The sequence below is a fragment of the Anabrus simplex genome, chromosome 3 (genome assembly GCF_040414725.1).
Source record: "Anabrus simplex isolate iqAnaSimp1 chromosome 3, ASM4041472v1, whole genome shotgun sequence".
Lineage (NCBI taxonomy): Eukaryota > Metazoa > Arthropoda > Insecta > Orthoptera > Tettigoniidae > Anabrus > Anabrus simplex.
The window spans coordinates 435,748,277-436,324,992 of record NC_090267.1 but is presented as its reverse complement, the minus strand read 5'-3'; the positions used below and the strand labels follow the sequence as shown (position 1 = coordinate 436,324,992).

At 39.9% G+C, this 576,716-nt stretch overlaps 3 protein-coding genes across 15 annotated transcripts in view; 2 read left to right on the top strand and 1 right to left on the bottom strand.

The window, feature by feature from the left end:
* The first annotated feature begins 173,127 nt into the window (after window positions 1-173,127).
* LOC136866478 (uncharacterized aarF domain-containing protein kinase 2) lies at window positions 173,128-331,705 on the top strand. 7 transcript variants are annotated; one of them, XR_010859553.2, is made up of 12 exons: window positions 173,128-173,710; window positions 186,954-187,183; window positions 209,241-209,337; window positions 216,043-216,093; window positions 233,402-233,489; window positions 238,252-238,369; window positions 251,940-252,164; window positions 255,763-255,993; window positions 256,148-256,273; window positions 280,515-280,705; window positions 284,109-284,174; window positions 298,668-298,862. XR_010859553.2 is itself a non-coding variant. In XM_067143473.2 (11 exons), exons 1-10 carry the CDS (start codon window positions 173,257-173,259, stop codon window positions 280,695-280,697), a joined length of 1,803 nt encoding a protein of 600 aa, XP_066999574.2. In that variant the 5' UTR covers window positions 173,128-173,256; the 3' UTR covers window positions 280,698-280,705; window positions 331,592-331,705. The 7 variants fall into 7 exon arrangements, 6 of the variants coding, with proteins under 6 accessions (XP_066999574.2, XP_066999573.2, XP_066999576.2 ...); XM_067143473.2 differs by lacking the exons at window positions 284,109-284,174; window positions 298,668-298,862 and adding an exon at window positions 331,592-331,705; XM_067143472.2 differs by lacking the exon at window positions 284,109-284,174.
* Window positions 328,604-450,310, bottom strand: Tmlh (Trimethyllysine hydroxylase). 7 transcript variants are annotated; one of them, XM_067143477.2, is made up of 10 exons: window positions 432,124-432,511; window positions 420,475-420,681; window positions 410,991-411,187; window positions 396,321-396,417; window positions 389,748-389,863; window positions 374,008-374,231; window positions 356,766-356,941; window positions 349,801-350,025; window positions 336,914-337,209; window positions 328,604-328,775 (listed from the first exon to the last, which is right to left on the bottom strand). In XM_067143477.2, exons 2-9 carry the CDS (start codon window positions 420,591-420,593, stop codon window positions 336,942-336,944), a joined length of 1,422 nt encoding a protein of 473 aa, XP_066999578.2. In that variant the 5' UTR covers window positions 420,594-420,681; window positions 432,124-432,511; the 3' UTR covers window positions 328,604-328,775; window positions 336,914-336,941. The 7 variants fall into 7 exon arrangements, with proteins under 7 accessions (XP_066999578.2, XP_066999582.1, XP_066999581.1 ...); XM_067143481.2 differs by lacking the exons at window positions 420,475-420,681; window positions 432,124-432,511 and adding an exon at window positions 450,211-450,310; XM_067143480.2 differs by lacking the exons at window positions 420,475-420,681; window positions 432,124-432,511 and adding an exon at window positions 432,563-432,677.
* A 109,431-nt stretch (window positions 450,311-559,741) lies between these two features.
* Window positions 559,742-576,716, top strand: part of Nup98-96 (nuclear pore complex protein Nup98-96) — a 474,154-nt gene continuing 457,179 nt past the window's right edge. Inside the window, exons 1-3 of the mRNA XM_067143470.2 lie at window positions 559,742-559,866; window positions 565,362-565,593; window positions 574,812-575,045. Of these exons, the coding sequence (XP_066999571.1) occupies window positions 565,404-565,593; window positions 574,812-575,045 (424 nt within the window). The 5' untranslated portion in view covers window positions 559,742-559,866; window positions 565,362-565,403. The remainder of the gene's footprint in view (window positions 559,867-565,361; window positions 565,594-574,811; window positions 575,046-576,716) is intronic.

The window sequence follows — 576,716 nt, the reverse complement described above, 5'->3', positions numbered from 1 at the left end:
AGAATCTAGTGGAAATTGTTTCTTATTGGTTGATTGTAATCGGGCCATATCCGGTCTTCTTGCCGGCTTTGGAAAAATGATGCGTGTGCTTGGTGTCATTTTCCATCCGACCACCTTAGCGAGCGTTCGCGCTCGAGGGCTACCCTCGGGAACTCCTGCCTTTCCGAGGTAAGTGTTATTTCAGTGCTATTTTCATGTTATTATCAATGTTTTCTGATTTCGTTTAGTTTAATTTAATTCCTTTGCGTTTCGGTATTTTTTTGGTTAATGTGATTTTCAAAGTTTTAATATTCAACGTGTCTTGAGTTTGCCCTAGATTCTCGATCTCGTAATTTAAAGGCTTTCTCCTGTCTTTTAATCAACTATCCTTTCATTTGTGTTTTGTTGCCTAGTTATTCCGTTTGTCAAATGTGTAAAATATCTGCTGCTCTGTTGTGTAACTTAGTCTCTTGTAATTTTTTAATTTGTTATTTTTAATAGAATTGAGCTAGAGGGTGTTTCATGTAAGTATTTTCTCCCCCATAACGTTATACGTTCCCATAGACCTCGTAGGGTTTTCCACCTGCTTCCACTATCCTGCCTTAGTTGTCATTTTTAGGCCTGTAAGTGATCCCTGTATTTGGTTTAATTTTGCATATCGAAAGATACTCGTCACGTTTCCATGTTTTGGTGTGAATTCACCGCCACTGCGTCATTTTTCCATCTCCTTAGCCATATTATTACGTATTATATTATTTACTACCTGTATTACTTTGTTATTATTATTACTATCATTACCGGTATTATTATTTATGTCCGCGCTCGAAATAGCGGTTGGATTTTGGATAGCAAAAGCATACCTTTGAGTCAATGTAGAGGTCTTTCTTATGATAATGCGGCGAATATGTCTGGCCAGTACAACGGGTTTCAGGCACAACTAAAGAAGAAAAATAAATTTGCCCCGTTCGTGCCTTGTGCAGGACACTCATTAAATTTAGTTGGAGTAAGTGCTGTTGAATCCTGTCGTGAAGCTTTGAAGTTTTTCGCTTACCTGCAACGACTGTGTGTTTATTTCTCAAACCCTCCTCGTAAATGGGCTATGTTGTCGAGAAATTTGGAACCGCACTTAAATTACAAACTTCTTCACCTGAAGAGTTCGAGTCAAACCAGATAGTGTTGTCATTATGAAGCAGTGAAAGCCTTGAGTATCAACTATGACAATATTTTGTGTGTATTAGATATTATATGTGAGAATGCTGAAGAAAAACATGAGTCCCGGAGAGAAGCAAAATCACTGAAAAATAAGTTCATGAAATTTGAATCGGCTTTTATGTGTGTCTTTTGGCATGAAATTTGGGAAAGATTTGATAAAGTTAGTGTGAGTTTACAGAAACCTACACTGGACTTGTTAACAGGTTGTTAACTTCTGGAGTCTCTGGTTACATTCACAATTAATGAAAGAGGTAATTTTGACAAATAAGAAGAAGAAGCTAAAAGGTTATGTGAAAAACATCTCACAGGTTTTGAGCACACATCTGAAAGACAATCAAAGAAGAGATATGATGATGGTAATGCCCTTAACGAAACTATTTTGAAAGGAAGAAAAGAATTTGAAGTAGAAACATTTTTGATGATAATTGATAGTTTATGTAGTGGCCTTAATAATCGCCTTCAGTCTTACAAAATATTCAGTCATTGTTCCAGTTTCTAGTAGACTGTAAGGCTTCGTGTACTGTGGATGAAACTTCTCTTAATAACTGTTTACGATTTTACCAAGATGATCTCGATGAATCTTTGAAACAAGAAATTAAACACTTTTATGATTTCGTTAAAAGTGTAGATGCAGTTACTTGCCAGGAGATAGCTAAATACATCTACGAAAATCATTTGATTAGTGTATTTCCAAATGTATTGTGGCATTGAAATTGTATTTGGTAATTCCAATAATCTATTGCGAAGCAGAGCGTTCTTTCTATAAACTGGCACTCGTTAAAAATAAATTACGGTGAACCATACTTCAACCATGACTGGACGGTTTGACCATCATGTCTTTAGAACATGACATAACAAATAAGTTGTCATTCGAAGATGTTTTACAGTCATTTGCAAATTTGAAGGCAAGGAATAAGACAGTTTTAATGTAAAAGTTATTCAACTGCCAATTAGGTCAGTTCAGCACAGCATCGATTATCCGAAAGAATTCGGGAATGGGAACGATCAGATAAGAGAGTTTTCGGGTAGCCGATCATTTGCGAAAATGTCTGCTCCTACGCCGTAAGAGCAATGCAGTGATACTGAACACTTTCAACGCTTTTCTGTTTCAAGCTTCCGTTCTTATTGTCAAATGCACTTATAATGTTTGAATAGGTATCCCTCTTCATTTAAATGTTCGTTACTGTGTACTTCCAGCTCCAAATTCTTGAACTAATCTTGATCCGCCAACACCATCTTTAACTAGTCTATTTTAAATTTATCGGAAAAACATAAAATGACCTGTGTTCCTTCAGACGTCATTGCGAACTGTACAATCATTCATTTCATTTCAGTACCTGCCACAAGCGAAGATTCATGCGCCACTGACGCCCACGGCAGTATTGTTAATAACGCGGAGATGAAAAGAGTTACAATTGGCTGAAATGGAGCTAGATTACAATTATTATAATATATTTTAACGATATTTCTGTATTTTTGGTTGCGAGGCTGCTGACGTAGGAAGGAAAAAACGTTATTTTGTCAGAGCACTTGCGGATATACATAACGCAGATATTTGAAATTGCTGACTGGGACACTTTCTGTTAGCCGATATTTCTGTTGATCGACATTCGGATGATCGATAGTTTACTGCAGGCAGGAACAAGTTTGCCAATGATATAACGAAGGGCATTGTAGTATTATGACTTGTAAACAGGTAGTACAAGTCATAATACTACAATGTCCTTCGTTATTTCATAATACCACTTGTGCTAGCTTTTTACATGTTGATTTAGTTTAAAATTTTAGATTTTAAATTCATGTAATGCCAATAAGATAATAGGAATGAGTTCGTATTAAGTTCTGTTTCGTATGTCGATTTGATAGTGATGATGAGACAAATGTAAAATATGTTTTGGTATTATGAAATATTAACATGAAAAATAGAGGAAAATTTTATTCTATTTCAACACTTCCCTATTTATCAATTTAAGTGGAAGTAGTTCTATAACGACTTCAGTATGCTAGTCTTACGTGATGTTACGAAGAAGGGGCCCTACATTTTTAAATAGCCCAGGGCCCCCAAACACCTTAATCCGGCACTGGATATTATTATTGTTTCAATAAAGAATAGACTAGGTTAATGTTTTACGATGTTATTTATTTTGCTTTTACTGTGTGTATATAGGCCTATCAGTATTTGTTATGTCCGGCTCCATGGCTAAATGGTTAGAGTGCTGGCCTTTGGCCGCAGGGGTTACGGATTCGATTCCCGGCAGGGTCGGGAATTTTAACCGTAATTGGTTAATTTCGCTGGCACGGGGGCTGGGTGTATGTGTCGTCTTCATCATCATTTCATCTTGATCACGACGCGCAGGTCGCCTACGGGAGTCAAATCAAAAGACCTGCATCTGGTGAGCCGAACTTCTCCTCGGACACTCCCGGCACTAAAAGCCATACGCCATTTCATAGTATTTGTTATATTCAGAGTCTGACTACCTGACGTACGACTTCAAAATTTAGATTTATACATGGTATACAAGTCACAATTATTGAAGAGGCTAGAAAATCTGTGTTGGTAGCTAGGGCTATAATAATATTTTTTGTATTATAATACATGTGGCATAAAATAGTATGGGCATTGTCTTGAATAATGTATGTGATGGCTGTAAAGTTAGCCTACATTTAAATTTTAAAAATTAGCATTACCATATTCCAGGTCTCATGGTTTTACATATCAGAATATAGGCTAGAACGCAGTATCATCAAACTATACAGAGAAATGTAATTTTTTATATGACTTATCGGTATGTATATAATCGTAACACATGCAGAAGATAGAAAATAATATGATTAGTTAATCAATGGGTAGACAAAATTGTACTACCTAACTCCATATTTATGTTTACATAATATACTGTTGAAAAGGCACGATGTTTCGGAAAGTAATAAGGTCAGCACGGTTTATATTATTACATACGTAAATCACAGATGGATGCAGTGAAAACAATAGACATGGAGATTACAATCGTGACGTGTCAGAATGGAAAAAGGAACCGTAGTGTGTAGGTGGCGCTACTTAATGCTGGCTCAGCCAGAGTCATATGAATATATATATAAATATTCTCAACACTCCCTCTCGAAGGCTGAACCAGCTTCAACGTTTCAGTCTTCTGACACCCAGACACTCTAAGCACTTCCAGTGCTTATCCTTTGGTAGTTCCTTGGTTAATATGTCTGCAGGCATCTTCTCAGTTGACAAGTATTCGAGATTAATGTCCCCAGATGAAAGAACCTCTCGCACAAAATGATGTCGCACATCAATATGTTTAGTCCGAGAGTGGAAAACAGGATTTCCATAAACCTTCTGAGCTCCAATGTTGTCGTTATATAGCTGTACAATCGACACGCTGTTAATGCCTATCTCTCTTGCTATACTGAAAGTCAAACCAAGAACTTAGGAAAAGTATCCCTCCGCGTGTGAGCACGTCCCCTGTTCCCCCTTCCCGTCTCCGTTCTCCATCTCCGCCACAAACAGCTTATTATTAACGTCGTGCGCCTATCTGACAAGTACCTACTTCATTCTCAAATACTGAAGCATCAAAAGAATGACGACCTTTCACATAGCTGTACTTTGATTACGTACCAAACCTATTTATTCCTTTATTGACCATGTAAAACCTACAGATTACTGACGAATACCGAGGCAAGAGAAGCAAGGTTTATTTTTATTTCATATAGCAATTTGTGTGAGGCACATGGGGACTTATAACATAAGTATACGACTCCGCTCTCGTGCAACGACTATCAGTGGCATTTTCTCACAGTTCAACAAGCTGAAAAACCCACCTGTTAGTGGGATTGCAAAATACAATGTTTCCAGGAATGTTGTTAATATTGTAGTCTCGTTATTCGGAAGGTAAAAACGAACTTATGATCCCCTCATGACAACATTTCTGCAGGTAGAGGGCGATTAGGAATATAAATATATAGAATATAAAGTAAAGTACATATTATTATTATTATTATTATTATTATTATTATTATTATTATTATTATTATTATTATTATTATTATTATCGAATACGCCAAGGATCCTATTCCTATACCGTGTTAAGGCCCTTCCTGTTTTATTTAGGGCGAGTGCATAGATCGAACTGAGCTGACACATAGGCCTACTGACGAACATCCAAACGAGCAAACGTTTTCTATCACATTAATGTAGCATGCAGCTTAGTTGAGTGATATTTTCCTTATCGCCTTGATTGATTTTTTACATACTGAGACACTTTCTTAAAACTAAATGTTCAGCAACTTTACAGAAACGTGTTATCAGCCACAGGAGAGTATACGATATAGTACCACAAGAATACATAAGAATTCCCTTTTGACTTTTCGCTGGAGACTTGGATTTTCTGAGGAGTTTAAATTTCACGCGAGCGACGTAAACACTGTACACAGAAACGCCGGTCAGCTGCGCGGTCTTTTTCACCACGTCTTCCACAGTCCACAGCGGATTTTAACCTCGTAGACTACAGTGAACGTTTAAAACAATTTGTTCTGATTTCCTACTTAATTTTTCTCCACTTTTGTTAGTTTTAATGTATTTCACAGGGGACTCAAGCGCCACAGCATCACACTCGTGTTGCTCACAGCTGGGAGCCATTATGAATACTGAACCTGCTCTTGCAACCAGTATTGCCATCAGTTTCCTTGGATCCATCTTCAACGTCGTAAATATTATGCAAACTTATCAGCAATGGAATGAACTCGAACAAAGCTTACTAAGTACACAGTGCAATAAGATATCAATCTCATATTAAATTATTATTATTTTGCTACATGCACCACGGAGAACAATAACTATTCATGGCCATCTACGTATGAAATATAAGAGTTGGTAACGAACCCGAATAACATACAACCTGTGATATATTTTCCATATTTATACAGGGCATTTTTTTTAATTCGTCAAGTCAGTTCACCAGAATACCTAAACAAAAAGAATGAATCTCCTGACTTCAGGAACAAGTAACAAACCTAGGGAAGTATTTTGCGCTGCGGGAGCCTTTTCACCGACCAGAAGTCTAACATCAAAGGGACCGCTTAGGTCTTGAGTTGACTCTCAGTATAGTCGTAGTAAGTGCACTGCCTCTTTTGAAGCCTCACTCAAGGGCATATATTCAGCCTCTGTTGAGGACAATGCCATTGTCCGTTGTTTCCTGGATTCCCAAGGTACGACCCCGCCATACATTGTAAAGGCAAAGCCAGTGTATGACCTGCGATCATTGCTGCATGGAGCCCAATCAGCATCTACATAGCCAGTTAAATTACTGATATCTCTTTCAAAGGTGATTCTCACATCAAAAGAACCCTTCAGGTACCTCAGTACCCTCTTTGCCGCTTGCCAGAGTTCTTTGCCAAAAGAATCATTGTATTGGCTTAAGACACTCACTGCATGAGATATGTCTGGACGCGTTGCAGTTGATAGGTACATAAGAGCACCTATTAGCTCTCTGTAGGGGGGCTTTCGCCATCATCCTTGGACCAAGTACTTGATCTTGACAGTTTAATTTCAGCCTTAATTGGTGTAGCCATTGGCTTGCAATCAGACATTCGAAAGCGATCTAAAATGTCCATAAGGTAAACTTTCTGTTTCAAGGTGATACCGGATTCATCTCGAGAAAACTCAATCCCGAGGCAATACTTAATGTCTGCTAGGTCTTTGACCTCAAAACGACTTTTATAGAAATTTGTGAACCTCGTCAATTTCTCTCGAGTTCCGTGACAAAACTAAAATGTCAACAACATAAACTATGATTAGGAGAGCATCAGTATCAGAACCCTTCACATAGACGCTCGAATCGCCGGACGTTAGTTTGACACCAAGCTTTAGTAGTTGCTCGTTCAAGCGTTGATGCCAACAGCGGCCAGCCTGCTTCAAGCCACACAGGGCCTTTTTAATACGGCACATACATCGTTGTTCAGCATCTTCAGCATCCTCTTGCCTTCAGCTATGATCTCGGATGTTACATTGCTTTCTTGTACGATGAATTCGAGTATTTCCCTGATATAGTTTGGTACTTCCAAAAAGATTTCCGCTTCAACAATTCCATTTAAGTATGCAGTTGCTACACCGAATTGTCGGACATACATTCTATGATGAGCAGCGAGCGCAATAGCCATTCGTATTGAGCCGAGTCGTGCTACTGGTGCGAAAGTTTCAGTGTAATCTATGCCTGACCTCTGGGAAAAACCCCTGGCCACGACTCTAGCCTTCCTTCTTGTGATCTCACCAGTTGCTTCGTACTACACGACTTCCCTTTGTCGTCCTATTTTCTGGGCGGTCTACGAGATCCCAGGTCTTGTTTCTTAGAATAGAGACAAATTCATCTGCCATCGCCAGCATCCACTCATTTTTCTCTCGACCTGAAAATGTCATCTGAATTGGAACCTCAGCCAGACATACCGAATCAATTTGTCCTCCACCGTGTTCCTGGTAAAGCTTTCGAGGTCTGCCTCGTGTTCCCGAACGAATCATTCTTGGTATTCCTGGAGCATGTCGAGATTGTCATGTTTCTAGTTCTGGTTCATTTTCTAAACCAAGAAATTCTTCTTCTGAACTATCCGGATATTTGATGCTTTCTGTACGTCCTGTGTCTCTAAGAGTTATGTTTACATTGATGAAAGGATCAACCTGCTCTGGCTCTATCCTAGGATGATCTTCATCAAAGTGCTCTACATTTGGGCGCTGACTTGGAAAAATATCAAGATCATATTTTTTGCTCTTTTCTGTCTCCTTTCAAAAACTTGATATCACGTGAGATTTCCACTTTTCGCTCCTGTGGTATCCAAATTCTGAAACTTTGGACTGCTCTGCATATCCGAGGAATATGCCCCTTTTTCCCGGAGGGTCGAGTTTTCCTATGTTCGGCGATCGATTTAGGCAGTAGGTTTCACATCCATATTTTTCGAATTTTCAAACATTTGGAACCCTTCCAGTTCAGGCTTCGTAAGGAGTTCCTTCACCCAGTTTACTTGTAGGACATCTGTTCCTAATGTAATTCGCTGTTGCAACAGCCTCTGCCCAGAAAGAAGGAGGAAGTCTGGACTGCATTAATAAAGATCTGGCCATCTCGACGAGTGTGCGGTTTTCCTTTCCGCTACTCCATTTTGTTCCGGGTTACGCGGAATCGTCAGGCGTCGTAGGATCCCGCAGCTTTTCAACAGTGCGTCGAATTGGGAATTCGCGTACTCCGTACCATTATCAGACTGCAAATTCTTTATCTTCGCGTTTTTCTGTGTTTCCAAACGTTTTCTGAAGTCCTGAAACTCATTAACGACTTTATTTTTCTAACTTCACTTCGCACCATCCAGTCGCATCGTCAACGAATGTGACGAAGTAACGCGCGTCTCCATTTGAGGAAACCCTCACAGGACCACAGGTATCGAAATGAATCAATTCCCCTGGTTCTATTCTCCTATCGGACTTCTTCGAAAAAGTGGTACGTGTCATCTTTCCTTGGAGACAGATCTCACATTCAAAATCCTCTTCAGTGTCGATGATTTCGATTCCCTCTATCCTTTTATTCTTCACTGCCTCGCGTAGATCCGTTATGTTTAGATGCCTTAATCGAATGTGCCAGTCCATAACAGGCCCTTTGCGCGTATCTTCAGCTCGGGCAATTTTTCCCTGTTCTTCGGTGTACGAACCATTACCGTAATAAAGTCCGTCTTTTCTATGTGTAATGAATAAGGTACTATCGTTCGCATCTGTAACTCGAGCGGATGTTTTGTAAAACACTACGCAGTGACCCCTGTCTACGATATTCCCTACTGAGAGTAGATTAGTACACAGATCAGGTACGTATAATGTATCGCGTAGGTTGAAACTTTTATCACAACCATCAACGCTCATTGACATAGCCACAACACCTTTTGCACTTATTTTCGTCAACTTTAAATTGTCAGAAACATCGGATTCTACTGAACTTGTGAAAAATAGTCCAGATTTTTACTCATGTGCGATGTACAGCCGCTGTCGAGGCACCGCACTGTATCTGCGTCGCGGTCCGTCACGAACTTGCACGAGTTCAGTTCTGATGTAATATATATTGAGGTACTTCCTTCGGCCTTGTGAGCATTGTCATGATCATATTTACTCGAGATGCACTCCTTCGCCGTATGATCTATAATTTTACAACGATAACAACGAAGAGATGTGGATCCTCCTTTTTCGCCTTTATCGAATTTTCCTGTGGGCTTTCTATAATTCTTGTTCTTGTATTTTCGTTCAACAGTCATACAGTTTTGCATCATGTTGTTTCGGTCACTGGTCCTCGCGTCACTTTTTTCGACAATTTTCATGCACAATACCTCGGGCTTTGGAAGTTCGTCGCGAGATTTTATCGCGCACCGAAAGTATTCGAAACTGATTGGCAAGCTATACAGAAGTAATATGGATAACAAATAATCGTTGATTGCAACGTCCGTACCATTGAGCTTGTCCACGGCGTCGAAAAATCTCCGCAAATGATCGCGTACATCCCCATCCTTACTCATTTTTGAAGCACGATCTGCTTTAATAATGTTGCTTTCCGCTCTGGCCCCTTTGATTGGTAAATCAACTCTAGTTTTAGCCACAGTTCGCGCGAAGTGACACAAATTTTTTCCTGTTTCATTGTTTAACTGTCACGTTCTTCCCATTCTGTAATAGCGGCCGCGTTCTCGCCGACCGGTTCAGGTTTAACCTTTATCCCAGCTACGTACGCCCACGTACGATGTTTTACTAACACAGCCTTCATGTGAATTTTCCACGTGACAACGTCTCGATGCGCATCATACTTTGAAGTGTTCATCTTCACACACTATTTCTTCGCAGAAGACACTTAGCTAAATGTTTAATTCAACCTCGCCAACCATGCGCAACACGATGTTTTCACGCGTCTATTTTTCAGTGTATTTTATCACTACACATTTAACTACTTTCCAAACGCGCATTATAGGCCCATAACCTGTTGAAAAGGCACGATATTTCGGAAAGTAATAAGGTCAGTACGGTTTATATTTTTACATACGTAAATCACAGATGGATGCAGTGAAAACAATAGACATGGATATTACAATCGTGACGTGTCAGAATGGAAAAAGAAACCGTAGTGTGTAGGTGGCGCTACTTGATGGTGGCTCAGCCAGAGTCATATGAATATATATATATATATATATTCTCAACATATACTGTACCATTTTACTCGTGGTACTAATATAAATAATAACAAAAGCTGCTATCCTTTAGTGGTGAAAACAAGCAACTGCCATGGTCCTCGGGTTGTGTATAGAGCCCATTTAATGATGGCTACGCTATGATCCCCGCAAATGAGGAATTATTTACACTATCACTATACACTGCCTGCTGTCATTTCTTGATGGATACAGTACTTTTGCATCCATCCATCTCTTGGCACAGGCCAGAGTAAAGTGTAGCTTCCACTGAAGTCCCAGTCAACATCCATGGCTGTGACAATATGGAAGTACTCGGTGAGGAGTAAGAAGGTAGCACTTCCGGTTCCGGTAAATACTGCCAACTAAATGGAAATTAAATCTGAATTGAATCGATAATATGATCGATCTATATGAATTTTCTAAACCTTTATTATCTTAACGCCAACAACTGTGTCACACACACAATATATAATACTATATAATATTTTCAGATGCGAGTCTTGTTCCTAGCATGAATTCTATAGTTTGGCTTTGCTGTGTAAACGACAACAGTACGAATACTTAAAGTGTACGCCAGATGTCGCACAGCGATGATAAGCGATTCTTAGTTTGTGTTTCAAAAGTTGTCAATACGAATCTCGAAGATAACCGAAGTCGATCGAGGGTGTAAATCCAAGACCGACTCCAATCCTCAGACCTTAATGCTACTCTCGATCGTTCAAAGATGGCGAATCGAGTAGCCGAAATTGTTGGGTTTGTTTTGGTTTGTTGTTATCGTATGTAGTCAGTGTAATTTTATTAAATTTGACGATAAATGTTAGTTTCTTTGTAGAATATAAGTGTGCGAGTGTATTTATATGAGTCGGTAGGTACACAGGATCTGTAATTATACGCAGTAATGTGAGAATGTGCTTGTTTTGATCGTATTTTTACTCATTAAAAAACATGAGTGCACTAGGTGGACCAGTTTTTAGTCTAACTATGGCAATGCCTCTCATACAACTATTCTTAAGTTTCCTACGAAATAGAACATTAGAAGAGAAATCGATTAGGAATATACATCGTGATTATTTTGAAGTCCATGGCAAAACCGTAGCGTGTATACATCATTTTGAGAATAAGTATGAGGTTAGGAAATCTAGTTCTATACTTCCAAACTATTCGTGTTCCTCGAAAAATATTAACTTAGAATATAATTGATATTGTGTTATTCCGCCAGTGTCTATGTGCTTCAACGTGTCTAGTGATTTAGATGCAAGTGTATTTTACAATAATCTATGCTTTGCCTGCGGAAATGTTTGGCTGGATATTGAAGTATAACAAAACTTATAAGTGTGACAGATGGAGCAATCTGTATACTGTTACACAAAAGAAATAGTGACTTAGAGGGATTAGCTGCGGTTGTAACGTAGGTTTTTACACTACCAACACCTTCCGATCCATGCTGTGGCTATCAGTTTTCAAGCAGACTGTGCCGAACTGAAGCTCGTGCATGTGGTTAAATATCAATGTTTAGTCAATAGAGTTTTTCCACTTATGTTATTTAATGGGTAAAAACCTATTAGGCTATATATTTAGTGTCTGAAAGTTTCATTACTAAGGTTACTATCATTGCCTGAAGTGCTGTTATGCCATATGTCAACATTATATTAACATCATGTTAACATAATCATTTCGGGTGTACTTGATCTGAGTGACACCGAGCTCGAAAGCTGCAGTCGCTTAAGTGCGGCCAGTGTCCAGTATTCGGGAGATAGTAGGTTCGAACCCCACTGTCGGCAGCCCTGAACATGGCTTTCCGTGGTTTCCCATTTTCACACCAGGCAAATGCTGGGGCTGTACCTTAATTAAGGCCACGGCCGCTACCTTCCCACTCCTAGACCTTTCCTGCCCCATCGTCGCCATAAGACCTATCTGTGTCGGTGCGACGTAAAGCAATTAGCAAAAAACTAGCAATAATCTGAGTGACTCAGACGGTTAAGGCGCTGGCCTTCTGATCCCAAGTTGCTGGATTCGATCCTGACTCAATCCGACGGTATTTGATGGTGCTCAAATACGTCAGCCTCGTGTCGGTAGATTTACTGGCACGTAAAGAAACTATTGCAGGACTAAATTTCGGCATTTCGACGTTTCTGAAACCCGTAAAAAATGTAGTTTGTAGGACGTAAAACGAATAACATTATGATTTCGGGTGTACTTCCCATTCATTGGGTGGTGAATTTAAGAAATTATCTACCATTTCAAAACTAAGACAACAAGTTATGTTTGTGTTTCACAGTTCTCATGAGAGCGAATAAATCGAGGAATTTTGCACCTTAATTTATTTTGAAATATTCAAAATGATGCTAGAAATATCATTTTAACAGTTTCATCACGTATTTTCATCTATCCAGCGAAGTGAAATCTAAGAGAAAACGTTATTTTACGAATTGAAATGTCTAAATAATCAGCTTGTTGGTCTCTTTTCTAGTAGAATATATGTGATTCTAGTTGATTATATGTGGTGCGCACTTGTTGGCGAAGCGTTTTCATACGTGTAAAAGTGATTTTCCTTACGATGGTCAATTCATCATATTAAATTACCGCCGTTTATATGAAATGCACGTGATATTTTCGTGTTAGCCAATACCAGTAATTCGGCTACTTCGGCCGCCATGTTTTTCTTATATTACGGTCTGAGGATTGGAGTCGGTCTTGCTCCAATCCTCAGACCTTAATGCTACTCTTGATTGCTCAAAGATGGCGAATCGAGTAGCCGAATTTGTTGGAAACGTGGGTTTGTTTTGGTTTGTTGTGATCGTGTTCAGTAGGTGTTTTTTCATGAAAGTTGAGGATAAACGTTAGGTTATTTGCAGAATTTTAGCGTGGGAGTGTGTATATGAATCAGTGGACATTCATGATATGTAATTATGTGTAGTAATGTGAAAAGGTGTTTATTTTAATATGGGTCGCTCATGCTGTGTGCCGGGTTGTAAATCAAACTACACGAATGCCTCTCGTACAAGTATTTTTAAGTTTCCTAAGGAGAAAACATTAAGAGAAAAGTGGATTAGGAGTATACACCGTGACAATTTTGAAGTAAATGATAAAACAGTCGTGTGCATACACCACTTTGAGGATAAGTTTGTGGTTAGGGAAGATGTTTTTCCAGTTCTAAATGGAGAACCTATTCGTGTTCCTCGAAAATATCCAAAACTAAGTAATGATGCTTACCCCACCATTTTCCCTAATCAACCATCATATCTAACAGTCAGGCTAAGTAAAGGAAGAAAAGATCCTGAAGAACGTGTGCAGAAGATATTACAGAGAGATGAGGATAATTTTAATGAATGGTGTGAACAGGATACTATTGCAGATTTTGATTCTTTTTTATGTGAAATTAAAAATAGGCAGGTAAATCCATTCACAACGATTGTAAAGGAAGACTATGTTAGTTTCATTAAAATAGATGATAATGGATATCGAGATATTCCATCAGTGTCTGTGTGCTTTAAAGTGTCCAGCGATTTAGATGTAAGTGTATTTTACAAGAATCTGTGCTTGCCTGTGGAAAAGTTTGCCTGGATCTTGGAGTCTAATGGAAACAAAACCTACAAGTGTGATAGATGGAGCAAACTGGAGAATCTGGTGAGTTGTCTTGCTAATTATAATGAGGAAAATGTATCCCTCTCTGAAAGGGTAACTGCACTGATAAATGTTACAAAGGAGGGCTTGCTACTTGATGCTGATGTGAATGTAGAGAGGGCTGGAAAGATAAAGTTTGCATTAGAACAGTTGGAACTTGCTCTTTCTTGTCAAATTAAATATTCAGCTGATCTTTTAATATGGGCTGCAAGTATTTCTTACTCACATTCAGGGGCTTATCAATCTTTGAGAAGAACAAACATAATGACACTACCTCACCATGTTTATCTGAGACAGTTCTTGTCCAAAATAGGTCCAAACAGTTCTGGTATCGGCCCTTTGCAAAAGTCATTTTTAAGAGAAAAAGTAAGCTCCTGAATGATGATGAGAAAGTTGTTGCTATTTTGCTGGATGAGATCTATGTCAATTCTAAACTCAGTTATAAAGCAGGGAAAATAATAGGAATGGCTGAAAATAGCTCAGAAGGTGACTCTGCCACTACCATTCAGGCTTTCATGTTGTCCTCTTTACATTCAGACAATAAAGATGTAATAGGTCTTTTCCCTGTGAGAAACATGAATGCAAAAACTCTATTGACTCTAACTATTGATGTCTTAACCTTCATGGAAGAGCTTAAATTTGATGTAGTCTGCTTGATATCAGATAACCATAGCATGAATCGCAAGATGTTTGAGCTTTTGGGTGGTGGTACTCTAAAATCCTGCATTGCAAACCCAGCTAATCCTTCCAGGTCACTATTTCTTCTGTTCGACAGTGTACATTTGCTGAAATGTGTAAGAAATAATTGGTTAAATCAACCCAGTCAAACTTTTGTCATTCCTAACACTGAGCAGATATTTCCAAAAATAGAAAGCTTGCTACACTCTACTGCAAACCAATCTACTTTTCAGTACACAGATGTTGAGGCAAAGTTATCTGATATTAGAGACCTGTTCCATTCTGAAAAAAATATGATATTAAAACTGGCTCCAAACTTATCAAGAAAGGCACTGTATCCCACTGCTATAGAGAGACAGAATGTTGCTCTTGCTATGAGTATATTTGATACCAAAAACACAGTGGCATTGGATATGCTTAAAAGTGAGGGTGTCACTATTTCTGAGGGGACTGTCCAGTTTTTAAAATTAGTTTCTAAGTGGTGGACTATTTCTAATGTTCAGCACCCAATGAAAGGGAAATACACACGAAATGATGATGCTAGCCCAATTAATGGCCCTGGTGATGCTAAGCTTGTCTTTCTAGAAACTATTAAGACATATGTTGATATATGGCATAGCAGCACCTCACACAATGAGGGTAAACTTAGTAATGAAACATTCTTAGCTTGTACGCACACATTGACTGCAGTTGTTCAGTTATGCAGATATATTTTCGATAAATATAAATGGTCCTACATTCTGACAGGTAAGCTACAGACAGACAGTTTAGAGGGCAGATTCGGAGCGTATAGAAGGTTAAGTGGCTGCACATATAATGTCTCAGTAGAACAAGTGCTAGAATCTGAACGAAGACTCAAGGTGATAAGTTTGTTAAAACTTCATTCTGCAAAGTTGGGGGAATTTACTCTCAAGGATCTGACAGTTACTTTCAGCCAAGATAAAATAGTTGAGAACTTGGACAAATTTCAGTCTGCCTTGGATGAAACACCTTTAGTGTCGATTTCTCTTGAGACACTAAAAATAATTGTATGTATTGCAAGTTACACGAGCATGAAGGTTTTGTTAAAGTTAGAGAAAAGTGGAAAGTGCACACAGTGTAAGCAAGTATTACAATCTGAAGATGATTTGATCATCAATTGTGACAAGGAAGATCTTCTATCTTACTTCAGTGAACTCAACAGGGGTGGTTTGAAGTGTCCTTCATCTTTTTTGATGTGTTTATGTTGTGACATTTATAGACTTTTTCAGGTACTCATTAGCAGCAGGTTTGAACCTGCATTTTTAAAGTTAGAAAATCAGAGAGATGCTGTGATTACATTAGGTGTACAGTTTATAGAGAGCAATATAAGCAATGTAAGTGATGAATGCAGTTGTGGTGTGCCTTTGATAAAAATTGTCAAGAAATGTGTGAAAGTGTTTGCTAACATATTTGTTAATAACTATTCAAAAGTGCTGCATGATAAAAATGTGTCCAGGGAACTGGCAAAGAAACTTGAGAACCAGGAACATAAAAGGAAAATTACTGAGGAACTTAGAGTTAAAGTGAACAAACGTAAGGCATTAAAACTCAGCAGTAAATAAGGTAGGCCTAAAGCATATTTTACATTCATTTATTGTTCTGTAACATTTGCACCCATTTCCCTTGGCTGGCTTGATTACCTCCATTCACCTTCAAACATTAGCTTGATTCATTCCAGGAATATTCCAGCCCCACATCTTCACCAATTCACTCTGCTCTGTAATATTCTTGTTAAAATGTTTGATTCCCTCAGAGCAAAAGTTATGCTTTCTTAGCTCTCATGCATAGGAACAAATTGAGAAATTTTACACCATAATTTGTTTGAATGTTCAAAATGATGTTATATAATTATTTAACCGGTTTTGTAATCTTTTTCTATTATCCTGTGAAGTGAAATTGAAGAGACAGTGTTTGTTTGACTAAGTGAAATTTCTAAATAATCAGCTTGCTGTTCCTTTTTTATTTTAGGGTTTTCCATTTATTGTAGTAGAATATATGTACATCTAGTTGATTATATGTGATAGGCAGTGGTTGCCGACGTGGTTTCGTACGTGCAAGAGTGGTTTTCCCTATGATGTTACATTTGTAATGTTAAATTCCCGCCTGTGTACGTCATATTTTCGCGTTAGCCAATCGCAGCAATTCGGCTACTCCAACCGCCATGTTTTTTTTATATTACGGTCTGAGGATTGGAGTCGGTCTTGTAAAAAGTGCGCAGATAGTAGGTAGTGCTGAGTAATGACATTCGGAGCATGACTAGTGTATCTGAGTGTTATGAAAGGTGCTGCTCATAGGGTCAGCCGTGCTGCAATAGTACTTTTTGACCCAGTGAGGAAAGCAATGGCATACTACCTCACTCCTCATCTTGCCTAGTACGCCTCATTTTGGTGCTGCCATTGGTTTTGGGGGTTTTCTTATAACCGCATAACCTTTGGTGGTGCTATTTGAAGATCCAACCAGCCTCTGGGCTGATGAGTTAACAGACAGACATTACTATACAACAGGCCTATAGTTTGAGAAAATTGTACTTGTTGCTCGGTGAAAACAAGCAGTTATCCTGGTCTCGGAGTATTTGTATTCAGAACTCAATTATTGACCACCCGCGGTTCGATCCCCATGATGTGCGACTAATTCTGTGCCCCGGTTCGGATAGTACTGGTAGATATCCGCTGTATTTTAAACATTCATTTGCTAATATCGATTTTGCTAATACATTGTTAGTATTGCTATCATTACCTTATTCTTTTTCTACCGCTCTTCCCACAACTGTGGTGATGTGGGTGGGAACTGCGTCACACATATGTGATTTGGTCCCGTTTAACGGCTGGGTGCCCTTCCTGACGCAAATCCTATACGGAGGGATGTAATCACTATTGCGTGTTTCTGTGGTGATTTTAAATGTGGTATTTGTCTCAATATGAAGATGAGTGTTGAGACAAACACAAGCACCCAGACCCCAAGCCCGAGCTATTAAAATACCCTACCCGGCGGGGAATCGAACTCGGGACACTCTGAACCGAAGGGCAGTGCGCTGACCATTCAACCACGGAGTCGGACTATTATTGTTATCATTATAATGTATGAGAAAACTCAAGTTAATGCTAGACGGCATGTATAACCGCGTCCTTTAAGAGATGAATAGCCGTAAAAGTTTGAATTCGAGAATATATCAATCATAATATCTCATACGGTGAGAATGAATGAGACTTACAGCATAACTCGCTATGCTTTCAGTAAATGATCGGGAGTGACCTTTCCTGTAACTTTTGTTGTGTACAGGTTTTAGATACGGCGAATATTAACTGAGAAATCTGTCTTGGCCTCCATAAAAGTACTAACCCATTTTGTTATTATTGTTACCATTATAATGCATGAGACAACTCTATTCGTTGCTGGGAGCGTCTTTAACGTGCTACTTTCAGAGCTAGAAATAAGCAATTGTCCAATTTTCATTTTAAAACCCTTTCCGGATCTGTTTCTGCATCCATAAGCATAACAACCTGGCGACATTTTCTTCATAATTCAGACCTCAGAAATACGTAAATTCACACACATTTCGAAAATAAAAATACTAAATAATCTTCCGTGTTTAATGAAAACATATTTTCGGTTGTATCAATGTTAAAACAGGTAGCCTGTACTTCGCTGAAATTACATAAAGAGTGTTACTGCCCTGTGCGGAATACTTATTATCCGCGCACTTTTTAGTGATAGATTTTTGTACTCGTTGGAGAAGTAAGAAGGGTTCCGTCAATACTGCCAACTGAATGGAAATAAAATCTGAATTGAATCGATAATATGATCGATCGATATGAATTTTATAAACCTTTATTATTTTAAGCAAACAACAATCAATCAATCAATCAATCAATCAATACTGATCTGCATTTAGGGCAGTCGCCCAGGTGGCAGATTCCCTATCTGTTGCTTTCCTAGCCTTTTCCTAAATGATTTCAAAGAAATTGGAAATTTATTGAACATCTCCCTTGGTAAGTTATTCCAATCCCTAACTCCCCTTCCTATAAATGAATATTTGCCCCAGTTTGTCCTCTTGAATTCCAACTTTATCTTCATATCGTGATCTTTCCTACTTTTATAAACGCCATTCAAACCTATTCGTCTACTAATGTCATTCCACGCCATCTCTCCGCTGACAGCTCGGAACATACCACTTAGTCTAGCAGCTCTTCTTCTTTCTCTCAGTTCTTCCCAACCCAAACATTGCAACATTTTTGTAACGCTACTCTTTTGTCGGAAATCACCCAGAACAAATCGAGCTGCTTTTCTTTGGATTTTTTCCAGTTCTTGAATCAGGTAATCCTGGTGAGGGTCCCATACACTGGAACCATACTCTAGTTGGGGTCTTACCAGAGACTTATATGCACTCTCCTTTACATCCTTACTACAACCCCTAAACACCCTCATAACCATGTGTAGAGATAGGTACCCTTTATTTACAATCCCATTTATGTGATTACCCCAGTGAAGATCTTTCTTATATTAACACCTAGATACTTACAATGATCCCCAAAAGGAACTTTCACTCCATCAACACAGTAATTAAAACTCAGAGGACTTTTCCTATTTGTGAAACTCACAACCTGACTTTTAGCCCCGTTTATCAACATACCATTGCCTGCTGTCCATCTCACAACATTTTCGAGGTCACGTTGCAGTTGCTCACAATCTTGTAACTTATTTATCACTCTATAGAGAATATCATCATCCGCAAAAAGCCTTACCTCCGATTCCACTCCTTTACTCATATCATTTATATATATAAGAAAACATAAAGGTCCGATAACACTGCCCTGAGGAACTCCCCTATCAACTATTACAGGGTCAGACAAAGCTTCACCTACTCTAACTCTCTGAGACCTATTTTCTAGAAATATAGCAACCCATTCAGTCACTCTTTTGTCTAGTCCAATTGCACTCATTTTTGCCAGTAGTCTCCCATGGTCCACCCTATCAAATGCTTTAGACATGTCAATCGCGATACAGTCCATTTGACCTCCAGAATCCAAGATATCTGCTATATCTTGCTGGAATCCTACAAGTTGAGCTTCAGTGGAATAACCTTTCCTAAAACCGAATTGCCTTCTATCGAACCAGTTATTAATTTCACAAACATGTCTAATATAATCAGAAAGAATGCCTTCCCAAAGCTTACATACAATGCATGTCAAACTTACTGGCCTGTAATTTTCAGCTTTATGTCTATCACCCTTTCCTTTATACACAGGGGCTACTATAGCAACTCTCCATTCATCTGCTATAGCTCCTTCGACCAAACAATAATCAAATAAGTACTTCAGATATGGTACTACATTCCAACCCATTGTCTTTAGTATATCCCCAGAAATCTGATCAATTCCAGCCGCTTTTCTAGTTTTCAACTTTTGTATCTTATTGTAAATGTCATTGTTATCATATGTAAATTTTATTACTTCTTTGGCCTTAGTCTCTTCTTCTATCTCGACATTATCCTTGTAACCAACAATCTTTACATACTGCTGACTGAATACTTCTGCCTTTTGAAGATCCTCACATACACACTCCCCTTGTTCATTAATTATTCCTGGAATGTCCTTCTTGGAACCTGTTTCTGCCTTAAAATACCTATACATACCCTTCCAATTTTCACTAAAATTTGTATGACTGCCAATTATGCTTGCCATCATGTTATCCTTAGCTGCCTTCTTTGCTAGATTCAATTTTCTAGTAAGTTCCTTCAATTTCTCCTTACTTCCACAGCCATTTCTAACTCTATTTCTTTCCAGTCCGCACCTCCTTCTTAGTCTCTTTATTTCTCTATTATAATAAGGTGGGTCTTTACCATTCCTTACCACCCTTAAAGGTACAAACCTGTTTTCGCATTCCTCAACAATTTCTTTAAACCCATCCCAGAGTCTGTTTACATTTTTATTTACCGTTTTCCACCGATCATAGTTACTTTTTAGAAACTGCCTCATACCTGCTTTATCAGCCATATGGTACTGCCTAACAGTCCTACTTTTAAGACCTTCCTTTCTATCGCATTTATTTTTAACTACCACAAAAACAGCTTCATGATCACTAATACCATCTATTACTTCAGTTTCCCTATAGAGCTCATCTGGTTTTATCAGCACCACATCCAGGATATTTTTCCCTCTGGTTGGTTCCATCACTTTCTGAATCAGCTGTCCTTCCCATATTAACTTATTTGCCATTTGTTGGTCATGCTTCCTGTCGTTCGCATTTCCTTCCCAATTTACATCTGGCAAATTCAGATCTCCCGCTACAATCACATTTCTTTCCATGTCGTTTCCCACATAGCTTACTATCCTATCAAATAATTCCGAATCCGCATCAGTGCTACCCTTTCCCGATCTGTACACTCCAAATATATCAAGTTGCCTATTATCTTTAGAAATGAGCCTTACACCTAGAATTTCATGTGTCTCATCTTTAACTCTTTCGTAGCTTACAAATTCTTCTTTCACCAGAATGAAAACTCCCCCTCCCACCTTTCCTATCCTATCTCTACGATACACACTCCAGTGCCGTGAGAAAATTTCTGCATCCATTATATCATTTCTCAGCCATGATTCAACTCCTATTACAATATCTGGTAAATATATATCTATTAAATTACTTAATTCTATTCCTTTCTTTACAATACTTCTACAGTTCAGCACTAACAATTTTATGTCATCCCTACTTGATTTCCAGTTCCTTGTTCCTTTATCACCGCTCCCTAGGCCATCCCGTTTCCCTGAATGTACCTCCCTATTACCCTTCCAAACAAATTTCCTAACTTATACGTACCAGTGCGGTTTAAATGAAGGCCATCCGAGCGCAGATCCCTATCTCCTACCCACCCATTAGGATCTAGAAATTTCACTCCCAGTTTCCCACATACCCACTCCATAGTCTCATTTAAATCCCCAATCACCCTCCAGTCAGTATCCCTCCTACACAGTATTCCACTAATAACAATCTCCGCTTTATTAAACTTCACCCGTGCTGCATTTACCAGATCCCACACATCTCCAACTATGTTGGTACTTATATCAGCTTGCCTTACGTTGTTGGTACCAACGTGAAACACTACCACCTTCTCCTTCCCCTCCTCCCTCTCTTCTACTTTCCTAAACATCTGCCACAACCTAATTCCTGGATAACATTCTACCCTGGTTCCCTTTCCTCCACACACTTTCCCCACGTGTCTAACGATGGAATCCCCCATGACCAGAGCCTCAACCCTACCCACCTCATTTGATCCCCTCCCCTCCTGGTCAGCCCTATCTTTCCTGATAGCTGCAGAAGCTACTTCCTCCTCCCTTTTCTCCTTCCCATAACCCTGTTCCACCTGTCTTTTCCTATCCTCTACTCTACATTTCCCTTTCCTACCTTTTCCCTTCCTCCTACTTCCATGCATCTCAGCAACAGTTCCCTGTCCCTCATCTTCCCTCTGTTGTTCTACCTGGAGTGACTCGTACCGATTTCGCACAGACACCTGTCCTGAATTCTGATCCTGAATAGAGCCCTTGGCCTGCAATCTCCTTCCCCTTAGAACATTAGACCACCTGTCTTCTACAACTCCTCCCTTTCCTTCCCCTCCCTCTTGTACACCTACTGTAACCTGTACATTGTTTGAGGGAGTCCTATCTTCCTTCCTGTCTTCTGTGAGAATCCTAATTATCTCCCTCAAACTTTCCAACTCCTCCCTCATACCCCTCAACGCCTCACCACACCCACAATAAGTACACTCGCGCTCCTTAGCCATTCTTTACGGGGGGGGGGGAATTATAAATTAAAAAATAAAGTAACTTATTTGCAAAAAAAATGAACGGAGGGATATATTGTCTGGGATAGTACACAACAATAAGGTAATTAATATACGACTATTACGACTACTTAGTCGTACTCTATTTTTTTAATCCTACTACCCCTAACAGGATAAAAACTGCTGTTAATTACTGAATATCGAAAGTAATACACAAGAACTACACAATTCCAAACTGCAATTAAGCCTATCCTAATTTCAACAATATTTTAGTAAGAGTTTCTACGGATACCTCTACTACACCAGTACTACACAAATATTTTACAATAATAAAATAAGCACACTAAATTCTAATAGGATATTACTCGTATACTACTGTACAGTACACTACAGTAATTTTTAAACTACTTCCAGACGTATCCTAATTACGATACCGGTACCGTACCGTATGTCACTACTAAGCACAACAGAAATGAAATTTGCAAGAACTACTGTACTCAAAGATTACCAACGAAGCTAAATGCTTAGACAAATTATTATTAGTATTAGGGTCTAATAGGTACACACGAAAGATAACACACGAATATAGCAGGCAAGGTACGGCACTATCTAAATGTACCGTACTGTATCTATACTACAATGTATCTACACTACACTATACTGCGTTTGGTTAAATGCTTAAGTATCAAAAGGATTGCCGTACACGAAGAAAAACACGAATATAACTGGCAAGATACTATCTAATATATTATACCTTATCTTCACTATAATTCTACTGAAATGTGGTTATGTGATTATTACAGCTGGTGGATTACTATTATTTTCCCTACTCCACGGGACGGAGAAAAAAAATTAGGCCTACTGAAAAATACGAGGTTGTCTACAATAATTTTTCAAATATTTCTGTCAAAACTACTACTACTATAACTCCAGGGACTTTAACTGCAATTACTGGGATCTATGAACTTTATTATTATTAGCTAACCGCTCATAAATATTGAAAGATCGAGGGAGCGAAATATAAATTACGGATACTAACTACCTACTCAGAAGTACAAATGAATGGAATACAAGGTCAGCTGATTTTTATTTATATTTACTTGACTACACTACACCCTTTGTTCACGACTGTAGCCAACAATGCAATATTTGAATATGAGGAGCGACAATAATCAATAACAATACGACTGTTAACTATTACCGTGTAATCTCTTTAACTTTTTAAATGGAAGTTTACAGGCGTATCGTGTTTTTTGATGTGTCACACACACAATATTTAATACTATATAACATTTCCCGTTGCGAAACTTGTTCCTAGTATGAATTCTATGGTTTGGCTTTGCTGTGTAAACAACAACAGTACGAGTACTTAAAGTGTACGCCAGATGGCGCACAGCGATGATAAGCGATTCTTAGTTTGTGTTTCAAAGGTTGCCAATACGAATCTCGAAGAAAACCAAAGTCGACCGCTTCGGCACTAGGGTGTAAATCTATCACTAAAAAGTGCGCGGATAATATTTACTTTTAAATCAGCTGACGGAACATTTGGCTCAAACATGGCCGAGCCAATCAGAATCAAGCACTCGTTGGCCACACTGTGCATATAGAGGCACTGTAGACAGGGGGAGTGAAGTATTTACTCGCCCTGCCCTGAAGCACAATTTTCTCAGCCAAAAACACCTTATTTGTACATTAATTCATTCGGTGTTCGGCTGTTGTGCGGTGCACACGTCTCGCTCCGGTCACTGGTGCAGCGGCTTTTTCCTGTTTGTAGATAAGTAGAGTGTTTTATGTTTGTGTTTGTATCCTAGTAATTTTCTTTGTGGGTGTTCTGGTGCTAGTATAGGGTAATTCCTTTTGGACTATTATGTCTGTAGATAGTGGTGGTGGCCCTTTAGGCCGACCTCCTGATATTGATAAAGGTGCCGTGCGTAAGGATTTACCCATGGACGTTAGTAATACTGTTACTCAACGAGACAGTTCTCAAGATACAATATGTGATTCGGATCAGCGTCCGCAAGTTCCTGTATCTACCTATTCTACCACTCATCTTGGCCCTTACATAGTATTTGTCGAATCGATTGACTCTACAAATAAAATAGGACATATTCACCCTATGGCACTGGGACGGATTTTCTACGAGAGACACATTGGCGACGTCAAGGCCATACATAGGAAGGGAAGAAATAGAATTCAAGTTACTTTTATGTCTAGTAAGGCTGCAAACGCCTTTCTTTCTCATCCCATTCTTGCAGAAAAGAAATTGACAGCTTTTATTCCGTCTTCGAATATTCAGCGAGTAGGGGCCATAAGGGGAGTAGACACTACTATTTCCGAATCCGACATTCTCACCTATTTAGACTCACCTTATCCTGTAGTGAAAGTACAACGTCTAAATAGACGTTCATCTAAAGACGGAAAAACTGAATATATCCCTACAGGTACTGTGAAGGTTGTATTCGAGAGTCAACACCTTCCCAAAAGCGTGTCTATTTTTAAAGTCATGTTAGAGGTTCAGGCCTATATATTCTCTCCTTTAATATGCAAACGATGTCAGCGGTATGGACACACCGCTACTAATTGTCGTTCTAGGGAGCCGAGATGTGGAAAGTGTTCCCTTACTCATTCTACTGAAGATTGTACTCACCAAGTCGTTAAATGTGCTAACTGTGGCGGAAATCATCCTGCGGGAGCAGAACATTGTGAAATCCACAAACAACAAAAAGAAATTAAACGCATTATGAGTGTTGAAAACAAATCATATTTTGAAGTGAAAAACTATTTTGCCCCATTACAGTCCCTATCTAACCCCCTTCTGATACCCCAACATTTTCCTCCTTTACCCACTAGATCCTCTCCATCGGAAGAAACTCAACCTCGAAAGCGTAAATTTACTATGGTGGTTAATAACCCCCCCGCCCACCTGTCACCCCAGGTTATGACAGGGCATCATATCTGCATTTACTAAGTAATCCGAAAACGGTTCCAGAACATTCTGGCACTCCACTAGTGCGTTTGATACCTGCTCCTCCTACCGAGACTGCATCTACATCACTGAAGCCAAGTCCTCAAGGGCAACCTTCGGATCCCCACGCGCCAATATCGGCATCTCCCTCTGTCATGGCTTTACAGGGTAAATCAAACGTTAATTCTAATGAAGAATGTCGAACCACCTTTAACAGATTTGCAGATGTAATCGCAACAATTGAAACAACCAGCATATGGAAGAAAGAGTTAAAATCAGTATATGATGATCTTTTTCGAGTTGTGGGACCTCCCCCTACTGTCAAGTAAAACATGCGGATCCTGCAATGGAATTGTCGGAGCATATTAAATAAGAAACATGAATTAGTGAGTTTAATAAATTCTTTTGATCCTGCGGTAATGTTCTTGAGCGAAACTTGGTTAAAATCTCATTTTCATTTTCGTATGAAAGGTTTTACGGTCATACGGCATGATGCACCCATCTCTGGAGGCACATGCATTTTACTCAAACAAGACATCTACTTTCAGGACGCTCCATTAAACTATATCATACCGGGCACTCAAGCCCTTGTAGTAAAAATTCAAGACTGGACCTTGGTTTCCATATACTGTCCGCCGTGGATAAAAGGTACCTATGTCCAATGGGATAAATTTTTTTCACAATTCTCACAAAACAACACCCTAATTGGTGGAGATTTTAATGCTCACAATCCTCTTTGGGGGAGCATATCTAGTTGCCCCAAAGGGCGGAATATTGAACGGATCACCGTAAAACAGGAACTGGTTATCCTCAACGACGGTTCTCCTACTCGGTTAACAGCTCCTAACATTAATAAAAGTGCAGTAGATCTCACTATTTGCACCGTAGATTTGGCACATAAAACAAATTGGAATGTAATTTATGACACCCATCAAAGCGACCATTTTCCCATTCTAATCGATATCGGCCCACAGGTTATCAGGAATGTCTCTCACTTTACTGCATCCCGTAATCTCCACTCTTTTGATTCTACGCTATTCACGACCTTTCTTGCAGATAAAATCCGTTCTACACTTCCAGCTCCCCATATTCTTGACTATGATCTACTATTATCCTTTATTCATTCTTACTTAGATATTTATCATCCTATTGAACACAAGCGGTTTTTTAAAATGCAGAGAAATGCTATTCGTTGGTGGGATTCCGAGTGTGCATCTTTAGTTCGTCGTAGACAAGCTGCCTTGAAAGTTTATAGAACATCTGGCTCCTATGATCACTATATCCAATATAAAAAAATAGTCGCTTCTATACAGACTATTTTTAATGAAAAACGACGAACAGCATGGGAAGTATTTGTCACATCTATCAATCGACAAACCCCTCTCAAAGATATATGGGCAGCCATCCAACATTTAAGTAATACTCATACAAATTCTGTTTCTCAATCGCATCCTCAAGGAATTGCCCAATTTTACCACCAACTAACACCCGATTACGTGGAACCTTCTTATGAATATAGTTTAATACCTTCCTCCGACAAATTTTCTAGTCTATTACAGAATATCTCCCTCCATGAGCTAGATATGGCACTCGAACATCGAAAAGATACTAGCCCGGGTAGAGATTCTATCACCTATAAAATGTTGAAATATCTACCGTTCCACGCTAAGCAAACGCTGCTAAATACATTTAACGCCATACTCGACAGCCATGCCATTCCTGTCGATTGGAACGATTTTCAAATTTTACCCCTCTTAAAACAAGGTAAACATCCTCAAGACCCAAACGGGTATAGAGGTATCGCTTTGGGTTCCTGCCTTCGTAAAACTTTTCAACGAATCCTCTTGCACCGTCTTCTATGGTGTTTAGAATATTATAATATACTTCCAGTGTATCAGTTTGGGTTTTTGAAAGGTCGAAGTACGACAGACGCTCTTAATATATTTTTTACAGACTTATTACTCGCTCGCAGTCGAGGTGACGTTTTGACGGCTATCTTTCTCGATATAAAAGGAGCATATGATAATGTGGACATTGGTGTACTTCTTGCCAAATTATATCAGTGGCAATTTTCTCTTTCGTTTATTAATATCATACGGCAATTATTCACCAATCGTCACATTTTTTTAAAGACCAATGGCCAGAGTTTCGATTCTCGATACACTTCTAAAGGTCTCCCACAAGGTGATATTTTGAGCCCTATCTTATATCTGTTATATACCTTTGACTTCGAGCGGGTGATTTCTCAACAGGCTAGGATCCTACAATATGCTGACGATATAGTTATTTATTCCATTAAAGCATCGGCACTTGAATCCCGTACTACCATTGAACGTACACTACCGATCCTCCATATATGGCTTCTACAGCATAACTTAGAAATCGAATTTCAAAAATCCTCTGCAATGATCTTTACGAGGAAACGAAATTATGATCGTACTCCAATTACCTTTGGTTCCTATGAGATTTGTATCAAAACTTCGATCAAATATTTAGGCATTAAAATTGATAACAAATTACTCTGGAAAGATCATATCGAATATATTCTTTCCAAATTAGAAACTAAATTCCTTATCATTAAATCTCTCACTAAACGCACCTGGGGATCGGATCCATATGTCCTTCTTATGGTATATAAAAATATAATTCGGTCAGTATACGAATATGGCTGTCATTTTCTTGATATAGCATCTAATAGCCAACTACGAAAACTTGATACCTTTCAGTTTAAAATACTCCGCTTAATCATGGGGGCTATGTCCTCCTCCCCAACGAATGCACTTTTAGCTGAAGCATCGGAACCGCCATTAAAATTTCGACGACGTCTACTCGCTAGCAAATATCTTCTTAACAAATTAAATAAATATCGCCACCCAATCATCCCGAAACTACAGCTATTACATGAATATTATCAAAATCGGAATGTTAATGAAGAACATCAACCGGCCCTATTATGGGCATTTAACCAATTCGGTCACTTTCGTACTATCATGGTACAAACGTTAAACCACCCGAAATACTCTATACCTTTTCGAGCTAGTACATTTAAACCTGATATTCTTCACACTATCTTCGAAACTAGTTCTCCAATACTACGAACAAATAGCCATGTCACGACCAGTTTATTTCAATTTGCGTTCAATAGGCATAACCAAGAGCAATATATTATTTTTTACACTGATGGTTCAAAGACTCTATCCCCTACTGGTGTAGGTGCTGCATTTTACTCCCCCAACTGGCTATGAACAAACAATTCACTCTCCCACACCTCGCTTCTTCTTTCACGGCTGAAATTTTCGCTTTATTGTACGTAAAATATTCTGGAATATCAAAAGCTCTCATTTGTACTGACTCCTTAAGCACCTTGAAGGCTTTAGACAATCCCGAACATACCAATAATTGGTACATTCAAAATTTACGTAAATTAAGCTATGACTTGTTCCTCCGTAATGTTAAAGTATTATTCGCATGGATTCCGGGCCATTCTGGAATACACGGTAACGTCACAGCGGATATCCTAGCTAAAGAGGCTGCCCAGGGTACTGGATTGGATTACTATATCGCAGTTCCACACACAGACTTATGGGAACACTGTCGTCACTTCATCCACGATCAGTGGTGTGCAGAATGGCGTCGAACTTCCCAGTTGAAAGGTAAGCACTTATTCACGCTTATGCCTGATATTCCTAATAAACCGTGGTTCGCCTTTGGTAACTACACTCGGCGTCATATTACTACAATTATACGGCTTCGCTTAAATCATGTGTGTACGCCTGCTCATCTCTATCGCCTTAATCTTATCGAAAGTAACTTATGTCCATGCGGTCGGGCAGTAGGTACTGTCAACCATATCTTTTTTCAGTGTCAGACATATGAACATCACCGTCGAGAATTCATAGCTAAGCTTCTTCATGTGGGTTACCAACTGCCGTTAAATGTTTCGTGTTTAGTGTTTCAACCGACTTTTCGCGTTGTAGACTTAATACTTAATTTTTTAGTTACCTGTAACATCCAATTGTAACCTTTTCCTTCCCTATAGGTACGAACTTTTGCATCCTAACCCTTATTTGTGGTCCGGTCTGGTTTGTTCGTAGTAAGACGTCGTGGCAGACCACACAGACGTGAAGCATTAGAACACTGTGTCCCAGTGTTTTTGTGTTGTCCTAGATAGTTTCGCCTCCATATTCTTGGTATTTTCCTCAGTTTCATTATTCCCGGCTGTCATGAGCTTCATTACATAGCTAACCCTACTATCTTGTAGTGTACTACTTTCTTCTAATGTTGGTACCTCTCCTAGACATTAATTATCCCGCAAACCAGTGACTGGACGTAGCGTCTTACGACGATGTCCAAAAACTAACCAAGAAGAAGAAGAAGTACATTAATTCAATCAAGCCACGTTGTATACTATTGTAGACGTAAACATGTTGCTTCAAGTTTTAGCGGATGCGTGTATCAATCCACGTTCTTTTTACTACAAATCAAACCATTCAGTGCTACTACCTCTTGGCTGCCCCGTCAGCTATTTACATTGAACAATTCTTATATATACTTACATATTAGAATATATCAGGTGTGAAAAATAAAAATTGCCCGGAAACTATTTACAATAGGACTGACGCGGAATTGACTCTTGTTACTGACAGTCACAGAGGATTCTGGAAATGGCTCCATCTGACAAATAAAAAATGAAAAACCGACGATCCAAAAGTCTTGACTCCACTCCATTCTTCACTTCACTCTGAAACCACCGGCAGAACTCAACACGTGGAAGTTCGTCTGGACGCTTAACGCATGTACAACAGCAAATTTGTAAGAATACAGATGCAAGTCCGTTTTGATAACATTTCGACACGACGGTCACTAATTCCCACTTGCATAGATAAACGGCGTTGAGATTTCGTAGGACTTCGTTCCAGGCTTTCCTTCACTCAAACAATGTTTTCTGGTGTTCGAACTCTTTTCGGATAGTTACTGCTTTTATTCGCTACAGAGCCCGTTTCGCGCCATTTTGACACTAAATTTTGCATTGCAGACTTTAATGGAAGTTTTGCCAAACAGTTCCAGTCTTAAACTCTTGCGTAAACAATTTCGCGCAGGGTTTACACGAACTGTGCTTCGCATAACACTCGACAATGAAGACGCGCTGTTTTATCGTGAGCACCATTTTGTGTTGCGTTCAAGTGGTCGCTAAACACGCTCCTCTCACTCACTCACACGTAATGGCACAGCGACGTACTAGGGACAGGGCATCCGGGAGATGCGCACGCGCAGACATGTGACAGCAGCCGATTGGTGCATGAAAAACACGGTTTCCAGCATTTCCTGTGATGGGCAGTTCTCCTGTTCATTAACAAGGATTAATTCCGCGCCAGTGTTATAGATATTTTCTGGGCCAGTATTATTATGTCCATCCTAAAGATTTGAATTACTCGGTTATGAAAGCATCAGCCGTTCCTGGTTTTATTTGCAGATTTCCGAACGGCGCCTTCTTAACGGCAGCTACTACTGGTTGGTGTTGGGGAAATGGCCTCCAGAAGACCTAGATCGCTTGCTGTTTCGAATGGACAGTGATGTGACATGGGCTACAAATGTAGAAAATGGCTCTGTCTCGCTGTACGATCTCCACAAGGTAAACTACACCTGGGCGACCACTGTGACTCCAGCCGGATATTGGAGTTTATCTGTTGGACTACACTACACTCTTCAAGATTTCAAGTACAGTCGACGGACACTTCAGGGTATTGTACTACGAGCTGCCATTGTGGTTAGTGATTAAAATTATTGTCTAAATGTACACTGAGGGCAAATACTCTTTATTTGTCATACAGTTATCCAAGTATGGTGATCATAGCCAGTGACTTCATATTTAATGGATGTAGCAATGATGGCAAGTTTGAGATGTCAAAACTACATCGAAAATTTGTCATAGCCAGTGATGTTTCTGAGAACTCTTACTAGATCTCTCCCCATCCTGAAAGCATCAGTGCCATGACTTTGCTCAAGACTTGTTGATTACCATGTTGTGTTGGTACCTTCTGGACAGAAATAGCACGCCTTGCTTCCCTAGTCCAGCCTACTGGCGTCTATACTTTCGGCTGGTGGGCAATAAATACAACATGGTCGCAATAGACGAATGTGGTTACAGCATGACTGGGTGGTCCCATTCTTTTACTCCTTCGTGGGATCGATATCCTAGGAAACAGTCATCAATGGTCTTTGATTCATCCTATTCGCATTGTGGTCTGCAACCATGGCTAGTAATCACGTTCATTCCAGAACTCATCAATACTAGTTGATATGCTGTACAAAGCTGTTGTCATTTCCACAACTGTATGGCTGTGAAACTTGGATACTCTTATCACCATGATATCAAAAAACTTGAGCGCTTCCAGCAACAGAAAATGAGATTCATCTTGAACAGGGCCTCTCAGAGTGCATGCACCACGTGCAAAAGACGACTTTGCTTGGTTGACCAGAGTGCACACCCCCACTCTTCAATTTGGAGCAATAGCGCTGTCTCTCTCTTTCCCCATGCCTGTCTCACTCACTCCGCTTGCTCTTTCTCATTTGCTCCGTAGCGCTCCATAGCCGAGCCGAGTTGAGCCGAGCTTAGCTGAGTAGCCCAGAGATGAAGCGTTGGTCCGAGCCGATGCACTGTGCACAGGGACTCTGCACCCCAGTCTGCACGCGTGAGATATTGGGCATTTGAGAGGCCCTGATCTTGAATATTAAGTGGGAGGCTATGTGACCAACACGGTAGTTCTCGACAAAGCGCAGCTAAATAGCATTGAGGCAATAATCATCGCTCATCAGCTGAGATGGTTAGACCATGTTTACCCCATGGGTGATACCAGGCTTCCCTGCCAAATTCTTTATGGTGAACTATGCTCCGGCAGTAGACCTCATGGAGCCCCTCTTAAGCGTTTTAAGGACCAGCTGAAACACACAATGAAGTCAACTGGTATAGATATAGATATACTGCTGTGGACTGCTCACTGTGGTGGAATGCTACATCCACCGCTGTCAACTTGTTTGAAAGAGAACAGCGCAGACATCAAGAGGCCAAGCGACAAGCAAGAAAACTCCGTCAATTACAACCCTGCCCTCCTCCATCCATTCAGTGTGATTTGTGTGGGCGTATGTTTTATGGTAGGGTTGGTCTGTTTAGTCATCGTAAACACATCCATAAACTGAGTTGAACTGGTCAATGTATGCAGGAAGATGTTATATATACTTGGGTCGAGTTACAGCCGACGAAAGTGATCGATTTCAATTATTAAAATTTCTGCTATTCGTTCACACATATTATAACTCGTTCAATCCCACTAAGACCTGATTATCTAGCAGTATAATGTCTATTTATTACCTGTTTCCTTTGCTGACTAAACGGTTTGTAATTCGAAGTAATGACTGACGCTGTTGGTACGAGAGAACAGTTAAATGTATAAATCAATTAATCACTACTGATCTGCATTTAGGGCAGTCGCCCAGGTGGCAGATTCCCTATCTGTTATATTCCTAGCCTTTTCTTAAATGACTGCAAAGAAATTGGGAATTTGTTGAACATCTACCTTCGTAAGTTATTCCAGTTTCTAACTCCTCTTCCTACAAACGAATATTTGCCCAAATTTGTCCTCTTGAATTCCAACTTTACCTTCATATTGTGATCTTTCCTACTTTAAAAGACACCACTCAAAAAATTATTCGTCTACTAATGTCATTCCACACCATCTCTCCACTGACAGCTCGTCTCCTTTCTCCCAGGTCTTCCCAGCCCAAACTTTACAACATTTTTGTAACGCTATTCTTTTGTCGGAAATCGCCCAGAACAAATTGAGCTGACAGGGCATATAAGTCGCTGATACGACCCCAACTTGAGTATGGTTCCAGTGTATGGAATCCTCACCAAGATTATTTGATTCAAGAACTGGAAAAAATCCCAAGAATATCCCTCCAACGGCATCTCACCATTACAATACGCACAGCAATACACTTTCCTCTTTCTCTCCCACCAATAGTAGCTCCCCTCCAAGTACTACAAACAAGCCCATAGTCACGCCTTCGCAAACAGATCCCCCTCCAACACAAACTTACAGCTATAACACTCGTAGTAAGAAGTCAACAGTCGTCAATAACTTTTAGCTCATAACGTAACAAGTTACCCTCACCATCGTCAAATGGTACGTGTACACGATTTCCACTTAAACATTTTATTACGATTTTTTCACACAATTAACACCACGCTTCTGGTTTCCTTTTACAGATTCAACTGTCACATTGCCTTTTCGACTAGAATGTCAATAAACCCATATTCTTAACAACCTTTTAGCATCGCATCAAATTGAGATGGTCCATAGAGGTCCAATTTAAACATCGTTCATCAACCTTCGACTACAAATTTTGTTTTGTTTCATCTAAGTGAACCACAACTTCACCGTATGCCATTGACTTTCGACTTTTGTCTCATGTAAACAAATAATTACAGGTCACTTCACCATCCTTCGACATTATTTTATTCAACATTATTTTTTGAATAAATACGATTTTGATCGTCATTCTCATCATTTGTAACTGCTGGTCGGTCAACATAATTTTATAGCAATCTTACCACTTGCTCATAACAGACTGTTGCTTTGTTCATTTTAATTATGATAGTAGCCTTCTAATGTCAATATTGCAAATACTTTCACCAATTGTAAACTCCTCACTCATTGCAACATCTTTAAAACCAACATTGTACTAGTCTTTTACCATATGTTAATTTTAGTTCAAGTTTCTCCAAGGCTTTTTAAAAATTAGTTTTATTTTATTTATATGTAAATCAGGTGCCTGATTTTATTTCAAGGTTAAGGCAATGGCTAATGATACCTAGGCTATATACAAGGCGAAACATGTACCATGTCAATGTAAATCAACAAAGACAAGACTTATTGTATTGATTAGGTGGTCAAATTAATAAATTAACTTATTGTTATTAGTCCAATCAAATATCACCAATACGGATCAAAAATGATACCGGTATTTATCACATGTAATTAGTAGGTATCTGTCGAGAGATCAAATTAATTAATGGTTAATCAAAAGAGGGGCAGCAGCCTGTTGGAATTTGCAAGGGTGACACTCTGAATGACTGATTGATAAGGCATTGTAATAATATTTAACATGGCTTCGCTGTGTTCATAATTAATGGCGTGTGACCTCCGGAGAGGCCTGGTGTGGGTCTCTTGATTTGACTCCCGCCGGCGACCTGCGCGTCATGATGAGGATGAAATGATGATACAGATGGCACATACGCCCAGTCCCCGTGCCAGGGGAATTGACTGATTATGGTTAAAATTCGTGACCCTGCCAGCACGCTAACAATTTATCCATGGAGTCAGACTTAGCTATGTTCATGCTGCTGAAAGCAATAAGAAACTACAGTCATAACTAGCTTTTGAGGCCATGCAGCTCTTTCTGTATGAATGAATGATGTAGGTATTGATGATAGCTACCTCCTGGGTAAAACATTCCGGAGGGGAAGTAGTCTCCCCAGTTTTAATCGTTGTGGTAGGTTAGAATATCTGGAAAGGGAAATGGATAGACTAAAATGAGATGTAGTTGGTATAAGTGAAGTACTTTGGCAGGAACAGCAGGAATTTTGGTCAGGCAACTACAGAATTCTTCTTCTTCTTTTGCTAACCACTTTTTCCCACACCTGTGAGGTCATGGATGCGAACTGCGTCGCACATGTGGATTTGGCCCTGTTTTTACGTCCGGATGCCCTTCCTGACGCAAACCCTATACAGAGGGATGTAATCACTATTGCATGTTTCTGTGGTAGTTGCTAGTGTGGCATGTTGTCTGAATATGAGGAAAAGAGTGTTGGGATGGACACACACACCCAGTCCCTGAGCTAGAAGAATTAATCAGAAGCGATTAAAATCCCTGACCCAGCCGGGAATCGAACCCGGGACCCTCTGAACCGAATCAGGCAACTACAGAATTATCAACACAAAATCAAACATGTGAAATGCAGGAGTTGGTTTGATAATGAATAAGAAAATAGGGCAGCTGGTAAGCTATTTCGACCAGCATAGTGAACGATTAATTGTTGTCAAGATAGACACCAAGCCTATACCCACCACAACAATGCTGATCTGTATGCCTACCGGTACTATTTCAGCAGATGATAAAGACATACACTATAAACAATATAAGTATGAAGAGACAGAAAATTTAATACAGTACATGAAAGGAAACGAGAATCTAACTGTGACGGGAGACTGGAATGCAGTGGTAGGACAAGGAAGAGAAGGCAGTACTGTAGAAGAATTTGGAATGGGACGAAGGAATGACAGAGAAAGTCGGCTAGTTGAATTTTGCACTCATAATAATTTAGTCCTTGCTAATACTTGGTTCAAACACTAAAAACGATGGCTGTATACGTGGACGAGACGTGGAGACACAGGAAGGTATCAAATAGAGTCCATTATGATTAGGAAGAGATTAGAAATCCGGTGTTGGATTGCAAAATCTTCAAGGGGTAGACGTGGACTCTGACCATAACTTGGTGGTCACGAAATGTCACTTGAAGTTGAAGAAATTAAAGAAATGTGGGAATACAAGAAGATGGGATCTCGATAAGTTGAAAGAAACTAATGTGGGCAAATGTTTCAAAGAACATGTTGCACAAATGAAAAGGCTGACAGAAACTCAATAGATGAAGAGTGAACAGTCGTGAAGAATGAGATCAGTAGGACTGCTGAAGAAAGTTTAGGAAAAAGGGAAAGATCAAGTAAGAATCAGTGGCTAACTCGGTAGATATTAGACCTGATTTATGAACGGCAAAAATAGAAGAACGGAAAATATGAGGATAGGAAAGATTACAGGCGACTGAAGCAGATAGAAAGTGCAGGTCAGCTAAGGAAGAATGGTTGAAGGAGAAATGCAAGGATGTTGAAGGTTGTATGGTTGTAGGAAAGGTAGATTCTGCATACAGGAAAATCAATGAAACCTTTGGAGAAAGGGAAACTAAGTGTATGAATATTAAGAACTCAGATGGAAAACCACTTCTAGGGAAAGAAGACAAGGCAGAGGCCGGGGCTGAGTGGCTCAGTTGGGTTGAGGCGCTGGCCTTCTGACACCAACTTCGCAGGTTCGATCCTGGCTCAGTCCGGTAGTATTTGAAAGTGCCCAAATACGTCAGCTTCATGTCGGTAGATTTACTGGCACGTAAATGAAATCAATCAATCAGTCAGTCAATCAATCAATCCTTCAATACTGATCTGCATTGAGGGCAGTTGCCCAGGTGGCAGATTCCCTACCTGTTGTTTTCCTAGCCTTTTCTTAAATTATTTCAAAGAAATAGAAAATTTATTTAACATCTTCCTTGGTAAGTTATTCCAGTCCCTAACTTCCCTTCCTACAAATAAATATTTGCCCCAATTTGTCCTCTTGAATTCCAACTTTAGCTTCATATTGTGATATTTCCTACTTTTAAAGACGCCACTCAAACTTATTCATCTACTAATGTCATTCCACGCCATCTCTCCGCTGACAGCTCGGAACATACCACTTAGTCAAGCAGCTCGTCTTCTTTCTCCCAATTCTTTCCAGCCCAAACTTTGTAAAATTTTTGTAACATTACTATTTTGTCGGAAATCCTGCGAGACTACATTCTGGCACCTCGGCGTTTCCGAAAACCATAAAAAAGTAGGTACCGTAGTGAGACGTAAAGCAAATAACATTATTAAGACAAGGCAGAAATATGGCAGGAACATATTAAACACTTGTATCAGGGGAAAGAAGTCGATGATACTGTTCTGGAACAAGAAGAGGTTGTTGATGCTGATGAAATGGGAGACCCAGTTTTGAGGTCAGAATTCAAAAGAGTTTTGAAAGACCTAAATAGGAACAGGGCACCTGGAATCGATGACATATCCTCAGAATTACTGACCACCTCAGTATAAACCAGCTTGTGGAGGTTATTCGATTTAGTGTGTAAGATCTTTGATACAGAAGAAGTCCATCCGACTTTACATAGAATGTTGTTACACCTATTCCCAAGAAAGCAAGCGCTGACAAGTGTGAAAACTACCTCTCCCTTAATTTAGTATCTCACACTTGCAAAATTTTAACACGTATTATTTCCTGAAGGATGGAAAGACAAGTTGAAGCTAGTTGGGAGAAGATCTTTTTGGCTTCAGAAGAAATGCAGGAACGCATGAAACAATCCTGACTTTACGTCTTATCTTAGAGGATTGAATCAAGAAAGACAAGCCCACGTATATGGCATTCGTTGGTCTAAAGAAGGCATTTAATAATGTTGATAAGACCAAGCCATTAGAGATTTTCAAGGTGGTCGGGATCAGATACCGAGGAAGAAGAATTATCTGCAGCATACATTATCATTATAGACCGTTATACCTTTCAGCGTTCAGTCTGCAAGCCTCTGTGAATTTACTAAATGTCGCGTCGCCACAATCCTCTATTTGCAACTAGTGCTGTGGCCTCATTTAGTTCTATACCTCTTATATTTAACTCATTAGAAACTGAGTCTAACCATCATCATCTTGGTCTCCCTATACTTCTCTTATCCTCCATAACAGAGTCCATTATTCTCCTAGGTACCGTAACCTATCCTCCTCCATTCACCTCACATGATCTCACCACCGAAGCCGGTTTATGCATACAGCTTCATCAGTCGAGTTCATTCCTAACTTAGCCTTTATCTCCTCATTCTGAGTATCCTCCTGCCATTGTTCTCACTTGATGTACCAGCAATCATTCTCGCTACTTTCATGTCTGTTACTTATAACTTATGAATAAGATGTCTTGAGTCCACCCAGCTTCCGCTTCCGTAAAGCAAAGTTGGTCTGAAAACAGACTGATGTAAATATAGTTTTGTCTGGGAGCTGACTTCCTTCTTACAGAACACTGTTGATTGCAACTGCGAGCTCACTGCATTAGCTTTACTACACCTTGATTCAATAGCACTTGCTATATTGCCATTGTGGAAGAACACACAACCTATTATCTTTTCTTTAATTCCTTGCCACCAGCTGCTGCTTTCAGTGCTGAATTAATTGAAATCTGTGATATTTTGTATGATTTTTTCAACTCATCAAAATGTAGCAGCCCAAAGCAATGTAACAAATCTGAACATTTAAAGAAACTTGAAGAAATTCAAGAGATTTTGAAACAAATTGTTGTTCAAAATAAGAGGCCAAGCAGTAAAAATAACCCATTGTGCATCAATGGATGGATAGACAATATCACAGCTCTTACTTTACTGTGGAAAGAACTTAGTGATAGGTTTGGTTTCATTTTTCTGTTTACTCGAAGGTTGAATCAAGACTGTATTGAGAATGTATTTTCAATCTCACTTACTATATTACCATCCTGGGAGAACACACAACCTAAATGCTTGAAGTTATCAACCTGTTCCAGCTTTGTACCACCAATCTGACATTCAATTCGGTTGAATGTAACACCTGATACCTCTAAGTTTCGCAGTGCCATACGGACTGTCATGGTCAAAAGTATGCAGTCCCCATCCCAAGGTAGTAACTGTGAAGTTGATGCTGCATCATTCCTAGTAAGACTAAAGGACTTGGAAAAACGGACTTTCGTTGCACCTGTGACTGTAATGCCTATAGTTCATTCTATGTTAAGAAAACAGTATTGCTCTTATGGCAACAGGGTTGCCATATCGTTTGGCTCTGCTCAACACCATCATGGGAAAACGGTGGCACATAAATTTGTGAAATTCTGTATTTTTCGTTCAAGATAAAAAGTGGAAGAAACTAAGCTAGAAGTTATTCTTATGAACTAAAGGGGACGGGGGTGGTTTACAGGAGCTATTTTTTGTTTGTACAAGATCAGAGGTAAACTACGGTACATAAAAATGCTCAGCATTGAAGTGTACGGCAAACTGGGGGAGAAAATAGAGAAGTATTTTTTATGGGCTCGAGGGGTGATGGATGCATTTAATTGCATTTAATAAATTTCCGTAGGCAACACGGGGTACTACTTTGCTGCTGTACCGCTCACAAAAACAATAGTAAAAATGAATACGGTCATGAAAAAAAGTGGTAAAATTAAAATGCTCTGAAGAAAGAGGAGCTAAATTACAAAACAAAGCACAAATAAAACATAAGATATTTTTTTATCTGTACAAGATATGCCACAACATATTGCTGCACACCGCAACACCAAAGTCTTCAGTAACAACTTCTTTACAGTACAAAATTAATAGAACACGTACAAATACTATGCAGTAAAAGTTACAACCAACTCTCACTCAACCCAAGACAAGTACACACTGATTTAAACCCTAAAATCACGCACACAACAAATAAATACTGTAGATGACTTGACTACAGAAGTGAGCTGTCGGCAGTTCACAGAGTGAGAAACTACACGAGACTTGTGCCAGAGCAACAAAAAGAAGGGAAATGAAGGAAGGCAATGAAGCGATGGCTGTTCCTGTTATTGTGCTTCCTCCCCAAAAAATATATTTATGGAAAAGGAAATGTTATGTAATTATTTTAATAACACAAGGGTAAAAATCCTGCATCTTTTTTATCTATTCCTTAATCACTAGAAATTATGGGTGTCTTAGAGGGGGTGTGTTCACTCCTTGTAGGTCAATAAGAGCAATACTGTTTTCTTAACGTGGAATGAGCCATAGTGAGGTGAGTGTTGATGTGTCTGTTTATGTTGATTTCATTGTCATTGAGGGTCCGCAGACAAAAGCCAGAAATTATGTTATGGGTTGGGCCTGCAGTGAACTGGAACATAAGGAATGTAAAATGGCTCTAACATCATTCAACGATAATGAGCGTGATGTTAGTAACTTTCACATACAAATGATAAAGTATGAATTAAGCAAAATGCATTTCCCTAAAGAGTGTGCTCAAGATCAGAAAGATTCAGATGTAATTTTGATCAATTTTTTATTGAAAGCACACATTGGGTCAAAATCAAGATGATTAATTTACTTATGGGTGAATATGCCTCACCAGGGGAAGTACGCAATAATTGTATTCTGTTGTTGGCTAGCAGGTATTATGCCGACTTCATAAAGGCATTTGTGAATCAAACGATTCCTCTGAATCGTATGTAAACATAGGTACCTGTAGTGTTAAATTACAAAAAGTAACACAGCAGTAAGTATAAATGATTACGAGATGATTTTAAATGTACGGCATATTCCAGACTTCAGTAACCCACACCAATATCATGTCATGAATTATCTGCTGTATTTTTCAAATTCTAGATAAATTGTACAGAACCAAGTATCTTTTGTTTCCTTTAACCCTACTCTTTAAATTATTTGCTGTCTAAATATCAAGCCAAGACATATGTTAACATCACAATGCAATATTGGTCGGTGCGCACTCAAAAATGCTAGCTGTGGGCGGCAAGCAGTGTGATGCTGTCAACTTGCACCGAGCTGCCTCCCGGCGAGCGCATGCTTTTACGGCGGAGTTTCCGCTATTATCTTTAGAAGCTGTTTGATGATACTAATCACAGACCCGTGGTGTTCCTCACATAGTGATACTAATTGCAAGTAGAGTCGACCCATGGTGTACCTTGTGTGATGGTACAGGTAATGAAATCTTGCGTAATCTCATGGTTCAAGATCCATTATTTCTCGGTCACCACTTCTAGTCGCCTCTTACGACAGGCAGTGGATGCCATGGGTGTAATCATTGTCTGTGCCCCACCCCCCCCACCCACAAGGAGTACAAAAAAGAACATTCAATTAACACGTGAAGTAGAACTGAGCCATTTATTAGATTTATCTTTGTCTGTGGGAAATTCGCTTCCCTTTGTTGTTTATTTTCTGCTTGAAATAAAAAACAGCAAATGACAATATCACATGGTGGAAGAATTGTGAACACACTGTTAAAGAATTGGTCCTCTGTTCTTCATCGCAGGTGACCAACACTCCAACAGACAACCTGCCTCAGCGCCTTGTATCACAGGTCAACAGACACCTGGATAGCCTCACCAAATTCAACTATGCCCTATTCCTAATTTTCCAGGACATATACAACTTCTCGTAAGTACTGAATTTATTTATTTACTAGCAAATGTACCCGTGCTTCGCTATGGTATTCTATATTGTATAAGGATATCTAAGTAAATTACTGTACATGCAGTGAATAAGATCTTTTTTAATTCAATGTCTCACAGCATTATCCGAGAAACAGCATAGGGAGGTCCACATACGTTGCTTCTAATGTAAAGAGCGAGTTGTGGAGTTGTGACGATAATGGCATGTCCACTTACCTACTGCCATTCACAATCGATCTGGGATTTTCATTATAATGGTGGGGCCCATTGCCTGCTGCGCGGTCACAATATGTTTGGGGAGTTTTTGTTGCAATGACAGGTTCCATTTCCTACTTCCAGACAGGTAACAATTGAGGAATTTTTACTGTAATGGCAGGCACCTTCCCTACAGCCAGTCAAAATTGTGTTGTGCTGTTATCAATCTAATGACAGACCCCTTTTCCTAATGCCAGTCACCTTACTGCCACTCACACCGAGATTTTGAGTTTCCATTATAACAGCAGGCCACTATGCCTAACGTCAACCACATTCAGAGGGTAAATTTGTTTATAATACTGAGCACCCTAGCCTACTACCAAACACAATCAGGTGAAGGAGTTTTGAAAAAAATGCATGTTCCCTAGCCTTCTGCCAGTCAAATCGAGAAGGAAAATAATTATATTGGTACACAGGAGTTGGAGAAAGACCCCATTCATACTGCAGTTAAAGTCGATGTGGGGAGCACTGATTAAAATAGCAGACGGCCTCCTGCTGTGAGTCATTATCGATTTGTAAAGTATTAATTACAAAGGCACGCACACCTTTTCTGGATCGTTACAAATCGACTTCAATGAATAAATACAGATCGACATACGAAAATATGTGCATTTTACTTTCATTTGAACATAAACTGCTCTAAAAGGTACATCATATCGACAAAAGAATTGTAAGCCTACGATAAGATGCCATATATAACAGTCTAAATGGCTGGTCCTATGATATGTTCTCTATTTCATCTATTTGTGGGCAAGATTAAATTAGAAAGGTTGAATACGGTGAAATTTTGGTAAGGTTTTCTCACAGTGAATTACTTTTCGGACACATATATGACAGCTACAAACATAGAATTTGGTGCACATATAGTTACTGCATGGGCCAAGGTTCACATAGAAGTTGATGATCCTATCTTTCGAATAAGTGAATCAAACTCTCAATTATACATGTAAAAATTGCAAAAAAAACAACAACGCACAATCCAGAAATAGAGCCAAATTTAACGTATAAGGGATAAAGATAAGACAAAAAGTCATAGGACCAAAGTTGTAGAACACTCCAAATTGAACAGAGAATGTGCCATCCGTTTTGTGATACGACTTACCGTTTAGCCACCAAATACCTCAAAAGAAAGGTCTGCATGTCTTTAAAATTGCCTCCATATTTTGATATTTTTGGGGGTAAAAAATAAACATTTTAAACATCTCGTAATTTTTCCATCGGTTATGGGCTAAAAGCTATAATTTAGCTAAATTCCAATTTTCTAGCTCATCTGGTAGATTATGCTGCCATCTTGATATGGGGCGGGGAGATCAAAAATTAGGACTTTCAGGAAACTTTTAAACCCATGAAACCTGTAGGTTATCATTTAGGATAAATATATCTGAATGCGTTCTTATGATGAGCCCCAAATTTGAGACTCCCAGCGAGGCCCCTCAGAGTATTTTGAAAAATTTCTATTCTTCTAGGGATCCTGAAGTCATCAGCTTCTTTGGTACCAAGTTTTAAGTTTCTAGGATGCCTGGAAGTGCCTCATTAATTCACGTCAGTTTTAATTTGTATACCTTAACTTATATATACAGTACAGTACGTATATTGATCGTTCCAAACTGACTTCCATTTATTAATATAGGTTATATTTGACCCCCTTCCCTAGGGGTTCTAGGGTCGTCTTGCCCCCACAGTATATTTTCCAGATAGTAGGTAATATTTGTACACCTCCCACCCCAAAGCAGGCTGAACTTGTACTTTAAAAATATCCTGAGTGACACTATTCATCTCAGCAAGCCCGAAAAGTATGGATTTGACACTATTTTCGATTATTTTCATATATCACTAACACCTCCCCCCCCCCCCAAAGGGGGCTGAAGTTGGACTTTAAAAAATTCCAGAATGTCACTATTCATCTCAGCGATCGCGAAATCTATAGATTCGTCACTGTTTTGTATTATTTTTATATATCACTCCCCCTCAGACCCCCCACTCCAAAGGGGGCTGAAGTTGGACTTTAAAAATTTCCGGAGTGTTACTATTTATCTCAGCGACCCCAAAATCAATGGATTTGATGCTATTATCGATTATTTTTATATATCACTCCCCCTCGCCCCCCTTCACGAAGGGGGCTGACTTGGACTTTTAAAAAAACCGGCGTGTCACTATTCATGTCAGCGAACCCGGGAACTATGCATCGAACACTATTTTCTATTAATTATATATATAACCCCCCTGACCCCCCACCCCTAAGGGTGCTAGGGATGGCTTACCCCCACAGTGCTCGTCTCCAGATAGTAAGTTATGAGTGTACCAAATTTCTTTGATTTTGCTTGAGTGGTTTAGGAGGAGATGTGCCATTTACATACATACATACATACATACATTCATTTATATATAGAGATTTTATTTATTTATTTATTTATTTATTTATTTATTTATTTATTTATTTATTTATTTGGCTAGTGTTTAACATCACACTATCACATCAAAGTCTTTTGGTGATGCAAGGATGAGAAAGGGCTAGGATTGGGAAGGAAGCATCCGTGGCCTCAGTTAAGATACAGCCCAAGTATTTGCCAGGTATGAAAGTGGAAAACCACAGAAAAATCATCTTCAGGGCTGCCGACAGGGGGGGGGTTCAAAGCCACCATATCCCGAATGCAAGCTCACAGCTACGTGAGCCTGACCGCACGACTTGTGAAATTTTACACTACTAAATATTATGTAAAGTACTGCGAAGGAGTTTACTGATACAACAATACAAATTCACATACAGTAGTCCACAGTGAATTGGGGGTAGCACTAGTTAAAACACATGGTTGCATGTTGTGGAATCCAGTAGTGGGGGGAGGATTCCAAATTTAGGAGGCCAAGGCATGATGAGGGAATGGATCCACCTGTCTGTGAATGATGGTGGTGATTACTGTTTTAAGAGGAAGTACAACTAGGCAACCATCCTCTACATAACACTAACCAGAGAGAAATAATGGAAGGGATCTGACACTTTGAAAAATGAAGGTATCGGCCAAAGGAAGGCAAGGGCCACGAAGGGCGTGAAAATGAAAGACTCCAAGACTCCCTAGGCCTCGAGTGCTTTAATACTGTCGGGGTCAGAAAAGAACAAAAGTTGACCAAGGGTGATCAGATAGGATAGATGAAAGTGAGGAGCCTGACACAAGTAAGTGGAAGCAATGCCAGGACTCAGCTCAGGGCCCCGTGGACACCAATCCACGCTCCAAAGTTCAGAGCCCCTGGGATCCTTTTTTGTCGCCTCTTACGACAGGCAGGGGATACCGTGGGTGTTATTCTACCGCCCCCAGTCGCTGGGGGCTGACTTTTCAACTGTACTGACTGCGAGATATTCACTGACGTCTTTGTTGGAATATATTTCATCCTATCGGAAGTATATTATCTCCATGTGTTAAGTAATGGAAAGTGCTAAAAACAAAGCTGTTCATAGTAAAAATGAAATGAAATGGCGTATGGCATTTAGTGCCGGGAGTGTCCGAGGACAGTTCGGCTCACCAGATTTGATTTGACACCCATAGGCGACCTGCGCGGCGTGATGAGGATGAAATGATGATGAAGACGACACATTCACCCAGCCCCCGTGCCAGCGAAATTAACCAATAAAGGTTAAAATTCCCGACTCTTCCGGGAATCCTGTGACCAAAGGCCAGCACGCTAACCATTTAGCCATGGAGCCAGACGCTGTTCATAGTGAAGGGAAGAGATAGCAACAGTGCATCCACTGTGTCCTGATCTCTCTGTCACACCAGCTTATGAAACTAGTGCTTATATCACCTGGCTTCCAGGGTCTTACTTCAACTTGTTGGCGTGGTGGTGATGGTGATTATTATTTTAAGAGGAAGCACAACTTAAATTTTAAAACTTTATAATAGGTATTCTAAAAGCATCCATGGCTCAGGTGGCAGCACGCCGGCCTCTCACCACTGGATTCAGTGGTTCAAAACCCGGTCACTCCATGTGAGATTTGTGCAGAACAAAGTGAAGGCGGGACAGGTTTTTCTCCGGGTACTCCGGTTTTACCTGTTATCTTTCATTCCAGCAACACTCTCCAATATAATTTCATTTCATTAATCATTCATTAATCATTGCCCCCAAGGAGTGCGACAGGCTTCAGCAGCCGGCACATTTCCCATCCTCGCCGCTAGAAGGGGGCTTCATTCATTCCATTCCAAACCTGGTCAAGAAACAGGCTGAGGATTTTTTTTAATCATAGCTATTCTGATTTTCAACCTCTCTATTTAATCATTTTCTGTGTTTCAGATTGGATCTCCGACCCACAAGCTCTTGGGGATACCTGACAGGAACTCGTACGTTCGATGGTATGGTCGGCATGCTGCAGCGAGAGCAAGTTGAGATCGCTGTCTCGTCTGCCAACGTGAAGAGTAACCGCTTGGAGGTGATAGATTACACTTTCCACTCGTGGAAATTCAGGTGAGGACCTCCCCCCCCCAAAAAAAAAAACCCACGCACGCACACACACTTTTATTTTATTTAATTAATTAATTAAATTATTTATTTACTAGTTAGTGTACCAGTGCTTCATTACGGAATTCTACAATGTATGCAGAATTCTAGATGAGGTCGTGAACACTTTGTGAATAAGATTTTATTACATTGCACAGTAACATAGGTATTTCAAAATTAAATTTTAGGCGCCTTCCCCTAAACTACCATTTTATCCCGTGTGAATAAAGTTATTTATAGCCTGGACTGTAGTTTTTCATTCCCCAAGTTTACATACCGATTTTCATTAAATTCTGTTTACCCATTTTCTCATGGCTGGGTATTAATATGGACTTTGCAACAAGCATCGAAATTCATTAATATCTCTGTTATCATAGCCTGTACGCTAAAAAACGTATGAGATATAAATTATTGGAAAGTTAATTCTATATAACTTTAGTCATGTAGTATTTATCGATATGACCACTAATAGGCTTAATATAGATTTTTAAGAATTGAATTTTAGGTCTTCCCCTAAACTACCATTTCATTCAGCATGAATAAAATTATTTATAGCCTAGATTGTAGTGCCTTATTCCTTGACTTTCATGAAATTCTGTTCTGCCATTTTCTCATGATACACGTAGGCTACAGACAGACAGACAGACAGACAGACAGACAGATAGACAGACAGACAGACAGACAGACAGACAGACAGACAGACAGACAGACAGAGAAGACGGAAAATTAAAAAGTGCTTTTCCTTGTTCTTGTGGACATGACCGATTCAGAAGTATACAGAAATATCATGTTTAATTCTGAGCAATGTACATACAAAACTCTTATTTTTTATTTTTTTATTTATTTATTTATTTATTTATTTAGTCTGCCTCTGTGATGTAGTAATTAGCATGATTAAATGCCACCCCCGGAGGCCCGGGTTCGATTCCCGGCTCTGCCACGAAATTTGAAAAGTGGTACGAGGGCTGGAATGGGGAACTCAAATGAGTAGAGGTAGGTTCAATTCCCACTTCAGCCATCCTGGAAGTGGTATTCCGTGGTTTCCCACTTCTCCTCCAGTCAAATACCGGGATGGTACCTAACTTAAGGCCACAGCCGCTTCCTTCCCTCTTCCTTGTCTATCCCTTCCAATCTTCTCATCCCCCACAAGGCCCCTCTTCAGCATAGCAGGTGAGGCCACCTGGGCGAGTTACTGGTCCTCGTCCACAGTTGTATCCCCTGACCCGATGCCTGATGCTCCAGGACACTGCCCTCGAGGTGGTAGAGGTGGGATCCTTTGCTAAGTCCGAGCGATAAACCAACCCTAGAGGGTAAACAGATTAAGAAGAAGAAGAAGAAGATGATTTGTTTATTTATTTATTTATTTATTTATTTATTTATTTATTTATTTATTTATTTAGGCCTATTTATTTATTTATGTATTTATTTGGCCAGTGGTTTAACATCGCACGAACACATCGAAGGTTTTCGGCGAAGCAAGGATATGAAAGGACTAGGATTAGGAAGGAAGTGACCAAGTAATATGCCTGGCATGAAAATGGGGAAAACCACATAGAATCATTTTTAGGGCTGCCGGTGGTAGGATTCGAATCCACCATCTTCCGAATGCAAGCATATTTATATATTTGTGAAATGCTTGTGTGTGTTCCGTTTTCCTTTTTTTTTCCTGTTTGAAGTGCAAATAAGGCACACAGTGGTATCACATGTTAGAAGATTTGTGAACACACACACGTATATGTATTTATTTAGATTCGATGAGCATGAATGCTTTTTGTATCCACGACCTACTTTACGACAATGAAATTATTGGTGATCTCCTCCATTCATTTCGCTGTTAAGTATGCAGGTTCACACACACATTTCAACAATGTGGCAATTACACAATGTATTCAGTCACATAGTCATTGTTGCATGGATTATAAGGGGTAAAAATAATCCGTGAACTTTCTCTCAGGAAGGTGAGATAATAGAGTTTAGAAATCCAGCATGCCGCAGATTGCACGAAGTCACAATACGCTACACAAGGCATGCCAACATCTCTGCGTTAAGCGATAACACAGCAAAGAAGCACATTCTGTGTTCTAGAGTGGACAAAAATGGAAATTACTGGGAGTTTCAAGACCATTGATCTGCTGTGGTTAGGTCTACACAGCAAGCAAATGGGGTTAGCTGCCGCGACGTCTGTAGGATCCCCTGGGAGCACCCTTCCCTACACCTCTGGCACGAGACCCGCACACACTAACATAGTTTCAAACTTGGTGGTTTTCACGGAATTCGCAGCAGCCATGTGCTCAGGTATGATGCGAGCATTATCGGAGATGAAACAGAACGTGTCTTCAATACAACCGGCCAGCAGCAACACAGAAAATTGTCGCATTTCGCAGATTTCCACAGTCTCCATTTTAATTCTTCTATACAAATAAGAATAGTTCCTGGGGTGGGTTGGTGGGTCCTTGGCAAGCATAAAGGAAGGATCTCTCCTCTATGCTACATAAGGTATCGTTTTACTTCATTTTTACATGCTCTTTCTCATTCCTAAACATGCGATCTTGAATAGAAAGTGCTACCAAACAATCATTACACAATAGTTAATTATTATCTTTGGTGCTTTAGATAATGTACAGTGTACTGTTCTCTAGTTTTGGCAGTAAGTGTAATTACTTCTCAAATAATCAAGTTCAAGGCATAATCATTATACACTCATGTTCATAAAAAACAGAACACCTTGGAAGACTAGAGATAGGAAGTTCATATTCACAGGACATGTTCATTAGTATGTTCTGCAGAAATGATTAGAATTTGTCACCTAGGTTCAACATGTGTCCTGTTGCCTAGTAGGCACTGGTTACTCCATCGGCACTGATAACTTGTTCCATGCATGAGGGCATCGACGCGTATAAGGCGCGAATGGCGTCCTGGGGTATAGCCATTCAAGCTGCGTTCACCTGGTTCCACAGTTTATCTTTGGTGGTTGGCATTGCGTTACAGCGCCGTACCCGTCGTTTTACATATCCCACACATTTTCGATTGGCGACAAGTCTGGTGATCGGGTAGGCCAGGGCAACAGTCTGACAACCTGTGACAACAAGAAGGCACATGTTCGGGCAGCAACATGTGGTCACGCATTGTCCTGCTGTAATATGGTGTCTGGCATGTCGTGCAGAAAGGGTATGGCTACGGGTCGCAGTATGTCATTCACGTAGGTCAAACTGATCACAGTGCCCTGGACACGCACCAACTGTGATTTGTGGTTGTACCCATTAGCACCCCACACCAAAAGGCCTTGAGTTGGTGCTGTATGTCTTGTGCAAATGCAGTCAATGCGATGCCTCTCCCCCTTTCTGTGGCGAACCAAAATGTGGCCATCATTTTCAAACAAACAGAACCTGGATTCGTCCGAAAAAACTATCTGCTGCCATTCCTGTCCCCAGTGAGGTCGTTCCATACACCATTGCAGTCTAGCAGGTTTATCCACATTAGTCAAACGAAGGCAGAGAATTGGACGATGCGCCGGTAACCCAGACGGCGACGGACTGTCACTGTTGATAGTATGCAATGTGTTACACTGTTTCACTGTTGCACCAGAGCTGAGGAGGATGCAGATATGTCCTGCAATGCCATTCGGATAAGGTGTCGATCTTCTCGGTGGGGGGGCTTGGTCTGGGTGGTGCGAACAGACCCATCTGGTCGTGTTCTATGGCCAACTGTGAACCATTCTGTACACACCCGTTGCACTTCCGATACACTTCGTCCCACATGAGCAGCAATTTCCTGGATGGATGTATCACGTTCCCTCATGATAATAATGCGCCCTCTTTCAACTCACTCATTTGACGGTACGGTTCTCGCATACATCTGCAAGGCATCATGCTTGTCTGCTCACATCACACTGATCCATTATCCATTACCTTCTGTTTATAGCGACAACAAGACCCGCAGGCACATTTTACCTGAGGGCTGACATGGTTCAGATGCTAATCATTTCTTCAAAACATACTAATGCACGTGTCTTGTGAACATGAACTTCCTATCTCTAGTGATTCAAGGTGTTCTGTTTTTTATGAACATGAGTACACCGTATTTTAAAAAATTAAATTGTGCAGTGTATGTCCAACCCTTGTCCCGTTTCTTCACGGGGTCAGGTATGAAGTGAGAAGAACTTTTGCAGTGTTTTTACGACCGGATGCCCTTCCTGGCGTCAACCTCATCAGATGACTTGATTAGATGAAATGAATGACGTGATATTTGATAGTAGGAAGATAAGGAGTGAACCTCAGTGCCTGTTACTGTTGAATAGCACCAAGGGGCCGCTCAAGACTTAATATCCACATCCCACGGACGAATCACCGTCATCAGCGTCGTATGCTCTCAGTCCATATAATAGAATTAAGGCTTTTGACACGCAATCTAGTGATTATAAATTTTGTACCACCACCTCTCCTACGCTGTCGGCCAACATTCTGTTGGTGAAATTTTTTCGACCAACGGAACTCGAACTGGAAAACCACAGTGTCAGATCATAGAGACTTGACACTTAGAAATCATGGCCAACACCCCCCTGTGGGTGGGGGCGGTAGAATAACACACTCAATATCCCCTGCCTGTCGTAAGAGGTGACTAAAATGGGCCCCAGGGGATCTCAACTTGGGAGCGTGGGTTGGCGACCACGGGGCCCTCAGCTGAGTCCTGGCATTACTTCCACTTACTTGTGCCAGGTTTCTCACTTTCATCTAACCTATCCGACCTTCCTTGGCCAGCCCTTGTTCTTTTCCGACGCCGACGGTATTAGAGCACTCGAGGCCTAGAGAGTTTGTTTTTATTTCCACGCCCTTCATGGTCCTTGTCTTCCTTTGGCCGATACCTTCATTTTTCGAAGAGTTGGATCCTTTCCATTTTTTTCTCTCTGATGTAGAGGATGGCTGCCTAGTGGTACTTCCTCTTAAAACAATAATCACCACCACCACTCATGGCCAACAGGTGGGCTGCACTGTAAACATCGTGGAGTGTTTTACACACGTTGTTGTAGCTAATTTCCTGTTGAAATAAACGTTACTAAATATAATATTGTTTAAATGTAAAAAATGTTACATTCTTCACATAATATGTAAAATATGTAGTATGACTAAGAATATGTAAAACATATGTAAAATGAAACCGATAATGTACTGTATAACCATATCAGAACCACAATTCATCAACATGTTTAATTTTCAGTGGTCTACAAGGTATGGAATATGGAATTGCATAAGATTCCGGACCCAAGGTACTATCATAGTCGTGTTTAGTCCAGACTAAAGACTAAGAACAAACTAACTTTTTTCTTATTCATAAAAGGATTTTCCCTGTAGTCCGGGGATGATCCACCTTTAATCTGGACTAACTTTAGTCCTGTCCTGCACCGCGATGTAGGGGGCAACGCGTCTGCCTGTCACCCGGCGGCCACATGTTCGATTCCCAGCCAGGTCAGGGGTTTTTAATTGTAAATGATTAATATCCCTGGCCTGGGGACTGGGTGTTTGTGCCGTCCTTAAAGTTCCTTTCCTCACATTCAACAACATTCTACACTTCCGCAACTTCACCAACATGCAGGTTCCTCTCATATAGTGAAAGTAGTGGCAAAAGATCTACAGAGGTTGACGCCACAAATAAATATCATTTAAAAAAATTTTAGTCTTGGTCTTGAGGTAGTTTAACCGAGGACTAACTTCAATAACATGGAGGTCGTACATGAAGTTGAGGTTAGTTCACGAAATAAGGGAGATGAGAAGATGTATGAAAAGATACGGAATATGACTGATTATCTTTTCGAAGTACGATGATATCAATTTTATGATTTATGGTTTTAAAAGACCAATAAGAGACACCTGACAGAAGTTGTGCATCCTAACGTGTATGAGCATGCAACCTATACAGGTTGGTCTGTTTGTGTAGAGAACAGAATTTTCATTATCCTACGTCAGTATGCGAGACGAACGCAAATCTGCACACAATTAGCTAACAGTCAGCTGAATTATTTACGATATCTCTGCTTTTGGAAATTCTAAGTTCCCATGGAGGGAATTAGATTCTTTTCCACCAATAGAGCATATCAAAAATCAGATCAAAAATTAGATGGATGGCTTTTCCGGTGTTTGCTCTATTAACCAGCGTTTCGTCTTAGGTCTGACACTAGACTCTTCAGAGTGGGATGTGTCAGACCCTACCCACTGACGCTGGGGTGTATGCAGGTGAACTTATCAGAAGCTTATTTATGAAGCACAGTCTGATAACTGCATACGGGAGATAAAACTCCACAATGGAATTAATGCCCGCCTAGCAATTCCAAATGGAAATTCTAAATTCCCATGGAGGGAATTAGATTCTTTTCCACCAATAGAGCATATCAAAAATCAGATCAAAAATTAGATGGATGGCTTTTCCGGCGTTTGCTCTAATTTTTGATCTAATTTTGATCTAATTTTTGATCTGATTTTTGATATGCTCTATTGGTGGAAAAGAATCTAATTCCCTCCATGGGAACTTAGAATTTCCATTTGGAATTGCTAGGCGGGCATTAATTCCATTGTGGAGTTTTATCTCCCGTATGCAGTTATCAGACTGTGCTTCATAAATAAGCTTCTGATAAGTTCACCTGCATACACCCCAGCGTCAGTGGGTAGGGTCTGACACATCCCACTCTGAAGAGTCTAGTGTCAGACCTAAGACGAAACGCTGGTTAATAGAGCAAACGCCGGAAAAGCCATCCATCTAATTTTTGATCTCTGCTTTTATCGCTAGACTCTTACCTCAGTACGTAAAATTTTCTGCTGAAGAAGAAAAAAGATTACTGGTAATAGGAAAGTTTCACAGTATTGCTCAGTTCCCTCAGATAATTATTTGAATTGTATTTGTCTATTGTCTGCATATAAGATGTCTAAGTGAGCGCACATTGTGGCCATGATCGTTAAGGCATGGAGTCTATATTATGGTCTGACGCCGTCGAAAAATCTTCATCGTCAGAATGTTGGCTGGTAGGATAGGGGAGGTGGTGGTATACAATTTCTAATCACCGACTACGTGCCAAAAGCCTGGATTAACACACAAACCTCTCCGCATTGCTCATATGGAATGAGGGCTTATGGCGTTGATGGTGATTCGTCTATCGGATCGGGATGTTATAGCTTGAGCAGATCTCTTCGTTCTATTCGACAGGAGTAGGCTATGTGCCAGCACCGAGCTTCAACCCATCAGTCGCAATCCTTATACATTCGTTCTAGGTTATTGGAACCATTGATGGACCACACATTCGGATGAAGGGAAAAACAAACAAATTTATATTAACAGACAAGTAAGGTTTTCTTTAAATGTTCAGGTAATAAATAGTTACCCTGTTTTTAATCAGCTAGCTGTAACAACTGACATGATTATGGTCCATAAAATCATCTTAATTTCCTGCCTGTGACATTAATACCACTAGCACGTTTGCAATATCAGCGTGTTATCTGTCCGGGTACGGGTACCAGTCATGGTATTATCCAAAGGTATTGAAGTTTTATTGTCTAAACTTGTGAGTAATGTAATGTAAAAATCATCAATAACTGGTAAGATAATATTAGCCTAATCAAGTTTACAAGAAATTGAAACATGAATGTATCTTCATTACATTAGAATTTATAGAAGTAAGGTTTTATTTTCCACCACTGGTAATCTCTTCTCCATACATGAAAAGAGGAATCATTTTTCTTCTTGGTTCCATTTGGTCTCCCGTATCTTCTTTTCGCCGTCCATTATCAGTCCCATGAGAACCATGTCTGAATAGGAAACCAACGCGAGTTGTTACTGACGTCTCGGAACACGGTCAAATCTACAATACCAATATAAATGGTCCGTTATTGGACATTATAAATTTTCCAGCTAACTCATTCTTGTTGCCAGTGTTTCGCCCCCATGTGCTAGGCTGGGCTCATCAGTTGGTACCTAGCACACCTACCAAGACGCTGGATAGTGCATACCATGGAGGCCACTGCGTAGGCTAATTGTAGCTACCGGCAGTGCCAATGCACTATGAGAGACTTTGTCTCATTATCAAAAATTGATGCCTGCTTGGCCATCAGATGATATAGATGTTGATTCCCATTGGGAATCTGAAATATTTGTTCCGAATGAGTAAATTTATAATACCAATATAAATGGTCCGTTATTGGACATTATAAATTTTCCAGCTAACTCATTCTTGTTGCCAGCGTTTCGCCCCCATGTGCTAGGCTGGGCTCATCAGTTGGTACCTAGCACACCTACCAAGACGCTGGATAGTGCATACCATGGAGGCCACTGCGTAGGCTAATTGTAGCTACCGGCAGTGCCAATGCACTATGAGAGACTTTGTCTCATTATCAAAAATTGATGCCTGCTTGGCCATCAGATGATATAGATGTTGATTCCCATTGGGAATCTGAAATATTTGTTCCGAATGAGTAAATTTATAATACCAATATAAATGGTCCGTAGCTACAATTAGCCTACGCAGTGGCCTCCATGGTATGCACTATCCAGCGTCTTGGTAGGTGTGCTAGGTACCAACTGATGAGCCCAGCCTAGCACATGGGGGCGAAACGCTGGCAACAAGAATGAGTTAGCTGGAAAATTTATAATGTCCAATAACGGACCATTTATATTGGTATTATAAATTTACTCATTTGGAACAAATATTTCAGATTCCCAATGGGAATCAACATCTATATCATCTGATGGCCAAGCAGGCATCAATTTTTGATAATGAGACAAAGTCTCTCATAGTGCATTGGCACTGCCGGTAGTTACAATTAGCCTACGCAGTGGCCTCCATGGTATGCACTATCCAGCGTCTTGGTAGGTGTGCTAGGTACCAACTGATGAGCCCAGCCTAGCACATGGGGGCGAAATGCTGGCAACAAGAATGAGTTAGCTGGAAAATTTATAATGTCCAATAACGGACCATTCATATTGGTATTATAAATTTACTCATTCGGAACAAATATTTCAGATTCCCAATGGGAATCAACATCTATATCATCTGATGGCCAAGCAGGCATCAGTTTTTGATAATGAGACAAAGTCTCTCATAGTGCATTGGCACTGCCGTTAGCTACAATTAGCCTACGCAGTGGCTTCCATGGTATGCACTATCCAGCGTCTTGGTAGGTGTGCTAGGTACCAAATGATGAGCCCAGCCTAGCACATGGGGGCGAAACGCTGGCAACAAGAATGAATTAGCTGGAAAATTTATAATGTCCAATAACGGACCATTTATATTGGTATTATAAATTTACTCATTCGGAACAAATATTTCAGATTCCCAATGGGAATCAACATCTATATCATCTGATGGCCAAGCAGGCATCAATTTTTGATAATGAGACAAAGTCTCTCATAGTGCATTGGCGCTGCCGGTAGCTACAATTAGCCTACGCAGTGGCCTCCATGGTATGCACTATCCAGCGTCTTGGTAGGTGTGCTAGGTACCAACTGATGAGCCCAGCCTAGCACATGGGGGCGAAACGCTGGCAACAAGAATGAGTTAGCTGGAAAATTTATAATGTCCAATAACGGACCATTTATATTGGTATTATAAATTTACTCATTCGGAACAAATATTTCAGATTCCCAATGGGAATCAACATCTATATCATCTGATGGCCAAGCAGGCATCAATTTTTGATAATGAGACAAAGTCTCTCATAGTGCATTGGCATTGCCGGTAGCTACAATTAGCCTACGCAGTAGCCTCCATGGTATGCACTATCCAGCGTCTTGGTAGGTGTGCTAGGTACCAACTGATGAGCCCAGCCTAGCACATGGGGGCGAAACGCTGGCAACAAGAATGAGTTAGCTGGAAAATTTATAATGTCCAATAACGGACCATTTATATTGGTATTATAAATTTACTCATTCGGAACAAATATTTCAGATTCCCAATGGGAATCAACATCTATATCATCTGATGGCCAAGCAGGCATCAATTTTTGATAATGAGACAAAGTCTCTCATAGTGCATTGGCACTGCCGGTAGCTACAATTAGCCTACGCAGTGGCCTCCATGGTATGCACTATCCAGCGTCTTGGTAGGTGTACTACGTACCAACTGATGAGCCCAGCCTAGCACACGGAGGCGAAACGCTGGCAACAAGAATGAGTTAGCTGGAAAATTTATAATGTCCAATAACGGACCATTTATACTGGTATTATAAATTTACTCATTTGGAACAAATATTTCAGATTCCCAATGGGAATCAACAACTGTATCATCTGATGGCCAAGCAGGCATCAATTTTTGATAATGAGACAAAGTCTCTCATAGTGCATTGGCACTGCCGGTAGCTACAATTAGCCTACGCAGTAGCCTCCATGGTATGCACTATCCAGCGTCTTGGTAGGTGTGCTAGGTACCAACTGATGAGCCCAGCCTAGCACATGGGGGCGAAACGCTGGCAACAAGAATGAGTTAACTGGAAAATTTATAATGTCCAATAACGGACCATTTATATTGGTATTATAAATTTACTCATTCGGAACAAATATTTCAGATTCCCAATGGGAATCAACATCTATATCATCTGATGGCCAAGCAGGCATCAATTTTTGATAATGAGACAAAGTCTCTCATAGTGCATTGGCACTGCCGGTAGCTACAATTAGCCTACGCAGTGGCCTCCATGGTATGCACTATCCAGCGTCTTGGTAGGTGTACTACGTACCAACTGATGAGCCCAGCCTAGCACATGGAGGCGAAACGCTGGCAACAAGAATGAGTTAGCTGGAAAATTTATAATGTCCAATAACGGACCATTTATACTGGTATTATAAATTTACTCATTCGGAACAAATATTTCAGATTCCCAATGGGAATCAACAACTGTATCATCTGATGGCCAAGCAGGCATCAATTTTTGATAATGAGACAAAGTCTCTCATAGTGCATTGGCACAGCCGGTAGCTACAATTAGCCTACGCAGTAGCCTCCATGGTATGCACTATCCAGCGTCTTGGTAGGTGTGCTAGGTACCAACTGATGAGCCCAGCCTAGCACATGGGGGCGAAACGCTGGCAACAAGAATGAGTTAGCTGGAAAATTTATAATGTCCAATAACGGACCATTTATATTGGTATTATAAATTTACTCATTCGGAACAAATATTTCAGATTCCCAATGGGAATCAACATCTATATCATCTGATGGCCAAGCAGGCATCAATTTTTGATAATGAGACAAAGTCTCTCATAGTGCATTGGCACTGCCGGTAGCTACAATTAGCCTACGCAGTGGCCTCCATGGTATGCACTATCCAGCGTCTTGGTAGGTGTACTAGGTACCAACTGATGAGCCCAGCCTAGCACATGGAGGCGAAACGCTGGCAACAAGAATGAGTTAGCTGGAAAATTTATAATGTCCAATAACGGACCATTTATATTGGTATTATAAATTTACTCATTTGGAACAAATATTTCAGATTCCCAATGGGAATCAACATCTATATCATCTGATGGCCAAGCAGGCATCAATTTTTGATAATGAGACAAAGTCTCTCATAGTGCATTGGCACTGCCGGTAGCTACAATTAGCCTACGCAGTGGCCTCCATGGTATGCACTATCCAGCGTCTTGGTAGGTGTGCTAGGTACCAACTGATGAGCCCAGCCTAGCACATGTGGGCGAAACGCTGGCAACAAGAATGAGTTAGCTGGAAAATTTATAATGTCCAATAACGGACCATTTATATTGGTATTATAAATTTACTCATTCGGAACAAATATTTCAGATTCCCAATGGGAATCAACATCTATATCATCTGATGGCCAAGCAGGCATCAATTTTTGATAATGAGACAAAGTCTCTCATAGTGCATTGGCACTGCCGGTAGCTACAATTAGCCTACGCAGTGGCCTCCATGGTATGCACTATCCAGCGTCTTGGTAGGTGTGCTAGGTACCAACTGATGAGCCCAGCCTAGCACATGGGGGCGAAACGCTGGCAACAAGAATGAGTTAGCTGGAAAATTTATAATGTCCAATAACGGACCATTTATATTGGTATTATAAATTTACTCATTCGGAACAAATATTTCAGATTCCCAATGGGAATCAACATCTATATCAAATCTACAATGCGCCAGCTAGAGCGATGGATCAAGTCGGCCGTGCTCCGCTTTGCGCATGTGCACAAGTCAACCGCAAAGCTTGGCAGTAATGTGCAATTATGATCTGTAGACTATCGTAGGCCAAGTAGGCAGATAATCCAGGTCAATGAATAACTAAGTTGGGTCTAACTTTAGTCCGGACTAGTGAATGTTTATGAATAGCACCCCTAGAGATTACAATACCAGAGCGAAAGGCTAATCTATTGTGTAAAACTGGACATTTGAAGGGTGACTCCAGTACCCTATGATTTCGCCTCTAGCTTGGATGCATGGTGTGATAAGGGTGGACATGGAGGCATACAGATTTTGTAGGGTATCCTGCAGCATATCTGTCAAATTTGGCACTCAAGGTCATTCCCAGACATGTTTGATGGCGATAGGACAGGCCACAGAAATGCAAGTATATTGCAGAGACATTCCTGTAATACCCTTGCTGTGTGCGACCGAATATTACCCTGTGGTAAAATGTGTCTTGGAAGTCCTGCCAGAAGGACAACACGTGCGGTCCCAGGATATCCTGAACATATTGCTGCGGGGGTGACCGACTATCATATGCAATGAACCTCCAGACTAGCACGCCAACAGTGGGGGTAAAGTTACATGCCACCAAGGCGATTACTACGAGGCCTCCAGACACGAAATCGACCGTCATCAATGTACATTAGGAACCTGAATTCGTCAGTATAGATAACCGGTCCCAGCCTATACCAGTCCAGGTTTGTCTTTCACGATACCACTGTAAATGGAGATGACGGCGGGTGAGTGTCAATGACAAGAGACGTAATGGGTGCCATGAGACTAAATTTCCTTTAGTGGTGGTGATGGCGGTGATTATTGTTTTAAGAGGAAGTACAACTAGGCAACCGTCCTCTATGTAATACTAATCAGAGAGAAAAATTGGAAGGGATCCGACACTTTGAAAAATCAAAATATCGGGCAAAGGAAGACAAAGGCCATGAAGGGCGTGAAAATGAAAGCTCCCTAGGCCTCCATACGTAATACCGTCGGGGTCGGTAAAGAACAAGAGTTGACCAAGAGAGGTCAGATAGGATAGACGAAAGTGAGGAGCCTGGCACAAGTAAGTGGAATCTATACCAGGACTCAGCTAAGGTTCCCATGGTCGCCAACCCATGCTCCAAAGTTCAGAGCCCCTGGTGCACCTTTTAGTCGCCTCTTACGACAGGTAGGGGATACCGTGGGTGTTATTCTACTGCCCCCACCCACAGGGGATAAATTTCCTTTAGCAAGGCTCCTAGAAATGGTTCGGGCAGACATGGGGGTTGCATGTGCCTGGATGGCGAACACCGCAACAGTTGGATCTACTCGAGCTTGTCAATGGATCCGACAATCGTCTCTCCTGCTGGTCAGTCGAGGGCGTCTTGTGGTCAGTTGCTCTGTATACGTGTGCTCGCGCATCCATTAATTTCAACACGCCCTAAACAGTCTGGTCAGAACGGTCTAAGTGCGGGCGATTCGTCCGTAAGACCATCCAGTCTCTTACATTCCAATTTTGCACCCATTCTCAAGCTCTGATAACTGGATGAAATCTATTCGACTGAATCATAGAGGTATTCCGAATGGTTGATGAGCTTTCCAATACCGGAAGTAGCATTTCTCTATGTACGAGTAGCCTCTGCGAGTCTTGACATAAGTCACGAGTGGCAGCAAGTTCACAACCAATGGTGGCAAGACTGTTCAAATAATCATGTCACTACACTATCATCATTTGATTAATAAATAGCCCTATGGCCTCAGCTAACGCGTGCACACAAAGGACGGATAAACACTAAATGTGTCACACCAGAGACCTTTTACATGCCGACATCGTACGATGTGGAATGTCGAAGGGACTTTTTTCCGCCCGTCAGAAATCTGACTACCTCTGCAGGGTTTGAAACCGCTATCTTGGGATCTGGAGGCTGACACTCTACCACTGATACACAGAGGCAGTTATCTTTAGACTATTTATTTAAGATGTAACTGTATGCCAAGTTGTACAACAAAACAGTGATTCCTTGGAGCATTATTATTTTAACATGGATACACTGACTTAGCAAATGTCATGGGATAGTCACCTAATATCGTGTGGGGCCTCCTCTGGCCCTGCGAACTGCAATGAGACGCCGTGGAATTGAGTCGACAAGTCCCTGGTAGTCCTCTGGACGCAGTGGACACCAAATCATTTGCAGAGCCACCGCTAATGCTGGTCTATTCGTGGGTGCAGGATCCATGGCACGGAGCCTGCGTCCCAGGACATCCCAGATATGCTCGATTGGGTTCATATCGGGGCTCCTGGGTGGCCATGGCAGTCGTTGGACCTCCATTGCATGTTCCTGGAAACATTCCTGGGCGATGTGGGAGCTATTTGGCAGCGCGTTATCATCTTGAAACACCGCAGAACCGTCTGGGCACCGGAAGGCCAAAAATGGGAGGAGATGGTCTCTGAGCAGCTCAACATACTGCGTACCATTCAAAGTCTCTTCCGAAATAACTAGGGGGCCCATTCCATACCAGGAAAATGCACTCCAGACCATAACGGAGACACTGGCGCCCTGGACCACACCTTCAAGGCAGGCGGGATACATCGCTTCATGTGGTCTGCACCATACACGATGCCTCCAGTAGGCACGGTGCAGTTGAAATCATGATTCATCCGACCATATCACGGTACGCCATTGTTCCAGTGTCCATTCCTGGTGACTGGCGACAGATGCGTGTCGTTGTGCCAGATGACGTTGGGTTAACAGTTTCACCCGTGTGCGGCGCCTGCTCCCATACCACATAGAACCCATGTTCCTACGGATTGTCCACTGGGAGACGTGTCTAGCACGGCCTGTGTTGAATTGCTTCGCGATTAGTTGCACGGTTGCCCGTCTGTCATTATTGACAATCTGTCTCAGATGTCGCCGGTCACGGTCATCGACGGTGGCTGGACAGCCGGTCGTTCGTCTGTTTGTGGACGGCTGGGCTGAGTGGCTCAGACGGTTAAGGCGCTGGCCTTCTGACCCCAACTTGGTAGGTTCGATCCTGGCTCAGTCCGCTGGTATTTGAAGGTGCTCAAATACGTCAGCCTTGTGTCGGTAGATTTACTGGCACGTAAAAGAACTCCTGCAGGACTAAATTCCGGCACCTCGGCATTTCCGAAAACCGTAAAAAAGTAGTTAGTTGGACGTAAAGCAAATAACATTAATTATTATTGTTTGTGGACGGTGACACCCGCATTCAACCATTCACGATACACCCTGGACAGAGTTGATTGTGTAAAGCTGAATTCCCGCACCACTTCCGAAATCACACTTCCCATCTGTCGGGCACCGACCTCCATACCCTGTTCGAACGGTGTCAGTTCACGATGACGTTCCATGTTACACCTGTCACATGCACTGCCACTGCTCACATGGTCTCCTATGCAACTGCCGCTGGCACAGGGGGCGTGTGGTGCGCAGACAACACACCTGCGCATCAGTGCTCTGCTATCCCATGACATTGCTCTGTCAGTGTATGTTTGTGGGCTGCGAGTCTGTCTGGAGTCCTCCTGTGGGTGGGAATCATAAAATAACACCAACGGTATCCCCTAGTTGTCGTAAGAGGTGACTAAAAGGGGCCGCAGGGTCTCTGGACTTTAGACTGTGGGTTGGCGACCGTGTGGCCCTGAGCTGTGTCCTGGCATTGCTTCCACTTACTTGTGCCAGGCTCCTCACTTTCATCTATCCCATCCGACCTCCCCTGGTCAACTCTTGTTCAATCAATCAATCAATACTGATCTGCATTTAGGGCAGTCGCCCAGTGGCAGATTCCCTATCTGTTGCTTTCCTAGCCTTTTCCGAAATGATTTTTTTTTTCTGACCTAGGTGCTATTAGGTTTCTGAGGGCTAGGGAGTCTTTAATTTTCACGCCCTTCATGGCCCTTGTCTTTCCTTTTGGCCAATACCTTCACTTTTTGAAGTGTTGTATCCCTTCCATTTTTTCTCTCTGATTAATGATATATAGAGGACAGTTGCCTAGTTGTACTTCCTTTTAAAACAATAATCACCACCACCATCACTGGAGTGAATGGATGTATTCATTATCTGTACTTACTGTATGCCCTAAGAGGCTTCTAAAAGGGGAACACCGGGCGAGTTGGCCGTGCATGTAGAGGCGCGCGGCTGTGAGCTTGCATCCGGGAGATAGTAGGTTCGAATCCCACTATCGGCAGCCCTGAAAATGGTTTTCCGTGGTTTCCCATTTTCACACCAGGCAAATGCTGGGGCTGTACCTTAATTAAGGCCACGGCCGCTTCCTTCCAACTCCTAGGCCTTTCCTATCCCATCGTCGCCATAAGACCTATCTGTGTCGGTGCGACGTAAAGCCCATAGCAAAAAAAAAAAAAAAGGGGAACAACCAACGAATGTGTTCTCGATCTGTCGTTGTCTAAGCCTAGAAACATACCCATGATACTACTTTATGTCTTTCCAAGTAGCGGAGAAAAATTTACATATACTTTTTTGTACGAAGGCCATCCAGAAATTAAGTTTCCCTATTTGTTTTAAAAGAAGACAACACAGTTACATGCAAAAATTTATTGGCACCCGATACAGCAATGTTCGAGCTTTTTCGACATATTCATCACCAAAATTGAGAGACTTGTCATATGTGGGATATATGGCTCAGCGCTCAGCAACTGTTCTGCAGGATGTCGGCATCCTAAAGTCCTGATCTTACTTCCAGTGATTTTCATTTTTTCTTGCACTTCAAGACATTCCTGTGCTCCTGTCAGCATTTTCGCAAGGACGAAGAGCTGAAGACGAATGTCACACGTTGGTTCCATTCCCAAGTGGCAGACTTCTACGACACCGGCATACGAAAGTTGATCCTACGATATGACAAGTGTCTCAATTCTGGTGCTGATGATGACGAAAAATAACAGGCGGCAAGAGAAAGAATGCGAGCCACCATTTCGAGCCACTGCTGCTGCGCTAATGATACCATGGCACAGTGGGTAATTTCTAGCATCCAGCCGGCCAAAAATAAGATTTTCAACCCTTGTCTTTGGTGCGCATTTTCTGTGAGTCGTCTTTATAAGACTCTTGGGTACAGTAATTAAGTACTGAAAAGTCGCGCTGTCTGATTATCTAATCTCACCGAAGGCCTAAAGTGGCTCTCCTCCATTAGGGCATCATATTCTGGCGAGGTGAGCGCGCAGTTATTATTATGTGAGGGCTCAGTAAGGACATCAGAACTAAATATTTCTTTAGCTTGAAATGTGATTACATTAGATGAAGGTATGTATTTTATATAGTATGTAGCACTTTCTGAAAATTACTATATTTTTGTCCGGAATATGCACTTAAAATTCAGGTACAGGAGTGTCCAAGAGCTATCTAATTATACAAATTTGAGCTGACTTTCAAAATGGATTGCCTTTGATTTCCGAAATGAAAGTATTTTGAGGAGTTATCTATACTTTAGTGAATAGAAAACTGTGACTTTTTGCTGCAACCAGGCGCGACCATGAGAGTAATTAATTTTTTTCAGAAGCCATGTACTCTGTAACCCGGAGGTCGGTTTTCGAGCTGTTGAGGAACAGCAGGGAATATAAGCGGAACGATGATATTGCGAATGTTGTAATTGAACATATAGGCTTTGAGGATTGTTCCGAGGATATATCCAAGTCAATAAGGAAGTCTATCAGTATTTTGTGTGCTAAACTTCGATCACGCTGGACAAAATATAGTAGAAAAAGGGACAAATTGCTGAAGTACAATAAAAGTTGGTTCGACCAGAGAATCAGCCTTGCAGAAGGAAGTGCATCACAGCAATGTCAGGATGAGCCTGCCAGTACTATAGCTCATTGCATGTTAAGAAAACAGTATTGCTCTTATGACAACAGGGTTGTCATATCAAACGGCTTTTCTCAACTCCAACACGGGAAAACGGCAACACATAAATTTGTGAAATTCAATATGTAAGTTCAAGACAAAAGGTTGAAGAAACTAAACTACAAATTATGTTTATGAACTAAGGGGGACGCGGGGTTTACAGGGGCCACTTTTGGTTTGTACAGAATCAGAGGAAAACTACGGCACATAAGAAACCTCAGCACAGAAATATAAGGCAAATTGAGGGAGAAAATAGAGAAATAATTTTATGGGCTCAAGGAACAGAGGATGTATTTAATTGCATTTAATGAATGTATCCAGACAATAAAAGCTAGAAAAAAGATGCAATAAACAAATACTGCAGATGACTATAAAAGATCACAGTATTAATGTTAAAGAAAGAAATCACACACGTAGGCTTATCGCATAACTCTCACTCAACACAATACAATTACGCACTGATTTAAAGCCTAAAATACACACGTAATAAATAAATAAATAAATACTGTAGATGACTTCACTACAGAAGTGAAGTGCCAGCGGTTCACAAAGCGGTTGAACATGAGCTACACTTCACTGTGGTGGATGGAAAAGTCACCAGTGCATTGTCTTCCTATCAGTATTCCCACAGGTGCTATATATGTAGTGCGTCACCCAAAGGGATGAATAATATTCCTGAAGTGACTGAAAGAGTAATTAACCCAACAACGCTTAAGTTTGGGTTATGACCACATAATGCATGGATTCCATGTTTCGAATGCCTTTTACATATAGCGTATAGACTTGACGTAAGAACGTGGCAAAGAGATGCCGAGGAGAAGAAACTGGTTGAAGAAAGAAGAATATACAGGTTCGGTTCAGGTAGGAAACGGGTCTGTTGGTTGATATCCGAAGCAAAGTGCTGGCAATACCAATGATGGAAACCGCTAGAAGATTCTTCAGAGAGGCTTTCACTTCTGCGGATATTACTGGAGTAGATCTAAATTTAATAAACCATCTACGTGTCATCTTAGAAACTTTTTCGTGTGAGTATGCCATTGATAAAGTGACATTTGGAATGTACGCAAAGGAAACTATAGAATTGTACTTACAAAAATACAAATCGTACTACATGCCTGTAACTTTGCACAAACTTTTGGTTCATGGAGAGGAGGTAATTAGGCACTGTATTATACCTATTGGACAACTCTCCGTGGAAGCCCAGGAGACCAGGAATAAATATAACTGGAAACCTTCCAGAAAGGACACAAATACTGACCTTTTCCATAGGCTGCTTATATCATCGGACCCTTACATTACCAGATTAAGGAAATCAGGGAGGAGAAAGTTGATTCCGCTTTCATGAGAAGTGCTCAACTTACTGTCTGAGTCTCCTGTATGTGGTTCTGCCGAAGGAGATAATTACAGTGAAGTTAGCGATTCTGGTGTAACTGCAACTAATGACTAAGTACATGCATTCCTATATCTGTTTTTAAACATTCTAAACAGCATGTTCCACTATTAACATCTATTTAATTTCTTAAAGCTATAACGAAAAATGATTAAAATTACAAAGATTACTAATTCTATTCCTGGCGTAGTAATTTGTCCTTTGTACTTGATTGACCACACACTTAATTATCTCCAATAACAGCAATTACATACCAAGTTTTATGTAAATCGGTCCATTAGTTTCCGAGATACGATTTTTGGCCGGCTAGATTCCTGAAATTACGCACTGTGCATGGGGGACTTGTCCGGCCGGTATATGATTGCTACGTCACAAGTCTGTCCCGGCTAAATACGTTTACTTTACAAGAAAAGAAATAGGGAAACTTGATTTCTGGATGACCTACAAACGTTGCCCAATAGCAACATCAGAGCTACAGTAACAGTATATTGTTACTTTGTAGGCCTTGTTTCCTGTTCCGGCATCCTCCTATGTCGAGTAAGGGTAACGTGCTCCTGAAGCCCTTCAACACTGCAGTGTGGTTAAGTTTAGCTGTCGTGGTGGCGATGATAGTCGTTCTTCTGAGGTTCGTCTACTGGGCCGAGGTGCGGTACCGTCTTCTCTGCAGGGCCAGTGCTGTTGAAAGCTCATGGGGAGCTGTGGTCATCTTCGCCACAGGGGCCATCACTCAGCAAGGTATCGTCAGATCGTGAATTCGATTCAACGTGTGAAAGAACCCTAGTGTACGCATTCTTTCTGCATTACTACCTGTCTGATAAAGTACTGTTCTTAGTTTCGCTCATATGAGCGAATTGCAATATTGTAAGACACGCAGCTCACATAACAGCAGTGGTGTATACTGAGGGCTAACAATGCTATCAATGAAGCCCAAACCTCAATTGAGAATTATGAAAGTCTAAAACACATTATAATGTAAGCATGTGACACATTCTTCCATTTACAACTCGTAAAAGCAGTGAGAAAAACTTCGCACGTATTTCTGAGAGCAAGGCATCGAAGACTGATATTGCAGCCCAGACTCTTATCCCTCTCCCCTAGACTCGCCCCGCCTGGCTTGCTGCTATATATCGGATAGAAGCAGGGACCGGGCAGGATAGGTGTGCAAGGCTCGGTCTGTCAGATCGCCTCTGCGAACTATCAACAATGTGTTACTCATCGTATATACTTCCTCACCTCATACTCATAGATAACAGAGTGCTGGTATTTCATTCCCGTTTACTTCTACATCCTTGTAGGAAGACACTGCAGGGCTGCTGTTATAGGAGTGATATCATTATTTTTATAGGTAGATATGCTAAAATGTAATACTATCTTTCAGGTTTAGTGTTCTCTTTTGTTGGTTGGATTAGAACCCGTGATCATGGGTCGGACACAACCACTGATCTCCTGAGGAAGCTAATTAACCAGTGAACGATTGGTATGACCGTTGTGAAATTCAACATTTTTATTTAATAATAATGGTGCATGGCATCTGTATAGGCTTGATGGTGCCCTAATGAGGATAAAATGAATGGCGAAGACGTCATAAACACCCAATCCCCAAGCAAGGGGAATTAACAGTATGAGAGTGTTGATAGTGAAAATTGAACCAGGGCCATCGGACCAAAGGCAAGCATTCTAACCATTTGGCCACAAAGCCAGACTTTAATTTGCTAAACCTTAGGCTGCCATCTCCACTGATCAGGGGTTGAGCATTAGCAGCAGTAGCGGCCAGGGCAGTAGCTTTTGAAGCAGCCTTGACAACACAGTAAGCTACTCCGTTGGCTATTGGCTGCAACTCAAAATTCTGAAGGCTTGACGTTCGCTAAACCAACCATCGAAAAGGGGTAACGTAAGTCTAGTGGTAGCCCACGTCTTGATCCCGGCATATGCCACTGCGTAACAGGATGAATAATTATGATGATGATAAACATTATCACCATAATCATCATGTCCGGCTCCTTGGCTGAATGGTCGGCATTGTTGCCTTCTGTTCAGAGGGCTCCAGGTTCAATTCCCGGCCTGGCCAGAGATTTAAGGCTCTGTCAAACAGGAAGCGGTTTGTGCGCACAGACTGGCCGCTTTCGTCCACGCGGACACTGTACACTGTGATATTACATCATCCTGGTGAAACAGAAGGCGGCCTAATGCAGCCAACCAGACTAGTTCGCAGTGGACTTGCGGACAGTTGTAAATTTTCAGAGTTCGCGCGGCCCACTCTGAACAATGTCATAAGAAGTTACGGAGGAATTGATTGATCTAGTGCGTGGTGATGAACACCTGTACAACAAACGGCACGTCGATTACAAAGATCACAAGTAGTCTCATGGTTCTAATTTCATCACCCCTTGGTCATCCGCTTTTAGTCGCCTCTTACAACAGGCAGGGGATACCGTGGGTATATTATTCGTCTGCGTCCCCCACCCACAAGGGGTGCTGGACATTTGATTAAAACAACAAAATGATAGCAACAATTCAAGAAAGAAAAAAACTGAGTTGGTACGCACTTGATTGCGACGGCTTTCACACTCGTTCGCCCTGACTTGTCCTCATTCTATTTGTCCACCCCAGTCCGCGACGGCTTGCAGTCATTTCGCCTGCACTGGCAGTCTGCTTCCTGTTTGACAGAGCCTTTAACTTTAAGTGGTTTATTTACCCTTGCTCAGGGACAGGGTGTTTGTACTGTGCCCTACATTCTTGCAACTCACACACAGCACTATGCTCTATTACAAAAACACGAAGTTCTCATACACCACAGGTGCCGACTATCCTCGCTGGAGAGTGTGCGTAACATGGACTGCACTGGGCTAGGAATAGTCACACAAAATGATCATCATCATCATCATCATCATCATCATCATCATCATCATCATCATCATCATCATCATCAAATTACACTCGATATACAAACTTGTCCCAAATCTCTGCTGTGTAAAACTTACACAAGTGTAGTAAGAGCTGATAATCCATAGATTTGCCATTTTGAAAGAAAGAAAGAAAGGACTATTATCAATTACCGATACCATTAGTAGGAGAATAATTGTAAAAAATACATTCCAAAGATTAATAAAATTAAAACTAACTGGAAAGCGTAATCTTGTGGCTCTTTTGTATGGAAAATACATAGTAGATTCACAGTAAGAATCACTCATAGAGAAATACAAGTAAAAACTGTTAAAATACCAAGTTCACCAACATTTATCCCTAGGCAGACTGTCAAGAAAAGCATGTGATCCTGAAATTTTACTAGCGCCAGCTAATTCTATAGCAGTAATAAAACACCTTTATCTATGAAAATTTGTTATTCTGCCAAAAGTACTCAAAATACATGGTTTATAATAGCATTAAGCAGTATCTTGTTATGTACTTAACTTGTCGTTACCGGGCGAGTTGGTCGTGCGCGTAGAGGCGCGCGGCTGTGAGCTTGCATCCGGGAGATAGTAGGTTCGAATCCCACTATCGGCAGCCCTGAAAATGGTTTTCCGTGGTTTCCCATTTTCACACCAGGCAAATGCTGGGGCTGTACCTTAATTAAGGCCATGGCCGCTTCCTTCCAACTCCTAGGCCTTTCCTATCCCATCGTCGCCATAAGACCTATCTGTGTCGGTGCGACGTAAAGCCCCTAGCAAAAAAAAAAAAAAAAAAAACTTGTCTTTAAGAGTGTTGCTTATGTAGCTTATGAATCTTTAAAATAGGGTTTCAGGCAGAGATTGGGTAAACACATAAAGTCTGTAATGTTAACACGCCAATTCTTTCTATTTATTCTAAACTAGTGTCAGCTTTGCAATGTTCAAAGAACATACATACATACATACATACATCATCATTATAGACTGTTATGCCTTTCAGCATTCAGTCTGCAAGCCTCTGTGAATTTACTAAACGTCGCCACAATCCACAATTTGCAACTAGTGTTGTGGCCTCATTTAGTTCTATACCTCTTATATTTAAATCGTTAGAAACTGAGTCTAACCATCGTCGCCTTGGTCTACCTCTACTTCTCTTACCCTCCATAGCAGAGTCCATTATTCTCCTGGGTAACCTATCCTCCTCCATTCGCCTCACATGACCCCACCACCGAAGCTGGTTTATGCATACAGCTTCATCCATTGAGTTCATTCCTAAATTAACCTTTATCTCCTCATTCCAAGTACCCTCCTGCCATTGTTCCCACCGGTTTGTACCAGCAATCATTCTTGCTACTTTCATGTCTGTTACTTCTAACTTATGAATGAGATATACCGAATCCACCCAGCTTTCGCTCCCATAAAGCAAAGTTGGTCTGAAAACAGACCGATGTAAAGATAGTTTTGTCTGGGAGCTGACTTCCTTCTTACAGAATACTGCTGATCGCAACTGCGAGCTCACTGCATTAGCTTTACTACACCCTGATTCAATCTCACTTACTATATTACCATCCTGGGAGAACACACAACCTAAATACTTGAAATTATCGACCTGTTCTAGCTTTGTATCCCCAATCTGACATTCAATTCTGTTGAATTTCTTACCTACTGACATCAATTTAGTCTTTGAGAGGAGAGGCTAATTTATATACCATACTCATTGCACCTATTTTCAAGTTCCAAGATATTAGACTGCAGGCTATCGGCACAATCTGCCATTAAGACCAAGTCGACAGCATAGGCCAAACTGCTTACTACATTTCCACCTAACTGAATCCCTCCCTGCCATTTTATACCTTTCAGCAGATGATCCATGTAAACTACGAACAGCAAAGGTGAAAGATTACAGCCTTGTCTAACCCCTGTAAGTACCCTGAACCAGGAACTCATTCTACCATCAATCCTCACTGAAGCCCAATTGTCAACATAAATACCTTTGATTGATTTTAATAATCTACCTTTAATTCCATATTCCCCAGTATAGCGAACATCTTTTCTCTCAGTACCCTGTCATGTGCTTTCTCTAGCTCAACAAAACTTAAACACAACTGCCTATTCCTCTCGTAGCATTTTTCAATTATCTGGCGCCTACTGAAAATCTGATCCTGACAGCCTCTCTGTGGTCTGAAACCACACTGGTTTTCATCCAACTTCCTCTCAACCACTGATCGCACCCTCCCTTCCAAGATGCAAGTGAATACTTTGCCTGGTATACTAATCAATGAGGGGCCGATGACCTTCGATGTTAGGCCCCTTAAAACAACAAGCATCATCATCATCATCATCACTAAGCAATGAGATACCACGGTAATTGTTGCAATCCTTCCTGTTCCGTTGCTTATAGATAGGTGCAGTTACTTCTTTTGTCCAATCTGAAGGTACCTTATCAACACTCCATGCTAGTCTTACTACTCTATGAAGCCATTTCATCCCTGCCTTCCCACTATACTTCACCATTTCAGGTCTAATTTCATCTATTCCTGCTATAATAATAATAATATCATGTGGCTATTTGTAGCCGAGTACAGCCCTTGTAAGGCAGACCCTTCGATGAGGGTGGGCGGCATCTGCCATGTGTAGGTAAGTGCATGTTATTGTAGTGGAGGATAGTGTTATGTGTGGTGTGTGAGTTGCAAGGATGTTGGGGACAGCACAAACACCCAGCCCTTGGGCCATTGGAATAAACCAACGAAGGTTAAAATCCCTGACCCGGCCGGGAATTGAACCCGGGACCCTCTGAACCGAAGGCCAGTACGCTGACCATTCAGGCAACGAGTTGGACATCTATTCCTGCTGCTTTATGACAATGGAGTTTATTTACCATCCTTTCTACTTCCTCGAGCGTAATCTCACCAACATCATTTTCCTCCTCCCCATGAGCTTGGCTGTTCGCAACACCACCAGGATGATTTCCTTTTACATTGAGAAGATGTTCAAAATATTCCCTCCACCTCCCAGTGATTCCCTGGGATCTATTATGAGTTCACCTGAATTACTCAAAACACTGTTCATTTCCTTTTTCCCTCCCTTACGAAGATTCTTTATTACTGCCCAGAAAGGTTTCCCTGCTGCTTGACCTAGTTTTTCCAGGTTATTACCAAAATCTTCCCACGACTTCTTTTTGGATTCAACAACTATTTGTTTCGCTCTGTTTCTTTCATTTATGTACAAATCCCTGTCTGTCTCGGCCCTTGTTTGGAGCCATTTCTGATAAGCCTTCTTTTTAGGTTTACAAGCTGCTCTCACTTCATCATTCCGCCAAGATGTTCGCCCTTTCCCATCTTTACACACAGTTGTTCCTAGGCATTCCCTTGCTGTTTCTACTACAGCATCCCTGTATGCCACCCATTCACTTTCTATATCCTGAACCTGCTTACTGTCTACTGTTCAAAACTTCTCACTAATCATATCCATGTTCTTCTGTCTAATTTCCTCGTCCTGGAGATTTTCTACCCTTATTCGTTTGCAGACAGATTTCACTTTCTCTACCCTATGCCTAGATATACTTAGTTCACTACAGATCAGATAGTGGTCTGTATCTTCGAAAAATCCCTGGAAAACTCGTACATTCCTAACAGATTTCCTGAATTCGAAATCGGTTAAGATATAGTCTATTATGGATTTGGTACCCCTAGCCTCCCATGTGTAGTGGTGAATAGCCTTCTGCTTGAAGAATGTATTCGTAACTGCTAATCCCATACTAGCACAGAAGTCCAACAAATGCTTCCCATTCCCATTAGCTTCCATATCTTCTCCACATTTACCAATCACCCTTTCGTATCCTTCAGTTCTATTCCCAACTCTCGCATTGAAATCGCCCATTAGCACTATTGTATCCTTGCTGTTGACCCTGACCGCGATGTCACTCAATGCTTCATAAAAGAACTGCTAGAGATAAATTTTTCGATAGTAACCTCCCCTATAATACATTTTCACTTGTGAGTCGTCAGATATTTCTGGCATTTATGGCATCTTGAAGATAGGGATGAAGTATGGGAATCTCCCAAGAGTGTCGTATTAGCAGTGCTAGCTGCTCGATTTTGGTTGCTCGTGGTACTGTTCGCCTCCACTTCCCAAATTAAGAGAACAGAAGTACCAATAATGGAGAGAGACATATCAGCGAGGCAACGTTGATAATCTTCGAGTATTGATTTTCTCCAATAAAGCCGACTCATTGGCTGAATGGTCAGCATTGAGGCCTTCAGTTCAGAGGGTCCCAGATTTGATTCCCGGCCGGGTCAGGGATTTTAATCACCTGGGTGTTTGTGTTTGACCCAACATTTTCCTCTTCATATTCAGACAACACACTACACAACCTCCACAGAAATGTGCAGCACTGATGACATCCCTCCATATAGGGATGGCGTCAGGAAGGACATCCGACCATAAAACAGGGCCAAACCCACATGTTCGACACAGTTCGCATCCGCAACCCCACAGGTGTGGGAAAAGCTGTAGAAAAAGATGAAGATTGAATTCCTCCAATAAGAATCTCAATAGGAAATTCTGTGCAGTTGTTGTCTTCTCTATACACAAGGCCGGGAAACAGGAGTGCTTTTACCTCCAAAACAGGGTCCAAGTAGGTTCCCAGTTCTGCCGCTATGATCGCCTTTACCAGCCCATAGTTCACACGACAAATCATAATAATGTGTTTACTTGTAGGCTAACAGCATTGCAACTGCATAGTTTTGTTTCACATTAGAGCTATACTTTCGTGTGAGTGTAGCGAGATTGAGTTTACAAGCTTAAAATGGTTTACTGTTGTGTGCCATTCTGCACGGGTGTAAGTCAAAGAGTAACTTTTGACGAATTTCCATCCAGTGTGCCTTTTCGAAAAGAGTTTTTTTCAGCTATTTCTCGGCAGGGACACAAGCAGATCTCCGTATGGATGCCTAATGATAGATCTTATTATACAGGGTGTTTCTAAATCCCATTTGAGATTTTGAGGGCTTGCAGTGGGACTAAGACGGTTAAGTTTAGCATAGGAACTTGTGTCCAGAAATGTACCGTCTTCCTACTACCCGCAAGAAACCACCACAGGACATGTTTGCAGCTCCCGCATTTTTGGCGCACTGTCGGACACCTGCTGCTTGTCGTCTGGGTCCAATTGCAGGTGGGGAGCGATGTGACGACCACAGACGTCAGCACAGACATGGTACTTCCGTAGCATGTTCTCGTATACACAATCAACAATCCCTGGTCCTCCAACATCCAGCGCAGCCATAACCCACACCAGTAAGTCTTCGGATTCCACAGGGGTCTCGTAAATCAAGGTTTTCATGTGACACCACAGGTAGCAGTCTAGCAGTGTCAAGTCTGGTGAACGTGCAGGCCAAGCAATCGGGCCACCACGACGTATCCATCGTTGCCCATATCTTTGGTGCAGATGATCTTGGACCGCAAGTGAAAAATGAGGTGATGCGCTATCGTGCTGAAACCACATGTTTTGACACATATGCAGTGGCACATTGTCTAAAATCTCTTCAAGGAATATGAAGTACGCGGCACCCGTCAGATTTCGTGGAAGAAGGTATGGCCCAATCACACATCCATTCAGGAACCCTGCCCAAATGTTCACACCGTATCGTTGCTGAAACCCATGGGGGTGCGCAGCATGCGGATTTTCAGCAGCCCACATATGACTGTTGTGGGAATTGAAAACAACTTGTCTATACCCTCTGGGGGTGGTACGGGTGTAGCTGCTGCTCATGTAGAACACGCCAGACAGTTGTGTGATCCACATTCAGTGTCCTTGCTGAATGTGGTACTCATAGTATCGTCTGCTGTACTGTAGTATGAACGAAGATCATACAGATTACTGCTGTGCACGTAGTAAAGAATTACTGCTGAACTGTGATAAGAACGAAGATCAGAACCACAACAACAGGTACAACAGGTCTCCGTGCGGATTACACACTCAACTGACTGGCATGGAATGTCAACAAACCTGTAGTGTTATGGGACATCACGTGATCATTCAATAACATGCATACCCTAGTCAGTGGCGCCGAAAATGCGGGAGATACGAACACGTGCTGGGCTGGTTTCTTGCAGGTACTGGGAAGATAGTATGTTTCCGGACACAAGTTCCTATGCTAAACTTTACCGTCTTGGTCCCCACTGCAAGTCAGCGAAGTCCATAATGGGAATATAGAAACACCCTGTAGTATTAGTACGACCAGAAACGAAAAGACTTCTTCCTGCTCTTGTTTGCTCATTGCTTGAAGATTATCCACTTCACAAACAGGAAGTATATAAACAAAAGAGGTCACTGAAAAGGTGGTAAATAGGAGAAAGCTGAATTTTGGCAAACCCGTTAGGTAAAAGGAACAGGAATTCTAACGAAAATCATGTAGCTTCGACCTCTCTCTCTTCCTCTTTCTATACCTGATTTCATGAAGTGTGTAAATATAGATACTCGGTGTTTACTAGCAATTAAGTTTAATATTTTCAAGTTGTTTCAAGAGAAACGGAGGAAAATTACAAATAATAGCAAAACAGCAAAGGCTGATTTCAAAATTAAGAAATAAAATAAACTGCCTAGGAGAGGATATCGACAAACTAAAAGAGTGAAGTATTCAAGGCTTCCAAAATCAGATCGCCAAAATTTGTAGCGATGCCAAGATAGTTGCAATAAAGCAAATTTCGTAATTGAACATATTCAGGCTTTTCGAAAAAGAAAAAGGCAGATATCTTGATACAACCATAAAATTGTGGATGTAACATCTTGCATGTATACGACTGTTCCAGTTTCTGGGAAGCATAGAACCTCAGCCAACTATCTGTACAACCCGACTAAATTCCAGTTTTGAACGAATTAAGTATTGCTGGATAATATATTCGCTACATGGGAGCCAGTTCTATGCAAAGTGTTTTTAACGAGATGACCTCACATTTTATTGACTCCCTTTATCACACCTACACTGGTGGTGTATGGCAGTGGGCTGTATGGAACGTCATAAAGTCTATTACCAAATAGCCTTTTGGACAAAGATTTGTTTTACATGCTTTTCGAAAACGGGCACTGTTTGTTGACCCTCATCTTAGTTGAAATAACCTAGCGTACATAATCTTAATTTTAGTGTGTATGTCTACTCTATATACCCGAGTTTAACTGTAACGATGACTCACTGCATGTGCTACTCAGAACCAATGATGAAATAAAGATTGGTACTTTTCAGGAACACAGGCCCAGTCCTCGTGGATAACGTGGCACATAATTGTTCTGGTGTCGTTTGTGAATGGTGTGCTCCTCAACTCCTACTATTCTGCTAGCATTGTGTCTTCTCTTCTAGCACCACCACCGAGGAGCATCCGCACTCTTAGGGATCTCATTGATAGTCCCTTTCAAGTGGGAATCGATGACATCAGCTACTTTCGAGACTATTTCATGGCAAGTACATTGGAATTAGGCATCACTTTCTGCTACCATTCTCTCCTAATGTGTTTTTTATCTTATTTAACAATACATATCAATAATTTAATTGCCAAATATAAGTAATCACAGTTAGTAGAAATTAAAGTAGCTAATTTTGATATAGTACTGAAAGAATTAGTTAAATTTATTTAACATTATTATTAGTAAGTAGGGGAGCAAGATATGTTGTAAAACAATGGGTGCTGAGTCAGCACTTTCCCATGAGGTCATTGACCCCTAGTTGAGTAGTAAGGCTATGCCGTTTCTGACGCAAGGTCATTGACCTCGAGTTGAGTAGTAACGCTATGTAGGTTCTAGACCATTGAACACGGAATAACGGCATAACCTTGCATATGAGAGCAAGCCTAACCTCACAGACTCCATTGGAGGGGCCTAATTGGTCAGGGAATGATATGGGTTGCTTTTAACCCACTAGGTGAAGTCATGACACCATACACGTACGTACCAGAGCAATGCTAAACTCACTGGCCACCTGGTGTGCTTTTGACCATTAGGTGAGGTTATGACGTCATACCCTTATGTACGAGTGCAATGTCAACCTCACGGGCCATTTTGGAGGAGCCAAAACGGACAGGCCCCCCTTGGAGGAATCGAGTCGGAAAGATCACAGACCCCTTACGTACGAGGGCAATGCTAACCTTGCGGGCGACTTTGGAGGAGGCGAATTGATCGGGCGCCCATGGAGGAGCCACAAATTGTTTCGGTGACCTGCAGATGAGGTTAAACATCATTATGATGTGTTAACCTAACCTTGCGCATGAATGCTAACCTAACCTCACACACAAAATCCCCTTGGAGGAGTCTAATCGGTACTTGATGTTATGACGTGTTAACCTAACCTCGCTACGAGGAACGCTAACCTAACATCAAATGGGTTCCCCTTGGAGGAGCCGAACTATTGAGGTGACTTGTAGGTGTGGTTGACACATGTGTTAACCTAACCTTGGCCACGAACGGTAACCTAACTCCCCCCCTTGGAGTAGTGAAAGAGCTGTGACGTAATAAGCGCAGGCGATTTAAAAAATCATGCTTCTCTTTACATAACCGAATGCGCATGCCTTCTCCTGAGAGAGCTGTGGCGTCACAGCGTGACAAATGACTATCAGATCCCGCTACAGACTTATCAGTGCGCTCTCGCGGCGACTTTGCGAGATACCGGGCGATACTACAACTACGGACAATAGCAGCGATTGGGAATTAGAAGCAGGGGGGCGGTGCAAAAATGTAGGTACAGATGAAAAAAGTGCCCGGGTTTGAGGAAGGAAGAAAGGTATACAGCGTGATTTAGCCGCCCCTTCCAACATAGTTTTATGCAACCCACAATACTCATTCCGTCTCGAAAACGCCGTAATATTATACTTGTATTAAACATTGGAAGACATGCATGTGCCTTCGAGATCATATGAACCTGACACGCCGGCGAAACACTAAATTGATATTGTGACCGTAGTAAACCTAATAATTGCTATAAGCTGCCCCGTGTGCCGTACGGAATCGTAATATAGTTGGTAAAGGCGTGGCGGAGCGGGCTTCCATGTCAGGTGGGAGGTTCGAGTCCGGGGCGAAGATTACAAATTTTTGAAATTTTTGTGTAATACGTACCGCACACAATGTAAGTTCAATACCTGCTTTCATGACAATTATGTATGAAGGTATTTGTGGCCCTAAGAAGGGCCGATTAGTTAGCAGGCCAGACACATACAGACCAGAAATAATAGGAACACAACTGCCCTTACAATGTTTTATCGCAGCAAATGATGACCATTTTGGTTTATGCACATTTGGGCCTGGTGTTCAATAGAATGTCTTGTGCTCTGAAGTATTCCAGGTGTATTTGCTCGGTAGGCGTCCGTGATGTGTTGCCGGAGCTAGTCGGGATTTTCCGGTGCTTGAGTGTAAACAACGTTCTTCAATTGTCCCCACAAGAAGAAGTCTAACGGCGTTAAATCCGGTGATCTGTAACGGGCCTATCGCAGACTGGCGGCTGGTTGGAAATCATGCCTGTTGTCCTTAAGCGTCTTTCAACATGGAGGAATGTCGTAGCAGACGGGTGTCGCCTGTCGGGATACCGTTCCTGGTACAGACGTAGTGCCTCGCACGCGTTTTGTCTTGCTTCCCCATAAATGAGGAGCATGTCAACGTATTCCTCTGTGGAAAACATGCCGAATGACAGCAGACATTCAGGCCCTAACCAACGGTGCATGCGTAGGGCACAAAATGAATAACAGCGACATTCTATTGTTTGAATGTGGCAAACGTGGGCCTCTGTTTACGTATTCAAACATCATATCAATGCAAAAATAAATGAACGATGCAGGATTCTAACTGCCGCTGGCACATTCCGTCGATTGCTAGGCGAACACCTTACCACATCCGCTATGCTACACTGCTGGAAACATGCTGGTAGTAGGACGAGAGAAGAGTACACACGCCATCCGGTTTGGTGTTTAAGACATTAATTACTGCACTGTTACTTAGTTTTATGCATTGATTCCCCTCTTCGTCACACCCGGTCACGAGGCACGACACATTAACATAGTTACATGATAAAATGACGTTGATTCATGATTCCAAAGCGTCATGTTTGCGAACGGATGATACAGCATTTCCCTAGGGTTCAGAATCGTGTGCAAAATGTGTTCACTGAACATTAGTACTATACAGTACGCCTACAGGGGAATAGCACCCCTATAACCATGTGCACATTTGTTGGGCTGCAGCAAACGATATTGGGAGGGGCTGCTGAGTCACACTGTATACATCAAAACTGAAAAACAAAAATAGCTACATATTGCTAAGGCTTTTGATGCTCTCTGAGCGAATTTCAACAGAGAGGTAAAGTTGACAGTGTACCAACGGAAGTGCGGTAATAATATTTTTTTGATATTTTGATTTAGTACTATACAATAAGTCCGCCTCTGTGGTGTAGTGGTTAGTGTGATTAGCTGCCACCCCCGGAGGCCTGGGTTTGATTCCCAGCTCTGCCACGAAATTTGAAAAGTGGTACGAGGGCTGGAATGGGGTCCACTCAGCCATGGGAGGTCAACTGAGTAGAGGTGGGTTCGATTCCTACCTCAGCCATCCTGGAAGTGGTTTTCCGTGGTTTCCCACTTCTCCTCCAGGCAAATGCCGGGATGGTACCTAACTTAAGGCCACAGCCACTTCCTTACCTCTTCCTTGTCTATCCCTTCCAATCTTCTCATTCCCCACCACAGCCCCTGTTCAGCATAGCAGGTGCTGCCGCCTGGGCGAGTTACTGGTAATCCTCCCCAGTTGTAACGCCCTGACCCAGAGTCTGAAGCTCCAGGACACTGCCCTTGAGGCGGTAGAGGTGGGATCCCTTGCTGAGTCCGAAGGAGAGCCAACCCCGGAGAGTAAACCGATTAAGAAGAAGACTGTACAATAAAACGTTCACCAAAGGAACAATATTACACATGTATTGCAATGAAATAGAAACACAGCGTGATTATGCCATTAAAATCATTTAGTACTAGACTATGCACTAACAAACAAACAGACTCGAAAGAGACAGCCAGACTGACAAATGCGTGCTGCTAGTGGGTGAATCACACCTGTGTCCGTGACCTTGGCAAAAAAATATGCTCCTGCTACCATTCCTGCTTGCTGTGGCGCTATAACTTACAAATCGGTGAGCTGCAACGGACGACATTTTGTGCGTATTTCCGCTAATAATATTGTTAATTGAAGAAGAAAAAGAAAGAATCAGCTGATAAGGCATCAGGGCTGGTACAAATTGCTTTTCTGTTGTTTTTTTTTCTAGTGGCTTCATCTCGCACCGACACAGATAGGTCTTACGGCGACGATGGGATAGTTGGAAGCGGCCATGGCCTTAATCAAGGTAGAGCCTCAGCATTTCCCTGGTGTGAAAATGGGAAACCACGGAAAACCATCTTCAGGGCTGCCGACAGTGGGATTCGAACCCACTATCTCCCGGATGCAAGCTCACAGCTGCGCGCCTCTAACCGCACAGCCAACTCGTCCGGTGCTTTTCTGTATAATTACTAGTTTCAGCCAGCTAATTGGGGGGCAGCCTCCCCCCCCCCCAAAACTAATAGCCACTACTGACTACGGAAAACCAGCATTGAGGACAAGATATTTATTGTAAACCATAATTTTGAATGATGTGAACTTATGCTTTACATTTGACACAAAAATGACTATATATATATTTTTTTTTACAGTGTTCTTTGCGTCACACCGTCACGGATAGGTCTTATGGAGACGATGGTATAGGAAAGGGCTAGGAATGGGAAGGAAGCAGCCGTGGCTTTAATTAAAGTACAGCCCCAGTATTTGCCTGGTGTGAAAATGGGAAACCACTGAAAACCATCTTCAGGCTTGCCGACAGTGGGGTTCGAACCCAGTATTTTCCGAATGCAAGCTCACAGCTGCATGACTCTAACCGTGTTGCCAACTCGCTGGACGTTTTATTTTAAAGAGCAAAAGAAGTTGATAATCAACCCCGAGAAATCAATTAAAAATCCTCTTGTTCTGTTATCTTCGGGGCAGTTTTCCGTGGTCTCCCAGAACCTGTGAGGCAAATGCAGCGGTGGAATTTTGCACGGAAACTGTACATTTTTGAACATGGTTTCCTGTTCAAAATGCACTCTACTCAGTCCCCTGCACAAGCTCAAAAATGTTTGTAATGGGTATTTCCGGACATTCTGTAGACTTATGGCTACATCATCCATACTATGTAAACAACTGAAACGTGATCTTGTCTATCTTTGTACATAGCAAATGTAGTCTGACTGATGAAAAGTCTTTTCTTAGCCTAATGAGGCCCAAAACATTTCTTTATTGGTCAAATCTCATAAAATTGTGTACTTCGATGGGAGACAGTGAAGTTAGAAGCATACCATGCCAAGGTAAATTAGTTTCCAAACATTTGGAACACAAACACATACTCAGTTATAATTTATTTTATTTTTTACATCATGTTCGATTTTTAAACACCAGGCCTCAGGAGGTTAAACTGTTATTGAATTGTCTTTATAGAAACTGTGGTCAATGTTCTGTTTTATAGCACACAACAGATCCACTGGGAATCGAGCTGTATCACAAGAAGGTAATTCCTCCTGGAAGGAAACGACCAGCTTTTTACTCGCTCAGCCAGGGTGTTTACCGTATGCAGCATGAGAAGTTTGCCTTCCATGCTGAGGTGGCAGCAGTTTACCCTCTGATCGAGGAGAATTTCTCCGAACAAGACAAGTGTTCCATCACTGAGATCCCTCTCATGCCTGTAACAGTTACGTCCGTCCCCATACAGAAGAAGTCTCCTCTCAAGAAACTCATGACGTATGGGTAAGTATAATAATTCTTCTGTATTATAATGATAATAATAATAATGATTTTATGGACATTTTCTCAGAATGAGTAATCAGAGATTTACCAAAAGATTCTGAACCTTGCCCTATCAATGAAAGTTAAAAAAAATGGCTGCTCGAAGTTGGAAAAGATCTTCAGCACAGATGACGTTGTATTTGACAGATCTAAGTTCAGAAAATTAGTCGACAATCACAGCTTTAAACATCATCTAAGCGCTACCACCAAAAAAACTGGTCAGAAGATCGCAAGAAAAGCCACAGCGAGAAGATGAAGAGATTCTGGGAGAAGAAAAAGGCAACAACATCAGCTAAATAAGTTCAGTCGCGCTCCTTAATTGGGCAAAAGGAATAATAATAATAATAATAATAATAATAATAATAATAATAATAATAATAATAATAATAATAATAATAATAATAATAATAATAATAATAATAATATCAAGGTTAGCAGTAACTGAACTTAACCTGCCTGCGGTGTCACTACCTAACTAATACATTATACAGAGTAACCCAAAAGTCCGTTAACATTTGATGAGGCAATACTTCACGGAATACTGGAGGTAGAAAGGTAATAACTGACACACATGACTGCCATGGCATGGGGTTTTATTGACACCAAAACAAAGTAAATAAAATTTCACTAACAGTGCCTTTTCTGGTAACGCCAACATGCCGCGAGTGCAGGCGCATCTGACGCCCGTTCCCCCCCCCCGCGTGGCGATCGACAATAATCTACATTGCCTCCAACATGCTATTAATTTCTAAGGAGAAAGAGATAGCAGGGGGGAGGAAGTGATAAAAGTAGTACCTGCCTGTTTTTATAGCCTGTTTCCATGTCAAACATGCTACCAAGGCCAGAGTTTGTGTTGGGTATGTGGTGTTGGGGCATGGTATTAAGGGTCAGAGAAAACCACGTAAGTAGAAAAGAAAGAGCCTGCATGTAAAACCTGTTAAATTTTGATAGCACATGCAAAAGTATGTGGTTTCTGGATAGGTCCAGGTGATTGTTTTGTTGAGAAAAGGTATCATGCACTAGTCATGAGCAATATTCTCGCCAGTCCAGTTATCAGGGGATCAGCCCGTCTGGGCACTGTCGTGACTAGCGCGGACCTTGCTGGTTGCATAAACATGCACCAATAGCCACTAGGGCCTGCCGCACCGCTCCGCATCCTTGGGGTCCCTTGTACCCAGTCTCCGATTCCGGAGAACGAGGCCAAGCCTGTCAAGGCGGTGGTCTCTTGGATGGGGCTGGGACATGACACCGGACTTCGTTCCTCTCTGCCCGCGCCATGGCCCGGTAAATAGGGTGAACTGCGATGAGAGGCCGGGTGGCTCCCCGTGCAGTTTGCACATACTGGCACCTCCTTAAGTGCCGCGCAGGCCATGTAGTGGTGATAACCCCACAACGTTTGCACCTCACTAAAAGCCTACACCTATCCTGACGGTGGCCCCACCTCAGGCAGTGGAAACACTGCAAGAGCTGCCGAGGGGGACGTTTTGGTCTCAGCTGATTGCCGCTACCCACTGAGGTCCTCTCTTGATTGGCTCCTCCATCCACTGCTGTCCTGGGAGCAGTCCTGGTTTGTGGTTAGGCTGTCCTCTTCTGGTGGGCCGGCGTCATCGTCTTCTTCCTTGTCCGGGGGCGGCGTCTGCTTCCTGGCATTGGTGGCAGTCTCTGCTCGGCAGGGGAGGAGGCCTCGTCCTGTTAGCCCTCCTCCCGGCCTGGTGTCCCTTGGGTAGCGGGTGATCCAACTGCAGTGCCGGCTTCTCCCTCCTCCTGTTTGGCGGCGGCAGCGTTGGTTATTGCTGGCACTTTGTTGCATTTCCTGTCCTTTGGAGCGCACAGCAGTGTCTGCATAACGAACGAAGTGTTAGCAGACCGAGCCTGCGAGAGAACCCCTGAACATCCGGTGACGTCCATCTCCATGCCGCCTTCCGCCGTCAGGTTTGCCGTCCTATTCTGCGCCCAGGTGGTGGGCCTTCCCTGGGTGGCCCACGCAGGTGGTGGACGTTCCTGGTTGGCAGCCTTGTCGGTCTGCGTGTACTTCGTGAAGTGCAGCAAAACCACTTGGGTCACGCCATAGCTGCGCTCGGGAGAGCCGCTGTCATCCTCGGTCCTCGGCTCTGAGGGAGCCAAGAAACATGGGTCTGTGCGCACCTGCTTGTGTTTCAGCCTCCTGGCTGTCTTCGTCTCGGCGGTAGACGTCTCCTGTGAAGTCTGAGTGGCCGCCTCCTGGCTGCCGGTGTCGGCTGGGCAGTTTCTCCTTCCTGGTAGCCGTCTGACCTAAAATTAAGCAGAATAGCTCCTCTCATAGTGGCTGATCAGGCCTGGGTCCTTGTGGCGTATGATTATCGCCCAGTCTTCCTTTCAGCCACCTCTAGCCTGGTGAGGAATTCCATGATGATGTAGGCCTCCCTGTAGCTGTCGCGTCCCAGTAGGTAGTACACCATCAGTGCAGGGAGGGCCAGGCTCAGTGGGGTGGTCCTGGCGTCGACCCACTGAACAATCTGTAGTCCTCTGGTTGGTCGTCTCGTAGCTCCGCCATTCCTGTTGTTTCCTGAAATAAATGCCTGAAAGAAAGCTAGCACTGAAAAAAGCTTCCTGACAAAGCTCGTACTGCATACGTAAAAGTACACACAATAGACAATGCTCTCTTGGAATATGTACTAGCAAGTACAGTTGCCTGGCTAGTACTTGGAAAGTACAAATAGCATGGCAAGGAGAGTGAATCAGCGGGAAGCACGTATGTCCTTTCACTGTGACTGACAAGCTCGTCCTCTGACGCCCTCTCTCACGTCAGCTTATTTTACCATACACGGGTCTCATGCGACATCACTGACGTGTTACTGTCCAGCGCCATCTCTTGGCTTGTTTGTGCACTCATTGTTGGTGTCAATAAAATCGCATGTCTTGTCAAGCATGTGTGGCTATTTGTACGTGACATGTTGCCATCTAGCGCCGTCTGTTGGTCATTTTATATTCTTTATTTCGGTGTCAATAAGACCCCATGTAATGTCAAGCATGTGTGGCCATTTGTACCTGACGTGTTGCTGTCCAGCGCCATCTCTTGGTCATTTTGTGTACTTTATTTCGGTGTCAATAAGACCCTACGTCATGCCAATCATGTGTGTGAATTATTACCTCTCTACTTCCAATAATCTGTGAAGTATTGCCTTGTCAAATGTTAACGGACTTTTGGGTCAGCCTGTATAATCAATCTGGTAACATTCTCTATCGCCAGGTGCTTTCCATATATGCCTTAACCAATAAGACACTTAAAAAGATGTGTTTGTCATGACCATTTAATTCTGCTCACAAAACTCATTCTCTTCTATTCTATCCTCTTTGCTTCTGCCCTTTCTGTTCATATTTTCTACTTGTAGAACTGTTCTATTTCAACATCGGCACTTTTTGATGTTAGGGAGTACCCTTGAATGATCACTAGCTCCTCCCGGAAGTCGGTCATTGACGTAGTTGGTGTTGATCATGTTACTACATTTTCCCTGACTACACCATTACAGTACTTCTCCCCCGGTCATTTCCTGTACGAATAGCTCTGAATCCGCCTGTAAGTGAAATCCCCATTTTGTGACCTTGTCTCGCATTCATTCACAATAGCAATGATGCTTCATGTATAGAGTTCTAAAGTTCAATTTCCCTAGCCTTCAGCAATGTTCTCACATTCTAAGTTCCTTGCTTAAACATTCTGCGTGCTCTAGAGTAAGGATTTCGCTTGATGGTGACCTGAAAGGCCATATTATGATCTCCTCCCATTCCGAATGCCATGGTCTGTGGTGATAGTTAACTCAGGCTTCTCTCCATGACTGCTCTTCTTGGAAATTAAATTTGTGTAGTGGTTTCCCGTTGCCTTCTACACGTAACGATAACTAGTATTTTCGCGTAACATGGGGAACAGACGCTGCCCACAAACCACCCATTACGGATCAGATGCTTGCAGTTATGGATTTCAGTGGCATTTCTTCCACTGAGGGTCTATCATCCTGTTGAGAGGATTCCACGGCCCAAAACCATTGGTCCCCTCAGATGGTCGGGTTACATAATGCCGTCCAGGATTCGTCACCGAGTCGCTGGCTCTATGGTCTGCTCTATTACCTTAGCTGAGTTACCTGGTCTGTGGGACACAGAATAAAGTTGCATTGAACTTCAGACAGGTTTTCTACCTTTTCTTTTTTACAATTGACTATAAGTCGCACCGGCACAGATAGGTCTTATGGCGACGATGGGATAGGAAAGGCCTAGCAGTGGGAAGGAATTGGCCGTGGCCTTACTTAAGGTACAGCCCCAGCATTTGCCTGATGTGAAAATTGGAAACCACGGACATGTTTTCAATCATAGATTTGCACCTGTCCCGGGATCGACAGAGTGCTGAATATAAGATTTAATTTCACAAATAAATATTTGGATGGAAATCCTTTGGTTAAGGAACTTCGGAAATCAAACCCGGGCATCAAAGTCATATCCTCCCTACTTTCAACTAGCACAACGGCTACGCTCAAGATCATACGATTCAATGATAATGTTCGTAAGTAAAGTGGGCACTTAATCTAAATATATTGTAAGTAGGGTACTATAGTGAGAGGAATACGCTATATTACTAAATAAGAATGGATTGTTCTCAATTCAAAACATAATTTTAATAACTGATAGTCACATGAAAATATCTGTACACACGAGAAATGCCATATTGTTGCCTGTGTGGCAATTTTAAATACAAACTTTAATTATATGGGAAATTCCGTAAATATCCCTTGTCAGTCTTTATCACTTCTGAATATCATTCTGGCATTCCCAAATCAACTTATTAACACTGCACATATATACTGTACATTACACTTCTCAGTCAATAGATATCTGTCCCTTTATCTAACTTTCGCTACTATGCTACAACACATACATTATATGAAAAGGATGGCATTCTCACGAGAAAAGCAATATTATCTTATAATATCGTAGTATTAGGACATTTTATGAAACAGAGTTCTGCACATTCACCCAATCATGAAAATCATGTCGTCGCTTGTCGCTAATAACATCTACTCTTTCATATTAATTATACATCACACTATCGCATATAGGCATTTCTCCGGGGCAATATCTTATTCTAATATTTTACCAAGCGGACACACGACGTTGGTATCCTGTAAATCACCATATACTGATGTAACACATAAATATAAACACATGTAAGAATGAAGCAGTCATTTGTAAATACATGAACACAAGATAAAACATACACACTTTAATGCCTTCTGGAACTGCGCCCCTGTCTGGTCTCCTGGTGTCGATCCGAGGACGTCGATACCAATCGGGTATCGGACCATGCTAGTTTGACTTTGAGGTGCTACCTGAAATCCCTACTACGATCTCATTTGAATATAAAATTTGGAGGATTACTTCACCTACCGGATCATGAAACATACAACGTTGATTGTAACACATTATTGGCATGTGAATATTCAATACCGTGCCAACATGAGGGAAACATTCCTATATGACTCTTGCGAGCATTTGACAGTTATAACGAGACTAGCCTCGACGGCCTAGCGCTGTAACCCCTGTCCTTCGTTCTGAAGGCCATAAATCTCTCTCTAAGAAAAGCCTGTCTTTAACAGCTGGGAGAATACTTTCACTCACAACCAGACATAAATACGTAATTCTCAGTTCAGTTCTCTCGTAGTCTCCAGTCAAATCCCTCTGTGGCTGGGGGCGGTAGAATAACACCCACGGTATCCCCTGTCTGTCCTTAGAAGCGACTAAAAGGGGCCCCAGAGGCTCTGAACTTTGGAGCGTGGGTTGGTGACCACGGGGCCCTTAGCTAAGTCGTGGCATTGCTTCCACTTACTTGTGCCAGGCTCCTCACTTTCATCTATCCTATCCGACCTCTCTTGGTCAACTCTTGTTCTTTTCCGACCCCTACACTGTTAGGTTTCCGAGGGCTAGTTCACGCCCTTCATGGCCCTTGTCTTCCTTTGGCCGATACCTTCATTTTTCGAAGTGTTGTATCCCTTCCATATTTTCCCTTCTGATTAGTGTTACGTAGATGATTGTTGTCTAGTTGTACTTCCTCTTAAAACAATTATCACCACCACCACTCTCCAGTCAAATAATCATTTATGGATACCCTCAAATATCTTTTTATCTCAATGCTTCAACCATCTTCATTATTATTATTATTATTATTATTATTATTATTATTATTATTATTATTATTATTATTATCATATTATTAATCCCTAATCTCAAACATTTTCACACGTACGGTTTCGCCCTTCATTTCACACACATGTACCTCAAATCCGCGTTATTTACACATTGAGAAGGTATTTTACTTAACATAACGCTCACTCGTATAACTATATAGATAATAATCTCCTCCTTCCAGTTGTCAGCATCTTTAATATTAAAAAGGAGGTAAATGTACACATCCATTACAGTCGTGAAGAATTTGAATAACATATATTAGAAAAATTGAGAAGACTCACCTCAGCTATTTGAACTTGGAATGGATTATGAAGTCCACTAAATGATCAAAATCCACCTTACGAATGCTTCACTCAAACATTACACGCTGTGGGGCCTTATACACTAATTCATGCAAAAATCCACGGAATAAATTTGTGATTAACACATAGTTACAGCAGACAAAAAAAAAAAAAAAAAAAAAAGAAAATCAAACTTATCATGAAACTTTACCCCCTTGAGACACGCATATTGCGTCACCTACACGTTATCACAGATATCAAAAATGCATAAATGCATGCTGAAAATCAGTCTAGCTCGAGCAGCCGAGGAGTGAAGTCGCGTGGTGCAGTGCGTGCCGTAAACATGGTCGGTATTGAGCAGTACCGGGCTAGTATTGGGAAATGGCAGGTGAAGCAGAGGAAGGAGAACAAGAATGGACGGGTGTTAAGAAAAGAAGGAGTAAAGATAGGTGAAGCAGTGCTGGTAGTGACAGTGATAGCGATGCTACTGGTTATTAGGGGGAGGGGGGGTGGAATTAAACCCAGGCCCAAATACCAGCGGAAAATTTAGCATGGAGGACTTGGCAGCACTCAAGGTGGTAGTGAGTGAGGTAATTCAGGAAAAGTGTCAATGGGATAAGGTACAGGAAATAAAGGACATGATGGAGGAGCAGATAAAGGAGATAGGGAACATGAAGAAATGGCTAGAAACGAAAACGGAGGAATCGAACAGGAGAGTGGACAATAATGAGAAGGAAATAGAGTTATTAAGAGTGAAAGTGAAACATCTGGAAGAGGAGGTGATGATGATGAAGAGAGAAGCGGAAGGGTACAGGCAGGAGAGAATGCAGAAAGCCATTTTTATATATGGTGTGGAGGAAGGTGAGAGGGAAGGCAAGATTGACCTGATATCCAAGGTGGTAGAGGTCATACGGGATAGGATGAAGATAAACTTCAGTGAAGTGGATATAGACGATGTGGAGAGAGTGGGAAAAAGTAAAGGACGGAGGCCAATTAGGGTAAAATTTTTCTCCACCCTAATGGCAGAAATTGTGTTAAGAAACAGTAATAATTTACAGGGCCAGAAAGTAGGGGTGAAAAGAGACATGGGAAAGGAAGTGAAAATATGAAGATCTTGAACAGACACCTATGGAGAGCGAGAAATCAGGGGCTAAAGGCCCGAATAAGAGGTCAGAGGTAGTTGGTGACAAACGGACGATGGGTTAGGGAGCACTCAGTGGTGAAGCTAAAGGAGATGGACGAATGCGTTAGCTCCGAGGGAGGAGAGGTGGCAAGGCAAGATGGAAGGAAGAAAGAAGTAACAAAGAGGAGTGGAGACGAGGAAGGAGAGGAGATCAACTCAGGTGAGAACGGTCAGTGCAGTGTAGACACAGAAGACCATAACAGTGAAGGGGTGAGTGAGGGTGAGCAGCAAGAAACGGTGAGAGCAGAGTGCAGTGGTTTAGTGAGCAAGAAAGGACATGAGAAGACTGATCGACAGGAAGGTAAAGCAGTTATGAGCAAAGGGAGAAGTAGGAGTTTAAAAGACCTCTGGGGTAAAGTATGTAAAGGGATAGAGGATGCGGAGGGCATGGAACGGAATAGGTTGGTAAAGAAAGGAGGAATGGAGACAAGGGATGAGGGGTCGATAACTACAAGGAATAAGATTAGAGGAGGAAACCTAGAAGGGAGGGAGGGAAAGTTATAACTATATTGGAAAATAGGATGTGTGAATATTGAGGGACTAGTGAACAAATTAGGAAATAAGGAAGTTCGGGAAGTAATAGAAAGTTTCGATGTTGCGGTACTCTTGGAGACCTGGCTAGACACAGGGAGGGAGATCTCATGGAAGGGGTTTGTGATTAAATATAAATATAGAAGGAGAGGACGAAGGGACACGCACCAGGAGGGATGATAGTATTAATTAGGGAAGAAATCAATGAACTGGTGGAGGATATAGAGACAGATATGAAAGAAACCCTATGTTTGAGATTGAATATGGGAGGGGTAGAGAGAAGGGAGAAGAAAATAAATCTAGCGTTCGTATATTGCCATCCTAGCAGTTCACCATGTGCAAATAAGTATATTTTTGAAGATTTATTGGTGGATATTAGTATGATAAGAGAGAAGTTTGCAGGAGAAGAGGATATGTTGTTATTCAGAGACTGGAACGCTAGAATAGGGGAACTGAGCCAAGTATATAGTAGGGAGGATGGAAGGTGTATGTTGAAAAGTAGAAGTAGTGAGGATAAAATTATGAACAGCTATGGGGAGAAACTCCTAGAGATGTGCGCTGTGGGAAATTTGTACATTTTGAATGGATGGATGGAGGGCGACGGTAAGGGGAAATTGACCTATGTTACTGAGAAGGGAGGTAGTGTGATAGATATGGTTTTAAACTCGGAAGGAGTGTTGGAGGATATTGTAAGGGTGGAAGTAGGCGATTGGATTGAAACACACCATTTCCTAGTGTGGTTTATGTTGAAAAGGGGGGAGGAGACGCATATAAAGAAGGAAGTTGAGATGAAGGATAAATTAGGAAGTGGATATAACAAGTACAAATGGACAGAGAAAGTGGGACGGGATTGGGATAGGGTAGTAATAGAGGAATTACAATTTCTGAAATATGGTTGGGAAGGTGTGTTAGAGGAGAATAATATTGATAAAGCCTTGGAATTGATACTACATCCAATAAAGATTATAGCACAGATGGTAGAATGTAGAAGGAAGAAAAAGAAAGAGGGTGAAGAATGGTTTAACAGAGAGTGTGAAGGAATGCGGAGGAGGGTGCTGGGTGCGTTACAAGAGTATAGAAAGAAAGATGGGGGTGCAGAAAGGGAGGTTTTCTGTAAGTTGAGGAAGGAGTATAAAAAGAAAATTTGTGAGGTAAAAAAAGCGTGGTTAGAGGAACAAACTGAAGCCATAAATAAAGAATGTAAGACTAACAGCATTGAAAAAGTTTGGGAAAGGATTAACAGAATAATAAAGGGTGGAAGGAGTCTAGAGGTAAAGAGCATTGAAGATATACAGTGGGTGAGCTACTTTGGTGAATTACTCGGTGGTAAGGAGGAAGAATGCTGGAGGAAGACGGGGAATGAAGTAATTTGGAGAAATAGAAGAGTGGCAAATTATGATTTGGACAAGGAAATTATGAGGGAGGAAACCTTAAGAGTGATAAAAAGAATCAGGGGCAGGTCGGCAGGGGGTTGTAATGGGATCAATAATAAGTTTTGGAAAGAAATTAGCAAAAATGAGAGAATGATGGAGGGCATAGTGAAACTATTTAATCAGGGGAAGTACCCGAACGAATGGGAAAGAGGAATTGTATTCCCAATATATAAGGGGAAGGGTAATTAAAACACTTTGAATAATTATAGAGGAATATCTCTGTTAGATTCATTAAGCAAAATTTACACAGGGGTGTTGGCGAACAGGTTGTGTGAATGGGCAGAAAAGAATGAAGTATTGTCTGATTTCCATGGAGGATTTAGAAGAAAGAAAAGAACAGTGGATAATATAATGATAATAAGGACAGTTCTGGAAAAGTATAGGAGCCTGTCAAGAAGGAAGGTGTATGTGGCGGCAATCGATTTTGAAAAGGCATTTGATAAGGTGGATAGGGAAGCTCTATTAGAGAAACTGGGAAGGTTGGGGTTTCGGGAAAGATGATGAGGGCAGTTAAGGGGATATATAGGGTAGTCAGGTACTGTGTAAAATTGGGAGACGATAGGTTGAGCAGACCATTAGAGCCCAAGGTGGGCTTAAAGCAGGGGTGCAAATTATCACCAATTTTGTTTATTTTATTTATTAACGATATCTTGGAGGGGCATGGGGCTAGTAATTGGGTAGTGCTGGTAATTAATGGGGTGGAGGTCCCAGGATTGATTTTTGTTGATGATGTGATTTTTATAACTCCAACCCCAGGGGGATGCAGAAGGCTTTACATTCAGTGTCGGATTTTGCGAAGAAATGGGCCTTGAAAATTAATGGGAATAAATCTAAAATGCTTATAGCCCAGGCACACAAAGGAAGAAGGGATGATGAGAAATGGGTTGTGCAGGGAGAAAGGTTGGAACTGGTAAGCAAGTTAGAATATCTAGGAGTCATTATTAATGGTAAAGGCACCTGGAACGATCATATTAAGAGGGCGAGGAACAGAGGGTGCGCCGCCCTAGCCTCATTCAAGAACTTGCTAGCGAAATATCCGGGTATCAGTTATAAAAGCCTGAGGTTAGTTCTAAGATCGGTGATTTTCGGGAGGGTATTGTATGGAACTGAAGTTTGGGGGTTGGATGACAAAAGAGTTGAGTTACCATGAATTATTACTAATTTCGGTAAGATGGTGATGGGGCTACCGATGTGCACAGTCAATGCAGGGGTGGAATTAATGTGTGGGGAGGATTTGGAATCTGAGTGTGTGAAAAGAATAGTGAGATATTGGATGAATTTGAAAAGACAGGAAGGAGGGAGGGTATTACAGGCCACGTATGAACAACAACTGAAGAGTATTTATAAAGGATGCTGGCTAGATAAAATTAAGGGATACTTGGAGATGATAGGCCTGGGGTACATGTGGGAAGAGGTGTGGACGAAGACGGAAGCTAGAGGGATGAAGGTACTGGTAAGGAGGATTAGAGATCTGGGCAGGAAGAAATTATTGGAAGAAAGTAGATTAAGAAGTTTTCTTAGTGTTTTTAATAAAGTTGAGGAAGTAACAGGTATAAATATTAGATACTTTAATAGGTTAAATATGAGAGGGTTGATATGGTGGATAATGGGACTTCATAAAGATAGGGGATGGTTGAAAGGTAGTGACAATTCGGAATGTATACTTTGTGGGGCAGAGAACAATGATTTTCACTTATTAGGTAATTGTGAAGTAACAAGTAAGATCAGATTTAGTCTTTTGGGTGCTAAACATCGGAAAATGTTAGAAATAGGGGACGAGTGGAGTATTGTAAGGTGGATTATTAAGGAATGGGAAGACAGAGGAGATTTGAACAGGTACTTATGTGCGGTTAAAAATGCATGTGTGAGAAAAGTGGAAGGTGTTTCATAGGGCGATGGTTGTGAGTTTAGCTTGGAGAGAATAAGGGGCTAAGTGTTGGAATGTGGACGGGTGTTTTTGATGTTTATGGGGGTCTTGTATAACAGTACCCAGTGGTTTGAGTTTGTTAGGTATTTTCAGGAGTAAGCAGTGGCGGCTCGTGGATATGAGCAGTGGGGGGCGCGCCTTAGTTTCATAATTCCATAATATATCTCAAGTTCTTCAAACCATGTCATCAAGATACACACTTCGAACACTATACGGTGCAATGCATATGCAATTATTATTATTATTATTATTATTATTATTATGCGTGAATGGTCCCTTTTGGAACACACGAAGCTTTATTTATGATATGCTTTTCATCTGTTGACTAAAGATCCTCTTCCTTTCTTACGTCCACTTGGTACCTGCTCTTTGTGGTACTTCTTTCTCTGGAGTAACTTCCCACGTGTCAATTTTCTTTCTATATATGTTTCGATTCAAAATGTCTTTGGGTTGAATTTGTGCGTTTTTCATGTCCACTTTTGTTTGTATTATTATTATTATTATTATTATTATTATTATTATTATTATTATTATTATTATTATTATTAACATTTGCCTGTTCTTGTCCACAATCGAATTATGTGTACGAATAGTTTCGCTGTAGTGATCACTCAAACAAGACAGGATATTGACTTTACCAAGCATTTCAAAGTCCATGGTACTATTGATATCACCCCTGTGGTGATCCATTTATCTCCTTTCCTAGAATGGGTGAATAGCAGGCAAGGAATGCAGTAAAAGGTTTCTGAGATATCACTTCCACATATCCGCGCGTTCTTGTTATATACGTCAGGAGAATTAATTTGTCTTTGGACAGCTCTATTTTCGTTTTTCTTGGTCTCCGGTCTTTTCGATGAGAAGTCTGGTGTCGGCCTACCACACTCCTTCAGTTCGACTTTCTTCTCGATATAAAGAGAAGAAAACGTTAGTTCTTTAATATGTTCGATGGTAATCATACTGTACGAAATGCAAACATAACACTACGCCTACATATAAATCACAAACTTTCTCCTAATTTCACCTCGTCACAGTCACCTCACGAGATCATTCATCAACACACAGCTAAACATCGCGCTCCCCAGTGAGTATGGCCAACATGAGTCAAGTGCGAGGAGACAGTAGTTACAGTCGTTACTCGTTTCGTTAGTTAACAATCCTAAAAACTACAAGACTATTTTAAATATATACCGGCACATTTAACTCAGGTAAGTGCCTCAGTAAAATAGTTCCTAGTTTTAGGAGAGAAATGGCACAAACTGACCCCTGTTAAATAGAAATCAAATCAGCAATGTTTCGGGTAGGTTGGCTGCAACCATGGGCCGCGGCAGAAACGCACCGGAATCTCCGTTAGAACAGCACATCTCTACTGTGCCTCTGATTGGCTCCCTCTAGGCAAGTCGAGCGGGACTCGGAGTATTTGGTCCGCTCTGAGAGAGCGCCCTCCTGCGCCGGGCCAGCAGCGCATCGGGCCATAGTACAGTACAACTCGCGCCCTTGATTATAATAGTAAAATATTTCCCTTGTTAACATTTAAGATTAAAATTCCCTAATTTAATGGAACCCCGTGGGGGCGCGCACCTTAGCACCTCCCAAACGAGCCGCCACTGGGAGTAATTGAAGTGTAGGTGATGTGGTCATAGTGAAGGATGTAAAATGCGAGCCTGGAGGTGAAGTAAGACTGGGTGACAGCGATGGGCATGCAGATTGCGAAGTAATTGAGTATGTAAATAATATGGTATGTGGAAAGGTAGAGGCCTTACCGATTGCGAGATTGCAAGTCAGTATGTGATTGTTGTCATTTGGTGTGCTTTAGATCCAGGTTAAGTATGTTAAGGAACAAGGATTGCAAAGTAAGCAACTGTGTATACAAGGACTGAAGTGGAATCTGCTGTAGCGTAAGGTCAGCGGTTTCTTTTTCCTTTATCAGAACTATCTGTTGTGACGCTCAGGTGGTGATGGCAAGGTCAGGGTAGGGCTAGATTGGTTGTTTTGAAGGTAGATTCTTGTTTAATATTATTATTATTATTATTATTATTATTATTATTATTATTATTATTATTATTATTATTATTATTATTATTATTATTACTGTATTAATAGGATTATTGCTTTGTGAACATGTATCTGGGCTGGAAGCCTGTTTTGTTCATTAATAAATACATCTGGAATACGTCCGGAGCATGCTGAAAATGATATTTACAAAGTTTTTCATATTAATGCGACAGTTATGATTTTCACGATTAGGAATATCATGGAATGGACTTATCATTGCTGTGTAACCATGCTGTCATTTGAGGGTACCCATATGGATTTAGATCTCCATCACTGACGCCTCGTTAGCAGAGAATCCTAGGTTCATATTCTTCGGGGTTGAATCCATGGTGTCTTGATCTGCAATCTCCTACTGATGAAAGTTCTGCGTGGGCCTTGACTGGAATAACACAGCACACCGGCGCGCTCTGGTAGAGTAAAATCCTGGGTTCGACGAGCACTCACACACATGTGGACAAATTGGTTATTGAAGCACTGTCTATATGTCTTCGAATAACATGAAATTGATAGACTCACTCATAGACTCGAATGGAATACCTGAGTAGCGGTTGCTATCCCTGAACATCACTATTCGGTCCCTTTTGTTATAAAGTGACACAGTTATTGGCATATTTGTTCCTACATGATTATCACTTGTTCATTTATGGAGCATTTCCTGGCTAGTCTAACAACTTTGACCTGTAGTTAGGATTATTGTCTCCTACACTGCACATGCCTTAATCATGGTACAATAATTATTGGTACTCTATAGTCAATAACTCACTATGTCGTGACGATTACTGGAATATTACCATTTCTTTGAAACATGTTCATGTGAGCCGTGAGTATTCACGCTTGTCTGCATTCCCTTAATATATATTAGGATTAGAATTGCATAAATCTACACACTGCAATTATTATTTCACACAAAAATGTGATTGTATTATGAACGTGTCTGGGACTGACAAAGAGTAGACCTCCGTCTAACACAATATCGAGCAAAACTGAATAACACTGGATAACAATATGTAGCACTGGTTGGCAATGGATGAATGAGTAACCCTGGTTGACATACTGGATACTGGATGAATTATTAACGAATGAGTAACTAGGGGCTGTCCTGGTCTTCTTATATAAGAAATACGGGTCGCTGACGATGGAGATGGCAAGCTCCGTCCACAGGGCACAAATTGCTCCGCTAATAATGATCCCACAGGGTCGTATAGATATTAATTTTGTAGATCTTGACTTTCTCTTTTAACTGATCTACTTTAATTTAAATCGCATCCCTGAATCTCTGGTAATATCACAAACTTTCTCTTGGATCTCAGCGCACAAAGTAGTTGAGGCCGGGGACTCCCATATTTCTGTCAAGATAATCGCTCACAACAGATGGTTTCCATTACGCATATCTATCTAGTGTGCGTCATTAGTACTGCGCTCGTTAAAACCTTTCCTTACATCATCAACTATTGTAATTCATGCTGATTTCAATGAGTCCTTACTCGTAAATTTCAGGGGCTTGTACCGAAATTTTATCATCACTTGACGCGCGGAATTTGTGAGTTGGATTTTCATGAATATGCAGGGAAATCGCTGAGAATATCCAGTTCTCAAGTTAGAACCCTGTAAAGTTAACTCCGTCTCCTGACATAGGCAGTATCTGAGTGTGGCGTGCTGTTTCCTCCTCGCTTGCACGTTAGAGAGTGTAATTTCAAGGTTTCGTTGTACTCAGAGCTCTCTCCCTCAATACGCGCAATTCGAGGTAGCGCAGCGCCGCTCGTATCCCGGACGGGGCATAAAATGCTTATTACAACCAAATACTGTATGTCGTAGACTGACGCGGAAAACGGCGTATATGACTTGTTGGGCCTCATAACATGCCTATTGGCACGGTGTTGAACGGTTATAGTATGGTGAACTTTTTCTAATACTTCAGTTGTTAATGAACGCCACAGCGCGATATAATAACAAGATGCCAACCCGGAGCTATGGCTTTTCAACACAAATTGTCAAACCAGGATTAAAGGCCTTTCTTTCTTTTCACAGTACTGCTACTAAAATATTTTCATTCCTCCCCTGAAGGGGTAGGCTGACCTCTTAGACGGCGACGCCGTCTCTATGGTTGGGAGATTTGTAAAGGGGAAGAAGATGCTCGGAGAAAGTGAGGGGATTGACTGCCGTGGCCTATACTAGGAACTGTCCCGGCATTCGCCTTAGTACAGGAGAATGGAAAACCACGGAAAACCATTCTCAGGACAACTAACGGTTGGGCCCAGCCGTGAGGTCCAGGCCTGTCCCGTTTCCCGAATGCAGAGGCGTAGAACCACGGTAGAGCCGTGGCCACGCCTCCTCTGCTCAGTTGGCCGGTCAGAGTGCAGAGCTGTTGGACCACGGATCAGCCATGGCCACTTATGGGCCGAGACCCACTCTGCATCTACCGTCCTTTCACATCCTGAAAGACAAGGTTGTTCCAAAGAGGGTGGTAGTCCTAGAGAGGAGAGTGTGTAATTTACAACTGTGCTTGGGGAGAAAGTGTCAACATTTCCAAGAATTGGGAATTTAATACACACGAATAGGCCTGCTGCGTTGCAAGACGTGCGGATCATACAGAACCTTATGGGCGACTCTATCGCTACAGCTTTCTACGATAGGTGGCTAAGGGTGTTCCCATGTGTTTGTCCTAAAGTGCTGTCGTTCACAGATCCAAGCAAGGTTGCCAGATAACCAGTAACGAAAGGTTGTCGATCTTTCGCTCGATAACAACACACAAGATGAAGGATAGGATTCCCCTCATTGCTGAATATTATATATTTCATTCTGATGGTTCTAAACCTCTGCAGATTGTATTATGAAGCCGCGCCTGTAGGATAACGATATAAAAGACAAAAGGTAAGAAATGATATACAGGGTACGTGCACCGGTGCATTGCACGGTGCAAGGTGCATAAGACGACTTTGCTAGGCTGACCAGAGTGCAGATCCCCCACTCTTCGAGTTTGAGCAATAGCGCTATCTCTCTCTTTCCCTACACCTGTCTCGCTCTCTCCACCTGTTTCCCCCTTCCTCACTCGCTCTGCAGGGCTCCGCCATCCAAGAAGAGATTAGCCGAGCCGCCCCGTGACGAAACGGTGGTCCGAGCCTAGCCGAGTGGGACCGATGCACGGTGCACTGAACCTCTGTGCCTCGTTTTGTACGTGTCAGATTTTGGCCGTTTGAGCAGCTTTGGTGTAGTGATAAGGTACGGCCAAACTTTCAGGGCACATTCCCCACACGCATTGGAAAAAGTTTCTAATGGTATGGTTTTATGTAAGTACTGTAGAGTTGCAGTAAATAGCCTACAGAATCGTCAAGTTCTACCTTCCACATTATTCTGAAGAGCATAACTATATGAAATTCCACACGATACCGGTTGGACATAAAAATTATTAGAGCTTACGATAATGCAGATAACTAGATTTCATGTCTTTTTACGCATGTGTATTTCTTATTATATCTATTAAATGCTCACAGCATTTTCACACCAAGCAAATGCTGGGGCTGTTCCTTAATTAAGGCTAGGGCCGTCCTTTCCACTCCTAGCCCTTTCCTATCCCATCGTTGCCATAAGACCTATCTGTGTCAATGAGACAAAAGAAAAACAAAGATCAGAGTTTGGTGATAGAGAGAAATCTAGTATTTTAATAACACTCGAATGCGGTGGGATTGTCCTTGGAATTAATGAAGAAAAAGGGGGATATTTTCTTACATTGTATATTTATTTCTAGGATGCGAAAGACGACTGAACGTGGATTGGTGGCACGAGAGCTGCGCATTTTGCAGTCCCAAAAGCCACGCTGTATGGATACGGGGCGAGTACCAGTTGTTGAATTTCATGTCCTATTGCCTGCTTATATATTACTGGCGGCCGGCATCGGTGGCTCCATAGTGATTGTTATTGTGGAGGCAATTTGTCTCTGCAGGTAAGATTCACTTATGGCTGTACAATATTATAAGCCAGTTTACTGAAAATAACAATATAATATTGACCCGTTTCTTCGTCTTCAGCAAAACGGACCACTCCTCGCGCTGTTGTTTATCAATTTTTCCAACTACCAAGAAGTTTACTGAAGACTCCTAATGTTAATATAATCGGCGGAGAGGCTGACCTGACACGGGTTCACTGAACCCCTTATAAAATAGATTAACATTGGAATTTTATTTTTAAATCAATATGATTGTCCAATATTTAGTACAATTTAGATCCCTCCCCCCTCTCCGCACTCCACAACCCCACCTTCAGATATTTTAGATGGGAAACAATAATTGTGGGCCTACACATTTCTTTGGTGGGTTCTACCTCGTCTCTTAATATAAGCATGCGACGAGCTGTGGGCAAGTTGACGGTGAGAGGCAGGGGAAAGGAAGCAACCAAAGCAGTAAAAGACCATTTACGGACCATATAATTTGCAAAATTACATTTAATCATTGAAATTCATTATCTACGAATACCTACAACATTTTCCTTCATACATTTTTGAAGACTGGGGACTTGGATTACTTGTTTTAATACCACAAAATACAGAGCAGATATACGAAATATGGTGACAAACTTCCTGTTTGCTTGAACACCAGTGAATGACATTTTTTTTTGCTAGTGGCTTTACGTCGCACCGACACAGATAGGTCTTATGGCGATGATGGGATAGGAAAGGCCTAGGAGTTGGAAGGAAGCAGCTGTGGCCTTAATTAAGGCACAGCCCCAGCATTTTCCTGGTGTGAAAATGGGAAACCACGAAAAACCATCTTCGGGGCAGCCGAGTGAGATTCGAATCCGCTATCTCCCGGATGCAAGCTCTCAGTGAATGCCTATTTCATTCTACTTGTTGACTACACTCGAGCCTGTAAATGATCAAGTATAAATCCAAGTTATAAGGATTTCATTTTCTTATATCTATATTTTGAAATGTTTTACAGATATTTGAAAGTAGGCCTATATGAGGGTCAGTACAAGCTAGCACATAGCTGTAAATTACGTTTTTACTGATCTGGAAATCATTCATTTACATCATTTTAAAACCAGTGACAAACAAACATGAAGTACTTTAAAATAAATTTATTTAGCTTTAGGTCAGTATCAGACCAAACATCCATCTGGATATGAAAATATGCTGGTTTGAACTTTACAATTCATTACAAGTAATTCTCCCAGTTTGGATTATATATATAAGTTGCATATCACCACATTATAATCACATATATATCCATTTATAATCAGTCAAATTTATAGACCAGTTTTTGTTACATAGTTCGTAATAATAGTATACCATACACTTCTTTGTCTTTTGTCGCCAGTAGTGTACTAAAAAAAAAAAAAAGACGGTTTAGGTCCTGAATCGAGTGGCCATCACTTGAACAGTATGGTGTGTCCACTACACTGAGACGATAAAGGTGACTTCTAAAACTTCCATAGATGGTTTTCCGTGGTTTCCTAGTTTCACATCAGGCAAATGCTGGAGCTGTACCTTAATTAAGGCCACGACCGCTTCCTTCCAACTCCTAGGCCTTTCCTATCCCATCATCGCCATAAGACCTATCTGTGTTGGTGCGAAGTAAAGCCACTAGCAAAAAAAAAAAAAAAAAGAAGACTTCCATGATTGAATCGCATTCGAGTGATTAATGAGATGAATCGTCGTTGAGTGTTCCATTGTGCGAATGAAGGATGTCGCGTGGGATTTTGTTCGATCGTTAAGTAAAATTTACCTTTGTAGCTCTTTGTTTCCTCCCACTTCTTTGTCCACTGACTATAAGCTCTTTTGTATATACGGTACTGTAATTACTGTATAATCCATGAAGTTGCTGGGAGTATTCATAACATGTCCACTGACACATGTTTCTTTTGCTAAAGCATCTACATATTCATTATGTGGTATCCCGATGTGGGCTGGGACCTGTACGAAGATTACTCTGGAACCACGTCTTTGGAGTAAAATGAAGTGCTTGTATACATGCTGTGATTAAGTAGAACCTTGGGGTGGCGCTTATTAAAAAAAAAAATTATATCTGGTCATTCACTGCTTCCAGTGTCTGACTCGTTGACTGAATGGTCAGCGTACCGGCCTTTGGTTCAGAAAGACCCAGGTTCGATTTCTGGCCGGGTCGGCTCAGGGACTGGGTGTATGTGTCCGTCCCAACACTCTCCTCATAATATCCACACAACACACTACACAACCACCACAGAAACACGCAACAGTGATTACATCCCTCCGTATAAGGCTGGCGTCAGGAAGGGCATCCGGCTGTAAAACAGGACCCAATCCAGTTGTGCGACACAGTTCGCACTCGCGACCCCACAGGTGTGGGAAAATGTGGTAGGAAAAGAAGATACACTGGTTCCAGTCATTCACTAGTAAATTCAACCTACCTACTCATTTCTAATGTAAGCTGAGCGGCCCTGAGGACAATATGCCTTACCAGATGTGGGAGTTATGTTTTACTTCCTAATGGAAGTCAACCGTGCTCGCCTTCGCCACCTCGACAAGGTAGTCATCATTAATGTGAAGAAAATATAATATTTCCTGTAATTGTGGCGATGTTTCTTACAAGTACAGCCATCGCACTAACACCAAATTTTTCAGGGGAGTGAAAAACTTTCCATATTCAAACTTCATGTTTTCCAAGTCATGGAATTTACTTTGTGTATTCTATGAATGTTGTCATGTTTGTACTAGTTTGCATTACTGACAGGATATTCTTTGTTACTGTCAGTCCGACTCATTGGCTGAATGGTCAGCGTTGAGGCCTTCGGTTCAGAGGGTCCCGGTTTCGATTCCCGGCTGGGTCGAGGATTTTAATCACCTTTGATTAATTATTCTTGCTCGGGGACTGGATGTTTGTGTTTGTCCCAACAATTCCCTCTTCATATTCACACAACACACTACACTACCAACCACCACAGAAACATGCAGTAGTTATTACATCCCTCCATATAGGGTTGGCGTCAGAAAGGGCATTCAGCCGTAGAACAGGGCCAAATCCACATGTGCGACACAGTTCGCTTCTGCGACTCCACAGGTTTGGGAAAAGCGGTAGAAAAAGAAGAAGAAGAAGAATTCTTTGTTACTGTCAATGGGTCTTAAAGCTAGATCCTTAAGGTCTGGGATGGTTTTTCTAAATACCTGGCAGAAAAGTAAGACAAAAAAACGAAAAATCTAATACAATACATTTTAATGAATATGCAAATTGAATATGTAAGTATTCACTTTCTTTAAAATTAATTATGATCAAATGGCATAAGTTTGTATACTCAAACTTTAAAAAAAAAATTGACACTTATTCCATCACAAATATCAACATAGTTCTTATTAAGTTTCACACTCCTCTGAAGTATGCCTCCGTAGTTCAACGGTTAGCACTATTAGCTGCTGTCCTCGATGGCCCGATTTGTTTCCCGGTACTGGCAGAAATTTCATAATGTAAGGAGGGTTGGCATGTATTTAAAATGGTATATGCAGCTTATCTGTATTAAGGGTGTGCCTGAAAAGAGCTGCACCACCTCGGGACGAGGACACGAATTTGCTTACTATCTTCTGAACATATTTTTTTCCCACTGGTGTTGTCATCATCGTCTTCAACATTTCTTCCCCACGTGAATGGGGCGCGGTAGAATAACACCCACGGTATCCTGTGCCTGTCATAAGAGGTGAACTGAAAGGGGCCCCAAAGGCTCTTAACTTGGGAGAGTGGGTTGGTGTCCACGGGGCCCTTAGCTGAGTCCTGGCGTTTCTTCCCCTTATTTGCGTCAGGCTCTTCACTTTCATCTATCATATTCAAGCTCCCTTGGACAACTCTTGTTCTTTTTTGACCCCGGCAGTATTAGGTTTACGAGGCCTAGGGAGTCTTTCATTTCGACGCCCTTCGTGGCCCTCATCTTTCTTTCACTGATACCTTTGTTTTTTCGAAGTATTGGGCCCCTCCCATTTTCCCCCCTCTAATTAGCATGAATAGACAATGGTTGCCTAGTTGTACATCTTCATAAAACAATAATTACCACCACCACTTCAACATTTGTGGACATCAACTCGAGGGGAAAGTTTAAGCCAGTACTTGCTGGCGAGATGTTGTAAGAACACGGCTAGTCTATGCACATCTCGAAGTTTAGCTGGTACTAATGCTAAAACATCTTTGTACCTATGTTACATATTGCATTCGAATGGGAATTTTGTTCTATTTTTATATAGATGTTCTCCCATGGACCAGCATATGTACGGAGTACCTTCACAAGCACACAGTTATTTGAAATTTCTATCATTCTTATTCCTTTTAGTTTCATTGCTAGTTTCACTTTCTTTTTGTGAACAAGACTTTGAACTATGTTTGTTTTTTTTGTCTAACTGTCAAAAATTCAGTAATGAATAACAGAGTAATAGGCTTTCTTAAATGTAAAATGGTTATGTTAGTAGCAGTACAATCTCATGCAACCTCAAAATTACTTTTTGGGGGGACTGTGGTTGTTCTTGTAAAAAAAAAAGTCTCTATTACTGAGGCTTAGATTTAGTAACTTTAGCCTTGTTATATTTTTTTCCTGTTCTTATTTACAGGTCTGCAAAGGTGAAGCAATCTATGAATTATTTTGCAAAGTACCCCAAACTCTTGGTACAAAGCAAGCAGGTGATACAACGACCACGATCACAACAATATTATAATCAGCAACAAAAACGACGACAACAACAATAAATGCCTACAACAAGACTGTCAAGACTTCAGAAGTCTTCTACTGACATCATTCTATCCAAATCACGACGACGTTCAAATCGTCTCTTAGCAGAATACAAGATGATAGCCTGCCAAAAACATGCAGAGCATACAAAATATGCTGTCCAGAAAAAATAACAGGGGATCAGAAAACCCTCTGACTCACAATTCTCAACAAAGTTCAACTGGGTCAAGTAATGTAATTTCGTTTTGGTTTACGTTTACGGCCCATGTGCCTTCAAAGGATTTCCCACAGCATCCTAAATCACAGCTACATTGTGAAACCCACTTTTTCGCTGTCTAGGGTTCGCAAAATGTCAAGATCCGTTAAAAGCCAGATATTGTACTTTCTACATGTGCAATACACCTTCCATTTACACCGCTGTTGATCGAAAGTAATAAAATCAAACTGAGACCAAGCATAAACACCATGGAGACTCCTGCGTGATAAATTATGGCTGTCAAATAACATTACCTTACTTTTCCCCAGTTGACTCTGGATAAAAATTGTGGGTTGAGTCTCTATCCTCATTTTAATTTTACAGATCCCTTCTAACACAGTCAGTGGTTATCCGACGGTATTTTTCCTACATTCTGCATAGAACAGCAAGAATGCCACAATTTTTCAAGAAACTTGAACCATATTTCAACTCATTAACACAATAGCCGCCTGTTTCTCTTTCTTGATGGTTGCAGTACAGTACTTCTGCATCTCTCCATTTGCACAGGCTAGAGCAAAATGTAGCTTCTACAGAAGACTCAGTCTCATTTATCACTGTCAGAGTATGGAAGTATGCTGAGGTATGGATGGTATTAAATAATAACCACGGCTAGGATTTCTGTGTACAGTAAATATATATACCAGGTGGCTCTTGAATGCCGTACTTTCTACTTATAAATGCCCCGCATGCACAAATGATGAATGGGATGTCTACAAACTTACTTTCACAGGGGAACTACTGCCGGCTGGCAGGTTACGTCAGAATATGAAGAGATAAGAAACGGAGTGTCGTTCACAGCATGTTACTCAGCGCTATTGGTATAATGCACTCCTTGCGTTAGTAAACATCATTTTCGACCGCACAGTTCTAGGCTGGTGTTTGGTACAGCCGCACTATATTTGCTGTCTGCATATCGGCAATGGCTGGTGTGAAAAGCAGCGGTGAATACACAGACATTATTTTAAGCTGGACAACCTGGTAGAAGTGCAACAGAAGCTCCAAACAGACGTACGCCTTCTACACAAGTACTTCTCCGAACAGTATTAGTTTTTGTTCCATACAATCAACTCTTTTATCGAGTTGAATGTCTACACGTGTATAAATTAATAAGTTATTAGATTTCATTTACTGCATCTTTGGCGTGTCGGCTGTACCAAACACCAGCCTAGAACTGTGCGATCGAAAACGATGTTTACTAATGCAAAGGGTGCATTATACCAGTAGCGCTGAGTAACATGCTGCGAGCGACACTCCGTTTCTTATCTCTTCATATTCTGATGTAACCTGCCCGCTGGCAGTAGTTCCTCTTGAAAGTCAGTTGGTATACATCCCATTTCATCATTTGTGCATGCGGAGAATTTATAAGTAGAAAGTACAGCGTTCGAGAGCCACCTGGTATATATATTTTTTCATTAGCTGCAGTTAAAATTGTGAGATATGTTTATAAATTAGGATATCTGTGTAAGTCGGAATATTTTCATCTCCTATATTTGTCAATATTTCCAAATGTAGGTGACATTTTTCTGGAAAACTCACATATAAAAACAACAACAATAATAATAACAATAACATATAATATATTGACCATTTTATAGTTTCAAAGTTATTCTTGTCAATCATTTTAAATTTATTTTTCTAGCATCAATATTTCAACGTGGAATTTAGAAAATTCTATGAAATGTTGAAAGCAAGTTATGTTGTGTGCACATCATTTCCTTTCTTGCCAGCTTTAGCCATATCACACAACTTGCTGTGACACAGATCATTCTATGGCTTTCATTTAAATTCTTATTCTGTGGCTTTCACTTTTAAGCAATTAATCTGTAACTGTACTCTTTTTATAAGTATAACAATCTGATCAAATGAAGATATTCGTTACATTACCAAGCACTACTTTCATAACATATTTAGTCCATATTTTGAAACACACATTGGCAGAAAATGAAATCCCAACACTAAAAAGGAGTTGTACTAAGTAAACAAAATACGGGAGGCCTGTTTGCACATCTGAAGGAAGATGCCTCTTCATATTTGCACGCTAGTCAATGAAGAGTGATGCTAGAAGTGCCACTGTGACCTTGCAAAGCAAGTTTGCTTTAAATACGCGCAGTACACATCGTGAGCAATGACGAATTTTGGTGGGTGAATGCAGAGTGGGTCTCGGTCCACAAGTGGCCACGGCTGGTCAGTGGTCCGACAGTTCTGCACTCCGACCGGCCAACTGAGCAGAGGAGGGTTGGCCTCGGCTCTACCATAGTACCACATCTCTCTATTCGGGAGACGGAGAGGGCTAGTCCCCCCTGTCGGCTGTCCTGAGAATGGTTTTCTGTGGTTTTTCATTCTCCTGCACTAAGGCAAAAGTCAGGACAGTTCCTAGTATAGGCCATGGCTGCTAACCCCCTCACGTACTCCGAGCATATACTGCACCGTAACAAATCTCTCAGACTGAGAGACAGCGTCACTTTCTAAGTGGCCCGCCTCCCCCTTCAGGGGAGGAATGAAAATATTTTAGTAGCAGTAGTTTGTGAGCATTAGTCGTCGTCTGGTGTTGATTTTGTAAAGTGGGTGTGAGTAAAACATGTCTTTAAGGAGACGAAGAACGCAGTATTAACAGCTCACTGAGTTTGAACAAGGCTATTGTAACAGGGCTACGAGAAGGTGGATCTTGTTTTTGCGACAGCGTAGAAAAACTTGGCAGGAATATGTCCACAGTATCTCAAAAAGACCAGGGTGCGGCCACACACGGTACACTGCAGAGAGGAAATACCATCCTATTCACCGCATGGTTGAAGAGGATCGTACTGAATCTGCAGCAGATATTAGAGTTTCAGTTGTCACCAGAGTGACTGTAATTGCAACAAATCGATTACTTGAGGGACAGCTCTGAGCCAGACGCCCTGTAGCATTCATGCCTCTAACTCCGAATCACTGACAACTGCGACTTCAGTGGTGTCAACCTAGAGCTCACTGCACGGTGGAGTGGATATCTCAGATGAGAGTCGTTTCTGTCCCGGTGCCAGTGATGAGTAGAGGAGCTGTGGTGATTAAACTCCCTAGCGTCAGCATTTTTTGCTGAGTCAGCACCCGAGCTCTAGTAGTGTAGCTATGCGGGTTCTGACTCGAGGTCATTGACCCCTAGTATAGTAGTTGTACAATGTCGATTTTGCGGTTTTGCATAAGAGAGCAAGCCTAACTTTACAGACAATACCTTGGAGGAGGCCTAACCTCACTTTTACGGCTAGATGTCCTTCCCAACGCCTAAGAGAGCAAGCCAAAACTCACACCTAACCACATGGAGGAGCCTAACCTCAGTTTTACGGAGAGATTCCCTTCCCGACGTGAATGGCGCAAGATGGCGGCTATACATAGGTTCTTATGAGATGGCCTATGAGCGCTTGCGTAAGATACCGGCTGCTCTTATGAGACGGCCCAAGAGCGCTTGCGCAAGATGGCGGCTATACATAGGCTCTTATAAGGCATAAGAGATCAGCTTATGGCTTAATGTTATTATCCAACAAGTCTAAACATGCATAACTATGACGACGCGATCTTATGCTTAATGCTTTACGCATTACAGGCGTGAACACACGCTATTATTCTGTTTTTAACCTGCAGCGATGACGTTATCACGGTTATGCAGGTTTTGTCTTGTCTGCTATTAAGGTTACACATTAAAGCCTCTATAGATGGAATGAGTAGGTGTAAGGAGTCAAGGAGTACAATAAGTACAACATTTTAAATTTAATGAAATATTTATTTACGAAATTAAACAATCTACTACAACAGTCAAGGTTTTGCTGCCGACACAGTTGCTATGCTCCTTAACAGCTTTCTGCGAAGAGGTGGCATGCTTACGAAATTGTAATGCTTCCTGCAACATTCAAATAAATAAAAAAACATTTAGTGTTTATGAAATGTACTATATTATGTATGTAATGCTTTACAAAGAAGATAATGCAGTTCTTACGTTGTTGTTATTCATGTCGTTTGTTCCTTTTCTGTATCATCGTTATTATGTACTGAAATAAATGGAGAACCGCCTCTGTGGTGTAGTGTTTAGCATGATTAGCTGCCACCCCCGGAGGTCCGGGTTCGATTCCCGGCTCTGCCACGAAATTTGAGAAAGTGGTACGAGGGCTGGAACGGGGTCCATTCAGCCTCGGGAGGTCAACTGAGTAGATGTGGGTTCGATTCCCACCTCAGCCATCCTCGAAGTGGTTTTCCGTGGTTTCCCACTTCTCCAGGCGAATGCCGGGATGGTACCTAACTTAAGGCCACGGCCGCTTCTTTCCCTCTTCCTTGCCTGTTCCATCCAATCTCCCCATCCCTCCACAAGGCCCCTGTTCAGCATAGCAGGTGAGGCCGCAGGGGCGAGGTACTGGTCATACACCCCAGTTGTATCCCCCGACCAAGAGTCTGAAGCTCCAGGACACTGCCCATGAGGCGGTAGAGGTGGGATCCCTCGCTAAGTCCGAGGGAAAAACCGAACCTGGAGGGTAAACAGATGATGATGATGATGATAAATGGAGAAAAGTTCATCCATACATTGTGTGCAGTGTTCAATCCTCGGATTTGGTCCATCCCAATCATCATCACCATTTTCACCTCGATGCTTGTAATGACGTTGACAGGTTCTGCATAAATCTACATCGATTGACATCTTACTGTGGAGAGGAAGGATGTCCCAAAAATAATTTACGAAAGGAGCAGCGTACGTAGATAAAAATCCTGGTGGTAAACATTGAATCAGATGTTTTGGCATCTGATACAAGGTTCTATGTCCATACTTTCATTGACCTGTCTCAGCTTTATCCTTAGCTTTGACAAAATGAAAGTGACTGAGGTATGAGTAATGCTAGTAATGCCATTCCTTCTGCAGCCAGTCCCTGCTATGAATGGTGTGAAAATATTGCTCATAGGGTCAGTTGGTGCATGCATTTCAGTGGGCTTGGCAGACTGATGTGTAATAGCAACTTGTGGCTCGGTGAGGAAAGCAACGGGAAACTACCTCACTCCTCATTTCCCTAGTACGCCTCTTCAGTGATGCCTAGGCCATCTATGACAGCTGATGGCGGAACTGTTGAGGATCCAACCAGCCTTCGGGCTGAGGACTAAACATACACAGAACATCTTAATAGCCTTACTTACTTGTGCCAGATAAATAAGATGTTGCGTATTAGCATGCGAACACCATGCACATTGACAGTTTTGTTTGTTATCAAGACGATTGTCTGTAACCATGTAGTCATTTTCTTCTTTCTTAACTATAGCGTACGATGTCGAAGCGCACACTAATGTTGCATTGACTGACATTTTACTGTGGAGAGGAAGGATGTCCTAAAAATCATTTACGAAAGGAGCAGCGTACGTAGATAATAAACCTAGTGGTAAACACTGAATCAGATGTTTTGGCACCTGATATAAGGTTCTATGTTTATAGAACATCTTAATACCAGTGGCGTATACTGAGGGCTAACAAGGCTATCAGTAAAGCCCAAACTTCAAATGCGCGATTTGAAATCTAAAGCACATTATATTGTAAGCATCTGACACGTTGTTTCATTTGCAAACTTGAAAGCAATTGAGAAAAGACGTCGCACGTATTTCTGAGAACAAGGCTTCGGAGACTGATATTGCAGCCCAGACTCTCATCCTGCTTCCCGCAACAAGCCTCACACGGGTTGTTGCTCTATGCCTACAGGCCCAGGGAACGGCGGAAGATACGTGTGCTAGGCTTCGGTCCATCAGATCGCCACAGCTAACTATCAACCATGCGTTACTCATCGTATATACTTCCTCACCTCATCCTTCTCACTTAATTATATACATAATGGAGTGCTGGTATTTCACTCCCGTTTACTTCTACATCCTTGAAGGAAGACACTACAGGCCTGCTGTTATAGGAGTACTATAGTTTTATTTTTATAGGCAGATCTGCTAAAATGAATTGCAATCTTTCAGGTTTAGTGTTCTCTTTTGTTGGTTGGAATCGAACCCGTTATCATGTGTCGGACACCACCACTGATCTTCCGAGGAAGGTAATTAATTAATTATTATTATTATGATTATTATTATTATTACTATTAACATCATCATCATTGTACCGGGTGGTACACCCCAACGTCGCGCATTTAAATCTTGCGCCTAAAGAAACTCCTCTACAGGAGAAACAGTGAACTTGAAACTAGACCTATTTAAACCTTTACTCAGAAGATGTCACTACTGTAATTCGGCGTAATTTTGTTATTGTGAAGTTTCCAGTACTGTGTGAATTTCAGCTTGTTTTTGTTTTCAGTTCATCAAGAAGTTTGAACATTCTCTCATAGATGTCACTGCTAGAAAACTATGATCATGCACCCTGGTGCGAAGTTATATAACTTTTTGAAGAAGTTTTGTATTTATAGGTTTTTTCACTAATTGATGTTCATTTATTTTTGAGTTGGCAATATTTATCTTTTCTTTCCGCCAGTTTTGAATCTAGCCAATCCCTGATTTTTGTAATTAATTTCCAACCAATCCCGTATTTCTCCTTCGATTCTGAGTGTCACTTTTAAATTTGACCAATAAAACCCTGTGGGTGTGTCTTGATTATTCATGAAAGGTTTCGAACATTCCCCGAGGGTTGATAAACTGAGGATTTTCACGTCTCTTGGTCAATTGATCGTCATCTAACTTAGTGTGTGTGTCAAGCAGGAGGCGGGAGGTGCCTCTTTCATCAGGCAGCAGTTCTTCAGCAAGGAAATGGCCATCTAACATCTTACTTTTTTTGCTAGCTCCGCAGTTTAACCTGAGGGAAAGGTCCGAAACCTTAAACCAACTTCTCTAAAATGTAAGTTCTGCCGGTTAATGTAAAATTTTCATAAAATCTGTAACTGTAACTTGGGGATAGAGAGTGATGTACCCTCTCGAGCTCCCCTTCATATTGGTTTGAGGTGACTACGTTTTGTAACTGGTTTTCTTACTTTCCGTAATGTCTTAAATTATTCTTATACGAGTCACTTCCATAGTTTGGGAATAGCCCCTGTTTCATCAGACTTCATATCTTGGAGTGGAGGTACACGCCTCTATTCTATTTGTGTTTCGGGCCATTTACTTAACCTGTTCTTTTCTACTACGGCCCAATAGCTTGGGTACTAGATACCCCTGTTTCAAATTTTGTAAGTTGTGCCTTGATGGCAAGTAATTGTAATTTTCTGATATTGCCTTGAGTAGGGTTGGGAACTGAGAGAACGTTAGCTCTTTTTCTAGTGTTGTAAAAGTGCCTCTGGGAGGCCTGATATTGTAATTGCTGGAGCAAGGGCTGCGCGAATTAGGGGATTTCTGCCCTTAAGTAAAGATTTGATCTTTGTAAAGTTGAGCGTGTAGCTCAGGAATTGTAAAGTGAGGGCTTGAAGCCCAAGATCGGTTTATACCACCTATCTTGTCTTTCCTAGACTTGTTTATTGCTACTGGTACCAGTTACAGTGCTATTTGTTTATTTTTGAAATTCAAAAAAATATAACCTTTGTTACAGTTTTAAATTAACTTTGATTTTGTAGTTAGACCCATTCCCCCGGCACCTTCTTTCACCTCTGTTGGTCCACGGGTATCCCCGTAACAATCATAACCTTTAAATTAAATGTTGAATTTTACAGCGGTCGTACCCATCGTTCACTGGTTAATTACCTTCCTCGGAAGATCAGTGGTGGTGTCCGACACATGATAACGAGTTCGATTCCAACCAACAAAAGAGAACACTAAACCTGAAAGATTGCAATTCATTTTAGCAGATCTACCTATAAAAATAAAACTATATTACTCCTATAACTGCGGGCCTGTAGTGTCTTCCTACAAGGATGTAGAAGTAAACGGGAGTGAGATACCAGCACTCCATTATGTATATAATTAAGTGAGAAGGATGAGGTGAGGAAGTATATACGATGAGTAACGCATGGTTGATAGTTAGCTGTGGCGATCTGATGGACCGAAGCCTAGCACACGTATCCTCCGCCGTTCCCTGCGCCTGTAGGCATAGAGCAACAACCCATGTGAGGCGTGTTGCGGGAAGCAGGATGAGAGTCTGGGCTCCAATATCAGTCTCCGAAGCCTTGTTCTCAGAAATACGTGCGACGTCTTTTCTCAATTGCTTTCAAGTTTGCAAATGAAAAAATGTGTCAGATGCTTACAATATAATGTGCTTTAGATTTCAAATCTCGCATTTGAGGTTTGGGCTTCACTGATAGCCTTGGTAGCCCTCAGGATACGCCACTGCTGTGCAAAGATCTCAAAAAGAGAAGCAAGATGTGGTTGTAGAAGAAAAAGAAGATTTGACCGCTTCTTTTCAATCAAACCGTGCTTTTTATCTACTGATAACATTGATACCGCATCAAAACAAGTTCTTCCGTTTTCTACACATCAACTATCTACACGTATTAGCAAAACTCTGTTACCCTATGCAGATGTAAGATACTGTAAAAACGTTAACTTTCTCGTTGTACGATTACAACTCCTAAGAGCTTATCAAGATGCTGGATACACAGTGTATGTAACGAGAGATTCAAGAAATAGAAGACGAATTACGTCGTAGACCTATTATTGTGTAAAAACGCACATCAGTTACAACAATAATGTTATTGTGACACTACATGTAGAAATAGGATAAAAACTAGTAAATATTTTATTAAATTTAAAATGTTCTACTTATTGCGTTCTCTTTACTCCTATTGTAAAAGCTTGAGATTACTAGAGAGTAACCTTATTAACGAAGATGACTAAACAAGCATAACTATGTTGACGTTATCGCTGTGGACGAGGAGGAGGGGTTGTGCTGTCCTCTATGACGTCACGCTGTCGGATACAGTACTGTGATAAGGAGAAGGGGATTGAGCTGACCTCCATAAGTGTCTTATAAGAGCAGCCGCCACCTTGCGCAAACGCCCCTGGGCCGCCTCATAAGAGCAGACGCTATCTTTCGCAAGCGCCCTTAGGCCATCTCATAGTTCCATCTTGCGCAAGCGCCCCTAGTCCGCCTCATAAGAGCAGCCGCCATCTAGCGCCAGCGCCCCCAGGCCGCCTCGTAAGATCCTATGTATAGCCGCCATCTTGCGCAAGCGCTCTTAGGCCGTCTCATAATAGTCTATGAATAGCCGCCATCTTGTGCAAACGCCCTAAGCCCGTCTCATAGCCGCCATCTTGCGCAAGCGCCACTAGGCCGCCTCATAAGAGCAGCGGCCATGTTGCGCAACCGCCCCTGGGCCATCTCATAAGAGCAGCCGCCATCGTACGCAAGCGCCCCTGGGCCGCCTCATAAGATCAGCCGCCATCTTGCGCAATAGCCCTTGGGCCGTCTCACAAGAGGCTATGTATAGCCGCCATGTTGCGCAAGCGCCCCTAGGCCGTCTTTGTATAGCCGCCATCTTGCGCAATTTCTCGTCGAGAAGGGCATCTGCCCGTAAAACTGAGGTTAGGCTCCTTCATGTGGTTAGGTGTGAGGCTAGACCGCTCTCTTAGGCGTCGGGAAGGGCATTTGGCCGTAAAACTGGGGTTAGGCCACTCCAAGGTAGTATCTGTGAGGTTGGGCTTGCTCTCTTATGAAAATCCGCAAAATCGACATTGTACAATTACTATACTAAAGGTCAATGACCTCGAGTCAGAACCCGCATAGCTACACTACTAGACATCGGGTGCTGACTCAGCAAAAAATGCTAACACTAGGCAGTTGAATCACCACAGCTCCTCTACTGTGACGGCCGAAGTTTGATCAAAAAGGGGCCAGGTGAGCGCTTGGAATCAAGCTGTCTGCGGCGTCAACATTCTGGAGCTACACCAGGAGTTATGGTGTGGCGAGTGATTTCCTTTGACAGTAGTAGCACTATTATCGTTATCCGGTATCCCAAGATCCTTAACAGCGGATTTGTACGTAAGACTGATGATTTAACCGGTTGTGCTACCATTCATTTGTAGTATTCCAGGGGGTGTTTTACAACAGGATAACGCTCGTCCTTATACTGCTGCTGTCGCCCAGCGTGGTCTACAGAGTGTCGACCAGTTGCCTTGGCCAGCGAGATCATCAGAACTTTCGCCCATTGAGCACATATGGGACATTATGGAATGACAAATCCAGCATCATCCAATACCAGCATTAACCATTGCTGATTTGACTGACCAAGTGCTATAGGCAGGGAATTTCATCGCATAAAATGACATACGACACAATGCATGCATGTTTGTATGTTTGCATTCAAAAGCGTGGTAACTACAACGGTTATTAATGTACCATCATGTCACATGGTTTCTCACGGATATTTGAACAGTGACTTGGAAACTCCAATTAAATAAATATGTTACCTATACAATTAAAAATCCACAGCCTGTTTCCACTCATTCAACAGGGTCAGGAATGGAATCAATGAAGCCCCATCTAGTGGCGAGGATAAGAATTGTGCTGGCTGCCGAATTCTTTTGCACTCCTGTGAGGCAATGATTAATGAATGACTGGTGAAATGAAATGATATTGGAGAGTATTGCTGGAATTAAATATGACAGGGAAAACCGGAGTACCCGGAGAAAAATCTGTCCCGCCTCCGCTTTGCCCAGCACAAATCTCACATGGACTGACCGGGATTTGAACCACGGCACCCAGTGATGAGAGGCTGGCGCGCTGCAGCCTGAGCCACGGAGGCTCATACCTATACAATTCCTTGGCCAAAATTGCATTCCTCTAAACTAATGTCTTCTTGGTGCTGGGATTTCATTTTCCGTTAGTGTATGTAGGTAAATATTTAACCATCTTTAATAAAACATAAATCCTAACCTGGTAATGACGTTTGGAACACGACTAGTGGTTCTGGATATTATGAAAGGTGCTGTGAATAAAGCCAGTCGTGAAGCAAAAGCACTTTTTGCCCATGTGAGGAAAGCAATATCAGACTATCTCACTTCTTACCGTGCATTGTATAGTACCCATCATTATAGGGCCACCATTGGTTTTTGCATTTTCCCTAAAACTATGATGGTGCTATTTGAGGACCCAACCAGCCTCCGGGCAGAAGACTTATGAGACAAAGATTATAATGTACGCCAACTGTTGTAACTCCTAATGAAATTTGAAATGTCATGTTCATATTCATAGACATTTCTACTTTTGCTTTTAGAAACATAGTCCCATGTATCGAAGAATGAAATAAGGATAAATGATTAAGAGCTTTTAAACATAGCAGATTATTCAAGAGATAATGCATGTATAATTTCATCTTATGAGTGAAGAAATTTCATTTAATGTTAGTAAACTCGTCCCGAGGTGGTGGCAGCACTTTCCAGGCCCTACTACTACTAGGTACTAACAGCGTCAAGCCTCGGAAGACCATGTGACCAACATTTACAGAGTGAACATACCTTTATGGTACATACATTTCGTGGTTGAAAATTAAAGTCTTATCTTATAAATTAATACTACAGTCAGATATATATTGGCAAATTACAGCGCATAATTGTGGAGTTAGGTTTGTTAACAAGATGGCAACTGAAGTTGGCAAGAGTACAGATGGTTGTGTTGTTGGGACTATTTCTTACAGGATAGTATAATGTGGTTCAAGTCGACTATTTCTCCGGGGTCTTCTGGGCAGTGAGGATTATCGAAGATCTTGATTCTGTGTAGATGACTCGGATAGCAAACATGCACCAGACGCATTCTTATTAAAGATGAAAGGTGTCTGCGAGTTAGTTTCAATTTCTTGAACCATATTTACGTTGGTATGGTGGGCTGAATTTGAGCATAGTGCTTTCCTCTTGTAAGCTGTGATATTTTCCATTAGCTGGACCATTCCCTGTAGACCTGTTGTTTTTATTATGGGCAGGAAATATAATTTGGGTAACTGTTTGTAAAGGCGGAGTTCACAAGTTGTGGCTTCTTTCGCTAGCTAGTCTACTATCTCGTTCATCGTTATACCAGCGTGGTCTTTAATTTTCTTAAATCTTATATAGGCAGGATAGGAAATTGAGCCTGGGCCTCCGAGTAAGGCAGCCGTTACACTACAGAGGCGGACTACTTTAATGTTGTAAAACATATGTATTCACCTTGGATATAATTTTACTTATAACCTTGTAGCCTTAGGTGATTAAAAGTAGACCAATACCTTCAGATACCGTACAATTTGCCCATGAAAATGCTATAAACGTCAATACATACTCTACATATGTATATATAATCGTGTCAGAAGCATTACTATAACTTACAGATTATTATAAATTAAAACTGTATAGATATGTAAAATATATACATAGACTAGCAAGACACCCGTGCTTCGCTACGGTATTTTACTGAAATTTAGAATTGAATGCTTATTTTTTTATATATATAATCCGCCGAAATTCGCGATCTGATTTGTTTTCTAATAGATTACGGCAAGTTTCCTCCCATTTTTTAATATTTATTTCCAACAATCGATTTCGTACCTCCCGAGCTAGGCCCAGGTATTTCACCCGGTCAGTTGGGTCCCTACATCTCTGCCATCTTTTCCTATAAGCATTTTAAATATGGATCAAATCCTTCAGGAGATCCAGCGTGGTGTCGTCTTGGGTGCCTTGGCGATACTGAACCCGCGGCCGGACTGCATTCTTAGTCATTACCCGTCCAGGACCCGTTTCCAGCGCTGTCCGCACATTTAACGACGGTCCAGATTATTATTATTATTATTATTATTATTATTATTATTATTATTATTATTATTATTATTATTATTATTATTATTATTATTATATGTTCTGGATCCCACAGCAAGATGCAAGACCGCTATTTGGCAGTAAATTACATGTGCTGCCATTGTCATTGTTGAGAATGTGACCAGCACCATTGTCGCGCGTAGGCAAGTGTGCGGGATTTCTGGCGATACGAATGACATACTTCCATGCATTATTGACCTTATTATAGAGGTGAACAATTGGACGGCCAATCTCATTCCTATCGTTTATTTCAAATGTGTTAAAATTTTTATTTATATGCCAGGAGAATCTACTGTAATCTAAGAATGTTCTCCAAAGGAAAATATGGCTCTTGAAAACGAACCCAGGAAAGATTAAAAATGATCGGTTATGATCAGAATAAGTACATCGAAAATCTACAGCCTGTTTCCAGTCATTCGACAGGGTCAGGAATGGAATGAATAAAGCCCCCATCTAGGGGTGATAATAGGAATTATGCCGGTTGCCGAAACCTGTCGCACTCCTCTGGGGCAATGATTAATGAATGACAAATGAAATGAAATTATATTGTACAGTGTTGCTGGAATGAATGATGAGAGGGGAAACCGGAGTATCCGGAGAAAATCCTGTCCCGCCTCCGTTTTTTCCAGCACGAATATCACATGGAGAGACCGGGATTTGAACCACGGAACCCAGCGGTGAGAGGCCGGGGTACTGCCGCCTGAGCAACGAAGGCTCCTTATAAATACATTGTGAACAGTAAAATCAATTGGTCTCACCTCCTTTTACACTCCACCGTCGTTAAAGTTTATTTACCCCCCACCCAAAAAAACTAAAAAAGGCGTGTTCCTTTATGTTTAAAGGAGATTCCAAACACCAATGTTCACGTCTATTACCTTCAGTTTTGAGATATAAGTATACCCATAAATTAATTCACTTACTTTTCATTCACTTCCCTTCACCCCCCCCCCCCAAGTGAATTTTCCGGCAAAAAATACTTGTTTCTTTAATAGTAAAGGATCTTGTAAATACCAAGTATCACGACTCTAACTTCTTCAGTTTTTTATTTTTGTGTCGTCATGAAATGAAATTCAATTCCTTTTCACTCCCGCCCCCCAAGATGATTCTCCCCCACAATACGGGTTTTTCTTTGTTTTTAAAGGAGAGCCAAATACCAATTTTCACGTCTGTACGACCTAACAACTTTAGTTTTTATTAGATGTAATTATTCTCATACAATTCAATTAATTTTAAATTCTTTCACCTCCAACTCCCGCCCAATAAATTGGATTCTCCGAGAATAGGTGTTTCATTACTTTTAAAGCAGATTCCAAATATCAAATTTCACGTCTGTAACATCTTCATTTTTGAGATAACAGTAGCCTAATTAAAATAATTCAACACCATTTTCAGGCACTTTTACACCCCCCCCCCCATTCAAGTGGTATTTCCGAAAACTAAAAATACACGTTTCTCTATTCTTAATACAGATAAAAAATACCATTTTTCACTTGTGTAACATGTTAAGTTTTTTGAGATATACTGTATAAATTATCATTTAAAAATTTCACCCCCTTTTTAGTTCCCCTTAAGAGGAGTTTCCAGAAACAAATCACCTATGTTTCTTTACATTTACAGGAGATTACAAATGCCACTTTTTTCTGTCTGTAACATTCTACGTTTCTCAGATATTCTGTAGATGTAGTCTTTAAAAAAATTCACCCAACTTGTCACTCCTGTTTATCCGCCATTAATTGGATTTTCCAAAAACAAAAATATACGTGTTTCTTTATTTTTAAAGGACATCCCATATACGAATTTTAAATTTTGTAATATCTTCAGTTTCTGAGATATATGTATCCTGATTAAAGGCATTCAACCCATTATTCATCCTTTTAACCCCTCCTAATGGGATTTACAGAAAAAAAGTGTTCCTTTATTTTTAAAGCAGATTCTAAATATCCATTTTTACACGTGCAAACTTTTAAAGTTTTGAGATGTATATACACTCATTTTAAAAATCCAACCCATTTCACCCCCCTCCCCGCCCCCACTATTTGGATTTTCCAAAAGCAAAATAATGTTTCTTTATTTTTAAAGGAGATCCCAAATACCAATTTTCAGGTCTGTCATATCTTCAGGTTCCGAGGTGGAAGTATCCTCATTAAAGGAAATCAACCTCTCTTTCACCCCTCATATTGGGATTTTCCCAAAACAAAAAATACATGTTTCTTTATTTTTAAGGAGAGTCTAAATAGGCTACCAATTTTTACACCTGTAAACTCTAAAAGTTTTAAGATGTAGATACACTCATTATAAAAATTCACCCCCCTTTTAACCCCCCCCCCATTATTTGGATTTTCCAAAAACCAAAAAATACCTGTTTCTTTATTTTAAGTAGATCCCAAATACCAATTATCAGGTCTGTAATATCTTCAGGTTCCAAAATATAAGTAGCCTCATTAAAGGCATTCAACCCCTTTTCACCCCTTTCCACCCTTCCTACTGGGATTTTCCGAAAACAAATAATACGCGTTTCTTTATTTTTAATGGAGATTCTAAATACCAATTTTACATCTATAAACTCTAAAAGTTTTGAGATATAGATACAGTCATTTTAAAAATCAACCCCCCCTTTCCACCACCCCAATAATTGGATTTTCCAAAAACAGAAAAATACGTGTTTCTTTATTTTTAAAGGAGATCCCAAACACCAATTTTCAGGTCTGTAATATCTTCAGTTTCTGAGATATAAGAATCCTCATTAAAGGCATTCAACCATTTTTTCACCCCTTTTCACCCCTCCTATTGGGATTTTCCGAAAACAAAAAATGTTCCTTTATTTTTAATGAAGATTCTAAATACCAATTTTTACATCTGTAAACTTTCAATGTTTTGAGATATAGATACGCTCATTTTAAAAATTCACCCCCCCTTTTCACCCTCCCATTAATTGGATTTTCCAAAAACAAAAATACGTGTTTCTTAATTTTTAGAAGAGATCAAAAGTACCAAATTTCAGGTCTGTAATTTCACCAGTTTCTGAGATATAAGTACCGGTGTCCTGATTAAAGGCATTCAACCTCTTTTTCACCCTTTTTCACCCCTCCTATTGGGATTTTCTGAAAACAAAAAAATACGTGTTTCCTTATTTTTAAAGAACATTATAAATACTAATTTTTACATCTGTACACTTTTAAAGTTTTGAGATATAGATACACGCATTTTAAAATTTCACCCCCTTTTCACCCCCTTAACTACGGGATATCCAAAAATTCTCTCTTAGCGAGCACCTACATCTTAATATGAATGTATCCCCAAAATTTCACTTCTTTATATCCAGTAGTTTTGGCTCGGCGATGATGAATCAGTCAGTCAGTCAGTCAGTCAGTCAGTCAGGACAAGTTATTTTATATATATAGATAATATTTTTCAAACTGTCGCTGCCCAAAAATTAGCAACATTCAGTGTATCTAGTGTTGCATCTAGCATGTCCTTCACTTAGCATGTAGAGGTACACAGTCTGCACTGGAACAGGTGAGATGATGTCTGCTCGGCTCCATCGCTATACATCACCATCACATGGTAACCACACTTTTGAAGATTGCTCTTGCACCTCATAACACACGACCGTAGCCTGTTGAACGACTTCTATGTTGACCATATCGTATTCACAAAGACGTACACACAAGATGCTGTCAATTGTGTAGATTGTTTTATTAACAAATATTATACACATTAATAGTTGCACATCAAATGAACCACCATCTTGAACTCAACCGACTGCCACACACAGAACTGCGACATTAGTATGTCAACCAAATACGGAACACTTGTACCAACACAATATAACCACTTCAACGTAAAAATCACAACATGAGTTCACATACTTAACTCGACTAACGGCTCTCACTAACAACTCAAATATAACACCCAAGGCTGTCCCTTTATATACAGTACCTTGCCTGGACAGGATTCCAGAAAAATAAGATACAACATGCTTTTTCGTATCTTCTAGTCTCCAATAACCTATATACAAATGAATAGAACATTCTGTGAAACTCGAGTGACAAAGGTGCGTTGTTCTAGACTCTTACCCTGTGTTTCACAACATTACATCTGATGTATACATCATATTTACAGGTAATAATAAATTATATACTATTAATTACGTGTTCGTATATTAAATAAAACCGTAAAAATAAATATACAGCAGGAGTATCGTAACATAACCTCACATGTTCTGTTACACAAGACAGATCATACAACACGCAAATAAGTGTATGTTTTCGATGTAATGGCGACTGCCAATAAAATGTTTGTTTATTTCGTTTAAATCGCTATTTATTTAGTATATTGGCGCAATCGTAAAATCCGTTGGTTAAATCCGTAACCTAGAAGACATTAATATGGAAAGAAACAGTAATATACCAATTTTCGATGTAAGTGGGGATGTCCCCAGCTTTGCTCGTAGACGGAAGAAATGGAAACGTTCGGTCGAATTATATATTGCTGCAAGAGGAATAACAGATTCCGCTGAAAAACAGGCAATTTACCTACATTCTGGTGGAGAAGGCTTGCAAGACATATTTTATTCTATCCCTGAACACAACACTATTCTACAGGTAAAGCTGTGCATGAATACACGGTACTTTAGAATTGTTAGATAAACAGTTTTTACCGAAAAGCAATCTGCTATTTGAACGGCATATTATGAAGTCTATGAAACACGATATTAATGAAACATCCGACGCTTTTATATCTAGGTTGTGTCAACAAGTTGTCAAATGTGATTTTAAAGACGCGGCCACAAAGAAAATGAATTGGAAGACATGTTTATTTGTGACCAGTTCGTAGAGGGTTGCAAATCAACTGAAGTTGGAAAGAGAAAATTGGAAGAATTCTCTATAACACTAGACGATTTGGTTGACATTGGACGGCCTCACGAAATGATAAACATGCAGACATCACATTTTAGTAAGGACGATGGTTCTGAGCAAGACGTGTGAAGTACGTCGAAAAGGCAGAAATATGGGACTTCACAAATAAATATTTCCAATAGTGGCAAAAACACGGATGCTCCGCCGAAAACTAGTTACAATAGGTTCGTTCCAACACGAGTCCCTGACCGTCCGACGCATGCGCAGTTGAGAGAAAGCGTTCCAACACACACCAAACCAATCCCGGACTGATGCATGTACTCAAATGCGGCGTTCCAACATACCTCGAACTGCAGTTACTGACCGCCAGAACTCGTCCGAGGCCTGTAGCATGAACCGGTAGTACGGACATGCGCAATGGAATACATGCGCGAGAGAGGAAACTCACTGGACAGACCACGTGCGTTTCCACTCCTGTTCTGTTCCTTGTTCTTCTCCCATGTGGTTTGTTAACATTGCCATAACCTGTAAGCGGTAATAATTTTCTAAATCTGTTAATGAATTATGTTCATGTAGTTGTGAATTGAGGAGTAGAAATAATAAATTAGTAATAATTAGTAAATAACGAATTAATAAATACGCAATAAAAATGGAAAGGTACCGGGATTTCGTTGAATCTTCATCCAGTGGAGATGAGTTGGATATGCAGTTATCCGCGCCAAGGAAGCGAGAAAATTATTTGCGTAAGTTTTATTGTTGCTAGTGGAATTCTCGAGGTTCTTTCTCATCGCGTCATTCTGATTTCATCGTCCAAACTCAGTAGCGATTATTATAGTTGTTTTTTTCTAATGGTAGAAAATGACAGGGTCACGGCCACATAAAAGTTAATTAGTTATTTAAAACGTGTAGGTAATTCTGGTACATCAAAACGGAAACCTGCTTACCACTTGTTCCACTGCTTTCCTCTCACCCTTGTGGGGTCTGGGAGCGAACTGTGTTGTACATGTTGTGGAGGGATGTATTTGCTATTACGTGTTTCTCCATTGGTTGGTTGGCACTAAGTTGTGTGTCTATAAAGAGCATGTATTGAGATGAACACGAACACCCTGTTCCCGCGTTCGTGGAATTAACTGGACCTGGCCAGGAATTGGACCCGCGACTTCTATGAAACGAAGGTTGTGACATTGACCTTTGAAAATAGTGTATTATGATGATAAAAAATAAAGAACGAGCAAGTGTATTTATTTTATAGCGAATGAGTTGGGCGCGCAGCTGTGAGCTTGCATTCAGGAGATAGTGGGTTCGAACCCCACTGTCGGCAGCCATGAAGATGGTTTTCTGTGGTTTCCTCATGTTTACACCAGGCAAATGCTGGGGCTGTACATTAATTAAGGCGACGGTCGCTTCCTTCCCACTCCTAGCCCTTTCCTATCCCATCTTCGCGATGACCTATCTGTATCGGTGCGACGTAAAGCAGCTTGTAAATTTATTTCTACGTTTGTAGTTTAAGATTTACGATGCCTAACAAAAATGTGACAATATCAGCAGTTCCCTTACACAGCATTTTCTGCCGACTATTGGGAGCTGAAAAAGTTTATTTTCTTCCTTACATCCTCAACCATAATCTCCTTTAATATCATTCAGAATCTCGCTACATTTCCTTAATCGCAAATATTTAGATATGTATAAACATTTATGCTTCATCCAGTTCTTTTATCAAAGACTATAACATTTCTTTGATCCAATTTACTTAAATCATAGTTCCTTAACAGTGAAATACATGCTTAAGGCTTCGAGGCAGATATTCCTCCCTAACCAATTAAAAAGAATATAAACCATGTGTGTGTATTTCATTCTTTATTAATTTTTAAAATACTTGTTGTACCGTGTTCTATATGTATATAGAATTTCACCAGTATTTCAGTAATTTACCCTTTCCTTTTTCTCACGAATCTACAAATAACTAAACAGGGCAAGGTAATACGCGCCAAACTCTTTGTTTACACGTCAGATTGCTGTCCAGGAAGTGTTCCAACACGATCAAGTTCGGGACCAGCCGCTGACCAATCCCAAACCGGCGCATGCGCACAGGGCGTTGTATGAACCCGCCGGTGACCGTCAGAAACTCGTGTGTTGGAACGAACCTAATAGTTATCCAAATAGAGAAGAAAGGAAATGTTATCGTTGCGGCGAAACAAACCACTTAGCAAATGATTCCCAGTGCCCTGCGAGAAACAAAGTTTGCCAGGCTTGTAATTTAACGAGGCACTATCGGAAGTGTTGTAGAACAAAAAAAAAACATACGGTATACGTTAGAATCAGGGAAGTCAACTGTTGATGACGAAGTTTCTTACGTGGGCAACGTCAAATATGAAGTCGGCCATGGATGTAGTAGTGATTTAGACTGCACTTTTCTTACAAATAACGAGAAAAAACGGGAGACAACCGGGAAGATCACTTGTCTATTGTCAGGGGTACTCTTCGATTTTATTATTGACTCGGGATCTACTTACGACGTTATTTACCAAGAAACTTCGAAATAATGTAAAATGAAGCAGGTAACCAATAAAGTAAAATTACTAAATAGTTCAAAAAGACTTTTCACTCTTAGTAGAACCGATCCGTTGAATTTTTTAGGAGAGTTCGAGGCGGACATAACGCATTCCAGTAGAAAAATTTGTACAATTGTTGTAGTTATTAAAGGTGGGGGACCACCTATTTTGGGACGTTCCTCGGCTACAAAACTAGGAATATTACACATTTCTGAGCAGGTTAATCGGAGGGTGATTTCTGATACATCGAAGGTGGGCAAAATAAAAAAAATCAGCTTAAATTACCAATCGACCCGAAAGTACCACCAGTTATTCAACCTCTACGGAGGGTGCCATTGGTATTGAGACAAAAAGTAGCACAACGTATCCTTGAGCTGGAGAAAAATGACATAATTGAAAAGGTAGAAGTACCATCAAGATGGGTTTCCTCTCTTTTACCAATTACAAAAGGTTACAGCGTTAGATTGTGTCTATGCGAATGGCAAATAAAGCAGTACTAAAGGCTAGCCATCCCTTAACAACCATGGAAGACCTACGCCCTGAAATTAGTGAAAGCAGATACTTTTCAAAGTTGGATGTTAGGTCAGCTTTTCACCATGTGGAATTGCATCCAGACTCACGGGAGATTACCACATTTAGCACACATTTAGGCTTATATAGGTACGAGCGGCTTATGTTTGGTTTGAATCGGGCAGCTCCTGAGTTCCAAAAGATAATGGGGCATCTGATAAGGAACAAGATTCCTACAGGAGTTTACGTATTTATTGATGACATTCTGGTGTATGGGGAAACTAAAGAAATACAGGATTCAATATTAAAAAAAGGTTCTTGAAGTTTTTGGCGAGCACGGTATTGAATTGAATGAGGAAAAGTGTGAATATGGTAAAACTTCAATTAGGTTCTTGGGTTGCATCAAATCAGCAAATGGCGTTAGGCATACCGAAGACAGAGTGGCGGCTCTGAAGAATTGCATAAGACCGCAAAATGTGTCTGAGCTGAGAGTTTTCCTAGGCCTACTGAACTACGTAAGTAGATTTATCCCTAACATATCAACCATGACAGAACCACTGCGACAACTTACGCATAATTCTGCACAATTTCTGTGGAAACAAGTACACCAAGAGGTACAAGAGTACTTACATCTAGCTCAATTTTAGGATATTTCAACCCCAAGGACGAAACGGTAGTGATGGCAGACGCTGGACCAAAAGGACTTGGTGCGTTACTGATACAACGGAACAACGAAGGAATCCCACGCATAATTTGCTGTATTAGTCGCAGCCTGTCGGACGTCAAACAAAGGTACTCTCAGACGGAGAAAGAAGCACTTGGGATTGTCTGGGCGTGTGAGCGTCTAAGGATTTTCCTGACGGGTAAGCAGTTTTGCCTGTATAAGGACCATAAACCACTAGAGGTAATTGTTGGGCCTAGAACAAAACCCTGTGGAAGAATTGAACGTTGGCTTCTGAGACTCCAATCTTTTGACTTCCAGATTAAGTATGCAAAGGGGAAAAATAATATGGCAGATCCTTTATCACGGTTAAGTGGGAATTCAATCGGTGAAACCAAGAAGTACAATTATCTGATGCACTTGGCTACGTATTTGGCATTATCTTTGGAGGAAATAGATGAAGTTTCAAAAAATGATCCCACTCTGAAAAAGGTCCAGTCACATTTACAAACAGTGTTTTGGGATCGCAATGACGTTGACCTCCTTCCATTTCAGACGATGATGTCGCAATTATGCGCCATGGACGATATATTACTGAAAGAAACTAAGTTGGTAATTCCGAAAAGTTTACGAACTAGGATCCTTAGTTTGACACACGAGGGTCATCCGGGAACTTTGGAAATGAAAAACAATCTCAGATCTAAGGTATGGTGGCCAGGAATGGACAAAACAGCGGAACGGACAGTGAGAACATGCCTGGGTTGTCAGCTTACCAGGAAACCCGAGAAGCATGAAAAATATCTTCGACAATAATTCCTAAAAAGCCTTGGGAACGAATAGCTACTGATATTTTGGGTCCCCTTCCTAATGGGGTACAACTCTTGATCGTGATAGTTTATTTTAGCCGTTTGTTGGAAGTGACTCTGACTCTAAAAGCATAATAAGGGCACCAATTGATATTTTAGCAAGATACGTGTATCCTGAGGTTCTTTCAACAGATAACGGCACGAACTTCGTCAGTGCAGAGACGGAAAATTACCTGCAACAGTGCGGAATTCATCACCAGAGAGTTACCCCGTTACACCCACAAGCAAATGGCATAGTGGAAAGGCTGTACCCTGCGATAACTCAACAACAACAGATTAGCAATTCCATGAAATTAGATTGGGAGTTAGAACTAAACAAGTACCTACTAATGTACCGGAACCATGAGCACCAGACTACAGAGGTTAGTCCGGAGGGGTTATTTTTTAACAGAAAATTGAGGGACAAAATTCCTGGTCTGGCTCCATACAAACGAAAAAAAACCACATTAGAAGATGTGGTGGAACGAGACCTTATTCAAAAGTTTAAAAACGGAGAATACGCAGACATTAGATGTGGGGCACGAGAAAATAAATTATCAGAGGGCGACAAGGTTTTGATGCGTAACCTCACAGTAAACAAATTTCCAACCACATTTGGACTCACACCTTTAAAAGTCGTCAAGAAGAATGGCAACGCTGTGACAGTAGACTTCGGATGGTAGACAAATAACTCGCAACTCTACCTTCTTCCGGCCTTTTCATGAGCTGTTGTCTGAGGACGACGAGTCGGAGAGTGTGGAAGAGCAACCGGAGAAACCAGAAGAAGAAGAAAATCAACCGGAGAAGAAAGAAGAAGAAGGGAGCCAAGAATCTGGACCGAGACGAAGTCAACAGGAAAGAAAACCCCCTGGATTTTTGTCAGACTACGATTTAAAATTAAAAATAAGAAAGGAGTGATGTTCTGTACTATCGATATGAAGGAGATCGACGTGTGTGTTGTACGATCGAGAAGAACAGAATTGTGTGTACGTTTTGCATGTAATGGCGACTATCAACAAAATGTTTGTTTATTTCGTTTAAATCGCTATTTATTCAGTACAACATAATAATAATAAACGTAAACAACTTCATAAATCCAAATACCAGCGTATATAGCCACACCTCACAAGTTATAATAATAATAATAATAATAATAATAATAATAATAATAATAATAATAATAATAATAATAATAATAATAATAATAATAATAATAATAATAATAATAATAATAATAATAATTGTATCTGTGGAACAGCAGAGGTGAAAGAAGGTGCCGGGGTGAATGGGTCTAACTACAAGGCCGAGATATGAATTAAAATTGCATTAAAGATTATATTTTCGAAAATAGCAAAACTTAACAATTTTCACATAGAATTTCAAAATTTAATAAATAACAACAAGTCAACAAATAAACGACAATCAGGTACAAGACCAGGAAAGCCAAGATTTGGAGACAAATAAACAATCTGGGCTTCAAGCCCCAATTTTTACAATTTCTGAGCTCTCAGCTCACAATCACATATTTACCAAAGGGCAGAAATCGCCTCCATACATGGAGCACTTACTCCCAACTTTGAATATCAAGCCTCTCTGAGGCACTTTTACCACAAATAAAAGAGCTGACCCGCTCTCAATTTTCTGAGCCTATCAAAGGCCACAACAGAATTTACCTCAAGGCACACTTACAAAGAAACCGGGGTATCTTGTACCTAACATACTGGGCCTTAGCAGAAAAGAACAGGTTAAGTAAACGGCCCATAATACCAAGATGAATGGAGGCGTGTACTTTCACTCCTATATGAAACTTCTTAAAACCTAAGAGGCACTAGGCCGATGAAACAGGGGCTATTCCCAAACTATGGAGGTGACTCGTATACGAAAAATTTTAAGGTATTACAGAAGGGAGGAAAACCAGTTACAAAACGCAGTCACCTCAAATCAATATGAAGTGGAGCTCGAGAGGGTAAAGCACTCTCTATCCCCGAACTGCAGTTACAGATCTAATGAAGTTTTCACATCAAACGGCAAAAATTACATGTTGAAAAGATAGTTGACATTGTAAAGGGACTCGGACCTTTCCGGAGGGTTAAACTGCTGATCTAGCAAGAAATAAAGATGTTAAAGGGCCATTACCTTATTGAAGAGCTGCTGCCTGATGAAAGAGGCGCTTCCCGCCTCCTGCTACATGTCCATACACTAGGTTAGAGGTAGATGAAGTGGCCTAGAGACAAGAAAATCAGCAGTTTTTCTACCCTCGGGGAAAATTCGAGACCTTTCATGAATAAAACAGCCACACCCACTCAATTTTATTGGTCAGTGTAGACAGTACACTCAAAATAGAAGAAGAAAGACATGATTGGTCAAAAATTAATTACAGAAATTCTGGATTGGCTCAATTCAAAACTAGCGGAAAGAAAAGATTAATATTGCCAACCCACAAATGAATGAACGAAATTTAGTAAAGAGAAAACTTATGAATACAAAATTCCTTCAAAAAAGTTCCTTCACTTCGCACCAGGGTGCATGATCATAGTTTTTTAGTAGAGACATCTATAAGAGAATGTCCACACTTCTTGATCAATGGAAAACAAAACAAGATGAAATCCACACAGTATTGACAACTTCGTAATCACAAAATTTACGGTAGTGACATCTTCTGAGAAACTTATGAGTTGATACACTTTTTTAAAGTTCAGAGTTTCTCCTGTAGAGGAGGATTTATTGGCGCAAGATTTAAAACTGCGGCGTAGGGGTGTACCGCAGAGTATAATAATAATAATAATAATAATAATAATAATAATAATAATAATAATAATAATAATAATAATAATAATAATAATAATAATAATAATAACACTTACTAATCGAGCTCGATATTTTCACTATTTACCCATGGATTTAGAGAATTGTTTCCAAGTTATACTAGTCCATTACACACTTTCATCAACAATTTCTCTGTTTGTCTTGGAGGAAAAGGCTTATTTGATGTGAACCAATCCATTCTATTCTTAGATTATGCAATCCACTAATCAACTCGGGCTCGATGAGGCGTCCCTATTAGGGCTTCTGTTTCCCTCAGTTTTAGTCTTGGTTGTGCCGGCTGACAGCCATACAGAAGATGGGCTACAGACGTCAACGCCTTCTCCATCGCGTTTCTCAATGCTAGCTCTCGTTGAATGTCAGGGCATGCAAGGCAGTGTAACTTCTTCAAAGATGTAGGCCACAAAACTGAGCACCATGTCAACCAATTTTGCATGCAGAGAATTATTGTTCCGAAATGGGCATTCACACTCAGCTGTAGATTAACACAGCGCGAGAGCAGAGGTTCTCAGTCTACACGGATGCGCTTCCCCTGTTGATCTATCAAATTCCAAACACCATTGTCTCTGGCTGCCATTTTGATCTTGGTGTTTGATTAGTGTTTCTTGTAGATGAAAGCACGATCCAGAATGACTCCTAGATATTTTGGAGTTTTGAGCCACCATGCGATAAATGTCAGTAACTACAACATATATTTTCTTTATGCATTGTTCTTATCTTTGTTGTTTCAGGGGGATAATTTTAACATTTCTTCTATCCGATGGGGAAATATTTATGTCTGAAAAGTTTAAAGCATACGGTAGTTTAAAATGCTGTAGGAATGATGTGACGATGTAGGATTAAGGGCACTTTCGTAACATTGACAGGCATCATCATTGTTAATATGAAGTAGTTTTCTCTTTGGATGTAAATCTAGTCTAGCACTATTAATTCTATCTTTATAAAAGCACTGATCTCAGTACACTTAAGCAATGCCGGCTATGTGTCCACTGTATGCCGTTGGAATATAGAATTTAGTGTGGTCGAAGCAGACGACCAAACAAGCGACTAATCACAAGACCATTTTGGACCGTCAATATTCACGAACTGCCAACAGTGTCGTAGTCCCCTTGGAGCCTATCTTAAAATGCTTCCACTACAGCAGCTCCGGGCGAAGAATGCTTCTTTTGTACCTACATCTACCATCTATCGGAAGCAAAGTGTCTTAATTCCTGTATTACTAATTTTTACAGTGAATGGACAATATATCTTGAATGAAATATGGATATAGGGAAATGTTACCTTTCTTTATTTCATGTTCATTACTTATTTGGGTATAGTATAATATACCAGTGCAAAAGTCATATTATTTCAGGATAATAAAGTCAAATTCGCTGAAAATGGATTTGAAAAACTTTGCTTCCGATATACAGAAATCTATTATTTATTTCAGAACATGCGTCCAGGTTAGTATAACTCAGATTGCTTTCACGTGGAGCGCTAACCATCTGTGTTTATCTTTCGTTATCAGATATTCTATATCATTGTTCTGTGTACGTACTTGCTTGTTTAGGATACAGCCACACTAGAATTGAGAAATAAATTAATTTTTGAATCACTTTGAATTCTGTTTACCTTATTCCCTGACAATGTCCAATTAAGACCGTTGATTACCTCTGATTTACAGGATGGAAGCCAGTGAAAGAAGAAGATTTGCAAATGGATTCTTTAAGAGTGTGGAAGGATTGATGTGGAACAGTGATGTACCACAGAGATGTAAAGGAATTACCCACAAGACTTATTTTGTGCCAATTTTGACACATGGATCAGACACGTGGGTGATGAAGGAGAAGGATATACCTAGAATGCAAGCAATGGAAATGAAGTTTCAAAGGTGTCAAGTAGGTTTAACAAGAATAGGCAGAGTAAGAAACATTAGTGTTCGGAAATGATAAATGAGGTACCCCTACAGGAAAAGATAGAAAATCAAGGCTGCAGTGATAAGGACATGTTAAGAGAATGAAAGAAGAGAGGATACAAGGAAACATGCTAGAAACGGAATTGAAGGGAAGGAGACCTAGAGGAAGACCGAGGGACAGATGGCTGAAAGGTGTAAATGAGAGCATCGAGGAAAGAGGAGGGAACCGGATGAAGGTGACAGAAGAGAAGTGGTGGATGGACAGAAAATGATGGGGAGGCTTATGCTCCAAGCAGACCCAGCGTGTGGTTGAAAACTGCTCCAGATGATGATGATAACCTTTGATATTTCTCCAGATTCTTATCTATAACATCTATGAAATAATAGTGGTTTTTTATGCCCCACTAACTAATTTGACGTTTTTCGGAGATGATGAAGTGCTAGAATTATGTTCCGCGGTAGTTCTTTTACGTCCCAGTAAATCTACCGACACGCGGCTGAAGTATTTGAGCACTTTCAAATACCACCAGACTGAGCGAGGATCGAACCTGCGAAGTTGGGATGCGAAGGCCAGTGCCTCAGCAGTCTGAGCCACTCAACCCGACACATCTATAGAATGTGTCCTTAGGAATAACAGTAACTTTGCATTTGGGCAAGTTTAATTTTACCTAAACAGAAAGTTGGATGAAAACCAGTAATGCTTCAGACCAAGTAATTGACAAATGCTGCTAGAGAAATAGACAGTTACAGTATAATTATGATTCACAGAGCTAGGGAAGGATTCGACTGTTCGACTCATTGGCTGAATGGTCAACGCTGATGCTTTCAGTTCAGAGGGTTCCGGGTTAGATTCCCGGCCAGGTCTGGAATTTTAATCACGTTTGATTAATTCTTCTGACACAGGGACTGGATGTTTGTGTTTGCCCCAACACTTTCGTATTCATTTCAGACAACCACTACACTACCAACCACCACAGAAACACGCAATCGTGATTACATCCCACATATAGGGTTGCGTGAGGAATGGCATCCGGCCATAAAACAGGGCCAAATCCACATGTGTGCCACAGTTCGCACCCACGATCCCACGGATATGGGAAAAGCAGTAGTAGAAAAAGAAGGAGATCTAGGGAAGGCTAATATCAATCAACCAAGAGAAAATAGTTAGCCAAGCTGAGGAAGTAATACGCATTCAATACGCATTTACTGGACGATCATATACAAAAAGGAATTTATAGCAGATTGAATTCTTTGTCCAAGGTAGTTACAGGGTTTAGTAGACAAGGCTGCTTTCATCAATCCTTATTTACATAGATAATTTACTGAAGGGTACAAAGGGCATAGAGGGATTCAGAACACCGATCGGAGTAGGTTCGACTAACATTGTCCACGATTTCACAACTCTGCATTCTGGAGGCGGTGTGCTGATTTCACTGCCGGCTGCCCTGAGAATAGTTTTCCGCGGTTTCCCATTCTCTTCACCGAGGTGAATGCCGGAATAGTTCCTATTATAGGCCGCAGCCACTCCCGCTATAATCTTCTCCGCACCTCAAATCATTGCAACACATCTCCTGTTACCCTCTAGAAGACCCGCCGTATCCCGTCAGAGTACGGAATGAGAACATTCTAGTAGTAGTAAGCATTTTGGCATAAGATGCTGGTGACTTCGTCTTACGGGCAGACTGTGCATAGAGCTTGGAGTTTAATATTTGGTTCTTTTAAGATGGTGCGGTGTGTGATATAAAAATCAGTATTCTTAAGACCAAACTGAAGACAACTGACAAGTACTACAGCGATTGAACGTCAGGTAGGGAATATGAATGTCCCCTGTGGTTGGGGATGGTAGAACAACACCCACGGTATTCCCTGCCGGTCTTAAGAGACGACTAAAAGGGGCTTTGGGGGGCGTGGATTGGCGAACAATGGGATCTTAGCTGAGTCCTCGCATGTCTTCAACTTTCTTGTCCCAGACTCCTTACTTTCATCTACCCCATCCAATCTCCCCTGGTCAACTCTTATTCATATCCGACCCCGATGGCATTAGGTCTCTAGGACTAGGAAATCTTTTCATTTTCACACCCTTTGCGACTTTTCTTTCTTTGACCGATACCTGCACTTTTCGAAGTATCGGACCCCTTCCATTATTTTTCTTCTGATTAATGTTTATAGACTGTCGTTGCCTAGTTGTACTTTATCTTAAAACAATAACCACCACCACACAAAACAGTCCGTGTATACAAAGGTCTTGGGTACGGCGGTTCTGAGTGCATATTGTGCGCGTTTGGCAAATAGTATAAGCATCGTAGGATAACAGGATGGCACAGAGAACACATGTGGATGACTTTGAAGGTGATCGGATCATTAGCAGGTTAGAGGCCCACCAAAGTCAGCGCCAGGTGGGCCATGAGGTGAACGTCAACCTAGTGTTATTTGAACGGGTGTGAAGAAGCTTTCAGGAGGGAGGAAATATTTCAAGGTCGACCACGTGCTACAACCCAGCGTCAGGATCGTTATCTTGCCTTAGGTGCCCGAAAACATCCATCCAGCACAGCACCTACACTGGCTGGAGGCCTCGCAGCAGCTTCTGGGTCGCATATCTCCTTGCAAACTGTATATCGTCGGCTTTGAGAGGTTGCTCCGTATGATCGGCGATCCGCCAGATGCATACCCCTTACACACAAAAAGGTATCACATGGCTCGTCGAAAGTGGTGTATTACTCTTTGTGATAGGACCCAGGAACAGTGGGCAGTGTCTTCTTCACGGATGAGTCGCGATTTAGCCTGGAGAGTGACTGTCGCTGCCAATAACGTGGAAAAGGACCGATACGGTTGCGCCAGTGTTCTCGTCTGGGGTGGCATCATATTCGGAGCACGTACCCCGCTGCATGTGTTTCCTAGGAGTACTATGAAGGGTGCTGTCTATAGGAATGACATCCTGCAACAGTAAGTGGGTTTTTTCATAGTGCATGTGGACCTGGATTCCGTCTGATAATGTTAATGATGTTAATTCCGGCCCACAGAGTGATGGCATGGCAACTGTGTACCGGCAACATGAGGACATCACACCTCTAGAGTTACGAACTCGCTCCCTGGACTTAAATCCGATCAAACATGCATGAGACGCTCTAGGCCTAAGGATTGCAGCCCTAACACCGCCATTACGGACCATTGTTGCCTCCCAAGGGCACTTTTCCAGCAATGAGATGCGTTACGAGAAACCATGCTGGACGGCATGCTCTATGGTATGGGGGGCCGGTATGCATCCTTTATTGCCATACGAGGTCATCACACCTTGTATTGACGTTCTGTATGACACCAGTGGAGGGTCACCACACACACACACACACACACACACACACACACACACACACACACACACACACACACACACACACACACGCTCACCAACGGGCTACTCCAAGTTATCGCTAACCAGATTCCAGCTGGAAAATACTTGTAAGCTGCATGTGCCATCCGATTCCTGGTGATTATGGTAGAAATGTACAGTCTGCTCCGCAAGGATTCTTACATAATAGATTACTTTCAATGCTGCTATTCTTATCTTAAAATGATTCTGGAAGAGGGATGTGCTCAGTACGCTTGCCAGGGACCAACCTACCCGCCCCTAGAAGTATATTTTCTTTTATAACCAAAATACTGTTTTAGACGACATAGGCCATTGCTTCTGCCAAGGATCACGGGCATTAGCCGACGTCACCAACCAGTCCAAAAGAAAAAAGACTAAAGAGGACCGCGAAGTTTGAAAGTGTCATGGCGTCGGATGGTAACAGAGGCATCTACAGTAACTGTAGTCGGCTATGGACGGTAACCTTACACTTTCTCAATTCCTCCTTTAATCTCGGGGCTTACGGCAAGAAATAAAGGTCATGTATTAGCTTGAACATATTTTTGCACATCCAGGACAATCTCTGTCATGAGAACAGAGGCCCCTTCGGGGCCGCACTCCCTTCCAGAGGCTTTTTTCTATCACCGCGGCGCGTACTGTCCGCACGGCAACAACCAACAGTTGGCAGCAGTACTATTCAAAGACTTTAATATTACTTATCTAGACTCACAGAGCGCGCTGATGCTAAGCGGAATATTGAACACTTTCGCGCATCGCCATGTTGCGGGAGCTTCAGCTTCGAATGCATGGCTAGCACGTGGTAATGTTTACAGACCCTTGCATATTTTCGATTTGAATCATGCCTGTTAGTGGATCTGGTTTGGTATTATATGTGACGGAGTGATAATATATTGTCAAATATTTTCAAGGAATGTGAGAGCTGATAATTTACGTTAGTTAAATTGATCGGCTATATTAGGCCTAAAGTTAGGCATTACCTATGGAATGGAAAGATGTTCACGAGGGTGAATTCTTGTGCAGCCTTCATTTGTACAGACTGCTATCAGAAGGGATCTGGTATTTCTTTTCACATGTGAGTAGAAACTGAACTGTTAAAAAATAACTTTCATTTACCATAATCGAGAACTAAGCAGGTTATAGGGTGGTTGATTCAGAGAACGCATGGACATGAAATTTAGCATATTTAGGCTTCTTTTTCTTGTTTGCCTTTTTCCAATTCAACGGGGATAATTCTTTAGAACTAAAAAGCTGTTCTGAAAAAGACTACATATTTTTCATACAAACTGTGTAGCGATATTACAAATTTGATAAACCTGGGCATAGAATCTGTAAGATATGGTTGATACAACTTGATAAAACCTTCTAATATTAGGTAGGGTAAGGTATTGCTTCAAATTATCAATTACTTGAAAAATGATTTATTAGTATCATATGTCTTATTTTCTCCAGTTCTTCCCCATTTGCTTTATAATAAATACAATTGTTAATAAGCTATTCCAGAAAAAAATGACAATATAAAGTCTAAACAAAGCTCATTACAATCTTGTCAATCCTAGTCTGCATTAGAAAACGCTAATCAAATTAACTTTTCACTATGATATTAATCTTTTTTGTTTGCAAGTGCTTCACTTTCAATTTCATTTTATTTTATTTTTGGTGCAAAATATGGTGCTCATATTAGAGAAAAATTAGAACGCACTTTCAACTTGTATGTGCTCAGATTATGTTAATTCAGAATGAGTTTGTAAAAGCAGTAATATTTAAGAAGATAATATTATGAGGAGGATTTTACATCATAACATTCTTACTTAAGCCTAACCGGGCGAGTTGGCCGTGCGGTAAGGACCGCACACCTTTGAGCTTGCATCCGGGATATAGTGGGTTCGAAGCCCACTGTCGGCATCCGTGAAGATGGTTTTCCGTGGTTTTCCATTTTCACACCAGGAAAATGCTGGGGCTGTACTTTTAATTAAGGCCACGGGCTCTTCCTTCCCATTCCTAGGCCTTTACTATCCCATCGTCGCCATAAGACCTATCTGTGCGGGTGCGACGTAAAGCAAATTGTAAAAAATAAAACTTAAGCCTAAACCTCGCAGAGAAACTCAAACTAACCCTAGACATTAATTTCACTTTAAGAAATACACAACAGAAGACTAGCACCAGTGTAACGAATGTCAGGCAGCATTTACCTAAATCCAAATCACACAAACATGATAATTTAACTCCTACTCATTCAATTACGTTATTTCATATCCAAACAAACCGCATGGCACAACAGGCCCGAAAGGCCATGGCCTACAAAGCGACCGTTGCTCACCTTTAAGGCCTGCAGATTACGAGGTGTCATGTGGTCAGCACGGCGAATCCTCTCGGCCGTTATGTCACCGTCAGATAGCTCCACAATTGTAATCACGTATGCTGAGTGGACCTCGAACCAGCACTCAGATCCAGGTATAAATCTCTGACCTGGCTGGCGATTGAACCCGGAGACTTCGGGTAAGAAGTAGACTCGCTACCCCTACACCGCAGAGCCGGTATTTCATATTCAGAAAATGATAAAACATGTATCTGATTGTTTTAGAAATATTTCTGCAGTCATGTACTTTTTAAACAATCTGTTCAGATAATTGAGTAAAATTTGCTGTTTGGCTGAACGGTTAGGGGCGCGCGGCTGTGAGCTTGCATCCGGGAGATAGTGGGTTCGAATCCCACTGTCGGCAGCCCTGAAGATGGTTTTCCGTGGTTTCGCATTTTCACACCAGGCAAATGCTGGAGCTGTACCTTAATTAAGGCCACGGCGGCTTCCTTCAAACTCCTAGGCCTTTCCTATCCCATCGTCGCCGTAAGACCTATCTGTGCCGGTGCGACGTAAATCCACTAGCAAAAACTTATCTGAGAGGAATCATAAGCTATTTACCTTTCATAGAAAGATTTTATTTCACAGGTTTCCTTTTTTTTTTTTTTTATATCGAAGATTATTATTATCGGTACCGGTACAGGAATTTGTCAATATTTAATTTATGTGTTCGCCAGTCTGCTGAGAGACAGGTAATTTTTATCTCACGATATGTAATCATACTTAAGTTGTAGACCGCTTTTTGAACATGTCTTCATATATTCAATAAAGCTAAATAATTGTTCATCCTAGGTTTCTCAAGGGACAGATTGGCACGTGATTCTCGTCCAGTCTGGCCTTCTAGCCATACGTACAATGTTCAAGCACATCAGTTACAAACATGAACCTTATATTAAAGTGAGCGACATGATCATTTTCGAGGTACCGCAAGTGTACTTTTGTAGTAGCGTATTTTTCAGTCTTCTTATTCAGTCTGCTAAAGGTTTCTTATTTTAGGTGCGCCACCTATAGGCTATGCAAAGGATTTGTGTAGATTGTTCAGTTTTTTATACAGAAGTATATTTTAATATTACCACAGTCTTGATATTATGTATATTTATTGCGTGTGTACACGGTAGTCGGTGTAGGCTGTCATTAATTTTATAAGGCGAATGTTTTCATGTGTGCAAAATGAAGTTAAAGCATGAATTCCATACGATTCCTGCGTCAAGCTGAGGAGCGCCCGCAACATGGCGGTACGCGCATGGCCATGTCTTCCCCAGTCACAGGCTTCTGCGCAGCCAGCGGTGTAGGGCCTTGGTACTATTATACTCACCTCTACTTACCTCAGCGCTACTGGTGGAAACCTAAGTATTAAACAAAGGACAGTCACTTCGCGTGCGCCACATAATGTTGTCTCGTGTTACTAACATTGCGGAGTGCACTTTACAGCGTTGCCGTGATTGTGTACATGGGAGGGATACAATTTTTATTCCATACCCGAACAGGGTATGGCGGGTCATCTAGACGGCAACACCGTCTCTCAGGCTAGGGAGGTTTTTACCAGTGATATGATTTGCGGAGAATGTAGGGTGGCCTATCATAGGAACTGCCTTGCGATTCATCTTAGTGCAAGGTGATTGAAAACCATTCTCAAGACAGGCCGAAGCGATGGTGGGAACCAGCCTCTCCGCGTCCTGAATATCGAACAACAAGGCTATATAGTAAGACTAGCCGCTGTTAAGCCGAAGCCTACCATAACTGGTGTTGTATTGATTAAAGAGAAGAAATACCGGTATGCATTCTTCTTTGTAAATGTGTTATTGTTGTTGTACCGGGAGGTACACCTCAACTCCGCACATTCAAAAGAAGCGCCTTAAAGAACTGTATCTATCAAACAAAACGTGAAACAGCTACTGCATGAGGTTGGGACATTAATCAGAAGATGTCACTACTGAATAACTGATAAGTTTGTCATTTCTAAGTTTCCTAAATTGATTGGATTTATTTTGTTTTGTTTTGGTGTCTCTACAAATCTGAGGTCACGCACTCTGGTGCAAGGTGGAACAATATGTTATTGGAGGAAATTTTATGTTTGTTTTCTCAAGGAAATTAACTTTCATTTTATTTTTTGTATATTTCAAGGTATCCAACACTTCCTTCTCTACCCACCAGCGTTGGTATGTGGCCAAACCAATTTTTCTGCAATTATGTTTCAGCCTATCACAGGCTTCTTATTGGTTTTGAGTGTAACTTTTGACCCGCCAATAAAATGAGAGGGTGTGTCCGGATTTAGTCCAGAATCCTCTCGAACAATCCCCTCGGGTATATAAGCTGAGGTTTTTCTGGCTCTTCAGATTTTACATGGAGGCTCTTTTTCTGCCTATATGGTTTTTCCCTGACCCTTCAGTACCACACCTTAACACCACCCAACCCATACAAAATCGCCTGGTAACGTGTCAAACATGGAAACAGGCAGATACACCTTGTATCATTACCCACTCTCCCCAGCTATCTCTTTCTACCTAGAACTAACAGCATGTCGGAGGCAATGTAGATTGAGTCGATTGCCACGCCGGGGGACAGGGCTACGGGGGGGCCCCCCGTAAAAAGCTACCTTGTCTTATTGATCGTCGTCTTTCTGAGTGTGTGTGTTAAGACAGGAGGCGCGGTGCCTCATTCTTCGGCAAGCAGAACATCAGCCCAGGTAATGGGCATCAACTTTCTATCTTTGTAGCTGTGTCCGCAAACTTATCCGAGGGGAAGGTTCTAAACTTTAACCATGTAACCATTTCATTCTCAAATGTATTAGCATTTTTTTCTAATGTAAACGTCATACAAGTTTTTGTCTGTAAATCGCGGATAGAGAGTGTGTTACCCTTTCGAGTTCCCATTCAATTTATCGTGAGGTGACTAAGATTTTGTAACTGTTTCTCATTTTTGTAAAGCAATAAATTATCCTTCATTCGAGTCACCTCAGTAGCTTGGGATTAGCCCCTGTATTATCGGGCCGAGAGCCTAATCATTGTTTTATACTTAATTTTCTAGGAGCGCATGGGTACGCCTCCTTTCATTTTGGTATTCAGGCCATTAATTTAACCTGTTCTTTTTCCATGAAGGCCCAGTAGGTTGGATAATAAATACCCCTGTGTAAAAACTTTAAAGTGTAAGTTGGGCCTAGAGAGGCCAGAAATTAGTAAGATTTTTGGTGTAATGTCGCCTTGAGTAGGCTGTAAGAAATTGGTTAATGTTGGAGAGCATGTAAGCACTTTTCTAAGTTTACTGTAACATTGAGAGGTGCCTTTGGAAGGCCGTAAATTTTACTGTTGGAGCCAAGTGCTCGTGAACACTGTGTATTGGGATATATCTCTCCTTATCTGAATAACGCAACATTTGCGAATGGTAAAATTGGAGCTTGAGGCTCAAGACTTGTAATTTACCTATCCTTGGGTTTTCGATTTTGTATCTCTCTGGCTGTTTTGTACCTGAAAATAGTGTTTGTTAATTTTGAGATTCTGAAAGAAATATAACATTTATTTAAAGTTTTAAATTGATATCGTAGTTAGATCCATTTAAACCCACACCTTCTCTCACCTCCCTGCGTTCCACACCCCGGAACAGTAGACAATGTGTTCAACGGAAATAACTGACTTCAAAAATTTTTTACAATACATTAATACATTGCACCTAACGATCAGTTTATTAGGAACACATACTTAATAACGGGTTGCAAACATCGGGAGACAGGTTCCACAAAATGACGCACGTCATCGATGTCCAGTCCAAGCCATGCCTGCTGCAGTATCTTGTGTGGTTCAGCTACATTTTCTGGAGGCATCGGTGCCCAATATGACTCAGACATGTTTGATTAGGCTACAGTCAGGAGAATTTGGGGACCATGGCAGAGTGTAAAGATCATTGTGATATTTCTCTAACTGAGCCCGTTGACACGGTGCATTATTCTGTTGGAATATGGTATAATTGCCAGGAAGGACTGACTGGAGATAAAAATGTAGATTGTCGGCTAACAGGTTCCTGTAGCCTTCGCCACTCAAATTGCGTGGTACGATTACCAATTGATCTAGAGGATATGGGATGCTCCACACACCATGATACCACCACTTCCGACCTGTTGGACACTCATGGTACAGGGACCGGGGAGAGGAGCTGCACCAGATGCGGTTTACGCCAGAAGCGGACTTGGCCGTTAGCACAGTGCAACAGGAAATGGGGCTCATCACTCCAGACAACACTCTTCCATGCATCCAAGGTCTACTAACGCCGTTTTTGGGACATGCTAGACGTTGTTTGCTATGACGTTGGGTCAACTAGGGCACCTCTTACAACAATCATCGACGCCTGTTAACGACCCCTTCTTCACTCTTCGTACACTCTCGATACCGTGGCACGGGAACAGTCAACAAGTGGTGAAAGGCGAAATTAATTAAGCGTGCTGACTAGGTTACAGCTACTTTCTTCTGCCCGCGCAAACAGCATACGCTGCGGCCACAGAAGAGAGCCTGTTGAAGGGAGTGTGGCCCAGAATAGTCCACTGTTCGCCACGAGATGCCAGATAGTTACAAAGTCACTGGTATGGGTTGATTACGTGTGGCTGATGACAAAATTATTCATTTCTCTGGGTAGGTAGCGTCTCGAGATCGAGAGTGCAGAGCATTTGATGTTACAAATCCCCGCCAATAACAGTGCATTGCCGATTCATAACCACTGCGTTAAGGTAAGTTTCATATAAAAATACTGCTGTTCTGTATTCTACATTTTTTCCTTTACAGGTTCTAATTACTTGTGTTTTTATTCTACGAGGTTTGGTAACTGAATGTCATTCTCATCATTGCTGGAAATAATGTAACATCCCATTTTACGCTAACCAATAACAATGCTAGTAGCTATTTAAGCGATGGAGAATGCCATGTGCTACTCTTTATTCGGGTATAAAAGTAAATGTACTTCTAGGATGACGTGGTGTGCTCTTGGACATCACAATGATCACATCTCTCCCCTTTAAGGAATTCCACGTAAGATTTAAATCATTTCTGCTTCCTTACAATGTTATCAAGTTTGTGTGGTGTGCATTCGAGTTCTACCTAGAGTGAGAATGAGCACCTAGTCCTGTAGCCGGAAGCTTGCACCTGTCGTCATCTTGTGTCATTATGCTGTTCAAATGCATTAATCTAAAATCGTAGCCAAGATAGGAATATTGAACGGTAAATAACTAAAGAAATTTGACATAATACGAGGGCCAACCAGAACTTAATTTTCCCTATTTAAACAAAAATGTCAACAGTTACATGAACAACTTTATTGGCATCCGATACAGCAATGTTGGAGCTATGTTTCGACATAATCACCACCGGAATTGAGACAGTAGTCATATCGTGGGATCAAACTTTGTATGCCGATGTCGTAGAAGACTGTCACCTGGGAATGGAACCAACGTTTCATTTGTCTTCAACTCTTCGTCCATGTGAAAATGCTGAGTGGAGGACAAGAATTTCTTGAGGTGCAAGAAAAGATGAAATCACTGGGAGTAAGATCAGGACTGTACGGTGGATGGTCAAACACCTCCAAGCTGAACTCCAGCAGCAGTTGCTGAGCACCGAGCCGTATGTGGGCGGGCATTAACATGCATCAGCTTATTACCTGCACTGAGCATTCCACGCCTCTTATTTCGAATGACGCGTCAAAATTTCCGTAGTGTTTCACAGTAGCATTCCATGTTCACTGTTTCACAGCAGGGCAGGAAGTCAATGACCAGAATGCCCTTCTTGTCCCAGAACACCGTAAACATCACTTTCCGCACTAACACAGTCTGTTTCACTTTCGTCCTGACCGGAATACCACTGTGACGCCAATACATTGACTGCTGCGCGGTTTCCAAGGTAAAGTGAGCAATCCATGTCTCATCGCCCGTAACGATTCTATCGAGGAGCTCGTTGCCGTCGTCATGGTACTGCTGCAGAAATGTCACTGCTGCTCCCAAGCGCTGCATTTTGTGGTCGGTTGTCGGGTGTTTCAACACTCACCTGGCACACACTTTCTTGAACAGCAGGTATTTAGTGAAAATTTTATGCAAAACTTATTGCGAAATCTGCGGAAATTGGTCGCGGAGTTCCGTAGCCGTGAAGCAGCGGTTCTTCATAATGCGCTGCTGCACCAACACCACAAGGTCGTCACTGATGAAGGTCAGTCAACCATGGCCCTCTTCTTCATGACCATTTTGACGACCTTCGCCAAAGTGCCTACACCAGCGATGTACCATCTGTTTGCTCATGACCTTCGGGCCGTAGACCTGACACAGCTGACGTTGAATTTCGATCGGCACTTTGTTTTGTGCAGTAAGAAACTTCATCACAGATCGAACTTCGCATGCGGCGGGAGGAAGAATATGAGCTGCGATTTCAAGCCACTGCTACAGAGCTACTTACAACGCGAGTCCGTGACCGTTCGACGCATGCGCAGTTGGGAGAAAGCGTTCCAAGCGATCCCGGACTGATGCATGTGCACAAATTAGGCGTTCCAACACACCTCAAACTGCAGTAGACCACCTGAACTCGTCCGCGGCCTGTTACATGAACCGGTAGTACGGACATGAGCAATGGAATACATGCGCGAGAGAGGAAAGTACCTGGAGAGACCATGTGCATTTATACTCCTCTTTTGTTCCTTGTTCTTGTCACACGTGATTTGTTGACATTGCCATAATCTGTAAGGAGTAGTAATTATTTATAAATCTCTTATTGAATTTTTTTACGATTTTTTATCACAATTGTAAAATTTATTGAATTCTCTTAAGGTACTTGTGAATTGAGGAGTAGTAATTTTAAAATGTTAGAAATAATTATTAGATAACTAACTAATAAATACGCAATAAAAATGGAAAGCGATGGGGAATTCGTTGAATCTTTACCCATTGAAGATGAGTTGGAGTAATTAGTAGCCCCAAGGAAGCGAATTGAAAATTATTTACATAAGTTTTATTGTTGCTAATGGAATTCTCATAGTTCTAATCGTGTACTTTTGATTTCACTGTCCAAACTCAGTGGTGATTATTCTAGTTGTTTTTTCTAATGGTGGAAAATGACAGGGTCACGGCCACATAAAAGTTAATTAGTATTAAAAACTTGTAGGTAATCCTGGTAGATCAAAACAGAAACCTACTTACCATTTGTTCCACTTATTTCCCCTCACCCTAGTGGGATCCTGGGATTTGCCATTACGTGTTTATCGCTTGGCTGGCTGGCTGGCTGGCTGGCTGGCTGGCTGGTCGTTCGGTCGGTCGGTCGGTCGGTCGGTCGGTAGCGTAGCCAGTGGAGTACTGTTTAGACCACTGATCTCTATACATGGATCGCTGATGGCAGCTCTCCGCTGCGCGAGAAAGTACGCCAAGTTGAAAGCGCGGTCCGCCATGTTGGTGGGTACCCATCCTAGAGCTCTTCCTATGGGGAAGCAATGATATTATAATCAATTTTAAATCGCAATAAATGGCGCATTAGGATAATTAAAAATATAGGAACATGTTCACTAAAAGTATAAGGACATTGGGAACACCGACACGTCATTCCGAGGTCAGTAAATCTCCGGGATAGCAATAAAAATGAGTGTATAATAACGGCCGACAAATATTAACTTAGCTGCAGAATACATTCAATTAGCGATCGGTAATACAATACGAGTGAAAAACAGGTTCTAGAACCATTGCAGTAGATGTTATACGAGTAAGCCACGAAATAATGCATTCTTAAGGTATGACTGAATTTTTCGTATTTTGAGCCAAAAACTCGGTTTTTCTTTTTATTCATACAAAGATAGTCCTATTCTTCCTATTTCAGAAAATGTTTTTATTTTAGTAATTCCGGGTTGTTTAAATCTTTTAGAAGCCATTTAATACGAGCCCGCAGGAAATTTAAAAGCCCAACACCACACCCACTTCTCCTGTAACGGCATAATGATAGTTTATTGTGTGTTTTTCGCGGCGTATTTGCCGTAGAAGTACACTTCTGCATGCTGACAGTCACTTGTTTACTACGTAATCAATACAATTACATTATGTTAGGAAATATTGTAATTTGAACTGATGGAGAGAATGTTGTACTTCTTGCAAATGGTTCTCAATTTATATCTGCCACACATGTATACTTTGACAGTTTAAATATATCATGTATTTGTATCATTTAAATTTAGGAATTCGTATTTGTGTTAATCGCAGTAGTAGGCATGGCTCCCTTGTTTATTTATATTTTACTAACATGCAGATGTAACATGTGGTTTCAATTCAGCGAGTGAAGTATCTAAACTAGTGATTTTTCATTGATGTATTTCATCTTAATTCCTTTGTAAATGTGTGGGGTATTGCAATAACACAGAACAGAACACCCGCGGAACTACAATCAGGAGGCCTGGCGTCACTGAGTTAAGCATAAACAAATCAAGCGCGCTCCTCTTGGTCTACTGCACCATGCGCTCGCTGCCATCTTACTACGCCAGTCATCTTCTATTCGGCTTACTGCTACCCAAGCTACCAGCCATCCATGTGTGGTATCCATCAGTGGTTTAGACCTTACACCCCCATGAACATTTTACAAAAAATCAACAGAAACTGACAATAAACTAAATACACATTCAGAGACATTTAATTGTAGAACCGCACATCTGTTGAATCTATTTTCTGAGAAGCCTCGAAAGTTAGATTTTAGATTGTAGCCTAAAATGGACATATCATTCGCTGTAAACTTGTTGACCTTGTTCGTTACTCTTCTTGTTATTTTAATGTAAGATTTTGTACTTTACTGCAATCTGAATATCAACATAATTCACTCGTATCAGTGTCATAATGACAAGTCTTGCATGCGCGCACCACACACGCACAAGCACCTCCATGGTGTTCTAGCATCATTTTGTAACTCTATATCTCCTTCCCCATCGACCGAACCTGACTACGCTACTGAAATGAGCATATCGTTCATAGCAATGTCAATCCTTCGCCTTCCCGAGCTATCGGAATGTCGCTAGCTTTCTCCAAATACAGTAGAGATAATGCGCGACACTCTGTGAGATATCAAGGGACAGCGATTAGAGCTCTGTCTAGCAGAGTGACTGATTCTCTCATAAGAGCACGTGTATTTGTTTGTGAAGTTTTTGGCGTTATTTATGCGTTTGTATTAAGTTGACATAAGTAAATAGTAGCGTGTGGCATTCCTTTATATCTCCTGTCAATATGAGTGGAAAGAAATGCGCTGCGTTTTTGCTGCAATAATTATGAAGTGCAGAAGGATTCACGGTCTTTCTTCCGTTTTCCTCGTGTCAAGAAAATGTAAGTAAATACTGTGTTTGCATATATATTCTTCCAGTTACGGAGATATTTTGATTGTACTTCCAAAACTTCTGACGTGCTTAAAATATAATAAGCTTATTTGATTGTATTAGTGCAGCAGTTAACCTTCAATACCGATGTGTTGTTGTAGGTGTGATCTGTGGGTTTTGATTTAATTCAGGAAAATGCATATACATATGTGTGTGGGTGGTTGTGTTCTAAGTTACCCCCATTTGGAATGCCGTAATGCGTTGTCAACAACGAGCTAGAATAACATAGAGGGGCTGTATACCTGACATCAGCGCTCCCTGCTTGAAGCAAGTTGATAAGGGGCAGCCATGTTAACGGTTGTCAAAACAAAGCGAATTGGCGCGAGAGCTTATGTTGAGGTGACAGGGAGATCGTGCATGCCAATTTAATTCCCTAAGTTTTAAGAAGTGAAAAGATAGATTCTCGCTTTCAAGAATGCCAGCCGTAAGCTCAGCGTATGGTTGTACTAATCGGAGTAATAAAATCAAGGATATATCATACTTTAAGTAAGTATTACTGAATTATAGCCGAGATTCCTTTTTGTAATTTCTGTTTGTAATTAAATCCATTTTATTATTTACTTAGCGAAAGTACGGATAGCCACGGTAATTATTTGTCGAATTTTGTTTCAGATTTCGTTTAAAGAACAAGGAATTAACTGAACAATGCGTTGTGAGGGCGAAAAGAGATAAATTCAACTCAATTCAGTTGCTTATGCTCTGTACATTTCCAGCCCTATTTAATTTTCATTCACATTTACAAATAAAGGAAATGGAACGCCCACCACCAAGAAAACGTAACCACAAAAAATCAATTATTTCGTTCAAACGTACACCAAGTATGATAAATACAGCATTTTACTGCTATTTTTGAAATGTATACAGCCTTTATTGTAGATGTCTGTTGCCTTGGTTTTTAAAACTATGCCACACTTCATAATGGACAACTTTCAAGCTAGTAATCCCAGTATGATATGGTAATGGGAGAAACATGATATCCCCCCTATATTATAATAAATAATTACACTAAACGATTATTGTGGTAAAGTATTCATGGGCCGCCTCTGTGGTGCACTGGTTAGCGTGAGCAGCTGCCACCCCTGGAAGCCCGGGTTCGATTCCCAGCTCCGCCACGAAATTTGAAAAGGGGCACGAGGGCTGTAACGGGATTCTATCAGCCTGGGGAGGTCAGCTGAGTAGAAGTGGGTTCGACTCCCACCTCAGTCATCCTCGAAGTGATTTTCCGTGGTTTCCCACTTCTCCTCCAGGCCGCTTCCTTCTCCCCCCACAAGGCCCCTGTTCAGCATAGTAGGTGCAGCTCTCCCTCACAGTTGTATTCCCCGACCCAATATCTCACGCTCCAGAGCACTGTCCTTGAGGTGGTAGAGGTGGGATCCGTCACTGAGTCCGTGGGAAAAACCAACCCGGGAGGGTAAACAGATTAAGAAGGGAACACAGTACTCATGAGGATGCAATAATTTTTAAAATATTAACAGAATGAGGTTGTAACCTTTTATAGGTCCCTATGATTTTAAGGTTTCCTGTCATAAATATTTATGTCCATCGTTTATATTCTAGTTTACGCTTAACCACAACAGCCAAGCAGGGTAACGCTCTTGTTCCGATTTCGAGGCCTATTCGTATGTCACTGTGCGATGATTTCGAACTACCCTACAATCATTAGTACGGCCAATATTGTTGTACGGGCTTCCTTCCTGGCACCCTACTACAGTGGAGAACATGACGAAACTAGAGAGAGTTCAACGCCGAGCAGAACGACTAATTACTCAACACGGTCATTTAAATACAGCCAGGTCACTGCCCTCCATATCATCCCTCTGTAAACAAATAGACATTGCTTTCCTGAGAAAATCCCTCGCAGGTAACATTCATATAAACCCTTTCAACCGCTTACAGCTGAACTATCGTTCCGCTCAAAGAGGTCGAGGTGTGTCCCTTTTCCCTCCATTTGCAAGAACAGCATCATATCAAAGTGGCTTCTTTAGTCGTTCTGCTCGATTGTGGAATGAACTCCCACCGTAGATAAAAGAACTACCTGCAGAAAATTTTTGTAAAAACGTAAAAAGGATGTATATATAACGAAACCCTCTGTACAAAACATAATTTATCTACTGTGTGAATGTTCAGTATGAGTGGGAGGATAGATGAAAGTTATGGGGTCCCGGGTGATTGAGACGGTAAATGGGAATGAATGAGCCGGCCTAGCTAAAATATATGTGAAGTTTCTAGAGAGGGAGAGAGAGACTCTCTCTCTCTCTCTCTCTCTCTCTCTCTGTGTGTGTGTGTGTGTGTGTGTGTGGTCGAATTACTTGAATGTTGATCAGATCTTGTGAGTATTATGTAAATATGCCTATGTAAATACGGTAACTGTATATAAGAACACCATGCAGAATGTAATTTTATACTTGTATATTATAATTTTAAGTGGTGATGGAGGCACTTTTGTGTATGTGGGGCTATGCCCTTTCTCCATGCACCATCCCTAAATTGTAACTACAATTAGTGGAAAATAAATAATAATAATAATAATCAACTGATTGTGATGTTGGCCTCGTGACGCAATATGATGAAGTGGCGGTATTCGCTTTCATGCTTCAAGCTTTCGGCAACGGACTTTAATTCTCCCCCAGCGATTCTAAAATGCGCATTTTCTACACTTTTCGTCATTTAAAGGCCATGCCCCCTTGCTTGTGTGACAGCAGGAAACATGGCGGACGTTCGTTCTATTAGGTTCACCCAGGAAGCGCTTCCGCCTCTCTATGTTATTCTAGCTCGTTGGTTGTCAAGCACTGAAGAAAATATGGGTGACTTAAGAAATGTACATATTTTGTTGAAACAATATGATGATGCAAATTTGCTTTATCCTAATGTAATGACAAGTATTGCTTATAAGCAAATTTTGAATGGTTTGCGGCTAAATTTATAGATTTTATTTCTGTTAGTAGGCTTCAAGTTAAAAGAGAAATTGTCCAGCTCTTAAATGTAAATTAATTGAATCATGTGTGTAAGGAATGTTGACAAGTGTCCTAATATCACGATACAATGCTTTTAATAAGAGAAAAGACAAATCTAGCCGTGAAAGTTCAGGCAGGTATGCTAAAGCTAAAAGAGTAATGCATAAATGAAAGATCAAGCCCTTTCACAGCAGTCCATTTCACATCTTGATTACATGTCGAATGTAAGTCTTTCAGTAATAACCTGTTAAATAATTCTTCATTCATTTATCCAGAATGGCTTTAGCAACTTTGCAGTTAATATTTTAGTAACACTTTCTTTCTAGACGTAATTTATTTATCCATTTCCGAATGTACATTTCCATTGATAATTGAATTTAGCACGAACTTCCAAGTCACGCCACTAGGAGCGCCACTTGCAAATTCTCTCCGATTTTAACAAGTATAAATCCGGAAGTGTTGCGTATTGTCTCTACTGTATTTGCTTTCTCCCTGTCGTCAGCCATCACCTCACTCATTCGCTGGGTGACAAGCCCTTCCCCATCTGCCACTATAAATACTAAACGTAATCAAAGGCCTTTGACGTAATAAGCTAAATATTAAAATGATTGAAGCACTAAGATACAACTTACATCACACGACTCAATGGGAATAACTACAACAATAACACTTAAAAAGTCCCCCCCCCACTTTTTGGGGAGGGCCAATGACCTTAGATGTCAGGCCCCTTTAAAACATCAAGAAGCATCATCATCATCATCATCATCATCATCATCATCATCATCATCATCATCATCATCATCATCATCATCATCATCATCATCACCATCAATTTTTGGAGAAAATATTATATTTTTATTCCATTTTTGCCGTCCGAAACTAGGATGTATTTTTAAAAAGGCATTTTATAAGAGCTGTTACCTCTTAAGATAATTCTTCTCTATTTTCTTTAATCACTACCAAAATTATTACCGGAAATACGCACAAAATGTCCTTCGTCCCGGCCAACCGATTTGTATAGCGCCACAGCAAATAGAGGCGACTTTGACTGTGCTATGGGAAAGGGTACCACGGCTATATTTCTTGATAAGGTCATAGACAGTGAGGTATGATTCACCACCTTGCCGCGTGCAGTTCTCAGTCTGGCAGTCTCTTTAGTGTGTTAGTTTTTACTGTATAGTCAAATACTAAATAATACTGTATAATACTAAATAGTAAATAATAATGTATAATCCGGCCGTACTCCTTTTTAATTGTAATAAATGTGTAATACTGTTCCTTTGGCGAAAGTTTTATTGTATAGTATTAAAACAAAATCAAAAAAAATATTATTACCGCATTCATGTTGGTAAACTGTCAATCTTTACTTCTCTGTCTAAATTCGCTGAGAGAGCATGAAAACTCACCATTTTGTGGCCTTTTAAAAATGTTAATGTGTATACTCCCTCCCCTCATCCTCCACTATATCCAACAAACCCGGGTACTGTTTGATATCCGTATATTTTTCTGAAACCGCACTTTGAATTCCCAATCGCCGCTACTTCGCACCAGTTATTAATTTCGCAAACATGTCTAATTTAATCAGAAAGAATGCTTTCCCAACGCTTACATTCTATGCATGTCAAACTGGCCTGTAATTTTCAGCTTTATATCTCTCACCCTTACCTTTATACAAAGGGGCTACTATAGCAACTCTCCATTCATTTGTAATAGCTCCTTCATGCAAACAATAATCAAATAAGTAGTTCAGATACAGTGCTATATCCCAACCCATTGTTTTTAATATATCCGCCGAAACCTTATCACTTCCAGCTGCTTTTCTAGTGTTTAACTTTTGTATGTTACTGTAAATGTCATTGCTACCATAGTTAAATTTTGATAATTTAATTTAAATACTTCTTTAGTATTAGTCCATCATCTATCTGGACATTATCCTTGTACAACGCTAAAAAGAAAAGGACGTTCCACCTATTCCATACAATGACACTGTTGCACGAATCAATGTAGCAACATATTTAATTTGTTATGGGACCGGTTTCGACATATGTCCATGTTATCATCAGCCTACACAAAAATGGCAAGAAGTCAACACATTTGTAACACTTGTGACACTTTTCTTGAATTAAAAATAGAAGGTCATGTAGAGGTTCTTGAGCACTCTTGCTGATCTTAAGATTAAAAACTGATGCAGTATAATTCACAATTGTTGTTATTCAAGGAATAAAATTTCTTGCTAGGTAACAAATGATATGATTTTGTTTTTGTACTTCAAAAGGTGGATAGTGGTATATATAAAAACTCTTAGAATATGAGACTATTAATACTGATGTGGATTCTATGAGATCTAAGGAAAATACACTGACTGACAGTGACAATGCAACACCAAGGAGGAGTGGTTCGAAAGGGATGAAAGTTGGGAAAAAAACAGAGACGGCACGGACGAATAATTGATGTTTATTTCAAACCGATATGCAGGTTACACAATGCGCACGGCATCGACTCAGTAGGATGTAGGACCACGCGAGCGGCGATGCACGCAGAAACACGTCGAGGTACAGAGTCAATGAGAGTGCGGATGGTGTCCTGAGGGATGGTTCTCCATTCTCTGTCAACCATTTGCCACAGTTGGTCGTCCGTACGAGGCTGGGGCAGAGTTTGCAAACGGCGTCCAATGAGATCCCACACGTGTTCGATTGGTGAGAGATCCGGAGAGTACGCTGGCCACGGAAGCATCTGTACACCTCGTAGAGCCTGTTGGGAGATGCGAGCAGTGTGTGGGCGGGCATTATCCTGCTGAAACAGAGCATTGGGCAGCCCCTGAAGGTACGGGAGTGCCACCGACCGCAGCACATGCTGCACGTAGCGGTGGGCATTTAACGTGCCTTGAATACGCACTAGAGGTGACGTGGAATCATACGCAATAGCGCCCCAAACCATGATGCCGCGTTGTCTAGCGGTAGGGCGCTCCACAGTTACTGCCGGATTTGACCTTTCTCCACGCCGACGCCACACTCGTCTGCGGTGACTATCACTGACAGAACAGAAGCGTGACTCATCGGAGAACACGACGTTCCGCCATTCCCTCATCCAAGTCGCTCTAGCCCGGCACCATGCCAGGCGTGCACGTCTATGCTGTGGAGTCAATGGTAGTCTTCTGAGCGGACGGCGGGAGTGCAGGCCTCCTTCAACCAATCGACGGGAAATTGTTCTGGTCGATATTGGAACAGCCAGGGTGTCTTGCACATGCTGAAGAATGGCGGTTGACGTGGCGTGCGGGGCTGCCACCGCTTGGCGGCGGATGCGCCGATCCTCGCGATCCTCGCGTGCTAACGTCACTCGGGCTGCGCCTGGACCCCTTGCACGTGCCACATGTCCCTGCGCCAACCATCTTCGCCACAGGCACTGCACCATGGACACATCCCTATGGGTATCGGCTGCGATTTGACGAAGCGACCAACCTGCCCTTCTCAACCCGATCACCATACCCCTCGTAAAGACGTCTGTCTGCTGGAAATGCCTCCGTTGACGGCGGCCTGGCATTCTTAGCTATACACGTGTCCTGTGGCACACGACAACACGTTCTACAATGACTGTCGGCTGAGAAATCACGGTACGAAGTGGGTCATTCGCCAACGCCGTGTCCCATTTATCGTTCGCTACGTGCGCAGCACAGCGGCGCATTTCACATCATGAGCATACCTCAGTGACGTCAGTCTACCCTGCAATTGGCATAAAGTTCTGACCACTCCTTCTTGGTGTTACATTTGCTCTGTCAGTCAGTGTAAAACAAAGTTAAAAATAAGAAATAGAAAAGTGAAAATGTTAAGGTAAGTAATATTATGAGGCTCACATTAATTTAGCCTTGTCATGAAGTTCAAGGGGAAGTAAGAACCGAAAACTGAATATAGGTAGGGGATAGGAGGGGGCAAGGAACTAAACGAAGTAGTTTAAGGTGGGTCGGGGGGGGGGTGTTGTGGTGAGAGCAAGTAGTGTGAGAAGGTGTTGTGTATTACGTGGAAGATTGAACGCCTACTGGTCGACTTGAAGCTTCTGAAAACTAAGATAAGGAAGTCAAAAAGAATGCTCGGTTTTTAAGACAAATCGTTAAGGTTTTGGTTAGGATTAGAATATAGATCAAGGTGTATTAAACATTTTCAGTGATATCAAGAAGAGGGCCTTTGTTTAGGCTACTGATAATTTCAATGTCTTGGTCTAACGTAGTGAAATGATGTTCTACGTCTTGCATGTGTTGCCCTTTTGCTGAGAATTTATTGTATTTTATCGCGTTAACATGTTCTGAATATCTAATTTTGAAGCTGCGTCCAGTTTGTCCAATGTAAGAAGAATCACAGGTGTTGCATTTAAAACGGTATACGCCAGATTTTGAAAATATATTAGTTCTGTTTATAGATTTGGAGTTATAAATTACATCCATGTTCCTATTGTTAGTTCGAAAGGAAATTTAGGAATTATGTTTTTTGAAGATATTGGCAATGCAGTAGACGTTTTCATTGAAAGTGAAGGTAGAGTAAGCTGCTGGTTTAGGATTGTCATTTGATAGTGTTGTATTTGTTCAGTGTTCAAAAATTTATTGATTATTCGTTCAATAAAAATCTGCTGTAACCATTAAATTTAGCGATGGAACGTATAATATTAAGTTCTTTATTTAAATTTTCTTTAGATAAAGGTATTTTGAAAGCGCGGTTAACCATACTGTTGTAAGTGGCACATTTATGTGATTTTGGGTGTGAGGAATCTTGTCTTATGGTACTAACTGTTGGTGTGGGTTTCGTATAAATCATATAAGATAAAGAATAAGGTAATCTGCTAATGTTGTCTAGAAAATTGATTGAAATGTTGGATTCAGTTTCAGGTGTAAATTTAATATGAGGATCAATCTTGTTGAGATTATTAAGAGTAGAGATGCATTAATAATCCTATCATCTAGAATTACCAATGTATCATTCACATATCTTGCCCAAAAGGTATATTCTTGAAATTATCGTTGTTATCAACAAAATTGTGTTCCAGAAAATCTAAGTATATCTCTGCCAAGATCCCCGATGCTGGTGATCCCATTTCCAAGCCATCTTGTTTATATATCATATTGTCAAATGTGAAAAAAAAATGTTATTGACTACCAATTTTAAGACAGTAATGAAATCAAGAATCTCAGATTTACTCAGGTGACAATATGTATTCAGGTTTCTTTCGATAATGGGAACTAATTTTTGGTATTAATGCTAGGTTATATATTGACAATATAAAAAGAATGTAAAGAATGTTGTGGTTGAATTTCAAAGTTGTTCAGTTTACAATTACCTCTATAGTACTCTTAATAGCCTTTTTTGATAAAAACTTATAATTATTCTTTAGAAATTTCTGACTGAATTGGGCTAATTTGTATAGTGGACTGGGACTGTAATTAATGATCGGGCGAATGAGGACATCAGCCTTGTGGATCTGAGGGAAAGCTTTTAAAGTTGGTAGACCCGGATTCATGTTCAATAACTTTATTTTCTCATAATCCGTGAATAGGAAAGAGGTGTTCTTTAATGTTTGCTTAAGAAGACACTGAATCTGTTGAGTTGCGTCTTTTTAATTATTGAAAAATAATTATTCCTGAAAAACGTTTTGGTTTTTTCAATGTATTCATTTTGATCCATAACAAAGGTTGTGTTACCCTTTTCAGCTTTTGTAATGATGAGATTATTATTTACAATTTTCTTTTTTAAGCTTGAAGATGAGTTCCCTTTCAGGGAAATTGTCTCTCTTAGTAGGTTTTGTATTTGTGATCGTGGTGTGAATCTTATTTAATTTTTCCTTTACATCAAGTCTTACTTTGTCTTTTAAATCTATGGGCATTTTACTGATGGGTATTTCAGATTCTGTAACTAAATTAAAAATGTATTAACTTTATTTGTGTTGGGCCAATTATGTTTATGGCCATAAGAAAGGATCGAGTTGTCATCATCATCATCTAGAGTTGTTTTTGATAAGTGGACTACAGGTGGTTGGAACTTCTTTATTATGTTGTCAGGATTGTTCCATTTTTGGTTACTTTAGTAACATTTCTGCTTAGCGCTGAGTTGTTTTTGAGCGTGTTGAGCTTTCTATCTATGGTACTCTGGCTTTTAGATAGTATATTGAACAATCTGTTGTCAACTTGGGTCTGAAATATGTCCCATTGAACGCTTGAGAGTCGTTGAGCTGCTTCAAGGTGAGACTCATAGAGTCGACTGTTTAGAAAAGATTTTTTTCTCATAAAGGAACTTAATTTCATTATTTAACCAAATCTTGTTAACTAGGGCTTGGGTTCTAGAATGGTCAGCAGAAATGTGTTTTCTGTTATAAGTTTTAAGAAACTGGGAGTTAATTTGTGTGCGATACATTGTTTAAGGGAGTTAATATCTTTGCCTATTTTTGCAATCTTAATTTTTAGGCTCATGTAATGATAGATCTTAGATTTCGCCTGGTCAGCATCATCATTTAAGGTTAAAAACTTCATCACTGATCCGTATTGAACTAATAGTTACAATGCTAAAAGAGAAAGATGTTCCACCTATTCAATACAATAACACTGTTGCACGGATCAATGTAGCAACATATTTAATTTGTTATGGGACCGGTTCCGACATATGTCCATGTCATTATCAGCCTACACAAAAATGGCAAGAAGTCAACACAATGGTAACACTTATGACACTTTTCTTGAATTATAAATAGAAATTCATGTAGAGGTTCTTGAGCTCTCTTGCTGATCTTGAGGTTAAAAAATGATGCAGTATAATTCACAGAAACCTGAATACATACAGTCACCCGAGTAAATTTGAGATTCTTGATTTCATGACTGCCTTAAAATTGGTAGTCAATAACATTTTTTTCACATTTGACAATATAATATACAAACAAGATGGCTTGGCAATGGGATCACCAGCATCGGGGATCTTGGCAGAGATATACTTGGATTTTCTGGAACACAAATTTATTGATAACAACGATAATTTCAATAATATACTTTTTGGGCAAGATATGTGAATGATACGTTGGTAATTCCAGATGATATGATTATTAATGCATCCTCTACTCTTAATAATCTCAACAAGATTGATCCTCATATTAAATTTACACTTGAAGCTGTATCCAACATTTCAATCAATTTTCTAAACAACAATTAGCAGATTACCTTATTCCTTATCTTATATGATTTATACGAAACCCACACAAACAGCTACTACCATAAGACAAGATTCCTCACACCCAAAATCACATAAATGTGCCACTTACAACAGTATGGTTAACCGCGCTTTCAATATACCTTTATTTAAAGACAATTTAAATGAAGAACTTAATATTATAAGTTCCATCGCTAAATTTAATGGTTACAGCAGATTTTTATTGAACGAATAATCAACAAATGTAAACACCGAACAAATACAACACTATCAAATGACAATCCTAAACCAGCAGCTTACTCTACCTTCACTTTCAATGAAAACGTGTACTGCATTGCCAATATCTTCAAAAAACATAATTCCAAAATTTCCCTTCGAACTAACAATAGGCACATGGATGTAATTTATAACTCCAAATCTATAAACAGAACTAATATATTTTCAAAATCTGGCGTATACCGTTTTAAATGCAACACTTGTGATTCTTCTTACATTGGACAAACTGGACGCAGCTTCAAAATTAGATATTCAGAACATGTTAACGCGATAAAATACAATAAATTCTCAGCAATAGAGCAACACATGCAAGACGTAAAACAACATTTCACTACGTTAGACCAAACATTGAAATTATCAGTAGCCTAAACAAAGGCCCTCTTCTTGATATCACTGAAAATGTTTAATACACCTTATTATAATCTACATACGCGTGTATCATTATAAAAGGTGAATTGTGGAACCTTACATGTGGCAAGTTTTACCAACAGCGACAAAAATAAAAGTAGAAGTAGTGGTAGTAATATGGATATTATTCAGATTTAGAGTGTAGCTTAATTTTGATAATGAAGGAAACCTCAAAAGGAAGGAAATGTCAAAAGGAGCCGCCATCAATGACTACGTCAACGACATAGAGCGGCGCTGTACTTCACCCCACATTTTTTCATTGTTCAATGTGTAATCTCTGTGTATGTTTTGGAACTCAATAACATTAAATACCTGTTTGTTTTATGCTGGGAAGTAAGTGTGTTTCTCTGCTATTTCATTTTCATCTATATATATAAAATAAGAGTTTTGTCAGAAGATTGCTCAGAATTTAAAAAGGATGGTACTACTTTATCGGTCGTGTCCACAGTAACAAGGAAATGCTCTTTTTAATTTTCCGTAATTTCTGTCTGTCTGTCTGTCTGTCTGTCTGTATGTATGTATGTATGTATGTATGTATGTATGTATGTATGTATGTATGTATGTATGTATGTATTGTATTCAGTTTGAGTTCACAGTGAAACACTTGTGTCGCAGCACACGATTATACTATTATCATGGTAATCATTAGCAGCAACATTCATGGGAAAGTTCGAACACTTTCATAAATACTCGCGTCTATTAAGGAAATTATGCTGACTGAGATGTAAAGAAAATATATCACAGTACCTAGAATATTGCAGTAGTGTCACATTAAGTTTCACACAGGCAACGTGGTAATAAATTCAGTTCTACAAGAACGAAAGTAAGTTATATCGAGAAGTTTCTACAAGCCACAGAACATAAGTTCAAGTGAACTGTTGTCACTTAAGTCCAATACATGACTTGTCATAATCAGAGTTCCCACACACACAAAATTTATAAGTTCAAATAAAGACCTTGAATAATTTGTTCTTCATCACTCGCAAAAATTACAAGTTCAACTTGACTGATAGACTCAATGTCCATTATAAAGACTTTGTTATACATTAGAGTTCACACGCGCACAATTGACAAGTTCAACACGACTGTCAGAGTTTAAGTCCCACATGAAGAATTTGAATATTCGAAGGTAGACTGTCAGCACTTCGACGAACACTGCAGCGTGGAGTCAGGCTGAACACCCAGCTCTTACTGTCTGATGTGGGTAAAGTGAGCTATCCTTTATATTCAGTTTGGGGCTCCTACTTCATCATATAACTTGACCCCTTTGAAGCTGATTATCTCGCGAATCCCTCGACGGATTTACTTGAGATTCACAATTTGAGACGTTTATGTTATCCTCTTCAAAATGACGTAACGCTCAAGTAGCTGCGATTACTATTAGAGAAGTTCTGAATTTTTTCAATCGAATGTTCGCGAAGGTGTGACATTCTAATCTAGAACATACCAGGTCAGGCAGGCTACACGTGGCGCGTCAGGCGGGTAGTCTATCCTGTCCTTGCAGCTACGTCACACACACATTTGTCCCCGGCTCGCCTGCTCGTTCCTCCGAACGTAAACAAACCAAGTTCACTCTGAATACCTTGCGTGATGATTGAATAGAATTAATTATCAAAAAACGGCTTGTGCAGGTCGTAATCGGTACAGTAAGTAAGTATGTATGTATGTATGTATGTATGTATGTATGTATGTATGTATGTATGTATGTATGTATGTACACGCATCACGAGAAAACGGATGAATGGAATTTAATGAAAATCAGTATGCAAAGTCGAAGAACAAGTCGCTACAATCTAGGCCATAAATAATTTTATTTGCGCTGAGTGAAATGGTAGTTTAGGGGAAGGTCTAAATTTAATTCTCAAATATTTATGTTATTAGTGGTCGTATCTTAATGAAAATCGGCATGCAGAGTCGAGATAATAAGTTGATATAATCTAGCCCACAAATAATTGTACTTACACTGTATGAAATGGTAGTTTAGGGGAAGGCCTAGAATTTAATTCTCAAATATTTATGTCATTAGTGGTCGTATCTTACTGAAAATTGGTACCCAATGTCGGGGAATAAGTCGCTACAATCTAGGCTATACGTAATTGTATTCACACTGAGAAAAATGGTAGTTTAATGGACGGCCTAAAATTTAATTCTCAAATACACCGACTGACAGAGCAAATGCAACACCAAGAAGGAGTGGTCAGAACTTTATGCCAATTGCAGGGTAGACTGACGTCACTGAGGTATGCTCATGATGTGAAATGCGCCGCTGTGCTGCGCACGTAGCGAACGATAAATGGGACACGGCGTTGGCGAATGACCCACTTCGTACCGTGATTTCTCAGCCGACAGTCATTGTAGAACGTGTTGTCGTGTGCCACAGGACACGTGTATAACTAAGAATGCCAGGCCGCCGTCAACGGAGGCATTTCCAGCAGACAGACGTCTTTACGAGGGGTATGGTGATCGGGTTGAGAAGGGCAGGTTGGTCGCTTCGTCAAATCGCAGCCGATACCCATAGGGATGTGTCCATGGTGCAGTGCCTGTGGCGAAGATGGTTGGCGCAGGGACATGTGGCACGTGCAAGGGGTCCAGGCGCAGCCCGAGTGACGTTAGCACGCGAGGATCGCGAGGATCGGCGCATCCGCCGCCAAGCGGTGGCAGCCCCGCACGCCACGTCAACCGCCATTCTTCAGCATGTGCAAGACACCCTGGCTGTTCCAATATCGACCAGAACAATTTCCCGTCGATTGGTTGAAGGAGGTCTGCACTCCCGCCGTCCGCTGAGAAGACTACCATTGACTCCACAGCATAGACGTGCACGCCTGGCATGGTGCCGGGCTAGAGCGACTTGGATGAGGGAATGGCGGAACGTCGTGTTCTCCGATGAGTCACGCTTCTGTTCTGTCAGTGATAGTCACCGCAGACGAGTGTGGCGTCGGCGTGGAGAAAGGTCAAATCCGGCAGTAACTGTGGAGCGCCCTACCGCTAGACAACGCGGCATCATGGTTTGGGGCGCTATTGCGTATGATTCCACGTCACCTCTAGTGCGTATTCAAGGCACGTTAAATGCCCACCGCTACGTACAGCATGTGCTGCGGCCGGTGGCACTCCCGTACCTTCAGGGGCTGCCCAATGCTCTGTTTCAGCAGGATAATGCCCGCCCACACACTGCTCGCATCTCCCAACAGGCTCTACGAGGTGTACAGATGCTTCCGTGGCCAGCGTACTCTCCGGATCTCTCACCAATCGAACACGTGTGGGATCTCATTGGACGCCGTTTGCAAACTCTGCCCCAGCCTCGTACGGACGACCAACTGTGGCAAATGGTTGACAGAGAATGGAGAACCATCCCTCAGGACACCATCCGCACTCTTATTGACTCTGTACCTCGACGTGTTTCTGTGTGCATCGCCGCTCGCGGTGGTCCTACATCCTAATGAGTCGATGCCGTGCGCATTGTGTAACCTGCATATCGGTTTGAAATAAACATCAATTATTCGTCCGTGCCGTCTCTGTTTTTTCCCCAACTTTCATCCCTTTCGAACCACTTCTCCTTGGTGTTGCATTTGCTCTGTCAGTCAGTGTATTTATGTTATTTGTAGTCGTATCGATAAACACTGCATAATTAAAGTTGTATTAAATTTCTGATGATTTATGTCTTATACTTTGTTACCGACTATGATCACAGAGATATTCATGAATTTGGATTTTTGTTATTAAGTCCATATCAGCGCCGAGTCACGAGAACATGGGTAAGCAGAATTTAATGAAAATCGGTATGTGAAGTCGGAGAATAAGAACTACACTCTACGCTATACATAATTTTATAAGACGTCCTAATATCACAGAGTCGAAAGAAAACTAAATTTGAAGGCCTTTAATATAGAAAGCCCATAAAATTGATCAACAATACATTGACCATTGTTTGTTGTAATGTCCTTTGTGTCTTCTGTTGCTACTCCCGATAGATAGGATTACTGCTGCGTACCGAGTATTTCTTTTATTCGCTTTTCGTCGCACGGATGCAGATAGATCTTACGGTGACGATCGGATAGGAAAGGCATAGGAGTGTGAAGGAAGCGGCCTTGGCCTTAAATAAGGTACAGTCCCAGCATTTGCTTGGTGTGAAAGTGGGAAACTAATGAATACCATCTTCAGGGCTGCCGACAGTGGAGTTCGAATCCACTATCTCCTGCATGCCCCTAACAACATGAACAACTCGCCCGGTCGTATTGAGTGTAACAGCCTGCCTGAATATTGGCGGCAAGTAGCTGGGGAGTTAGATAACTTTTTTATTTGGCATGCCATTCCTCTGGTTCATACATTTTCTGATACTACTGATACGTAACACACTGTTTCATAACAGCATTCGAGCTATTCAATCCTACTCTGAGGCACTGATTGGAATAAGCAGTTAGCGTATTTCACGGAACAATATCACAGCATTGTTCACGGCTATCTGCGGCTTGGTTTTCAGCTCTGGAATTTTGGACTGTCGGATCAGCACCGTAGCACTCTGAGTTAAAAATGAGAAAATGTGCTGTTTTTCATTTGATCGAGTATTTTATATGATAACTGTTACGTCGAACCCGAAAATCTACCCGATAAAACGGAATTCGTCTGATAGTCACACAGGTGATGACTTTTATTATTTTCCACAAACTTAAAAACATCGTTATTTCTCGTACAAAAACAAAAACTGTTCTCAAAACCAAAGAGTACAAAATCTCGTGGGTGCATTCCATTTAGTCTCTGGATGTAACATACCTCCCACCTTTTGGTTTTCTTTATTCCCCTGTTAACAGAAAACCAAAATGAACCAATAAAATAATCTGACAGTCATTTCACCTTCACAGTTTATAAGACAAGAACTTATCACAAAAGTAAGTCCTATATCGAGCAGGGAGTTTCACCAAACGTCCACTTTTCGTTTTCACTTCATCTTTTACAGCAGAAATAACACTTTCTTGCTCATTATCTCCATCATCTTCCACGTGTAAGGTATCCTGCGATGAAGTAATCTCCAGTGGGTACAAACGTTGAATGGGCCTGATGATGTCCCGTCCAGCAGTCTGCACTCGAACCACTCTTGTGTTACCACCTTTACCAGGAAACTCACGTTACCCAAAGGCCAATTGAGTCTTTTCCTTTGATCAGAGCCTACTAACACAATGTCATAAATCTTTGGCATCCTTCCACACTTTCCTTTAACTTGCGGATGTACTAAAAGACTCAGGTAATCATCACGGAACCTTTTCCTCAATTCCTCCCGTAAACGCTGCAGGTACTTGGCCCGTCTTCTGAGATCAGTCTTGTCAAGGCAATCAAGATCAGGGACTTCAATCGACCGGTTGTCCCGCAGGAACATTGCAAGAGTCAGTCGCACTAAAACGCTTGGGTCCTCAGACAGGTACGTCAAAGGCCTAGAATTTACCACAGACTCCACATCGCATAGGACAGTCAAAGCCTCTTCGTAGGTGAGAGAGGCTCTTCCCAATGTCCTCTTCAACAACTTCTTGACCATTTGAATGATCCTCTCCCACCATCCACCCCACCAAGCAGCCGTGGGTGGAATGAATTTCCACTGGATCCTCCTTAAAGATGTTTCCTCTTCTATCTTATGCCAGTCCAAAGAGTCAAAGGAATTCACAGCTCCTGTGAAGTTGGTCCCATTGTCACTGTATATAACTCTGGGTCGTCCCCGCCTTGCAATAAATTGTCTAAGTCCTTGAAGAAATGCTTCTGTGGAAAGGTTTAACACCAGATCAATATGTACAGCTCGATACACAGCACAAGTAAACAACAAAATCCAAGCTTTCTCTCCACCCCTTAAAATCAGCGGCCCAGCAAGATCAACCCCACTGACCTCGAAGACTGACGAACCTTTCACTCTATCTTCTGGCAATGGAGCAGGATCTACATCAATTTTCTTTGACTCAAATCGTCGACATTTGACACATTTTGTGATCACCCTTCGTACTGTCTTCCGACCTCTTAAGATCCAGTATTCTTCCCTTAATATTCGAAGTAACACATCAACACCCGCATAAGAATATTGTATATGGTAGTCTCTGATTAGAATCTCCACAAGGTTGTGACTGGAAGGCAGAAGAATGGGATATCTAAAATTTTCCTCATCTTCTCTTTGAACAATTTTAGTCTTCAGCCTCAGAAGACCATCTTGGTCCAAAAAGGTGCAAAGGGAGTTCAGTCGTCGTCTTTCAGTTTCTTCCAGAACCCCTGTCTGGACAGGACGCAGGAGCCTTCTCTCCGCCTGTGATAGTTCTGAAGCAGAGAGATCACCCCCACTTTCACAACTGCTACGTTTCAATGATTTTCCAACAAATCGCAGTATCCATCCTATGAGCCTGACAATTTGAAAAAACTTGGAAAATCTTCTTAAGTACCAGGCATCTCCATTCTCCGTTGAGGAATTGATCAGTGATGGAGATATTTTTCTTCTCTCTTGTTTGATAATGTCATCATCCACGTTGACTTCTGATGTCGGCCATTCCCCTTCTGCCAACTTCAACCAGTGGAGCCCCTCCCACCATTTGGAGTCTATCAGGACTTCTACGGAACAGCCTCGAGATGGAAGGTCAGCTGGATTCTGCTCCCCAGGAACATGCCTCCAGTCTTCTTGTCTCGTCAGAGATCTAATCTCCTTCACTCGATTGTTCACAAATACTCCCCACGACTCATCTCTCTTGATCCAATACAATGCCGCTGAAGAGTCCGTCCAATAAAACTCGGAGATGCTCAAGTTCAGACTTTCTCTGACCAAGTTTGCTAGTCGACTATCAATACAGCATGCCAGGAGCTTCAATCGCGGCGTCGAAATTTCCTTCAGTGTTGAAACTCTTGTCTTTGCCATGACCAGCTGAACAGAAGCAATCCCTCCAGTACCGGCACAGCTTCGTATGAAGACAGCTGCAGCATAAGCACTCCGACTGGCATCACAAAATGTATGTAAACTCCAGGTTTGTTCAGACCTGCTTACTACGAAATGTCTCGGTATTTTCACTTCAGAAAGTCGCCAAACTTCAGCTTCCCATTTTCTAAACTTCTTCTGTACATCCTCTGGCAATGGATCATCCCACCCCATCTTCGAATTCCAGCTATCCTGAATGAGATGTTTAGGGAATAAGGTCAGAGGACATGAAAAACCAATGGGATCAAAAATCCTCTGAGCAGATGACAAGATTTTTATTCTTGTAACACATCCAGTCTCATTTTGAAACCTCACATCACAGTACAATACATCTTCTTCTTTGTCCCATTATAATCCAAGAACAGGAGAAATCTTCTCAAACGTATTCTCTTTTCCCCTTGAGGTGTACTCCCAGCCACGTAGTTCAAATCTGGCTCCTGAAAGTAGTTTCATAGATTTCTCAACAAATTGGGTCGTATCCTCCTCTGAATGAAGGAATGTTACGCAGTTGTCGACATAGAATGAGCTTTTAATAGTTGTGCTGTTTCTTGCAGTTCAGGAGGGCTGTTTCCTAAATGGAGATCAAGAACAGCACCCAACAAGAATGGACTACACTTGAGCCCAAATACAACTCGTCGATGTCGGAATATCTTGAATTTCTTCATGGAGGAATCTTCCCACCATAGGAATCTCAAGAAATCTCTGTCTGAAGTAGCAATAGAAATTTGCAGAAAGGCCCTTTTTATGTCCGAAATCACTCCAATTTCACGACGGCGAAACCTGATCAGAATAGGTGGAATTTTTTCCAGCAGATTTGGTCCTTTCTCCAGGCACCCATTCAGAGATGGACTTTCCTTCCCCCTGCAAGAAGCATCAAATACGGGTCTTAACGGTGTGGTTGAATTTTCTTTGAATACACCTCTGTGAGGTAAATAGTGACATTTATTCTCAAGGTCTTGAAAGGGTACCTCTTTAATCACCCCTTCTTGAAGCCAATCCTGAAACACAACATTGTATTCCTGATACTTGTTGCTGCTCAACAGTTTGTTAGTTGTCGTCCTGCACCTCTTCTCAGCAATTTCCAAATTGTCGCGGAGCTCCTCAGATACCTCATTCCATGGTAGATGGACCTCGTAACGGCCTTCCTCGTCGATTGAGACAGTCTTCGTAAAATGATCCAAGGTAGCCATTTCTATTTCTTTCTTCGATGTCTTCTCAGCAGGATCCCTAATTCCCAGGGTGTCCAACTTCCATAAATCAGTGATTGCAGTGTTCAAAGTCAACATCGACGATGCCACCATACTGGATGAGTCTGAAGAGACTGTTCAGAGATAGCCTCCCCATAACAACCCACCCAAGTCGAGTCTCAACAGCCACTGGTCCACATTCCATGTTTTTTATTCTTCCAGTGAGAAGTGTTCCGTAGGTGTCCGCTCCTAAAAGAAATTCAATTTCAGGCGTCCTTTCTCCAGAATCAGAGAGAAAGATTCTATTTTTTTCGAGTTCTTTCATCCAAGGACCACTTTGGATTCTAGGGACAGTACCGCAAATAATCGGTTGATCCAATACAGGGATCTTACATGTGTACCTGCCATCTAAACTGCTCAACTGTATTTGCTAATTAACATGTAGATACTCTTTTGATTCAGTTCCTCCAAACAGAGCATGAATCATGTTTTCAGATCCCGATGGTTCCAGTCCGATGGTATCTACCAGTTTCTTTAATATGTATGATCGTTGTGATCCACTATCTATGAGTGCTCTTACTACCCGATCCCCTTTTCTTCCTGTGATCTTCACCAACAAGGTCTGCAGAAGAACATCCTGACTACAGTTTTGGTTACCCAAGGTAGCACTGGCACCTTCCTTTTCGTCTTGTGTTTCTTCCACATTTTCCTTGGAAATATTTGAAGGTAATGTTCGGCACATTAGAATAACATGTTTCTTTCCACACAAGTGACACAGTACATTACCCTTACAGATCTTGGCAACATGACCAGGTTTCAAGCACTGAAAACAATACCCTGCTTTCATCAAAATATTCTTTCTTTCCACTAGAGTCATCTTCTGTGCCCTGAAGCACTCTTTGCTTTCATGAGATTTTCTGCAGAATACACATACATTTACAAGAACTTTAATGTCTCCTGTGAACAGACTACTAGCAGTGTCCATGTTTTCCACTTCGTTTGACCTAGGTTTCTGCTTTGTAGGCTTCTGATTTGCTGTATTAAATCCTCCTCGGGCACGTGCTACCCTCTGTTCAGCTTCCACTTCATTCTTGAGGAATAAAATCAGTCGCGAGAGTTTGTCACAGTATAAATCCTCGGTAGAGTCACTAACAGGGTGATGGACAGAATTTCTAAGCCATATTCTCAGCAAGTCTTCTGGTAGAGATGATTCAACTAACGGAAACAAGAATGCTGCGTACTTGTCAGCAGTCATGCCCAGGGATTTAAGGGATCGAAGGTGGGATTCTAAACGATCATAGAGTTTTAGGAGAGTTAGTCTTTGTGTTGAAGAAACATTTTGAATCACAAGTCCAAGTAGTTCGCGAACATAAAATTCTACGAGTAATTCTTCTTTTCCAAATCTACTTTTAAGACACTGAACTGCACTATCATAATTTTTAGCTGTTGGAGGGAAACTAGTTACCACCTCCCTAGCTCTACTTCCTTCAACAGTACATTGGATCAAATATTGAAATTTATCTTCCTTTTCTATGTCTGAGTCGTCATGAATTCGACGAAACTGACTCCAAAACCCTAACCAGTCCCTAACCTCTCCGGATATTTTTCGAAGTTCGATTTTCGGCAGTTTGATGTTTTTCTGTGAGAAAGCTACGAAGCCATCACTCGATATTTGATTTCCTTCATTTGTACGTTGTGCTAATACAACACACTCCATTCTCTGACGAGCTTCATCTACAGTACTTTATCACGATATTCATTCACTTTGCCGTATTCATTCGTGTATCGTTCTTCGTCACTGTCGTCGAGAAGCACTTCTAATATTTTCTCATCGGCATCCTTCAGTTCATTTTCTAGTCGTTCTAGTCTAGCAAAATGCAATCTTACCTTGTTGGTGTCTGTTTCCGCCATCACCGCATCGTATGTTTTCATGAACTGCTTTGTTCACGTCCTGTCACGGTCGCCACTAATGTTACGTCGAACCCGAAAATCTACCCTATAAAACGGAATTCGTCTGATAGTCACGCAGGTGATGACTTTTATTATTTTCCACAAACTTAAAACTTTATCTAAATCGTTATTTCTCGTACGAAAACAAAAAATTGTTCTCAAAACCAAAGAGTACAAAATCTCGTGGGTGCATTCCATTTAGTCTCTGGATGTAACAATAACATTGCTTTTAATCGCTACTTTCCTACTGATGTTCTTATAATGACCTATGTTGACTTTAATTAGGATATCCACAAAGTCAGTTTTTCTGAGAATCCAGTAGCGAAGCACGGGTACATCAGCTAATCAGATAACATTTTTGTAGCTGAATTTCCATGCGAATGTAGCATATTCGCGGGTCTTGAGTTGGGCAACGCTGTTGAGTAGTGTACTTCGGTATACTCTTTGTCACTGACCAAGACCAATATTGCTTTGACATTGCATTGTGTTCTTTGGTGGATGATGCTGTCGCCTGCCATCCTCTTTGGTGCTCAGTAACGCAGTGATAGTGGTACGGTACACTACTCTACTTGTGCGAGTCAGTGGTGCGTGGTAGTGGTAATCACTTGTGTTTTCGTTCAAGTGTGGTGCGGGAGTGACAAGCAATGGAGACCGACAGTGGAGGTACGTCGGCGGTAACCGGGAATTCCTTACGAGTGGAGCGTGAAATTGTCGTACCTATGGAAGAGGAACCCATAACTAATTCATCTAGTTCTAATTCCGAACAATCTAACAATCAATCCGAGGCGTCCCAAGTGGCTTCTACCCCGGAATATTATAATCGCTTTCATCATGGACCTTTCTTTGTATTTGTTGAATCTATAAACGAGCAAAACATCGGCAATTTACACCCTATGGCACTTGGTCGCCGATTTTATGAAACTAAACTCAATGTCAAATCGATCCAACGTAAAGGACGTAATCGACTACAAGTTACTTTCCATACGGCTTCTCAAGCAAACGCATTTTTTAGTAATCCTATGCTTGAAACCCTCAAAATTAAAGCTTACATTCCATCCTCACAAGTGTTAAGAGTAGGCATTATTCGTGGAGTTGAAAAAGGTTTATCGAATGATGATATATTACAGTACCTGGAATCCGAGGCACCAGTTAAAAGCGTGCAACGACTTAATCGCCGTGCAATTCAAGATGGAGAAACCCAGTACCTTCCTACGGGTTCAGTAAAAATTGTTTTCAGATCACAAACATTACCCTCCCATGTCGCCTTATATAAGGTGTACATGGAAGTTGAACCTTAGATCTTTTCACCCACTCGCTGTCGCAAATGCCAGCGCTATGGGCATACAATTCGGCAATGTCAAGCGAAAAACGCTCGTTGTGGGAAGTGTGCGCAACAACATGAAACCCAGACGTGTACTAAGCAATTTACACAATGTGCGTACTGTAAGAAAAACCATGTCACAGGTTCCTCAATTTGTCCTGAACATAAGTATCAGGTCACCATTAAAAAATTAATGAGTACTGAACACATATCTTTTCCCGAAGCTAAAGCCCGAATCGCCCTTCCAATTTATCATTCCGAGCAACAAGAACTTCAGTTCCCTCCTCTATCGTCGAATCCCCCATCCCCTTCGACTCCAAACCCGCGTAAGCGTAAGTTCACCCAAGTAATCATGCAATCTCCCCCTCCTACACCTGAACCCGGTTTCGACCGACAAGGATACATGGCCATTCTACGAAACGAACCTTCGGTTCCAGTACATTCGATCCCGTCAACGAGTGCCATACAACAACCTCTGCAACTAGCATATCCCTCAAGTGCGCCCACATCTGCTAGGCAGCAACCCTCCGCAACCCCTCAAGATATACATTATCCTCCTTCCACGGAACGCCTTCAACAAGAAATCCAGCAATTGCTGGTAATGTTAATCCAAAGTATGGGTCACGAGCCTCAACTTCACCATGTATTATATAAACTACGAGACTCTATCATGAACATACTAGCATGATTATTTTACTCCAATGGAATTGTCGAAGTGCCGCCTCTAAAAGGCATGAGTTACAAATATTGCTGAATGAAACACGAGCTCATTTTATCTGCTTACAAGAAACGTGGTTTCAACCGCATTTCATTTTTCGATTACGAGGTTATCAAGTTTTCCGACATGATGGTAACGGCTTTGATGGAGTTGCCACATGTGTTCATACTTCCTTATCAGTTACACATTTCTCTTTACAATATATCATCCCGCACACGTATGCTGTAGGAATAGTACACCATAATACTTGTTTCATAAACATCTATTGCCCTCCCCACATTTACATTACTCAGAATCAATGGATGCATTTTTTCAACAATTTGACACATTTCCACATCTTTTCCTTCTTGGTGATTTTAATTGCCACCACACTGAATGGGGATGTATGGTGGATACAATCAAAGGTTCTAATTTACTTACTACTTCAACTCATCAGAATTTGTTCCTTTTATATGACGGCTCCCCGACCCGTTTAACTCCGCCTGGATCTCCACCCAGCGCAGTAGACCTTGCTTTCTGCCGCACAACTATGGCCCCTGTCACCACCTGGCATACATTATCTGATACTCACACTAGTGACCACTTCCCAATTCTCATCACATATGGTATTCACCCACCACATTCCCAGTTTCAGACACCCTCCTGTATAAGTAACGTCCGATCTTATAAAAATTTTAATGTTTCTAACTATCAATCATACCTCAATTACATTTTGCAGCAGAAACACAAGTCCCCTTTTTCCTTTTCCCTCTTACTCCCTTATTTAACGCAATATTTAAACATGTTTCATCCGTGTCGACCATTAAACGTGACGACCCATCCACAGGAATATGAACTAAAATGGTGGGATAAAGAATGTCACGATCTTATTCATAAGCGCAAACAATTATTCAAACAATATCGCCAATCAATGACGCAGCAGCATTATTTTCAATTGCGAAATCATATTGCGAAAACAAAGCTCGTCTTTAATGCAAAAAAAACGAAAAGCTTGGCAATCTTTTATTTCTCAATTAACTCCACAACTTCCAGCAACGAAATTTTGGAACGCGATCCGCATGATCACGAGAGCTTTCCAATACCAAACTTCTTCTGCTTATCCGCGACAAGTTCTAGAAGATTTTTTATACACCCTTGCCCCTGTTACAGTAAATCCATTCTTTCTACCCACCTCACAGAATAATTCTTGTTCTTTTATTTCCCTTTTGAATCCAATTACATATAATGAATTACACTCTGTATTATGTACCGTTAATAGCTCATCACCAGGACCTGATGCAATTACTTATCAAATGCTCAAGGCCTTACCCCCCCCCATGTCCAAATTTATTTACTCAAATATTATAATAGTATTTTCGAGTCATTACATGTACCAGCATCATGGAACGAGTTTTTCTTCACACCCATTTTGAAACCAACAAAACGACCTACCGAACCTGAAAATTTCCGAGGCATAGTTCTGGGATCGTGTATACGCAAAGTCTTTTGTAAAATCCTTATGAAACGAATGGCGTGGGTATTGGAATATCACTCGCTATTACCCAAGTATCAGTTCGCCTTTCGACGTGGTAATGGTATCTGCTCGTACGAAAGGCCAACATTACTATCAAATTCAACCGAGTATTCCCAAACTGCCGTGGTTTGTAAATGGTACGTATACACGACGTCACATTACCAATATCATCCTACTACGTTTTAATCATGCCTTAACCCCAATATATCTAACTCGATTTCACATTACGAACGACCCAACTTGTTCCTGCGGAGAATCTCAGGGCGATAGTGACCACTTGTTTTTTCATTGCCCCCAATATGCACATCACCAGGCCATTTTAATGCAGAAATTACTCAAAGTTCACGTACCTTTCCCTACACGACTTTCAGTTTTGTTGCACCAACCTTCGCCTACGATCATTACTATTTTATTTTAAATGAATACCTTGATAACACTCACATCAAATTGTAATTATGATCTAGTTTTTCAGTTGTTTTGTTCCGACATGTTTGTGAGGTGGCACTTCTATATGTTCCTGGTGAGTGGATACTGTATCAAGATTTTTATTACTTTCCGATCTTGTTCAGTGTAACACGTTACTCCTATTACAGCTTACTAAGTTATTTGTATCTCTGCTCAGTACCGAATGTAATACTTCCACGAACCTACTTATACCCGATATAATATTGCTTCTTTAAGTGCATCTATCTACGTGTGCTCATGCTAAAATCGGGCATTAGTGATGTAATTGTGTGCTTTTGTGATATAAGTGTAATATATTAATGGTCTCGTGACTGGGAAAGAATTTATCGAATCCCAAATAAATATCCGCAAGACAAGACAAGACAAGACAAGACAAGACTCTTTGGTGCTCTTACACAATCCCACTCATCCCACTTTCCCACAATACATTGACATTACTTACATATTTCATCATATTCTCATTTGCCTCCCGCCCTCCCTAACGCTTCCTCTTCAAACAAGACACATAGCTACCGTTTATTCTCATCTCCCCCTCCACCGATCGCGTGTACATTTTCATATCAACACACTGTCGCCCCTCTTCATCTTTTGTTTACGATTTCACTGACACTTTGCCCCCTCTACATCCCCCCATATACGTTGCTCAGATATTTCTTTCCATCTGTCCAAAGTCCTACACTCTCACATATATCCACCCCTCCGTCGTTCCCCTGCCCTCTCCTGCTTATCCTTTATATGTTGGCCCGGTGTGTATGTTTTGTAGTGATGGGTTGCGACTGGAATCGCGAAGAATCGATTCCATATGCCTGGGGAATCGGGTACCCGATTCCGGAATCGATTCCGAGGAACTAGTAGCACCATCTATGATGCAGATACGTAAACACGTGCAGCACGAATGTGTTCTGTAATGTGAGTTCGTTTTGGCTTATAACCAGGTCTGTTTACAAGCCATGCCTGCTTTTATTGTAGTTTCCTGGAGTTATATACTCTAATGCGACTGTAGTTTCATCAGAAACTATGATCCTCTGTTTGAAACTATACAAATTGTATTAAATCAAAACTTGTACGGGGATTATGACATAATATAACAGTACTCTTTCTACAAAATACAATTGTACTAAGGAGACAACCTTAACTAATGTTAAGCAGTGATGAAAAAAAAAGTAATTCTGAGAGTTTCTCATAATAATATTTAGTAGTAGTATGAAATGTTCTTATTTTTCTACAACTTTTCCCAGACCTATGGGGTCGCGGGTGCGAACTGTATCGCGCATGTTGATTTGGCCCTGTTTTACAACCGGATGCCTTTCGTGACGCCAACCCTATGTGGAGGGATATAATCACTATTGCGTGTTCCTGCGGTGGATGGTAGTGCTGTCTGAATATGAAGAGGAAAATGTTGGGACAAACACAAACACCCAGTCCCTGGGCCAAGAGAACTAATTAGAGGCGATTAAAATCCTCCACTCTGCCGGGAATCGAACCCGGGACCCTCTGAACCGAAGGCCTCAGCGCTGACCATTCAGCCAGTGACCCCGACAGTGGTACGGTATGTTCATTGCAAATTAAATGCAACGGAAGCCAGTATGTTAGGAAACAAGTTGTATACTTATTAAAAATGTGACTTAATTCCACATATTTTATACGTTTATACTAGCGATAATTGAAAACCACATTAGGAAAATACAGTATGAGCATAATAACAATGCCGATTGCTACACCCAGTGTCGAAATGTGTAATGTGATTTCCAGACTACCAGGGTAAATTGTTATTTCATTATGTGGCATAATTCATTCACGACAACCAGTTACACATTTCACTGTATACAAAAGAAATAGTAAATATTACACGTTCGAATTTACTCCACTTATATACGGAAGACTCACTCTATTGAGTGCGACCGGAACACTCTCGTGACGTCATCGGGAACCGATTCCTCGCATGCGACATTGAGTGCGACCGCGGAGTCGTGGGAACCGATTCTCGCGATTCCAGGCGTCATTCGCGCGCATCACTAATGTTTTGTAGAAGTCGCTGAGACGGCCACTCTAGCGTGAAGATTAGTATACCTTGTGTCCCTGTGCTTTTCCTATATCTCCTAGTCTTGTATACGTATTTCCTCACTCTCAATTGTCTAGGTGATACGTCTTTTCCTGAACTACTTTGAACCCATATTGTGAGTCTGCTGCATGGTCTACTTCCCTCAATCTTCAAGTACTCCGTACTCAGAAAACATTGTCAACTGCATTGGTGTACTACTTTATTGAAATTGTGTGCGTGTGTAGAACTAGTACAAATAATACAGTATTGTGTCTGGGTGAAATAACGAGCCCAAATCAACTTCACGAACAGAACAGAACATACTGGGGCCCCTGGGGCCAAGGATAATTTTTTAGGTTACGAATGTGTTGCAGTTGGCTATAAGCCAATTTATTGGATCATGTATATAGCGCACATTTCAAACTAAGAGAATGGGTTTATGCAGTATCTTCGCAGTTCGTTTCAGCCATCTGGCTAAAGGTTGTGTTGCGTTAAATGCGAATAGATTTCTTCTGAGTGTTTTGGCGAGGACTTCGAAGGATCACAGTTCTCTTCTTCAACGATCTAGGACAGCGTGGGGTATTTTCAGTACCTGGTCCACAAGTATTCATCCCTGCACAATTCCAGTTCTTAATGTTGTGTTCCCCTTTGCAATCTCTGAACGAGAAAGTATATGTTGTACACATTTACAGCAGCTACAAGTGAAGAGACAGAAGAAATTTAAAGATGTTCTTTCTATGATTTTGTGGACAGTTTGGGAGATCACGCAAACATTCATACGAATAATCCAATTAATATGTACATTTTTACCAGTGCTGTTATTGTATCCATTGTCCTTAATATGTTATCGCTTCAAAAATGTTTGGTACAGCGTTCTTTTGTTCGGTGAGTATTGCATTCTCATTATGAGTTTCAGTTTAAAAACACACACATTTGTATAATAGTCAGAATACACTTTTTTTCTGTTGGCCTATAACTTAAGCATTGGTACAAGAGATAAAAGTAGGCTATATAAATTAAGAAGCGTTAAACCGAGCTCGATAGCTGCAGTCGCTTAAGTGCGACCAGTATCCAGTATTCGGGAGATAGTGGGTTCGAAACCCACTATCGGCAGCCCTGAAAATGGTTTTCCGTGGTTTCCCATTTTCACACCAGGCAAATACTGGGGCTGTACCTTAATTAAGGCCATGGCCGCTTCCTTCCCACTCCTAGCCCTTCCCTGTCCCATCGTCGCCATAAGACCTATCTGTGTCGGTGCGATGTAAAGCAACTAGCAAAAAAAAAAAAAAAAAAAGCGTTAAAAATTTTACGTAGAAGAAGTGTTAGGTGCTTCTGTTGGGGACCAAGTAGCAGTATCTACCTTTACTTTTATAATAAAACGTCACAAAACAGAGGACATTTTCCAAAGTAGCCAGGTAAAGAAAGGCTGCTATTGACAGTAATTTCCCGAAATTACTGATGCTTACAGTACCTAGACAGGTGTGATTACCGACTATTGCACAGTAAACATTCCAAAACCAATGTTGTAACCCCCTTTTTTTTTTTTGTTAAGAAACCTGTGGTGAAATATTAGGTAGCTTTCCATTAGTGGGGATACATGTTTAAGAATGAGAAAAGCATGTAGAAATGATGTGAATCAATACCAGAAGTAGCAGAGGGGAGATATCCTTCTTTGTGCTCTCCAGAGACCCACTAACCTGCCCCAAGAAGTATCCTTTCTTATCTAGAAAAATTAAAAAGGAAACTATATAAATGTGCTAAATGCAGCCATTTTCTGTGTGTCTATTGGCCAGCTAGGATGAAGAGCAATTTGCTATTGTCTTTGATCGTGCTCTCATCATGTCTGGCCAAAGGGTTGCCACATTCCATGAAAGTAATGAAATGGCAAAGTTTGAGAGTGTCATGGGAAGTAGGCCCTGCTATATCTGTAACTCATGTTTTGTCCTCCCTTGAACGTAGAACAGGGGGATGCTATAGGCCCGTAGGCCGCTTTGCGGCTTTAACCGTGGGGCATGTGCCTCCAGATCCCCTTTGTATACCCTCAGACCAATGGTCTAACCAATCCAGGTCAATGGTCTAGTTACTTGCCAGTGGTCTTGGCACTAACCAGACCTAAAGTGGCAGCCTTGTATAGGCATCGTGTGACCTGCTTCTCTGTTGCAAAGTTAGCAAAGTCTTACAAACAATTATGTTTACCTCGTAACCTATGTTTACATCAAAAATTGGTAGCATTGTCTGGGCACCTCAGTAAGGTGCTAAGATCAACAGAGCATCTGCTCTATTTCTCTCGCATGGTTAGACTTGTACCGTTACTAAGTTCTACCCCCGTTTTTTTCTTGAAAGGCAAAATCTGAAGGTGCCTTCAGTTGAACACTTCAGCCCTATCCAAGCACGCATTGATGTGGTGTAGTAGCAGAATTTAACAAAATGCACCCCAGCATAAATCACTGCATTTGGAAAGGTAAATCATTCGGGTTCTGGAAGAGTGATACTGTATGTTCATTGTCCAGCCCTCCTTCAGAAATACGTTTACTTTTATGCCCTAATATCATAAATTATGTGACTTTCCTGTACCACTACCACTAGCATCAATAGGTACTGCCATTGGCTGAAATTTATACAGTGTGGCATCACTCGCACAATTCATTACAGATTTCATTACCTCCTACGGCACAATAAAAACACCTAAACCAGTGGTGAGAAGTTAACACTTTCACACGTTTAGGGAAGTATACTTACCTCCTAAGTATTTATTTTCCTGTGCCTTCTCACCACCTCTAGTTTATTTTATTGTGTCCTCGAAAGTACCCTTCCCATTAGTGATATTGCCTGAGCTGGTGTACAATCATATCATACATCAAGGTTCTGTATCTGAGGAAGAGGAGGAGTGTGCAAGATGGCTGCTATACATTGTTCTTATGGGAATACCTGTGGGGAGGGTTCTACTGCCTCCTCATTGAGGAGGAGGAGTGGGTAAGATGGCTGGTATACATTAGTCTTATGGACTAACTCTGCAGTGCTATGCTAGGGCTACCTCGGGGTCTAAACACTTGTAACCTAGGACTTATTTGTCTTACGAGAATAGATTATGCAGAGGGTTTAAGATGGCTAACAATTCGAGCTGGTACACGCTGTCGTTTATGCTCCACTTAAGTGTATGACTAGAGAGCAAGATACGTTTGCACTACCTGTCATATTCCACTTTGTGTAGATCCATGCATTTGGAGTTTTATGAAAAGTAAAACATATATTTACATCTCGTAGTAAAGTTTTCATTGTCATAAAAGGATTGTAATTTATTTTTATTGCTTTTGTAACAATATAATCTACTTATTTGCACCATACACAATCTGTTTCTAAAATTAATGTTTGAGTTTTCTGTAGGCTAATTTTCAATTTATTTTTGCAGCCTTTGAATAAAATAAGCTATTATTTGAATGGGATCCAAAATGGGCCATGGGAAGAATGCTTCCCACCAGATTATTGGGATACTAACAATATAAAGGCATATTTAAAAAATACTCCTTATTTACTTCCCCATTCCCAGTCCAGAAATTATTAAAAAATTGTTATACTGCACCAAAAACAAAATGGCCTGTGAAAGGGATAATATGGGGGCGGGGGTAGTAGAGACACACACACACACACTCTCTCACTCTCTCTGTCTGTCTGTCTGTCTGTCTGTCTTTCTTCGAACCCTACAGTCGGCAGCCCTGAACATGTTTTTTTTTTTTGTTTGTTTGTTTGTTTGTTTCTTTCTTTCTTTCACACCAGGCAAATGGCTGTATCTTAATTAAGGACATGGCCGCTCCACGGTAGTGCACTGCATCTCATCACAGTAAGCCTGTATTTTGCCGCTAACAGCTTAGTTTCTTCCCAGGAACTGTTGCTGACTGCTCTCGGCTACTGAAGCACTTTTAAATTTTTTTTAAAATGACAGGTCTGTGCATGTCCTTGCTAGGGACTAAACCCATTGGTCTAAAACGTCGGGGGGGGGGGGTGTGTGCATAACATAGAGCCTCTTGAAGGGAGTGGGCCAACACTCAGGTGAATTAATAGCTTTGTAGGTGTAGTCTGTCATACTGGATCTGGATTAGTGATCTGCCAACAAATTACCATCCTTCCAGTAGAATATTAGAAAAGCTGAAAATACTAGATTTTAGGAAAAGGACACTAACCATCTGGACAGTGAGTGTGTAAATACGCTGTTCTATGAAACTCACAGAGAGGAAGTTGCGAGTTACCTATCTCAGTATATCCCAATGTTTTTAATAATAATGTTATTTGTTTTACGTCCCACTAACTACTTTTATGGTCTTCGGAGGCGCCGAGGTGCCGGAATTTAGTCCCGCAGGAGTTCTTTTACGTGCCAGTAAATCTGCCGACACGAGGCTGTCATATTTGAGCACCTTCAAATACCACCGGTCTGAGCCAGAATCGAACCTGCTAAGTTGGGGTTAGAAGGCCAACGCCTTAACCGTCTGAGCCACTCGACCCGGCTCCAATGTTTTTGCTGGGGTGCTGCATAATATTCTAATACTTTTACTGAAAAGACATTTGTTATTCTGTCAGTCTGTGGTTTTAGAATAAGACCGTTGCATCAATCTGTTCATTCCTTATCTCCTGTGGCTGGGGGACACATATGAAGACTACATCCACGGTATCCCCTGCCTGTCGTAAGAGGTGACTAAAAGGGCGACCAAGGGATGATGACATCAGAACCATAAGACTGCTTTTAATTAGTACCAATATGTGCGGATCACCTTGGGTCGATGTTATTTGTGACTAATACCCCCTTGCGAGGATAACCATAGGTTTACGTTACGTAGGATCAGTACCATTATGTGAGGAACGCAATGGATCTGGGCACTGCTTGTGGTAAGTGTCATCATGTGTATTCCACCGGTCAATTCCACTGTGTTCAGAATGGGTCTGCGTTACCTATGAGTAGTACCACTTTACGAGAAATGCCATGGGTATACATTGCCTGTGATTAGTGCCACTATGTGAAAAACCCCACAGGTTTGGCTGGCACCATGATTAGTACCACCATGTGAGAAAACCATGGGTCTGCATTGCCTAGGAGTAGTGCCATTATGTGTGGAACACCATGGGTTTGTGTTGCTGTGGGCGTTATCATAAAGTATTATGCACCGTGGGTCTGTATTGCCTATGATTAGTAGCACTATGTGAGCAACACCATGAGTCTACGTTACCTGTGTTTAGTACCACTATAGGAGGAATACCATGGTTCTGTTTTACCAGTGATTAGTACCATTATGAGGGGCTGGTGGCCTGGATTTTGGACACCTTTAGACAATATCATCCCAGTTATTTAGGCATTGTGAATTGGATCCACTGATTGTTTTTGTTTCACGGTAATTTTATTCATCATCATTGCGGCTGTGAGCTTGCATCCGGGAGATAGTGGGTTCGAGCCTCACTGTCAGCAGTCCTCACGATGGTTGTCGTGGTTTCCAGTTTTCACACCAGGCAAATGCTAAGGCTGTGTCTTAATTAAGGTCACGGTCGCTTCCTTCCCACTCTAGGCCTTTTCTATCCCATCATCACCATAAGACCTATCTGTTTCGGTGCAGTGTAAAACAAAACAAAAAATAGATTCTAGTCAGTGGATACATTTTGAAGTTTTAATTTTCATTTTGTTGCACCTCGTACCATTAGGGGCTAATGACCTAGCTGTTAAGCCCCTTTAAACAACAATCATCTTCGTCATCTGTTCATTCCATGATAGGAAGGACATCTAATGGATACTTTCCTTTTTCATCTGAATAGCCTACTTTATAGCATTGAGAAGAATTTCAACCTAGTCTTTTGTATTCCAGATTCTTCTTCATCTAGTAACTGCAGTATGCATGCTCATCATATATACTGCAAAGAAGCCAATAATTCGACATTTCACATGAATAGTTTTTAGGGCATTGATCACGACAGTGAACTGGCACCCACTATTTCAGTGTTTTACCGGCAAATGTTTTACTTAACCCTCATTGATGAGCTCAGAAGAAAGAAAATTGTGTGAAAGTTGTGCTGGCAGTAGAAGCAGGGGTGACGATATTACTCACAGTCAGCAAGATTGGTCATTATGTAGAAAATCAGAAATATTTGTTTTGTTTTGCCCCCTTCACTATATTTGTTCTAAAATATTTATTCTTAAACACTATGAAGAAAGGTTTTAACTTTCTTTCATCCTCCCTTACAGTGATGTCATTTAAAGAAATCTGCAGAAAAAATACAAGTAGGTAGTGGAGTTCTTTTATATGTAAACCAGCTGATGTACCCGTGCTTCGCTACAGAATTCTCAGAAAGACTGTCTTTATGGTTTTCCTAACTTATGAGCTTCCTATATTGTAGACCTTCACATTTAGTTTTCTTTAGACTCTGTGATATTAGGGTAGCTTATAAAATTATTTATAGCATAGACTGTAGTTCCTTACATACTTTACATACCAATTTCCATTAAATTCTGTTTACTCATTTTCATGCGACTCGGCACTGATATGGACTTAGCACCAAAAATCCAAATTCATGAATATCTCTGTTATCACAGCCTGTACGGTAAAAGTGTATAAGACATAAATTATCAGAAATTTAATACTATATAACTTAAGTTATGTAGTTATATAGTATTTATCGATAGGACCAATAGTAACATAAATACTCCTCAGTGGAGGAAATGACACTGGAATCCATCACTTGAAGACCCAACGGCAAACAAGCGGAGGAGAAACCTCTCACTTCGGTTCCCAACAGTTGTGGAGGTGGATGAGGTCATGCCAGACGGACTGGCTGTGTAGGCGCTACTCTTGAGCTGGTAGTGGTTGGGCACTCTCTTGCCCTTGGGGTGGGAATCTTCCCCTGAATGCGAATGAACCACATGTTGTCAGCGGCATAGAAAGTCTTCAGTGGCGGACCAGTCGTTCGGACAGAATGTCCTTACTTGACTGGAATGGCGGATGAAGGCTGCAGTGATTAGGAATCATTCAATCGTCTTGCATCTGCTTGCCATTGAACATATTTCCTAATCATCAAGTAAGGTGCGTTTGTTGATGTGCAGCAACACTCTCACTAAAAGAATTCATGCACAGCAGTCTTCCAACAATGGATGACTTCTTCAAAAGTCCTGCGGCGATCAAGAAGTTGCGACGGGGACAGGATTGTGATGTCTTGGAAGCCTCTAGTGAAAACTTAGCACATAGGCGATAGATGTGTGATCAGTCGTCTTGCTCAGGCCTGTGGCTGTAGAGCAATTCCCTATGGGAATCAACATCTATATCATCTGATGGCCAGGCAGGCATCAAATTTTTGGAAATGAGACATAGCTCTCATAGTGCATTGGCACTGCTGGTGGCTTCAAGTAGCCTATGCAGTGGCCTCCACGGTATGCAATTGCCTTGCGTCTTCGGAGGTGTGCTAAGTCCCAGCTGATGAGCCCAACTTAGCACACGAGGGCCAAACGCAGGCAACCAAGAATGAGTTAGCTAGAAAATTTATAATGTCCAATAACGGACTTATATATTGGTAGCAATTCAGTTGCTGCATCTAAGTCTGAGCAGTACTATTTAGGGTTCGCTCTGCTCACCTCACATGGGGAAGGAGCTAGAAAATGTGCCCTAAACATAGTCAGCTACTAAGAACACTCAATAATGACCCCACAAATGAGAGACCCGAAAGAAGAATGGCTATAATGGGTAGAGAATTAAGAAGATATAACATCGATATAACAGCACTCCAGGAAACCCGTCTTGTTGATGAAGGTCAACTGAATGAGCAAGGTGCAGGTTGCAGCTTCTTTTGGAAGGAGAAAGCTACCAGTGAGCACCAGTTACACGGAGTAGGCTTTGCTATCAAGAATAATCTTCTCAAGGAATTGTCAAAACTTTCCACTGGACATAATGAACGCTTTATGACATTAAGACTTTGGTTAAACGACAACCAACATGCCACGGTGATCAGCGCATATGCCCCCACATTGGATTCTCATGGTGACATCAAAGAATCATTTTATTCAGATCTGGATGGCATTCTGTCAAACATTAATCAACAAGACAAAATAATCTTACTAGGCGTTTTTAATGCCAGAGTGGGCAAGAACAACATAGTATGGAATGGTGTCATTGGCAAGGATGAAATTGGCAGTGAAAACTCTAAAGCAGACCCTACACGGTCAGTAATACTGATCAGTAATACTGAGTCAATAATACTGACAGTACGCATCAATATTGTAGCGACCTTACACGATCATTATTACTGTCAATATTTTGGTCAGTACCATTGCACTAGCTTACCATTGCGGTATTCTCACTTTACAAATAAAGTCAATAACCGTCACTACGGAATGAGATTTATAACAGGCAATTGTGGTATTCTATCAAAATGGATCGTAAAAGACGGGCATTTTGTAGCTATCATATTAGTACTGCACAAAACGCAGTTTAAACGTAAACGATGGGTTAAAGATTGGCTTAGGAAAAGAGAAGAGTATTCTCATTTGAAGTGTTGAGGGAAACACAATATACCGAAGCAGAAGATTATCAGAACTCTCTCTTTTTTTATGCTAGGGACTTTACGTCGCACCGACACAGATAGGTCTTATGGCGACGACAGAACTATCTCTGAATGCGTGAGGGTACTTTTGCGAAATTACTACGAATGGTAGAGAGTTTTGTAATAAGGTAAAATGCAAACATACGGGGCTGTTTATCGGTGGCAGAGAGATTAGCGGTGACAGTGAGGTATCTTGCAACTGGTATAAATGTTGAAGATTTAAAGTTTTCCTCTATAATGTCACCAGTTTCCATCAGTACAGCAGTTGTGGAAACATGTAAAGTATTGTGTTACGTTTATTCTGACAGCGTTTCATATAGCTCGATAAACTTTTGCAATAGGCCTACTTGACGGTTCCACAAGCACCTCTACTTGGCCTTGCTGAGAAACGCATTTGTCGTCCACTGCTGCTCCGTTGATACTGACAGAAATAATGACAAGCGCACTCACACGGTCAGTATAACTGTCAGTATCCCCACCACTCTACAGTACTGACGCTCGCAGATCAGGAAATCCGGATCTGCTTCAGTACTGGCCGTCATTCCATCATTCCAGTGAACACACGATCAGTATTACTGTCAGTATTTTTCGGTACTGACAGTTTTATTGACCGTGTAGGGTCTGCTTAATGGTATTCGACTCCTCTCAAAATGTGCTGAACATGATTTAACAATCACTAACACCATTTTTTGCCAAAAGAATTGCTTTAAAACTTCATGACGGCATCCAAGATCGAAGCACTGGCATCTCATTGATTATACAATTGTCCACAAGAAAGATCTTTGCGACGTTTTTATCACCAAAGCAATGACAGGAGTGGATGACTGTTGGACAGATTACCAACTTACTGGATCAGTTATGAATTTGTCACTATCCCCTCAGAGGAGAAAACAATGGAAGAGCTGTAAACACGGTTTTGATACCATGAAATTTGGGATTCCAGAATATGCCTCACAATATAGAGAACTGCTTCATCAGACACTCTTGGAGGAGTATAATCAGGATGTAATGCAATGCCTGAAGACCACTATTTGGGATGCTTGCAAAGAAACGATGGGTTATAAGACCAAGAAACATCAAGAATAGTTTGATGAAAATGATGAAAAGATTGAAGCATTGATATTAGAGAAGAGAAAAACCTTGCAAGCATGGTGAAAGGACATGAACTGCCTCGCAAAGAAAAAAGCTTTTTGTCTTGCCAAAACAAATGTCCAAAGAAGAACCCGTGTGCTCAAGAATGCTTGGTAGACAGCCAAAGAAAAAGAGCTGCAATATCTAGCAGACAAAGATTCGCGACAATTCTTCCAAGCCACGAAAGTAGTTTGTGGTCCCACCACTTTTGTTAGAAATCCACTCTGGTCCAGTGATGGGAGTACACTTCTAAATGTTCAGTTCTCCATCGTGAATAGATGGAAAGAGCATTTTGAAGGTCTCCTGAATCAGGAATCAGTTGTTGATGAACAAGTGTATGACTTAATAGAACAAGCACCCATCAAGGAAGAACTTGGCTCCCTACCAACATTGGATGAAGTTAAGCATGCTGTTAATCATACAAGGCGGCACAAGGCCAGCGGTCTTGATGGTATACCTGTGGAAGTTCTCATAGAAGGTGGTGACACATGAACTGATTGTTAAAATTTGGAGCACTGAAGAAATCCCTCCCGATTTCAGAGATAGTCTTATAGCCCCAATATTTATAAAAGGTGATCAAACAGACTGTAATAACTACCGGGGACTATCATTACTGTCTTCCTTGGGAAAACTTATTGCTCGAATTTTGGCAAATCGTATACTACCCTTAGTGGATGAAATACTACCAGAGAGCCAATTTGGATTCAGGCCTTCTAGAGGAACCACAGATATGATATTCACAGCTCGTCAGTTTCAGGAAGAATGCAGAGAACAAAATAGACCTCTTTATATTGCCTTCATTGATCTCACTAAGGCATTTGATTCTATAAACCATGATCCTTTGTGGAAGATTTTAGGATTATATATGGTTTTCCACAGAAATTTATTTCCATCTTGAAACTGTTCTACACTGATATGAAGGCAGCTGTTACCAGTACCAACTCTGTTGGAGATCCATTTCATATCAATACTGGTGTTAAGCAAGGCTGTGTGATTGTCCCCACTTTGTTCTCATTATATATAGTCACTGTTAAGCAGCTAGTTAAGGACGTTCTTCCTCCAGGAATACAGATAATTTATAGACTAGGTGGGAAACTGTTTAATTTGAGCCGTGTAAGGGCGAAGACTAGTACACTTTCTACAGCATTAGTCGAGTTACAGTATGCTGATGATAATGCAGTTGTAGCTCTGTCTGAAGAAGAACTAGTGTTTATCCTGAATGCCTTTTCAACTGCATACAGAAAGATTGGTCTCAAACTGAATACCAGTAAGACACAGATTCTCTATCAACCAGCCTCTGGAGAAAGACATAGAGAGATAAATGTGTCCATTGATGGAGTGAGCCTTCAAGTAGTAAACTCCTTACCATACCTTGGCAGCATCCTCTCATCAAGCGCAAATATAGATTTGGAAATCCAATTTAGAATCAACCATGCTGGAGCATCCTTTGCCAAACTACGATCCCGAGTATTTGACAATCATGATGTCAATGCTGCAACGAAGATCCTCGTATACAACTCGGTTATAGTTCCCAGCTTACTATATGTGTCTGAATCGTGGACATGTTACAGGCGGCATATTAAAAAGTTGGAACAATATCACCAGCGATGTTTAAGGAGAATTTTGCATATAACCTGGCAAGATAGACGCACAAATGGTAGCATACTTGAACAGGCACATACCGCCAGTATAGAAGCCATGGTTTTAAGACGTCAACTACAATGGACAGGGCATGTAATACGCATGCCCGACAATCGCATTCCCAAGCAAGTGTTTTACTCTGAGTTAACAGTGGATAAACGTTTGGGAGGTCAGAGGAAGCGATTTAAGGATTTGATTAAGGCTAACATGAAGATGTGCCACACTGATGTCAACAACAGGGAGACCTTTGTCCTCAACCGTTCATCCTGGAGATTTTCAGTTCATCATGGCACACTGCTTTTCAAAGAAAACTGTAGGCGAATATCGAACGATAAGAGGCAAAGGAAGGAAAAAGAACGAAAAAGGAGAACAATGGCTGCTCCACCTGGGACTATCTGCCATCTCTGCAGAAAATTCTGTGCCTCCAGTATTGGGCTGTTCAGTCACCTTTGGACTTCACAGGTGAAGAGGAATTCTGATTGGAAGACCAACCTACTCGTTTTAGAGCGTTTGCTATTGAAAATATTCGAGAAATAAATTTTAGGCCTTCCCCTAAACTACCATTTCACTCAGTGTGAATTCAATTATTTATGGCCTAGATTGTAGCCACATATTCCCTGACTTTACATACTGATTTTCATTAAATTCTCTTCAGCTGTTTTCTCATGATGCGCGCACATACAGACAGACAGAAATTACGGAAAATTAAAAAGTGCATTTCCTTGTTTCTGTGGACACAACTGATAGAGAAATACCATTCTTTTTAAATTCTGAGCAATGTACAGACAAAACTCTTATTTTATATATCTAGATACCATTTGCAGGAAGGCCCAGTAGATTAAATAAACTTTATTGTTATGAAAGTATTTGCAGCATTTTAATGATATTGTTAAATAATACACTGACGAGCAAACAATAATGCAACAGTTAAGATTTTGCAAAGATTTTTATTGAAATCAATGACTAACTTGTTTGTGTTATTTTTTATCTTTATGATTGTCATTTAACTCTCTACTAATGAGATACCCTGAGAAATTTTCATTGGGTGAAATGAGAATTTACAGCAAATTATTCACAGGGACAGAAAACTTGCTAAATGCATCCTTGTTTGTATCAGAATTTAACATTGTTTAAGGATGGTTCATTTTCATTTGATTTCCTTCCACTCAAATGTTATGGTTGTTATTGCACTGCATTTTCGCACCATCACACGCACTTTCAGAAACATGTGTTGCCTGCTTCGAGTTTTTCAGGCATACTCCTGATGAGTACTGCAATGTCCTCTTGAAGAACGAGCTTCCATTCTTCTTGAAGGACATCCTGCAGCTCGTGCATAGTCTCTGGACTATGGCTATGCATTTTTTTCCCCCAAAAATGTCTCACATATGCTCAAGTGCGTTGAGATCTGGACTGCATGCAGGCCATTGCCTTAACTGGATCCCTCCTTCGTCAAGATACTGAAGAGAAAAACTGTAATACTGAAGGCCTCACCTTGCCACATGAGGGTGTGCATTGCGCATTGTCCTGCAGTAGTAGGAAATCTTCACCAGATTCCATGCACGGTAATAGGCCATAAGTGATCCACCTTTCACAAAGACGAACTCTGTTAGGACAGCCAAGGAGATGCCTGCCAAAACCATCACAGAACTGCCATTAAAAGAGATCTGTGAAGAGAAGTTGCATGGAGTATACCTTTCTCCACATCTCCTGCACACCCTTTCTTGTCCATTTGGGGATCTGAGGCTAAACCAAGATTCATCCATGAGGAGGACTCCACCACTGTTCATCAACCCAGTCCCAATGTTCTGTTGTGAAACTTGAGCTACTTTGTCGATGTTGACTTGTCAGATTGGGGACAGTAGCCGGTCTCCTGGAGTAGAGTTCAGTGTCACATAACCTCCTCCTTACTGTCCACTCACTGGCATTCAAACCCCATACCTGTTCAAGTCGATTTCTGGCTTGAACCGCAGTCCTGTGTCAGTCATGGAGATTTTAAAGGCAAAAGAACTAGTCATTTCTTGACCTCCCACAACCAGATCATGTTATGAACCCATTTCCTGACGTTACATGAAATTGTTGATGGAAGACAGTGTGATGTGACAACTCAGGCACATAATCCTAGCTGTGCCCATCCTCTACGAACGCTACTGCCCTAGCGGCATCCTCTGATTTCAGTGGCAACTTCACTCCCGTAAGTGCTGTTTAACACTAGGTCAGGGAATTTCCTCCCTCGTACATGGAGATAACATGATTTGCATTCTTGTGATAGGCAATAGTTTTCAGCTGTATTTGGGATGATCTGTTGTTGCCTACTGTTGAGTTAATTCCATTTGGCAATCTTTGAGGACATTTCCCAAGATTAAGTACATAGTAAAAAAAAAGTTTCATATGAGAGTGTGGGAAATGTTAAAATTACATCTCAGTTTCTCAAATATCTTGGTGTCTTTTTTGGCTCATCAGTTTGTATTGTCGTGCCAAGAATTGGAGTAAGTTGTGCTGGATATAATTAGCCTGTTGGAAATTAATTCAAACATTGATTATTTCAGTGCCATACATTATTGCGTATGTTCATGCAAAATTGCTTTTTAGCAGTACCCATGTTTTACCCTGTTTCTGCTGGTTTTTTCTTCTACAATCCTTTTAATCTTCATGTCTTAAAGTATTTGTTTTCCTCTCCTTTTCTGCTGGACCTTTAAAAATCTTTCCTGATAAGAATCTTGAGTAATACTGAATAAGTTAGCATATTTATTCTACTAAATTGTTAATGAAAAACGAAATTATTTGGTTGCAGGGATCGAGTTCTCTGGACCAATATTTGTCAAACTTGGACAGTGGGCATCCACTCGCAGGGATATATTTCCTGAAGAGTTGTGCTCTCATTTAGCAAAATTACAACGGAAGATACGTCCTCACTCATGGTACTACACTAAGAAAACTTTAGAGAAGGCATATGGCTCTGGATGGAGGAATGTATTTGTAAATATAGACAAAATTCCAATTGGCTCTGGATGTTGTGCACAGGTATGCTATTATTTTCAAGTATGTTTATTGATATAATTTGATGAAATTGATAGTGCAAACTGATGAATGGGATGGACAAGTGCACATTAAGAATAAACGGGTATTGGTAGTCCGTTATACTGTGAATGGTGGAAAATTTAATCATTGTAACAATTTCTTATTAACACTGCAGTGGTCGCGCATTCTACTATTGTAGAGCGGTTGGCAACACCTGTGGCCTTGAGGGTCAATGCACCTTCCCCCCACACCCTTCCATGTATCCCAGTGCAGTTTCGCGCGTCTAGCTGTCACATACTCAGCTTGAGCTGAACAACAATGTCGTGTTCTAATATTGTAGATTGCGTGACCACTCGTGTACCATTTGTGTTTCGTAATTCTCATGCGTATTTTTTTCTCTCCATGTCCTTTTTGACAATTGAGTGATTATATACGATTGAAAATGTCGGAACGTAACAGGGAGCAAGTGTGAATGTGTTTGGGGGAGGCAGAAAATGATAATGAAAGTGTGCTCGGTGTTGAGGATGAAGACGAACTAGAGGAGGATTTTGTAGAAGAAACTGCAGAACACAGTGATACTGAGGACACACAAGGACCAATAGTAGAAGAAGAAGAGGATGAAGAACCTGTGCCGATAGAGCCTGCTGTTGGAGCAACACATACAGATGCAACATCTATGTTTATGCATGAGTTTTACATGGATAGAGAAAATAGAGAAAGGGAAAAACCATCTCGCTGGGGGTATCTAGAACCCTTAGTCCCATGAACTTCAAGAACACCCGATTTCAACATTTACAAAGCCAACAAGAATAATGCAAATATCAGTCGTAGGCAATTTCTGAAGGATTTGGCATTTGAACTGATGGAACCAGCATGGAAACCTTGCCAAAAGAGATACGACGAAGAGGAAAACTTTTGCTTCGTATCCCTGTAGAAGCTCCAGCGCCAAAAGAGCAAGCTGCTACAGTAGGAAAATGTTTTCTCTGCGGCAGACGTCGCAATAAATCAACGAGGAAGACTTGTTAAACATGCCAGAGATGGGTGTGTCCAGACCACCAAAAAGTCGTGTGTGATGACTGCTACGAATAGACACTTTCTGTAGCAAATCATTGCTCCTCAAAGTGGCATTACAAAGAAAGATTCATTTTTAAAAATTTGGATATCTTTGGACACTTTTCAGTTGTATTAAGTAAAAATGCTGATATGATGCTTACAAAAACTTACCATGTAATTTTGTTGAATTATATGTGTTTATAAAAATAAAAAGTTTTAATTCATAACATGGGTTTTATATCGTATATTTTACACATCCAAGTCCAAAATAATTGATAAAGTTATTTTAACAAGTGTAACAAAAAATTAACCTATGTTCTACAATAGTAGAACGCGCGACCATTCACGTAACACTATGAGGCGTTATGAACATGTAAAATGTGTTCATACTGGCTTAAAATGATTAGTATAATACAGCAGTGAGTTCACAACATACTTTTACACCTTCAACTGCTATGATATAGGCCTCATTATCAAATAGCAAGTTTTTGTGCAGAAAATTTGCTGGGCAGCTTGTAACACGATCCCTGTCTGGATTCACGTCTTTACTTCCCTCTATCTTGGGTGTGGGTCTGTGTCCTTCGTACTCGATCTGGTATAGTAGCGATGTGCTACTAGCTATGTTACATTTTGCACATATGAAACAATTTTCAGATAGAAACCTAAGGCATTCATCTATTGTTTTGGCTTTTATGCTGTTTTCTGACAAAACAGGAGTGCAAATCACCTGCTTTCATTCTTCATAGTCTACCCAGGATCAGTGGCGGCTGGTGGGTACGTGCACAGCCAGCACTTGAACTGCTCATAGGTTTCATCTTCTTTCCTATTCACATCAGACCTGTTACCAAAGATATACTTTCCCTTGAACCATTAGCACTACCTTCAAATGATGCATTACCGAGCGAGTTGGCCGTGCGCGTAGAGGCGCGCGGCTGTGAGCTTGCATCCGGGAGATAGTAGGTTCAAATCCCACTATCGGCAGCCCTGAAAATGGTTTTCCGTGGTTTCCCATTTTCACACCAGGCAAATGCTGGGGCTGTACCTTAATTAAGGCCACGGCCGCTTCCTTCCAATTCCTGGGCCTTTCCTATCCCATCGTCGCCATAAGACCTACCTGTGTCGGCGCGACGTAAAGCCCCTAGCAAAAAAAAAAAAATAAAAAATGATGTAGTACGAACTATGGTGATCACTGAACCAAGAGGATATCTTGGAGTGCCATTCCAAGAGTCTGCAATATTTTATCCTACAAAATGGCTTGACACATTAAACACATCACAATTATTTGAGCCATGTCAGAAATTTGCTATATTTTTCCAATTTATTTGTCCAACTTTAATATACACTTTTCACTTTTCATAAAATCTTGATTTTCTCTTATACACTGATATTCTGATAAGTTCCATAAAGGAAATTTTACAGCTCTTGTCACATACTCCAGACAGTATGCTTTACTCGAGCAGAAATGTTAAGGTGTAAGCCTTTTCCAAACCAAGCAGGAGGTCTTCGTTCAATGTATGAACTCTTGCCAAAAACTTTAGGCCACCAATAACATTAATTGATCATATAAGAGACCTAAATAACAAAGTTAAACAGTGTGTGCAAAAGCTTGAACTCTCTCCTGGTGAAAAAAGCAAGAAAAGCAATGGAGAAAGGAAATACGACAACTGGTGTGCTTTACCTCGGAAGGGAAAAGGAGTTACCCAGTTCCAAGAATAGATGCTGCTGAATAACTCATTCAGTAAACATGATGGTTTAAGCAGTGCTGAATGGAGAGGAATAAAATTGCAGGCTAATGTATGCATTGTAAGAGCCGTACCAGGCAGGTCTCAAGATGGTGACCACTGTACGCCTTGCATCAGTGAGACACAAACCCTTGCACTCATCCTGGGATCCCACCCACTTGGTGAAAACCTGCATAATACAAAGAAACCACAGAACAAGATTTTTCATTGCTTCCTCCCGTTGACAGAAAGGTCTTATTGTACACAAAGAAGTTGATGGTATAGCAGTTAATAGAAGCCCACACTGTATTGACATGATTGCAGTCACACCGAGAATGAAGATTGCAATGATTATTGATCATACTGTGAATTTCGAGACCCATTCGAGACAGGCAATTGAAGTCGACCGTAAGAAGAGACAGACCTTCTCGTCTGCAGGTCCTTGTCTGAAAGGAATACTGATAGGAGCTAGGGAAACCATTCCTTTTCTTTGTTCATTTCCTCAAAGGATTAAGTTTCAACATATTTTGAGGAACCATCTTTATGGACAAAGCTGAATTGACCGTAAGCATATCTGTCAACCCTTCCAATTTATCCGGAAACTTTCCGTTTTTTAACTCGTCTTCCGATTTTCCGATTTATTTTTAATTCTTCCTATTTTTGACCAATACACTCTCCAGTATGGCTAATACTCTTCCCCTAGGATAAATGATAAATTCTTATGTGCTTGTGTAATTTACCCAATTTCATTTTCAAGCGTATTTATTTGATGCTTTGTTTCGTGAGCGTATCGTCCGTCGCCTTCGTGTGTCGTGTTTCCTGCTCGCTACAGCAGCATTTGTGCTTTACGGCTGGGGATTCGGGATGGCAATCGTCCTACAAGCAATAGAGGCTAGCGCGTGCTAGCGACTCAGTAAATCGGGACGAAAGAATGAGTTTCTTCTTATGTGTTTCGCGCACTATTAACATTGTTTCTGTGCGTAATTTCTTTGGAGTTGTAAGCCACGTGTTTTTTCTAGCGGTTCTGTGCTTTTCCCCGTGTCAAAGTCGTATATTAATAATATATGAGACATACCGATCTGTTTTGTATTTGATAGTTTCGCATATTTCAGTGCATCTTTGTTCATTCTTACTTCATAATTTTAATGAGTTGAATGTATTTCAGGGAGTTGTGTCGATGACAGTTTCTGGTATTTTCTCTTCACGTTATGGCCAAAAAACATAACAAACGTTGTCTCCAAGTGTTCAGATTTACCTATAAAATTAAATTTCCATTAATTTTAATAATTTTTTAATTTAATAAAGGAAACTATTACCCTATGCGTTTTGTTGCGTGTGTCGGTGTGATATAAATACAGTGGAACCTCGATATCTCAAATCACCTCGGGAGATAAATTTTATTTCGAGTTATCGAAATTTTGAGGTATAGAAAATACTGTTTTTGAGCATATATAGCACATAATTGAATCATATGTATCTACGGGCTCTTACTGAATACATTATTTTTAACAGTACGGTACTTAAAAATTTACAAAGAAACTCTATTTTACGGCATCACTTTAATTATAACACTTCTTATAGTAACTTTTTAGAAGACAGGTTACAGTACATACAGTAGTGAAACAAGAAACATAGATCCATTAACACCTTTGGAAAAAATGCGTTAGTCTCTTCTGTTTTTTGCAGTTAACCTTTCCTCCCTTCACGTTGTAACTTCTCGTCGGTACCACGCAGCCGAGTTTCGTAAATGGAGCTTACGTCATCCGCGACTTCTGGGCTTGCTTTTGTACGTAACCGGTAATTAATTGACAGCCGAGAAACAGTGAGGCTTTGCTGATTTTCCGATCACTATAAGTTCTAGTTTTTCGGTTCCCATCATATTAGTTCCCAGCTTCACCTTAACCCATTTTTACTTGTTAACTGTTCCTCACAAACCACTAATGCCCTATTGCACAGTTAATGTTGCACAAAATTTGAGTTAGAGTATTTATTGCTTCAAGGGAGGAAATGTTTGCTTTGAGAAATCGAGAAATTCGTGTAACCGAATTTCGAGAGTGATCAGTTACCTTTTCTTGTATCCATTTTTATGGTTTTTTTAGTTCATGATTTTAAATTTAATGGTCAATTCACATTGCAACTGTAGATATGTATGCCTTTTATCCTGTCCTTTTTTCACTTAGACAATGGTGCAGTATACACTAGTGTCCAAAAGTTAAGCATAAGTTACGAGTAAGCAGGGCAACAGGAAATAGACCGCAAATCGCACGCCAAATGCACCTACCAACCTTATGTGTTCGCTCTGTATAGCAAAGGAGTGTTCCCTGCTATGATTAGCGGCGTAACCGCAAAGTAAACGCAACCAGTACCTGCGCCCCATATTCCCTCAGTCGTGTTTGCCCTGTTATAGTGTGCGGAGTGTAGCCTCGTGGTGAACGACGCCATTTGGACCCCATTTTGCAGGGTATAATACTCAGCTGCCTGAAAGCAGGCCATACACAGACCAAAGTTGCCGTATCCTTGAATGTGCCACAAAGTGTCACTTCCAGGCTTTGGAGACGATTTCGAGACACAGGAGATGTTAGTTGTAGGCCAGTACCAGGTCGACCAAGGGTAACCACCCCACAGCAGGACCGATATCTGGCCTGAACCGCCTGACGAAATCGGAGTGCACCTGCAAGACAATTGTTGGCGGAGCTTGCAGCCATCTCAGGGGTTGCCGTTTCCCGGCAAGCTGTGTACCAGGGACTCAGAACAGCAGGGCTGTTTGCATGACGTCCTGCGGTGTGTGTTCCGCTCACTGCAGCACAGAGATGGGCCCGTTTACTTTGGAGCTGTTAACATCGAAACTGGACCATGAATGAATGGAGGCATGTGCTCTTCACAGATGAATCCCACTTCAGTTTGCAGAACGATTCCCATCGCACATTAATCTGGAGAGAACCGGGTAACTGATACAACCACAGGAACATCGTGGAATGGGACCAGTATGGTGGTGATGGCGTCATGGTGTGGAGCGGTATCATGTTGAATGGCCATATGGACCTGCAAATCTTCATGGATGGTCCGAGGAACACTGGTAACTCTCAGAGATACAGGGATGAGGTACTGAGACCACATGTTTGACTTTTCAGAGGTGCGGTTGGTCCAGACTTCCTCTTAATGGACGATAATGCCCGACCGCACCACGCTGCTCTGGTGGATGAATTTCTGGCTGGGGAAGACATACATCGCATGGACTGGCCAGCGAGGTCTGCGGATCTGAATCCTATAGAACATGCCTGAGATGCATTGGGGAGGCGAATTGCATCCCGTCAGCCTCCACCAAGGACCCTCCAAGACCTTTGCATTGCCCTTTCGGAGGAATGGAGGCGTTTGCCACAAGAGCTCTTGGACCATCTGATAGAGAGCATGCCATGTCGCTGCGAAGCATGTGTGGCCGTGAGGGGTAACCATACACCCTATTAACAGCATATTTTGTTGTGGAAGACATTGCCAAGTTTTGTTAGTTGTTGTCAAAGGTGTACCTTAGCTGTCAGAACCTTTCTGAAAGTGGTTATTTTGGACAAGTTGTGTGACGTACGGTGTGCGAGTCAGCTTCTGTTTGTTCAGCAATCCGTCTGATATTCCTATCAGGCGGTATGGCCTCGTTTAGTGATTATGCTTAACTTTATTACACTAGTGTATGTGATGAAATCCAAGAATTACAAAATCTTCCTATTTTTTATTTCTAAAAGTTGGCAGCTATGCGTAAGGAAGAACCCTCTTAAATGGAAGAAAGAGCATTTTAAAAAAAACGAAATGTTTACCGTGGCAGGCCATGGCTTTGGGAAGATTTTCTAAGTAAATAAATACCATTTAAATAAGCATTTCTCCAACCTCGATAGTGATCATTACTCCCATATTCCTATCTCCTTGCGCTATTGCATGCAAATAGGATGAGGGCAAGGTGGAGCAAGACATAGACATGCGTCTTTGACAGCTGGGCCAGGTATCGCACAGCGGCCTCGAAGCATATCCCCATTTAACGCCCTTAAGGATGGATGCAAACTCACTTTAAGAACATCGGGATATTCTTTAAATTTTCCATCTTCGATGAATGATCATTACGACTACTTAGCCGTTTTATGAACTGCATATGTCAAATTTTATACTATGAATCATCAATAGACAGTGATATACCTGTTACTGTCATAAGATTTAATGTATTCTAGACAAAATAATTTATTCACTGCCCTATTTTAGCTATTGTTTTTGAACATTTCAACAACCATTATTAGGTTGTTTTCCCTGTAATTTGAACCTAATATTTTGATTATATTTGAAACATTTGTTTACATCCATCAGTATGGGCAAAAATGAAAATTATTGCTTACACATAAGAACCATGCAGGACAGGATAACCTGGGAAGACTTTGAACATAATTTTCAGTGAGATTTAGAATCTGGGCAATGAATGTACGGAAGAAAATTGATCGAAACAATACCTGCACATGCATTAAGAAGTTCAAAGAAAGGAACAGACTCGCTTGTTGGAAAATAACTCTAACTTTGCAAGCAATTGGTTGAAGATACTGCTGACACTGTTCACAGAGATGATGGATTTGTGAGAGAAGTCAGGTCTATTATTGAGTAAAATACTGTAATGTATCTGAAGATCGAAAAATGAATGCAGATCAGTCCAGATCTAATAAAGAATTGTGATTTGGAAGAACACTCACGATGAAGGGAAGCAAGCTGGGATTAGTATTAGGGGTCATTGGGTCTGTAGTAGCAACCACTCACGTTTCCATTATAATGCAATGGATTGCACACTGCTGCCCCATTTCTAGGGCAAGTTAATGAGTATCTGCAATCAAATTTTATAATTTATTACAAAAAGAGACTCTTCTTATTGTTATCATTTTTCAACGTAGTCGCCCTGCTTTTCAGTGTACATGGTCCATCGTTTCACAAGCTTTCTGATATCCACTGCAAAAGAAAAGTTTTTTGGTTGCGCAGCAGGCCACGTATGCACCGCTTCCTTCACCTGTTAAATGGAGCTCAATCAGCGGCCTCTTAGATCAGTTTTAAGTGGACCAAACAGGTGGTAATCCGACGGGGTGAGATTGGGACTGTACGCAGGATGCTCCAACTCCTCAAAACGCAGCATCTGAAGAGTTTGAGCGGTGTGGGCGACGGTATGTGGGCGTGCATTGTCGTGCAACAAAAGAACTCCTTCCGACAATCAACCTCTGCGTTTGTTGTGAATTGCAGGTTTCTGCTTGTTTACTAGCATATCGTTGTAATGTTCACTGTTTACTGTTTCCCCCTTTTTCTAGTAATGTTCCAGGATTGGCCCTCGAGAGTCCCAAAACACTGTGAGCATCACTTTTCCTGCAGAAGTTCGACTCTTGAATTTCTTTTTTGATTGGAGATCCGGGATGCTTCAGTTCCATGCTCTGACGTTTGCTCTCTGGTTTCAAGTGGTGAACCCAAGTTTCATCTCCAATGTTGATCCGTTTCAAAAACGTTTCACCTTCACCTATGATAACAATAACAAGGGGGCTCTAATTGTTACAGACTCGAACATTAAAGCTTGATGACTGCAAGAAATATGTCTGTTGTTACAAGCAATATTGGGAAACTATATACACTGTCAACAACACAAACAGCAAATGTTAGGAAACTGTTCACAACATAAACAGTACAGTAAAGGTTCTCCTCCAAGTGCCAGGAACTTAACAAATTCCACTTTAACATTAGATAGGCTATATCAATTAATGGTCCTGTATATTAACATTCCTAGCATTGGTTTCATATACATCATAATGAATTGCCTTTCCTAAAAAATTAACAGGTATGTTATACACAAAGAATAATGCTGATATTTAAAAAAATAATATCAAACACTCTTATCTATAACATCAGTGGAATGTCTTTGCTTTTCTTTTTTATCAGTATTGTATTAGACCTTACTGAAACCCAGTCTCATGAATGTCTTTCTTACTTTTGTTCAAAAAGTGTCCATTCGAATAAATGAACGGCTTCTTACGAAGCAACTTGTAAGCTCATAAATTTTGGAGAATTTCTTCTTCAGGATATCCATAAGGTTTGTGATGATGTTAAAACCCTCTTTCAGTTCTTTCCCGTGGTAAAATTTGAACTCTCTTTCCATTTGCACTACTGTGGTGTACCATCTCTCTGTAGGCTGCATCAAACTGTCTCTAGGCGTTTCTGAAATCTAATTTCCACCCCTTGTATGTTGACCTGTTTTTTATATCAAGGTTCTTCTTTACCCTAAAAGCTATATAGCCAGTGAGGTCTTCAAGCAGCTCATCACGATGCTTGGTTTCGCGACTGTCGTCGAGCTGTTTCACTAGCTCTTCAAGGGCTTTAAAGAACCCTTGTTCATTCTCCAGTAAAGATCTTTTGCCACTACTCTCACCATATGATGGGAACCTGCGAGTAAGTGTAATTGCGGAAGTGTAGAGTGTTGAATGTGAGGAAAGAAAGGTTAAGGACGACACAAACGCCCAGTTCCCAGGCCAGGGATATTAATCATTTACAATTAAAAAACCCTGACCCGGCCAGGAATCGAACCTGGGGCTGCCGGGTGACAAGGGATGCGTTGCCCCCCGATATCAGAGTTTTGATCGAATTCGTCAGTAGCATGTAACATATTTGGATGTAATATTTCATAATCTTCTGGAGAATAGATGGAATTTCTTATCGCCTCGGAAAAATTGGGGCTGAGAAGCAATGATTTCACATTTTGGCGTCACAGCTGTCGGAAGAGAATGGTCATAAAGTCTTCCGAACCCTCGAAGCTGAGAAAGATAGCTTTCGATAATGTCTTGATTATTTCTGTCACCATTTATTTAGGCCAGTGGCTTTAGGGAATACATGAAAATGTATGTTTCGTTCCTTCCTGCTATAATTTGTGCAGCCTGCACTCGCATGACAAACCATACTGAAAAGGATACATTATTACTGATTTTTATGTTTTATCACATAAAATGCACACACGGTTTCTTATGCACCACAGATATGTTACTATCATGTATTATTAGCACCTAGCTTCTGCGTGCACAGCGATTCTCATTCGAACTACCTCTACCTCATTCAGGGCAGATTCAGTGCGAGGGTCCTGCTTGACGTCACAGCTCTGCTTTGCTACTGTGCACCTCCCTCATGATCCCTACCTTGTATTCTACATACCTTGCCACAGACATAGACAACAGTGCCATCTAACAGCTAGTGAGCACGCAACGCCATAGAGCCAACTTAGAGACAATTAGAACAAAATTGCAGATACTTATTGACTTGCCGGTGCCTACGTACATCCTTGTATCATAGCCCAGCGGCCAGTTTCCTTGTGCTATGAATACAAAACATCAAGCAAATTGGCTAATATAGCCTATGGGAATTATAAGATTTTTTTTCTAGAACAGACATTGTGACTAGGCATACAGGATGGAAACTTTAAAACACTACAGTTCCTGATCTAACAATCAAAGAAATATTTAGCCACCTAATCCATACCTTTATAGAAATATTTAGCCACCTAATCGATACTTTTATTATTGCCTTTGGCAATTTTATAAAATCATTATTAGTACATTTTTCGACTGCTCTGCAGTCATCATCAGCTATATTTTCATAAGCTTAGGTGTAAATAAGGTAAAAGTATGCACAGTATATGTTCTCATATTAGCCTTGATTATTTCTCATGAGAAACTTAAAAATTTGTGTCTCTGTTGGGGAAGGGTGGTGGTGGCAGGGAGGGTTGGGAGGGGTGGAGAAGAATGCTTAAAAAGTGATTAATAACTTGTCCTTAAGTACAATATTGGTAAAAAATTCTTCCAATAAGAAGATAAAAACATCTTATAAGTGTCTTTTTTAGCTTCTATTCAGAAGCGTATTTGAAAAATACTGCTTTACTTTTCTCCAACTAACTACTTAAGATGTTATTAAAATATAATTAATACTTATTCTTAACTAAAATATGAATAAAAACATATGTCATCTTCCAGTCGAGGAGTTAAATTCTTTTTAAGTCCCATTCATATTTGTGCTTGAAGGCTTGTGGAAAAAGCTGATTAACTTGCTTTTCTTATTGCCAAAGGTAGATTCTTAGAATGCCCTTGCATCTCAATGTTCGGATGTGTTTAGAAGTTATTATGTCCATAGACCATATAATTGGGCAGCTTGTAACACGATCCCTGTCTGGATTCACGTCTTTACTTCCCGCTTTCTTGAGTGTGGGTCTGTGTCCTCCATCCTCGATCTGGTATAGTAGCGATTGTCGCTTATTGGAAGAAGAGAGCTTTTTAACAATACTTTAGTTAACGACAAGTTATTAATCACGTATTAAGCATTCTTCTCCACCCCTCCACCCCCCCCCCTTCCCCTCACCACCATCATCCTCCCTCGGTAGACAAACAAATTTTTAAGTTTTCCATGAGAAATAATCAAGGCTAATACAAGAACATATATTGTGCATACTTTTACCTTATTTACACCTAAGCTTATGTAAATGTAGCTGATGATGACTGCAGAGTAGTCAAAACATGTGCTATTAACGATTTTATAAAATTGCCAAAAACAAATAAGAGTATCGATTAGGAGGCTAAATATTTCTTAGATTGTTAGATTGTCATATCGATACAGACATGAAGTGGATAGTTTGTAACAGTTCCTGATGGCGTTGACTTTTTCAAGAAGATGATTCCAACAAAATATGTAGGCACAGTGAACCAGCTGAAGTGTTCTTCTTTTGGCCATACAAATTTTTCGCAGATCCGCTGATGGTATCAACATTTGGCATGGAGATCATTTTCTTCATCTTAAGCCTTTTTTACATTTTCAGTTCTCAGCAGCAAGATTTGCAAACTGTCTGATTTGCTTTTTTTTTTTTTTTCCCCAATCTGGTTACACCAAAGAATGTCCTCCGTTGGAGTAGCCCCTGCTGTTTCAAAGGTGGATTAACCAAAGAATGTTTCTGAGAAAATTGTGAGCAACCTGCCTTCACCAGATGTTGTTCACTGTGCGAAATGTAAATGCATGGACTACGTTTCAATAGTTGAATTTGCATGTTTTCTGCGAGTAATCCGTACATCAGATAAGTAAACTGTTACCATTGTCTGACTTGCAGAATGTAATATATATCATATATTGGCTATCCTTCCCAAAATAATCCATTGGTTTCTTAAAAATCCGTGTTTCCTTCATATTGATAACCTTTTAATTTTAACTTTGGAAGCTTGCATCTGCAGTTGTTACGGTTAGTAGTACTTAAAATTATTGTTAAATGTACTGTATTCCTTGTCCTACCTTGCCAAGTGCACTATATGCAAATCTAATTTGAGCAACCACATATCAGGCTGTTGCCATGTGAGATCAAGTCTGGTATTTTCAGCTATACATTTAATTTGCATATGGTAATTTATTATTAGTTCCATTGACTTTTAATATGCATAGAGTCTTTAACATTAAAAGCTTTAATACTCCATTAGGACAGAGAGTGACTTCGTGAAGCCTGAAGCCTTTGTCAGTCTTCACAATTTTATGGGAAAACTGTTATTATGTTTGAAACCTCATGATCTCTCAATATTGTCAGCTTTATTTTTTAAAGAACTGAACAGACCTTGTCATGCATATCTCTCCTACATGTTGTTTGGGCAGGTTTTACTATAGGATAATTTTGATGGGGCTTATAGCTTATGCATAGGTACAGTAACTCTCTTCCAGCCTCAGATTTAGGGGACATAGGCCTATAGTTCAATTCCTGAATTGTAATGTGATTACAGTACATCAGACCACCTACAAGGAGCGAATCAACTGATCGAAAAAACACAAGAATTCAATCTGGATGTCTATATAGCATTTGTAGACTACAATAAAGCATTTGACTCCGTGGAATAGGAATACGTTTTAGAAGCACTAGCAAACAAGGTATCCAGAATAAATATATCAGACTCCTGGATAAACTTTACGATGGCAGCGAAGCCAGAATAAAAACAGAAAGAGAAGGAAAGAACATCTAGATAGAAAGAGGAGTTAAGCAAGGTGACCCTCTCTCACCAAAACTATTCACGTGCTTACTGGAGAATCAGTTCAGAAAACTAAAACTCCAATTAGCGTAAATGGAGAAACACAGGAATACATACCTTGGCCAGAACATATCATTCTTAAACTGTTCAGAGAAAGAGGTCGAACGGCGAATAGAAGAAGCATCGAAGAGGTTCTGGTCTCTGAAGTTCATAATGACTGACAAGACTCAGAAACTCACTCTTGAGGCTGAAGTCTTACTATATGGATGCCAAACCTGGGCACTAACACAAAAACAAAGGAAAATGATCCAAATATGTCAGCATAAAATGGAAAGAAAAATACTCCAGGTCTCCTTGAAAGACAGAATACGGAACAAAGAGATATGAAGGAGAACCGGCATGAAAGACGCTCTGACGACAGCCAATCAGCTAAAATGGAAATGGGGAGGACATGTAGCAAGACTGGACCAAAATTGATGGACTCACGAAATGTCATTGTGGGATCCCAGAGAAGGAAGACGGAACGTGGGAAGGCAAAGAACTAGATGGGCAGACTGGTTTTCGAGATAGGGAGGAAAACAATGGACAAGAACAGCAAGAGTGGAAAGACTTAGGAAAAATTGTGTGCAGAGATCACTAACCTTACGGGATACACATTTGGTTCAAGCCTTGTAATAACCTAGGTCGATTAAGACACATATTATAGAAATTGTGCAACAGTGAAATATACAACAGTGCACTTCCACAAAGAGGGAAACCTGGAAGTCACCTTACTGATCACTCCGGGCTAAAACAGTAAAAGTTCTAAGAATACAAAAAGAGGTTTTTATGAAGTGGTGAACATAAAAATATCATCCTCGCGTACACTGCGGAAAGAAGCTGTGATGGTGTAAAGTATGTTGAAGTACGTTCTCAGGACAGGGGCGAGGTATGCAGCATACAATAGTACGCCTCCACGAAGAGGAAACCACAATGGTCACCTTCTGATCACTCGGGAAAGTAGCAAGACTGTTGTCAAACAGACATTAAGACATTTGCATGAAGTAGTGATATGATAACTCATCACGGAACACATAGTGAAAGGAGTACATGCACATGTAAAGTATGTCATAGAGAATTTCCAGTGGAGGATAAGCTCAAGAACTTAAAAGAAACGTCTACAACTTTCGGAGGAGAAGCTATGGAAGAACGAAGCATGCAAGCGTACGCTTTCACCAAGAAGGAATCTCAACCCTCCCTAGGGAAAAAGTGTACAAGTATCAATAATGTAACAGTGCATTTTCGCAAATTGTTGATCTCGTAAAAGGGGCCGATGACCTAGATCAGGGATGGCGAACCTTTTCCAACTAGTGTGCCATTTAAAGTCCAGTTTATTATTCTCAACTGTCTACTGTGCCACTTGTCATTTTCTTTGAAATGGCTACAAACCCCCACCCCGAATTCTATCCCTAATTCCAAATTATGTTTCATAATACGTTATTACGTATATATTGTAAAATAACACATTTGACTGCATGTTCCGTGGTTGTATTTTGCCACTACCGCAAAAACACAATTTTAAATATGTACGTTTTAAGAATACGTATCATTATTTGTTAAAAAAAAAAGCGGCCATTGTAACACACTTCATCATTAAGTATTATTAGATATAGAAATCAAAAATACTAATATTGCCAAAGGACATTAAATGAAATATTGTTCTGCATTTTAGTGTGGAAATGTTGCTGAATCTTAGTAGCCATGCCATTTATATTAGGATCAAAATGTGTTGTCCTCAATAACACACGAGAAGCACTTAGCTCTGAACCAAGACTGTTTCTAACTGTTGACTTCACAATGTTTGTTGTAAAAGAAAGGTGCTCGCATTCGTATGAAGACCCAAACAAAGTAAGTAGTTCTGTAGCAAGTATTAAGTTCTCCAGCTTCTGGAGAGAGTATTCACCATCAACAGCGCACTCGACTTTCATGAATTTACAAATTTGTTCATCCATGTACTGTTTCATGAAATTCAGTCAATTCCATTTGTAAACTGTCGATTTATAACCACTCAAGAAACCTGAACTCAATATCGCTCTTTTGTGCAAAATGAGGTTTCGAAGTGTGATCATTTCTCCAAATCTGGAAATTGGGATAATTTGCTGGCAACTGTTTGTTTCCATGAACAGTTACACACTAAGAACAATTAAGTGCTACTGGCAAACATACACAAGCCAAACTTCGCTAATTGACTGATGTTGATGAGCGAATGGCTCGTGGCTGCATCTGACATTTATTTCACTTGGCTTCCGGGCCCTTCAGTGTTGCAGTGCTGCCATAATGCACTTCCGAATAGAAGTAGAATTTAGATTTTGGGTAATTTCTAAAATCGGAAACACTATGACTGTACGATGCACGAGATATGTATAGTCTATAGTACAAGACGTATATATAAACCTCAATATGTGAGTGTGGTGTGCCACGAAATCGTGTTCGCTTGTCACCTAGTGACACGCATGGCATAGGTTTGCCATCCCTGACCTAGATGGTAGGCTCCTTTAAAGAAGCATCATCATCATCAATCTCGAAAAACACAATTGCATCCACTCGGAGGTGAGACTACACAAGTGCACAACATGCAGTAATACGTTTTCATGAAACAAACTAGGAAATCTATATACTGTATATAAAATAAAAGTTTTGTCTGTACATTGCTCAGAATTTAAAAAGGATTGTATTTATGTATCAGTCATGTCCACAGTAACAAGGAAATGCACTTTCTAATTTTCCATAATGTCTGTCTGTCTGTCTGTCTGTCTGTCTGTCTGTCTGTCTGTCTGTCTGTCTGTCTGTCTGTCTGTACTCCTGAATGGCTGGAGAGAATTTAATGAAAATCGGTATGCAAAGTCGGGGAATAAGTCGCTACAATCTAGGCCATAAATAATTGTATTTACGCTGAGAAAAATGGTAGTTTAGAGGAAGGTCTAAAATGTAATTCTCAAATATTTATGTTATTAGTGGTGCAATGAAAATCGGTATACAACGTCGGGGAATAAGTCGCTATAATCTAGGACGTAAATAACTTTATTCCCGCTGAGTGAAATGGTAGTTTAGGGGAAGGGTCAAAATTTAATTCTCGAATATTTATGTTATTAATGGTTGTATCGATAAATACTACATAACTAAAATGGTATAGTGTAGTATTAAATTTCCGATCATTTATGTCTATATATTTTTACCGTACCGGCTATGATCACAGACATATTCATGAATTTGGATTTTTGTTACTAAGTCCATATCAGCGCAGAGTCACGAGAAAATGGGTAAACAGAATTTAATGAAAATCGCTATGTAAAATCGGAGAATAAGGAACTATAAATAATTTTATAATATGCCCTAATATCACAGAGTCGAAAAAAACTAAATGTGAAGGCCTACAATATAGAAAGCTCATAAAATTGATCAACAATAACACTACATTAGCCATTGTTCGTTGTGATGTGCTCTGTCTTCTGTTCCCACTCATCTCTGATAGATACGATTACTGTGCCATACCGAATCATCATCATCATCATCATTTCCCAACTCCAGTTTCCCGAGTGTGGTGTACAAGCGCTCGCCATCTCCTTCTGTCTTCATACATCTTCTGATCCAGTACATCCTCCCATTTGTATCCTCTCTCCTCCACATCTGATCTTACAGTCTCTATCCAACATTTTCTTGGTCTTCCCTGTGGTCTTCTTCCTACGAGATTAAGGTTGAAATATTTACTGGCAGGTCTTTCCCTGTTCATTCTCATTATGTGCCCATACCACTGAAGTCTGCGTTTCTTTATGACACTGATAATAGGAAATTCAATACCAGCTACTTTCCTATTCACTTCATTTGTGATCTTGTCCTTTCTGGTTGTTTGGTTTATGGTTCTAATGAATCTCATTTCAGTTGCTTGGATTCTACTGAAGTCTTTGTTTAGTAGGGTACATGTCTCTAAACCGTACGTGAGGATTGGTACGAAGTAAGTGTGGTACATGATTGTTTTCGTTTTCTGTGGTATTTTGCAGTCCCAGAGGAGATTTCTGACTTGACTGTAGAAGTTCGATGCTTTCTGTGTCCTGCTGAGTATTTCCTGCCTAACAGTGTTGTCTTTCGATATTGTGCTTCCAAGGTACTTGAAGTGGGAGGCTGATTCGATTTTTGCTCCTTCCAGAAATATATTTGAGCTTGTTCCTTCCCTGTTGGTCATTTCCACTGTCTTTGTTTTGCTCATCTTCAGTCCAAAATTTTTGAATGTGTTGTTCCATTCATTAAGTTTCTTCTGAACTTCAGCTTCTGTCTCTCCCCATAAAAGTACACCATCAGCAAATACCAGGGCGTTTGGTTCACTGTCCATTTTCTTGATAGATTTGATGACCTTGTTCATTACTATTACGAACAGGAGTGGTGACAGAGCACTTCCTTGTTGGACACCTCTCTTTGTTTCAAACCATTTTGATCATCCGTTGCCTATCTGGACACAGCTGTAGCACTTCTGGTATAGCATCTTGACTTTGTCAATTAAGTACTTTGGCACCTTTAGGTCTTCCAGACATTCCCACATCTTGTTTTGAGGAACACTATCATATGCTTTTTCAATGTCCACAAATGCAATCACAAGATTTCTTCCATATTCCCAGTACTTTTCTGTCAGCATCTTTACTGCAAAGATAAGATCCACAGTACTCCGACCTTTCCTGAACCCGTGTTGTTCTTCCTCAAGCAAAGGTTCCACTATCTTTCTAAGTCTTGTTTCTATGATCTTTCCCAGCAGCTTCAGTGAGTGTGACAACAGCGTGATACCTCTGTAATTTCCACATTTCCGTCGGTTGCCCTTTTTGAACAGTGGGACGATGACTCCTTTACTCCAATCTTCTGGAATTTTGTTACTTTCCCAAATCACTGATAACACTCTATATAGCCAATTCAAGCCTGGTATTCCAGCTGCCTTCATCATGTCTGAGCTGAGATCATCAAAGCCTGGGGACTTCCCATTTCGCATGCTCTTTGGTGCTGTTTCTACCTCAAGCCATGTTAATGGGTATTTGTTGTTTTTGGCTTCATCTACACTACAATCATTGGTGGTGGTGTTGCCCCCATCTCCATTTAACAGCATGTTGAAGTACTTCTTCATTTCATCCCTGATCCCTTCCCTCTGTTTGTATTGAGCTGCTACCATCATCTGTTTCCAGTGCAAGGCTGTTTATATTTTCATTTCTTTTACTGTTTACTATTTTGTATAGTAGTTTCCTACTTCCTTGACAGTCTTCCTCTATCGTTGTAGTAAAGTCATCCCAGCACTTTTCCTTTTCTTCCTGGATCAGTTTTTTTACAGCCGGTGTTTTTTCCGGTATTCCTGTGCTAGATGTTCAATTTCTAATTCATTTCGTCTATCATCTGTTTTCTGTTTTTTTAGGTCTAATTTTCTTTTGAGTATATTTCTATCTTTTACTGCTGTCTTCACTCAGTCATTCCACCAAGGTGTTTCCTTCTCTTTTGGTGTGGCACTTGCTTTTCCACAAATTTCCATGGCTTCTTTTACAAGGGTTTCTTTGAATAAGGACCATTCTTCTTCTACTCCCCCTTTCTCAGTTTTGGGTAATTTAGCTGTTATCCTTGCTTCATAGTTTCCTTTCTTCTCCATGTCCTTCAACAGCCATGTCTTAATTTTTGGCAATTTCTTTTGTTTAATTTTGGGCACATGAACATCTTTTAGGTCAGCGATTAATAGCCGATGGTCGCTATCTAGGCACTCGCTGGGTATGACTTTAACATCTGTAACATACTGACCCGCTTTTCTGTCAATGATGATGAAGTCGATCATAGTCTTGAGCTTTCCATCTCAGCTGTATCTCGTTATTTTATGGCTGTCCCTCTTCTGATACCATGTGTTCTGGATGATTAAGTTGTTTCGCACACAGAAATCAATCAGGTTCTCTCCTTCAGAGTTTCTGTTACCATAGCAATGGGGGCCAACGATGTTTTCACAGTCTAGTCTTTCTTTACCAACTTGGGCATTCAGATCACCCATAATGATTGTGTTCTCCTCTGTTATTTGTTCCTCCAGTTCGATAAGAAATTGCTCTTTCTCTTCTGTGGTACATCCTGTCTGCGGTGCATATACTTGTAGGAGAGTTTGATGTGCATTACCAACACTTAGTCTCATCTGGATGATCCTATCACTCACATATTTGACATCTGTCTGTGTGTCTATATCTTTATGAAGGAGGAAGCCAACTCCATTTTTGAATTCATCATTGTTCCCATTCCAGTACAGTTCATATCCATTTCTCAAGGGCTTCTTCCCATATCCTTTCCATTTTGTCTCACTCAACCCCTATACCTTGAGCTTACGTCTCTCCATCAGGTCCACAAGTTCATATGTGTTGGTGAGAGTAAAGATATTGAGTGTACCAATTTTCAGTCACAATAGGATAGGAAAGGGCTAGAAGTGTGAAGGAAGCGGCCTTGGCTTTAATTAAGCTACAGCCCCAGTATTTACCTGGTGTGAAAATGGGAAACCACAGAATACCACCTTCAGGGCTGCCGATGTGGCGTTTGAACCACTATCTCCCAGATGCAAGCTCACAGCTGCGCGCCCCTAACCACACGGCTAACTCGCTCAGTCGTAGCGAGTGTAAAAGCCTGCCTGAATATTGGCGAGAAGTAGCTGGGGAGTTAGATAACTTTCTTCTTTAGCATGCCATTCCTCTGGTTCATAAATTTTCTGATACTACAGGTACGTAACACACTGGTTCATCATAGCATTCGAGCTATTCGGTCACTACTCTAAGGCACTGATTGGAATGAGCAGTGTGCATATTAACGGAGTAATGGCAGAGGATTGTTTACGGCAGTCTGCGGCCTGGTCATTCCAGCTCTGAAAATTTGGACTGTTAGATTGGCACCGTAGTGTTGTTCGTTAAAAGTCAGAAAATGTGCGGTTTTTCATTTGATCGAGTAATTTATATGATAATAATAATAATAATGACCTATGTTGACTTCAGTTAGGAAAACCACAAAGTCAGTCTTTCTGAGAATCCCGTAGCGAAGCACGGGTACATCAGCTAGTAAACAATATAATAATGCTCTTCAGGACTCGCTCACCTGATGAGTTACACATAGTTAACACGAGGACAGTAGACTGGACAATACAGTGAGCCAAGACAATATTGTCCTTGTGTGAACGAACTAGCCGAGGACAGGACAATGAATAAGCTACTGTCTTACGAGTTAGCCTCGCTTCCTATCTATTGGGACAATGCCTTCCGCCCACCATCGCTCTTATTGTCCTGTTGATAAGTATGTTAGAGTAATTTGTAGTTTTCTCCGGCAGGTATTGCTTCTCTCATTAATGTATTGTTACGTTGAATCATCGGTGAGACCTTCCTCAGAAGGTCTTCAAACCATTCAGTTGACATCCTCATGCACATTTTATATTCTTGAAGATCTTCTTCTTCTGATTCTTTCAATAATAAAACAGACGATCCTAATGAAGATCTGCGTGACAACCATTTCCGTAACCACAGTCTCTTCTTTTTTTTTAGTTATAATGTCTTCAACTATATCTAACACATCTTCTTATAAGATATGAATCAATTTTCTTAATTTTCCTTGAAGAGCACGGTGTCGTGGATCCATTTTGACGATGGAAAGCGGATGACTCGATATTGTCTTGTCCTGCGCAAGGGAACTGTTTACGGAGCACAGGACAATACCAGGACAATACAATACAATTCATATTTTCTTATTTATTTATTTAGTGAGTGAGTGAGTGAGTGAGTGAGTGAGTGAGTGAGTGAGTGAGTTTAGATATCTTCTGTCAACCCAGACGAGTAGGTCATGGGGGGAATTGGTGTGGCCTATTGATAAGGTACACTGCCAGCATCTGCCTGGAGTCAAAATGGAAAACCACTGAAAATGATTAATAGTTTCCCCGACAACAGGGATCAGACGCCACTATCTCACAAATTCGGAGCCTGTGGGTTAGCTAAGCCTCCACACCAAAGCCTATGGCTAAACTGGTTGGACAAATATACTCGCATATTACTAATAAAAAGATGTAGGACTAATAAGTAATAAAAATTATAATTTGAAAACCAAGCATACCAGGATTTTTCTGTAAAGCCACAGAGGTATTGTAGTATAGTGAAGTCAACAGCTCAGTGGTCCGCCAGCCCGGCAGGGAAAGTTTCGTAGCAACACCTGTCTGCAGTACTTTGTACCCCCTTGGCCTCATGAGAAAGTCACACAGCTGTACAGTGTACTGCTCTGGCAGCCAGCATGTTAATCATAATTACCTTTATGAAAAATGGAGGTATACGAAAAGAGGAAGAAGAAGACTGAAAAAATGAAGAAGAAGAAGAAGACTGAAAAAATGACCACCCAATCTGTTGGCAAATCATTTCCCGCCAAAAGCAAGAAGCGTACCACGTACATATTGCTTTATTTGTGTGGCTGTGTTTAGGATGGCAGGTGAGAGTTATTGTAGGTCGTTCATGGCTTGAGAATAGCTCCACATTGTTGAAGAGGCAGAGTAAATTGGTAATTGCCATGTGAGAAGGACATACAGTGTGAACATGATAGGAGGAAAATAAAGCTTCTCTTGAATAGACAAAACAGTTACTGTTGTGGATTTTGGATACAGAAAGCAAAGTTTTCAGAATCCAAAAACGGGATATGCGAATATGTGACTGAAAAGAGATGGTTTGGATAGGCTATGTATCATGAGTGAAATGTGTTGGTTTAAAGCAATAGCAAAAGCAAGAGAGTTAAAAATGACAGGTTGTAAGGCTAGCTGCGGATGGCTCATGGGTGTTTTTGAATGAGATAACTTCATTTTGTATAGGAAAATTAGCATTGTACAACACCTCCCAAGCAGTTATGAAAATGTTAATTTCCACAAATTTGTTATTGATTTGCCCCAGAGAAATTTATATATACTCTCACAAATTGTTAATGCAGACCAGCTTTATTTATTGTACTGGAGTATCTATGGTTTTCAATATTCATATTTAACAAAAATACTGTATATAATTACAAAAAAAATTCCAAAATTTCCCATCCTAAAATTAGGGTGCAGTATACATTATTGCTAAAATGATAAAGAATGCATTGTTCCATATATCTCTACATAACACCAAGTTATTTCCTCTTTATCATTTTTTTCCTTGTTACTTGACATCAAACCAAAATCCATTTTATGTACAATGCAATAACCCATGTTTTTCTTCATTTCTTCATCAGGTCTACAAGGCATGGATTAATCTTGAAAAGCTTAAAACAACAATGCCATTGGATCTTGCTACTTTTGACAGCTCTAAAAATTCTTTCATTGTGGAAGGTATGATGGTTTTTTAAAATTTTGCTTTTGTTGAGTGTAATGTTAATATAAAGCCAAAAATATCAACACATAGAAGTATTTCAAGTATTTCTGCACCTTGGGATGCTAACATAATTTCTCAGCACCAGTAATATTTTATTTATCTGTATGTCTACATTTCATATTTGCACCTTACAAGATTTTGATACTTTTTCCCTTCATATTAAAAAAATGATGTCCTGAACAGTGATCATTTCCTGAAGATTCCTGGTTTTCCTCCTTTGCATAATCTCCTTCTTTCACTCTTTCTCACCTCCAAGAGATCAGACATGTTTTAGTTAGTTTTCATTTGCATGGGCTGACAGTTCCCTGTGAATTAATCGGAACACAGCAATAATTATAAATAAACATTAAACATAGAAAGTTAGGACTTAGGTTAAGAACATACAGCAGGCTAAAGTTAGTGTAAGAAGAGAGCGGAACAAAAAAGGAGAGATACACTTAAAAACCGAAGAACCAAGGATAAACTCCCAGCAAGCTCTTTCTGCTTCCAGATTTTTTTTTTAACTATTGGTGCCATACTTGACAGATCTTTTGTATTGAGAAAGCAAGCTTACAGTTTTTCATGATGGTTAATATCATGAGACCTCCAGTTTTATATGGAATCCAAATCACTAGGATGGGCCTTTTCAGTTAAAAAATCCCACATGCTTTCGAAACACAGCTGCCCCAGTGGGAAGCGAGCTGGGGCTGAGAAGAAGTGACTGTTCCACTTGGTTGTCATGCCTCCCTGATCTTCAGTATTGATGTGGACGTTGTAACATATAATTTTGCTCTTTCAACTAGCCTTCTTTATTGCTAAATTATTCTTTTATTTTAACTTGTAGATTGTGTTGATTGCAATCTCACATTCATGAATTATTGAGCCAATATTTTTTAACAGCACAGTAGATTCAGAAGTTTACTGTAATGAAATCTTGCAGCCATTCATTGCAGAACTGAATGAAACAGAAATGATGGGCTCATTCTTCCAACAAGACAAAGCTACAGCTGATACCTCCAATTACTCTATGCATTTTTAAGTGGTATATTCGGCAGTGAATAATTTCAGGAGGGCTCTGGCCACTACGTAGTCCCGATTTGTCACCTGCTGACTTTTTGTTTTCTGGGGTGCTCCCATGTCCTCAGTTTACCAGTCTACTCCCAGAACAATTGAGGAATTAAAAGTAGCTATAACAAATTTTGTGAACTACATGCATAATCAAATATTGATGAAAGTTGTTAATGATAAGTCCAGATACGTTGCCCTCTGCTTGGAACTTCGTGGTAAACATTTTCAGCATCTGCTTTGACCTGATAAGTGTACAGCAATCAATAAGCTAATTCATCAGATTGCTTTGTTATTCATTTTGTTAATGTTCTATCTTTATGTAATACGTCATTACAAAACCGTTGTGCTTTTTATCTCTCATTTCACTGTGTTGCAAAATCTGTCCACTCGCATTTGACCCTGAGTAGACATTGCTGCCACTCGAACTATGCATTTGAATAGGGTGCAGTTGCACTGCTTGCTGTAGAGAATCATTTCTAATGCACTGTATTATATCATGACATAGATGCCACAAACTTTGTGCATTTATTCTTTTTCTTAAATTTGTTATTGAATTGTAGCCAGTCACGAGTTGTTTTATCAAAGTCAAGTTTTGTAAGTCTCTTTTAGCATATTGTCTGTTTTCTATCAGATCAACATCAGGAGTATTCCTTGGCTACTCATTAGCACCAGCTTCAAAATCACAGGTGAAATCTGTGACTTTTTAACTGTTTGAAAGAACCAAACCTTGCTGAAATTTTTTTGGAAGTTTTACTTTGTAATTTAAGAAGTTTTTGCTGCTCACAAAACTTTTTCTCAGCTTCATTATTTGAATGTTCATCATGCCACGACTGATTATAAGTATTGCTGGCTAATTCACTGCTCATAATAGAAACCTTCACTTCACAGTGACTCTTGTCGGAGAATAGAACTTTTTTTCAGTTTTCTGTTGTTCAGTTTCGATTAGAATCTGCTTTATACATATTTCATTTGCATTTTTCCCATTAGAAGGAATTTCTTTACAGGTTTGCGGCCTTACCTTGCAGCTGCTATGCAGATTTACATCCCATTCCCCCAAATTTCAAGCTAACTCTGCAGCTGAAAGCATGGGTTATAGTTTGCTTTCTCAGAAGTGAAAGGTGAGTGGGTGAAGTTTTCTTTTTCCTGTCGTTGGGTAAAATGGAGCCAGTCTTTAATTCCCATGAGGAGCTACTTTTATTTAGGTTGCTTTTATCAGTGTATGATTTTGTAGCTATGTCTCTTTGTGTCATGGAATAATTTTGTATTAATATCACAAAATATCAGACTATGCTCCTTCGAGTTGCACCTATTAAAGAAAGATGATACTATTCTCGCCGGTAGCGTGCCTGCCTCTGCAGGCCAGGGAATTTTACCTGGATCTGAGGGCTGGTTCAATGTCCACTCAGCCTACGTGATTACAGTTGAGGAGCTATCTGACGGTGATATAGCGGCCCCGGTCTCAAGAGCCAAGAATAACGGCCAAGACGATTCGTCGTGCTGACTACACGACACCTCATAATCTGCAGGCCTTCAGGCTGAGCAGCGGTCGCTTGGTAGGCCAAGGCCCTCCCAGGGCTGTTGTGTCATGGGGTTTGATATTATTCTCATTAGAAAAGCACTTAATTAAAAATCATGCAAGTCATTCATCACATCAGTAAGTATTGAATCAGTAACAAACACCGCACAGAAAATGCAAGATTAGAAAGCAACTTCATGCAGATTCTTGTTCCGATTAATTCATACAGGATGGTATAGAATTTATAGTAGTATATTTATTTTATATTTGGATTAATTATCTCTACTACCTCTCTGAGTCATTCATCCTAACCTTTTGTCTGCGATCACCGAGGGAGTTGGCTGTGTGGTTAGGGGCACGCAGCTGTGAGTTTGCATTCAGGAGACTGGGCCGATGACCTTAGATGTCAGGCCCCTTTAAACAATAAGCAACAAGCAAGCATTCGAGAGATAGTGGGTTCGAACCCCACTGTCGGCAGGTCTGAAGATGGTTTTCCGTGTTTCCCATTTTCATACCAGGTAAATGTACCTTAATTAAGGCCACAGCCACTTCCTTTCTACTCCTAGCCCTTTTCTATCCCTTCATCGCCATAAGACCTATCTCTGTAGGTGCGATGTAAAGCAACTTTTAAAAAAATCTCTGCCATCATTATCAACTTCATTGACCTATCTGTAAGGAGCAAAGATTGTGATCGTCACTTAGGAGAGACCCGCTGGCAAAAATGGAAAATCTATAGTGAAGGTGACATCTTGAATTTATTGAATCACAGCATAACATATAAGTACCAACCTATATACACAAAAAGAACAATACCAAGACAACAATATAAATGTCCTTCTTGAATATGTAGGTGTTTTCCAACCTTCATTATGTGAGGAATTATTATGTCACTTATTAAAATGATTGAAATCACTGCAATTCCTGGAATTTGGTACAAAAATTGACAGTATTTTGAACTATCATGCATTGTTTCATGTTACTACCAAATATATTTCTTTTTTTAAAGTGCACACAGTCATAATCTTGAAAGAAGTGGTGTGTCATGTATGCTACGATGTCACAAAAATGCAAACCACTCACTTCAAAGGAAAAAGTTGAAGTCATCATTGTCTACGAGAAAGAGAAAATGTTCGAGATTTAGCTGTGTGGTTTTCTGTTGGAAAAATACAGATCGGTGACATTTTAAGAAACAAAAGTGCAATCCTTAAATTGTGGACTGGAGATGAAAATCTTTCTGGTAAACACTCGTTTTCCAATACAACAGGCTTAAAAGTAGATAACTTAACATTTGAATGGTCTTGTGCTCCTAGCGACATGACTGTGAGTGAAAAAGCACTCAAAATCACTAAACAATTAGCGTATCACGAGTTTAAAGCGTCTGTGGACTGGCTGACAAGTTTGGGATTAGGCATGACATCTCTTTCCAAAATTTCTACCTCGTCGCCATAAGACTGTCTGTGTCGGTGCGGCGTAAAGCCATTTTTTTAAAAAAAATCTACAGAACATCATGTTCATTTGATGAAAACGTTGTGTTGGCTTGGAAAAAACACTTTATTTCTGAATAATGGACACTTCTTAATAACGGACATTTATTTTTCCCCCAGGCCCGTCTGTTATTAAGAAGTTTCACTGTATATGAATGGATGAAAACCATAACGGTATAAGTGACATTTTAAAAAAAATGAGTTAAGTGCAGGATGTAACTCCGGGAGGATGTATCCTTTCACCAGCAAAGAGATACAAGTGATAGCGGTGATATTCTGCGCTCTAGTGATGGGTGGTATAACTACAAATAGCATGCTTTATATGAGTGTTGAAGGTGTTTAAATGCCTTTTTCTCTGAATGACCAAAATGCTACTTATACCGTTATGGTTTTCATCCATTCATATGGAAGTGGCAAAAGAAAATAAAAAAAGGAAAATCCCAACAGTTGTTACTGGTTGGCTGTTTTTGACTTGTCTTATACCAGACACAATTATCGACAAGGATAAGTTGTCATATTGCTGGAAAACTCATCATGCTGTTACATCTTGAGTAGATAGTCGTATGATTAGCATAGTAATGTGATTAGTTGAATGGTCTCGCCACTAGAGGCCTTGAGCATGCTACCACTTGTGGCCTAGGTAAAGGCTAACAGAACCTACTAATTCGTTGTGGAACTCTGCTTTCAGTTGTGGAAAGCCCGTCAATCATTCGACATGCCTTTATAGCGTAGTAAAAAAAAAAATTTCACCTATCATCACATTTGGAGAGGGGGCTCATTATTGGAATGGTTGCATTGACGAATTGCCTGTCATCTCGGCTGCTCTCATCAGGCCGTAAGCAGTCATATCTGGCATAGGTATGCTCGTGCTGGTGTCTTAGCTGAGTATCTTATGTTCTGAGGCTCTTATTTGAAATGAAAGAGAATTTACAAAGCCGTCTTCCTAATCTGCTAGGCCTAATGTAATCAAGATTTTTGGGTTAACTCCCTTAACCTTTTTAACAGTCCTCTGCAACACCTGCATGCCAGCAGCTTTCTGATGAATTACTTCGACAAAGGCTTCAACAACCTCCTAAGGGAGAAATCTTCATCTCGTAGTCTATCAGGTTTATCACTGGCTGCCCAACCCTCAGCTGGTCAGTCACAGGTAATACAGTGGAACCTTAATTCTCTGTTTTTGGAGGGACCATGGAAGAAAACGTACAACACAGGAAAACTGAAAATCCAGGAACGAATGAACCATCAACAATTTGGCTAAACATCACAAAAATGAAATATGTATTCTTATAATCTTACAAACATTTCTAAACCAAACCAAAGTACAGCCCCAATGGGCCTTTCGCCTACCATGCGACTGCTGCTCGGTCCGAAGACCTGCAAATTACAAGGTAACGCATGGTCAGTGTGACAAATCCTCTCGGCCGTTATTCCTGGCTCTCTAGACCAGGGTCGCCATCTCACCATTAAATAACTCCTCAGTTAAAGGTAATCGTAGAATGAGTGAACCTAGAACAAGCCCGTATATCCAGGTAAAGATGCCTGAAGGGGCCGGGAACCGAATCCGGGCCCTCCGGCTGAGGGACAGGCAAGTTAGTCTGCGCGGCCGGCTTCAAACATTACTCACCGGTACGCGACTTAAAGTCTCAAAACTTTACATTCAGTTTTACCGGGGAAACTACGTCGGTCTCCTCTGAAAACTTCTTTCAGTTCAACAACTTTGATCAACCAAACTCTTCGAAAAATCTAAAATACCCGTAACGCCAAGCCAAACAACAATTTTTATTATAATTTGGATCCACCTTATTCAATACGTAAAAACTGTTGTTTAGATGAAATTACAACATATATTTCAATCGGAACTAGTTTCGACGCCCTTTTTGCATCATCATCATCAGCTGATATAGGTTCTTGGAAAAATTGGCAATCACATAAGTTTATCTACGTCAAATCGAACACAGTCGAACTCTTGCACTCCTCAAAATACAATTTAAAAATACCTAAAACCGTATTTGGGCTGATGGCCCTAAGTTACAGAGGCTAAGCCTATACTATGGAGGTGACTAGATGAAGATCAACTGATCACTGAAGGGCTATTAATGAGTCTCAACATTGAGCCTTTATCCAGTGTTTATAGCCATACAATTACCATTTCCCCATTGTATTGCATACCTTATTGTTCCACACACTCTCTTTGTCTAATGTTTGACCTATTAGTATCTCTTTAGACCATTGACAGTTGGAATGGATTTTTTCATTTTCAGTATTTTTAGTATTACTAGTAAATAACATGTTTACTCTAAGTTTGCAGCTCTATTCTGATGTACATAATTGTAGTGTTGTGATGATGATGTAGTAAACATTTAGCCTACTTGTAAACTACAAAATATATTTTTCAAACATGCCATATTTGACCCAAAATAATCAAATTTGAAATATTGAATACTGTATATGGTGGACACATCAAGAATGTTATTTCTTGAACACTGTTGTAGGGTAAATGAACTCTCTTTGTGGAAATGTTTGTAAAATTCATTGATATGTAGTATGTAGCAAGACTTTTTAAAATTGTTTTAGAGTGATGCATTCATTGGCTCATGTCTTGTTTTTAATTGCAGGTTTGGAGTTGCTGGGAGTGGGGAATTTGCTAGACTGTCTGACTATAAATGGTAAGAGTTTTCTGTTTGCTAATAGATTAGCTGTAATTATTCCTTAAATCATGAAAAGGAGTCTTTGACAGTGAAATTGGTTTCCCTAACTGTTCAGAAAAAGCAATGAACTTAATGTTAGAAACTGTTGTTGAAATCTGGCTTGGCAGACTTATAGTTCTACTTAAGCAAATCTTTCAGTTCAAAGGGATAGTGTTTGGTAATACTTTGTTAATTATAATTTGTCTGTTATAATGCATTTCATGGACTCCGCTACTGTTTCTGACAATGAATTTCTGTATTTATTCAGTATATTTCACCTTTCACACTTTTTTTGTGAATACGTGAGTTTAAAAATGATGGAGCAAGATATATTGGAGAATCAGGAAATCCAGCTTGATTAAACTAACATACTACGGTATTTGAAAGTAATAAAATCTCACATTTTCGTAGCTCACCTTCGGTTCTGGATGGCTAGTACCTTGCCTTGTCGCTATCTCACACATTTTAAAATAATTCTATTATGAGTGTGTCTTATGCATTAAGTGTTTGTTCATTTCTCAAAAGTTAGCTATTACTCAAGATGACCTGATAAACATTAGGTGAAAGTGGAAGTGCTCTAACATATCATATTTGTTTGTGTATATCTTGCACCCCAATTTTTGCTATAGAATTAAGAGAGAAAAATAATTCCTGCGTATCTCTCACATAGGAAGTGTCAGTATAAATGCACTAAGAATACTTATTTTTAAAACGTGTATGTTCGCGTACAGTTCAAAATGTCTACCTGTCTAGTAGTAGTAGTAATGCTGCAGGATAACAATTTAATGTGACAGTTTGACGTAATGTATGTTACTTGCAAAGACAGAAATTTGCTCTTGAAATATCTATAAATCAAGAAAAGTGTTCCAAGGGACGAGAAGTGGAATGTTTCCTGAGCTCGATAATGAAGTCTTTCAGAGTGTGAATTGGTTACCTGATGATGGATAATGTTCTACAGGAAATGCTATATTGATGAGTTTGGTGATGGTTATCTAGTATTTCCCCTTAAAACAATGACCACCGTACTGAGCAAATTGGCCGTGTGGTTAGGGTTATGCAGCTGTTAGTTTGCACGCTGCAGGTTAAAATTTCAGTGTGAACGGGGTTTGTGGTAGGTACGTGACCTGAGGAAAAATAAAGCTCATACTGAACAGACAAACAGTAACTGCGAGGCATTTTGCGGACAGAGGTCAAAGTTTCTAGAAATCAAAAACAAGATATGTGAATATGTGACTGGAGACAGTTTGGATGTGTGGCCACGAATGAAATGTGTCAGTTGAAGGCTACAACAATAGCAAGGCTAGCCGTAGATGGCTCACGCTTATTTTTGAATGGTGTCTGTCTTAGTTTATACTTGTTTTTTATATTAGTGTTTTACTTTTGCATTAGATGCATGGTGGAATATTGCTACTGAAACACCAGAGAGTAATATGAAGTTTCGGCAAAAGAGCAAAATTTCAACATTTTTGTTTGGCGCTCGACATACGTTATCAATTTTGAGCTAGCAGGTACCCATGTACTTGAAAATGAAATAAATTTTATCGTACCTGAATGTATAATTTTGAAGTCTGGTGTGTGAATTACAACTGAAGGGGACCTGTCAGATATAGTGTGGAATGGGCAGAATCTGGAAGAAGACCAATTGGAAGACCACGGACAAGATGGAGGGATCATGTGGAGGATGACGTAAATCAGAAAGGACTACATTGGGAGACAGTGGTGAACGATAGACTGTGGAGAAAAAAGGAGAAGATTGGAAGAGGCTCTGTGAACAACCTGCATAAGCAGAATTGTTTCAAGAACAAGAAGACCACCCTGTGTCGACCGTGGCCTAGCAGGAAATCCAAACATAGTCACCGGTGTCTGCTGTGTGCTGTGTTAATGAAAACTTACGACTTTGCTGTATTAAATACTACTCTGTTTACTAAAACCAAATGGGCAACTGTAAACTTACAGGGTGTTACAGTAAATAACAAGCATACAATAACGTTACAGAGATGCCCAACTATTACAATTCAATCGTAATAGTTACGAATCACCCATCATAATAATTAACAATTACCCATCATAAATAGGCCAAGTCGAGACACCACAACTGAACCACCAATTACATGGCTTGAGGTTGAAAATGCGCTCAAGAGCATGAAGAAAGGAAAGGCAGTGGGCATAGATGAACTAAGTGCAGATATGCTGAAAGCAGCAAGAATTCCAGGAATCCAATGGCTCTACAGACTGCTCAACAAGATATGGGAGGAAAATACTATTCCTGAGGACTGGAAGATGGGTATCATTATACCTCTGTTCAAGAAAGGAAGCCGACGAAAATGTACTAATTACCGTGATATCACACTACTGTCTCATGTCCTGAAAATATTGGAAAAGATAATAGAGACCAGTATCAGAGATATTGTTGAACCAATTTTGGAAGAAGTGCAGTATGGTTTCAGACAAGGAAGGTCTGCAATTAGGAAGCTAATGGAAAAATACTGGGAGAAGAACAAGCCTTTATTTCTAATATTTTTGGACATTGAGAAAGCATACAACAGTGTACCAAGGGAAAGAATTTGGCAATGCATGAAAGAACTTCAAGTGTGAGACAGCCTCATAGACAAAGTGAAAATGTTGTATAATGGGAACAGAAGCTGTATTCAAGTAGGATGTGGTTTGTCGGACTGGTTTGAAACAAAGAGAGGAGTACAGCAGGGCAGCTCATTGTCACCACTTCTATTTATTATTGTAATGTATGTAGTAATGAAATCCATTAGAAGGAAAGAACATGGAGATATCAAAGCCTTCACATTTCCAGATGATGTTGCGATCTGGAGTGACTCAGAAGAGGAATTGGGAGAGAGAATGCAAAGCTGGAATGAGGAGTTTAAGAAATATGGTGTAAACATCAGCAAGACCAAGACGGTGGTGATGAAAGTGTATGGGGAAGGAGCAGAACCAATAGTCATGTTAAATGAAGCCCAACTGGACAGCGTTCCAGTTTTCAAATACTTGGGTAGCATTATATCAAATGGCAACCTAGCAAAACATGAGGTGAACATTCGAATCAATAAGGCAACACAATTTTACCACCAGGTAAGACACCTGCTGTGGGATGAGCAAATACCCATGAAAACAAAAATGATATTGTACAAGTCCTATTATACACCAATTCTTACATACAGTCTCGAAATCACAACACCGACCAATAGAGATAATTCCAAACTTCAGGCAGCTGAAATGAAATTCCTTCGCACTATGATCCAGAAAACCAGGAAAGACAAGATTAGGAATGAGAAAATTAGAGAAGAAGTAGGAATAGATGATTCTCTCCTCAATAAGATTCAGATATCAAGACTGAAGTGGTTTGGTCACATGAAGAGGATGCCAGTAAACAGAATTGCAAGGAAGGAATTTGACAGAAAAGTAGAAGGAAGACGACCCGTGGGAAGGCCACGAAGGAAATGGATAGATTTAGTTAAGAACGATGTACTGCTGAGAGGTCATGATTGGGACAAGTTGGTAGAGGAAGAATGGTACAAGGACAGGATGAGATGGAGGAGGCTCATGTACCACACCCGGGAAACTGGAGATGGTTTAGGATGATGAATTAGGCCTTTATGAATCACACAACACAAATTACAATTTTTTGTTGATTTTTAAATATAAGTGTATGAAGTGTTCAAAAAGATACACAAGGAATGCCATTTCAGCTTGAATTCTCAAAATATTCTTTTCGGATTTTTCAGTTATCATTTCCTGTCCCTTGTTTAAAAATATTTCGAGTTTTCATGCGCCGAACGCAGTATGTGCTTTCAGTATCAGAAAAATAGCCACCTGAGTTGTTGTCTTTGTTCGTCACATGATCAGACTTCCATGCAAGTATCTGAGTTCTTTTATCTTTGTTTTGGCGGCAAAGTGGTGGGTGGCGGTGGTGGCAAACTCCATTTCATTGGTGGCAAGCTCCATTTCATTGTGAATAGAGTGAGAGAGATAGAGAGAGAGAGAGAGAGAGTGTGTGTGCGTGCGTGCGTGCGTGTGTGTGTGTTTTTTTGTTTTGTTTTGTTTTTTTGAAGAAATACTCATTGTGATTTTGGTTGCACAAATCTATATATATAGGCCTATATATAAAATAAGAGTTTTGTCTGTACATTGCTCAGAATTTTAAAAAGATGGTATTTCTGTATCGGTCGTGTCCATAATAACAAGGAAATATACTTTTTAATTTTCTGTAATTTCTGTCTGTCTGTCTGTCTGTCTGTCTGTCTGTCTGTCTGTCTGTCTGTCTGTCTGTCTGTCTGTCTGTCTGTCTGTCTGTCTGTCTGTCTGTCTGTCTGTCTGTCTGTCTGTCTGTCTGTCTGTCTGTCTGTCTGTACATGCATCACGAGAAAACGGCTGAAGAGAATTTAATGAAAATCGGTATACAAAGTCGCGGAATAAGTCGCTACAATCTAGGTTATAAGTAATTTTATTTACGCCGAGTGAAATGGTAGTTTAGGGGAAGGCCTAAAATTTAATTCTCTGATATTTATGTAATTAGTTTTCGTATCTTAATGAAAATTGGTATGCGAAGTCGGGCAATTAGTCACTATAACCTAGGCCATAAATAATTGTATTCACGGTGGGTGAAATGGTAGTTTAGGGAAAGGCCTAAAATTTAATTCACAAATATTTATGTTATTTATGGTCATATAGATAAATACTACTACATAACTAAAGTTATATAGTATTAAATTTCCAATCATTTATGTCTTATACAATGTTACCGCACCGGCTATGATCACAGAGATATTCATTAATTTGGCTTTTTCTTACTAAGTTCATATCAGCGCCGAATCAGGAGAAAATGGAAATCGATATTTAAAGTCAGAGAATAAGGAACTACAATCTACGCTATAAATAATTTTATAAAACGCCCTAATATCACAGAGTCGTGAAAAAAAACTCAATGTGAAGGCCTACAATATAGAACACTGATAAAATTGATCAAGAATAACATTACATTGACCATTGTTTGTTGTGATGTCCTTTGTGTATTCTGTTGCAACTCATCTCCGACTGATAGGATTATTGCTGCGTACCAAGTTTGTTTTTTTGTTTTTTTTTTTGCTCTACCGCGCATCGAAACAGATAGGTCTTATTGCGACAATTGGATAGGAAAGGGATACGAGTGTGAAGGAAGCGGCCTTGCCCTTAATTAAGGTACAGCCCCAGCATTTGCCTGGTGTGAAAATGGGAAACCAACAAATACCATCTTCACGGCTGCTGATAGTGGCGTTCGAATCCAAGCAAGCTCAAAGCTGCGCGCCCCTAACCACACGGCCAACTAGCCCGTGTAAGTCTGAATATTGGCAGGAAGTAGCTGGGGAGTTAGATAACTTTCTTCTCTAGCATTCCAATCCTCTGGTTCATAAATTTTCTGATACTACTGGTACGTAACACACTGGTTCATCATAGCATTCGAGCTATTCAATCCCTATTCTGAGGCACTGATTGGAATGAGCAGTGTGCATATTTAACGGAAGAGACCCTAATGGAAGAGGAGTGTTCACGACTGTCTGCAGCCTGGTCATTCCAGCTCTGGAACTTTAGACTGTTAGATCGGCACCGTAGTTCTGTTCGTTAAAAGTGAGAAAATGTGCGGTTTTCATTTAATCGAGTATTTTATGATAACATTGCTTTCAATCGCTACATTCTTACTGACGGTTTTGTAATGACCTATGTTACAGACTTCAGTTAGGAAAACCACAAAGTCAGTCTTTCTGAGAATCCCGTAGCGAATTGTATTTTTGTTGCTAAGTCCATATCAACGCCGAGCCACGAGAAAATGGATTAACAGAATTTAATGAAAATCGGTATATAGAGTGGGCAAATAAGATACAACAGTCTAAGCTATAAACAATTTTATTTCACCCTGGTTGAAATTGTAGTTGAGGGGGAGGTGCCTAAAATTTAATTTTTAAATAACTTACCTAAGTTACCTATGTTATTGGTCCTATCGAAAAGTACTACATAACAAAGGTTATAGAGAACACAATTTCCAATCATTTATATTTTATTCAGTTTGACCATACCGACTATGATATGACTGGTATTTCAGAGTCGAAGAAAACTGAATGTGAAGGCCTACAATATCGAAAGCGCATAACATTGATCAACAATAACATTACACTGACTATTGTTTGTTGTGATGTTCTTCGTCTCTTATGCTGCCATTCAACTTCGATAGATAAGATTACTGCAGCGTACCTGACTGAATATAGGCGGGAAATAGCTGGGGAGTTAGAAAACTTCCTTCTTTAGCATGCCATTCCTCTGGTTCATACATATTCTGATACTGCTGGTACGTAACACACTGGTTCATCGTAGTATTCCAGCTATTCAGTTCCTACTCTAACACGCTGTTTTGATTGAGCAGTGTGCGCACTTAAGGCAGAAGCTCACGTAGTAGTAGTAGTAGTAGTAGTAGTAGTAGTAGTAGTAGTAGTTTTTTTTTTTTTTGTTATGGCAGGGGAAAATCTTTTAAAGACACCACTCTGTGTGGGAGTTGGATTTCCACCAACTAAAAACCCCTGCCCTCTTCACTCAAACCATTCTGGAACTGCTTGTCGGCATGACATCAGAATGGAGTGATGTATGTTATTAAGTTCTTCCTTTCTCTTCTTTCTCCTTCATCCCCATAATGCTTGTCGCCATTGCCTTTACTGTGTTCCAGGCAAACGGGCTCTCTAACATAATCTGAACCAGATTCCCTGGCGTGAGTTGTCGGCCAAGTTGTTGGCAGGCTTTTCTTCGTTCTTCTTCCCATCGAACACAGTAGAAAAAGGTGTGTTCTACTGTATCCCTTTCAGAACAGTACCAACAACCATCTCCCTGCGTCTTTCCCATCTTCATGGCGTATACGCCGAATCTTTCATGTCCTGTCAGGATCTGCGACAGATAGTAATCTACCTGCCGATGTCTACATTTAAGCCAGTCTCCTATGTTGGGTATTAGCTTTTTTGTCCATTGGCCAACATCGGTTGTGCCATCCCATCGGTCTTGCCAGTCTAGTAAGAGTTGGTTCCTCGAGGCTTTCTTTTCCTCAGCAGATATAGTTGCACCCCTTTCATGCCAAAGTTTTCTCTCTGCAACGAGGAGGTCAATGGGAATACTGGCAGCTACAACTTGTAAAGCTGCTGTCGAAACAGTTCGATATGCACAGGTAACTCTGAGCAGCATTTTCCTCTGTACTCTTTCCATAGCTCTTCGGTGAATCTTCCTCCTGAGTGCATTGTGCCAGATAGGTGCAGCATAAAGTAAAATGGAATATACTGCAGAGCACATAATCTGTCTCTTAACTGTTCTTGGTCCCCCGATGTTAGGCATAAGTCTGGCTAATGCCGATGCCTTCTTCTCTGCCTTTTGGGTTACTGCCTTCACATGTGCACCAAATGTGCAATTCCTGTCAATAAGAACCCCAAGGTATCGTACAGACTTTCCTGGGATAATCACTGTATCATTTAATAAGAAACGGACATTTTTCCAATTCCTGGAACCTTTCAAAATTACAGCCTCAGTCTTATGTGGAGCCAATCTCAACTTATTATTTACCATCCAAAGGTTAACTCGTCTCAGTGATTCATTTACTCGGAAGGTCAGTTCTTCTACATTCTCTGCTATTACCACTATTGCAAGGTCATCTGCATAACCAATAGATGTTGTCCCTTTTGTCAGCTGCAGGCGTAAGACACCATCATATAGAATGTTCCACAAGGTGGGTCCTAGGACAGATCCCTGTGGAACGCCAGCACTCATTTCAAGATCTTCTAAATCATGAAATCGTATTCTTCGTCCTTTGAAGTACTTAACGATTATTTGTTGTAGATACTGAGAAATGTTCATCCTACGAAGTTCTCTCAAAATAATGCTCCAAGAAGCAGTGTTAAAAGCATTTTTGACATCTAGCGTTATCAAGGCAGCCCATTTCTCACTGCTTTCTGCCTGTATTTGAATCACCCTCTCAATAGCTTGGGTTGTGGTTCTACCCGTTCTAAATCCAAACTGGTTCGAAGAAAGTCCTCCCTGTTGTTCAAGTTCTTTCTCCAGTCTAGTTTTAATCAATCCTTCGTAAAGTTTGCTCAAGGTGTTTAATAAGCACAGTGGCCTGTATGCTGATGGATCTAATGATAGTTTCCCTGCCTTCAATAACAGCACTAGCTTGGCTACTTTCCACTCATCGGGGAATTCACGCTTTTTTAATAAATCATTGAAGACTGATAAGATCCAACCAGGTGCCACCTCAACTGCATACTTGATGGCTTCTGGTGGGATTCCATCTACACCTGGTGCCTTACCAGTCTTCATATTGCGTGCTACCTCTTGTAACTCAACCACAGTGAACGGTTCTGCAACACAAAAATCTGATTCCGTTTCAAGTCTGTCATTAGTACAAGGGAACAACTCCATTGCTATGGCTTTCCTTCTATCAGCTGGGAGCTGAACTGGTACCCTGTTGATTATTCGACCGGTCACTATCTTATATCCCGCTCCCCAGATATCACTGTCTAGATCTTCGCATAGCTTTTGCCAGAGATTTCTCTTAGAATCCTTTATTAGCTTCATTAGTTGCCTCTTTGATGCCTTATAGTCAGCTTCTAATGGTATTAAGTTGACCTGGCTGATTTTTTTCCTAGATCTTGTAAGAATTCGTCTCTTGCGATTGCAGTCTTTCCTTTGCATGTCTATTTCATTGTTCCACCAGTAAGGGACTCGTGTTTTATATTTTGTTGATCCCCTCAATCGGCTGGTCCTACAAGCATCTTTAAGAGCAGTAGTTACATCTTTTAGAGTATGTTGCACTGTATCTACAGTTTGTGACATCCACTCGATTGCAATTTTAAAGGTTTCCCAATTATAGTTCCACACCGTTTTCGTGATATCATTAAGCTTCTTCGATCCCTTAACTTGAAAGTAAATAAAACGATGGTCGCTGAGAGATTCATCTTCCATAACTTCCCAGTCAACAATGAATGATGCTATACCCTGCGTTGAGCAGGTGACGTCTATGAAAGACTCTGAGTTCCCTCTGGAAAAAGTTGGTAAGATTCCAGTGTTATGAACCACCAAGTCTAGGGTCGCTATCCATTCTGCCCAATATTCTCCCCTACGATCTGCAGTTGGTGCCCCCCACAGAGGCGACTTGACATTTAGGTCTCCGAGAATGATAGATTCAATACCTGACGCCATGCAGTCCTGAACTATTGCATCTACTTCAGCTTTGAAAATATCAAAAGGGATGTTAGGAGAGATATAGCAACAATAAATCTGATATTGCTGAAGTTGAATACACAAATATCCTTCTTCTGCCCTTATGCTTAGCACCTCCAACTTATCATTTAAAAAATATGCAGCTACATCACATCTTTTGTCCGTGAACCAAACCACCTTCGGCTACTCGCCTTCTGTTTGGCTCGCTAACAAGCACTAAGTCTACTTTCTTTTCCAAGGCTGTCGCATACATGATGTCATGACTGTCGGATTTCCTCATGAGATTCGCCTGCAGTATGTCCATTATTGGTCGTTTAAATTCAACTTCCTTGCCTCTAATATTAGCTTCCTGTAAGTAGGGCATTTCATTTGATCTGAGCGGTGGCCCTCCACTTGGCACATGGTGCAAAACGAAATGTTCCCACAATCCTTCGCCAAATGGCCTTCTTGTCCACAATTTAGACAGCTCCGTGACCGGTCATCCTTAATGTCGCAGTGTGGCGCTTTATGTCCAAATCCAAGACATTTAAAACACCTTGCAACTGTAACTTTTTCCTTCACCATACAGGTTGCCCATCCCACATTTATTTTCTTTTTCTTTAACAGTATTTTCGATGGTTCCGTTGGCAATATTACGGTAGCATTCAGATTTCCGAACCTCCCCGGTCTTACGGACGTAATATTGATCTGAGATTCTTCGACAGCAGCTTCTAAGGAGAGTGCTGCTCTGAGATAGTTTTCATTTAAATCCGGATCCATACCGTACACTAGAATTGTTGTCTCCTTCCTTTTTGTTGAAACCTCTATTTCCTTGACGTTTTTAGTTATCTCACGTTGTAATACGTCAGCCTTTCCTTTGCCTTCTACAGTAAGTATAAGGTCATCCTTTGCTGTTTTCCTTATTCGTTTTATTTTAACACCAATTTTTTCGATGTTTACTCCTTCCTTTACTGTTTTAAGCAATTCGGCGTACGTTTTTCCCGCAGCTTTGCACGTAACTGTTTCCTGAGTATTGTCATTTAAGGATTTCTTTTTCAATGTTAATCCCACAGAAACAGCCTGTTTTACCTGCGTTTTACCCGATTCCAAGCACCCTATTTCAATATCACTCTTACGAAACATCCATTCCAAGATTTTCCTTATATAATTCCGATCAAGGGTATCCAGGATAGTTATCAGCACCTTCTTTCTTGCATGAGTCTCAATTATCTCTCTCCAGTGGGTGAGACATGAATACAGGCTCTGCAGGTCATTTACTCCATCTTGATTAAATGAATATGGTATTACATATACATATCGCAGCTTCTCCCGCTCTCCTCCTCGACTCGTGTAGGTTTGCGTAACAGTGCGCAGGAATTCCGTCTTACCTTCCTCCAGATTAGAGTTCAGCAAGTCAGAGATTTCTGTATGCATATTCTTCATGCTTCTCATAATTCCATCCTCCTCTGTAAGATGTTTGGGATTTACAACCATTGATATATCCCAATCAGTCAATTTCCCTATATTTCCGGAGATGACGTGCGTGTTACTGTAAACACAGTCAGGCCATTCCTTATCCAATAGCTTCGCAAACTCGTCAAAGCACGTAGCTTCCAAAAGGGTCTGCTCTATATCTAGCACTCTGTCACTGAATTGCGCCTGTGTCCCAACATCACGGGTTATTTTCTTACTGGAGGTAGTGCCCTGTTCCAAATCACTCCTAGCCTTTGGATCTTCATTCACATCAAATTGTTCCCATTCCCACGAACGACTACGGATTATTTCTGCCATTTGTCCCATTTCTTTAATACCTTTCTTTATCTCCGCTTTCGTATTGGGAGTCATCTTAACTAATGCTAATAAGTCTTCACTATGCTTGACTAACTTATCAATTTCTAGTCGCATCTCTTCTAATCCTACTCTTTGGTTTATAGTCTTCGTACTCTGTAGTTCCATGGTTACGTCCAGCTCCTCATCCGACATAGTATCTCTTTGATTTTCTACGTCTATTTCAACCTCTTTGGATTTGACATTTCTATTCTCAGTACCTCTACTCTCTTTTCTCTTTGAAAACATAACCTTAAATCATTTAAAGCAATATAAATGGTCTATTTACCTTGTCAGAAAAGGGATGCCTCTTTAGCTCATCAAAGAGAGATAATACCGCGTTCTGAAGGGCAGCACTTCCACTTATAATCGCAATATATTTTAACCATACACAGCCTTTAAAACACCACTTAATTAAGCAAATACGCGGAGCACTAAACAACACCAGCAATTCAATAGCAGCACGCGAGTAGTAGTAGTAGTAGTAGTAGTAGTAGTAGTAGTAGTAGTAGTAGTAGTAGTAGTAGTAGTAGTAGTACCTGGTCTAGAATTACAATTTAGGCCTATTCCAAATTATAGCACCACAATTCAATATGTAACCTAAAATTCAACCCTAAAAAGAGCCATTTCTTAAGAAAAGCTTCTTCCTCTTGACCTTTATTAAATTCTACATTCGTTTTATTCCAAATTAGCAGTGAAGAGGAGGTTTCTCCTCTGGCTTGGAGGAAACCTTTGCCTCCAAGTCAGATGGATTTTTCTGCCGCTAGTGTAGTGAATTGAGATTTTCCGACTCATGGGGTACTCCTAGAAAATAGATTAGTAAATGGACATAGTTTTTGCTCTGCGACTCTCCACTATTTGACCCCCCCTCCCAACAAAAGACGAAGCGTGTTCGCGGATCATGGCTGACTGCGGCTTGGTCTTTCCAGCTCTGGAACTTTAGACTGTTTGATCAGCAGCGTAGTACTCTTCGCTAAAAGTGAGAAAATGTGTGTTTTTTCATTTGATCGAGTATTTCATACGTTGTTTATAAGTTTCATTTCCGTATTGATAGATATTACTTTACAAAAAACAATATAAATATAAGTCACCACCTTATCAATACAAAATTTATTCACATTCAGCTAGTAAATATGGTCATGACCAGTTTCGACCCCTAGGGGGTCATCTTCAGTTGACATGCATAAAAGATATATTTTACAAAAACATCACATATAATGATTAAAACTTAAATTAAATGGAACTGATCATAAATGTTGGTATGTATGTCTTGGTACATTTGAGCTATTGTATGTGTCAATCCTAAGTTTCCCAGCATACAGTGTCAAGGTAAGTAGTTAACTAATATACATCATCCATGAAATTACATGCTATTTTTCATGTTATCACTATCTAATTTGGGTTGTACAATGTGGAATGAGATATACATACATTTGTGTAAATTAATAGTAGTAAGTTCAGTAATATACATTAAAAATTGGTTCTTAAATTACATTAATTGATTATTGATCAGTCATATGAAAATGTAGAATTATTGGCTTTGGACACTGATACTTTAGTATTTAAGATATTTAAGATATATGCCAACAAGGTATTGCATACTAATATTTTAATCACAAGTGTCCAAAGCCAATAATTCACATTTTCATATGACTGATCAATAATCAATTAATGTAATTTAAGAACCAATTTTTAATGTATATTACTGAACTTACTACTATTAATTTACACAAATGTATGTATATCTCATTCCACATTGTACAACCCAAATTAGATAGTGATAACATGAAAAATAGCATGTAATTTCATTGATGATGTATATTAGTTAACTACTTACCTTGACACTGTATGCTGGGAAACTTAGGATTGACACATACAATAGCTCAAATGTACCAAGACATACATACCAACATTTATGATCAGTTCCATTTAATTTAAGTTTTAATCATTATATGTGATGTTTTTGTAAAATATATCTTTCATGCATGTCAACTGAAGATGACCCCCTAGGGGTCGAAACCGGTCTTGACCATATTTACTAGCTGAATGTGAATAAATTTTGTATTGATAAGGTGGTGACTTATACTTATATTGTTTTTTGTAAAGTATTTCATACGAAAGCATTGCTTCTAATCGCGCCATGCCTACTGACGTCATTGTAATAACCTATTTTCATTTTAGTAGGGAAAACCACTAAGACAGTCTTTCTGAGGATGTAAAACGGCAGGTGGAGAGTGAGTGTCTGCCATTATAATGGCAACTCCCCAACCTGATTGTGACTGATGGTAGGTAAGCGGGCCTAAGATTACAATGAAAATTCCTTAACCCAGTCTTCATATGAGAAAATACATTTGGTGACTTACCCGTTGCGTTTCTAGGGTAACGTGAAGAGCTATGAAATTTAATACAATCTTGTTCACAACATGTACACAATATAGAATTCCATAGTGAAGCATGGGTACATCAGCTAGTATTTTGGATGATGAACTGAAGAAGAGGGGGATTCCGTGGGATAACAGCGTAGCTTTTGTATGTGATAATGCAAGTACTATGACTGGTGTTTCCAAAAGTGTGTGAGCTCCTTTATTTGTAAAGAAAATTCTAATATTCGTGTGCAAGGCTGTGCTTGTCATCGTGTGCACTTAGCTGCTCGAAAGGAGTGCAGTGCTCTTGTAAATGTTAATATAGAACAGTTTTTAATTGATGTTTATTACTATTTGCTGAAGTGTTCAAAGAGGCAAAATGCTTTAAAGGTATGCCAGGATGTCTTTGCTGAAAAGCCTCACAAAATTTTGAAGTATGTTTCTACCAGGTGGTTAACTCTTCTACAGTGTGTATCAAGGGTCTTAGAACAGTGGAACCCTTTAAAAATGCTCTTCTGTGAATGAGATTCTGACAAGGCCAACTCAAAATTTCTGAAAGTTAAGGAACAATGTAAAAATCCATCTGTTAAGCTTTACCTTTTATTTCTCAGCTCTGTTCTTCCACTTTTCAACTCCTTAAATGTATTCCTCCAACACGAGACACCACTTATTCATAAAAGTTAAATGAATTTCTCAGTGACCTTATTGTTTGTTTTGTGAGAGCATCCTCTCTTCCAGAGTCTGATACTAATTTGCTTGATGTGAAATTTAGTTTTGCTAAGTTACAGAAAAGTGACAGTGAGTCAAGGGCTTACATAAGGGCAGTTTCTCTAGATGAAACTACATTGAAAACTTTTATTCCGATGTGTGACTGTTCTATACAAAAACATGTGAGTACATTGTCAACAAATGGCCAATTAGGGATAATTTTCTCTAGCATGCTGAAGTTGCTGATGTTTTCCAGAAGAAATCCAAAAAAAAATTATCAGTAGAACTTATGATTGACTGGTTTCCTAAAATTCTCTCATCAGAAGAAATTGATTCTTTGGAAACAGAGTTTAGTTGTTTCCAATTTGATGGATTCCCTTTTGACAAGGATGAAAGGGCCGACAGACTTCAGTTCGAAATATCAAAAATCACTGATGCTTCAGGTATAAGGAAGTACCCTTCACTGAGTAAGCTAATGATGGCTATTCTTCTAGTACTCCATAGTAATGCTCCAGTGGAAAGAGTTTTTAGTTTGGTGAGGAAGAAAACATTGAATTCTGTGCTAATATGAACACCGAACTGTTAAGTATTCTGTTAGTGCTGAGGATGCACATGATATCAAAAGAAAAAGCATGTCACCAGTGTACCTTTACGAAACAGGAACTACGAGCTGCTAAGGGGACAACTACGCTACTCAACAAAAGAAATGATCCATCAATCTCCACTCAGATATGTACTGCAGATCACCTGTTACTCTAGCAGGTAAGAATCATACACTTTTTATATACCAGTCTTTGAATATGTTACATCTGGTTGAATTGTATGTTGTTCATTCATTTTTCAATGATATGTTAGTGAGATCGAGAAAGAAAAAAATCTATGGTTGCGCCACCCCCTTCCCCCTCCCTGCCCTGGTGCTCTAACGGCTGCATTACTAATTGCCTTTCTTGAAAGTTGGCATCTCTGATGATAATGCACTATATAGCAATAAATTTGTACTATATTACCGATATAAGGGACATGTCTCTTTCAGTTCTATTTTCACCAACTGTTCCACGTACAATGACAAGTATTTTTTTTTTTTTTTTTTTTTTTTTTTTTTTTTTTTTTTGTCATCATACGAGATTAGGTGGACCATGCTGATTCTGTACACAGAGCACGCCTTTTCTCAATAAACTAACAGTGTATCTGACATAGACTACTAATCACCTTGCCAGCTAATATTCAGATACAGTAAAAAGTTGTGGATGTTACATAACGCCACATACCACCTGGTAAATAAATTCTTTGAATAAAGCAGATAGACGATTGTTGCAAACTTGTAACACCGAATTATAAGAGTGGTGCTTATGTTTTTCTTTTGTTACAAGTGTTTAAATTCAAACAGAACTCTATGATTATTTGAGCAGTTAGTTTGGCCACCTCGGCGATAGATGGTGCCAGTATTAGTTTATTTGACAATTGTTGCTTAGCTGTTGGATGCATAACACAATTCAGTTGAAGAATAAAATTGGTTAAAATCTTACTTTTGACCATCCTGGAAGTGGTTTTTCCATGATTCTTTACTCCAGGCAAATGTTGAAGTATAGAATATGGCTGTTTCGTTCCCAATCTCTGCCCCACTCAGGTACCACAGTAATGGAGACACTCTGACTGACTTCACTCATAAAATAAGGTCATGGAACTATTGGATGCAATGTCCCAAACCCCTAAAACAAAACAACAGCAACAAATAACTTTTTTTTTTTTTTTTTTTTGTCTTAAATAATTTATATGTAAATGAAAATATAGCTGTTGAGAATGGTCAGTATCACAGAGAATTGCTGCCTTAGAGTCTGCGGAGGCCATCCTTCTCAAAATGGACACATCCTAAGGGAGAGATCAATAAGTACAGTCATGCAATTTTTACTCCTCTTTACTCAAATATGTCTGTTGATTGAAAGCTATATATTCCTTTCTTTTCATTTGAATCTGGAATTTGTAGTCTTAAAAAAAATGGTTTTATTTCTTTGTTATTCTTAGTTTCATGACTAGAGAATCCTGCCTGAGAAGAACCTGTAAATCTGACGGGTACGCGACACCCGTTACTGAAGGGCACGACAAAGTAACCATAAGTCGACCCCACCCCCCCTCCCCCCTAAGGAATAATCAGGAGTGTACGCTGTCATCTATAACTCTGTCATAACTAATAAATGGTCCTATTACAAAGGCCTTCAGAAGGCGTCCTAGAGTGTGCATGAGGAGCCACTTGAGGGAAAGAGAGACAGCAAAATAGTAAACATTGCAACGGTTTGAAATGTTATCTCTAATGGTACCTGTCATTCTGTTGTTATGAGGGCAGGGTTCTTATAAGTAAATCTTTCAAGATTAAAATTATTGTGTCCACCTTCTCAATACAAATATATATCTTCAGTGGTTAAATTCTACATGAATGAAACACACCTGTTAGGGACATGTTTCGCCCTAGTTATGGGCATCTTCAGCTTATATTAGTCCTAAGGTCAAGAATTAAAAATATAAACATTGGAACTTATAGTAAACTAACTTAATACTAAATGCAATTGTCTTATGCTATTTACACAGTTTACAATATGTACAGTATGTACAATAAGTGCATTAACCTCGCCAGAATTTGTGAACAATGAATTACATTTTTTACAATGACCAGACCTCCAATTGCAGATTGGATTGATCACAATCAGATCACAATCAATCAGTTCATAAATTCTGGCAAGGTTAATGCACTTATTGTACATACTGTACATATTGTAAACTGTGTAAATAGCATAAGACAATTGTATTTAGTATTAAGTTAGTTTACTATAAGTTCCAATGTTTATATTTTTAATTCTTGGCCTTAGGACTAATATAGGCTGAAGATGCCCATAACTAGGGCAAAACATGTCCCTAATTGGTGTGTTTCATTCATGTAGAATTTAACCACTAAAAATATACATTTGTATTGAAAAGGTGGACACAATAATTTTAATCTTGAAAGATTTACTTATTGTATCTTCAATACGGAACAAAATGAGATTAGGTACTTGTAACAGGGTTCTTATGTCGTGAAACGAAGAATGCTATGATGTAATCTAGTGATCCATAGTTAAGTCTAAAATTATTGTCTTATTTTTAGTAGTGTAATCTTTTCATGTTTCCTGAATGGGCGAAAGAAGAAGAAATGGCAGATAATCGCGGGGCTAATGGTTTTTCTCCTGTTGCAGTGAAAGTTCTTCATCCTCGAATAGAAACCCTACTGAGGTAAAAATGTGATCACAGTAAAATATTAGAGATTTAGGCCCGGTTTCATCAACACATGTTAAATATATACTAACAAGTAGTTGGTTAATACTGAGTGAAAAATTTAACATCTTGTTAGTTTTCTTGCGTTTCATCAAACTTTTCCTGTGAAATGTTAACTAATCGACTGTTAACTCTCACAACATTGCGAACTGGTGCGAATCAAGGAGGCAGTGGTATGAACATGCTGTTTTACAGTGCTCTCCGATGTGCTTTTGTTTGAATACAGCTGTTAAATATGGTGCATGAAGTGAAACGGAGTCGTAGTTCTAATTTTTCCTCCTTCGAAAAAGAGTTGTTAATTGAATTAGTAAACAGAGAAGTTATTGAGTGCAAGCACACAGATAACTTGACGATAAAAGAAAAGGACGAGGCGTGGGAGAAAGTCTGCAAGGGTTTCAATGGAGTTAACAGATACTTTCTTAGCAGATATCCACTATTATCTAACAAAATCCCTTCGTTAATTGTCCCCCACTTCAAACTGTGCTCTGATATGGGAGTTATTAAATATTGTACTGTCGTGTACAGAACCAGACCACCTAGCAACTATATCCCTGATTTGGAGGTTAGGATCACTAATCACCTGAACATTAACATTAACAGAGAAATATCCCTTCCGATTACGATATATTTCAGCCCTATTGCCTCCAGGTGATTGGATTCTTACATTGTGCAATCTATTGCACCTAGAACACCAGGTAAACGGCTTATTTCATAAAATTCGCGGATAATTTGCTGACGTTCATCTACTGAAGGGAATGTTACATTCCTCCTCCTCATGGATGCTATTGCTGCAGACACTCGACAACCAACTCTACTAACAGTGGCTTTAGAAATTCCAGCATTGTTTCCGACAATTATGTAAAAAGAATCAGTAGCAAAAAATCGTAATGTTATCAGTACCTGCAACGTTGGAGAAAGAGGTAAGTTTCTCTTCATAGGATATTCCAACCTCACTCGAATTTCGTCAACAACCTTAGCAACGACTATTTTCAATAACCTGTAGGTATCTATAAAGAAGTTCTGCATCCGTCAAATTTTGAAAGTCATTACGTTGCTGAAATCTTCTTCGATCAGGATTATTGTGTAAAAGATCTAAAGAGAGTATTTCCGCATCTAAAGGGAGATTCACAGCAGCCATTTTGGAACAGGTTGCTAACTGCTAATGTTAGCCATTTGTTGATGAAATGCAAATTTTCTTAAATTGTATGTTAAAATGATTTAACATCTTGTTAAGTACTAACATGTGTTGATGAAACTGGGCCTTAAAGTGGTTTGTAATAATGTTAGTCCTGAAGTGTGAACTGCATTAAACTCTTGGTTATTTGGGCTAATGAAGGGGAGAACATGTACAAAAAATTGAAAAAACTGGATAATCCAATTCAGTGAAAAATTAATTGGCGATATACAGTAGTAAGATATTTTAAAACTGACAGTACCAAGGAAGTTTATTTTCAAAAATAGATTTTTCAAACCTTTTACATTTTGAAGGTCCACCACTGTTCCGTACAAAATCCTCCTGCATTGCTTTGTTTTCCTTAAAATGATGGACAGTTTTTACTTCTATCCTTAATCTACCAGCAGCTTAAAACAACTGACCTTCCTACCTGAAATCTTTCTATAACTTTCAATTTTTGTTTTATTATAAAAACTGTTTCCTTAAATTTTTAATGAAATAGAACTGAAGACAATAAAGACTGATTTAACAACAGAAAAGTGCAGTCGCTTAAGTGCGGCCAGTATCCAGTAATCAGCAGGTGATGGGTTCGAGCCCCACTGTCGGCAGTCCTGAAGATGGTTTTCCATGGTTTCCCATTTTCACACCAGGCAAATGCCGGTGCTGTACCTTAATTAAGGCCACGGCCACTTCCTTCCAATTCCTAGGCTTTTCCGATTCCATCGTCGCCGTAAGACATATCTGCGTCAGTGCGACGTAAAGCAACTAGCAAAAAAAAAAAAAAAAAAAAAAAGATACATTACTGTATTGTCACGTGGAGCAGGGTTTATTGATGTCATAAAAGCTACATTTCATATCAATTCAGTTTACAGTAAGTTCAAAAGTGGGAAAAGGTTCATTCACTGGATCAGTGGTAGAGTGCTGGCCTCCAGATCCCAAGATCGTCGGTCCAGGCCCGACGGTGGTAATTGAATTTTAGAAGGGCAGGTAAAAATCTATTTAGCACTCCATGTTGTACAATGTCGGCATGTAAAAGATCTCTGGTAACACATTTGGTGTTTACCTGACAAAATTAATTTAAGTTCATCTATAGATTGCCCGACAGAGATCCGTTTCTCTGCCGTCAAGTAGAGTAAAAGGAACATCCAAAGAGACACACAAGCAACCTAGATGAAGTTAAAATCAGTATGCTTGCATTTTTTAGCTGAGGCCATATTATTATTAGTGGGGAAATAATGTACACTACAATAGGTTTAATTTCTTTTAGGTTGCATGGATAACCTAAAACCAGATAACCTGCACATGAATGATCAGGGGTGTACTGCATTTTCTATAACTCTGTCATAACTAATGAATTAAATACTCTGTAGAGTGTATGGAAAAATGTTGCAGTTTCACCCCGCTGCAAAAAGATGCATTCCTAGAGGAGTCAGAAAGGAGTATATACCCGGATGGAATGAAACATGTGAAAAACTCTACAGTGATTTTCAAGAGAATGGAGAAACGGATGTTGCTGATGAACTCATGAAAACTTAGATGAAGCCAGACGGAACAAATGGACAGAAACTATGGAGACTCTGGATTTCAAACATTCTAGCAGGAAGGCTTGGAGCCTCTTAAAGAAGTTGGGGAGATTGCCTCACATTTCACAGCCCAAATCTGCTGTATCACCTGATCAAGTTGTCAAACGGATAGCTGGATTGTCTAAAGTGAGACCCAAGAAAGAACTCAATCGGTTAATAAGAAAAGAACTAACCTTCATGAAAAGACCTAGGTAATATTGGTTCATCAAATATTTCCGCCCCTTTCACCAAAGAAGAGCTGCTGTCTGCTCTGAAGATAACAAAGAACCGCAAAGCACCTGGTTTTGATGGCATTCACCCTGAATTCCTCAAGCATTGTGGGAAGAACACAAGGAAATGGTTGTTACAGTTTTCCTCAAATATTCTGATTACAGACAAACTTCCTCCAGAGTTCAAACGAACCAAGATTCTGGCTATTCTGAAACCAGGTAAACCTTCTGATTGTCCTGAAAGTTACCGCCCAATTGCTCTAATGAGTGTTTGTTACAGACTTCTGGAACGGCTCATCTACAATAGAATAAGCCCTCTAATTTTACGATCACTCCCAGCAGAACAAACCGGTTTTAGACCTAACCGTAGTTGTGAAGACCAAGTTCTTGCGTTAACAACCCACATTGAAGCAGGTTTTGAAAAACGACTGAAGAGTGGTGCAGTGTTCATAGACCTTACAGCCGCTTATGCTACAGTTTGGAGACAGGGAGTTGTGTATAAGTTTTTTAAACTTGTTGGATGCAGAGTAATGTCACAACTCATAAACAACATTCTATCAGATAGAATGATCCAGGTATTTATGGATAACAAACATAGTAAAGTTGAAAAGCTCAACAATGGTCTCCCTCAAGGATCTGTGATCTCTCCATTGCTGTTTAATATGTACATTACCAATATACCCGGCACTACATGCCAGTTTACTTGTGTGGATGACCTGGCAATAGTTACTCAGCAATCCAATGTGAATGAGATAGAAGCAATTCTAAACAGAGACCCTGACATTTTGAGTGAGTACTTTGATAAGTGTTTTGATACCTAGCACCAGTAAAACAGAAACCTGTCCCTTTCACCTTAATAACAGGCAGGCAAACATTACTTTGAATGTTTCCCTCGACAACATTCCTCAGAAGACCAGGAACAGTATCATTCAGAAACTTGCAGGTTCTACATGGCGGCATCAGCATCCACTCTTAGGTCGTCAGCATTGGGACTGGTATACTCTACAGCCGAGTATTGTTCTTCTGTTTGGCTGAATAGCCCTTATGTTAAGTATATTGATGTTGTTGTGAATCAGACTATGTGCATTGTCAGCAGCACAGTCAGATCTACTCCTCATTTTTGGTTGCCTTCTTGAGCTACATAACACCTCCAAGAATTCGTAGACAAAACAACCTAATATGTGGGTTCAACAATGAACCCAAGTTTTCCCATTCATGAAGACATGGTTGTTAGGTATGGACATCTCAAATCAAGATCTCTGCCCATTCAGACTGCAAGGGAACTCATCAATAGGAACTTTAACAGTTCTGATGAATGGCAATTGGAGTGGACCAACACAGCTCCAGATGAATGGCAGACCCTCTTTAGTCTTCAACATCCACCACGTGGTTTTAATCTCCCCAGAAGAACTTGAGTTCTTCTCAACAGAGTCCATACCAATCATGAACGATGTGGGTCATTGATGCATAATTAGGGTATGCGCTCCTCCCGTGAGTGAGACTGTGGTGAGAAGAAACAGACCATCCGTCATATTGTCATTGAATGTCCAAGGAGGTGGTCAGCTGAAGGAGTTTGTGTGTGCTTCTGACGGGGTTGTACAATGGTTGGACAGTTTAGATTTGAGTTTGTGAACTGTTTTTGAGATTGGTTGATTGTTTGAAGTGTTGTATTGTTATATTTTTGAATGTTTGTATGTAGGTAGAGCTATGTACTAGCCATAAGCTAAATAAATAATAAATTCTGATCTCCACAGGCGAGATCTGCTCATCTTGAAAACTATGGCTGATATGGTGACTTGGCTGATCCCTAGTTTGCGCTGGCTTAGCCTTGATGACTGTGTTGATGATTTTTCACATCTCATGAAGAGTCAGGTACTTTTAATACATCATTTTACTGAATAACATTTTCACATAGAATCATCTAACCCATCTTCTGCCTCAAGAAATTTCCCCTTGTTTGATTCATATCAGCCTCATCCTGCTAATTTCTCCTGCTGCATCCTGCACATTACCAGTTGTAGATTACATCTGTCGGAATTAACACTTAAGTCCTATGATTGAAGTTCCCTGCTTGTAAACTCAAAAGCCGGCACCTGTCGATGAATCAACTCTTCACATTGCTCTCTACCGGCAATGTTAATCAGCCGACTTGTTTTAGTATCATTATTTAGACTTCCATTTCTCTTAACAGGTAACATGATGTGCCATATTTCAAGTTCATACAAGTGTAAGACAGCATATTACTTACCTAGTATCATCCCTAGTTTAAAGCTTTGTGTGTGAAAAAACAAGTGAAGAACTGTGTGTAAACATATGCTGTTATGGTGGGAGTCCAGTAAAGCCTTGTTGATATTGCGCGTGAAATTCAGAGTTGTTATGCATTTTTTGTGCAGTTTGCTGTGATGATTTTTAAAGTAAGTGTAGTTTAGTGTATATAACTAGGCCTAAAATAAATAAAAGTATTCCTAGGGTAAGTAAATTCCATGACTGATTAGAAGAAGGTGAAATATCTGATTTTGAAGGCATTGAAGCTGATGGTGATGATGCAAAGTTTATTGGCAATTTATTGTATGCAGCATACTCAGAAACACATTACACTCATTTAATACATTTTTGAACATCAATATTTGCTAAAAGGTCAAACAATTGGAGTAATCTGAACAATTTTACAAGCCATTATATTAATTTTTGCTTTTGATTTTGTATCACTGAAATTACACCTTTGTATACCATTAATACCGATCAGCTGGTCGATTATATTGACAGAATAACATCTGTAGAGAAGTGGTGTATTTTTTTATCCTATTTAAAACAATGGGAAACCACCACTGCAATATTTTTGCCTGATTCTCTCAGCTTAAAACATATACAGTGTTCTTCTCTTGGGTCATAAAATGGCCACAGCCCTTCCATCGTGTCTCACTGAGTCCAAGAAGATCCAATTCGTGTATACTCATTCCTCTTTCGGCAATTAGTTTTGCTCATTTTAAATGTTCCATAGTTTCGAGTCCACCCTGTAGCTCTTCAGTGGAGTGGGACTGAGAGAAACTCCTGTATCAACTAGCAAATTATCCTTGTGCGTCATTAGAAAAATTGCAACGTGGATTATTGGTGGTCTTTTGCAACCAGGTAAACTAGAAGTAGAAGGTCAGTCACTTATATGAAGTAAGGCGCAATCTTCTGAAGAGTAGCACAACACAAGCAATGTTCGGCACTGTGTCTCAAAATGTTTACGAGAAGAGGTGAACTGTTAAGTGAGTCAGCCTGCATATACTATCAGGCCAAAGTCACAACACAATTTAACACTAGGTTTACCGCAGCGGTCAAAATGACCGTTTTCAGTTTTGTTTTCTCTATCACTCTCGTTATACGGCTAGAACATACAAAACCTTTGGTGGCTTTTATTGATATTAAGTGTACTTTTCGGCATATAGCTTCAAAAACCCGTAACTCCTTTCTAGTTAACGCTATGAGGTCATATACCTACTTTTACCGGACGGTCATTTTGACCGGTATTGCAGTAGCTACCCGATCAGACTTTTGTGGCATTCATTTAGAACGGGATATCTTTTTAACAAGCCGTTACAGTGTACTTTATTACCGTAGTATTGAATATAACTTATTGTTGTGCTGCAATGGGACAGCTATTGGCTCCTTTCAAACAATGATACAAGTACACTGACAGGAAAGTATAGTCAGTATTTGTTCAGTAATGAAAGGTGTGCAATCGTAACGAGCAATCAATTGCCGTGTTCACTCATTACAAACATTCAAACTAGATTTCCAGATTGTTTGTAATTACACCGAAGAAACATATTTTCGCGTAGTCTGCAAATAGATGCCGAAATTCTGAAGCATAAGCATATACTTTCCCCATCACAATCCAGCGATGAATCTTTGACTGATTTACACCTCGATAATTGCGAAGACGTGTGTTACTTGACACACAGAAATAGAATTTCCATGTGAACATGAAATCACACAGCATCCTTCAACCTGAAATGTTAGGGAACTACCCGCCAAATGGCGACACACGCACACTAGCAAAGCAGCTGATGACAAAGGTAAGCCTATTTGAAGTTAGTCATTTTGTATTTACGTAATTCTGTGTACAGTGTAAGTAAGTATTGTATTATATTTTGCAGGTGAAGGAAACACTAAGGAAGATAAAATACTAGCAAGGAGCACGATATCAACACATGACGGTCGGCGAGGAAGAAGTCGCTTTGGTTGGAACAGTGCGGACTCTTGTTGATCTACAAAGCCTGCCAAGTCGTCGAGGACAGTAAAATATACTGAGGGGAGTCCGAGGTCCCACAGGACATGCAAAACGCCACATTGAAGGAACTTGTGCCGCTACAGCTTGTCATCGTTTTATTGACGAATCCAAGCTGCGCCACATCGAATGATATACTGCGGTTGGAGCCCGCGAAGTTCTGAACAATCCTGAACGGACACTTTATTTGGAAGAATTGGACGCTGTCATTGACATTTTATATTCACGCGGAACTTATGAAGCTGGCACGAACATTCTCGATCTGTGGTCACAGAAGCGGGGCTCCTGGAATTTTCTCCCAAACTATGGCACGAAACCGTTTCCCGAATATCATGAGGTTTCTTCGATTCGATGAAAACTCTACCAGCAGGGATCACCTGAAAATTGATAGATTGGCGCTTATATCTGTTGTGTGGGACATATTTATATTTACTTTTACTATTTGCTTCAGACCAAGTGAGATCATTACCGTGGATGAACAACTCTTTCCATCGAAAGCTAGATGCCCATTTATGCAGTATATGGCCAATAAACCAGAAAAGTTTGGTATGAAATTTTAGTTGGCTGTCGATGTGGAATCCAATTACTGTATGTTGTAAACGGTTTTCCCTATCTTGGAAAAGATGAAACGCGACCCACCGATCGGACCCTAAGTGAACACGTATTATTGTGTCTTGCTGAGTTTTTCATCAATCAGGGAAGAAGTGTGCAATGGGAACAAGACAATTGAAAGGTATGCAATCTCTAGAAAACTGGTCTGTGGTTAAGTTCACTTCAAAGGTGACCAAGCAGAGTGTGTGTGTACAGTGCGACAAATAAGTTGAAAAGTAAAAAGTGACATTCATGCACATATGTATATAATGTAAGCTAAAATGTGTAAGAACATTCTGCCTTACTAGTGTACTTATTTGTTTATTTATTTATTCATAATAGTGTTTACAAATCAGCCATGATATTAATTAAATTATGGTCTATGATGTTTTTATACTCAATTCGAACCGTTTTCCGGCACCAATATCCTCAAGAAACGAATACGTGCCACTATCGGTCAAAATGACCGCTTCGGTAAAAGTAGGTAGAAAGAGTGTTTGGTAATCCTAGTGTTAATAAATATGAAGTCCCAAAATTGTGTAGAAGTCCAGTCATCCGGGTGTGGTTAACAAGCCTCCTCCACTCCTTTCTGTCCTTTCACTTTTCCTGCTCCATTACTTCCGCCACATCCATTCCAGCTTCTCTAATGTCCTTCCAAATCTGATCCATCCACCTTCTTCTCGGTCTTCCAACTGGTCTCTTTCCCTTAACTTCTCTTTCCAATTCCCTTCTTGCTATCCGTTCCTTTCCCATTCCTTTTACATGTCCGAACCATCTCAGTCTTGCGTTCTGTATCTTCTGTACTAACGGTTCTGTATTTAGCTCTTCTCTAATTTTAATATTTTGAATTCTCTCTCTTCTTGTCATTTTAACCGATGTTCTTAAAAATTTCATTTCTACTGCTTGGATCTTACTGTCTTGTCTCTTATTACATACCAGCGTTTCTAGTCTGTATGTTACAATTGGTATGAAATGTTAATTTCGTTCTCTTGGGGACTTTTCATCCGATAAAAGCTCTCTGACTTGATGATAAAATGTTGTACCTTTACTTAGTCTGTTATTAATTTCAGGGTTGATTTCATTACTTCCATTAATAATGCTACTCAGATATGTAAACTGTTCTACATTCTCTAACCATTCTCCGTCTATGTTCACTTGGCTTCTCTTTTTCTCTTTTCCATTGTGCATGACAACAGTTTTCTTTTTTCTAACAGTTTTATAAACAGGAATATTTTTGCAGTGGATCATCGTACTGTAGAGACATGTAGAACAGGCATTGCCGGCCAATTTTCAACGGGTTCTCGCCGATATTATGATGCCAGTTTTAAGTTAATGGTTATTATACATGCGAAAATGAAGAATAATTGTGCAGTTGCAAGGAAATACGGCATAGCCAAAGTAGCCTAAAAAATGTATACTGTACAAAAAATGCGTTCGGTGGCGCACAAAAAGGACTTTTTAAAGAAGTAGAAGACGAAATTGTGAGGTATGTGCACGTAAAACGTAAGGGCGTAATGGCCTTAACACGGCGCACATAACTCGTTGACCTTCAACTTCCGCGTCTTTATTAAACATCGCTAGCCACTGAAGCCGGCCGAAACTGGCAAGCGAGACGTTCATCTAGCGGCACCGATACCTGATGCTTAGTAAAAGTAACAATTTTATAGACAACTTGAATATTTTTGTGATGATCGTCGTATTTTTGAGACACGTAGAACCTATATTGCTGGCAAATTTTCAACGGGATCTCATCATTATTATGATGCCAATTTTAAGTTAATGGTTATTAAACACGCAGAAATAATGAATAATTGTGCAGCCGCAAGAAAATACGGCATAACTAAAGCCAGTGTTCGGCATCGGCATGAAGACAAAAAAAGTCTAAAACAGCGTACTGTACATGAAAGGCATTCAGTGGCTCGCAACAAGGACGCTTTAAAGAAGTCGAACATGAAATTGTGAGGAACGTGTGTGAAAAATGCAAGGTCGGTATGGTCATAACACGAGATGCGATATGAATGTGGGGTCGTGAAGAGGAATTCTCTGAACTTTGAAAGGCAGTATCAGATACGTCTAATGAAAATTATTAGGGAAGTAGGTAGGATTTACATGATACTTGTGTGCGTTTATTTTTCTCAAATTAAATATGAAACTTGTTATAAATAAAATTAAGCACATTTTAAGCCGATTCGGAAAAATACGGTAGGTCCCAGTTCCAAAAAGATGTGTGTTAGAATATAGGCAACATCAAAACTCCAATTAAACAAGAGAACTACACAAAAAAGTCTCCAGCTTCACTTGGAAGTTTAAACCCTGCACTTGTGTGGTGGATGATGAAAATGCCATCCTCGTTGGAGACAAGAAAGCAGCCATTGACTGGTGGAAACAATATTGTGAAAAATATATTCAGAAGGTAATAACCCCTCAGCTGCCCTGCTGGTGGAAGAGCATTAGATTAAATCAGATGACCAATGCTCCAGCGCACAGTTTGACGAAACTGACAGCTTTAAGGAACACTGGGACTAAGTTTTAAGCATATTTTATCGAATATTTTAATTTTTCGATTTCAGCGTATTACTTTAGGCCTGACCATTGTGGATGAATTAGCGGTATGATTTTCCACGTTCCACCATTTTTAAATGTACAACAAGACATTTAAATGCCTACCGCACAGTCATTTAAACGCCCCTTTCTGTTAGTTCTACGCAGAACATTATCCTGTACACGCATTTATGCATTTTTCATCGCATAATGATGAAACATGGATTTGAAATACCATCTGTACTACTTACTGACCCTGCATTGTGCTACTATCTAGTGTTGGATATAGGCACTGTTACTATGTGAAATATACAGTTACTTCAAATGCTGTTGTTGTAACCTGTGGCTTTATTGGGAAGTAACTCAATACAAAATTGATATCTCTAGATGATAGTAATATACAAATAATATTGATGTACAGATGTATTAGGGAACAGAGTCTTGTTTCATCTTGTTTCTGGCTGTCAGGGTTGGGAAATTGCCTAGTTTTGTTGGATTGGGTTGAGTCCTGTGCACTGAAGTAGGTGTTTTGAGTACATCACTGATCCAGTAATTTTGCGGGTGGTACAGTTTTCCGTCAGGTATATTTTGATTCTAGGTAGATGTGCAGTTAAGCAGTCATGTCCTGTTTTCAATCTGAAGATTGCCACTGCTTCTTTCGTCGGCTTGCTTTTATTTTTGTCCCATAGGTCATTTATTTTTTCCGTTTCTTCATTGTAGTTTGTTGGGTAGTTTCTTTCTTCCATTTCTGAAGGGTTTTATTTGTGATTATCTTCTTGATTGAGTTAGCTGATACTTCAAATGTTTGAAAATAAATAAATAAATAAATAAATAAATAAATAAATAAATAAGAAAATTTTGTAGACATTATAATTGTGTGTGTTTATTTTTTCACAAATTAAATATGAAACATGTTATAAATTAAAATGATGATTTTACAAAGCACATTTTAAGCCTAATTTAATTTTTTAAAGGCAAAAGTGGGGTTCGTCTTGGATTCGGAGAAATACGATAGGTCCCAGTTCCTAAAAAATGTGTGTGAGAATATAGGCAACATCAAAACTCCAATTAAACAAGAGAACTACACAAGAAAGGAAATTTTTCATTTAGATTCTATTTTTTCATTCTAGTTGCCTATGAAATACCACTAGATGAACTAATTCTGTTTCTGAAATATTTGTGATGTATGCAGATTACTGTGCCACATGGTTACTTCTGTTTACAAGCAAGTATTCAATTTATTGTGGTTGTGAAATTTCTTGAAATTTGTATTGATTTCTGTGAGTGCATTGCTTATTGATTACAAAATGCATTCAGTCTCTTCCCACTGGCATAAGCCGAAATGCAGAAGCAAAAAAGAAAAGAAGAAAAAGTGGCTCTCTTAAAAAATATGCATGATTTTAAAGAAGTGCAATTTTCTCGGATTCACATTTTCACATGTATAAAATGTACTGTGTGCTACAGATCTGATCCTTTTATGTTGTAAATTCATATGCATATTCCTTAGCACTTTATCCAGAAATAAATATATGTTACGTTTAGGATTGCAATTCTGGTTTGCCTGTAAAAAAATTTTAAACCTTAAAATTTCAAGAATTTGTCAAAAAATAAACTTCAATGGGGGGAAAAAATTTCTATTTTCATAGTAAATAATACAATCTCAAAAACGGTGCACTGTTTCATTTATGTAATAGGAAGATATACTAGTTATTTTTTTTTTTTTTAAATTTGCTATCTGGATCAGCTTTGCATGCTTGACATTTAGAATATTTGAATAATTTACATATAAATATTGGAAAATAATTAATATCTCTGAAACTAGTGAAGCTACATTGTTGAATTTTGGTAGATATTCATACTACCACATACTTTTAGCAAACAAAATATTAAGATGGTATCTTAATATTTATAGGAATTAGTAATTTCAGTCCCATTGTCCCTAAAGAAGGATTGATCCTGCTCATAAATTCTACAAAGCTGTGGGTGTATTTGATCCTGCAGAAATTGTACAGATGATTGTTGAAGAAAATCTTCTAAGAGCTGTAAAACATCTCTGGTTCTTCGAACCTAAAGGATACTGTGGTGATTACAGGCTTCGGTGAACTGCAGACAGTAGTGTAAAACAAGCTTAGTTGTGATGAAAAAGTGGACAGTATTTCTGGCAGCAACAGTCCACACTATCCGACTGGAATCGGCCAACAGAAGGAACTCCAGCACATACTGTACTTCACAATCTTGGCCTGTCTGGAAGACCCTTAATACATTAAGAATTGGATTGTCTAGAACCAAGGCTACACTCAAAAGATACGGTTATACACAAAATGCTGACTGCGACTGTGGTGCAATTCAAGATCTTGAGCATCTGTTTCACTGTCCAGATTTCCCTGTGGAAACCCAACATGGATTTGGTGATAAAGCTGGTGTGGCTTCTTCATACTGGAGTACGTTCAACATTTGAGGATGCTTGGATACAATGATCATTTCTGTGTTGCAGGGAATGATCATAAACTATGCTGATTTTGCTAAATCCATGCTAAAAGTGATATGGGTGCCGTGTGTAAATGCAGATTGTGAATGCTTTTTCGCATGTTACAGTAATGTTTTGTCAGATAAGTGCCATTGCTTGTCTACATAAAACATCAGTCTTTTTTCTGAACTGTATGTTGAGAGCTATATTTTGAAAATAACAAAAAGTTTGATTGAAAACACTTGATTTTTCCATTTGAAAATTCTGCTTTCCACACTTCCAACTCAACAAAAAATTCTGATCTCTAATAATAACCCATTGATTATAACATTCATTTGCCTCTTTACAGCACAGTATCTAATTGTGAAGTCACAAAAGGAAATACAGTAAAACCTCGTTAAGACGTTTCTGCAGGAGACAAGGAAAAAGAATGTGTTAAGTGTTAAGTTAGAAAATGTACTACTAAATATATGAATAAAAGCTGTCCAACAAGGATACGGAAACACTAGATATGATTTTTTCCGACATGACATTTTACGTTCTGTATCCGTGGGTAAACACCAAATGTGTCACCAGAGATCTTTTACATGCCGACATCGTACGACATGGAGTGTCGAATGGACTTCTAAAGATGAGTGAAAAGTATTAAAAGGTGTGAAGAACACAAGAGAATAAATATGAAAACCTTTTCTGCTGGGGCTTATAAAATAACAAGTGTACTGAAAGGTGTAAAAAAAAAAAAAAAAAAAAAAAAAAAAAAAAAAAAAAAAAAAAAAAATACAACACATATGAAAGCGAGCACCGGGGCCAATAAAAATATCGGAAGTATTGTGCCAATCACACTCTTTCTAAAACAAATGTTAGTAGAAGCCTTTTATTTTGGAGCAGTGGGTTATTAAGCATTATTTTTTGGTCACACTATTACACAGTGAATTAGAGGTTACTCTCGACCATGTGCGACCAGGAGGAATGACTTTAGCCACCGTTTTGAAGTCAACAAAACTTCGCCCAACTCGAGTGATTGAGATAAACTCGAAGGTGCGATCAACATTCGCGGCCTGTGTGCGCTTAAAGATACAGACTCCATTCCGCTTACTGACGGATTTTAATTTTGTATTTTTTATTTATTCGTGTCAGAAGCACTTACAGTGATTGAAGTTAATATGGTAATAATGCATAATCATAATAATAATAAGAATAATAATAATAATAATAATCGTATGGCCTCAGCTACCGTGTGCAGGCATTTCAATTTGACGCCATCTGGCTGTCTGCTCATCAATTTTGACGTTCCGTTTTACTCTAGGCCCACTAGATGGCAGACCGAGTAAACCGAAACTCTCTTGGGCGTCTATGGCTGAGATTTAATTAATTTTGTCGGGTAAACACCAAATGTGTCACCAGAGATCTTTTACATGCCGACATCATACGACATGGAGTGTCGAATGGACTTTTTTCCGCCCTTCAAAAATCCGACTACCTCTGCCGGGTTTGAACTCGCTATCTTGGGATCCTGAGGCCGACACTCTACCACTGATCCACAGAGGCAGCTAATAATGCATAATATGTACATGATACATGATCAATATAACATTGAATTGGCAGTTTATTTACAGTATTGTCACCCAGAAGTTAGCAACATTGATTGCATTTGGTGTAGCACAAATCAGGTCTTCCAGAGTACATGATGTTGGACACTGACTACATTGGAGTAGGTGGGAGGACGTCTGCTCTTCGCCACATTCACATAGCGGCGACTCTGTATGGAAACCCCCATTTCATTAAGTTATTCTTGCATTTGTAACACTTGACCGTAATCTATTGAGTGATCTCCATGTGGTCCATTTCCCTGAGTGTCCAGCGGTAAGTTTTTCACAGGGTGTGAGCCATCCCGCAGGGCTGTTAAACCTTGCACGCCAGAGATCAGTTCGGGAATGCTGTGGTGTATTCATTAGTAAGGAATTTCATGACTTTGTCCATATCCGTAACTAGGCTATCACAAGACAAATGTGCACTACACTAGTCAGTTTCATATGATTATGTTCCTAATCCTGATATAGGCTACTGTATCACACAAAAAATATTCGCTACACTTCACTGTACCACTCAACACAAAATAAATTTCTAACTTCTGAATGGAGTGTGAAATACAAGCACAAATAAGCTCACTGTTTTTCAGCAATCTCGCTGCTAACCAGCAAGTAAAACTGAACATTCCTGAGGCTAACGACTTGCTCCCAAAGATGCAACTTATCCTGTGAAGTTCAGGAATTCAAGGCCTTTTCTCGTAATCACGCAACTGTGGCGATGACTATTACCCGAGTTGGAAATCACGTTTCTTTCACAAGAGATGAAAATAACATTTTCAGGGCTAGGAAAAATGTGATCGTACTAAGAGGTAATAGTAAAAATTTGTGACGCCATAAGTAAGTTATTTTTATATATATTTAATATGATGAGAATCAGGACTTCGAATTTACGACGTGCTAAGCGGTAAAACGTGTTAATGAGGAATGCACTAACGAGGTTTCACTGTATGTATAAAACACACAGATATACTTGGGGAAATATTTTATTGACGCTGAACAAATAATAAATCAGATTTATTTTATTCACCATTAAAAGAGTTCTTGAAAGGAAAGCAATGGCAAACTATCTCATTCCTCATCTTTTCTGGTACAGCTCATTTTAGTGCCACAATCAGTTTTCACAGTTTTCCATAACCTCTGGTGGTGTTGTATGAGGATCTCACCAACCTCTGGGCTGATACCCTAATAGACAAACAAGTTCTTATCTTCAAGGTTAACATAACACTCACTAGGCAAACATTCAAGGAAGTTCTCTTTTCAGGACAAGATTGGTCTAGTTGGTCAAAAATGCTCTGGAACAAATGTACTAACCATTCTTTTTACATGCAATGTAAATAACTTTCTTCATAACCCACCAACACATCACATTTTTTTACACTTGCAGAGCAGTTCATCTTTGTTTTGTTTTGACATTTCTTCCTGTGACACTGTAGTCTACAATTATCCATTCTGATGCCTTCACCTCTTTTTCTTTTTCTTCTACTTCCTTCATTTGTCAGTGATGATTTATTGATTTCATGTACTCAACACATAGTTTTTCCCCAAGTTTCAAGATAACATTTTTCCAGCTTATCTTATTTCCAGTCACAGTCTTGAAAATAATCCATGTGTTGATGGGAGCTATGTCGAGGGTGTTGTAGAAAACATGTACTGGCCATGAACGAATACCATAATGCACCAAATATTCCCTTTACATCTGGATTAAGACATCAAGGGGAATCTTTGTCTTGTTATAGAAGCAGACTATTTCAGCGTTCCAATATAAATGGTTCATTATTGATATTGAAAATTATAAATTTTTCAGCTAACTTATTCTAATTTGCCAGCGTTTTGCCCTAGTGTGCCAATTTGGGCTCATTAGTTGATAACTAGCACATCTACCAAGACACATGGCTGGTGCATATAGTGGAGGCCACTGAGTAGGCTGCTTGGAGCCACAGGCAGTGCCAGTGCACTATGAGAGATTTGGACTCGCATAAAAATTGATGCCTGGATCAGACTATTTCAGGACATTGTTTGGTGTCACTATCAGCTTCAGTTTCCATGTCTGAATGCGTTGTTCTGTATACAAGACTACCCCTACCCCCCTTATTAAATTGTGAGAGGATCGTATACTAATAGCAGCAGTCAGAATGACCACATCAGTGGTTTTAGGTATATATGGTAATTAGTTCTGGTGATTCGAGTGTTAAGTTCCGAGATAGCCGGGGTGTTCACTAGGCTTTACATCACTACATTACATTACTATTATCGGTAAACTGTACCGTACTTATTAAAAAGTAGTGCAAAATGTACCGTATTTACGCAAATAATCCCCACCACCGAATAATCCATGCACCCCAACTTTAGGAAGGATGATTTTTTTTTTTTAAATGCCGACATTGACTCAAATAAAACCCGCACCCCAATTTCGTGCCTCAATTTTTTAAAAAAATATGCGGGTATTATTCGCGTAAATAGGTAAATTCTAGTCTTTCATGTTTCAAGCACTTTTACCGTACGAGAAATAAAATGGAGATATTCACGATTATTACATTTTTCACAAACTTACAAATATCTCTGAAGTATATAACAATAGTTATAGAAACTACATTTTCTCATTATTTATGTCACATGGCCAGGCTGAGTGGCTCAGACAATTGAGGCGTTGTCCTTCTGACCCCAACTTGCAGGTTTGATCCTAACTCAGTTCGGTAGTATGTGAAGGTGCTTAAATACGTCAGCCTTGTGCTGGTAGATTTACTGGCACGTAAAAGAACTCCTGTGGGACTAAATTCTAGCACCTCGGCGTCTCCGAAAACTGTAAAAGTAGTTAGTGGGATGTAATGCCAATAACGTTATTGTTTATGTCACATACATTTTTGCCGTCTGGGCTGTAGTAACAGAGATATTCTTCAATTTAAATGTTCAGTACCATGTCCATTATTGCTGAACATCACTGAGATGGAAATATTGTGAAATTGCCATGATGGTCATCGTTGCCGGGGTTGTTTTTATAAGGTGCAAACTACGTGGTTATCAGCCCATACTGATTAGGAAGATAATGAAGATGGCATCAACATGAGAAGGAAAATGTGAACAAGAATAAGAGAAATGGCAGTTGATGACCTTCGATGTTAGGCCCCTTAAAACAACAAGCAAGTCGTTAAAAATGGGGGAAATGTAAGATGTTTGACTTCAGATGCTCTTAATGTCACTGTGTTGGAAGAAAACAACTGTGATGACTTAAAGCGAAAACTTATCAACAGTAATATTACACTGATCGACTGTTGTTGTTAACTAATGTGTGCTTTGTCTGTTTTGCTTCACTTATATCCACTATTGGTGCAATTACAAAAACTAACCCATCAACAGCTAGTTTAATTTTAAATATGGCACTGTTAGAGAAAACTATTAATTTCCTAATTAAGTAATTAAAATAATAACACTTACAGTACTTTACTGTAAACTTGTCTAAGAATTCAAATGGTTAATGAGAAAATATTCCTCACCAGAAGATTTAAAATGATTATTCGTCATTACTTACTGCTCAATGTTGTTATTCTAATAGACCACTATAATAGTACGTACTTGGTTCAGAGTGTCTATGAAGGAAGCAACAACAGTCTTCACTTGTTCTTTACAGAGTTGCCAGCTCTGGGACAACATATTAACTACAGTAGTGACTTGGTTCACTATGGCAGTGAATAGAACAGATTTTCCGGTAACTCTTTACACCAACTATATCAAAATATGTAAAAAAGGTGACTTGGTTCACTGTTGCTATGAACCCCGTATATGATATGGAAGGTAAACAGCAAAAACCTCAAGGTACTACACTTCATTAAACACATTTTTAGAAATGTGTCCTGCAATTTCAAAACTGTGATAATCCTTTTCATAATACTCCACAGCATGCACTAAATTGTAATAAGATTTAGATTTTGTTTTTACCCTGTTGATTGTTTACTTTAACATTTTGTTTTCATATCATTCCAGGTCAATTTCTGTGAAGAAGCTCATAATCTGGATGTGTTTACAAGAAACTTTCAAGAAAATGCGTATGTTAATTTTCCACGTCCATTTTGGACATTGACTACGCCGTATATACTTGTAGAGACTTATGAAGAAGGAGAACACCTGGAATACTACATTTCTTCTAAAGAAGATGACCCTATAAAGAAACAGCTTGCTGAAGTTGGTTTAAATACCCTGTTAAAAATGGTAAGTTTAAATGTTGTAAGAAAGCTAACAGGAGTAAAATATATCTGGTGTGGTAACTTGTGTAGCGATGACCTTGGTGAAGTTACACAGCAACTTATACAGATTTCACGTTGTTTTGAAGGGTGTATATCTTCAGCATCACTATTCACACTTTCATCAGAAGAGCTTTCGCTCTTTGAACGACGTAAACATTAGGTCGCAAAACTAAGAAAATGAATCATAAAACAGAAGAAGAATGAAAAATAAAGGAAGCATGGAATAAACAAAACCTTCAACACCGAGATTTTATAAACATTGGCTGCTAACTAGTTTCAGAAGTTCCAGCAGATGTATAAGTCTCATGAATGAACACGAGTTAACTTGGGGCCCGTCAATAATGTTCGGCCAACCAAACACGAGTAGACTCGGGTCCTGTCAGCATTGTATTAACTATTAGAACCTTTTGTGAGGTATGGGAAGGGGGAGATAGGCAAGACAAGAGAATGGAAAAAAAGGGATGGACAGAAATAATTTTTTAAAATGATTGTTTCAGTGTTAAATTTCTTAAAACTTTTCTCTAACTTCTGACCTTCTTGCTCTTGGAGATTCTGAATTTGGACATAAACTGATGCTCAGGTCTTGGGAAACACCCAGCCTTGACATTAGATAACAGCTCCTTTTGTTCATTCTCTTGTCTTGTGTGTCTTCCACCTCCTTTTACCTTACGACAGCATTTACTAGTCAACGACCACTACTGTTCTTATTCTGTCATCCACTGATGAAGGTTGGAGCCGAAAATGTTTGACCCATATCTTTCTTTTGTTGGGTGTTCTCTATCCACACATTCTTACATGATAAGTCGAATATGTATGTTTCTGTAATTGTGAATTATTGGCGAGGAATGACAGGTCTTATTATGGCCTAAAAACTTTGAGTGACCATTGAAATGGCATAGTTGTTTGTTAAAAGTGCCTAGGCCAAGGCCAATTCTGTAAATCTGCAGTGTGTTTGATAAACATTCATCATTTCTTAACTGCTAAATTTAAGTTGCTTCTTTTTCAGCTGCCCAATATTCCGATCTCTCTTTTAGTTTTTCAAAAAAATAATTAAAAAATCTTTTAACTTTTTTAAAATTTGAAGTTCTGTTTGGTTGGTAGTCCAAAAATGGCATTAACTAGAATGTTTCAGAACTGTACTCTAGAACAGGTAATAATTGGCAGATATGCAGTAATTCATTTATTTGGTCGTTTTATTTTGGACTCCAAAAATTTTTTTTATAAAAAGAAGAAAAATAGCTATGATAAACGACAAGTTAGTAGCTGCAAGAAATGAATGAAATAAAGTGTGGTGGAACCTGTGATTTAAACACTCAGTGAAAAGGTGAAACCTCTTGATATAAATGCTCCTTGAAAAGTATATTGATAAGACGTGTTCTTATTTAAATATTCTCATTCAAAATAAAATAATAAAATAATCGTGTAAGAAGAATACGGTGTTACTGTTGTGCTCTCCCTTTCATGTCTACATGACGTAGTGGTACCAAAACCTGGGAAAAGTAGGGTTTGGTTGTTTGTTGTTTGTTGTTGTTGTTGTTGTTTTTTTGTTGTTTTTTTTACATCGCACCAACACAGATAGGTCTTATGACAACGATGGGATAGGAAATTAAGGTACAGCCCCAACATTTGCCTGGTGTGAAAATGGGAAACCACGGAAAACCACCTTCAGGGCTGCCAACAGTGGGATTCGAACCCACTATCTCCCGGATGCAAGCTCACAGCTGCGCACTCCTAACCGCACGGCCAACTGGCCCGGTGGAAAAGTTGTTAACATAGCAATCTTGAAAGCAGAGTTTCAACTGAGTGAAATCAGTAAACTTCATCACTCGGAAGAAAATACGTAAATACAGTTCTGTTTACACTGATGACACCTACATCTCTCGTACAGGTAAGTAATTCCCCCTGATATTGGCAAAAGAAGTATTTTAAGCTGCTTGGAATGCTCCTCTTATCAGTCATCTCCACTCGCTTCTGCAGCAGCCAATTAGTAGTCATCAAGACAAAGCCTGGCTCCTCGCTGCTGCTTCTCCTTAATCTGCTGCATGGCTCCAAGCTTTACCTTCGCATTCTCTTGGTCTTCATCTTTCCAATTAAAGTTTCCGTATCGCTGTGGCTTTGTGTTTGGGAGCAGCCGTCTGCGAGCCTCACCGATGCTCAGCTTGTGGTGCCTACGTTGATCAATGTGGCCTCCATGGCCTTTCCTGTGTGAAATGTAAAGACACATCCTTCACTCCACTGTAAATGATGTCATCTTGCAGGCTGTACAGGAGCCCACTGGCTGCTGCCGTTCAGACGGTAAAAGGCTAGACGGAATGACACTTATGCCGTGGAAAAGGGGTAGATCTCTCGTGTGGGATTTTTACCTGTGCCGATACATTCACCCAGTCCAATCTTCCCCTTTTGTCAATGAATGATGAAGGTGCAGCCATGAATAGGGAAAATGCTAAAAGGAGAAAATACAGCGATTTGTTAGACAAATTCTTCTTCATGCCAGTAGCCATTGAATCGAGTGGTATCTGGGGCAATGATGACCTCAATTTTATCAAAGAAGTTGGCCAATGGATTTCCAGCAATACCCAATCAACTGCTTTTCTTATTCAGCACATCAGCATAGCTCTAATGCGTGGAAATGTCATATCCATTCTCAGGACGTTACCACCTGGTAAAGAGTTGGATGAAGTTTCTTCTTTATACATGTCTTTGTATTTTGTGGAAAGTGAATTTTAATATTAATACAGTAGAAGTCTGTTATAGCGAGAATTCATAATGGCGTAAAATTTACTCGCTATAACGGATTGTTGTTATACTCATTCCTGGTTGCCAGCGTTTCGCCCCCCGTATGCTATGTTGGGCTTATCAGTTGATACATAGCACACCCAATAATAATAATAATCATCATCATCATCATAGCAATGTCTTGGTGGTGCAGGATACACTTTTTGGAACTCGCTATTTCACATGGTCCGCAGCATCATTTGGTCTCAAACAGACTATCGCCACATCCACATTGATTGCGTCTTGCCGGCATTGCTTCAGTCATCCACACGGGTATTGGCTGTTGACTTCATTGTGAAGAGATGAGTTAGCGTCTGTGCCAGGAGCTGCACGCAAGGCTTGGCCATACCATTTAAGGTGCTTCTCTTGCATTTTCTCTGCAATTGACATAATGCTTATTTGTTACTAAATCAAGTTGTTAGTGATGTTTCGTTTAGGGAGATGCCCATCGCCCAGAGAAGCATTAGCCATCTGTATTGCATGTAGTGTAGTTGGCGTTCAGTGTTTTTGTCAGTGGCCAGCATTCAACTCCATACAGAGCAATTAGGCGTACTACTTTTTGGTATATCTTTGATTTAAGGTGGCAAGACATAATTTTGTCATAGTAATGGTACCATTTTTATGTTCTGATGTTCCAAACAGAAGGATATTATGCTTACATTTTTCTTTCCTGTATCTAATGTACCATATAGTTTTATCTTACATAAAAATCTAATGAGGGTGTTATTTAACGGGAATAACTTACTTAGCTATTCTGATGAAGCAATCTCTCTCTATTTTTAATTTAGGTTTTTGAAGACAACTTTGCTCATGGGGACTTGCATCCTGGGAACATGTTAGTCCAGAAAGTCTCTCCTTCAGAGCAACCTTGCCAAGGAGACAGTTTCTCCTTCAGCTTTCATAAACCTGTGGTACCATCCTTCAAACTCACAATACTTGACTGTGGCATTGTTTCAACTCTCGATGAACGAGGAAGAAAATGTTTGAAAGACGTTTTTGCAGCTGTTGTAGATGGAAATGTAAGCTATATAATTTTGTAGAAAGCAAGTTAAAAATAAATAATATTTAATGAGCTAGAGAAATATGATGTACATTGTACATTACTCATACTCTCTTGATGGGGTCTGAACTTTTCTTATTGAAAATAAAAATTATTGTTATTCTTATGCTCAGGGGGAGAAAGTAGCTGACCTCTTCCTTGACCACTCAAACCACCAATGTGAAGATGCTGAAAGTTTCAGAAACAGCATGCGGGATATAGTGAACAGTGCCTTAAAAGAGACTGTTACATTAAAACAGGTATGGTTGTTACAATTTCTGTTACATGCATTAATATAATAATAGATGACATGCTAGTTGATCATGTGGTGACGAAGCTCCTTAACTTAAATGTACAGTAGAAGTCCGCTATAGCGAGTACGGCATAAAACCTGAACCCCATTATAACGACAGTTTTTACCGGTCCCTACAAAATTCCTATATTAAACTGTGTATTTTCCTTCGGTTACAGCGAGAGCACTATCACTGACATCCGTTATTACGAGCGATTTTTTCCGTTACCGATATTTATGCACCCCAGCGATTATGTTGCATGTGATCGATCCCCTTCGGTATCATTTCCTCACTATGTCCACGAGCGAGTTCTCTCGTCGACATTCAAAGGCGATGTCGGAGTCGATTAGTAAAACCCGTCAACTGCTGTTCCGTAAAGAAAATTCAAAATGAAAGAGGACTTTTTGCGTAATAAATGCGTAAATAACATGTCCGATAACAGTTGTTAACTCCTTAAAAAATAAAGGCTGAGGAAACGATCGCTTAATTTTAATGCTAAATACTGCAATTAATTAAGGATGAAATACACCTCAAGATATGGCAGTGTGCATAATTGATTTCAGAGGTTAGTTTCTATTTTCTTGCATCTGTTAATTTCAGAAAGGCTATTATCATGTAAATTTATAGCGAGAAGAGTATTTTCTACTGGCGCTAGAAATACTGTATGCAAGTATTCACGATAAATATAGTATGGTTAAGTTAGGTTAGGTCACGCTGTTTGAATGAGAAAACTGAAATGTGTGTCACAAAATGTGATCGATCATCTTCTGTATGGTGCATGTGCATTTGCTAGCTTTCTTGTCAACATTCGAAGGCGATGTTTTAGTTGATTAGCCTAGTAATACCCGTCGACTGCTGTTTTCTAAAGGAAATTCGAAATGAAAGAGGATAATGCGTTTTCATAATAAATGCGTAAATAACGTAGCCAATAGCAGTTGTTAACTCGTTAAAAATAAAGGCTGAAGTAAATGGTTTCTTAATTTTAATGTTATATACTGAAATTTATTTTTATTTTTTATTTTTATTTTTATTATTATTTTTTTTGCTAGGGGCTTTACGTCGCACCGATACAGATAGGTCTTATGGCGACGAATATACTGAAATAAAGTAAGAATGTGATACACCTCTAGATGTGACAGAGTACATCACGGATTTCAAAGGATAGTTTATATTTTCTCGCGTCTAGTTATATTTCGGAATGGCTGTTCCCATGTAAATTTTAGCGAGGTGGTTATCATTTGTCTACATGCATTTTAAGTGTTTTTTCATGATACACATAGGTGCAGTTAGGTTAGGTGACACCGTTTGAAGAAGAAAACGGAAATGTTTGCCACAGAAGTCTCTGGAGTGATACCGTATTTCTCCGAATCCAAGACGACAATTTTTTTCCTCACAATATCGTGAAATATCAAGGGTCGCCTAGCATTCGCGACCTTGGCAACTACCGTAGTAACCATGGTGCTATTTCCCCCCCATTATACATCTCTAGCCCGCGGCGACCGATTGTTCAGTGCCTATGTGTAATGTCGCTGGATCTCGGGAAATAGTGAAGAGAGAATGACATTATATTAGCCTCTCTACACAATCGTTTCTCAAATCTACAAAACGGCATTAAAAAATGCGAGCCTTCGAATTCTTGGAAAGGCCATGGCTACTCAGTAGAAGAGTTATAACGCGTTCACTGTACCTAACGCTTAGTAAAATTAAGTTTTATAGATAGCAGGAATATTTTCGTGATGGATCGTCATACTGTAAAGAATAATACCAATATAATGGTCCGTTATTGGACATTATAAATTTTCCAGCTAACTCATTCTTGGTTGCCTGCGTTTCGCCCTCGTGTGCTAAGTTAGGCTCGTCAGTTGGGACTTGGCACACCACCCAAGACGCAAGGCCAGTGCATACCGTGGAGGCCACTGCATAGGCTACTTGAAGCCACCAGCAGTGCCAATGCACTATGAGAGCCATGGCTTCAAGTAGCCTATGCAGTGGCCTCCACGGTATGCACTGGCCTTGCGTCTTGGGTGGTGTGCCAAGTCCCAACTGACGAGCCTAACTTAGCACACGAGGGCGAAACGCAGGCAACCAAGAATGAGTTAGCTGGAAAATTTATAATGTCCAATAACGGACCATTATATTGGTATTATAAATTTACTCATTCGGGACAAATATTTTAGGTTCCCTATGGGAATCAATATCTACATCATTTGATGGCCAGGCAGGCATCAATTTTTGAAAATGAGACATGGCTCTCATAGTGCATTGGCACTGCTGGTGGCTTCAAGTAGCCTATGCAGTGGCCTCCACGGTATGCACTGGCCTTGCGTCTTGGGTGGTGTGCTAAGTCCCAACTGACGAGCCTAACTTAGCACACGAGGGCGAAACGCAGGCAACCAAGAATGAGTTAGCTGGAAAATTTATAATATCCAATAACGGACCATTATATTGGTATTATAAATTTACTCATTCGGGACAAATATTTTAGGTTCCCTATGGGAATCAATATCTATATCATACTGTAAAGATACGTGGAACATGTATTGCCGGCAAATTTTCAACGGGTGCTCGTCGATATTATGATGACAGTTTTAAGTTAATGGTTATTAAACATTTGTAAATGTAGAATAATCATGCAGCCGAAAGAGAATACGGCATAGGCCTAACTAAAGCCAATATTCAGCGTTAGCGTGAAGACAAGGATAGCTTAAAAATGCGTATTGCACAAAAAATGCATTTGTGGTCCGCAGCATGGACACTTTAAAGAAGTCGCAGATGAAATTGTGAAGTATGTGCACAAAAAACACAAGGGCGGAATTCCCATACCGCGGTGCAATAAATGCTAAATGCTCAAGTTGGATCAGACAGGCTTGGATATGAAAATGTACTAGGTCCACGTGGTTATGGAGACAGGAACCCAGAAGGAGAAAGTCTTCTAGATCTATGTGTAAGGAATGGCTTGAGAATAAACAGCAGTTGGTTTCAGAAGCAGCTAAGTCATAAACTAACAAGATACAGTTGGAATGGAGATACTAAAACTCGGATAGATTATTTTATATCAGACAGTGAAGCAGGAAAGACCATATGTGATGTCAGAGTTATACCAAGTGAAAGCCTGGACAGTGACCACAGACTTCTCCTCGCAACAATAAAGTACATTAAAATTTACAGACCTCAGAAATACAGGAAACCAAAAATCAAGACATGGGAGCTAAAGAAGGCAGAGAAACAAGCTGAATACACAAAAAAAGTGACCAATAAATTACCATCAGATGCATTACAAGAAGGCAACATCAAGTGGACTAGATTCAAAGAAAGCATTGTCGGAGCTTCAGTAGAAGTTTGTGGTAAAACTAATAGCAAAATGAAGGCAAAAGAAACTCCTTGGTGGAACGATCGGGTGAAGATTGTTGTGAAAGCGAAAAATGAAACCAGGAAAGCCAGAGACAAAGAAATGCAAAAAGGAAGTCAAAGGAATGAATCTAGAGTAAACGAACTGCAGCAGAAATACAGAGATCAGTAGCTATGAGTAAAGAAAATTGTGGCCGAAGAAAAACAGAAAGCTTGGACTGATTTCACAGATAAACTAGAGCAAGACAGCAAAGCTAATTCTAAACTACTTTACCGAACAATACGAAATATAAGAAGAGACAATGAATACATAACAGCAATAGAGGAACCAGATGGTAACATAGTCAGGGAAGAGACAGAAATAGGCAGATCATGAAATCCTATTTTGATCATTTATACAACTGTACTGGGAAAGACTCCAATGATGTAACCATGCAGGTCAGTTTAAGCTGCAATGATGAGGCTGACCAAGAGAGCCCGCCAAGATGGAAGGAAGTAGAGACTGCCCTTAATAGTATACCCTAAGAAAGATCAACAGGATTTGATGAAGTCAGTGCAGATATGATCAAAGCAACTGGTGCAATAGGAATACAGTGGCTTCATAGGGTAATTAATGCAATATGGAAGGATAGGAAAGTCCCAGATGATTGGAAAAAGGGAATAATAATACCTCTCTTCAAAAAAGGAAGCCAGAAGAAATGTAGCAATTATAGAGGGATCACTTTATTGTCTCATAGTTTGAAAATATTTGAGAAAATACTTGAAAAAAGGCTAAGGAAAATAATAGAACCACAACTACAGGAAGAACAATATGGATTCAGAGAACACCGATCAACTACCGATCTCATATTTGCACTTAGAATGGTGTTAGAAAAGCATTGGGAGAAGGGCAAAGACTTAACACTGTAACTTTTTGATGAATACTAATAAATAAAATCATGAATAAAAATATATAAATAAAAGCTCAAAAACTTAATAAAATTAATAAGCATAATTAACCGAAATGTCCGTAGTATGGGCGCCAGAGTTCACCAGAATGGATCCCTTGAATTTAGATAAGAGCATGATAAACTGTATATCCCAGGGCGTGTACATACTGCTGCGTACTGGTACATCTGCTGCAGGCCTTACCTAACCTCCTGAAAACGACTAATTAGGTAGGAACTGCACCTAGGTTCATCAATAACACTGATTCTAAAATAGCTAACTATATTCTTAACAAATTCCGTGCATGAGCACCTCATCAACATACAACATTATACATATAATACACACATAAAATATTGCTGGAAGACTCCATATTTACAACAACAACAATAATGAAAATCGTGGGAAAACGAAAGCGAGAACTAAGCTACCATTTGTAGATAGTCCGATGAACAATGTACATGTATGAAGATAAATACCCTTCACTGTCCCTATATCAATTCGACTTACCGATTCTCATAATCGGCAGTTATCACATCACACAGATACTGTACCTTGTACTACTGTGTTCACATATTTTAACACTTGTTGTAAAGATATATACACACGTCTGTCGATCCTCAACATAAATTATGGAAAGTCTGAGATAGCTTTCACCAACATATAATGCTATGCCGCCACAAGTGCTACAATACTTAATGCGCAAGCACTCTCCACAATCAGTCACTTTCCACGAACATAACAAGACTACGCTCCACAAACGTTTGAAGTCCAGTCCATTGCAGCCGTGTCACTCCAGTACCGTGTATCAGCACCACTTCCTTCCCGTACAGTGCGTCAGTTGTAGTTCTCTTATACAGTGTCACTGGTTGTAGTTATCTTCCTTCTCGTTCCTTTACAATCACCCTTACAATGTCCCTGGTTGCCGCCGTATGTTCAACCTTTATAGACATCAACATCCCCCTCCTCTCAGATGATACGTCTGGATTGGTGCTTGCCAGCCAATCACGAGTGAACCTCTTGTCAAGACATGCCCTGAACTTCTCCTTTCTCCCAAGAGATAAACAAACTCTGGGGTATATTCCATGAGTCACCAAACTTTCCTAATACAACAACAAGCTCATCTCATCAGGCTGGGATATATACATGACTCATGAATTTCCCGACACAAGTACATCACAACAAACACTGGGGTAGCCATATGACTCACCCAAATTACCAGAGTTATTAAAGCAATGTTTTCCCACTCGTGCAAAACGAATTACTCATACCTACATATGTGGATATCTTCCAGCTTATCAATATAAATGGCAAAATATACAAATGAAATACTGATAATAATAATAATAATAATAATAATAATAATAATAATAATAATAATAATAATAATAATAATAAATCGAATACTGACAATAATATCTCTAACTTCTGCATATAATTCGGGGGTGTGATATATGTACTATCACAACACTAGTGTTTTTGGATCTCGAAAAAGCATTTGATAGTGTTCCAAGGAAGACTATATGGGAATGCTTAAGAAAGAAAAATGTACCCAAAGGTCTTATCCAGAAGACTGCTGCAGTTGCGTACAGATAGGAAACGGTAATTCTGATTGGTTCCAAACCACTAAAGGAGTGCAACAAGGCAGTACCCTTTCACCCTTACTTTTTATCACTGTCATGGATGAAGTCATGAAAGAAATTAAGCAGAAGAACAATATGGACATCAATGCATTTGCATTTGCAGATGATGTAGTAATTTGGGGAAATACAGAGAAGGAAGTCCAAGAGAGGCTGAACACCTGGAATGAACATTTGAAAGCACACGGATTAACAATAAATAAATCGAAAACTGTTACTATGTCTGTCAACAGGCAGAAGAAGAAAGGAAAAATAATGCTGGAAGGTACACAGCTGGAAACAGTAGACCAGTATAAATATCTTGGGTGCATTATTTCAAGTGATAACAGAATACAGCATGAGATTAACAACCGCATTCAAAAATCAGCTAAGTTTTACCATCAAGTTCGGAACCTCCTCTGGAACAAACAAGTTCCCTTCAGATCAAAGCAGATTCTATTCCAATCATACTTCACCCCCACACTAACATATGGCCTAGAAACCTGCACAACAACCCAACAAGTGGATAGCAAACTACAAGCCGCAGAAATGAAGTTCCTACGTACTATGGTACAGAAGACAAAAAGGGACAGGGTAAGGAATGAAAGAATAAGGGAGGAAGCTGGTGTGTACCCATCCCTGAATGAAAAAGTGACAAGGGCCCGTCAAACGATTAGACGATGGAAGGACAGCAAAACAATGGTTACACACAGTCGTGGCCGGAAAACGACCGGTAGGAAGACCTAGGAAGAGATGGCTGGACCAAGTGAAAGAGGACATAGGAACAAGAGGAGTTACCTGGGATGTCGTCTTGAGAGAAGAGTGGTACATGGACAGACAGAAGTGGAGAGTGCTCGTAAACCACACCCGGGCAACTGGAGTGGAAAACTGATAATAATGATGATGATGATGATGATGATGATGATGATGATGATGATGATGATGATGGTGCAATAAACTCGTTCGTTGACCTTCAACTCCACGATTAGGCCTATACATCGCTAGCCGCTGAAGTTGGCCGAAGCCGGCAAGTGAGACGTGCGTGTAGCGGCAGCCAGTTATATTTGAAGCTGAGTGAAAGTAACAGTTTTATAGTAAGTAAGCATATTTTCCTGATGAATCGTCGTATTGTAGAGACGTGTGAAATAGGTATTGCCAGCAAATTTTCAACGGGTTTTCTTCGATATTATGATGCCAATTATAAGTTAATGGTTATTAAACCCGCTGAAATAGAGAATAATTGTGCAGCTGAAAAGTAATACACCATAACTGAAACCAATGTTCGGCGTCTAAAAATAGTCTAAAATGTATACTGTATAAGAAAGGCATTCATATGATTTTACAAAGCACGTTTTTGGATTCGGAGAAATACGCTACTATAATTTTTCAGAATGAAATTAAACACTTTCACGTAATATCAGTTTTCAAAAAATAACAAACAAGTAAGCTGTAGAGTGGATATTATCCATGAAAATGCAAGTTTTGTGCAAGCTGACTGTCGTTTCATACTGATTTTAATGTGTATGAGGGTTTTGCCAGCTTTTTACAAAAAATCGGATATAACGACAATCCGTTATAGGGAGTAAATTTTTCGCTGTTATGAACTCTCGCTATAACAGACTTCTACTGTATTTCTTTCTGAAGTGTAATGTGTATGTGACTTGAAGCACTTAATAAACGCAATAGTGAACTTTGAGAAACAGATGTAAATATAGAAAGTTAATCATTAAAATCAAATGTTATTTGAAGTGTATTAGTTGTTATCAGTGTCCAAGTGCGTAAATAAACAGTGAACTGTAGTGATACCAACATAACTTATACAAAATGAGAATCATCATAGAACTACTATTGTGTATTCTTGATTATTGATTATTGAATGCAACGAAACAGTGTCATAATGAGCACCTGTGGCCTTTTTCTAAGGCCATTCTGAGGCAAGACACTTCCTCAAAGATTTAATTCACTGAATATCGGGACTGGTTTCATGCCAAATGCGTTGTGTGGCAACTTAGTTATGGTCAGGCTACAGTTGAAGTTAGAGTACCTTCAGTTTGGTAAGATTATGTATACAAAATACCCCGCAGGATATGAGAAACAAGAATTGAAAGTGGTATTAATTGGGGTGATAATAAAATTCCCCATTATTCAAAACGCAGCAACCGAGTACGGTAAGTAAAATGCGATCCAGCATTTTACAATAAATATTTAGTAATGATCCAGTGCAGCACTACAGGATGAATAGATCGACTAAAGTTGAATTTTCAATAGACCATATCTAAGGATTCTTTGCAGAAACAGTCAAACCAGAGTAACATTTGCAGTGGAAAATGTGAGAAAAGTTATGTAATGTCAACCTCAGTGTAATTCTGGGCCAAAATTCCATGAGGTTTCCAAGGATGGTGTAAATGAGATACTACCTAAGAAATTAATAGATAGGATAATTTGCAATATCTTATTATACATAACAATTTATTATAGAGTTATTTAACCTCATGTGTGAATGTAACAAAATTTGATTCATGGGTCTGAGATTACATATAAAATTGAAAGTTTAGTTTAACAGTTCCACCTTTTCAATACAAAAATTTTTGTAATGCGGGTTACATTACAAATGAAACATTTGTTTGGAACTAGTTTTGACCTAAGGTCAAGGTCATCATCAGCCAACAACACGAATTGTACAACGTATTAAAAATATTCCATAAACAATGTACATATATCACAGAAACATTGTGGTTTGACGCTATAGAGTTGAAGATAAAACAGTCACAATGGAGATAAAAGTTTTAAATTATGCATAAATTACATTAAAGTAAGGTACTTAGCTGTCGTTGAATTAAAGGATGATTCAGTTTGATCAGTCTGGATGCCGAAGATTTTTGAAAATTTGTGTATCCTTCGCTACAGATTTCTGACAGCTGTAAGTCATCATATGGTAGCAGTGTCATTTAGAAAACAATTTATGCACATGCAGTGAACAGTGTAGAAACATGGTACATTGATGTCCAAAAATTTTCTAGTTTAATGTCCTTAAGAAACTGAAGACGAAAGTTGCGCTTGAAATTCAAATCATTTCCTTGAAGTAGGTGGAGAAGATTTGCAGTTCAATGCAGAAACAGGTGAACTGATAAATAATAATAATAATAATAAAAAGCCAAGTTAGTACAAGGACTGTTGAAAAAAATTTTTTTTTTTAATATGTGATTCACCTTGCGCTGTGCAGTGTTGGGCGTATTGCATAACTGAAGGGAAGGAAGATCAGGAAGGGAGGGGGGGGGAACGGGGTAGGGCAGATCGGAGAGAACGGGGAAGGGAGAGGGAATGAGGAGGGGCTATTTTATGGCGGGGCTGAGGGGTGTGGGAATAGGGGTAAATGCTGCGGAAAGGTACAATGAATTGAATGGAAAATTGATTTTTGATTTGTTAAATTAAAATTTCTAAAAATAATCATGAGGTCAAATAGAATGTTGGATTTCTCATTAAGGTTGTATTTTGAATTGAAGTACTGATCTAAATGTATAGAACAGTTCTTTCAATGAAAAAATTATTGTGACCATTGGATTTTGCGTTACCTTGAATGGTGTTCAGTTCGTTTTTTAGATCTTTTTTAGACTTAGGTACAGTAAAAGCTCGGTGAACTAAGCTGTTGTAAGTCGCTCGTTAGTGAGTCTGTGGATGTATTTAATATGTGAATTGACGTTATTAAGACTGAGAAGAGTGGTAGCAGCTTCGACTGTTATTTCATCCATAATTATTAAGATATTGTCTACATATTTAGCCCTAAGGAGAATATTGTTGAAATTTTTGTTATTGTGAGTTTTAGTATGTTCTAGAACATCTAGGTAGATTTTTGCTTTCTGTTGATAGATGACATCAGAAGTGAAGAAATTGTTATTTATAACTAATTTTAGAATGGACAAGAAATTCTGGATTTCTAATTTACTTAAGTAGCTGTATTTATTTAAATTACAGTATTTTCGATAATAGGGTATAATTTTGATACTTGTATGCTGGGATACGTATTTACAATATCAAAAGAATGAAGGGAGTGACGGGGTTGGATATTGAACTTTTTTAATTTATCGCTTAGATCTGTAATGTTTTTAATGGATTTTTTGGGACCTAAATTGGTCATTATTCCTCAAAAACTTTTGGATGAATAGAGATTTTTGTATAAAGGGCTTGGTCTGTAGTTTATGATCGGGCAAATGGGGACGCTGGCTTTGTGTATTTTAGGAAGGGCTTTTACAGTGGGAAGACCTGGATTCATGTTTGTTTCTTCCTTGGTCTGTAAATAGGTATGGGGTGTTCTTTAGGGTCTGTTTGCGTAATTGTTGAATTCTCTGAGTGGGATCTTTTTTAGCTATGGAAAATGAACTGTCTGTTAAGAAATTCTTTATTTTGCTAATGTACTCATTTTTGTCCATTATGACGGTTGTATTACCCTTAATATCAATATAGTTGATCAGTCATTGGACATCATAAATTTCCATCTAACTCATTCCTGGTTGCCAGTGTTTCGCCCCAGTATGCTAAATCGGGCTCATCAGTTGGTAAATAGCACACCCACCAAGACGCATGGCTAGTGCATACCGTGGAGACCACTGTGTAGGCTACTTGGAGCCACGAGCAGTGCCAGTGCACTATGAAACTCTGTCTCATTTTCAAAAATTGATGCCTGCCTAGCCATCAGATGATATAGATGTTAATTTCCAGAGGGAACCTGAAATATTTGTCCCGAATGAGTAAATTTATAGTACCAATATAGTTGGTCTGTTATTGGACATTACAAATTTTCCAGCTAACTCATTCTGATTGCCAGCGTTTCTCCCCAGTTGCTAAAATATAATAAGAATTGAAGTGTTAAAAAATGTCTATTTAACGAGGAAAGAGTAAATTAAATCGCAGAAAAATGAGAACATACACCTACAAAATCCCTCAGACGATTTGGACAAGAAGCTGGGGTTTTGAGGAGCTCAGCATGGCTGGATACGAAAATGTTAAGATAAAGTGTGTGCAGAAAACTCTCACACATTGGATGAAGAGAGAAATAGTCTGTTACGGAAAACAAACTTATGCATTTGAATTGGAGTTTCCTAAGACGATGACAGAAATATGTGGATGCAGGAGGAGAACATTTCCAACATCTGCCATAATGTACAAGCTTATTTTCTTAATTTTCTTCATTTTAATTGTTATCTCATGTCATGCACAGATAAAGTGAGCGAAGTGTTGTCCTTGTTACTGTGCTGCGGAGCGGGGAGTGAAGGGTTAATGGGAGGTAGATAAGCTGGGCGTGCCTGCCGGCCAACCAATGAGAGAAATTCACTATAGCTTCAAAAAGGCTGAAACAAAAAGAGAGGCCTCTCCCCCCTACCTTAAAAGATTCATGTTGGTAAGGAAGACTTGTGGCTAGGAGATAGTGCCAGCATGTAGCAGCATCCCAAGAGACTGAACGAAAATGAAAACTCCCCACTCTCGTTCAACAGCACAAACAGTGAGAATGGGGTACAAGCTGATATTTCTAAGATTCTCACAATGGTGAGGTATAACGTATGGGTAGGATTGAGAGGGGAAGAGAACATTCAAGAAACAGTGAGAGCGAGAAGGTAATGATGTAATAACATATAGGAATCATATGTGATTAATGGAATCCGGGACGTAGTACATAGGAGAAGTTGAAGAAAAGGCCATGAAGATAGAGTTTTAGATAAGTAATTTAGAAAAGCGGTGGTGTAAGGTAAGGATAACATTACAGTAGGTTTAAAGCAATCTGATATATACATTGTTTTACAACAGACGATGTGCTCCAAGTGGCTGGCAAAAGATATTTAATTTTATACATTTTTGAAAAGCAAGGTTATGAATAGCTGATGGCCAAAGAGATAGTACTTGGAATCCTACCACAAGCACAACATGTTCATTGAATTTCAAACAAGCGGATTTTGAAACAGCCCCGAAGATGGTTTTCTTTGGTTTCCTATTTCCACTCCAGGCAATTGCTAGGGCTGTACCTTAAGGCCGTGACCAATAACTTCCTAATCCTAGCCCTTTTCCGTTCTTCCACCGTCAAAAACCTTCAGTGGCCAAGTTCCGTGTGATTGAGTGTACAAGTTGCTACTCAAATTGAAGGATGAACTGGCGAATATAACTAATTGCATAGTTCCTTGGTGAATTCAGGTCCGTTTTCTATGTATTATCAGAATCTTAGGGGACTGAATACGAAGTTTTCTCAATTCTACGTGAATAGTGTTTAATGGGGATATGATGTATTTCTTATTTCTGAGACATAGTTGCACAGCTAAATCTCTCTAATAGTGAATTATTAGGTTTTGGATGAATTATATATCAGAACAATCAGAAGGGTGAAAGAAAAGGTGGAGGTGTACTGGTTGCTGTTACTAATGAAGTAACTTCAAAACATATTAAATTAGACTTTGTAGGTTTTGAGGTAGTATGTGTAAAGGTAATGGCTGTACTTGCTTCATATTGTCAGTCAATTTTTCACCATCCTCTAATCCAGACAATTGCATCAGAGATTTTTAATTATTCAAAGTCCATGAGGGTTTACAAAATGAAAATATTATCATTGTAGGCGACTTTCTTTTTTGCTATTTGTTTTACGTCACACCGACACAGATAGGTTTTATGGCGACGATGGGATAGGAAAGGCTAGGAATGGGATGGAAGCGGCCGTGGCCTTAATTAAGGTACAGCCCCAGCATTTCCCTGGTGTGAAAATGGGAAACCACAGAAAACCATCTTTAGGACTGCCGACAGTGGGGTTCAAACCCACTATCTCCCAGATGCAAGCTCACAACTGCGCGACCCTAACCGCATGGCCAACTCGCCCGGTCGTAGGTGACTTTAATCTCCCTTTGATAACAGATCTAACTTTTGATATTTTATCATGGCCCTGGTTACTGGTGTAGGATACAATTACCAAGAAGTAAACTTTCACAATATGTACAATCTGTTCCTTGTTTTTGATTGGTCAAATTTAGACAACAGTGCAGTGTAGGATACAATTACCAAGAAGTAAACTTTCACAATATGTACAATCTGTTCCTTGTTTTTGATTGGTCAAATTTAGACAACATTAAAGATATAGAAGAAGTTGCTCATCATCTTCTTTGCATTTTTCCATTTATATGGGGGTCTGTCTTCTTGCAGTGTTTCCTCCTCTTCAGTCAATCCATTGCATCCCGAGGGGTGAATTTGGCGAGCCACATGTCATCACTCACCCTGTCCAACCAGCGTGTTTGAGGTCGCCCTCGAGGTCGGCGACCCTCCACATTCAGTTGAAGGGCAACTGAGGTTTCACTGCTGTGGAGTACATGTCCATATCATCGCAGGCGTGATTCATACAATTTCTGTCTGAGTGGGGCAACCTTGAACACTTCCGCACAGCATTTTTCCTGATATGGTCTAGTCGAGTCAAGCCACTGAACCACTGCAGCATCTTCAATTTCATTGCATGAAGTGCCTGTTCATGCTTCGATGTTGTAGGCCAGCATTCGGATCCATAAAGGGACACTGATCTAATCGCTGTGCGGTAGACTTTAGATTGTAGATGCAGTGGAATTTTTTTATCGCACAGGACTCCAGTAACTTGGCGCCATTTTATCCATGCAGTGCTGACTCTCGTCTTGACATTGGGAATTGTGCTGCAGTCCGATGTGATGCATGACCCTAGGTATTTGAACTGGGTCACTTTATTGGTGAACCCCACCCACAGTGATCATGCTTTCAATTTGGTCACCACATTCCAGATACTCTATCTTCTTTAGATTTAATTTCATCCCAAATTCTTCAGGATTTATCTTCCACTCTTGTACTTGCTATTTGAGGCCCTCGCTTGTCTCGTTAGTTAGCATGACATCGTCCGCGTATAATAATGTCCTTGGATACCTGGTCTGGGTGCCATTTGTGATGACGCTCATGCAGAGTATGAAGAGCAACGGAGACAAGGCTGATCCTCAATGGACACCAGCATTGATTTGGAAGGTACTGAAGACATTTGTGTTGCACACCATACTGAATTTGTGACCTTCAGTATAGGAGTTTCACCCAGTTGACATAGGCTTCAGGTACACTGTGTAGTCTCATTGCCAACCAAATGAGATCATGTGGTACTATGTTGAACGCCTTTTTCAAATCAAGGAAGGCCAAGTAAACTGTCTTCCTTTTCCTATGATGTCTTTTCATCAATAGGTGAAGTGCATAGATGGTGTCTGTTGTTCTGCTGGTTTTAACAAAGCCATACTAGTTAGATGAGATAGTGATCATCATCATCGTCATCATCATCATCATCATCATCATCATTTCCCAACTCCAGTTTCTCGGGTGTGGTGTACAAGCACTCGCCATCTCCTTCTGTCTTCATACATCTTCTGATCCAGTACATCCTCCCATTTGTATCCTCTCTCCTCCACATCTGATCTTACAGTCTCTATCCAACGTTTTCTTGGTCTTCCCTGTGGTCTTCTTCCTATGAGATTAAGGTCGAAATATTTTCTGGCAAGTCTTTCCCTGTTCATTCTCATTATGTGCCCATACCACTGAAGTCTGCGTTTCTTTATGACACTGATAATAGGAACCTCAATACCAGCTACTTTCCTATTCACTTCATTTCTGATCTTGTCCTTTCTGGTTGTTTGGTTGATGGTTCTAATGAATCTCATTTCAGTTGCTTGGATTACCGGGCGAGTTGGCCGTGCGCGTAGAGGCGCGCGGCTGTGAGCTTGCATCCGGGAGATAGTAGGTTCGAATCCCACTATCGGCAGCCCTGAAGATGGTTTTCCGTGGTTTCCCATTTTCACACCAGGCAAATGCTGGGGCTGTACCTTAATTAAGGCCACGGCCGCTTCCTTCCAACTCCTAGGCCTTTCCTATCCCATCGTCGCCATAAGACCTATCTGTGTCGGTGCGACGTAAAGCCCCTAGTAAAAAAAAGTTGCTTGGATTCTACTGAAGTCTGTTTAGTAGGGTACATGTCTCTAAACCGTACATAAGGATTGGTACGAAATAAGTGTGGTACATGATTGTTTTAGCTTTCTGTGGTATTTTGCAGTCCCAGGGGAGATTTCTGACTTGACTGTAGAAGTTCGATGCTTTCTGTGTCCTGCTGAGTATTTCCTGCCTAACAGTGTTGTCTTTCGAGATTGTGCTTCCGAGGTACTTGAAGTGGGAAGCTGATTTTTGCTCCTTCCAGAAATATATTTCAGCTTGTTCCTTCCCTGAGATAGTGATGATGTTTTGTAATCTTGCATCGAGAACACGTTAAAAAATGTTTATAGTTTGGCACAAGAGGCAGATTGGCCTATAATTTGAGCAATCAAGTATATCTTCTTTTCCTTTCCAGATTGTAATTGTGGCACTGATCTTCGAGGCCTTGCATACAGTGTACTTCCTAATAATCTTGTTGAAGTCAGTAAGTCATACTACACTTTGTTTTTCCAGAAGATTCCCTATTTTGGCTGGGATATAATCTGCACTAGGGGCTTTCCCAGGCTTCATTTTGTTGATGGCAGCGGACACTTCTTCCGTAGTGATAGTAGGCACTGGGCCGTGAATGGGATGAGCTGTAGGTAGAGGTGGATGAGGGAACTCCTTGTTGCATGTATTCTCAAAATACTCCTTCTAGCTATGTAGTATGTCATGTCCCTTTTGTAGCAGGAGCCTACTTCTGTCTTTGATGTTGATAACATGACCTAGATCATGTGTGGTGCAATCACGATCACGGGCAAGTTTGTAGATTCTATTTGTGCTACCAGGCTTATCCAGCCTACTTCTGTCTTTGATGTTGATAACATGACCTAGATCGTGTGTGGTGCAATCACGATCACGGGCAAGTTTGTAGATTCTATTTGTGCTACCAGACTTATCCAGCTCATCATAGATGAGTTTGTAATGTGCTGCATTTGCAGTTGCTACAGCTTGTTTTGCAGTGGACTTAAAAAGTCTGGTACCTTTCTAAATCCTCTGTGCTCCATGTCTGGAACTTTGTCTTATGCTGTAAAACCTCATTAATTCAAAGTCATTGGGACTCAAAAATCGGACTTCAAACTACGTGATTTCGAATTAGCCGCCAATTCGCAATTCAGAAGTGTCAACTCTTGCCGCATTATAAAATATTTTAAGGCCTGTTACTGTATGCAGTTAACCTTGATTCACAGTTTAAACCTTTCAAATGCTGTAAAAATAAAAACACCTAATTCCAAAATATATCCAGGAAGGTGCATTTACAGTATTCAAATAATGCACCTGGATAACTCGCTGACAAACATAACCTCACGCAATGAAAGAAAAAGAAGCATGATTCAAAGACAAAGAGAAATCTATGCTGGCTCCCATGTGCAAGTACTTGATTCATTGGATTACCATACTGTATGCATTTTAGATGCCTTGTACTTATAGTAATTGCCACGTAAGGACATACCCCAGAAAGTAAATATCGCCGCCCGATGCTCTTCTTTTCTCTTTTTTGTAATGGCTGATCACTGCTGCCAACCTGCCTGGTTACATATTAAAATCATCAGACATAACCATAACAAACTAACCTCAATGTAAACATCGATAATGAATGTTTCCCTACCCTAGTAAATGATAAAAGATAAGATGAAATAAATGAAGATAATTATGAATATCTCGTCAATGAGGAATTAAGGAAATAAACACACTTTCTCACTTAAATTATCTGTCTTTATTTTGACATACAGTAGGCGTACTATAACCATATTCTTGAAAAGAGGGGCATGTTAAACGATGCAATTTATTTAATAAGTCTTTGCAGTGTGATTTTCGAAAGTTCCAGACATCCAATAACTTCCCTTTTTTTTGCGCGAATATTTCCTTCTCTCTTCAATACCGGTAACCAGTAAGGAGAGAGATTGTTGGGCATATTTTCAGCCTGCAGGCTGGTTATATCTTCAAGCTTATCAGGAAACACATAGGAATACTAATGTGCCAAGCTCCGTGAACGGAATTTAGGTCAGCTTTCAAGTTCACTGCGGATTTGAAAATAATAATGTTATAAGTTCTACTGCCAAAATTTCGTCCCGCAAGAGTTATTTCATGTACCGGTAGATCTAGACATGAGACTGACGTATTTGAGCACTTTCATCATTTCACACAAATTATGTTATTAAATGCATTATCCGAACATGCCACAATCCTACTTACCTGGTATTAGCCAAATAGATTTACAATCCCACAGAAAAAGAAAATATGCTTTAAATATTCTCGCAAATGTATCACTAGTGACTTTAACGGCAATGCGGTGGCAACACGCACTTCACGCTAGAGCAGTGATTGAACGTTGCCAACGTGCCAGATTAACGGTAAATGTAAGACGTCGTATCGGCAAGTAGGGTCCTTAAACTGTATGGTTACCGACACTGAAAAAGACCCAACAGCAAGAAAAGTAACCATAAATCAATATCTTAATATTACAGGGGAGAAAGGGTAAGGTTGCACCCTTAGGGTACGTCCTTACACGGAGAGGACTATACGCGAAAGTACCCGATGCCCTTAAAACATCGTGGCTAATCGAACTTTCCAATGACTCTATCCTTGTACGATTTCCTGCCATGGCAACTTCTCTCGTACTTCAGATATATAAACACTTACCGCGTCACAAAGTATTCTAAGACCCGTTAATGCATGCAATCACCTCGATTCACAGTTTAAACCTTTCAAAGGCCATGGAAAAAACTATTTCCGAAATGTATCCAGCAAGGTGCATTTACAATGTTCAAGTAATGCACTTGGATAAATCACTGACAAACATAACCTCATGCAACGAAAGAAAAAGAAATCACACAATTCAAAGACGAAGAGAAATTATACCGTTTCCCCTGTGCAAATGCATTATTTTTTGGATTAGAGTACTGTTTGCATTTTTAGATGCATTGTACTTCCACGGAAAGTTCCCGACGCCCTTAAAACATTGTGGCTTATCGAACTTTCCTATGACGAGGACATGAAGTTTCTCGCTTCCGCGTGCATTTCAACTTTGCAACACATTACAATGACCCCCACCCTTGTACGATTCTCCGGCTGGCACTTTCTCCTTTAAAACCATAAGACCGTTTGGGCTCCTCATTAAAAGAAAGCAATGCAGTTTCATCGGCAATGACAATATTGTTCAGTGTCTATGAATTGATTATATGAGCCATGCTTTTTTGTCAACTGTCAGCATCGCCAGCGTTCGCAGATTCTGTCTTTCCTCACACTGCCTGCTGCGTGATATTACAGCGTTCCTTAAAAGATTGAATACAAAAGAATTCCGATTTCATTCAACTTAGCAATTATGAAGCACACTGTGAACCCATCGAAGTGAGTGTAAGTGCGGAAAGCTACCCCTCCACATCTGGAACACACGTTTTATCATGACACGGATAATAATGTAAAGGCAGTTTCGGATTAAAAGTCTAAAATTTGGAAATGGGGCCAAAATTGTACTTCGAATTACGGATTATCTGTATTTTGAATTAAACAATTTAAATAACATGCAAAACCATATCTCATGTTTCCGGGAATGAGAGCCTCTTCGAATTAGGTGGGATTTTGAATTAACTGATTTTGATTTATCGAGGTTGTACTGTACATAAGTGGACATTGGATCTTTAGGTTTTTTACCTGTTGTTTTCCATAAGACCCTATCAAGCCTGTCTGTGACAATTATCCATATTATGTAACCTACCATCACAGTAAATGAAGTTTGATAGGGTCGCTACGTGCCTATTTAGACGTTATGACCTATTTTTGCCTTTCTGGGCCTTGACATTGAGAAGACATATGACAGCATTGCAAGAGAGAAGATATGGGAATGCCTGAGAAAAAGGATTGTGCCAGAGGGACTGGTGAGGAAAGTTCAGATGCTGAATGAGAACTGTACCAGCTGTGTGCGATTAGGTGACAGTCATTCATCCTGGTTCAAGCCCGAAAGTGGAGTCCAGCAAGGCAGTGCACTATCCCCATTATTGTTTATCACCATCATGAATGACATAATGAAGAACATCAAGAAAACCTCTGGTGAACTAAATGCAATGGCCTTCGCTGATGATGTTATGATCTGAGGAGAAACTGAGGAAGAAGTACAGTCAAGAATCAGTGAATGGAAGGTTTAAGTTCCAGCAGTTCAAGCTCAAGATAAGCGAACTCAAAACAGTAATGATGGCAATAAAGAGAGAGGGACGACCAGCGAACATCATGCTAGGAAACCATCCACTAGAAAATGGAAAGCTTTACATATGTCGGCAGTGTAGTATCTCAAGATACACAAGCCACAAAGGAGGTGGCAAATAGAGTGCAGAAGAGCTCTCACTTTTACCAGCAAGTACGAACACTCCTCTGAGATCCCAAAGTACCAACAAAATCAAAGCTGGTGATGTTCAGTCAGTACTTCATATCAATCCTAACCTATGGTATTGAAACCTGCACCCTCACTAAGATAGACTCATCAAGGTTGCTGCAGGTATCAGAGATGAAGTTCCTTAGGTCCACAATTCAAAAAAAATAAAACTGGACAAGTTAAGGAATGATGTGGTTAGGAAGGAAGCTGGGATTGTTACATCATTGTTAGATCAGGTCAGCATGTCCAGAGTGATGTGGTTTGGGCATGTAGTGAAGATGGAGCCAACTTGGAGAGACGTGTGGCAGGGAAACGGATGGTGGGAAGACCAAGAACCCACTGGATGGACATTGTAAAGATGGACATTGCAGATTGGGGAAGGATACTGGAGGACGTCATTAACAACAGAAAGTATCTCCATAAGACAGAATGGAAGAGGCTCACCAACAGTACCCGGGAAACTGGAACTGTAAAATGATGATGATGATGATGATGATGATGAGCCTATACAATCCTTTTCATGCTTTAAATCTTATAAATTTTATAAAATAGACAGTAATATTATTCATTTATTATATTAGTTTTCACAGAAGGCATCTAAGATAGGGATGCAAGCCAAGCTAGTGTGAAGGTGGGTGTGGCGGTTGTGAGACAAGCTTACCAGGAATTTGTGTGTTTTACTGTTATCTCTGTTACTTGTCTCACATATGCACTGCTCTAAGTAGCAGAAGAAATTGGAAATCAGTAAAGGAAGTATTTTTCAAAATCAAGTCCTACACTAGAGTTGCTGCTTTTAAAGTAAAGTGCCCAAATCTGCCCCTGCCTCTGGCACATTTTTAACAAGGTAGGTTCCATGGTTACAGGTTATACAATATTACAGTGAGAACATCTGTTTATTGTACAGAAAACATTATCAGCAGTTTCTCAGAAGATGATTCACAGTGTATTAAGATGGCCCACAGTGTACTACAAGAGAAGAAACAAAGGCATCTGGCATATATTTGTGCTAATTCCACATTCTTAAGAAACACTACGAAACAAGTCGTCGCCAAAAGTTTACAAAAGCAGAGTGTCAGATGAAAACATTCAGACTAATCCTTTCCAGACATAAACTTATACAGGAACGTTTGGAAATGATTTACTGTGCACAAAATTATGGCAGAAATGCAGCGAGAATGACAATGATGCATAAGTAGGCTAAATTTGTTGTTGTGTTGTAAGCTATTTGCTACTTCTAATGATTGGATCTCGTGCAGATTTATGCTATTGCATAGAAATACTACGTTATAATGTCTTGCGTGCTCCATTATGAGTTTTAAAAATTATTATTATTATTATTATTATTATTATTATTATTATTATTATTATTATTATTATTATTATTATTATTATTATTATTGTTGTTGTTGTTGTTATTTCTACTTTTACAGTAGGCCTACTCCTTCAGATTTATTTTGTTAATTTCATTATGCCTATTTTAAACCAATAAGAACCTATTTTATACACCTGTATAGGCACCTAAAACTTACTTTTTGGGGCCTAAAGATCCGATGTCTACGTATAAGCAGCCTTCTTTGCCCTGGTTGCCTGATGCGCATCATCATTCCACCACCAGGTCTTCTTACCATGACATTTATGACAGATATAGAAGAAGGGAAAGGTCAGATTAGACTTGCAGACAAGCCCCTGGAAGTAGTGGAAATGTTTAAATACCTGGGGAGTGAATTAATGGAGAATGCTCGACTGGATGCTGAGATTAGTAAAAGTATTCAAGCTGGAAGTTGTTTCTATCATAGTGTAAGAAACATGTTATGGGACAAAGATGTGCCAACGGAAGCAAAGAATACTATGTACAAGATGTATTACGTACCCATAACAAATTACGGAGCAGAAACGTGGACAGTGACAAAGAAGGATGAGAGTCGAATACAGGCAGCCGAAATGAAGTTCTTGAGGAGTATGATACAGAAGAGTAGAAGAGACAAAATAAGGAATGAGAAAATCCGGGAAGAAATTGGAGTGGAAAAAATGAATGATAGAATAGAAAAGAGCCGACTAAGATGGTTTGGGCACATAAAGTGAATGAGCGACGAAAGAATGCCAAAAAAGGTGATGGAAATGCAAATCCAAGGAAGGAGAGGCCGTGGACGACCACGATTGAGATGGAAGGATACCATCCAACGCAGCATTATAGAAAGAAACCTGGACTGGGACACAGTGTTGGAGGAGGAGTGGTGGAAAGACCGAAGAAAGTGGAGAGGAACCATATTTGCCCCTTTTATTATTATTTATAAGTTTCATATTCCGTATTGATTGGATTCAATGTAATATCCAAACATATCGGTACACAACCTCCACAGCAAGAACAATAACGACCATATAACGTGCATAGACGAGAGAAGTGTCACCACCAACTACTCTGATATTAAAACCTATCTTGCTACATCAACTTAATTTTCAAATTTTACTGACAAGAGTTCTTATAACATACCAATACAAAGTATATCAACCATAGAACATTCTCGATATTCAACTTAATCAACACAAGAACTACAAGAAGAATGAAGAACGAATGCAACGCAACATGAACTCAAATTTTAACAGACGTTTTTAAAATATACCATGTTTTAATGTGTTTAATGTGCTATATATTTTAGTGTCTTATAATGTGGCATATATATTTTAATGTGTTTATGTACTCATGTCCATGCTCAATCAATAGGTTTTAGTTTATTCTAACCATCACTACTTTTAATCAGAGCTATTTTAACGCAACATACTGCAATATATTTTACTTCCATTTTTTTATCAGACATCCGGATGCTCTTAAGTAACTTCTTTGTCATTTATCCCATGACTGTAAATTGTAAATTTGTGTGCTAGCTGATGATGGCCAAGATAGGTCGAAACCGGTACTAGTGTAATAATTCATCCACAATAAATGTATTGATCGGTGGAACATTTTTCTTATCTATTACACATATTTGCCCCTACCCGGCTACAGCTGGATAAAGGGGAATGATGATGATGATGATGATGATGATGATGATGATGATGATGATGATGATGATGATGATGATAGAAGAAGTATACCTTTGCTGGTGAGATGTAGTGTTTACAGTGCACCATGTCTTCTGCTATGGGCTTACTTTCATTGACCTGTCTCAGTCTCATCCTTGGCTTTGACAATTTGTAAGTGACCGAGAGATGAGTGATTCTAATAATACCATTCCTTATGCAGCCAGTCCCTGTTATGAATGGTATGAAAATATCATTCATAGGGTTGGTTGTTGCATGCATTTCAGTGGGCTTGATAGACTGATATGTAATAGCAACTTCTGGCTCGGTGAGGAAACCACCTCACTCTTCATTTCCCTAGTGTGCCTCTTCAGTGACGCCTATTCTGTTGCCGGAGCTGTGGAGGATCAAACCAGCCTTAGGTCTGAATGCCCAACTTACATACACATAGAAGAAGTTACTGATCTGTCTAAAATGTTGTGGTATCTTCTTCTTCTTCTTCTTCTTCTTCTTCTTCTTCTTCTTCTTTTATGACCACATAGGATCACTTTAGTCAGTCCGTCGTTCAGGTCTCTTTGAAGGGATTGTTCGGGCTTTGCGGTCCTCCCAGTACTTCTTCAGACGCTCCGATCTTCGTGCCCTTTCCTCAGTTGAAAATGTGCGTGTTGTTGGTTTGTTTTGTGTAAGGGTAAAGCGGAGGTTTGTATTCTTGAGTTTTGTATTCAATTTTATCTTATTTTTGGTGTCTTCTGTTGTAAGGCCTATTTCCTTCAGATCCTCTCTTACTTCTCTGATCCATTTACATCCTGTTGTGGTATTTTTTGAGACGAGATTGTGTTGTACTAGTTGTTTCAGAAGTCTGTTGTGGTATCTATAAATAAATATTATTAAACTAAAAAGCAACCACAGTGTTTCTATAAAGAAATTATACAAAATCTTAAGTTAAAAGAACTTCACAGGAAATACGGATCATATTCCAACTTTAGCAAGGCTGTGTATACTTTACTAAGAAAATTTACTGTACCAGGAAATCCCACACAATGGCCAGCCTGAAAAGCAATTATGAGTCTTGAGGCAGGGTCGTGTCCTGCACGCTAATTGGAGCATGAATAGAGAGAGGTCTTTCATTTGTAACCAAGCCTTTATCTTTCGATTGCAAATGCCTTCCTGTCAGTATTCTCACTTGTTTGTATTTGTACCAGCAGTCTTTCTTGCTACTACCTGGCTGGTTACCATGATCATGAAGGCATCAGATCTTTATGGTCTGACACCACGATTAGCTGGTTCGAGTTCCATTGGTGGAAAAAATGTCACTCTCAAAATTTTGGGTGGTAGGGTAGGAGAGGTGATCACCAGATTTCATGCCAAAAGCCTGGATTCAACTCCAGACATCTCCGCATTGATCATATGTAGTGAGGGCATATGACACTGTTGATGGTGATTTGCCTGTCGGATGAGGTGTTAAAGTTTGGACTGACCCCTTGGTGTTACTTGACAGGAGTGGGCTATATGCCAACTATGGGTTTCACCCTCTTCCTATATTATTATTACCATCATCACCACACTCTACACAACTCATCACACTTGACACACCAACACATACACTCGTGAGGCAAGCGATAACTCTCCTTGACCATGATGGTGCACACAAACAATTGAAGATCACAAACCACCTAATTTCACAGTCAGTGTGGATCGTATCCAAGAAACTGGGTATTAGAACACACGTGCGCACTCTTTCTTGTTACTTTCATGCCTTCTTCATTCCCAGGTTATCAAAAAGATATCCCAAATCCAACAAGCTTTCACTATCATACAGAAAATTTGATCTGAAAAATTAGTGATGGAAGGATAGTTTTATTAGCATACTCACTTCTTATTTACTTCCTTGCTACAACTTTTACTTACTGATTTATTGCCTGTTTTCTCCTGCTTTTAGGTTGAGGTGTCCACATTAATGACACAGTTATTCTCTACAATGATTAAGCATCGGGTTAAGTTGGATGGGAGCTTCTCTTCTGTCATCTTGGCCATAATGGTGCTAGAAGGTTTGGGAAGATCTTTGGACCCTTCAGTGGATTTGGTGGAGAAAGCAAAACCTTTCCTTCTTAATACACTCTGACTTTACAGGTAAGTATCTTTTGGTATTTTTCATGATAGATTTTATCCAGCTTCCATATCTCTATCCTAGAAGTTACTATGGAAACTTCCCAATTTTTTCCCTCACTGTTGAATTGCTATGTTTTTGAAATTCATATTCTCAGTTTCTTTATTTAGTCTCCCAATCTGGGTTGGGCGGCCGTTACCAAACCTGACAAACTAAGGGAGAACCAATGACTATGGACAGAGGAGTTGAAGTCTTTGTGTAGGAAATGGCACATAAATTCAACAGGAAGCTGCTGCCTTGCAAATGTGGCAGGAGACTGCTAAAGGCCAAGGGAGGTAACCATGACAGCAAATCCTCTCTAACATTAGACCTACCAAGTCAGTTGGAGAGTAACTGCAATTGCTTTCAACGCTTGTGCAAACCTCGGATGCAAACATAGAACTTGGAGCAGACAACAGCACCCTTAGACCCACACCAGATGTGATGGCTTACACCCTGATGATAGGCCAAGCCTGGCAATTGTGCGACAACCTCGGAGAAGAAAACACTCGAACAGGGACAATCAGTGTATTGAGTTTGACTAGGAAGTGTGAAGAGTTGGTGGACAGCATGAACAGAAGGAAAATATCAATCCTAGGACTGAGTGAAACTAAATGGAAAGGTAAACGGAAGAAGGATTTAAGGAAGAACTATACCCCCTACTGGAATGGTAACAACAGAGAGATGAGAAATGGAGCAGGATTGATAATGGCAAAAGGCAACAGTTCATCTAGGGAAAGAGAAGCTGACAACAGTGCAGTTGCATGCCCCTCAGACAGGTTGCTGTCAAAATGAACAAATTTCTGGAAGATCTAGAAGAGACCATCGGGAAAATGAGGGCAGTCATCATCGGGGACCTCAGTGCACAGCTCGAGACAGACAGGAATGGCTATGAGAAGGTGATAGGACCACACGGCCATGGGAGAAGGAATTCAAAAGGGGAACATCTAGACTTCTGCCTAAGAAACTGTTTGTTAGTAAACAACAGTTCGTTCAGCAAAAGAGTCAGTCACAAGATTACTCGATACAGCTGAGATGGACAGAGCAAAACAGTCATTGGCTATGGCATTACAGATAAAGAAAGAAGTAGACTTGTGACTGATGTCAAGGTGGTTCCAAGTGGGAACTGCAATAGGGATCACCGGTTATTAGTAGCAGATCTGACAGACTCGAGCGCACAGGTTGAGCCCGAGGGTCTGGCTTAAGCACGTGCAGACCTCTAATGCTTCCGTAGCTGAGAGCCTAGGAACCAAGAATCTTAGATAGCACCCCGAACCGTACTTTCCTTCCATTACCAAACCCTTCCTCACCAGAGGCACTTGACCCATTCTGAAAAGAGTGTTTCTCAGCATTCTGCATTACCTCACTTCTTCCTCACTGCCAGATAATATAATATATGAAATATTTCATTTACTATGTGTTTGTTATTTATGTCCTTGCCTCATCCTTATCTTCTGAACAGTAGATAACGCCATCAAACTCTTCCACCTTTCCTTCCATTGCTGCTCTCTCTCTCTCTCTCTCTCTCTCTCTCCCTCAAGTTTTCTACTCAGCTTCTCAAGAGCGCTTATCAGCACTGTTCTTCCACCCTAAGGAGAGAAAACTGAAATTGGCAGGGGGGCATGATTTGAAAATGAACTGGCATACATTATATAAGAGTCTGTTCCTAAATAATGGAAACGAACAAACAAGCAATAAATCAAGTCGTATACACATCAAAAAATACCTTGCACCACCTATGACCAAACAGTTCCTGAATCTTTACAAATACCAAAAGAGAGACATACAGGGGTACCATATCTTCATTACTTGCTGCCCACCAAAACCATAAATGAGATCCTCTACAACAAGACAGCTTTGCCTTCTCAATTTCAGTTACTGAATACAGCACACAACAGTACTTTTACTGTAATTCTGGGTAACACGTCCCCTTGCACTGATGCATGCTTGAATTCATCTTGGCATACTGTCGACTAGTTCTTCAAGGTTATCTTGGTCCAATATGTCCCACTCCTCAGTAGTGATTCAGTGTAGATCTCACAGAGTGGTTGGTGGTTCGTTATGTCCATAAACATAATGAGCTTGCCAACGCATCAGCCAGTACAACGGGACCGACGGGAGAACTCCTCCTTCTCAAAGTAATAATTGATTCAGTGTTACTCATTTTCTTCAAGTTTTCCATCGTTTTTCTAGCAGTTTTATTTTCCATCAAGAACTTGCTTCACTTAATTGGAGACAAGTTTCCCCAGTCTAACTAGCTACACATTCAAAAGCAATACCTCACCTGACGAAGAGCATTATTTCCTGCTACATCCATATGTCTGTCTGTTAGGTCATCAGCCCAGAGGCTGGTTGGATCCTCAAATAGCACCACCAAAGGTTATGCGGTTATAAGAAAACCCCAAAAACTAATGGCAGCCCCAAAGGCGTACTAGGCAAGATGAGGAGTGAGGTAGTTTGCCATTGCTTTCCTCACTGGGTCAGAAAGTACTATTGCAGCACGACTGACCCTATGAGCAGCACCTTTCATAACACTCAGATGCACTAGTCATGCTCTGAATGTCATTACTCAGCACTACCCATACCCCAGCAACTTCCATATGGTCACAGCCATGGATGAGACTGGGACTTCGGTGGAAGCTACACTTTACTCTGGCCTGTGCCAAGAGATGGATGCAAAAGTACTGTATCCATCAAGAAATGACAGCAGGCAGGCATTCATATATATCTTATAAATATTTTGAATGAAGTCCAGTTTATTCAGTACTAAAAACAATGTATAAACTTTTTAAAATACAATTATATCGAGTAGGACATGTTTTGTCCTATCTTCTGGGACATATTTAACTGCTTAATGAGTAAGAACAATTCCAAAAGCACAGAAAATATATACATTAAATAAAATTATGTGGCACAGGATGCACTGTCTGTCTTAAAACATACCACAGTAACATAGGCTGCCTTACATTAAAAGTCTTTGAAAGCATAGTCTCGATGCTGAAGGAAAGTCGAATAAGTCTATGTAGGGCAAATAATATTAGCATAATTACACTTGAAGTACAATTAATTGTTAAAAACTTGTGTCCTTAAAAACATATGTTTATGTGTGTTGACATTTTTTTAAATGCTGCAGAATGTACTTACGTAAGCGATGTGTTACATTTTTGTAGCGGATTGACCATCGCATTAAAAAGTCATGCAGAGTATGAGTGTTGATTTTGAAGGACAGTCAAATAAGTCTATGTAAAGTACATAATATTGGCATAATCATTTGAAGTACAATCAATTATTAAAAACTTGTGTCCTTAAAAACATATGGTTATGTGAGTTGATATTTTTAAATTAGGGCAGAATGTTATGTAATCAATGTGTTATATTTTTATGCAGATGGTTGGACTGGTGGAAACTCCTCTCAAAACACTCAATGAAGAAAGTTCCTGAAGAATCAAACTGGTAAAAAGAACACCAAATGTACTCGTGAAAGATGCGTAATGTAGAATGTTTTTAATTGCACAATCTAGGAGGATTCTGGAAGAAGAAAAAAAAGAAAGAAAATGGAGAATTAGGCAAATATCCGAAAAAGCATTGAATTATTTTTAATGTTAGAAACAGTGTATTTGAGTACTCGCTTGCCTGCCGATCTCTTTGTGCTGGTTGACATACTGGATAGCTTATAAAGGACTAGAAACAGCTGTCTTGCTGTGGTGAGCAGCAAGTGTTTGACGGAAGGTGGAGGGGAGTTGAGGGGAATGTGGCTATGGGGGAGGGAGTAGGGGAAGTGTGTGTAATATGTGCTGTAATAGTATTTTTATTCATTGAGAAAAAATATTTTTATACTTACATCAAAAGATTGCCAATTGGATTGTTCCTTTAATCAATATGAATGAAGATATTTTCATACATATTCAAGAGAGTGCCTTTATCAGTCACATGTAAAATAAACAAATCTTGTTCTATTGATGAAAAAGAATTATTATAGTCTGACATATGAATACTCATAGTTGAGTATTTGAAATTTGTTCAGATTTTGTATGTAGCTGGAGATGTCCTACCTGACATGTAATAGTATATTCCTTTAATAAGTGATTATATTGTTCAGTATTGAAAAGGTGGAGACTTCTCTAAAACTGTGAATCATGTTCACCCTTCAAATACTGACAATGAGTACAAGGTTTTCTTTTGGAGTGAGTTACTCAAAATGTATTATTTTCTGTCTAAAACCTTTGACATGTGCTTCAGGTTACAGAAAACATTGCACTCCCCCTAGAGATATTTTATTCAGTTCACTCAAATAGAGAGCAACATCACCGAAGAAGGCTAGTTTCCACAGCCAATCCTTGTCAGACAGGAAGTTCACAGGATTCTTTCTCTCATTTAGAGCCCGCCTAGGGGCCTTGATCATTAAAGCATCGAGTCTTTATGGTTTGACTCTGTAATTAGCTGTTTCAAGTCTTGATGGAAAAAATTGTCTATCAGAATGCTGGCTGGCGGTGCAGAAGAGGTAGTGGTATACAATTTCTAATCACGGGTTTGCATGCCAAAAACCTGGGTTGAATTCCAAACCTCTCTTCTCATTGTTTATATGGAGCGAGAACATATGAAACTATTGATGGCCATTCGTCCGTCTGATAGAGGCATTAAGGCTTGAGCAGACCCCTTGGTGATAAAGGATACGAGTAGGCTATCTGTTGACACTGAGTTTGCACAGAGGCCCCTGATGTAGGATACAGTGCATTGTCAACAGTTTGCTAACACCACTGGCTTTGCATTCTTAATTTTGTCTTCCAATGAAAGCTCCATGTTTACCATAATTTTGTGTTACATATTTGAGTTGAGAGTGGGGAAGTTTGTACTTTTCCAATATATATATATATATATTTTTTTTTTTTTTTTTTGTTTTGCATCGCACTGACACAGATAGGTCTTATGGCGACGAGATAGGAAAGGCCTAGGAGTGGGAAAGGAAGCAGCCGTGGCCTTAATTGAGGTACAGCCCCAGCATTTGCCTGATGTGAAAAATGGGAAACCACGGAAAACCATCTTCAGGGCTGCCGATAGTGGGTTTCGAACCCACTATCTCCAGGACGTAAGCTCACAGCTGCGCGATCCTAACCGCATGGCCAACTCGCCGGGTAATAAAGTTTTCTGCACTCCCATGAAGATATCCTCGCCTGTTGTTGTACCTTACAAGTTAAAAAGATCCGCTAGTTTTTCAGTAGGTACCAATTCTGCTAATACCCCTAAAAAACAACAAATCGTGAGTCACATCAGCAACATCTGTAGACTCGTCCAGGGCTGTTAAGAACCAGAGAAATTTTGAAACCCCGCTGTTGGCAGCTCTGAAGATGGTTTTCTGTGCTTTCTCCATTTTCACACCAAGCAAATGCTAGGGCTGTATCTTAATTAAGGCCACGGTTGCTTCCTTCCCACTCCTAGTACTTTCCTATCCCATCTTCGCTATAAGACCTATCTGTGTGGGTGCAACATAAAGCAAAATTGTAAAAAAAAGGGGGGGGGGGAAGTAAATTATGAAGCTTGTTCTGTTAACTAAGTAGATAGATTACAGCCATTGTCTTCAACTCGACGTGCCAATATGTTTGTTGAAAGGATAATTACTTTATACTGTTCAATTTGGACAGCAAACCGTTTTTCACCCATAATTAGAACACACCTTTTTTTTTTTTACGTAGTCACCATTGCTTGCCTTCTTTGGTTATTTCTCTGTCAATTCATAAATTTACTCTTGCTTCATTTTCTTGAATGCATATTTTAAAAGTATTTTGTTGAAAACAAACCCTGCATTTTAATGTTCCCTCACCGTGTCTTTGCGTTTTCAACTTGCTTTGTTTTGTAGTGATGACAGATATTGTACTCCTTAAAAACAGCAATACGTTCATTACAGATCACACTCATTGCTTTTCTCCCTTTCTCCATATCAAAATATTCTACTGACCACTTAGCATTGAAGACACAATGTTCACTGTCCATTTTTCTCTTTTTTACTCTGAACCAACATTGTGCACATGTAGGCCTACTCCAACAGAAACAACCAGCCTTTACATCAAATACAGAGACAGTGAACACGGTCCCTTAGATTCCTTGGTGAAGGTCCAGTGAACACACTAAGAGAAAGCACTACAGTCTTCTTCTTCTTCTTCTTCTTCTTCTTCTTCTTCTTCTTCTTCTTCTTCTTCTTCTTCTTCTTCTTCTTCTTCTTCTTCTTCTTCTTCTTCCTCTTCTTCTTCTTCTTCTTCTTCTTCTTCTTCTGCTGCTGCTGCTGCTGCTGCTGCTGCTGCTGCTGCTTTTCCCACATCTGTGGTGTCATGGTTGCGAACCGTGTCGAACATGTGATTTGGCTCTGCTTTACGGCCGGATGCCCTTCCTAACGCAAACCTTATATGGAGGGATGTAATCACTGTTGCATGTTTCTGGAGTGGATGATAGTGTAGTGTGTTGTCTGACTATGAAGAAGAAAATGTTGGGACAAACACAAACACCCAGTCCCTGAGCCAGAAGTATTAATCAGACGAGATTTAAAATCCCCGACTCAGTCTGGAATTGAACCTGGGGCCCTCATTCATTCATTCATTCATTCATTTATTTAGCTTCCATAGACTGTACAATTACCACATGTTTAGTTTGTCATGCAGACTGGTGCAGTGAAGTCACAAATCGCTAAGGGTGAAGAAAGATTTGCATAAATTTCACATTTATTTAGAATCTGAATAAACTTACATCTTGAAAATAAAATATATGAAAATAGTAATATGAAGTACAAACAATAAGAATGTAATGAGACAAAAAATAAATCACTTTTATAAAAATGTACACTCCAGAAACATGCATTGAAATATGCCAACAGTATAGGAATTATCGAGTGATTTCTTAATACTAACAATAATATATGCACAATAAAGAACATTTTGAAAAAGGAGAAAAAGGAAAAAACAGCAAGAACACCGGATACCCCAATGTTAGAACAGCACATCCTAATTTTTAAAAATAATATTAATAATCAATATTTACAAGACAAAATAAAAATCTGTAAGTGTGGTGTTAACAATACGTACATAATCAATGTGACATCAACATATTTTTAAGGCTATATATTAGGTATTATGCCTTTGCTGGTGGGACCTAGTGTTTACAGAGCATTATGTCTTCTGGTATGGGCTAGTGCAATTTTGTTACTTTCATTGATCTGTCGCAGCTTTATCCTTGGCTTTGACAAAATGAAAGTGACTGAGGTATGAGTGATGCTAATAATGCCATTCCTTCTGCAGCCAGTCTCTGCTATGAATGGTGTGAAAATATTGCTCATAGGGTCAGTTGGTGCATGCATTTCAGTGGGCTTGGCAGACTGATATGTAATAGCAACTTCTGGCTCGGTGAGGAAAGCAATGGGAAACTACCTCACTCCTCATTTCCCTAGTACACCTCTTCAGTGATGCCTAGGCCATCTATGACAGCTGATGGTGGAACTGTTGAGGATCCAACCAGCCTTCGGGCTGAGGACTAAACATACATACATACATACATACATACATTACATACATACATACATACATACATACATACATACATACATACATACATACATACATACATATTAGGTATTAAGAATGTTTACAAGTTAATAAGTAATAGCATAATTACCAGCACTTCATCATGTATTCTGTGGTAAATGAACCGAAGGGACTGATTTCTTTAATCTTATTTGGAAGCTGATTATATAATCTGATTCCAACAGAGTCTACATGTCTCAAGGCAATGGTTTTACTCTTGTGTTCAATAAAAATATTATTTCTTGTTCGCGTCTGGTAATTGTGATTGTCAAAATCTTTCTGAAGTGATCAATATGTTTTTTTACGTGTAGAATGCATTGCATGATGTATATGCTTAGTACTGGGAGTATCCTTAGTCTGTTAAATAATGGTCTGCAATGATCTAACCTGTTAGTCTCGATATAATTCTGATAGCACGTTTCTGTATTTGAAAAATAACATCAAGATTTGATTTGTAGCAGCCCCGGAGACCAATAGTATAATAGATGACTGAATGAAAATATCCAAAATATGCTATTTAACATATTCTTCACCACAACTATCAGACAAAATCCTCAAGGCAAAGCAAACAGAACTCGGAGACTTCCCTATTTTTTAATATGACAATCCCATCTTAATTTTTCATCTATATACAGTAGACTCCTAAAAATTTTGTGGTGAACGTATTTTCAATTGCATTTGCATTTACTATCAGGTTGTATTTTTTTGCAGTTTTGTCATGGCAGTTAGATGCCTTGAATTCCATATATTGGGTCTTTTTTAAGTTCAATGTTAATTTGTTTTCCTGATCCATGATTCTAACCTAGACAGGACTGCATTTGCTGTAATTTCTATAGACATAGGGTCAGGATTATTAATAATTATGTTTGTATCATCAGCATACAGAACTGCAGTCTCTACTTGATTATTGTAAGATCATTCACATAGATCAAGAAGAGAACAGGCCCCGAAATACTACCCTGCAGAATACCTAAGTCCATTTTTTTCACCTAAGAGTGATATGTCTTATTATGCCCATTCCTGTTACAATGTGTAATTTCAACAAACTGAGATCGTTTATCTAGGTATGATCTAAACCAGTCGTTAACAATTCCTCTCATCCCAGTCTGCTATAATTTGTGCAACAATATTTCATGATCAACAGTATCAAATGCCTTTGAAAGGTCAAGAAATAGTCCTATCACAGTTTCATCATTATCAAGAGCATTTACGACCAACTGTGTAAAATGTGATAAAGCAGACAAGGTACTTCTGCCAGCTCTGAACCCATGTTGTGCATTATTTAACAAGTTATATTTGATTGAAAATTTAGTAAGCCGATCTTTCATAACATTTTCAAATATTTTTGAAATAACTGTCAGTATTGATATTGGTCTCTAGTTATGTAAATTGTGTAAGTTTCCACTTTTAATGACTGGGATAACTTTAGCTATTTTTAAGAGATTAGGAAACTGTCTTCTAGAAAATGATTCGTTGATAAGTTGAAGGCTGTACCAGATAAGAAGCACATTTTTTAGCGAGTTTTGTTGGAATTTCATCTACACCTGTGGAAGTTTTATTCTTCAAAGACTGTGTGATTTTATGAACTTCCAATTCTGATACTGGAGTTAATTGCATAGAGTTTTTCACAAAGGTTGGGAGTTCTGGTAATACATCTGATTTATTTGCATTTTCAAGTTTGTATGATAAGGATAGAAAGAAATCATTTATATAATTAGCCAAATGAGGAGGGTCATTCATTTGTTTTCCCGTATCATTTTTTATGGCACCAGCTTCATTTTCAACTACGTGTCTGTTGGTTTCTCCCTTGATTACATTCCATATGGTTCGTGATTTATTGGATGACTTTAACTTTCTTGTTATTTTGAATTATCTTACCTGCCCTAAGAACTCTTCGATAGACTGACTTGTAGTTTTTAACATATTTGCAAAAATCCAAGTCACAACTGCTGTGCTTACTCTACTTAGTGCACCATTTCTGCGTCCAGCAACGACGTAAATAAAAATACTCCGACTGCTCTGTAAACTCTCAGGGTAATTCTTCTTGCAAATAGTCCAGTTTTACGTGAATTCAGAAGAGAAATACGACCGCAATAACTCATAATTCAATATCAGATGAACATCTTCATCCTTTCGCATACTGTCTCAACGCACATAATATCAAAAATCACAAAAATCCACTTAAGACTAAATTATCCTACATTAACAGCCTACAAATTAACTAATCCCACATGTAAAATCTAAATCAACAAGTTTATTAATTTAATATAATGCATAAGAAAGAGAAAGTAATTAATTGAAATATTTGTTGCATAAATCAGAAAATAAAAATAAAAATAAAAATGATCCATCGGTTTCATTTTCATCAGCGCTGATTAAAATTGTTCATTCTCAATCTTGATATGAGCTAACACCTTATCTTCAACCACTATCTGATATTTAAATATTTTCCTTAGTTCATCACATGTTTAAATAATAAATTTAAAAAAATCAACCATATCACTGTTTAAAATGACACACATTTCTCATATCTGAATGTTTATCTATAAGTTTTCGAATTCTAAATTGTACTTGTATATAAGCAAATACATAACAGATTTTGAAGGGGTATGATTGTGTAAATTGCAGCTTGGCAGCATGATTTTTATTAACAAATGGAGAGTACTTCATGGAAAAGCTCAATACACAGGCCACAGGATAATTGCCACATGTTTAGTTTGTCATGCAGACTGGTGCAGTGAAGTCACAAATCGTTAAGGGTGAAGAAAGATTTGCATAAATTTCACATTTATTTAGAATCTGAATAAACTTACGACTTGAAAATAAAGTATATGAAAATAGTAATATGAAGCAACAAGAATGTAATGAGACAAAAAATAAATCATTTTTATAAAAAATCCAAATATCACAGTATTTATTTCATTCCCAAGTTCTCCACTTGTAAGTATTGATCTCCAAGAACTCACAAGAAAATAGATAGATTTTTCATCCCTACTTTAACTGTTTGTCAAACTATAATGCCCTTCAAAAAGCTAACATTGAAAAAGTAGACAAAATAGACAAAAGGTAAGAGACTCATCAGGAATCACAAACAAACAAATCAAACCAACACCATGCAGGAAAAAATGTTTGGTGATACCTTTAATCCATACAAGATAGATGGACATGGTATTGTACTAGGAATAACTGTGCATTAGTGTATTTCTTAAGAGTTTATGCCCTGCATATAACATCATACAGGCCTATCTAATATACGATAGTGATTCATTATTACAAATCATGTGGATTCATTGCTATGGTAGATAAATATAAAGCAAAAGAGATTATAAAAACAGTTGATTTCTTAACAGACAAGAGTTATGCCAAGGATAATCAGACCTCAGGTGTCATTAAAAAATAACATAAATCAAAACACTGGAGCTCAAAATGGGCATCAAAATTATGTGTGACCTTACATTTGGCATGCTTTATATATATAAAATAAGAGTTTTGTCTACATTTCTCAGAATTTGAAAAGAATGGTATTTCTGTATCAGTTATGTCCACAGTAACAAGGAAATGTACTTTTTACTTTTCCGTAATTTGTCTGTCTGTCTGTCTGTATGTATGTATGTACACGCATCACGAGAAAACAGCTGAAGAGAATTCAATGAAAATCTGTATGTAAAGTCGGGGGATGAGCCACTACAGTCTAGGCTATAAATCATTTTATTCACGTTGAGTGAAATGGTAGTTATGGGGAAGGCCTAACATTTAATTCTCAAATATTTATGTTATTAGTGGTCGTATCTTAATGAAATTCGGTATGCAAAGTCGGCGAATAAGTTGCTATAATCTAGCTTATAAATAATTGTATTCACGCTGAGTAAAATGGAAGTTTAGGGGAAGGCCTAAAATTTAATTCTCAAATATTTATGTTATTAGTGGTCATATCTTAACAAAAATCAGTAGACGAAGTCGGGGTATTAGTCGCTACAATATAGGCCATAAATAATTGTATTCTCGCTTAGATAAATGGTAGTATGTATGTACACGCATCACGAGAAAACAGCTGAAGAGAATTCAATGAAAATCTGTATGTAAAGTCGGGGGATGAGCCACTACAGTCTAGGCTATAAATCATTTTATTCACGTTGAGTGAAATGGTAGTTATGGGGAAGGCCTAACATTTAATTCTCAAATATTTATGTTATTAGTGGTCGTATCTTAATGAAATTCGGTATGCAAAGTCGGCGAATAAGTTGCTATAATCTAGCTTATAAATAATTGTATTCACGCTGAGTAAAATGGAAGTTTAGGGGAAGGCCTAAAATTTAATTCTCAAATATTTATGTTATTAGTGGTCATATCTTAACAAAAATCAGTAGACGAAGTCGGGGTATTAGTCGCTACAATATAGGCCATAAATAATTGTATTCTCGCTTAGATAAATGGTAGTTTAGGGGAAGGTCTAAAATTTAATTCTCAAATATTCATGTAATTAGTGGTCCTATCTTAATAAACATCGCTAAGCAAAGTCGGGGAATAAATCGCTATAATCTAGGCCATAAATAATTTTATTCACGCTGAGATAAATGGTAGTTTAGGGGAAAGCCTAAAATTTAATTCTCAAATACTTGTTATTAGTGGTCGTATGGATAAATATTACACAACTAAAGTTATATAGTTTTAAATTTCCGACCATTTATGTCTTATACATTGTTACTGTACCGACTATGATTACAGAGATATTCACGAATTTGGATTTTTGTTACTAAGTCCATATCAGCACCGAGTAATGAGAAAATGGGTAAACAGAATTTAATGAAAATCGGTATGTGAAGTCGGAGAATAAGGAACTACAGTCTACGCTATAAATAATTTTATAAGACGCCCTAATATCACAGAGTCGAAAGTAAACTACATGTGAAGGCCTACAATATAGAAAGCTCATAAAATTGATCAACAATAGCGTTATATTGACCATTGTTTGTGATGTGCTTTGTGTCTTCTGTTGCCACTCATTTACGATAGATAGGATTACTGCTGCGTACAGAGTATTCTTTTTTTAATTTGCGTTACGTCGCACTGACACAGATAGGTCTTATGGCAACGTTGGGATAGGTAAGGGCTAGGGGTGTGAAGGAAGTGGCCTTAGCCTTAATTGGGATACAGCCCCTGCATTTGCCTGGTGTGAAAATGGAAAACCACGGAATACGATCTTCAGGGTTTGCCGACAGTGGGGTTCGAATCCATTATCTCCCGGATGCAAGCTCACAGCTGCGCGCCCCTCACACACAGCCAAGTCGCCCGGTCGTACCGAGTATAACAGGCTGCCTGAATATTGGCGGGAAGTAGCTAGAGAGTTAGATAACTTTTTTCTTTAGCATGCCATTCCTCTGGTTCATAAATTTTCTGAGACTACTGGTACTTAACACACTGGTTCATTCATCATCACATTCGAGCTATTCAATTCCTACTCTGAGGCACTGATTGGAATGAGCAGTGTACATATTTAACGGAATAATGGCAGAGGAGTGTTCACGGCTGTTTGCGGCCTGGTCATTCCAGCTCTGTAACTTTGTACTGTTAGATCGGCACTGTAGTACTGTTCGTTAAAAGTGAGAAAATGTGCGGTTTTTCATTTGATTGAATATTTATATTTTATATGTTATCATTCCTTTTAATCGCTACTTTCCTACTGACTTTTTTATAATGACCCATGTTGACTTCAGTTAGGAAAACCACAAGATCAGTCTCTCTGAGAATCCAATCCCGTAGCGAAGCACGGGTACATCAGCTAGTATATTATATAACATACACCATATTTGTTCTTTAGTTTTGTGGATTATCCGGATTTTCTATAATCCGAATCTATTCTGGTCCCATTTAATCTGGATGAACGAGGTTCTTGTGTGTATATATATAGGCCTACTCTACCGCAATATAGAGAAAATTACAGGCACAATTAAAAGACAAAGATTACAATTTTATGGTCACCTTCACAGAATGAACAACAGGCTAAGATGATGTTTGATTAGGTATATACGATGGGATCTGCAGAGACTGAAGATCACAGATGACATAATAAATAACAGGATGGACTTCGGCGACAGATCACTTCTGCGGGTTTTTCGGTTTCGCAAATTTGACGTCATCCTCGGAGAGTGTTATCGGATGTACAGAGCCAGGCGATCATCTAATGATTGAAAAAGTTCTGGGAAGAAAAAAAAAAAAAAAGTACCATGGACTTAAATTCCAAGCGGTTTATAATTGGCTGAATTCTTTAATAAACATGTGTATAATTTACTTGAAATAATTTTTCACAAACGTTCGTTCAGTACTATTTACAAAAGTTCTTGGAGGCAGTAGTTGACAACACTTCCTTAAAAACAACATTAGAAGTAATAATAATGGCATGTGGCCTCCGAAGAGGCCTGGTGCGGGACTTTCGTGTTGACGCCGTATAGGCGACCTGCGCGTCTAACGATGAAGATGGCACATATACACAGCCCACGAGCCATTGGAATCAACCTATTAAGGTGAAAATCTCCGTCCCGTTTGGGATTCGATTCCGGAACCCTCCTGGACTAAAGGCCATTTAGCCATGGAACCGGACGTTGGAAGTAATAATGCAGTCGCCGTTGACAGTTTGTTTTTCCTTTCCTTGATCGGTACAAAAATATTAGAAAATCTTTTCACCCTAGAGAAAGCTACATAAAGTTGGGCAAGTATAATACTTCTCTGCAATGTTTGACCTTGTAATTTATTAATGGTCATAGCATAGGCAATTTCAATGGGAAACTGTTTTCGGGTCATATTGAACGAGATTGTCGGATTTGTTGCTGTAAGAGACATTCTCGGAATAAGAACAGATTTTTCGGAATATAAGTTTTGCGGTAATAATAAATTGACTCGAGTGAGCTATGATGATTCTCATCCCATAAGCCTTTCTTTAGCGTTGATGTAACTAATCAGCATAACAGTTGTATTTGTTTTTAGCACTAATTCAACGGGATGAAGTTGTTCCTCAGAGTGTTCCTCGCACTGAATAGAATCACAGCTGAATCTTTGCGTTGCATTGAACAACATTCTGAACAACATAATCGTTAACCTTGTCGCAATCTCTCTTTTCCTCCTTTTTTTCCCTAAGAAATAACTGTAACGTTGCCTTCATTTATAACTTGACTATTGAAAACTTTACTACTACTACTACTACTACTACTACTACTACTACTACTACTACTACCCACTCATCTCCTGAATGGGGAGACGGACCTCCTAGGCGGTGATGCCGTCTCTCAGGGCAGGAGATGTGCAGAGAAGGTGAGAGGGTTGGCGACCGTGGCCTATTTTGGGAACTGTCCCAGCATTCACAGGGGAATGGAAAAGCACGGAAGCGGGACAACAGATGGTGAGGACCAGCCCCTCTCCTGAATATAGAGGCATAGAGCCACTGTAGAGCCGTGGCCACCCATCCACTGCTCGGTTGGCCGGTGGGGCAGAGTGCAGAGCTGTCGGACAACGGACCAGCCGTGGCCACTTTATCTTTAAGACAAATCAACGGTAAGTTAGAAATAGTTCCATGGCGAACGGTAGATGGCAAGACATGCTCAACTACATGTTTCCCGCGACAAACTTCAGCGAAAATGAGCCGCGTTTTTTAACGAATTGTAAAAGTGAAAGTGCACTTCATTGCTCCGGAAATGTTCTCTCTTTTGACATCTCATTTGTTGAGATTGGTCGGTTGTGAAAGCCGTAAAGGGACCTATAGTATAGAAATAATATGTGAATGCTTTCTTTATGTGTTTAACTGAATCCATTGCAAGCACAAAAGAACACCATAACGAGAGAATATGACCTACAGTACTGTGATTTCCGAATTTTGATAGTAACCCGGTCAAGTTTGAATGTTGACCATGTGATCTATCTCTCTGGCAACATATCTTTTTCTTCTTCTTTCTTCATTATGCCCATTCAAAGAGCGCGTTTGAACTTGTTCGTTGGCCTAATGGTTTTCACCTGCTTATCCTCCCAAAATCTCTTCGCGAATGCACTCTGATGCATCTTGCATTCAATCAATCAATCAATACTGATCTGCATTTAGGGCAGTCGCCCAGATGGCAGATTCCCTATCTGTTGCTTTCCTAGCCTTTTCCTAAATGATCTCAAAGAAATTGGAAATTTATTGAACGTCTCCCTTGGTAAGTTATTCCAATCCCTAACTCCCTTTCCTATAAATGAATATTTGCCCCAGTTTGTCCTCTTGAATTCCAACTTTATCTTCATATTGTGATCTTTCCTACTTTTATAAACGCCATTCAAACTTATTCGTCTACTAATGTCATTCCACGCCAACTCTCCGCTGACAGCTCGGAACATACCACTTATGACATAGATGTTGATTCCCATGGGGAATCTGAAATATTTGTCCTGAATGAGTAAATTTATAATACCAATATAAATGGTCCGTCATTGGACATTATAAATTTTCCAGCTAACTCATTCTTGGTTGCCAGCGTTTCGCCCTCGTGTGCTAGTGTGGGCTCATCAGTTGGTACCTAGCACACCCACCAATACGCTGGCTAGTGCATACCATGGAGGCCACTGCGTAGGCTAACTGGAGCCACCGGCAGTGCCAATGCACTAAGAGACTTTGTCTCATTATCAAAAATTGATGCCTGCTTGGCCATCAGATGACATAGATGTTGATTCCCATGGGGAATCTGAAATATTTGTCCTGAATGAGTAAATTTATAATACCAATATAAATGGTCCGTCATTGGACATTATAAATTTTCCAGCTAACTCATTCTTGGTTGCCAGCGTTTCGCCCTCGTGTGCTAGTGTGGGCTCATCAGTTGGTACCTAGCACACCCACCAATACGCTGGCTAGTGCATACCGTGGAGGCCACTGCGTAGGCTAACTGGAGCCACCGGCAGTGCCAATGCACTAAGAGACTTTGTCTCATTATCAAAAATTGATGCCTGCTTGGCCATCAGATGACATAGATGTTGATTCCCATGGGGAATCTGAAATATTTGTCCTGAATGAGTAAATTTATAATACCAATATAAATGGTCCGTCATTGGACATCAGTGGGCCCACACTAGCACACGAGGGCGAAACGCTGGCAACCAAGAATGAGTTAGCTGGAAAATTTATAATGTCCAATGACGGACCATTTATATTGGTATTACATACCACTTAGTCGTGCAGCTCTTCTTCTTTCAGTGGACCACTTCCTACCAGTTTTCTTTTTAGACTTCTGCACGAATTTGTGCTTGGCTACTATTGTGCTAAAAACTCCACGATCTTCTATGATGTCGCCCGTGATGTTCAGTTCTTGGAGGTCATCTTATTTTCTTCTAGCCAGTTTATTTTCATCTTCTTGGAGTTGATTACTTTAAATAATTTTTTGGTGAGTCTGTTGCTGTCCATTCTATAGATATGGCCATAGAATTTCAGGCGTCTCTTGTACGGCATCAGTGAACCTGTCATTTAATGAGTAGAGGTCCGCTGTTCTCCTCTTAATCCACATTGTATTTTCTCTCGTGGGACCATAAATTTTCCAGAGAATTTTCTTTTTTGTTTTTCAACTAAAATTTTAGAGCGACCTCCAAGCGGTACTGTTTCTGAGGTGTATAAAGCTTCCGGCAAAACAACTGTCTTGTAATGTCATAATTTTGCATTACGCGATATGACTCTCTCGTAGTAATTCCACGTTAGTCTGTATGCCTTACGGAGTTTAGTGGCTCTTTGTAGGTTTGCCCTGCTGTCTAGTCCTGATGGTAGTATGATTTCTTGAAGGTATTTGAAGGAGGACACCTGTGAAATTGTGCCATTTCCATCTCTAATGGAGTTTTTTGCTATGTTGATGTAGATTTTCCATGAACTGGGATTTCTCGTACGATATCTGGAGACCTGCCTTTGATGCTGTATTGTGTAATCTCTGGACGGCATATCTGATTTCATCTCTGGTCTTAGTAATGATTGCAGGGTCATCAGGAAAGGATAAACATTTCACCTTGACTTTGATTCCCAAGTTTCTGATGCTCACACCTTTGACGTCCCTTTCCCATTTTCTAATAACTTTCTCTAGAACTAAGTTAAACTGAATAGGGGAGATGCACTCACCTTGATGAACACCCGTACATATTTCAAAAGGCTCAGAAATTTCCCGAAGGAATTTCACTCTAGAAGTTGTATTTATGAGAGTTTGCCGGATTGGTTCTCTGGTCTGTTTGTCAACAGAATCATATGCGGTAATAATAAATTGACTCGAGTGAGTTATGATGATTCTCTTCCCATAAGGCCTTCTTTAGCGTTGATGTTCCTAATCAGCATAACAGTTTGTAACCAAAATAAAAATGATTAATTCAAATATATATTATTTTTCAGATAATCGAGAGAACTGACACACCTGAATCTGAGATAAGCACAGCCTCGGGTCATTTCGAACGACCTGAGGAGAAGCCGTCTTCGGACGGAACCACAACCCTGCTAGTACAGCAGAAAGCCTTGCCAGCCACTATTACAGCAAATATTCAAAGATGTGTCTAGATTGTGATGTGTAATTTTGATATTGCTTTTTGAAGGAAAATATATATACATTAATTTGTAGAATGTTTGATTTTTCTTATCTGCTGTCAGATAGTTGATGCAGGGCAGTACAAATACTGGAACCTGCAGACGCCTTCTTGACCACAAATAGCATTGCCTGAAACTGAATGATGCATATTTATTAGCTGAAAAAAGTTATTTCCTATAATGCAAACAACAACTACAAAGAAGTCAGAGAGGGAAATCCGCCGTGTGTCAGAACGCTGCTTCCAAACTTTTTCTGTGCTGTACCAAATGTTTGAAGCAGTCAGTTGTCTTGTTTCACCCCTCTCTAACAGAAACATTTAACATTGCTTTATTATGCGGAGCCTGAAAGGGAAACGGATATTACACAGACAGTTTCACGTAAAATATCGATGTGGAAAGCACAGAGGAAAAGATGAACAAGTTAAAAAGTTGACGTCTACTGACTGAGATTTTCTCAATCCACACCATTGCTGATACAGAAGAAGGAGGCTATGCGTGGTATACCTTCCTTTGGTTTAGCAAATTGACTAAACATTGCTTACAATCAAGGTGTTTTTGTTATTTGCCTGGTTACTTTGAGAGTGCCCAGGCTCTCCTGAGACTTCACCAATGAGTACTATAGAAGCAGACGAAACCAAGAATGAATACGATAAAAGATTATTTCCTCAAAATATGAAATCCCATCTAATTAACCACTAAAGAAGGTTGCCAGTAATCACGATGAAGTTTATCTGATCTATTTTTAAACAGGCATTATTAATTTTGATCACTTTGTTGTAAATTACGGAAGTCTGATTCTGTGATGGAATGTTTGTTAAGGATGACTGCACTACAAACGAGTGATAATGGCGTGTGGCCTCCGGAAAGGCGTGGTGAACGTCTTTCGAGTTGACGCCCTATAGGTGACTTGCGCATCTGTGAGGATGGGGATGATATGAGTGACGGCTGAAAAAAGACCACGAAAATGTTGTGAGACGGGCAACAGACTATGGTATGATGGTAAACGGGGTGAAAAGCCTGGCTTAAGTTTTGCCAAGAGGAAAAATTGTTTTATCAGTTTTAATTTGTGTTGATGGGGTGGGGAGTAACTCTTGCGGATCACCGTAAGTACACTGTATAAATAAGGCAAGGTCTTCATTGCAGTAATCGCATTAATGAGGTCGTAAATGAAGGTTGCAGATCTCTTCATACATTTATGAGGGTATTTAGGGTTTGTGGTAAGGATGTAAAGTAGATGGCGTACAATTCATTGGAAAGACCCATTTAGAGTATGGGACCCTCACCTTGATTCGAGAACTGGGTAAGACCCAAAGGAAAGAAGCATGATTTGTTCTGGGTAATTTCCAGCTAAAGTGTTACGAAAATGTTGCAGACTTTCAGGTGGGAGTACTTGGGAGTAAGGAGATCCGTTGCTCGACTGATCGTAAGCGGTATTTTCTACTTTATTGAACCTCACAGGTTTCCACCCAATACATGGTTCAAATTTGGAATAGCCTAAGCCAATTACAGGATGCAAAAGAACAGTAATTTAGAATCTAGTAAAACGACATAAAATAAAAAACCAGCAAAACAAAATAAAATGGAAATAAAAGGTAATCAATCCCCATATGCACTGCCATATGGCCCATGATCAACCCTTATTAGTGATCCATAGGCCTTGGCATGCAGTGGGCATAAACAGACAAATAAACAGAATAAATGAACAAAACAAAATAATAATAATCAAGCAAAAGAAAACACGATTCTCCTAGGACATGCCATGAGGTCCATCGGATACTCCGGAAATGTGACCCCCAAGGTGAAGACCACCACAGTAGCCATCCTCAGTCCCTGCATGCCATGTCCAATGTCCTCCCTGGATATTCATATTGCCTTTTCAGAATATGCATTGTAAATAAAATGGAATTCAAAGACCTAATGAAGTTGAAATAAAATAAGGTCATTGTGAATGTCAATGACTTTCTTGTGCCTCCTGTCTAGTCACGCAAACCTTGCACATTTCATTCGTCGTACCAGCCTTCTACTCGACCCACTCTGGCTAGCTGAGTCAAGACATACGTTACATTACCAGTCGCTTATGTGTACCTCATTCTGCTCACATTGCAACTTTATCCTTGTACTACTTCTCCGTTCCTACTCATCATATTTAACCATGCTTAATCTAATTTAAATACCAAGCCATTCTCCACATTCAATTTTGCCATCACGTCCACCAAACCAAAATTTACCAACCCTGCCTATTTAATAAACACAATCACTCTGCATATACCACCATACTGTACCGTACCCAGGGGTGATAACCCTCTAGGACGATCCCTCCATTCCTGATTAAACATCCGACTAACTCAGGTTTGGGCAGAGAAGTGGGTTGGCTGTTGAAGGGCAAGTCTAAATGTCGAAGTTTATCACTTAACTATAAGTATATGACAGGAATAATGGAGGTTTAACTCGAATGAGAAACAATAATATGGGGTAGGATGAGTTTATTCCATAAAATAACTGAATCATACTATAACAAATGAAATTCAAATGGAAAAAATGACTACAAAATTATCACAAAGATTAAATTGAAAAAGCAATGGACAACAAAACGTTAAGTACGCAATCAATTAACTGCAAAATGAAAGTTCAAACACAACATTAAATACTTTTGAACTTCAAAAGTAACTTCACATGATTGTCCAATGTTCATGTTCATAGTCATATTCGTATGCTTATACGCATTTGATTCGTATGAAGTAACCCGATTTTAAGTATCACTATGATACGGATTTAAATTCAGGAGAGTTGCCGCAAAAATTAACATTAAATTATTTTTTTGCTAGTTGTTTTACGTCGCACCGACACAGATAGGTCTTACGGCGACGATAAACTAAATTTAAGACGCAATGGGACATGATATGAACTATGAAAAATACTAGTGGCATTTACTTACGCTATATTCACCATGATCACAATACAGGGTTATTAACCTAACATGTTACACGAAAATAACTTCTAAACCATTAAAGATATCAGCATTCTGTTTTCATATTCGTAAATGGTACGCAGGGTCTTGTAAAATAACGTGCTACTTAGTCTCATGGGGTGATTAACAACCGAGATATTGATACTAACTCCATATTTTTAAATGGAACGGCACAAATTTAGACAGCTGATTTAAAAGTTCATCTGCGTACAAGTTCAAATTTGTAAGTATTTTCAAAATCGGACAATTACTTTTTGAGATATAAATAAGAACAGCATACGCTGTTTTGCATGCCGCATCAGACGGCGTGAAATCAGGTAAAGACATATTGAGGCGCAAGCAGTTTCCTGGCCTTGATTTCAGCCACAGAACGGATACCAGGCATGTACTGTAAACATAATGTGATGTACTGTAACATACCCTGGGTGTGCAACGTTATTGTATGACTGGCGAACACACAACGGGGAAGGGAGATTAAAGTTGTTTTATTTTGACATGTAATAGGTTGCACTCAGTTGAGCGTTCTTTCTGATGGATGGGAATGGGAAGGATTTGGGAAGAAAGTCGGCCGTGGCCTATCACAAAGGTACCTATCCGGTATTTGCCTGGTGTTGAACATGGGACACCATGAAAATCCGTCTGGATGGGCGAGGCAGGACTCGAACCTACGCTCTCCCGAATGCACGCTACTACAGTCGCGCTGGAGCTCTGCGGAGATTAATGCGTGTAAAATAAAACAAATAATAGTGTTGCTGCCATCTCACTACGATCAGCTCTGAACGTTTGCTTTTCTAGAAGGAGCTCTTCCGGTGTTTTGTGTTATGTTTATTTCTCAACTCATAGTGTAGTATGAACTGTACACTAAAACCAGTGACAATTATAGCTTTCATTATGTTCCTTTCAAGGCAAAGTACTTATTTTATTCGTTTTAAACACATCAACCCTTTCGGTCCTGTCATGTGTTCGTCTGTCATACACACTTTGCAAACCCATCACATGTGTACGAGGTGCTTACATGCCTGGTACCCATTCTGTGGCTGAACTCACTCCCAGGAAACTGCTTGCGCCTCAATATGTCCTTGCCCGACTTCACACCGTCTGATGTGGCATGCAAAACAGCGCATGCTATTCTTACTTATATCTCAAAAAGTAATTGTCCTATTTCGAAAATACTTACATATTTGAACTTGTACGCAGATGAACTTTTAAATAACCTATATAAATTTGTGCCGTTCCGTTTAAAAATATGAAGTTAGTATCAATATCTCGGTTGTTAATCACCGCATGAGACTAAGTAGCACATTATTTTACAAGACCCTGCGTACCATTTACAAATATGAAAACAGAATGCTGATATCTTTAATGGTTTAGAAGTTATTTGCGTGTAACATGTTAGGTGAATAACCCTGTATAATTAAAATATCTCAAAAATCTACATTGGATTAGGAAAGGGAAGACTTATATGCTACACTGAATCGACGAGAAACGCGGTTCACCAAAAGGATCTAGTGAGCACTAGATTGACCACAAACATTCACTCAGCACTCGGGCTGTTCCCCAATAAACAACAAGACAACATATCAAAACAACATGAAATTGCACAAAACACCATCCTGTAAGAGAAAACAAACATTACACTTTAATAAACATGTGGAAAGCAATGGGCAACATTGTGTTCCTCTGCTGCATTTGCGCACCAGAGAGTGCATTCATCTGTCACATATTTCCTGCTGTGCTGTGGGCTGAAAAGAAATGTTAAAACTCGATACTGAACTGAGGGCTTGGTCACTGTTCAACAAGATTGTATTACGGAAATGACATCTCATTTCACACTGTCTATGTAAACACGGCTGATAAGTAAACCTGTAAGGCAAGCTCGTATTTCCTCATCTGCTCGGAAATTCACATACAATCGTACTTCTTGCTAGCATGCTATTATAATTCAACACACACATCAGATTCACTGGCCTGACATTAATTTCCCGTCAATTCTCGTTCTCAATAATCTCTCAGAATACAATTGCAGCGCTATTCTCACTGCACATCATTCTTATCACATCATTAGGCATGCAATCGGCCTGTATAATCAACTTCATAAATCAGCATGCATTAAATTCTCTTGTATTTCTTACAATCTCATCAGCCTTTCTCATTATAAATCCAGGTTCGATTCCCACTCAAATCATTGTACGAAACAGTTTCCAATCCACATTGGAAGAATCCTTTTCTAGTCAAAGTTGCAATACAGCTCCATGCGTGTCACAGCTCCTGAAATAACATGCGTCATGCAACCTAACTATTACTAACTTTTCTAAATGGGAAAGAAAATTGAATTTACTCTCAACGCAGCAAGTGTTTAACTCGGAAAGTGGATGATCTTGTCAATCTAATCCTCCTATCTCTAACATACAAGAATATCGGAATAACCCTAAGCTACGTAACATGCATAATGACACAAAAACAAAATAAATCCTAACAACTCCCTCAATATCCCATCTAACTAATCGTAAAGTAAAAGAAAAATGGAGAAATCGTGCATTCCCCTCCTATCCATATTTACAGCATCACAAATGTAAAATAAACACATGCCGTCTGGCAAAAATTACATTAAAGGAAATCCCTACACTCATCTTCACTAGTATGATTCATAATTCATATAAAATGCCATTTAATTTTTAAAAACATGCGTCTTATCTTTGACAACTCCCTGGACGTCAGCAGCGGCTCTCACATCCCCACACCGGTATTATTCTGCTCCATTTTCACCTCAAATTTAACACATGGAAACAATCTTCTTTCTTCTAAGGGCAGTGCCATCTTCTTAATGAAAGTTCCTGTACACTGCAACACAGAAGACTTCAGGTAAATACCTCTTCACCGCTTGATATGCACATGCCGAATAAACCCTTGTCGGCTGTGAATTAAGCCAACATTCATCTGACAGAACAAACACACGTAAAATTCAGAACATAAATGTTTAGGGTTTAACACAGTTAGTTAGAGCGGCTCGCGGTTCGGTACGATTGTCCTTCACGATATACGACCGACCCGAAAATACAATGCAGCTGAGCGTCTCTTCTTCACTCACCAGTCTGCGGCTGATATTACCGTCTATTACTTTAGAGTAAAATGTTGCATCATAATGTAATCGGCAATTTATCACTGTACCAGTTTACTTAATAAACTTCACAACTAAATGCACTGTTTTTTGGTCAAAAAAGACCATACACTGTTATATGTCTACCCACGTGGCAACATTCGCGCACAAATATAAGAGCAGTATAGAACAACGTTCACTCCACGGCAACTCACACAATCAGAATGACTCTCCCAATGATTGGGATGCTTACGAAGCTTAGCTAACGTCATTGTAGCTATGGGATTCCCGTATGTTCAAATGATCAACCAATCAGCGTGCTTGTTACTCACAGTGACTTTTATATTAATTAAAATTTACATAAAACACACTCCTGATGACTTAAAAATGACTCAGGTTATTTCTATAGTGTATTCCTTATTATTTTTCACTTTCAGACCTGTGGAAATCCATCAATTAACAGAACTGATTCCTCTATATCGGTGTATTCTTCATGCAGGTATCCATGTTGGTCAACCTGAGATTTTAATTCCGCGCGGTCCAGACTTCATATTGGCCACACCCTCGCTTCCTAATTGGCTGAATGCTCCTCTTGGCCAACGTATTCTACACGTGCCGAGGTATGCTAACTTCTGGTAATGCTGAACCTTTCCCACTGTCATAGGGAAGCATTGCGCAATATTCAGCGACTTTATGTCTCCATGGACTTCCGGTCTCAACTATCCTGCAATCTACTACTTTTACAATGCCTAACTGAAATTTATCTCAATATAATTGTTTAATATGGCAAATATATATCTGATTGTCTTTTATGGGCCATCAGGATACGGCTCAATATGTCAACTGCCAATCTCATATTCTACCACTTCGCCATCTCCACACTTAAAATACATTTTACCATTAACTTCACTATACAGACACATACCTCCATATGCCATCAACTCCATCTCTTACTCATACATTTCAATTACATCATCAACAATAAATAAACACACTTCATTACCTACCAAAAACTCCATCCAACTCCACAATCATTCACTTACACTTAACACTCCAAATCAATTCCAAATTACCTTACTACATACCACTTACAACTTACTCCATTATTTCACTATACCTACTATACCAACACATACCACCATCACCATCAAATTCACTATACAGACACCTACCTCCAACTCCACCTCATAACACTCGTTACGCCATTACGTATTCCACCACTTCTCCATCTCCACACTTAAATTCTGCCATTATGTATACCATACACTTCCAAACGCATTTTACCATGAACTTCACTTCCAACACATACTTCATTACCTACCCAAAAACTCCCTCCAACTCCACAATCATTCACTTACACTTCATATTCACTATACAGACACCTACCTCCAACTCCACCTCATAAACACACCTCCAAGACCCACTTCACCAATACAAATAACATAAGGACACCACTCTCTTCCTTATATAATCACCATGTCCTTGACAACCATACCCTTCCTTACTTACTTACTTACTTACTAACTTTATTAGAGTTTTTGCTTCTTGTTACAATACTCTCATCATTTTTATTAATTCCCCACAGGTCCCTTAAGCTCCTACTCTTCCCTCTGCTCATACCCATTTCGAGCCTCTGCCAGGTTGCCTCAGACCTTGCCTTTTCACCCCACGCTTCCATTACTTCACTGCATTCACTTCTCTGCCTTCCCTCTTCTCTGGCTGTGCCGCTAGCTAGATCCCTAGACCTTCCTGTTCTCACTCCATTGTCTACAGCACTTTCCTTTTCACTGTTTATGTTCACACTTTCACTATGCTCCTCTCCCTGCCTTTCTTCGTTCAGCTTCCTGTTTCCCTTTGTATTTTGCTTGTCACCTTGTCCGTCTTCTCCTTCATTACGTTTTATAGCTTGCTCTTTTTCCACTCTTTTCCCCATGGAATTTTCCTTACCGCCTTTCCCGACTTCTCCAATATTACTGTCTGTAACTTGCCCATCTTCCCCACTAATCACTATACTTCTCTCCGTTACCTCCTCTTGTTTCATCTTTTCTTCTATATCCATCAATTTAGTCACATGCCAAGTTGTGCTCCAGCTGCCATTTGTCACTACTAGTTCCTGTCTCCTGATAACTGTTCTCAATCCTTGGTGTCTAGCTCATATCAAATGTTTCTTGAAAAATTTTGCATTCCTGATCCCTTCACTTCCCATGTCCCACTTAATCCATATTTTTTCCCTCTGTATGTTGCCCACATTTCCAATCACAATATCGGTCATCAACTCGGAAATCAGTTGAACTTTAATAGGCCTGTTACCTCTAACTTTCCCTATTCTCTGCACATCGTCTATGTCAACTTTGCTAAAATTTTCTCCATTAATGCTGCAACTTCTTTGGCATTGTTCCTCACTTGGGATGTTGTGACATCTGCCCTTTCTCAGAACCATTTCTTCATTTTGTCAAACTCGCTCGTTTGCTGTTGAATCATATTTTTGAGTTGCTCGAAAGGGCACACTTCTTCAACCACCTCTTTTACTACCCTTCTGATTATTTCCACGTTTTCCCAACTCATGTTTCCACTTGAAGTCGGACCGGGGTTCAGTTCAACTCCCCCAATCCATAGCATTGCTATAATTACCGCCGCTGTCAGCATCATCTCTCCTTTCATTCCCATTTCCATTGTACACCCTCCTGGTTTCACTTATTTCTTCTTTCTTCCCTGCCATCTTCCTATTATCGCCCTGTATTGCTCCACACTGATCATTGTCTATAACTCTTCACTTCTTTCCTGCACTCCGCTCCTGCGCTCCCCTCTCGCTCTACCGAGACCCTCCACTCAACGGTATTTTCTATTTGCCAGTGGAGAGATGGCGTGGAATGACATTAGTAGACGTATAAGTTTGAATGTAGTTTTTAAAATTACGAAAGATCACAATATAAAGATGAAGTTGAAATTCAAGAGGACAAATGTTCCTTAAAAAAAATAGGAATTGGAATTATTTATCAAGGATAATGTTCGATGAATTTCCAACTTAATAGAAATCATTCGAAAATACTCGATAAACAATTGATAGGGAATCTGTCACCTGGCGACAGCGCTAAATGGAGATCAATGGTGTTTGAGTGAGTAATAGGAGTAGTTGTCTGATATTAATGTAGAACTGAAGTTCACATAACTCTCATTGTTACAGTACTTACTGAGCGAGTTGGCTAAGCGCAAGCTTTCATTTGGGAGATGTTGGGTTCGAATCTCACCGTCGGCAGCCCTGAAGTTGGTTTCCTGTGGTTTATAATTTTCACACCAGGCAACTGCTGGGGCTGTACCCTAATTAACATCACGGTAGCCACTTCCCAATCCTAGCACTTTCCTTTTCTTTCGTCGCCCAATACCTTTGAAATGTTGGTACGACAGTAAACCATTAACAAACAAAGTATTGTTATTTACGCGGCCAGCGGTCAAGCCGATTCAAACTAGGGCTGATGACGACACTTGGGTAATTGAGTATCCGGGTACTACAAACGAAAATACCCGGGTACTCGTTGCATTGGGTGCTAATAGCTGAAAAGCCAGGTACCTGCTTACCCGATACCCCTAGTATCAGTCGTACCCGATGAGAAGTTGCTTGCTTGTATTCTCGACATCTTTATTCCCCTTCCCCTTGTGAAATTGCCTCTCTGCTCCACCACCTCACTGTCGTTCTTAGCAGTGTAAAGAATTACCGACTGAGTAACTGCTGTCGTCTGTGATTTCATGTGTTCGATGCGAGTAAGTAAGATGCGAGATAAAATTAACTGTCATAGTGCAAGGAACTCTGGTAGGGGTATTGTCTGTCTTGTGACCAACCTTCGACACAATTGAACTTTTCCATTAGCTTCAAATGAAAGGAAACATAAAATGACAAAAGCAAGTTGGTAGTGGAAATTAGCGAAGAAAATCGATCACAACACAGTCAAATTTGCAGTATGTGGTGATGAATTGTCATAGGGTGGATCAGCGTCTAATATAGGTAAGCATTTTCAATCATAAATCCAACAGATGATAGATAAGTGTCGAACAAATTGTCTCATGTTCACAGTCAAGCCTGCGAATTTAGCAATATGTTAAATGATAAAGACGAACTTTGTCTTGCAGCCTGGAGAATTGTCATTTTGGGACATCCGACCTTCAACATCACGGCAATGTACCTGACCCCATCAAAGAAAGGCCGTTTTGAAGGATCACCAACTCTAAAGCGGTTAACTTTACACCAGGAAACCATTTCACGAACTGTAGCGTGTATGATTATGAAATGTAAAATGTCTTTATCTGTTGCAAATAGTGAGGGTTTTGTCCTATTTATGGAGATCGTAGAGACTGGGTATAAGGTGCCAAATCCGCATGCAGTTTGAGCCCACCTTGAATTACTCGTAGGTTACGACCAGGGGAGCTAAAGTGGAAACTGTACTTCTGTACTCAAAGTACCTAGGTAAATGAAGTGAAATGGCATATGGCTTTTAGTGCCGAGAGTGTCCGAGGACATGTTCAGCTCGCCAGGTGCAGGTCTTTTGATTTGACACCCGTAGGCGACCTGCACATCATGATGAGGATGAAATGATGATGAAGACAACACCTACACCCAGCCCCCGTGCTAGTGAAATTAACCAATGATACTTAAAATTCCCGACCCTACCGGGAATCGAACCCGGGACCCCTGTGACCAAAGGCCAGCACGCTAACCACTTTGCCATGGAGCCGGACAAGTACCTAGTTGTTAATATACGGAAAGATCTACATTGGGGTAATCACATATATTTGATTGCAAATAAAGGGTACAGATCTCTGCACATGGTTGTGAGGGTATTTAGGGGTTGTAGCAAGGATGTAAAGGTGAGGACATATAAGTCTCTGGTAAGACCCCAACTAGAGTATGGTTCCAGTGTATGGGACCCTCACCAGGATTACTTGATTCAAGAACTGGAAAAAATCCAAAGAAAAATAGCTTGATTTGTTCTGGGTGATTTCCGACAAAAGAGTAGCGTTACAAAAATGTTGCAAAGTTTGGACTGGGAAGACTTGGGAGAAAAGAGACAAGCTGCTCAACTAAGTGGTATGAGATATAGATGTTGATTCCCATAGGGAATCTGAAATATTTGTTCTGAATGAGTAAATTTATAATACCAATTATACCAACCAGGAATGAGTTAGCTGGAAAATTTATAATGTCCAATAACGGACCATTTATATTGATATTATAAGTGGTATGTTCCGAGCTGTCAGTCGAGAGATGGCATGGAATGACATCAGTAGACGAATAAGTTTGAGTGGTGTCTTTAAAAATAAAAAGTTCACAATATGAAGATAAAATTTGAATGCAGAAGGACAAATTGGGGCAAATATTTGTTTATAGGAAGGGAAGTTAGGGATTGGAATAACCAAGGGAGATGTTCAATAAATTTCCAATTTCTCCGCAATCATTTAAGAAAAGGCTAGGAAAACAACAGATAGGGAATTTGCCACCTGGGCGATTGCCCTAAATGCAGATCAGTAGTGATTGATAAGACAGGTAGTGATTGATAAGTGGCATTTCAGAGTCGGAAGAAAACTAAATGTGATGGCCTATGATATCGAAAGCTCATAAAATTGATCAACAATAAGATTACATTGACCATTGTTTGTTGTAATACTTTGTCTCTTATGCTGCCGCTCATTTCCGATAGATGGGACTACTGCTGCATACCAAGTGTAACAGCCTGCCTGAATAGTGGCGGTAAATAGCTGGGGAGTTAGATAACTTTCTTCTTTAGCAAATGTACGGGCACATCAGCTAGTTGGATATAAATATATAAACGAACTTAAAATACACTACAGCATTAATAGATTTTTCCACTTTATGCTTCTTTATCAGACAAGAATAAAAAGTAAGGAAACAAATGAAATAGAAGTACTTACCTGATTTTTATTTATTTCTATAATTTCAACACGTTTCTGCTTCAGAGGTTTGCTGCGGTACTCGTTTGGTAAATCACAATCATATTTACATAGTTGTCACGAACAGGTGGGGGAAATTTTCTAAGAACAACGTCTGTGATATGTGCTTGATCTCATTTGCGGCACTGAAACGTCTCTTCGAACTTTGGAGCAGTAAAGAACTTGAGCGTTTGGACAAGGTTACATTTACCTATATTAATATATTATTTTTAAGAAGACACATTTCCGTAGCGAAGCTATCTTGAGCCCTTACTAAGCACGTTAGTGGACTGTCCCATAACATAAGACGAAAGCTCTTCCAAAGATCCACAAGTTCTCTTCCCCTCTGCAACCCTGACTAAATATCCGCTGAACATAGTCAATGCAGATAGCTCCACAAAAATACACAAAAGGTCAGCGACAATTTAAATGAGCATGCGTTGTATGGCGTAGCCGATATCAAAACCAATCATGTTAATCAATTTCAATACATCTCCAGGTATAACAGCAGAGGTAGAAATGTCGTCAGCTGCTCTCCACCTAATGGTGTCCATTATATCTGAACATCTGAGATTCTGCGTTAGAGGAATCAGAGGGATCACTCATTCCACATTTCAAACTCTCTAATGCACACAAACACGACCTAGCGTCCATAACATCATTCGTAAATGAATAACAGTTGGAGGGCATTACTGGAAAGATTTCTACTGCGAGTATAATGATATCCAATTGAAAGTACTTTATATGCCTTGCAGCTGAGTGTTTTGGGATATTAAGAGCTTCATGTGTTTCTTGACTGAATTTGTTTTATTTCTGACCAGATGCAAGGTGAGATAGTTGTCTCAATAATAAAATACTCACCAGGGTGCGTGGCTGTGAGCTTGCATCCGGGAGATAGTGGGTTCGAATTCCACTGTTGGCAGCCCTGTAGATAGTTTTTCGTGGTTTCCCATTTTCACACCAAGCAAATGCTGGGGATGTACCTTAATTAAGGCCACGGCTGCTTCCTTCCAACTCCTAGGCCTTTCCTATCCCATCGTTGCCATAAGACCTATCTGTGTCCGTGTGACGTAAAGCCACTAGCAAAAAATAAATACTCTGTCTCGATTATTCGAAATCATTTATATGGAGTTCATGTCATTTTTAAGATTATTCAGATTTAAAATAGTGTGTATTATTCTGTGTCATTTGGCAAACTTAGAATGTCCTGGGACAGATTAAATAAATAATCGGATTACTTGTAACAATTACTTTTCAGTAATTTTTACTTGTACTTTTTACTTTCCAAAAAATGTAATTTTTACTCGTAATTTTCTCTTTGAAATAAAATTGTCACAGTTACATTTCAGTAATCATTACATTCCAGTAATTGATGTACATTGCATCGAGAATTTGGCAACTTTTAAGCCCCAGCACTCACAAGGTGTCGTGCCAAGGGTATAGTGCCCAGGACATGACGGGCACTCATTCTTTTATTCACGGCTTGTTTCTAATTACTGGTTGAATTTTAGATAATTGTATACTACGTGGTCGATAACAAGTAGCTTAATATGACAATAGTGCAAACTCCTGCGAGAAACTGGCTACACCACTTCTACGTCTCATCAAATGGTTCGAGGGGCTAAACTACACTTGCTACTGCTGTCAGTGTCTCATTTGTACCAAACACAGTAGAGACAATACACGACACTTCCGGATTTTGCCTTGTTAAAATGGTAGACAAGTCGCAAGTGGCGCTCCTAGTGGCTTGACCTGAAAATTTGCGCTAAATTCAAATATCAATGGAAATGTATATACGGAAATGGATAAATAAATTACGTCTAGTGTTATTAAGTCATTAACTTCAAAGTTGCTAAAGCAATTCTAGATAAATGAATGAAGAATTATTTAACAGGTTATTATTTAAAAACTGAAAATAGATATATAATCAAGATGTGAAATGGACTGCTGTGAAAAGGCTTGATCTTTCATTTATGCATTACTTTTTTTAGCTTTGGAATTCCTGCCCGAAAGTTCACGGCTAGATTTTTCTTTTTTTCTCATTTAAAAGCATTGCATCATCATATTAAAACACTTGACAACAAAAATATCGGCACATTCCTTACATACATGATTCAGTGAATTTACATTTAAGAGCCGGACAATTTTCCTTTTCACTTGAAGCCTACCAACAGAATGAAAATCTATAAATTTAGCCTCAAAAACAATCAAACTTTCCCTATAAGCAATACTTGCCGTAATGCCATTACATTAGGGTGTCCAGCTCCAGGGCTAAATGGTTAGCGTGCTGGCCTTTGGACACAGGGGTCTGGGTTCGATTCCCGGCAGGGTCGGGAATTTTAACCATCAATGGTTAATTTACCTGGCCTGGGGGCTGGGTGTATGTGTTGTCTTCATCATAATTTCACCCTCATCACGACGCGCAGGTCGTCTCAAAAGACTTGCACCTGGCGAGCTGAACCCATCCAGGGATCTCCCGGCACTAAAAGCCATACGCCATTTCATTTCATTAGTGTAAAACTAATTTGCATCATCATATTGTTTCAACAAAATATGTACATTTCTTTAATCATCTATATTTTCTTCAGTGCTTGACAACATATTACGGCATTCCAAATGGGGTAACTTGGAACACAACCAGCCACACTCGATGCTTATGTATTTTCCTGAATTAAATCAAACCCACAGATCACACCTACAACAACACATCGGTATTGAAGGTTATAGTCCATCTTCGTAGTAAGCGTCTTTCTGGACGACCGGAGGTGTGGCCTGGCCTCGTGTGCGAGGAACTATGGGAGCGTTCGCGCTGGTGGTGGGGGAAGAACTTGAACCTTTCCTCCAGCTGACACAGTCGAGTTCAGGCAGCGGACGTAGCCCTGGGAACTGACTGAAATAGTGTGGAAAGCTTAGGCGCGATACGTTCCCGGGTCGGGGTGGTCATTATGCAATGGCTCATCGGTGTACATACATCACACTAACTCAAAAGTGTAGGAATTACTTAATATGATAAACTAGTGAAAATAAAATAGTACCGTACATTGTACAAATCGAGTCTTATATTTCGATTGTCTGCCTTAAAACCTTGTCCATTAACTACACATGCCTTTGAGCATAACATTCTAAAATTTCATTTCTATTCCAGTACGGAAATACTTCGTAACTTTCGTCGTAAATGTTGATGACGTCAAGAAATCAGAGGGTCATGCCTAAAAGAATTCATATCGGATGATGCTTTCGACACAACGTGAAATAAATCTCAGTGTATAGTAAAAGTGGAGGTCAATATTTTGGCACTCTTTAGCCTTTAATTTATTCTTATACATTCTTACGAATATGAAATCTGTTATATAAACTTGAAAGGTTTGAACCATATGGTAGAAAATCAATTGAACATAAGACAGTAACTTGCAACTGGTAATACTGCGAATAAAGGAAGTTCGTTTGAAACTGTACTGTACTGTACTGTATACCAAGGAAAGGCGTATCGGTACGCGCTATCAGTTCATCAATCGCCTAACGAATAGGAGGAAGTTGTTTCCACTGACAGCCTGGAGATATAATCTACTTAACGTGATTTCTAGTGAAATACGTATAAAAGAGATTAATTAATGCAAATTTGTCGGGAAAATGCAGAAAAGAAGCATTAGTAAAAATACTTCAGCTACTTTCATAATAACATTAACAATGTCTACTTTTCTTGTCCATCAGAAGAAATATAATAATATATAATACTCTTGAATAACCTGCTATTGTTATGACTGAGAGAACAGGTCTCCTACAGCAACAGCAGCAACAAAAACAACAACGAAATGCTCTGGAACAATAGACAATATAAATCTGTCTCAAAAAAACAGAGCAAAAATATTATCGGACTTCTTACGTGTTCTATGATCACGTTTGTTTAATATTCGGAGTTCAGGGATCTTATTTACAAATTATTCAGAATAATCTTCACTCTCGTCTGAATCAGTGTCATCTGAAGCTTCACCGAGGTTGATGTCGGACTGGTCTAATTCTAATTCCTTATGCATGGTGTTGTCACGCTCCCAGTATTCCTGCTCAGTGTCTTTTACGTGGTGGCAACATTTTTTCCGTTTGTCTTGCGAATACTGTCGAATACTGTGCAAGCAATATTTTTTTTTGTTTTTTTTTTTTGTTTTGCTATTTGCTTTACGTCGCACCGACACAGATATGTCTTACGGCGACGATGGGACAGGGAAGGACTAGGAATTGGAAGGAAGCGGCCGTGGCCTTAATTAAGGTACAGCCCCGGCATTTGCCTGGTGTGAAAATGGGAAACCACGGAAAACCATCTTCAGGGCTGCCGACAGTGGGGCTCGAACCCACGATCTCCCGATTACTGGATACTGGCCGCACTTAAGCGACTGCAGCTATCGAGCTCGGTACAAGCAATATCCGCAAAGAGCTTCCTTTTTGTCGAGTGTGTCTGCTGTCAAGTCACGAGTGATCTATAAGACAGAGAAATATTTCGTACAGAATAAGCATTTTTATTTATATTGGGAATAGGAGCGCCTCATTTATGAACAGTGAAGGCATTAGAGATACTATGGCACACATTTTATGCTAAAAAACTAATTATGCTGTATTACTATTAATTGAGATATATTCTTTTTTTTTTGCTAGGGGCTTTACGTCGCACCGACACAGATAGGTCTTATGGCGACGATGGGATAGGAAAGGCCTAGGAGTTGGAAGGAAGCGGCCGTGGCCTTAATTAAGGTACAGCCCCAGCATTTGCCTGGTGTGAAAATGGGAAACCACGGAAAACCATCTTCAGGGCTGCCGATAGTAGGATTCGAACCTACTATCTCCCGGATGCAAGCCCACAGCCACGCGCCTCTACGCGCACGGCCAACTCGCCCGGTGAGATATATTCTTATCACGGACCTCTCCTTTGATATCTCCCCAAACCGACTCAGTGTGATTGAGATCTGGATGATATGTTTCATATGTTCACTCATGGTATAAACACTTTCACGTGCCTAGCCTCGCAGTGGTCTCCCAGATTTAGAAGAGGACCTAGAAGCCATGCTCGTCACGTAACAACACGCGCCGCTTGAGAGACGTTTTCACTTCAAAGCTAGCCTGGCGACTGGACCTGCTGTAGGAGTGGGGGGACGATAGCTCCCACCACTGCATGCGCAACCATTTCTCGCGCAGGACGCTTTCAACCAAAACGGACTATAATTGCTGCACTATACAATAAAATATGTGTATTATATTTTAAGCCAGTTAAAATATGAGTTAGGCATGTCAGAAGATTATGAAGTACTATAAAAATTTCTTTGTCACTGGAAGAATATATATGCAAACACAATATTACTTACATTTTCTTGCCACGAGGGATACGGAAGAAAGACCACACATTCTTCTCTACTTCATAGTTACTGCAGCGAAACACAGCACATACAGTACCTTTCCCCTCATGTTGGAAGGAGATATCAAGGAATGACACACACTACTAATTTTTAATTATGTCAACTCACTGAAAACGCATAAATAACATCAAAAACTTCACACACAAATACACGTGCTCTTATGACAGAATCAGTAGTTCTCAGGACAATCCGCTAGAGAGAGCTCTAATAGCTGTCCCTCGATATCTCACTGAGTGTCGCGTATTGTCTCCACTGTATTTGTTTGTACTTCAGATTGTTTTATGCTTGTCATGTATGACTATTTTGGAAATGGCAGAAAGAGGAGTTATTTGTGCTATGTATGGGTGTTTTAATTACAAAAGACAAGGTGATCGCAAATCATTTTGCAAATTTCCTAACAACAAAGTGCTGTAAGTATAGGCCTACCTGTTAATGTTTACGAGCCTGTATTTTTTTCTATTTATCTGAACATGCTTTCTTTAAAACATTGTTATTATTAAACCTTTGCATTTAATCGATTTTTAGGTGTACTGGTACTCAGTGGGCTGTGAAGAGCAGAAGGGCAGATTTAGATGAAATTCTGATGACCAAAAGAAAATGCAGACCATTATGTCATGGGCTGGGCATGTAGCAAGCTTCCCCATGCTGAGTCGGAGTGTCGCGATGTATTGTCATCTTATGATAATGATTATAGTATGGGAAATTTGCACATAGAAATGAAGTACGATAATTCTAAAATGATGTTTCGAAATATTGGCAGGGGAAAGTTAGGTGCTTTTTTTTATTTAATACAATTTTGCTTTACGTCGCACCGACACAGATAGGTCGTATGGTGACAGTGAAATTAGAAAGGCCTAGGAGTGGAAAGGAACCAGTTGTGCCCTTAATTAAGGTACAGCCCCAGCATTTGCCTGGTGTGAAAAACTATCTTCAGCGCTGCCGACAGTAGGGTTCGAAGCCACCATCTCCCGGATGCAAGGTCACAGCCGCACGCCCCTAACCGCACAGCCAACTCGCCCGATTAGGTGCTAAAATATCAGGAACATTTGCAGATAGTTTTTGTCAGTCTTTGTTAGAAAGCACACATGGAATTAGAAGAAAATTAACTGACAGATTTTTGTCATTAAATGAATGTAGTGAAGGCATATGTAACAGCTGTAGAAAATTACTGACTAACAAGTTTTTCAAGGTCCTTATAAAGGCACATGTGAATAGAACCAATGATTCAACACAGAAAAATCTTGCCAGTAAAAATATCAAGTTGAAAAATATATTGCTTGTGTGATTTGCTCTTGAGACTGTAGGCGCTAGTCGTAACATGACGATCGAATGTTTTAATTTGATAATACATTTGTTTTATTCTTATCACTGGTTCTTTCAGATCAACATCCACCGTTTTTCTCCCCTATATTATGTTACAGGAACAACGCAAATATCTTAAAATCTGTATTTCGTTGGTTTCGAAGTTGAAATGTGCAGTGTTTTAATAACGCGTTGTGTTAGTGTTCCCCTCAAGCCGCTAGATAGCAGCACGTCCGGCTGTTGCTGCTGCTCTGCGTTTTAAATTAGTCGAGTTTCCACCATTATCATATTTAGCTATTTGTTGATAGGAACAGAACAAGAATCAACGTGTGATGGCGAAGGGTTTAAGGAATTTCCGTTCTCCTATTTAAATAAATATTTTGAATTAGACTTGGCTCTGAAAATAATTACCGTACAATATGACTGTGGCGTGAGCTTTGCTTGGGAACAATCATTTTGAAAGTTTGTTTAGTCTCACTTAGTGACGATAGCCACTTAATGCTAAAAAATAAATATTATGGAGTAATATCTTGTTTCCTTGTAAACTTCGGTATCATACCAGCCCCATGTGAAAAACAAGTCAATGATTTCCTAATGACTCACGTTCTGTGAAATAATTGTAATTTTACTAATTATTTGTTAAAAAGGTAATTGCAACTGAGTAAAATATTTATCAGGTAACTGTAATTCAGCCCTTACTTTTATTTTATACTTTTCCCATCATTGGATATTTGTAGTGAGGGTCATGGTGTCTTTTCATTTCAACGCCTTTGTCTTGCGGGTTGTCTCTTTCAAATCGTTTTGTTGGGTAGATTATCAAGCCGCTGTTTCGGCTTCTATCGATAGCTGTTTTATCCATACTTACCACAGGCACAGAGGCTTAGTAGAGTAACTATTTATTGATGATGGCGTGATACAAGCATAGCTGTGTATCAGACGCACATCGCGACAGGCCGCCGCTGTATCAGGCCCTTCTTACGAGTACGGTACATCCTTTTTTCATCCGGTATATCATCATGACCTTCTGCATCCCATTGGTAGTGTTGGTTGCTGCATTACTGCTGTACCGCTTTTCACAAGAGTTTAATCCTGATGTAAACAAATAGGCGGAGCACCTTGTCTATGCACGTGGACATGGACGTAGTTGATTGGAGAAGCAACTGTCGCACTCACTCGACTGTTTGTGAGCTCGAAGAAAAGTAGTACGTCGCATTAATTTTATTTTATTTTAGTTTATTACATTTAGAGAGTTTGGAAGAGTACATAATCAAATTAAAATATGGTTGTTATATATAACAGTAGATATATGGTCAAATACGGTAGAGACAATACGCAACACTCTGCGAGAATTCGAGGGACAGCGATTAGAGCTCTGTCTAGCGCAGTGACTTGAGAGTTACTGATTCTGTCATAAGAGCATGTGTATTTGTTTGTGAAGTTTTTGGGGTTATTTATGCGTTTGCATTAAGTTGACATAAGGTAAATAGTAGCGTGTGTCATTCCTTTATATCTCCTGTCAATATGAGTGGAAAGATATGTGCTGCATTTGGCTGCAATAACAATGAAGTGCAGAAGGATTCGCGATCTTTCTTCCATTTCTCTTGTGACAAGAAAATGTAAATGCTGTGTTTGCATATATTTTCTTCCAGTTACAAAGATATTTTTATAGAAGGCCTACTTCCTAAACTTCTGACCTGCGCGACCCATATTTTAACTGGCTTAAAATATAATAAGCTTATTTGATTGTATTAGTGTAGCAGTTAACCTTCAGTACCGATGTGATATTGTAGGTGTGATCTGTGGGTTTTGATTTAATTCAGGAAAATGCATATGCATATATACGTGTGGCTGGCTGTGCTCCAAGTTACCCCATTTGGAATGCCATAATGCGTTGTCAAGCACTGAAGAAAATATGGGTGATTTAAGAAATGTGATGATGATGCAAATTTGCTTTACCCTAATGTAATGGCAGGGGCTGCCTGGCCGAGGTGGTAAAGGCGTGCTCGGTTCGCCCGGAAGGACGTGGGTTCGAATCCCCGTCGGGAAGTTGTAAAAAATTTAAGAAACGAGATTTCCACTTCCGGAGGTGCATATGGCCATGAGGTTCACTCAGCCTGCACCAAAAATTAGTACCAGGTTAATTCCTGGGGGCAAAGGTGGCCGGGCGTAGAGCTAACCGCTCCACCCCATGACGTGCCGAGGTTACGGATGGTGGAAGCTTTTACCTTCCACCCCTCCAAGAGCCTTCATGGTCTGTACGGAGATGACTTTGCTTTGCTTTGCTAATGTAATGGCAAGTATTGCTTATAGGGAAATTTTAAATTTAAAGTAATAAACTTCATGGTTGGGTTCCGTATTGAGTTAAGACTTAAAAAATGAATACAAGATTTATTGCTCCACCTTCTCAATACTTAAAATCATTTAACGTTTATCAAAACATTACAATATGATAGTGTCAGGTACTAGTTTCGGTCCGGTTTTTGGACCATCATCAGCGTAGTCGAAATTACAAGCAAATTACATAATCTAAAAATGAAGTAATATGTATGAATGTTTTTGCGGCTAAATTTATGGATTTTCTTTCTGTTAGTAGGCTTCAAGTTAAAAGGAAAATTGTCCAGCTCTTAAATGTAAATTCATTGAATCATGTGTGTAAGGAATGTGCCGATATTTTTATTGACAATTGTCCTAATGTGATGTACAATGCTTTTAAATGAGAAAAAAGAAAGAAAAATCTAGCCATGAAAGTTCAGGCAGGTATGCTAAAGCTAAAAAAGTAATGCAGCAGTCCATTTCACATCTTGATTATATGTCTAATTTCAGTCTTTAAATAATAACCTGTTAAATAATTCTTCATTAATGTACCCAGAATTTCTTTATCAACTTTGGTTAATATTTTAGCAACACTTTCTATCTAGACGTAATTTATTTATCCATTTCCGTATATACATTTCCATTGATATTTGAATTTAGCGCGAATTTTCAGGTCACGCCACTAGGAGCGCCACTTACGAATTGTCTCCCATTTTAAACAAGGCTAAATCCGGAAGTATCGCGTATTGTCTCTACTGTATTTGATATGGTTTTGTTTTAATAAAATAGTGATTAAATAACGAGAAATGAAGGCACAAGGCGTGGTGTAATACAGGAAGTATTCTTGTGGTGAGGGAAAGTCCCAAGCTTTACAGGGTGGAGATAAGGTGTTGCATTTTGCAGCACCAGTTGGTGTCGGTATTCATAGTGAGAAAAATGGAGCAAGTGGTAGGACCATCGCGTGTAGTGAGGCACAAAAGAGGAAAACCGCTCAGAAGTGACCATAGGCAGTGCATCGTGAATGTGTTCAATAAACTAAGTGAACAGAATCCAGGTTTAGTCCAGCAGTGGCGCGTGGATAAAACATCTGGGGGTTCACTGCTATGGAAAATAACGTGTTCAAATTATTATTGTTACTTGATGTTTACTTAGATGTAAAATAGTGACAATGCTTGATTAGAAACATGACTTTGCTTTGCAGAGACATAGCTACAACTCGAAGAAGTTACCAAAACCAGTGAAGAATGAATGCAATTACTTGAAGCTGATCCAGTTTCCCCTTAGTTTAAAGACGTTGCTTACGTAGGAATAACTTCTTCAAGGACGTGTTAGGCAGACTACTGTTATTTATGTGTTGACATATTTTGCTGTTTACTTTTCATATAACACGTATTACTAATGAAAAGGTTCATTTAATTACATAAACTTAGGCTACATACACCTATTGATGCTATACAAACCTAGTTAGCAAAATATTCTGGTTCATTGTGGTTAATTACATCAGCATGGCAAAATCGCCAAATTAAAATCCCTTCAAAACCTACCACGTACGGCAAATTTTAACCGCGCACCCTAACAATGCTTCGGCTAATTTCGGAACTGCTCGATGCAACTCGTGTCTATCGCTGGTCCAGTTGCCAGTGATTCCTGGGCTATGTTTTCTCTGCTTCTCATAACCCCTCGCCTTGCACACCCTCCTTACGTCTCACGGCCCCGTGCCTTGAGTCCTGAAATTCAACCTCTTCGCTGGTTCCGGAGAGCAACCGAGTGGTGATGTCAAAAATACCGCTACGCACGCTGATATACAGAGTAAATTTAAGGAATAGGCTCTGATAAACCACTTTACCTAGACTTAACTATTCCTAGGGAGTTCACTGAACATATAGAACGCGTCGCCACTGGTTTAGTCGTTTATTCAGAAGTTCAGGTCTTCGCACTGTTGTCGTATGTGATGCGCAGCCCTGTACATCCCTGTACATCGGTACTACAAGCTCAGCAAATCACAACTCTTTCTTAGGCGGAGGCGTGGACATACCATGTTTATATCAGGATTAAACTCTCGTGAAAAGACATATAACCTAACCGCATATGTGTCATTAAAACATATTTGAAACGCATGTAGAGAAATGAGTTATCTTCGCTAAAAATTTATACATGTGATTAACCTTTCTGAAATTTAACTAAACGCGAGAAAATATGAACTATCCTCTGAAATCAGTGATGTACTCTGCCATATCTTGAGGTGTATCACAATCTTACTTAATTTCAGTAGCCTATATAACATTAAACTTAAGAGATTGTTTACTTAAGCCGTTATTTTTAGCGAGTTAACAATTGCTATCGGCCACGTTATTTACGCATTTATTACGAAAACTTGTTATCCTCTTTCATTTCAAATTTTCTTTAGAGAACAGCAGTCGTTGGGTATTACTAATCGACTCCAACATCGCCTTCGGATGTCAACGAGAGAACTTGCTATTGGACATAGCGAGGAAACGATACCGAAGATAATCAGTTGCATGCAACATAATCGTTGCGGTGCATAAATATCGGTAACGGAAAAAAACGCGTAATAACGGATGCGACAGTGATAGGGCTCTCGCTGTAACTGAAGGATAATACACGGTTTAATATAGGAATTTTGAAGAGACAGCACAACATTGTCGGTATAACGAGGTTCTCGTTATATGCCATACTCGCTATATCGGACTTGTTCTGTACCACCTTCTAGGTTGGCTCTTATACCTAAAGGATCCAGGTTAACTGACATTTTTACTATCCAAAATTGATATACTCCCTTTATTTTGGATAACTGGGTTCTAGCGGAGATAGAAACAGGAAGTTGTGCTTTGTAATTTGCTATCTCCTGTTTAATTAATTCATTTTTTCCAGTATGAACCTTAAACTTTCATCCCATTTATTGAGTTCTTATTATGTAACAGCATAATATCAAGTAATTCTGTTGTAACTTACCTGAAATTTAGTACTCTGAGTTATAAGGGCTGTAAATAGAGTAGTGGCAATATTGATAGAATGCAATACTTCATGGACTAACAAGTACAATTGCATTACATTACTATTACCTTTTGCCAAATGTCAGGAAGCCGTTGAGGACCGTTGGCAAGGCATTCTCTGTTGATGACAGCGAAGGAGCGCCCTATTGTATGAAGTACAGATGCCATGTCAGTAAATCGGTGGCCTCGGAGAAGTTCCTTCAACTTCAGAAACAGGTCGAATTCACAAGGACTCATGTCTGATGAGTAGGGAGGATGTTCCAAGATCTCCCAATGCCACCGTTGCATGAAGAGCTTGACATTGTTTTGCGACATGACAATATGCATTGTCATGCAACGTGGTAGGGTGATCATCTTGCAATAAACGCGGACATTTGCGCCGCATGGCCAGACACAGATGTCGCTCCAGAAATTGGGAATAGTAGTCACAGTCGACGGTTTGTCCCTCGGGCACAGCATACATAAAAATAACATCCTCGTACACATATGCCACAATCAGCCTAAGTTTCACCCGACTGGGTTCCTGTCAGAATTCCTATAGACTTGGGTGATGCTATTCATTCGATTGAGCTTTAATTCAGGCTCGTAGGCTCGTGCCCACGTCTCGTCAAAAGCGGTAATATGCTACAGAAATGCGTCTTCTTCTTTGCGTTGTCTGTCCAGGTAGATACCGGTGCCATTTCTGTACATGGATTAGTTAATGTGAAGCCCAGGGGATGCAATTTTCCTCATGTTAAGACCTTTTGTCAGTATGTGCCACACCGTTCGATGACTGAGACCAACCTCTACGGATAATTCCTGAATGATCCATCAATGGTTACAGAAACGAGACCACTCACGATGTCAATCTGATGTTGAGGAATGAACGGCCGACCTGTGCAGTGCAAATCCGCAGTCTCATACTGACCCGCATGAAATGCCTTGACCCATTGTGCAACCATCCTATACAGTAATGCATTCTCGACACAGGTTTCATGTAATCCTTGATAACATTCTGATGCATTTTTGCCAAAGGCAACCTTTATTTTAATCCACAAATGTCAATTTCATATTTATATGGACCACAGTCACACCAAGAATATGAAATAAAACGTTCTTTGGAATTTGAATAAATAAATTCCATAAATCTCTGTGCAAATTTATTTATTTAACCTACCTAAATCTCTGAAGATTTCATTCACAAATGACAGTTTTCATTCATGCCTATGCAGATCCTATTTTCCAGTGTGACCTACGATATCTAATTGCATGTTATCAGGAAAATAACCATTTGGATTTCAGTAACTTAGGTGTTTTATTTGTTCCTATGAAATATTAATTTTCCCTACTTTATTTAAACCTATTTGATGTACCCATCATTGACAGGACAATCACTTTGAATGTGCTTGATTGAAGTTTTGTCAAATACTTGTGTTGTTCTTGAGATTCTGATTCCCTGTCATTAGCTTGTCATGACATACTCACTATGTAACTCTCTCTAGCCCATTGAGTTTTCATTATTTCTTTTCTTTTTTTTTTTTTTTTTTTTTTTGTTGTTGACATAATTGCTCCTCTTGATATGGCGTCTTCCTTCAAGCATAAGATCTAAGTAACAGGTTAATATTGAAGAAGTGCCTTTAAAAGCCTTTAAAACAGTGCCTGGATGATCTCCGTAGAGTTATTGGCTCTTGGGCTAAAACTTTCTCAAAACTGCCTTTGATATTTTTCTCATTTTTTTCACTTAAATGGAGAAAGGTATAAAACAGAATAATTTGTAAATATTATTCGTGATAAATTTTGTTGTAACCTATTTTCTTGTAAAAAATAAATCCCATGGTGTTACAGCCCTGGTGGGCTTTGGCCTACCAAGCGACTGCTGCTTACCCAAAGGCCTGCAGATTATGAGATTATGCATGGTTAGTGCGACAAATCCTCTCAGCTGTTATTCTTGATTTTCTAGACCAGAGTTGCCATCTCACTATGAGATAGTTCCTCAATTGTAATCATATTCCCTGAGTTGACCTCGAACCAACCCTCACATCCCTGATCTGGCCAAGAATCGAACCCGGGACCTGTGTGAGAGAGGCAGGCATGCTACCGCTGGACTGCAGGGCTGGCCATATTTTCCTGTAAAACCAACCGTAAAAGGGATACATAATTTTCTTTTGTTTAAGGCCCCCCTGTGATGCCCCCTCCTGACGATTTTTTTTTTTTTTATTGAACAGTTTATAGCTTAGATCTTACTCATGCTTATCCTGAAATTAAATACTAAGTTTCATGAAAATCCACTGGTCTGTTTTCCCTTGATGCTGTAATAGAGAAATGGGCAAACCAACAAACAAAAATTAAACTGAACCCTTCATAAGCCATTATTTAACCTATCTGGTATAAAACCAAGTATCGGGTTAATATTTACAAAATACATACAGAAAGAAGATTTTTTATATTATTTATATGTTTACATTATATTTAGACACACATAGATGAGATAAAGGTAGTATTATTTCAACTTGTACATACAGGTTGTGTGTCCTTATTGTCATCCTCTTCAATTTCTTATTACCTGCTGCTATTTTTATGGAATTTGGAAGTATTGCTTCAAGTGATAAAATTGATAAAATTTTAAACAAAATATGAGATGTGGCTGTTAATAAATGGGACTCTCTTCTGCCTTCTACGGGTGTAGAGGGAGAGGGGATTGGGAGAGAAAGTTGTTGATCTTGAAGCTACAGGAACGCAGTACAGATGTTTTTTTCTTGCTTTCTTCATTAATTTGCTTTTGAGTTCGGTTTGAAGTGAACATTGTCTCATCTGGTTGTTGGAAATCATGCCTAGTTTAAAGATCAAGCAGCGTGTGAATTTGAAATTCCTTGAGAAAATGAAATAAAAGAAACCACAAAAAACCCACCCACAGTCTCCTCAATGAAGGAAGTGTACGGGAATTCTATGTCATATACAAAAGATTATGAGTGGTACAAAAGGCTTAATGTGGAGGTGGAAGACAATGATCATCTGGGTTGTCAGTCACATAAAAAAAATTATGAAAATTCTCAAAAAATTAATGAAATTGCATGTGCAGATTGATGACCAAGTATAAGGATGATAGCAAATATAGTGTACACCGGTAAAGAAACTGTGAGAGATTTTTTTTTACATGACACTGACATGGATAGGTCTTATGGCGATGATGGGATAGGAAAGGTCTAGGTGTCAGAAGGAAGCAGCCATGGCAATTAATTTGCCTAGTGTGAAAATGGGAAAACACGGAAAACCATCTTCAGGGCTGCCGACAGTGGGGTTCGAACCCACTATCTCCCAGATGCAGGCTCACAGCTGTGTACATCTAACCGCACGGCTAACTCATCCAGTCTATAAGAGAAATTTTGCATGATAAATTGAATAAGATACAAGTGTGTTTGAAGGTGGTTCCTATAAATCTCGCTCCAGAACAAAAGGACAGCAGGAAAGCAATTTGTTCTAACATCTTGTGGCATGTCCAAGAGCAACCAAATGTTCTGGACAAAGTCATAATTTGTGACAAAACATGATCCTGAGCCAACGTGAAAGAAGAATCATCAGAACTTGAATAAATAAATTTAAAGAAACAGTTGAAGGAGTCTGGAGAATCCTTCCTAATGAAACTGTCTCTTGAGAGATTGACCCAATCACCAGCATATTGAAGAAAAAATATCTTGTATTTCTTTCACATCTTGTGACTGCCAGAGAAACAGGATTTTATGACCAGTAGTGATGAGAAATCTTGGAAGGAAGACACGAGGACAATGGATCCACGAAATTCAGCAAGATCTAAAAGCAGTTGGACTGGAGATAGCAGATGCAGAGAACAAAAGTAAAATTAACACCCTTCTTAAGACTTACAAATTTTCATCAGAAATGACACATAGAAGGGCTAAAGCAATTTCAGACAAATTGAGAAAAATTACGATCGGAACAAATGGAAAAAGTACTGGGCAGATCACAAGAACCAAACAGAACCTTCAAAGATAAAGTGAATGTGAAATGACTCAAATGGTCCAATGTGGCCAATAGAGTGAATAATAATAATAATAATAATAATAATAATAATAATAATAATAATAATAATAATAATAATAATGCTGTGAGTTACCTAGTTATGTGATATGGTTCTCATGGTTGTAAGCTTGCATTTGGAAGATGGTGGATTCAAACATGCCAACTTATGTCTGAGCAACACAGCTGGCAAATAATAATAATAATTAGTACGAGACCATCCTCTCAGTTTGAATTACTGTTTTAATAGGGCGACAGTACCTTATGGAGATCCCTGTAGTTCCTAAATTTTATTATAAGGAATGTTCATTGGAGTAATCATGTTAACGAGGTTGTAAAGAAAGGTTACAGATCTCTTCAAATGGTTATTAGGGTATGTAGGGCTTAGAGTAAGGATGTAAGTGAGAGGGCATTCAAGTCTCTGGTAAGACCCCAATTAGAGTATAATTGCAGTGTATGGAGCCAACACCAGGACTATTTAATACGAGAAGTGGAAAAGATCCAAAGGAAAGCAGCATGATTTGTTCTTGGTGATTGCCAACAAACGAGTAGTGTTACAATAATGTTGGAAACTTTGGGCTGGGAAGACTTGTGAGCAACGCGACAAGATGCTCATCTAAGTGGTATGTTTCGAGCTGTCATTGGAGAGATGACATGGAATGACTTTAGTAGGTGAATAAGTTTGAGTGAAGCTTTTAAAAGTAGGAAGGATCATAATATGAAGATAAAGTTGGAATTCAAGAAGACAAAGTGAGGCAAATATTTGTTTATAGGATGAGGAGTAAGGGATTAGAATAATTTATCATGGGAAATGTTTGATAAATTTCCAAGTTCTTTGACAACATTTAAGAAAAGGCAACAGCCCTAAGTGCAGGTGATTGATTGATTGATTGATTGATTGATTGATTGATTGATTGATTGATTGTTTGATTGATTGATTGATTGATTGATTGATTGATTGATTGATTGATTTGAACACCTTAAATATCATACATATCAAATGTACGAATAGCTCACTCAATAGATGTCGACCAAATTTATACTCTGGGTGTTTGTAATGAATTAAATAATTTAACATATTAGTAGAGATGCTAGTTCAGCTAGGTACATGATAACAGAACAATAACAAGATAACAGAACCATAACAAATACAGTGGATGCCCTCATAACCAGACAACACAAGGAATAATAAAATTTGTGGTTTCTCACAGTTTAAGAGAGCCTGTGCTGCTTCCCACTTCACCCTGCTCTGCTCGTGGATAAGATGAATTGGCTTTATATTGCTTACAATAATGGGTGCCATTATCAGTCAGTTTGTTCATTTATTCAGTGCAGTAAGCACGGGTACTATTTTAGTGATTGTAAAATTATTGCTGGGAAAAGAAAGGAAACATTTTAATTAACTAGCAGGAACTTTGTGTGTTAGAATATTTAGATAAAGGTGAATCCAAGCTGTTAATTTGTAATGAGTAGGCCTTTTACTTTAATTTTGTTGGTTTAATCAGTCATGTCGTTAACCAACCAAGGGTCCAGTTCCAAACAGGCCAGTTAAAATGTAAAATGAAATATAGAAAGTTAGGAACAAGGATAAGTGCAGATACAAGGATTAACATAATGACAGTGCAGAATGGTGTGAGGAATGGCATAAAGAAGAGAGATGAAAGGTGAAAATACAAAAGATCAAGAACAAACTTCACATCTTCATACATAGCTGACTTTATATATTAAATATATTCAAGCTCTATCTTCTTTATTTTCAGTTCTTCTCAGCCTCCAACAAGCTTCTTTCTGCTGCCTAGTCTCATCAGGGAGGCAAGCATCCAAACTTGTTTGCTGATGAGCAAATGGATCTTGACAGTCTTGATGTGCATACTGTAAGATGAGAATAAAACCACTTAAACATAAGAAAAGGGAACCAACTAAAAGATATAATGTATACAAGTCATAGCATGGCATTGTATGGAAGTGAAACATGGACAATAACGAGCTCAGAAAGAAAGAGAAGAGAAGCTTTTGAAACATGGTGTTACAGAAGAATGCAGAAGCTGAGATGAATACAAAGTAAATCAAATCACGAAGAAATACTAAATCCAGTTGATGAGAGGAGGACAATTTGGCAAAATTTGACCAGAAGAAGAGGTAGAATGATGGGATATAAATTAAGACACCCAGGACTTGTTTGGTTAGTTTTTGGGGGAAGTACAGATGGTAAGAATGGTAGGGATAGACCAAGGCATGAATGTGAAAAACAGATTCGAGGACACAAATTAAATTTATTCCGATATAAGGAATGATGCATCTATCCATCTTTTCAATGCTTCAGAATTTTAACTTATAATAATTACAAATTGTAGGACATGTTTTGGTCAGTCTTTGTATTTTCCTCAGCTATCCAGATGATAAGGCGTACACAAAATATAATGTTCACATTAAAATACATTTAAATAAAATTTAAGAGAAATGTGTTGTTATAGGTCAATAAATGAAGTGTTGTTATTATGAAAACACTTGTATGGGTTCCAGAAAATTTTGTAATAAAACTGGTAATAAATTGTATCTCTTATGAATGATAAAATTAAATTATAGAATTGATTTGATACATAAATCTTGTTTTACAACTTATGGATGTAGATTGTTAAAATAATGGAAAGACATTTAAAACATAGAATTTTTCTTTGATAATTGTTGTGGATATTTTGACTTCTTCTTGGTGATGTTAAGACTAGATTTACTATACAGAAAGACTTCTTTCTTGTTAATTTAATTAAAAAGGAATTTATCATTATCATAATATGTTCTTTAAGTCCAGTGAGTTCTTAAAATTGTTAAACAAAAGTGTTAACCTCTATGCTGTGGTAAAAATTAATCATATTTTGAATGAATTTATTTCTGAAACTAATTCATTCATTAATGGCAAAATATATTTTGCTGTCTGCTGGATGTTCTTTGGCATCCATTTAAAAAAAATTGACGTGAAGTTAGTCTGGCATTATTGTATGTCAGCATGTAAATGAGCTGTTTTTTATATAATTGTGTAGTTCCAAAAGTGTTCTTTTGTTGACTATTGGAACAGAAACGTGACTCTCACTGGCTTGGCAGAGGTTAACTGATTAAATGAGAGGATTAGAGGATAAGAATAGATGAGATGTTGGATGTAGTAGTTACATAGAAATGAAAAGGTTAGCAGTATTAAGATAGCAGTGGGAATGGATTGAAATTTCTTATTTTGTTGTATTAAAAATTATTTTTTGTTGTAGGCCTATAAAATTTTATTTCATTTGGACTTTTGGACTTGGAAGATTTATTTCAATCTCATAAACCTGGATTTATCCAGATCATTTTAAATTCTGTTTTAGAAACTCTTATGTTGTGTAGGTTGTGTCAAAATTATGAAAGATACTATACTACTTGCGCAGTTCAGGAAGCGTGTTTCCTATTGTGTAAATAAAGACTTTTCTTGAACATTTATTATCACTGTGTCAGCAAGAAAGAAGAGCCTTTTGACTGGAGAAAATAAAAGTAAATGTAATTGATGAATGTGAAAGTCGAAGGTGAATTCTGTATTCTGATTGGTTCTCTTCGGTGGTTCCACCATTTCCTGTTTCTTAATTATACCCGCTCCTTCGCTGGGAGCAAGGTAGGATCTGTGTCTTTGATCATCTTACCATCTTAGCGAGCGGACATGCGCATCCTTCAGTCCCCTCGTGGGAAACCCGGTCTCAGGGTAAGCACTGCTTCTACTTTAACTTTGGTTTTTAACTTCATCCTAATGTGATAATTCATCTTTTTCTTATGCAAGAGTTTGTCCTCGAATTTCACGTTCACCGCTAAATTTGTTGAAATGATTTAACTTCCCAGCTAAGATCATATCCTACTTGTTTGGAGGCAACCTTTTTCTTAACCTTTGTATTATGTTGTAATTATCCCTTGGGTTTGCCTCTCGGTATTTCTGTGTCGCCTTGCATAAGTACGGAAAATCTCTACACATTACCTGAAGAGTTTTAGATAATGATGCAAGTTTACTGTATTTCTTTGTTTGGTTTTATTTCTATATTTATGTAGATTGGGACTATCCCTCAGTTTATTCGACATGTATCATCAGATTAGTGTTTCTATAGATTCATGTGGTTTTCCGTGGTTTCCCATTTTCACACCAGGCAAATGCTGGGGCTGTACCTTAATTAAGGCCATGGCCGCTTCCTTCCCACTCCTAGCCCTTCCCTGTACCATCATCACCACAAGACCTATCTGTGTCGGTGCGACGTAAAGCAGCTAGCAAAAAAAAAAGTTCATATTCAGTGATTAAATTTTGTTTAGCGTAGTGTGCATGTCTACAGGCATGCTTAATAACTCTTTGATTTACCTTCGTAAAGGTCTTTCAGTTTTGAGTTTCTGATTTTTAAATTTTTTTAAAATATATAAATAAATGTTCTTATGCAAGGGCAATTACCCTCTCCATTTTCTTTCATAGCAAAAGGGCTACATTCCAATACCTTTCAGGGTTCCATGCTGCTTCCCACATCTATTCTGTAAATGTCATGTTTCCTAACCTGATTGTTTACATTTTGTGCTGTGATGCTTTTGTTGGATCTAAGTTTTTTTTACTACGCTTCTTTCTTTATTCTTTATTACTACTAGTATTATTATTATTATAATTTGTGTAATAAGCCAATTTCGGTTACACACAGGATAGGATGGCATGGAGAGCTACATCAAACCAATGTATGGGCTGATGACCAAAACAACAACACAAATCATAGAAGACTAGAAACACAGAACAAATGCAGAAAGGGAAAAGGAACCCAGCAGGCTAATGTAAGTAATGGAAAGGAACAAACAAGGGATGAATACAATTATTGTATTAGAAAGCTAGAAACTTATACAAGGACAAGTCAAAATGTGAAGAAGAAGCAACAGTAAGGAGAGGCAAGGACAAACATGAAAACAACAAGGACAATATCTATATCTTCAAACTACTGTTTTCACATTGATCCTAGTTCCTCTACATCAATTTCTTCTCAGACCCCAATGATAAATTTCTTCATCATCTCTGAATTAAAACCATGTGTGCAGGGGCGTAGCCAGGGGTGGAGGGGTTACTGGGGGTTAGAAACCCTCCTCCCCATGGAAATTTTACAAAAAGAAAATAAACAGAAACTAACAATAAACTAAATAAACATTCAGAGACATAATTGTAGGACCAACAAATCTGTTGAATATGTTTTCTAGGAAGCCTCGAAAGTTAGATTTTAGATTGTAAACTGAACATATCATTTGCTGTAAAACTGTTGACCCTGATCGCATTGTTCTTGTTCTGTATTTTAATGTAAGATTTTGTAGTGTACTGCAATCTGAATAGCAACATAATTCACTTTTATCAGTGCTCTTATAATGACAAGTCCTGCATGCGCGCACCACACACGCACAAGCACCTTCATTGTGTTCTGTCATCATTTTGTAACTATAAGCCCCCAACATCGGCTGATCCTGGCTACGCTACTGCATGTGTGTATGTGTATTTAGAACAAATCATTAGCAAAAAAGCCATGCTTCAGTCAAGTTTCATAGGCTTTCATCAGAACAATGCGTCAGGGCAAAACAACAAGGACAGTCTCTACAAACTACTGTCTTTGCATAGATGGGCAATTTCCTCATCGATCCTAGTTCCTCTACATCTATGTCTGCTGCTGACAATAATCATAGAAATACTTCATGGATTGTATATTGGAAGTTCATTTTGGGCGAAGCACAAAATTGTGCTATAGAAAACTGATAACTCACTGCCCCTCCTAACTAAACTCAGAAAAGGTGCTGTGCTGTGGTGGTTGAGAGGGTAGTCACAGACTTACCACCATCTGCCAACAGTTTCTGGAGTGTGTCACGCTCTGCTGTGGTACTGTTATGCTTATATTTCTGGAGTACAATTTTCCATGTATTTGTCAACCTGAAGTGTCTTTCCTGTTAAAATTATTTGGGCACAGTTCTATGTCTATGGCTTCCCTCGCAAGTCGAGCATATTTTATTATAAATGACCCTTGCCTGATCAAAGAGGATTTGTTCGTCTGTACTATACAAGCGTTCTGCTATGGCTTATAGTATTTTCTGTGAAGATGAATGAAAGAGTGACATTCTTAACAGACCTGATGTGTTCCTTCAGCATGGTGCAATAAACTTTTCTGTCATGCCAATAAATGAGTGACAACAATCACATGGGACTTTATGGATGCCAGGCATTTCTAGAGGTGGTTTTGCTTTGACTGATCGAAACAGGGATTTGAACTTCCAGTATTCCAGTCTGTGGTGTACTTCTTAAGGATGCACCCTGTTCTGCCAGTTGTATCTGCCATTTAAGGAAGAAATGCATTTTTCTTCCTTCTGAAGTCCTAATTTGTACTATCCCTATTAGGCTTCTTGATCTTTACAGCTTGTGCCGTGTCTCCTGACGTATAGCTAATTTTCTTCAAGGATGCTATCAGTTCTCTTTTTAAATTGCTTTACATCGCACCGACACAGATAAGTCTTATGGCGACGATGGGACAAGGAAGGGCTAGGAGTGGGAAGGAAGCGGCCGTGGCCTTAATTAAGGTACAGCCCCAACATTTGCCTGGTGTGAAAATGGGAAACCGTAGAAAACCATTTTCAGGGCTACTGACAGTGGGGTTCAAACCTACTATCTCCCGAATACTGGATACTGGCCGCACTTAAGCGACTGCAACTATCGAGCTCGGTGTCAGTTCTCTTACTGTTATCGCTGTTACCTGCAACATTATTCATGCTACTAAATGATGTTCCAAGAACTGCTTTTTGACAGGGGTGGTGATGTGAGGACTTACGAAGGTACCTTTCAGAATGTGTTGGTTTCTTGTACACTGCATGGCCTAGTATACCATCGTTTTTCTTGTACACTACTATGTCATTTTCTATTTCCATTGTGAACTTTATCTAACTGTTAATAAAATTCATGTGCTTCAAAAATCAGTTTAATGTTTCTCTTCCATGTTGTGAGACCAAAAAATGTGTTGTCAACATAACGATAGAAACACTAGGGTTTCAGTGGCGCTGTAGTTAATGCAGGAGACTCAAAGAGTTCCATGTTTGCAGCCACTAGTGACAGAGGTCACTTCATTGCGGCTCCTCCTCTCTGTTCATAATAATCCCCTTTGTAGAAGAAGTAAGTAGATATTAAACAAACTGTTGCCAGGTTGGTTAGGTCGTCAGACCTTTGAGCACAACACGACGCACTTCAGAAACTGTCAACAGAAGGCAGTGAATTTGTAACATCCTTCGATCACCGCAGCACAGTGCGACGATCTCTGAATCCAGTTAGTAGGGGGCAGTGAATAATCAGTTTTACATTACACCACTTCATGATTCGCCCAGTGGACTTCCAATGCATATTCCATGAAGCATTTCTATGCTTGCTGTCAGGAGCTGACCACCGTATGCGTTCTTATGATGAAAGCCAATGAAATTTGCCTGAAAACTCAACTTTCGTGCTAAAGTTTTGTTAAATTTTTACATGTGGCTTTAATCTGGAAAATATTTTTATCTAATAATGATAATGAGCCATGAAGAGCCTCCATGGCTCAGGCGGCAGCATGCCGACCTCTCACCACTGAGTTCTGTGCTTCAAATCGTGATCACTCCATGTGAGATTTGTGCTGGACAAAGTGGAGGCAGGACGGGATTTTCTCTTGGTACTCCAGTTTTCCCTGTCATCTTTCATTCCAGCAACACTCTCTAATATCATTTCATCTGTCAGTCATTAATCATTGCCCCAGAGGAGTGCGACAGGTTTCAGTAGTTAGCACAATTCCTACCCTTACCGCTAAATGGGGGCTTCATTTATTCCATTCCTGACCCAGTTGAATGACTGGAAACAGGCTGTGGATTTTCATTTTCAATGAGCCACGAAAATCTATGCTCATTAATTCTACATCATTTGTTTATTCCATTAACCTGTTAGGTTTCCTTTTCTTCTTCTGGATTTGACCTGAGTTCGTAATCATCTATCATATGCCTTAAACTTTTGTACTTTTCCTCTTTTATTGTTCACCTGTGAAATAGCCGAATGCAGATGTGTGTGTCTTGATTGGATGAATGTTAAACAAGAATGTCCATGAGGCAGGATAAGCATCTGGACATAACAGTGGGAGAAAAATATGCCTCAATACGGTGTGTGTCCTGCAGAGATGGAGGGTACTCTACTTTAGGAGTGTGAAGATGTGAAACTCAAGCTTATGACAAAGAATGATACATAGCATCTACTTGGATGCATAATCCAAAATGATAAATGCTGCATTTAATTTTTTTGGGATGAAACAAATCTGTATATTCCAAGTGACTGGGTTCAATTTCTGGCTTATCCAAGGATGTTGATCCTGAAATGAGATTAGAACAGGGTTCACTCAGTCACTTATGGCCAACTGAGGAGTTGTCTGATACGAGAGGCACCAGACCCAGTGAAGACAGTGAGGATATCATCACACAGATTATTGCTTCAAGATCTGCATGCCAACTAGGTCAACTTTGTAGGGTGAGACTTTTAATGAGCTGTTTGTTTGTACCTCAGGTTTTGTTGTTTCTTATAAGGGCCCTTTTTTTCCAACTTTGTTCGAGATCATCACTAAAACATTGGAGAGTAGCCCATCTGGTTTCCATGAATATTAAGGTGTCAAGTCTATATGGTCTCACACTGTGGTTAGCCGATTTGAGTCCCGTTGGTCAAAAAAATTGTCGCCAACACAGTGTTGGCTGGCAGGGTAGGAGAGGTGGTGGTGAAATGAAATAGCGTATAGCTTTTAGTGCTGGGAGTATCCGAGGACAAGTTCGGCTCGCCAGATGCAGGTCTTTTGATTTGACACCCGTAGGCGACCTGCCCATTGTGATGAGGATGAAATGATGATGAAGACAACACATACACCCAGTCCCCATACCAGCAAAATTTACCAATTATGATTAAAATTCGTTCGCCTCTGTGGTGTAGTGGTTAGTGTAAATAGCTGCCATCCCTGGATGCCCGGGTTCGATTCCCTGCTCTGCCACAATATTTGAAAAGTGGTACGAGGGCTGGAATGGGTCCACTCAGCCTCGGGAGGTCAATTGAGTAGAGGTAGGTTCGATTCCCTCCTCAGCCATCCTTGAAGTGGTTTTCCATGGTTTCCCACTTCTCCTCCAGCCAGATGCCGGAATGGTACGTAACTTAAGGCCACGGCTGCTTCCTTCCCTCTTCCTTGTCTATCCATTCCAATCTTACAATCCCCCGACAACGGTCCTGTTCAGCATAGCAGGTGAGGTACTGGTCATTCTCCCCAGTTGTATCCCCTGACCCAGAGTATGAAGCTCCAGGATACTGCCCTTGAGGTGGTATAGGTAGGATCCCTCGCTGAGTCCGAGGGAAAAACCGACCCTGGAGGTAAACAATTAAAGAAGAGAAGAAGATTAAAATTCCCAACCCTGCCAGGAATCAAACCTGGGATCCCTCTGACCAAAGGCCAGCACACTAACCATTTAGCCATGGAGCCGGGCAGAGATGGTGGTATACAATTTCTAATCACTAGATTGCATGCCAAAGCCTGGATTCAATTCCTAACCTTTCTGTAGAGATTATATGGAGTGAGGGCATATACGCCCTTCATGGAGATTCGACCATTGGATGGAGACATTAAGCCTTGAGTAGACCCCAGGATGCTATTGACAGGAGGAGGCTATTGCCGGCATGAGGTTTCACCCCCTCCCTTCCTGCTATCATATGTCACAATGACGTCAGGAAGGACATCTGGTTACAAAACCTCTACATCTCACTAACTTCGTGCCTAATGCCATGGAGAACAGGACAATGGTTGGAGAGAGACTAAAACACTCGAGACTGGAAAATGAAATAACACTATGATATTTTGCATTCAGAATTTCATCTCAGAAGTTTCTTACTACTATTCACAAATATTGTACTACAAAGTAAAATTCTTCAAATTATTATGTGGGATTCATATAAATATCCATTATTTTACCTGTAGCAATTTGTGACTTGGACGGTGTTTACAAGAGACCCAGCACTCTGGCTTTACTGATCCAGTCAGCATGACCAACGTAACATCCTGCCATTCTCCTATGGCCAGTGTAGGCAGCTCTTCCATGAAGTATCCTCCAGTTGTTGATGAAAACCACAGTACCAGGCTGAAGCTTAAACCACCATTCTCCATCAGGATCAGCAATGATATTTGCTAATATTTGTAGATCTTTATAGAATTGCATCACTTGATCTGCTTGCAGTGTTTTCACAGGAGCACGATCAAATAAGTTGAACCTGTTTAACACACAGAGTAATCAGAGTCAGTTCCATGTGCCAGAATACTCACTTATGGTAATCTATTTGGTATTATTTTTGTGAGACCAGGAAGTCTTTCATCTTCCTGAATTTCATTGCCCCTTCTTATGACTACATGAAGATATACGCAGTTCAAAAAAATTAGGGGAACATGTTTTGTAACGTAGGTATGTGACCGTTAATTTGGTAGATGGAGTTCCAATGGTCGTACAGCATACCTTGAGAATTTAGCTACTCAGTGTATGTCAAATCAAAGTTATACTACATCTGTAGGCATGTTGTTGTTTGAGTCATCAGTCCATAGACTGGTTTGATGCAGCCCTCCATGCCACCCTATACTGTGCTAACCTTTTCATTTCTATGTAACTATTGCATCCTACATCTGCTCTAATCTGCTTGTCATATTCATACCTTGGTCTACCCCTACCGTTCTTACCACCCACACTTCCTTCAAAAACTAACTGAACAAGACCTGGGTGTCTTAAGATGTGTCCTATCATTCTATCTCTCCTTCTCGTCAAATTTAGCCAAATCGATCTCCTCTCACCAATTCGATTCAGTATCTCTTCATTCGTGATTCGATCTATCCATCTCACCTTCAGCATTCTTCTGTAACACCACATTTCAAAAGCTCTTTCTTTCTGAGCTAGTTATTGTCCATGTTTCACTTCCATACAATGCCACGCTCCACACGAAAGTCTTCAAAAACATCTTTCTAATTCCTATATCAATGTTTGAAGTGAGCAAATTTCTTTTCTTAAGAAAGCTCTTCCTTGCTTGTGCTAGTCTGCATTTTATGTCCTCTGTACTTCTGCCATCGTTAGTTATTTTACTACCCAAGTAACAATACTCATCTACTTCCTTTAAGACTTCATTTCCTAATCTAATATTTCCTGCATCACCTGCCTTCATTCGACTGCACTCCATTACTTTTGTTTTGGACTTATTTATTTTCATCTTGTACTCCTTACCCAAGACTTCATCAATACCATTCAGCAACTTCTCGAGATCTTCTGCAGTCTCAGATAAAGTAACAATATCATCGGCAAATCTCAAGGTTTTGATTTCCTCTCCTTGGACTGTGATTCCCTTTCCAAATTTCTCCTTGATTTTCTTTACTGCCTGTTCTATGTAAACATTGAAAAGGAGGGGGGACAAGTTGCAGCCTTGCCTCACTCCTTTCTGGATTGCTGCTTCTTTTTCAAAGCCCTCGATTCTTATCACTGCAGACTGATTTTTATACAGATTGTAGATAATTCTTCGTTCTCGGTATCTGATCCCAATTATCTTCAGAATCTTAAATAGCTTGGTCCAATCAACATTATCGAATGCCTTTTCTAGATCTACGAATGACATGTACGTGGGCTTGTCCTTCTTGATTCGATCCTCTAAGATCAGACGTAAAGTCAGGATTGCTTCACATGTTCCTACATTTCTTCTGAAGCCAAATTGATCTTCTCCCAACTCAGCTTCAACTTGTTTTTCCATTCTTCTGTAAATAATACATGTTAAAATTTTGTAGGCATGAGATACTAAACTAATGGTGCGGTAGTTTTCACACCTGTCAGCACCGGCTTTCTTGGGAACAGGTATAACAACATTCTGCCGAAAATCTGATAGGACTTCTCCTGTCTCATACATCTTACACACTAAATGGAATAACTTTGCCATGCTGGTTTCTCCTAAGGCAGTCAGTAATTCAGAGGGAATGTCATCAATTCCAGGTGCCTTATTCCTATTTAGCTCACTCATAGCTCTGTCAAACTCTGACCTCAAAATTGGGTCTCCCATTTCATCAGCATCAACAGCCTCTTCATGTTCCAGAGCCAAATTATCTACATCTTTACCTTGATACACCTGTTGGATATGTTCCTGCCATCTTTCTGCTTTGTCTTCTTTCCCTAGAAGTGGCTTTCCATCTGAGCTCTTAATATTCATACACCTAGATTTCCTTTCTCCAAAGGTTTCCTTGATTTTCCTGTAAGCAGCATTTACCTTTCCCAGGACCATACAACCATGCATTAAACTGTCAGGTGACCCCTCAAAACAAAGTGAATAGCGGTGCGTCTGTGTGTCATTCTGAGGGACACAGACTACTGCGGTCATTTAGCAGGTTGTACGTCAACCAGCACATCCTATGAGACACCTTAACGAGGTTCAAGTCGCAAGGGCCGTCACTTTGATCCAGGAAAGATGGACTTTTCGTCGTGTTGATGTGGATCCCAATGTGTCTCTGTCGGTTATTCACTGCTTGTGGAATCGCTACAATGAGACAGGCCAGTTCACAGGGAGAGTTGGACAAGGTCGTGGACGCATGACAACCCCACAGGATGACCGATTTCTGACCATCTGTGCGTTGCGGCGTCATTCAGCAACTGCCAGAGACCTGCAACAAGACCTCAAGAGGGTCACTGGAGTCACGGTGTCTGACCAGACAGTAAAGAACAGGTTAAGAGAAGTGTCCTTATGACCCAGACATACTGTTCATGTGCCCCGTTTAATGTAGCAACATTGCACAGCTCGCCTTCTGTTTGCCCGTACCCACGTCAACTGACAACTTCGCCAGTGGAGACCTGTGTTGTTCACAGATGAGTCCAGATTTTCTCTGACACAACATGATGGATGTCAACTTGTATGGAGACGCCGTGGTGAGCAGTACATGCCAAATGTTGTCCAGGAAGGCAACCGATTCGGACCAGGTTCTGTGATAGTGTAGGGTGGCATCAATGTTGATGGCCGTGCGGATCTCGTTGTCGTCTGTGGTAATCTTACCACTATGGGGTATATCAAGCAGATACTGCTACAGCACGTGTTGGTTGCTGCATACGGTGTTGGCCCTGAATTCATACTCATGCACGACTATGCCAGGGCTCATGTAGCGCGCATCACCAGAGCTGTATTGCGAGAACTGGACGTTAAAGAGATGGAATGGCCAGCAGTGAGTCCCAACATTAATCCCATCAAGCATGTGTGGGATATGCTTTACAGAGGTGTTCATGGGCGTCCTGTTGCACCACAGACTCTCCAAGACCTCGAACAGGCTCTCATTGAAGAATGGGACTTGATACCACAACGTGTCCTCCGTCGACTTATAAGGAGCGTGCCACATAGGTGCCAAGCTGTGATAAATGCTTATGGAGCACATACACCATACTGAGGCTCTCCCAACTGTGATAAAAATCCACCCCAGAGTAATGTTATCACTTTGTTTTCGCCCCTACTTGGACGTTTCCGTTTGTGTTCTGAAAATGAACGCGAATCCATCGATGTTCTTTTGTATACTTCAACGGTAAAGAATAAAAGTTTGGTAATATACCTGGGTATGAGGTATTGTTATGTGGAGCATGGCATACGTTCAAAAACATGTTCCCCAATTTTTTTGAACTGTGTATTAAAATCTACCACCCTCACAATTTTCAAAACTAAAATAAAGCAATATGTAATGCAGGCTTGATACTATACAATGATTGAGCCTGGTTTGTTTTAGCATTTCATGTTATTTGTTTTATGATGCTGTTTACTTTGTTATTACAGTCAAAACCATTTATTACGACACAGCTTTTAACGACGTATTGGATATAACGGCAAAATCTAACTGTCCCATCCAAATCCTATACAAAAACTGTATTTAAAAAGTCGCTTAGGACGACATTGCTTATTACAACATATCATATAAAACGACTTATTTTAATCACATTTTCGGAGAAATGTATTGGCTGTAACGTCTAATGTTAATTTTTGTTTGTTATGTATTTGTGGATTGCTGACAACAATGTAACGCTTATTATTGTAGATTTTAAATCACTTTGCCTGTTAAATAGTCAAGGCAAGCATCGCTGTGACATCGCAAAGTAAAAGGGAAGTGTTTAATATTGTCAAAAAGTCACACAGAATACAGCATTTAGAAAATTGGGAAACAAACGTCAGCGTTGGAAAGGATTTGCATGTATCACACTGAATGATTTCTACAATTTTGAAGGTCAAACAGAAAATCCAGTCTCTTTCTGAAGAAAATTATTTAAAAATCAAGCGTTCCACAATATCTGAGCACAAAGATAGTGAAGAATCGTAACTTAGATGGTTTAAACAGCAAAGAACAAATAGTGTGCTGATCAGTGGACCTATTCTTCAAGTTGTTGTTGTTGTTTTGTTGCTACGGGCTTTACGTCGCACCGACACAGATAGGTCTTACGGCAACCATCTTCAAGTTGAAGCCAATGACATTCCTCCCAGTCCCACTCCACAAATACTGTTCTATAAATACAAGACTACTTTCAGTTACATTTTTCGAAGATTTAACTTAATTGTTAATTAACCATGTAAGTGCACAGCCTAAAACTTAGAGATATGATGATGATGATGATGATGATGATGATGATGATGATGATGATGATGATGATGATGATGATGATATGACCTCAACTACTGTGTAACCTACAGGCATTTTAATCTGACATGATTTCAGCTGCCTTCACATCAGTTTCCATGAATAGCAGTGTAAGGTGGACCTGAGTTGGGCAAATGACTGAAATTGAATTAAGTTTATCTGTTAATTGCCAAGTGCATCACCAGAGGTCTTTTACATCATATAATATGGAGTGTTGGATGGGCTTTTTTCTGCCCTTCAAAAATCCAACTACCTCTACCAGATTTGGACCTGCGATCTTGGGACCTGGAGGCTGACACTCTACCATTGACCCACAAAGGGAGCCCCTCAAAGTGCTACAATTTATTATTACTTTAGTTACTCAGAATGCTACTAAACCAATATAAAAATCTACTGTACCTTTATGATCCCATGTTCTGGTGCCAAGGTATTTTAAAAATCATACCTACTGTGTATTCTCACTAGTTTTGTTTACGTTGCTTTACGTCGCACCGACACGACGATGGGACAGGGAAGGGCTAGGAGTGGGAAGGAAGTGGCCGTGGCCTTAATTAAGGTACAGCCCCAGCATTTGCCCGGTGTGAAAATGGGAAACCACGGAAAACCATTTTGAGGGCTGCCGACAGTGGGGTTTGAACCTACTATCTCCCAAATACTGGATACTGGCCGCAGTTAAGCGACTGCAGCTATCGAGCTCAGTGTTAATATCCTAATGCCAAATCTACTGTTCTTTGAATTTCGATATCTCCATCAGTATTTTAACACACTGAGGTCTTGCTCACATTCATACATTTTAATCCTCTGGACTGGCTATTTATCACTACTTTTGGATTTTAAAATTAAATACTAATTTTGAATTTAGATAATTTTTTATTTCACGGAATTTGAGTTCATACTTTCTACTTCATATCTGTAAAAACTGTAATTCAAACAATTGATAGATCCCTTACCAGCAGAATAGTGGATTGAAATTAGTAGGTTTTTCATCTTGTTAAAGAGTTCAACGTTTAACCTTGACTAATAAAATATGGCTGATATTGAGTTTATTTGGTTTTTGAGGCCATTCATAATTGTTGTACAAGAGATGAATGGCATCCAGACATAAAACATGCCATATAATTTCATCTCACCTCATCCCGAACCCCATATCAGGAAACGGGACTATGGGGTATAATATATAAATATTATGTGTGATATATTAGCTCTGTTCAATTGGTATATAGATCACTTTTCTTCACACACGGCCACCATTACGTGCACACTGTTGTTGAGTGGACAGAGCTCTGACACGATAAGAAAGAAAGAATATGCCGTGTAGAGTTGTAGTTTGCTGCTATCTATATATTTTTTCAAGAACTGTATGAATGAAATCTTATACCATACTGCAGTGCCAATCAATGCACATACTATGTTTGTTTTGTAGTAACAATAATGAAAACCAGGGGACGTACACCATACAGGCTGTCATTTATTGCGGAGAATGAAGTCCGCACAGCATACTGCCTTTGACCGCAACATGTTAAAGCTTTAGGCTATACTACTGTATATTGTGTTGTTAGACTTTGATTTTTCTGGAGTCATTCATTAGATTATGTTTAATATTATATGTTCAGACTTAATTTTATTACCTTTGATGTGGTTAAACTTTCTCCTTGTGCCAGTCCAGAATGTCTGGAAAGTCATTAAGTTTCTCAATAAATACATACCAGTAATGTATAGACATTTTTTAAAAGCCATTGTCCTCCTAATTTTGGCTGCTCTTAAAATCTTATTGTTTTAATCTTTACAAAATGATCAATACTACACTACTGTTTCCCCAAGTATGTATGTTGGACTGAAACCAACTCTTACCTTGAAATCCAGTTTTAAATAGGAAGATAGAAATAGGAAGCAAAAAGAAAAACCAAACTTTTGCTATAACATCTTTATCGCTTATTGTCCAACATTTTAAGTACTCACCCCCAACCCCCACCCCCATCCCACCCCCGCCCTCAAAGTAGACACCCTCCACTGGAAATACATCATTCCTATTGTTTCTTCCATTTTTGGAAGGCTTCCTGGAACACGCTTTCTGGGATGGTGTGCAGGTCTCTTGTCATATTGTCCTGCATCTCCTCTATTGTTTGGAAATGACATCCATTCATCGTGGTTTTAAGTTTGGGAAACAGAAAAACGTCTGCTGTCTGCTGGGGCTAAGCCCAGAGAATACGGCAGATGGATCACAACGGGAGTGTGATGTTTTGCTAGATGGCTGAGGATAAGGAGTGACGCGTGAGCCGGCGCATTGTCATGATGCAACGTCCAAGTAGGGGATTTCCGACAATTCAGGCCTCTTCCTGCATGCAACATCCCTCAAACGCGCTAGAATTTCCTGGTAGACTTCCTTGTTTACCATCTGACAACATGGTACAAACTCTTGATGGACAATGCCTTTGCATTCAAAAAACACAATCAACATCACCTTGATCTTTGAATGCTTTTTTTTTTTTTTTGGATGAGGAGACCATCTGCCTACCCGCTGCGAGGACTGCACCTTTGTTTCAATATCATAGCCATAAACCCATGTCTCTCTCTCTCTCTCTCTCTCTCTCTCTCTCTCTCTCTCTCTCTCTCTCTCACACACACACACACACACACACACACACACACTCTCTCTCTCTCTCTCTGTTCTTCAAGCTCTTTCATTGTCTCTTTAGCACTGATCCGACAAACAGCTTGTGTATTTGCTCTCTTCAGCGGCTGTAGCTTGCCAACTAATGGTCTGAGCAAAACGCAGCAAATGGCAGTTTGTTGTCTAAACCTGCCACTACGTACGCTCAATAGCCGCAGCATGCTCCCTTTGCCGATTGGTGCGCTATTTCAAAAGTTCTGTTTCTTTTTTTAACACCCTTCATATAATATGACAAACATTCCAGCATCAACAACATGAGTCAAGTTGTGTACCTAAAGATAATGGGTGATATGAATAAACCGGAGACGTATCCCTTGTTTCATAAATATTAAGACATGTCTCAAATGTATATGAATAAAAAAGCGATGTCTCAGCAGTGACCTTTGCTCCTTGAGACATAGCTCGTTAGCGGATGCTCTCGGAGACACGTCTCCAAATGTATATGAATAAACTGGAGTTTAGTCTCTCTGAATGGAGACTGGTCTCAGAATTTCTTAAGACAGCCCAGAAGGTGACTCAAGCCGATAGAATCAGGCTGAAAACGTGATGGCGCAGTTTATGATGGTTTTACAACGGAGAAGAAAAATTTATAAACCGTGAAGAATTGATCTCGAACATGATTATAAAGATCTCTACCGTTACCGGAAAGAAAATGTGGAATGGTTAGCACATTTTCTGGAGCGAATACACGAGACATTCATAAAACAATAATGATAAAGATGATGACGATGATAGCCATTTGCGATAGGATTTACATGCATCATAAAGTCTAAAATGTTCAAAATCAAACCAGAAATATGCAAAATCGTGCAACATACAATTCTAATAATTTTCTTAGTAATTATTAAATTAATTTAATTATTGTTAATCTATTCTACATTTGTGATTTTTTCTGTATGTTGACATTTTTTCTATTCACAAAATACGACTAACATTTTATAAATAAAATTAATTCACAATCACGGAAAAGGCCGAAACAAAACATAGCTATGTTTAAGATATGACTTACAATTATTCAAGGTTTTCATTATTCACTTTGTCCTGCTCCTTAGCTGAATGGTCAGCATGGTACTTTTCGGTTCAGGGGGCTCCCGGGTTCAATTTGCTGTCGGGTCAGAGATTTTAACCTTAAATCCTCAACATTCCTGCAACTCACACACAACACTCTCCTCCACTACAATAACACGGCAGATGACACCCATCCTCGTTGGAGGGTCTGCCTTACAAGGGCTGTACCAGGCTAGAAATAGCCACACGAAATTATTACCTATTATTATTATTATTATTATTATTATTATTATTATTATTATTATTATTATTATTATTATTATTATTATTATTATTATTATTATTCATCCCTCCATAGAGGGTTGGCGTCAGGAAGGGCATCCGGCCGTAAAACAGGGCCAAATCCACATGTGCGACGCAGGTCGCACCCGCGACTCTACAGGTGTGGGAAACGCGGCAGGAAAAGAAGAAGAAGAAGAATATTATTATTATTATTATTATTATTATTATTATTATTATTATTCACATCTTCATATCCAGAAGGATATTTTTTCGAGTCTGGAATTTATCGCTCTCTATCACATGTTGGCCAAATGGTATTGAACGAATATGCGAGTATCTTTGGTCCTGGTGTAAGCTATCCCGTGTATGTTTAAGTGCCGTAAAATTCCCTGGCCGTGCCTTTTTCGATTGCACTGTTTCTAAGTTTATTTAAAAGTTTCAACCGGCGACTCGTGCCCTTGAAAAAAATATGCTGTAACTGCTTTCACAACTTTTAACAGATTCGCATAATGACGTTATTCGGCCAATGATTTGCTGCCTCTATGAGTGCTGCTCTTTCTCAACCATCGCACCAAAATCTCACTTGCGCCGAATACTACGAGGGAAGCATTTGGTTTGGATCAGACAGACTTCGATGAAACTTCCATGAATTGTCAATCTTCCTGTCTTAAATTTAGTGCTGATATTCACTTTGTCATAAAATCAACAACATTGTTATAATTAATTGCTAAAGAACAGCTGGGTGGTTTGCAGCTGTATTGACCTCACGTATGCACTGTAGAAATGCACTGATAGTTCTATTTTAAAGTTACATTAAACAGTGCGCTATAGAGTGAAAATTAGATTTTGACAACATGAACAGAATGTCTTGCTCATCAAACCCATTTTACTAACATGCACAGTATATGAATATTTCAAAATATTAGGCTTTTAATACTTCTTTGACCGAGCTCGATAGCTGCAGTCGCTTAAGTGCGGCCGGTATCCAGTATTCGGGAGATAGTAGGTTCGAACCCCACTGTCGGCAGCCCTGAAAATGTTTTCCATGGTTTCCCATTTTCACACCAGGCAAATGCTGGGGCTGTACCTTAATTAAGGCCACGGCCGCTTCCTTCTCACTCCTAGCCCTTCCTTATCCCATCGTCGCCAAAAGACCTATCTGTGTCGGTGCGACGTAAAGCAGCTAGCAAAAAAAAAAAAAAATACTTCTTTGTCGTTTACAATTGAGGCTAAAATATGTAATATGAAATCCTCGTCATTTGTATATAAACTTGCATGTTATAAATAGCCTTAAACTTTCGGATTCTTGTTGAGAGTGATTCATTTTGTAACACTGCGGGTAACGTATATAACAACATCAATCATGCAGCGATGTTCTGATGTCTTAATTGACCATCCTACCTTGTTTCATTGAAATCGCTGCCATCTACACACCACGTTCCATTTAAAACTGGAGCAAAAATTTACTGTCAATAAATACCGGTACGAAAATGTTATTTCACGGCAGAACTGTTATCACCATTGAGTTCCGGATGTCTTAGCTCATCATGTTACTAAGTTCCATTTCAATTTGTCCGGTCCAAATCAAACAACTCCCTTGTTAGTTATATTCGTTAATGAATATGGACAGCATTTTGTATTATTTCTATGTTTTGAAAGTTTGAAATTTAGACAGTTTATGCAACAGTATATAGGTATTGGTTGTATACTATATACCGGGTGAGTTGGCCGTGTGGTTAGGTGCGCGCGGCTGTGAGCTTACATCCGGGAGGTAGTGGGTTCTAGCCCCACTGTCGGGAACCCTGAATATCATTTTCCGTGGTTTCCCATTTTCACACCAGACAAATGCTGGGACTGTATCTTAAGGCCACGGTCGCTTCCATCCCACTCCTAAGCCTATCCCATTGTCGCCATAAGACCTATCTATGTCGGTGCAACGTATGATCAATAAACTCCTCATATTCATGAAGAATGAAGTACGAAGCGTGTTTAAAAAGTGTTTGAATGACTTTCAATGACCGCATTTGTATGTTGATCCTGAATGTGATGATAACTACAATGTAACTTCTTACACAATATCTTGAAGGAAACTTACAAGAAAAGAAACTTTAAATCAGTCGTTCCCAAGCTGGGGTTCAAGTATACGAGCCACTACGTTTATGTAAGCCTAGAAAGAATTAAAATAAGAACTAGTGATTATTGAATATTGATTAATACGAAAGGTAGCCTATAGTTTGCAGAATAGGCTCCCAAGTTAAACATAACTGAAGAAGAAGAAAAGTCTGTCAAGAACTATTCTAAATGAAAAAAAAATATCGGTGGGTGTTCCATTTCGGTTGTACTTGTTTGTTCTGCTCTTTTCTCCCTTTCATGTAAAAGATTTTCCATTTGCAGTTGCAAAATCTATTTTTGCACTGAAATGAGTTCTGTTTTTTTCGAGAACACACTGTCACTTTTCAATCTTTTTCGCTTGTAAATCTAACACTTTCATCTGTTCCAACAAAACCACTTTTTTTAGTAATTCACTCATCAGCTGACAGATACCAGAGCCAGTGTGCGAGACTCATCTCAAGCGGAAGAAGACAAGTCTCGTTAGCGAGAAACAAACTTTATTCATATACATGACGCGTTCTGTCTCGCAAGTGACTTCCGTCTCAATCTTCCTTCGAGACTTGTCTCCGAGTTACATCTCATTTTTATTCATATCACCCAATAATAATAATTTTGTGTGGCTATTTCTAGCTGGTTGCAACTTTTGTAAGACAGACCCTCCGATGAGGGCATCTGCCATGTGTAGGTAACTGTGTGTTATTGTGGTGGAAGATAGTGTTATGTGTGGTGTGTGAGGTGCAGGGATGTCGGGGACAGCACGAACACCCAGTCCCCGAGCCAAGGGAATTAACCATTTAAGGCTAAAATCTCCGACCTGGCCAGGAATCAAACTCGGGACCCTCTGGACCAAAGGCCAGGATGCTAACCATTTAGCCATGGAGCCAGACACCTAAAGATAGGAACATAAAAAGAAACACATAATAGGATAAAAACAATGACCAGTTAGAGCTAGGCAAGAAAGTCAGCAAATGTAAACAAGGGCTTTCAGTAAAGACCAATGTGAAGATGTGTTCAAACAGTTTTGTAATATTTGTGACTTCAGTTTAACCAAGTGGATACGTAAAAGTGAAAGCCATGAAGAAAAGATATATTACTAGCAGAAACTCGGGTAGAAAGTTAGAGGATTAAGAAAAACCATTATGATTATGCGTATACAGATAACTGTTAAAATGTACCCTACAACTTGAACAAAGCTGTTAGGAATAAATAGTGTTTCTCGGAGTACTGAACGTTGAACATTTATTCAAAAATAATTTTCTTCCTTACTTATTTGTGGAGTGGCTGCATGTGTTACCGCACTACAACTATGGAGACAATTGGGTTCAAACCTTACCATCAACTCTTCTGAGAATGGTTTTCTGTGATTTCCCATTTTCACTTCCAGGCAAATGCTGGGACAGTTTCTATTCATAGGCCACAGCCAACTCCTTCCACCTCCTAACCCAATTTCATTCTCCATCATTCATTTCGTCTTCAATAGCTCCTCAGCTGAGGTTGGCAACAGGAAGGGCATCTGGCCATAAAACATGCCATATAATTTCATCTCACCTCATTCCCAACCCCATATCAGGAAACAGATCTATGGGGTAGAACAGGCATCGTCAGTCGAGAGCGAAATTACTTCGGAGCCAGTTTGCTCCCCACTCTCGAGAAACGAGAGCAGCTTAGCGAGCAAGTAGTGGAAGAAGTAGGAGAAGTGCATGACGTAGTATGTACTGAAGGCCAGTGGCACAAGTACACTGCGCCCACAGTATGCAACCCACCTGACTGCTGCTTTTTTGTCACGTGACAAACACCCTTCCCGAGCGGAGCAAGTAACACCGGCTCCCTAGAGCAACTATGTGATGATGTCTGGGGTAGAAAGACATGCATACACACTTCAGTACAATATTGGTCTAACCAAGAAAAGATGTTGTGTGTACCTCATAAAAACTATAATATCTCTATAACTTCTTAACAATAGGCTATATAACATACTAATAAAGTTGACTAGGCATCAGAGAATACACCATTACCAGAAAAACTAGGTTTCTTACTCGTCTAGAAAAGCCACAAGTCTGTAATTTGCTGTTTCTCCATTTCTTGTGCTGATCCTCTCAGTTACAAGTACCTGATTTGTTGTAACTCCCCTGTCACTGGATGAAGCTGCAGTATTGGACCAGTACAAGAGTAATGCCGTCCGGGTTCTAAGAACTCAGACTCTATGGCCATTTTACTTAGTCTATGGTAACTGTCGGGATGTGTTTCCTTCAGCTTCTTGGCTGCATTGAATCCATCCACAAGCAGAGTTTCTCCTCCTTCACCATTATGTTGCAAACAGTGAAACACTTGCAGCCTGGAAATAAATTTTAGTCTCTCTCAGATTATTGTGCAATTTATATTAGTGATAATGGTTGTCTGTTAAACTTGGAAATTAAATTGAATATATTATGAAGAGAAGACTTTTAAAAGCAATTTTCTAATCCAGTGAAAATTTTCTGGGATGCCTAGCAAATAAATTTGAAGCTGCTTTGATCTACATTGCAGCATTTTGACAGCTCTTATTTCTCTATAACTACTGTAAAATGTTTGGCCCTCCACGAAACGGAAAGATTTTATAAACTTAGAGAAGCAGAACTTTATTACATAATAGTGCCCATGTTGCAATTTTTCTTAATTGACTACAAGAAGCATATAAGAGATTGACTACACACAGCCTCCTCCATCTTAGAAAACTACCAACTTTTCATAAGCAAACAAAAACATCTCACTCAGTGTTCCCAACATTCTCCCACCAAGTTACCGGATGTGGAACAGTTAAACTTATCATAGTCCTGGGAACATCATCAGTTCTGCTCACACCTGAAACAAACAAAGTGGCACAAGAGACAGACAAGTTCAAGTTAATCCAAATATCTTTTTGGCACTTAAACAATGTTTCCACTTTGAGTCGTGTTTACTTCTCCTACATCACTCACATTATCCAACAACACATCACTATCTTCTTTTACAGTCATTTCAGTCATCCTTTCTGTGTGTGGAACAGAAGATTTAATCTCTGATGTAGGTTCACTATTTTTGGCTTCTAGGAGGAAGTAGAGTCTTTGAACTAGGTGCAGAAATTCTCCAGAAGCAGTCTTCAGGTGGACAAGATGGGTGACTCAATCCTTATATCTCAAATATTATTATAATATTTATAGGTCCACCTCACCTATTCAATACAATACAATATTTCACTATTTCATGTAGTTAAAATTTATACATTCCGGGCAGAAGTTGTAGGACCTTTCCTAAAGACCAATCCTTCAGTGTTAATATATACTTCAACCTCTTGTTGAAACCGGAGGACTCGATAACATCAATCTCAGGCACAGCAGCTTCATGAATATCTTGAAAAAACATGGCAGGTGTTATTACTCCTAGTTCATTTGAATTATCAGTTCTATATGTCAGAGGTCTTGAGTTTACTACACTCTCGCAATCACATAGCACTGTTTACATCTCAGAGTAGGTGAGAGATATTCGTCCTAGTGTTCTCCGAAGTAACCTTTTTACAAGTCCTATCAACTCTCCCACCAACCTCCCCACCAGACAGCAGTTGATGGGTTGAATTTCCACTTTATTCTTTCCACTGAGCAGTACTCATGTACCTTTGACCAATCAATTTGACTAAAGGCAGTATCAGTACCAGAAAAGCTAGTACCATTATCACTGAAGATTACAGCTGGTCGTCCTCTCCTGGCTACAAACCGACGAAAAGCTTGCAAAAAACACATCTGTTGATAATGATAGGAGCAGCTGTAAGTGGATCGCTCTGGTGACTCCACACATGAATAAGCAAATCCACGCCTTTTCATAGTTTTTAGATAAAGGGGTCCAGTCGTGTCCACACCTGAAATTTCAAAGGCAGCAGCATCTCTTACATGTTCTGATGGAAGTGGTGGTGTGGATACTACCAATGGTTTAGCTTCCTGGCACTTGGAGATGACACATTTTGTTAACACTGACCGTAGAGTTCTTCTTCCTCCTATCACCCTGAATCTTTCCCTCATAATTGAAAGCAGACCTTGGACTCCAGCATGACACCTTCGAACATGAACATCCATAATCAGCTGTGACACAAAGGGATGATTTGTGGGTAAAAGTACAGGATTCCGGAAGTCATGGCTATCGTGTCTATTGGAGATCATGGCTTGTAAGCGGAGACCATCGTGATCTTCAAAGGGTTGTAGACTTGAGATTCTGGGGTCTGTAATACTGGGAAATGCATCTTTCTGTACTAGTTTCAAGAACCTCATTTCAGCAGAGGTAACTTCTTCAGTAGAAAGGTGTCCCATCTTCTTTATAAAATGTTCAGGGCCAACCACTCTACAATTATTTACAAACCAACACATCCAAGTAACCTTTCTGATAGTTTTGTCACTCTTTAAAAAGTACCTGTAGTACCGGTCACTTTGAAGAGAATCAGCTTCTGCACAAATCATACAGATGAAACAACGGTATTATTTCTTCCTTGAATAATAACATCCTCTTCAAATTTGACTTCGGCTGAAGGCCAACTGCTGTGTTGTTGGTACAACCATTCAGGTCCCTCCCACTGTGATGATTGAAGCAACCCTTTCCCTGAACAACCTCAAGATGGCAGGTCAGCAGGATTACAAACACCTGGAACATGATGCCACTGTTCTACTTGAGTCAGCTTCTTTATCTCATTCACCTGGTTCCCCACAAAGGTAGCCCACTGATCTTCTCTTCTAATCCATGCTATGACTGTAGATGAATCACACGAGAAATATGATTCACAGCTACTGGGAAGATATTCAGTGATTGTTGAAAGGAGTCTACCACCTATCAATGCAGCAAGCAATTCTAGACGAGGTATTGTGACCATATTATTCGTAGAAGAAACTCTTGTTTTTGCCTGAATCAACTGTACATTTACTTGCTGAATTGTCTCCACCCTCAAGAACACAGCTGCTGCATAGGCATCCTAGCAGACATCACAAAATGTATGCACACTCCATTCAGCGGGTTCACTGTTAGAAGGTAGCATCTTGGGATCTGTCTTTCAAATATGCAACATCATCTGCTCATTGTCCGACTTGTTGGCTGAATGGTCAGCGTATTGGCCTTTGGTTCAGAGGGTTCCGGGTCCACCGGGGGCTGGGTGTTTATACTGTCCCCAACATCCCTGCAACTCACACACCACACACAACACTATCCTCCACCACAATAACACCCTCATCGGAGGATCTGCCTTACAAGGGCTGCACTTGGCTAGAAATAGCCACATGAAATTATTATCTGCCCATTTTGCAAATCTGTTGGCAATGCTCTGATCCACCTCTTCACCCCACCCAAGTTTTAAACTCCATAATTCTCTTAAGATAAGTTTTGGCTCTAGGGCCACAAGAGATGAAACAACAATTAGATCAAAACCTTATGGGCTGTGGAAAGAATGGTCCTTTTGGTAACTTTCTCTGGAAAATTCTGGAAACAGTCCAGGCTTTTGGCCAGAGTGTCATGTTTTCTGTCCCAGATTAAACCAAGTACATTAGTGAAACAAGCCTCTGTAACTGAATCTGGATCTGTGAACTCCCATCCACGTAATTCAAACTTTCCATTAGCCGTGATAGAGGTGGCTTCTTGAATGAATGTTCTAAACTGATCCTCGTCATTAACGCTCGTGACTACATTATCAATAAAGAAGCAATCTAAAAGACTTTTAATTGTGGTCTCAGAATATGCAGAAACTCCCTGATGACATTCATCTAGAACCTTTGTGAGATGAAGTCTGATGACTGCATTTAACACATCAGGGCTACAAACAACACCAAACACAACTCTCCTGTGCCGATAAATAATGACGTTCCCCAAATCATCCTTCCATAAAAACCTTAGGAAGTTCCTATCATTTACATTCACACTAATCTGCAAGAAAGCTCGCCTGATGTCAGCTACAGCTCCTACTTGCTTCAGACGGAATCTTAAGAGAAGTGACAAGCATAGCAGTTGTAACTCATGTTACACTTCCAACATTGCCAGTGATGAAGAGTCTGGCAGCAGTGTCAGCACCAATAAGAATTTCTATAAGACCTGGAGTACCTATGACTTTCTGCAAATTGTTATCATCAACTATTTCACTAACCAATGCCCTATCTTGAATATGAGGTACCATACATTATCACAGATATTGTCTTGGTCCAAAACCTCGAAATTGCACATAAAGTCATGGAGACTCACAAGATGAATTCTATATTTATCATGCTCACAATTATCAGTTTTTTTACCTCCAAATAGTGAGCGGACAATAGCTTCCCTCCAGAGAGGTGAGTAATTAATTTCCCATGCTCTTCCCTTCAAGATGTACGATCACTGTGACCCTGTATGAAGAACTGCCTTCACAGTACGTTCAGATCCATTCCCCTCAAGCCTTCACCAGAAGTGAGGGAAGCAACATACTATTATCACATGTCCTTCTGCACAGTCATGACTTCAGGCCTGCGGCAGTCATTACTGGTAACTATATTCTTACTTCTCTTTAAATCTGGACATAACAAGATAACATGACACTTATCACAAATCAAACCCTTTCGCGTAAAAGTGCACTTTTTTAGCCACAAGGTTTGGTTTAATGTAAATGAAACCACATTTCATATCCTTAATAATTTCAAGTTTTTCCAAGAGAGGCATATCACGTGTTTTGTAGCAGTCAGTGCTACTATGATGTTCATCACCGCAAAATATACAAGCAGAATGTTTATTTTTCTGTAACGAGAGTAAACCCATTGCTGTATTAACATCTTGCCTTGAACATGATTTAGGACTGCTATCTTTCTGCACTTTCTTTGTCCTATCAGCTGACTGTTTAAAACCAGACAAGGCAACATGGATCCTTTCCTCATTTTCAACTTCAGCCTTCATGAATGACATGAATTTATTAAGCCATTGTTCTGCATTAGCAATATCACTATATAATGGACTTCGCTGCTGCCATACTAAAAAGTCTTCCGTCATGCATGATTCTAACAAAGGGAAAAGGATTGCTGCGCATTTCCCAGTTGTGACAGCAAGAGATTCAAGTGCCCTTAAATGACACTCCAGCTTATCATACATCTCCGTGAGGGAACGACATGATTTACTAGCAGGAAGGGTCAAACTGAGAAGATCCCTAGTGTATACTTCAATTAGAAGATCCTCCCTCTCAAAACGTTATTGAAATGCCTCTATCACTAACATATAATTGTCATCTGTAGCTTGGTAAAGTAGCTTGCATCAGATTGTCCCAGTATGGGGACACTTTTTTAGCCTTTCTCCACCACATTTTAGGCCTGGGTGATTAGCCATTGAAATCTGTATCACTTAGGAATTTTATTCCAACTCTCTTCTAATTTTATTTCCTGTGCAACTTATGTCGCTGAATTTAATTGCATCTTCTTTGCCCGTGGAGTTACGTTCCACCATTCATATACGACGTGTTCTGCTCCCATCTCCTGTTTTTATTTTTTGTTCTGCTGTCGGACCAGCCATAGAACGAGTCTCAGTATAGGCCCGCCCGCTTTCCAACTATCATCTGCTGTACATCGCCTTGGTGGCGTGAAGTCAGTCCATTGTCGTCCGCCATGGATGTTGGATGTGTCTTGCGATGGCTCATTTCTAGAGCATCAAAATACCTCAGCATGCCTGCGTAATTCATAAAGTATGGGGGCTAATGCCCTCAATGGTTGTTTATTATTCTTCAGCAGATAATTACAGGCCAGTCAGCTTGATATATGTTGTTTGTAAGCTCAGGGAAAGCATTTTTTCTGATTATACTAGACATGTTTGCAAAATTACTAACTGGTTTGATAGATGGCAGTTAGGGTTTAGGAAAGGTTATTTCAGTGAGGCTCAACTTGTAGGATTCCAGCAAGATATAGCAGATATTTTAGATTCAGGAGGTCGAATAGACTGTATTGCTATTGACTTATCCAAGGCTTTTGATAGGGTAGATCATGGGAAAATATCAACAGAAATGAGGGCTATTGGATTAGACAAAAGAGTGGTTGATTGGGTGGCTAAATTTTTAGAAAATAGAACTTTGAGAATTAGAGTCGATGAAGCATTGTCCAATCCTGTAATGATTAATGGAGGGGCTGCCTGGCCGAGGACGTGGGTTTGAATCCCCGCCAGGAAGTCATAAAATTTAAGAAACAAGATTTCCACTTCTGGAGGTGCACATGGCCCTGAGGTTCACTCAGCCTACACTAAAAATGAGTACCAGGTTAATTCCTGGGGGCAAAGGCGGCCGGGCATAGAGCTGACCACTCTACCCAATCAAGTGCCGAGGTTACGGATAGTGGAAGCCTTTACCTTCTACCCCGCCAAGGGCCTTCATGATTACGGAGATGACTTTGCTTTGCTTATTTTTGCTTGTAATGATTAATTAGGTAGGGGGGTCCCAAAGGGCAGTCATATTGGACCTTTGAGTTTTCTTATGTAAAGCCTCTGGTAAGACCCCAATTACTAGAGTACTGTTCCAGTGTATGGGACCAATACCACGTTTACTCAATACGAGAACTGGAAAAGATGCTAAGGAAAGCAGCATGATCTTGATGATTTCCGACAAAAGAGCAGTGTTAGGGAAATGTTGCAAACTTTGGACTGGGAAGACTTGGGAGTAAGGAGACAAGCTGCTCGACAAAGCAGTAAGTTCCTGAGGCTGTCAATGGAGAGTTGGTGTGGAATAACATTAGTAGATGAATAAGCTTGCGTGGAGCTTTTAAAAGTAAAGACATGAAGATAAAGTTGAAATTTAAGAGGACAATTTGGAGCAAATATTCATTTATAGACAAGGAGTAACGGATCGGAATAATGTTAGATAAATTTCCAAGCTTTTGGCTTGGTAAACAGTTGGTAGGGAATCTGCCACCTGGGTGACACCCTAAAAGCAGTCGATTGATTGATTGATTGATTGATTGATTGATTGATTGATTGATCGATCGATCGGAACATTAATCCAATTCTCAGCTGATAAATGTAATTGTTTTCAAGTTTGCAAGAGAATCTTGCTGTAATATATTATTAATTCTTTAAGATATATGAATGCTCCCTTACCCAGAAGCTTCAGTGAAGTAGGTATTGTCTGTATGTGCTCCTAAGGCTTCTGTTGTGTAGGCTGTATCACTATGAGACATAACGTTACTGAATTCCCACATGTCGCCAAAAAAGGTGCGATGGACATGGGAAATATTTTCAACTACTTTTTCTGTTGCCTCCACAGTAGGTGGTACCTGTAAGATGATAGAAAAATCAGAGATTAGAGCATGGATAAAATAAATAAGAAAATTTAATGTTCAGAAGGGAAGTTAAAATTGTCGTATCTATGCCGTCCTACTTATAACCTAACTCTTGTAAAACCTTCAGATTTTTAAAATATATTTTAATTATCTTTTATTAAATGCTAAGTCTATTGTTAATTTGTATAACCTCAAATAAGTATTGTGAATACGTTTAACATCAAAATCTGTGTAGTTGACAATTGTAGAAAGTTCTTTAATATTCATATATTGGGTATAATCCACTGTCATTCTGATACATGTGAAGGTTTCTGGAAACTTACTATAATGATTTATTATCCAGATACGTGTAGAAACATAAGGAATGTTACAGATTTCTCCATGTGTGTTTGTAAACTGTAATCAAACATTTGAGTTTGATCTACTCCAATCGAGAGGCCAGTCGATCGATTGTTCCTTGTATGTTCCGGATGTGTTCCATTTAGAGTGTTGCAAGAAAATTTCCAGAAGTCAATATTTCTAGAATGTTTGCCAAACGGTATATATATATCGAGCTGTCAAGCTGGGAGGCCAGTGGAGTTAGAGAGTGTAGAGTGCGTGTTAGTGTGAGTGTTACAGTGAGTTGAAGATTTGGTTTATATCTGAACTTGTCAGAAGTGACTTAAGTGAGAGGGTAGTTAGTCTTGCCTTGTGATGGTAAAGTGAATAATCCGTGTGAGGTCTTATTGATGTCTGTACTTGACAGAATCGGCAGTAAATTGCTTCAGAGTGTTTCCCTTAATAGTGTTGTGTTGTTATAATTGTGTATAACTGTGTGTTGTTAAGGAATTGATGTAGCGGCGAAAAAGTGGTTTCATGCAAGGAAATGAACGTACCTCATGTGATATTTATTTACACCAAAATAAAATGGCATTGAGAACGATAAAATGTTAACTTATTATCGATAAATCAAGTCATACAGAGAGAGATCATAATAGAATAGTGACATGTCAGTATTAGAAAGGAGTGCTGATGCCTGCCCTCCTGATGAAGCTGGGAAGCAGAAACAAGCACGAGGGGCTGAGAAGAGATGAATGTAGAAGAACTGGAATTGATTTGGAGAGAACCTATCTATTCAAAGCAGTGTGTGAAGATGTGGAGGAGATTGTCTTCGTCATGTTTTCAAGTTTGTCCTTGTGTCCTATTTCTGTTGCTCCCTCTTGCCACACCGACCTGCTATTATATTTTCTGGTTTCTCTCTCTATGTATATGATCAGGGCTCTGGGAAGTAACCTAGAGAGAGCCTCTACAATCATCTTGAGACTCTGGCAAAATGGGGATGTGATGCGAATATAAGAACTCAACAAGAGAGTTCTATTAGCCTCTTTCACCTCAGTCCTCTAATTTCTAACCTACTTGCGGTGCCCCTGTGAAGCCGAGCAACCCAGTGCAAGGCTGGGTAACCAACCCCAGCGGGAAACTGGGTCGGGGGGTCAATGGATTTGGGGGCAGTGAAAGTCAACGGGAAACCACCACTGTACTTTTCCCTCGACAACCCCATGATGGCTTTGCTTAATTCCAAATGTTCTGGAGTATCAAGTCTCCCAGTCAGATCTCCAGGGAAGACAGGATTAAGAGAAGCCCCTAGTTTAACCTGTCAAAGTAAATTCTCTATGAGAGTCATTGGAAGGATTGCAACATGGCACGTCCATGGTTCCCTAAGCCAGGGAACTTGCAATAATAGAAAGAGAAATGAGTTCACATGATGTGGATATCCTTGGCCTTAGTGAGACTCATTGGAAAGGTTATTGACATAAGTTATTGTAACTCATAGAAGGAATACTGTACGCTTTATGGGAGGTGATGATATGAGTCGAAATGGTGTTGCAATTTTTGTTCCTGAAAAAGTGAACAACACTGTCCTAGGCTATGAACCCATCGGTGATAGGATCATTACCATCAAACTGAATGCTTCCCCTTGCAGGATTAATATTATCCAGGTCTGTGCTCCCACAGCTGCAGCATCAGATGCTGAAGTAGAAGAGTTCTATGAACTGCTGGAACATACCATCAATCTGTTTGCAAATAGGGAAATAGTAATAATCCAAGGTGACTTCAATGCTAAGATGGACACTACTGGAGACACTGACATCAGATCTGTGATTGGTCGTTATGGAGTAGAGGAAAGGAATGAACGAGGAAAGCAGCAACTGGAGTTTTGTGTTGGTAATGACATGGTAGTTTGCAACACCCTCTTCCACCATCACCCAAGGTGTCTGTACACGTGGATATCACCTGGTGATAGAGTCAGGAATCAGATTGATTTCATGTTGGTGAGACAATGTTGGAAGACATCTGTTCTAGATTGTAAGACCTTTCCTGGAGCAGAATGTGGCAGTGACCACAATCTGTTGTCCATGAAAATATGGCTAAAACTAAAAGTCACGAAGAAAATAAGAGCAAGACAGTTTAGACTCACTAACCAGGAGTCTCTTGCATGCTTCGGGCAACTTGTATAGCCAAAGCTCCCGGATTTGCTACTAAATGAAGAAGAATCACTTTGTCAGACGTGGGACAGAATGAAAGAGATTGTCTCCTCACCTCTCCCAGAGCCAGCTAGGAGAACACCGAGTGCAGAACATTCCTGGATATCAAACAAGACTTTGCAACTGATTGAAGAAATAAGTAGTCTGAAGAAACATGGTATACAATCCATTCAGGATGAAAATAGGTACTGTATGGAAACAACATTGCAGCTGTAAAGGTAGATGACAACATTTCAGAATTTTTCAGTATTTCGCAGGGATGTATATTATCATCTATTATATATAACATCTCTGCTGAATATGTGATTTTTAAAAAACCCTCAATGACTGGACTGGAGGCATATCAATTGGTAGTTGAAAAATCAGTAACCTGCGTATTGCTGATGACACCACTCTCCTTTTTGGAGCAGTGAAGATGAAGTTGCAGAATTACTAGCAAGGGTAAAAGATGCAAGTTTAAAATATGGGCTAGAGATCAACCTGAGCAAGTCCAAACTAATGGTAATTGACAGAGCGGCACAGATCCGGTTGACAGTCGATTAGGCGAACTGGAGGTGGTAAATGAATTCATATACCTTGAGTCGGCCATCTATGATGCCGGAAGTTATGACAAAGAGATTAGGAGACGTATCACCCTAGGGCACGTTGCCATGAGCAAACTCATAAAAATATGGCAGAGCAGAGCAATAACAAACAGCAGAAAGATTAGATTAGTTTATTCACTTGTGTTCTCTGTCTTCCTATATGGTTCAGAGACCTGGACCCTCAAGGCAAGAGATAAGTACCGTATCGACACCTTTCAGATGTGGTGTTGGAGAAGGATGCTCCGTGTACCTTGGACGGAAAAAAAGAACTAATGCATCTAGTATTCAAGAACTTCATATCTCCGAACGTCTCTCTTCTCGCGTCATAAGGAGAATCGTCCAGTTCTTCGGGCATATTGTGAGACGGGATAGTGAAAATCTGGAGAAGTGTATCATGAAAGGCAAAATTTTCAGTGGAAGACCACGAGGAAGGACATCGAGCAGGTGGATTGATCAAGTTCTGCATACCACCAGTCTGACTCTTCAACAGGCTTTAAGAGAAGCTGAACATCATTGAAATTAGCGCCGCTTAATCAAGAATGTTGTGTGAAGTCAAATGGGGTCATGATGCTCAGTAATGAGTTACATGACTCGTGATGATGATGTATATGATCATTGTGTGAAGAGAGAGGAAACAAGAATAATCTTCACATCTTCATACACTTCGATCTTCATATAGATGGGCTTTGTCCTCATCAGCCCCAGACACTGACAGTTACATAATTGGCAAGGCAGAGATAATATAATACTTCTTCTTCTTCTTCTTCTTCTTTAGCATTTGTCCCGCCTGATGGAAGGGTCCGCTATGTGGATTTGTTGTCTCCATTTAATTTGGTCACGGGCCATGTCTGAATGTAGTCTTACAGCTTTCAGGTCGCTGTGCACTGTATCGATCCATCGCTGTCTTGGTCTTCCCTTGGGCCTCTTTCCAGCGACTTCCAATGTATACGCTGACTTTGCCAGTGTATTGTCTTCTGCACCCATCACATGTCCAAACCAGTGCAGATGGTTTTCCTGCATTTTCTTTTGGATCGGTGCAACGCCAAAGCGTTTCCTACTAACGTCGTTTGAAATATGATCCAGTCTAGTGATGCCAGCTGTCCACCTGGCATTACTAGATCGACTAGATCACGTAGTCGACATTCTACCTCCTTCATAGCAGGCCAACACTCAGTGCCGTAGAAAGTGGCGGGACGGATAACAGTCCGGTAGATCTTAGATTTCAGATGGTCCTTCATCCGACGGTTGCAGGTGACGCCCGTTGTCATTCGCCACTTCAGCCAGGCTGCATGTATCCTTGTGTTGACCCCATCAGTAAGTCTGCCATCGTCAGACAGTGTGGAGCTAAGATATTTAAATTTCTCTACTCGTGGTAGATCTTCACCATCAACGTGGATGGTTCCAACTTCTCGAGGATCTAATGTCATGATGTACTCCTACAGTGATGCGGAAATCATCGGACGTTCCTGCGGCAGCTTGAACATAACTCCTTGGTTCTACGTAGAGCAGGTGCTCTGGAATGCTATGTTCTCGTAGTGCTAACCAGATTAGGTCATGTGGCACCCTATCAAAGGCCTTCTCAAGATCCAGAAAAGTGAGATGAAGAGGCTTATTTTTTTCACGGTGTTCCTCAACTAACAGCCGTGCAGCGTGGATTGCATCTGTTGTGCCACAATTGTTCACGAATCCAGCTTGGTTCGTTGTAAGTTTGGCTATCTGGCGAATCCTTTTTTTCGAGAACACGTTCGAAGATCTTCATCGCATGGCTCAGAAATCTGATCGGGCGATAATTAGGACAATCAGCAGAACTTCCCTTCTTCTTGAAGATTGGTACGGTAATGCTCTGATGGTATTTGACCTTCTTTGATGATCTGATTGAAAAGCTGTGTTAGCCATATTCCGCATCCCACCGTTCAGAGCACTAGCACTCTGCCGGAAGATCATCGGGGCTGGTGGCTTTCCCTGATTTCATCTCCTTCAGAACAGCCTGAACTTCCTTGACATCAATTTCCTTCACTCGGCCTTCAGTAGCGAAGGTGGTTGGGATTGGTGGGTGGGGAAATTCTTCGGTTGAAAGTTTTTCAAAATAGTTCCGCCAGCGTTCTCGCACTTTCTTCCAATCAACCAGCAGGTCACCTTTTTCGTCATTGAAGCCGTAAAAACGTTGGATGTCTTCCGTTTTGCGGTGCCTCTATTTGAGTAGCCGGTAAATGTGCCAACTTGAGAAAAGATTAAGTGTGACAGGTGTGTCATCAAGAAAGAACAGCAGAATTGCATTTTTGTCATCAAGAAAGGACAGCAGGATTTAATTTTGTTTGTAATATTTTGTATTGTGAGAAATGAAGAAATAAGAACTCTGGACTCTGCTGGTATTACTTTTTATGTACCTGGAAGAAAATATTAATTTAAATATGTTTGTAATTTTTAAAAGAAAGAATGTAATTTAGGGAAACCTCAAGAATGGAACTTATGAACTTTATTGTTACCATTGCAAGATGCGAGAATTGTTTTGAAGTGATTTTTTTTTTCGTATGTAAATTTTATGTAATTGATCATTTAAATTAATGTCAGCAAGGGTGAAGAAAAGACACTTGGGACGTTTTAACTTGAAGAATTTCTTGAATAATTATTTGAAAATTATTTTTTGTAATTCTGTATGTCAAAATTGTAATCTGATGGAAAATTGTATAAGGTGCTTTAATTTTGAAGCATCCTATACTGCATGTGTGGTTACCAATGTTGAATCAGGTGATGTAATTCCTCTTGCATCAGTAGGCCAGGAAATGACCATATATGGTCATACAATTGGATTGAATCAGATTGGCCAAAGAACGGACTTTCCGATTGGAGAAAAAAAACGGAATCTAGTGGAAATTGCATCCCATTGGGTGGATTGTGATTTGTCAATTTCCGGCCTTAGGCCGCTTCGCATGCGGGATGTGATTAGGCCGCGTCTATTCCATCTGACCATCCCCGAGTGCGGATGCGCTCGAGGGTTTCCCCTCCGGGAACCCTTCCTCCTTCTTGGTAAGCGCAATTTCTACTGACATTTCAATGTTTTCTGATGTTGTTTGAATTAATTTAATTTCTTTTGCATTTCGGTATTTTCTTGCTTTATGTAATTTTTTAAGTTTTAAATTTAACGTGTCTGAGTTTGCCCCAGATTCCCGTTGGTTGTAATTTCAAATCTTTTACCTGCATTTTTAATTGACAATCCATGTGTAATTCTGCATATGTTAAACTTGTGTTTTACTAAGTGATTTAAGGATCTTGATTATGTTTTTGCTTCGGTTAGTCAACCAATCGGCCGTCACAATCCGACAAGATTCATTTCATCCCCTCCCCCACAAAAAAGCAACTTATAATAGTCTCATACATAGAGCATTTAACGTACCCATGAACAAAAAAGACCTTCACACGGAACTGAATACTATCCGTCACATCGCTAGATTCAATGGCTATAATAATCAATTCATAGAAAATATCATTGGTAAACACAAATTCCGACCTAAGACCACACTTAAAAAAGAACCATCCAAACACGACTCTGTCTCCACTTTTACCTATGTCAATGGAATTCACATAATTACTAATGTTTTAAAGAAAAAAGGCATGAAAATAGCCTTCAAAACCAGCTACAACAACAACATGCAAATCTTACATAACACTTCACATATTAATAAAATAAACAGATACTCAAAATCAGGTGTCTACAGAATCAGATGTAACACATGTTCAAATATTTCTTACATAGGGCAACCGGTAGGAGTTTCAATATCAGATACTCTGAGCATTTTAACGCAGCTAAATACAACAAATTTTCAGCCATCGGCCAACATATGGTCGATTATAACCATAGTTTCACGAACATTGAAACAGACATGGACATACTCAAAATAGTTAAAAAGGGACCTCTACTCAACATAATTGAGAGCTTCTACATACACTTGGATCAATATTTTAATGCCAACTACAATCTTAACGAAATTACCAAGAAACCTAAGATTTTATTCGATCTTTTCATTTCCTATTATAGGAAAAACAAATCAGCTCTTCACAACCCTTTCTTTAAATCAATTAAGGGTCCCCTTCCACCTCAAATTCCATTAACTTCCCTCTCTCCTAACCCGTCCTGAACCATTTCCCCTTCCCTCCCTCCCGTCTCCTTCCACACTTATGTCATCCTTTCCCTCCGCATCCCTTCTCCTCTCTTGCTGATCTATGCTGCGTGACGCTCACTCTGTCTGTTGCACTCCTTCCAGCAGCTCGTTCCAAACAAGCGCAAGGTGAGTACGTGTCATTTCACACACACACACCCCCTCCCTTAGTACTTTCTCTATCAGATTTTCGAGTTAATTCTAATTTTGTTCTTCAGGTTCTCTGGGTTCCGACTGAATTGAGACTTCCTTTAAACACAGCATTTATTTATGCTACATAGAACAAGTCCAGCTTTCTCAATTTGTCAAGTCTATATTGGTCATATTGGACAATTCCCTCTGCGCCATCGTGGAACTCGCTCTCAGAACTTTCCAGAAACTTGAATTTAAATGTGCAACAAGAGTTCAACCGTCAACCTAAGACTTTGGCATCAAGAAATTTTAAGCGACATCACAATTATTTTATTCATCTGTTAATTTTAACATATTTTGGTTATATTTATTGTAACTTATGTATAAGGTTTTTTTTTTTTTTTTGCTAGGGGCTTTACGTCACACCGACACAGATAGGTCTTATGGCGACGATGGGATAGGAAAGGCTTAGGAGTTGGAAGGAAGCGGCCGTGGCCTTAATTAAGGTACAGCCCCAGCATTTGCCTGGTGTGAAAATGGGAAACCACGGAAAACCATTTTCAGGGCTGCCGATAGTGGGATTCGAACCTACTATCTCCCGGATGCAAGCTCACAAATGGAAATTCTAAGTTCCCATGGAGGGAATTAGATTCTTTTCCACCAATAGAGCATATCAAAAATCAGATCAAATATTAGATGGATGGCTTTTCCGGCGTTTGCTCCCACTCTGAAGAGTCTAGTGTCAGACCTAAGACGAAACGCTGGTTAATAGAGCAAACGCCGGAAAAGCCATCCATGCAAGCTCACAGCCGCGCGCCTCTACGCGCACGGCCAACTCGCCCGGTATAAGGTTTATAATTGTATGTCACTCCACTACCATCCATCCTCTTGTTCATCCATATTTTTTTGTTTATGTCTTTTGCTTGTAATTTCGGCTAGGCTGATGATGGTCCAAAAAACGGACCGAAACTAGTACCTGACACTATCATATTGTAATGTTTTGATAAACGTTAAATGATTTTAAGTATTGAGAAGGTGGAGCAATAAATCTTGTATTCATTTTAAGTTAAACCTGTATCTGTCGTTGAGTCAAGCATTTGTTGCTATGTCATTTAACTTGTTTTTTTTAAATCTTCATTTGTTATTTTTAAAATATAGTTGTGCTAGAGGGTGATTCTTGTGAACCTTTTCTCCCCCATAACGTCATACCTTCCCATGGGCCTCATAGGGCTCCTGCACCTTCCACAATCGCTTCTTAGTTGTCGTTTTTAGACCTATAAGAATTAGCTTGCGTATTTGATAGCTATCGTCACATTTCCAAGCTCAGATATAAAATCTCCTTATTCACTTTGAGTGTCAGTATTATTATTTTCTATTTGTAGTTTCATATTTTTTATTATTATTTTCCGAGTTCATTTTCATATTACATTATTAAATATATTCTAGAAGTAAACCTACTTAATGTGAAATATAAATTAAATAATATGTAGACATACAATGTAAAACAATTTACGTATTGGAAAGTAATATTTGTGTTTGACACAAACTTTTAAGTAAATGAATATTTTAAAATAATAAGTTAAGAGTAAATAAGAACTTATCAAATGTGAACTACTGAATAATAGTAATAATCAAACCATATAACCTAATTAACTTAGAGATTAATTACCAAAACAAATTTAACATTTTTGAAACTAACATACTGATAATAATAATAATATAAGAAGAAAACTGTGACAACTGGTGATTACGCAGTGCATAGGTCAACACAGGGTCATTATGAAGTTGAAACCAACGTAATGAATATCAACTAATCCAGAACAGAATGACAAAATGAAAATTAACACCAACATGGGTAAGGAATACATAGTAACAACCCACAATAAATTTGAAATAGCAACAACACACGCATCAAGGAAATAATACCATGAAACGCACGCTGAATGACCAGTATAAAAATATATCAGAGGGGAAAAATAAAATTTTGAAAGGCCAAAAGAATATCACAGTTACCGGTCAACAATAGGCATATCATTTAAACGGCACTAACATGAAGTACAAACGGCGAATATGAGTAGAACATAAACCAAAATCTCACAATAATTCCCACAGCAAAAACCACAATGACACATAATAAAGGATAATATGACCCCACCAACAAATAATAAAATAAGGTACTTACAGTCGTGAAGAGATATACGATAGCATCTTACCCATGCTGACCCATGCGCCCATAACCAACATCACCAAACAAAATTTACATATTATAAATGTTTTTTAACAGATACTTATATACAAGACTAATCCCTAAATGGGATACCATAAACAGATTCAATCAATTCCAGTCGAGTTGACCCTCATCTTGCACAATGAGAGGGAAGACGTGGCTTCCAGTGTCCGTTCTCCTTCAGTCTTAATGGCGGACAGCCTCTTATTGAAGTAGCCCGCATGAGAGCGGAAATGTCTAGCGATCATTGTGCACTCTGGAGATAAGAGTCCGTACACAATACTAGTTATACCGTTTATGGATAGAGGGCCTCAGAGGTTGCTTTCCCGTCTCATACACAACACACACTGCCAACCAGGAGAAATGTTTCCGAATAACATGATGATGATACGCTACAATAGTCTTATATGTAATGAGCAGGAGAAACATAGGCAAATGTTCCATGCGCCTTATCATTTAAGATTAGCCGTGCCATAGAGACACATAATTTAATTATACGGCTTCTCAAATAGTCAGATCCCAAATTAAATATATATGTTACTGTAATATCGTCACAACCTCAGTGAGTGGGCCCAATCCATGATACGAAAAACATCTTCAAAACATCACAGACCCACCTCCGGCTTGAACTTTCAATTGGCCTTCAGTGCACTCGACGATGTGCGTCATTGGAATACAAGCAAAAAAATGTGATTCGTCAGACAACATTACGTTCCACCAGTCAGCTACTATCCACGTTCTATGATTTCTAGCCCAGTGAAGACAGACTCCAAATCTTCATTACATGCAGTTCCTGTAGCAATGCTCTGTCACTAACAGGTTGGGATGGACCTTCATTCGCTGACTGCAGCAATTCGTGTCGGGTTTGGAAGCAATTTTGATTCGCAAGCCGTGAAACGGGTCTCCGGTCCCTTTCAGTCAAGACCTTTTTCTGACCGCAATTCTGACGCCGTGTTTCATGGCCATGTGTAGTACACCACTGCTTATAGTCATGTCTACTGAGAAACACCAACAAATCCAGCAACTTCGCACATCGTATGGCCATAGGCACGGCCAAACATGACTGCCCCTTTTTTGCCATTCTGTCACATCCTTACATCTACACATGTTGACGTACACTGTCCACTTGAAACATCAATGTCTCACTGATCGCTACTGCCTTATGTTCACATAGAGGCAGTGCACATGTGGTTGAGCATGGGACCCGTTCGCTGCGCCATCTGTACAGGCTTAACAATCCCTCTGTGCATGCACACTAGGGCGACTACTTTTTTGTCCGGTGAGCTTACTATGAGCATTCTAGCTCTGTGCCAATGTACAGTCTTTTGTACTGAATTTTCACAACCACCTTTTTCTTCTTCTTCTTCCACACCATGTGAACTGTGTCACACATGTGAACTTTATGCATATTGGTACAGTTCAATATAAGTACCATTTGTAGCTCTACAGATATTTAAACAATAATCAAGCTCCTGCTTCAATGATACAAGTTTCAGAAAAGAACAAACAAGAACATGTTATGTGTTCCTTTCATAGTTGCTATCTTTCTATATATAAATCAGTGATACAATGTCTCAAATCAGCCAGGTCTAAAAAGGTTGATGTTCAATTGTTTAATATCATACCAGATTATTTCATAAACTGAACTTACTGACAGTCATCTAGCATCTGTTATAACCAGAAATTTCTGTAAACAATTTAATGTTGCTGATGTTATATTGGTTTTAATATTCAAGAAAATTGTTAATGTGCCCCCACTCCCCCGGAAAAGATCCTGCAGGTGCCCACTGAGGAGGGCAGGCAGTAAAAACCCCCTCTTCCTATCCAGCATCCATGAAAAGACTTGTTCATAAATGTGGTAATACCTCTAGAAGTGAGGTGGACACCGTCCTACTAGAATGTGAAATCAAGAGGAATTTATTTATTTATTTATTTATTTATTTATTTATTTATTTATTTATTTATTTATTTATTTATTTATTTATTTATTTATTTATTTATTTATTTATTTATTTATTTATTTATTTATTTATTCATTTAGCAGTGGCGAAGTTAGGGCTCGTGGCCCTATCTTACACTTAACCACATAACTGATCTACAGATAATACATATATAAAAGAATGTACTATTCTATCATAAAATCAAAGATAAGCTAGATTTGGACAACATATAATGAAGAAAGAAAGCAGAGTTCAACAAATAAAAAATTCGGAGTGTATAGATAATGTGAAAGAGACAAAGTCATAATGAAAAAGTAAGATACAAACTGAAAAAATAAGCAATACATAAAGAGAACACAATAAGTAATAAAGTAAATGGAAATATAAGTATAGCAATAAAAGTGATCTATGTACATGAGTAAGAAGCTAAATATTATGTACATTACACTATAATAATAATAATAATAATAATAATAATAATAATAATAATAATAATAATCACACAACCTATCATACGTCATCATACACACGAAACAGTCAGCGGTATTCAACAGGTAATCTCTACATGCAATCTTAAATTTCGATATTGAGTCTGAGTTCCTGACGGCAGCTGGGAGTAAATTCCAAAGTCGTGACCCAGCCACAACGAAGGATCTGTTATATATTGAGGAGTGGTTGACGGGAATAGCAAGGGAAGTGCCAGATCTAGTGTTACAATTATGGAATGAGGATAATAAATGGAATTTTGAAGAGATGTATTTGGGTAGATTTTCCTTCCGAGTTCAATATATCAACGTAAGTACGTGGAATTTCCGTTGCCTCTTGGGTTTCAGCCAGGAAAGAAATGTGTAGCTAGGAGTTATGTGAGCATCGTAACTCAAGTTAAAAACAAATCGAAGACCAGAGGTCAGTTCTCATTGAAGTTTCATAGTTTGTTCACGGGTTGCATCAATGAGGACAATGTCGCAGTAGTCAAGTATTGGTAGTATCAAAGTTTGGAGTAGTTTTATCTTTACGTCTTGTGGCAAAATGTCCTTATGCTGTTCCAGGGGGTGTAGCGTCGTGTACATCTTTCTGCATGTATTTCTTACGTGTGCAGACCAGTCAAGAATTTCAGTCAGATACCTTAATTAAGGTACAGCCCCAGCATTTGCCTGGTGTGAAAATGGGAAACCATGGAAAACCATCTTCAGGGCTGCCGACAGTGGGGTTCGAACCTACTATCTCCCGAATACTGGATACCGGCCGCACTTAAGCGACTGCAGCTATCGAGCTCGGTCAAAGAAGTATTAAAAGCCTAATATTTTGAAATATTCATATACTGTGCATGTTAGTAAAATGGGTTTGACGAGCAAGACATTCTGTTCATTATTGTCATGAGGAAATACCGTAGCTACCTGACTAATGGGCATACTTTAACTGAGACCAAAAAATCTTACCTGGATTTTCTGAAGAAATGGACTGCTGACTGGTTAAGGCACCATACACACACACAATCACACACGTAAATCTAATAATAATAATAATAATAATAATAATAATAATAATAATAATAATAATAATAATAATATCAACAACAACAACAACAACAACAACATTTACTAGGCACATCACAATTGTCATATCACTCCGATAATCCACCTAACCGCCTCATATGTAGTTCAGTTCATTAGGTGAGCTAATGTGGAGCTTTTTCCCGTCTTCTAAATGAACGATAATGCGGCTGTCCTGCATCGAAACTCGCCGCATACCCCAGAAGTCCCGAGCTTTATGCAGTACTTCTTTCCTTGTGGTTATCAGGGATTCGGTTATTAATAATTTGGTACCTTTAAGAGCTCGCTTGGCTATTAGCTGCGGACACCACCTCAGCTGCTGACCTCTTCATACGGCCGAGTCTATGACATCGATCTATGCTGTCTATAGACAATTCGATGTTCAGACTGTTTTTTAATGTACCCAGCACCACAGTGTACATGTCTTCGTTGGGGGTCTTACAGATACCATGAAGGAGTAGGCAGTTCCTTCTGCTATATTGCTCTGCCTCGTCAATGAGGATGTCCTGTTGGTCAAGGTGTTTCTGTAGATGGCTTACCTCCTTCTTCATTTCACTTAATTCCTCTGAAATTATTTCCTGAAAGTCCTGGAACTCTGAAGCGAGGCCGGTTAGTGTGTCGCCTGGGTTGGCAGCACTGGTCGCGCCAGCAGCCATGGCTTCCTCCAAGCGTGCTTGGAATTCTGCCATTCGCTTCTCAAACTTCAAAAGACGTTCATTTACGGCCTTCAGCGTCATAGTACTTCACGGCTATTGAAGTTCACACTTAAATAAAGCACTAGCACACCCACGAATATTAAAATAATTATTATCTGGCTGATTTAGCAGGTGAATTACGGAGCACGTTTACTCGCGTTGTACAGCGCGCGCCATCTTAGTTCACGATGGCAGTGCTTTTCAACATGTCGGGCTAAGAGTGTTCTATCATTGTAGTGCCCAGGAAAATGCAGACTGCGTTTTTATTCAATCCTGATCAGATACAATATATTTTTGGTGTGTCTCTTTTATACTAAATCACTTGGTATGGGTTCTCAGTACTTAAATTTGGCAGTTATTCCAACTGACTTTACCACTGAATGGAACCAAATTGAGATTATAGTAATTTTCTTCAATATGGCATAGCATTTCAGTAGAAAAACCAGCACTTTTCTGGTGATAATCTGGCTTAAAGTGGTTTAGGAATTGCAGTTTGTAAGCACGCAAACAGAAAACCTTCTGAATAATGTCATGAACCGTCAAACTGTCAAAAAAAAACACACACACACAGAGTCCCTTCACTCAAATGCTGTTTAGGATGTTTCCTAACTTGTGAAATCAAACTTCCTGTTTCTTGTAGAATTGTGTCCCACTGATGTGGGAGGGTCTACATTCCATTCCCTTCTTACATGTTGCTGAACATGTGTAACTTAAATTGAGGCTATTAGAATAGCAGAGGCGTATGTGCCAAAAACTAGTTTTCAGAAAAAAATGTTTAAAGTTTTGCTAAGTATAACATAGAGAAACATGTACAGTACATACACATTAAAATATTGTACACTGTTCAGAAGTGAACCAGCAGGCATTACTACTGTAAATTATAGTTACAAAATACAGTTTTACAGATTTTCCAAATTCTTGAACAATAATTTTATATGTGACCTTTCTTAAATGTAAGGTATGCATTTATATGTGTTAAGAACAAAACTGTTTTCTTGCAAAATAGAAATACATACTATATAAATAAATATACAACTGTGTCACGAACAGTGCAGTCTTTTTTTTTCATTCAAACCATGAATGTTCTGAACTTTGTAACTTTTATTTAAATGAACGACTTTATAAACTACTATGCGCAGTGTGTAATTAGTTTATTTAAATAGCTGTTCTGTAAATTGTAAACCACTATTTCCCAAAATTGTCAAAATATTTCATCAATTTCATCTCGACCCACTTTCTCAGATCAAGCACACCGACAAGAAGGCCCTGCAACATTTTTAGTTTTTGAACTAAACTTTCCTTCAGGTGTATTTCTCTTTTTCTTGGCTATGTTTATTTTCCACTTGTTTTTCTGTACACAGCATTTTCTGGGATGACTTATGTGATGAGAAGGAAAAGCACTATCTGTACCATTTATTGTTTGAGCTTAATGAAAAGTCTACACTACATGTTTCATTCCTTGAATGATAATGGTTAAAAGCAGAGTTAGCAGTTTCAGATACCTAGGTGTAACCTTGCAGACCACATGCAGCAGTTTCAGGATCCATATAAGAGCTAGAATTATCGCAGCTCTGAAAGCGATGAATGACATTGAGAATATCACACAAATTGCAGTGGATACAGCCATGGTGCTTTTTCGAGTAAAAGTGCTACCAGTGTTAACCTATGGGCTTGAGATCATAGGGGAATTTCTGAGTTTGAAGCAATTAGAAGACCTGGAAAAGATAAAATCCAGATATCTGAAGCGAGTCCTCAGTGTTTCAAACACTACAAGATCTTGACTTGTATATGAACTCGCGAGAGAAACTTTCCTGATTGAGGACCTGAGATACAATCTTGTTTTACCAGGAGGCGCAGCATACGATAACCTGTTGCATAAACTTAGAGAAAAAAAGAGGGACATTTGGGAAGACTTCTACTCAATGGAGGCCATGACGAAGCGGAAATGGATGGAAACGGGCTACCAACTGAGACACATAGTTACAAGATTGGCTGTGGATGGATTCCATTTCAAGATGTGTAAAAACAAAGTTTTTCACGAACCGAACATAAACTGTGTGTGTAGGCTATGTGACCAAGTATGTGAAAGATATCATATCCAGAAGTGTTCCTCGAGGTCCTGCTCGATTAGTGAATTTATTAAGGACTAACACTTATGCAGAGCGCATTAGACGCCACGCTGTCTTATCTAATTGTGAACCTCTATGCACATTGTGCGCAATAAAATTTATTATTAAAAGCACAAATTTTAATACACAGCACTAAATACCACAAAACGTCCTGCAGGAAAGGAGAAAGATCTCTAGTTGACTACAGCAAGAAGTAATTAACTCATTTTTAATATCCCTTTATTTATGATTATGTACCTTTTCCTTCTTTGGCCATCAGGCTTCAATAAATTAAATATAACAAATAAATATTACTGCAAGAACTGCATGATACCAAGAATGAGTATCATCACTAGCTTTTGAAGCAAAAGACTGAACAAAAAGCTGCACTTTCAAACAGATACCACCATACAAGAAAGATCAAATCTCAAACAACAATACATTAAAATGCTTAAGGAACTTATGGGGTTTGGAGGGCTGAAAACACACAATAGCTTCTGTTAAGAGATTTATTGCCCCCTGCTATTAAAATAGATAGTAGCTATTGCAGGAAAGCAACCGGCTGGCAGACTGGCTCATATGCCTTTCCTATTCTCGAGATTGAGCTGCAGCGCGTAAGGTTGAATGACATGCTGTATTCAACTGGAGGTTTCGTTCATAACCATTCACACTTAACAGCCATGAAAAAGTATACTTCATACTATATATTGCATGAAAAAACGAAAAAAGCATACTATGACACATACACCTCTGCTGTTCTAAGCGCCTCAATTTTGCTGACCATAGCACGAGTTGAACTTTACGCTGAGGAGTCTACATCTTGAATAACAGGAATAAGCTACGCAACTAGAAAGTTTTATGCGTAAGCTCTTCTTATAGTAATTCATATCCATGATTTCTGACTCAAGAATAATATGAGATTTTGATGATCAAATTTCTGAGAGATTGAGCATTTACTTATGTATATAACTTAAATGAAGTGAATATGGTAGTTCTCACATTCCTCTAGGAGGGACATGGTGTATTAGGCACTAAGTCACTACAAGATAGGTTGTACGACAAAGAAAAATGACAATGTACTGAGTAGAATACTTTGTTAATATCTGAATGTTTAAATGTGTTTTATTCATAACACTTACATTTTGCACAAATGCCACTCCAAAAGTTACCAGTGACTTGACAACTTCTCGAAGACCAGACTGTGTTTGACTGTATTCCTTGAGGTCCACTTTGGCTACACCACATGTGTTAACATTTCCTTTGTTCCAAGGAATCCATTTGCTCTTTTGTGCATCATAGTAATTGCTGTATGTATTCTCTTTCAGCCAGCTCAATGGATACTGAGAATGATGTCCATCAGGCCCTGTGGAAATATATTGCGCTGCCATTTATAACACTTTAAGATATCTGTGGCTTTAAGTAGAGACTAGAGACATATTGGGCACCTTTCTTGTGTACTTGCATGAGAGGGAACTTGATTGATAATTTGTGTTATTGTGGTTTTCATAGTAAAAAGAGTGTATCAGTAATATTGAGTTTATGCTGAGAAAAATAGAAAAGAGCGAGCTGTATTTTATGTTACTGCTTATATTGTTTATTTTTCTGTTATGACAGTATATTAATATTGTTGATACCACATATTTTAATTATTGTACGTGTAATGAAATGCATTGAACATGCAACAACAAGAGAGTTATTTACAACTTGATGTATGATGGCACTGCATAAACATTGCACCTGGCAGAAACATTTGCTTCACAAAAGACAATGAATGAATATAAACAAATTAATTTACATCATAAAGATCATACATATATCATTGATTATAGCCACGGGACATTCAGTTTACATAGAATCCAAACCACAATGATATGAATCTTCATTTCACAAAATCTCACATGCATTGGCTATGATTTCAATTGCTGTGTCTGCCTTGGTGAGAAGCCAGACACTGCAAAATTCAACCAATCTAGCTTAATTTGGAGTCAAACACCTTATAGCAGAAAAAGTAGAAACAAAATATCAAAATTTAGCTCAGTTCAGATGTGACTTAGTGAACAGCTGAAATAAAATCTCACATAAATTTGCAGCCTCTCTCGTATGTTGAGATTCAAAAGCAATAGATCTGCACATGTGGATAGAGTACATGCAAAAGAAAGACATGGGTCCAAAATATGTTTGGCTGCAGCCTTCATGGTAGAGGACTGAATACAAATGGTAGTGGTCGTTTTGACAAGTAGACACTGTTGTGAAGTGAAGAGTGGGTGGGGATGGGTGAGGCAAAAGAATGGAAAAAAAGTAGTAGTTATCTAATATTACGGCCTGAGTACCAGTTGATGTCCAACTTCAGAACCTCTGAGGGGAAGAGGGTGAGAAATTGGGGGTAAATGTATACGGAACTGTGAAACATTCATCAAATTAATGTGGTCTGATGATGTCAGCTGTGAATGGAGAAAGGCAGATCTATGTTATGGGTTTTGAAGGTACTGCAATGGCTGCATATTTGTTTATCTAGTATGTGTGTAGTTGAGCTAATGTAGAAAACTGGAGAGAGTCTGCATTGAAACTGGTAGATGATGTTGGGTGAAGTGCAGTCACAACAACCTTGTATGGGGTAAGACTTCTTGGTGATGCTAGTGGTGCTAGGTTTATGCTGGACTGAGTGGCTCAGACAGTTGAGGCAACTGACCTTCTGACCCTAACTTGGCAGGTTCAATTCTGGCTCAGTCTGTTGGTATTTGAAGGTGTTCAAATACGTCAGCCTTGTATTGGTAGATTTACTGTCATCGTGGCTTTAGGCCTTGAATAAATCCATTTGCCTTGATGGTAAGGCTGAATGGTAGGTATTGTTTTGTGTGATACGGGTAAAGACGGGGTATACTGTTGATGGTAAGTGGGTTTGATTTGAAGAGAGATATCTATTCAGTCACTACATCTGCTTTATCCATATAGGCTATTGTTACAATGGGCTCGCCACACCCAAAGGCAATTTTATACCTACTGCCAGGTTCAAAATTAGGCGCCCCTAACATGGAGACAGACGCCTTTTGTAGCTGCTCCTCTGGAGTACAGACGCTACTGGTTTGAAATCCAAGAATGTGTGGAATATACAAAATGCATCAGCAATAGGATGATGGTGATGAGACTCCAGTTTGAAAATGGCATGAAAGATCTATTTTATTTGTATGCCCCACAAATGAGTTGCATAGATGAACATCTAGAGTACTTTTTAGAGGAAGTGGAGGAACAGATAGAAGATAAGGAAGTGCTTGTGATGGGAGATCTAAATGCACTAGTTAGAATGGAAAGAGAAGGGGCCGATGACCTCGATGTTAGGCCCCTTTAAACAACAAGCATCATCATCATCATCATCATCATCATCATCATCATCATCATCATCATCATCAATGGAAAGAGAAGGAAAGGAAAGTGTTGCAGGGCCCTTTGGATATGGAAATGTAAATCCAGAAGGCAAGTTGTTGGTGGATTTTTGCATGAGGAACCAAATGATTGTTGGGAACACTTGGTTTAGGAAGAAGAACATTCAGAAGATCACAAGGTATGGTTGGAGAGACAGACGAACAAAGACCGTGATTGATTATATAATCATAGAGAAAGAACACCGGAAGAACCTTTTAGATGTTACAGCCATGCCTGACGAAGCCTTCGGTGGAAATCATAGAGTTGTGATAGGAAAATTGAAAGTGGGAAAGATTGAAAAACCCCCAATAAGAAGAGAGAAGAGAATTAAAGTATGGAAGTTGAAGGAGAAAAGCAAATAGTGAATATTTAAGATAAACTTAAATATTATAACAAGTGGTCTGCCCTATTCAATATAATATATAATTTATTATATTTAGTACGTTTTGCCCCCTAAGGAACATCATCCAAAACCAAACCAAACCCCACGGCACTACAGCCCTTGAAGGGCCTTGGCCTGCCAAGCGACCGCTGCTCAGCCCGAAGGCCTGCAGATTATGAGGTGTCGTGTGGTCAGCACGACAAATCCTCTCGGCCGTTATTCTTGGCTTTCTTGACCGGGGCCGCTATCTCACCGCCAGATAGCTCCTCAATTCTAATCACGTAGGCTGAGTGGACCTCGAACCAGCCCTCAGATCCAGGTAAAAATCCCTGACCTGGCCGGGAATCGAACCCGGGGCCTCCGGGTAAGAGGCAGGCACACTACCCCTACACCACGGGGCCGGCTAAGGAACATCATCAGCTATGATAAATGAACGTTAACATTAATATATTAGAATACAAAATAGATATTATTAAAATTGGAAAGACACATTAAAACATTGATGTATGTTACGACATTTAAAATAAGATCTTAGAAATTTTGTTAAAATTGTAAGTCATATGATCGATAAAAACAGTTGAATTGTCCATTATACTCCTGATAATATTCTTGAGAAATAACAGTTGTGCTTTATAAAATATTAAATGATCAATTGTTGTGAATAGCACACTTGATTTGTATATTTTGATGAAAGATTTGTTAGATCTTTGATATGCATTCCTTAGATAGTATATACATTGAAAGCTTCAGAATTTAAAGAATTTAAAGAGAAAAGCATACAAGAAGAATTTTAAAGTGAAATAATACCCTTCGTACCAAAGATGGAGATGGGGAATGTTGAAGATAAATGGAAAAGATTTAAGGAAGCACTCTCTGGATGTGCAGAAAAGTATGTTGTAGAACATCAGGAAATGTGAAAGACAAAGAGAGACACTGGTGGAATGATAGGGTAAAGATTAAAATGAAGGAAAAGAAAATGGCATGGAAAGCATGGAAATCATCTAAGACTGAAGAAAGTAGAAGAAAATATGTGGAAGCAAAGAATTTGACCAAGAAAGTAGTGGAGGAAGAAAAGAGGAAAAGCTGGGCCTTATTCACATAGAAATTGAGAGATGATATGCAGGGCAGCAAGAAATTACTCTATGGTATTTACATACATACATACATACATACATACATACATACATACATACATACATACATACATACATACATACATACATACATACATACATACATACATACATTATCATTAAAGATTGTTATGCCTTTCAGCATTCAGTCTGAAAGCCTCTGTGAATTTACTAAATGTTGCCACAATCGTCTATTTGCAACTAGTGCAGTGGCCTCATTTAGTTCTATACCTCTTATCTTTAAATTGTTAGGAATTAAGTCTAACCATCATCGTCTTGGTCTCGCTCTACTTCTCTTACCCTCCATAACAGAGTCCATTATTCTCCTAGGCAACCTATCCTCCTCCATTCGCCTCACATGACCCCACCACTGAAGCCGGTTTATGTGTACAGCTTCATCCATCGAGTTCATTCCTAAATTAGCCTTTATCTCCTCATTCCGAGTACGCTCCTGCCATTGTTTCCTCCTGTTTGTACCAGCAGCCATTCTAGCAACTTTCATGTCTGTTACTTCTAACTTATGAATAAGATATCCCGAGTCCACCCAGCTTTTGCTCCCATAAAGCAAAGTTGGTCTGAAAACAGACCGATGTAAAGATAGTTTCGTCTGGGAGCTGACTTCCTTCTTAGAGAATACTGTTGATCGCAACTGCGAGCTCACTGCATTAGCTTTACTACACCTTGATTCAATCTCACTTACTATATTACCATCCTGGGAGAAAACACAACCTAAATACTTGAAATTATCGACCTGTTCTAGCTTTGTATCACCAATCTGACATTCAATTCTGTTGAATTTTGTACCTACTGACATCAATTTAGTCTTCGAAAGGCTAATTTTCATACCATACTCATTGCACCTATTTTCAAGTTCCAAGATATTAGACTGCAGGCTTTCGGCACAATCTGCCATCAAGACCAAGTCATCAGGATAGGCCAGACTGCTTACTACATTTCCACCTAAGAATCCCTCCCTGCCATTTTATACCTTTCAGCAGATGATACATGTAAACTACGAACATCAAAGGTGAAATATTACAGCCTTGTCTAACCCCTGTAAGTACCCTGAACCACTCGCACCCTCCCTTCCAAGATGCCAGTGAATACTTTGCCTGGTATACTAATCAATGAGATACCTCGATAGTTGTTGCAATCCTTCCTGTTCCCTTGCTTATAGATAGGTGCAATTACTGCTTTTGTCCAATCTGAAGGTACCTTACCAACACTCCACGCTAATTTTACTACCCTATGAAGCCATTTCATCCCTGCTTTCCCACTATACTTCACCATTTCAGGTCTAATTTCATCTATTCCTGCTGCTTTGACAGTGGGAAGGAAGTGGCCGTGGCCTTCATTGAAGTACAGCGCCAGCATTTGCTTGGTGTGAAAATGGGAAACCACAATGGAGGGAAAACATTCACCTTCATGATACTTGGGGTAAAGCAGACATTGACATCCCAATTCACAGGCTGTCATAAACTGCTCACTCACATAAAATCAGTTATTTAAGATTATTTAATAAGTTACCGCATTCTGCACGGTCCACTCCTTTAAGTAATTTTAAAAGAAAAATGTATGATTGGTTAATAGAAAATCCATTCTATAATACCTCTGAATTCTTAGAAATGCATAATGTTAGTATTAAGTTTTAATACAAGGTGTATGTTCATATAGCTTTAGTAGTATTAAGTACTATATTATCAGTTGACGAAGCCCATTTCATTGTATATGATCAATGGCTAATAAAGATTCTTGATTCTTGATTTACCATCCTTTCCACTTCCTCAAGCGTAATTTCACCAACATCATTTTCCTCCTCCCCATGAGTTTGGCTGTTCGCAACACCACTAGGAAGATTTCCTTTAAAATTGAGAAGATGTTCAAAATATTCCTTCCACCCCTCCAGTGATTCCCTGGGATCTATTATGAGTTCACCTAAATTACTCAAAACACTGTTCATTTGCTTTTTCCCTCCCTTCCTAAGATTCTTTATTACTGTCCAGACAAGTTTCATCAAAATCTTCCCACGACTTTTTTTTTTTTTGGATTCAACAACTATTTGTTTTACTCCGTTTCTTTCATCTACGTACAAATCCCTGTCTGCATTGGCCCTTGTTTCGAGCCATTTCTGATAAGCCTTCTTTTTACGTTTACAGGCTGCTCTCACTTCATCATTCCACCAAGATGTTCGCCTTTCCCCATCTTTACACACAGTTGTTCCTAGGCATTCCTTTGCTGTTTCTACTACACCATCCCTGTATGCCAACCATTCAGCTTCTATATCCTGAACCTGCTTGCTATCTACTGTTCAAAACTTCTCACTAATCATATCCATGTACTTCTGTCTAATTTCCTCGTCCTGGAGATTTTCTACCCTTATTCGTTTGCAGACAGATTTCACTTTCTTTACCCTAGGCCTAGAGATGCTTAGTTCACTACAGATCAGATCATGGTCTGCATCATCGAAAAATCCCCGAAAAACTTGAACATTCCTAACAGATTTCCTGAATTCAAAGTCTGTTAAGATATAGTCTATAATGGATCTGGTACCCCTAGCCTCCTATGTGTAGCGGTGAATAGCCTTCTGCTTGAAGAATGTATTCGTAACTGCCAAATCCATACTAGCACAGAAGTCCAGAAAACACTTCCCATTCCCATTAGCTTCCATATCTTCCCCACATTTACCAATCACCCTTTTGTATCCTGCAATTCTATTTCCAACTCTCGCATTGAAATCGCCCATTAGCACTATTCTATTCTTGCTGTTGACCCTGACCATGATGTCACTCAATGCTTCATAAAACTTGTCAACTTCATCCTCATCTGCACCCTCACATGGTGAATACACTGAGACAATTCTCGTCCTAATTCCTCCAACTGCCAAATCTACCCACATCATTCTCTCATTTACGTGCCTAACAGAAACTATGTTGTGTGCAATGGTATTTTTTATAAACAGCCCTACCCCATACTCTGCCCTTCCCTTTCTAACACCCGTCAAGTACACTTTATAATCTCCTATCTCTTCCTGGTTATCTCCCCTTACCCAAATATCACTTACTCCTAGCACATCCAAGTGCATCTTCTTTGCTGACTCAGCCAATCCTACTTTCTTTCTTCCATAAGCCCCATTAATATTGATAGCTCCGCATCGAATTCCATTTTGTTCGCCAAGTTGTTTCCAAGGAGTCCCTTGCCTGTCAAATGGGAGTGGGACTCCGTTATTCCCATAGGTCCAAGGCTTGCTTAAAATGTTCTGAGCTCGGTAAATTCATGAAGCAGGATGCTACCCTACTTACACATAGTCCAAGTGAGGATCTCTCCTCTAAAGGGTTATGGACCACTGGTAGATTGTATAGCCCTAGCCGCCTGAGCACAAGAAGGGCCATGACTCAGGATATGTCCGAGGTGTCCACTCCCATTCCATATCAACTGGTAACCCACACCATGAACCATACTGTATGGTATTTTAAGAAACAAGAAGGGAGATCAAGTAAACACAATATTTGTAAAGGAGGAACATGGCATAATATTAACAAAGCCAGAAGAAATAAGAAATAGATTGAGAGAGTATTTTTCAGAAGTTGCTGAATGTGAGAACTAATGACGGTCATTCAATGGACGACCAGGAAAAGCAATTAGTTGATAAAGAAATGGATAAAGAAATTACAATGAATGAAATTGAAATGGCAGTAAGAAAGATGAAGAATGGAAAATCTGCTGGAATAGATGAAATTCCAGTGGAGATGATAAAGGCAGCTGGAGCTATAGGCCTGCAGTGGACATATTGAGTTCTCAGGATTGTCTGGGAGTCGGTCTACAGAAGCACCAGCCCATAATAATAGGTAACTGCTCCTTTTTTTCTTTTCATTTTCTTGTCTCCCCTGTCCCCCTCCCTTTCCTTCACAATGGTGTCTACTAGTCAAAAATGTCCCTGTTCTTCATCTGTTTCCTATATATGTATATACCGTATACTCGTATACTGAGTGGCCGAAATTCATGGAAAGACGCCGAATGGGATGTTAATAACAAGTTGCTCCTCCGTGAGCCCTCAGTACGGTGAGGCATCAACTCTACAAGGTGTTGAAATCGTTCTGGAGGGGTCTGGACCCATATATCTTGCATTGCTACCCACAATGGATCTTATGTAGTTGGTGCAGGGTTCATTGAGCGTACACCAGCATCGACAGCATCCCATAAATGCTTGATTGGATTAAGATCGGGGGATCTGGAGGGCCAGTCCATGGTTATAACTTCATTAGAGCGCTCCTCCAACCACCTGCATGCCACCACAGAACGGTGACATGACGCATTGTCCTATTGAAACATGGCATCACCAGCAGGGTACTCTAGGACCAGAAAAGGATGCAGATGGTCTGAAAGTATGTCCACATAATGTGCACCTGTCAGTGCTCCCTGCAGCCAGACAAGGGGGCCTAATTGTGACCATAAGAACTCCGCCCAGACCATAACTGAACCACTTCCCGCCTGGACACACCCTTGTTGACACGCAGGATCCATATCTTCATGGGACATACTCCACATTCTCATGTGTCCATCAGCTCCATACAACTGAAACCGGGATTCATCGGACCATGCCACACGCCGCCACTGTTCCGTGGTCCATTGCTGGTGTTTGTGGGCCCATGCACGTCTTTGAACTCTATGTCGAGGTGTCAGCAAAGGGACATGAGTTGGTCGTCGACTGATGAAGCCTATGCGGTGCAGTTGCCTCCTTACAGTCCTGGTAGAAATGGGCTCCTGACTCCCAACATTCAACTGGGTGGTGATCTGACTCACAGTATCCCATAGAGCATCCATTGTGGTTCTGCAGAGGCGGCGTGATGTCCATCCGTTAACCACCTGTGGCCTTTCCGTGTGGTGGTTTACGTTGGTGGCAACATTCTCTCTGTGATATTGAAGATCCACCCTTGACACTGTTGACCTCCGGAACCTGAATTTGTGTGTAATCTCCACAGTGTGATGACCCGTGTGCCGATGATCATCCCACATGCAAAGTGGGTTAACTGGCGACGTGTTGCCATCTTCACGACACTGGTGTCTGTGACAGACTGCTCAGCTACTCCGCAGCTAGCCACAATGCACAGGGGTCATACATGGCACAATTTCTAATGGGACATCCCTTCCCATGACTTTCGGCCATTCATTGTATTTTGTTCCTATTAGCTTTCTTACCTGAGCAAAGAAACGAAATAATTCACTTTCGGAAGAAAACTATTTAGAATAATATTATTGGCTGATTTTCGCATACTGATGTGGCTTTCTGTTCTATTAATAGTACCAGTATTACTTGAACTATTGTCTGCCTCTGTAGAATAATGGTTAGTGTTATTAGCTGCCGTCCTCGAGTGTCCGGGTTCGATTCTCAGTACTGCCGAAATTTAAGGAGGGCTATAATAATGGCGTATGGCCTCTGGAGAGGCCTGGTGTGGGTCTTTTACTCGTAGACGGCCTATTAGGCGACCTGCATGTCTGTGAAGTTGAGGGCCCTACCTAGGATAATTTCTAATGTTGAGTACGCCACACACACCTATACCCCGAGCCATTGGAATTAACCAATTAAGGTTAAAATCTCCGACCCAGCCAGGAATCGAACCCAGGACCCTCTGAACCGAAGGCCAGTACGCTGACCATTCAGCCAAGAAGTCGGACTAAGGAGGGCTCGTATGTGGTTAAAATGATACATGCAGCTTACCTCCATTGGGGGTGTGCCAGAAAAGAGCTGCACCACCTCGGGATGAGGACACAAGTTTACTTTTTTACTTGAACTATAATAATTGTAATGTTTGCAATTTACCTAATATATTATAGGCCACTTCCTTGACACTAAAGAAATCAAAGCACTATGTACTCAACCACATTGAATTTTTAGCCTAGTTAATTACAGTATAAACAACACAGCCATACAGGTTTTCAGATTGTTCTCACACCACAGCTACAGCACAGAAATACCTCACTAGTAGTACTGTAATACAATATCTTCATTACATTTTAGAGATTTCCTTAATTAATAAAACTTTATAGATACTATTTGATATGTATTACCTAGTTTTAATGATAGCCTGTAAATACAAGAGGTCAGTTCCTTAATAAATGGAAATATATGTATTTAAAATAAAGAATTGACTAATTTTAACAGGCCCAGTTTTTAGCATTATCACAACTGGGTACTTGACTCAATTTCTTTGATAATATATAACAGTGGACTGCACTCTGTGCCAACACATGACCTGCTACTTCACTTTCGACAACTTGCAAACATTCAATTTACAAAGTATACATTTATTATTCACCTATTCAATGCCTCTCCAGAGGCCATACGCGATTATTATAGCCCTCCTTAAATTTCAGCAGTACTGAGAATCGAATTGAATAGGTGAATAATAAATGTATACTTTGTAAATTGAATGTAATCACTGTTGTCAATACAGACCAAAAAATGAGATTAATGACTTGTAACTTGCAAACAAACATTAATTTCAACTCGTGTCAATTTTGTGATGATTATATATATGATATTTAAGAAATAAATTCATAACAAATCAATGAGACAAACAAACCTTTCAATAGGAAAAATAATAGCTTATTAATGTGGAAATATCAAAGACCACAGGAAAATAGTGATTTACATTGGTAGAGTTCTGTAAAATACCTAAGTAAAAATATGACAGCAAGTAATGAAATGTTAACTAAAAGGGAAATGAAAGGAATAAATGAAGGATTTGTGGGAATATATAAAAATAAAGCCATAAGACAAGAAAATAAGGAAATCAATGTATTTAATGCAATAAATATATAGAAATATACTAGAAGACTATAAAAAAATGAGAAGAATCAGAAAAAATTTATAGATGGAAAAGAAATAGGTAAAACTGAAAATGAACTTTGCCTTCTTGTTAACTTATTAAACTAAGAATGGAAGAAACCAGGAAGAACAGCAAAACTAAATATTTGTACTGTAACATTATTAGAGGAATGTGGGGAATCTAAAGAAGGTGAAACAGAGATGATTCATATAGCTAGGACAAAATGACCAGATATCCTGGTTTTCAATAATATGTCCTAGTGTCCCAAAAAACTGTTTTCGGGATGCAAAAATGCCCCAGTTTTTAAAAATGAATTACTTGTTCATAATGAGAGTTGTTTGTATTGAAATAAAAAATCAACACCACCTTGTTGTTTCTCTGGTCAATATTTTAATCTTGGCTGAGTTTATGTTGTGTCTTCCTAGTAGCAATGCTAATGTAGACCTTGTATTCAGCCTTATAAACATTTATTGGAATGATGAACAGAATTGAGCTTCACTTAATTTACCATAGTTAAGGCAGTTTCAATTGTGAAATCACATTTTTATATCTGTGGGGACTTCGATACCTGGATCCAAATTCAGACACTATTGTCAGAAATAAATAGTTCTGAAAAGTACAAAACAAAAAATAGGGGGGTAGGGCACAAAATGTCGAATGAAACAGTCTTATTATGTAAGTAAATGAAATCTAATGTTTCTGTAGTGTTTAATTTGTAGGCTATTGTAACAGCAGCCTATGTTCTATATAAATAAATAATACAACTATATTTGCATGCTAATTTCTTGGCAATTTAGTATCTCTGAGAGATATTCCTGTTTTCTAGTTTCAAAATCTATTCACACTGAGCTAGAACTAAGGATAAACATGAAGCGATATCCTAGGTACTGCACCTTAACTGAAGTCTAGGAAATAACTCATCAGTCTTTATGTATAAGCTAGACAGGAAATTAACCCACCCCACTCTACTGTTAACTTCTCACATTTTGGTGAAATTCATAGATATGAAACTAAGAGGATCATTAAGGATATCCTTCTCACTCTAATCCAGTGAATATGGAGTGAAAGGCATAGAATCATCAATGTTTAGGGAATAGAATGTGTTATCTCCTGTTATAATGAACTCTAAATCAGTTATATGTTTTAAGAAATAACTGAAGGTATATTACTCTTATACAGATATCTTAACCCCTTCGGTGGGCGAAGCGGCGAGATCCGCGGCTACAAGTCGCTTGTTCGGTGGGGAAAGCGGATATATCCGCCGATTTGAATTTTTTTTTTTTTTCAGTTGCCTGCGTGCAGAGGTTTATTTCCTTTTTAACAGCGTATTCTGGATGAGTCTGCCCTCTGATGTGAATTTTTTCAATTATGTTCTCCCAATACAAATGTGTGATCCACAAGTTGCAACATAAAGAACGCAGCTGTGTCCGGGCAAGAACGACCTAAGGCCTAATAGCTCCGTGCTGAAGCTTTAGCTCATCGCCTAATCGTCCCTTGGATGTAATAATATTGCTGTAGAAGGGATTTCTAGAGATTATGACACTGAACAGACTTCTCTGATGACATTTTAGAACTGTGACCTGATTTATTATCCCGTCTTGAGTTCATCCTTCACGACTGGAGTGTGTGTTTATCGCGAGTTACACAGCATTTTATTATCGTACGCATGCGTAATACAGTCCTATTTCATGATTTCCGGCCAAACTGCTGAGATCAGGGTTCTATTCGATCCTTTTTCTTGCATTTTTTCCGCTAAAATATCTATAACGAATTACCAGCCCCCACTGTTAGAGGAAGACGATTTACGGGCCATGATAAACAAAATGTTGGAATTAGTGGGGAGAATTGTGATATTATTGAAGTAGGTTCTGCCGAAGGGGAATTCGTAAGTGACAGGAATTTACCTGGAAAAAGTACTGCAAGCTCGAATATACGGGATTTGGGCGTAGTTGATGCGAATGTTCAGCAGTCGCAAAAGAGATAACACGTGTTCGATTCCAGTTCAAGTAGCGATCATGACAGTGATAGTTGTGACGATAACACTGATTACAATCCAACCATTTCAAGTTCTTCATCAACTTATACTGAAAATGGACAAAGAAATTTCCGCTTTGATCCAAATTTCTATCGTGATGTAAAAAGAGTGTTTTTAAGGAAAACAAAACTGAGCGAAATATCGTAATTCCTTTCTTATGACGAGATATGCCAGAACATAGCTGAACAGACAAAAGATGCCGAGCAGGAAATCGCATATAAATCCCAGTTTAGTAAGACAAAGGGAAGGAATCGAGATCAAGACCGTGTCCGGACAAATAAGGACGAAATAAAGCTTCTTATGGCCATACTGTTGCCGCAGGGGATTGTAGAGAATAGGACACTATTTCTCTCAATCACTTTTTCACTACGCCTACTTTCTATGAACTGATGACACAGAAGAGATTTTTTTCTCGCCAGACTGAGTGGCCTGGCCAGCCTCCTGACCCCAACTTGGCAGGTTCGATTCTTGCTCAGACCGTTGTTTTTGAAGGTGCTTAAATACATCGGCCTCTTGTCAGTAGATTTCCTGGCATGCAAAAGAACTCTTGCGGGACTAAATTCTGGCACCTCAGTGTCTCCGAAAACCGTAAAAGTAGTTAGTGGGACGTGAAGCCAATAACATTATTATTATTATTACTATTATTATTAGATTTTCCTCCACAGCTTTTTACATATCTCCGACAATGAGGTGAATAATGCACAACTTCCTCCCAAAATATACGAGATAAATCCAGTATTTGACCACGTGTTAGCAAAATTTTCAGAAGCTTATACCCCTGGTGGCGAAATGTCAATTGATGACAACCTCTTGCTATGGAAAGGGTGTCTAGGGTGTAAAGTTTACATAATAAGAAAACGATCGCATTTCAGAATGGAATTATATAAATTATGCGAAGGCGAGACAGGTTATATAACATGACCGGCTTCCGTTTGTATCATAATGAACAGCTGTAAAAGACATGACACTGTGAAGACTGTAAATACTGTAAATACTACCTGTATTGTAGTGTAATATAGTCCGTTTATCTCACTTAGTAATTGTAGGGAGGCGATATAAACTTGATCCCTCGAAAGCGCTAACCAACATAACAGAAAATTTCATGAGTGTTATAATTTATTCCATTGTACATCTTTTAAGTACATGTAAAATTTGTAAATCTACAATTTACATATACAGAAACATTTATTTCCAGGCAGAGATTGATAGTAAACTACCTAAAATATTCAGGTAAAAGTTACTGTATAAACAAGAACCAGAGTTTTGCTGTTAGGAAGAAGCAATCTCGATTTCACAGTGTGAAAGCACTTAGTACGTTTTTGCACAAAGTATTGAAAAATTAAAATAATCGAATTTTTCAACAGTTAAATACATTATATTCAAGTAAATATTTCTCTTTTGGCCCTTCAATAGTTCATTTTAGTCTAAGATTGTTCTTAATCAAGTAATTAAATATTTTCTTCAATCAGGGAAATGGCTCCCCACCTGGGAGTGAGCTAGGGGTTAATATAATCTCTATATAACTTACTTTAATTAATACAATAATATATTGTCCATATTTAATATCTTACAGCTATGCAATATCTGAATATACTTCTGAAAAACTATGATGCTAACATGTAAAAAAAAAAAAAAAACCTATGTCTTGTTATCCAAAAATGTACTTGTCATTTTACTGAAAAAGCTATTGTATATGAAATGCAATTATTGTGTTACCTTAAAAGTATGTTTTTTAATTTTATGAAATACTTACTCTCATGCAGAGGCTGCCTTGTGACAAAGTATACTTTACATTTATTTTTAGAAGAGAAATAGATATACTGTACTTGAGAAATGTTGAAGGTAACCTAATTGTAACATTGATTCTTTAGAATTATAGTAAGCCCCTTAAGCCTATGATGGCAATCTCCCGTAACGTTGTAACTGGCAGAGACATCTTCTTCCAGAAATTAGCAGCAAAAATGGGAATCGCTCCCCTACTATGTCAATTTCCTCTATCTGGTATTTCTCCCTGTAGTAAGGAATTGTTGGTAAGTAAATATTAATTAATTTAACTCAAAAGTCTGTTGTATAATTATTGACCATACATCCAAGAAGGGATAGTTATAAGTAAATTTTATTTTAATTATTTCTATAGCATTTCATTTGGAATGTCTTCAGTGTTTTGTATTATGATCAACTAACTGTATATACCAGTAATGATTATAATAAATGAATACTCTTTCCACAGTTGCTGGTCGTCCATGATAGGGAGAGAAGAGTATTCTATTTAATCATTCATTCATTCATTCATGAAAAAATCCACAGCCTGTTTCCAGTTTCAACCAGGTCAGGAATGGAATGAACGAAGCCCCCATCTAGTGGCGAGGTTACAACTGTGCCAGCTGCCGAAGTCTGTCGTACTTCCCTGGGGCAATGATTAATGACTGACAGATGAAACAAAATGATATTGGAGAGTGCTTCTGGAATGAAATTTGACAGGGAAAACTAGAGTACCCAGAGAAAAACCTGTTCCACCTCCACTTTGTTCAGCACAAATCTCTAATGTAGTGACCGGGATTTGAACCAGAGAACCCAGCGGCAAAAGGCCAGCGTGCTGCCGTCTGAGCCATGGAGGGATCGTTCATTCATTCATTCATTCATTCATTCATTCATTCATTCATTCATTCATAAAGATTTTAAATACATCATGAAATTTCTTTGATTACCATATTCAATGATTTTAATAGAATATGTTTCAAAATCTTCCGGCTGATATGTAGCATGGTATTAGTACCAGGTGGCCACAATAAAACGGGCCCAGAAAATATTTATAAGACCAACGCAAAATTGACCCGTGTTAATGAACAGGAGAACTGCCCATCACAGGAAATACTGGAAACCATGATTTCGATGCACTACAATCAGTTGCTGTTACATATGTTAACAAGGGTCAATTCTGCATCAGTCTTGTAAATATTTTCCTGGCCAATTTTATTTTGCCCCCTGCCCCCCCCCCCCCCTCCCACCTCCCCTGTATAACTTCACTAGTCTTATCAGCTTATCACATTATATTCTTTCTATAGCATTTCGGATTTCTTACATGTTATGTGAAGAAGTTCGTCTTTCACAGAATAGCTCTCAGGCTCAATGTCTGTTGGTATGTCCAGAATGTTTAATTTCCGCTGATTTGTTGTATGATTGTAGCATTTTTCACACCTGCAACAAATCACACAATATTTAGTATGATGGCAAAGAAAACCTCACTTATCTTCAAAATACATGATTGCCTCAAGGAATTTGGCGAACTGAAAGTGTTTGCACTACATCTACTCCTTTCAGTTTCTTTCATAATTTAAAACATACAGACCTGTTTAAAACTGTAACACTAGAAAGAAGTTACCATAATTCTCATACTTGTTTTCTGGAAAGTTATTGTTTAAAAAAATCATTTACATAATTGAGTTTGAAGTTTCCAAACAGGTTTCTTAGTTGTTACTTATATGACCCAAGAGGAATCTCTGTACTAAATTTCACTCACATCAGTTTGGTAGTTCTTGATATATTGTAATGAATGAATAAGTGAGTGGTATTTCACATTTATATATATTGTACTCAGTTCTGGCAGGAGGACTTGCAGTGTTCTTCTGAAATGCTACAAGGATCAGCTCAAAAAGGCCATGAAGAGCACAAATATCGACCCCAGTACTTGGCATACACTTGCTGAAGATCTCCCTTGCTGGCATGCAACCACTTCCACTGCTGTCCAGCAGTTTGAAACAGAGTGTCGAAGACTGCAAACAGAGGCTTGTCTGAGAAGAAAACTCAGATATACCCAACCATGTCCACCCCCCTCTCTCAGGTGTACCATACGAGGTCACATGTTCTATTGCAAGTTTTAGCCTGTTGAGCCATGAATGTCTTCTGCACAAAGTGGACAAAACATGAACTGCAGGTGAAAAATGTATACTCGGATATGACGACGACGATGATACTGTACATAGATTTATTGTTTAGTTAGCATATGTGGCTTTTAGTGCCAGGAATGACTGAGGACATGTTCGGCTTACCTATTGCAGGACTTTCTAGTTAATGCTTAAGGGCAATCTGTGCATCTGGGTGTGAGATGATGATGATGATGATGATGATGAGGTAGGGATAGGGTGAAACCTGGAATCGGCACATAGCCTACTCCTGTCGAATAACACCAAGGGTCTGCTTAAGCTTAACGTCCCCTCCAATGGACAAATCACCATTAAGAGCTTCATATGTCCTCAGTCCATATGAACTTTGTGGAGAGATTTGAAATTGAATCCAATATAGTGCTTGGATATATATATTATTTTTAACATCGCACCAACACTTTGAAATTGTATACCATCACCTTTGCTACCCTGTCTGCCAACAGTCTGATGGAGAATTTTTTTTCCACCATCAGGATTTAAACAGGCTAACCACGGTGTCAGACCATAGACATGTGATGCCTAGACAGTCATGGCCACCAGGCAACCTTTATGTATAGTTAATCATGTACAATAAACATTATTCATTTATAGAGCAATTTGGCAATTTTGAAAATTAGTCTGAACTTCTATTAGCAACCTGTAGTGATCTGAACTTACGGGGATCACTGTAAGTACCGTACCTAGGTGTTAATATAAGGAAAGATCTCATTAGAGTAATCACATAAATGGGATTGTAAATAAAGGGTAAAGATCTCTGCACATTGTTATGAGGGTGTTTAGGGGTTGTAGTAAGGATGTAAAGGAGAAGACATATAAGTCTCTGGTAAGACCCCAACTAGAGTATGGTTTCAGTGTATGGGACCCTCACCAGGTTTACTTGATTCAAGAACTGGAAAAAATCCAAAGAATAGCAGCTCGATTTGTTCTGGGTGATTTCTGACAAAAGAGTAGCATTACAAAAACGTTGCAAAGTTGGGCTGGAAAGACTTGGGAGAAAGAAGACAAGCTGCTCGACTAAGTGGTATGTAATACCAATATATTTGGTCTATTATTGGACATTATAAATTTTCCAGCTAACTCATTCCTGGTTGCCAGCGATTCACCCCAGTGTGTTAAGTTGGGCTCATCAGTTGGTAAATAACACACCTACCAAGACGCATGGCTAGTGCATACCGTAGGGGCCACTACGTAGGCTACTTGGAGCCACTGGCAGTGCCAATGCACTATGAGACACATTGTCTCATTTTTAAAAATTGATGGCCTGCCTGGCCATCAGATGGAGCCACCGGCAGTGCCAATGCACTATGAGACACTTTGTCTCATTTTAAAAAATTGATGCCTGCCTGGCCATCAGATCACGGACGGACGGACGGACGGACGGACGGATGGACGGATGGATCCTTTCTTGAGGTGGCTAGGAATACAAGTCAGTGAGAATGAGCTGGTAACAAGATGGATAACACACCATAGTTTAGTGGTGGTATTTATATGCAATATTTTAGCAATCTTTGAAATGAGAAATCTGCATAAACTTTCAGTCAGCATAGCACAACAGTTATCTTTTTCTGGAAGCAATACTAATAGCAACTTATGCAATATGGAATATTTGACAACATTTGAGTATCACTTGAGAAAGTTTGAGAGCCTAAAGCTACTCCTCTAAAAAATGAACCGAGTGTCAATCAAAATTCACATTATCTCACTTTGTGTACCATTTGGTGAAAAGTGACTCCCTCATCTGAGATCTCATGACTATGCACAACCTCAGAAGAATGCTGGCTGTCACTATTGTGATACAAGAAAGAGATCAGAAAGCAGCAGGAAATAGACCCAAACTTCTTTGAAACTCTAGCAATGAATTCAGATGAATAGATGGAGTCAAATTATGCTCTAAGGCATGTCTACAAGACTAGCAGTATATGGATTCTATCACTACAAAAGGGTTATCATGTACCAACCAAGGAATGTAAATGTATGCTTTGTGGACAGCAATATGGAAAATATCACATGCTAGAGTGTTCAGCTAGAATACTTCTAGGAGAGTAGGATGCAGGTATTGGAAATGAAGTTCCTCAGAAGTACAAAAAGATAAACATGATGTGTGTTGCGAGTGTGTATATATTTGGCCTACTTAAAGTAAATTTTGGATCATTTAAAATTATATTAAATTTTAACGTTGAAATTTGTGGGACATCTTGTACCGCATGTGCCAATTTTTCTGGGACTTGCACAAGATAAAAGCTTTGAGATATTTCCAAGGACAAGACGAGTGTCAAATTAAACATTTAAATTTGATTGGTTTGAATAAATCGAAAGGTAACTCCTGTGTGGTCTCTGTTCATTAATTTTGCTGTGCCATTTACTGTTGCACCACGCATCATGGGCTACCTTCGAGAAGTACATCGCAGGGTGTCTTAATTCTGTCTTCGACATCATGTAGAGCAGACGTGTTGTCCGGGAGCTCTGTGCTCCTTAGGAGCTCTGTCTTCTCTCGGGGGTAAGCAAATCTTAAATTTCATAATGTAACTTAATTTTATTTCACGTTTTAATTTGTCACAGGAGTTACCCGTCGATCTTTCTATCAGAAATTAATTGCCATTTACGATGGTGTAAAGATGTTTCCTTCTTCCTTTGTTTCCTTCCATTATCTACAGCCTACAAACGGAATGGCTATGCAGTATGGCAAGTTGTCCATTTCATGACCGTATCGATGAATATATTTTACAATACTTAGTAAAGCTAAAGGTTCCACCTATTCAATACGTTATCGTAATGGTCTATTTAGAACATCACATATTTATTTAACTTATCATAAAAAACATCTTGGGACCGGTTTCGGCAATCCACTATGCCATCATCAGCCATTGAGTTTTTTTATAGCAAGGAACATTCAAAAATTTAAAAATATGCAATAGCAAGTCCTATTCTTACATGAAAAATATTAAAAATTTAGCTAAATAGCATAGGCCCATTGTACTGTACAAATAACATGTCTTTTTTGAAAAATACAATATTATTTAGTGTATCTAAAATTATTTTTTATATATAATTGGCAAAGTCTATGATTTGGTGTACCTTATGTACAATAGAATCATGTAAAATTGATAAAAGAATCTACTTTTGCCATTTAAACCACAGTTTTAAAACAACAAGTCCTATTTTACATGGAAAATATTAAAACTTGGCTAGTTAGTATTAACCCTTTTTTATGTTATACAAGTAACATGTCTTGTTAAAAAATATAGTATTATTTGGTGCGTCTAGAATTGTTTTTAGGTGCTTAAAAAGACTATGGTTTGATATAGTTGATACACAGGAAATTTTCTATAAAATTGATGAATGTTTCTATAAAAAACTCTATCATTTTTTAAACACAGTTTCTTAGTTCCTCATAATATGCGACTTGTACTGTTTTAGATATTAAATACAGGTTCTTCTTCCTTAAAACTTATTGGCACAACAGTCTGTTTGACTATGTAAGGAGTAGCAGATTCTGATGTGTTTTTTCTTGTTTGAGTATTTGAACCTTGCTTCTAGTATTTTCCAATGTAAATAACTGTGTGGCTGAGGCCGAAACTATGGTTAAGATCTTGAATATTATTTTATGTGCCAGATGGAAATGGGCCGTAAATAGTGTTAATCTCGAACCAGTACAGACCTAAAAAAGGAAATAGTGAAATGAGTATGAGTTATTGAGAACGATACGCGGTACTATAGAAAAGAATTGAAGATTAATATTCAAGATCTTAACCATAGTTTCGGCCTCAGCCACACAGTTATTTACATTGGAAAATACTAGAAGCAAGGTTCAAATACTCAAACAAGAAAAAACACATCAGAATCTGCTACTCCTTACATAGTCAAACAGACTGACCAAATCATAGACTTTGCCAATTATATATAAAAAATAATTTTAGATGCACTAAATAATATTGTATTTTTCAAAAAAGGCATGTTATTTGTACAGTACAATGGGCCTATGCTATTTAGCTATATTTTTAATGTTTTTCATGTAAGAATAGGACTTGCTATTGCATATTTTTAAATTTTTGAATGTTCCTTGCTATAATAAAAACTCAATGGCTGATGATGGCATAGTGGATTGCCGAAACCGGTCCCAAGATGTATTTTATGATAAGTTAAATAAATATGTGATGTTCTAAATAGACCATTACGATAACGTATTGAATAGGTGGAACCTTTAGCTTTACTAAGCATTGTAAAATCTTGAGTCAATACGGACAAAAAATGAAGTTTTTAATATTAAATCGATGAATATAATCAAGAAGTTAGTAAAATAACCACCTAATCGATACTTATCAGTTGGTACCTAGCACATCTACCAAGACGCATGGCTAGTGCATACTGTGGAGGCCACTGCGTAGGCTAATTTTAGCCACTGGCAGTGCCATTGCATTACCCAGCCTAGCACACGGGGGGAAACATTGAACCAGGAATGAGTTAGCTGGGAAATTTATAATGTCCAATAACGGACCATTTATATTGGTATTATAAATTTACTCATTCGGATCAAATATTTCAGATTCCCTATGGGAATCAACATATATATCATCTGATGGCCAAGCAGGCATCGATTTTTGGTAATGATACAAAAGTCTCTCATAGTGCATTAGCACTGCCGGTGGCTACAATTAGCCTACGCAGTGGCCTCCATGGTATGCACTAGCCATGCATCTTGGTAGGTGTGCTAGGTACCAACTGATGAGCCCAGCCTAGCACATGGGGGCGAAATGCTGGCAACCAGGAATGAGTTAGCTGGAAAATTTATAATGTCCAATAATGGACCATTTATATTGGTATTATAAGTTTACTCATTCGGATCAAATATTTCAGATTCCCTATGGGAATCAACATCTATATCATCTGATGGCCAAGCAGGCATCGATTTTTGGTAATGATACAAAAGTCTCTTATAGTGCATTAGCACTGCCAGTGGCTACAATTAGCCTACGCAGTGGCCTCCATGGTATGCACTAACCATGCATCTTGGTAGGTGTGCTAGGTACCAACTGATGAGCCCAGCCTAGCACACAGGGGCGAAACGCTGGCAACCAGGAATGAGTTAGCTGGAAAATTTATAATGTCCAATAACAGACCATTTATATTGGTATTAAAAATTACCTTGTCACTTTAACAAGATGCAGAGCCTAATCTACTTACATAATTTACATATCAGTCTGAAAAAGACAGAGATAGGGCTGTTCTCTTGTCAGATATCTTAGTACATTACATTGTAAATGACCTCTCTCATTACTGACTGGGATCCATAAAACCTTCACTGCAGCTTCCACAAAATGCCCATTTATTCTGATGTCAAGCAGAGAGAAGAATGGCTAACACATCAATATCTTTACCTGCTCTACATGAATGACTAACTAGATCTCTAAACACTGTGTATGGTTGAAGATATTCTGATGCTGAAGGTTCTTGTAGGATGGAAATTTGCTTAATTAGATGAAGGACTTAATTATTTTCTGAATCACCATTCATTACGCTTCTAGGATCAAAGACTGATTCCACATAACGTCATCAATTATTTTGCAATTTTGCTTAAAGGTAAATACTTTCGCGTTTCGAGCCAAATTTGTAAAATTTAGTAAAATGTTTGCACTTTGCAAAAAACAGGTGGCTCTAATGGTGACTTAATTTTAAAAATAAAACAGATTATTAGACCAGCTGTTTTTACATACCGACAGTGATCCCTTAGCCATATGTAATTGAACTGGTGCAGAGGAGAACCAGTGTTATTTCTCAGTTCCACGTGAGACTTTGAAATGTGGATGTTTCCTGAAAACAAATGTGTTGTTTTAGAGATCTGCTGTCTTCACTTTACTTTTGTATACATCTCATTGTTATTTTCATAAAGTACAGTAAATAGGGTGGCAAAGAGGTACACAAAATTAGCATTAAATAGGCTTTAATAATTTGTAAGAAATTCATGAATCATTCAAATTCGTTTTAATATGAATCTGATTATAAGAATGAAACTATATTTTAGATCCTCATGTTAGCAACATCATACATCGTGCACTATATAAATCATGAGGAAGCTGATGACTGTAATATTAATGCCTCCACAACAGTAAGTGATGGTTTGTTTGGAAGGCATAACTGTTAGCGTGGCCTAATTTGAATTAATGTAGTAGTGGTTCTGATTTGTTTTCAAGGGGAAGGACAACTATAGTCTGGACCACGGGCACTGTGAGCGCTGACTCCGACTGCATGTGAGAGAGATCACTGTGACTTCAGGGAGAGAGACAGCAGTACTAACCATGCACACGCCAGGGCAGTTCGTTGTCGCCAGGCTGCCGATTCTTAACACAAGAGCGCATAGCAGACAAGCCAGAATGCTCAGCTTATGGAACTTTACTCCGTGAATGCTTGTTGTGGAATGCGCATAGTGCAATTCTGGCAGCACTGTGTGAAACTAACTTCTACAGGTTTGTGCTGCACAGTGGTGTGGAAGACACACCCATCATGGGAACAAATAACAGTGGACCTTGTGACATGCAAGGCTGAGGGTCGAGGGGAGGCTTCCAGTTTCACATATTTCACGAGTTCTCAGTTAAAGAAAGAAGTAAGTATAAATAACCACCTAATCGATACTTTATTAATGCCTCAGGCAAAATTGAATAAAATTAAAACTTACAGGACATGTTTCGACCACTTAGTAGTCCTCTTCAGCTGTATAAATAAAGAACTGAAAAGAAAAACATTGACAATAAGCACAAATAAAAGTTCTTTGGAGACTCCTTTGATAAAAATGGAGGTCGTCAGAATAGTTCATCTTGCCTTTTGTTCTTGTTTGGAAAAGATGTTTATTCTGCGCTGTCTAGAGGGTCTGTCTTTGAGCGCGACCTGGTGAAGTAACGATGTGATACAGTTTGACAGTTCATGGAAAGCTCTGGAGAGAAGGGAAGTAGAGTTTCATCGTCATCTAAAATAACATGTGAGGGAGGAGGGAGATTGGGCTGTGCTTCTGCGATGTCGTGTTTGATTATATCTCTTGTTCGTCTAGTCTGTTTCATGTCTACCCATTCTAAGTATTTGCTAATATTCTCATATAAGATGTTTTTATGCTCGTTGTTTTCGTTGAGATTCTCTTCACCGTTTTCCAATTTATCAAGAACGATGTGGATGTTTTCCAGGTTGTTCATAAGATTACCTTTATTAATCATACAGATAATTTGAAGGTCCTGTTTTATATTGGTGAATTTGTGGTTGGACTCTTTCATATGGGATCCCATGGCAGAGAATCTTTTGTATCTTTCAGCATTGACGTGTTCTTGATATCTAATTGAGAAGTTCCTTCCAGATTGTCCCACGTAAGTTTTTTTACATTGAGCACAAGTCAGCTTATAAATACCCGATTCCTGGAATTCGTCATCTTTAAGTTTATTAGCTTTATTATGACTAAAGAACCTATGTTTCGTGTTGTTGTTTGTAGAGAAGGCTACCTTGGTATTGTGTTTCTTGAATAAGTTGGTGATTTCGTAAATCTTCGGGTTATTAAAGGTGAATTTTACATATCCTTTTTCTTTTTCTGAATGCTGTTTAAGTTTAATTTGTTGTTGGTATTTGCATTTAGTGATGATTTTATTGATGAATTTCAAACTGAAACCATTATGTAGAGCCTGTTGACGAATGAAAGAAAGTTCCTTTTTTCTGTCTGTTTCTGTTAGCGGAATTTCAAAGGCTCTGTTGACGAAACTATAATAAGCTGATTTCTTTTGCGAGATGGGATGTAAAGAATCACTTTTGATTGTAGTCGGGGTAAAAGTGGGTTTCCTGTATATTTTAAATTGGAAATGGTTGTCTTTACGAATTGTTTGGATATCCAGAAAATTGAGTATGCCCTTCTCTTCTTCTTCAGCTGTAAATTTTATGTTTGGGTCTAAATTATTCAAAGTATTAAGGATACTGTGACTATCATTTATTTCCTTGTTAATTATGGCATAGGTATCATCAACATATCGAAGCCAGAGATCGAGTCCTTTAATGTGACCTACTATCTGAGTGTGTTCCAAAAAGTCGAGGTAAATGTTAGCTAAAATTCCAGAAGCCGGCGCTTCCATTGGAAGTCCATCTTGCTGATATATTTTATTATTAAAAGAGAAGAAATTGTGGTTCAAAACGAATTCCAAGATAGTAATGAAGTTTTCTATTTCAGGTATACTGATACGTTTGTGAAATAATAAATTCGTCTTTATAATCTCAATGGTGTTCTTAATAGGAATGTTCGTGTACATGTCCTTGATGTCGAAGGAACTTGTTACATGAGATGAAGTTAACTTGAAATCTTTAATAGCAATGCAGAACTCTTTGGAGTTTTTTATCGAAGATTTGGTATAAAATACGTAGTTATGAGTTAAGAACCTAAGAATAAATTGGGATATTTTGTATGTGGGGCTTCTCCGAAAATTAATTATAGGTCTCATAGGTGCATCCTTTTTATGTAATTTAGGCATAGCTCTTGCTTTAGGAAGTCCTGGATTCATATTAATGAGTTTTTGAATATCTTGGTCGTTAAAAAGGAAGGAGCTTTGCTTCAGTATCCCTTTCAAATTCTTTTGAATTTTGAGGGAGGGGTCTTTCTCAATTACCTTAAATTTGTTGTTAGTGAAAAAAGTTTCTGTTTTATTGATGTATTCGGTTTCATTTAATATTACTACTGTTCCACCTTTATCAGCTTTCGTTATCACTACATCACTTTGTCTAATTTAACGCTGAAGATCCTTCTCGATTTTAGTGTTTGTGGAATTGGTTAGTAACCCTCTAATTATGGAGGGAATTTTTTTCTTTGCTTCGTACCGTACGTCATTCTGAATGTCTACTGGAAGGGTTTGTATGGCTGTCTCTGTTTCTGCTAAAGTTTGTATTAATACTTGTCTGTTATTGAAACTATGCCAATTGTGATTAGGCCCTTTGCTTAATAATTGTAATTCTTGTTCTGTAAACGTCGTGTTTGACAAGTTCATGACGGGGGGGTGGGAATTCTTAAAAGAAGATTTAGGTTGATGCTTATTTAGATTTGTTGGGGGATTGTTTTTTAGGTTTTCTAACTTCTTATTCAAAGTTGTACGTTTCTTGTTTATTAGAATTTCAACTTTATCTCTGCCGTATTTTTGTACAGAATCCCATTCTAGCGGAACTAAGTTACTAGAAGCAGAAAGGTGCGCTAGGTAAAGCTCCCGGTTGAGGAAGGATTTCTTCCTATACATAAATTTAATTTCTCGTTTAAGCCATATGCGGTTAACTGTTCTTTGTGTGGAAATTTGGAAAACTGAGCGTATGTTGTTTCTTTGTGACCCTTTTAAGAATTTAGGAATTAGATTATTGTTTAGACATTCTTTAAGGAAATATATATCTGTGCTTACTTTTGCAAGTTTCATCTTCAGATTAAGATAGATGTTCGTAATGTTTCCTGCTTGGTTAGCATTCGTATTACAAGTTGTCCATTTCATGACCGTATCGATGTTTAATCAAGAAGTAAGTATAAATAACCACCTAATCGATACTTTATTAATGCCTCAGGCAAAATTGAATAAAATTAAAACTTACAGGACATGTTTCGACCACTTAGTGGTCCTCTTCAGCTGTATAAATAAAGAACTGAAAAGAAAAACATTGACAATAAGCACAAATAAAAGTTCTTTGGAGACTCCTTTGATAAAAATGGAGGTCGTCAGAATAGGTCATCTTGCCTTTTGTTCTTGTTTGGAAAAGATGTTTATTCTGCGCTGTCTAGAGGGTCTGTCTTTGAGCGCGACCTGGTGAAGTAACGATGTGATACAGTTTGACAGTTCATGGAAAGCTCTGGAGAGAAGGGAAGTAGAGTTTCATCGTCATCTAAAATAACATGTGAGGGAGGAGGGAGATTGGGCTGTGCTTCTGCGATGTTGTGTTTGATTATATCTCTTGTTCGTCTAGTCTGTTTCATGTCTACCCATTCTAAGTATTTGCTAATATTCTCATATAAGATGTTTTTATGCTCGTTGTTTTCGTTGAGATTCTCTTCACCGTTTTCAATTTATCAAGAACGATGTGGATGTTTTCCAGGTTGTTCATAAGATTACCTTTATTAATCATACAGATAATTTGAAGGTCCTGTTTTATATTGGTGAATTTGTGGTTGGACTCTTTCATATGGGATCCCATGGCAGAGAATCTTTTGTATCTTTCAGCATTGACGTGTTCTTGATATCTAATTGAGAAGTTCCTTCCAGATTGTCCCACGTAAGTTTTTTTACATTGAGCACAAGTCAGCTTATAAATACCCGATTCCTGGAATTCGTCATCTTTAAGTTTATTAGCTTTATTATGACTAAAGAACCTATGTTTCGTGTTGTTGTTTGTAGAGAAGGCTACCTTGGTATTGTGTTTCTTGAATAAGTTGGTGATTTCGTAAATCTTCGGGTTATTAAAGGTGAATTTTACATATCCTTTTTCTTTTTCTGAATGCTGTTTAAGTTTAATTTGTTGTTGGTATTTGCATTTAGTGATGATTTTATTGATGAATTTCAAACTGAAACCATTATGTAGAGCCTGTTGACGAATGAAAGAAAGTTCCTTTTTTCTGTCTGTTTCTGTTAGCGGAATTTCAAAGGCTCTGTTGACGAAACTATAATAAGCTGATTTCTTTTGCGAGATGGGATGTAAAGAATCACTTTTGATTGTAGTCGGGGTAAAAGTGGGTTTCCTGTATATTTTAAATTGGAAATGGTTGTCTTTACGAATTGTTTGGATATCCAGAAAATTGAGTATGCAAGATGACCTATTCTGACGACCTCCATTTTTATCAAAGGAGTCTCCAAAGAACTTTTATTTGTGCTTATTGTCAATGTTTTTCTTTTCAGTTCTTTATTTATACAGCTGAAGAGGACCACTAAGTGGTCGAAACATGTCCTGTAAGTTTTAATTTTATTCAATTTTGCCTGAGGCATTAATAAAGTATCGATTAGGTGGTTATTTATACTTACTTCTTGATTAAACATCGATACGGTCATGAAATGGACAACTTGTAATTCTCAGTTAAAGTCGCTGGGTTGTAGGTAACCTTCTGAATTAGGGCCTGGTTCTACCACCTACTGGTAAAGTAATGCGTAGCTTACCTTCCGCGTAAAAGGATATTTCCGTTCAACTATTCCTGGGTAGCAACATTGGTAGCGTAAATCGTAGTTCCCAGGTGCGTAGATTATTGGCCACTTTGAGTGTCTAATAAAGATTTGACTTGCCAGGTAAGTCTTGAGAGCTGAATATTATTAGCTGTACTTTTGGTGACATACAGCTTAAATTAGCCCAGTATGTTGATACAAACGTGATACCGTAACAGTGATTGGTATTGCATTGCAGGTTTTTAATCATGAAAGCTTCACAAGTCCTGTGGTGGAGGTAACTAAAGACCTCACTGTTGCCATGTCCATTTCCCACAGGTTTTGAAGTTCTGCTACAACCTTCTGGACATAAGTCTGGTGGAAATTGTGATCTGAAGATACTGCCACATCCAATAGATCGGTCTTTTGCCAATAAGGACAATTTCTGGCCTGTTTGAAATTATGGTTGTATCTTTCTGTAGAGATCGATTCCAAAACAGTTTGAATCTTTTATTTTTGAGCACGTCAGATGATCTGCACTCATAATATGGGATTTTCTCATCCATAAGTCCTGACTTGATTCTCAGCTCTTGGTACACAATTTTTACTACCTCATCATGCCAATGAGTATAAGAATATTATTCTTTACCTGCCATGGCATTACATGCACCAACAGTATGCTCTGCCATCTCAGCTGTTTCCTCCACATCTCCTGCATCTGTTGTTCTCTTCTTTCTTTAAGATTTATTTGCGGTAGTTGTGGGTGCTTATGACTATATCCTGGATTGCTATCAAGAACCCTTCTGTTTCTTTGTAGAGGTAGCCGTATTTTAGCCAGAGAGTGGATTTCAGTCTGTCAACAGATGGTTGACTTAGATGATGATGATATGAACCATGGAATTCTTTCTGCTTCCAGGCATGCTGTAGTTGTTCTGTGTAGGCAAATTTTGTAGGAGGAGTTGACATGATTTTAAGATTGAGTGGAGAAAACTTACCATCAGCACCACAGACATCTGTGAATAGATTTTGATCTTGCTTTGAATGGAAGAATATTCATCATTTTTCTGTCTGTTTGTGACATATCTGCCTGAGGTTGAGAACTTTTTCCTCCATTTAGATAAAGGCAAGTTCATGAATATTTAATTTTCACGACCACATTGTACTCTTAATAAACTTTCAACATATTAGATCGTGTTCAGTACATATAGTACCGGTTATCCACAATTAAAGTTACGGTATTCAGCGTGGTATAGTACAGGCTGTAATGATCATAGGAGTCTGAAATTTCGTAGATATGCTAACTAAGCAATGCATTCGCGATTATGCCACAAAAATGATTAGTTCCAAGTCCTGCCACCAGGCAAAAATATGGCACTGTGACGGGTCAGAACGTGCAATATTCTGTAATTCTGACATCAAAATGTTCTTTCGGTAGAATTGCATTGTGTCAGTTCCTTGGTTGTTGCTTGGCGACATATGTTGATTCCTTTTGTGAAGTGAATTTTCATTGTAACGTAAGAGAGTTGAACTTTTCTGAGTGAAACATAATGTCTATTGGGGAGAGAGAGCATGCAATACTAGTGAAGTTGTTTTATCAGAATGGCAGCAATAGCAATGCCGCATTGCAGGAATATCACCAACAGAAACATCAGAGAAGAGGTCCTATGACAAGTAATGGGCTGAAGAAATTGATTAAGAAATTTGAGGAAACAGGTGAATTAAGTGTTGCTCCAGGGAGAGAACGGTGGCCCATCCCATGGATGTTGTTGATGAAGTTACTGTAGCTGTAGCAGACCGTGCAGCACATTCTCCCAATTCTGTAATCAGTGCTCAAGTTGTGTCACGTGAATTGTCGCTACCCCGGTCGACAGTAGCGCATTTTACACTGGTATCCCTACAAACTTCATACTGTTCACAAATTGAAACCCCAAGATGTTGCACAATACCATAACTTTGCCCTTCGGTTTCTGGCGTGCATGGAAGTGGACAACATGTGGCCGGGGAATAATCTGTGGACTGACGAGGCACATTTTACTCTGGAGGTGCAGTGAATGCACAGAACTGTCGTATATGGTCTTGACTCCTCCAGGCATTGTGCAGGAACAACCATTGCATTCAGCTTACGTGACTGTTTGGTATGGTTTTACATGCTCCTTCATTCTCAGTCCATTTTTCTTTGAGGAGATGACCCTGGGCCTGTTAGGTGTACAGAGGCATTTCGATGGCCTAGAATGAAAACCTCGTATCTCAAAATTTTTCAGAAATTACTTTTTTGCATTTTTGGATGTAAAACCTCGTATCTCATGTTCCTGGAAAAGAAAAAAGAATACTTCAACATCGTGCTGGCCTCTATCAGGGAAAAATCAAACCTCGTATTCGGTATGGTAGCCATGTTGAGTGTGAAGGGCACGTATATTGTGAGCATTTACTGAGTTGTTTATACGAAATTCTACTGAACTTCAAGAAGAAATCAGTATCGTTTCTTGCTGGATACTTACTCAGGTAAGAATGTTTTCTCTATATTGCTCATTTTAATAACTAAAACCCATGTAACAGTCCGTTTTTTGATGACCTGAATTGCTGCTATAACATGGAAAACCTCGTATGTAGGCTACAAAGCGAAAGTGTAGTATGGAAAGCTCGTAAGTCAGAGATACGAGTGTTTCATTTATAAACTGGCCATTGATGTTATGGTCCCTTGTGATTTATTAATGAGTTACGTGGTCTTCTCATTTGTATTTGAATCGGTGAGTTAAAAAACGTACACATTCCAATATCCTTACTTTTCAGGAGAAGGGAAAATCTGTTTTGTAGCTAAAGGAGAGGTTTGATCAAAAAAGTTGCTATTAGGCTTTTGTGCATAATATATCTGCACGTTCAACTACAAAGTATGTAAATCATATTACATACGGTTTTCATGTTATACCATAGTTCATATAAAAGAATATTATGTTCACTTTTGCACTCACCAATTCATTTGAGCTCGTCAATTTGTACTGCATTAAATTACAGGTTGATAATTATTTAATCATGGATTAAGTACAGTAAATAGAGTAATTTTATGTTTTTGTCAACTGTTTAATGTAGTGGGTGGTAGTTTTTCAGATGGCAGACTCAAGGGGTTCTAGGCTTGTGAAGATGGCTCTTGAGATTCTTAAGGACCAAGGTGGTAAAAGAATAGCTGAATCAAACAATACTGGTTCTATTTGTGCAGACATCGAAATCATTGCCGATAAATCTGAAAATGATACAGGTTAGTTTTCATCCATACAGTTTCACAGGATGTATTGGTAAACAACCACTGCCCTGTTGCGAGTTTGTCTGCATAAGCAAGGGAAGTTATTGGGTTATTGCTTTTTTAATTTTTCTAATCCTAAACTGTTATTCTAGTTCAAGGATGCGACTCAGTTCAGCCCAGAAATGAGAACAGCTTTACTATCTCAGAAGCCAATGGAAGTGGTAACTACCTTCAGGAAATTCAGCCTCGAAATATAGGAGATGCTTCCTATCTCCACACTTCACAAGACAATAATCTTCAGACTGTTAGAGGAGTAGAAAGCTTCCTATTATTGGAACCTTTTAATCTTAATGACTCATCATCACTGAATAATGGTAATTTTGGTTTTAATCCAGTTAATGTATTTAAAGATATTCTGTCACTGCCAGTCATATTCAGTGATTCAGTTCTGCCAGTTAAACCAGGAAGTGAATCAATAGACCATACTGTATTGAATAATTCATTTAATTTGGTTTCTGAAGAGTTAAGTGAGAGTACCAATGGTCATTCAGTGAATAAGGCAAATAAAAATGTCGGAGAGATTTTGGGTACCGGTACTATTTTAAAAGAAGTTGATCATCATGAAGAACCAATTCATTAGTTGAGTGATGTTGAGTTGGATGACCATCGGAAAGAAAATGAAAAATTACCAGACAACAGTTATGAACCCTCAAGTGAAAGCAATCTTGATGACAGTTATGATGGAGTAAACCATAGTAAGGAATTGCCTCAAAAACGAAAACGTGCCAAACGAGGAAGAGCTAACAAAAGTACATGGACAGCTACCAAAAACAAAATTAAAAGAATGAAAGGAAAAGAATATGAAGGACGGAGGAAGTCTGAGACGGGAAAAACAGCGTTTGATGTCAAAAGACCCGAAAGGAGTATTCAACCTCGCTGTTCATGTGACGGAAAACAAAAGAACAAGTTCAAATGTACACAGATCACTGACAAAAGAAGGCAACAAATATTCAGAAACTTTTGGACATTAGATTGGAACCAAAGAAAGGTTGAAGCACATCATCTTGTACATTTGAGGGATGTGCATCAAAGAACAGTATCTCGTACAAAATCTAGAAGGAATGCCTCTCTGTTGTATCATCTCAAACCTCAAAACAACTTACCAAATATACGTGTATGTAAAACAATGTTCCTAAACTCCCTATGTGTAGGTGAATGGATGATAAGGAATTGGGTATTCAAGAATAAGATACAAAGACAAGGTGACCAAAATGTAATTAACGACGCACATGAACAGGACAATGAAGATGTAGAAACCGAGGATACAGGAACAACAAGAAAGGGAAAATGTATCAGTAATGAACGAAAACTATTAACTGAATTTTTCAATAATCTCCCCAAACTAGAGTCACACTATTGCCGAAAGGACACGAACAAACTTTACCTCGAACCTCATTGGCAGTCCAAAGCACAACTTTTCAGGGAGTACCAGTTATATTGTAAAAATGAGGAGAAAGAACACTTAGTTGTATCTAGTTTTATATTCCACGAAGTGTTTGAGGCTCACAATTTCGGAATTTTCTCTCCCAAAAAAGATCAGTGCGATTTGTGTTGTGGTTACGAACAAGGAAATGTGAGTGAACCGGACCATGTTGCCCATCTAAAAAGAAAAAATGCAGCAAGAGAAGAAAAGACTAAGGACAAAGAAGAAACAGATGAAAGGACTGCCGTTATTACCATGGATGTTCAAGCAGTTCTCCTATGCCCTTCCTTAAAAGCTTCGGCTCTATATTATAGGAGGAAATTAAAAGTTCACAACTTTACATTTTATAATTTGAAATCTTGCGAAGGTTACTGCTACCTCTGGGATGAAAGTGAGGGGGGAGTAAATGCAGATAAATTTGCTACGATAGTTACTCACTTCATTTCAAAAGAAATCAATCTGGATATAGTGGTGGCAAAAGGGGCTCTGGTTAAGACGCAGCAGGTCGTTATGCTACTTAGGTTCAAGAATGGGTAAAATATAAATATGTAAATAAATTCAGTGTTAACTTTAATCTTATACCAGTTGTATAGTATTATTAGAAGTAATTTCACATACCGTACTGTATATGAGTTGACTATGTTTGTAAGATATTATAAGTAGATTTTTGTAAACAATATAAATTTATTAAGGATGATGTGTGTGTTTAATAGAAACAATTATTAGCGTAAATTGTATAATATTGTATTCTAGGAAAATTTTCTGCGTCTCCTGTTAATTTAAAATTTAGTGCTTGACAATAATGTATTTTAGTGTACAATTTGCCACCGAGGTAGACACCTCATTTGCAAATAAAGGGATTTTGATTTTTGATTTGATTTTTGATAGTCAAACACGTCATCTTGTACAGCGATGGTTGTACAAGCCAAAACAGGAATTCAGTATTGGCCAATGCATTATTACTGATTTCGCACAAAACTGGGGTGACAATAATCCAAAAATATTTAGAGAAAGGCCATACTCAAATGGAATGCGATAGCATTCACAGTAATATTGAAAAAAAAGATGAGGAACAGAGAAATTTACTCCCCAGCTGGGTATGTCGAGGTTTGTAAAACGACTCGAATTAAACCCCAGCCATACAAGGTAGAACAACTTCACCACACTTTCTTCAAGAGGTATAACGACCTTAACCTTTTGTCATCAATTAGACCCGGTACAAAAAAGGGAGATCCTATCGTAACCGACGTACGATGTATCCAGTATAAACTTGACTGCACAATACAAGTAAAACTGAACCATCAGGATCAATTTTCAGACCTCCCAAGAAGGAACAAAGGGAACAAGAAGCCTTCAGATAACAGTGTTGAACGTCCTTCATTATACAACTCGCGGTTACCCATTGATTTTGTAAAGTTTAAGCATCTTCAGGAGCTCAAATCTGTGATCCCCAAAGATATTCACTATTTCTATGACAACCTGCCACACCGTTCGAGTAGTGACATGTAGTGACAAATTCTGCTGATTGAATTATACATAGCTAAAATATATTGTGTAATTGTATTATGTGGTGGAATAAAAAATTTTGGAAATTTTTTGTTTCTTTTATGAAACCCACATCAATGAAAAAAAAATCAATTCCACGTAACTCAGTTAGCGTGTATGTAAGAAAACCTCGTAACTAAGAACTTAAGAATGAATTCCACGTAACTCAGATAACACGCACATAAGAAAACCTCGTAAGTCATAATGTGCTTGTAATTACCAAAAAAAGTTAAAATAACCTCTTTAGAAAGCTCTGAAATACAAACTCATAATGCGACAGCACAACAAAATGCAATATAGTATAATAACTAACCGGGAAAATGGTTTTTTGTGTCTCCTACAAAACAGAGTTTGCGTGAGTTACGAGGTATTCATTCTAGGCCATCGATTTGCATGTTATAGGGACCTCCTTGTGCAACACGTGACTCCAGCTTTGCAGGAACGCAACTGTGACCACACCGTTGTTTTCATACAAAATGGGGCAACACCACATATTGCTCGCCAGGTGAAAGAATTGCTTCGAGAAATCTTCAGTAACGACCACATTATCTCTAGGCATTTTTCAGATGCGTGGCCTTTCAGGTCCCCCAACCTAAATCCATGAGACTTCTGGTTATGGGGATATTTGAAAAATGGTGTCTATTAGGGACATGTCTGGTCTCTGCCTGATCTAAAGGCTAGCATACGACGACATGTCGCTCTGATTTCACCCAATATGCTGTGGGCAACTGTCAACCATGCCGTGTTATGGATGCAGCAAGTTGCTGAGTTCGGAGACCATATTGAACAGTGTTTGTAACCATAAATGCTAATATACATTCCAGAACCACAATTATCATGTGTTTGATCTTTCCTGCCTTTTTTCTGTGACCCCTACCATTGCTTACAGCACCATATTTTCTTCTGGTGGCAAAACATGGAACTAATAATTGTTGTGACATAATTCGCTAGTGCATTGTGGTTCATACATCCATGAACGTACGATTCGTTGGTAATTTTTTACTATTTTTGGTACCTCTCTTATTTGTCTGAATTTATGTTATATGTTGTTCTTACCTTAATTGTTTCGGTCTGGTTACTTTTCGTTAATTTATTATAAGTTCCCTTCAACGTGCAATCATGTCACAGGTTATACGAACACTGCTTGCCTATTTTCTTTCCCTTCTTCGCTGCCTTACGTCATTCTTTCTTGCTTGTTGATTGGCTGCATCACCTTAACATGACTGTTTGCGTCATCGACAACTTAATTTCTAATTGGTACTAAAAGTGTATTTTTCCACGGTTTTCTGTTTTTTCATTGGTCATTTCTGTTATTAGTTTTTAGCCTTTGTTATATTCATTAATTGGAAATTTTTAATATATTCTTTCTGGACTCCATTTACCTCACTATTTTGTATTTTTTGTTAAGATTTTCATGTACTGGTTTGTACAGCACTATATTGCGTCCTATCTGGAAACTTCTACAGCGCTATTTAAGGGATACCTCAATCCAGTTCTACAGGAATGCAGCCCTCACTCTCAACAAGATTTCACCGTAATCGCTGCTCCATGGCAGTCTGAATGGTTTCTTTTCGTCCAGGCTGAACTTCGCTGCACGCACTGAAGCCGGCAGCTTGTTGACATGTGTCTCGCTTCACCTTGCTAAAGGCCGTTTACCCCGGGCCTGGCTTGCTTATTCGATCTGGGGCATGTCGAGTGCTATTTCTGCACTCCTGAAGCTGACATGACCGGCGCTTTTTATTTTCTATGGAATTATAGTTATTTTATGCAGCTGGTTTGCCTTTCAAGATTTCCAATAGCACTGCAGTGCGGGACTCTTCAATTGGAAACCATTTATTTTAATTATTACTTCCTGGTGGATAATTTGGTGCTGTAAAATCTTGCTTAATTTTAGAATCTTTGTTAATTTATTGGTCTGGGAGACCACTTTTTCACAATTTTTGATAGCTTTAATATCTAGTCATGACTATTTAAGTTAATATCGGTCTAACTTGGACTAGCCTTCAACTTAATATATGTAATTATTTCAGATACTCTGAATTTTCGACTGATTTCATAAGACAGCAGTCTTATTTATATTTATTATCTTGTGCATAGCCGGTGTCCCTTTTTCGGCTCATGGATATGTGGACACTGTTCTGATCTTAAAGCTTAGTTATTGTTAATGTTCAAAATCATTCGAATTATTTATTGTTTTTTTTTTTTTTTAATTCTAATAAATGTTGTAACTGCTGATCCCTCTATTTCTCATTTCCCGAGAAACTTGGAAACCCTCTCCGGCCCTTCCTTGTTTTCTCCACATTGCTTAGTTAACATATCCACAAAATTTCAGACTCCTACGATCATTACAGCCCGTGCTGTACCATGCTGAATACCATCACTTTAATTGTGAATACCCGGTACTTATTGAAGAGATGTTAAGTACAGAACAAAACTGGCCAACCGGACACCTGTGGGATCCGAACCCACAACCTCCCAATTTCCTGTGCGTTGCTCTGTCCAATTGAGCTATAGTGTTCTATGTCATATTTGTTCTGTTGGAAAGGATCTAAGCTACAGGTCTGGCACTACTGCCATAACACTGCTGAGTGCATGCAAGTCATATGTTGTGGGCCAAGTCAATGAATATTTAATTTTCATGACCACATTGTACTCTAAATAAACTTTCAACTTATTGAGTTGTGTTCAATAGACAAACTACAATTTGAAGAGGTGTTAAGTATGGAACTAACACCTCCCGATTTCACGTCGGTTGCTCTGTCCAATTCAGACCTGTACTTTCCAAAAGAACAAATATGACCTAAGCCACCATAGCTCATAGATGATATTGATATTTACTTCTGAAAACAAAACCTGTCTAAATGCATACAATAATACTTCACTCACATAATGAAGAACAGAAAGTATTCAGATTGAACTTTGTAGTGTGTGCAAGAAGAGTTTAGCATAAATTTAATTGTCACTGATTTAGAAGCATTTCCAAACTTAAATTATTAATTACCATAGCTTGTGCAAAAGGAAAGATATCTTTTCTTCAGAACATGATTCTGAAACACAATATTTGGAAGCGTATGTGTATTCCAACAGCAGTAAGCTGAGGTTGATGTTTTAACACCGCTTAACGAAACACTTCTTCTGCACAAGCAAAACCTGAGACTGGACAGGAATCCATGCATTACTGATGCAACAAGATTGTACCTGTGAACAGAAAGCAAAATGCAACACATTAGTATTTCAGACGTTTTTCGTACTTCTAAAGGAAAGTATACACATTGCGTCTGTATTAGAACCAGTACCGTTTCTAAAATACATCAATCACATTGAGACTTTCAGTTTGAAAGGACATATCACATGATATGCTGACAACACAAACATATTCAGTACGAGTCTATACATTCTATAAAGTCTGATATAACTGATCATAGGAAAGGGCATATAAGTCTCTGGTAAGACCCCAACTAGAGTATGGTTCCAGTGTATGGGACCTTCACCAGGATTACCTGATTCAAGAACTGGAAAAAATTCAAAGAAAAGCAGCTCGAATGGTTCTGGGTGATTTCTGACAGAAGAGTAGTGTTACAAAAATGTTGCAAAGTTTGGGCTGGGAAGAACTGGGAGAAAGAAGATGAGCTGCTCGACTAAGTGGTATGTTACATGTGATAAAATTCATTTTTGGGTCCGTATTGAAAATATTTTTATTAAATAACACTTGTATGTTTTAATATTCGTCCACCTATTCAATGCAATACAATTTTTAAAAAATTAGGACATTGTCCTTATTAAAATTGTTGACATGAAATTAGTATATTACAAGGTTTGTCCGGAAAATACATATAAAAGTTCAATAATAACTTTATTTGATAATTATTCAGGTATTACAATATGGTCTCCTTCAAAGTACTCTCCCTGAGACAAGATGCACTTCTGCCAACGCCGTTTCCACTGTTGATAACATTGTTGAAAGTCTTCAGTTGTGATGCTGTTCAGTTGCCGTGTCGTTTCTCCCTTGATGGCTTCCACATCACCCAAGTGCCGCCCCCGAAGCACCATTTTGCATTTCGGGAACAGGAAGAAGTCACAAGGGGCTAAATCGGGTGAATAAGGCTTGATCACGGTGATTGAGCTTCGGGCCAAAAACTCACGCACAACGAGCGATGTGTGAGCGGGCGCATTGTCGTGATGAAGGATCCACCTGCCCCCTTGTGCCAAATCCGGTCGAACTCGGGCCACACGAGCTCTGAGACTTGATGTTGATGCGCTGTTCCTCAATCAGAGAGAGCTCCATACCGACGGCAGGTGAAAACGGGTAACTTTCAACAAGCAGCCACACACTGCTACTGACACGCAGAGCTCTCCGACTCGAACTGAGCATTGAGAAGATTGGCGACAACAGCAGTGCCACCTGGCGGCGCCTCCACGATACGTGATACGTCACCCCGACGGATTTATACGTATTTTCCGGACAAACCTCGTAGATGGTACATGTTTCGCCCATCAATAGTGGGCATCATCAGCCATATTTTCCACCTTAGAATAGATCACGTACCTGATTGGAAATAATCTATGAATGCTGTTAAAAACTATGTCATATAAAATATATTGGAGATTGTTAAACAACTATTACAATATAAAATGTAGTATGCTGTTATTTGACAATATTAGTGATAATATTGGAGTCTAAAACATGGCAGTTGTTTAAGGATTATGGCATAATAAAAGATATTACATTGAAGATAAAAATCAGAAAATACATTCCATTTAGTTGTCAAATGGCGTATTGTTAAAAAAAATTATTTTTTTATTTTATTATTATGAAAAGTTAAGCAATGGTAATGGTCATTGGTTCTTGCAGGTAATAAATGTTGATTTTCATTTATTTGCTTATAGATTTTGAAGAGTTGTTTTTATGGCCTGGTTCCTTTTGAGATGATATTAGTTGGAAATGTTAGTGCCATAGGCTATATTGAAATCTTTGCAGGCGTCATTAGACCATCTTCTATGATGTGGTAAGAGTTTGTGATGTTGCTGTTGAGCCTGTTGAGCTAAGCGTGTTAGTTGGAAGGGAACGTTGTTGTCATTCGGTGATTAGCCAAAGGTTTTTTTTTTTTTTTGCTAGGGGCTTTACGTCGCACCGACACAGCCAAAGGTATGACGAGTTCTGTAATTAAAGAGATAATTTGAAAATTTAATGAATTACCATAATTGGAATTAAGGGGCCGAATAGTTACATTTGGAGTGTTGACACTTACCCCTTCGACCACTGAGATGTTAGTTTACGTTGAGAGTTTTAGAATAACTAGCAGTCGCCAAACTCTTACTACGCGTGTTGTAGTTGTGAAGTCTCGGTGGAGAGGGTTGAGCTTGAGAAGGCGTGGCTGAGGGCCCATTCGCTGTGCGTGAGGAGGAGTTGTCGGCAGTGGAAGGAGGGGAGGGGGGTGGTGTGTGTGTTGGATTGGTGGGCGTGTTTACTGATTTGGTGCTAAATATTTTGTAAAAATTATTCAGAAGGAATGGTTTTTGTAATAGAATTGAAATCTGTTCATAAAGAGGACTTTTGTTATCTATTACGTCATTTAAGTTCTTGTCTTTGTTAATCTAAGAAGATGTATAAGTTTTCGTATTCTGTCATGAGCTTACCTTTTTCGATTCTTTTTAAAATTTGTAAATCCTGATCTATTGTAGTGAATTTGTGACCTGTTTCTTTCATGTGGTTACTCATCGCAGAGAATTCATTATGTTTTTCGGCGTTATAATGTTCTGCGTATCTAATTGAAAAACAGCGGCCAGTTTGACCAACATAAGAAAAATTACATACGGAGCATTTAAGTCTATATATACCCGAGCTTGAATATTTATTATTGGTTGAATTGACTGAGTTGTGATTTTTAAAAAAATTTGATTTGTATTCTGCATTGTGTAAGCGATTTTTACCTCATGTGTTCTTAAGGGAGTGGTGATTTGATGGATTTTTGGGTTGGTATATGTGAATTTCGTGAATTTTGGTTTGTTGGGTTTTATTGGAGAAAGGTTTGTGGTTAGTTTTAGTCTGACTTTATTAATGATTTTGTTGATCATATCTAGATTGAACCCATTGAATTTGGCTATTTCTTTTATGAAATCTAATTCATTTTTTAGATTATTTGGTGAAGAGGGATTTTGAATGCTCTGTATACTAAACTGTAATAAGTGGCTTTTTTATGGGAATTTGGGTGTAAAGATTCATTTTTTATAGTTATTGGGGTAAATGAAGGCTTGCGGTAAATTTTGAAATCAAATTTGTTCATAACTCGCGTGATATTGATGTCTAGAAAATTGATTGAATTGTTGTTTTCGTTTTCTTTTGTGAACTTTATATTATCGTCTAAATCATTTAGAAACATTAGGATGTTATCACTATTGTTAAGCTGTTTATCAATAATTGCCAATGTGTCGTCGACATAACGGAGCCATAAACCGAGTCCATTAATGTTTTTTACTATTTTATTGTGTTCTAGATTGTCCATGTAGATGTCCGCTAAAATGCCGGAGATTGGGTCTCCCATAGCTAAGCCTTCTTGCTTATATATTTTGTTGTTGAAAGTGAAGTAATTATTGTGTAAAACAAAACGTAGTAACTTTATGAATTCGTCTATTTCAATTTTGCTTAATGCGCTGTGTTTGGAGAGGTTGTTTTTTATTATAGTGATAGTTTTGTTAATGGGTATATTTGAGTACATATTCGTGATATCAAAGGAACATAAGACATGATTTGGTTGTAAATTGAATTTGTTTAAAGTTTTGCAAAGTTTGATAGAATTTTTGATCGGATTTGCATTGTGAAATTTAAAATGTTTTTTTAAGAACTTGTGGAGGAACTGAGAAGTTTTATAAGTGGGACTGTTTCTGCTATTGATTATTGGTCTGATGGGGATGTCTTTTTTGTGTATTTTAGGTAATGATCTTGCTGTAGGTAATTTTGGATTCATAGTGATCATTTTTTGGTAGTCTTGTTCATTTAGTATGAATGTTGAATTTTTAAGGAGTGTTTTTAGGTTGCGTTGTGTTTTTACTATGGGATCCTTATTGATTAATGTGTAGGTTTTATTGGAGAAAAACTCTTCTGTTTTTTTTGATGAAGTCTTGTTTATTCATTAAAACTGTTGTATTGCCCTTATCAGCTTTTGTTACTATGACGTTATTGTTGTTAATTTTAGTTTTTAGTTTGAGGTTTTGTTTTGAAAGGTTAGGATTTTTATTAGTTATTATGTCATTTATGAGAGTAGGTATTTTCTTTTTTATTTCGTATTTAATATCATTTTGTTTCTCTATGGGAATCTGTGTGTTAATATTTTAATATTTTAGACTCCAATATTATCACTAATATTGTCAAATAACAGCATACTACATTTTATATTGTAATAGTTGTTTAACAATCTCCAATATATTTTATACGACATAGTTTTTAACAGCATTCATAGATTATTTCCAATCAAGTACCTGATCTATTCTAAGGTGGAAAATATGACTGATGATGCCAACTACTGATGGGCAAAACATGTACCATCTAATATACTAATTTCATGTCAACAATTTTAATAAGGACAATATCCTAATTTTAAAAAAATTGTATTGTATTGAATAGGTGGACGAATATTAAAACATACAAGTGTTATTTAATAAGTGGTATGTTCCGAGCTGTCAGCGGAGAGATGGCGTGAAATGACATTAGTAGACGAATAAGTTTGAGTGGCATCTTTAAAAGTAGGAAAGATCACAATATGAAGATAAAGTTGGAATTCAAGAGGACAAATTGGGGCAAATATTCATTTATAGGAAGGGGAGTTAGGGTTTGGAATAACTTACCAAGGGAGATATTCAATAAATGTCCAATTTCTTTGAAATCATTTAAGAAAAGGCTAGGAAAACAACAAATAGGGAATCTGCCACCTGGGCGACTGCCCTAAATGCAGATCAGTATTGGTCGGTTGGTCAGATAGAAGGGAATCATGGACATGGTCAGAGAAGATTAACCCTGACGTGGAACCTCCGACAGTGTTTCGATATCCATAATTTGGTAACTCAGCATAAAATTATGCCATATGGTCCTCAAACTTCTGAAAGGAAATTGAACCAGAGGAAGAAGAAGAAGAAGCTTGTTTGTTTAAAGGAGCCTAACATGTAGGTCATTGGCCAAAGAAGAAGAAGTCGTGATGTAGACTCTGTTACTAAAGACATGCAGGAATATCTCAACACATTCTGATTTTTGTTTCAAGCAAATAACTTATCAATAAGCAATAAAAGGGTCATGCAGCTCTGAGCTTGCATTCAGGAGATAGTGGGTTCGAACCCCCCTGTCGGCAACTTTGAATATGGTTTTCGGTTGTTTCTCAGTTTCACACTAGGCAGTATGGTATTTCCTTTTTACTATTTCCTGCCAAAATAATATAAATAGTTCTTATTTTTTTTACAATTTGCTTTTTGTTGCATCAACACAGGTAGGTCTTATTTGGCGACGATGGAATAGGAAAAGGCTAGGAGTGGGAAGGAAGTGGCCATGGCCTTAATTAACTTGTGAAAATGGGAAGCCATAGAAAACCAACTTTAGGGCTGCCAATGAACCCACCATCTTCCAAATGCAAGCTCACAGCTATGAAACCCTAACCACATAGCCAACTCATTCGGTATTATTTAATATCATAATATATACACTGATACAGCTCAATTATCCACATAAATAAAATAAGAGTTTTATCTGTACCTTGGTCAGAATTTTTAAAAAATTGGTATTCTTGTGTTGGTCATGTCCAAAGAAGGAAATATAATTTTTACATTTTAGCCATATCTGTCTGTATGCATGTATGTATGCATGCACGCATATTACAAGAAAATTGCTTTAGAGAATGTTATGAAAACTAATAATAATAATAATGTTATTTGCTTTACGTCCCACTAACTACTTTTACGATCTTCGGAGACGCTGAGGTGCCGGAATTTAGTCCCACCGGAGTTCTTTTACATGCCAGTGAATCTACCGATACGAGGCTGTCGTATTTGAGCACCTTCAAATACCACCGGACTGAGCCAGGATCGAACCTGCCAAGTTGGGTTTAGAACGCCAGCGCCTTAACCATCTGAGCCACTCAGCCCGGCGATTATGAAAACTGGTGTTTAAAATCAGGGCAGGAGGCACTGCAATCTAAACTATAAATAATTGTGTTCATGCTGGGTGAAATTGTACTGGTAGTTAGAGGGAAGGTCTAAAAAATTAATTTTCAAACATGTCCATTAACACTGATTCTAACAAAAAATGCAACATAACAAAAGTTGTAGACAATAAAATTTCTAACCTAATGCACTGTAAAAAATTATTCTACAATTCATTCATTCATTTCCGTGTCCGGTCCCCATTTCCAAAAAAACTGCAGCAGTGATGGCCTTATTGTTTCCTCTAAAAAACATTGTGTGATGTGCATGCATTGTCCAGGAGGGGACAGATGAGTAGGCGGCTTATTCAGCACCACATTCACACAAGGTGTCTGCGTGCTGGAAGGATCCCCCATTTCTTCAGGTTGGTCTTCCATCGAGGGACGCCCACCCTTAAGCGGTTGAGGGATCTCCATACAGGGTAACAGGTGGTGCCAGGAGCTAATTTTTCTTTTGGTGACATGTCTGTGGACAGTGAACTCCTCCATCTGTTAAGATGAGTTGTCTCTGGTGTTTCCTCCAGCGGCAGAGTCCTAGCGGGATCTGAGGTGAGACCTTGCAGGTTGGTGACCATGGAGTGAATGTCGATGATCATTCTCCTGCTCTGTTCTCTCGGCGTCTGCAGCAGTGGCCCTCCGAATGTTGGGTTGGGCTATTCCAACAATCAGGTACAGTTTCTGCACTGACGTTACTTTTAGGCATCCCGAGATTATCCTCGCATTGTCATTGACTTCAGTATCGACCTGCTTAGCATGTAGTGAAATGTTCCACACGGGAACGGCTGACACACACAGCGCAACAGAAGTCCTCGGGATGTGCGGGCTGGCTCCCCAGGTGCTGCCGATCAGCTTCTTAAGTATGCCATTGCGAGCACTGACATTCTGTTTCATGTTCAGACATTGCTGCCTGTACGTTAGAGAGTGCGGTCTAGTGTGACTCCTAGATAAACTAGTGTCGGGCAATGTTTCAGTCGTTCCCCTTGCCATGTGATGTTCAACTGTAGCCTCATTTCCTTGTTTTGTAGATGAAACTCACACACTTGTGTTTTACTGGGGTTCAGTTTCAGATGGTTGGCATGATAGTACTTGGTGAGTTCATCCATCGCTGAAGTCAGCTTTCCTTCTACTTCTTCAAAGGATGATCCCTGACAAGCTACCGCTGTGTCAAGCCTGGTGCTTGCTGGAATTGGCTGATCATTTGTGTAGATGTTGTACAGTGCTGGAGCTAGCACGCTGCCTTGTGGGAGACCTTTCTTCTAGGTTCCATCTACTCCTCTTACCCTGTAGCGAGTGTCATGTGCAGCTGTTAAGTCAACAAATTGACTCCACCATGCTCAAAATCATCCTCTATGTGGGTGAGATTCAATCTGGCTACAACATGATTTGCCAGCACAAAAGCATGCTTTTTGTGGGATGAACTTCTCTTTGAGGATGATACTTATTCGGTTAAGTACCAGACTTTCCAGTATTTTGAAGGTATGACATACCAGGGAAATAGGTCGAAAATTTTTCGGGTCGTTTGATTCTTTCCCAGGCTTGAGTAGTGCAACAACTCAAGGTTTCTGTCACATTTTAGGGATGTGTAACTTGGTGACACATGTGTTCATTCATTCTACAATAAATAATATGGAAACATTTACAACTTTATATCTTTTGTTTATTTCCAATATCATACTGTTGTTAATGTTAATCTTACTGAAATGAAATAAAATGTCGTATGGCTTTTAGTGCTGGGATATCCCAGGACGGGTTCGGCTCGCCAGGTGCAGGTCTTTCTATTTGACTCCCGTAGGTGACCTGCGTGTCGTGATGAGGATGAAATGATGATGAAGACAGCACATACACCCAGCCCCCATGCCGTAGGAATTAACCAATTAAGGTTAAAATCCCCGACTCGGCCAGGAATCAAACCCGGGACCCTCTGAACCAAAGGCCAGTATGCTGACCGTTCAGCCAACGAGTCGGACATCTTACTGAAGAATCCACAGTAACAAAGATCTACGATGTCTCATACATTTTTATCATAGTAGAAAGATTAACTTGACCCAATACCTGAATGCTGAAATGCTAAGACAACATCTGCCTGTCCCAACAACCTTGCTGAATATTGACAGGGGGAAGCTGGAGAGTTAAAATAACTTTCTTTTTATCTTGCCATTCCTCAGGATCATTCATATTCTGATAACTACTGGTATTTGGCATGCTGACCAACATAGCATTTGAGCTATTTGGTCTGTGTTATAAAGTCATTGATAGAGATAGAGAATTAGCAAAATGAACAGCAAAGCAGTCTTCGCTACTGTGTGTGACCAGGTCATTTTAGCACTGGAACCTGGCATTAGTAGATCGCAAGCGTAGCACAGTTCCTGATAAGTAATCTGTGCCACTTTTCATTTGTTTGAGCATTTCATATTATAGCATTACTTTCAACAGCAACATTCAACTTGGTTAATTATATTACAATAAGAATATTGAGGTCATTGTCTTATTTTGTTTAGGGTTAACCTTGGTGTATTCTGATGGGAGTAGGGGCTGCCTGGCTGAGGCGATAAAGGCGTCAGGAAGTCCTAAAATTTAAGAAACGAGATTTCCACTACCGGAGGTGCATATGGCCCTGAGGTTCACTCAGCCTACACCAAAAATGAGTACCAGGTTAATTCCTGGGGGCAAAGGCGGCCAGGCATAGAGCTAACCACTCTACCCCATCATGTGCTGAGGTTAAAAATGGTGGAAGCCTTTACCTTCCACTCCTCCAAGGGCCTTCATGGCCTGTACGGAGGTGACTTTGCTTTGATGGGAGTACTGACTTCATTATCTTAATTACTTTAACAAAACCTTTAGTTTATTATCCACATAATCAATACAGTTTACTCTCCTTCGTTGACAGGCACATCAACAATCAATCAATTTTATTTTCATCAATACTGTGATATTTTCTTGTAATGCATATTTTACTATTATCCACGATGGGACTACTAATAGACAATGACTTCTTATGTCATCTTTTCATCGACACAAGTGCAATTTTGAAATCATTTTAAATGTCATTAATCTTGTGACCTACTGTTTTTATTCAAATCCACTTGGCCATTTATCAAATGTCTAATGTGTGAATTTTAATGTGGACACTATTGTATTTTATGCATTTTTATTTGTAGCCTTAACTAGGTTTAATGCCCACCCCCACTCCTTTCGTTTATGACGTCACTATGTCAGACATTGCTGTCTGTACGTTAGAGAGTGTGGTCTAGTGTGACACCTAGATAAACTAGTGTTGGGCAATGTTTCAGTTGTTCCCCTCACCATGTGATGTTCAGCCGTCGCCGCACTTCCTTGGTTTGTAGATGAAACTCACACACTTGTGTTTTACTGGGGTTTGGCTTCAGATGGTTGGCATCATAGAACTTGGTGAGTTCATCCATCGCTGAAGTCAGCTTTCCTTCTACTTCTTCAAAGAATGATCCATGATTATGATTAATAGCTGAGGATGACCACTATGTACGGTCAAAACTAGCAAAAAAAGAAAGAAGTTTGAGAGTTAACTCTATTGACTAGGTGGATAATAAACTAAAGTTCTTGTAAAAGTAAGTCATATCCATCAATATAGGCCCAACCATAAAATTTATTGCTTATACATCACTATCTTATTTGAGCTGGAATTAGGCTTAGAGTAGGCTATTCCAATAACAATATTGACATTATTGGATTTTTTTGAGCTGAAATTAGTATCGGCGTCACTTGCCCTATCATGAGTGGAACATGACTGTTATACTTTAATTACAAATCTTCTTCCTCTCTCTCTTTGGTTTATTTCACATTCTGGTAATCTTGTTTTTTTTTTCTTTCCCTGGATTCCATTCATTTTCTAATTACCAGCAACCTGATGTTATTTTCATTTGTTAAAACATGTTATGGGATAGAGTTTATTTTCAACCATATTCCTTTTTGTTACACTTACAACAATTAATGCAAGAATCAATGTACCGGTACAGTTGATACTCACTTGCTTATGGTGTTCTACTGTTCAATTTTTGAAGACAATCTGGCTTCCTGAAGTCTATCTTATGATACTGGCTCCATAAAACTCAGCTAATTGCATGAAGGGTGTAATATTTTGACTTCTAGGACTCAAATCAAAGTGACTATGGTGTCAGAAATGCTTAGTACTGGTAACTGATTTAACATGATACAGTTCACCAACTGCTAAATTCTTTGTTCATTTTGCTACAACTGGCTTCTTCTCCTTTACCTACCACTTGTTCAACACCTGTGGGGTTATAGGTGCGAACTGAGTCACGTGCGTGTGTGTGTCTCTCTCTCTCTCTCTCTGTTTTACGGCCGGGTGCCCTTCCCGATGCCAGCCCTATATGGAGGGATATAATCACTATTGTGTGTTTTTGTGGTGGTTGGTAGTGTAGTGTGTTGTGTCAATATGAAGAGGAGAGTGTTGGGACGTACACAAACACCCAGTCTCTGAGCCAGAAGAATTAATCAGAAGCAATGAAAATCCCCAACCCAGCCGGGAATCGAACCCAGGACCCTCTGAATCAAAGGCCAGTACGTTGACCATTCAGCCAATGAGTCAGACTCTGCTACTACAGCTACCTTGTAATAATAAAATGCTTCACTGTTCACTGTCATGACAAAATATCAGTGGTGGATCATGCTGAATTATGTTAGAGGTTCTGCACTGTGATATCTAGTCCATTGCAGTAAGTGTAATAGAAAAATAGAAAAATCTAAATTCAAATCTAAAAAAATCTAAATTCGTACTGCACACGGGAAGTTCCAGCTGAACTTGTGTGCATCTGCCCTCCAACCATGTGGAAACACCTAATGTGTCCATCTCTCTCCATATCCTATTAGCTCTATCAGCTTTGAAGTTCCTGAAAATTTACAGGAAAAATACAGGTAAAACATGCATGTCATCATCTCAGTTTGTAAGACTTGCTGATTTTGAGTCACTCTGACAATATAAACAACTGATTTGTACTGACTTAATTTTTTGCCCTATCAAAAATAGCTTTGATCTAGTATGATAGTAATTTTCCTATTTTTATTTTCATAACTGTTTCATTTAGAAGAATTCACTTCATCTGCACCATTACTGAGAAACATCTTCATGATTACTTGTAGATTGTTAATTCAGGTATTGACATAATTAATTTTACAGCTTGTCTCATCATTCCAGCTGCATTACAAAATGTTGAAAGACTACCTATTAAAACCTTTGTTGAAAGAAGCTCAGTTTAAACCCATTAAATAATTCTTCACCACAGCATGATATAACAGCAAGATGCCAACACAAAGCAATGACGTTTCAATACAAATCATCAAGCCATGTCTAAAGGCCTCTCTTTCCTTTCACATCCTACAAGAAAAGGTCGTCCCAAAATGGGTGATAGTCTAAGAGAGGAGAAGTACTGGAAACTGACACAAGAAATTACAATTTGCAACAAGTAATACACAAGAAAAGGCCTTCAGATCATACAGAACCTTATGAATGACTCTTAACTACAGCTTTCTCTGAAAGGTGGCTAAGTGTGCTCCCATGTTGTTGTCTTAATGTGATGTCATTCACAGATCCAAACAATGTTGCCAGATCACCAGTAACTGAATGAGTACCATTCTTTGTCTCTTCAACAACACATAATATGAAGGATCAAACAGTGGAAATGCAGGAGTTGGTTTAATAATGAATAAGAAAATAGGGCAGCAGGTACTCCAACCAGCATAGTGAAAGGATTATTGTTGTAAAGATAGGTGCCAAACCAATGCCCACTACAATAGTGCAGGTCTATATGCTTACTAGTTCAGTGGATGATGAGGAAATCAAAAGAATATATGGAGATAGAAGATTTAATACAATATGTAAAAGGTGACGAGAATCTAATTGTGATGGGAGACTGGAATGCATTGGTAGGCCAAGGAAGAGAAGGTAATGCAGTATGAGAATTTGGATTGAGGCAAAGGAACGAAAGAAGAAATCGGCTGGTTGAATTGTGCACCAATCACAATTTAGTCCTAGCTATTACTTGGTTCAAACACCACAAACAACGGCTGTACACATGGATGAGACACTGGAAGGTATCAAATAGACTTCATTATGATTAGGAAGAAATTCATGAGCCAGATGTTGGATTGAAAAACTTTTCCAGGAACAGACGAGGACTCTGATCACAACTTGTTGGTCATGAAATGCCATCTGAAGTTGAAGAAATTGAAGAAGGGAAGGAATCCAGTGAGATGGGATCTAGACAAGTTGAAAGAAAAGAGTGTGAAGGATTGTTTCAAGGAACATGTTTCACAAGGACTAAATGGAAAGGCTGAAGGAAACACAGTAGAAGAAGAATGTGGACAGTCATGAAGAATGAGTTCGGTAGGGCTGCTGAAGAGATGTTGGGAAGAAAGGAAAAATCAACAAAGAATCAATGGATAATTCAAGAGATACTAGATCTGATCAATGAATGACGAAAATACAACAATGCAAAAAATGAAAAGGGCAGAAAAGAATACAGGCGATTAAAGAATAAAGTGGATAGGATGTGTAGGGCAGCTAAGGAAGAATGGCTGAAGGAAAAGTGCAAAGATGTTGACAGTTGTATGGTCCTAGGAGAGGTAGATGCTGCATACAAAAAAATCAAAGAAACCTTTGGAGAAAGGAAAACTAGGTGTATGAATATGAAGAGCTCAGATGGAAAACCACTTCTAGGGAAAGAAAAGAAGGCAGAAAGATGGCAGGAACATATCCAACTATTGTATCAAGGTAAGGACATAGATATGGTTCTGGAACAAGAAGAGGCTGTTGATGCTGATGAAATGGGTGACCCAATTTTGAGGTCAGAATTCGATAGAGCTTTGAGTGACCTAAATAGGAACAAAGCACCTGAAATTGATGACATTCCCTCTGAATTACTGACTGCTTTAGGAGAAACCAGCATGGTAAGGTTATTCCATTTAGTGTGCAAGATTTATGAGACAGGAAAAGTGCCATCCGATTTTCGGCAGAATGTTGTTATACCTATTCCCAAGAAAGCCAGTGCTGACAAGTGTGAAAACTACCGCACCATTAGTTTAGTATCTCATGCCTGCAAAATTCTTACACATAGTATTTACAGAAGAATGGAAAGACAAGTTGAAACTGAGTTGGGAGAAGATCAATTTGGCTTCAGAAGAAATGTAAGAACACATGAAGCAATCCTGACTTTATGTCTGATCTTAGAGGGTCAAATTAACAAGGGCAGGCCCACATACGTGGTGTTTCATAGATCTAGAAAAGGCATTTGATAATGTTGATTGGACCAAGCTATTTGAGATTCTGAAGGTGATTGGGATCAGGTACCGAGAGAGAAGAATTATCTACAATATATAAAAAAATCAGTCTGCAGTGATAAGAATCAAGTTCTATGAAAAAGAAGCAGCAATCCAGAAAGGGGTGAGGCAAGGCTGCAGTCTGTCTCCCCTCCTTTTCAATGTTTATATAGAACAGGCAGTAATGGAAATCAAAGAAGAATTTGGAAAGGGAATCACAATCCAAGGGGAGGAAATCAAAACCCTGAGATTTGCTGATGATATTGTCATTTTATCTGAGATTGCAGAAGATCTGGAGAAGTTGCTGAATGGTATGGACGGAGTCTTGGGTGAGAAGTACAAGATGAAAATAAATAAGTCCAAAACAAAAGAAATGGAGTGCAGTCTTACGAAGTCAGGTGATGCAGGAAATATTAGATTAGGAAATGAAGTCTTAAAGGAAGTGGATGAATATTGTTACTTTGGTAGTAAAATAACTAATGATTGCAGAAGTAAGGAGGACATAAAATGCAGGCTCACAAAAGTAAGGAAGGCCTTTCTCAAGAAAAGAAATTTGCTCACTTCGAACATTGATAAAGGGATTAGAAAAATGTTTTTGAAGACTTTCGTTTGGAGCGTGGCATTGTATGGAAGTGAAACACGGATGATAACTCGCTCAGAAAGAAATAGAATAGAAGCTTTTGAAATGTGGTGTTACAGAAGGATACTGAAGGTTAGATGGATAGATCGAATCATGAATGAAGAGATGCTGATTCGGATTGGTGAGAGGAGATGGTTGTGGCTAAATTTGATGAGAAGAAGAGATAGAATGATAGGACACAAGACACCCTGAACTTGTGCAGTTGGCTTTTGAGGGAAGTGTAAGGGGCGGTAAGAATGGTAGGGGTAGACCAAGGTATGAATATGACAAGCAGATTAGAGCAGATGTAGGATGCAGCAGTTATGTAGAAATGAAAGGTTAGCACAGAATAGGGTGGTATGGAAGGCTGCATCAAACCAGTCTATGAACTGATGACTCAAACAACAACAACAACAACATGGAAGTGACACTCATTGGGTCAGTTGTTGTGGGTTATGGCCTATATTTTAACAGGATTGACTGACTGATATGTAATAGCACCTTCTGGAGTAGTAGATTTAACATAACAGTAGTCAAGTACTCTGCAAATGACCTCACTCCTTGTGGGTGGGGTTAACTTCCAATAAGTAACCAGGGGAACCTGACCCCTACAGAGCGCGTCCCTAGGTGGCAGATAGGGGGCCCCTACAGTATGTAGGGCTGGTTGAAATAACCAATACAACCCGCGGACCAACAGGTGGCCCAATTCCTGAGGGTTTTAAAATACTGGGACGCCCTCTCTCCAAGGGTCATAAATATGGAGGGCCCTTGCCCTGGGTTAAGGGTGAAGACCTCAACGGCATCTACGGCGGAGAAGATGGACTTCGGTACGGTGGAGATGGTGGAAGAGGCAACCCATCCTTCTGGGGTGTAGAGATGGAACCTACTGCCTTGTAGGACGAGGACGGCATCCTCAAAGGCTAAGGGAGTAAACCCTGAAAGAAAATCCTCTTATGCGTTAGACCTAGCAAGTCAGCAGGAGAGTATTGAGTACAGTCGCTTTCAATAAGAAAAAGAGCCTTGGAAAGAAGATTATAGACCGGACTGACCTCTCAGACAATTGTAAAGTATGATGACCGTAAGGCTGATGATATACAATGTTCTGAAAGGAAACCCCAAATAAAAAAGAGACCCAAATACCAAATTGGAACTATGTACATTCTATCATTAACTGGAAAGGTAGAAGAACTCCTAGACATGATGGATAGAAGAAAAATATCAATAATGGGATTAAGTGAGACCAAATGGAAAGGGATTGGAAGTAAGACACTTCGTGGAGGATATGAATTATACTGGAGTGGACAGGAGAAGGTAGCAAAAAATGGTGTTGGATTCTTAATTAATGAAGGGACTGATGCTACAGCTGAAGTTATCTGCGAAAGTGATAGAATCATTAAAATGTTCATGAAACTGGAGAACACTAAGTACACCGTCATACAAGTGTATGCCCCACAGACAGGCTGCAGTGAGGAAGACAAAGAGAAATTTTGGCAAGACCTGGAAGATACAGTTAATGAGGAAAATATTATTATTATTGGAGATCTAAATGCACAAGTTGGGGTCGACAGACTTGGGTACGAGAACATCATTGGTCCACATGGATTTGGACAAAGGAACCCAGAAGGAGAACAACTATTAGATCTGTGCAGAAGAAATGATCTTATAATCAAAAATACATTCTTCAAAAAAAGAGCCAGTCACAGAATAACAAGGTACAGTTGGGATGGCCAGTATAGAACATTGATTGACTACGTAATCACGAATAAAGATGGTGGCAGGTACATCACAGATGTAAAGGTCATCCCTAGTGAGTGACCACAGATCGTTGGTAGTAGATTTCAAACATAAGACTAATGAAACGCAGAAAATTATTATGAAAAAACCAAGGGTTAAAACTTGGAAGTGGCAAGAAGTCCAAATAAAGGAAGAATACAAACTAAGGATTCAACAGAGTTTGCCGAAGGGTGAAGTAACCAGCATTAATGAAGAGTGGAAGGCCTTCAAAGACACCTATATGGGAGAAGCCAAAAACTTATGTGGAGTTACAAGTTCTATGAAAAGAAAAGAGGAGACGCCATGGTGGAATGATAGAGTGAAAACAGCGGTGAAAGAAAGAAACCAAATAAAGAAGGCACTGGACAAGGAAAAACGAAAAACAGGGACAAAAACGAAATGAACAAGAAATACAAAGACTTCAAGGAGTATACAGGAACAAGAAACTTGCTGTAAAGAACATTGTAAGAGAAGAAAAAGAGAAGAAATGGAATGAGTTTGCAGACAAACTGGAAGAGGGCAGTAGAGGAAATATGAAATTGCTATACAGAGTAGTGAAAAACAAGCGAAAGGATCAAAAGACCATAAAAGCAATAGAACGTGGTGATGGAAATCTGGCACAAGAAGAAGGAGAAATTAAACAAGAACTTAAGATCTATTTCGAAAAGCTGCTGAATGGAGATACAGAAAATATAACAACGGATAGAGGAGAGCCAAGTCGAGGAAGCACAACTGAACCACCAATTACATGGCTTGAGGTTGAAAATGCGCTCAAGAGCATATAGCAAGTTCTTATATCAGACAAACTGGCCGCAGTTTTAGAACTAGATACTTGGAACATTATAATGCCTTAAAGCATAAAAAGTACTCTGCCATGAGCAACCACATGAGGGATTCCGGCCACAATTATTCTACAATTGGTCAGGACCTCCACATTATAAAATATGTAAATACAAGCAGCTTAATGATTGAATTGGAAAATACATACATTTTCTTGGATCAACATTTTAATAATAATAATAATAATTTGAATGATGTCCCTGAGAACAACAGCCCATTAATTGAACAAGTCCCCAATTTACTCACTAATCTTAATATAAATCATAACAATTTCACAAAAATCTTCAATTATAAACCTTTAAATACCCCTCCAGTCGTCATAACAGATTCCACCTTACCCCCCTCCCCATAATACAACTCCGCCACCAGCTTCCAGCACTCTCATTGTTGCGCCTACCCCTCCCGTCCCAACTTACTCTCCACCTAGGCAAGCACACAGATACAATACACGCAGCAACGGGCATAAATTTAACAGACCCCCTTGAACGGCTAATGTCTCCAGTCAACTCTCATCCAACATAAGAGGTAGGCGATCTTAGTATCCTATTTTGAACACCCTATTTTCAAGGCCCGAGTACATCTTTTTCCTCTTTCCATTTTCAGATTTCAGTTCACGCACTTGGCATCTTATTTTTTTTCTTTTCCGTTTTGGTCTTGAACTCCCAGCAAAAATGAAGCGGCTTCAGGCGTGATCAATCCTGTTTGAAGTGTTACTACTCCATGTCTGCTACAATATATGATTTCTCTCGCCCGTTCTCACGTACCTATACAAGAGTGGGATTTAATTATTTCTTCACTTAAAAGAATGTAACCATCATGTTTTGTTATGTATGAACATTCTTATTAACTGACTGGCAGCCATGAGTTTGATTATTACACTGCCAGTTCTATGTTGTACCTTATGTTTGTAACCTCTGGCAACATGATTACGTGTTTTTTCTAACTCAGCCATGATGAACACTCTTATATATTTTCACTCTTGTTTTTATGTTTGCATATTCTGATTGACTGACTGGTAACAATGATATCCTAATGATTTTAATTATTTCACTACCAGCTCTGTATTGTACTTTCTGTTCTTATCCTCTGTCTCAACTCGATTGTGTTTTTTCTCTTAGCCATGTTGTAACATTCTATGTTTTTTCACACTAGTTTTAAGCCTATTTTCATTTTCTAAATATAAATGTTGATTCTTAGGGTGCCATATATGTTAAGGACACTAGGTTCAGGGCCCTGACCTAACTTTAGGCTAAGATTTATTTTCGACCGATGATGCTTACGACTGTTAAGCGAAACATGTCCCATCTTACAATGCCTGTTGTAATGTTTATTTCTTAAATATAAGGAAAGATAAGTATTGGAAAGGTGGTGTTAACTATTATTCTTGTTTTAATGTTCACATACCACTTAGTCGAGCAGTTCGTCTCCTTTCTCCCAAGTCTTCCCAGCCCAAACTTTGCAACATTTTTGTAACGCTACTCTTTTGTCGGAAATCGCCCAGAACAAATCAAGCTGCTTTTGTTTGAAATTTTTCTAGTTCTTGAATCAAGTAATCCTGGTTAGGGTCCCATACACTGGAACCATACTCTAGTTGGGGTCTTACCAGAGACTTATATGCCCTCTCCTTTACATCCGTACTACAACCCCTAAATACCCTCATAACCATGTGCAGAGATCTGTACCCTTTATTTACAATCATATTTATGTGATTACCCCAATGAAGATCTTTCCTTATATTAAGACCTAGGTACTTACAATGATCCCCATAAGGAACTTTCACCCCATCCATGCAGTAATTAAAACTGAGAGGACTTTTCCTATTTGTGAAACCCACAACCTGACTTTTGACCCCATTTATCATCATTTCTTGATGGATACAGTACTTTTACATCCATCTCTTGGCACAGGCCAGAGTAAAGTGTAGTTTCCACCGAAGTCCCAGTCAATATCCATGGCTGTGACAATATGGAAGCTGCTGGGGTATGGGTAGTGCTAAGTACTGACATTCAGAACATGACGAGTTCATCTGAGTGTTATGAAAGGTGTTGCTCACAGGGTCAGTCGTGCTGCAATAGTACTTTCTGACCCAGTGGGGAAAGCAATGGCAAACTACCTCACTCCTCATCTTGCCTAGTACGCCGCATTTTGGTGCTACCATTGGTTTTTGGGGTTTCCTTATAACCGCATAACCCTTGATGGTGCTATTTGAGGATCCAACCAGCCTCTGGGCTGATGACCTAACAGACAGACACCATTGCCTACTGTCTATCTCACAGCATTATCAAGGTCATTTTGTAGTTACTCGCAATCATGTAACTTATTTATTACTATGTACAGAATAACATCATCTGCAAAACGCCTTATCTCTGATTCCACTTCTTTACATATACCGGTATCATTGATATATAAGAAAACATAAAGATCCAGTAATACTGCCTTGAGGAATTACCCTCTTAATTATTACAGGGACAGGTAAAGCTTCGCCTACTCTAATTTTCTGAGTTCTATTTTCTAGTAAACACAAAGGTCCAATAATACTGCCTTGAGGAATCCCCCTCTTAATTATTACAGGGACACATAAAGCATCGCCTACTCTAATTTTCTGAGTTCTATTATCTAGAAATGTAGCCACTCATTCAGTCACTCTTTTTTCAAGTCCAATTTGCACTCATTTTTGCCAGTAGTCTCCCATGATCTACTCCATCAAATGCCTTAGATAGGTCAATCGCGATATAGTCCATTTGACCTCCTGAATCCAGGATATCTGCTATATCTTGCTGGAATCCTACAAGTTGAGCTTCAGTGGAATAAACTTTCCTAAACCCAAAATGCCTTCTATCAAACAGTTATTAATTTTGCAGACATGTCTACTATAATCAGAAAGAATGCTTTCCCAAAACTTACATGCAATGCATGTCAAACTAACTGGCCTGTAATTTTCAGCTTTATGTCTATCACACTTTCCCTTATACACAGAGGCTACTATGGCAACTCTCCATTCATTTGGTATAGCTCCTTCATGCAAACAATAATCAAATAAGTACTTCAAATATGGTAGGCCTACTATATCCCAACCCATTGTCTTTAGTCCTATATCTCCCGAAACCTTATCAATTCCAGCTGCTTTCCTAATTTTATCTCACTGTAAATGTCATTGTTGTCATAGGTAAATTTTAATACTTCTTTAGTATTAGTTACCTCCTCTCTCTGGACATTATCCTTGCAACCAACACTCTTGACATACTGCAGACTGAATACTTCTGCCTTTTGAAGATCCTTGCGTACACACTCCCCTTGTTCATTAATGATTCCTGGAATATCCTTCTTGGAACCTGTTTCTGCCTTAAAGTACCTATACATACTCTTCCATTTTTCACTAAAATTTGTATTATGCTTGCTATCATGTTATCCTTAGCTGACTTCTTTGCTAGATTCAATTTCCTAGTAATTTCCTTTCACAGCACAAGCAAAGTCTCCACAACTTGCTGTGGCCCTATACAAATCGGTTAGCCGGGACGAACGATATTTTGTGTGTATTTCCGATGATAATTTTTTTAATAATTAAAGAAAATAAAGGGAAGAGTTAGCTGATAAGACAACAGGGCTTGTACAAATAGCTTTTTAAAATAATTCTTATAGGCCTACGTCCTATTTCCAGCAAGCCAAAATGGAATAAATATTGAACATTTTTTCGCTTCCCGCCCCTCCCCCCCCCCCCCCCCACCACCTAATCGCCGCTACTGCGCTCCATCACGAAAATTGGGTAAAGAAAACCATACAAAATAGAAAAGGCCGAATTATAGCAGTCGCATATTGCTCCTTGGCTGAATAGTCAGCGTCGAGGACCCGGGTTCGATTCCCGGCCGGGCTGGAAAATTTAATCGCGTCTGGTTAATTCCTCTGATTCCGGGACCAAGTGATTGTGTTTGCCCCTACACTCTCAACTTCATACAGTACATACGGTACTACCAACCACCACAGAAATGTATAATAGTGAATACAGCCCTTCACTTAGTGTTGGCGTTATTCGCCCACATCGCACCAAAGAGTAGGAAAAGCGGCAAAGAAAAAGATATACGGACAGAGTTCGAACTCAGGACGTTCTGGGGTCACTACCAGTTGTAACGGTGATGAACATCCAGTTCGATTACAGGTACCGTATCGATAATGCATTTGAAAACACAACTGGTATAACTGAGGAGAAAATATCTGCTATCGCTTCCAAGCCTCAGATTATGTTATACTCGGTTCTATACGATAGGTAGGCCTATTATCGTATATTGTATTCTACAGTATTCAATATTTTCTTTTCGGGTAAGGAGTGAACTTGTGGTACTGCGATTTCGAAGGCCACGTCCACTTTCACGTAGTCACAGTATGGTATTTTAATATGTATATAGGCTGTTTACCTGTTGTCAGTATGTTGGACGGCAGTTCTCGGTTTAAATATCTGTAGTGGCTTACGAAATCGCTAAATGAAAGTTTTCTTTAACAAGCAGAAATGCTTATACTCTTATCTTGATCAAGTATCTGTTACGCAACTAAACGGCCATCACCGTCAGTAAACACTTTTATCATTCACTATTATATAGGCGAATGTTCGGACGTTTTGTTTCTATTCCCAAATTGCATCATACTAGTCGTAATGCTTACACTCATAAATATTGCATTTCTTTACATGCCGATAATTTCCTAATGCAAATTAAAGACTTCTTGTATGTACTTATTTCAAGAGAACTGACAATAACTTTTTCTAGCTAAACGGCATTAGCCCAGGATTCCGTTACGATAAGTCTTTTTCGTCAAAAAGGAGCAGATGAGGGCAGTCAGATACCGTATTGTACATACCGTTTACCGGTACCTATTACTGCTCATTTATGCCGAATGTACAACTCGTGGAAGAATAGTTGACTTTCTTAATTTATTTATATCACTAGTTAATGTACCCGTGCTTCGCTACGGGATTCTCAGAAAGACTAACTTTGTAGATTTCCTAACTGAAGTCAACTTAGGCCATCGTCAGAAGGAAAGTAGTGATTAAAAGCAATGTTATCATATAAAATACTCGATCAAATAAAAAACCGCACATTTTCTCACTTTTAACGAACAGTGCCTCGGTATCGATCGAAGAGTCCGAAGTTTCAGAGCTGGAATGACTAGGCCACAGACAGCCGTGAACACTCTTCCGCCATTATTCCGTTAAATATGCGCACTGCTCATTCCAATCAGTGCCTCAAAGTAGGGATTGATTAGCTCGAATACTATGATGACCCAGTTTATTACGTACCACTAGGCCTAATATCAGAAAATTTATGAACCGGAAGAAACGCCTTGCTAAAGAAGAAAGTTATCTGACTCCCCAGCTAATTCCCGCCATTATTCAGGCAGGCTGTCCTCGGTACAACCGGGCGAGTTGGCCGTGCGGTTAGGGGCGCGCGGCTGTGAGCTTGCATCCGGGAGATAGTGGGTTCGAACCCCACTGTCGACAGCCCTGAAGATGGTTTTCCGTGTTCTCCCATTTTCACACCAGGCAAATGGTGGAGCTGTGCCGTAATTTAGGCCAGGGCCGCTTCCTTCCCATTCCTAGCCCTTTCCTATCCCATCGTCGCCATGAGTCCCATGTGTGTCGGTGTGACGTAAAGCAAATTTTGAAAAAAGAAATCGACATACAGCAGTGAACTGATCTTGGGCCAAAGTAGTAATAATATTTATCACTCTAAATTAAGAATTATTTTGAATATTTGGTCCTTTCGTACTAAAATATTCATCCACTATAAAGATAGAAACCGACCTGGTTTACGCCGGTCTGAACTCAGATCATGTAAGGATTTAAAAGTCGAACAGACTTATTAATAAATAAACAAACAAAAGGTAGAGGTCGCCACTGTGCTAAGGCCAATGTGCCATGTTCAGGGTGACTATGTGTGTTGTATGTTGGGTATTCAGCCCGAAGGCTGGTTTGATCCTCTGCAGCTCCGCCAACAGCTGTCATAAACAGCCTAGGCGTCACTGAAGAGGCGTACTTGGGAAATGAGGAGTGAGGTGGTTTCCCGTTGCTTTCCTCACTGAGCCAGCCATTGCTATTACATATCGGTCTGCCAAGCCCACTGAAATGCAGCACCAACCGACCCTATGAGCGATATTTTCACACCATTCATATCAGGGACTGGCTGCATAAGGAATGGTATTACTAGCATCACTCATACCTCAGTCACTTTCATATTGTCAAAGCCAAGGATGAGACTGAGACAGGTCAATGAAAGTAACAAATTTGATATAGCCCATACCAGAAGACATAGTGCACTGTAAACACTACATCTTGCCAGCAAAAGCATCAGGGTAGAGGCGGAAAACTATCGATAGTTATCGATAGCGACCACTATCGTCTGACATCGATAGTCAGTTGCCTATTATCGATAGTCGACGATAGTTTTTTCCTTATTGGCTTATTTTTCGCACTAACAGAAATTGTACACCTGTTTCACGGTTTGGTAGTAACTTTAATATATCAGTTAAAAATTGTGAACCTCATATACAGTAAATAAGCCCAAAAGGAAGATACCTGACGTTTGGAAGTGCTTTAGGCGTAGTGAGGATAAAAAGTTAGCTAAGTGCAATGAGTGTGGAAAAAGTTCGAAACTGTCAATTGCACTCACCTCCGGTAATACTGTAATACAATCCCTACACCAGAATATCCCGCAAATGGGATTATATTAGATCGTTAAGTATTTACAGGCTTACATTTTTTCCACACGAATGTATGTTCTAAATCTACCATCACCATTGTTTCCGACAAAATATCTTCCTCACATTCATTAGAAATACCAGGTCATCATGCGTAAAAATCACTATCACTACTATCAGAATTACCAATATCATTTAGAGATTCATCTTTGATGTAGGCGAGTCTCTTATTTTGTCATCAGACAAACATTTCTTCCGTTACGCGCTCGCCTTTTCTGTTTACCTTGTCAGCTGGTGAGCCAGAGATTGGATAAATTATAGGCGAGAGAAGATAAGACAAATTTTAGGATAAAGGCTTCACGAAAGCAACTGAAAACTCTTCTGCCATCTGTTGAGAATGCTGTAAAACTTTTTCCAAAGATATAACTATACCCGAGAAAATGTCAGTTGATCGCAAAATGAACACTACAGCTGAACGAGAATTTATCGGGTGGTCCCGTTATGGGCAAGCGCGTGCAGCTCGAGAATGTCTCGGACGTGCCACTAAAGAGATTTATGAGTGATTCCGATTTGAATTTCAGAAATTACATAACATGAAATAGTTATAATTTCTACTTTTTTTTTTTTGTGGATTGTGTTCAGTGAATGTTCTATTTTCATGCATAATTATATGATTCGTTCCACTTTTTGAAAACTGTCGATTACTATCGATAGTAGAGCTCATAACAAGACCAACTACAATATATTTAATATATTTAATGCAGCCAAATAGCCAAATATCAGACCTTAATGCAGCTATCGATAGTAGCTAAAATGGCGCCTCGATCGGTTTGTTCAAATGTAAACATGAGCATGTGCGAAACATCTGTTTAGTTTTTTCTGTTCGTTTGGTTTGATTAGGAAACGCTAGTGTAGTGATGTTTTTACTAAAATTTGGTTTTAAAACTATTTTGATATGTTAGGACGTGTCGATCGTATTGCATGCCTGGATGTAATTCATATTACAGCAGATGCACTTACATTCAGATCAAGTGTAGTTAATGCATCGTGACGATTTCGTAGCTACACGTAATTTATTAGAGTGCATTAAAACATTCGAGGATACATTTTTCAATAGAGAGGATGTGTTCCGTGTACCTAATGAGCTGTTTTTCTTCCAGATAAGGCCAAAACTCTGTATTGGTGCTAATCCCAGTACATTTCTCAATTACTATACCTTTTGAGGTTGTAAAAAGTGATAAAATTGTTTATCTGTGAATGAAGATTGCATTCTTTTTGTTAAATTAGAGGACATAGTATCAACTGATATACTGTCACTTACAGTACGTATTTATGTTGCCAACGATTTAGGTGTTAAAGTGCTTTATACGAAAATGCATAATCTACCAGAGAATTTCGAATTGATTCTCCTATTGATTATCTGAAGTGAAACAGATGCAGCAGTTTGGTGGATCATTATCAGAATCATTGTTATGAGAGAATTGAAATTCGCAACAAGGTTATGTCTCTAACAAATTTCTTGGACGAGGTAGGCTATTACCATATATTTAAAAGCGTATGGTAATAGAAAGGTTATTCAAATAAATGTATTTCTAAAACAAGTACTGATTTATAGGAAGGAGAATTACGGTCTGGAATAATTTACCAAGTGTGCCCCGTACTATATCTACACCAATTAGATAAATTTCCAACTTCCTTGAAATCACTTAAGTAAAGACTAGGCAGACAATTGATACGTAATCTTCCACTTGGACGACAGCCTTTAATTCGGATCATTGGGGATTGATTAATTAATTGACTGAATTGAAACGCATCAAATATTCCCCCAGGATTGTTATTTTCGAATACAATCCTATATTACCTATATCCTTTACCATACTAGTTCGTAGAAAATATTTATATTTTGAATTATCCACATATCGCTTATCTAAATAAATGTATAGGTTATTTCTAGATTAGTATTGATATATTACCCAAAGTAAAGTATTCTGTTCGTTATTATTGTCAGCTTAGCAACTCAATACGATAATCAAAAGGTTATGTTTATGTATCACAGTAGTGTATCAGAAATGTTAAAGGAACTTGGGTGGGAAACTTTAAGTAAGAGAAGGGAGAAAACTAGACTTATAGGATTATATAGAGCCTATACAGGAGAAGAAGCATGGGGAGATATCCATGAGAGGCTTCGGTTGGAAAATAATTATATTGGTAGAACTGACCACAAGTACAAAAGTAGAAGGAATTTTAGCAGAAGCGATTGGGGTAAATTAGTTCATGAGGAGCCAGTATGGATTTAGAAAGAAATTTTCTTGCGAGGCACAACTGGTGGGATTTCAGCAGGACATATCAGATCAGTTAGATTCAGGAGGCCAGTTAGATTGCATAGCCATAGATCTTTCCAAAGCCTTTGATAGAGTGGAACATGGAATATTATTAAAGAAATTGGAGGGAATAGGATTGGATGTAAGGGTTATACGTTGGATAAGAACATTTCTAAATTCAAGGGTTCAGAAAGTCAAAGTAGGAAATAATATATCACAGGAAGAGAAAGTCTGGAAGGGAATTGCACAGGGTAGTATAATCGGTCCGTTACTTTTCTTAATATACGCAAATGATTTAGGGAACAATATAACATCGAAAATAAGATTGTATGCAGATGACATAATTGTTTATAGGGAAATAAATAACATTGAGGATTGTTCAGAATTACAAAGGGACCTTGACAGTATCCAAGAATGGGTTGAAGAAAATAATATGAAGATTAATGGAGGCAAATCAACTGTTACAACATTTAAAAACAGGAGCTTTAAAACTGAATTTGAATATACTTTGGATGAGGTAGTTATCCCAAAAGATGGCAAGTGCAAATACTTAGGTGTGAGATTTGAAAGTAATTTGCACTGGAAGGGTCATGTTGATGACATTGTTGGGAAAGCATACAGATCGTTACATGTCATAATGAGACTACTTAAAGGATGCAACAAAGAATTAAAAGAAAAAAGTTACTTAAGTATGGTTCGTCCATTATTGGAATATGCAAACAGTGTTTGGGATCCTCACCAAGAATACCTAATAAAAGAACTAGATGGTGTGCAGAGGAAAGCAGCAAGGTTTGTAACAGGGGATTTCAGGAGAAAGAGTAGTGTATCAGAAATGTTAAAGGAACTTGGGTGGGAAACTTTAAGTAAGAGAAGGGAGAAAACTAGACTTATAGGATTATATAGAGCCTATACAGGAGAAGAAGCATGGGGAGATATCCATGAGAGGCTTCGGTTGGAAAATAATTATATTGGTAGAACTGACCACAAGTACAAAATTAGAAGGAATTTTAGCAGAAGCGATTGGGGTAAATTTTCTTTCATTGGGAAGGGAGTGAAGGAGTGGAACAGTTTACCAGGGGTAGTGTTTGATCCTTTTCCAAAATCTGTACAGATATTCAAGAAGAGAATAAACAATAACAGAGATAATAAATTAAATGTTAGAGGGCATTCGACCAGTGCAGGATATTGTAAATAATAAATGTGTGTGATTAAATTAATTCCATCCCCTGGTCTAAGGAGTTTGGACAGCCCAAGTAGGGGACTGCCTGTAGGGGTGAAGTACAGTGGGGACTTCGAGGGCCCTGGGACCGCTACGGTAGCTGTGAAGGCCCTTCAGGAACTCTGAAAAGTGGTGGCAAAAGGGGCTCTGGTTAAGACGCAGCAGGTCGTTATGCTACTTAGGTTCCAAAATGGGTAAAATATAAATATGTAAATAAATTCAGTGTTAATTTTAATCTTACACCAGTTGTATAGTATTATTAGAAGTAATTTCACCTACCGTACTGTATATGAGTTGACTATGTTTGTAAGATATTATAAGTAGAATTTTATAAACAATATCAATTTATTAAGGATGATGTGTGTGTTTAATAGAAAAAATTATTAGCGTAAATTGTATAATATTGTATTCTAGGAAAATTTTCTTCGTCTCCTGTTAATTTAAAATTTAGTGCTTGACAATAATGTATTTTAGTGTACCATTTGCCACCGAGGTAGACACCTCATTAGCAAATAAAGAGATTTTGGATTTGATTTTGATGTTTATATGGAACCGATGCGTCGGCCATGTTGCTTTTGTATTAAGGTCTGATATTATTGTAGATGGTCTTGTGCAAGACCAACTACAATATCTCAAACCTTAACCGACCTATCGAAACTGTCCATAATGGCGGCAGCTGGAGTGCTAGCATGCGTTTGTTTTGATTTGTGTAAGCCGTGTTGTTACCAAATATTTACGGAAATTTGAATATTATTAATCGTACATTATATTTATTTATGGTCTTAAGAAGATTATAGATCCTCTTTCAGTGCCGTAAGAAGCTGTTTGTTCTCAAAGAGCTTCTTTATTCCAACAATGTCGGTGGTGATTAGGTTAATTTTGATTCTCGTGTCCTTCTCCGAAAGTACTTTCTTTATTTTTAGTTACCTATGCAATATGTTTATAGCTCAATGTGCTGTGTGCCTGATGTAAGTAAGAGCTCAGTGTTCCCGTTTCCAAAAGACCTAGTACCGGTATTAAGGCAAAATTGGATGAAGAGCATTCGTAAGGAAAATTTCGAACCGAATCATAGGACTAGTTGTGTGCATTAATGATTTTATCATTTTTGAAATCAAATGTATTCTGAGGGAAGACATATACCTATAGAAGGTGGTGATCTAATTCCAGTGCCGCGCAAACTTCCGAAGTTGAAACTAATGTTGCCTATCCTAGCATTTACCCTATCAGCCAACGTACCTTACTATAAAGAAAATTAAATCAGTCCCAGAAAGATCCGGAAAATCATGACCAAGATTAATGATTTAAAGACTAAATTAATCTTAAACGGTGGTGCAAGAATGATGTAACTTAATTAATTTTCAACGTTTTACAATGAACATGCGTAAACTAAACCTAACCCCATTTCCCGTGAGTTAACGTGAGGATTATGTTCTTTTTATATAAAATACAATTATGCCATCAATTCTGATGAGTTTTAAGGTGACGAGTGTTTTATACGGTCGAGTTTATCATACAAATATCGCTTGTACCTACTCAACAATACAGGTGGATTTTGGAGGGTTGAAATTTTGTTGGGGAAATTTTCTGCGTGTTTTACATAATGGGCTGTGGTTAATGGTGGTGTTACATGTAAGGTCAATAATGTACTTTGTTGATATCTATATATCGTATTTGCTGACCGGAGATTCATATGTGAAATATTTTTATACTCTGTGTTGTTTCAACCTGACGTTGATACAATAAATCTCCCTTCGTTATTTTCCCCTCTGAAATTTCATTTAGACTTACAATACGCGATAACGCTACTTATGGTGTTTAATTATTCATATTTTGAGTTAGTGAGTTGCATTTCATGAGGTTCGACTTGTGATATTTTCTTTAGGTGACTCGGAATAAACGTGCATAACCTTTCCCTCAACCTCTCATATCGCACGCCGATGTCCGCCATGTTTTTAGTGCATTAGGGTCTGGTGTAATTGTAGTTGGTCTTGATCAGGGCGACTAATGGTTGAAAAATTAAAAACAAAAGGTAGAGGTCGCCACTGTGCTAAAACCAATGGCCCATGTTCAGGGTGACCAACGGTTTAAAAATTTAAAAAAGTTAGAGATCGCCGCCGTGCTAAGGCGTTGCCTGCGAGATATACAAGGCCGGGACATAGCTACCAATTTGTCCCTGAAAAAGCGGCCCGATCGTGTTCACGGTAATTGCGGAGTAATTGTGATGCTGTGTTGATTTTGTGCAATTTATTGTGAATATTGTTTCTGTCGGTGAGTATCTGTGAGTTTGAGAAGAAGGTGCACTGTTGTGTACCTCTCTATTTCGGATGACACTAAAAAAGCATGAAAATTGACGTTCCATAGTTTCCCTTCCGAGTGCGGTTTAAGGGAGGAATGGAAGCAAACTTTTTCTAGGCAAAGTGATATAGTAGGATCTCTTTAGGTACCTAGCAATTCTTCTCATAAAACAGATTTCAGTGTAAGCACATCAATCTAATTTCCTTCTGTTTTCCTTCTCTTCACAAACAAGAAAATGTCAAAAGCAGGAAGCGTCCAGCTCCCAAAAATGATGTATTGCCATCAAAATTTAATAAAAGTTCCGATTCAGATAACGATGAACATACCATATCTTCATACGTCAGCCACAAACGAAAAAGGAGTACAAGCCTCGTTTCTGTATCAAGGAAAGTCTACGAGTATCTCTCTTAAATCTAAAAAATATACGGATGAGAAAATGAAATACCAGATTACAGAAAATAATTTGTAAATTGAGAAGTAGGATACGGGTAATGAAAGCAGAAAAAAGTTTTACGGTATCCTAACTTTAACAAAAAGCAAACCAAATTGAAAAGCATGCTAAAATTGGTCATTTAGGAGCTTTATTCCTGTTAGAACGAATTTAATTTTCTTCTTCTTTCTTCATCCGTTTACCCTCCAGGGTCGAGTTTTCCCTCGGACTTAACGAGGGATCCCACCTCTACCGCTCAAGGGTAGTGTCCTGGAGCACCAGACTTTGGGTCGGGGGAAGACCAGTACCTCGCCCAGGCAGCCTCACCTGCTATGCTGAACAGGAGCCTTGTGGAGGGATGGGAAGATTGGAAAGGACAGGCAGGGAAGAGGGAAGGAAGCAGCCGTGGCCTTAAGTTAGGTACTATCCTGGCATTTACCTGGAAGAGAAGTGGGAAACCACGGAAAACCACTTCGAGTAGGCTGAGGTGGGAATCGAACCCATCTCTACTCAGTTGACCTCCCGAGGCTGAGTGGACCCCGTTCCAGCCCTCGTACCACTTTTCAAATTTCGTGTCAGGGCCGGGAATCGAACCCGGACCTCCGGGAGTGACAGCTAATCACACTAACCACTACACCACAGAGGCGAACACAAATTTAATTTTACGGGAAGAAAAAAGAGAAATACGGTGAAACGACGCTAAATATTTGCGAAACGGGAATAACATCGCTCATCAAACAGCGGCTTCAATACGAATGTCAAAATATCAGATGTGCGGAGAAAAGGATTAGATCGCTGATAATTGGATAAAGTGCGATTAAACCCAAAGTTATTAATGACCGCAATCTCGATCCGCTTATCGGATACTCTGAGGCACAATTAAAGGAATCGGTAAGAAGTGACAAACCCGCTATCAGATTTCTCTGCTTCTTTCGTGAGTTACTTATTTCGTTTAAGCATATTGTAAGAAATACGTTGTAGAAAGTAAGTCAAACAATTGCTCTTGGTCTATCTTTGATCTCATATCTGTTTGCTGTCTTCTGAAATTACTAGTTTTAATGAATTTTTATAGTTTTTCATATTCGAACGTGAGCGGGCGAGACAGAACAGTAAAGCGAACTCTAGCGGCACTTGCCGGAAGTATCTCGAGGACAAGTCTAGTGTGCTGCATTTTCCGGCCTTGTGTATCTCGTAGGCAACGGCTAACGGCAGGGCGCCATGTTGAGTCGAAGCTATGTGTGGCTGTTGGTTTCCCGCCAAGGCGCCATCTTGCGCTTTGACCGCTGTCTCCCGCGCAGGCGCCATCTTGGGCGGTAAAAATAGGGCGAAAGGCTTCGACAGGGTGACAACGGTTGAAAAAATAAATAAACAAAAGGTAGAGGTCACCACTTTGTTAAGGCCAAGAAGCAAATACAGTAGAGACAATACGCGACACTCAGCGAGATATCGAGGGACAGCTATTAGAGCTCTCTCTAGCGGGTAGACCTGAGAACTACTGATCATCTCATAAGAGTTCAGTGAGTTGACATAATTAAATAGTAGCGTGTGTCATTCCTTGATATCTCCTCTCAACATGAGAAGAAAGGTATGTGCTGTGTTTGGCTGCAGTAATTATGAAGTAGAGAGGAATGCGCGGTCTTTCTTCATTTGCCTCGTGACAAGAAAATGTAAGTAATATTGCGTTTGCACACATATTCTTCCAGTGACAAAGAGATTTTTATAGTACTTCATAACCTTCTGACCTGCTCGACCCAATTTTAACTGGCTTAAAATATAATACGCATATTATTTTGTATAGTGCAGCAGTTAACCTTCAATACCGGTACCGATATGTTGTTGTAGGTGTCATCTGTGGGTTTTGAAATGTCACAGAAGTGATTTGGATAAGGGTACAAGAAAGAAGGGACGTTACGCTTATATAAGAATTATAAGATCTGTTCAGATCATTTCCAGGCCAGCGACTTTAAAAATCCTCGACTATACAGCCAAGGGTAAGTTACATTTTGTCTCTAATTGTACGTAAATATTCCTCAAAGCATCACTATCGACAGCATTTTCATACTTTTCTTTCTTTTATCCCTCTTGTCAGATTAAAGCCGGGATTTTATAGATTTTCTTTCTGTTAGTAGGCTTCATGTTAAGAGGAAACTTTTCCAGCTTTTAAATGTTAATTCATTGCATCATGTGTGTAAGGAATGTGCTGTTATTTTTATTGACAAGTGTCTTAATGTGATGATACAATGTTTTTTAAATGAGAAAAAAGTCTAACCGTAAAAGTTCAGACAGGAATGCTAAAGCAAAAAAGGTAATGCATAAATGAAAGGTCAATCCATTTCACAGCAGTCCATTTCACATCTTGTTTATATGTCTAATTTCAGTCTTTAAATATTAGCCTTTTAAATAATTCTTTATTCCTTTATCAAGAATTGCTTTAGCAACTTCGAAGTTAATATCTCAATAATACTTTCTTTCTAGACGTAATTTATTTATCCATTTTCGTGTATGTATTTCGATTTATATTTGAATTTAGCGCGAATTTTCAGGTCAAATCAATAGGAGTGCCACCTTCGAATTGTCTCCCATTTTAACAAGGCTAAATCCGTAAGTGTCGCGTATTGTCTCTACTGTGTTTGCAAGAAGCCATGTTCAGCGTGGCCAACGGTACAAAAATTAAAAAAACAAAAGTTAGAGGTCGCTACTGTGCTAAGGCCAAGGCGCTATGTTGAGTCGAAGCTATGTGTTGCTGTTGGTGTTAGCCAACGTGCTATTTTGGGCGTTGGCTGTTGTTTCCCGCTCAGGTGCCATCTTGGGCGGTAAAAAATAGAGCGAAAGGCTTCACCAGGGGAACTAAATGTTGAAAAATAAATAAACAAAGGTACGGTAGAGTTCGCTACTGTGGCTAGGACGTTGGCTGTTGGTTCCAGCTAAGGCGCCATGTTGAGTCGAAGCTAGGTATGGCTGCTGTCCGCTGTTTCCCGCCAAGGTACCATGTTAATGGTTAGTGGTGGAAAATGTTGGGAAAGGTTTTACGACGGTAGCCAACGGTGTAAGAAACTTTCACATGATGACGAACTGGTGGAAAATAAATACAGTTGTTGATCGTTGTAGGACTTATACATGAAAAAACAATATGGTACAGAGTTTGTTTGTGTAACTAGAGGTATATGTATAGAGCGAATAGGTTACCGAGAGACAGTGTTTGAGAAGATATTGTGAGTGGTAGATGTGAGTGTGAAAGCGGCTACGAGTCTTAATAAAATACGGCGAGAACCTTGATTGTAGATATACAAGGGTTTAAGGTGAATGGGAACATGTTTGTACCGAAGGAAGTTGCTCTTATGGATTGTACAACGTTGTGGTGGCCGAGTGTAAGTGGCGTTTCTTTTGAACCACTCTATCCGCTGCATATGCTCACTGAAGAAGACAGAAAACAAACAGCATGGTTAAGGAAACGTCTAGGATTGAAATGGGAAGACGGAGATATTCCCTATAAGTCCGTGTCTGTGATTATGAAGGCTTATTTTGTTGGTGCTCATGTAATATTTGTGAAAGGTGGTGAGAAAAAGATTGGCTACGTTCTTATGTACCGGCATCATGTCAGCTGGTTAATTTATATGACTTGGGACGTCCTTCGCTACAAACGCTTGGTCATAACAGTTACGGTAATAAAACACGGTCATTACTACATGTATGGAAGTTATTCGAATGGCTGTGTTACAATGCATGCCGGGAAGTAAGTGAAACGATTAAAAGACAGTGTGAGAACATAGAACAATGTATTGAGGGAGAAAGTGTTGTTGTGTAAAGACGAGTTTTTGTTTGTGTGAGGAAAACGAATTATCTGTGCTGCATTTTTGTCTGATGGTTTTGACAGCATGGAGATTAGTGATATTGAGAAAGCTACAGTGAAATTTTTTGCTTGCAAGTAAAAGCTGCATACGTTTAAAGAAGAGGAGTTAAAGTATTCACAGAAAGCATTTCTTGTACGTTGCTGCTAACGAAGTATAGGACATTTGGGACTGTGTACCGCACGAGTGGAAAGAATATCGCATACTTTCGGAACTACAGCCCTCCACTCAACATCAAGACCATCATGAAGTAGCATCGGCGAGGCAGCCTTCTGTGAGACAGTGGCGTACTTGTCAGCTTATAAAAACTTTATCACAGAGGTAATAAGAGCGAGTGTAAAGATTATGTAGCATCATACCATGGCTGCGAAGCGAAACAGGACAGCAAGGCGACGTGTAGCGAGGAGGAGTTTTGCTGGTCGTGGAATCATTAATACAGTGATTGACACGCTTCCTTTTGAACTACATTTGACAAACTATCAGTACTGTGGGCCTGGTACAAAGCTCGACCTCCGATTGACACGAAGTGATCCAGATATTAATGCTTTATATGTAGCCTGAAAACAGTACAATTTAGCTTATCGTGGAAGTAAACGGGACAACAACCCAGAACTGCGTCGTGTTGCAGACCATGAACTGTTGAGAAGAGCATTACAACGTGTGGTATCAAAGGGCGCCTCTGTTTTAGAAAAAAATAGCGGTTTTGGTGGTAGCGGCTGCAATGAAGGGCAAGCTGATGTCAGGTGCTGGAATAAAACATGGACGTAAAAAGAGAAAAAGCTATAGACTTACCTGATGATGTGTTTACAATTGTTTATGTGACCTTGATGACATCTTTTAACACTGTAAAAAGTAAAAAATAAAATTGTCTTGAGATAAATGTTCGTGTTTTTATTTTGAAACTGGTATAACTCATGTATAATTACTGAGAAATAGATTAGGATGGGAAAATGTAGGATAGAAAAAGTAAACACCATATAGATAGTTATAATGTATTTAAGTATATATATTTCAATGTACAGTATGTATAAGAATTTCACAAAAAATAATACCATTTCATATAGACCTATGATTACATGGTAGGAAAATAAAAATAGCTATTAAAATGTACAAAGCTTGTGACTGTTAGAAGCTACTTGTTGCAGTCCCATGGTAAACTAGTGAGACCTTCAGCGGACCACTGCCTTTTATCATCCAACATACTAAGAGAATGTTTTACTTGTTCTGCAAGAAACAATTCATAGTAACGGGAGGGTATTCGCATCTGAATATGCTGAGTAGCAATACCTTTATGTAAAACATCGAGGTTGCCATCAACGCGTAATGTTTTACTGACTGCACATCTTTTGCTTTAGCCTTTTCATTATGCTGTTTTGTTCGATAAGATTACATTTTTGGTGCAAAGCCTACTAACTCAATCATGATATCAACACCACATTCATCTTTCATGAGACCCATGACTTTTATGTTCAGAGATTGAATCTGTTGAACATGTCCGACTCGTTGGCTGAATGGAGAGCGTACTGGCCTTCGGTTCAAAGGGTCCCGGGTTCGATTTCCGTCCGGGTCGGGGATTTTAACCATCATTGGTTAATTCCATTGGCTCGGGGGTGGGTGTTTGTGCTGTCCCCAACATCCCTGCAACTCAAACATCACACATAACACTATCCTCCACCACAATAACACGCAGTTACCTACATATGGCAGATGCCACCCACCCTCATCGAAGAGTCTGCCTTACAAGGGCTGCACTCGGTTAGAAATAGCCACACGAAATTATTCTTATTATTATTATTAATATTATCTGATAAACATTATTTGATGGATAGGAACATGTACCAAATTGGTTTGAGTGCTTGCGCATAACACCATACATGTGACAATAAAAAATTAAATAGATAAAAGAATCAGTACCCATGTAGAGCAAGGAAATGTTTCCAAAGTGTGCTTTAGCAAAACCATAGTGAAATTTATATATGACTAATTTGGAAAAATCAAGAATAGTCATGCCTAAGTAGATGGGTTTATTGCACGGGATTCCTACCTTGCTACAGTTACAAGATGATTTGCAATAACACGTATAGATTTAAAATTTGGCTTTGAAATGTACTTCCGAATTCCCCATCCACTTTCCCATGCGTTAAGCAAATGTGTGTTTCTATATTTTCGCCCATTTTTCATACATTTACCATAGATACAATTATTCATAAGTTTAAATAAATTAATTTCAAAATTGCTAGTAGCACGTTGTCGGTTGTAGGTGTTTAAATCCATGTAAGGCTTTAGCCAAGGACGCTGTTTGAATGCTACTATCCGGTGGATTTTAAGTAACAACAGACCGTACATGAGACATTGGACTAGATTTTGAATGTGTAATACATACCGTTCTTTCGGATATAGTGTTCCTAACAATTTACTATGTTTTGATGTTGGTAAAGGAGGAACTTTTCACTCAACACAAAACGGCAAGTCAGCATCAGCATCATGAAGGGTAGCTGTATAGTCCAGATCTACTTCCAGAATATAACCCTGCTCATGATCACTGGCTCCTTTATGGATATCAAAGTGAGCTACCTCTTTTTCTGACAGACAACGAAAATTTTTATTAGAGCGAGACTGACTCAGGGCGTGTCCATATACATTATTTACATGATAGTAGGCAAGAAAAGACACTGGGTTTTTAGCATCTTAACTTTCCATGTAGAAGTTATTAGCTTTGCCATGCCTTTGGTTGAGTGAAACAAAATCTCTTCTTACACCCTTTTCAAAAAACAAAAGCATTACTACATCAGTGAGGAGATCTAATTCAACTCCAGTCATCCGTAACATAGCATCCCACGATAATGCTGGACTTCTAAAGTAATGGGAAGGATCGGGATGATAGATAGATAGATAGATAGATAGATAGATAGATAGATAGATAGATAGATAAACACATGTTTCGAAATTTTTCGAAAACATCGGTGAGCAAGAGGACATCTATTTTGAGATATAAATCTTCATAGGTACCCAGTGACTTTTTGTCAAACATTTCCCACACGCGACTGGCATGTTGGTAGTCCTCGTTTGATCCCGTGGTGTGATTTGAAATAGAAAAGAATTTAGACTGATCGGGTAACTTGGTGTTTTCTAAAACTTCCCAGTTATTAACAAAGTCATAGGGGAAAATTCCCTTTCGAACACATATCTGAAACTGCTCTGGATTAGGAAAATACTGCTTTGTGTGGATGAGGTCGTCAGGGCGGAGATCGTTTACAAGTGCATCAAGCGAAGAAGCCATAATCTTGTAAGAATCTATGAAGCGAATGCATAATATTCCTATCCAATACGAGAAAGAAATAAACCGTTCATGGTTTTGTTGTAAAAGAGAGAATTTGCTCTCATCCAATTTAGCAAACTCTTGAATAATGAAGTGATTGTCATAGTCTGAAAGGTTATGGAAGAAACAGGGGATGAAGTTGGGTGCACGAAACTGCAAATTACACACCTGATGGGCTGCTCCTAGGTAACGTCCTGAAAAATGACAGTGATTTCTTACTTTGACATCTGTAGGCATGAAGGGTTTTTCACAAATGTGACAGTTGATGGCAAGGTTGAAGTTATGCAAATCAACTTCAGTAAACACCATAGGTGTCGGTGTGTGTAAATAGGTTTCAATATGCCGTGCAAATGTAAGCTCATTGAGTAGCAATGCTGTTCAATTAGGTCCACGGAAAGTTCGAAAATATGATCGCTTACTATCAAAAGAACAAACAACGTGATAGGAAACACAAAACGGAATGTGATGTTGCACTGCATCAGTGTACGAATAAGATAGGTCTGGTGAACATCGCTGAATTGGAACAGTAAAGCATTCAAAATCATCATAGACAACAAATGGAACGGGAATTTGCTTGTGAATGTTCACAAACTTCATATATGCCTTTTCAGCTTCTGGAAGAAGAAGTTTTACCGCGGGATGAATAGCACAATTATCAGTGTGTTTGTCTAGTTGTGACTGACTGCTCGTATAGTTTAAACATCGATCACACACAAACTTCTTGCCTTTATGTGCAGAAAGTTTAGAACCTACAAGTTTTGAATGGTTAGTTATTTAACAACAGTGGTTCACATCGTTGTTGGAAAGGTATAACAGGTGAATATGATAATTCTTCTCTTGTATTGTTGCATACAAGGGTCCTTCAACAGTATTTCCTTTAATCCCATAAACCACAAAAGGAAACTCTGGATTGTTTTTCTCAATGAGAGAGATATCTGTCATTTTCATGGGAAAAGTTACACCACTATAATTAAGTGTTTCTTGTAATCGGCTAAAGGTGGCTTTGTACTCACCCGGACGGTGTTTATTTACACGAATTGGTTGTAGGAATGCAGGTATACACCATAAAAAGCAACAGATGTCTCTGTTGTAAATGTTTACTACAGAATCACGCTTACTAATATGAGCAGGTAAAGGAATATAACTTGATCCGGAATTGAGTGGATCATACCAACAAATGTTGATAGATAAAAATTTCATGCTTTCACGGGCAAGTCCACTCGGCCCCTCTTGAATGTTATTAAATTTAGTAAGCAGTGCTTCTAGGATATGCATGCAATACCATTCATAAATATTATCAGAACGATAAAGTGCAGTCATTTTTGTATTCAGGTAAAAAGTATCACGTACTTTAACATTCTCTTTGTATTACACAAGGGTACAAGCTAATTCACCATTTACTTTCAGTGCCATATGGTAGGATAAATATTCATTAATTCAGGAAAAACCACAGGAAAACTTGATATTAGAAATACTCTTGGATCTAACAGGTTGTTTGGGTTTGTAATTCGTCCACTACACACATGCGTGTTGAAACAGGTACGAATAGTCTCCCAGGTAGATGTCGACATGGTCGGTTATACTCTCAACCAAAGATAAATTGGTTTAAATGATTAAGTCTAGACAAGTAGATACATAAATTAGTTATAAAATTGAGCATGAAAAATACATATAGCAGATGTTTATGTAAACTATATAAATGCCTGACCTTGTACAGGTTTATAGCACAAACATACTTCCTCAGTTGTACAGCTAAGTAAAAATAGTTGACATAGTTGGTTGTACTCGCAACCCAAGACAAATAGTAAAACAAATAAGTTTAAATGATTAAGTACTTTAATTAAATTATTTTCTTTGCTGGAAAATAACTAAGTTTGTGATATATATACAGTAGACGTTTATGTAAATCAAATTAATTACAAGATTAAATGATTAGCACGATAGGAACATATACTATGCTCAGTGTAACATTACTATAGGATACATACAAGGAAAAACATAGCAGACTATCTACAGAGCAACTTCAACCAATAGCTCCTTCTGTAAATCGAACAAGGTAGGCTTCGTTATGAATACTCAAGTATTCAAGGAACAGACTGCGACTGTTTAGAGACTCGATTACACCTTCTGATAGTGTATTGAAACGTACAGGCAGGAAAACAGTAAAGTCATCACAGGTGCAGATGATTCGTTTCCTGCATCGAGTCGTTACCTTCTGCAATTTTTTAATGGGGAAGAGCTGGTGAAGTGGCAAGTCCCGAAGTCGCTTTGTTTCAAGACAAGCAGTCTGCCCTAGAGCATTAATTTCATCTAAAGGATCCTCACTATATACTAGAAAACAAATGAAAAATAATTTCACGATAATTGAAAATATTATTACCTACGGATGTGCACGCTTGGAGATGTTGCTACGTGGAGCACAGTGAACACACTGTGTAAACTGGAAGACTGCCAGTACTTTTATAGTGCTTATTCTACTTCGCAAAACATTTTCTGAAATATAGCATTATCCGACCAGGGCATGTCAATCTCAAAAGCCATTAAGAGAATATATTATAATGCAGACCAGTGTAAGAAAGATAACGTTAAATGAAGTTTCTAACAGCGGGAGTTTATGTTTATCAGACATTTGCATTACTAGCAAGAAATCAGCAAAAATGATTATGTACGTCAGGGTTTGAAAGATAGAATTATCCTACCAGGACATGACAAACGCAAAAAGGCATGAAGAGAATATATTATTATGCAGACCTATGTAAGAAAGATAACGTTGAAAGTAGTTTCTAACAGTGAGAGGTTATGTTTATCAGACATGTGCTTTACTAGCAAGAAAGCAGTAAAATTCATTACGTGAGTCAGGGTTTGAAAGATAGCATTATCCGAGCAGTACATGACAAACACAAATGCCAAAAAAATGAAGAGAAGAAATATAACTTTGAAATAGAATATAAAAAGTCTATAGAAAGTTTTCTAGTACTAAGGTATGATAGCTGAATTATAAAACGATCCACTACTCTAAATATAGTTTTCTTAACTAGCAAAGATCTTCAGTCAGTATGAAGATTATTAAGCAGCAACACACGCTGTCAGTCACTAACCTTGTTTCCTGTCTGCTCTCTACATCGAGTACCAAACGTCATCACGGTCCACCCTTTCCATCGGGATGTGGAAAAACTTCTTCTTCTTCTTCTTCTTCTTCTTCTTCTTCTTGTATGTTGTTGGGCTTAGTTTTAACTCTGTACCCAATAACCACACCGTTTGTTAATGCACTTATTTGTGTTGAAAGAATATCCGTAAGTTCTAGGTTGGTAATCCTGGGTAATGCAAGGTTTGGAAGTTGTTTTGCGTGGTTGAGGAAGAATCAGAGGAGTAGGCTTGTGCTGGTAAAGAATGATTAAATTATTAATTGGACCCTATGTTAGATTGTAACGAAAAGATAATATTCGCCGATATGTGATATCCATGATAGATATGGAATTTCTTCTATTATCGGTGAGCTGATTTGTACTGTTGTTAACGTGTGTAGTGTAAAGGAATAATCAGGTTATGTAATGTAAGTGTGAGAACGTTAGTGACATGTGTAGGCTACTAAAGGTGACTTATAAGGCGATTTTACATTCATCAAGGAAATTAGTGAGCATATTTACTAATGGTTCCGTAGGAGCATGAATAAGACAAGCGACACTAGTTGGTAGAGGAACGTTATGATTTATTAGTGCTTGAAAAAACGTTTTTCGTTGGTTAGAATAGTTACAACATTGGAATATTATGTGATGAATCGTACCACTTGCTTGCTGACAGGTGCAAATATCTGTGTCACTGATATGAAATTTATACTTATATTCGGGTGTAAGCGCATGATTGAATCGTAAACGGATTAGTGTAGTTATATGTCTTCTAGAGTAAGTGCCCATAGTGAACCAGGGGGTTCTTTGCAGTTCCGGTTGTAGTTGATAATAAGCTTTACCCTTCGTTTTTGCGGAATTTTTCCATAGAGAAGACCATTTTTGAAGTACGTTCTGTTTGATAGTAGGGTAATAATCCGTATGTGGAATGGCGAGGTAATAGGGAAGTCTTTGTCCTTCAGCTGCAGCTTTAGCTAAACGATCAACCTGAACATTACCTGTTATGCTGCAATGACTTGGTATCCAAATTAATATTATATCATGCTGAGTTACGGAAAGGTTGAATAACAATTTACGGATGTTCCATATATACCAACTAGAAGATTCCTGCGGGGTTTTGATACTTTGAAGTACACTTAATGAATCGGTACAGATGATGGCATTGGGAATATTATATTGCCGTAAACATAAAAGAGTTTGTCGAATAGCAAATGTTTCGGCAGTGTATATGGAAGCGTTGGGTGGTAACGTAAATTGTTGCTGAAAGTTAAGCTGGGGGATGTAATAGGCAGCTCCAGTTCCCTCTGAAGTCTTAGATCCGTCTGTAAAGCAATTTGTGTATTGTTTATGCGGATTGAGAAATGCTTGGAAAGTTTTATTAACTAGAGTGGGATTATTCTTCAGATTACCCGGAAGGTGTTCGAAAGTAGTAGTTATGATGGAAGGGTGGTATGTAGATAAGTTGTATTCGTTAGAGTATGCCGGTAATGATCTTGTCTGTACAACATTATTTCTTAAGGGAAAAATGACTTCATATGCCAATAGAAGTGCCGGTATGTTGTTGACTTTCCATTTTCGACATATTTGGTACTCATTTAAAAGCTGCAATTTAGATAATATGGGATGACGATTCAGAGCTATCTTTTTAAGTAAATATTTAGACGCTAGATATTCTCTTCGTATAGCCAAGGGTAGTTCTGCTGCTTCAACCAGTAAGGCATTGGTGGGTGTTGTCCGTAATGCACCTAATATGATTCGTAAAGCGTTGAATTGTAACGTGTCCAGTTTTTTTTAGGTTGGTCTTTGACGCCGTATCGAAGAAATGGCAGCCATAATCTATCCTTGCCCGGATTGAATTTTTATATAAAAGTAGTAGTGTGGCCGGATCCGATCCCCAGTTTCTACGAGTTAAGGACTTAAGAATTTGGATTGTATTTTCAATGTTGGACTTCAGTCGGTCAAAATGTGTCTTCCAATTTAACTTATTGTCTATAAAAATTCCTAAATATTTGGTATAGGGTTGAATAGCAATATGGTGGCTAGCATATGGTAGTGCAGATTTGTCATATGTTCGTTTTTGGGTAAATATAACAGCTGCACTTTTGGAGTGTGTGATTTCTAAACCGTGGTGTTCCATCCACTCATGTATATGAGAGAGGGTTTGGGAGATGGAGTGACGACATTGGTCTACGGTATTTTGTGTGGTATAGATCAGTATGTCGTCTGCAAATTGCAATATACGTGCATGAGGAGTTACTACTCGTTCCAAATCACCTGTATAGAGAGTAAAAAGTATTCCACTTAATATATCCCCTTGCGGAATCCCGACATTGGCCTGTCGTGCACAAGTATTAAGTCTATAATTTTTCAAATTTAATGTTCGATTTAGCAAAAGGTTTTTAAATATATGAATAAGGGGTAGTGGGAAGTGTAACTTATGTAATTTTTGAAACAAAATGTGAAGATCAACATTATCGTAAGCTCCTTTGACATCGAGAAAAACCGCTATAGTAGCTTGTTTTCGGCACCGTGCTAATAAGAGGTCCGTTAAAAGAATATTTAAGGCATCTATGGTACTTCGTCCTTTTATGAAAGCGAATTGACATTTTGGTAAATCATTATGATACTCTAATTGCCATATTAATCTGCGGAGAAAGATGCGTTGAAAGGTTTTACGTAGACAGGACCCTAATATTATACCTCTATAATTTTGAGGTTGTAAGGGATCAGCACCTGGTTTATGTATTGGAATGATGTCAAAATTATTCCAGTCTGAAGGTATTACATTATCTGTGAAAATTTTATTAAACCGGTTAAGAATAATGGATTTAGCCTTAGTTGGTAGAGAGCTGAGCATCTTGTAAGTTATAACATCAGGCCCTGGGGATGTAGTTTTTTTATGTAGGGCGATTTCTAATTCCTGATATGTAATAGGATTCATCAAAAATTGATATTTATTAGAAGAGTATGAACAACTTAAGAGATAAGCAGGCTGAACAAAATCGGGTGTTAAATTGCAGTAGAATTGATATAATTGGGGCGGAGATAAAGCTGTAGGTTGGGGTGTGTGCCGAGAGTTACTAAGAGAGCGAAGTTTTGCCCAGATGATCTTGCTGGATGTAGTACTGTTAATACTCTCTACGAAGGTTTTCCATGCGATTCGACGTTTATTGTTAAATAAACATCTAATTTTTGCACAGATTCGTTTATATTGCATGTAATTAGTAAAAGTAAAATGTTTTCGTAAATTTTGCAGCAGGTTTCGCCGTCGTCTAATCCAGACCTCACATTCTTGATCCCACCAACGGATTTTGAGCGTTGGATTATGATTGGTTGAGGTTTTGTAAATGATTGGATGATAGATGTCGAGATACGATTTTATACAGTGTAAAAGCGAATCATATTCCGCGGATGGCATTTTATAGGTATGACTGAACTGATCCTGAATAAATTGCGAAAAGAGATCGTAATCCATATTATTCAGATTGCGTATAGGTATCCGAGGAAGCGTGTAAGTTGAAAAAGACCTGTGGTTAGACCATGTAACGAGAATGGGGAAGTGATCACTACCATGAAGGTCCTTAATAGTTTGCCAAGATAATTTATGCGCTATGTCCGTGGTACATATAGTAAGATCTACCGCGCTCGGAGCATTTGTAGGGGCTGATAGCCGGGTAGGTGATCCATCATTAATTATGGTGAGATTGACTTGAAGAGAAGAGGTTAAGATATGAGTTCCTTTGGAGCTATTGCTCTTGCTTCCCCAAGTTACGTGATGAGCATTGAAGTCACCAAATATAATATTTTGCTTCGCACCGGTAAATTGGTTTAAAAAATTGGACCAATTATGGTAGGAACCATGTATATCGGGAGGGCAGTAAAAGTTAGAAAAGATAAAATCTTTTATTTGAATGCGCTGAAAGTAAGTGCCTGCAATAGCTTGTTCCGATGGGAGAAGATGATAGGGTATGCAATTCTTAATTACAATTGCAATTCCACCATATCCTGCACCATCTAATCGTTCAATAGTATATCCATTAATGCGAAAGTTAATGTAATTTGAAAACCATGTTTCTTGTAAGAAGATAATATCTGGTTGGAATTCGTTAATGAGTAGGATTAACTCATGTCGCTTGTTTACCACACTCCTACAATTCCATTGCAGTATCTGCATATTTAGTATCTAAAATGGGGAGGATTTTATCAAGTATCAACTTTAATAAATGTCGCCATTGGACATTTGGTCCCATTAGTTCCATCAGATTAACAAAATCGTCCTGGATCTCTTTGCGTATATCTTTAACAGGGGCTACTTTTGATGTGGAAGGGGTCATTCCCTGCTCGTTTTCGCTAGCAGGATTAGTAGAAACCGCCGGTGTACTAGTATGGGTGGTCGGAGGTTGGTTAGCTAGTGATTTTTCCGTTGGTGGGGTTCGTATTAGATTGAGATAGGTCTCTCGATCATAACCCGGGCGTGGTGGTGGACGAGGTTCCCGGTGTACATAGGTAGTGATTTTACGTTTACGCGGGTTGAAATTATCAGGTCTGCTTCCCAGAGTTTCAGCCAAGGATGGAAAATGATGTTGTAGTAAGGTAGGATTATAGTTAACGGGTTGCAGCCTATTTTTGGCTTCTTCAAAGGAAACGTTTTCTGTACACATATGCTTCTTAATGGCTGTCTGTTGTTGGTGCACAGCACATCGCGAGGATCCGACTTGATGATTCTGATCACAATGGAGGCATTTGACAAGCGTTTGTTGACAGTCCTTCGTGACATGGTTATTGCTGCATCGGCCACAACGAGGAGTTTTCGCCCGACAATTGAGGGCTGTATGTCCGTAACGTTGACAATGTTTGCAAATAATAGGATTAAAGATGAAGACCTGAACGTCCAAAATGACGCTAAAAATAGAAATCTGCCGAGGGAGAACTTGAGTTTCAAAAGTGACCTTCACAGTTCCTGTCGGAACATACTCGAATGAATCAGCGTTAGATTTCCTTCTTTTAAGGCGTTGGACACCTATAACCGGCACAGGTGAAGCAATAAATTTCTTAAGTTCATCTTCAGTTAAAGTCAAATCTACTCCCCTTACTAAACCGACCCTGTAGACATTGGAGGAAGGTATATAAGCTTTCAGGTTTTTCTCACTGAGAACGGGGTGTTGCATAAAATGATTAGCATCGTCAGCTGTGAAACAAGTTAATTGGATCCGATTTTTTCCTTTTCTATGAATAGCTTTGATACCCGGAATTTTACGCTCATAAAAGAGCCTTCCCAATGCCATTGGGTGTAAGTTGCCCACATTTTTGTTATCATTTGCTTCAACAAACACAAGATAGGGGCCCATATGATTGGCAGGGTATCGGGTCGCTGGTGGAATTTTACTTGTGGGTATTGGATGTGAATTAGTTTTCTGTTCATCCCCAATTGGAGGGTTATCAGATTGTTGAATGGCGGTACTAGCTTGTGTTGGGTTAGGCGTTCTATCCTCAAGAGAATCCATGGAGGCATCGTCCCCATTGTCTGAATTGAGAATAATTGAGTCAGTCATATCAACTGGACCATCTACCAATAAATTATCACCCTCTAGAAGGTTCGGACTACGATTAGTTCCTCCTCCCCCACTGGCAAATGCCATGGTGAGTAAATTACATGAAAAAAAACAATAGCACTCAGAATATAGCACACGATATTTAATACTAAGTCACTCTGCTACGAAGGCAGCAACTTGCACACGCTAAGAGGAATAACACTCGTTTTCGCTGGGAACAACCGCACTCAATGAGAGCTCGAACACGACTGACAGGATGTGGAAAAACGAATCTTTTGTTAACGCTAATTACTTCTCTAAATAGGGTGCGATTTCAAGACATTTACATTTTTCCCAAGTCGCTGTATCAACCTTTGAATATATATTTCCGCAGAGGGTCATGGAGGACCGTTCTCATGTTAACATTGGTTATTTTGCATTTCACACTAATGAAGAGATAATTTCTCCAGACTCTGTTCGACCTGATTCTCTTATGATTTTTGAGGATGTTGCTACAGAACAGCAAGCTATCATACAAGCCTTTTTAGCATGGGACGACATAAGCTTGTAGATTGTTTTTATTTATGTCAAACGCATTCTCGTATACCCAAGCAGTTGATTCGTGACAATGCTAACATGACTGTTCTCTTTCGACAAGACGAACGCAACCTGCGTCACGTGTACGATGATCATGTAAACACCGATATGACTTTTAATGACTTTAAACGCATGTGTGCTACGTGTTGGTCATCACAGCAACATTGCTTTTTAGTTATCTATAGTTATCTATAAAGGGAGCGATATGAAACTTGGACGCTACCGCACAGGTTTTGATCACTTTATACGTATTTAAGGCTCATTGTTAGGTTTAAAGAACATACTTACTCGGTGACCATGGAAAGAGCTAGCAAGAAGGCGACACAACAAATTATACGTGCACAAAACAACATCCGGTGTAAATTTAAAGAGTTGAAACGCATCCAAGAAGGCACAAATTTCTTTTTTAAAACACAAATTGGTGCACCACTGCAAGAGCTTCTTCAGTCTACATCATCGTCTAAGCCAGCTACACGTTCAGATACTACACAAACATCCTGCGTTAAAACTATGCAGGATAAAGAAGAAGAAGACGAGGAGGATGATCTTTTACACCACCAAAACAAGTGAAGCCGGTTCAGTTTTCACCTACAGATGTTATTGCAGAAACACCTACCACATCAAAACAACGACAAGATACACAAGTAAAACAGGTAAAGCAGGTAGAGTTTTGCCAACAGATGTTGATGCAGAAACACCTACACAACAACAACAGCCCGCTTTGTACGAGGCCTTGTCTACATCAGACTATCATGCACAGTTAAAGCAATTTCTTAAAAGTACATACCGTCTACTTACCGCTCCCTACTTAGAGAAGCTCTTTACAAGAAAAACTGACTCTACCTATTGCATTCGTAGCGAAGAAGATCGTTTCGCATGGGTAATGTGGAGATCATAATTGATGACTACAGTCTAGTCGTAAAAAATGTCACTTACAAACCTATCAAGGATCTCCTCGACCAATTGTTTTCCCGAATATCTGACCTAGAGAACATATCTAATGCAGATCTTCAGAAATATAAATCTATTAGTATTGCTACAGAAGCCTTCCGGCGTAATTACGAGCCTTTAGAAGCTGTAAATGCTAATAAGAGCTTCAATTATCGTGAAATTATTTCTAAGCTGTTTCCTACACGTCACATGTCAGCACGTGGTTACCATGTTACTTGCAAGCCTCTGCTACCCTATGCAGATGTAACGTATTGGAATGATCCTAACCAACTTGTAAGCCGTCTGCAATTGTTAAAAGGATCAAACACGCTGCCCATACTGGACATGAAGCAGATATTCTAGAAATAAAAGAGGAATTGCGTAATGCCGGTATTATTGTGTAATGGCTCCTCAAAGGAAGACACCTTCACGCGTGAAAATAGCGATCGCTAACGAATTGCATAAACCTGCTCGGCGCACTTACCTTCATGGACGAGTAATCACACGTGGGAAAGATGAACTCTGGCAAGCTGATCTTGTTAAAATGATTCCTTACGCTGGCAGTAACAATGGCTGCAAGTATTTGCTTACCGATGTTGATGTGTATTCTAAGTATCCCTTTGCTGAGCCAGTTCGTTCAAAGGCTGCCTCTCTAGTAACAGAAGCATTTAAACGTTTCATCCAGTATGCAAAGCGTCATCCCCGTCTTCTTCAAACCGATCAGGGTAAGGAGTTCTACAACCAGGTGTTTTCTTCCTATCTCAAAACGCTTGGCATTCATCATTATTCTACCTACAGTAATCTTAAGGCAAGTGTAGTAGAACGCATTAATCGCACACTCAAAACAAATATGTGGCGAGAATTTACAGCTCGAGGCTCTTATATGTGCATTAAACTTGTACCTAAACTTGTTTCCACATACAACGATACATTTCATCGCACTATTGGCACAAAACCTCGTCTTATTATCAAGAATACACCACGATTAGATGCTATTCATCACGTTGTTGAAACAGCCGATCCACAGCGTCATCGTTTTTATAAAGGTGATTGTGTCCGTATCTGCAAAAATAAGTCTGTCTTCGCTAAAGGATACACACCGAACTGGAATACCGAAATTTTTCAGATCAACAAGGTTAAGCTTACCTATCCAGTGACTTATTTACTTCATGATCTTTCAGGACAGCCTATCGAGGGATGATTCTACGCCGAAGAGCTGCAAAAAACCAAGTGTCGTAACTATTGTTTTGTGTAGCGTATTCTTCGTCGCCGTAATAATAAACTTTATGTTAAATGGCTTGGTTTCAATGATACTTTCAATTCTTGGATTAATGCAAAAAATGTTGTGTAGCTTAAACGTTTCGCCTGATAAATAGTCTAACTATATAGCATGTTATCTTTTACATCAGTCGAAACATGGACTCTTTCGGCCAAACACAACGCGCTAGAAAGAGAGCGATACCATCACAGCATGTAGATGATCCACGTCAAGGCACCGACCCAGGCAATAAACGCTATGTTGATACGTGGGCTGTACAGCGGACAGCAGACAAACATTATGACTTCAAGAAGAAACCATTAACTAACATATAAGACCCAGTAAACCCTTCTGATGCCACTTCTAAAAAATACGTAGATTTTTGTCGTTTAAGACGAATAAAAGAAGAGTATGACGCACAAAATAAAAGAATCACGAACGTGGCTGATTCTATAAATCCTCAAGATGTATGTACAATACAGTGTTCAACATCAGTAGTATAATGGGAGAGTTCGGGCGCCTCCTCCTCCTCCCGCCGCCTCCTCCGCCGCCGCCTCCGCCGCCCGCGGGAAATTTGAATTTTGGCGGGAAATTTGAATTTTGGCGGGAGATTTGAATTTGTAAACAAAGCCACGTGCTTTTTGACAGCTGTCATCGACAACAACGCAACGCTAACCTCACTGCTGCCATCTTGACGGGCCTAAACCTCACTAGTGCCAACTTAACTTAACTAGCATGAGGTAAACAAAGCCACGTGTTTTATGATAGCCACGTGCTTTTTGACAGACAACAACGCATCGCTAACCTCAGTACTGCCATCTTGACGGGCCTAAACCTTAATAGTACCAACTTAACCTAACTAGCATGAGGTAAACAAAGCCACGTGCTTTTTGACAGCCACATGCTTTTCAACAGATTTGTAAACAAAGCCACGTGCTTTTTGACAGACAACAACGCATCGCTAACCTCAGTACTGCCATCTTGACGGACCTAAACCTTAGTGGTACCAACTTAACCTAACTAGCGCGAGGTAAACAAAGCCACGTGCTTTTTGACAGCCACGTGTTTTTTGACAGCCACGTGCTTTTTTGACAGCTGTCATCCGCCATCTTTGAGCACGGTGCTGCCCTCTTTCGTCACCTATCATCGGCAGTGCTGCCATCTTGACGGGTCTAAACCTTAGTGCTACCAACTTAACCTCACTAGCGTGAGATAAACAAAGCCACGTGCAGCTGTCATCCGCCATCTTTGAGCATCGTGCTGCCCTCTTTAGCTACTTACCTTTGAAATGTGGTACGTTATCCGCCATCTTGCATCCGAAACCTCAGTGCTGCGCTCTATGTAGTGGCGGCAAATTCTATGTGCTCTTGTTTGGAAACAAAGCCACGTGCAGCTGTCATCCACCATCTTTAATCACCGTGCTGCCCTCTTTAGCTACTTACCTTTGACAGTTGTCATCCGCCATCTTGCATCGCCAACCTCAGTGCCGCACTCTATGTAGTGGCGGCAAATTCCACGTGCTCTTGTTTGGAAACAAATTCACGTGCTATTTTTCTGACAGCTGTCATCCGCCATCTTTGAGCACCGTGCTGCCCTCTTTAGCTACTTACCTTTGAAATGTGGTACGTCACAGCTGTCATCCGCCATCTTTAATCCAGAGAGAACAGTGCTGCAATCTATGTGGTGGCGGCAAATTCCACGTGCTTTACAAATCAACATGCTTTTTTGACAGCTGTCAACCGCCATCTTTAATCACCGTGCTGCCATCTATGTGGTGGCGGTAAATTCCACATGCTTTACAAACCTATATGCTTTTCTGACAGCTGTCATCCGCCATCTTTAATCCAGAGAGAACAGTGCTGCCCTCTGTGTGGTGGCGGCAAATTCCACGTGCTCTTGTTTGGAAACAAAGCCATGTGCAGCTGTCATCCGCCATCTTTGAGCACCGTGCTGCGAGCAATTTCGTCAGTTGTCATCCGCCATCTTTAATCTACAGAACACCGTGCTGCCCTCTTTATGGCTACTACCTTAAGCACGTAGTAGCGGGCAATTTGAAAAGTTCTGTTAGCTATCATCCGCCATCTTTAATCACCGTGCTGCCATCTTTAGCTAGATACCTTTGAAATGTGGCGGCGGATAATTTGAAAAATGCTTTTTGACAGCAGCTATCTTTGAGCACCGTGCTACCCTCTATGTGGTGGCGGCAAATTCTACATGCTTTACAAACCCACGCGCTTTTTTTTTTGACAGCCATCTTTAAGCAACAGAGTACAGTGCTGCCCTCTTTGTTGTGGCGGCAAATTCCACGTGCTCTTGTTTGGAAACAAAGCCACATGCTCTTTTGACAGCTGTCACCCGCCATCTTTAACCAACAGAGCACTATGCTGCGGGCAATTTCGTTAGCTGTCATCCGACATCTTTAATCAACAGAGCACCGTGCTGCCCTCATGCGGGGTAATTTCGTTAGCTGCCATCCGCCATCTTTAAACACCGTGCTGCCCTCTTTATGACTACTACCTTAAGCACGTAGTAGCGGGCAATTTCGTTAGCTGTCATCCGCTATCTTTGAGCACCGTGCTGCTCTCTGTAGTAGCGGGTAATTTGAAAAGTTATGTTAGCTGTCATCCGCCATCTTTGAGCACCGTGCTGCCATCTATGTGGTGGCGGCAAATTCCACATGCTTTACAAACTCACGCGCAGCTGTCATCCACCATCTTACATCGCAAACCTCAGTGCTACACTCTATGTGGTAGCGGATAATTTTAAAAAGAAAAATTCTACAGCAGCCATCTCTCGACGCTAATTGCACAAGATGGTAGCTATACATGACTCCTTAAAGGTGCTCATGCAAGATGATCGCTATACATAGACGCCCTTGGGATGCTTGCGCAAGATGGCGGTTATACAAGGCTCCTTATGAGGGATGCTTGCGCGAGATGGTGGTTGCTCTTATGAGGCGGCTCAAGGATCCATGGCTAGAGACGCCCTAAGGATGCTTGCGCAAGATGGCGGATGCAAGATGGCGGCTATACATAGCTCCTTATGAGACAGCCAGTACAACATGTGATCAGAACATTGATTGATGTGTTCAGAACACAAAATAAGTAGAATCGAACACTGTACTCGATACAACATGTGATTAAAACATTGTGTGGTGTGTTCAGAACACTAATCGAACGCTGTATTAGGGGATACCTTTGTTTAGATTGAAACATAACAAGACTAGAATTGAACACTGCACATTGATTGATGTATTCAGCACACAAAATAAGTAGAATCGAACACTGTACTCGATGTCGTTAACTTCAACATGTGATTAAAACATTGGCTGGTGTGTTCAGAACACTACATAAGTAGAATCGAACGCTGTATTAGGGGATACCTTTGTTTAGATTGAAACATAACAAGACTAGAATTGAACACTGCACTCGATGTCGGAAGATCAGATTGAAACATAACAAGACTAGAATTGAACACTGTACATTGATTGATGTGTTCAGAACACAAAATAAGTAGAATCGAACACTGTACTCGATGTCGTTAACTTCAACATGTGATTAAAACATTGTCTGGTGTGTTCAGAACACTACATAAGTAGAATCGAACGCTGTATTAGGGGATACCTTTGTTCTAAGAAGATCAGATTGAAACATAACAAGACTAGAATTGAACACTGCACTCGATGTCGTTACATGTGATCAGAACAATGATTGATGTGTTCAGGTCACTAAACAAGTAGAACCGAACACTGTACAACATGTTAGGGGGATACCTTTGTTTAGATTGAAACATAACAAGACTAGAATTGAACACTGCACTCGATGTCGTTACATGTGATCAGAACAATGATTGATGTGTTCAGATCACGAAACAAGTAGAACCGAACACTGTACAACATGTTAGGGGATACCTTTGTTTAGATTGAAACTAACAAGACTAGAATCGAACACTGCACTCGATGTCGTTACATGTGACCCGATACAACATGTTAGGGGATACCTTTATCCTAAGAACCGAACACTGTACAACATGTTAGGGGATACCTTTGTTTAGATTGAAACTAACAAGACTAGAATCGAACACTGCACTCGATGTCGTTACATGTGATCCGATACAACATGTTAGGGGATACCTTTGTTTAGATTGAAACATAGCAAGCCTAGAATCGAACATTGTTTGATGTGTTCAGTACAACTTCAATGATTAACATACACACTGTGCACATATCGCATAGCTAAAAACACACTGTGCACATATCAAATACCTAACACTTCAAATGATTTGCTTAGTACGAAAATAAAAATAAAAAATCTATACCGCGTAGCTAACTCGTTCATCACACTGCTAAGACGCTTAGTAATTGTGAATACACTCATACGAAAATCAAGAAAGCACACTGCGTAGCCAACTCGCTCGGCACGAAAAAAAATCTATACCGCGTAGCTAACTCGTTCATCACACTGCTAAGACGCTTAGTAATTGTGAATACACTCATACGAAAATCAAGAAAACACACTGCGTAGCCAACTCGCTCGGCTCACTCGCTTAGTAATTGCAACACACACGGATAAGAATGTTCCGAGATACTTACATGTTTTTTAAGGGGGGTGAAAGATCATAAATTATATGTACACACATGTTGTCTCCTCCAAGTTGTAAGATGAAATAGACGCAGTACTGCGAGTTTCTACTCTAGCTGGCGAACGGAAGTAGCATGATATCTCAGCAAAAAATAAAAATACGCGTGAGCTTGCAAGTCAGACACAATGATGGATACTGCGATTCAAATCCTGGTAACTTATGCCGTCGGGAAGGGTATCCGGCGAGCATCTAGCTGTAAATCCTCGATTCTCGACAGATTCTTAATCCGAGTTCTTTGACGTCAGGAAGGGCAACTAGTTGAAAACAATTATCGAACACGCATCGCGAAGGCAAGAGTGTGCAGCGATATGCTTGTTTAGACTTGCAGATTACGAAAAGAAACATAACAAGACTTGAGTCTTAAAACAAATTCTTGCGATTTAAAATCTTAGTCAGGAAGGGCATCCAGCAGTAAAACAATAGTTCGTGATTTAAAATCTAGCAGTAAAACCCCCGATTCTCGACAGATTCTTAATCCGAGTTCTTTGACGTCAGGAAGGGCAACTAGTTGAAAACAATTATCGAACACGCATCGCGAAGGCAAGAGTGTGCAGCGATATGCTTGTTTAGACTTGCAGATTACGAAAAGAAACATAACAAGACTTGAGTCTTAAAACAAATTCTTGCGATTTAAAATCTTAGTCAGGAAGGGCATCCAGCAGTAAAACAATAGTTCGTGATTTAAAATCTAGCAGAAAAACCCCCGATTCTCGACAGATTCTTAATCCGAGTTCTTTGACGTCAGGAAGGGCAACTAGTTGAAAACAATTATCGAACACGCATCGCGAAGGCAAGAGTGTGCAGCGATATGCTTGTTTAGACTTGCAGATTACGAAAAGAAACATAACAAGACTTGAGTCTTAAAACAAATTCTTGCGATTTAAAATCTTAGTCAGGAAGGGCATCGTGCAGTAAAACAATAGTTCGTGATTTAAAATCTAGCAGTAAAACCCCCGATTCTCGACAGATTCTTAATCCGAGTTCTTTGACGTCAGGAAGGGCAACTAGTTGAAAACAATTATCGAACACGCATCGCGAAGGCAAGAGTGTGCAGCGATATGCTTGTTTAGACTTGCAGATTACGAAAAGAAACATAACAAGACTTGAGTCTTAAAACAAATTCTTGCGATTTAAAATCTTAGTCAGGAAGGGCATCCAGCAGTAAAACAATAGTTCGTGATTTAAAATCTAGCAGTAAAACCCCCGATTCTCGACAGATTCTTAATCCGAGTTCTTTGACGTCAGGAAGGGCAACCGGTTGAAAACAATTATCGAACACGCATCGCGAAGGCAAGAGTGTGCAGCGATATGCTTGTTTAGACTTGCAGATTACGAAAAGAAACACAACAAGACTTGAGTCTTAAAACAAATTCTTGCGATTTAAAATCTTAGGAAGGGCATCCGGTACAAGACTTGAGTCTTAAAACAAATTCTTGCGATTTAAAATCTTAGTCAGGAAGGGCATCCAGCAGTAAAACAATAGTTCGTGATACTGCGATTTAAAATCTAGCTGTATATCCCCCGATTCTCGACAGATTCTTAATCCGAGTTCTTTGACGTCAGGAAGGGCAACCGGTTGAAAACAATTATCGAACACGCATCGCGAAGGCAAGAGTGTGCAGCGATATGCTTGTTTAGACTTGCAGATTACGAAAAGAAACATAACAAGACTTGAGTCTTAAAACAAATTCTTGCGATTTAAAATCTTAGTCAGGAAGGGCATCCAGCAGTAAAACAATAGTTCGTGATTTAAAATCTAAGAAGTGCATCTAGCTGTAAAACCCCCGATTCTCGACAGATTCTTAATCCGAGTTCTTTGACGTCAGGAAGGGCAACCGGTTGAAAACAATTATCGAACACGCATCGCGAAGGCAAGAGTGTGCAAAGGACAACTCAACAAATTCTTGCGATTTAAACACATTTTTATTCCCAAGAGAATCGAACCCGAGACTACCGGGTGAGAGGCATGCATACTGTAGGCTATGGGTTTGTTCTACTGTCCATGAAGTCGTATCAGCGCAGAGCGAGCAGTGGAATGCGTGTGTTAGCTGAAATTGTACACGTATCTTCCGGCTCGGCCTTGAACGAGGACACTGATAAGCGGCTTGTAACTCGCGAACGTCTTCTTACCTGAGTACCATTCAAGCTCTTAAAACACAGTACTAATTAAGGTTGTAAAATATTCTGAAATAGTCCTCCTCTGTGGTGTAGTAGTTAGTGTGATTAGCTGCTACCTTCGGAGGTCCGAGTTCGATTCCCGGCTCTGCCACGGAATGTGTAGCATTTAGCCTATGTAAGTTCCTAACGTAAACTATCATGATTGTACGGAGAGGTTAAAACACACACAGTGCCTACTCCTATCGAAAGAACCTGCACGGTACCGGCATGTAGGCTTCTCCTGGTGAAGGAGCTTGCACATAGTTTAACGCCTCCTATCAACAGCCCTTACTTAATGCTGGCTTTTTTGCACACCCCGCCTCACACCATAGTTTTATACGACCGGCTGCCCTTCCTGACTAGGATTTTAAATCGCAGTATACGCGATAAATTTGTTGTAGCGGGTTTTATAACTAGATATCCCGGTACCGATACATAGCCTACTCCACTGAAGAAGCCTGCACAAGGCTTATTGCCTCCATCCGACAAATGAATCAGCATCAACACACTTGTACTCAAAAAAATAATTTTCGAAGGAGTCTGCACAAGGTTTAACGTCCCCATCAACAGCCCTTACTTATTGCTAGCTTTTTTGCACACCCCGCCTCACACCATAGTTTTACGACCGGCTGCCCTTCCTGACTAGGATTTTAAATCGATATCCCGACATAGCCTACTCCTACCGAAGAAGGCAGCTTAACGCCTCCATCCAACAAATGAATCACACTAAAACACTCTTCAATCATTCTCGCTACTTCGGATGATAGCGGGTTCGAACTGGAAGCTGTAAATGCTAGGCGTGGGACCTGTGCGATCATCATTACATGATCTAGCCGGATGCCCTTCCCGACGGCATAAGTTACCAGGATTTGAATCGCGGTATCCATCATTGTGTCTGACTTGCAAGCTCACGCGTATTTTTATTTTTTGCTGAGATATCATGCTACTTCCGTTCGCCAGCTAGAGTGGAAACTCGCAGTACTGCGTCTATTTCATCTTACAACTTGGAGGAGACAACATGTGTGTACATATAATTTATGATAATCTCACCCCCCTTAAAAAACATGTAAGTATCTCGGAACATTCTTATCCGTGTGTGTTGCAATTACTAAGCGAGTGAGCCGAGCGAGTTGGCTACGCAGTGTGCTTTCTTGATTTTCGTATGAGTGTATTCACAATTACTAAGCGTCTTAGCAGTGTGATGAACGAGTTAGCTACGCGGTATAGATTTTTTATTTTTATTTTCGTACTAAGCAAATCATTTGAAGTGTTAGGTATTTGATATGTGCACAGTGTGTTTTTAGCTATGCGATATGTGCACAGTGTGTATGTTAATCATTGAAGTTGTACTGAACACATCAAACAATGTTCGATTCTAGGCTTGCTATGTTTCAATCTAAACAAAGGTATCCCCTAACATGTTGTATCGGATCACATGTAACGACATCGAGTGCAGTGTTCGATTCTAGTCTTGTTAGTTTCAATCTAAACAAAGGTATCCCCTAACATGTTGTACAGTGTTCGGTTCTTAGGATAAAGGTATCCCCTAACATGTTGTATCGGGTCACATGTAACGACATCGAGTGCAGTGTTCGATTCTAGTCTTGTTAGTTTCAATCTAAACAAAGGTATCCCCTAACATGTTGTACAGTGTTCGGTTCTACTTGTTTCGTGATCTGAACACATCAATCATTGTTCTGATCACATGTAACGACATCGAGTGCAGTGTTCAATTCTAGTCTTGTTATGTTTCAATCTAAACAAAGGTATCCCCCTAACATGTTGTACAGTGTTCGGTTCTACTTGTTTAGTGACCTGAACACATCAATCATTGTTCTGATCACATGTAACGACATCGAGTGCAGTGTTCAATTCTAGTCTTGTTATGTTTCAATCTGATCTTCTTAGAACAAAGGTATCCCCTAATACAGCGTTCGATTCTACTTATGTAGTGTTCTGAACACACCAGACAATGTTTTAATCACATGTTGAAGTTAACGACATCGAGTACAGTGTTCGATTCTACTTATTTTGTGTTCTGAACACATCAATCAATGTACAGTGTTCAATTCTAGTCTTGTTATGTTTCAATCTGATCTTCCGACATCGAGTGCAGTGTTCAATTCTAGTCTTGTTATGTTTCAATCTAAACAAAGGTATCCCCTAATACAGCGTTCGATTCTACTTATGTAGTGTTCTGAACACACCAGCCAATGTTTTAATCACATGTTGAAGTTAACGACATCGAGTACAGTGTTCGATTCTACTTATTTTGTGTTCTGAACACATCAATCAATGTGCAGTGTTCAATTCTAGTCTTGTTACGTTTCAATCTAAACAAAGGTATCCCCTAATACAGCGTTCGATTAGTGTTCTGAACACACCACACAATGTTTTAATCACATGTTGTATCGAGTACAGTGTTCGATTCTACTTATTTTGTGTTCTGAACACATCAATCAATGTTCTGATCACATGTTGTACTGGCTGTCTCATAAGGAGCTATGTATAGCCGCCATCTTGCATCCGCCATCTTGCGCAAGCATCCTTAGGGCGTCTCTAGCCATGGATCCTTGAGCCGCCTCATAAGAGCAACCACCATCTCGCGCAAGCATCCCTCATAAGGAGCCTTGTATAACCGCCATCTTGCGCAAGCATCCCAAGGGCGTCTATGTATAGCGATCATCTTGCATGAGCACCTTTAAGGAGTCATGTATAGCTACCATCTTGTGCAATTAGCGTCGAGAGATGGCTGCTGTAGAATTTTTCTTTTTAAAATTATCCGCTACCACATAGAGTGTAGCACTGAGGTTTGCGATGTAAGATGGTGGATGACAGCTGCGCGTGAGTTTGTAAAGCATGTGGAATTTGCCGCCACCACATAGATGGCAGCACGGTGCTCAAAGATGGCGGATGACAGCTAACAGAACTTTTCAAATTACCCGCTACTACAGAGAGCAGCACGGTGCTCAAAGATAGCGGATGACAGCTAACGAAATTGCCCGCTACTACGTGCTTAAGGTAGTAGTCATAAAGAGGGCAGCACGGTGTTTAAAGATGGCGGATGGCAGCTAACGAAATTACCCCGCATGAGGGCAGCACGGTGCTCTGTTGATTAAAGATGTCGGATGACAGCTAACGAAATTGCCCGCAGCATAGTGCTCTGTTGGTTAAAGATGGCGGGTGACAGCTGTCAAAAGAGCATGTGGCTTTGTTTCCAAACAAGAGCACGTGGAATTTGCCGCCACAACAAAGAGGGCAGCACTGTACTCTGTTGCTTAAAGATGGCTGTCAAAAAAAAGCGCGTGGGTTTGTAAAGCATGTAGAATTTGCCGCCACAACATAGAGGGTAGCACGGTGCTCAAAGATAGCTGCTGTCAAAAAGCATTTTTCAAATTATCCGCCGCCACATTTCAAAGGTATCTAGCTAAAGATGGCAGCACGGTGATTAAAGATGGCGGATGATAGCTAACAGAACTTTTCAAATTGCCCGCTACTACGTGCTTAAGGTAGTAGCCATAAAGAGGGCAGCACGGTGTTCTGTAGATTAAAGATGGCGGATGACAACTGACGAAATTGCTCGCAGCACGGTGCTCAAAGATGGCGGATGACAGCTGCACATGGCTTTGTTTCCAAACAAGAGCACGTGGAATTTGCCGCCACCACACAGAGGGCAGCACTGTTCTCTCTGGATTAAAGATGGCGGATGACAGCTGTCAGAAAAGCATATAGGTTTGTAAAGCATGTGGAATTTACCGCCACCACATAGATGGCAGCACGGTGATTAAAGATGGCGGTTGACAGCTGTCAAAAAAGCATGTTGATTTGTAAAGCACGTGGAATTTGCCGCCACCACATAGATTGCAGCACTGTTCTCTCTGGATTAAAGATGGCGGATGACAGCTGTGACGTACCACATTTCAAAGGTAAGTAGCTAAAGAGGGCAGCACGGTGCTCAAAGATGGCGGATGACAGCTGTCAGAAAAATAGCACGTGAATTTGTTTCCAAACAAGAGCACGTGGAATTTGCCGCCACTACATAGAGTGCGGCACTGAGGTTGGCGATGCAAGATGGCGGATGACAACTGTCAAAGGTAAGTAGCTAAAGAGGGCAGCACGGTGATTAAAGATGGTGGATGACAGCTGCACGTGGCTTTGTTTCCAAACAAGAGCACATAGAATTTGCCGCCACTACATAGAGCGCAGCACTGAGGTTTCGGATGCAAGATGACGGATAACGTACCACATTTCAAAGGTAAGTAGCTAAAGAGGGCAGCACGATGCTCAAAGATGGCGGATGACAGCTGCACGTGGCTTTGTTTATCTCACGCTAGTGAGGTTAAGTTGGTAGCACTAAGGTTTAGACCCGTCAAGATGGCAGCACTGCCGATGATAGGTGACGAAAGAGGGCAGCACCGTGCTCAAAGATGGCGGATGACAGCTGTCAAAAAAGCACGTGGCTGTCAAAAAACACGTGGCTGTCAAAAAGCACGTGGCTTTGTTTACCTCGCGCTAGTTAGGTTAAGTTGGTACCACTAAGGTTTAGGTCCGTCAAGATGGCAGTACTGAGGTTAGCGATGCGTTGTTGTCTGTCAAAAAGCACGTGGCTTTGTTTACAAATCTGTTGAAAAGCATGTGGCTGTCAAAAAGAACGTGGCTTTGTTTACCTCATGCTAGTTAGGTTAAGTTGGTACTATTAAGGTTTAGGCCCGTCAAGATGGCAGTACTGAGGTTAGCGATGCGTTGTTGTCTGTCAAAAAGCACGTGGCTGTCATAAAACGCGTGGCTTTGTTTACCTCATGCTAGTTAGGTTAAGTTGGCACTAGTGAGGTTTAGGCCCGTCAAGAAGGCAGCAGTGAGGTTAGCGTTGCGTTGTTGTCGATGACAGCTGTCAAAAAGCACGTGGCTTTGTTTACAAATTCAAATCTCCCGCCAAAATTCAAATTTCCCGCCAAAATTCAAATTTCCCGCGGGCGGCGGAGGCGGAGGCGGCGGCGGAGGAGGCGGCGGGAGGAGGAGGAGGCGCCCGAACTCTCCCATTATACTACTAACATCATAGTAAACATGAGCAAAATGTATAAATTCCCCTCTTAAGAAGCAATGACATAGTAACCATATAGTATTTAGAAACAAAAGACCTACGGTCGACTTAGTACCGGAGAGCCGTTGGCCTTCCCGGTAAACCAAATCTACCGTATAAATAATAAACCAGCTATGAAGAGTGTAGTATAGTGGGCCCTCCACGCCGTTATCATTGCACAGTGTAGCCTATAGATGGCGGGGCTATTCAACTTAATAATAAATAATAGGCCCACCGTGCAACGATCACCGCGCATAGGAATCTGGTGATTATCAGATGTTAGATGATTGCCATGGGGCGTAAGTTTTCTCACGCTACTATTATATAACAGGGATGATAATAATAAAAGCTCCTCCCAGTAGTGTTAACCGGTGGGTGGAATCTGATGCTAGTCATAGCAATAAGAAGTGAGAAATGTTGCGCATCCTGTTGAGGTTACGCAACTTGTAGCGGTAAACTAAACGAATGAAAACTGCAACTTCCTGCAATACCTGGCCCTGATCCACATTAACGTTGCCTCAGTTAGCTAGTCTGGTATCACAATACAACTACCAGCGAACTTTGACAATCTCATACTTTCTGCTGGGTGTATTAATTTTCTGCTGCCTCAGGTCCATCCTCAATACAGTGTTCCACTTGAGTGTTTACATACTCATTTCTTAACTCACTGTCACGTGCTGACTTCACTTTTCTTTCACAAAGTTTCATCACGGCACTTAGGAATGAGTTCTGATTTCCCTTGCTGTTCCATTCTTTGGAGATCCATGCAATAATTTTTGGTTTATCACCAATTCTACATAATTCTTGCTGTTGAACACTCAGGAACTTATTGCTTAACTTTTCTGTCTCCACCCATTCACCAATTAAGTGTAATTCATCCGCCCTGTACCCGCTTAGAATGCACAGCTTTTTGTCATTTCTCGTTGTCCATCCCTTGTTCTTATGTAACCCCAAGATCTACCATGTTAAACCTCTCCTCCACCTTCTCTCTCCGAATCTTATGCTAATATTGGAGACCTGGACTACCTCATAAAATAGACTCAAAGATGATTTTTTTTTTACATTCCTCCATCCATCGTTGCCTTTGAATATCTCTTATTCTAGTCATCAGCGCTCTCTGGCTTCTGTTCCCTTTCCCTTTCCAAGTCTCGAACCAGATATAACCCATGCCTATATTTTCAAGATAGGTTTTGATTTCTGCTAGCCAACTTTCTTTGTACATATGTTTTTCTTGCTTTTTAAAAGCCCCTTGAACTACTCTTCCACCTTCCCCCCGTTTCAACCTGAACCAGTAATTCATCACTCTTCTGAAACACTCTACTTCTATGAATTCTCCACATAATAGCAACGCTCCCGCGTTGGCTGTGCATAGAGGCAAACCCATAATAATCTTACTAAACTTATGGGTGATTTGGTTTAATGTGTCTTTTTTCCGACCGAGTCGCCATAATTAGGCCCCATATAATGCTCCACTTAAGACTAATGATCTTAGTATCACCCTCAGAATCTTGTAGTCTATGCCCGAGAATTTTGCTACTAATGCCTTACCGCAGCTAGTGTTGCGACACCTCTCCATTTAGCCCTCTTGATATTGTCTTCCCACCCTCCTCTTATATTTAACAGGACTCCTAAGTACTCTATTTTATCTACATCTTGTATTCTTTCCCCCTGGATCAACCACATCCTCTCTTTATTTCTCGTTCTTTTCTTTTTAATAGTTATCACTTTCGACTGTTTGCTGTTAATTCTTAAGGCCCATTTCTCCGCGAACTCCGACAACTCATTCAGACTTTCTTGGAAACCTCCTCCTGTTAAGGCCATAAGAATGACGTCATCCGCGAAAATCAATCCTGGGATCTCTAACTTCTGTACTACCGGTACTGCCCATTTTGTTTCTTCGTGTCCTTCCAAGATATCATTTATAAATAACAGAAATAATAACGGCGAAAGTTTGCATCCTTGTTTCAGACCAATCTTACAATCTATCGGCTCACGGATTATATTTTCTCCCATCTTAATACAACAGTATACCTTGTGGTAAATCGACTGAATCGCCCTTATCATTTTCCTGCCGACTCCCAATCTGCCTAATTTCTCAAACAGTGCCTCCCTACTGACCGTATCGAAAGCTTTCTCGAAGTCTATTCTTCTAACCAACACCTGCCGGGTTGGCCACCGCCAACGCCTGCCGGGTAGGCCATCGCCAACACCTGCCGGGTAGGCCACCGCCAACGCACCTCCATCATAGCGGACACGACGTGGGAAGGGCATCCAGGCGTAAAATTAGTACTCATCTAACCAGCGCCTGCCGGATAGGCCACCGCCAACGTACCACCATCATAGCGGACACTAAAAAAACCGCCAAAACAGGGCTTCCCGTCAAAAAATTCCGCGACCACCTAAAAAAGCCATAGCTTATCAAGCGATCGCTGCTTAGCAAACAGCTCTTATATGTAATCACGTAGGCTGAGGACACTTCGAACTACTCCTCAGATCTAGGTAAATTGGGAATCGAACTCGGGGCCTCTGAGTAAAATACAGACAAACTACTCCTGCGCCGCTGTTATGGCGCTACTATTTAAACGCTGTTCATTTATTTGCTACCATTACGTTTTTAAAGTCACTACAGCTAAAATGCAATTTTTTAAATGTTTTGTTGCTCACCAAATATCCTGTAGTATTCGGCGTTGCCGTCCCGAAAGTCTATGCACTTCAAACACACACTGTTCAATGAGCGATTGCAGTCCGTCAACTTCCTGCACTTTCTCAATAGAAACTTGCCAGAGATAACGTGTGTTCCACATGCATAGATAACTACCTGTACTTAACATGCATGCGGACTCTTATCAAGGAACACGAGTATAGCAACAAGGTTGTACTTCACGTACACAGAACTAGTTACACCATCTATGTCGTATAGAGCTAAGCTTCATTAGAAAGTTACGCTTAGCCTTTAAAAAAACATTATATCGTGATATACCTCGAGTACTGTATTTACTTATGTTGATTTAAAAAGAACTGTGTACTCAATGGGCTAAAGTACTATTTATTGCTATCAGTATACAATTATTTATTATAAAAACATGGCCGTACACGTCATGAAGGCCCTTGGAGGAGTAAAAAGGCTTCTACTAGCTTGAAAACTACCAGCCAGCGCCCAACAGGGAACCTTGACCAAAACCAACAGGGCACCTTGGCCAAAACCAACAACCATACCTAGCTTCGAGGCAACATGGTGCCTTAGCGGGAACCAACAGCCAACGTCCTAGCCACAGTAGCGAACTCTACCGTACCTTTTGTTTATTTATTTTTCAGCATTTAGTCCCCCTGCTGAAGCCTTTCGCGCTATTCTTTTACCGCCCAAGGTAGCACATGCGCAGGAAGCAGCAGCCAACATCCAAAATAGCAACTTGGCGAAAACCAACAGCCACACATAGCTTCGACTCAACATGGCGCCTTGTACTTAGCTCAGAGGCGACATCTACCCTTTGTTTATTTATTTTTCAACCGTTGGTCACCCTGCCGAAGCCTTTCGCGCTATTTTTTCCACCCAAGTTGGCGCCTGGGCGGAAACTGCCGTCAGCACCCAAGATGGTGGCTTGACGGGAAACAGCAGCAAACGCCTAAGATGGCGGCTGCCTCCTCAGCTTTTCCACGCTGCCCTCTCATTGGTCTGAAGCAGTCACGTGACCTTCTGCGTTGGCCTCTCATTGACTCGTGCTGCCTTATCAGAGGCGCGATCTCAATTTTGAATTCGGACCCCCCAATCTCCCACTACTGTGGTATTTATTGCTGGTTGAAGTATTTTTTCCTTCTGGTAGATTTTTAAAACATGCAAGATAGCTTCAATCACGATAGCAGGAAATTAATAACAAAATATGACTTTTGGGAAATAGGTTTTACCTAAAGAATAAGGATAGTCTAAAATATAACTAGTTGCCTGTGACGGTTACTGGCTATTAGCATACTTGCAAGGGCACGCCCGAATTGGTTAACGTGGATGGCATTTATTGTAAAGTAGAGAACATTCAAGAAAATACAAGTTCCGGTCACGTAAACTAATATTGTTTTCAATTTTTTTGCGCACTACCCTCTCTGTTATTTTTACCTTCGTCGAGCATGTTTCCTGGCGGAATCGCAGTGCCGGTTTCATGTGAGGAATCTTGAAATTTTGAGGAACCAAAACTGTAAGCGGGGAGCAGAGTGTAAGGCAATCTCGTAAATAGCATTTGGAGACAAGACTGTGAATTGCGATAGGTTTGTGCGCTTTTGGGAGTTACCGTATGTGGTGTAGGAAACTTCCGAATAGTCCGAAGAAATGTCACCACCAGCTAACGTTGCTGCAAGTGCAGCGATTCACTTAAATAATACTTCACTGACTGCACCTATATAATTATATTCACTTAACACAAATCCATTGTGTAACACGTCGAAATAAATAAACAATAATTTACAATCGATCCGCGAAGTAGCACCGATATATAGGCCTATAGTACGGTATAAAAAAGAAAAAAATGATTACAGGAATGAGTACAACCAAAGAGGATATAACAAGGTAAATATAACGTTCGTGCGGAGAGTGAACAGCTTTAATAAGTGATTCACTAATGAAACGCCACTGCGAGAAAAAATATATGAAAATAAATTAAAAAATATCCGCCTCTGTGGTGTAGTGGTTAGTGTGATTAACTGTCATCCCTCCCCGGAGGCCGGCGTGGATTCCCGGCTTTGCCACGAAATTTGGAAAGTGGTACGAGGGCTGGAACCGGGTCCACTCAGCCTCGTGAGGACAAGTGAGTAGAGGCAGGTTCGATTCCCACATCACCCATCCTCGAAATGGTTTTCCGTGGTTCCCACTTCTCCTCCAGGAAAATGCCGGGATGGTACCTAACTTAAGGCCACGGTCGCTTCCTTCCCCGTTCCTTACCCAACCCTTCCAATCTTCAAATCCCCCACAAGGTCCCTGTTTATCATAGCAGTTAAAGCATGCTGGGCTAGGTACTGGTCCTTCTCCCCTGTTGTATACCCCAACCGTATATCTTGCGCTCCAGCATACTGCCCTTGAGGCGGTAGAGTTGGGATCCCAAGCTAAGTCTTAGGGAAAACCAACCCTGGAGGGTAAACAGATTAAGAAAGAAAGATAATTAAAAATATAATGTTGATAATTTTAAAAGAATATAATAAGGCGAGAAGTTGCACTAACCTGCAACAGCTTAGATACAACTCCTGGTAGAAATACATGTAGCGGACTCATAACGAGTTAAATCTCCCAGGGCCACCACACAGACAGTTAATCAGTCAGGTAACATGTGAAAATGGTTCAAGGTGAAATAAGTCATGCACTGATAGTGTACTGATAAGTAACGTTCGTGTGGCTGCGTGGCTAAACGTTTAACGTGCTGGCGTTTGGTAAAAGGGATCCCGGTTGGATTCCCGACAGGGTCGGAGATTTTAACCATCATCGGTTAATTTAACTGGCACGGGAGTAGTAAAGGTCTGGTGCTACTGAAACAATAGGAGCTGCGTCAGCATTTTCCCACGAGGTCATTGACCCGGACCATGGTCATTGGCCCCATGATGTCATGACCACGTGACCGTGACGTCACGACAACGTGCCCTTGTTTTTAAACGAAGCCACGTGCATTTTGACAGCAGTCAAGATGACAGCTGTCATCTTGACGAACCCTAGCCTAAATTTTATAGACAAGAGAACATCGCTAACCTCATTGCTGTCATCTTAACAGCGCCTAACCTCACTGCTGCCAACATAACTACGTAGGTTTGCGAAATTTAAACAGGTATCAAGATGACAGCAGCCACCTTGACAGGACCTAACTACGTGCTCTTCTTTTAGCGTGGAATTTAAAGAAGTAAACGTCGCTAATCTCACTGCTGCAATCTCAACAGACCCTAACATCACTGCTGCCAACTTAACTACGCGGAGGGCGCGGAATCCAAGAATCCATGTGCTTTTGACAAGTGTAATCTTGACAGGTCCTAACCACGTGGGCGTGGAATTTTGGACGTCGCTAACCTCACTGCTACCATCTTAACAGGGCCTACCCTCACTGCTGCCAACTTAACTACGTGGAGGGCGCGGAATTTAAAAATCCACGTGGTTTGACAGCTGTCATCTTGACAGGTCCTAACCACATGGGCGCGGAATTTTGAACAAGTCAACATCGCTAATCTTACTGCTACCATCTTAACAGGGCCTAACATCACTGTTGCCATCTTAATCACATAGAGTGCGCGGAATTTAAAAATCCAGTTGCTTTTGACAGCTGTTACCTTGACAGCTACTAACTACGTGGAGCGCGGAATTTTGACCGTCACTAACCTCACTTTTACCATCTTAACAGGGCCTAACCTCACTGCTGTCATCTTAACAGGGCCTGACTTCATACCATCTTAACCAGTTAGACGGCGCGGAATTTAAAAATCCACGTGCTTTTGACAGTTGTTACCTTGTTAGGTCCTAACCACGTGGAGCACGGAATTTTGAGCATCGCTAACATCACTGCTACCATCTTAACAGGGCCTAACCTCACTGCTGCCATCTTAACTATGTGGGCGCGGAATTTCAAAAAGTAACAGTTGTGAAGATGACAGTTGTTATCTTGACAGGTCCTAACCACGTGCGGGTACGATCCTAACCTTACTGCTATTATCTTGACAGGGCATAGTCAGAGTATTATAGTTTTAAGGCTAGCTGCACTTCTCTACAACACCTTCCTTCTCCTCCTCCTCCTCCGACGGGGCTTGGCCGCGTTCCTCCTCCTTACATTTTTACGGGCAAATGCACTCATGTGCTATATAGCTCTTCCCCCTCTACTATCTATACCGTCGCCAAGGCATTACGTCACCATCCGACGCGTAACCTGAACAAGACCGAACATGTTGATAATGTGTCCTCCTACCAGAGGGGGCAAATAGGTTTATGTCTCCATCCGACAGTGACGAACAAGTCTATACATGCATAACTATGACGACGTAATCTTATGCTTAAGGCTTTACGCCTTCATCCGACAGACTGTCTCCGACGGGACTGAGCACATGCCATAGTGAGATTATTCGGCTTTTAACATGCAGCGATGTCGTCGACATGGTTACGCATGGTTAGACTTGTTCGTTATCCAGGTCACTCTGTAGTAAACTCAAGCCTTTATAGATGGTATGAGTGTGAATATTTTCGATAGGTGTAAGGAAGCAGAGGGAATGCAATAAATAGAAAATTTTGAATTTAATGAAATAGTTATTGTATAATTATTTACAAAATAAAGCAAACAACTGCCGGTTGTACAACAGTCTTCCTTATGATGTCGACAAGGTTGCTGTACTGCTTAACAGTCTTACTGTGAATTTGTAGCATGCTTCCAACTTTGTAAGGTCCCCTGCAACATTCAAATTAAACAAAACATTTATTATTTATGAAATATATTATACTATGTATGTTATGATTTACAAAAAAAAGGTAATGCAGTTCTTACCTTGTTGTTATTCATGTGTTTTGTTCCTTTATGAATAATCATCATGTACTGTAATGAAGGGAAAAAAATTCACCCATACACTGTGTACAGTTTTCAATCTTCGGATTAGGTCCATCCCAATCATCATCACAATTTTTACCTCGATGCTTGTAATGACGTTGAAAAGGCCTGCATATAGCTACATCGATTGACATCTACTGTAGAGAGGAAGGATGTCCCAAAAAGCATTTACGAAAGGAGCAGCGTACGTAGATAAAACCCTGGTGGTATACATTGGATCAAATACCTTGGCATCTGATATAAGGTTTCATGTTTATAGAACATCTTAATAGCCTCACTTACTCGCGTAAGACAAATAAGATGTTGCATATTAGCATGCGATCAGCATGCACATTCACAGTTTTGCTTGTTATAAAGACGAGTTTCTGTAACCGTGTAGTCTTTTTCTTCTTTCTGTTCCATAGTGTACGATGTGGAAGCACACACTAATGTTCATGAAAATAGGGCTAACTTTATTTATAGTCTTGTAACAATATTCGTTAGCGGATGGTAAGTAACATATGATTAATAAGACAATACTGTAGGCTGTTGTGTTGCCAGGAATGTTTTCCGATGTTTCAAGTTCTAAACTAATATCAACGGGAGATTATTTTATAGATTTTTCAGGATAACAACAGTCTATAACTACAATCGATGCTTATTTTAAAATAGTTCAGGCGAAAATAGCGTACGATCTTCTTTCTGTTAATACAATGATTGAATTTACAAAACATGTCATAGAGCATTTAGTTATTTTAAGATTAATGATCCCTTATTATTTAAGGGTTCCACTTATGCATAAGGTCTGACTATGAATTCGGCCCTTAATTATTTTAAGCGTATGTGTGCTACCTGTTGGTTGTCACATCGTTACGGCTTTTTAGTTATTGATAAAGAAAGTGATGTTCAGAATGGACGATATCGCACGTGTTTCGATCATTTTATATGCATTAACACAGAGTTACAGTCGCCACTTGATCATTAACCACCATCATCCAGCAAAGAGACCATAAAAATATATAATCTGTGCTCGAAAACAATATTCGACGGAAATTTAAAAAGCTTAAACGTATTCAAGCTGACACTGATTTGTTTTTGAAAACATAACTAGGTACACTACTGAAAGAAAATTTTAATTCTAATACATTGCCGCAGTCTACTACAGGTTTTGTTTCTATGCAAGCATCGTATGATAACGAGAAGCATGAACAAGAAAAGCATCAAGGAGAAGAGAAGCATAAACAAGAAAAACATAAAGAAGAAGAGAAGCAGTATGAAGAAGAGGAGAAGTAGGATAGGGACGAAGAGGAAGGTGAAGAAAAAGAAGAGGATGAAGAAGAAGAACTTAACGATACTTCACCATCTAAGGGTGTTAAGTTTCTAACTGCACATGTTATTGCTGAAACACCCACTAGATCAACACAAGATCTACCTTCTTTGTCAGAGTTTATGATCACGCCAGAGTATTGTAATCAGTTTAGGACTTTTATTCGAAATACTTATGGATCTCTCTTTGCTCCTTATATAGAAAAACTCTATATAGGTCAAACTGATACAACCCAAGGTATTCGCTATGAAGACGACTGTTTCTGGATAGGTAATGCAAATGTAAAGTTTAATAGCAACAGGCTTATTGTAAAAGGGTGTAACCTAAAAACCTACTAAAGTACTCTTTGAACTTCTTTTCTCACGAACACCTGACAAGGATATCATTTTACAAGATGATCTTAGAAAACAAAAGGGAAGAAACTTTGCTACTGACGCAACACGATGTAATTACAAGAGGACAGAAGCTGTAAATAGAAATAAGAGTTACAAGTTTATTTCTAAGCTGTTTCCGTCTCATAGATAGCGGGTTCAAACCCGGCAGAGGTAGTCGGATTTTTGAAGGGCGGAAAAAGTCCATTCGACACTCCATGTCGTACGATGTCGGCATGTAAAAGATCTCTGGTGATACATTTGGTATTTACCCGACAAAATTAATTAAATCTCAGCCATAGACGCCCAAGAGAGATCCGGTTTACTCTGTCTGCCATCTAGTGGACCTAGAGTAAAACGAAACGTCGAAATTGACGAGCAGACAGCCAGATGGCGTCAAATCGAAATGTCTGCACACGGTAGCTGAGGCCATACGATTATTATTATTATTATTATTATTATTATTATTATTATTATTATTATTATTATTATTATTATTATTATTATTATTATTATTATAAACCAACTGCAGGTAGTCTTAATGTTATCTACAAGCCTTTGTTGCCGTATGTAGACGTGAGGTACTGGAATGACCCTAACTTACTCGTTGAACGATTACAACTTCTAAGACATCGCAATATGCTGGTCACACAGGTCACGAATTAGAAATTCTAGAAATAGGGAGAGAATTACGTCATGCAGGTATTAATCAGTAATGGCTCGTCAAGATAGAACCTCGCCTGTAAAGATAAGCATTGCAAACGAGTTACATAAACCAGCACGTCGCACCTACTGTCGCAGACGCGTTATTACGTGTGGAAAAGACTTAGTAGAAGTGATTCCTTATGCCTCTAGCAATAAGGGGTATAAGTACCTACTTACAGTCATCGATGTGTAGTCTAAGTCTGCTTTTGCACAACCTGTACGTTCAGAAACAGCAGCTCATGTCAAAGACGCATTCAAAATATTGTTGAACAATCGAAACGCTGCCCGAGGCTTCTTAAAACCGATCAAGGTAAGGAGTTTTACAAGAAGAATTTTTCTTCTTACATTAAGTTACTTGGCATTCATCACTACTCTACGTTCAGCAATCTCAAGGCAAGTGTTGTAGAACGCTTTAATTTAACACTCATAACAATGATTTGGTGAGAATATACAGCACAATGATTCTATTTATTTATCGTATGTTCATGTTTGTAGGTTAATGTAGTCACGTCCTAGTTCGTGAACCATGGGCAACGGCTGAGTGGCCTAGTAAGTGGTCCTGAGAGTCGGGATACCAGTTGCTATGGAATGGGAGTGGGCATCTTGGACATATTCTGAGTCGTGGCCCTCCTTGTGCTCAGGCGGCTAGGACTATACAATTCACCGGTGGTCCATAACCCGTTAGAGGAGAGATCTTCACTTGGACTATGTCCAAGTAGGGTAGCATTCTGGTTCATGAATTTACCGAGCTCAGAACACTTTAAGCAAGCCTCGGACCTATGGAAGTAACGGAGTCCCACTCCCATTTGACAGGCGAGGGACTCCTTGGAAACAACTTGGCGAACGAAATGGAATTCGATGGGGAGCTATCAATATTAATGGGGCTTATGGAAGAAAGAAGGTAGAACTGGAGGAGTCAGCAGAGAGGATGCATCTGGATGTGCTAGGAGTAAGTGATATTCGGGTAAGGGGAGATAATGAGGAAGAGATAGGAGATTATAAAGTGTACTTGACGGGTGTTAGAAAGGGAAGGGCAGAGTCTGGGGTAGGGCTCTTTATCAGGAATACCATTGCACGCAACATAGTTTCTGTTAGGCACGTAAATGAGCGAATGATGTGGGTAGATTTGTCAGTGGGAGGAATTAGGACAAGAATTGTGTCCGTGTATTCACCATGTGAGGGTGGAGATGAGGATGAAGTTGACAAGTTTTATGAAGCATTGAATGACATCGTGGTCAGGGTCAACAGCAAGGATGGAATAGTGCTAATGGGCGATTTCAATGCGAGTGTTGGGAATAGAATTGAAGGATACGAAAGGGTGATTGGTAAATGTGGGGAAGATATGGAAGCTAATGGGAATGGGAAGCGTTTGCTGGACTTCTGTGCTAGTATGGGTTTAGCTGTTACGAATACATTCTTCAAGCATAAGGCTATTCACCGCTACACATGGCAGGCTAGGGGTACCAGATCCATAATAGACTATATCTTAACAGACTTTGAATTCAGGAAATCTGTTAGGAATGTACGAGTTTTTCGCGGATTTTTCGATGATACAGACCACTATCTGATCTGTAGTGAACTAAGTATCTCTAGGCCTAGGGTAGAGAAAGTGAAATCTGTCTGCAAACGAATAAGGGTAGAAAATCTCCAGGACGAGGAAATTAGACAGGGGCACATGGATATGATTAGTGAGAAGTTTCAAACTGTAGAAAGTAAGCAGGTTCAGGATATAGAAAGGGAATGGGTGGCATACAGGGATGCTGTAGTAGAAACAGCAAGGGAATGCCTAGGAACAACTGTGTGCAAAGATGGGAAAAGGCGAACATCTTGGTGGAATGATGAAGTGAGAGCAGCCTGTAAACGTAAAAAGAAGGCTTATCAGAAATGGCTCCAAACAAGGGCCGAGGCAGACAGGGATTTGTACGTAGATGAAAGAAACAGAGCGAAACAAATAGTTGTTGAATCCAAAAAGAAGTCATGGGAAGATTTTGGTAATAACCTAGAAAGGCTAGGTCAAGCAGCAGGGAAAGCTTTATGAACTGTAATAATCTTAGGAAGGGAGGGAAAAAGGAAATGAACAGTGTTTTGAGTAATTCAGGTGAACTCATAATAGATCCCAGGGAATCACTGGAGAGGTGGAGGGACTATTTTGAACATCTTCTCAATGTAAAAGGAAATCATCATGGTGGTGTTACAAACAGCCAAGCTCATGGGGAGGAGAAAAATGATGTTGGTGAAATTATGCTTGAGGAAGTGGAAAGGATAGTAAATTAACTCCACTGTCGTAAGGCAGCAGGAATAGATGAAATTAGACCTGAAATGGTGAAGTATAGTGGGAAGGCAGGGATGAAATGGCTTCATAGAGTAGTAAAATTAGCGTGGAGTGTTGGTAAGGTACCTTCAGATTGGACAAAAGCAGTAATTGCACCTATCTATAAGCAAGGGAACAGGAAGGATTGCAAAAACTATCGAGGTATCTCATTGATTAGTATACCAGGCAAAGTATTCACTGGCATCTTGGAAAGGAGGGTGCGATCAGTCGTTGAGAGGAAGCTGGATGAAAACCAGTGTGGTTTCAGACCACAGAGAGGCTGTCAGGATCAGATTTTCAGTATGAGCCAGGTAATTGAAAAATGCCACGAGAGGAATAGGCAGTTGTGTTTATGTTTCGTAGATCTAAAGAAAGCATATGACAGGGTATCGAGGGAAAAGATGTTCTCCATACTGGGGGACTATGGAATTAAAGGTAGATTATTAAAAGCAATCAAAGGCATTTATGTTGACAATTGGGCTTCATTGAGAATTGATGGTAGAATGAGTTCTTGGTTCAGGGTACTTACAGGGGTTAGACAAGGCTGTAATATTTCACTGTTGCTGTTCGTAGTTTACATGGATCATCTGCTGAAAGGTATAAAATGGCAGGGAGGGATTCTTAGGTGGAAATGTAGTAAGCAGTCTGGCCTATGCTGACGACTTGATCTTAATGGCAGATTGTGCCGAAAGCCTGCTGTCTAATATCCTGGAACTTGAAAATAGGTGCAATGAGTATGGTATGAAAATTAGCCTCTCGAAGACTAAATTGATGTCAGTAGGTAAGAAATTCAACAGAATTGAATGTCATATTGGTGATACAAAGCTAGAACAGGTCGATAACTTCAAGTATTTTGGCTGTGTGTTCTCTCAGGATGGTAATACAGTAAGTGAGATTGAATCAAGGTGTAGTAAAGCTAATGCAGTGAGCTCGCAGTTGCGATCAGCAGTATTCTGTAAGAAGGAAGTCAGCTCCCAGACGAAAATATCTTTACATCGGTCTGTTTTCAGACCAACTTTGCTTTATGGGAGCGAAAGCTGGGTGGACTCAGGATATCTTATTCATAAGTTAGAAGTAACAGACATGAAAGTAGCAAGAATGATTGTTGGTACAAACAGGTGGGAACAATGGCAGGAGGGTACTCGGAATGAGGAGATAAAGGCTAATTTAGGAATAAACTCTATGGATGAATCTGTATGCATAAACCGGCTTCGGTGGTGTGGTCATGTGAGGCGAATGGGGGAGGATAGGTTACCTAGGAGAATAATGGACTCTGTTATGGAGGGTAAGAGAAGTCGAGCGAGACCAAGACGACGATGGTTAGACTCTGTTTGTAACGATTTAAAGATAAGAGGTATAGAACTAAATGAGGCCACAACACTAGTTGCAAATCGAGGATTGTGGCGACGTTTAGTAAATTCTCAGAGGCTTGCAGACTGAACGCTGAAAGGCATAACAGTCTATAATGATAATGTATGTAATGTATGTATGTATCGTATGTTGAAAGGAGGAATATCAGCTATTTACAAAATATGTACAAAAATACACACATATACACACACTCTCAAAGTCATAAGAATATTCACAATACTATGTCCAGTTGGTTTATCCACTCAGTAGTATACGTCACGGGTTCGGCGGCCTCCTCATCCTCAGGCCTTCCTCAGAGGCCTCCTTCACCCACGGGAAATTTGAATTTTGGCGCGAGATTTGAATATGTAAACAAAGTCACGTGCTTTTTGACAGATGTCATCCGCCATATTTAAACAACAACGCATCGCTAATCTCAGTGCTGCCATCTCGACGGGGCTATACCTCAGTGCTGCCATCTTTACGGCACTAAACCTCACGGGCGGGAAATTTGAATCTTAACGCGAGATTTTAATTTGTAAACAAAGCCACGTGCTTTTTAGACAGCCACGTGCTTTTTTGACAGCTGCCATCCACCATCGTGCATCGCTAACCACAGTGCTGCAATCTTAACGGCACAAAACCTCAACAACAACGGATCGCTAACCTCAGTGCTGCAATCTTAACGGCACTAAACCTTACAGGCACATGGTGGCGGGCAATTTCCACGTGCTTTTTTGACAGCTGTCATCCGCCATCATGCATCGCTAACCTCAGTGCTGCCCCCTTTACGGCACTGCGGGCAATTTGAAAAACCCCACGTTTTTTTGACAAGCAGCTATCTTTAATCAACAGAGCACCGTGCTGCCATCTTTAGCTTCTACTTTTGAAATGTGGTGGCGGCAATTTCCACGTGATAGCTGTCATCCGCCATCTTGCATCGCAAATCTCAGTGCTGCCATCTTTAGCTACTACCTTTGAAATGTGGTGGCGGCAATTTGAAATTCTATGCGTTTTTGACTGCAGCCATCTTTAATCAACAGTGCATCGTGCTGCCATCTTTCTCTACTACCTTTAAAATGTGGTGGTGAGCAATTTGAAAAATTCTACGTGCTCTTGTTTGGAAACAAGCACACATGCGTTTTGACAGCAGACAAGCGGCCATATTTTATCAACAGAGCATCGTGCTCGCGCACACACACGTCTGCTTTATGTAAAGTAGTACCCATGAATACTACTATGCCCCTGCAACGTGCTGCTCTCTTTCCTACGAAATTAAAGTCAAAGCAATCAGCTCCTTTGCTTGCAAAACGGAAGTGACTTACCAAAAATCCCGGTTATGTTACATCAGGAATGGCATCCGACCGTAAAACAGATCCTTGCGACTTAAAATCCCGGTCCTTTGGAGTTACGAGGGGCATCTAGCCGTAAAACAATTGTTCGTGTTGTAAGACACTGGATACTGTAATTCAACACATTCACTCCCGTAGACGCTTTAAGGCGTTTAAAAGCTGCCTATGTGCGGGACCGTATCCGAGTTAAGGCGTTTAAGGCCGCGCGATGTAAACGTCGTTTGAATTTAGCGCAAAATTCGCATGAAGTCGTAGTTCAAAGTGAAAACCATAGATGGCATATAAATGACCAGTCCCTCGCCCTTACTACCTGACCAGAGGGTAAAATCCAATGCTTTCCTTTTTTTTTTCTTTGAGTAAACACAGACCCAAGCCAGTCGTGACATTCTTGTGAGGGTTTATATTGAAGTGAGTTTTTGTGTCGCGACAAGATGACGAGTTACAAAGACAGTATTCGAAGTGGGGAAATTGAAGACATACTACTGAACGATGATTCCGGTGATGAACTCATCCCTGATTTCAGTGATAGCGATACCAATTCCGATGATGACATATCAGACTATGGGCAAAGTGAAATTCAGTACATTCAAACAACGGTTACGCATCCGTCTTACCACCCACCTCCAATCAATTTCACTGGCCGGGTAGGATTAAATGTTGAGATCGAAGATAGCAACGAAATTATGTCTTTCGTCATTTATTTGTAAATGACGACTTCCTTGAATATATATGCGATCAGACAAATCTTTACGCGGAACAAGTTATTAGTGCAGCGCCGCGTCCTTTCACTAAACATTCTATATTTCAGACGTGGAAACCGGTCGACGAAAATGACACGAAAAGTTTTTAGGACTAATGTTTGTAACGGGAATAATTCAAAAACCAGATTTGAAAATGTACTGGACAGAGGACACTGTTTTCGGGTCGCCGAGTTTTTCGAAAACAATTGCACGAACCCGGTTCGAAAACATTTTGTCGTTCTTGCACTTTAGCGGCAGCAGTCATTATGAGCGGAAGCACTACTAGTTATCATCCCAAAGGTATGTTGAAAATTTCAATATTGTACTTATGATAGTTTTCTTACAGTAACATTTCATATAACATTGTGCGCTATAGAACTGAGGGGATTTAAAAAGGTTGGTCTGGAGGTTTAAAGCACCCACTGAGGAGCCGGTAGTGGACGTGTTAAAATCTTAGTTCTCGCTTCAAAAAAGGCATCCAGCTGTAAAATAGATTTTTGCGATTTAAAATCTTAGTCTTTGCGTAAAGAAGGGCATCCGACTTTAAAAACAGTTTCTTGCGAGTTAAAATCCTAGTCTTTGCGTAGGAAAGGGCATCCGGGCGTAAAACGGATTCTTAGGGCTAGGAGCGGGTAAGCAGCTAGCCGCTCCCTAGCATTTACAGCGTAGTTCGGGCGTTATGACTTGCGAGTAGGCTATGTACTAGCACCGGGTTTCGTAAGAGGACTTGTGCAGACCCTAGAGTTCCGGCACTGGGTTAGAGATGCGTAAGTCCCTCCCGAGCGAGAAAAATATCGGGGATGTGTTTTACTAAAACGTTGTATTAGAGTGAGCTTGAAGCAAACACACAAGCTGCTTCAAGTCGGCTAGCGCACGGACACTCGCTGGAATGTAATACATCAGCGAGTTTCGCCTAGTACAAAGTTCACTGCTCACTTACAGCCTGCCCCATAAGTAACAGCAGCAGCCTGCTCTCTCTTGCCGGGTCGGGCTGAGTAGCTTAGAAGCGCTAGCATTATAACATAGCAGGTTCGATTCTGGCTTAGTCTGGTAATGCTAAAAACGTCTTGTCGTTAGAACTCTTGAGGGACTAAAGTGTTGCACCTTGGCGTCTGCGGGTTCGATCCTAGCTCAGTCTAAAAATGCTTGAAGAACTTTTGAGGGACTAAATTCTAGCACTCAGCATCTCCAGGTTTAATCCTAGCTCAGTCTGGTAGTGCACGGCAGAACTTCTGAGGGGCTAAATTCCAGCACCTCAGCGTCTTGTGTTGTGAACATAACAGGCTCGATCCCGGCTTAGTCCGGTAGTGCTAGGTACAGTGACTCTATATGTACAGTGTGGCCAACGAGTGCTTCATTCTGATTGGCTCCGCCATGTTTTATCCAAATCTCCCTTCAGCTGATTTAAACGTATGTATTCAGCACAGGGAAAGATCACTCTTTATGAAATTTCAGCGAAGTGCCGGCTAACTGTTCTAACCTGAATACAACCGAAAATATGTTCTTATTAAACACGGAAGATTATTTAGTATTATTAGTTAAGAAATGTGTGTGATTTTGCGTATTTCTGAGGTCTTTGAGTTTTGGAGAAAATTACGCCAGGCTGTTAAGCTTATGGTTAAAGAAACAGATCAGGAAACGTTTTTAAATTAAAATTAGGCATTTGCTTGTTTTCAGCACATTATAAAACGCTCCCAACAACGAGTAGAGTTGTTTCGTGCATTACAATGGTAACAATAATAACAAAATGTGCTATTAATTTTATAGAGGCCAAGACAGTATGTGTCAGATTTCTCCGTTAATATTCGCCGTATCGAAAACCTGTACATAAGGGAAGTTGTTTACAATATAATTTCCGTCATTTCACGTTTTAGCGATTTTATCGTGTAAGGAAAATAACGGAGATTTTCATGATTGATTTCAAGTCTTGCAAAAAAAATAAAAAATAAATGCAAGACCGTAACGGGACACATGGCCCAATACTTGGAAGGAATATGATGATGATGATATTATTTTTCACAAATTTTCAAGTATCCCCGAAAATATCTGTTTTTTCTGAAACCTGTACGTAACAAAACTTACAGGAAAGGTCACTCCCGATCATTCACTGCAAGTCTCATACGTTTTCACCGTATGAGGTATTATGATTGATATATTCTCGAATTCAAACTATTATGAATATTCATCTATTAAAGGACGTGGTTGGTTGTAAGTGCCGCCTAGCATCAAGTTGAGTTTTCCCATACATTATAATTATAACAATAATAGTCAGACTCCATGGTTGAATGGTCAGCGTACTGCCCTTCTGTTCAGAGCGTCCCGGTTCGATTCCAGGCCGGGTGGGGCATTTTAATAGCTCGGGCTTGGAGACTGGGTGTTTGCGTTTGTCCCAACACTCTCCTCTTCATACTCAGACAACATACAGCAATACAAAGCACAGAAACACGCAATAGTGATTACATCCCTGCATATACGATTTGCGTCAGGAAGGGCATCCAGCCGTTAAACAGGACTAAATCCACATGTGTTGCGCAGTTTCCACCCATAACCCCACAGTTGTGGGAAGAGCGGTAGAAAAATAGGAAGGTATTGTTAACAGTGTTACCAATGCATTAGCAAAACCTGTAGTAGCAAATAGAATGTTTAAATTACAGCGGATATCTACCAGTACTACCGAACCGGGGCACAGAATTAGTCACACATCACGGAAATCGAACAGCGGGTGGTCGATAATTGAGTCCTGAATACAAGTACACCGGGACCAGGAAAACTGCTTGTTTTCACAGAGCAACAAGTAGTATTTTCTCAAACGATAGGCCTGTTGTACAGTGATACTAATATTTAATTCCTCGTTGCGGGGATCAAACCGTAGCCATAATTAAAGGAGCACTATACACAACCCGGGGACCATAGCAGTTGTTTGTTTTCGCCACTAAAGAGTAGCAGGTTTTCGCTTATATTTCTATTAGTACCACTAGTAAAATGGTACAGTATATTATGTTTTTATTACGTTAACATAAATATGGAGCAAGGTAATACAATTTTGTCTACCCATCGGTTAACTAGTCATATTATTTTCTGCGTGTGTTCAGATTATATACATACGGATAAGTCATATATAAAAAGTACATTTCTATGTATAGTTTTATGATACTGCGTTTTACATTCTGATGTGTAAAACCATGTAACCTGATATATAGTAATGTTATAACTCTTAAATTTAAATGACCGGGCGATTTGGCCGTACGGTTATGGGCGCGCAGATGTGAGCTTGCATCCGGGAGATAGTGGGTTCGAACCCCACTGTCGGCAGCCCTGCATATGATTTTCCGTGGTTTCCCATTTTCACACCAGGCAAATGCTGGGTCTGTACCTTAATTAAGGCCACGGCCACTTCCTTCCCATTCTTAGGCCTTTCGTGTCCCATAGTCGCCATAAGACCTATCTGTGTCGGTGCGACGTAAAGCAAATAGAAAAAAATTAATGTAGGCTAACTTTACTGTCATCGCATACATTATACAAGACAATGACTATACTATTTTATGCCACATGTATAATAATATAAATTTTATGATAGGCCTAGCTACCAACACAGAATTTCTAACCTCTTCAATTATTGTGACTTGTAGGCCTATTCCACGTACAACTCTAAATTTTGAAGTCTTACCTCAGGTACTCAGACTATGAATATAATAAATACTGATAGGCCTATATACATACAGCTTAAGCAAAATAAATAACATCTTAAAACATTTACCTAGGCTATTCTTTATTGAAATAATAATGCTATCATTATCCTTCATCTATCAGCTGATTGAGTACTTGGCTAAAACATGGTGGCTGGACTGGCCGTGGACACACTCTACATATAGAGTCACTGTAGTGCTAGGCAGATCTCCTAAGAGACAAAATTCCTGCACCTCGGCGTCTTCAGGTTCGATCCTGTGGCTCAGACTGAAAGTGCTTGGAAGAAATTTTGAGAGACAAAATTCTAGCACCTTGGCGTTTCCGGGTTTAATCCTAGCTCAGTCCGGAAGTGCAGGGCAGAACATTTGAGGTAGTAAATTCCAGCACCTCAGCGTCTCCAGGTTCGATTCTGTGGCTCAGTCAGAAGGTGCTCGGCAGAACTCCTAAGGAACTAAATTCTAGCACCTTACCGTCTCTGGGTTCGATCCTAGCTCAGTCTAGTCGTGCACGGCAGAACTCTTCAGGTACAAATTTCCGGCACCCCGCTCTCTCCAGGTTCGATCCTAGCTCAGTCTAAATGCGCCGAGTAAATTTACAAAGAACTCTTGAAGGTCAAAATTCTAGCACTTTGGCGTCTCCAGGTTCGATCCTAGATTAGTCTAGTCGTGCACGGCAGAACTCTTGAGGGACAATATTCTAGCACTTTGGTGTCTATAGGTTCGGTGGCTCAGTCTGAAGGTGCTTGGTAGAATTTTTAAGGGACTAAATTCCGACACTTCGGTGTCTCTAAGTTCGATCCTGTGGCTCAGTCTGAAGGTGCTCCGAAGATCTTTTAAAGGACTAAATTCTGGCACCTCGGCGTCTCTAGCAAGTTCGATCCGGTAGGGGATACCGTAGACGATACCCCCTTTCATTACTGCGCGTTGTTTTTAACTTAAAGTCGCTTCTTGTTAACAGTCTTTCTTGGGGTAATAACACGAGAAGGAAGAAGAGCTTTAGTTTACTGCTTACTTTGAAGGCCTGTGTTCGTCTGAAGGTGCTTGGTAGAACTTTTAAAGGACTAAATTCCGACATTTTGGTGTTTCTAGGTTCGATCCTGTAGGTCAGTCTGAAGGTGCTCGGAAGAACTTTTAAGGGACTAAATTCTCGTACCTCGGCGTCTCTAGCAAGTGCGATCCGGTAGGGGATACCGTAGACGATACCGCCTTTCTTTATGGTGCGTTGTTGTTAACTTAGAGTCGCTTCTTGCTAACAACCCTTTTTTGGGATACTAACACGGGAAGGAAGAAGGGCTTTTGTCTACTGCTTACTTTAAAGACCTGTGTGTTTTCTCCCGACCGCTTAGGTCAGTGCATAAACTTTTGTTACAACTGTAGTGCAGACGTATGCTGATTGCATAGCCACCTAGTAACAAGTCGCAGTCCACCGGATGTAGTCTGTGTGAAACGCACGCCAGTTTGCAGTCCCCGCTCTATGTGTAAAGTGTGTGCATATAACTAATTACTTAATTCTTGTATTTTGATTTAAGCTTAACATCGTCTACCGTCTAGTAGTAAAACAAAAGGTAAGATTAATTCTTTGATTATTATTATTATTATTATTATTATTATTATTATTATTATTATTATTATTATTATTATTATTATTATTATTATTATTATTTGCGATTTCTTTTTCTTTGATTTTAGAAAATTAGCGTCTGCAATTAACATTATTCCAGTAAACATTCTTCAGTTTGCAGCCTTCAACTTAAGGTAAGCCTAAACTATTAGTTAGTGCTAGGCAGTTCTGTTAATAATCTAACTTTCATGCTCTTTCTCTTCCTTTCATCACTATGCGCTACTCTTAGGCAGTAATATCTCCATTGATAATTAGTTGTTTTCTTCAAACCGAGCGTGAGACATTAGGTCGTGGTATACAACTGAGGAGTAGGACCAGTACCCTACCCAGGTGGCCTCACTTGCTTGCTAAACAGGACCCTCGAAGTGAGATAGAAGGCATAGACAAGGAAGAGGTTAATCTTATAATAACATACTCGTAACAATGTCTAACCTCTATAGGTTGAAACTTGGTTTCTTCCGAACATTGCAACTTTTGTCTAATCTCTATTGATGAATGGTTGTTCTCTTCAAACCTCATGCTTGTTACTGTATATAACCGTTATTAAATGAATTTTTGTTTTTTCTAGTTTTAACATTGCGACTCGAGAGAAGGACATTGAGTTACCATATTTTTAACAACGGCAGCAACATCCTCATCGATCGTTATCTGCAAGAGTGCTTCTACATTATTAGGTAGGGAACATTCATCTCCCTGTTTACTTCTTCTAACTTTAAATTTACGATATTATCTAACTTCTATAGGTAAAAACTTAGTTTCTTTCGCACTCGCGACAATGTCTGACCTCTATAGGTTGAAACTTGGTTTCTTCCGAACATTACAACTATACGTACAACCCTTTACTCTTTTATATAATCTCTATTGATAAATGGTTGTTCTCTTTTCAGAACTTGTTGCGTACGCTGTTCACCTAAACACTCTATTTTAAGAAAGAGAGGACACTATGTTCCCCTGCGAGCTGTTTAAGGCAACGTTCACAAGACGGGATAACCTTGCACGTCATTTAAAAACAAAACATCATCAGGTATCTGCTTGCGACTATAACCCTACTATATTCCCCTGCGAGCAGTGTAAGGCAACGTTCGCAAGACAAGATAACCACGCGCGTCATATAAAAACAAAAACACCTAGCATAACAAGCGCTTTATGTGAAGTTTGTGGGGGTACTTCGCTAATGTGGAGCAATACCAGGCTCACTTAGTAGAAGTACATCAGGTATCTACTTGCGACAATAACCCTCAAGCTACGCAAAGAAAGCGTGTAAATACTGATGTAGATGTAGAAAGCTGTACTAACAAAAATACAAGGAAAAGGAAGAACTTCAAACTATACATTGCGAACACTGTAACACTAATGTACCATCTTCCCATTTTCAGGGTCACTTACGGAGTAATGCGCATAAAAATACCTGTAGAAGTGCTAGTAATACAAACATCGAAGAAATTAATACTGCATTTAAAAGTAGGATTTTTAGTTGCAGAATTCGTACTAGTCAGAAGTTTGAAAGCACCGAAAACTTTTTAAATTGCGTTCAACTGGATGTGCAACAGCTTCTTAGCAAAACTTCGTCTGATCATAATTTATTTAAAGTTAATTTAGAACTTTTTGCGTTGTATATTAAGAGCACAGATGAAAGCTAAATAACAGAAATTATATCATTTAATACCAAGAATTTTGTAGTACTTGAGTCAGCTAATTTTAGTGATGTATTTAGGAATATCTCAAACACTATTTCAACGAAGAGCGAGGAATTTCAAGAAAAAGAATCAGGGCGGGCTTTAGTTGAAATTTTGTATCTAGAAGTTAACATCAATAAGTATAATCCCTTGCGAGGATTTTCATACATCGAGCTGCCGACATGGATTAAGCGAAAGAAAACAATTATTAGAAGCAAGAAGCATCAGTTGTACACTCATTTAATTAATAAGGTAGTCCTTAATAATGAGGACTACAAACGATTTGTCATTCCAAATTCTACCGACACTCTAGGTTGGGGGCATAGTTGTATTGATAGGTACTACTTTATATAAAGCAGATGTCTGTGTGTAAATATTATGCTAGAGGTGTGTAATTTGTAATATATACGCTAAGCTGCGTTATATCACAATTTACTGTACATATTGTACAAAGATAGTAAGAAGGGGGAGGCACGCTGAGAGCGTAGTACAGCGAATAATTTAAGTTTAAACATGTACATATAAAAATTAGCAGAATTGCATTATTACTTACGAAGTGTGAGGTACACCGACATTGTAAGATGTACATATATGAAGCGCAAATAACTAGAGCAAATGATTTAAGATGAAACTTGTACATACAAGATGTAAATATATATTGTAGAATTGGCATATTCTTTTATTTTAGATTAGATATTACCTTCTCTTCCTCCAGCTCCTTCTTCTTAAATACTCGAACAAGAGGAAGAAGAGTAATTATGTCAAGAAAGAAGGTGTTCAGCAGATTTCTAAGTATTTAATCGTCTTAGAAGAGCAGCTCAGTAAGTATGTTGAGAGGATAATTTTTTTTCTGAACAATGTTTGATTCTGGTCTTGCAATGCAGTGTTCTACAACATCGAACTATAGTATGTGATTCTAGTTATATGTTCTTGAACGGTAGTATGTGTTCAAGTCTAAACATGCACAATGATGTTATTACCGCAGCACGTGCGCACTCTTACTTTTGCAATGCATGTTCGATAGAGATGTGCCTTGATAGAGGAGAGAAAAGAGCAGCTTAGTACTTATGTTGCGAAGGAATTTTTTCAAAACAGTGTTTGATTCTAGTCTTGCAATGCATTGTTCTACAACATCAAATATAGAATGAGATTTTAGTTGTAATATGTTTGGAACAGCAGTATGTGTTCAAGTCTAAACATGAATCGCTGCAGCTACGCGATATGTGCACTTCCTTATGCATAAAATCGCGTTGTATGTTCGATAGAGCTATGCCTTGACAGAGCAGGTAAAGGAAAAGGAGGTTATAACAGCCGCTATCTTGCGCAAGCTGTTCTGAATTCTAGTCTTATTTTTCTTTCTCTTAGAACAAAGGTATCCCCAGACATGTTTTATCGTGTATCGTGTTCTATTCTGGTCTTGATCACTTATTTAGTGTTCTGAACACATCAATCAATGTTCTGATCACATGTTGAAGTTAACGACATCGAGTGCAGTGTCCGATTCTAGTTTTGTTATGTTTCAATTACTTCTTTTGCAATCTGATTTTCTTAGAACAAAGGTATCCCCTGACATGTTCTAAACGCATGCTGTATCGAGTACAGTGTTCGATTTAGTCTTGATCACTTATTTAGTGTTCACAACACATCAAACAATGATCTGAACGCATGTTGAATTTAACGACATCGAGTACAGTGTTCGATTCTAGTCTTGTTATGTTTCTTTTGTAATCTAAACTTATTAGAACAAAAGTATCCCCTGCCATGTTCTAAACACATGTTGTATCGAGTACAGTGTTCGATTTATGTCTCGATCTCTTACTTAATGTTCTGAAGACATCAATCAATCTACTACGATAAAGATAGTAGCACAATGCTCTGTTGATTAAAGACGGCGGATGACAGCTGACGGAATTTTTCAAATTGCCCGCTACTACTATAAAGAAGGCAGCACGGTGCTCTGTTGATTAAAGATAGCGGATGACAGGTGTCAAGAAAGCACGCGGAATTTTTCAAATTTCCCGCCACCACATTTCAAAGGTAGTGCCGTAAAGAGGGCACCACTAAGGTTAGCGATGCAAGATGGCGGATGACAGCTGTCAGAAAAGCACGTGACTTTGTTTGCTCTGTTAATTAAAGATGGCGGATGACAGCTATCACCTGGAAATTGCCGCCACCACATTTCAAATGTAGTAGCCAAAGTTGGCAGCACGGTGCTCTGTTGATTAAATATGGCTGCTTGTCAAAAATGCACTTGGAATTTTTCAAATTGCCCGTAGTGACGTAAAGAGTGAGACAGTATTAATACACTGTCTCCTTGTTTGACATTTTCGAGTTGGAGTCTATCTCCGTGGAAATTATTTCACCTTATCTCCCTGCGAGATATGGACTTAATCCTCATAGTAACTTAAATTAATGAACTGCTTCCTTCTCCTACGACTGTGGGTGAGTTACTATTTATTTGAAACTTGATTATACGCAACTACTCGAAGTTACATCGGGTCTGTAAACTCTGCTGGTTAATATGCCCTACCGGGAGTCGTTTAATTTCCGTGGACTGTAACCTACTGCGCAACCTCTGGCGCATCCCGATCCTGGAGTAACGAAAGCCAACTTCCGCTTACCGTTGGAAGAGGAAGAGAGAGGTGGTCTGTCGAGAACATGGAAGCCGAACAGACGTGCATGTATAGCTCCGCTATGATGTTCAACTTCAAGATGGTGCCTGGTTGATCCAGTGCATTTTCGGGGTCACATTCCCCGATTTATGAGTTCCTGTACTCTGGACGAACTTTTGGAGCATCGCAGATGTTGTATTTTCTACTAGTTTTATTTGTTTGAACTTCGGCCTAATGTAAGTACGGGGTCCTTCCTCTACGTCACCGCCAAGACTGTAAGTTATAACTTTTCCTCTAACTTCATCTACGATTTCGTCGAAGTGATTGTGCTAGTTGGGTTGTGATACATGGAATGCCTCTACTGGAATTACAAATCGAAATTTACCTGAACTTGAATTTAATAATAATAATAATAACTTTTTCGGCGGTGTGCTGTGATTAGAAATCAGTTCCCATGCTTTGTATCGTTTTCCAAACTAGGAACTGTTCAAAATTGGAAACCTTAAAAATGTGTTACTAATATTGTAAAATTTATTCTGGTCACCTTTCCGTTATTTCATTTTCAAAAAGGTGATGTCTTAAACCCTTGTTAGAGGGCCTACTCTTGGGTAACGAAAGATGCTAAGCGAGGAAGTTGTATAAGGTATTTCTGTGCGAATTTTCTGCTTATTTCTGCCTTTCTTTTTAGACTTTTCTTTTCCCTTTGAGGAATTTGCGGTTTTCTTTTAAAGCGGTCTGTTTTGCCATTGTTGCGTTTCTCGTTGGGATTGGTTCACTCTCTTTGAAGTGAATGTTAATTGTTGTTGTTGCTATGGAGCCGGATTTGAGGGTTGTTGACAAAAGGTTTTATGCTCCTGTGGGATGCTGTAATGTTGAAAGCTAATATTTGTCCTTAATTTTTGGCTCGCTTATCTTTGGTTTTTGATTTATCTCTTGGTATCCCCGTTTACCCGCGTGATATGATTTTCCTGATTTATTTCTCAATTTAATTTCGGGTTTTTCCTTGTTTTCCTCTATTTGGGTGTGGGTACAATGAACTTTGTACCACCTCCTCGCTTAGTACCTCAAAGAATTTCTGTATTTGCTTTGTGTATTTTCTAAGAGAAGAAAAGTTAACTTAACAAATTTATTTCATGCAAATTAACTAAGTTAATGGTGCGAAAATAATTAATCTAAACCAAAAGACTTTAAAACGTATCATGATTTATTGGTAATTTATAACTAAGAAGATAGGCTGGTTATGAAATTCATATTGGGTCCCAATGAACTAGGCCGGTTCGAACCGTAGGTTAGTTATGTTTTGATATTATTTCTCTGTTTAATTTTTTTTAAATTTCCTGTTGATGTTCTGAGTCCAGAGTTATCTTAATATTATTTCCTTCTCTGATTAAATATATTTATTTACTTCAAAACAACCTGGACGTGTTATTATTGTAGTATTTGAAACCATACAGTGATCGTTATTTTCATTTCTTCCATGGCCTCTGGTCGCTTGTCTTATTTGTGGTAAGTACCTTTTGTGTTGGTTTACCTTTGGATAATTTTGCTTCCACCTTGTTTGGTTCTTTTTTAACCTATATTTCTTGTCTTGTTGCTACCTGTGCGGACACTGTGGGGATGGGTGTTTGTGCGGGACAGTCAGTGGTAGCTCCAGAGCGTGGTTGTCATTTGTTTTCACTTCGCTCTGGGCGGTATGCGAGCTGTTCCTTCAGAACTGCTCGCCTGTTAGTAGACCCTTGTGTTATTGCGTTTCGTGGTGTCGTAGCTGATCCTTTTGGCATCCCCTTAACGTTGTCACTGTATGGTTTTAAAAGGTGTGTCTGGGTAATGAAAGGCATGTTAAGATATCTATTAAAAAATGTAAAGGAAATGCATTCATCTTGTTTAACTGTACAAAAATTTGTTTCATGTTAATATCTTCGGGGTGTTTTGTCCGGTTCCCTGTCGAGCTGTGTGCTACCTTCTTGGATTGTGTACGTGATGTTGGTATTGCTCTACCTGCTGCTGTTCGTGTGTTTCCCGCCTGCCTGCCTTACTGCTTTCAGGTGCCTTGTATCTTTCCCTTCTTTGTTTCTTCGTAAATTGGTGAGTTTGAAGTTTATCAATTACTCTAAATTCTGAATTTATCATCATTTATCTTAAAAAATTGTGAAATGACCGACACTTGAGCACGAATCGATTGGCTTTGGGCTACGAGTGTACCACAGTTTGCCGTGTACTCTGTGATTTTCTTGGTGGTTATTTGTTCAGTATTTTCATGGTCTACCTGCGAAAATGATTTAATCTGTGGTTATGGAATTAATTGTGTTTAATCGAGTTATTGGTTTTGCTCGGATATGTTGCGTGTGACGTTATTTGTTTTACTGGATTATGATCGTTGGCCTGTACTCTGGGAACTTATTACTTTATCTGTCCTGACCTTTTATATTGCTTCCCAGGTTTGTTAATATTTTAATTATTTTACCTGACATGATGCTTTGACTGTACTAAAATCATTCTGCGAGAAACTATCGTTGTTGATTTTACCTACTGCGTTGCTAACAGCGTGCGAACCTTGCATGTACTTAATCTATTGGCATGTCTACTTTGTGCCTGGTCAGTATGGGTGTGATTTACCGCTGAACTGTTTGGCATTTCATCGTATCCTCCCATCGTTAGTGCCTATGAACCCGTTTTAAACTTTTCCTGGTTTATGTGATTGGCATGTATGTGTTACTGATATTTGCTCTGTGTGATTGAAATTATGCCTTGCTACCTATTTTGGCCTAAATGGGATTGTGTGCATGCCTGTACCTGTTTCTTTCGAGTACTTAATTCTTGAAGATTGTTAAACTTTGAAATTAATCCTGCCTGTGATGTTTCTTTACATTGGGCCGGTTGTTACCTCGAAAATCTTTACCTTTACTTTGTCTGGTAAATGTTTCCTAACCTTGTTTTGTTACCATTAGTCCCGAGAGGAACTTGAGTTTAAAGTGTAGTGCCTTATATCTACTTGGAAGTCATCATTTATGTTTTATTTAACCAGTCGGTGGTGATGTGTTTCCATTGTTTCCTGTGCAATAGCTGATCAGAGCTAGCTGCGAGACTTGGCTGTGCTTTTTGCATGAGTGGTTTCCATTTTTACCCTGTCTTGCTGTTGGTGTCCGTTTGGTGTGTCGTTAGGTGGTGGACGGAGGCATGTTACCTTATGTCATCTGTTATTGGGTAGTTATGGGCTATAGTTGAACTCTGTTAATCGGTGATTGGGTTGGTGACTTGTTGGCCACGCGCCTGGACATTTTAGTGTCTTTGCTTGTTTACCCTTTTCCCAACTATTGATTGCATGTGGTTCTCTGTTTCATTGTGTTTGGTACCCTATTATCGGTTGTATTTGTTACCTTGTTGAAAGTATTTGTACGGTGCGGCCTGCCTCAAGTGTTCCTGCTGATGAATTGTCTATGGTGGAATTATTAAACTAGCTCGTTCTGTCTGAAATTTGTGACCTTGTCGTCATCCTGATGTAAATTTTTGATCATATATGGAGGTTCTTGTATTTGGTAGTTCTCGGCATATCTGACATTGGTACCATGTTGAAGTTATTATGTGTCTAGGTATATTTCTTCTGCGAAATTCATTTAATCTATCCTTATTTGCCTAGTTCCATTTCGAGTTGTGAGTTCTGTGAAACCCTTTACCTTATCTACTTATTGTTTTGGAGTTGAGTGATGCAGTAGGGTCATAACACCTGAGGACTGAGTTCCTTTTAGCCTGTAATGGTTTGGTCGTGATCCTGTGTTTGGAGGAAAGTGTACGGTACCGTAAGTTTGATTTTGGGATTTGCATATTGATTACTGAGCATGTTGTTGAGGATGGTGTATTCCTTTTGTCCCTTTATGGGCTAACACGTGGCTTGGAGTAGTCATTATGGTTTTACTATTATTATTGTAGTGTGTGCAATTGTGGTTATGGCATGTCAGGTATGGGCGATGTGTTGCCTTGATGTTTTACCTTGTGCCTTTGTAGATTTGGGAATAACCCGTCACATGGATTTATTTCTCGTTTGGAACTATCTTGCCTTGTTGTAACTTGCTGGTTTCGTGTTTCATGGTTTCTTCATTTCCTGTCTCCATGCATTTCTGGTTGATCTGATGTCATCGTATCTGTTTTTGGTTCTTCTGTAATGCTCATTTTAAATTTTATCTGCCACTCTATGGTGTTCTTCTCTCAGTGGTTCTTTGGTGTCTGTTGACATTGGTGTTGACCATCTTACCGTGCTTTGAGTTTGCTACTCTGGTATGGGACGGATTAGGATTCTCTTAGTCGGTACTGGAATCTTCCTGCTAATAGATTATGGGGTCTATTAGTTGAGAACTGCCTTCTTCATGCTTCTGTGAGCATTTTCCATGGACTTGCCTCGTATGCCGCCACTTATGTTTTATTTGCCTGCTCCCCTGGGAGATAGGGGGAGGCACCTGTTGGCTGTAGAGCGACAGTGTGATCGGAAAGTCACATATTTATAGACCAGGTAATGCTGAGACCCTATTGGGTAACCGGTAGTGTACGCTGTGTTGGTCAGTGCTCGTTATTTTCCATTTTGGGGTCCTCTGATCTGAGGTTTTAAATTTCCTTTTAATTTGATTGGGTGTCCCTTTGTGGAATGAATTGTGATTATGTTTCCATGCAGTAGGTTAGTTACCTGATTCCAGATTTGGTTCCCTCCTGAGTTTCTCCTGTCCCTATTTCTGTCCCGTTGCTTCCATGGAGCTAATTATGGTCCTGTGTTGTACTTAATTTTGATCTGTAAGTTTTGGTAGCTTGGTGTTTGTTGGTTGGTCTGTTGTTGATGACAAACTGAAACGCGTACCCTCCATCTAAATGATCTTTAGAGGTCTCCAACCGATCCTGCCTACTCTTCCCTTGCTATGAATTTGTTTACATTTTTAGCCTTGGATTTTTCCATATTTTATGTTCTATTTTCGCTTACCCGAAACTTTGCTAATTGACTGTGTATTGGTTGCCTCTCATTGTTCTTGTTGATCTTGGTTATGCATGGTGTATATGGTATGTTGAACCTCATTTGTTGGATATTCATTTGCATCTTTTCTGGTGTATTTGTGAAATTTAGAATTTTGCTTTCTCCCTGTGTTGAAGTTCTGCCTCTGTTTTGTTCTACCTGTTGAAAAAAGGTTCTGGTTACCTTGGTTCTGCCTGTGTTATGCATTATTTGGGGTATTTTTGTGGTATACTCGGGCCCTAGTTCAATCGAGCGCAAGTTAAAAATTTAAATTAAAGCTAATACTTGGATCTTGGGTATCATGTAGTACTGCATACACCAATTTATGATCCTTTCTTGTTCCCTGTTCCTTGCTCCCTTGCGTTCCTTTCTTTTCGGGTGGTAATTTTGGTTTAATCTTGGTATTGAAACAAGAAGATTGCATTTCTTAGTAGGTAAATGGGAACTCTATAAATAAAACTGATATTAAGATTGAGAATATCTCTATTACTATCTCAAAAGGTTTAAAATTGATGTTTGGGAATTTTCCATTCGTTAACTGAAACATGTTCTGGTACAGAGGTGATATAAGTATGGTAAAAGAAAATTACCAAGATCTTGCAAATTAATTTTCTTTTGAAGAAGATAATTCCGGGTATTCATCGTAATACATATCTACTGTATGTGAACTATGAATCAACATGTTGGTTATATGGCTGGTGTAGTACAACAGTCTTATTATTCTTGTGATATCTGAACTAAACAAGCTTTGGGTTTAAAGGTACTAACTACAATTGGAAGGCATATACATTGGTATGTTGGCGTTCCTGAGGCATAATGCAATCATGTTAGGGGAGTGCATGGAAGTGAACTTATCTCGGTGTGTCGTTTACTCATATGGACTCCTTCACCAAAATTTAGTATACTTCTGGACCACCGCAGTATGTGTAACATAAAGTACGAGTGTACGTGTGGTTTCTGGGCGGGAGGCTGAGACAGTATTAATACACTGTCTCCTTGTTTGACATTTTCGAGTTGGAGTCTATCTCCGTGGAAATTATTTCACCTTATCTCCCTGCGAGATATGGACTTAATCCTCATAGTAACTTAAATTAATGAACTGCTTCCTTCTCCTACGACTGTGGGTGAGTTACTATTTATTTGAAACTTGATTATACGCAACTACTCGAAGTTACATCGGGTCTGTAAACTCTGCTGGTTAATATGCCCTACCGGGAGTCGTTTAATTTCCGTGGACTGTAACCTACTGCGCAACCTCTGGCGCATCCCGATCCTGGAGTAACGAAAGCCAACTTCCGCTTACCGTTGGAAGAGGAAGAGAGAGGTGGTCTGTCGAGAACATGGAAGCCGAACAGACGTGCATGTATAGCTCCGCTATGATGTTCAACTTCAAGATGGTGCCTGGTTGATCCAGTGCATTTTCGGGGTCACATTCCCCGATTTATGAGTTCCTGTACTCTGGACGAACTTTTGGAGCATCGCAGATGTTGTATTTTCTACTAGTTTTATTTGTTTGAACTTCGGCCTAATGTAAGTACGGGGTCCTTCCTCTACGTCACCGCCAAGACTGTAAGTTATAACTTTTCCTCTAACTTCATCTACGATTTCGTCGAAGTGATTGTGCTAGTTGGGTTGTGATACATGGAATGCCTCTACTGGAATTACAAATCGAAATTTACCTGAACTTGAATTTAATAATAATAATAATAACTTTTTCGGCGGTGTGCTGTGATTAGAAATCAGTTCCCATGCTTTGTATCGTTTTCCAAACTAGGAACTGTTCAAAATTGGAAACCTTAAAAATGTGTTACTAATATTGTAAAATTTATTCTGGTCACCTTTCCGTTATTTCATTTTCAAAAAGGTGATGTCTTAAACCCTTGTTAGAGGGCCTACTCTTGGGTAACGAAAGATGCTAAGCGAGGAAGTTGTATAAGGTATTTCTGTGCGAATTTTCTGCTTATTTCTGCCTTTCTTTTTAGACTTTTCTTTTCCCTTTGAGGAATTTGCGGTTTTCTTTTAAAGCGGTCTGTTTTGCCATTGTTGCGTTTCTCGTTGGGATTGGTTCACTCTCTTTGAAGTGAATGTTAATTGTTGTTGTTGCTATGGAGCCGGATTTGAGGGTTGTTGACAAAAGGTTTTATGCTCCTGTGGGATGCTGTAATGTTGAAAGCTAATATTTGTCCTTAATTTTTGGCTCGCTTATCTTTGGTTTTTGATTTATCTCTTGGTATCCCCGTTTACCCGCGTGATATGATTTTCCTGATTTATTTCTCAATTTAATTTCGGGTTTTTCCTTGTTTTCCTCTATTTGGGTGTGGGTACAATGAACTTTGTACCACCTCCTCGCTTAGTACCTCAAAGAATTTCTGTATTTGCTTTGTGTATTTTCTAAGAGAAGAAAAGTTAACTTAACAAATTTATTTCATGCAAATTAACTAAGTTAATGGTGCGAAAATAATTAATCTAAACCAAAAGACTTTAAAACGTATCATGATTTATTGGTAATTTATAACTAAGAAGATAGGCTGGTTATGAAATTCATATTGGGTCCCAATGAACTAGGCCGGTTCGAACCGTAGGTTAGTTATGTTTTGATATTATTTCTCTGTTTAATTTTTTTAAATTTCCTGTTGATGTTCTGAGTCCAGAGTTATCTTAATATTATTTCCTTCTCTGATTAAATATATTTATTTACTTCAAAACAACCTGGACGTGTTATTATTGTAGTATTTGAAACCATACAGTGATCGTTATTTTCATTTTTTCCATGGCCTCTGGTCGCTTGTCTTATTTGTGGTAAGTACCTTTTGTGTTGGTTTACCTTTGGATAATTTTGCTTCCACCTTGTTTGGTTCTTTTTTAACCTATATTTCTTGTCTTGTTGCTACCTGTGCGGACACTGTGGGGATGGGTGTTTGTGCGGGACAAGAGGGCAACACTGAGGTTAGCGATACAAGATGGCGGATGACAGCTGTCAAAAAAGCACGTGGAAATTGCCCGCCACCACGTGCCTGTAAGGTTTAGTACCGTTAAGATGACGGCACTGAGGTTAGCGATGCGTTTGTTGAGGTTTTGTTCCGCTAAGATGGCAGCACTGAGGTTAGCATGCAATATGGCGGATGGAAGCTGTCAAAAAAGTACGTGGCTTTGTTTACAAATTCAAATCTCGCGCTCAGATTAAAATTTCCTGCCCGTGAAGTTTAGTGCCGTAAAGATGGCAGCACTGAGGTTTAGCCCCGTCAAGATGGCAGCACTGAGGTAGCGATGCGTTGTTGTTTAAAGATGGCTGATGAAAGCTGTCAAAAAGCACGTGGCTTTGTTTACAAATACAAATCTCGCGCCAAAATTCAAATTTCCCGCGGAAGGAGGAGGCCTCTGAGGAGGGCCTGAGGAGGAGGAGGCCACCGAACCCGTGACTTATACTACTCCACTCAACGGCTTCTTGTGTTAGGTTATGGAGATCTTTTATTGAGCCTGTAAACGCTCTGAGGGGACATTCCAGCACTATATGATCCATGGTTTGCTGTCCTTCACCGCAGTCGCAGTGAGGAGAAGACTTCCATCCCCACTTGTTCAGTATTGCTCCGCATCTTCCCTGGTCAGTCCTTATCTTATTCAGTACACTCCACTGTCGTCTAGGTGAATGAAAATCTGCGGGCTGCTTCCAAGGAGTTTTAATTAAGTAATGATGTGTCAGGGAGTTTTGGCTCTGTCACTGATTGTCCCATGCATCTAGTATTTTGAAGTGATTGTTTTCCAGATTGATTGCTGTTCGCCACGATGGTTGTCTGGACTTTAATCGCTGCGGTAATACACTGACTGACAGAGCAAATGCAACACCAAGAAGGAGTGGTCAGAACTTTATGCCAATTGCAGGGTAGACTGACGTCACTGAGGTATGCTCATGATGTGAAATGCGCCGCTGTGCTGCGCACGTAGCGAACGATAAATGGGACACGGCGTTGGAGAATGGCCCACTTCGTACCGTGATTTCTCAGCCGACAGTCATTGTAGAACGTGTTGTCGTGTGCCACAGGACACGTGTATAGCTAAGAATGCCAGGCCGCCGTCAACGGAGGCATTTCCAGCAGACAGACGACTTTACGAGGGGTATGGTGATCGGGCTGAGAAGGGCTGTTGGTCGCTTCGTCAAATCGCAGCCGATACCCATAGGGATGTGTCCACGGTGCAGCGCCTGTGGCGAAGATGGTTGGCGCAGGGACATGTGGCACGTGCGAGGGGTCCAGGCGCAGCCTGAGTGACGTAAGCACGCGAGGATCGGCGCATCCGCCGCCAAGCGGTGGCAGCCCCGCACGCCACGTCAACCGCCATTCTTCAGCATGAGCAAGACACCCTGGCTGTTCCAATATCGACCAGAACAATTTCCCGTCGATTGGTTGAAGGAGGCCTGCACTCCCGGCGTCCGCTCAGAAGACTACCATTGACTCCACAGCATAGACGTGCACGCCTGGCATGGTGCCGGGCTAGAGCGACTTGGATGAGGGAATGGCGGAACGTCGTGTTCTCCGATGAGTCACGCTTCTGTTCTGTCAGTAATAGTCACCGCAGACGAGTGTGGCGTCGGCGTGGAGAAAGGTCAAATCCGGCAGTAACTGTGGAGCGCCCTACCGCTAGACAACGCGGCATCATGGTTTGGGGCGCTATTGCGTATGATTCCACGTCACCTCTAGTGCGTATTCAAGGCACGTTAAATGCCCACCGCTACGTGCAGCATGTGCTGCGGCCGGTGGCACTCCCATACCTTCAGGGGCTGCCCAGTGCTCTGTTTCAGCAGGATAATGCCCGCCCACACACTGCTCGCATCTCCCAACAGGCTCGACGAGGTGTACAGATGCTTCCGTGGCCAGCGTACTCTCCGGATCTCTCACCAATCGAACACGTGTGGGATCTCATTGGACGCCGTTTGCAAACTCTGCCCCAGCCTCGTACGGACGACCAACTGTGGCAAATGGTTGACAGAGAATGGAGAACCATCCCTCAGGACACCATCCGCACTCTTATTGACTCTGTACCTCGACGTGTTTCTGCATGCATCGCCGCTCGCGGTGGTCCTACATCCTACTGAGTCGATGCCGTGCGCATTGTGTAACCTGCATATCGGTTTGAAATAAACATCAATTATTCGTCCGTGCCGTCTCTGTTTGTTCCCCAACTTTCATCCCTTTCGAACCACTCCTTCTTGGTGTTGCATTTGCTCTGTCAGTCAGTGTAATACTGGACATTCTGAATGTATTTGCAACAGTGGGTTGTTTCCAATTTTCTCTCATGTGTTCAGCAATGACTGAACTCTTCTTAGGGGAGGGTGTGGAATATTACTTAGAACCGATAGCCAGTGCGTGTTAGTAGATCGGACACACGCTGTGATGAGACGCATTGCTTGATTGAGCTGCGTGTCAATTATATTAGTGTGAGCACTGTTTAACCATGTAGAACAGCAGTATTCTGCAACTGAGTACGAAAGAGCCAGAACTATGGATCTAAGGACTGATGCATTTGCACACCAGGTGGTCCCTGTTAACTTCTGTAATATGTTGTTCCGGGTTTTAATTTTAGCTTCTACATTCTTGAGATGCACTTTGTATGTCAATGATCTGTCCAGGGTCACTCCTAGGTATTTAGGGTTACTGCATTATTGGAGAATCTCATCTCTGAAACTGACTGTAGGATTGTAATTTGCATGTTTGTTACGCAGATGGAAAGTTGATACAACAGTCTTTTGAGGATTCAGTTGAAGAGAATTATTTTCGAAGTATTCATCCAGTATCTTCAGATCTGATGTCACTGTTGCTTCAGCTTCGGGGAAGCTACGATCCTGGGCTATCAAGGCAATATCATCAGAGTAAATAAATTTCTTGTACTTGGTATTTGGAAGTTCGTATGTGTACACATTAAAAAGGAGTGGAGCCAGCACAGATCCCTGTGGGATCCCTTTATTTGTTTTGTGCACACTACTTGCAGAGTTTTGTGAAAACACTTGGAAATACCTATTGCTCAACATATTGCCTATTAGAGTGGTCAGTTTCCGACAAGGTGTGACACTAATGAATTTGAGCAGAAGTTTATCATGTCAAACAGTATCATAAGCATCATTTAGATCTAAGAAGACACCCATGCTTATCAACTTCTTCTCAAAAACATTTTCGATATGAGTTACTACTGCTAGCACCTGTTCCTCACATCTTCCTCCTGGTCTAAATCCAGCTTGTTCTATTGGGAAAACCTTATTGTTGGCTGAGGAGATTCTATTGTGAATCAGTCTCTCTAGCAGCTTGAGTGTGACACTAAGGAGTGCAGTGGGGCGGTAGTTTTCAACATTTGAAGGGTCTTTGTTTGGCTTTAATATAGCAATGATTCCTGGTTTTCTTGAATAGTGGGGGAAGATAATCTGTTTCTACAATGTTGGAAAATAAGGTGTTCAACCATCTGACAGTAGCTGGACCACAGTGTAACAGAAATTCTGGGCAAATGCCATCAACACCTGCTGCCTTTCCGGGTTTCATGCACTTCATTGCATATATATCCTCTTCTAGTTGAAACGGGGCAGAGAATTCAGATGATTGTGGAGGTGACCTTTTACTTTTATTCACTTGATGCCTCACTTTTCTTATGATATGTTTTTCCTTTCTTGACTTGGAGGTAATGATCATGTGTTTGGTCATATCATCTAAGTTTATGTTACATTTTTGCCTGATGGTATTTTTTGCTGTATCCAGTTTCCGGTTTAAGGACCAGGGCTTTCTGCTTGAGTGAGTATGTTCCAAGGATTCTACGGTTTCTTGCCATTTATTTCGTCTGTTTTTATTTAGTGAATGTAGAAGGACAGAGGCAGTTTGCAGGATCACCATTGTCTTCGTATTCCTTGAGAAGCTTCTCGCTGTCTTCATTCCAGCCAGGGATGTACTATTTGCGGTAACCTCTTGGTATGCATCGTTTTGCTGCACCTTTTAGTATACCAGTAAATGTGTTGTAGTTGTTGAAAGTGGGTTTTATCCATCTTATATTGGAATCAGTCTGCTTTAAAAATTCTGTCCAATTTGCTTTGTTGAAGTTCCATCGTGGTCTCGGGTGGGAGAGGATATGGGTATGAACAGACCTATATGGAGAATTACTGGCCGGTGCTGGTTGTGAGGGAACCTGTTTAGTACTATGCGATGTACATCATTGGGAACGTTTGGAGACTGAGTAATGAAGCACAGGTCAGGTGTATAGCCATGATTCCATCGTGCAGAAATAGAGGTTGCCTTATCTTTAGCATCATAAATGAGTTTGATGTTTTCTGTATCCAACAGGTCAACAAGTTTTTGTCCATTTTCATCGCACTCCTTATATCACCAGAGCGTATGATAGCTATTGAAGTCTCCAGCGATGATGCTTGGATATTGTAGTGAGGGTATGGGTGGAGAAGGCCAGATGAATCCTGGTGGTTTGTATAAGTTGATTATCGTCAGGTTATCCACTTTAACCTGTTGCTGTAAAAACATTGTCATCTGAAGTTGATGGCAGGACTTCGTAGTTGCATATGTTATTTCTTATGTAGGTTGCCAGTCCATATTTGGGATGATTGTCGGTAGCCCACAAGCTTAAACCCTGGAATCCTTCCTCTGTTGTAAAACCGTAAGTCATCTTCAGCACTGGTTTCTTGGAGTAAGAGGACGTCAGTTTGATGATTCTTCAAGCTTTTGGATAAATATTCACAATTTGCTCTGTATTGGTGGTCCAATTTGAGGAACTTGAGTGTCCTTAGAAGGACCTATTGGGGTATTTTTCTCCTTAATCTTTGACCCAGATGTCGTTTAAAACAGTTCGGTATCGTCGTGATTTTTGTTGCTCGCTTAGCACCACCCGGGGGACACGTGTAGAGTAATGAGGACGTAAATTCTGCGGATTGAACTGCTACCTAGACTCGTGTCTACCTACAACGATACACTTCACCGCACTATCGGGACAAAGCCACGCCTTTTTACAAGGAACACACCACGCCTAGATGCTATTCATCTTGTAATCAAACCGGCTGATCTGCACCGCCATTGCTTTAAAGAAGGTGATTTCGTTCGCATCAGCAAACACAAGTCTAACTTTGCAAAATATTGCACTGAAATTTTTCAAACCAGGAGTGTTAAGCTTACTAATTCAGTTAGTATTTATTTCGCGATCTCAGAGGACAGCCTATAGAAGGTGGATTCTAAATCGAACAACTGCAGAAAACAAGATATCCTGATCACTATTTAATCGACCGTGTTATTCGGCGTTGCAGAAATAAACTGTATGTCAAACAGCTTAGCTTTAATAACAAATTCAGTTCATGGATTAATAAAGAGGATGTGCTTTAAATCGTGTTTTTTAAATTCACATGCCTCACCTCTGTACTGTACTGCTGAGTGAACATGGGTGATGGACGTGCGTAAGACCGGCTCCACAGTTTAAGTGAATTAGAAGGTGTTATTCTAAAGGGAGCTATATAATAAGTGGTACACTAGTGTGTGATACAATGTTGAGTCAAACCAGCGAGTACCAGTCATTGCAACAATCAGTTCACCAATATTAAGTAGTCATTTCTCAGGCAATATGGGCCGTAGAAAGCGCAACACCAGTGACCCGAGCAGTAGTGGCAACCGCAGCAGTGCCAACCCTATTGAAGAGGCAGTCACCAGGATACTAAACGAAACCATCAGCTCTGGTAAGTTCCTTGAAAAGATACTAGCCGCCATATCGGAGCGTGTGACAGAACTCGTTATAAAGGAATTAGAAAAATCTCTCCAGTTCAATTCTGAAATTGTGGCAGAATTGAACGCAAAACACGAGAGCAGGAATAAAGAAATTCGCGCGATGAGGGAAGACTTTGCTGCAAGATGCGACTCACTGGTACAATACGGTAGAAGAGTTAACGTTAGAATTTTTGGGGTACAGGAAAGTGTAAGTGAAAATACGGACGAACTTGCAGTACGGTACATGTATTTAGGGAGATAGGTGTGAATGTGAATTTGCAAGACATTGATAGGAGTCACCGAGTCGGACCTAAATCTCCAGGGAAACCTCGGCCAATCATTGTCAAATTCACATCATATCGAACAAGGCAGGAAATGTTTCGCAATAAGCGTAAATTAAAAGGTACCCCAGTAACTATTCGCGAGGATCTAACCTCCACCAGACTGTCAGTTCTTAAGGCTGATATTCTCCGCTTTACTCAGAGCAATTGTTGGACCTCGAGTGGAGACATCATTATTAAGAAACCAGCTGGCAGTAAAATTAGAATTAACCGGCTGAGTGACATTCCCAATGACAGTGACAGCAGCTAAATATAACAATTCACTGAACTGAGTGCACCGAACTAAGTATTTATATTCCTAGATTAGTCCATATTTATTTCTCTCAAGATCGTTAAATTCTATCTTAGAATAGTTTAGTGAATTATCATTTATTTTCATTATTTTAATTTAGCTTAGTTAAAATTTCTTTTTGCAACTATTTGTATATATATTTTACTAAATAATTGAATTTGCTCTCTAATTTCATTATGATTAATTATTCATTTAACAACTTTCATTTTTAAACACTTTTAATTTTTATTTTGTTAATTTAGACACAACGCCCTTAATTTAGTCGCTCTTGAAAATAATAGACAATTCTAGGCACAGTTGATTATAATCCTGCACCCCACTACTTCAATTAATGTTAAATTCCTCCTAGCCCTTTGTGTTTATCTGTACATTTTGTTATCTCTCACCGTTCAAAGTTGGCAAGAGTTACAAGTGACAAAACAAATTCCTCTGACGTCACTAGTCGATTTCAACAGCTACCTCATGTCGCCTCAGACCAGCTACCCTTTCCCGTCCTTCCGCTGTCCCCACCCCCCTCACCCTCTAGCGCAAACCTTGACCAAAGTACCGCTAGTATCCTCAAGATCGTCTCGCAACATCCCAGAGTCCTGCACGTCTGTCATATAAGTGCGCAAAGTATATTAGCAGCCAACCGAATGGACGAGATTGTAGAAATATTCACTCCACCTGTTTTCCACGTCCTGCTAGTGTCTGAGTCATGGTTAACAGATAATAGCCAGCCTCCTTTCTGTCATCTTGAAGGCTACTCGCTTCTGAAAAATGACCGCACTCACAAACGGGGTGGAGGGGTATGTGGCTCTTTCCTAACCAGCCTCAAACCTAAGTTGTTAGGTCATTTACCAGGCAGGTATGAGAGGAAACCGGAATACATATTTGTAGAAATAGCAACGAACGGGATTAATGGCCTTGTAGGAGTAGTTTGCAAACCTCCGAATACAGGTCACTTGGAAGATTTCGAAGCTGACTTAACTAAGCTACTGCCAGACTACCCTCACACAATAATTATGGGAGACTTCAATACCAACTTAACTGACGCAACTTCTTCCGAATCCACACGTCTCAGAACATTGTTTCAAGCCTGTAATGTGAAAATCTTACCTCTCTCTCCGACTCACCATACATCTCATTCGCACACACTATTAGATCTTATAGTTACTACCAAATCAGACAGAGTTCTCAATGTTGGTCAAACCTCTGTACCTGGTATATCTGCACACGACGCAATATACATCTTGTATAACCTCTGGCCGCCGAAACCCTCCCAGAAAAATATCACCTATCGACCACTGAAAAATATAAATAAAGATAGACTCTTAGAGGACGCAGGCAAAATACCCTGGCATGACATAATGAACTATAACAATCTAGACGACAAAGTTGACTTCTTTAATAGCAAAGTAACGGAACTATTTGACAAGCATGCCCCAAAGCGGGGAGCGAGAATATCGAAAGCACACTCCCCGTGGTTAAATGACGAAATTAGACAACTAATGAAACAAAGAGACTGCGCTCACAGACAGGCAGTACAAAAATGGCCCTACCGTACGAAACTTTGACGAATATAGGAAGTTACGAAATAAGACAACACAACAAATACGAAATGCTTAACTGCGACACGCTTTCAGTTTAATCGCGCCTGACGGTAGAACATCGACGACATTTTGGAAATCTATTAATAAGCTTGGACTTACGAAGAACAAGAACAGAGATGAAATTACAGTACCTCTCGAGACTCTTAACGAGTACTTTTCTCAGAGTACGATTGCTTGGATGCATTCTTATCTTCACGGACGTCAACAATGTGTGAAAGGTAATAATATAATCGTTTCCTCGTGGCGCCACGTGAACCGACGAGTCCCTCAAGGCTCTGTACTTGGCCCTCTTTTTTTCGCACTCTTTGTGAATGACATATCGTCGAATTTAAAACACTGCAACTACCATATGTATGCTGACGACCTTCAACTCTAGACAGACTCTACAGCACTCTACAGCACGAAACCTCCAGGAAAATGTCGACTTACTAAACATTGACTTACAGGCTGTTAGTGATTGGTCTGCTGCGCACGACTTGAAATTGAACCATAAAATTTCGCAAGTAATCCTTCTTGGCCATAATAGGCAAATAACGAGTATAACTGAAAATCGCCAAGAGTAATCCTTCAGGATGTTTCAATTCCTTTTGTATCACAAGTGAAGAATTTCGGTGTTATCACGGACGAACGCATGACTTGGTCTCCACATGTCTTACATACACTGACTGACAGAGCAAATGCAACACCAAGAAGGAGTGGTTCGAAAGGGATGAAAGTTGGGGAACAAACAGAGACGGCACGGACGAATAATTGATGTTTATTTCAAACCGATATGTAGGTTACACAATGCGCACGGCATCGACTCAGTAGGATGTAGGACCACCGCGAGCGGCGATGCACGCAGAAACACGTCGAGGTACAGAGTCAATAAGAGTGCGGATGGTGTCCTGAGGGATGGTTCTCCATTCTCTGTCAACCATTTGCCACAGTTGGTCGTCCGTACGAGGCTGGGGCAGAGTTTGCAAACGGCGTCCAATGAGATCCCACACGTGTTCGATTGGTGAGAGATCCGGAGAGTACGCTGGCCACGGAAGCATCTGTACACCTCGTCGAGCCTGTTGGGAGATGCGAGCAGTGTGTGGGCGGGCATTATCCTGCTGAAACAGAGCATTGGGCAGCCCCTGAAGGTACGGGAGTGCCACCGGCCGCAGCACATGCTGCACGTAGCGGTGGGCATTTAACGTGCCTTGAATACGCACTAGAGGTGACGTGGAATCATACGCAATAGCGCCCCAAACCATGATGCCGCGTTGTCTAGCGGTAGGGCGCTCCACAGTTACTGCCGGATTTGACCTTTCTCCACGCCGACGCCACACTCGTCTGCTGTGACTATCACTGACAGAACAGAAGCGTGACTCATCGGAGAACACGACGTTCCGCCATTCCCTCATCCAAGTCGCTCTAGCCCGGCACCATGCCAGGCGTGCACGTCTATGCTGTGGAGTCAATGGTAGTCTTCTGAGCGGACGCCGGGAGTGCAGGCCTCCTTCAACCAATCGACGGGAAATTGTTCTGGTCGATATTGGAACAGCCAGGGTGTCTTGCACATGCTGAAGAATGGCGGTTGACGTGGCGTGCGGGGCTGCCACCGCTTGGCGGCGGATGCGCCGATCCTCGCGTGCTGACGTCACTCAGGCTGCGCCTGGACCCCTCGCACGTGCCACATGTCCCTGCGCCAACCATCTTCGCCACAGGCGCTGCACCGTGGACACATCCCTATGGGTATCTGCTGCGATTTGACGAAGCGACCAACCTGCCCTTCTCAGCCCGATCACCATACCCCTCGTAAAGTCGTCTGTCTGCTGGAAATGCCTCCGTTGACGGCGGCCTGGCATTCTTAGCTATACACGTGTCCTGTGGCACACGACAACACGTTCTACAATGACTGTCGGCTGAGAAATCACGGTATAAAGTGGGCCATTCGCCAACGCCGTGTCCCATTTATCGTTCGCTACGTGCGCAGCACAGCGGCGCATTTCACATCATGAGCATACCTCAGTGACGTCAGTCTACCCTGCAATTGGCATAAAGTTCTGACCACTCCTTCTTGGTGTTGCATTTGCTCTGTCAGTCAGTGTATCTGTCAAAAAGTTTACTCAGCATTATATTCTTTCTATAAATATAAACATATATTTCCAATAAAGCTTAAAAATAAATTAATTGAAGCTCTCGTAATGACACATTTTCACTATTGTGATGTTGTTTTCAATCACGCGAAGCCGCAATTTTCCCTAAGGCTACAGCGCGCTCAAAATGCATGTGTGTGATATATATGCAATTTAAGAAAATATGACCACGTGTCACCATATTTCCTAAACTTAGAGTGGTCGCGACTCCATGTTCGTCGTAACCATCATACTTTGTCTCTCCTCCATCGAGTTCTTACTACATCTTCCCCATCTTACCTTTCTTCGCGTTTCCATGACTTCTCAAATGTTTATGACAGACATACCAGGGCTGAAACATTCAACCTGCTCACCATCCCTCACCATCGAACTGCCGCATATAACAGCTTAACATCGGTGTTTGCCGCACGAGAATGGAATCGTTTACCGGACCACGTCAGAGGAATAAAAACTACAGTGTCATTTAAAACAGCGTTAAGAAGTACAGCAGGATACCAGTGACCTGAGCATTTCTGCCGCTTCAGTGATCGTGCTACTACAATATCATTACTAGCTATTATTATTATTATTATTATTATTATTATTATTATTATTATTATTACTATTATTATTATTATTATTATTATTATTATTATTATTATTATTATTATTATTATTATTATTGCTGCTGTTATATGTACGTCTCACTGTGGTGGCATTTTATTTCAGTTATATTTTGATTGTGTTTAAATTGTGTTTTCTAGTATTAATTACGGTAGTGTTACTTATGACTTTAATGTATACTAATTGGTTTAGTGTAAGAGAAGGCCCAATGGCCTTAACTACGCCAATAAAGACATCTATCTATCTATCTATCTATCTATCTATCTATCTATCTATCTATCTATCTATCTATCTATCTGTCTATTTATCTATCTCTCCTTTCTTGTACGTCGTAAGACAAGATTAAACTTACAAGTCAACATTATTACTACTAGATAATTTAGGACATGTTGTATGGTAGGATCAATATTAAACAAATTAAAAACACCTGCAATACGTTCTACAATTCGCATTTATTTTTAGAATATGTACATTTTCTTTTATCAAGTAATTGTGTTTTGTCCTTTCTTTCACAGATTATTGTTCTGTCTTCCTTTCATTGCACCGGCAACAACAAGTGCTGCTATATTCTCAGCAACTGAAGCATTAGGTGAGGACACACGCTGCATAGCTTTACGAAGCAGATTTTTAATCAGCTACACGTATTAATACAGGATTGTTATGACGATAAGCAATGCCACGTTCTTTGCAGACAACATCTAACATATTAATAGCAGGATCACCACGTACCAAGCAAACGTCAAGTCGTGTTCCAGGGCCGTAGTACTGGTAGCTAGGAAGATGAAGCTCAAAGGGAAGAAGATCAATCACGTTATTGATGAGTCCATGCCCAGCAGGTTTCCACACCTTTCTCCCAGCATGTTTCTTCAACTTTTTCTGCGACAACTTGTTTACTCCTTTCGCAGCCATGATAAGTATTTATAAGCAAATACAACTAATCAGTTTTAGGTCCATGATGCAGTTTAATGAGTTGACATGTACGACACTGTCTCACAAAGGTTTCCTAGCTAAACTCACTTGTTCATGATATAAACTACACGTTTGAAGCTCTTGCAAATCAGGATCTTGAATCCTCTCACGAGGCACCTTATCCCAGATCTTCTTTACAACATCCGCAGCTACATTAACCAAAAAATCCTTTGGAAATGCATTCAACTCTTCTTCAGTAAAGGTGTTTATTTTATTTTTTAATATATTTAATGCAGCCAAATAGCCATAACAGAGAATATAGGTTACATTGATGGGTTACATATTTGCATAATGACTTATAGACATTGTTCTTCTTCTACAGAATTCAATGTGGTACCGTTCACACGTTTTTCCACATAGTTTGCACTCACAGTCTATACTTGGGTCATGGAAGTGTTTTGATTTGCAGAGTAGGTGATGAAAACCGTGAACTGCTAATCTTGTAATGACATGTCTTAATTCAAAATTAGCTTTTGTCCACGAGCGATCTATCATTGCCCCTGTGCCATAGAAGTCTGGTTGGACTTCTTCTCTCTTCTCCGTCAGATTTGCTAGCAGTTTCTTTGATGCACCGGTGCTCGGTAGTGGCATACTTGTCCTGAGATCTTCTATGAGAAATGATTCCCTTGCGAGGAGATATACAAGTCTAGATCGTGTCGTTTTTGATACACCTATCACCTTCTTTATATAGTTCGCTTTCACCTTTTCCAAGGTTGATAAGTTCCTCGTTGTTAAATGTGTCCAGATAATTTCAATGCCATAAGTCATTATTGGAAGAATTTTTACTCTGAATAGCAACATTGCTGTCTCCAGACTAAGTGATCTAATGTCTTTTATTTCATGCATTGCCATCATTGCTTGAGTTGCCTTTTCTGTGACATGTTTTGTTAAACAATATGCGATCGATTGCAGGGTGATGCCTAAATATTTGAAGTCTGATACTATCTTTAATTTTTTATCCCGAATGAAGGTCTCTGCTGAGGCGGGTACTCTCCCTCCTTTCCTGAACACCATGGTGTCTGTTTTTGAGATGTTTATGAACAGCTTGTTTTCGGAGCACCAGTTTTGGACGTCATTTCCAGTTTCCTGTAATTTTGTTATGTCTCTTGAGCCAATTACAATATCATCGGCATACGCGCAAGAAAATACTCCCTCCTTTTGCGTAATTCTGAGGATATCTGCGGTTGCAACTATAAACAGCAAAGGACTCAGTGGGTCACACTGTAGGACCCCGTTTGATTGAGCTATTGGATCTGATATAGTGAGGTTATCAGAAACTCGTACTTCGTTCCATTGCAGTATTGATGTGATGAGATAGGTCCATATGTTGTTCGTGCCTGGCATCTCCTTAAGCTTGTCTATCACTAACTTCCTGTTTATCAGGTCAAAAGCTTTAGTAAAATCTATGAAGATGATGTAATATTTTCCGTTGTCTTCTAAGGCATCCCAGATTTGGTTTAGCAGGAGTTCAATAGCGTTTAGGGTAGATCGTCCCTTCCTAAAACCAAATTGGTTCTCTGGCAGATGCTCATTTATTTCCTCATTTATTTTTCCTGTTATAATTTTGGTGAATATTTTGAAGGGGCAGTTTTCCAGTGCTATGCCTCTTTAATTGGGATCTCTTGGGTCTCCTTTGCCTTTATATAGAACTTTTACAATTGACTTTCTCCACTGGTCGGGAATGGAAGCAATTTCTGTACATTTGTTGTATAATTTTGTCCATATAGGGGCTAGCAGGTGTGCAGTGTCTTTTACATATTCATTATAGATCCCGTCCGGACCCGCGGCTTTCTTGTTTTTGGTGCTGTCTATAGCGGTTCTAGTTTCCTCTATGGTCAGGGGTACCCAGTCTAATTGTATATGTGGAGTAGTGGTATGTAGATCATTTCTGGGGTGCGCTGGACCTTCGATGTTGAGAATCTTACTAAAGTGTGATTCCCAGATTTCCATGTCTATGTAGTGCGTCTGTTGTTGTTTCTTTGGGTGTAGGGCTATGGACGGATTTTTCTTGGCTTCCTCTGCTAGCTTCTTGCTCTCCGATTCTAAGTAGGCGCGTTTCTTTTCTTTCAGTGTTCTTTTGTAGAGTTTCCTCTTCTCATTGTATATGTATATTAGACTTTGATTATTCAAGTTCTGCCTTAACTGTTGCAATTTATCTAGGGTCTCCCTCCTCAGCCTATAGCACTCACTATCAAACCATATCTTTGTTCTTCTTGTGGCCCGCGGAATGGCGGCCTTTTGTAGGATTTCTTCTATTATTCCTGTTGCATCATCCAATCTTGAATTATCTATTAATGTGTCTAGATGTGTAGTTGAATCTAGCATATCTTTAACTTTCTCAACATCTGTTTTCCTTGAAAGGGGGTGAATTGTCTTTTTCTGTAGTTTTCCCCACTCCCCTTGGATACGTATTTCAATTGGTAAGTGTTTCCTAATCACGGCTTGGTTTGTTGTCCATATTGTAGTCATGATGCCTGTTATTGGTCCTTTCGTAAGTGCAATATCCATTGTGCTCTTTCCATTATGTGAGATGTATGTAGGGATAGTGGGGTTGTTTAGGAGGATGAAGCCTTCTTCTTCCAGTTTCTCGAGGACTAGCTTTGCTTTGTAATTCGGAATGTCCAGTCTGCAGTAAAGGTCACCTGCTATAATTATTGGTTTATCTTGCTTGCTCTCAGTGATCCTTTGGCCTAGCTCGTCCATTATGTCGATCGCTGTTATGTTCGGTTGGAAGTAAGCGGCTATAATTACGAGGCCGCCTATTTCCAGTGGTAGGGTATGGTTCTGTTGCCTTTTTGATAATATTGGGGTTAGGTGTGGTTTTATGAGGATAGTTATCCCCCCAGAAGGTCTTCCTTTTTCTCCCTGTCTAGCTGTAAGATGAAAACCATAGAAGTCTGGGTGTTGCCAGTCGTCAGTGACGAATGTTTCCAATACAATTGCTATATTTTATTTTTGCATACATAATACTTTACGGCTGCTTTTTCAACTGCGTTACACTTAGTATCAGATAGAAATGACATCATGTCTTTAGTCTACAAATGTTTCTTCTGGACTGACGTCATTCCGACACTACAATTTATATATGTTGTTCACCTCCCGACATGCACTGCAACACAACCAATCAAAGAGTATGCACACATGTCTTAAAGACCGTTTAATTGTTTCTCCACTATGCTTCTTGTAAAGGGTTTTAAATTATGGGCATCCTAATTCATGCATGTCGATAATTTCCACGTTGGTGGTAGATACTCACGCAACCACTCCTTGTTTTTACAACCCTTTGAAAACAAGATCTGCTATTGACAAATGAGCGTTCATGATCAAAGATAGAAAGCGATAAGGTACTTCTTTTTCTTCCCACTGCAGACCTAAATTTTTCAATCCATTGAGTCTGGTTTTTGTCTTCATGTGTTTGCAAACGGGAAGGAAAAATTGGGCTAAATAAGAACCTGTTGGGTTTTGGCGCCCACAGCACAGTGCCATCCAAGAGAGCTACCTCATTGCACACAAATTTGTTGACATTTACTTTGAAGCCTTGTACATCAGATATTAATGTTCTTGTCATGATGGGATGAAGCGCTCTACTCTCTATCACAGTATCTCAGAGACTAAAGAAAAATTCTCACCCATATCACCTATAAAGTCTTGAGTTTACTAGAGAGTGACCTTGATAACGAACAAGTCTAAACATGCGTAACCATGTCGACGTCATCGCTCCATGTTAGAAACAGAATACTCTTCTTATGGCATGTGCTCAGTCCCGTCGGAGACAGTCTGTCGGCTGGAGGCGTAAAGCCTTAAGCATAAGATCACGTCGTCATAGTTGTGTATGTCACTGTCGGATGAAGACATAAACCTATCTGACCCCTCTGGTAGGAGGACATTGTCAGCATGTTCTGTCTTGTTCACGTTACGCGTCGGATGGTGGCGCAAAGCCTTAGCGACGGTGTAGATAGTAGAGGGGAAGGGCTATCTAGCACATGAGGGCATCTGTCCGTAAAACTGTAAAGAGGAGGAGGAACGCGGCTAAGGCCCGTCGGAGGAGGAGGAGGAGGAAGAGGTCGATATTGTTGACAAGGGCAGCTAGCCTTAAAACCATAATCCTCTGACTATGTCCAGTCAATATAATAGCAGTAAGGTTAGGATCGTACCTGCACGTGGTTAGGACCTGTCAAGATAGCAGCTGTCATCTTCACAACTGTTACTTTTTTAAATCCCGCGCCCACATAGTTAAGATGGCAGGAGTGAGCTTAGGCCCTCTTAAGATGGTAGCAGTGAGGTTAGCGTCGTTCAAAATTCCGCACCCTACATGGTTAGGACCTGTCAAGGTAACAGCTTTCGAAAGCACGTGGGTTTTCGAATTCCGCGCCCTTTACGAGATTAAGATGGCAACGGTGAGGCTAGGGCCTGTTAAGATGGTAGCAGTGAGGTTAGCGACGTTGACTTATTAAAAATTCCGTGCCCATGTCATTAGGACCTGTCAACATGACAGCTGTCAAAACACGTGGATTTTTAAATTCCGCGCCCTCCACGTAGTTAACTTGGCAGCAGGGAATGGCTGCTTAAGGAATGACATGACATTACCGGCATCACTCACACCTCAGTCACTTTCATTCTGTCAAAGCCAAGTACAAGACTGAGATAGGTCAATAAGTAACACATTTATTCCTGCCTATACTAGATGACATACAGGTAGTGCACAGTAAATATTACCTCTCGCCAGCTATGGAGCCGGTATATGTGTAAATGAGGTAGCTGGATGATTAGATTGTAGAATTGTTAGGGCTGAAAACGGACTGTATTTTGCCTCCTATGAATTATTTTGCAGAGAACCTGTACATGCTGCACAGTCGGCCACAATGTTTGCATGTTTAACAATATATCGACAGAAGTGATGAATCACAACACAGCACTTTCAAACCATTTCATGCGACAAGAGGTGTGATAGGTGATCTTAATTAATTTTGAGTCACTGAACGCGAATCCGTTGTCCGTTTCTACGTATCACGTTATATTTTCTCGCAATAGTATATCAAAATAAGAGATAGACCTGAATATTTCATTTAAAGTACTGAAAAATGTTGATAATTTTTGTAATATTTATAATTTTTGTATTATTGTATATATTTTGAAATAGTTTAATATTGTCTTGAATTATTACATACAATGAATAATTAATAGTATAAAATTACAATGAAATATTTAGCATGTATTGCAATATAATACTGATTTACACATAAACACAAAAAAAACTCTGAGGCAATGAAAGCAATTTATTTTGACAATTAAACGTGATTTACAAGTAAACAATGTCACTTTTATTCAGTATTTTTATGAATTCATAAATGTGAACAAAATAAATTTTAACAGTCCTAGATGTCCCCTTGGAATGAACGTTTTGATGCCCATCAAGTTTGTCTTCTCTTTTAAAACACCAACAGTAGTCGGCCATCACTAGTTCATCCCACCTCCCTTGGTATCTTCTTTCTGCTTCCTTAATTTCCTGGTGAAACCTCTCTCCCACCTCTTCACTAATAGCCCCAAGATTTTCCGGTAAGTGATCGAGATGAGAATGAAGGAAGTGCAGTTTCAGATTCATTCTACACCCCAACTCTTTCATATCATCCAACATTGTTTTCACTATTGTTTCGTATTGTTCATCCTTTACATTTCCTAGCAACTTCGTTATGACGTCTCTTATTGAATTCCATGCAGCAAGTTCCACGACATTCATCGTCTGTTCAAAGTTTCTGTCTTTCAGAAGCTTTTTAATTTGTCGTCCATTAAAAATGACTTCCTTGACTTTTGTATCTGATAAATGTGGAAATTTGCTTGCAATGTACTTGAAACATGGGCTATTTTTGTCCAAGGGCTTAACGAACTGCTTCATGATTCCCAGTTTGTTGCGTAACGGTGGCAAATAATTTTTGTGGGTCAAATTAGGCAGCATTTGTAACATTTTTCACACCAGGTGTCAAAACTTGTCTCATGGGTCAGGAAGGTGTATACCATTGTTAGTCCCTAGCTCTGCTGTCCCATTCACATAAATAAGCAGGGAATTTAGTGTAGCCTGCTTTTTGTACTAATAGAATACCACACACCTTCAAGTCACTACACACATTCCGCCGGTGCTCATGATATTTGATTTTATCTAAAACAGTTTGCATTGTGATATAATTTTATTTTAGTGAAACGGAATGAGCCACAGGAATCGAAGCTAGAATGTTTCCGTTATGAAGTAGTACAGCCTTTAAGCTCCCCTTAGGGGAATCCACAAATAATCTCCATTCTTCAGAATTGTAATCACTCCCTAGTTGTTCTATCAATCCTGGAATGTCACAGCAGTAGGGCAGATCACCTTCCTTCTTGAAATACTTCCTGAACTCCTTATCTCTATCTCTATACCAAGAAAAGGTAGTTCCAGTGTCAAGAAGGTTTTTTCACTCAATAGTGACCCTGGCAGTTCACGTTTTTCCATCGTGAGACCAAGGTCTCATATCAGATGATTCAACTCCGACTGTTTAAACAATTGTGGACCTACTGCACCTGTGACAGGTGAAAAATCCATATCAACTTGCTCGTTATCAGAATTTGAGGAACCGTCAGAGTCAGGTAAACTGGTAGGAGGAGAAAGTATTGGAATTTCCGGTCCATGAGGAACAGGTCACATCGCCGACTTTAAATTCAAGACACAATACTGTCTTTGTTTCTCTTATTGAATCTCGCTACTTTACGCAGGCAAAAGTAACAGTCCCTGGTATGGTCCTGGGGCTCGCATCACACCATTCCTCTCCAAAATGGAAGGGCCTTACGTTTCCCAATGCTCCACTGTCGTAGGTTTTCTAGGCACGTTTTACAAATTACGTAGGGAGAAAACGTTTTTGTCAAAGTCTCCTAATTTGACCTTAAAATATGCATAATATAAACGTTTCACTGATGCAGTTATTGGCCTACTCTGTCCCTTCATAATATAACACCAACACACGTAACAGAATGAGTTTAGCCCGCCATGATCGTTAAGGCGCTGAAGTCTAAACGGTCTGACATCGAAGTTAGCCGGTTCGAGTCCCGTTTTCACCATCAGAATGTTGGTCGGCAGGGCAGGGGAGGTGGTGGTATACAATTTCTAATCACTAGATTGGGTGCCAAAAGCCTGGATTAAATTCCAAACCTCTCCGCAGTGCTCATATGGAGTGAGGGCATATGACGCTGTTGATGGTGATTCGTCCATCGGATGGCGACGTTACGCCGTGTGCAGTCGCGTTGGTGCTATTCGACAGGAGTAGGCTATGTGCCGGCACTGGGTTTCACCCTCTCCCTACTATCATATATCATGTAATTCATTTCATCTCATTAACTCCTGTGATGAGGTTGACGTCAGGAAGGGCATCCGGTCTTAAAATCCCGCCACGACAGATTCATCTCACCTCATACCCGACTCCGTTGGGAAACGGGGCAAGGGTTGGACAAACAACAACACGTAACAGAATGAGTCTGGCTTATTCACACATCTTCTTCTAATTCGTGACACACTTGCCATTTTCGCAACACAACACAGTATAAAAAGGTCACACTCACGACACAACTGACTGGCTTCACCGCATTTCCGCTACACGAGCTAAAAATAGACTCTCTTATCTGTCTATTTCAATGGAGGGGACATAGTCGGTGGAGGAGGTTTGGATTGACAAACGTACGCAACATTAACAAAGCAAACCACGGCCACTCGCACAGCTGGCAGAGAACATTCATGCTGAGTCTGTTAACATGTAATTCTGACGGAGTTATCTCAATAAACTACTACTACTGAAACGTTTTCATTCCATCCTTGAAGGGGGGGCCTCCTAGACTGTAACGCCGTCTCTCCGGCCAGGGAGATTTGCTACATTGAAGGAAATCTGCGGAGAAGGTGAGAGGATTGGCGCTCGTGGCTTATAAGAGAAACTGACCCGGCATTCGCATTAGTGTAGGAGAATGGAAAACCAAGGGAAACCATTCTCAGGACAACCGACGTTTGGGACCAGCTATGTAGTCCAGCCCTTTCTCGTCTCCCGAATACAGAGGCGTAGATCTACGGTAGAACCGTGTCTATCCCTCCTCTCCTCGGCTGGCCGATCGGAGTGCAGAGCTGTCGGACCACCGACCAGTCGTGGCCACTTGTGTGTCGAGACCCACTCTGCACCCACCGACCCGTTTCCAATTTTGTTTAGACAAGGTACATAAATTAAATACACAGTTCAAAAAAATTAGGGTAACATGTTTTGTAACGTCTGGTATGTGATCTTTAATTTGGTAGATGGGGTTTCAATAGTCGTACAGCATACCTTGAGACCTTCGCTACTCAGGGTATGTCAAATCGAAGTTATACTCCATCTGTAGGCGCAGCCATGTATTAAACTGTCAGGTGACCCCTCTAAACAAAGTGAATAGCGGTGCGTACGTGTGTGGTTGTGAGGTACACAGACTACTGCGGTCATTTGAGCACGTTGTACGTAAACCAGCACATCCCATGAGACATCTTAACGAGGTTCAAGCCGCAAGTGCCGTCACTTTGATCCAGGAAGGATGGACTTTTCGTCCTGTTGCTGTGGATCTCGATGTATCTCCGTCAGTTATTCAACGCTTGTGGAATCGCTACATTGAGACAGGCCAGTTCACAAGGAGGGTAGGACAAGGTCGTGGACGCATGACAACTCCACAGGATGACCGATATCTGACCACCTGTGTGTTGCCCCCGTCGTTCAGCAACTTCCAGAGAACAGCAACAAGACTTCAGGAGGGTCACTGGAGTCACGGTGTCTGACCAGGCACTAAGGAACAGGTTAAGAGAAGTGTCCTTACGACCCAGACGTCCTGTTCGAGTGTCCCATTTAACGCAGCAACATTGCGCAGCTCGCCTTCTGTTTGCCCGTACCCACGTCAAATGGCGACACTGGCGTAGCCAAGGGGGGGGGGGGGGGAAGTGGGGCCAGCCCCCGCCCCAAAATGTTTCCTGAAACTAGAGCGAGGATCAGCCGTTGTTTTACGTACGATAAGAACAACTTAAAACTTACGCCGAAATGAAGAATTAACGTAGCGACAAAGAATCTACTAGCAGGGCTCAATACGGCCATTCATAATTCTCCATATTTGTACTGCTTGAATGAAAGGAAGACACTTAGGATTGTGATGCGCGGGGATATTTCACTGTAGAGGCCTCAGTATTGGGAATGTGTTGACAAATGCAAAAAGATGAGGAAAGGGGCAATTAGCTAGGGATTACTCAGTAGTGGGCCGTAACGTGACCACCGAGATAACGGGGTACACAGCCAGAAACAGTTGAACAACATCGTGTCAGCTTTTGCAGATCAGTTCCAGGAAACTGGGGTTGTACCGTGGTTGAAAGATGTGCTGTGTTTAAGTTGCAGCGAAGACTGTGACAGGATTGTGAGCTGCACGTTAGTTTCTCATTTTGTGCCATATAATAACTTTATTTGTCACTAAGGGAAAAATAATGTGCATCCTCGGTAAGATTTTTTTAAATTCTAACAGTAGCAAGACAGATCGCAGATGCGTACCTTAGTTCTATAGGTAGGTCTATATATTTTGTCAAATGCCCGGGGACTGATTGGAACTTCAAATGGCACCATAAAAAGTGCATGTAACTAACTTGTAATTAGCAGACGTGATAACTCAGTTCCAATGGTTCTATCTTCTCATCAAGACGGCCGAGGCTTGAGTCGCAGTCGATGCATGAAACATTTTTAAAATGGGAAGTTACGTTCTATTGATACAGATTCTACTTAAAACACTAGGTCGCGTGCCTTACCTTTCTTTAGTACTTTTGAGTAATAACCGCATCGTTTATGATGGTGTATTTTGAGTATCAACCATTCTTCGGGCTTACCTTGTACCTTAAATGGTGAGTGGATGCAGTGGCGTAGCCACGAAATAATTTCAGTGGTCAAGTCTAGGCCAGTAGCGTGGATACAACTTTTCCATGGAAGGGGTTGTGAAAAGATGTTTTATTTTGTATTTAGAATTTGCTTTATGTCGCACCGTATGTCTTATGGCAACGATGGGAAAGTAAAGGGTTAGGAGTGGGAAGGAAGCGGCCGTAGGCTTAATTGTATGTTGTATGTGCAGTCTTCAGCCCTAAGGCTGGTAGGATCCTCAACAGCTCCGCCATCAGCTGTCATTAAGGTGTGAAAATGGGAAACCACGGAAAACCATCTTTAGGGCTGCCGACAGTGGGGTTCGAAGCGGATGCAAGCACACAGCTGTGCGCCCTTAACCGCACGGCCAACTCACCCGGTGGACATGAAGAGAAACCTGGTCCTACCGAGTGCGGTGACGGATCTTCTGTAGATATTGATGGTTTTGATTGTTACCATGTAATTATATCCAACAATCGAAATCATAGCTTCTGTACTCTAAACCAGCTGCATTATTGAAACTGTTCGTAAAATTGATAATATCGTTCTTCGTTTGTGAGGAAGTAGAATCTTCATTTAATTTTTTCCTAAAAAAACACTTTGGTACTACGCCCCGTGAAGGTGACTACCTGCCAGGTCGTAGATATATCGATCATGGGTGACCAACTCTATTGCACCCACAAACAAGGCTGTATCTTCCCGATCCCTTGCCTTTCTTAACTCTGTCAGTGGCGGGCATCGAATGCAGGATTCCTTAAGTGTAATTCTAAAATAAGGAGACCTAAAAGTAACAAGCCGACCCCGCGGTGTAGGGGTAGCTTGCCTGCCTCTTACCGGAGGCCCCGGGTTCGATTCCCGGCCAGGTCAGGGTTTTTTTACCTGGATCTGAGGACTGGTTCCAGGTACACTCAGCCCACGAGCTTATAATTGAGGAGCTATCTGACGGTGAGATGGCGGCCCCGTCCAGAAAACCTAGAATAACGGCGGAGAGGATTCGTCGTGCTGACCACAGGGCACCTCGTAATTTGCAAGACTTCGGGCTGAACAGCGGTCGCTTGGTAGGCGATGGCCCTTCGGGGCTGTTACGCCATGGAGTTTGGTTTGGAAAAGTGTACAGAGAAGGAAGCGACACTCCTGCAAGGCTCTTTAGCTTCCAGCTAGTTCTTCTGTCCGGTCTCGTGCATTTAGGACAGTTGGAAAACGTACGCCTTAACAAATGCTCTTCATAAAACTTGTGTAAACATACTAACTGAATCTATTTATAACAATAATCACAAACGCCTCCTTTTCATGTGGTTCAGTTGGTTGAGTCGTTGTCCTTCTGAGTCCGAGTTCGCAGGTTCAAATTCCGACTTTGGTCGGTGGCCCTCAAAACGGTGTTGAAATGGCAACACCTCCATGCCGTTGGTTTCTGGCACGTTAATAAAAATTATACATACGAATATTAGCGTCATTAAACTGTAATTTTATGCCACTATATTCTGCACCCCAGGTTTGCGAGGGAAACGAATTAAAAATTTGCTTTAGGTCGCAACGACACTGATAGGCCTTATGGTGACGGTGGGATAGGAAAGGCGTAGGAGTGGGAAGGAAGCGGCCGTGGCCTTAATTAAGGTACAGCCCCAGCATTTGCCTGGTGTGAAAATGGGAAACCACGGGAAACCATTTTCAGGGCTGCCGACAGAAGGGTTCGAATCCACTGGCTCCCGGATGCAAGCTCACAACTGCGCTGCCCTAGCCGTTAGGGAAACTAATAGGACAATGTAAACACTCCCTAGCATATGTTGTGACATATATTTTTCTTTACCAACTAACAAAATATCTGTACCCATACCGCTTACATTCTATATTTATTTACTTATTAGTGCCTTTTTTACAGTGGCGAAGTTTGGGCTCGAGGCCCTCTCGTATACTTAACCACATACTAATCAAAATCTTAAATAAAACACTGAGATACGTAAAACAGTTAAAACTACATAAATTAATAGAATTAAAAATTAATTTAAATAAATTACTAAATTTATATTAAAACTAATTAATATTAAAAATTGCGGCTCCATGGCTAAATGGTTAGCGAGTTGACCTTTGGTCACAGGGGTCCTGGGTTCGATTAACAGCAGGGTCGGGAATTTTAACCATCATTTGTTAATTTCGCTGGCACGGGGGCTGGGTGTATGTGTCGTCTTCATCATCATTTCATTCTCATCCCGACGCGCAGGTCGCCTACTGGGGTCAAATAAAAATACCTGCACCTGGCGAGCCTAACATGTCCTCGGACACTCCCGGCACCAAAAGCCATGCGCCATTTCATTTCAATATTAAAAACACTTAAAAATGACATCCTCAGGCACGCACACATTCGCACTTCAACCATTCAGTCAGCTGTCCTCAGCAGGTAGTCTCGGCAGGTGACTCTAAATCTTAATAAAGCGCTAGTTCCTCTGACCTGAGCTGACAGGGAATTCCATAATGTGGCGCCGATCACCGCAAATAATCTATTAATTTTATTTGTGCGGTGCAGTGGAATAGAAAGAAAGGATCTAGAACGTGTATTTAAGCTGTGAAATGATGATAAAAAGGTGAATTGAGAAGAAATATATAGAGTGGCTGACTTTCAGCTAACACTCCTGAACACCATCGTTAAAGTGTGTAGCTGCCGACGTTTATCAGGCTTCAGCCATGAGACAACCTGATAGTATGGAGTGGTATAAACATCGTACCCGATGTTGTAAATAAATCGCAGACAGGAATTCAGTGCTCGTTGAAGTTTAAGTGTTTCTTCTCTCGTCATATCAACTAAAACAATGTAACAGTAATCAAGAATAGGGAGAATGAGTGTCTGTATTAGTTTTGCCTTTAGCTCAAATGGAAATATATCCCTCTGCCGTTTAAGAGGGTGAAGCACTCCAAAAGTCTTTTTACGTATTTCTTTCGTGTGACCAGAACAATCAAGTGTTTCATTCATAATTACGCCGAGATTTTTTACCGTTTTACTGTGGGGAATAATGTTCCCATTCAGTAGGATAGGCGGGATTGCGACATTGTTTGAGCAGCTCAGTAATTTTCGTGGTCCAATTGTGATTGCCTGAGATTTTGTGGAGTTTAGTATAAGAGAATTTCGTTGTTCATATATACTGTCATCAGAGGTCATTGTTAATATCTTGTCTTGCAGTGTCGATATGTTATTTCCTGTCACGGAAGGTATGTCATTGATATAAATACAGAAAAGTAAGTGCCCTAGAATACTGCCCTGCGGGGCACCACGAAGTTTCATTTTTCATTTAGAGGCCTTGTCGTTTACTGTTACACGCTGTTGATGGTTACTCAAATAATAACTAAAAAACTTAAGCGCAGCCAGGTCGAAATTTAGCAGTTCCATTTACTTCATCATTATCGGAATTTCTATACTGTCAAAGGTGCTACTGAAGTCAAGAATGATAAGTTTAATGAGCAGTCGTTTGTCTATAGCGTTTCTTCTTACCTTCAAAAGTGCTTTCGCGGTACTGTGACCCTTCTTCAATCCAGATTGCAAAGGGTCCAAAGGAGCATTTTTATTTAGGTATTCCAGAATTTGCTCATATACTAAACGTTCAAAGGCTTTAGAAAGCGCAGGGAGTATGAACACAGGACGAATGTCAGAGAGAGATTGTGGGTCTAAACTCTTAGGTACCAGTATAATATTCAATATTTACTGTTTTCCAGACAGTAGGGAAAATTCCGTTTAATAAACAGTAGTTCAGTATGTGCGTCAGTATAGGCAGGACAGTACCAATAATGTTATGTATAAAAGTAATAGGAATATAATCTACACGTTTGGCCTTTAATTTAATCGAGTACAAAGCCTTTTTAACCTGATTTTCTGTGACACTGTGACATGTGAATGGTGGATTGGCTGGAGGGGAGGGCGGTGATTCGGTGCAGTTAATTGGGGTAGGTTGAATATTTATTCTACTAGAGTAATCGTTCAGTTCGTCAAGGAGAATGTCAGGAGTTGTCTGGCTCTGTTGATGCTTTCCTATTCCCAGAGCTCTAAATTGGTCCCATGCGCGATTGGAATTAAAGTTGTTAGCTAAATTCCGGAAATATGCACATTTTTATTTTCTGATTAACTGCTTTGTGCGATTTCTAAAGATGCGGTAAGATTCGAAGTCTGTGTCATCTAAGATTTGTTTATAATGTCGAAATAACGAGTCACGGTGGGCCATCATTCTCTTGGTTTAAACATCTAGCCATGGAGAAGGGCGAGAAACCTTTATTCGACATGTATGTGTGTGTTTCTTTGCCGCATTAATCGTATAAAATGTCACTTCTTTATAGCTTATCACATGACCATTATTATAATAAAATTACCGTATTTATATTCTGGCTTAGGGACTTGGTATTTATCCCAACATTTTCCTCTTCATATTCAGAAAACATACTACACTACCAAGCCCCAAAGAAACACACAACAGTGATTACATCCCTCCATATAGGGTTGGCGTCGGGAAGAACATCCAGCCGTAAAACAGGGCCAAATTCACATGTGCGACACAGTTCGCACCCGTGACCCCCACAGATGTAGGAAAAACGGAATAAGAAGAATAAGAAGAAGAAGAAGAAGAAGAAGATGATGATGATGATGATGAAGATGATGGTGATTACTGTTAGCTTCCGGAATCCGCACGAATCCACCACTCTTACTTGAATCCAAGGACACTCATTTCCTTTTTAGGTATTCTATACAACCTAAACTTTGGAAGTTTGGTCACCTATCAAAATAAATGCCTCCCCCCAAACTGAAATCCTGGCTACGCTACTGACTGGCGACTTCGCCAATGGAGACCTGTGTTGTTCACAGATGAGTCCAGATATCCCCTGACATAGCGCGATGGACGTCAACTTGTATGGAGACGCCGTGGTGAGCGGTACCGGTACATGCCAAATGTTGTCCAGGAAGGCGACCGATTCGGACAAGTTTCTGTGATAGTGTGCGGTGGCATCAGTATTGATGGCCGTACGGATCTTGTCGTTGTCTGTAGAAATCTTGCCGCTGTGGGGTACATCAAGCAGATACTGCTACAGCATTTATTGGTTGCTGCATACGGTGTTGGCCGTGAATTCGTACTCATGCACGACAATGCCAGGGCTCGTGTGGCGCGCATCACCAGAGCTGTCTTGCGGGAACTGGACGTTCAAGGGATGGAATGGCCAGCAGTGAGTCTCGACCTTAATCCCATCCAGCATGTGTGGGAAAGGCTTGACAGAATTGTTCGTGGGCGTCCTGTTCCACCAAAGACTCTCCAAGACCTCGTACAGGCTCTCATTGAAGAATGGAACCTGGTACCGCTACGTGACCTCTGTCGACTTATACGGAGCATTGCACGTAGGTGCCAAGCTGTGATAAATGTTCGTGGAGGACATACACCATATTGAAGCTCTCCAAGAGTGATAAAAATCCACTCTGGAGGACTGTTATCACTTTGTTTTCACCTCTATTTGGACATTTCCGTTTGTGTTCTGAAAATGAAGGAAAATCCATCGATGTTCTTTCGTACACTTCAACGGGAAAATAATAAAGGTTTAGTCGGTAATATATCTGGGTGTGAGGTATTGTTTTGTGAAGCATCCGTTCAAAACTTTTTCCGCTAATGTTTTTGAAATGTGTATATGTATTTAGATATGTACCGGTACATTCAAGACGAGTATATTTTTAAATTTGAAAATTATTTTTTCTTTTTTTTTCCTTATAAGTTGGTCCTACGCCTGATATACGTGACAACTATTGAGTTACGAATACACATGCAGTATAGGTAATTGCGTGATTCTGATTACACTTACACCTCTATTTTATGCTTGACTTGGTGTCCTTGTGCATGCACTGTAACATGGAACATATGGTGTTACTGGGCATGTGTCTGAGGTTGAAAATTCAATGAAAAGGTTTATACAAGTGTTTCTAAAGGTGTGAAGTTGAAATGTTTATTCAAACCGGAATGTGTTGTAAGAAAGTGTAAACTGAGCTTTTGATTTGCTGCAGCCTGTGGATGATTGAGACCTAGCGATCAATTTTATGGGTGGATACTGAGCAATGAATTTTTTACAAATCTTTTCAGTTCTTCAACTGTAAGATGGGGAAATTGTGAACGGGTTGGCGTGGTTGGTGGGTCGATAGTACGAATAGGTGCTATTAATACAGGGCTGTTTAGGAGAGGAGCGGGTCGGTTTCTACATTGGCGGGAATAAACTGCATGGTTGCCGCTGCGGGTGTTACACCGGACGGGGTTGGGGGAGGGTTTGAAGTTTGTTGGGGCACTTGTTGGTGAACTGATGTTGAGTGCGATGACCACAGATGGGATGATTTGCTTTGCACTGGGCTATTGTGTGTTGATTATAATGGAGACATTTTTCACATATAAGAGACTGTGGAGGTGGAGCACGCGACGTTTCGGCTTTGTGATGATGACGATGGATTAAGACCCCACGTGCAAGTAGTCTCTCCACGTCCGCTGGTGTTGGCCGGAGAATCCGCACCATGAATGTTGGCCCCTGACGCATTCCTTATGCGGAAGGCCATTTGAGCTCGTATTCCCTTCGCATTGAGCTCGGCACATATCGTTTCTTCTGTGAGTAATGAAACCACGCCACGGATGAAACAGTTTAGCTGATTGTAATGGGGTTTGGATGTTGAATGGGTGGTGTTGGGATGGCTTGAAGGGAAATGTTCGATTCGAAGAGGGTTGCTCCGATTTGGTGGCGAGTTATTTATTTATTTGTTTATTTATTTATTTGTTTATTTATTTATTTGGCGTATGATGAATAATGACAACCTATACATTATTTACACAACCATTGAAAGTTAAGTACACAAAAATACAAGTGATCATACTTTTACAGTCAAAGCAATTGACAAAGTTTGAAAGAACAAGAAGAAAACACAATACATTTACATCACTATCTACCTATCAACTCTGACAGTTCATACACATTGAGTGCGAGTGATGTACATCTCAGAAAATGTGAATGTCCAAACCCGCCACCCACTTCACTGCTTCGGATGTTGCCGAGTTGAGGTCTTACATGGTGCCAGTGAAAGCACCGACTGGACGTTCCTGCACTATATGTTTCATTGTTTGGCGAACCTCCCCGCAGTCCCAGTAAGGAGAAACTGACCGGCCCCAGGTGTTTAAGGTAGGTGCTATTCTACCTAATCCACATCTCATACAATTTAGTCTACTCCAGATGCAACGTGGCAGATCGAAGCCTGCCCGTTTTGTGGATGGATTATTAATATCCACTATTGCACGAAGTGGGGATAAAGACCACTCTGTTGACTATTTAGAGGTTGAGTTGAAGTCGATGTATGTTATCTACACGCAGGCGAGACTTCAGGCGCGTGTACTTCTGTCTGATATCCTCATAAACAGGTTGATGTTCATTTTCCATCATTCTGGTCCATAGCTGAAAAAGGGCCTTCTGTCTCCTGATATGTGGAGGTACTATATTGCTGAGTACCGGTAACCAATGGATCGGTGTAGCACGTAGGGTACCAGTTATGATCCGCATGGTTTGGCGAAGTTGTAAATCTACAAGCTGTGTGTGAGCACTGTTAAGCCAGACACCAGTAGTATTTTGCTGCAGAAGAGACCAGAGGCAAAGATGTTGTCCGTAATGTGTTTCCATCCGCTCCCCTAGAAGTTCCAGCCATTCGTTGGAGAATATTATTACGACATTTTAGTTTGTTGGCGGATTTCTGCAGATGATTTTTATACGTAAGCGACCTATTCAAAGTTACTCCTAAATAACTGGCATTGGCACAATATTGCAGTTCATGACCCTTGAAGAATACCCTTGGATGGTAGTTGGATTCTGCGTTGTTCAGATGGAATGTAGATATCACTGTTTTCTGTGGGTTGGGATGAAGATACCATCTTTGAAAGTAATCATTCAACACTTCAAGGTTTCGATTAAGAACTATTTCAGCTTCTGCGAAGTTGAGTCGTTTAATTGTAAGGCAAATATCGTCCGCATATAAGAGCTTTCGGGACACTGTTTCAGGCAGGTCGTGGATGTATAAGTTGAAGAGTGTAGGAGAATGAACCGACCCTGGAGGCAGACAATTGTTGACTTTGTGGAGTTTGCTTCTGTTTTGTTCTGAGTGCACTTGAAATAATTAGTTGCTTAACATTCTGTCAATTAGTGTTGTAATTTTTATGCAAGGAACAGCTTTAATCAGTTTAAGCATAAGACCTTCCCTCCAACCTGTGTCATATGCAGCTGTAAGATCTAAGAAGACAGAGTCGCTTTTCAATTTCTTCTCAAAACAAACCTCCAGATATGTGGTCAAGGACAGTAAAGTCACTACAGTCACTCCTGGGTCGGAATCCTGCTTGCTCAACTGGAAGGAATGCTTCAGTGGCCGGTGTTATTCGGTTCAGTATCAGTCTTTTTAATAACTTGTAGGTGACACAGAATAGAGCTATAGGTCGATAGGTATGTGGGAGAGTTGGATCCTTTCGTGGTTTCAGAAGGGCAATGATTTCTGACTTCTTGAAGATTGGGGAAGTCTTCCTGACTGAAGTATGGAGATGAAGAATGTAGCGACCATCTTCTTGTAGCTGGACCACAGCCTTTTAGTAATTCTGGGGAGATTCCATCTTGTCCTGCAGCCTTGCCATTTCGGAGTGATTTTAATCCCTCGTCGACCTCTTGTGATGTGAAAGGTTGTGAATAGGTGGCGTGCGGTTGGGTATCTCGTTTTGCCTTTTTAAGCTATCTTTTAACCACTTTCGTGGTCAGTTTATTCCTTGTTGTTTTAGAGGTAGAAACGAGGTAATTTGCTATTGTTTCTACCTTGATTGGGGAATGCTGCTTTGGTGGTATGGATGTGGAAACTAATTTAAGAAGAAGTGACCATTCTTTTCTCCTAGAATGGCTGAAATTGATGTCTGTTATAGTGTTTACCCACTTCTCTTTCTTAGGCCAACGGTCGTAGCCGTGTTGAAACACCAGATCCCGTGAGATCTCCGAAGTTAAGCAACATTGGGCGTGCTCAGGAGTTGGATGGGTTGCCACGCGCTGTTGGTGGGGGTAAGGGAATGGAGGAGCGGAAAGGAACCGGCCACCCTACCGCACGTAAACTCTGGCTCAGGAACACCTCTGCGGAGGTTCGGACCTGCCTTCGGGCAGAATAACCCTTCCCTCTTTCTTAGCAAGATCAAGTGACAGTAGCAAAATCTGTTGCTTTCTCGTGGCTGCTCTTTTCTTCAAATTCCTTAGTCAGTCTGCCGGACTCTTCATTCCATCCCGGTATATAGTCAATCCTCATGTGTTCCCTGCTGATTTTATTAAGCCAACAAAACTCATGCAGTTCTCTGGGACAGGTTTAATCCATCTGATGTTGGCATCAGTAGACTTGGCATAAGCATCCCAATCTGCTTTCTGAAATTTCCAGCGAGGTCTGGGAGTAGATTGTATAACTGGGATCTGAATTCCTATTTGGTAGATTATGTGTCTTTGCTGGCTGTGTGGGAAGTAATTGAGCACTTGTCTCCTAACACTGCAAGGTGGTGACATAAAACTGTGCTAGACAAAGCAAAGGTCTGGTGTGTATTCACGTTTCCAAAGGCCAGAGTGAAACGTTCCCTTGTCTTTGGGCTCATATATCAGAGCAAGTTTGCTTACGTCAGCCCATTCTGAGACCTTAGTTCCATTTTCATCGTCTTGCTTATAACCCCAAGATGTGTGGTGGCTCTTGAAATCTCCGAAGATGATGTTGTTTTGAGAGGCTATTATGGAAATGGGATCAGGCCATGTTTCATTGGGTGGCTCGTAAATATTCGTTACCATGATGTGTTCTATTTATACTGAGGTGGAGCAATAGGTTGGATGATCGCTTGCTGGTAAGGTACTGTAGTTGAAAATGTTATTTCTAATGAAAGTAGCAATTCCATATTTAGCATGATTGTGAGCTGCTATAATTGTAAATCCTGGTATCTTTCCACTTGCCAGTTACTCTTCAGGGTTTTCTGTGTGAGTTTCCTGTAGTGCGACAATGTCAACTGAGTGCTTTTGTAAAATACTTGATAAATCCTCACTCTTGGCTCTACTAATGCTTTCGATGTTAAACTGGCAGATGTTGATCTGTGGGCCAATCTTCCGTGTTTGAAATTCACACTCCTTAGAAGGACTGTTCGACGAATGTAGGTTATCCTGTCCGAGAGGTCGTTTATGACAGTTCGGTCTCATCTTGATCGTTGTTGCTCGCTTAGCACCACCCGGGGCACACGTGCATGTAATATCTGCGGACGTGAGCAACAGTTGATTAGCTGCAGTGTCTCTGTTGATGTGGATGATGATACCTTTTAATGTATTCCGAATATCGGCGACGTCTTCGCGGTACAGATTGTAGTGGATAAGCGTGGAGAATTTGGGTTGTGGTGGCTGAAGTTCTGGCGAAGGATTGGAGAGTTCTAGAGGGGGTCGGCTGTAGAAAACGAAGGTGGATGATTGGTCGTCTAGTGCCCGAAATGGAGGAATATTCTTCGAGCCGGAAGCTAGTGGTAGTGGCGGCGGCGTTGCCTCTCCAAAAATGCAATCCAGTGTCAAGGTAAACAAGATTGCCGACGGTAAACATCCTTATCATTCACCAAATTTTACAGCAATTGGTTCAGACAGCTTCCCTTTATGTTCTACTTGACAAGAATATCCATTATATATTGTCTGTGTACGGTGGACAATCTACTGTGGGATTCCGAACTTTTCCATTGCCCTCCACATTTTCCTCCGTTTGACAGAATCCAAAGGCCTTTTCAAAATCAATGAAAAGTCACGGCGGACTTGATGCGTCGCTCTAGCTAGCTCCTTACCGGCCTTGACAATCGGGTCCACGCACTGTAATCGGAGTATTTACACAGCTCGACACGTGGCGCTGGCGGCCGACCTATTTGCGGTAGAAATGCATACTTCTTTATGGAAAATATATTGACTTTCATTGCCGATTTATCGTAATTTAGAGTTTTGGAGAATGTTATATAGGTTAATACTGTTAAAATGATTAATCCTAAAGGTTACTTTCGTTGATATTTGCCAAAATGTTGTCGTTAAATGGAATTGCGGGGAGATGACTTAGTCCAGCTGACGTTCTGATATTGACTCTGATTGCCGATGTATCTTAATTTATGGAATAAAATAGTATGTTACGATGACTGTTAAAATGATTAATCCTAAAGGCTAATTTCATTGATATGTGCCAAAATAACGTCGCGGAGGATGGAGTAGTCCAACTGACGTTCCTTAATTGTGAGGAATAATAGTAATCGTTTTTATTATCATGGCATTTAGATACATAGCGGAACTTACCACAATACTTTTGTCTTCTGATGTTAATATTGAGATTAAGAGTCATTGTTCAATTAGAGTTTTAAAATTCTTCAAGCGCTGCTCTCAGGAATGGGGCTGGACAATACACAAATGTCTTCCTTTTTCCATATTCGTTGTATGCATAACATAAATATTTTGACTCAAACATGTTTAAACTTTAATTCAAATATAGCCTATATAGTTTCAGATTACATTTCATTCATACCTTTCACTAGAATACTAAATAGCGGGTAAGTTGGTCATCCTAAATTCAGACAATAATTTTTACTTGAAATGCAGTAGGGTGGAACAAGTTGGCCACGCGGCGTGCAGCTGTGAGCTGCGAGCTTGCATCCTGGAGATAGTGGGTTCGAACCCCACTGTCGGCAGCCCTGGATATGGTTTTCCGTGGTTTCCTATTTTCACATCAAGCTGTACCTTAATTAAGGCCACGGCTGGTTCCTTCCCACTGCTAGCCTTTTCCTATTCCATCGGCGTCATAAGACCTATCTGTGTCAGTGCGACGTAAAACAAATAGCGAAAAAAGATGTAGAATTTAAATAAAATTCAGTGAGAGGAAAGTATTTTGAGTAAATAAATGGTAAAATGTTCTATGCTCGTTGATGATGATGCTTGTTGTCCAAAGGTGCCTAACATCTGGGTCATCGGCCGCATTGGTCAGGTAACAACATTTCATACGTTGGCCTTACCATCATAGCAGTAGTGATTCTTACTTGTCAATGTTTAAATGTTAAAGTTCAGATTATCTTGGATAAAAATGTGTTGTGTTGCTGTCATATGGCAAATACGACACCGCCCAAAGGATTATTCTATGAAAGAAAATTCATGGGTAAAAATGCCTGATTAGCGTGATTAGCTGCCACTCCCGGAGGCCCGTGTTCGATTAATGGCCCTGCCACGAAATTTCAAAAGTGGTACGAAGGCTGGAACGGAGTCCACTCGGCCTTGGGAGATCAACTGTGTAGAGGAGCTTATCGATTCCCAACTCAGACATCCTCGAAGTCTTTTTCCATAGTTTCCCACTTCTTCTCCAAACAAATGCCGGGATGGTAACTAAAGGCCACGGCTGCTTCCTTCCCTCTTCCTTGTCTATGCCTTCCAATCTTCCCATCCCCACCACAAGGCCCCTGTTCAGCATGGAATTTGCGGCCGCCTGGGCGAGGTACTGGTCATCCTTCCCAGTTGTATCCCCGACCCGAAGCCTCACGCTCCAAGACACTGCCCTTGACGTGGTAGAGGTGGGATGTCTCACTGAGTCCGAGAGAAAAGCTAAACCTGGAGCAGTGAACAGAGTAAGAAAGAAAGAAAGAAAGAAAGAAAGAAAGAAAGAAAGAAAGAACGAAGCTAAATACCCGAAATAGAAACGGAAAGCTAAGATGAGAGTGCTACCTGCTTTTAACCACTCCGTAGTTTTGTTCTGGCCTACAGAGAATTCGTGAAATGATAGTGTCCCTTTGCTCTTGTTTTCCTGTTCGGAATACAAAAAAAGGCACGCAGCAATATATATATATATATATTTGGAATATTTCCTAACACAGTTAAAGAAAGCAAATCTCCACACCATTAAAAAACTAATTAGCGCATAAATTAAAATCCTTATCAGGACGAGAAATCACTTTGTTCTTGTTTCCATAAAATTTCTGCTCGAAGTACGAAAAGGTGCACAAAAATGTCACAAATTCCAGGATTGGTAAACACAGTTTAAAAAATATAATCACCACACTAGACAAAAAAAAAGCTCTCTAGCGCATAAGTATCAGATCTCAATATCAATCCAACAAGCACCTTATTGCGAACACATTGCCAACATTTACGACAGCAAAATCATATAAATAAAACTGGAAATGCGGCAATTTGAGGTCAGTGAGTAGGAGGCCAGCGCTCCAGCGGCATTATGCTGAAACTTTCCAATTAAAGCTTTATGCTGGGCTTCACAAGTGATTTCTGTCGTTAAATCTGGATCTACCTTTAGGACTTCTGGGATAATGTTATCTACACCGGATGCTTTCATTGCTTGTGCAATCTCTTGTCGTGCTGGTAGTTCTACCGAGATACCTTAAGTTCTTAAGTTCTTGTTTCATCACAGAAATTATTGAGTACTTCCATGAAGAGCGTTTTAAACTTTCCAATTGTTGTGTCTCAGATGTCAAGGCTGCTCTGTTTACAGCTCTGACTAGTTTCTCCCCTGAAAAGTTCCTCCTAGAAAACTTTCTCGTAAAGGCATATACCCCTGTGCTGTTATCGACTATTGCTTCTTCTTGTGCTTGAGTTCACTTTCTTCTTAATCTTCTTGTTGGCCTCTGTCTTTTGTCATTGCTGCTGGTTTCTGGTTTCTTGTTCTACTGGAGTTGACGAGTACCTTGCTCTCTCTTTGCTTTTCGATTGATTCCCAAGTTTTGTCGGATATGCGTTCATTCCTTCCTGGTTCTCTTCAGAGATGTCAAGAAAGAGCTCCTTGACTGTGTTCCATTTAGTATTTAACTCTTCATCTGCTTTTCATCGAGGGCTACAAAACTGTTCTGCAATGGTATCTTAAATTCATTTTACACTTCAAGTTTCCCAAATGTCCCTGAGTCGAAACGTTTGATTCATAGCGCTGCTTGTTTTACTGGTGCTGCCACATGAAATCTATCATCAATAATCATAAGGTGATGGTCGCTCCCTGCATCTGCTCCACATTTATTCCTCACATCATGGAGTGAATGTCTCCATCTTTTACCTATTACCAAGTGATCAATTTGTTTTTCCTGTCTCGAGATCAGGTAACACCCAAAAGATCGTATTGCAGTTCTGATGTGGAACCGGGCTGAGTGGCTCAGATGGTTGAGGCGATGGCCTTCTGATCCCAACTTGGCAGATTCGATCCTGGCTCAGTCCGATGGTATTTTAAGGTGCTCAAATACGTCAGCTTCCTGTCGGTACATTTACCGGCACGTAAAAGAACTCCTGCAGGACTAAATTTCTGCACCTCGGCGTCTCCAAAAGCCACAAAAGTAGTCAGTTAGACGTAAAGCCAATAACCTTGTAATAATAATAATAATAATAATAATAATAATAATAATAATAATAATAATAATAATAATAATAATAATAATATTTAATTTATTACTATGAAAAATTTCGTCTTAATATATGTCTGAAGTTGAAATGAGAAACCACAGGAAAATATTTATGTCATTTCATTTGTGTTTCCAAATTGCTGGATGCATTTCGAGACTGCAATAGCCTGTGCATAATACTGGATATTGATTACTGCTATTTTTTTAACAGACTATAAAATGCGAATGAAGAGATACAGCTGTGATTACTGTGAAGTTTTTATCTGCAATGAAACAGGTGATAGTGCTGCTGCCCCTTCAAGCTTAATAAATGCAAATGACAGCGGAGGCTTGTGTCATCCACACAGTGATGTGGTACTGTGCACATCATACTGTTTCATAATTATTAATAAACTATTGCATATAGATTTCAAAACACAGTCACTTGAATGTGTTGTTACAAGTAATTATGAAATGTTTGTCCTCTGACATTTTTATGGGCCACAAGTGCCCCAGTCAAACGATAGATCTCATTCAACCGAACATTGTTCATACAGCTAGCAATATATTGATCAAAAGTATTGTAAAGGACTTCAATGATGATGCTACATCCAAAAACTCTCGCCCAGCATAAAAGAAGAAAACTAATGCAGTGAATTATAGTGTTTAGTGCTGTTTATGACAATCATTTTGTAAATAGAGTACAGACTGCTTTTAATGTAATAACTATGACTAAACTTAAAAGCAGACAATTAGTTTGTAAATTAAATTATATGATGTTTCTGTAAATGCTCTACGCAACTGTCTGTCATTGGTATTTTAAACTTCTACATTGTTGTCTATGCCATGTAGGCCCCTACTGGACTTCATTCATTGATAAGGTAATTGTAGTATTATTGAGTGTGCATGCCAGTTTTTAGTTGGTGTGTTTTAAATTGTTCATGTTTTAGTGGTAAGCTTGTGTGTCATGTACTGTATTTTGTTATTAAGGCAAATATGTGGAGTCATTGAGTGTGCATACCATTCCTATAGTTGGTGTGTTTTAGGATGCTGCTGTTCTTGTTTAAAAATTGCTTTATAAAATATCTTAGCCTATGAATTCATCAGTACCTACTGTAAAATCTGTGGGTTACTAATTATTTCACTTTTCTCTTGAAGAGAGTATGAATATTTTGGAAACTACCAAACGAAGTATAGTGATAGCCGGGTACCTATTTGCGTAAAATTTCGTTATTTAAACATTGGTTGTTTTTGCCGAATAATCCTTACGTTAGAAATGATCAGTAATACGTCTTACATGTTTTGATACGGTAACTGCTCGGTAAAAATAAAGATTGAACTGTAGATTCGAACTGAAATAAAGCGGTCTAAGTGTTTAAGTTGTGAATAGCATGACATACGCCCATGGCCCGTTATCGGCCTTAGCGCAGTGACGTCACGAACCTTATTGCGAGGCCTTCTCTATAGGAGGTGTTGGTACAGGTCGCCATGTATTTGATAACTTGAGCAATCTTCCATGTTGATGTTATTTGGGCGCAGCTCTATCTCTATGGCTTCTCTTACCAATCGAGCTTAGAAGTCTTTTGAGGCGCGATGTCCTTCGCCTGGTCAAAGAGGATTTCATGGTCTGTACTGTAGAAATGTTCTCTATGGCAGACTGGCTTATGGCATTCTCCGTGGAGGATGAAAGAGCGACATTCTTTACCAATCTAATGTGTGTTTTCACCCTGGTGCTGACAAGGGTGAAAGAACACATTCGATCTGTAAAGAATGTCGCTCTCTCATCCTGGTGCTGACAAGGGTGAAATAACACATTAGATCAGTAAACATGTCGCTCTTTCATCCTCCACGGAGAATACCATAAGCCAGTCTGCCATAGCAGAACATTTCTACAGTACAGACCATGAAATCCTATTTGGCCAGGCGAAGGTCATCGTGCCTGTAACAGACTTCTATGCTCGACTGGTAAGAGAAGCCATAGAGATAGAACTGCGCCCAAATAACATCAACAGGGAAGACGGCTCAAGTTATCAAATACATGGAGACCTGTACTGCAGAAATACATGCATAACACCACCATGAAACAGCGGGACGCGCTCACGAAACCGTCGAGAGAGGGCGGTTAATTACAGCACGACGATCCTTGAATACTATTAGTGGGGTAGGCCGTGGATAGTACGGCCAAGACTTCCACGTTTCTTTGAATTTGCTTTAGAGAGGTGTTGTTTGAATTTCGGCAAATAATTTGAAGTTTATTTACTGGTATATTTTTAAGAACTTTGTGCTTCCAGTCGCTTCCTAGTACTTACACAGTGCGGTACGCTTAGTTGTGTTCTTCGCGTTTTCAGTACTTGGTTGTGAGGATTCTTTTTTCTTGTTTTAGTGCTAGTGCCGTGTGTTATTGATGGCTGCCTGCAGTGGAGGTGACAGCCTTTTGTTAGAAGATAAGTTAGTTGTCGCGCAGGAGGAAGAAGTTCGAATGGAAGACGAATCTTCTTGAAACCCGGCAGCTCAATCAAACTTGACAGACTCACAGTTATCACAAAGTTCTAATTCTAATGGTGACAATGTACCGCCGCCTGTGGAACGTGAACAGTATTCTCATTCCCACCGTGGACCTTATATTGTATACGTTGAATTTTTGGAAAACAAAAATTAAGGGCAACTACATCCTATGGCGCTTGGGAGACATTTCTACGAACGTGATATTTCTGTCCATTCTATCTCCCGTAAAGGTCGTAATCGTCTACAAATAATTTTTAATAATGCGGAGCAAGCCAAAACTTTTCTCTGCCAGCCTCTGCTCACATCTCTACATCTTAAAGCATATATCTCGTCTTCTGATATTTTTCTTGTGGGGATTATTCGAGATGTGGATAAGAACCTTTCTGAGGACGACATTCGACTTTATCTTACTTCAACCGTGCCGGTTAAAGCAGTAGAACGTCTCAACCGTCGCATTGTTTCCAATGACGGTGTTGGATATGTCCCCACTGGGTCAATTCAAATTACTTTTCGAGCACAAAAGTTGCCTGCACAAGTGTCTTTATTCCAAGTCTACTTGCATGTTGAGCCTTTCATTTCCCCCCCTGTTCTATGCAGAAAATACCTCTGATTCGGCCATACACAGGCCCAATGTTGTGCGCAGGTAGCACGCTGCGGGAAGTATTCAATGGGGCACGCCACCGATCAATGTACATCTCAGATTGCAAAATGTGTGTATTGCAAAGGCCCACATCCAACGGGAGCAATAACTTGTCCGGAACATAAATATCAACAAGATATCAAGAAGGTCATGAGCACGGAACCTATCTCATTTCAAGATGCTAAGAACAAGACTTCCCTCCCTCATTATCAACCGTCTCATCACCCCCACTCTTTCGCAACCCCCCCCCTGGTACCAGAACAAGTCTCTTCTTCCCCTGTTCACGAGCTTTCTAGAAAACGTAAATTTACACAAGTAATACAGAAATCTGTATTCCCGCCTTTGACTCCGGGTTATGATAGAACTGATTATCCTGCCTTGGTACGCCCTGACCCTGTTTCTACAGACCGCGTTCCATTAACTTCTCCTCCGCCTGCTACATCATCATCTTCTCTTCTCACAACACCACCTCCCTCTACTTCGGGTCCTAGTTACCCGACCCGATCCCACGACTCGCAACTGTTAATTCAAAGAAACCAAGTACATAAAGAAATCCAACAAATCTTATTCTTGCTTCTCCAGAATGTGGGAGGAGAGTCTCCCATTTCACCGGTAATTTATCAACTACGAGATCGGATCGCTCATATCCTTACCCTATATGATACGCGTTTTGCAGTGGAACGCTAGAAGTCTTTTTCACAAGAAACACGAACTTCAACTATTAATTCAGGAAACATGTGCTAACATCATTATAATACAAGAAACGTGGTTTTATGCAGACACCCTTTTTCAACTTTCTGAGTTTCATGTCGAACGCCTTGATACTAATGGAAGTGAAGGCCTTGCCATTTTTATTCATAAGACTATTCCATATGTCCCCTTGCCTCTGATGCATTGCATTCCAAATACTATTGCTTTAGGTATTATTGTGCGTAATTTTTATTTCATCAATGTATGTTGTCCTCCTGATATTTATATCTCTTCCTCTCACTGGTCCCACTTCCTCACCCAATTTGATTCCATTGATAATGTTTTTCACTTTGGCGATTTTAATTGCCACCATTCTGCCTGGGGTAGTTCTAAAGATACATCTAAAGGGAAAAATTTTCTTACGGCATCTCAATCCCATCACTTCAGCCTTTTAAATGATGGGTCCCCAACTCGGCTATCCCCTCCTGGAGCACCCCCTAGTTCTGTTGATCCTTTGCTCTGCCATGACCATATGACTTCTAATACCGTGTGGCGTACACTCCGTGACACTCATCTGAGTGATCATTTCCCTATTCTTATTTCTTATGGTGTTTGTAAACCACCCTTTTCCACATTACCACCCTCCTAACTCAGTAATTTTTTCGGTCTTTCCGGAATTTTGACAAACAATCGTATTTTAATTTCCTTCAAACCAATCTCCTTCAATACACGCCCACTCCTTAGACTATCCCACCCTTCTTCGTATTCTCTCCACATATGTTGAGACTTTTCATCCATGCAAATTCATCCCCTCCCTCTGTCCCCGTCCTTATCAGAAAATACATTGATGGGACAACGAATGTCACAAGTTAATACTGCGGCGAACAACTTTATTTAAATAGTATCGTAAGAATATGGCGATAGATAATTATTTAACATTGAAACGCCAGAATGCATGGATCAAACGCATATTTAATGCAAAAAGACGCGAGCCTTGGAAAGCCTTCATCTCCTCTCTTAATCACCGCGAATCTGCAACATCCCTTTGGAACGCCATTCCCGCACTCACCCGTGTTACTTCTGTGCACCCCTCCCATTCGATTATTCTGCCTAATGTCCTTCTTTCTTTTCTATATACTTTAACACCTGACTTCACAATTCCGCATCCCTTTTCTTCCTCCCGTTCCATATCTCCCCAATTTTCTGTTTTACTTCAACCCATCCAACTGTCCGAATTACAGTCCGTTTTACAAGCAGTTCGTAGTTCGTCTCCTTGTCCTAACAGTATAACTTACACTATGTTCCGACTTTTACCCAATTCCGGTCATCTTGTTTTACTTTCTCTTTTTAATAATATCCTTCTCACCTTACAGGTGCCGACACAGTGGAACAACTTTCATTTAGTGCCAATTCTTAAAGCTGGGAAAGATCCCTTTTCTCCTTTAAGTTATCGTGGCATTGTTTTAAATTCCTGCGTTAGGAAACTTTTCAAAAAATCTACTACAGCGTCTTCTCTGGGTTATGGAGAAACATCAAATCCTTCCTAAATATCATTATGCCTCTTTTAAAGGACGTAGCACGCCAGATCCGCTCAATATTCTGTTAACTGATCTCTTACTAGCTAGACATCGTAAACATAGCACTATTACCGTTTTTCCTGATATTCAAGGAGCTTATGATTCCGTTCCTTTACACCTATTATGGTCTTGCATTGACTCCCTTGGTTTCCCTCTGCTTTTATTTATCTATTAGAATGCCTATATATTTCTCGTACTATTATTCTCAAATCCCCCTACTCAACGTTTCCAGGAAGACACGTTTCGCATGGAGTCCCACAGAGTGATATACTAAGCGGTATCCTCTTTGCACTTTATATGCGAGATTTAGAACGTATAATTACAAAAAACGCCCGAGTTTTAGCTTACGCCGACGACTATGTTCTATACGTACCACATGATAGTGTCGATGTGTGTAGGAGAAAGTGGAGTGTGTCCTTCATGAGGTTGCTCTCGGGTTACATGAACATGGTTCCTCACTCTCGCCTTACAAATGTGCTGCAATGCTTTTTACCCATACTCGCGCACCTAACTGTTCTCCTCTTCTTCTTGATCGTCTTACCATCCCCTTTGTCAATCAGCACCCCTACCTTTGAGTCATAATAGATCACAAATGATCGTGGACTCCTTATGTGGTTTCGCTTCAACGTAAAACTGATCGTTTTATTACTATATTACGTACGATCACCCTCAATGTTGGGGCGCTGACCCCCTTACAGCTATTGTCCTTTACGGAGCAACTATTCGATCCTTACTAGATTATTGCGCTCTTTTTATCGACACCGCTTCTGCTACTACCCTTGCACGTTTAAATACAATACAATACTGCGCACTACGTGTCTGTTTAGGAGCACTTAAAACTACACCAACCAACGCCTTATTAATAGAAGCCGGTGAACAGCCTTTAAAGATTCGGCGACAGACCATAGCCGCTAAATATATCCTCAAACATTTTACTGTCACCCGGTCTCAGCTTATCCCCAAGCTACGACTTTTACATTCTTATTATTCTTCTCAACTGCCCCGTGTAAATCGTGTCCCTGCTTTATATACCGCCTTTTGCTCTCTTATCCCGAGAGAATTTGAGCTCCTCCGTTTACCCACATTGCCCTTATACTCTATCCCTTATGATAGTCAGACCTTTTGTCCTCAAGTAATTATATCTTCTTCTGAATCATTTTCTTCTTTAACACATTCTACTCCTCTTTCCCCTCTCGTAACTAAACGTATTCGACTTTCCTCTACTTAAGGGAAGTAAGTAGTTATACTGACGGGTCAAAATCAGTACACGGTGTTGGAGCAGCCTTTTATATCCCTCAACCGTATACTCTCTCTGAGTTTTCCCTCCCTTCTGCCTTTTCTGTTTTTACCGCCTAATTGTTTGCTATTCGACAAGCCCTCATTACCATCAGGTCACATGCGTATGATAAGGTTACGATTTTCACGGAAGCACAAAATGTTCTGCACGCCTTATGCTCGCATCTTTCTTCCCCTAATTGGTACTTATATAGCGTCAAGTATCTCTTATATATCCTTACTTGTTCTGGTGTATATGTAACTCTGGTTTAGGTTCCCAGTCACTCTGGTATCATGGGGAACGAGACTGCTGATCAGGCTGCTAAACGAGAATCTCAACAATCTCCCCCTCTTTTTCTAGCGATCCCTCCTTCTGATCTCATGCATGATGTGCGGGCTTTATCTTATCGACAATGGCAATCCGATTGGAATGAATCGTCACGAGAAAAGGGAAATTTTTATCATCTATTACAACCTGTTATTCCTCCTAAACCGTGGTTTTATTATGGCACGTACTCTCGGCGCCACATCACATCTATTATTCGTCTACGTTTTAATCATGCTCTTACTCCAGAATATAAAAATCGTTTTCATCTTTCTCCCCCCACTTCCTGTGTTTGTGGCTTGCCTGATACCGACAGTAATCACTTCCTGTTACAATGTCCTGCTTTTGATGTTCTCCGCCAGCGCTTCATATCCTCTTTTCTTAACGTGGACATCCCCTTCCCCACAAGTATTTCATGTTTACTTTCCTCTCTAACTCCTACTCTTGTTAACAGCATAAATCAGTTTCTTGATGATGCACATATTGTACTATAATCCTTTAACAGCCTCTTTGTCCTCACTCTTCATTTGCAAAATGTTGGTCATATTTTTGGCGGGATATAAATCACCTTGACCTCTGTCTTATATGAGGTCATCATGTTTTGTGTGAGTCCTATGGTTTTTTTTCTCTATCAACTATACTTTTAACCTTCTCTACGAGTAATATATGTGTAAGCGTTATTAATCTGGTTTAGTGACTGGACGTTAACAAATGAGTCCAACCACACCATTCAAGAAGGAGAAGAAGAATAATTTCTTTGCTCACTGTCGGAAGCATAATTTAACCTGCCCTGATGAAGGCCAATGCAATTAGGCTGAAAGCTCGGCTTCATTAAATAAACATAGTGGCTTTAATCCAGTATTAATTAATTAATTTACGTTAATACTATGAGCCACGAAAACCTGCGTTCATTACAATCATAAATGTGTCTTTGAGTAAAATACGTGGCACGATGCTATCTAGCAACCCTGCAAGATTTGATGTGAAGTTCTGATAGATACCATGACATACTGATCCATGGTGTGTACACGTCTATTCATACACATCTATGGCATTTTCAACTCTGAAGGTAATTTCAGAATGAAGATTCTCTATAAAGGGAAAGATATTACTACAAGCCTGAACCCATTCAGGGGAGTGGTATTGGAAAGTTCTACCTTTAAGATGATCACGAAAGTCCTAAATGGAAGACTGCTGGAAATTATCGACAATCAAATACCTGAATGCAAATTTGGATTCAGGAAAGGCAGGAGTACATTACAAGTAATTTCCTATCTATTAAAGCAAATAGAAGACTCCGTCAGACACCCCGGGGGAAGTATAATGTTGTAATTGTAGACTACAGGAAAGCGTTCGCCCTGGTAAACGTGAAGAAGGTTATCGAGAAACTTAAATGAATGACTGGAAAGGGCCATCCAATTGCAAGGATAACAGAAGATCTCTTAAATTATAACTACATATGTGTAAATGACAACGTGGAAAAATCGAAACGGATTATTCAAACGAATGGCGTATTGCAGGGGGACCCTATCAGTCATACAGTATTTAACATCTATACAGCAGACATCATGAAAATCATCAAGGAGAACTCGAATACAACTATAATTCTATATGCAGATGACATGGTGATTGGGTCTCCTATAAGGACAGAAGTACAAGAAGCAATTAACAAGCTGGAGAATTGCGCCAGGGAAAACGATGTCACCACAAACCAAGAGAAAACTGTACAGTTGACTTTTAGGAAGGGTGGAAAAACAGCAGCGACTGACAAAATTGTGTCTTCAGGCACTCCACTAGAGAGAGTTAACAAATTCAAATACCTAGGGGTTACACTGCAAACAACCGCATCATCATACAGTCTTCACATAGTAGAAAGGACATCGGCAGCAATTAGGGCAATCTACTGCATAAATAATATCAGGAATCTGTCTATCAGCACGGCGATGGTACTACTGTATTTAGAAGTGCAATAGCCCCGATCATCACCTACGGCATACACATCACTTGGGAAGAGTTAAAAATAGGTGAATTAACCAAAATTGAAAAGAGCAGTGGAAGTAGGAACGACAGTCCCCTCACGTCTTCTATACGAGATGATGGGAGAAACTTACTTCATGGAGGACATCAGGATTCAACATCACCTACCATCAACAGGACCATATCAAGAGCTAATAAGGAACCGAAATAAGAAGGGAGAAGAAATACAGTTGGAATTCTACAGCTCGCTTCTATTGTGGAGAAGTCCTGGACCAGAGAGAACGAGAAGCAAACACATGTGATAGCCAGACTTTCAGTACACGGCTTTCACTACAAGGTGTGTATTAACAAGCGATTTCACAAACCAGATGTAGATTGCGTGTGTGTGCTGTGCGGCAAAAATTGTGACACATACCACATACTGAAGTGCACGAAAAGAACGAAGTCGATCACAGACTACAGTAAGGACTAAGATGCTCAACTGAGCGCACCTTCTTCTTATTTAATTTAATTTTGCTAGGTAACTTCGCGTCACGCATTTTGTTTCATGGCATTATTTCTTTACACAAATTTTCGGATGTCTGCCTGCTCTAAGATAAATTTAATATCAACAATGGTTACAAACACAGTTGAATAACAGTCTCTTATACTTTGAATGTTGTTTTATGCAGTTAATATACACTGATTTAACAAATGTCATGGGATAGTCACCTAATAGCGTGTGGGGCCTTCTCTGGCCCTGCGAACTGCAGTGAGACGCCGTGGAAATGAGGCAACAAGTCCCTGGTAGTCCTCTGGACGCAGCTGACATCAAATCGTTTGCAGGGCGGACGCCCATGCTGGACTGTTCGTGGGTGCAGGATCTGTGGCACGGAGCCTGCGTTCTAGGACATCCCAGATATGCTCGCTAGGGTTCATATCAGGGCTCCTGTGTGGCTATGGCTGTCGTTGGACCTCCGCTGCATGTTCCTGGAACCATTCCCGGGTGACGTGGGAGCGATATGGCGGCGCGTTATCATCTTGAAACACCGTAGAACCGTCTGGGCGCTGGAAGGCCGAAACTGGGTGGAGATGGTCTCCGAGCAGCTCAACATATAGTGTACCATTCAAAGTCTCTTCCAGAACAACTAGGGGGTCATTCCATTCGAGAAAAATGCACCCCAGACCATAACAGAGACACCAGCGCCCTGGACTACATCTTCGAGGTAGGCGGGATCCATTGCTTCATGTGGTCTGCGCCATACACGGTGCCTCCGATCGGCATGGTGCTGTTGAAATCGTGATTCGTCCGACCATATCACGTTACGCCATTGTTCCAGTGTCCATCCCTGGTGACTGGCGACAAATGCGCGTCATTGTGCCCGATGACGTTGGGTTAAAAGTGGCACCCGTGTGCGGCGCCGGCTCCAATACCCCATAGAACCCATGTTCCTACGGATTGTCCACTGGGAGACGTGTCTAGAACGGCCTGTGTTGAATTGAGCCGTGATTTGTTGCACGGTTGCCCGTCTGTCACTATTGACAATCCGTCTCAGATGTCGCCGGTCGCGGTCATCGAGGGTGGCTGGACGGCCGGTAGTTCGTCTGTTGTGGACGGTGACACTCTCATTCGACCATTCACGATACACTCTGGACACGGTTGATCGTGTGAAGCCGAATCCCGCACCACTTCCGAAATCGCACTTCCCATCCGTCGGGCACCGACCGCCATACCCCGTTCGAGCGGTGTCAGCTCACGATGACGTTCAATGTTACACCTGTCACATGCACAGCCACTGCTCACAAGGTCTCCTAAACAAGTGCCGCTGGCACAGGGGCGTGTGGTGCGCAGACAACACACCTGCGCATCAGTGCTCCGCTATCCCATGACATTTGCTCAGTCAGTGTAGTTTGGAAATGTATTAAATAACAAATTTATGAATAAAACTTCGTTCTGTGTCGTTTTATGTACAGACTGTCCCTGTTTTGTAGTATTAAACTTACTTACATCTGAGCTTATGGTGGAATTTATTAGTTCTATTTCACAAGTAGTTGGAAGATATAAGGGCAAGGCAATGGCAATATGGAAGTTTGATTTCTTTCTTCTTTTCAGCATGCCCTTTTGCTAACACCAGCCATTCTTCTAATTTCAGTATTATGCATTATAACTTAAATATGACTACTCTACTTCGTGTATTTCGCCAATAAATAATACCACAAGCTAGAATAAGATGAATGTATGCAAAATTCCTCAAGATTGAAACTAGTTTTAAAACTAAAACTTAAAACTGAATCTTTTTCATATATCCACAAGCAAATGAACTTTGTTGACGATGAGTAGCCTACACAAGTATTCTCTCCCCGAATTGTATTTGACACCATTCTATATTTTGATTAATCGTATGGTGAAATCCATGAAGTTTTTTGCTTCATTAAGATTAGTTTGTTATCTTTAAGCCTAAGGGTATTACTCATTACATTGCCTGTCTTTAATTCTAACCTCTGCACTTTCATCAACTACAAAAGTAAATATGAAGGCAAAATTAATTCCACTCCTTGTAAAATATCTATAATTGGACCTGAAACTGACCCCCGTGGAAGACAATGATTAGTGTTTTTGGCACTGGAAATCAAGTTATTATTTTCGTGTTTGCACAGTCTAGATTGAGCAACCGAGGAGTGAAGTCGCGTGGTGCAGTGCGTGCCGGGAACATGGTCGGTATTGAGCAGTACCGGGCCGCGATGGGGAAATGGCAGGTGAAGCAGAGGAAGGAGACAAAGAATGGACGAGTGTTAAGAAAAGAAGGAGAAAAAATGGGTGAAGCGGTGCTGGTAGCGACAGTGATGGGTGTGCTGCTAGTTATTGGGGGAGTGGGGGTGGAATTAAATACAGGCCCAAATACCAGCGGAAAACTCAGCATGGAGGACTTGGCAGCACTTAAGGTGGTAGTGAGCGAAGTAATACAGGACAATTGTCAATGGGATAAGGTACAGTAAATAAAGGACATGATGGCAGAGCAGAGAAAGGAGATAGGATAGTTAACATGAAGAAATGGCTAGAGACGAAGGCTGAGGAATCGAACAGGAAAGTGTGCAACAATGAGAAGGAAATATAGTTATTAAGAGGGAAGTGAACTATCTAGAAGAGGAGGTGATGATGATGAAGAGAGAAGCGGAGGAGTTCAGGCAGAAGAGAATGAAGAAAGCCATATTTATATGGTGTGGAAGAAGGTGAAAGGGAAGGCAAGATTGATCTGATATCCAAGGTGGTAGAGGTTATACGGTATAGGATGAAGATAAACTTCAGTGAAGTGGACATAGACGATGTGGTGAGAGTGGGAAAAGCTAAAGGACGGAGGTAAATTAGGGTGCAATTTTTCTCAACCCTAATGGTAGAAATTGTGATAAGAAACGGTAACAATTTACAGGGCCAGAAAGTAGGGGTGAAAAGAGATATGGGAAAGGAAGGAAGTGAAATTATGAAGATTCTGAACAGACACCGGTGGAGAGCGAGACAACAGGTCTAAAGGCCTGAATAAGAGGTCAGAGGTTGGTGGGTTAGGGAGCACTCAGTGGCGAAGCTGAAGGAGATGGACGAACGCGTTAGTTCCGAGGGAGGGCAAGATGGAAGGAGGGAAGAAGTAACAAAGAGGGGTGGAGCTGAGGAAGGGGAGGAGATCAACGCAGGTGAGAATGGACAGTGCAGTGTGGATACAGATCAGAGCAGTGAAGGGGTGAGTGAGGGTGAGCAGCAAGAAACGGCGAGAGCAAAGTGCAGTGGATTTGTGAGCAAGAAAGGACATGAGAAGAGTGATCGACAGGAAGGTAAAGCTGCTTTGAGCAGACGAAGAAGTAGGGGTTTAAAAGACCTGTGGGGTAAAGTATGTAAAGCGCTGGAGGATACGGAGGGCGTGGAACGGAATAGGTTGGCAAAGAAAGGAGGAATGGAGATAGGGGTTGAGGGGGCGAGAACTACAAAGAGTAAGATTAGGGGTGGAAATTTAGAAGGAAGGGAGTGAATGTTATAAATATATTGGAAAATGGGATGTGTGAATATTGAGGGACTAATAAGCAAATTAGTAAATAAGAAAGTGCTGGAAGTAATAGAAAGTTTCGATGTTGTGGCACTCTTGGAGACGTGGCTGGAAACAGGGAGGGAGATCTCATGGGAGGTGTTTCTGATTAAATATAAATATAGAAGAAAAGAGAGGACTAAGGGACGCGCCCCAGGAGGGAAGAAATTAGTGAACTGGTGGAGGATATAGAGACTGATATGAAAGAAACCATATGGTTGATATTGAATATGGGATGGGTAGAGGGAAGGGTGAAGGGAATAAATCTAGCGTTCGTATATTGCTATCCCAGTAGCTCAGCATATGCAAATAAGTATGTTTTTGAAGAGCTATTGGTGGATATTAGTATGATAAGAGAGAAGTTTGCAGGAGAAGAGGATATGTTGTTATTCGGAAATTGGAACGCGAGAATAGGGCCACAGAGCCCAGTATATAGGAGGGAAGATGGAAGGTGTATATTGAAATGTAGACGTAGTGAGGATAAAATTACAAACAGTTAAGGGGAGAAGCTTCTTGAGATGTGCGCTGCGGGATATTTGTATATTCTGAATGAATGGATGGAGGGTGACAGTACGAGGAAATTGACCTATGTTACCGAGAAGAGAGATAGTGTGATAGATATGGTTTTAAGCTCGGAAGGAGTGTTGGAGGATATTGTAAGGATGGAAGTAGGAGACTGGATGAAATCCCACAATTTGCCAGTGTGAGTTATGTTTAAAAGGGGGGGGGGAGAGAAGCATATAAGGAAGGAAGTTGAGACGAGGGATAAAGTAGGGAGTGGTATAACAAGTACAAATGGTCAGAGAAGGTGGGACGGGATTGGGATAGGGTAGCAAAAGAGGACTTACAATTTTTGAAATATGCTTGGGAAGGTGCGTTAGAGGAGAATAATATTGATAAAGTCTTGGAATTGCTGCTACATCCAATAAAGATGTTAGCAGAGAAGGTAGAATGTAGAAGGAGGAGGAAAAAGAAAGAGGGTGGAGAATTGTTTAATAGAGAGTGTGAAGGAATGCCGAGGAGGGTGCTGGGTGCGGTAGGAGTGTATATAAAGAAAGGTGGGAGTGCGGAATGGGAGGTTTTCTGTAAATTGAGAAAGGAGTATAAAAAGAAAATTTGTGAGGTAAAAAAATGGTTAGAGGAGCAAACTGAACCCATAAATATTGTAAGACTAACAGCACTGAAAACGTTTGGGAAAGAATTAATAGAATAATTAAGGGTGGAAGGAGTATAGAGAGAACGAACATTGAGGAAGTTCAGTGGTTGAGGTATTTTGGCGAATTACTCGGGGAAAAGGGGGGGAAGAATGGTGGAGAGAGACGGGGAAGAATTAATTTGGAGGAATAGAAGAGTCGCAAAATTATGAACTGGACAAGGACATTACAAGGGAAGAAACCTTGAGAGTATTAAGAAGAATTCGGTGGGGGGAAGTAATGGGATCAATAATAAGTTTTGGAAAGAAATTAGGGAAAATGTGACAATGATAGAGGGCATAGTTAAACTATTCAGTAAGATCTATGATGGGTGGAAGTATCCGAAGGAATGGGAAATAGGAATTGTATGTCCAATATATAAGGGAAAGGGTAGTAAGAACAGTTTGAACAATTATAGAGGAATATCTTCATTAGACTCCTTGTGTAAAATTTACACGGGGGTGTTGGCGAACAGGTTAAGTGAATGGGCCGAAAGAAATGAAATATTGAGAGTTTACCAAGCGGGATTTAGGAAAAAGAAAAGAACAGTGGATAATATAATGATAGTAAATACAGTATTAGGGAAGTATAGGAGCCTGTCTAGAAGTAAGGTGTATGTGGCAGCAATCGACTTTGAAAATAAGCGTTTGATAAGGTGAATAGTGAGGCTCTATTGGAGAAATTGGGTAGGTTGGGGGGTTTCGGAAAAGATGATGAGGGCAGTGGAGGGAATATATAGGGTGGTCAGGTTTTGTGTAAAATTGGGAGACGATAGATTGAGCAGACTTTTAGAGTCTAAGGTGGGTTTAAAGCAAGGGTGCAAATTATCGTCAATATTGTTTATTTTATTTATTAACGATATCTTGGATGGGCATGGGGCTAGCAACTTTGCCGTGCCGGTAATTAATGGGTTGGAGGTACCGGGATTGATTTTTGCTGATGATATGATATTGATGACTCTAACTTCAGAGGGGATGCAGAAGGCTCTAAACGCTGTGTCGGTGTTCGCGAAGAAATGTGACTTGAGAATTAATGGGAATAAATCTAAAATGCTTGTAGCCCAGGTAAACAGAGGAAGAGGAGAGGACGGGAAATGGGTCCTGCAGGGAGAAAGGGTGGAACAAGTAAGGAAGTTGGAATATTTAGGAGTCATTATTAACAGTGAAGGAACTTGGAACGATCAGATTAGTAGGGCGAAAAGCAGAGGTTTGGCAGCCCTATCTTCAGTCAAATACTTGCTAGCTAAATATCCGGGTAATCAGTTATAAAACCTTGAGGTTTGTGTTAACATCGGTGATTTTCGGTAGCGCATTGTATGGCGCGGAAGTATGGGGGTTGGATGAGAAAATAATTGAATTAAGACGAATTATTAGTAATTTCGGTAAGATGGTGATGGGGCTTGCGCTGGGCACAGCTAATGTAGGGGCGGAATTAATGTGTGGGGAGGATTTGGAAACTGAGTGTGTGAAAGGAATGGTTAGATATTGAATGATTTTAAAAAGACAGGAAGGGGGAGGGTATTACAAGCCGCGTATGAACAACAACGGAAGAGCATGTATAAGGGATGCTGGCTAGAAAACATTAAGGCCCGGTTGTATAAAACATTTGATCTGAGTTTAACGAGGAAAAATGGCTGCCAGTCAAGTTGAACTTCGATTTTCCGTTGTATAAACGCTAATCTAAGATCATCTCGTCTCGATCTAAGTTCAGATTTGACTGGCGAATATTCGTCGGTTAATCTCCTTGAACCTAGATCATTATCGTTCATATTAAACATTGAACTAGTCCTGAAGACTTGAGAAGTGTTTCCTTGTATCGTATCTGCGTACGAATACCGCGTCTTAATAATATCGAGATGAGTTATAAATATCTTGAATGCTAGTAATTAAATTATATTGTTAAAGATCGCTAGATTTTTTCAGAAGTGAGGTTATGTGAATATCATATAAACAATAGCCTACTGCCATACCAACACGTTGTTGTTACTTAGTTTTATGATACTGCTTCAATAATGAATTATTTTAAATTATGTTTCAAGTTTACAAAACAAAGCAACTAGCAGGGATGTCAGATTATTCCGACTTTTCGTCTGATGAAGAAGAGTTGATTTTACAATGAGCTCCTCGCGTCTTTCGGTACAGACGGAATCCGATGATTGAAATGAGCGATCAAATGTTCAAAATGAGATTCCGTTTCTCGAAAGATGTTGAGGAACGACTGGAACTGAAGTTAAGGGACATACTACAAAAACCTACTCAAAGAAATTATCCCCTGTCACGCATGTGTATGTTTTATGCTACAAGAAGTTTTCAATTGGTTGTTGGAGATTTCTTTAAATTGACAAGTCAACAGCTTTCTCGTTCAACTTTGATGTCACCATATCGGTTCTTTTATTTTCTATTATATGTTTGTAGCTCGATAGTACAATATCCACCAGATCGTCCTTTTATTTCGGTGTGAAATTCGCAGAACGCTCCTTTGAATTTCCTTCCATGTTTACTTCGCGAGATTTCAATATTTCTTCTTCTTCTCCTGCTTCGACAGTCACGGCAGTTTCGTATTTCATTTGTTTACAGTCACGGCCAGGTCAATCCCGCCATTTATGTATTATCCAAATGGCCGAGCTGTTTCGTATTTCATTTGTTTTGCGGTGTTGCCACGTCCACTTTTTTGAACTCCGATTACATTTGAACTACACATGTGTAAACCGAGTTCAGTTTTATACAACGCGATGAAGTCGTAACCTCCGTTCATTTTCAGAACTAAGTTCTTAATTGACCTCCAGTCAGATGTCTTTATACAACCGGGCCTAAGGGATATTTGAAGACGATAGGTTTGGGGTACATGTGGGAAGAGGTGTGGACGAAGACAGAAGCTATAGGGATGAAGGTGCTGTAAAGGAGGATTAAAGATATGTATAGTCAGAAATTATTGGCTGAAAGTAGAGTGAGAAGTTTTGATAAAGTAGAAGAAGTAACGGGGATAAATATTAGATACGATGAGAGGTTAAACAGGAGAGGTTTGGTGTGGTGGCTAATGGGAATTCATAAATATAAGGGATGGTTAATAGGTAGGGATAAGTCGGTATGCATACTTTGTGGCTCAGAGAATATCGATTTTCACTTATTAGGTAATTGTGAAGAAACAAGTAAGATTATAAATAGTCTATTGAGTGCCAAACATCGGAAAATGTTAGGAATAGGGGACGAGCGGAGTATTATAAGGTGGATTATTAAGGAATGGGAAGACGGAGGGGAACTGAACAGGTGTTTATGTGCGGTTAAAAATGCATGTGTGAGAAAATGGAAGAAGGAGATTCAAAGGGCGATGGTGGTGAGTATAGTTTGGAGGGAATAAGAGGGTATGTGTTTGGAATGGGGACGGGTGTTTATAATATTTATGGGGGTCTTGTTTAGCAGTATCCAGTGGTTTGGGTTTATTAGGTAATTTCAGCAGTAAGTGAAGTGCTGGTGATGTGTACATAGTGATGAATGTAGAATTCGATCCTGGAGGTGAAGTACGACCGAGTGACAGTGATGGGCATTCAGATTGCTAAGTAATTGAGTAAGTAAATGATATGGTATGTGCCAAATGTAGAGGCCTTACCGATTGCGAGATCGCAAGACAGGACGCGATTGTTGTCATTTGATGTACGTTAAATCTAGGGTAAGTGGGTTAAAGAACAAGGATTGCGAAGTAAGCAACTGTGTATGCAAGGACTTGAGCTGAATATGTTATAACGTAATGTCAGCGGTTTGCTTTGCAGAATTACCTGTTGTGACGGTCATGTGGTGAATGCAAGGTCAGGTAGGGCTAGATTAATTGTTTTGTAGGTTAGATTTTTGTTTATTATTATTATTATTATTATTATTATTATTATTATTATTATTATTATTATTATTATTATTATTATTATTATTATTCTAAATAGGATTATTGCTTTGTGAACATGTATCTGGGCTGGAAGCCTGTCATGCTCATTAATAAATACTAAATTTTCGTGTTTGCTCATATTAGTAAATTATATCTCAATGATCTCTTTTGTATCATACCGGTATGCATTTATTTGAACTGATCTCCTCAGATTCAGGCATCTAAATTTTCAAAGTTAAGTTGTCTTAAACCATATCAAAAGCTATCGTTAAGCCTATGTAAATACCGCACCTAAACATACACCCTGCCCATCTTGCGTATCTAGTCTTTATTATCTACTGGTAACAGCATTTAACAAGGTAATCTTCATAACCATCTGAACCGTACTATTTGTTTTATTATCTTCTCTATATTTTGGCCAAGTCTGGTGTAAGATGCATGGAAAATACATTCCTATATACTCCATTAAAATTTATGTTTATGATTGTTGTTTGACAATTTTCTGTTATACTCGGAACTGCTTCTTGAAAATAGATAGCCTACTGAAGATTTCTGGAACTTTTTCTGGATCACTATATCCGTTCCCACACTGTCTAAATTGATCTGATATTGCTGACCTTTTTTGAACATTTGTGTTGGTGTTTTTCACGTAAAATCCCATGACGTCATGAGATACTTACGTAAACATTACGATATGTTCTGTAATGTTGTAATTCTTTCGGAAAACCGTGCTTTTGAGATGTGCTATTCTCGTTCCAGCGTGTAAAATAGATTGCATTTTATTTCGTCTGTTGAGTTTCTCTGTTGCCCTTTACAACGTTATTTTGTGTATGGTTTGGACGGATGGGACGTATTGCTACATCTGTTGTAATTACCCCTTGTTTTGCAAGTGAATCCCATGACGTCATGGGATGCCTTCCTTATGTAAACATCACGATAAGTTGTGCAATATTGTAATCCTTGCGAAACAAGTTGTGGGATGTGTTGTTCTGGTTTCTGCGTATAAAAAGGATGTAGCTTGTTATTCGTTTGAAGAGTTATTTGCGACTCTTACAACGTTATTTGGTGCATAGTTTGCACAGAAGTACATATTTCTATCTTTCGCCTGAAGGAGGAAGTAAAATTACATTAAACTTTAATACTGAAGTGGTGAATTGTCGGAGAATTATATTATAGTGATTATCAGTCATAGTTTTACGATCAAGGTAGCACTGTTTGTAAAGCTTCTTTGGAGTTTGACGGCGGTGGGAGACATGTTGCTGTTAACATGTTTTCTGTCAATGTTTACTAGGATGACTACAGTGGAAGTTTAGTGTTTATGTTCGGCGGTGATATTTGACTTGTTTTTTTTACAGTATTTTAATAATCTGTAAGTTTTTTCTCGCCGTTCGATAGATAGTGTATTAACACCTTGATTTGGTTCAGTTTATTACGTTATTCTGTGTTGAGAGGCATGTATTTGAAACGGTTACTAACCTTGTTTCTTTGTTTATGGACGTCATTTTTGAAATTTCTGGCGTTAAATTAGTCATTTTTTTCCATTTGTTATTTTTAAAATGTTCCCTTTGTTGGATATTCTAATTTTAAGTGAATTATATCGAGTTTCAAGCACTCAATTTTTGTAGTTATTTTTGTTCAGTTTCATGCTGGAATGAAAAGTCATGTCGTTGAAATTGGAAGTAGGAGATTTACTCTGTTCTGGTTCATCTGGCAGTTGCTAATTTGCTCCGAGTGTGCATTTGTCGCCATATATCTTGTTCTTTCGTTGACGTGTTTGATTATGCTATATTACATCGTTTGGAAATGGTGGTGGAAGGACAAGAGTCCATACAAGTAGACATGTTTGTATGTTGAGTACTGAGCCCGGTGATTGGTTTGAACCTTAACAGCTCTACCTTCAGCTGTAATAGATAGCGTAGGTATCACCGAAGAGGCGTACGAAGGAAAGGCGTAGTGGTGTATTTTCCCGTTGTTTTACTCGCTTTACCAAGCCAACTGAAATGCACGCACAGCCGACCCTATGAGCAACATTTTCACACCATTTATAAGGGACTGGCTGCATGTGGAATGGCAATACTACCATCAGTCATACTCCAGACACTTTCATTTTGTAAAATGTAAGACTAAGATAGCTCAATGAAAGTTAACACATTTCTTCTAGCGTTTACTAGATGCCATGACTGTTAACATTACATTTCGCCAGCAAAGGCATGAATGTTTCTTGGTTAAGAAAACAATGGAAATTCAGTGAGCATATTTCTCTTCTTTAAACAACAGTGAATACAATAAATTAATATAATGTTTTGCGGATTGCTGTAAATTACGTGTGGCGCTGGTTTGCCTGTTTTTGATGTGTCTGCTGGACGGAATCATGATAGACCAATAATTTATTTAATTTTTATGTTTACTGCATTCAATCTTCGTCACCAACAGTAGTTTTAGTGACAACAGTCAGTCAGTCAGTCAGAATGCTGTTGCACTAGCAAAGCCTAACCTAACCTTGTGACAGTCTGGTTTTCGGTGGATGACAATGGTCTTGTCACTAGTGAATACTGTTCAGGTGATGCTTGAAGCCTGTGGGCTGATTCGCATCTATAACCTGGTTGCTAACGCTCACAGCCCAATGATCTGGTCACTAGCCAGACCTAACCAGTCCAGACGAATGATCTTGTCACTAGATGGACCTAATCAATCCAGCCCAGCGTTCTTGTCACTTGCCAGAACTAATCAATCCAGCCCAATGGTCTCGTCACTAGCTGGATGCATCTCATATTCAGTCAGTTCTTGTCAGTAGCCATGGTTTTAAGATAATTTGTTGTAATTAGTAATTGTAACGATCTTCTGAAGTTCTGTGAGCTGTTCTGTAAGTCTCTTTTTTACGAACCAGTCATTCAAGTTTTACCCAATCTAGTGGCCCCTTTATTTGCTAGGCTTGCACTATATTATACTGGTACTTGTAATGCGTTGTGTTAAACAACCAAATAAGCATACTGACGCATGGCCCACGGCTGCAGAGCCTGTACTGGCAGATCCTGGACTTTTACTTTTTTATTTGAGTGGAGTATTTTTTTGGTTGTTCTTCTGTTGACACTTTGCAGGTGAAAAAGCATGTAAAAATGGGGGTATGATGCGCATTCGTATCCCTAAAATATCACTCTAAAATTTGTCACAAATGGAACATAATAATTGCTTTTACACATATCAAGTGAAAAATCTGCGGCAAATTAAGAAATACCGTCGTTATTTGAGAAATATGAAAACATACTTAAGGCTTGTAGACAGGATTGGTTTATATCGTACTCCGCTGCTGGTGCCGTCTTTTGTTACTTTCTTCAGGTCCAGGGCTAGCACCGTGGAATGGGAGTGCTATGTCTGTGGATTCTCATTATCTTTGTCCATTCGCTGCTGGTGCCGTCTTTTGTTACTTTCTTCATGTCCAGGGCTAGCACCGTGGAATGGGAGTGCTATGTCTGTGGATTCTCATTATCTTTGTCCATATGACTAGAGCGGCCAGTTCAAACAGCAAAATGGAGGTTAACAGAAAAATAGTATGATCCCTGGACCAATAAATATTTTTATTTTTGTTCGAACGAAAGTAGCTCAATCCCTGGACCAATAAATCACTAGTCCATAGAATTCTTCTTATGTACATTGGCCATACCATTTTGTCGCCTATTAAATATTGAATATTGCGATACAATTCAGGAAATGATGTCATTGACAACTGAAGCAATGAAAGCAAAGAACTTCAGTGAACACAGACATCACACACGAAATTGTTGAAAGTGTAAGACAAAAGACATACGTGTGTCACTGTGATCGTAACACCAAATGTACTTGTAAAGTACGTATACATAATATTCTCCAAAAATAAAATATTTCTTAATTTGCTGCAGATTTTTCACTTGATATGTGTAAAAGCAATTATGTTCCATTTGTGACAAATTTTATAGTGATATTTCAGGGATACAGATGCGCACTATACCCTAAAAATGGTATAGGCTTACCTGAAGTAATGTACAGGAGAGATACTTCCTTAATGCTTGCCAGGGACCCAACATTTTCCTTAGAGCCGAGGACTATTTTGCATGAGTGATGCTCATAATTGTTCCAGGAACACCATATCTGTTCGTATTGACATTTGCTCTACTTAGCATTCTTGACTGGCTTGTACATTAGTGTTTCCTTGGATGAAATATTCACCATTATTTTATAGTGTTATATCGATGTTTCTGACCAAATCAGAACAACAGTCCATAATTATTATGCATGTCCAATTAGAGACCATGGTGGTTTTTTTTTTTCTTCCTGCTCCTAATTTGCAACTGATGTTTACTGCTCCTTATACAGAAGAATAAAAATGGAGACAGTATAAATGTAGGATTTGCGAACATTTTCTCTGTTGCTACTATTTGGCTTTGGTCAGCTGTTGTGAAAGTTCTCTTTTGTCTTCGATAGAACTTCCAGAATGTGTGCCCACAAGGGTGGCACCTTCATTGAAAGTAAGAAATGGCAGCTTCAAATTGTCATGGTGTGTACCCATAACCTTACTTTTGTCACTTCGTGTCACATTTTAGCATGGCTCCGGGGGATGCTAGAGATCTGTTGGCTGCTTTGCGGCCTTAACCTGGGGGGTTAAGCCCTGGGACCCTCTGTGCTTGCCCCTGGCCAGTGGTCTTGTCACTAGCTCGGTCTTGTAAATACAGTCTTGCCATTAACTGGACCTAAGTTCCTAAATTGACAGTCTTGTGCAGCGTGCTGTGACATCGTCCAAGCTGCACCATGTTGTAGTTTATCTTTCACAGAGTGTCTGTAGGAGTTTTATAGTTTTTCCCTTATATCATTGATGGTTGGTGGTTGGGTTATTATAGTTATGTGGTATGTACAGTTCATTGCTGTGTTCTGGAGTAACTTAGTCTAGTCATTTACTGAAGTAGCCTCTTCATTTTTTTTAAAAATCAGTACTGGCGTTCCTGACTTTTCAATCTTCTTAACAGAGTGAGCCGAGAGAAGAAAGTGTGTATGATATAATTTATTGGTTTGTCGTTTGCTCTTATGATGAGCAGTATCTCTAGATTTTCCATGTTCCAAGAGATCACCTAGGCCTGTGTAGTACTTTGTGGCAATTGAGTTCCCTTCTTTTTGTAAGTTTCAGATCTTCTAAGTAATAAGAGGCCTGGAGGGGTCCCACATTTGATTCTCGGTCGGGGATCTTAAACTTCATTGATTAATTCCTCTGGCTCGGGGACTGTATGTGTGCATTGTGTGCGTGTATGTCATCTTCAACATTACATATCCTAAGTAGGGTTTCTTCCCCGCAGATGTGCAGGTAACCCAAGCGTGTCAGCTTGCAAGATCTGTTCAAGGTATTTCCGGAGGCCAATAAGCCTTTATTATTATTATATTTTTTTAGTTTTATAATTTGTTTTACGTCGCACTGACAGAGGTTTTGTGGGACAGGAAAGGGCTAGGAGTGGGAAGAAATTGACTATGGCCGGGATTAAGGTACAGCCCCAGCATTTGCCTGGTGTGATTATTATTTTTATTATTATTATTATTATTATTATTATTATTGTCCGTTTCACCCTCTTTGGAGTACGATAGATCAGTGGTTAGTGAGTCGTGTTTTCTTGTCCTCCCAGTACTTATTCGTTCTTTCAGATCTTGCCTTCCTCCCTTCTTCAGATATTCTGTATAGTCATTTGGGCTTCACCCTGTCCTGAAACCTCTTCATTTTATGTTTGGTTATTTTCTTCGCAGATCCATCTAGAAGCATCTCTTCTGTAATTTGGAATTCTCGAAGGCCCTTCTCAGTTTCCTTTAACCAGTTCGGCTTGGTTTAATTATTACGGAAATAGTCGAAGATTCTTTTAGTTATCCTTTTCGGGCCCATTATTATTATTATTATTATTATTATTATTATTATAAGTGTAATCTTTTATCTGTCATAATAAACTATCTTTTGCTCTAAAATTCTTTTTGCTGATTTGTTCTATAGTATCAGTCATAGCAGTAATCTGTGCTGCACTTCTATGGTTGTTACAGGTTTTTAGATTTCACATAACTTTTAATTGGTTTATTCAGTGCCTGAAAATTGTATTCTGTGTTGATGTTCAATATGTAGTGACGATGACTGTGCATTGTATTATTCTGTCTGGTCAAATAATATTAGAAATTAGCTTATATAATCTAATTCCCACTGATGACTGTTTTTATAAATAGAATTTTGAAGTTGTGAGTTGAATTGGTAACCATTTTTGAAATACTCTTGGTCTAGCTTTGTTTTGATTGATCAACTTGAAGGAAAATTTTATTTTGTAGGTTTTAAGGGTGTTGTATATGAGGTCTTGCAATATTAACACTTACCAACAGGTGTGCTTACATTATACAATAATTTGGTTAACAACTACAGTTGAATTGTTCTCTTCTCTGGTGATGAATCATGTAACAGTTTGTCTGTCTGCCCACTTGATTAGTTAATTGGCTGCTGATAACGTTAATGCTGAAAGCATGTTCATTTATTATTAAAATGGATGATATATGGTAAAGGTGCACGTTATTGTGTGTATAGGAATGCAGAGGGCAGGGCAGTGCTGGAAATAAGGCTGACAGGCTGTGGCTAGCTATTATAGAGAAGCTATTGAAGTTCGAGGAATAATGGAATGTACTCTAATTGGTTCAAATTATTCATTATGCATTTTTGTCCAAAAAATTTATTGGGTAGCTTTCATTTCTGGGACATTCTTTGACTTTTCATATTTCAGTATAACCTTTTAATAGTCTGAAAAGGTTTCATGTTGTACCATTTAATTTTTACTGATTTTTTTGAAACATGACTTTTGTGTTATGTTTTTTTTGTTGTAGGTTGTTGTTGAAGAGGATTGAATTAGACTTATTTGTGGAACCATGAATAGTCCATTTGGTCAATCTACATTTGGGAAAACCACTACTAGTGGTTTCACTGCACCAGCATTTGGATCTACTGGTACCTCTCTCTTTGGCAGTAACACCTCAACAGCTGGAGGTGGACTCTTTGGAGGTGGTATAGGCACTCCAGTGTTTGGACAGGCACAGACTACTCAGCCTTCTGCCTTTGGTAAGACTGCCCAAATTTTGTAACTACTTCGACATGCGCTGGTAACAGAGCATTTTGGATCATTTAGATCAGTGATTCTCAACCTTTGGGAGACCTTGGCCTGGTAAAATGTTTTGATAAGATAAGGGCCCGATCTCAACAAATTGACTCGTGAATACCCTAGGTTCCCACTTCAAGTTCATACATTTAACTAACATTAAGCCCAAATTTTTAAAAGTTCATACATTTAACTAACATATGTATTAATAATAAATATGGTGTAATCAGGACGAATAGAAATGCATAGTGTGACGACTTCTGCAGGTTATGTTCCTCGACTACGTGGCGCTGGTGTAGATAGGTGATCAGCTGTCTCCGAACATGTGATTCTAAATGAGATCTGATGTGACATATTTGGGAATTTGTTTAAATAAATTATTTAAAACCGTGTGTTGATTATTGTGATGTTTCAGGAATGTGTATTCTGTTTACTGACTGATGACTGTGTTTATGTGCGATCTGTGTTTCGTTCAAATTAAGATATAGTGTTCCTTGTTTTGAAAGTAATAAGTGAAAAATATGTAGGAAATATTTTGCATTTAGTAAGGATTTAATGACATTACTTATGAAATTGGTTCGTCAGTATCTTAACGAATATCTCAAACCTGTATGTGTCTATAGAGCTAAGTGATCATTCATTAATTGACTCCAAAATCAAACTCGGTTGCAATTATCAATTATAACCTTAAAAACCCATGTTCAACTGTTAGTGTACATGCTACGTAAGATAAACATATTATAAATCTGCAGGCACCCACATGATTGTTATGTACCAGTAAGGCATACACATTTAATTCCTATATAACTACTTACAAATATATTAACATGCTTAGTTTAATGAATGTTGCCAGCACTTCACCCCATCAGTCAAATAACTGGACATCTTTGACGTTTTCCGGGTATGTTTTGCGGTTGTATGAGCTTGTATTTCTTTCCTTACTTCTTTTGTTTGGAAATAAAATTGGCATTGTATTGTAATGGAAAATTAATTTTGGTACAGAGTCCTGATCAATGTTCGGTACAGCACCCGAGTCCATGAGAAACAGTAATTGAAGGTAAACTATCCAAGCATTCCTGAAATATTTCTCCCCATAATGCTTCTTGTACGCAAACATTTCTCACAACTTCCTCTACATGAGAAAACATAAATAAGTAATTTGATGGGTAAATGGGATAGTTCGGTGAGTTACTATATTGTGGTAGACTTGTTAGGACTGTAAATGGACTGTCTTTTGCCTCCTCTGTATTATATAAAATGGTGTATGGCTTTTAGTGCCGGGAGTGTCCAAGGATGCCAGATACAGGTATTTTGATTTGACGCCTGTAGGCGATGTGCTCGTCGTGATGATGAAATTATGATGAAGACGGCGCATACATCCAGCCCCCGTACCAGCGAAATTAACCAGTTATGGTTAATTCCATGCCGAGAATTGAACCTGGGACCCCTGTGACCAAAGGCCAGCACGCTAACCATTTAGCCATGGAGCCGGACTACTCTGTATTGTTTTGCAGAGAACCAATACATGCTGTAAAACTGTCACTTTGCTTGCATCACAGAAGTGATGAATAACATTCATTTTTGAAATGGTGAAAGGAACTATTTGTTCAGGTTTCCAATTTGATAATAGTGGCTGATCAAATGTAAGTTTGCTTTGTTTTTTTCCTGAGCTGTACTTACGATTTTGGCATTCTCTTGGACAACAGCTTTTGCCATGGCTCTAATCTGACTGAAAAATGATGTTAAGGGTACTATCACTTAAAGGCAGAACTTGACGTGGAATAGCCTTTGACCACTTTGAGAATAGAGTGAGATCTCTTGGCTGTGAAAAAAAAATGCAGTTTTTCATTCGAATGTTTATCGTAACCTGACTTGCAACCCAGGACATAGCAAGTTTTAGGCAAATTCACATGCGTTAGTAAATTGATCCATATGCCAAAGTATACGTCCTACTTCTCAAATGATAAATCCTTTTCACTTTTCAGTTCACGAAAAGTTAACACCAGATATTTTGCACGTATAAAACTGGAGAACGTAAAAAAACTACCGAAAAAAGACCACAAACTGTTTACACACTTCCACATTAAGCCCATAAAAAGTGCGTACTTGGACTTTTATTGACGGCAGTGCTGCAGGTGGCGGAAAACTTGTACACCGTGTCTGTTAACATGTGATTCAGAGGGAGTCGTCACACTATTCATTTCTAGTTGTCCTGGTGTAATCTTGCTCGTGCTGTTAGTTTTCACCTTTTCTTTGCTTTTCCTGGACATCGCTCTGTGGACGTGGAGTGGATGCATAACTAGTTGTTGTGTTACAAACACCTTTAATATGACATTTTTTAATACCCTTTTCTTTAATCATATTAACATTTAAGTCTGCATGCATATTATTTTTAAAAAATCTCACCACTTGGGTTTGAAACAAGCACTTGCATATTGCAGTGCGAACTTGAAAAAAGACTGTATTCACTGTGATCTTCAGGTATCGAGGACTAGATACAAGCTGCCTTAATCTTCATTGTAAAGAAAAATTGTTTATACTTCCTAGTTAATTGGTCCCCCACATCTGCAGCACCAATGTTTTCTTAGGTAAGTTTTAAGAACAGTGGATTCACCGTCCATTGTTACAATGAACTTGTAGGCAATCTTTATGACCGTAAGTTTTCTATGTCTGAAAATTCCTTAATCATTCAAAAATGAGTGGCTTGATCACCGGCTTTTGCTATACAACTGCTGGTGCATTAGAGTTTAGTGACAACCTGGGTCTGAGCTTTTCAGAATAGTTGCAAAAACTATTCTCCTTAGAATATTTCCAATATAAAATATTTATGAATGAGAAATGTTTAGAAAAGTAAAAGTACAAATACCAAGAGGATATTTCATGGCCCAGTATAATTGATGCCAGGGCCTGGTGGTGTAGAAACACTGATCTAGAGAACTTCTCATCATTTAACACTTACTTTTCTGGTATTGGGCAACATTCAGTATATTGCACTTTTCTCTGCAGTTTTTATTTGATCTGTGCATGTGAGGCAGTGATTCTTAAAAACAATCCAGTTCAACTCATCACAGCACAATCTGCACCACTTCCGCGCATATGATGCTTGTTTGTTGCTTGGGACGTACTTACCTGGTAGTACGGCTACTAACTGAGGAAATATGTGCACAGGTTGCGAGGTGAAATTTTTTTTCCATTGGCTTCTTTACAGGATATTTTCTGAGCAAAGATATTGTTTAGGTTTGTTTATAATGCCAATCGAATCGATCGATCAGTGATCGGCATTTAGGGCCATTGCCCAGGTGGCAGATTCCCTGTCAACTGTTCACCTAATCCTTTCTTAAATGATTTCAGAGAACTTGGAAATTTATCGAATATTTCCTGTTGTAAATTATTCCAATCCCTAATTCCTCTTCCTATAAATGAATATTTGCCCCAATTTGTCCTCTCGAATACCAACTTTATCTTCATCGTATGATCTGTCTTGCCTTTAAAAGCTCCACTCAGACATATTTGTCTGTCACGCCACTCTATCTCACTACTAACACCTTGGAACATCTCGCTTAGTCGAGTAGCTTGTCTCGTTACTCCCAATTACTCCACTATTCTTTTGTCAGAAATAACCACGAATAAATCGTGCTGCTTTTTTTTGGATCATTTCTGGTTCTCAAATCTAGTAATATTGGTGTGGGGCCACTTTACGCTGGAACCATACCTGTTTGTATCTATGTTGAATTCTGGGAGTGAAGCCATTTTGTAAAAATATTAATCAGTTGTGGTGGCTGTTGACGCCAGTGGTATGGAAAATTGTCACATGTTTTAGGACAGGTTGTTATGAAAGTAAATGGGGGTGCATTTCATTAAGTCTACCAACAATCCCAGTTTTTGTAATTTATTTGAATTTTTTTCCTTCGTATCTTTGAAACAGATATATTGTGCTTGACTATTTTGCATCATAATTAATGTGGTCATTTTGCACCAATGCCTAGAAAGGTTGGCTGTTTTGATCTGCAACATTTACAAGAAGCACAACCATCCTACACAACATCTGATTGCAGAATATCTGAGATCTTTTAACCTTGTTGAAAATGTATCATTTTACCCTTTCTTTCTGTTTTACAAAGTACTCCTTTTGTCATTGTTCAGTTATCATTTACCTACATTTCTTTTCTACAAAGAAATGTAGTGGTGCCACATAATGGGGAAGTATCAAATGAGGCTTCTCTAGTATCTCTGACCGAGCTCGATAGCTGCAGTCGCTTAAGTGCGGCCAGTATCCAGTATTCGGGAGATAGTAGGTTCGAATCCCACTGTCGGCAGCCCTGAAAATGGTTTTCCGTGGTTTCCCATTTTCACACCAGGCAAATGCTGGGGCTGTACCTTAATTAAGGCCACGGACGCTTCCTTCACACTCCTAGCCCTTCCCTGTCCCATCGTCGCCATAAGACCTATCTGTGTCGGTGCGACGTAAAGCAACTGGCAAAAAACTAGTATCTCTGTCTTGAGCCAACCCAGGCAGATATTTCTCTTTATGAAGCCCCTTGCAGCCATTATACAGTATTTCTGGTAAAACTTGGAGGGGGATGCCACTGAGGCATTATGTTGCCTGTGCACTTCGGTAGCGCTTTACTGTCCATCTCTGACCAACGTTGAAAGTCAAATATACTCTCTCCTGAATAAAGTATTACTCGTTACGGATTGATTGATTGATTGATTGGTATGTATACTTGAGCTGACCAGTGGTGATAAGGTACACTAGAAGTCCGCTATAATGAGTACAGCATATAACAAGAACCCCATTATAACGGCAGTTTTTATCTGTCCCTTCAGAATTATTACCGTATTATCCCTCGGTTACAGTGAGAGCCCTATCATTGATGCATCCGTTATTACAAGTGATTAAGCGTGCATGATTTTTTTCCGTTAGACATTTATGCACCTAGCGACTATATTGCATGTGATTGATCATCTTCGGTATAATTTCCTCGCTATGTCCACTAGTGAGCTCTCTCGTCGACATTCAAAGGCGATGTCTGAGTCGATTAGTAATACCTGTCGACTGCAGTTCTGTAAATTGGAAATGAAAAATAAATGCATAAATAATGTGTCCAATAGCAGTTGTTAACTCTTAAATATAAAAGCTGAAGTAAACCATCGCTTGATTTTAATGCTAAATATTGCAATTAAGTAAGAATGGGGTACACCTCAAGATATGACAGAGTGCATAATTGATTTCAGAGGTTAGTTTTATATTTTCTCGCATCTGGTTAAATTTCGGAAAGGCTATTATAATGCAAGTTTATAGCGAGTAGGTTATTTCTCCACTGGCGCTTCAAATGTTTTCATGGTACATATAGCACGGTTAAGTTATGTTAGGTGACGCTGTTTAATAAGAAAACTGAAAAGTTTCTCAAAAAATGCGATCACCATCTTCGGTACAGTATAGTTTTGCTATGTGCAGTTGTGAGCTCTCTCGTCGACATTCGAAGGCAATGTCGGAGTCGATTAGTAATACTCGTCAACTGCTGTTCCGGAAAAGAATTAGAAACGAAAGAGAACATGTTTTCGTAATAAATACGTAAATAACGTGGTTGTTATCTCGTTAGGAATAAAGACAAAGTAAACGATCGCTTAATTTTAATACTCTGCACTGGAATTAAGTAAGAATGCGATACATCTCAAGATATGGCAGAGTGTATCACTGATTTCTGAGGTTAGGTTATGTTTTCTTGCGTCTGCTTAAATTTCGGAAAGGCTATTATGTAAATTTATAGCGAGAAGGTTATCATTTCTCTACTGGCGCTTGAAATATGTTATCATGGTACATATTGATCTCTACCAGGCTTCGGATGGTAAACCCAAGCATAATAATGCATCAGCGTAACCTGATAAACAACCACGGATGAGATTAAATTGAAGAGCGGCCCGAACTGCTAACACGGGCCTCGAACCCCCCTCCTCCTACTTTCTGTGCTAGACTCGGCAACTCAAGCACTTGGGGGAAGGGGGGTTGCGTTCGAAAGAAAAACGAAAGAAGAAAAATACTTAAGATGGAGTCTTATCTAATGTGAAAGTAGGATTTCTGGGCTCAACTATCTACTGGATACTGCTTAGCAGTGCTAGAAATGACAAGAAGATTAACATCATCTACCTTTCCATCGTTAATTTACTGCTTCGGTCGATCACACCGTGTAATTTTAGATGATGTCCCCTACATAATACCTTCTATTCTTAGCACATAATTAACCGCTCCCTACATTGCATAATTAATACACGAGAAAAATATTTATATAACAAGAAAACACACAACACTGAGCAAGACTCTCCGGACGATTCTTTATTCTCTCGCCGAGAGAATAGCCTGGCACCAAGACAGACAACGTTGAACATCAGTTCTGTTTGAACTTATAGAAATACTCACTAAACACTGACCATAATCATATGTACACTTTATGCATAAAGAAAGAAAGCTTAAAGGCAAGCTTGTGCAGGCCGGCACATTCTGACGTGGGCTCGTACCAGGCTCCATCTAACTGAGAGATACATGTCTAAAAATCCCTCGATATCTGTAGCCTCAACTACAGGATATTGGAGAGGAAATATAATTATTTATTAGCTACCATCTAAATCATCATGATATCATTTAACACAAGTGTTCTTAACCCAAACCATTGAAAAATAAGACACAGTGTGAGATCCAGGGTCCATAGCTTTTAACTTCAATAACATGATATGCCGCTCTGCACATAGGGAAGAGAAAATGAAAAGGAAGGTTATTCTTCTATTGTATGCAACTCGGTCAGTAGGATGATCCTTCCCGTTCAGAGGTTGCAAGAGGTCCATGACCCTTCAGAATGACAGCGGGCAGCTCTACTCCAAGGATAGACTTATCGCCCAATTCATTTGTTTATTCTATGTATTTCATATTACCACAGAATTCCCAAGAAATATTATTCATTTATTCTCTTTCTGTCATCCTTCATGTCGATTATCTTGGGGAAATATAACATTCATATCCCTCATTTCACATTTCATCGTAAACTATTTTGGGCGTTCGGCCCTCTCATTACTTCTCATATTGCGTATCCTAGTTCCTTGGGCATAGGGCCATTATTATCCCTTTCTCAACCCTTCATATTTCTCTACGCTCACCTTAAAAATTTCTGACCACTCTTTCAAGCATCCGGTACCTCTGCACTTCACGCTGATATCTTAAAAAAAAAATGAATGGCGGGGAAGGGCTCAGGAATGAAGAATTCCCTTACAAAAATTATACTGTCAAAGAACGGATGAAAAGTTCACCAAGGGAGCTCAAATGGGAGTCATGGAAGTGAGGAGGCTGGCACCAGTAAGTAGAAGCAATACCACTCTCAGCAAGGGGCCCCATGGCCTCCAACCCACGTTCCCAAGATAACAGCTCCTGGCATCCCCTTTTAGCAATCCTTTCAGCTGGCAAGGGAATCCGTGGATGTATTCTACCATCCCCACACACAGGGAATGAAAGGGAAGAGCCACAAAGAACGTGAAGATTAAAAACACCCTAGGTCTCACGAACCTAATTCCGTTCGGGTCGGAATAGAGTTGACTGAGGAGGGTTGGAAGAGAAAGAGTTGACCAAGGAAGGTCAGATAGAAAAGAGTAAATGAGGAGACTGGTACGAGTGGAAGCAATGCTAGACTCAGTTAGGAGCCCTGTGTTCGCCAGGAAATGCTTCCTAGTAGAGACATCTGGGGAGTTCACTTAAAAATATTTTTTTTTAACATCTTATGACAGGCAAGAGATGCCATGGATGTCTTTTATCGCCCTCATCCACAGGGGGAGTACTACATAATGATATTGATGTATTTGTCACATTATCATTATGATTTACTGTTACATAGCATAGCTGTACATTATATATATATTTTTTTGCAATTTGCTTTACGTCGCACCAACACGGATAGGTCTTATGGCGACGAATATTATATATTGCCCCGAACCTTACAAGGATGTTGGGGGAGTCTGACAATGCTTTAGGGTCAGTAATAATTTTTGGTTTTTCAGTTTCATTCAGCAGTTTATTGTTTTAAGTCCTCTAAAGCAGAGTTCCAAAAAAAATGTTCTTTGTTGATTTTGGATAGAGTTGATTAGAATATTACAGAGTGGAGTGGCCGAGCAGTTGAGCCAAGCTCTGTATTCAGGAGATGTGGATTTGAACCTCACCGTCAGCTGTCTTGGGAAAGTTTCTTTGTGCTTTTCAATATTCCCCCAGGCTGTGCTGGGACAGTTTATAATCATAGGCCACAGCTGATTCCTTCCACCACCTCTGCAAATTTCATTCACCATCATTCATTTCATCTTCATTAGCTCCTGAGCTGAAGTTGACGACAGAAAAGGCATCCAGTCATACAAAAAATTGCCCGATCATGATGGCTTACCGTTCCCAATAGAACTTTTGCCTTTCTACATTATTTTGGATGCATGTTAGTCTAAGCTTTGTAGCTTCATGCAGACTTTTAGTGAGACACACTGGAAGAAGGTGGGCCAAAGTTATTTTTCACTCAACATAAAACTGCATTTTTGCATTAAAAAAAAATAATGAAATGGCGTATGGCTTTTAGTGCCAGTGTGTCCGAGGACATGTTCGGTTCGCCAGGTGCAGCTCTTTCGGTTTGACGCCCGTAGGCAACCTGTGCGTTGTGATGAAGGAAATTATGATGAAGACGACACATACACCCAGCCCTCGTGCCAGCAAAATTAACCAATGATGGTTAATATTCCCGACCTTACCGGGAATCAAACCCGGGACCCCTGTGGTCAAAGGCCTGCACGCTAACCATTTAGCCTTGGAGCCAAACTTTTATGCATTGATTTATAGGTTTAGAAGACCTATAATGGGAAGTGGAGTTGAGGAGCAAAATACTTCTAGAAACCTTCTTTATTAGCTCTGTTTGCATTGCGAGTGATAATGTCTAGAAAGTTGTTGGGTAGAACAGAGCTTTCCTCAAAAATAACTTTTCTTCAGTTTATCTTGTGATGTGTAAACTTCAGAAAAGTGTTCTCTCTTCCCCCTCTTTTTTCTTATCTGTAATGAAGATATATGTATGGTGCTAGTAATGATTTTAGAAAATTAATTTAAAAAAATAGTTTGTGCTATTTTAAAGGTTTTGTAATAGTATGTGTATTTGTTTTCCTTTTCTTTTAGGTTTTGGAACTAATACCACTAGCACCAATTTATTTGGCAATCAGCAAAATGCAAACACGAGTCTGTTTGGTGGGACGACAACCTCTGCATTTGGAGCTAATAAACCTACATTTGGTGGATTTGGATCTCCTTCTACAAGTCTGTTTGGTCAACAACAGCAGCCGCAGGCAACAACATCCCTGTTCGGGCAACCTAGTGGAACAAGTACCTCTGGCATCTTTGGATCGTCTGGAGGTATGTTTAAAGTAGCATCTGCATTTTTGCCATTCTGATTGGTGATTTTATTACTTCTGTTCATCTTCTGACTCGGGTCTGTCCATTCTTCAAAATTTTCTCAAGTTCTTTTTTCCTTATTTCTGTTTTCTATACTTAATCCTATGCATTTTCTTATTCTGTCTATTAGTTTAATTGACTTTTTCTTAGCATTCCTTCGGTGCATGTTGTCCATCTGGGGAAAGAAAAGTAACTTTTAATGAAAGATTATAGATGTACTGGCTGTAAGCCTGTCAGACAGGGAAGAAGAGTTTTTCAGTGAAAATGCCTTCAAACTCGCCTTCATTTCACATAATGCTTATGTGACTAAATGCTGTAGATATACCTTGAAGCATATTCTAACAGTGGTGGATGAATGTTTTCCTTTATCATTGCTTTGACCATTATATTCTTGGTGAATACTTTTTCATTTCTACTAAGCAAAACATCTTGATTTGATCTGTTGATGATCACCTGACATCGTCGATTAGAAACTACACCTGAGAACAAAATCCACTTAATGGTTAGTCCACACCAAAGTTAATAAACAATGTTAAGGAAAACATTTCTCAAGATGTTAATAAACTTTTGTTAACAAACCTCTTTAATATTGTGTCCACACCAAATAAACTTTTGTTAACAAACTTCTTTACATTGTGTCCACACCAAAATATCTGTTTGTGAGGTTACAATGGATAGGGTCAGGAAGAAGAAAATACAGCTGCAGCTTTCATTATTTTAATGAGTGCAATTAGAGAAAAATGCAGACGCAAAGTGTGGCAAAGAAAAATATTGGAAAAGCGTTTAGAATTAAGTTTGGAGAGGACACTTAGGCCTATATCAGAACTTTCAATTCATGATGCAGCAGGCTTTCAAAACTTTCTGAGAATGTCCCCACAAGACTTTCAGTTCTTCTTGACAGTAATTGAGTCTGAAATTGCAAGAAATGATACAAATTTATCGGAATGTCTTCTGCATTAATGTTAGACTAAGTATAACTTGAAGATTCCTAGCAACTTGTGACTCCTACCAAGGATCGTGTAAGAGAAATACAGTAGAACCTCGATAATTCGAAATCGGTTAATTCAAAATCCCGCCTAATTCGAAGAAGCTCTCGTTCCCGGAAATATGAGATACAGTTTTGCATGTTATTTCAATTGTTTAATTCGAAATACGGATAATTCATAATTCGAAGTACAATGTCGGCCCCATTACCGAAATTCAGACTTTTAATTCGAAACTGCCTTTACATTTTAAAACCATAGTATGCTACAGAGTAATTTCAACTCGAAATTTATCCGCTCCGCGTCATAATAGAACTCGCGTTCCGGAACGTGGAGGGATAGCTTTCCGCACCTCCGCACTTACACTCACTTCGGTGGTTCTACAGTGCGCTTCATGATTGCTAAGTTGAATGAAATCGGAATTCTTTTGTATTCAACCTTTTAAGGAACGCCGTAATATCACGCAACAGGCAGTGTGCGAGAAAACAGAATTCGCGAACACTGGCGATACCGACAGTTGACGAAAAAACGTGGCTCATATAATAAATTCGTAGGCACCGAACAATATTGTCATTGCCGGTGAAACTGCATTGCTTTATTTTAATGCGAGCCCAAACGTTCTTATGGTTTTAAGGATAAATTGCCAACC

What these genes read in the sequence shown, in the direction of transcription:
- LOC136866478 (XM_067143473.2), top strand. Translation starts at nt 173,257, where the DNA reads ATGGGTTTATGCAGTATCTTCGCAGTTCGTTTCAGCCATCTGGCTAAA. An exon ending in CACATCTCATGAAGAGTCAG is followed by an intron (nt 238,370 to 251,939) that starts GTACTTTTAATA and finishes ATATCATTCCAG; the next exon opens with GTCAATTTCTGTGAAGAAGC. An exon ending in AGACTGTTACATTAAAACAG is followed by an intron (nt 256,274 to 280,514) that starts GTATGGTTGTTA and finishes TCCTGCTTTTAG; the next exon opens with GTTGAGGTGTCCACATTAAT.
- Tmlh (XM_067143477.2), bottom strand. Translation starts at nt 420,593, where the DNA reads ATGGATGAACTCACCAAGTTCTATGATGCCAACCATCTGAAGCCAAAC. An exon ending in TTCCTTTTGCACAAGCTATG is followed by an intron (nt 396,418 to 410,990) that starts GTAATTAATAAT and finishes ATTTGTTTTCAG; the next exon opens with GAAACATCCACATTTCAAAG. An exon ending in GAGTGGCATTTGTGCAAAAT is followed by an intron (nt 356,942 to 374,007) that starts GTAAGTGTTATG and finishes ATCATCTTACAG; the next exon opens with GTACCACCTACTGTGGAGGC.